This window comes from Phasianus colchicus, chromosome 4 (assembly GCF_987193195.1).
Source record: "Phasianus colchicus chromosome 4, bPhaCol1.hap1.1, whole genome shotgun sequence".
Lineage (NCBI taxonomy): Eukaryota > Metazoa > Chordata > Aves > Galliformes > Phasianidae > Phasianus > Phasianus colchicus.
The window spans coordinates 65,822,570-66,394,195 of record NC_143439.1 but is presented as its reverse complement, the minus strand read 5'-3'; the positions used below and the strand labels follow the sequence as shown (position 1 = coordinate 66,394,195).

Genomic DNA, 571,626 nt, shown 5'->3' with positions numbered 1-571,626 from the left:
ACCACCAGCACCTCCATCTGCGCAGGGGAACATTGATCAAATTTCTCATCACCCAGGAGGGAATAAAGTTTATTCAATAGAAGACCCCTTGAGAAGTTCACAACTACCCCCACTACTGACTGGTGACAACAATCCATGAGAGAATTTCTCTCATGGTTAAAAGGATTCTTGGGTCTAGAATCTACATGATGTTACATAGACGATCCTCAAAAACACAGCCCATTTTGCAGAGGCTTCTCTGAACTGCTCCCAAATCCCCTGTGATTCATTCTTCCCTGGGTCTTTGGCTCTGCTGTACAAGGGGTCCTACCAATTGTTCCCACATTGCAGGAGAAGACCAGTGAGAGAGATGAGGCTCCATATTTTGATTTATTCATTTATTTTGTTTTGTTTTGTTTTTTTATGAGGGAGAAGGACAGTAAAGCACAGCAAAGAAATTGACTGGAACCAAAATGCTGCTGAATGTATTTGTGCTGAATTCCTGGATAATTTACTAGCTGCAGAGATGATAGGACCCAGAGTTCAAATTGTAAAAAAAAAAAAAAAAAAAAAAAAAAAAAAAGAAAGGGTGTGAAGAGAAGATGGAGAACAGAAGGGTGATCAATTAAAGCTTCCTTCTGGAAGACTTTTCTAAAAGATAGCCAGTTTTATGTGGTCTGGAATGCTTCAACAGGAAAATCTGCAGGCAAGGAAGGCACAAGAGGCTGTTTCAGGATTTGAGAGGCCTTTTTGAGGGTGAAATTCAAGGAATAAATGGCAAGGATAGAGAAATCAAAAGTAACTGTGAGAGTGTAGAAAGTTAAAGGATGACCCGTAGAAGAGGAGCTCTGCAGAGAAGGACCTGGATGTCCTGGAGGACAACAGGTTGGCTGTAAGCCAGCAGTGTGCCCTTGTGGCCAAGAAGGCCAATGGTATCCAGGGTACATTGGGAAGAGCATGGCCAGCAGATTGAGGGTGGTGATCCTCCCCTTCTACTCTGCCTTGGTGAGGTCCCTTCCAACCCCTGGAAGGGATCTGTGATTCTGTCACCCGTGTATCCTTGAGAATGGGGCATTTTCTCTCCATCCATTGATGGTAAGAAGCCTTCACAAGAGCTGATTTGCTGTGACAGCAGATCTGCCTGAAGGACTTGGTCTCCACAAGCGAGCAGGAAACTCATTCCCTATCCTGTGAGATTTGTCAGGAATTTCTTTTTCCCCGCCTGCAATAAATAGAAACAAGTAAAACTGCATGCCAAACTCTCCATCTCTGGTTTCAGATCGGTTTCCACTGAAATCTTTAATTCGAAGCATATGGGAATAGTTTGTTTCAATTCTGATATCAAAAGATAATTAAAAACTTTTGAAACATTTAGCACTCTGCAATTTCAAACCAAAGGTGCTTCAGAATCAAAATAAATTCCTCATCTAAAGAAAATACAAGAGACAGAGACCGCATTATGTCAAGTTGAAAAGAATTTTCTTTTTTAATGTTTAGTCTGGAGATTCTTCCTTCTTCAGAGCACCTACAAACAGGTTGCCTTCTGACAAATCGAGTTTTCAGGAAATCTGGCTTTTCTCTTGCTAGTTCCCTGCTCCACTTGGTAGATCCTCATCTCAGCAGTCCTGTGTCTCATCAACCCCTTGAACTTGTGCTGAAATTGCCCACACTGAGCTCTCTGGTCGTGAAATTGGTCCATTTACATGGGCTGGGCAAGCTGAACTGAACAGCTAACTCTTTGCTTTTGTTATTTACCCAGAGAGTAGAAGAGAGTTAAAGAGCAGCAGAGAATGCAGAAGGAGGCTGTTTGTGCTTTTTTCCCTTTTGTTTTTCTTTCTTTTTTTTTTTTTTTTTTTTTTTTTAAAGGGGGAACTGTGTGAACCAGACACCTTCTGTCACAGCCTTGAGCAGCAAGCTGTCTGGTGTATACAAAATATAAAGTATCAGGAATTTTGGAGACTGGGACATAGCCCAAAACCACGTTAACAGGGCATTCAGATGAGAATAAAAGAAACCTTATTTGAGGAGTTATGAAATCACTGCAATATGTTCCACGTATAGAAGGAACAAGAGGTCACTGAAGTGGCCAGTTGGGCTTACACAAGGCACTGAGGGCAGAGAGCTGGCAGTACACAGGCTAGATTGGTGCCAAAGAAATCAAATGTAGTTTGCTTCAGCTTAGAGAGGCCAAGGGACCAATAACACAAAGAGATTCAATTATAACTTGGTCAGCACCCTGACGCTAGCATGTTTCCAGAGCTGGAACTGAAGCTCTTCCATCCAAAATAGAGCTTTTGTGTATCAGTCCAGTGACTCACCACGTCAAGCTGCCTCTTCCAAGCTGCCTCTTCCTCACTCTAAGCTGAGCTTTAGGTTTTCTTCAGGCCACAGGTGGTTTTCTTCGTGACCACAGAAAACCATGCTAGATTGAAAGTACATATCGCACAGGGTACTGCAGAAAGCCTGACCCTTGTCCTTGCACTCCCATTACACCAAATCCCCATCCCTTCTGCATGAAAGACCTTCACACCTGAAGACCCAATTGCCCAACTTCCAGTACAAACCTCAGTGCAGGAAGTGGTGAGTCTCTCATATCAAAGACACATAGGATAATGTGTGAAGCAAGAGAGTTCTACATAGGATATCCCATCTGTAGGATTTTTGAAGGGGAGAGAGAGGAATGGATGACTAATATAGTGCTTGGATTAAGAAAAAATCTCCTGCTGTTAATCCCACATTAAATTTCTCCCATTCAGCATTTTGCTGGGTTTGTTTTGTTGGTTATTTTAATAGAGAGGCTGGTACTAGGCAGATCCTTGCTCAGGGTGCAAGGTTTTGTGAACAGGCACTGCTAAGAATTGCCTAAATAGGATTTAGGAGCAGAGCCTAATGCTGATCCTTAAATCTTTCCTGTGAATTTAGTACCATACATACAGGCATTTAGACTTGGGAACAATCAGTCCAGCTCGACACGTTTTGGTTTTCCTGTCTCTAGAACGTTCAAGTTGAATAACAACAAGGGAAATCCTGTAAGAGTTTGGCTCTGTATTTGTGTAAACCCTCTGCTTGGCTATTTCTAAATATTTACATTACCTGAGATTTTGTTACAGACTTAATAATAAGTGCTGCTGTACTCCAGCAAACAACAAAAACAGCCTTTGGCTTGCACAATGCTTGGAGAGTGGAGCGTTCTGAAGTGTCTGGAAGGCACTTTGCCCATGGAAGTGCATAAACACACTTGTGTGGTGTTTTGTGCTTGTAGCAGTAAATTACTTCTGCTTTCCCTTCCGAAAAGTTAATCTGAAACATGGTTTCCTGTGCAAAATTAAAGGGAAACTTATCATCCACAAAGCCATAATTCTGTAGGTTATCTGACTATATTTCATGGTTAAGTTGGGGCATATTTTCAGAGAAACATCTAATTTGATACTGTTTTTCTTCTGTTTACTGTTCTTTCCATTGCTCAGATAACAGTCACTATTAATAGACACACCATCAAAGTCAACATTTGGCAATTCTAGTTTGTGTTTTTAATTGAGAGAAGCGTATCTGAGTCATGTGGGCCATACTGTCCAGATTCAGGCACTACAGCTGAAGCAGTGTGTACTCAAGATTCACTGGATCCAAATCTTCGGAGAGAAGACAGATGGAAAAATCATGGACAAATGGAAGAATCATGTTTGCTGAACACCAATAAAGATTTCTAACTTAATGGATAGATAAAAAGTTATTATAGACTAAACAGGAACAATTCTAATAGGAAGGTTTTGAGAAATCTGGGATGGGTGTACCAGGCCTTGAGCTGACCTGCTGAAGATATTCATTGCCACACATGGTTTCATTGTCTCTAAGAATCATTGCTTTCCTAACTTAAACCTGTTTTAGATTAGACTTAAAAGTCCGTACCATAACCTGGTATTTAAAGATTGGGGCAAATGAATAACAAAACCATTCCGGATCTCCTCCAGGTCTTTTCTTTGCTTGACAGGTGTGGAGGCAGTGCTCAGCACTGGCACCTTGGGCTGTAACCTAATCCGATCTGGTTTTGTTCTGTGAGTTAAAAAGGTGGCTAATAACAAAAACTTCCATATGCAAACCCAGCAACACAAATCTGTTTCTTCACAAGACTTTCCCACAGTAATTCCTGTAAGTACTTTATTTCCTTTGGTTACTAGAAGCAAAGTAGAGCTAAGTCTCATATCTTCTCCCTTAAGTTCCCAGACCTTCCATAGCCAAAATGATCTTTTCCAATCTTTCCCTAGAAGCACCTTGCCATCTAAAGCCACCTATTGTTGAAGTTTGTCCTAAATAGGACCGTGGACAATATTTTCTGTGCTGGCAGTTACCTTTTCTCCCTATAGCTCTATCCTGAGCCTCTGACAAGAAGGAATTAGTATCATTAGAGCCCACCTGCTTATTCAGTTCCTTGTTATGCTGACGAGATCCACCATGCTATGGTGATCTCTAGGCCTACTACCATGTGCATCAGCAGCAAAGGAAGATGAAGCTGTTAGGGTCAGACTGGATGAGTTAATATTTTAAATTAACATATCAAGACAACACATGAAAAAACAATGCAGTTTCTCAGAATAGCAGTTAGCTTACTGAAGTGCTAATAAAGAGGTAAGCTTGCTGAAGCAATACATGGAGAAGGGGTGGGGGTGCATAGAGACTTGTGGAGGAGATAAGGGGAGGTAGACTATGGCTAGATAGTGTGGGAGTCTGCAAATGCAGGTCAGCATCTGACAGGCAGAGAAGCAGCACAGCTGGGACCACACTCCTACATTTGGGTGCAGGACCCAATTCCAGCCTACCTGATGATTCTTTATGGGCTGTTAATGTAGCTCATATATATGAGAATTTTGTCTTTTTAAAAAGCTCCAAGTGGGTGTTTCTGGTTACTAATTAATCTCTCCTAACTTTTCTTGTCTCACTTTACTCTCTTCTTTGCAATTCCCTGTGGGTCCCCAGGCCTGGAAATCTCGTTACCACAAGCACTGTCTTTTGCTCCCTTCAAAACTCACATCATTACAGATCCCAACTGTTCTTGTAAGAAAATCAAAAGGTCAACTTGGAACTTCTCCTGGGTCTTCCTAAGCATTTTAAGCTGTGCAATTATTTGCCCATCAATTATGTGATTTAGGTGTTGCACTGAAAGGAGGGCTCTGCTGTCTGAGGTGCAAATGAGGCAAATAAACCTCAGCCTTCTCACCAGGGTATTTACAATCCACCTGCATGTGCAACAATGCCTCTCTAGGGCTCCTTGTTGGAAAAATAACCGTACAACTGTGTGAAAACTAACCACTAATTGAAGGAAGAGTGAGCCTAGGCAGCCAGAAAATACATGAGAGGTTGTTAGCTTGAAACTCCACAAAGAGAATTTCTGGCACTTCAGTTTGTTTGTGGATGTCTTATTTCTTTTCAGCAAGATCTAAGTTCTGAGAAGTTGATGCTTATGTGAGAAATAAAACATTGCTGAGCACTTGGGTGTTGGTCAGAGCTGCATTACTCCCTGTCTTATGAGAGATGTGCTGCAGAGCTGTAAGACCAGGACCAAGTCAATGAACCTCTTTGTACATGAATATATCATGTAACACATTGGAGACAGAGTCTAACTTATCTAAATTGGAGGCCTGAGGCAAATTACGTTGTTCTCCCTCAATTATTGGGAATCCCCTCAGTGCTGATGATACCTACCTTTTTCCTTTCACTAAAGCTGTGATAACTCTCTTCTTGGCATTCTTACATGTGCAGTGCATCTATCCCTGTCTAGATGCCAAAACTGCATTAATCAAGGCCTCATATACATAGTTTTAACTTTTATGCTCATTGGCTATGTACCAGTCACCTGATAATCTTGTCCCCATTCTCCTCTACCACTTATTTTGAGGTGTGCATTCAAAATCAGAAAGATCCAAGCTGACAAGCCTTGTCTGTAGTAAATAGCCCCAGGTTCATCCTTGATGAAACTGCTTCAATTCAGTGGGACCCCAGCAGTGATGAATTCTGACCTTTACACAAAATCCAAGGCAGAGCAAGCAAGGGTGTCTCTGTTTTCTAATTTAAATTTTACACTTGAAGGATATACATACATTTTAAACCCACCTCTTTAATCCTCGCAGCTGAACCATTCAGCTCTTGTGTTGCCACTGAGAATTCAGGCAAAATGTTTGACAGAGGGTGAGAGAACTGCTTCGCATCATTAAAGAAAGCACTAGTAGGGGGCGAGAGTGTGTGACCTCTGGAAGGAACAACTGTGCTGAATGCACCGAACAGTAAAAAGTTGCTAGAAAGGAAGAGGATTAAAAATCTTAAACCATACTTGAAATCGCATATGCTTAAAAGTAGAGAAATTCCTTCCTAATTTGTTTTCTCTCTGTATAATTAGTCTTCAAATATGCTTACTGGAGTGAGCACATTTGTCCCAATAGAAGGAAACAAATGGAATGATGTAACTGGTTTCTTTCAATTCCCACTTCAGTGCAACTTCACAATACCCTTGGACTTCAGGGGATTAAGTTCCTGCCTTGGCTGTGGTCCAGTTACTGGTCATTGCTATTTGTCGATTATCCCAGCATTCCAGAAAACATTTTATCCCCTTCATTAATTCACAATTGACCAATCACATAAATCAGGCTAAGGACTAGTGGACATGTCTACTGAAAAAAGAGAGGCTCAAAGAAAGGCCAGATTAAAGAACAGGTTGAATTTGATTTTTTTTTTTTAAGATCTCTACTCTTGAAATTGCAAATAATGACCTCTGAGAGGAAAAAATAAAAAATAAAAAAATAAAAAAAAAAAGTAAGAACATTAATTAAACCTACTACTTCTTTGTTTATGCTTTCAAAAGATGAAAAAAATCAGCTTCTTCAAAGGAAGCCTCCATTTTCTTCAAGAAACGTATCTCATTTCCATCGCCGTGTTTAAAAAACAGGTTACATACATAACATCTGTGAATATGTGAATATACAGACACACAAATGCGTGTCTATTTTGGGTTTACTGTGCACAATTACTGGGTGCTGTTATGTAGGCAACTGAAGAGTGCCAGCATACTGATGTAAGACTGTATTCAGGATCACATGAATCTTTAACTCAATTAGAGTGAGAAGAAGTCTCAACACTGGTTTCAATGAGAGCAAGACTGTATGGCATCAGCAAGGTAATATATTTGTAGCTGAGAGCCATTCTGGTTGCAGGGCTGTAACTTCTGCTTGAACCCAAGAACCTCCAAGCCACCACCAAGGTAATGATTAGGGCTACAGTTGTGGATTCCTATGTTTTCTCTTGTGTTTTGCCACAACACAACCCTAGGAGCTGTTGGATGGCAATGCAATTCTTCTTGCCTATTGTTGGTATTTTTAGTATATTCTCCACGTCTGACTTGGGGGCAAATGTTTACAAGAATGTAGCTGGATGAGTTTTAAATTGTACGCTTCTGTCATGGGTTTCTCCAAGCTCTTTGCATACATGTCTCTGTGGGAACATGTCTCTGTGGGAAGGATCAGTAAATGCTGCCTGATGATGGGTGATTTGTGTGCCCACATCTTCTCCATTCAAGCCCTGGGCTGCTTTGGGCTCCTAGGGAAAAGCAAATTATGTGGTTCCCTTCTTTTGTGCGTTTAATTCTTTGTAATGAAGGGCATGTCTTATTTTCGTGTACAAAGATTGCTCTAACTTAGGGACATGGTTACTACGAGACCATATATTCTTGTTGCAATATTAGTTACAACAGGGAAGAGATGTTGAAGCTATGTAATCAGTGTGAGACACATTCTCGTTTCTCCTCTAGGAGACTGGGATTACCATGCAGAGAGAATACAGAGAGCTTTTCCTTCTCTGCATCCTTTAGGCATTGGCCTTCATGATGAACTTCTTGAAAGACCTGATAGCACTACCTTTAGCAGTGTCTATTTTGAAAGTTAAGTGGAAATGCTTCCAAACTAAAAGAGGGAGAATTTAGACTGGATATAAGAAGGTAGTATTTTACAATAAGGGTGGTCGGGCACTGGAACAGGTAGCTGAGAGAGGTGGTGGATGCCCCATCCCTGCAGACACTGAAGGTCAGGCTGAATGGGATCGGAGCATCTGATGGATCTGTAGGAGTCCTTGGTCATTGCAAGGGGACTTTGACTAGATGGCCTTTAAGAATCTCTTCCAACTCAAACAATTCTATGATTCCAACTCTCTGGAGGTTTTGCATCTCTCAAAGCATGGAGCTCCTTGACTTGAGTCTTGAATCTCAGAGTTAGTAGATGAGAGCTGTGGACTATCTCTAAGGAAGTGCATCGTTTAACAGGTATAAGACTGGTGTTGTGACATCCAGACTTGATATACACCTTGGTGTTTCTATGGGACCTTGTGTGACACCACAGTTAAGTGATGTGAGTCACGCGCATTCTTGTGGCTCTGAGATGTCCTCTTCTAAGCTGTTATAACCAAAATGGAAAACAGACATGGGTGGCTGAAGGACTGAGGACTCAAGACACTTTCTTATTGCTCAAAATGATGGTAGCTGGCTGAAAATTCTATGTGTGTATAAGTGAATTATGTATGCTTGTGATCTGTGTCTGGCATTAAGACTTGCCTGCACCAATCTGATTTATTAAAAACTCTAAGTCTTACAAATGGTGACCATAAGAAAACTGGAAAAAATAGGAATGCTTACTCCTGACCTATACCCAGCCTGGGGTAATTTTAGCCAGCCCTGGACAAAACCATGCCAGCAGCTGTTCTAGCAATGTGAGGTAAAGAAACTGAGTTGATTACCCAAGGAATGAAGGACCTCTTCAAGGGAAGGGCAGAAAACTGTCCAATACCAGCAGCCCCAAACCCCTAGACATCCCACGTTGTCTTCGGCTGTACTACAAGGCCTCTTTGGGCCTACTGCCATAAGTAGAACCTAAGTCAATCCCTCAATATCAGTGGATAAATACCCAGAATTATGTTTTGTAATTCCTCACAATATTGGAACAGGAAAATATGTAAGTCAGCATGAATTTAAGTTTAGAGGGTCTAAGGAATGGAAGTGGTCCCTTGCTTGAAATTCATTGAACTTAGTGCATTAAATATAGACTGTTATTTAAAATCCCAGATGCAATTTGGCATCCATGCCTAGGTGATGCCTAAATAAGAGCAGATTTTCACCCATCATTATTAAGCATTCCTCTTGGCAAAAGGACAATGACATAGTGTGTTGCTATTACATTTGCACCAACTTTTCACTAAGTACTGATTTATGTTTATTTAATCACCATTACTGGTTTATATGTTATGCCTCATTTCTTTAAACAGTATGACTTTTTCCCCAAAAATATCTGAGTAAAGGATTTATGATGGAAAATCCATAAAAGATTCCTTTTGTTCCACCTAATTGAATTTCACCTCCCGTTAACATTACCTTATTCCTGTTAGCAGCACATAGAATGAAAAGCATTGGCAAGTTTTTGGGTGAGTACATCCAAGAAGTCAGAAATCTTGGCCTTTCTTCTGGAAGGTATTGTGTAAGGCAGACATCCTGGACATATCCCTCTGCTTTTCATCCTTTCATTCTGTGTCACTCTTAGATCCAGAATGAAGTTTTAGGGCACTTGCACTCAAGTGTTCTATAGGATAGAGTTTCCCAAACCTATGTTAGCTCACCAAACACAGCTACATCTGTCTAGTAAAAAAAAGAAGGGAGTTGTACAACACTAGCAGGCCTGAGAGCTTATTTCTGTAAGTCTTTGGTTCAAGAGTGACTGCAGCCCCAGCACTTACCTGGCATCATCACATTGCAGCTTTGTGTCGTGCCTTTCTTGTTTTATGCAGCTTGGTGACTTCACTCAGTGAAGCCTGCTTCCGTGACTTCCTGCCTGCAAAGGGCAAGTTTCCTTTGTGCTTTCATTTTTAACCATGCTCAGACAACGGCTATTCTTAACAAAGAAGTGATGCTTTGTGTGGTAATGAACTACCCAGACTACGTATAAACTTACTCCTGGAAAGAACACGCTGCTCGCAGAGGTCGAAGGCCCTCAGTTGCCAACAGAAATATAATGTAATGAGTAGAAGGCATTTACTTCTGAAAAAAAAAGGAAATATCTGTGATCTAAAGCTTGCTCCACAGAATGAATAGGATGCCTGACTTACTCCCCGTGGACATAAGTGCAAAAAGTGGTCCTCCAGTGCTTCACTGTATGATATTCACAGTAGCCCAGACATATGAACAGATGCTAACAATGGAAAGAAAGGTCCCTCAGCATGAATGTTCTTGTCCTTAAGGATACTGGAAGACTGAAGAGCTGGGACAGGTCTGTTGAGAACAATGTTCTGATACCTGAAAAAAATGTTTTCCTAGATATTAGGGATGATTTTATCTAGATACCGAAGTATCCATTCTAATCCCATGTACACCCAGCTAAATTTTGATCAACCAACACATCTCATCTACAACTAAATCCTGACAGTCTGTGTACAAGAGACATTTCTCCAGCTGTTTCGTCAGCAAGGTGCACACCCAGTGGTATTTGTAGGGCATCTGTTTCTGTCATGGAAATATTAAAGCTGGAAAAGACCACAAAATGCAGCCAGTAGACACATAATTGAAGGAAGATGTTCTAGGAAGATGACTTTATGCTGCTAACAACATAAAGTTATTAAGTTATTTAGGTGGCTTCCATCCCACATCACTCATACAAATTACACAGTGTTAAAATCCTTTTTCTGGATTAAAAGCATGACTTCGTAAGGTATAAATGAGGTTAACTCCTCTCTGCAGATATTACTCTTGGCAAAAGTCTGTCTCATCTCAGGAGTAAGGGCATTCTTATGGATCCAATTAGAGAAAAAACACTGTCTGGCAAGGAAGAATAAAACCTATAACACATGTTATTATACAATGGCAGCTGGAATAGAATTTTCTCTTATGGGAGCGTGTGAGCTTAATGTGAAAGTAGAAACTGGGCTTGTCAGACTTAATTAGAGTGAGAGAAATGGTTTACGGTCAGAAACGGCATACATTATCCACTCCTGTCTGCTGGGGCTGTGCCAGGCTCACAGGACGATGGGACAGCACCCAGCACTGAGGCACATCCACACAGGCAAATGTTCACACCACGAGCTTCTCACTGGTGATGATGATGGTGAGAGCACTGTGGACTCACGCTGTAGTTAAAACATTATCTCATCCCAGTGACCAGATGATAGTTCACCAGAAAGTCTCAAAGCATATGCTAATTATGAGCCAGGAAAAGGCCCTCTGTTAGACATGGGATATAAGCCAGCATGTCGCAGCTTAACATACACATATTGAAGGCTAGTTTGGAAATTAAGAAGGGTCATCATGGGTAATACATCAGATCTGTCCACCTGAAATACATAAATGGCTGTTAGATACGTTAGTATCTAAGTGCCTCATAGCACTCACCTAAGCTAGAGATTTCCTCTTATTCCCAATTTACTTGGAAGACTATAGGATTTCAGTGGGATCTAGATGTTCTGATACCCTTCTAAAACCTACCATTGGGACATACACGTCATTGTGTGAGAATGGTCTCTGAAGGGCTGCCAGGTGTGTGCCCATGAGATGTTGGACTGGGAGTGCACTCTTCTTGGCACGCTGTCCTGCTGTGTTTATTTGGGCACAAGAGCTCACATAGCTTTGCAGTCAATGTAGAAAGAGGTGCAGATTTACTGTCTGTGTAGGATAGTAGCAAAGACAAGAGTAGTACTACTTTACAGTAGTAAAGAACTGTAGTATTCCCACTGGTACCATGCACTGAATCAGGAGTGCACCTCCTTTTCTGAGTTAGGATCCTGGATCATGATGGTGGGGGGATATTTCTCCACGTAACAGCTTTCAAGATGACTTCAAGGCAATTTTGTTACCCTTAAGCTTCTGTAAATCTTAATAAATCAACGCAGAATCACAAGGTGGTGGAAAATCTTTAGAGAAAAAGTCAACAAAAGGGGCACTTACCAACCTGCCTGATCACAAATGTATTTGAGACAATCCTATCACAGGAGAACTTATGAAGTGTGAGCAAGAGACTCAGAGGGGCTTTCCACATGCTTTATTTTGTGAGCATGACTAAGTCATTTTATCCGTTTCTCAGCAGCTAGATACAGGATAATATTCTCATCTTTTGCCTTCTGCCACTTTATTTTATGTTTCCAAGAAAAGAAGCTGCCCTGAAGACTGATTAGGGCTTAAATATCAAATGAATTCTCCTGAATGAATGTTCCTGAAAATACAAAAGTAGTTCACTGCATGTCCTCTTCTGCACCAAATCTAATATTGCTACTTGCCATACAGACTAAAGATCTTGGCTTTTGACAGTAAAAGTTGTTGGGGCAAGAGGAAAGAGAAGCTTGTAAAATTTTTAATTTTCATTTTAAAGGGGTTTTTCCACCTGACGCAAAACAAAATGCACATTTCTTAATAGAACACAAGAAAATCCCTGCTTTTCCACCTGACATGGTTATTCATGTCATCATGCTCTTAAGTGAAAGGACATCATGTACTCTGCTAAAGACCAGGAAGGATTATGTCCCTCTCTTCTTGAGGCAAATGTACAAGTGGTATCTTGGACTCAGATGTATGCAGTCCTTTGAAATTTGATTTGTTCCCTGGTCCGGTTGCCTGTTATGCAGGGTGGAAGTGGGTGGAACTGTCATGTTGATGTCCCCATTGGTGACCACATGTATTTCAGGAATGCTCTGTAATACAACCTAGCTCATTGTTGACAGCCAGAACTTTCCATGAAGTCCACAGGCTCCTTTTCTTCTCTTTGGCTTGCTTACTTAATGTTGGTCCATTAGTGAAACAGGTGTGCCTGGAGTGGAAGGAGGCATCACTGCACCAAACTGCATCCTTCAGGCAGAGCAGAAGAAGGCACTTCCTAGGGAAGAGATCTCTTGCTGCTGTCTGCAGGCTGTCCTTATATATTCATCATTGCTTGGTATATTACCCAAGGACAAAGATCTGACCAACTTCTAAGCAGGCACTGTGCCATCATAACAGATGAGCATAAATGGGGAAGCCAAGAAGCCATGTATTTGCATCTAGTGTGTTTAAGGGTTAGATTCCCATCCAGGAACGTCGCAGCAGCTGTCCACCCTCAGTTTACGTGCCTATAGTTTAGGGGGATCTGCCATCACTAATCCAGCTTCAGAGCTGGTTTAACTTTCAAAAATTAAAAATAGCACTCGCTGCTCCATATGGAAAGTAAGTCTTGACCCATTCACATCAAGGGGTTGTGTGGGTGAATGGAGGGGGGCTAGCATCAAAGAATGGCAGGGCAGGGAAGTGCATTGACCTCCATTTGTCTTTTTGTTGGGAACCACTGTAGGATTGTATTAGGAATGCCTCCACACACACTGGCTCTGGTCAAGGTGCCCAAGGCAGGGTTTGGGCTCTGTAGAAGATCTCTGTTTCCCTGCATCAGAGAGATCCAGATTCTGCCATCCCATTCCACTCCACCCTATGCTCCATGCTGTTCCATGTCAGATCTGGTAGTTAAAAATTTACATTTTAAATCTTAAATGGCCTATATTTAAAAGTGTCTAAGGTCTGGATTTAAGATTTCACTACTGACACACCTCACTGAAGAACTTAACTTCTCAAAAAAAGATTATCTGGTATTGCAGGTATGTGGATGCAGCTCTTTCCAAGAAAGAAATATTTTTCTCCAACTTAAATTATTGCATTGTAAGAGTATTTAGAGCCTCAGAGCTAGAACTAATAAAGGATTAATTGATAGAAAAAAGTCAGCCAATGGAGAATGTACCTTAGAAGTTTAGCTGTTTGAGAGGAGTCTGGATCTCTGATCTGAGGACTGTGGATTTTGTGTTTCACAGATTACTTAAGAAAGGATGTGAGCCGGTCAACACAGGAGAAACCATGCTAATTAAACCCAAGGTAAGATTAAATACAGGTCAGTGTTTGCCATCTTGCCAACTCCTGAAACCTCTAGTGGTGATAGCCCAAAGGCTAAAGCATCTTGATTCATTTCCAATGCAAAGCGTGGAACCTTACACATCAATCTCTGTAATGTAAATATGTACCAAACATTACCAAAGCTCAGGTTTTATCCTACTCTCATAAAAGACTATTCTTTATCTAACAAGATATCCAGGGAAGACGGCTGCACCTTTTCATACCACATGATCTGAGTGGGAGCTCACCCTGGAAGCTCTCCTCTCAGTGATTGACCCTGCAGGGTTCCAACATGAATGAGGTGTCTTGAAGAAAGGAAATGTACTCATCAATACAATTGGGTCTATAGCTTAGGACTCAGAAGAGCTAAATTTTACACACAGGCACACCCTAAATACCTGGACTCTTTCGGGATTTAGATACTCAAAGATTCTGTGACCCTAAAATATTTCATCTTTGAAATCTTATTGGGCAAATGTTGCAATAATAATAATAATAATAATAATAAATTAAAAAATAAAAATTAACAATAAATTAACCAAAATCCTATTTTTAAAGTGACTTAAGCTTAGTGACTTGAGATTTAGAGTTTGGTTGTACAAAAACGTCATCACAGAGTGAACCAGAAGGTGACTTTATTTCGGTGAAGATGAACATGAAATTCAGCATGTTCTTACCTGTGGTAGTGTGTGAAGTAGATCAAAGCTGTCTTTGTGTGATTAGCTGTCACACTGGAGTGCTCCCACATAGAGTTGTCACAATGCATCCCCTGATCTGTACACTCAGTCTTCTCATGCCTTGCCCATGGGAACATGTTTTGGGTCTTTACCCCTCAAACACAGCTGGAGATGTTTTCTATCACCTGAAACATCTTCTCTTTTCCACCTTTCTCTGCCATTGCTTATTTTCATTTTTTTTCAGCATTGCAAATTAAGTCCCATATGGTACGTGAAGTTGGAGCTCACATGAGAGAAATGCAGCAAAACTTGAAATTGTGTCACAGAGTTTTCCAGGGGCCCTTGTGCACTCCATTATTATGTCATATTTGCAGCTTACAAGTGACCTGTTGGGATACGCCCACCACAGTGTAGTTATCACAGCCATGAAAACTAACACACCTCACTGTGGTATGTGAATTCTTCTGAATTACTGAGTTTCAGACCATAGGGTATGAATAGTGTGTGTGTGAGAGAGTTTTCCATATTTTCTAAGAGGAGAGATCATCTCAGTGTTTATTGTATCTCTACAAAACAGATCTATCTACACAACAGTTAAGTTGCCACTTTAGGGTGCTCTTTGATTCTAGCTCATCCTTTTTGTCACAGCTGATGAACTTCCCCTAGCTCTACTCCCATAATCTCAGTAAATTCTATAGTTCTGAGACTACTCACAATGTGCAAGCACTGTGTGCTGCAATGTAAGCCAAAGAGAGTAATCTCTGTTGCAAAAACAATTAACAGAACAGGAAGAAAGGGGCCAAAAGATAAATAAATGTTAATTTGGCAGAGTTATTGGAATATGTCAATGGCAATTTTTAAAATCTTTTATTACCTGTGTTATTATATGCATTCTGATGGTGCCAAGGCATCCAGAAGGTGTGTAAGGGCAACACTTTCATAGAGTTTTTAATCCAGGAATTCAGGAGCTCTCACAGTGTAGGATTTACCCAGTCTCCAGCCACTGCCTAAATAAAGGCATGCTGAAATTTTGTGATACTCATCATTGATCTCATATCATGTGCAATATTTCTTAAACTTGCAGATCATGTAGTTAAAAATGAGGCCAGATTTGTAAAAATGAGTGAAATCCATCAAACAAATTGTTTGTTGAGGTCAACATATGAACATTACTTGAAGTAGGGAGGGATACCCTTTTGTTCAGATTCAACTTTTACCATCAGTTCATGCTTACCTTCTTGGTAGCTTAGTGGTTTTCAGTCTGTTAGCAACAGCAGACTGCCTTCCCCAGAAATGGCTGTAATCTCTCCCCCTCAAGGAATGGTTAAGACATTCTGCGGAGGAATTACGACTTATTAACTCGGGAGCAGCATGGGGAAAGTCAGAGTTATTCTTCATCCAGGCCTGAGTGGGGATGTCCACAGCACCATCCTGCTTCACACACTCTGACTCCTGCTGGCAGTGTGGCCAGTGCAGCTGCTGGCATCCGGCCCTGGCATCTGGAGTGCTTGGGTTTGATGCTTGAAGAAAAGGCCTCTGTTACAACAAAACAGAATAAGACTTTGCTTTCTGGAACTTTCTGAACTTGCTCTATTCCCCAGCCACCGTAACACTCCAGCAAATACTTTCTGAGCCAGTTTTCACACTGCTTCTAGGAACACACAGAATATTCAACCAAAATATCATGTGTCATCTATTTGACCTCTTGGCATTCATTGACATAAGTTTACCTCATAGCTACTATTTTCCTAATAAATTATGTTTAGGGTTTGTTTTTCAAGCTTCAATGGAAAATCCCAAATTGTGTCATTACAAGAGTAAACACTCCTACACGCTAAACATGTTCTGCTTTCCATTGCTCTGCTGCCAATGTCTGGGGGTGACAAAAGGCCTGAGAATGCTGAGTGTCAAGAGTAAAGTACAAGAGAGCTGCAGCCAACGTGGAGTCTGGAGCTGTGTGTTACTGCAGAGCTGAGTAGCTATTGCCTGATCCATCTACAAGAACTCAATAATCAAAGCTTTCCTCTTAATTGACAAATGTAGCTGTTCCTGTGCTGATGAGCTGCTGGATGCCATGGGAGTGGTGGATGCACCATGGTCAAGAAACGTGGAGATGTGGCACTGAGGAACATGGTTAGTGGACATGGTGGGGATGGGTTGAAAATTGGACCTTAGAGGTCCAAATTGGATCTTAGAGGTCTTTTCCAACATTAATGTTTCTATTATTCTAAGGGCTGCTCTTCCACAAAAGAGATAAATTTAATCTGCAGAATGCCAAGTAGATCACAGAGTCTGACGTGCGCATCTTAAACATCTGCACGGTGGACAGTTTTGGACCAGCCTGGAGGAGCAGCAGTGCACCATAATTCCCTGTTTTTTCACCATCTGAACCCAAGCTCTGTCTTTCTGAAAGTCTGAACTCAGAGCAGCATTTCAAGGAAATGAAGGGATTAAATTCCAAAAAGGCCTTGGGAATGCAGCTGGGTGATAAGGTGCCTGAGCTCGGCACACAGGCTTGGCTGAGGTGCTCCGCACTCTTGTCAGGGGCCACCTGACACAGAAGGTGTCTAAATTTCTGTCAGAAAGCATAAGCAAATCTTCCAAGTCCTGGAAGTGCTGTGATACCTGGATATATGCATTAATCTCAAGGGATTCCCATACCAGCTGTTCCTCTTTTCTCTCCTGCCTGAGAACCAAAGTATGGGAGCATTTAGATTCATGCTCATCAGAAAGTGTATGTAGGGTACATGACATGCATGTCAAGGAGGGGCAGGGAGGGATGAGATAGAGAAAGAATATGGTTTCCAAATCTTGGATTCAGTCTCCCGTATTTTAGCCATGTTTTCACTACGTGGCTGTGCAGGAGAGTTGGAGGAAAGGCAGACCAGCCTTGCAGACCAGACAGTAGTGTAGGACTCAGGGCTAAGTTATGTACTTAACTGCACGGCAAAGTTTAATTTGCTGTGTCAGTTTGTCCCCTCTACCTCTAGGATCTTCTTTCACATTTAAATACAATTTAAGCTGCAGAGTCGTTATCTGAAACATATTCCAGGGCCAAGCTATTGTGCGAGAAATCAAAACGTATCCTTAAAAGGCTGATTCTTTAAGACAGGCCTTTCCTCCAGGTACACTGTTTTTACCCCATTGATTTCATCAGCTTTTTCCATGTGGAGCCAACTCTGAGATCTGACCAATGAATGTGAGCTCAAGCAGGCTGTGTCCTCGGCTGCCTGTGATTTCCTGGGTCTTTCTGAAGCAGCAGGTGAACATCTAAGATCTCACTGTGAGATCTTGGTCTCATCAAAATAAGTGACACTTTTGGAAAAGAGAAGGATCTCAGGAGGCCTCATCGTGGCCTTCCAATACTTGAAGGAAGCATATAAACAGGAGGGGGAATGGCTGTTTATGAGGGTGGATAGTGATAGGACAAGGAGGAATGGTTTTAAACTGAGACAGGGGAGGTTTAGGTTAGATATTAGGAGGAAGTTTTTCACCCAGAGGGTGGTGAAGCACTGAAACAGGTTGCCAAGGAGGCTGTGGATGCCCATCCCTGGAGGCATTCAAGGCCAGGCTGGATGTGGCTCTGGGCAGCCTGGTCTGGTGGTTGGTGACCCTGCACATAGCAGGGGGTTGGAACTAGGTGATCATTGTGGTCCTTTTCAACCCAGGCCATTCTATGATTCTATGACAGAACTGACAAACCTTCTATTGATTTTCCTCAGTGAATGCTTTTGCTAAAAGCAATTAGATCTCAATAACAGAAACATAAAAAGTGTCTCAAATGCTGATGTGGTCAAAGTGTTCATGTTGAAATGAGAATCCTTTTGCAGAGATGTCTCACTGGAAAGAAAGTGAGTCAGCTTTGAGAAGGATTCACTCAATGCTTTCGTATTTATATTATGCTTTCAATTGCCCAGAGAAGTTGTGGATGCCCCATGCCTGGAGACATTCAAGGCCAGGTTGGATGGGATCCTGGGCAGGCTGATCTAGTGGTTGGCAACCCTGCCCATGGCACAGGAGTTGGAACTAGGTGATCTTTAAGATCCCCTTCAACCGAAGCCATTCTATGATTCTATTTACAGAGAATTACTGGACGTGGCGTTTGAATTACCTCCTCCCAGCCCTCAAAAGGGCTTCTCACAAGGTGAGCATTCAGATACCTCTTTCTCAAGCTGGGCACATCACAGCAGAGTTTCCCAAAACTGCTAGTCACTTCAGAAATGCTTGGCTCTGGGTTCTGTCTTGAAAGCTTTTCTTGACGTATCCAAAGATAATCTCTAGTCTGCCAGAAGGACTTTGGAAACAAAATATTAACCTTTCATTTTTCGTTTCTGTCTCTACTGAGTTCAGTTGTGCTCTTAGGTAAGAAGCAGCTTGCTTGTGCTAGGAGCTGCTTTGCTCAAGCCTTGCACATTCCCAACTGTTTTTGCAAGGAGAGAAAAACCAGCTCCCCACCAGGATGACTGCTTCAGGGGAGCAAGAAAGGGGATGGCAGCTTGCTAAGGTGAATTTTTACACTCTTTGAGTTTTGTCTGTTCTTTCTCTTCATGCTGATTGCCATCCAAGACATATTCAATCTTGCTCTGTAAAAGGAATACTTTAATAACTCAATGGCTCATTCACCTAGCAGAACTCAGATTTTCCAAGGAGAAATGCCAAGGTGGGTCTGAGAATCTACATGCAAATAGGTCATGGGATATGTGTGACAACTTCATGGCTCTCTATAACACTGTTATTGTGAGAACAGCAACATACTTTTGTGTGTTAATGCAATGACTGATCCATTTTCCAGAAATCCTTACCTTATGATAGATAACACAAGCATAGATGTAAAATACAGTGCTTATTCATCCCCACACAAACCCAGCTGTTTCCAGATGGAAAGCTGCTGTAGTTTCACAGTTCGTAACAATAGTATGTAAAATTTTAGAGCTGAAACTGTACTTCTCCCACATACTGATGCTGCCTGCTGTAGATGTTGTCACAAGCTGCATGAAGGTTAGAGCTGTGTGGCTAGGTAAGAAATGGGATGCCACCTTCACCTGTTAATGGAAGGTGACCAGCTGTATAATGCATCAGTGGCCTGCTTCACCTTCACTTTTCCAGCTGTTCGCAAATAAGATCATAGAATCATTAAGGTTGGAAAGGCCAATAATACTGTCTAGTCCAACCATCAGCCCATGCCTGTTACCACTCTAGACCATGTCACTCAGTACAAAAATTACCCTTTTCTTGAGCACCTCCAGGTATGGTAGTTCCACCACCTCCCTGGCAGCCTGTTCCAATGCACTGTCACTCTTACTGTGAAGAAATTTCTCCTAATATCCTCCCTGGTGCAACTTCAGATCATTACTTCTTTTCCTATTGACAACATCTTCAACAACTGAACTTGCCTGTACATTTCTTCAGTGCATTAAGGAATAGAGCATCTACTAGTATTGCTCCCTAGAAAGACAAAGGAATTGTTCACTGAATTGAGCAGGTGAGTAAAGTGACTGAATTGGAAGAAAATGGTATCAATATGGACACATGCCAGACCAGTTAATAATAGTAATATGAATAAACAAGCACCATCAGTATGAAAAAAGAGCTGGAGTGAAAGACTAATAAAGAAGAAAGCAACACTTAAACATAGCTCTGTAAATAAATACTCTGTTTAATGGGACAGAAGGATCCAGAATGAAGAAAAGTGGAAAGGGTGTAACTACAAACATTGGGATTTAGGAGGTGTGAGCAGGGAGAAGAAGGCAGATCAAAAAGGGCAGCTCTAAGAAAAATGGGAGCAGAGTCATAGGAAAAGAAAATGGAAAACTGAGAGTGTAGCAGGACAAATAATGAGATCTGGGGTAAAATCACAACTTGCAGAGAGGTTATACCTCACCTCATGGCACAACAGTTGGATAGAAAAGATAGTTTTGCAAATAATGCATTGTAAGGGGATAAAACAGCAACAGTTTCAGATGGCAGTAGGCCATGTGGTCCATCTACCCACTATATCTGTCCACCATGGGATGTATTTTCTCTCCAAACACCAGACTGACTCATGCCTTAATGTGTTTGCAGTTGCACAACTGCCTTTGGATGTCTCTGAAGCATGCAGACATTTCTTTTAACCTCCAGCCTCAGCCGCTGTTTATGAGCTTTTGATGGTGTTGTTTTGCATGTTTGAGTAAGTGAGAGTCAGACCTCCTGACCCTGTGGGCTGGAGGGGACCCTTCTCCTAACTTGTCCAGGGATTGTTAGCTCCATTTAACAATATAACTGTCCCAGGGCAAAATCCAGTGCCACTGGAGCCACTGGGATGGTTGCCATTAGTTCCAATGGATCCAGAAGTCAGGGCCAAAAGTGTCTTTGATCCAAGATGGGGAGGCATTTGCAGTCTGTCCAGCTCATAGAAGCTGTGTTCTGTGATTCATTTCCCTTTTTCTGTACATTGTGAAAGGAGAATGGCCTTTGAATATAAACATCCACTGGATGTGTGTGGTTTGCATGAGATTTGTGCTTGCTGCAAACTGTATGCATGTTAGAACCAAAGTCATTTAAAGCCAGACAGGCTCCTCTTAAAATGACAACTCCTAAGCGAAGGGCTCTTTAAGTTCAGGTCTGAACTTGCTCTTTACAGAAGAGAAAGAGCCAGAAGCATAAGGCAGAGGATCCAGAGGAGTTTTTCCACTTCCCAGAGAAAAGCAAGACAGAAAATCGAATGTCTTTTCTGCAGAGTGAAGGGGGGCTGACCAGAGACCTCCTGACACACCTCTGCTGAGGTTTAGCATGAACACTGCTCCACCTGGGAGCATCCTTACCAGATCAGAGGGCGTGGCAATGGGCTGGGGAAGGGCTCCCAAGGTTGTTCTGGTGAGGAAATGTCAGAAATGGCAGCTGCTTGTGGTGGGGGGAGAACATCAGTTAGTAGAGAAGTCTGTGCCTGCAATAGGTTTGTGTCCCTGGAACAAACAGAAGGATGAGAGAGCAAGAAAAGAAATCCAGGGATGAAATGAGAAAACAAGCCAAAAAGTCATTTGCAAGAACAAATTTTATTTGACTTCTTTTTTCTTATGCTTTTTTTTTTTTTTGTATTGGCTACTTTTTCTTTTGAGCACCTTGAGTGTCATTAAAAATCCATTTATTTCACTAGCTTGTGCCACAGACTAATTATATCCTGCACAGAGCACGCTTGGACTTGACTACCCAAAAGGGACAGCTTGAACTGGATTCCTTAAAAAGAGTTTTTTGTTTTATAGCACTATAAAAAATAATTATGTTATTCAGTCCCAAACTCACAATAACCAAAATTGTAAGGCACAAAATCCTTTCCTCCAAATTTAGACTTGTTAATTTTCTCTCCTATTTTTTTTCTCTTTACGCTGGTCTCAGATGATATGTCATTTCTTCATCTGGAGGTGTTCTGAATTAATAAACTAATTGTTATTATTATTATTATTGTTAATATTGTTATTATTTTAACAGTAATGCTGAGGTTGGCCAAAACTGCATAATTGATTCAGGAAAACACTGATTTAAAAATAACATTTAATCTGATATTCTATGTCTCTGAGGCCCCTTTCAGTGAGGTATTCTGAAAACATAAATGCAGGCAGTGTTGGCCTTGAAAGAATTTATCTGCTGGAGGCTCTTATCCTACTGATATAAATCGGTGCCCAGATGGAACACACTTTATCTTGCAGAAAGTTGAGTACTGCTAAAGATTATTGAGCCAAAAATGACTCCAGCTATATCTTGGCTCCCTGACTTGAGTTGTGCTGTTGATAACACTCTGATTCATAAACAGAATGAAGAGAGCTGCTAATGAAAGGGGGCCAAACCAATGGCACATTTATGGCCATTTTTCTGATTGCAGCTGTGCCATAAATAACCTGAGACAGCCCTCTTTAGTAATTGTTTAAAATCTGGAAGCATAGCTAACGATTTCCAAATAACAGGACTTTCACTTCTGACAGGATAGAAGAACACAGGAATTTAGGGTGTGACTGAGAAATGACATTCCACAACTGTACTCTGGTAGCTCTCCAAAGGCTTTGCTCTGTTTCTGCGCATGTATCACTTAGCAGATTTGGCCTAATACAAGGCTGGATTTTGTAAATCCTGTCCATATGTGTATTGTCCATATGATTTAAACTGTTGGGATATTAGAAAAAAAAATTTCTCCTAATGAGTGCTTGGGCACTGGAATAGACTGCCCAGGGTGGTAGTGGAGTCACCGCCTCTGGAGGTGTTCAAGAAATGCGTAGATGTGGTACTTAGGGATGTGGTTTAGTGGGCAATATTGGTGACAGGTGGATGGTTGGACTGGATGATCTTGGAGGTCTTTTTGAGCCTCGGTGATTCTATGATTACTTGAAAGCATGAGCAACATCCTGTATTCTGGGTTGCCTCTGAGCACAAGATGTTCTAAATCCATCAGGCTTTTGATATATGAAGGATATAACTGAAAAGATACGAAAACAGACTGAGGGATCTGGGCTTGTTCAGCCTGGAGAAGAGAAGGCTGCGGGGTGACTTCATCACGGCCTTCCAGTACCTAAAGGGAGCCTACAAACAGGAGGGGGGTCAACTCTTTGAAAGGGTGAGTGATATCAGGACAAGGGGAAATGATTTTAAGTTGAGGGAGGGAAGATTAGGTTGGAAGTTCTTTACCAAGAGAGTGGTGAGGTGCTGGAACAGGCTGCCTAGAGAGGCTGTGCTCGCCCTGTCCCTGGAAGTGTTCAAGGCCAGGTTGGATGGGGCCCTGGGCAGCCTGGTCTAGTATTAATGTGGAGGTTGGCAGCCCTGCCTGCAGCAGGGGGTTGAAGTTTGATGATCCTTGAGGTCCCTTCCAACCCAAGCCATTCTGTGATTCTATTATTCTATGAAAACAAACCACCAGGCTTTTCTATATTTGCCTGGAAATACGCTTGAATAGCCACAGAAGGCTCCCTCTGTCCTTGGCCATGCAACCACCAAATGGTGAGACCATAACATAAGTGTCCCAAGAGGAACACAGCCCAGCAGAGCACCCAGCACACCCAACGCCGAGTCACAGGTTGAGTTCAGACTAGGCAGAAGCCTGCTGGAAACAAAAGCTTTCATTAGCTGGTTATATAGCTGCTTTTTAGGACTGCAATTTCAATTGGAGGCTGGAAGTGGATTTATACCAGGTATGTGTTAGCATGGTGCCGAGAAATCTCATTTTAAATTCCAGACATTGGAATTTAAGTCAAAAATTATTCACGGCACCTTCTCTTCTTCCTTTCCGTCAGTTCTCTGACAGAGAGTCTTACCCCTTCTGGGGAGGTAGAGCAGAACTATTCCTTTCTGTCCCACATATTTGGTAGGTATCTTCCTAGAACAAGAACAAATCATTGAAAATTTCTAACTAATTAACATTAACTTTGATGTTAGCCCCTCCTAAGCAGTGACCTGTCTTACAAAGGGTAAGGTTTCTTACCCTATGATAAGAAAACATGTTATTTAATCAATATATTTTCCAGTGTATGTGTTCTTTGGCAGGAATTGAAAACTGTCTCTTTTGAGTGTGTGTGCATATGTATGTCTGCACAGGTCTGTGTGTATGCGCAGGGATTCCTTTTTCAGAAAACAGAATTGTTGGACATGGATAGGAATGTATCTGGCACCTCCGGTAGAAAGACTCAGAAGAAAATCAGTATTGAGGGAGTTTTGCAAGATATCCAACTGTGACTGCTTTGTGGTTAACTTTCCATTCCAAAATTGCTAATGGTGAGCTGTCCAGACCATGTCTCTGACCAAAGAATTTTGGAATCGTGAGAAAACAATGAGTTAGCCGTTAGGAAAGATTAAGCTCCTAATCTTAATCCTTCCAACTATCACTTTACATAAAAAGGCATTCATGTTTAAACCACTGCTAAAGACTCTTGGATAAATTTCTCTCTATCCTAATTCCAGTGAAACTGTCACTGCTACTTCAAATATATAGTAATTTTATGTGACTTGGCTACAGTTATTATTGTAATAGTATTAGAATTGCCACCTTATATTGGTATCCTGTTAATATTGCCACACATCATATTTACACAGAGAAAACTTACAGACAGGGCAGACAAAGAACTGCAGAGAAATAAAGTATTTTTGTACTGTTTACATAGGCAGTAAAGATTCAAAGTAATAAGTTCATTTAAATACAGAAGCATAAAGAGTTTGAGATCGAATGTGAAGCAAACCCAGCTCTACTAAAGTCCCCTTCAGCCCTCCCTGTTGCTTTCCACAGCGCTTTAGTGTTTAATTCATTGTGGAAAGGGCAGTCTGCCCCTTCTGATTTTGCCAGTGTACCCACAACCAGAACAAAATGTAACAATTCAGAATAACTGAATAAATAATTTCCCAGAATAAGTCTGCTAGCAATCCCTTGTATCAATAACTTTTTAGGCATAGAAGCACAAAGGTGCTTAGTGCCTGTCACTTACTCAGGCATTTTAATCCCTGCTGATTTCCTAAACAGGACCTCGACTTCTCAGTATGTTTGTAGTTCTCAGGATTCAGGTTTTAAAAATAATTTCCAGCTTTTTTTTTTTTTTCCCCCAGATGTTAAAAGAATAGTCCTGCTTTGTTCAGGAGCCTACCTGGCAAATACTCATCCAATCTCCATCAGCACAGAATTATCTGGTCAGTGACATAAAGTTGGCAGTTACAATCTCCCTTCCTTAACATCTTCTATCCCTACAGCTGCATTAAAAAAATAGACTTTTTAACTCTTTTAAGCATTCAGGAACAGGCTGGATGGGTCTAGATGGAGGTGTCCTGCCTATAGCAGGGGGGCTCTTAAGTAGTTGATCTTAAAGGTCCCTTCCAACCAAAACCATTCTATGATGCTATGAACCAATGATTATGCAAACTGTGGAGACAGCAGCTAAATCCTCATGCAATTAAGAACAATGACAGCAGCATTGTGGTTCGGTGGCTCCAGATTTGGTGGCAAGACAGGAGACAGCTGTGTTAGCATAGATGCTGCCTATATCCATCCTACCAATTGTTTTGGATAGGTCCCATTGATCCACATGCCCACTGACCATCTGACTGCAGCTTTCAGTTAAGTACATTTTGAAGAGGAATAAAATGGAAAAAAAAAAGTCCATCTCACCCAGCTTTGTCTTCTGGGCTTTTATCAGTAGCATGGGGGTTTGGGTGGGGATCTCAGGGCTCAACCCATCATCAAAAAGGAATGCTAGCACTGACTGCATTGAAACCACCACAGAGATGCAGACCTGACTGATGAGATAGAGGGCTACAGGGAATGTATGCCATACCCCACCTGCTAAGCAAAGGTAACTTTTTAGCATGAAGGCTGAACAGCTGTAATTGGTATGGTCCTCCAATTGGTATTGGCTTGCCCCTGGCACCCTTTGCTGTGAGTTTTCAGACAGCAGAAGTGGTCAACACTGTCCTTGACAAGAAAAACAAGCTATGAGAGATGGAATAACCGCTTGCAAGCATTACAGACAGAGGTGAAGGGAGATGTTTTTTTGCCATTTTAGAGCCTCCCTATCATTGTACTGCACCAAACTAAATTCTGTGTAAAGAAAGAAAAAGGATCATTTTGCTCTTAAAAGCTGCTGTGCTACCAGGAGAGCAACGTGGTTAAGATCACTTTGATCCCACTCTTTTTGCAATCCCCTCAAAGAACCAGATGGCTTTTTTCACACTCGTTGGTGGTGACAGATGCCATGTCATGTCACTGAGAGTGACATGGGGTCCTTCTGTCTGTCCTGCATCCATCTGATCACGTGGTGTGTCTGGTGCCTCCACTGCACTGCAGAGGAGCAAAGAAAAACTACCTTTCAGGTATTTTGAAGGAGGCCATAACATTTGCATGCTTTGATTGTCAAATACAAGATTTGCAGTTTTGAGGGTGATCTTAATTCTCGAGTTCCAAGACAGAGTACTAGTGAAGGCAAATTATAGGCAGGTATACCTACAGCAAGAGGGAACTGGGGAAACAAAGTTTAGGACATTCTTTTTAGAATGTGCACTCATAGGATCATAGACTATTTCAAATTGGAAGGGACCCATAAGGATCATCGAGTCTGGCTCTGTTTCCTGATCCAACTCCTCTGATTCCCCACTCCCACTCACTGTAGGTGTACCTGCTTTGGGCTGTTGTGCTCATTGCATAGTATCTCCAGCTGCAGAAATATTGGTTGTGACAGCAGGATGGAAGATGTGTCAGGAGGAACAGGAGATAAATGGCATGGAAGCCACACTAATGTTTTTGTTGATGATATCACTGGAGAGCTAAGGCTCATTTATCTCATTGCTGAATGAAACAAATCAAAGGTGGCAGCTTCTCTAGGCTATATGCGCTACCATGTCAATAAAAATTATCCAGATGGGAGTTTATTTTGCCACACCACTTGATGCTTTTAAAAGAATTGGAAAAATTCTTTATATCTTAGACTGCTTTGTTGCATTTCTTGTTATATTTGGGTGCAGCAAGCAGCAGTGCCCGACCAAATTGTTTCTGATATTGTCTATTACAAAAAGATGAAGAAAAATGGGAAAAAAAGTTATTTAAATTTTCTGGAACTATTCCTACCATCTGTGTTCCAAATACACCTGCATGTCCCTTGTAGTGCAATACTTAGGTTTCCTGGAGAATTTCCTCACCCACCAAAATAGCAAAGTTGTGCTAAGCAGCACAAAGAGAACGTGACTGTAGCAAAAATGCTGTCACAGCCTGCAACAGTGACTGAGCACCTGGTGGGAAGGCAGGGAGAACCCAGGGAAGCTCAGGTGCATGCAATGAACCTGAGTGACTGTAAGGGGTGGAGCCAGGATCCAGCCCTTCTCAGAACTCATTTAAGGGTTAGTAGTGGAGATGAGGGTATCCTGCTGCAGACTCCTGCCTACCAGAGATCTTTTTATAGGTAAGTAGTTTTTCTTCCTTTGTTTTTACAGCTACTGTATTTGGCCTTGTTCTCATTTGCTTCAGTCTAGGATTATGCTATCCTACTGCAATACTTTCCATTGCATTATGATCCTATAGTGATTGTGCCAAAAATGGGGATGATGTCTGCCACAAAAACAAACCAAATCTAGTCTTAGTTCAAAGTTATAAAACCAGACTTACACTCATGGCTGGTAAACATTATGGATTTCATACATATAGATAAGAAGATATGTATGTGCAGACTTTTTAAATATATATATATATATATATATATATATATATATATATATATATATACACATACATATACATATATTCTACCTATGTTCATGAATGTGCTGGCAGTAGTGGGGTGGAATTACTGTCACATACCGCAAGACAGATGACCTCATGTCTGTAAGTGCTACAGGACATGTCCCTTCAAAGCCCAGTGCTGCTGAGGCTGATGCTAATATCTGGTGTTGGGCATAAATGGTTTTCTTGAAAGCACTGAGGCTCCTTATCTACCCAAAGCCAACTCTAAAAGCCTGGAGCATTAGTTAACAGAGATAACAGTGCTTAAATTTTGTTTGTAGTTCAATAGTGGTTTTCATTTTATGACTGTAAATGAATTACACAGTCAGAAGAGATTAATCAGTTGTCTGGTCAGCCCTCTGGGTATAACCTGGACTACCAATTCCTTCCAGCCATTCCTGTATCAAATACAACAACAATAGACAAGGAAGTGTCAGCTATCAAACAGGCTAAAAGCACTTTCCATTGTTAAGTAAAGGATTTCCTTATGATTTCCCATGCCAAATAATAAATTGTGAGTTAAGCAGTGTATGCTATAACAGCCTTGAGCTACCGTGATGATATTATAAAAGTAGATGACATCTTTACCACCTCTTGTCATAGCCAGCTCAGGACTACCTCCACTAGTTGCAAGGCTAGGATTAACCATTCTCTGGGCTTTTACTGCAATGGAAAACATGGAAAAGGGAATTCTGCATTTCATGTTCCCACCCAACAGCTGCCAGGATAGGCAGCCCTTCAGAGGGCAGAGCTATGGCACAGCCATGATCTTTTCCATTTCACTGATAGCAAAGAATACAAACTTGTTCACTGCTTCATAAATACAGTAAGTGTTACTTTTTATGGGCTCTTTCTTCCTTTCTGTCTCTTTTTTTCTTTTTTCCCCCTCCAACAGCTAGAAAAGACTAGTGATGAGGGGGAGAAGGAGGACTGCAGGGGAACCCAGTTCCCTTGGGAAAGCTGTCGTACATATGTACAGGAAATTGAATGCAGAAATTATTGCATGTGAGGCTGTTAAAGAAGTGACAGGGTTATAAAACAGATCTTTCAACCGCCACCCATTATGGACATTCCAGTTGTGAAGGGTCACATTTTAATACAAATCTGCTGTCCCAAATTACATTTGTCTTTTTCCATAAACTAGAAGTCAGCAAAGATTTACAAGAAGGTAATTTTCCTTCTTGTTATTTTAACTCATTTATCTCCGCTATGAATTTCAAACAAAGAAGAAGAAAAACCCACTGGTTTCATAGAATTTATTAGGTTGCAGTATTATAATGGCTTCTGTTCTTCAGCTGCTGAAATGTCTGTGAAAACTGTAAGGGTCTCTTTAAACATACTCTAGACTTCATAAAACGGATAATGTGGTGCTGCAGAAATAGAACACAAAATCTTATTATGCTTGATGTGACTAATTTATTACCTAAATTCCACACTCCTGGTCTGATATTCCACCGTTTGCCATGTGAGATTATGGTGCACGCTGAAAGTGAGATGGCTTGTTTCTAAATAATCGTGACAATGAAAGAGTTTGATATGCAGCTCTTTAGTTACTACTTGGTATTTTGGTTATGCTTTCCTTTCTCTTTCTGTGCTGCTCTTCCCATTTTCAAAGCAACAGATGAAAAGATGTTTCAAGGCCATTCACAGAATTAGATTTGAGATTATAGTGTAAATAGGTAGACGAAGTACCAGTTAATTTGATTAGTTTTGAAAATAGGTGAAGGGAAAACAAGCTCTCAGCCCTATCAATGCAATCATATTTCAGAAGCGTGCTGTTCTGTGCTATTATTTTTCCCCACGTTTATCTGACTTTTGCTATCGGCAAATCAAAATCTGATCTTCCAATCTTAACACCAATTCTGATCTAAATCCCTTTTTTCACTTGAAGCCAGACACAAAACATATTTTTAAACACTGCTGCTCAGTTTATACCCTGGCAATCACTGTTTCATCTGGCTGTTCCAGTTCTATTCATTATTCCTTCAGAGTCTGTAAATGTCCAAAGCAAATCCCCCGAGTTTTGCTTTTAAGTCAGCAAATTCAATTTCGGTGGCTTTATGCGAACTCTGAAGCTCTGCTGGAACCAGTTGCTAGGAACTGCAGCTCATACTTTGCAGAAGCTTAGTCTTGATTTTGCAAAGTGCTTTTGTGTAATCAGTCAATTAGAGCTGTGACCAGTGATCCATATCAGCAATTGATAGCGAAGTGCAGGACTGGTACGCTTGGAATCCAGGTTTCAGTCTTTCTGGTTAGGTAGCACCACTCACACAAAAGTTATGCTGATTTCTTGAATTTCTTGACTAAAAGCATTTGTATACAACTCTGCATTAATTAGAGAGAGTTGGGAAAGGATTTGTTTTAACGTTTTTACCTCCATTTGCTCTATTAGCAAATCCCTCCCTGCTGGTTTTTTTCTTTGTAACATCATCTGGAAATGGAAATAAATGCAGTGATACGATTACAGTCATTTAACGACCAAATCATGCTTAAAATGCATTTGTTTGTAATCTACAATGGGGTAGACAAATTGTTTTATATTTTTTTGCACAAGCATAACTTTAAAATGAGTATTAAGCCTCAGTAAATTTTGAGTTAGTGAGCACTTATTTAAAAGCTGCAAATCTAGCAAGACACAATAATAGCTGAAATTCTATGAGAAAGAATAATGGGGAAAAAACCTCAGAGATTAGCATTATTTTATACTTTCCCCTTTCAGTGACCTCTCTGGATCATGTTTGCTGAGATCTTTATTGGTATAAAATGCTTGCACAATTACTGGCAATAGATGTTGGATGCAAATACATTCTTCAGTGCTTACAATGCCAATAGAAGTTTTATTTGCAGTTGATAGTGATAGCTGTTGACTTTAAATAATTATATGAACTGAAAGTTACTAATGCATCTCTAAAGCATAGCTTTAAGTATCTGTGAGTTTAATAGTGCCATTTACCACAGCCTGGATGGCAGAGAGCATGCTATGGGGAGCCATGCACATAGGTGAAGTGGCTTCCACGTTGGAGGAGCCTCTGAAAGCAGTGTCAGGAAAGAAAGCAGCACAGGTACAAACCTGCTGGTACTAAACTGTCCTGGGACTTGAGAATTGTTCCGTAAATGGGCTGTTTACCTATATTTGCCCATAAACAGACAGCACTGGACTGTTCTGTGTATGAGTACAAGGGAGAAAGGTTCCATAGGAAATGGCTGTCCAAAGGGAAAATGGCAGCAGAAGAAGCAAGGAGTGGGATGTGCTTGAAAGTCATCCTTCTGCAGATGCTAAGCTTCTGGATGAACATAGAGGAGAAAGTAGTGCAACAGCTAAAACTGCTTTGTGAGCTTAAGACATATTGAAGAAGGTGAACTCTTGGGTTGCTGCCATGGGGACTGCTTCTGCCCCTTCGTGTGGGCTCTGCCCTTCTGATAACAAGTGTCACATCTCCACTGCCTAAGCACCAGAGCTGGTTTGTGCATAGGTGCCCTGGGGCACTTTGGGTATTTTGATGCCAAAGTATTTAAGCATCTGAACCCAAAACGAAGCTGGAAACTCAAATTAATTCCCTGGGCTCCCTGCGTGGGAAGAGTGGCTTTTAAAACATAGACAAACCAATGTGATGTGCTTTATCTGGATAGGAAGCTCATTCCCTTTGTAGACTGTGGTCAATTCCATTGACAGGAGTCAATGGAATGGGGCACACACTGTTTCTTCAAGGACTGATGAGTGAGAGACTCAGTCTCTGTTGGAGAAGAGTGCAGGAGTTCTATTGCTATCTCTTTTCCAGCAGTGTGACAGAAACAAACCTGCCAGTGAGAACCAGGAGTCATTTAATCATAGGTTCATAGAATCCTGGAATCATAGAGTGGTTTGCATTAGAAGGGACCTTAAACATCATCTAGATCCAGTGCCTGTGCTGTGGTCTGGGTTGCCATCCAGAAGATCAGGCTGCCCAAGTCCTCTCCAGAAGTGCTTCATTCATAGGCTTATTTTGATGTTGTTTGCTCACCTGTCCTCAAGGAACTGGCTTGTCTTTAGAAGGAAGGACACAAGCATGCTAAACCCCTTCTCCTAAGCACACATCCATCATCTCCTGCTCTTCTAGGGCTTCTGAAGAGAGTTTTGAACCTGTGACAGTTTTGAGCAAGAGACTTGACCAACTGGGGGCTTAAACAGAAAAATGGCACCCTCCTGTGGCAACATCTAAAAAAAAACAAACAAAAAACCAAACATGCATTTAATAAATGCACTGTCTAATTCAGTTGGTACATGTGATCCACATGCACATCACTGAGCCTTTTGTAAGGGATGATGGTGACCTTCTGCTTAGGCCAAAAATTGCCTTTCAAGCTGGGCTGGTGGATGAAGCCTAAATGTGGGCAAAGACCCTCCAAGGTCAGGCAGAGAAGCCTGCAGTGAGTTGTGAGGCGGCAGTTTGGCTGCATGGAGCCACCCTGCATCCCAAAGTCCATGTCCAGCCAGCTTCAAGAGCCTACATACTTTTTTTGGACTTGGCTCTTTGTCAAAACCATAGGGTACAGCGCCTGCATGGACTTCAAAGGAAGGACACCAAATGTGATTTGGCCCGGGCCATTTATTGCTAGCATCTTTGTTAGATACTGCTGCCAAGGGTTAAAATGTTTACATGCCCCCTGATTTTAAATGGACTGGGTTGCATGTCAGATGCCAACGGGAGAGACAGCTGGAGTATCTAAACCAAGAGCTTTGATCTTAGTATCTGTAAAAAAGAGGTCATTTGGTCTCCCAGGAAGCAGAGACATTTAGAAGGTCCCTGTACAACTCATGCAAGTATTTTATTAACGACAATTTTTATTCAAATGTAGGTAGGTTCTATTACTACTTACTGAATGCATATATGTATGAATATCTGTCTGTAAATATACATGTGTGTATATACAAGTTATACATAGACTAAGTTGTGTGCTTTTGTACGTGTGCATTCTAATATCCCGTGTTTCTATATGTACTAATCTGTTTCTTTCATTTGCAAAGACATGACCATAATTCAAGCACGATGTTTATCTCTCTGTGCTTTTGACAATAACCTGAAGCACTCACTGCTGAGCAAACGCACGTCTTTGTGCAATGCTGTAATTGCAATAAGTCTGTACTTCATTCTCAAGAAGATGCAGGGATGAAAACACAGTCTTCATTGTCCTGTAATCATGTCTGACATCGATTCAAAAGAGGAATTCTAAAATATGATATTGCACAAGGGAAATATTTCTATTCTTTTGGTAGAAGATTTTGTGGTTAGTTCACAATGCAATTAAAATAGCCACCAGATGTTTATGACTTCAGGCAGCAGTTAGCTTTAGTGTCCCTGATCGCTGTCCTTTGCTCCTTTGTCAAAATAAACACTTTTTTTCTGTGCTGGAGAAAAAAAATCTTAATTTTTAAGCATACTGGGGGGGATGGTCTGTATTTCCATTTGCCAGTGCTCATGTTGCTCTATGACAGGCTTGTAAGCAACGATAATCTTAAAGTTAAAATAACATCTCTCTCCAGGATGAAATAAGCATTTTACTTAAATGTGAGACAAAGCCTACAGTATCTTGTCATTAAACTGATCTGTGAGAAATAGTATTAAAAAATAATGCAGCTTTTCCAGAGTGTCATAAATCTGGAAATATACTTCTTTTGTCCCCTGTTGAATAATAGAATTATTAATATGCAATTTATTTTTAAAGACACATTTAAAGAAAGCCTGCTGTGCTCTGACTTTGTAATTTTCCTTAGAGCCCATTATTCTTATTTGTTTCAGGGCTATTAATTTTGAGGCCACATTATATTCAAATTATCGTTGATTACTAGGCTCGATAAGTGATCATAGTTTGCATTTCATTACCCAAAAGGCAGCTAATGAAGTTAGCTGTGCACTAACATTTGGAGAAGGAAATTATTTGAGCTCTGCAAAGCAGATGAAAAAATAAAATAAAATGAGCTGCAAAAAGTTATGAGAGCAGCAGGAAAGATTGAGCGGGGGGAGAATATCACCAACGGGCATCCTAATTGTATAATTTCAGCCTCCTAGAGATGTCTGAGATGCTGGGTTGATAAAATAATGGAGAACTTAAGTGAAAGGTTCTGAACCATCTCAGACGATGTGGGAATACGTGAGAGAGAATATTACATGCTTGAGCTCAGTGTTAAATAGTTAAGTGACAGCACAACCTTCGGAAACACAATAGCGGTGGTTAAAACAAATCACGCTGAACAAAGGCATGAAGAGGTAACACGAGGCTTGGTGTGACTTGTGTGTGCTGATGAAGGCTGTGGAGAGCTGTGTTAATGTGCAGAAAGCAGCAGTTTCTTACCTACGCTGGGTACTGGCACAGATTGCAGCTAAGAGGGGATCCTGTAAATATTCAGAGAGAAATAAGCAGAAGGATGTGAATTTTCCAGGCTGTGCCGAACCCTGAGGACTCAGTGAGAAGATGTTCAGCATCTCCTGCACCAGAGCCCCTTAAGGCACACAGAATATAAAGATAACCCTGAAACAGCATTTTGTGTCCTGTTTTCATAGAAGTGCCATCATCCAGCACCGTGGGGCTGTCCCACATATCCCAAACTTCCTTCTCCAGGTGTTTGTCAAATTCAGGAAACTGTTACATTTCAGCTCAGACAAACAGGCATTTTTCCCTGCTGCACGGCTGCTGCTTTCTGTGCTCTCTCCTCGTGCTGCTCCTGTTGCATCTGCTCTAGCTGGGAGCTGCAGATCTGGGCGCTCATCAGCTCCAGCTGACAGGCGCTCACACACTGCTCAAATCAAAGCCTCACACTCCACTCAAAGCCCCATGTTTCAGTAGCTCCTCAGTGCTGCTATTGTAAAAGTTGTTCAGACTGAGAGAGGGTGAAGGAGGGAGTTGGGATTTTTTAATTTTGATTCAGGAGTGCAGTGTTTTGGGATGCACGAGCCGTGCTGGGTTTACTGGTAGTTGCTGCTTTGGAACATTTGCATTTCATCCCTTGTAATGAGGGCAAGTGGATTGCAGTGGGTCGGCTAGTTAATGCAAGTCACCCCACATCCAGGAAACTGTATTTTTGTAGAATACCAGTCAGTCACATTTACTCAGACCAGGGCACGATGCCAAGAGCGAATAGTGCCTGCATCTTCATCTGGGCTGTCCAAGTTAATGGAAGGGCTCATCTTAGTGTGTATCCCAGCAGTTGCATTTAAACTCTGAATGAGAAGTGCACATGCTTCAGGGTTTCATCTCCAGCAGTACTATTTCCCCCTTCCCCCCAAAAAAAGGTATTTTTTAGCCATCCTTTTCTGGTTTAATAATATGTATCTGTACTAGCGTGCAGGATTCCTATGCACATATATAACAACACAGTTCTCTGCTTCAAAATACTTTCCATCCCAAAGAGTAAACCTCTTTTCCTCAGCTGCCTCTTTTCTACCCTCTTACTGAAGAGGAGAGCACATCATCTTCACACTGTTTCATTTTTATGCTGTGGTAGGTATTTCCTAAAGTCTAAAATCAGTGTCAGTCATTTTTGCAGTGTGTTCCAGTCTGTGCTGAGGAATTCTCCCATGATTGTTGCTGTACCTTTTTCCTTGCATAATCACCCAGTGAAGCTCTCATTCTTCCACAGTTAGGAAGAGGTACAATAGTTCCCTTGTTGTATTTTTGATTCTTTTCCAGCAGGAATTACTTTTCGACATAATCAAGAGCTGCACAGGAGAATTATGAGCCTTGATTAAATATCAGTATTTCCTTCTGTCATTTTTCAGTGTGTTATCTTACCTGTGCCGCAAGAAGTTCCTTATTGCTTTATTATGAGAAGTTAAATAGTAACACCTGATCTCACGGCCCAGTGTTGTTCACTACGCGGTGTGTTTTTATCATGTCCTTCCTTCTCTCTGTCCCCTTTCGGCTTCTGCTTCTTAGCTCAGTTTGGATGCTGGATCTGCATCTTGCAGACACTTACCCACTCTGATATTCCCGCTGGGTCATTGGGACTGTTCAGATGTGCAAAGTTACTCAACTATTTGAGTGTCTGGGGGGAGCAGGGCGTGAAGCAGAGCGTGCACCAGGCTGGCTCCAGAAAAGCTTTTTCTGAACCGCAATGAGTTTAACGTGTTAAAATCCACAAAATGCAAGACAGATGGGAAACCATGTTGGCTATAAAAGATAAGAACGCTTCGATAACTTCTGACTCTCCCTTTGATGTTCTCCATGCAAAGCCGCACTGGTAACAGGGTCACCTAATGCAAAATCATAAATAAGCAGGGAGGCAGCGTGCAATTAGTCACCATTCAGAAAGTGTTTGAATAAAGCACAGTTTTGCCCTGCTGGAGCTGTTGAAAGTTGTTTGTATAACAGCCTCCCTGTTGCCCAGAAACAGCACATGAGACCACTGAGCATCTGCAGAAACTCAGATCTGGTTTGTTTGACTTGGACGTGCAGTAAAACTGACTTTAAATGTTACTTCAGCTTTGAGTCAGTGATTACCCTCGTAGTTTTACAATCCATGCCTGGAAATGGGATGTTAATTGTTGTTAATGAATCTGTCCACCTGGGTAAGATCTGTGGGGCAAAACTCGCAGGATGTAATAGCTCTATCTTGCCTTCAGCATCCCCTTCCAACCCTGTTGTTTCTTGCATTTGTGAGCAACGCTATCAAATCTGCCAGTTCGGACCTTGGAGTTTTCTTTTCCATCCAGGACAGTAGTAAATTTCTATCCCTCTCTCAACTGTGCTTCCATGTGATTTTTTTTCTTTTTTTTTTTTTTTTTTTTTTTGGAGCATTACTGACATTCAATTCTTGCAGATATCTTTGGCATAGGGAAAGGTCACTGATGGGTACAGGCTTTGGGGAAAGTTTACACATTGAGCTGGAGATCTCTATTCCTAAAGCAAATTAAACCACAGTCTGGGTGAGAGTGTTGGTGCACCACACTGCTTTATCTCGGTGGCATTTTTTTGTGTGCAATTTCTGTTCCATTTTTTTCTCAGATTAAATTTTCACTCACCTTTCTTCTACCATCACAGCTTAGGATCAGTTGTTACCGTTTTTCTTTGCAATCCATTCACTGTGCTCTCCTGCAGAGTGAGATTTCATGGGAGCTTCCTCTGGAAATCATGAGTACATACATAAAAAGAACTATATTCTTATTTGAGGTGGAGGCAAGAAAAAGTCTTACCTGTGTTTCAAACAGGAGAGAGTTAGATTTTTAGTTTTTTTGAGTGTTTTCTGCCTGATGTCCATGGAGGTGTTCAAGGCTGGATTGGATTGGGTACTTGGTATTTTGATCTAGTGGTCAGCAACCCTGCCCATGGCAGAGAGTTGGAAATAGATGATCTTTGAGGCCCCTTCCTACACAAGCCATTCCATGATTCTGTGGTTATTTGTATGGATTTGTATCATATCTCTGATGTTATTCATATGGAAAAAAAAAATTGAATTCTGAGATTTTGGTGCTATAATTTATAATCCCATTCATTAATTTGCATCTAACTCTCCAAGCTTCTTGTGCAAAGCACGTTACTTCCCAGACCACTCCAAGTGTCTGTTAAAAGAGTTATATTACACCACGAGGTCCTTGAACTCATTCTTTACTAGTAGGACAAAATAATGGATGGCAATTTCAGCAAGAATTAACTGTTACTTGGTCTTGGCTGCTCTGGGCCCAGAGACAAGAACTCCTGGAAAGTTTCCCATGAGCAACTGCTCAGCCTGTGGGATCCAGCTCTTGAGACCAAATCTGTCTTGGTGTCACAAAAGTAGGTAGCAGTGGTATTTCCAAACTCACATCTTCAAGAAATTGAAATTTGTCTGAGGGAAAATCAGGTCTGAACATGCTGGGGCTCATGGAAATTCATGCTCTCAGGTCCAACATCTTCATCTTACTGATGAAACAGTTATTTCAGCTTAATCTTCCTCCAGCATCAGAGATTGCGTTGACTTTCTTCTGACCCTCTATGTCAGCTTCACTGTGTTGTTGTCCCTTGCATCTTCTCACATTTTTGAATGAGATCCATCTCTTTTTTGTGCAGCCTTTCCTACCAAGTCTGAGCTAGTTTGCAGCTCTATTAGATGCTGGGATCTTTTCCTAAGCAAAGGGAGGTTTGTAGCTTGCATCCCATTTTGGATGGGATAGGGACCTGCCATTCATTTTGATTACATTCAAAGAGCTAGAAATTTTATGGGAGTATGCTGTGTTTTTTTTTTCCCCCTTAAAAATAAATACATTAATAAATTAAAAAAAATCCAAACCTTCATAGTTAAGAGAAACAAGATCATGTTGCATGCTGTTAATACTTCTAGCAAAACCACCTCTGCTTTATCTTTATGCAGGTAACCTTGCTGCCCTGAACTTGGCCCCTCAGTACCCAGAAATACTGACCTCAGGCACACTGTGAATTGGCTTTTTTATGTTCATATAACAACTTGGCAAAAAAAAAAAGGGGTTGAAAGTCACCTTTATCTGATGTCATTCTTGCTATAAAAGGACAGGTTCTGTACAGTGCCCACCCCATGCTTTAAAGCTTGTAAAATGCTTTCTCAGTGCTGTGCTACCATAGGGTTCAAAGCATAATTCAACTGAAGTGGGACGTAAGTGGGATGTGTACTTGGATTAGATGACACACTAAAATTAAAATTATCCCCGGAGATCATTCGCTTTTTAAATTGCAACTCAAATATCTGAACACATTTTTTTGCAAATTCTGATGGTAACAATTTTTGTTATCAGCTTCAGAAAAAGAAAACACTTTGAGTTTGGGTGACGATTGTTAAAAAAGCCACAAGAACTGTTCCAAAATCAAGTTATGGGAAGATTTTATTCCAAGAAGCATTAGGAGTCTGTTCTTCCTCTATTAATCTGGACCCAAAATCTAAAAGTGACCATTAAAATTCAGTATTTGATTTTAAAACTCTTCTGTTGTTCCAGAGAAGTTTTATGGAACAGACTGAAACTCTTCTCAGCTTGCTTTCATTTCTTTATTATGCAGTTAAAGTGTCTAACTTCTGAAATGGGCATTTTAAAGACAGACTGAGGATCCAATTATTTATGTTTATTTTCATATTTCTTTAAATATAAAATAATAGAATATAAAAAAGCAATTTTTGGAATGGGCAATGTAAAAAAAAAAAAAAAGTCCCAGTGAAGATTTATGTGTTGAATTACTGAGTGTAGTAATTGATTTGTGTCTCAGTCATGTATTAACATTTTCCTTTGAAAAAAGAAAAATAATAATTTCAGGACCCACATGGAATATGAGTGCAGAGATCTCAATTACAGAATTACAGGTACAATCAGTCTTATTTGTTTTTTATGTTTATATCATTTGTAATGAAGAAGAAGAAAAATCAAAGCATACAAAAAAATTTATAGTGCTATCTTAATTTCCAGAGAAATCACATTGTAAACTGAACAATACAGTCCTACATGTAATATATAAAATATTACTTGTAGTGCATATTATAATTAGAAATAAGTATTAGATAACTGTATGAATTACATGAAAATTATTATTTTATGTATTTTAATAGTTATTTTCAATAATGCTTTATTGAAATGCAATTCTGTTTACAATAATAAAATATAATAAGATAATTATATTACATATTTTTTAAAAATTATACATACTATTTATTAATATTAATGTTATTAATGTTCTTTTCCATACTGAAGAGTAGGCTAGATTTATTTAATGGTTTATGCCTATGGTTTATGCTTATATGTTTTTATGTCTAAATCATATTGCATTCATTTTCTTAGGTTTTTGGAATTTAAGGCAGGAAGTTTTCTTTATTTTGCAACATAATTTGATCTTTACTGAATATGCAGTGCTCTACCTGGGCTGGCATAGTCTGATTGTATGTTGTATAAACGCTTCTTGGGATTTCTCTATAAACAAAATATACTCTACACAGCTACAGTTTTTTTCAGAAGACATTTTTCTTTTTATTTTGAATTTTTTTCTACATTCACTGTTAAAATCAATGGAAATTCACACACATTTTTCTATTCTACGCTGACATAAACAAAGGAAGTGTTAAAAGAAGACATAACAAATTAGGAAAGGTTAATTTAAAAATCAATAGCATAGTCTGATGTCGGTTCTCTTTTACACTGTCTATGTGACTTTTAAAAAGGGCAAAAAGATGTTGTAAGGATTGTTATTAAAGCTGACCTTTGGACAAATGAAAGCAATTACATACAGAGCTTTCGGTTTCATTTTTTTCCTACGTTGTTTCTTTACACATTTTGATGCAGAATTTAACCAGCAAACTCAGTAATATGAGTTTTTTCCTTTTGAAAAAGAAAACTCATCCTTCATACTGAATTAATTATCTAAGATTCACTGCCTTCTGTTCTTCTTTTTTAAGGAGTTTCATAAATATAATCTGTCAAAATATTAACGAGAATTGCCAGATCATTTGGCTCCTCTTTGGGGAGCTCAAATACCAGTGATCACCTCAAAGAAAAAAAAAAAAAAAACATCCTAAATTTTGAAATCTTCACTAGAAACAAACACCAAAGCTTTTGATTAAATAATGGCTTTGGGTTTATTGAGGAAAAGAAATAATGGCTTTGCCCTTCCTCTTTGACATCAGTTGCAATCATGGCAGCATTCAAGTTTTTGTTTTATTTCCTTTCCCAGTGCTCTGGACCACTGTGTCTGGATTTTGTCTGATGTCATTTTAAGCTTGACCAGTAGAAGGTGAAGATCAATGTAAATAAATTCAAGGGCAAAAGTATGGGGTAGTGACATGTCCGCAAAACAAAAAATAAGGCTCTACAACAGCTGTGTGGTATCAGTTTTGCTCGATGCTGCGAAGACCTGGGGCATTACGCAAGCTGACAAGAAAAGATTTGATGCATTTGATAACAGGTGTTTAGAAGAGATCAGTAATGTCAAATGGCTTCACTATGTTGGGAACATCAAGTTTCAGGAGAGAACAAGAAAGGAGAAGATTATGGACTTCCTAACAAGGAAGTGGCTTTGAAGGTCTGACCACCCAGTGAGCGTGGAGCAGGGCTGGGTGGTAGGAGATGGCCTTGTGGGTTGGTTCTATTCTCCAGGCTTCCCAGCCCATCCTGACTCAACAAAATGTTGGTGAAGTCAGGCAAATCTCTTCTAGATTTTGACTTTTAAACCTATTTGCTAAGAATGGCAAAGCCTTGGGCAAGGGCTGTTGTTTTACTTCTCCGGCATGGAGGATGTAGTTGTTACTCACAAATCTGGTGGGGAAAGAATTGAATGGGAACATGAAAATGAAAGACAACTTCTTTCAAGACACTGCTCGCCAGCAAGAGTATTCATGGGAATCAAGGATTTCCAAACCAGGCCCTCTAGGGTTTTGTAATGCATAGGCCATGCAGGCAAAATAGGGTTTTACAGACTGTCAAGCCAAAATCTACATCAATAGGCTCCGCTGACCTCAATGAACCTTGCACAGATGTGAATCAGAGTGTAAAAGTCACCTGTTGTTTGCATTCTCTTTCAGAAACAGCCTTTGTGTATGTAGCTGGGGAGCATCTCTTGAAAACTGTAGCTCAAGAATGATAACTTAAAACAGATGGGAGCAAGAAATAAAGCCAGACCATATGGGTAGAGTGGACCTGTTTGAAGCAAGTGCAGCCAAATATACTATGCTGTAGTAATGTGTGAAAGAAATTATACTAATATATGGGCTATCTGTAAGTTGGATTTTTTTCACAATTGAATCAGGAAAAGGAAATGTCTCTGTATGAATAGCAGTAAGAGCCATATTTCAAAAAGATCCATGTTAAGTTCTTATATCAAGCAATGTCAAAAGTAGCTCATCATCCAAAGTAGGATTTTACCTTTGTTATTTACAAAACTCTGATTTATCTTTCAAATGTTCTTGAATAAGAACTAGTCTAGAATTTATTAATATTTTTTTGTATAAAATCTATTTAGGCTGCAGCAAAGTAGGCAGTAACTACAACCAGACACTTAAGACATATACTCAAATCTCTGTCAGCAATAGACCTGTATCACTGTTTTTGGATTACTGTATTTTCCCTGACTTTTCCATGAAAAATTTAGGATAGCCTTCCAAAAATAGGTGAGTCTAAAGTGTAACATCTTAAGTGATTAAAATGTTATTTCTCTGCAGTATTGTATGGTGTACTTTTAAAAACATAGGAGCACTAATCCATGAGTCCACAAAGAGAACTTACTCTAAAATTCATTTAAAACCAACGATACTCACCCCAAGCTATTTTCAGTTGAAGTTGGCTTTAGCATTCAATGAGAGCAAGTAAAAATATTTACTCAGGCAGCTAATTGGCCTATCAAACATCCAGCATTCAGAAGATCTCATGACAGAGCAAACACTCATATGAGTGCAAGGGGAAGGACAGACTGCCTTTAGCAGGACCGCAGCATGCCAGGGCTCTGCAGAATGAGACCTGGGTAAGGGCAATGACATTTAGCAAATTACTATAGAAAACTGATAAGGGCATGATCCTTTTTTATGCTGAAGATCATGTATAATGCCTGTGTGCTGTGCCTAAGTACCTATTCATAAATTTAGAATGAAAGCTCGTGGTAAGATGCTGACAGGTGCCACAGAACGAGTAATAAACCCCTGCCCCAGGCAACAATGTTCGGGCACTGGTTTGTACCTTGCAGCCTGGTACTGCAGTGGCCAACAATTCATCCCACATAGCTCAGAAGGTGATGTAGCATTGATGTAGGCCAGGAGGTTGACTGAAGATGCAGTTTTTGAATCATGAGATTAACTCCTAACTATGTTATATGTGCTCTCTAACAAAAACAACATCCTGCTGGGTGTATTTCAGATGAGTGTGCAGAAGTGTAGCCACTAAAAAGATAAGTGATGACTGTTTGCATGTCTTTTAGCATGTTTGTCATGTCAATTAATATAATCCTGTTTTAGTGTTAGTATGAGTAGACTCTAAGGTAGTGCTGTGAAATTAACCCATGCCATAGTTTCTATTTTTTCTGACCACTCTTCTCTCCCAGATACTCTTATAAGGTCAAGAGAATGTCTGGGAGGACTTTTGCACAGACTGATAGCAGCCCTTTCTGGAAAGTGTCTCTGATTATATAGCATTTCTCACAGAATAAGCAATACACCATTTTGTCTGGGGTTTTGTGGCATTCTAGATCATAGGATGGATGTGGCATAGCAGACTAATCATAGTGTTAAGTGTTAGAGTTTCAAGTGAAGGCACAACTCTGTAGGTGAAAATGTACAATCATCTTGGCCACAGCCAACTGTTTCCCAGCCCATAAACTCCTCTATCAGGAAAGACTCACTAAAGAGTCCTTTGTTACCAGGTCAGGAAATGCTGAGGTCTCAAATCAATGAATGACCTTATGTTATTACTGCAAGAGATTTCTGTGGCAAAATGGTTGCTATGTCAAAAAGACTTTTAGATGAGTGGAACATGAGTCTCCGTGTCTCTGAGTTCACAGACGTGGCAAAAATCAGGCAGGAAAACACCACAGTTATAATCTAACTTTTGACTAAATGCTTATAGATTATTGGGTTGTTTTTTTCTTTTTTGTCAGAATAACAGTTTTGCCCCCAAAAGAAATCTTCCATGGGAATTGGACAATTTTGATTATATTTTTTAAAGAAAATTATAGGAAGCTTGAAAAAATACATTTACTGCATTTTGATCGGAAGAGGGGGGAAAAAAACAGTTTGACAAAACCCATTCAGTTATATTCAAAAGGAGATGGCTCGAGTGATGGACCATCCATGATTTTTTTTTTACTGGAATTTCTGTTCATTTCCTTTCAGTTCTGAATGAGAATAGAAACAGACCAGAATTTTGCATAGGATAGAAATTCAAAGGTTCAACCCAGTCATAAAAACAAAGATAGCAAATTGTAAGACTACAATATGTAAACACTTGGAATGAATAAATTTTGGAAATTCATATCTTAACCAATTCCTAGCTGCAGGTGGAAAGTGGGAGGTGCTCAGGTCTCATTCAGATGCATATAGATTAATAGAATGGCGTGGGTTGGAAGGAACCATCAAGCTCCAAATCCCCTGCTGCAGGCTGGGCCATCAGCCTTCAGATCTGATACATATCCCAGAAGTTGCCACCTTTCATTCGTGCATGATGGTCTCTGCTGCTAGCTCAGTGGCACCATGATGACTTATTGTTACCACCATATTTGCAGGGAGCATCTATGAGCATAAATTCCACAGAATTCATGGAAGGGGAAATGACTGAAATCTTCAGTCTTCACACAAACAGTGCGGTTGGGTAAAAAAAGAGCTGTTCCGTTATAGCTGGTGGCATTTCAATGGTAAAGAGAAAAGAAATGGGTATATAAGTCATCCAAACAATACCTGGCTTACCATCAAAGGCAGGTAAGGAAGGGACAGGAAGGGAGAGGTTGGCAACATTAGACACAAACTTTTGAAGGCCTGAACAGGGGGAGTTTACCTTGTTCCAAAGGAAAAACTGTCTGTTCATGACAGCTCCTATGATTTTCAGGAGACAGATTCACAGTTTCCCTACAATGGGGCAAGTTTTGTACAAGATCAAGAGGAAAAGCATGGTTATTCCTTTACATTGGATGTCATGTTGCTAGCCTGAAGGTGCTGTGGCAATGGTTATTTGTACAGTTTGGTTATTAGCCTAGCATACTGCAGGTTGCTAAGAAAGCAGGCAGTGTGTGTGGATGCCCTCTGCTACCATGTTCCTTGTGCACTGGAGCTGAATACTCCTTTTTCATTTGTCCCAGCCATTAGAGTCTGTTCTGGAGGAGTTTACAGGTTTAAGGTTCACCTTAGGTATATACATAATGATTTTTGGCATGAGGCTGTGTCTGCTCCCTCTGTAATGAAGGGAGTTTCACCACATGCTTCAGGCTGCATGCTAAGCTCTACTGAAAATCCCACTCTACTAATACAGCAGCCTGTAGCAGATGGTATTGTTTTATGATTTTCCCCAGCTACGTCTTTTATTCTTTCAGGAAGAGTGGACAAGGGGATATTGAGAAAGAGGGCAAAATCATCAGTTCCCTACAGGAGCTTCAGGTTGGTGGGAGCAGACAGTGCTTGGAAACTCAGGTATGGAACCCAGGGAATGGTGGAGAGATGTGGGATGTACTAAGAGCTCGTATAGCACAGCAGGCAGATGAGGCTCAGAGGGGACAAAAGCAGCTTCCCAGGAAGCAGAGGTACCAGCCAGTACCTGGTACTGTTCAGAAAAGTCTCTGGCTATCTGCAACTAAACTTTACAACCTAATTCCAAGGCATTGCCAATCTGGGGCCCTTTCTGCATTTATTTCGGACTTTCTCACGTGGTGTAATGCTATTTCTCTCTCCATGAGACACTTTTGTTACAGGTCTGATTTTCTTCACCTTCAAAGCAAAACTCAAGGGAACCAATATTTCCAGATCAGTCTGCACAAACAGGGACATGATGTAAGGGGTTTTTGGTATTTGTACCGTTTCACCATTATGGGAGTAATGATATACAGCAGGAACAACTACATAGCGCACAGCTTTGTTCCCCAAGCATATATCTCTGATCAGAAAAATCTTCTAGGGACAAAACTGCAGTGTTTGTTAGAAGATTAGCTGTTCTTTTTGTTACAGCCTCAGAGTGCCCAATATGACATCCTCTTCCACTTAGAGTGCTGCTGGTGTTCCTATTCCATAGACAGGTAATTGGATGTAGGGCTGTTCTGTCTTTCAATCACAGACAGAAACACAAACTGTTATTCAAAAATTCATAGAATTATTAAGTCTGGAAAAGACTTCTAGGTTCATCTACTCCAAACATCAACCCAACCTCTCCATGCTCACGAATGCCCAAGTGCCCACATCCCTCAGTTCCACATCTCTGCAGTTCTTGTACACCTCCAAGGATGGTGACTCCACCACCTCCCTGGGCAGCCTGTGCCAATGCCCCAGCAAGAAATGGATATTCAAGTACATAGATTTGCATTGCGACAGCACACTGTCTGTGCTGTGGTGGAAGTAAGGATGCCTGCAGAACTCATGAATCTGCAGAAAGCTTTTCCTTAGCCTGGCGGGGTAAGTGTTTCACCACATGTGGTGGCTTGTGAAGTACAGACTCAAAATAAAGGTCATTTGTCTTGAGGATTCACAAGCCTAATAATTCAGCAAGGGGGGAGGTGTTGTTTTTAGTGAAATCCAAGGTGGCAGCATCTTTGGAACGCAGCTCCTGTTTGTACAACAGAGCTTTTACACCAACATTTGTACAGCTCAGCTTCTCCTCTTAAGCTTTTAAGACCTCAGCCTGCTTTACGGTGATTTAAAGGGCATCCGTGATTTTACTCACCAAGTGTCTTCTGCTGTGTGAATGCTGCATGGAGTTTACAAGTGCTTGTCTGTGACATCTGGGTAAGGCATAGACAGCAGTGGGGGGAAGAGGTTTTATCAGCCAGACCTTGGGCTTGGCACATAGCAAGTGGTATGAATAATACAGGCAGCTAAAGGAGTGCCATGAAAACTGTGCCTCCTCGTCATGCATTCAGATTATGTCCCTTCCCTTACACAAACAGCTATTTTAGGAAAGTTTAGGAGAACTCAAAAATATTTAATTAGGACTACTTTTTTACATTCCTTGAAATAAAGGGCTTTATTAGTTTTAGTCCATCGCAGGCCTTCATCCTGACCAAAAATAGCCTTCTCTGTTCATAAGAACATACAAATTTAAATTCTGATAACTTGAGAGCTAGGAATGAGCATCTCGTATCTAAAAATGTCCCTTTTCTACAGCACTAAGAGGCAAGTGCTAAATCTGGGTATGAAGCTATGGCATTTTTTGCTATAAACAAATGCTGCCAATAACTGAGCACTTTGATCTGCTGGACCATGAGCCAGAGTAGATTTGTGGGGTAATATTCCAATGCCAAAGCACTGGGGAGTGGGGAAGAGACAGGGCTTAGCTGGGAGCATGCAGACTGACAGATCAAGAAATTAGTGGATGGAATGCAAAGAAGCTGGGAAGGGAAATGTGCTTTGGTCGCTTGTCATAGTCCTCCTAGGAGGTGTGCTTTATTGCATTTAGGCGCTTCCAAAAAAATATGCGTGTTAATTAATTTTTGTGTATATATGTGGGAACACGCACAGTGCCCTTCTGCTTGTATTGCCAAGCCTGCTGTGCAAACAAAGCTTCTTGGAGATTTATAAATAAATCAATCCGACTGTGTTTTATCTGCTAGATGTCAGAGCTCACGGGGAAAACCACCCTCACCCACCCTGCTGGAGGAGTACAATGGCACAATGGCACCCTCTGTTGCCCTGCACGCTGCTCCCATGTGGATGTAGAACTCCCAAAAGTATCCATTCCCCACCTCTGAATCTCATCTCTTCCCGTCGAGCTTCCTTGTTTGTTTGGAGTTATCCTGTTATTTCCATTTGTAATAAAGTCCGTCTTGTTCTTTTTGTACTGAGTGGAGAAACATGGAGAGGATTGTCACGCTCGTTTCATCAACAGTGGCCTCCTGTCCCCATTTTGTCCTCCCTAATTGGCAGCTCCTTGCAACAGCTGTATTAACTACTGAACTCAGCCCTGCAAAGCGGTGCTCATTTCCAGCGTTAACTGGAAAGCAATTAGTCTTGATGAGATTGGATTGTCCAACTCTCATGCAATCAATTAAATTACAGCTTTTCTTTCAATTGGTTAAACAAAAACTTGATTCATTAATTAAAGTACAGAGTGAATCTGATTTTTGCTCTGATCCTCTGTGCATTCAAAAGCAAACAACCAGTTCCTTTTAGGAACCAAAACAAAATTCTTTCTGGAGCATGACAAGTTTTCACTCCTAATCACTTTTACTTGTATCCATGTGAACACACTTTAATTGCTCATTAATACAAAGTTAACGGGCTGACACACAACCAGCTGCTTCTTTTTGGACTTCTCTAACAATGACTTTTTTGTGTGTGTTTGGTAATGAAATCAGACATTTCTCAGAATCAGTCAACTTTTTCTGTGTTTTACTCCCATGTCATGCTGTATAGGATTGTACAATTACCTCTCTGTGATTATTCAGGACTGATTTTACTGTGATGGCACAAGAGGAATTAGATATGTCCTTTCTATTGCTGTTGATATGACTGTGCCTATTTTCCCCATATGCAGTCTGAAAGAATTATCAGAAGCAGTACATAGAACTCATCACTTAGAAATGATTACTCAGAAGTCATTAAATGTTGTTAATGTGAACAGATTTTTGTAAAAGCCATGTTTTGTTCAGTACTTTTAGATAAAAATATTTAAACTGAGGAAGAGATTTCAATTTTTCAAATTACGATGTAAAAGAATTCAGTGAGAATTAAAAATCTGACATAAGATCCAATACAAAAAAGTATTTCAGTGCATCTCTTTGACAAATGCAAATGGTCTGTGAGTATGTTGAAGTATAACAAAAAGTGAGTTGGCAATATTTGACATACTGTGTCTGTTCAGTTTTAAGCAGCCTCACCTACTGTGCCAATGACTTACAGTCAGGTTTGGATTTTGTGTGCCCATCATCAGCTTTCAGGATCCATGCTACATTTGCTTCCTTTGATTCCAAAAAGATTTTGTCAGGACATTGAACTGAATTTTATCCCAGGCCTCACAAATACAACCATGTTTGACAGTTGTGGGAAAGAAGGGGATTCAAGCAGCATCTATTGTTTGTTCAGAAATATCTAATTTCATAAGTCAAATTACTCATAATGATTCCATACTAATTTGTTATTTGAATCCTTTGCAGGCCCACTTTCTCCCAGATGATGGGAGACGAGAGGAATTGCCTAAGCTTTTGATACTGTGTAGATGTCTGCTGAAACACATTCGGATTGCTACTGATCTAGAGATATCTTTTTTCTTATAAGCTTAAGCCTACAAGCTTCAGAATTCAACTTAAAAGACCAGCTGTCATCTGATTTTGTTGTTCTTTTTTTTTAGAGAAACAACTCAATTTTAGAAAAAACAATTCAATGTTAAAATGCTGAAGAAAAGTTTCTCTGAAATGAAAACAAAACCAAAATAGCCATACTTTAAAACAGCACCTTTCAGCAGGACTTAAAGTGTTCCTCCCTTTTGTTTTCTCAACTGAAGTGCTGACAAAATCAGTATGTTTTCTGAAGTGTTTCAATTTGATCAGATTTTCATGTTTTGGTGAAATATGGATCCGCTAACGTGATCCTGGCTGCCTGAATGTGTTGTTTCTTTTGGGTTATGGCATCTGCCAGCCTACCAAAACTGTCTCAGTCTCCCATGAATGGAGAAATGATTCCAGTTAAGTCAAAAAAACCAAAAAAACAAAAAAAAAAGAAGAAGAGAAACCTACCCTACAGTGTTGTCACTCTAGAAAACCTAGCCCAACTGAACATTTAGAATAAGGACAGAAACAGATGAAAGAGATGTTGTCATATGAGAGTTTGTTCAAAGGCAGAAATTTACTTGTACTCCCTACTATTGTGATGGAAGATGCGACTCTACTTGGGGAACCTGGATTTGCTGGAAGTGTTTGGTGCTTGAAGATGAAACAAAAAGAGATGGGGGGTGAAATATGTTCAGTAACAGGAAAGTGTTTACTCCTGGTGAAGAAAGGGGGGGAAGTTTATGTTAGATGTTAGGAAGAAATTATTTTCTCAGAGGTTGGTGAGGCACTGGCACAGGCTGCCTGGTGAGCTATAGATGCCCCATCCCTGGAAATGCTGGAGGCCAGGTTGGATGGGGCCATGTGCAGCCTGATTTAGTATGGAGCAACCCAGCCCACAGCAAAGGGCTGGGAAAGGATGAACTTCAAGGTCCCTTCCAACCTAAGCCAGTATGTCATTCTATCATTCTTTGATTCTGTGCAGTCACCTGTCTTTGTACTATGGAGAATACCAATCCTCTGTCAGAGACATCCTCATTCCTTTTATTTTCCCCTCACGTTTCCCTGTACACATCTGCTACTGACTTGATGTGGCAAAAATGCCCATTTGCACGAGCTGTGTGTCTTCCAAGGGCTCCATTGCCTAGCTCATCACTTTAACATCTGATCTCCACTCTACTTTAAAATGCAGAGCTGGAACAAAGGATGCCAAGCCAAACTGCATGTGTCCATCTCCAGCTGAGAAGAAAGGAAATGTTGTCACCTCTGGAGATGAGGTCCATTTCCAAACAAAATCTGGGTACAACGCAGCAGAAAGTCACAACATACCACGGAGTTCTTTCAGCCCTTAAAAAAACCCACAGATTTGTTGAAGGTGACTCCTGTTTCCCCACTAGTACACAAACATTGTGTTTAGCTACACCAGTTCCCTGGGAGTGATGAGCGTGCTGGCAGGTCAGGGGACCTGCTGTTGGGTTATGTCATTGTTATGAGAGTCACGCTGCTAAGGAGCTTTGAGTTGTACCCCACGCTGAGAATAATCCAAATAATCTGCAACTCAAAGCATCCCTCATCAAGGATCACCATGAGCGAAGGCAATTTCAGCTGACCCGATGAGCTAAACATAAACATGTCAAGATCTCAATAGTACCAGAAAAATTTGTTTTAAATATCCTGAGTGTGAAACTGGTGCCAATGGACAACATCAATTGTTTGCCAGATGTTCTTTTCTCTAATTTTACTGCAGAGCACATACAAGTATGTGCTGGAATTAACATGATGACTGGGGAGAACACAGTAGCCAACCCTTGGTTTATTGCAGCAGTGTAAAAGACAGTAATTTCCAGGAAGAGAGATTACTCCTGGTTCACATGGCTGTGAGATACGCATGCAGCCTCTCAAGGGACATATACATCTCATGCAAACAACATGATCTATGAGCCCTTTAAGGTTAAGTTTTGACAGTGGTAGAACAGGAGAGAGCTCAGAGCTGTACAGCTCTCTTCTCATGAGCTGGATGTTGTTATCCAGAGAAAAAAGCAAATCACTAGTATTGAGGCTAACCACAATACTTATCAAGGTGCCACAAGCTCAGAGCAATCTACAATCTGCAAAAGACACCCAGTGTGGTAAAACTGCAACTGAAATGAGGCACAGAGATGAGTCAAGTACGAGGCTTGCTCCAAAAGTAATGCTTCCTATTTTATTCCATTGGCCCATTGTGTCAGTGGCAGACGACGGCAGTAGAGACTGAACCTTCCCACCAATATTCTGTTACATTTTGTTGCTACGTGACAGATGACAGCAGAGGGGCAGTCTGATAAAATGGTGTCTGCCATGAAAGTGTGTATGAAACAAAGGTGAAAGACAAGGAAAGCTGGGACCACAGAAATTTGTCTGGTAATTGCTGAGACCTGTGTCCACAGCAAATGTATTCTGCACAGAAAGAGAGCAGATGCACTGTTCCTCATCTACCAAAGCATCAAATGATGTTTTTCAGGGCACTGCTGCTGTAACATATTCTGTAAAGAAACTAGATCAGAAATTCTGAAACACGGATAAAAAAGATAACGTCTTTCCATTCACATTGTCAATAGATTCAGAGCAGGAACAGTGCCAGATTAAAGCAAAGCCAATATTTGCAGTATAAAATTTATTCATCAGAAATTCCTCAAGTTCTTTATAGATCTTTTTGGCTGATACAGAAATTCTTTAACTGCAAAGTTTTATTTGAGTGTTTTCAGAAGCACTGCTGAATATGAGTCTCTTAAGACTGAAACCTTTTTAAAAACAAGAAAAAACACATAGAAACAGAGCATTCATTTTTCTATGCATTTCCATAAGTCTTTGTAGATTTTTAGTCCACAGTGGATAAACTGATGGATTTAAATGACAGAAATATTCTTAGCACAAAATCTCAGATCCTGGAGCTTTTATTTACCAAAGGAAGCCAAACCCAAAATGTATTTTGTTCAACTTTGGCCATATATTCTACAAGATACTACTTCAAACGCAAGAAGGCATGCCATCTTAGGAATAATGTCTCTCTTTATACATCTTTAACATATTTCCTTCCTTCCTTCCTTCCTTCCTTCCTTCCTTCCTTCCTTCCTTCCTTCCTTCCTTCCTTCCTTCCTTCCTTCCTTCCTCGCTCCTCCCTCCCTCCCTCTCTCTTTCCCTTCTTTCCTCCTTCCCTTTTCCTTTTCCTTTTCCTTTTCCTTTTCCTTTTCCTTTTCCTTTTCCTTTTCCTTTTCCTTTTCCTTTTCCTTTTCCTTTTCCTTTTCCTTTTCCTTTTCCTTTTCCTTTCTTTTTTCCTAAAGTTTGCCCTCTTTATTGCTCAAAGAGCAAGTGTTAAGCTGATAAATGGAAGAACTCTTCTGAACACAGTTCATCCTGGAAACCCTTATACTATTTAAAACTGTAATTACAATTTGGAAGAGAATCCAAACTTTTCTAGGAATGCTTAAGCCTTTCAGCACTGCTAAATTCTTCAAACTGAACAGGGTCTGTGCAGTTTGCCTACTTGGGAATATGCATGTTCACTTCACCAATGGAAACACAAACTAGAATTCAGTAGGGCTCATTAGAAAATCCCACACACTGAGCTCTCTTTATAAATGCCTAAAGCAATAATTTGTAGGTTCCTCAGAAGATGGAAAGAGGAATACACTGATTTTTCCATAGATGGTTAAGCGAAAAATGCTTCTCCACAATTTTGATTACTTTGACATGATGTAAATTAACCCTACCTTCTACAAAGCTGGTTTCACTGGCAGAGACTGTCAATAAAGTAACTCAGATTAAGGGTCTTGCTCTGGATTTTAGAAGCACTTTAAAACAACAAGCATAAATGCTTCACTAATATTTAAGATGGGATTCACTGATGAGGCCATCCTATTTAATACCCATAGCATGTAACTATCTATTTAAAAATAGACCCATAAGCTTGCTAGCTGCAGAGGATCCTATACAATCCCCTAAAGAGCCCTAACATGAAAGCATAATCAAAACAAACTAGCTTCTGTTCATTCATGATGTTATTTCACATTGAAGCTGGTCAGCTATCTAAATAATCCATGTTCAGCCTTTCTTTTGGCCTTAGTAGAATACAACACAGAAGTTGACACTTGGTGCTGTATCTTTCTATGGCTCCTTTAAGGTCACTGAACCATAGAATGGCTTAAGTTGGAAGGGACCTCAAAGATAATCCAGTTCCAACCCCCTGCTGTGGGCTGGCTGCCCCTCACCAGCTCAGGCTGCACGGGGTCCCATCCAACCCAGCCTTGAGCACGTCCAGATATGGGGCACAAACAGCTCTCTGGGCAGCCTGTGCCACTCGTATCTGTTTGCTCTTCTAAACTACAGCTTTTACTCCTGGTTGCCAGTCACAGAGGTCAAAACAATGCAGTTTTCTGAAAAGTCATGTGGAAAGCAGACCTATGGCAGAGCAGCTACAGCTTGCTGCACAAATGAAGTATCTATTATTTTCTTTTAAAATATTCCATTTAAAATAATTTAAATTATTGAAAACATTAATATATATTAAAATATAGGCAGCTGACCAGATCTACACCCTGAAAACAATCTGTTCATGTAAGCTGTCCTGGATTACCAAATTCAGAATGCTCTGTGGCAGTCTTGGTAATACTTCTCAGTTATACTGAGAACAGCTGAAAACTCTTCAGTTAGGTACCAATAGCCAAGATTAGCTCTTTGATATAAACTACTGGATTAAAATTGTTTACACTACTTAGAGAATACTTAGAACTGTGCATTTTGGTGGAGTTGTTTCACAAAAAATTTTTACGTAACCAGTGCTTTTATTGATTGCACCCTTCACTAAAGTCACACACAGTTATCACAATGTGCACAAGAAACAAGAGGAGAAAACAGCCCTCCAACCCACATCACACCTCCAAAGAGTGACAGACACCTGAAAGCTGTCAACCACTGCATGGAGATGATGCATCGTAGTTTCCTCTGGAAACTGGGGCACACCAGCTGTAACTACTTACAGCCATTCTGAATCAGAGTACGAAGAGAGAGTGGATGCATCAGTGCAGTGCTGGGTTATTACAGCTATGTGCAACAAAATGTGTAAAATTTACGAGTTTCAGAGCAGTTTTGTTTGTCCTCTTCTACCACATAAGTCATATCGAGGGCTTTTTTCTACACAAGCATACAATCACAGAGTGCTATTGCAATTCTATCATTCCATCATACAGGTGATGCACAGCACAGGAAAGTTCATATAGCTGTAGAAGTCTTAACTCTGGTATTTATTGATTTTCATGCTTTTTCCAGACAATGCTGCAATTATATTCATGTTGTTTCTGTCATTTCAAACTGTTGCTAACCCTCATAATTGTTGAGGGATTGCACAGTGCAATTTAGCATAGTTAGGGCAATTAGAAAGTTAAGAACCATGAGCCAACAGTCAGTAGCAGCATTTTTTGCCAAGTATAAGGAAACCTAAAGGCTCCAACTAATGCAATATAGTTCTTGGGATTTTGCTTACAAGTCCTTGGGCCAGCCTCCTGCTTTTTCAGGCTATAGCAGATCTTCTGCCTTTTTGCCAAGTGAATGCTGTTGAAGCAAGGGGAGAACCTGAGCCTGTTTCCATTGCCCCATTGATAACCTCTTGGGAACTTGACCTCCATGGTTGTAACTGGAGGTAGACTTGAGATCTCCCCAGTGGAAGATACTTAACACATTTCCCTTGCTTTTTACATCCATCTGAAATGTATTTGGCTAACTTCTGAGCAACCTTGCATGTAAAACCTTGAACCACAATTGTAAACTCTCCACTTTCCCTTATTCGTACAGTATTTGATTTGGATGACATGTTTTTTATAATATTTATTTTCTGGCCCATTTTGAGACTCATGTGTTAATGCCACGAGAACTTCACTCCTTGTATAATATTTCAGACATGGAGGGAAAAAAAATGAAGTGAAAAAGAAAAAAAAAAAAAAAAGCAAAACCAACCGTCTGCATTCACTTAAACTACATTACAATAAAGCTCAGTAAAGATCTGATCAGTAGTTTTTTTAGCCTTCTCTGATTCAATATGAAAGAAATTAGTGGAAAACCTAAAGGCTGAAAGGAAACTTTTGCCACTGTTCAAAACAGGACGTGAAACTTTTAACATAATATTTACACATATTACACTAAATACTTTCTGCGGAGTTAAAATTTAGCACTGCTAGCTTCAGACAGGCTGGGGAAGACATTTGCTTATATCTGATAAACCAGATTTTGAGAAGAAAATGTTTTATTCTTTTTGTTCTTCCTATGTCTGCACTAGTGCTGGCAGAACAATTGTGATTTAGAAGTATGTAAACACGCTCATTAAAGACTTATAAACACTTTCAAGGCAAGAAACAATTTGTCTTACACTGTTTTCTTCTTGCCTTCACAGCTGTTATGATTTTACATTTGGTGGTCCAAAAAGCTGTTGAGATTCTGAAAGCATCACGGCGTGACCCGAGTGTAGCTTTCTTCGTGATCATTGCTTGCTTTGCATTGACTTGTTCACAAAGTTCTGGTAAAAATAAATTCTTTTTTGGGGGGACACAATGTTTTTGTCAAGAAATACCAAATTAACAGAATCATAGAATAAAATTGCTCAGGTTGGAAAAGACCTTAAAGATGATCGGGTCCAACCACAACCTAACTATACTACCCTAACTCTAACAATCCTCTGCTAAATTATGTCCCTGAGCACCTCATCCAAACAGTTTTTAAACACATCCAGGGATGGTGACTCAAGCACCCCCTTGGGGAGCCTATTGCAGTGCTTAACAATCCCTTCTGTAAAGAAGTGTTTCCTGATATCCAACCTAAACTTATCCTGGTACAACTTCAAGCCATTTCCCCTCATCCTGTCACTTGTTATCAGTGACAAGACTCCAGCCCTGCTCTCACTGCAACCACCTTTCAGGTATTTTAAGAGAGCAATAAGGTCTCCCCTCAGCCTCCTCTTCCCCAGGCTAAACAACCCCAGTTCCTTCAGTTTCTCCTCATAGGCCATATTCTCCAAGCCCTTCACAAGCCTTGTTGCTTTCTTTGGACTTGCTCCAGCACCTCAATGTCCTTCCTGCAGTGAGGGGCCCCAAACTGAACACAGCACTCGAGGTGAGGGCTCACCAATGCCGAGTACAGGGCAGGATGACTTCCCTAGTCCTGCTCACCTGTCCATTTTTGATACAAGCCAGGATGCCGTTGGCCTTCTTGGCCACCTGGGCACACTGCTGGCTCATATTCAGCCGACTGTCCATCAAGATCCCTTTCCATCAAGCAGCTTTCCAGCCACTCCTCCCTAAGCCTGTAGGGTTGCCTGGGGTTGTTGTGGCCAAAATGCAGGGCCCAACACTTGGCCTACTAAAACTCATACAGTTAACCTTGGCCCATCGATCCAGTCTATCCAGGACTCTCTGTAGCGCCTTTCTCCCCTCAGGCAGATCAACACTCCCTCTCAACTTGGTATCTACTGCAAACTTACTGAGGGTGCACTCAATCCCCTCCTCGAGATCGTTAATAAAGATGTGACATCTTTAATCAAGGTCGTTAATAAAGAAGTGATATTTCCTCCAGAAAGCATTGAGCATTTCCCCCAGGAAAGATTTAGTGTGCAGAGTTTCTTTTCAGAACGAGATGAACTTTTAATGGAGAGAAGCAGTCTTGTAGCCCCCATCCCAACTCATTCAGAAGACAAAAGGCCAATCTTTTGCTCAGTTCAGCCCAGAATAAAGACCTGCTACTAAAATCTCAGAGCTCTACCAGATGACTTTTAAATTAGATGGGCATGAGAAGCATTATGATTTCAGCTTCAAGAAGCATGAGGACATTTTGAAAAATCAAGAGAGCTTTTATACAATTGGAAAACATCTTCCTACTGAGCCGTAATTAAAATCAAGGAATTCACTAAAATGTGCCATAGCTCCCAGGCAGAAGTGAGAAAAAAATCATAACATCTACATGTTTCACCTGGGATTTACCATCTAGCCAGCTGACTCTGACCAACAGCACAACAAAATCTCAAATCCTCCCTGATAAAAAAGCAAAACTTTTTAAAGACCCCAGTATTTCAAACATTAGCTGTATATCTGTAGATTTTAAGATCATATGGAAACTTTGCAGTCACCTACTCTGACATCTGCAGAGCACAGACCAGAGGAGGCTGCCCAACAATTCCTAAATCAATTCCAGTAAGTTGTGGTTGATACATGGCATCTTTCTTGGAAAACATTCATTTTGATTTAAAGACTATAAGCAACAGAGAATCTACCACATTCCTTGGCAAGCTGTTAGTTGTAAAAAAGAGAAAATTCTCACCACCAGAAATGGGAGTTTTGGCAGGACTCACATTTGACTTGCATTTTAAACATTCACAAAAGATCAAATCATTATATATTCGCAAAATAAGTTGGTTATAATTTACACCTGCCATAAATCATAGACGTCTAATGATAAGTCACAGAAGAAATTAAGTATTCCCAATTTTAAAATAATTTTTTAAGTCGGTGTATAGTGCACAAATATCCCCACAAGGAGCATTAGATGATTCATCCAAGATGCATTTATTTATTCGTTTTGGAGCCTGAAATCTCAAAGTTCAGAGGTAACATCCATTTCAAATGCAAGAGCAAAGCAAACCATAAAAAGTCTTCTCCTTTGTCCTTGCTCCCTGTATAGATCTTCTCCTAATTCCAGAGCCCTAGGAAAGACACAAGTTTCAGTGACTCCATCCATCAGTAATTGCTTGTATGGAAGAACTTCCAACTGAAAATATCTTGCTATGGACACAGTTCTGGTCAATTGTTTTGCCATACTTCAAAAGCAGAGTTAGTCCTATGGAAAGCAGACAGTTAAAATGTAAACAAAGTTTCTGTTTATTCTGAAGTCAAAACAGTCATTCCAAGAAAATAAATGTGAGACCACATATATAATTTACTTATCTTTAAGAACACTGTTATTCCCAAACCAGGCAAGCTACTTCTCACTTCTGGTCAATTCCTTTTGCAAATGCATGTCATCAGCTTCAGCTAATATATCACTGAAGTTTGACAATAATCACTGACTTTCTTTCTAAAGATAATCCATGTTTAAAAGCTTGGTTATATAATATGCAATAAGCCAAGAATATCTTGCAACACTTGGAAAGGTAAAGTAGTAATGTTCTGCCAGATTCCTCTCAGCATTTAAACACCATTTTTTACATGCCAAAACTTCCTTCAATTACTAATGACTTGTGAGCTTTAAGATGCATAATTTATATCTGAGATCAATTAGGGAAGACAGATTAAAAAAAACTTGTCTGTATTTTGGGTCCACGAGAAACATCACAGAAAGAAAACGAAAGAAAATGATTGAAACTTGAACATGTGTTCTGGCCCTGGAGAAAAGGTCAGTGTCAAACCAGAGCCTGTTTTCTTCTGAAGAAAATTCTGGAGGAAAAAGAAAGATGTTTCAGAGCTATCTCCCGAATAGACGGGTGAGAGTGCTTGTGGTCTTGAAGAAGAAAAGATGACAGTAAAAGCAAAGAAAGGGTTTATGGTTTGATGGAACATAACGTCCCAGACAAAGGGAAATGATATAAAGCCAAAATTATGAAAGAAAAAAGAAATGGAAGGAGATCTGATATGTTCACAGGAGAGAGTTAGAAGCTTAGAACCTCAAGCAGAATATTAAATGTGGAACTAGAAGCATCGCTGAGCTGGAGACAACACATCATTTCCCATCATCCACTGGCTGAGCAAAAAATAGTCTATTTGGACCAAAAGAGTAGAGAAGAAGAGTCAAAAGAAGAGATTAATCAAGAAAAGGGTCTGCCAGGTCAGAGCAGAAAAAATATCTGCCAGAGTGACAAAGGACCTATTTGGGGCCAACAGGCAGGGATAGATGGGAGTTGCCATTACAGCCACAGCCTAGGTCAGGCTGACCTCAGAGATACATGGAGGGAAGTGTGCATGCCGGTGCCAACAGACAGACAGGTCAGGATCAAGGACTTGGCTGGGTGACAAGAGCAAGCACTGACCCGGGTGGAAGTTACATTACATCTCTTCTGCAAAATCTTTGATTTCAGAGGATCGGCATTACGCTGTCGAGATCCTCAGATCAGCCCAGGGGTGGTAACTTAAGTATAATCTCTGTTGCTATTAGGAAAACAGCCATAAATGTGTTTCTTTTTATTCTTGTCTTCACCTCACAAACACACACGTTTTCACTAAGGGATAACTTCAAATTTCTAAACTCTTCCAATCATGCATTGAATGACACTGTTCTTAGCTCACTGTCTAGCTACACCATTTTTACATCTTCCTCCCATACATAGTCACCTTACATATTCAGAACAGAGTGAAGAAAGATATAGAAAGTTTAGTCCTTCAGATGTGACTCTTTGGTACAGTTCTTCCAGATGAAACAACATGATAGAGCTGGTTTCCCACAGACCAAATGGAGAAGTACTTCTGGGCTAAGGAAGTGGAGGTCGTCTCCAATGACTAAAGAGTATCTTTTGCAGTTCAAAGAAAATGTGAAGAAAAAAAGATGTTTATCAGCTGGAAACCTGCAAAATGTGTTTGTCATCATTCAGATTAATAAATTTTGCTTTGCTTTTCTAGTTTGGTTACAACGAAGATTTCAAATATGCTTCGTAAATAAAAATATCCGTAGATTATGACTAGCTAATATTGTATTACCACTATCTCAGTACCTCAGAGTGGGAAAATAGAGTATATTAAGCATTATCAGCCACCCAATAGGCCTGGATGAAGGCTTGTGACAGAACCCAAATCTCTCATTGTTAAGCTGGAAGATCTATAGGTACAAAAGAAAGTATCTTTGGTACATAGGAATTTCCAAACCTATTTGAAGTCAATGGAACTGGTACATTAATCAGGATAAATGGGAGAGCAGAAAAATGCTCTTTAGTTTAACAACACAAGACACTGTTCGTAACACTCATTTATGTGGCTGATCTATCAATTAAGTTGTCTTTGGTAGTTTTGCTGAACTGAATTCATTGCTCATGGTTTGCTTTCTATGTATGTGTCTGTACAAGTGACAGAAGCAATGATTGGTAGGTAGGAAACAGCAGACAGAGCATCTCCTATGAGATAAAAACACTGAGAAGGAGTAGAATTACTGAGGAAACATGGCATTGTGAGCAAGAATGCTGACTCCTTGTTCATTGCTGCAGGTCTCTGTGAACATTCTCCATAAACAAACAGGATTGCATTCAAGAAATATCTGTCGCCAATTTCTCCTTCCAGTGAAAACAGTCCTGTGCACCAAGAACACTGCTGCATGGAAAGCAAATGCTAGTATCAGCATAAGAATCAAGTTTCCCAGAAGAGAAAGGTTGAGTTGATATCTGCAATCAAGCTGGAACACTTAATGGAGGTGCTCAGATAACTCAACAATGGCCAAAAAATAATTAAAACAAGACCTAAACAATTGCTGGAGCCCTCTAAAAAGTAACCAAGTCAAATTGCTGTAGTTTTCCAGAAAAGACAGAAATATGAACAGATTTTCTGAGGCAGCCTGAAGCGTGTCTGAGCAGACTGAAATACTCTGCTAAAGCAAATACAATTCAGATTAGCGTATAAAAAAGAAGTTATGAAAACTGCAGTAAGACAAAGTAAAGATTAATCTGGCACAATATTTTAACAGTATCCAATATTAGAGGTTTAGGGGAAAAGTGAAAAAAAGTCCTGTTCAGTTTTTTTTTTTCTGTCATTGATTCTGGTTCTCAGCTTCTTTGGAATTCCCAGGTTGCACTCAATAATGGATCAATAAAATAGTGAGCAACCAGATATGATGGATCACAGATCTTCCCATAAAACAGGGATTTTTTTTCAACTGGAACTTACTAGTACACTTGAAGCAAGAACTCAAGGAGATGGAAAAATAAAAGAAAAAGAAACAAACAATGAAAGTAAATGGGTATTGAGGCGCTGGCACAGGTTGCCCAAAGAGGTGGTGGGTGCACTGTTCCTGGAGACACTCAAGGTCAGGCAGAATGGGATCTGAGCATATGATGAGCTGTAGATGTCCCAGTTCATTGCAGGGGAGTTGGATTAGATGGTCTTTAATGGTTCCTTCCGAGTCAAACAACTCTATGATTCTATACATCAAAGAGTTTCACAGAAACAGCATGCTGATTCTTTTTACTCCAGCTTCTACATGGGAATACTGAATTACTTATTTGTGAATGTCAAATAGAAGTTACATGTCAGCTCCGGGTAAAGATTTTGTGAAAGCATACACATCTCAGTCAATCTCATTCCCAGAAAGACTGGCTGGGGGCTTTATATGCCAGTTCAAATAGAATCATCCCAAGTGATTTTTGAAAGTCATACACAATACACTAACTTTAAAGACAGAGTTTAGACTCTTAAGATCTCTTTGAGATTTGTCACCAGTCTGAGCCTGCCAGATCACAGAGCTGTATGAATGGGAAGAGAGCAGATGACCTTAAGTAACAGGGAGAAAGCCCAAATCTCAGCTTACGTGGATTTGAACTCAGAAGAAGACTTACAAGGCATGAAAGACTAACACACACAGCTGAACTCAAGTGCACCTCTTAAATCACAGAAAGGCCCAGGATGCTTCAGGGAAGGGAATTAGTTCCCGTGGTCAGCATTACCCCTGCAGGAGAAGGCCCACTGTAGCAGGAGTGCTGTAAGGCAGGGTGCATGAGCCCTGATGGGCTGCTCTGCCCCTGTTATGGCTGAAGCAAAAAGACTCTAACTTGTCTCATGGCATTTCTGAGCTAACAGGGAAACAATGAAACTCAGTTTGTTTTAAAGAGAGAGGAGAGAAGAGAAAAGTTGGCAAAACCACAAATTTGGGAAACAGACCAGATAGAATTATTGTTATGAAATTTCTTTGTTTCATGGCCAACACCATTATATATTTCCAGCTGGCAAGACATAGCATCATGTGTCTTCAATGTCTTCTCTTTTATCCAGGAAGCTGGACAGAGGGAAATGAAACTTCAGGAAGGAGCCAAGTTGAACGAGCAGGAGTGACCAGCTCAGTGTGAAGCATGGAAATCTTATCCTGGGGAATGTTAAAGCATTCCTGTTTGTGTTTAGCAATGATGAACTGTCGTATCACGTTGGTCTTAAGAGTGGAAAATACCCCATGCAACGGGAAAACACACCAGAAAAAGAGCTGCAGCCACTTAGAGTGACAACTTCCCACCCTGGGAAAGAGCCTGTCCCACTTGGGAGGCACTGGCCACTTCAGCCTTGCCACATTAAGCCCAGATAATGTCATGGAGCATTTAGAAACCTTTTAGCAAAACCTGCTGTTTTCACTACTGTGATGAGACAGCAAGTGGGCTGTTAAACAGGAGAGTGAGCACACAGAAGCATGAGCCATTTGAAAAGATATTTGTTACGAAACCCAGTGAGAGAAATCTCTTACAAAAAGAAAACGGTGGCTCTGTGGAAGAGTCAGCTCTGCAAACATTCTTGACATGCAGTTTTCTGCAGAGTTTTTTGCTTACTCCACTATACATACAAATCGTGGAGAAAATGTTATACAGATTTTGGCAGTGCCAGGAGCTCCCTTCAGGTAAAGTAATCAGCAGTCCTCAGGAAATTCATTTACCTTGCAGTAAATCAAAATCTACTCCATGCCCTTTCTGTTTGTACATGAACACTGTCCTTATGCTATAAGCAGTAGCCATGTGTGCCCCCTGAAAGACGTACAGAAATACAGGTGCACTCATGCTGCAGATGCCCCCTGAGCCTTTTAAACTTTGAATTTAGAATGCTCTGCTGGTTTATTAGATTTTTTGGTTCTGGAAATCCCACACCTGTCTCTGCATCATCATGTAGTAGTAAGGTTCAAAGCAGTTCATATGGTTACATGCATCAACCATCCAAAAAGGACTGGGAACAGCATATTCCATTCCTTTGGGCAGAAGATCACTCAAAAAGATAGAAAAATAGAACGCTTTTAACATTGCTGCATCAACCCAGGCCCATCATAAATTCTCATATGTGGCTCATGAAAAGAACACAGAAGTATGGATCTTATAAAACATTCTACATGGCAAATCTGAAAAAAAGCTCATTTCTGATGAAGAAGGTATTTTTATTTTGTAAGAAGTTTCCCACATGTCCAAAAAGAGAACTTTTTGAAGAGGTATTTTGCCTGCTGTCAGTAGAATTATGAGGAAGACCAGGCTGAAGAAGGCTTGGAAGATGGCTCCGAACACAGCAGAATCACACAAAAAGATGTCATACGACTGTTTTAGGTTTCTTTAACAGAACTCACGAGTATAATTTCCGAGACCAAAATTATTGCATTAGAAAGAAATTATCTCTGGGAATGAACCAGAGTCTAGTCCAGACAACAAGTTTTTTTGGGAAAACAGAGATCTCTCTCTGTTCATTGCAGAGTTGGACTACATGACCTTTAAGGGCCCCTTCCAAACCAAAAGGTTTGATGATTCTATGAAACACACAGATGGACCCTTCCTGATCAGAGAAGAAAAAAAACAACGCTAGAATGAGATTTGGCCAGGCCAGTGGCAGCTAGAATGGCCTATTAGAAGGACAAAAAGTAAAAATAGAAGATAAAATGCATTAAAGATAATTAGATTTCTAAATTACAGTGGAAGTGTTCTGTGGTGCAGAGATGAACAGCCAGGTCTGGTAGCACAGTGGTCTGCAAGAGCTGGAAATACCCAGCCATGTGAAGCACTGAAGAGGTAGGACATAAGGAGGGCCCTGCAGCACACCTGGAGAGAAGTGGAGGAAATACTCTGAGGCAGGGTTGGCCTTGGAAGGGACTGAACTGCAAGCAAGAGTTCAGACTCAGTTTTGTTAATGCTGCATCCATAATGCTTTCTGATAAAGAAATATGTGATTGCAATCTGCCTTTCCTAAGGAAAATCAGTTTCCTGGACTCCATTTGGCCTAGCTGTATGGACCAGAATGTAGTGACATTTATTGGAATTACAGCCTTACCTGAAGCTACAATTGCTACACAGATACTACACAGCATTACACAGACAGTTAGGAAAACTTATTTTTGGTGTTCAGTTAACAGGTATGGGAAATTAGTAGAAAAATGTTCAGATGACTGAGTTAAGAGCAGAAAATGCAATTCTGCTCTCAGTTTGAAGCTTGATTTGATTCAGTGTCTCCAAACTCTCGCAAGAGCATCCTTCCAAATGCATCCCGCAGAAAATGTGTGGTGTAAACACGCTATTTACAGAGGCTTTTGCATTTCACACATTAGACTAAGTGTAAGAGATCATCACTGAGAAACTCATAAACACATTTGGGATGACTGGCTCTGTATTCACTCACATTTCACTCTTTATATTGCTTCATTAGCCACTCATGTTGTTCCATTTCAAACTGACGAAATCAAGCCTTCATGATGGGAAGAATTTGCACTGAAATGCAGTCCGGGCACATGAGCCATGTCTCCAAGCTGAAGACAATTTGATAGATGGTCCACTGACCACACAGGCAGGTTTAAAAGAAATCAGTTCAGAGTTCTGGAGAATTTTGAAAGAATTTTTGATCAATGGTGTTTGGAAGTTTCAAGAACATTAATTCCATATCCAGTTTGCCAAAATATCTACCTGAGATGCAATTTATGAGCATACGTGTCAAGATATATTTAAAATCCTTTGAGACTTCCAAGTACATGAATAATACACGTATCATTACTACATTTTTTTTAACATAGCATCACATAAATCAAGTGAGGGAGCCAGGCTTTCTCAACTAAGGAAAACCACTGCTCTTAAAATAACAAAGGTAGTACTAATTTATTAATGTACAAGGTCCAAAATTCCTATTAAGTGCTGTCAAGAGTGGTTTAATGCAGCTCACTCTCAGGAATTGAAATTAACATATGCTTACTTGGAGGTTAAATCCACCACTTTGCTGTATCTGTATTTTTCACTCGTAAGACAAAGGTTTGGAAGTCCCTAGCAACTCTTCTGAGAAGCTGTGAAAAAATGTAAACAAGATCTGAATTTACCTACTATCTTTTTACTCAGTCATTTTACAACCCTCTTGTGTCAAGGGACCATAAAGTGTTTACCACGAAGTGCTTATCTATAAGGCATTTAAGGATGGTAATTCATCAGAAGAATTTCCTCATGGTTTCTAAGATTGTGAATCAGAAAGTTTTGGACAAAAGGGAAGGTTCAGGTTGTATACTAGGAAAATTCACTTAAAGGATGGTGAGGCATTGGAACAGGCTACCCAGGGAGGTGGTGGAGCCACCATCCCTGGAGCTGTTCAAGAGCAATGGAGATGTGGCACTGAGGTAGGTGGACAGTGGGCATGGTGGGGATGGGTTGGTGGTTGGACTTGATGATCTTAGTGATCTTTTCCAACCTGAATGATTCTATGATTCTATCTCATCATCCACTTCCTGCTATCTGATGAAGTATGTTGTCATTATCTGAAATGTTGCTCGTTCTAGGTGATAGATAATGGTGGCTGAAATGAAAATGAATGCTAATAAAAAATTAGCATTGCCATTTTCTCCATTTTCTCTCACTGAAAAGATTGGCAGGACAGTTATATGGTCAAAGGTGTGGAATGAGCAATGATTTTGTAATGCAACAATTTTGAGTGTATATCTCACCTTGATGAGACTTTGTCTAGAACTGACACATTCAAAAACAATGCTAGGGCTGCCCGTTTTTTCATTTTATCACAACTACCTTGTAGAGTTACCAGGAGAATTTTTGTACTGAAGAAGACTTAGAGAGGGTGAGACCAACACATCTGTAACCTAAGGGTTTTTATAAGAACATTCTACAGCACTTGTCATTTTCTTGTCTGATGGTAATATTCTGAATGATAAGGACCGGTGTGTTGTGTTTCACTATAAAAACCTAACTTCATTCAAATTGACTTCCTTGAGATTGACTCACTGTCATTTCTCTAAACTACTGCAGCTACACCAGTGCAATTCTTCATAACAATAACTGCATTCACTTTTGCTGTCAAAGAGACTCAGCTGAAAATCCCATTATTAACTTTGGCAACACGCATAAGTCAATTTTCTTGAAGAAAATTTTCTTAAGTACTTTCTTTCTAGTTCTTTCTCTCCTAAAGAGAAGGGTTTTTTGTTTGTTTGTTTTTTGTTTTTTTTTGGGGGGGCAATGAAAAAAAAAGAGTATTTTTGCGCATTCTGGGTACTCATGACAAAGTTAGAGAGTGTTTTACAGAAAAACACTCAAATGGACACATTAAAAATAATATGGCCAGCAGGTCAAGGGAGCTGATCCTCCTCTTCTACTCTGCCCTGATGAGGCCATGTTTTGACTCCTCTGGGCTCCCCAGTACAAAAAAGGCAGGGATCTCCTAAAAGGAGTTTAGTGGAGGGCCAAAAAAATGATTAAGGGCCTGGAGCATCTCCTGTATGAGGAAAGGCTGAGTAACTTGGATTTGTTCAGCCTGGAGAAAAGAAGACTGAGACAGGATCTGATAAATGTTTATAAATATCTGAAGGAAGGCTGGACACAAACGGATGAGGCCAGGCTCTTCTCAGTGGTGTGTAGCAATAGGACAAGAGTAATGGCCTAAAACTTGTACATAGGAAGTTCTGTACTAACATGCAGAAAAACTTCTTTGCAGTGAGGGAGACGGAGCACTGCAACACGTTGCCCAGAGAGTTTGTGGAGTCTCCTTCTGTGGAGATATTCAAGATCCTCCCAGATGCCTATCTGTGACTTACTGTAGGATGCCTGCTTTGTACCAACAGGCAGGTTGGACTCAGTGATCTCCTGAGATCCCATTCAACCCCCATGTTTCTGTGATTCTGTGAAAACAAACGAATAAACACACACCCTTAATCTACAAACTAAGACAGTACATCATGGGCAGAAAGGAAGGCTACTACGATACTGTTGGCCTTCCAGGCTGCAAGCACTCGCTTCTGACTTGTGTTAAGTTCTTCATCTACCAGAACCCGCAAGTCCTTCTCAGCAGGGCACTCTCAAGAATTTCTTCCACAGTCTTTCCCAGGCACTTTTTTTGCATGCTCACCTCTATTCACCTGTATTCCACCATCTGACTTTTGTTCCTTACATATTCCTTGACATTCAGCTATCTTACTCTCCTCATTTTCTACACTGCTCTGTATTTCAAAACCTTAATTAAGCACAAAAATTTAATTACAGGCAGCACAAATTCGTGATAGATCAATTCAAACAGACTAAGGGCACTTCAGAGTGTTTGTCAGCAGAATAGAATTACAGAATCACAGAATCATTCAGTTCAGAAAAAAACCCAAGGTCATCTAATCCAACCACCACCCCCTCCACCCCACCATGGCCACTAGCTGTGTCTCTCAGTGCCACATCTACACAGTTATTGAACACCTCCAGGGACGGTGAATCCACCACCTTCCTTGGCAGCCTGTTCCAGAATAGAGATGTGAGCAAACTGGCAGCTCGGTAAACCTTTGCACATGCAAAAATCTAACTTGCACATGCAGCCAAGACGGATTGCAGATGACCAAGTAAGATGAAAATATTGATAATAATTATATTGCACTTTCTGTGAAGGCTATAAAGGGTCCTTGTACAAACCACAGTCTGAAGCTTTACTGAGAATGATAACAAGAGAAAGGAGAATGACTTCTGAGTTTGTGAAATAAATTTAATCAGGCAAGTCTGAGCAGAAGAGATGATGCTCTCTGAATTGAAGGTTAGTTTCAGGCAATGAAATTCTTCAGTTCTGAAAGAAAGAAAAAAAAATATTAATACACTGTAAGACAGTAAAGACATCTCACAACTTGGAAATGTCAACAAAGTCATTACCCTCTAAAATGTTCCCTGGAAGAATTTAAAATAATTAAAAATTTCATACCCCTGAAATCTTATTTCATCTATAAAGAAAGGGAAATTACATCCACACATACATACTACTTCTCCTGTGTTGGTGTGACCAGAAACCATTTTTTCAGAAATACGACACAGAATATGATAACAGCATATGCAAAGTTTTAGCTATTATTGAAAAGATCATTACAAATTTTACAGCTTCCCCCAAAGATTTAAGAGCTGTCAGGAAAATTCAGATGGAAAGAAAGGTGCTAATAAGAATTTTCCACTTATGTTTCCTGCCAAGTTTTCTTCCAGTGGGCACTTAGGTCTCTGCAAGGGAGGGCTTTGCTTGGAGCCAATCATTATGAAATAATGTAGAGGTGCATGGTAGTTCCTGTCTCCTCTCACTGGTTTTATGGCTGTGTCGTCAGTGGTGCTAGAGACATTCCAGGCCTTCTAGAAGGATACGCCTTGGCTCTCAGGCATGTATATTCCAGTTACCTTCTGGCTGTCCATTTCCCTGACAGTCATATTCACACTTCCAGCAGAAGCAAGAACACTGGGGCAGGGCCAGGATAACCTATGAGAAAAACACAATGATGGATTATGCTCTTCTCTGAAGAGCAAGCAAGGTGATGATCAGCTACCATCTACATTTTTGGTCCTGTGTCCTTCAAACACGTAGAAGGAGATGGAATCTAGAATGAGGATCTCATGGTGACTTGATTGTTTGAAACCATTGCAAGTTACACTTTTGTTCATAAGAGTTTGGATTTTTTTCCCCATATTTTAGGAACACTGCTCAAACATGGTTGTGTTTACAAAGGAGCAGCCACAGGTGATGCTGTCTCACATTCCTGCTAGGAATGAATGAATCCTCTGGAAATATTTTCAATAGAAATTAATACTTAAAAAAGCTTATATAAGAGTTCAGCATGAAACTCAGTACAGAAGGTAGAAAGAACTGACAGCCAATTAAATATACTGGAAACTAAAGGGAAATGTGGGGGTGGAAAAAAATGGAGAAATTTTGCTGTTCCCTTACTGTTGCCCTTGAGAAAATCATTCCATCCGGAATTTCACCAATGCCATATCCTTTGGAAGGTCTCAAAACCAACACTGTAGATGTATTTTTAAGGATAACCATGTCTGAAAGTTAAAGCCCTTTGGGAGAGAACAAAAGAAGGACTTCAAAGTTACAAAATGCTGAATCTGGCAATTTGTTTTTAATGGAAGTAAAAACCTGCACGGTTTTATACTTTAAAGTGAAATAAGAGAGAAATGTCACAAATAGAGTTCAATTTCTACCCATGGAATTGTGCCCCTGATTTAAAAAATTCCAGCCTAAATGCTTCCATCACATCTGAAAAATGTTTTACTGACCTCAAGCTCATTGTACAGCAGAGGTGCAACAGTATTGCTAGGACTGGGATCAAAGAACGGCGGTTCTCAGAGCAGTAAGTTAGTTTGATGTGAACAATATCCAGCTGGCTGGTGTTTTGTAATCCAGCAAGTGCTAAAACCCCAATTTTGTGAGCTTTTGTTCAGGATGGATTTCTCCATGATGCATCAAAATCTATTTTGGTTACAGAGAAATGTCTGGCATCTCCCTCGCTACTGAGCATATACTTCATTTGCCTTTAAATCAGACTTCAGTCTCATAGAATGACCAACCTGAACAGCAGCATTCAGCTAGATTTTGAGTGACTTCTATTGTTATGGCTTTCCTTTAGTCATGGAAATGTCACTGCATAAAATCGAGTATCTAGTTTTACACTGGACACGGGATAGAATTCTGAATGCTGCCACCAAACTGATGCATGTCTTAAGACATTTGTTAAGATCCACCATAAAAGGTACCACTGATGCAATAAGTATCATTGTCTACATGCTGGGTTATTTTCAGATCTGAACAGTGGGAAACTGCAGTCTTGGATAATACTATGTCTGCAAGTTATTAGATTTTGACCAGTGAACTTACTGATATTCATCAAGGATGTTAAGATTAATGTTTATGATGTATTTCGGAGATGAAAGCTACACCAAAAACATGATTTATGATTTGGCTACTCAGTCAGCAGGGATAACTGATGGAAATAGCCTGAAACTGCTGTCAGGGCAAAGACTGATCAGCTTTGCTCACCCCTGGCAGCGGTTCTCCCTAGTATGCTATGGTAGAGGATTGTTGGTGTCAACATCCATGGGGCTGGTTCGGTACCTAAATCTGGAGGCAGGGTGCTGAGCTGCTTGCTTTCAAATGTACTTGACGTAAATATCAATTAAATATAATGCTCAGGCAAAGGCAGTGCATGATATAGGGACAAAAGCATAGCTCAGAGTACCCCCAGGGAAACCAAGTATTGTCATGGTCTTACAAAGTCAGAATTAAAAGGTACTGAAACTCAAGTGTGGATAATGGAAACCTACTAATGTGAAACTGGAGCTTCACAAATCAATTAAGAATACAGTCATTGGTCCCTTTGGATTTAAGAACCTGGAAAACTGACATACAGAGCAGGGAAATGTTAGCTAATGGGAGTTGATAAATATCACAGAATCATAGAATCCTTAATATAAGCATGTGTTTGAACTCCTACCTCTCCCTGTGAGTGGAAAGTCTGGGTGATCTCGTCTGACTTATGAGTCAAAGCCTTACAGACAATTCTAAGTAAACACTAGACTGAGCATCTCTTAGAAAAAAGACTCAGCAATTTTGGAAATCTAGTTTTCTTATCAAACTTGTCAACTCTAGTCTAGAGCTATCAAGACATAAAATAGCCTGGCTGATAGGGAAAAAGAGGCCATGCTTTATCTGTCCTATCTAACCCATCATGCAATAAATCCTGTCATGCAAGAGCTATATAGTCAAGAAGAAAGTAAGATCTGCACCCCATATCTTCCCTGTCCCATCTTAGTGCCCTTATCTGTGTGATACTGACCATCTTCCTTAGTCATTCTCCCATACACTCCTCAATCCAGTAAGAGTTTTGATTAAGACATTCACTTGAAGCGTGGCTTACTGCAGAAATGTTCAGACAGACTAAAGCTCAGAGAGAGCAAAACTGATTGCAAGACACAGCACTGTTGGGTTAACACAGTCTTAATAATTCAACAGTCTTGGAAAACAAACAGCAAATTAAGTTTTTCTCCCATCTAGCTTCCTTTGTCCAAATCTCACAGAATTATGAGGCATAATACCCATGATACATAATCTTTTTGCTCAATAAACAGCTCCTGAAGTTTTTACATGAGGATAGAATTCTGTTATTTGAGGAGAGAAGCAGAAGAAGGATCAGGCAAATTTCCATCTGTTATTTACAGTTACCTCAATATTTTATGCTCTTTACAATTATCCGTGCCAATGGCAATTTACTAGTCTCTGTCTGGGCTGACTTTGGCTTTATCTCAGCTGTAGGAAAGTGAACTCCATGGCACTTTGTCATGCTAGGTTGCTTAGTTATCCACATTACCCTCATCTGAAATCTAAGGTAGTCAGACAAGTGTGCACCCAAATCTCTTTCAAATGCAGTGAGGATGTAGAAAGTGTAGCCCAAGACTCAACAGCTGGCAAAGGTTCCCACCTTTTGGGTGTATCCATTCCACTTCTGGAGGATTTTGGTGAGAAGTCTGGCATTATCTGCCTAAGCACAACATGGTAATGCTACATAAATGATTGATGTAGGTTATGATGCCTCTCAAGATGTTTCCCGCCCTTCTGCAAGTGTCACAGATATCTTTGCCAAGCAGATGTTCACCATTATTTACAGGCATGGAAAAATGTAGGATTCACACTAAAAGAAAAAATACAGAATGTGGAAGACATCGGAACTATTCTCTGTTTGCTTTGTCTTGCAAATATCTGGGAATTTCTTGGTGTTCTTTTTTTTTTTTTTTTTGTAGTCAGTTGGTGTGTGTTGGAGTGTAGAAGAATTCTGAGTCAGAGCTGGAACTGGAATATAGACATGTTCTGGAGGGACCTCACTGTTCAGCACCTCCAACCACTCAAAACACTATCTCGATTTTATGTAACAAAAACCAACATATTTCTGTGAAGCATTTAGAGGAAGAAAGATTTTTTTGATAATATTCCACTCCGTTTCTTGTTCCAGCGTGTTACTGTGCTCATTGTCTGTAGAAGATAAGACCTTACACCCTTCAAGATACCATAGCCAAATCCATTGTCCTTCTAGTGATAATAATTTTTCTGTACCTGTAACCCAAGTTCACTTTCAGCAATGAATCTTTCAATTTCTGTGTAATTTCTGGTCTTGTTTCTATCTACTATGAAATACACTGGTATGGGAAGTGCTAAGTCATGGCCTGAAGCAATGATTGAGCACCTGGTGAAGGGACACAGCCCTGGGAGCACAGGTGAAAGCGATTCACCTGTGCAACTGGAAGCTTTATTTAAGGGCTGGCTGCCACAAGGGAAGGATCTCTAGCTGGGGATTCCTCCTTTTGGAGTGTTTAGGAAGACTCTGATCCTTGGGATAGGTAAGCAAATCTTTCTTTTTTTAACTGCATTGTGACCATCACTATTTTGGGGGTAATTTAGGACTGGTTATCTGCCGTTGCCCTTTCTTACAGAACCTGTTGAAATTTTCCATGGAAACTGTTAGTAATAATAATCTGCTCTTGTCTGTTGTTGATACTGAAGGAAGACCTTTAGAACACAGACATTCACTCCCATCTTTTCTTCCTAAGGTTTTCATTATTATCAGAATAATCGCTGACCCAAGTAAATGTGTCTTTGAGGCAGTGTGAATAACTTAATTCTGAACTGATAAGGCTCCTCCCTGACTTTTCCTCTCTTGGAACTGTTACCAGAAAGATGGTCCCCATCTGACTTGGCAGTTCTGACTGGAATAACCTCAGATGTTCTCTGTACTCCAAGCAATTTAATCCATTTTCTTGTCTTCAACAGCATATTAACTCAACGCCAACGAGCAAAAATATCACTGGAGAAGGCTAATCCCAACAAATCTTCAAGGGCTCACCATTCTTCTACCCCATCAGTAGATGCAGTACTGAGATAAGGTAAGCTTTATTCAGCAACCAACCACAAAACATTTCTGTCTTGGTAGCTGATTAAGATTATCAAGTGAAGGGTGGTGGTTACTGTGTAGGGTTTCTCTTTCCCTCTCAAGACAAATGATACTGCTCAGCCTGCATCGATCTTCCTCCTTAAGAAAGAACCAGGTCTTTGTCAGCTTGGCTGCCCATCAACTTTTCTCTGGGACCCTGAAATGCTGTGATGGCTGAGGAGGAGTGGCAGTGCCAATATCTGGCTCCTTCCCACCTTGTCAGCCCATGAACACTGTTGCTCAGAACATTCTGTGCAGTTTCAGGAAATGGCAGTTCTGCTGAAGGTCAGGCTTTGTGAAACAGACACTCTTTCCCCCCCCCCCTTTTTTTTTTCCACTCCCTCCTCACCCAGTGCTTTCCCTGGGACTCTTCCAAGAACAACCCTCGTGCCATTCTCTCCCACCAAAGGCACAAAGAGCTTCTTTTACTGACCCACTGGCTGTTCAGAACGCAAAGAATTTAAACTAAAAGTGAAGCAGCACAACAGCCCATTGCAGGCAGGTCTGGATGAGCCACAGGAATAGAGTAAGAAGGGATTTAAGAGGCCACCTTCCCCTCTCCCCCAAGGCAATGTAACTATTTTCTCCTACACCACTTTATAGTGTTCCTGCTATTTATGCTTCTTTGGAGTACAGCAAGGTTTGGGTTTCTCCCCAGAATGATATTTAATGCCAAGATTTATCACTCCTTGGAACAAGCATGCCTGGTCCTTGTGCTTATTAAGAAAATATACTACCTTTAGCTGTGAAGTTTAAACTGAGAAGAAAGCACTATCTGAGTTGGTTTCAACTACACATTTAACCATTCCTGTTTGGAAAGAGAAGACTAACCTGCTATGAAAGCATTTTTGTTTATAAAACCTTGGTTGCATACTGATGAGCTCAGGGCAGATGCAGGCTGAGTGAATGCTAGGCGTACTGCAGAATGAATGGCATCATTTTCAGGTACCTGCTGTAGGTTTAGAAAGGAAGCTTGAAAATCTGGAACTGCTGCATTCAAGTCCTCACAAAAATGTGAGTGCTCTTGCATTTGCACTCTTCCATGATTGCAGCAGCATCCCAGCATGACAAAACCCATCAGATATCTTTACCTCTGTGGCTAGTTGTAATACAGATCAATCTGGTAATACTAATGTTGCACAGAAGTGCAGGAGAAACTGTTCTTTACAAGTCATGCATATTATCCTCCATTATTTGTGTTCCACTTATGCTCTTTTCAACTTTAATGAATTCTTATTCCAACTAGAACACTGTTCTAATGATTAGGAAGGGTCTTCTACTGTCTTTGGGACAAACTATGATCATAGTACCTGTTAACAACCTTTCACGGTGGGTAGGGCAGTCTGTGGTGCTATGGGAACCCCAGAACCATGGTGCCAGAGCTTCCATGCTTTGGAGAGAGCTTTTGCTGGGTGCTGAAGATGTTCCCAACAGTGATGCTCTTTCTCCTATAACATGTGCAAAATGCCCAAAGAGCTCTGTTCTTTATGAGTAATGAACCTCTTCAAAGGGTAGTGAAGTGACCAGAAAGAATACTCTTCAAACAAAATAAGCCTGTCTTCTGTATCAAAATACCACCACCACTGGGGACCCAGTTGAGGCTTTCCTGTTGAGTGGATCCATGCAGTGTCACAGGGAAGTTAGCTGAGGGAAGGGCTTCCTTGCTAATTGAGAAATAACAGGGAAGATTTGATGATCTCTGGAGGTCCCTTACAACTCTGCAATTCTGTGAATGATGTGCTAAATTGAATTCTATTACTGTGGTGAGGTGCTGGAATAGGCTGCTCAGAGAGGTTGTGGGTGTTCCATTCCTGGAGGTGGTCAAGATCAGGTTGGATGGGGCGCTGGGCAACCTGGTCTGGTGCCAGATCTGGAGGTTGGTGGCCCTGTCTGTTGCAGGGGGGATGGAACTTAATGCTCCTTGCGATTTCTTCCAACCCAGCCCATTCTATTATCTGTGCAGATTTAGGGTCTTCAAATGTGCATCAACCCACAACCACCAACCACAGCCCGTGGGTTCCTGGGTGATTCATGCAGCATTCAGTGTTTTCCAGGACCATCACTCACTATGTATAAGCTTGTTATTCATCCTGAGACATGGCTAAATAAAAGGGCACCTGTGTTTTCTCCCTCTGCCAATACCACTTAAAAAAAATCTCACTGACATTATTCTCAGTGAGATCAAAACAGTTTTCACATCAAGGTCTCAGAAACAAAGGAAGCCTGTCATCTACAGGGTAAATATTAACAACCCTTTGGCTATTAGTAATCTAATTAAATGCTTATACAGAATATTTCCTGAGCACATGAAACCAGAGCACTACTTCTGTTGAGCACAATCCATGGGTATATTAGCTACTGTGAGAGAAAACAAAATGAAAAGAATTAAAAACAACCTCTAGTATTCTCCTCTTCAGGATGCAATCTCAATATTGAGATGCTGGATAGATTAAAGAGGTTGAATGATCTTAGAATCATAGAAGTATGGAATCATTAAGGCTGGAAGGGACCACTAAGATCATCTAGTTCACCCATCAAGCATCATAATAAGGATTATTTCAGCCTAAGCAGCAGTTTCATAACATTAGGTGCAGATCATTGTTGGCTATAGCAGTAGAATCATTACAGTGTTCTCAATGTGTGGGGTTTTATTAGGGGACTTGAAACAAAAATTGGTTTGAATCTTTATATTTTTTGCCTTGAGGCTTAATTGTTATTCTGAAGTTTTGTTGGATTTGACCTGGAACAGCTTCAGACATGGCTCAATTCAAATGGAAACAGAACAGAAAAATGTGCTGGTTCCTCTCTCTGGACCTTACAAAGTTGATTTGGAATTAAGCTGCATGGAAATGGAAGCTCTGAGCTTCCACTTTGTGATGGAGCTTCAAAATTCTAGGCATGCTTCTGCCCAAGTCAGAGCAAAGCCCCAAATATTTCAAGGTATTACATGAAAGGCAAATTATCACAAATATGGATATCTTAGTTCACTGAAATATTTCAATTAAAAATAGTTTGTTTGCAACTTTAAATGCTACTGGTATGCAAAGTGGGAGGGGGACTAAAAAACAACTTTACAAAATAGAAGTTTACAGGATTCTGTTTGTAGATGTCCAGATGAAATGTTACAGAATTAAAACATTCTAATTATTTTCTTCTGATACGCACCACTGACCATTCTTCAGAAATGTATTGATTTTGAGAACTTTTTCAACCAAGATTTATTCCACGCAAATTCCTCTGACCATTTATTGTGTTAATTATGCATACGTAAAGTGTCTGCCATGAAAAATCTCTTTATTAATCCTAAAGACGTGTGTGAGCACCAAGGGCTCAAAATGATTAACAGTGTAGATGAAGACCCATTTTGATTATACATGGCATTAGATATGGCGCATCGCTAACTTCAGGCGTGGAGCTAGCTCCATTAATTTATTGGGACTAACAGAACTCTCTTTCCATCATAAAGTTAGGCAGCATGTGATGACTGTTTTATCAAGGTGGAACAGGCTTAACTACAGGCTTAGAAGGCCTGAGCTCTGAGCTCTACTATAAGCATGATTGGTGAATTTGGGGTAAATGCATGATACAGAGGTACATAGCTTTTTGGAACAAACCAAACTTAAATGCATGAACAATAATTAAAATATGTATGAAATTTGTAAGAGTTCTTTAGAGAAAAGTTGGGAGCACATCTGTATAATACAAGCAGCTTGCTGCACAGAGTATAACCTCCAGCTCAGTGTCAAGTATAAGGAATATTAACACTATGAATGAGCTTTATGTTAGTTAAAGCTACTTGCTGACCTGGTAATCAAAAGAGAATGTTATCTAGGAAGTTATAGATCCAAATAATGCTGCTGTTCTCAACCTCAGTCAGCAAAGTATATTTTTCTTTTTTACAATAAGTTCCTGATTTTAACTTGTAATAAAAATATCTACAAGCTTCCAGGGGGTTTAGTCAGCTCACGTTGGTACAACAAAAGCAGAGGAAGTGAAATCCTGGCATGATATACATAAGGCTCTTTTTAATATATGTTTTCCATACACAGGCTTATATTACAGAACAGCTAATCAATGGAAACATTGTGCAGGCATCTGTGGGTAAAATCTCAACCTTGATGTTGACACCTTTCAAATATTTATAGTGGTAATTGTATCAACAGCTTAGTGATCTTTCAGCCAAGTTACACACACATGCCCACGTTTTCACAGAGCACACAACGTGTTTTTTGCTCTGGGCTGAAGCACGTATCAGATTGGTATTAAGAATATATTTCTGAAAGCATTTATCTCAACTTCTAAACTGATAGACATGAGAAAATGGATGTGTACAATATCTGGCGGTCAGTGTTGAAAGCATGGTGCTGCTTCTGTGTCAGCATGACAAGACATCTGAGTATGGCTGAAGCTTTAGACACTGCAGAACAGCCAGGATTGGAAGGGACCTTAGGGATCATGAATCTCCAACCCCCCTGCCACGTGCAGGGCCACCAACCTCCTCATTTAATGCTAGACCAGGCTGCCCAGGGCCCCATCCCATCTGGCCTTGAATACTTCTAGGGACGGGGCATCCACAACCTCTCTGGGCAGCCTGTTCCAGCACCTCACCACTCTCTCAAACTCAATCACTCCCTCACCACAAACTGTGTGTTTTCCTTTGCCTGCCATGCATCAAAGCACATATAGGCTACATCTAGACGACAGGATAACACTGCCAAGGGAATACTTCAGCTCCAAAGTAACATGCCCTTCTGGCCCCACTGCTGGCACTTGGCTCTGCCTTTTGTTTGCACACCACAGTGCTCACAACCTTTTGCTATTGCCTTCCTGTCAGCCTCAGCTCCCACCCTTAAAGCACAAAGGCAATGTTCCTCCACAGCTTGTCTTGTATGTTTGATGTGAAAATCCTATTTAGCATCTTCATATGGCAGTCTCTTGCTGGTGTGCCATACCTTACTCCAAAGTCATGAAGCTTCTCTTGATCACAGACTGGAACATGGAAAAAGAGATATTACAAGATCTCATTTGTCACCTGCTTTAGGTTTTTTTCTTCTTTTATTTTCCCCATTAGATAGAGAAGTGAATAAGGATCTAATTTACAGTATTATACATTTGTGTCAAATTGTAAAGTCTAGAAACGTCACATGCAGACACAGGGAAACTGCTTGTGTGACACTGGTCCAACACTTTATGAGTGCAGTGAATTTAATGAGAATAGGCAGTTGCAAAGTGCAGACGCTTCCATCAGTATTTTTCTTTTGTGCTACAGTTTTTCCCTCTTCAAATGCAGAATTCAGATCAATATCTCATTCATTGCCAAGGCAATTTCTCTAGTTAGATCTCATAGCTGAAATAACAGAGGTTTTTTAGGAGCTGCACTGGTGTTCTAAGAGACTTATAAAAGGCAGCCCTGTGCCCTGTCTGTAAATATTGGCACTCAAGCTGCTCTTGTTGGAATCAGTTGCCTTGTATACGTGTATGCTACAAAGATTTTCTGTTGCTGACAGAAAGAGATTACTGTTCTTCTACAGAATAAATAGAACTTTGTGGATTTCCTTCTTCCATCACTCCAGCCACTGCAGACATTCCTACCTCTGTAACAAAGATATATTCCTTGGTGTGGGCATTGTTCTTGTTCAGTAGAGAGTTGACAGATGCTCAGCAGAGTCTTTGTGCTGAAGTTGATTGGTACATGCATCAAGGAGTGGTGTGTTGTTTACTTCAGGCTTGTGCTTCAAAAAAAGTCTTTGTGTTATTTATTTGGTAGCTATATTAAAATATTATGGTCCTTTGTGATAAATCTGGCATCTGTAGTTTCTCTGAAAAGAGCATAAATCTGTATTTGATTTTTTTCATCACATTGGAGTCATTCTCAAGAATCAGAACTTTGAATATACACAGAGAAAGTCATCTTGCTGTTTGCTTCTCATTTGTGAATTCTGAGAGCAGGACATCGGATGTATCAGTGTGTCCACACAGTACAAGATTGAGTCCACTTATTTGTGTTTGCTTGCTGCAGAATTCAAGCCAGCACTGCCATAAGACACTTCCCAAGAATGATAGGATGTGGAGAATCCATCACCACATCTCATGGGAAATTCTCCCAAAGTTTAATTGTTTTTCATAAAAATGTGTCTGGCTTCCACTTTGCCATAGGAATGTCCATGTCCATAGGATTTGAGTGCTTTCTTTGTGTGAAAGAACATGTTGACTGAAGTTAAGTCATCTCTTGACGTTTTGATTCAGTCTTCTTCTGATAACCTAAGAACTTGCTTCATAAATCCCTCATTACAAATTATTTCATTTGGTCATGTAGTAAATTTTGATGCAATAAATTCCTCTTTTTCCCTTGACCTCTCTCCTATCTGATAATATCTGAACAAAAATTTGGATACTAGAAGCAGGCACAGTATTGCAATATCTGCCTAATTAATTATTTAAATGGAGGTAGAGTTGCATATTCCACTTATCTCCTCAAAGAGAGGAGCAGCAAAAATCTTTGAGTTTACACCACTCTTTAAGTGGAGCAAATAAGTCCTTCTTTGTCTTAATGAGCATTTGGGAAGGAGAAAATTTTACACAGGACAGTCTGTCCCATGTGCAGGATTCTAGAGGAACCATGCCATGAGAAATTATGAGAAGCAGCATTCTTAATAGCTGGTGGTTGTTTAATCATCAGCGATGCCTCAGTGACACTGTGAGTAAAAGCTTGTCAGTGTCTCCATTATATTTGTCTGTGTTTTGGAATGTTTCAGATTACATTAAGAAGAAAAATGCAGGGTTTTGTTTTTTTTTTTTTTGCCAGACAGGATATAAATGGCTTTGCAATTTTCAGTAATGTTTTAACCCATATTGAATGTAAGAAAGAAGCATAACGTTCCCACACATGGGGTTAGCTTACTGTGATGAGGACAGTTTTACGGCCTTCTTTATTTCTTTGAAAAGCGATGAGAAAAAAATGAAGGTTTTAATTCTGTTATTTAAATGATGCCTGTTCAGCAGTCTGACTGCTGTTTGCCTGCACATCTCCTGGTAATCACAGAAATCTCCAGCAGGCAGGTGTCCAGCACTTCAGGAAAATATCAGCCTACCAAATATTTAACAGTGGCATATTTTCTCCCAACTGTTCGTCAGCCATTCAAATAAAACATTTGATTATACCACAAGCTGCCAAAGTATCATTTAAATAAACTGCCTGGGGAGAAGAAGAGTGGAAAGACTGAAGTCGTAAAAGTACCTAAACTGCTGGAGGAAAAAAAAAAAATGTGACGATCTTCATTTATTCATTTCTTTAGCAAAGAACAGTGCTCAATGCCTTTTAGATTTAGACAGAAGAAAAAGTGTCTTCTGTGATAGAGTTAACTTGCAAGCTTTTACAGGTACAACGATGTACTTTTTTCTTTTATGTCTTTATGATATATTGTGACTTAGCTGATTGTTTTTCAATTCACGCTTGTATACATCTGTGTGCACGGAAATATGTTATTGTAAGGGATATACTGCCACGTTTTGGGCACGTTTTCAATATCATATTCACAAAATTGAGAGCATAGCGATACACACGCAGTTCTCAGTGGAGAGCTAGGAAAATGTGCCTTATGGAGACATGTCAGGCACTCGCTCTTCTGTAGTCCTCAAAAAGATCAAGGGGAGATATGATTTCAGTGTCAAAAGGACTGCACTACTTCTTTAAAGACAGTATGTATCAGATATCAAAAGATTTTTTTAAGTAGCACAAAAGGGTTGAAAATTAAAGGCCAAGACAAGACACACAGCACAATTATCTAAGAATGGGTGAGTCTGAGGAAACAAATTGCTATGAGAAGTGCGTTCCATCACCTGAGTTGTCCCTCAGACTCTGTCAGCTTGGCTGTGTGTAGAAGTGAGTGAGTGAGATGCTAAAGTACAGAGAAAGAGCAGTAACTACTTCCAGTCAGGGAGGTGCTGGAGTCACTGTCCCTGTTGACACTCAAGGATTGTGGAGATGTGGCACTGAGGAACATGGGTTGGTGGGCATGAGCTCGTGGTTGAACTAGATGATCTTAGTGGTCTTTTCCAACATTAATGGTTCTATGATTCTAATCTTGGAGCACATAACAGCAAAGCTGGTCAATCAGTCTCTCTATCAAGCTTTCATCTTTCCCCAAATGTCCCATTGAAATGGACAGTGCTGTTTACCACCCTCTGTGCTGATATTTCTTACTAACTCATTTTTAATATGTCGATGGACTCAAATTGTTTCCAGCAGAAAAAACCTTTCAGCCATATTATTTCTCACTGGACCTAATGGAATTTCACAGAGTTTCAGGACTTCTTACAAGAAAATTCCAGGCATACATGAGAGTTTAGGAAAGCAAGCAAATGCAAAGAGGAACATAATAATTATGTACATTTACACTCTTCTGTAAACATGGTTAATGGAAGAATTTGCCTACTCTCTTATTTTACCATATGTTGTATTTAATGTGAACCTACACCCCTGCCTCATCTGGGATAGGGATTTGCACTGACTGCTCTTCTCCAAAACAGGGGGGTTGGATCTCAATGAGCTTTAAGGTCCCTTCCAACCTAAGCCATTCTATGATTCTACAGAAATATTAGCTGTGACCAAGCAAATGCAGGCACAAAGCCCTTTGGGTGGGATTTTCAAAAACTTCAGTTCTAAACTCTGCAGCTACTGAGGTCAGCAGAAATTTTACAGGAACAGAGCTAGAGGATTGCTAAATATCCCATTCCATACCTACCATAAAACAGACCCTAATCGAAGCGTAACTTCCAATAACTCATCTAAGCTACTGAGCTTAGGATCAGAAGTGGCAGCCTGTTACAGCAAATGGGTTAACATTTGCCAGAGCTTGGCTTTGTGGATAGTCATATATTGTTACTGTAGGCTCTCATTTCTGGTTTTCATTTACAACATTTTCCCTCTTTCAAATCTGTTACATTTTATTGACTCTATTTTGAGATTTTAGTATTCTGGATATTCTGAGGCATATTTTTAGGATATAATTCAACTCTGTTAAGTAGATACACATTTCCAACCATCATTAATAGGAGTGAAGCTCTGCAATTTTTTATTCTGTTCTGACACTACAATCTATAAAGATTTGGCTTTCTAAGCAGTAAGATGTATTTAAAAGCCTTTTAACACCAAATGGAATACATGTAAAGGTACATATGGGTTAATAAAATTTAAAAAAGACAGAGAAATAAGTTGTTTATATCTATGAGAAAACAAAGTATATATTGCGTCTTGTTTCCAGTGATGTTTTTTAAAGGAAATTCCCTTGACTGCTGCTAAAAATGAAGTTGCAGTAAGATATTATCTCCTTCTCTGTCATTTGTGTGGTTGTTTTTTTTTATGTTACCTACACATTGACATACCTACCTACATATGACAAATGGTTGGATATTAGGAAAAAATTTCTTCTTAGAATGAGTGGTGAGGCATTGGAACAGGCTGACTGGGGAGGTGGTGTAGTCATCATCCCTGGAGGTGTTCAAGAACTGTTGAAATGTGGCACTGAGGGACATGGTTAGTGGGCATGGTGAGGATGGTTTGGGGCTGGACTAGATGATCTTAGTGGTCTTTTCAAACCTTAATGATTCTGTGATTCTATGAGATGCATTCCTAGAAAGCACGTGCCTTTGAACAATTGTTTCCTGTAGGTCTTTCAAGATAGGAGCTACTGAAGATGATACCTGAGAAATGAAAACAAGATGTGAAGGCACCTTGTGAAACCTCATTAGCAGCTTCCTTATGAGCTCCTGCTCTGCTGGTCTGGACCCATAGAAAAGAGATTTTCTTATGAATCACAACAACACAAAAACAACTCAGAAAAATCCCCTTTCATTTATGGGGCTCGATTTTCATTATTTCCCATTGCAAAGGAAGCACAAGACTAAAACATCTGGTCCTGTCAATGGGCTTTCAGCCAAAGCTTCAACGTCTGCTGCTGAGCTGAAACAACAGCAGCCTAATCTCTGTATTGTCTTTAGCTTTTTCAAATTCTCATCTTTCTCAATGAGACAGTGGAAAGAAATCATCCCTCAGTGTTTTATTTCAGGCGTAGCACATTAAGCTGCAACCACACACCAACAAAAGATACTTTCCTTCCAAAATCCTGCCACTTCCTAAATGCAATAAAGTTTCAGACTGTGGCATTCATTAGAGCTGAGCAACTCGTTTTTCTCAGAAGATATTTTTTACCAAGGTCAGTTCAGCAGGAAGTGGTACCTTGTTTCTGAACAGCTGGGAAACACTCCTGGGGAATGTGGGAGAACAGCAAGAAACACAGAGGTCCTAGCAAAAATGAAGGAGTTTTGTGTCCAACGTATGGATGAGATCCAGGCAGAAATATAGCTCAGAGCTGGTCTGAAATGGATTCTGACAACTGAGTGTCTACACAGTGCCTGAACTAGGGAAGCCTTGTAAATACATATAAGTTTACACTTCTGCAATGCCCCACTTGTCACTAGAGTGGAAAGTAATTGGTCTTGGCACTTCTAAGATTGTGTAGTCCATAATAGAATAGAAAAAACAATGTACTTGTTTGGGAGTTCTGTGGTTAATCTTGCAGAGAGCATGACATGATTGAGAGTAACCTATAGCAGTAAGAAATGACTTTTTCTTGTTAAAAATCCCAGCTCCCCAGCAGTTACAGTAATACTGAGGTAATTGCCTTTAAGCTCTGGTGGCAATTACCTTCCATGCCCTCTGAGCGTTGGAGCACTGAAAAGAACTTGTCTTGTTGCTTTAATGAGTGACATCCCTGTTTCAGCACTCTCCTTCAAAAAGCTATTACTGCTCCGGATGCTGGGAAGTAGTTCTTAAGACAAATGTGCCACAGCACATGTGGTAATCTCCCCCTCAGACTCAGACAAGGCCTTCTGGGGGTGAGTTTTCAGCAGACACATGAGAATAGACTTCCTTTCCTTTTCCCTTTTCTCCTCAGCTGGCAAACTAAGTTAAGTTGAACACCTCCATGCACCCAATGTAGCTCATCACAAAGCAGGCAAATTGCAGACAACCCATTCCATTTTTATTTCCTACATTTCTTTTTTTTCCTTACAGAATAGGAAATGCTATGAACAGGCCAAAACTGCATTAGTAGCTTCTTTGTTTGTCTTTGGACAACAATACCTAATAAGTTAAGCTTAGCCTATAGCAAAGCAGACCCAGATGGCCAGGTCTGTTCTAAATAAGCCACATTTATGAGGCCAGGATGTCTAAAAGAAACACACTTCATAAAAGGAGAAAATGTGCAAGCCAGAAAAAGTTCAGAAAATCTCTCTTACAAAACTACTAGTGTTCAGGCTCTGTGTAAACACATCTATCAAAAACATACTTGGGTTTTGTTGGGATTTTTTTTTTTTCCTCCAAGCCTAGAAAGGCAATATTTTATCCAGATATTTATACATATGTTTCCATTCTTCCAAAAACGAAAAACCTCAAAGGTTCCCTTTACTGTATGTGGAAACATACTTGATAAAGAGATATTTGAGATCCTTAGCGGTGGGATATGCATTTAGTATTAATAAATTAGTTACTAAATTTATCTTTTTTCCAGAAAGAAAGGTCTCAAGGGTGTACTTACAAGCTTCCTGCTTCCAAGGGGGGGGGAGTGCATCCCCTTTTAATCCATGCAGACCTCCAACCTAGATATCATGGCTTTGTAACATGGTGATTTAATCCTCTTTTCCTGGCCTTTGGCTTTCAGAGAAATCCCAGTCTGTTCTGAAACTGTCCTTTAAAAGTCAAGAAAACAAGCAAACAAATAAAGTTTAAAGGTTTGTTGGCACCAGTGAATAGCACACCCAATGATAGACGAAGATACCTTTCTCAGTTGTTGCCAGACCTCAGGAAACAGACTGAAAATATTCATCTGTTCCAATTCTTACTTTACTTGTTTCATGAGCAATAGAATAAGCAGTACCTGCTTCCCCACAGGTTTGGGTCTTGGAGTTGTTATCTCAAGAATGAGATGCAATCTCACTGCCCTTTTTCATGAGATTTTCCCCACACTCATCATAGAATCATGGTTTGGGTTGGAAGGGACCTTTAAGGTCAGCTAGTTCCAACCCCCTGCTATAGGTGGGGACACCTCCCAGTAGACCAGGTTGTTCACAGCCCCATCCTGCCTGGTCTTGAGTGCTTCCAGGAAGGAAGCATCCACACAACCTCTCTGAGCAACCTGTTCCAGTGTCTCACCACCCTCACAACAAATAATTTCTTTCTGATATCTAAGTCTACCTCCTCCAGTTTAAAACCATTTTCCCTCATCCTGTCACTACATGCCCTTCTAAAAACATCCCTCCCCATCTTTTCTGTAGGTATTGGAAGGTCATTACAAGGTCTCTCTGGAACCTTCTCTTTTCCAGGCTGAAGAGCCCCAGCTCTCTCAGCCTATCCCTGTAGGGGAGGTTCTCCAGCCCTCTGATCATCTTCATGGACCTCCTCTGGACCACTCCAACAACTCAGTGTCATTCTTGTGTTGAGGGCCCCAGAACTGGACACAGTACTCCAGGTGGGGTCTCATGAAAGCAGAGTAGAGGGACAGAATCACCTCATTTGACCTGCTGGTCACTCCTCTCTTGATGTAACCCAGGATACAGTTGGCCTTCTGAGCTGCAAGTGTGCATTGCTAGCTCACGTTGAGTCTTTCATCAACTGACAATCCTAAATCTTTCTCCCCAAGGCTGCTCTTGAGCCATCCTCTGCCCAAATTGCATTTCTGTTTGAGGTTACCCCAGCCCAGATGCAGGACCTTACACTTGGCCTTGTTGAACTTCATGAGGTTGGCATGGGCTCACATCTAAAGCTTGTCCATGTCCCTCTGAATGGCATCCTTTTCAATCTGTTGACTAGAAGGAGAAAGGGCGTCCTCATGTTGCAGCCCATTTCTATGTTACATCTTGTACCTAGACTCTGATTTTCGCAACACAGAGGATTTTGTTCCTTTAGTTTGAGTCAACTGAGTTTGGAAAGACTGAAATGATCACAGAGTCCTGGATGACCATTAAATCTTTGTCTCTTCAATAAATTAAGCAAAAAACTCACATGGGGAATATGCTATTATTCAACAGAATGACCAGAGATAGCACAAATTCCTTTTTCTTCTATAGGAAGCAAAGAAAAGTTCATGTTTCTCAAAATTTGTGGTTCCGTGTGTGTTGTTGAGAGGTAATAGCCTTAAGTTTCACAGGGAGATGTTCAGGTTGGATACTTGGAAACATTTCTGCTCAGAAAGAGTGGTGAGTTATTGGAACAGGATGCCCAGGGAGGTGGTGGAGTCACCATCCCTGAAGGTGTTCAAGAACCATAAAGATGTGGCACTGAGGGACATGGTTAGTGATTGCTTTGTTTGTTGGACTAAATGGACTTAGTGATCTTTTCCAAACTTAATGATTCCATGATTCAACTATTATCTTCGTCTATAAAACAGTGTCCTCAACTTTACTTATTCTCCTAATCAGCAAAGGTGAACTTCACGTTTATCCATTACAGAATGTCCAAAGTCAAAGTGTGCTGTTTTAACAAGCATTTGATTAATCAGTGTTTATCAACATACTCAGGTGTTGCCAATCTCTGCCCAGCTTTAATTTTAGGCAACTTCTGCCTAAGTGCCATGAACTTCCCACATCACATAAAGGGAAAGTTAAATTACTCAGGAACAGACATCACAGAAGCCAACAATCTAAGCAGGGAAACATCAGAATTAGCCACCAAAGCCTCTAGAAGAGGCACAAGGCAGCCTCTTTCAAAGAGTAGATGCCTCTCCCTGTATTTGCACTATGAATCTCCTCCTGTAATGAGGTAGTAAACTGGGGTCAGATCTCCAACATGTGGCAAGAAAGAGTCCAGGAGAAAACATCACCAAAACTCAATTTTTTCTCAAAACAGTTTCAATGTTTCTTTTTGCTGTGAAGCTGTGTTTAGGTATGCAGCTACCAGACACCTTAAAAGCTACCAGAAACAAGAAGCAAAACAAAACATTCCATTCTGAAAGTAATTCCTCTGCTTAACCTGGAGCTAACCTTGTTTAAGCAGGGGTACAGCGGGAATGTTGCTGGGTTCTTCTTCCATGAGAAATTTAATGCACCTTCATGTCAGGCCAAACTGGGACAATTTTTCTTTTTAATTTCCACTTCAAGCAGCGAATTGAAAATCAATTCTCATCATAGATCTAATTGCCTGTCCTTGTTCTTTTACCCAGCACTCCAGAATATAGCGCAAAAACTGGGGTATAGAAAAAGAAAGCAGACTGTGGAAAATCTGCTACCTAATCGCTTACGTTGAGAGTACTAGTGGTAGGATGCAGAGCTTCACTGAGCCTTACGCATCCTGCAACGTGCTGGCACACACTGTTCCAGTGTAGCTCTCAGAAAAGACCATTGTTAGAAAAATCACACAAGTTGGTGAAGCCCTGACACAGAATATCCAGAGAAGTTGTGGGTGTCCCATCCCTGGAGGCATTCAAGGCCATGTTAGATAGGGTCCTGGGCAGTCTGAACTGGTGGGTGGTAACCAGCCCACAGCAGGGGGTTGGTGCTCAATTATCTTTAAGGTCTCTTCCAACCTAACTCATTCTATGATCACAGCTCCTTGATTTCTAGACACTACTCCTCACACAGAAATGCACAGATTTTTTTTTTAACACCTCTCCTGCAGCAAATCCACTACTCTTTGCCTTCTTTCCCAATATACTCAGTGGTACAGTCTCACTTTTTTTTTTCTTTCAGTGTTTCAGGGTGCTGACTAAAACCATCTTGGCCACCTGGGCACACTGCTGGCTCACGTTTAGCTGAGCATTGACCAACAATGCCAGGTCCATTTCTTCCACACAGTTTTCCAGCCACTCTTCAGCAAGCCTATGGCATTGTCTGTGGTTTTTGTGGCTGAACTGCAGGACCCAGCACTTGGCCTCATTGATTTTCATCCCACTGACCTCAGCCCAGCAATCCAGCCTGTCCAGATCTCTCTGTAATGCCATCATACCCCCAGGCAGATCAACACTTCTTCTCAGCTTAGTGTCATCTGCAAACTCACTGAGGGTGGGTGCACTCAATGCCCTCATCCAGGTCATCAGTAAAGACAGACATAAAATGCTACAAGATAACAAATGTTGAGTGCACAGATTACCGAGTCCAATTATTTCACCATGTTATGGTGAGTGTAATCATTGATTAAATGCTGGATCATTAATTCCCAAGCAATGTTAAGGTTTGCATCATTCCAAGGTATCTCTTTTCATGAACATTCTTAGCTGACAGTAGAAACAAGACAGTTGCGTTAAGCTAAACCCTCAGATTAAATCTGGTCTCCAGGGCAGAGGCAGAGTGATTAGTACTCCTGTTTATAAGCAGAGTTGCTCTAATCTTTTCCTTATAAATTTTCTCCTCCATCTGTTATCCATCAGGGAAGTGCAGTTTTAAGAAATTGTGCAGATAGCTTTAAGGCACTCTGCTTTTTTCAGTAAGCAACATCTTGGCTTGCAAGATGTGTATCTTGGAGATGGAACTTAATTTGCAGAAATTACACCTTTCTTAACCTCTCCTGTTCTCCACCCAAGAACCTGTGCTGGAGACCTGTGTAAGGCATTTTCTCACTATCTCTCCTCAGCAGAAAATGAGCTCAATTGTGTTGAAAGATGCAATGCACAGTACCTGTGCCAAAGGATTAAACTTTCATCATCTGGGTTTGATACTTAGATTCACAAGAGGAAATGAGTGCTAAGGATCTGCTGCATGCCAGGGTATACTGAAAGATCCCAAGCAGTGTCTGCCTGTACTTCAAAATAGGGCACATTAGGGTGTTTTTGTTGTTGTTCTAAATAACATCATAACTTCTTAGAGCAAAGCTTCCCCAGCACATTTGCCTTTTAAGACAAATGAGGCAATTCTCTGAAATTTTTAGAATAATAGCAGTGAAAAGGAAAAAAAACAGAAAAGCAATCAAGGGAAGAGAGACAAAGAGGTGATAACAAACAACAAAAATGTGTTTGCAATGTAATTTGTCACTAAGAAAGGACAGGGGATCTTTGGGCTGCCCACGCATGCATATGCAACACAGATATCAAATCATAGACAGAACCATAAATAGTACTGACAAATTATTCCCTTGAGAGTCCAGGGGGAAAGGACTGACAAAAGTGAATGGTCTTCTGCCATTGACTTTTGTTAACTTCAAGTTTCACAACATAATGTTAGGCATGATGTTTGTTACTGTCAATTTCAGACTACCAAAAATTTCCAGGTAGTGTTCCCATTATTACTCTTTTCTTCCTAAGGTGTATTTCTCAACTCATATTCCAGTTCGTAGGCAAAGTACAAAAAAATCCATTAAAATGTCATAGGAATTCTGTGCCTTTTGATAAAGAGTTTTGTAACCTCACAGGTCTTCAGTGTTCTTCCTCAGACTCTAGCAGAGAAGAGGATTAAGCTGATGGATGTTGTTATGTCTGGGAGTATCACAGGCAATTCAAATACATTCAAACAAAAAGCCCCCAAAATTGCACCTTATGGAAGAGCTCCTTATGATCTGTTGCAAAAAAAAACCAGACACTAATTCAATAGTTTCTCAAGGAAACCCTTGCAAAGTGCAAAGTACACGATTTATCAAAAAGCTGTGGTTACACCGTGCTCTGCATCCTGCCAGAATAAAGCCATGCACTTATTTCCATCAAAAAAACTTAGGGCATGTCCTTTAAGGTTAGTTACTGCTTCCTTCTGTCTTCTACAAATTATCATAGCACTGTACATACATTATACATGTATTGTGTCTGTGTGTATGTTTGTGTGGTCAGACTCTTCTTCACTAAACATAAACACATTCAATTGAAATCATGAAACAAAATGCACAATTTTTTTTTTCCATGTTACATATAATGCTAATAATAAGGAAAAGGTTCTCTTATGAGACATCTATTTTCAGAACTAACTTGTGTAACTGAATCTGGTTTGCAAAAAACAGGCACTTCTTAAGGCAAGGTTTTGTTTTAAGAATTCTGCTACCTGAAGAAAAACAGTTTTGAGATTAAGACATTGAATTAAAGACAGGAAAGCCAGGCAAACTCCTTGCTCCTCCTGCCCTGATTTTTCTATGCCACTTATCATCTCACTCCTCTCTGCTTCAGTTCTGAATCTATAGGATGAATACTACAGTGGTTCCTCACTTCTCTTGAGTATGTGAGGAATATATAAAAATATATACAAATGTATTACAGGCTTTATTTAGATAAAGAAAACACTCGTTTTTTTGCTTGTGGAAGCCTCAGTAAAATGGAGCTATCTTGGCTGTTTTGCTAAGTGTCTCTAGAATGCAAACACAGCTTACACATTTGAGCCATTAACACTTCAATTTTTCATAAAGTGAGATTCATTTCACCAGCTAAAAGCTGACAGTCTAATCTATGCTGGCCATCAAGGCTCCAGCAATATACAGAGACAGTCAACTCCAGAGGGTAATTTTTCCCACTGACGGTTGACACCTGGCACTCCGCACCACCGCCAACACATCGGCATTTGCGTCACTTGAGATGCTCTTGTGCTGAACAGCTGGTCTCCAGCTGCCACCCCAGAAGGCCCAGGTCTCCAGGATGTCCCTTGCCTACTCCACCAATCCTACATGGTTGTCTCAGCACCCTACTGCTCTGAAGTCGCCAAATAATCCCACCAGGGTGGAATTCAGCTCTTGGATCGAGACCCCTCAGTTAGGTGTGTAACGTATGGCTCTGTGTGTGAATCAAGAGCTCAGGCTTACTTCACAGCCCAGACAGAGCTGCCATCTGCACATACAAAGGAGCACAGGGAGTGCTACAGCTCCCCAGGAGCAGATGCCAACATCTGTCAGCTGAATAGCTACAGATACTGAATAGCTACAGGCTCCTCTGGCCACAAGGACCTGGGATCATCATAACCAACCAAACCTGGATTTAGCTTCAAAAGACCTTTTTCTGCCCCTTTTCCAACTGAGCAGAATTTACTTAAGAAATTAATTGTGTTTATTTATTCAAGAACTTATGGGCAGTTTCTGGCAAGCAATCTTTTTTGCTCTATTAATGCTCCAAAACAGAAAAATGACATAATCCCTAATGCGTAAAACTTGTAGCACAAAGAATATACAGACAGAGCAGATACTTAATTACAGAAGAGTGCTAGAAACACCACTGTTTTTTTGAGTAAGAGAAAAGAAGCCTTTAGTGCTAATCCCTCGTAACAGAAACATCTGTCTCACTAGTATTCAGAATTAAATTCATGTTCCTCCTTCTAACTTGTACTTATTTGGTAACATGGCAACCTTAATGGAAAATAGCATTTATACATCTGGCAATTTAGCTATGATGTTAATGATAGTGAATGGGGTGGGGAGAGGGTTGAAACAGAAGCAGCAGCATCTGATGAGTTTTAAGAAGCATGGTATAAAAGACAGCCTCCAAAACCATCTATCAGAGTGTCAAGGTGATGGATTTTTAAATGTAAATAGTTTGGTGGTGGGTTTTTTTTTTTTGTTTTTTTTTTTTTTAAACTCCATTTAGATTATAGTGCATGTGAGAGCAATACAGCAGGCAGGAAAAATAGAGACAACAGAACCACATGGCACCCTCTGTCATTGACCTCGCCACGTTTGTTCATTTATTTATGTGTGAATATGTTGAAGGCACCACCAGATGGTATCTGAGAGCACCCACCTGGCAGAGACCATCCTGGATGCAGCCCATTTTTACTGGATAACCTTAAAATACATGGATGGAAAGCGACCCCCTGGAATAGCATCAACAAAAGCTCACGCAGAGGCTGTAGCAGGGTTTCCCCATATCTGTTTGAAAGAAATCTGTGCCTGTACATTTCACCCACATTAACTTAAGGTCTTATTCAGCATTCAAAGCAGTTTTTTTTTCTCTGAGCTCTTTGTTAAAGGTGGGGGCAAGGCCAAAACCTGCAGAGCAAGATATAGCTGTTCCCACCCCTGTGTGATGACCTTGGCCTCATTCACTCTCCCAGTTTTAGTGGAACACATTTTTGTGTTCCTGTTCAGAAGGACTGTGCTTCATTATATGAAGTGAGTAGGTGAGTGAACAAGAGTGTCAAATTACAGGTAAAGGTAATTTTACATGTAAATTACAGCAAAAGGTAATTGTAAAGTGTTTCACAGAGCAAAAAGAAAGCTTTCTATTTTGAAGTAATTCACTAACTTGACTTCAGCCTTTCATTGTATTATGAGGAAGAGCAGAACAAATTCTCATTCTTAATTCACTTTGTGAGGAAAACCACAACTTCTTTGATATATACTTAGTGGTAGAATTCATTAGTGATGCAGGAATAAGAGAAAGGAAAAACCTAAAAATTCTACCAGTAGTTCTGTAGATGCTATTTGACCTTCGATTGCAAACATGCAGGTGGGGTTTCTGAAGTAACGTTCATCGTAATTTGGGCATCTGGCAAAATTAAGGATATAAAGGCAGAAAAAACATCATCAAAATACTACAGCTCCCTTAATAACCCAGGCTGTTTGCCCTTCTCTCTTCTACCAGTGTGAAACTAGTACGAATCACGTGAGCCTTCTCTGACACTGTTGTATTGCTGTGCCCACTGCAGTGTTGCTGAGTTCTGGTCTTCAGTCATGCAGCTCAGGAAAGGCAATAAAACCTACCAAGAAAGCAGAGTAGCAAGGCTGCAAACTCCTTTGGATCTCCATTCCGTTGTGGTGACAGACACCTACATAAGCTAGTCCAAAGCCACCCCATGTTCATAACTACCTTAATGAAAGTACAGCCCTTGGTATTGACTTGTCCCAGTCCAAATTTACTTTTCCTTCTGCTTCCCCATGATTGATAAGACAATGATGTAGGACTATGTCCCAGGCTGGAGACAAGGAGAATTCAGATAGTACCATAAACATGGACTGCTGTTCTTACAGTGAATCTCCAGACATTTAATGCGTGATTTTCACAGAATGTAGAAATAGAAGTTATCAATGGCCACTCCATAACCACTACAGGCTCTAGCAATTCAAAGACAAGCCTTGAATGAAATGAGACGTGCCCTGTCCACCCCCTTCCTGTGGATCTTGAAAACTCTATTTTACTTAACTGGAGCTACTTCTACCAGCCAAAACAAATGCTGCATTCAGAAAGTCTCATCCTGACTATCAGAGTATTACCTTTTCCCCTTCTGCTAGATAAGTTGAAGTGAGAAAACAGATTGTGGCTTCTGCATCCCCTGCTCTCCCCACACAATGGGAATGCGATCGCAGCCCCTCTGTGCCCCAGAGGGCAGCATAAAAAGCCTCTTTCTATTTTGTCTTACAGGGTAGGACATCATTACTCTGTGAAACATAATAGCTCAACACACCTGAAACACAATCTACTCCCTTCTCTCCGTTCTCGCCTGAGCTACTACAGCTCCCCTATTCCATTATGTAGAGTATTACTTTCTCTGTCTGAAAGCAGGAGGGAAGACATCAGCTGTTATCTTTCAGACGATAAAGATCTTCATTCACGCCTGACGGATTGCAATTTAAGGAAAAAAAAAAAAAAAAAACATCCTCCCTTGGGCTCTATGAATGGCAGTGCATTAACATAATGTTAATAGCTCCCAGTCTAGATAACACCATTACTTCTGACAGTAGGAAACTGGGTTTGATAGTTGCTGAGATGTTTTGATCACCTGTCAGAGAAACATTATGTCTAAGTTTTGCTTCAGTAAAAATATGTAATTAGCATTTGCAATACATCTCTTGCCAAGCTTAAGAGCTGGAACCATATCCAAACACAGGCTTTGGATGTAAGTCCATATTTAGGGCTACAGATCCTGAAACTCCATTATATATATAGCAGTGACTCCAAAAGATATTGCCTCTCCCTCCCCTCCCAATTTCTTTGTCTCCTAATTTCTCTCAAGGTGTTGAATTAAGAACTCTTGCTCAGGAGGCCCTTGGCACCTTGTTAGGCCTAATTCCCCACATTGACTGCCTTATATTTTGGAGAAGAAGAATCACAGAGGACCTACAGTAAAAATCTCTACAAATCTCTATTTTAGGACTATTAATATTTTAGCAGCTCTGACTGGACTCTCTGATTCAATGATTCTGAGCCGAAAGACCTTGAATTTTCTCTTGTATTTCACAGTAAAGATATAAAGCATTCTTCCATCCTCCTTATCCCTGAACTCATTGCTTAGCTCTACACTTCCCAACAAAAAAGTGCTCTGAAGTTGTGGAATCACAGAATCGTAGGGGTTGGAAGGGGCCTCTGGAGATCATCAATTCCAACCCCCTATATCAGTATCCCTACAGCAGGTTGCTCAGGAAAGTGCCCAGACAGGTCGTATCTCCAGAGGATACTCCAAGGCATCTCTGGGCAACTTGTTCCAGTGCCTCACCACCCCTATTGTTAAAAACTTTTTTCTTTATATCCAGTCTTTATCTCCCCTCTGTTAGTTTGAAACCATTTCCCCTTGTATTATCTCAGCAGACCCTGCTAAAAGAGTCTGTCATCAGAATGATGCTTAATGTAAGCAGACCTTTTGCTGAGGGTACATTAGGTGCCACCTACAGAGCTGTATGGGTAACATCAGCTGCTGAGCATCCCCATATTCTCCTGTTCTGATGATGGAGACACAGTATATGTTCACCTTCCCTGCTGAGCAGCTGGCTAAACGCACCGCAAAGGCTGTAATTTCTTATCCTTCAAAGCTGGTGGTTCCCACAAAGGCTGCAGCAATCAGAGCAATGCTACACTACTGCCTATGCTTGAGAGCAGTTTTAAAAGCTCAGGCATTATGCTCACATGTATCTTCTCAAGCTAGTGGACACCATCATGCTAAAGAAGCACCATCGCGCAACAAATCAGATCTGGTCTCAGAAGTAGCAGCCTGCACTGCTTAAGGGCCCCTCTACCCACGAGAGGGAGCTGAGAGACCTCCAGCTGACTTTGGCAGCTGCTTGGCTGTGAATAGGAGCTTGGGTGTGCGCTTTTGTTTTCCCTACTTCAGAAATATCTGACACGTGTTTTTCATAAAGCTGGGGGAAAGCAGACAACGTGAGGCAGAAAAAAGGAAACTAGAATGGAAAGAAGTTATGTCTGAATTTTCTATGATCCAGAGTTCGAAAATAATCTTTTTCCTTTTTTGCTTAATCATAAAATACCATATTTTTTGCCCAGTTCTTTGAGCTCCTTTAGTGTGATGACCTACCCAACCTGGCTTTGAGAACCTCCAGAAACAGGGCATCCACAATTGTTCCAGGCAATCTGTTCCAGGACCACACCACCTTCTGAGTAAATAATTTCTCCCTTACACATAACCTAAATGTCCCCTCTTTTAGTTTAAAGCCATTCCCTCTTGTCCTGCTTCCCTGCTTGTGTAAAAAGCTGCTCTCCCCACTACTTCCCCTTAATGATGCTCTTCCCACCAGCTTTCAGACCAGAGAACAGTACAGCCCAATTTGAGTTAGGAAGGTGGTGAAAGGATCAAGCAAATCCTACCAGATGAGCAACACACTGTAATCCATGTCCCCATGGAAACGCAACTGCAAGAACAGGGGCAGGAAACCATATCCTGCCATAACCATGGGACTAGGAGGCAGGCATTAAACGCTTTGAAAGACACCAAAGAGGTATGAAAAGACTTAAGAGACATTGGCATAACAAGAGTAGTGTGGAAACATCCCATAGATGGAAGATTTCTGTTCTTTGTAGCTAAATCTGTCTCTTTTCATAGATACACATGGACTTTTGCAATTCTCATGCTGCCCTCTCATTCAATAGGGGCTTGGCCACTGGGATCTAGAAAAAACTTCTACATTTCCTCCTTGAGCAAAATCCCCAAAGCTGTTGAGGCTGAGAAAAGTGAACAGGATTAGCCTTTAAATACAGCATATACTCAATTTTGAGCTGAAAACCACATCTTGTGATATTTGCTATAGAAGGATGCAGTCTCAACAGTTCTACATACACACATCAATCAGAATGAAGTGAGAACAAACCCATATAAAAATTTCATCTTTATAAGACTTGATGAATGGTAGAATACAGTAAAGAATGGTTCTATTGCATATGCTCCCTTGATCTGTCATGAAGCTTCGTTAATATAAGAGGTACTGTACTTATGGCAGCATTGTAACAAATTATCATTTAAATTCCCAATAGACAAATAACTGTGATTTAGTGCTCCTCTAGCAGCAGATCACTGTAAATATCACTTAAAATTCTCAGGAAGTCCCATGATGAGGTTTTCCTCATCTACTTGACCATGCTTTGGTTGAGGTCTTTACAACTGATTTTCATCCCAGTGAATCTGATGGTATCAGTGGAAGTGTTTTGGGGGGGGGGGGGGGGGGGGGGAGTCAATCTGCTATTGAAATAAATAAATAAAATTAAAGAAAACAAACATAGTATCAGGGTCTTTATGTACTCAATGCAAAGACTGCAGCTGAATTACTGTAAGAAATACTCTATTTCAAAGCTGTAACAGAACTTCATTTAAATGGTGTTTTCTGATATATTTTTTATATTTTATAATTACTGAGACTGCATTACATCTTGGGTGAGGCCAGAAATCCAGCAAGAGCAGCAGGTAGAAATTAGTTCCTCTGCTCCCAATCCATCAGTTGAACATTTCCAACACGGGCAGTCTCTCCTCTTCCTTCTCTTATTCTGGAGACTGAATAAAAAGCTGCAGCCCAGAGAAGAGAGCCCAGAGGCTTTGGAGGTGAAAATGACCCCTTGAGGGCCCTCACAGTCAAAACCAAGCTACTGTGGATTGAAATATGAAATGTAATCTGGAAACTGTCTTTCTCTCTGAGGCAACGAGACCAATTTCATGAAAAGAAGTGCCATTTTCTCAGGTTATATATAGATGGTAGCACAGTCACACAAATGTGCGTACTCAGTGAAATCCTCAGTCACTCTGAGGTGTATACTCCACTTTTGATCAAACATGGTAATGCAGAGCAGAGCCAAGGCATTCTGAATTGTCTTTCAGACCATTATGTCTCCATTAAGTGGGTAATATTAATGACATTCTGATAAAGATGGGGAATTTTCTGTTTAACAAAGCTGTTTGACTTGTCCAGAAATCCTTAAAAAAATAAGGGAACACTACTGTTCATTCTTTAAAATGTCTGTATCTGGTAATTAGCTCTGCTAAATACTCCTTAAGGTTCTGCTGAGTGTTTATCTTGTGCTTGCTCTTCAGCATGGGTCTGCTGGGATCTCTGAGAGCTCTCACATCGATTTCAAATGCATTCCCATTGAGTTTACTCAACAAAATAATAACAATCTTGCCAAAAATGTCTCTGTCTGAGCAACATTTACACTCAACCCACCAGGGAAAACAGAGCCAGTGCTTGTTAGAAAGCCTCCCCAGATTCTTCCCTCTCACCTGTCCCTCTTCCCTTCTGAATATGCTTTTTCCTGTTTTGGGAACATGGGAAATACCAAACTGTGCACACATACCCCTAAAAGCACATTGCTCTGCAGCACCTGTCTCCAAAGCTGAATTACAGCACTTCTGCAGCAGACTTTACAGGGAACTCAGCTTGGAGCTGTTTCCTTGGAGACTGAATAAAAAGAGTGGAATAGTTGAACTTAGGCAGAGCAGTCTGAAAGGAGTGACCTGTATTAGCCTACAGCTTGAGCTGAAATTGCAATTGTGAGCTTCTCATTCTGATGAGCTCCCAGATGGTTTTCCCCAAAAAACAAACGGGACAGTGTCTATAGGAAGCTCAGTGAATGTTTCAGCTGGAGGGGAACCATCTCCACAGTCCAAGTGCACTGCATTCTTTATCATACAGAAAGTTCAAAATTCAACTTCTCAATCAGAAAATGGTTCCTTGGCTCTATCTGCCTACAAGCAGTTTGTCAGTGCTTCCATGACAAGGTTGTAGGATGAATCATGGACGAGCTATACAGAGTCTCTTACATCTTACTTTTCCTCCACCAAACAAAACAAAATTTAATTGCTGCTTTTGCAAGTAAAGCAGCAAGCAGTTTATAACCTCAAAATTCTCAATATAGCACAAAGACACTGAAAAATAAGATTTTTCCAATTTTAATAAAATTCTACCTAACCAGTAGCTGTGGTTTAAAATGAATTAAATAAATACATGCATATATATATTATCTTGGTTACTTCAACAGATCAGGCTGTATTCAATAGAAAAGTCTGCACACTCAGGAATAAAATGATGTGAATAATTAAAAGTCACAAAGTTCTACCCTGGTACCAGCTGAACGAGAAGGATCGATGATGCAGAAGGGGATATGAAAAATAGTGGCTTGAACTGACCTCCACAACCTTCAGCTATGGATCAAAACCAGGAGATAACATCACTTATCCTTCTGCTGAAGCAGAGTAGTAACAAGATGGTTCACCTCAAGCAGGGGAACAACTTGAACTCATAGACCTTGGCAAGAGCCTCACAACTGCAGTTTCAGGCAACGCTGTATTTTGAAGATGAGCAGATGGGGCCCAATCTCTTGCTTTAAACTTTGATGATGTTACATTAGGATTTTTGTTTGGAGCAGTGTGAAGTTCTGAAGCAATCCCCCCAGTCATTTCCTTCACTGTTTACTCAGAGTGGCTTATTGAGCAAGATTCCTTTAGTGGAAGACAAAACCAACTCTGCTCTAGAACAACCCACAGTGACACAGGGGTCTCAAACCATACCCTTTGGACATTGTTTCAATCTACATGCCTGGTGGGACATTCTTTTCAAGAGACCAGGCTACTTCTTAATTTAAATATACAGCCCAGAACTGCATGAAGTGTGGACATGAGGACCTCTGCAGGAAACTACTGCAGATACTCATCAAATTATTTTGTGCAAAGCTGTTTGTAGTTGTATAGACAGCAAATCTCAATTAAGAATTTTGTCCCTTTGTAGTTAGTTACAGATGCAAGCCTTCAGATCTGACTCCCTATGCATCTCTTTCTTTCATTACAGCATTTCCTTTTGTTCTATCTCTGACTCCTGTGAATCCAATTCCTAGGTGCCTACAGGTGCAAAGCATTGGTTAAGAGAATATACCTTGGACAGGCCGGGAGCCTAATCTCCCTGAAGCAGCAAAAGCATCTGCTTTAAATATTAAACATACACTAATGCTATTTATTGTATAATATATTTATAGCATACATGTTATTTAACAAGCTATTTACAATTAACACCTTGATTAGATGCTATAATGCAATTATGATTTCTTTATTTTGATCTGGCACAACATCCATGTTACTGTCTTAGTCTTCATAGTTGGATGTAGTGGTGACTCAGGGTGGCCAGACACCACAATTGTGTGCATGTATCCATAACACAATTACTACTGATTATCTGATTACTTTCCCAAGCACTAATTCTTTAAGTCCCAGCATCAGCATTAGAAAAGTTTAGCTGATGGGAAAAGTCTGGGCCTGGGACAGTGCGATGACAAAGGAAATGTAACAAGCAAGTTTTCCTGTGGAGGATTAGCCTAAGGCTTAGGTAGCGTTATTTGAATTGGCTTCTTCCTTTAACAAATAAGCCTCAAAGAGAATGCTATTTGGCTCTATAATGAACACTCAGTTAGCTTCAAACTACAAGGGGTACAACCAAATCCCAATCTATTTGCACTGCTTCCTGGTGGCACACACATTTTTTTGTATGCTGGTCATATAACCCATGCATTTCCATTGAGACATCATAACCAGTAAAACTTCTTTTTCTTTTTAACCTGGCCTGGCTTGCTTTTAAATCCAGCTGTGTCTTTTTACCCGAGGTGAGGCTTTTCAGTTAAGCAACATTATGTAAACATGGATTGTAACATTCCCAAACCCACAGTTAGTCAACAAAAGATCAAACGAATCAACAAGCTTTCACTGGAGCCATCAAAGTCTCTCAGACTTCCTCAGCAAGGACTGCCAGCTTATATCTATTTTTCCCCCAGTGGTAAAAGATAAGAATATTTGTCTTTCTTTCAGAGTTACAAATAAATAAAGAAAAAAGAGACAGCAGTTTAAAATGATATCTTAATCAAATCTGTTCACTAAGGAGTTTGTATTTCAAGCCTTTACCTGCATTCCAGACTGAAGTCAAAATGTCAAACTTTCCTCCTTTATCTTCTGTCCTTGACTCAAAGGAAGATCCATATCACACAAAATGAAACAAATGTTTTCCTTAAAATGTTTCAGTAGGCCTCGATTTTTGTAAAACAAGCCACTACTCTGACAGGTGCTTTGGTTTTAGGCAATTAAACTAACTGCCACAAATGCTACAGCTGTTGAAATAAGAGGAGAAAGAGTAACTGGGCTGGGTGGATGTGTATGGTGCTCCTGACTGAGAGTAAAGGTAGATGGGGAGGAGTTTTTTATAAGTAAATAAATGCTTTTTTTCTTACTATTTAATCTATTTTGATCCAAAGTGTGTATCAATACTTCATCTGTGTTCTCCTGTTTCCTAAATCACCTCTGCTAACTGGACCAGTTAGAACAACCAATCTAGTTATCCAGAGAACTGAAAGCATGGTCTGAGCTGTGGAAAGCACAGCTACTAAGGAAAGAATGCAGAAATATGGTTTGTTTGGTCTTTTACACAAGAAGACTAAAAGGAAGCAGTGTAGACTTAGAAAGCAGTTGTGGAGGAGAAAGGGAGAAACAGCTTTTCATGTCCACTGATTACAGGACTAAAAGTAGTTGTCTTCAATGGCACTGAGAGAACTTCAGGCTGGCTGTCAGGGGAAACCCTTCTGAGGTGATGGACTTTGTGCTAAAACGACCTTGTCCAAGCATTTGTGAAATGTGCTGCACAGGAGTGTTTCTTAAACAGCTGAGACAGCGTGTCCTCAGGCCGTGCACTTCGAGTGCCCAAAGAACAGCTGATCCTGACTTAGAGGAATGCGCTGTGTGGTGAAGAACTTTGAGACATGACACAACATTATCTCTCAAGATCTCCTTTTATGTTTCCAAAAAAAACCCCTTGGATTAAGATGGAATGTATGGATTCGGAATTGATTCAAAGTTTGGGATAATTCATTCCTTAACCAAATTTTTTATCTGCACTGCTGCTTTGAACAGGCTGCCCAGGGAGGTTGTGGATGCCCCGTCCCTGGAGGTGTTCAAAGCCAGATTGGATGGGGCCCTGGGCAGTCTGGTCTAGCATTAGGTGGAATGGTGGTGGCCCTGCATGTGGCAGGGGGTTTGGAGATTCATGATCCTTGAGGTCCCTTCCAACCCTGGCAATTCTGTGATTCTGTGATTCTGTGATTCTCCAGCATTTCTAACTGTCTCATGGCTTGAGTGAGGATGGAGGCCCACTCAGAGCTGTTGCTCTGGAGAACAAAACCAAAGCCTGGGGAGAAGGGGAGGTGGTCTGCATACAAAGACACTGTTTCTTTCCCTGTAATTGTGAGTGCAACTAGCAAAAGAGAATGCCAGGCACAAAGAAATACATTTCCACTGTTAAAGTGCAGCCAGGAAGAGGTCAGAAAAATATTTTGATGCCTATGAAATCATCTTTAAAAATAGTTTACTGTTGTAAATGGTTTTTCTTTCTTCTTCTGTTTAACACCTCTGAGGATACTTCTGACTGGATATTTTTTGGAGCTGTCATTTATATTACTTGCTTCTGTACAAATAACTTCACTGGTGCTAAACTTGGGCCAGTGCTGTGTTTCTGGAGGTAGAGATGCTCAGACTTCATGCAACAAGGCCTGGTGCTTGCCCCATGGAGAGCAATTGTGGCATATGGGTGTAAACCCACTGACATCTCTGAAATTTGATCTGTAATTATTTTGTGTTCCTACCTTTCATTTTCAGAACTATACTATAGGCTTCCATTCTGTACTCCCCAATGTTTCTCATAGCAGGAATCTGCAGATCACTCCTTTGGAGTTGCATTTTTCTCAACTATCCTGAAGGAAATATTTTTGTGATTCCGCATTTTATGTAAAATAAATGATAGTTTGGTGGTTAGACTACATGACCTTAGCTGTCTTTTCCAACCCTAATTATTTTATGATTCTACCATTCTTTAAGGCTATGATTCTATGGTTATGGTATGGTAATGCTTGCTGCCAGCATATTCCAAATCCATCTGCTAGGCTAAAAGGAATTAATATTAGGTCACTAAAGACATTTGGATGTCCCTACTAATTTCTTTATGTAATCATACATTGCAACACTTCCTAAACAGTCTTGTCCTGTGCACTTGACTGATATCAAGCAAAGAGAAATATTTCAACAGGGAAATTAAATCCATCTTTTCTGTGTAATTGCAAGCAAGTGATTGCCTGCTTTATAACTGCACCAAAAATAACAGCTTTTTATTTTTTTTAAACAATAGCATATCTTGATGAATTTCATGCACTTGGTTTTGTACAGTAGATTTTCTCTCTCTTCATCCATCACAGAATCTTATAACCCAGAAGCCCCCACCATTTATATTCACTGCCATCTCTGCTTTGTCTTTTAGATGCTCTTTCTACAACCCCTACTTCAGAACCATCTCCCACCACTGCCCCTCTGCCATCCCAGTCCTTACTGAGCTGCAGACCTTGTGTGAGCCATGCATGCTGCCCCAGAGCTGGCCCGGCCCTTCGTCCTTATCTCAATAGCAAGGCTCAGTAAATTGTTTTTCATGTCAACCTGTACAGGCTGCCAACCCTTCCCATCACCACTGGCCTCTTGTTTCAACAGAACTGAAATAAAGGAGTTCTGGTTATTCCACTGATAAAAATCTTTATTTCTTGGGTAACAGTAAAAAAAAACTCCAGGTACAGTCGAACACTTCCAGGATAGTGAAAAGAAACTTTGTCTGAATGACTTGAGTGACAGATCCTCTTTCTTCATCAGACAGATAAAGCAAAATGCTCCACTGGTGCCACCTGGAAGCAGCTAAGTGCCTGCTGCCAGGCCATCCGCTGCCTTCTTCTCACATCCCCATCCCTTCTTTGGGTGCACCCACACACAAAATGTACCTGGAGCCATGAAGAGATGCTTTTATCCTGGTAAATGGAACTGTTGCACTCTGTGAGCGCTTCGTGGCTTTCCTGGCATCATCTGGAGGCAAAGACTATAAGACCCTCTTAGTGCAGTATATATTCTGTCCTTTACATTTTCAGCCACCTACAACCTGATCTAGCTGTGTGTGTCCCTCCACATTGCAGGGGAGTTGAACTAGATGGCCTTTAAGGTTTAATGGTCTCTTCCAACTCAAAAAATTCTATGATTTCTTCATTTTCTTAGTTACACCCTCTTTCTGTTTTCCTTGTTTTCCAGCCATAGGCAGCATGAAAAAAGAGCATCCTTTCGAGCTCCCCCAAGCACAGCCATTCTGCTCTAGGCCCAAAAATCAATGAACAAAGGTTTCCCTTGTGTGCAGCAGCAGACAGCCGCATCCTACTGATGTGAGATTGCAGACCCTTTCCATCACTGTAATGAATCCTTAAGCTCAGCTTGGTGAGGAGAGCACCTGAACATGATAGCAGCAGATGGTGCTGAGATGGTCTGAGAGCTCCGTGACACGCAGAGCACGTCCAGAGTGTTTCCAGTCATCAGATGCTGAATTTATGCCACTTTCTTACTTTGTAAATGCTAATGAAGAAAAAGGACCCTTTCACGCTATGAGGCTCCCTTTCACTACCTCCCTACATTTGCATGCAGACACTGTCTGGTTTTAGACTGTAATAGATACCAAATTGTCTAAATGGATCTTCACTGAAAATTCACCCTTCCAATTTGGTTTCTCAGGCACCCTTCACTCACTCACCCCTGTCAGAAACGCTCTTTGTCCAAAAGGAAAACGACAGACACTAATCTTACTGGAGTCCATGACATGCATTGCCCTTGCAGCATAATCTTGTCCACTAACCCAGTAAGTGCAACCTGGTTACATCTGAGACAGTAGTTAAATCCTTCTAGTTAAACAGAGATTTATGCCATTGACACAGAATTTTTAAGCTGTCTCTACAAAGGCTTAGTCTAATGTCTAAGGAGTATTTTCTCCTTTCTAATCAAGATGTAGATAAGGAAAAATTTCTTCTCAGAAAGAGTGGTAATGCACTAGAACAGATTGCCCAGGTGTGGTGGAGTCACCAAGTAAAATGTAGATGTGGCATTGAGGGATATGGTTAGTGGGCATGGTGGAGAGGGTTTGATGGCTAAACTAGATGACTGTAGAGGTCTTTTCCAACATTTATGATTCTATGATTCTACCTCATTTTAAATGGCTTTGCTATACGTGTCAAGACTTCTAAGCTATTCCAAGACAAACCCTCTCTGAGGACACATCCAGGTGACCCTGAAGTTGCAGTTTGTCACTGATGTACCTTAAGGAAGAGTGGAGGATCACAGTTTGGATTCATATTTTGCTGATCCTGGGGTGCACCTGCACAAAAGCTTTGTTTTTATTAGTCCTGCTTATTGCCATCACAAAAGAGAGCGCTCTAAACAGTCATCTTTTCATTCAAGTGTTATGACATGTACTTCAAAGAAAGAAGTGAGAAAGAAGACTCTTCGTTTTCCATGATTCTGCGATTCAGTACTAATTTTTTCTTGATCAGGATGGCTGAAGGGGCTCTTTAGAAGATGAAATTCTATTTCCCGAGTCTAACTAAAGTTCTGTCCAGCCTGATAAAAAAATGAAAATGTTATTTGGGCTGATAGCCCATTCAAAATGATATTATTAGCCTCCACTCCATCCTCAGATACCAGGTGTTCACATTACATGGTTGCACTGCAGTGGTCTCAGCAGGGTTATTAAGAATAGGCAATTCCCTCTTTCCTTATCAATGATGTACATGTCAACATGGTGACGTGTGACTGGAGGAACGTGGGGACCAATAAAACTTCCTTTGCAGTTGATCTGTTATATCTCTGCTTCTTTAGATCTCCAGCTGCTGATCAGGGTGGATTCCTTGGCTTTAAACTAACTATGGTTTTGGCTGAGCAACATCAAGTTTTCAGAATTACAAGCCACTGCTATATTTCCCTGGAGTATCAAACTCACTCACTCAAGCTGAAATAATTAAGCCTCCTCATTTTACCTGCCCTTCCTGAGGAGCACTGGGAGGAAGAGACTCGCATGAAGGTACAAACTCCTCTGTCTCCCTCACATGATCTGCATCCTTCTTCATTTTCTTTTCTTCACAACAACTTCTCCAGCCTCACACTTCTGGCACAAGCATTTTCAATAACTCTGTGACTAATAAGCTGAAGGAGTTCTCTAAATTTTCTTTCTTGGAGACTTAGTCCTCTAGGATTAAATCCATTCTCCTGGTTATGCCCATCTCAAACTTGGGGATGGTCTAAGAAGGTCTACTCATCTGAGCATTGCAGGCCAGGCAGTCCCATGGTTGGTAGGACTCTAGTAATCTCTGTAGCTTCTTGGGATTTTTGTAGTAGCTAAATGAGCATGCACTTTTTTTATTATATTTTTTTTTTTATTGCTTTGGCACATAAAATGGCATTTCAACTCCAAAGATATATTAAAAAAAAATTATATTTTAGGAAAGAAACTCTTTCTCAAAGGATAAAGAAACTATTTGTTTCAGTACAATCTCATTTTATTTCAGTTTTGGAACAGTTTTCTGTTTTATATTTTATATACAGTCTGACATGTATGCTATTTGCAATTCATTTATTATTCTATGAAAGCTATTGCTCCAGTTTATAATTATTGTTTCCCTCCCAGTTGCTCACAGACACCCCTTTGTAGGGTGCATGTAATAAGTTTTGGCAGAACCTTGAATTTTTTTCAAAAGTTCATTCTGTTATTCAGACTTATTCAAAGACACTCCAATATTCTAATGCCAGTTCAGCTGTATGAGGTGATGCTGATTAGCAGTGATAGGTGCAATGCTTGCACTAGTCAGTTATTCAGCTCTTCCATTTCTGCATTTTTGGAGAGTGACATGACCTTTCCATCCAGTTGCCTTGCAAAAAGTCTATTCTTCTCAAGACCCCTTCCTTTGCATAGAAAAACAGAATATTCCTATTTGTGAGCTCATCAGATGCCATTTCATGGGAATTCTATGCTTTCATTTAAAGTAGAAGTTTATTTCTCACATGCCAATTTCTTGGTGTTACATCTACGTTTGGGTAGTGATGCCATTCTCAAGATGTTTTGGAGTTCAGTGCTTTGTGCTTATGTGCGACCAACATGGGATCTGTGTGAGAAATGAGTCTGGGGTGCTAACCATCTGGTATATCCATGTCTACATTCTCTACACACAGTTGTAAAACTTCCTCACAAAGCAAAAGTTCAAAATCCATTTTCAAGCAAACTTCTCCTGAAGCATAGGAAAGTCAGCTCTTTTTTAATGTATTGAGTATGTCCAAAAAGAACTGCTTGAAAAAAAAAATAAATAGTTTATTTACTGAAAAATTCTATCTACTCAAAATTATTTGGATGTTTCAACTGAAGAAATGCAATTGACTAACACACAAGCATTCTGACAAGGCAATTTTTTTCATCCCAAAGTTCACATTTGCTCAGGTGAATCTCAGCCTAAAATTGCTCTCTGACTACCCAGGAAACATAAGTGACCATTTCAGCTGTGGATAATGGCAGTGTAGATATCTGTGGTTACAGGGCTACATCCCAGCTGAGCTATCCAATGAGGAAATAACATCCTTGTGCCAGAAGCCTTTAATAGCACATAACAAGATCCCAGGAGCTGATGTGTTTTGTTAAAAAAAAAGTCACAAGATGAGACAGATCGGTACAGACGAGGTTAAAAATGTTATTCAAGGTCATTTAGCAACTTAATGGCCAGGCTGAAAGCAGAGCAAGGTCAGTGCCTCATTTCTCCAAACCAAATTACTTCCCCTAATTATGTGGGGCAGCCATGCTGTGAAGGAGTGAACACAAAGGGCATAGGATGTGTGAAAGCTGCAGCGAGGTGCTTGACTCGTGTACTTTGACTTCATGGTGTGCTTTTGGACGATTATTAGTTTTTCTCTGGGGACACTTTGAAAGGAATCACTAATACAGACTTGATTGAGGGAGAGATGCTGGTGGGAAATTTAGGTACAGGAACAGAGAAGAGAAACAGTTGAATCTGAATGAAACAAACTGGACTATGAAGAAAGAATCACAGAGGCATTAAAGTTGGAAAAGATCATCTAGCCCAACCATCAGTTCATCCTCACCATGCCCACTAAGCCATGTCCCTCAGTGCCTCATTGAACACAGCCAGCAATGGTGAATCCACAACCTCCCTGGGCAGCCTATTCCAATGCATCACTACTCTTCCTGAGAAGAAATTTTTCCTAATATCCAACCAGAACCTCTCCAGGTACAAATGAAGGCCGTTACCTTTTGTCCTATCAATGCTAGGAGAAGAAGCCAACCACCACATCACTACTTTCAGGGTGTTGCAGATAGCAACAGGTCTCCCCTGAGCCTCCTCTTCTCCACACTGATCAATTCCAGTTCCCACAGGCTCTCCTCATAAGATTTGTGCTCTGGACCCAGTATATCCTTCTTACAATATTTATGTACAAGAAACATTGCTATAATGCAGCAGCCCCTGCTTGGCCTCTTCACTCACAAGCACATGAGACGTTATGCTTCAACATGCCAGGCAAATTGTTTTTCCAGAGAAAAGACAAAAAAGGAAATTGGATGAAGGCTGGGTCTAGAAATACAAGAGGAAGAAGTGGGAAGAGGGAGTGATAAAATGGTGAGCACAGACAAGCATTGGCTGTGCAGAGGCTTGCAGGGCTTGTTTTAGCAGTAAACAGTAGCCTTTGGTCACTTGGAGCACCAGTACAGGGCTGTCCTGTGCTTCTCACCCCACAGCCACCACCACTGCTGTGTTTGGCCATAAATTTACTCCTTGGAGATGTCCAAAAGCTGCCTGGACATGATTTTAAGCACCGTGCTATGGGCGTCCCTGCTGGAGCAGGGTTTAGGCCAGAGGGACCCAGACATTCCTTAGTATCTGTGGTTCTATGATAACAGCAGCAGAAGAACCAGATGAGGAACTCTGATTACAGGATGGGTTCAAACTAAATGGGTAAAGAAGGTTTTTATTTTATTTATTTTTCTTTTTAAATCTCAAAATATTCTTTGAAAGCAGTTCCTCACCAGGAGCTGAAGGGAAATATCCTGGTTACGGTCTAGCAAACTAGCCCCAGAGAGCTTTTCATAGAACAGTTATTATAAATGAGAAACTTTGTAAGAATAGCTAAAATTGGAACTTACGCAAAATACGGTGCCTTTTATTTGCATATGGCCTCAATGATTATGTGCAAGATTTGGCCCTCCCCATAATAAGTGCCACATTAAGGTTAGAGAAACATGATGCCTTTGTTTTGGCAGAAAATAAATCTCTTAAGGCAATCAAAAATTCATGTAACGTAGTCTAAAAATATCCCTTCCAAAACTGTCTGTGCCAGACAGGACAGGAGAAAATATTTGCCTTTGACCAGGATATTGATCTATAAAATATTTCTTCTCTTCTGACTCCTTTGCCCCCTTGGTTTTCTTCCAAATTCTCCTCTTTGGTGCTTTCAGTGGAGCAAAGGGTTCTGGGATGAACATCTTGAAACACAACTTTGTCAGCTATGTCCTGATTTTCATTTACACTGAGGCCCTGTACACAGTCCTGGCAATTCAGAGACAGATAACTCCAATTTTCAGCTCCCCAGACTCCCCCCAAACTTGTACAAGGATTCATTCACGTACACTACTGTCTGTAGAATGCCATGGTGATGCAAAGCATCTATATTGCTTAAAAATACATGGATGGGATCACTGGAACAGCAGTGCAAAGCAGCCAAGCAAGACCAGTGTGTTTGGCAGTTGCTGTACTGGTTGAGGAAGCTCATTTAGAGCTCCTTACACTGGCCACCACTTATCTCCCACATCTTTTCAAGATGAGGTGAGGAAAAATTTTACCACTATACACCTCCAAGACAAAGGTTTTGTTTAACATCTACTTTTCTTCAAAGGCCAACAGTGTAAAAAAATAATGAAACAGAGGTGTCTGGATGAACATATAGTTACAAGACAAAGGGTCTGGAGTGGAGATAGATTGTTTCCTGTTTAGCAGAAATAGCAAGTCTCAGGGGGATGGCATTTCTGAACAAGTGTCCCCCATCTCTTTTACCTGGCACCTATCACACCAGAATAGTGATGTATACAAGCTTTTATACAGCTGACTGCTGTTCCCAAGTCTCATTTTTCCACTAAAGGATCTGTTTCCCCATTAGCAACTCTTATTTCAGACAGAATATGGTGCTTTGTTTGTGTGCTTGGCTTGGCTAGGCCTGGTCAAAGGGAGGTGGAGACGCATCTCATCCTTCATGTGACTGTTTTAACAGCTCTCAAAGCCTGCTGATGGGCAGCCATCCCTTCTGCTCCCACCCTGCACTTCAGGCAGACCATCACAGAGATAAATATAACTTCCTATTAAGCACAGACATCTTTTGAGAGACACAATCAGATAAGAAAAAGTTTAAATGTTCATTTTATTTGCACAGACATATGTTCTCTGTCAGTAAGGAGGAACAACACTGAGGTTTACTCTCAACTCAAGCATTTCAAAGTGCAGTCAATAAAAGTGTATAATAGCTGCTGGTAACCACAACCATGTATCAAATGAACCATCGTGGTTTTGAGGAAAGAGTGTAAGGAAGCCTTACAGTCATTGGACCAATCTTTTTCCTGGAATACTATACTTCTAAAATAGCTTAACAAAACACTACCAAGATCAAGGAATATTTGCTCTCAAAGACCAAAGAAAGCTCTGGGTTAGTAAACGGAGAAGCCTTCAGAGGCCAGAAGGAGCACTGAAAATGGCCTTTCAGCTTCTCTCTCTCTTCTTTCTGGTCTATATTTAAGTTGCTGCTGTGTGTGTCTATTTGAAGATGTAGATCCTTCTTTTGGATGAATTATCCTAACTCTATTCAAGTTTCATATAGATTAGGCTTGATATCTGTTCAAGATCTGTTACATAATCTGGCATTCAGACATCTCAACACACACGTTGATATCTTTGTACATACATGTACATACATGGAGAGTAGCCTGCTACTAGATTGCCAGCATACCTGGAGGTGTTCAAGAAACATGGAGATGTGACACTGAAGAACATGGTATAGGGATGAGCTGACAGTTGGGCCAGAGGATCTTAATGGTCTTTTCCAGCATTAATGACACTATGAGTCTATGATCTCCTGCTTTAAATCTGGAAGCAGCCTAAGTTGGTAACCACACATCAGCCTAATTCTCATCATAGGCATTTAGAGAACTGTTGGGTGCTGGGACAGCACTATCTGCCAAACAGTTTTGAAATGTAGACCCAAAAACTTGTTGGTCACACCTAAACCTGAAATCACTTGGTCATCTAAGGGGAAATACTGGAAATTCTTCATGTGATGAAAATGAGACACCATCATGCCTGTGGATGAAATTTGGCTATGAATAAAAGAGCTGGAAGTTCATGAATAAAAAACTGTTATGGTATTATATATTGTCATATAAAGTGTTTCCTTCTTGGAAAGAGGCCCTGAACGCCATAACCTTATGCAGCACAGAATTGATAAGCCTGCTAAATTGTTCTGAGAGAGTGAAAGGAAGTAATACCCCTCCTGAAAAGAGCCTGAGATCTTTCCTGAAGACACCAAAACTATTCCTTAAACTCCGTGTCCAAATCCAGTAACTTGTAATTTCCATTCCAAAGGCAGGAGGGAATTGGATGAGAGAATCACTCAGTGCACAGAAACAAGAACTTTTACACAGCTTGGTTGAATTCCTTCATTCTCTAACCTCTTCTACCAGATCCTCTTAAAGAGAGCAAAATTAATGACTTCATATGACTACCTTTAATGATAGTTTATTATACTAAAGGTTTAAAGGTTTCAGTTTAAAACTGGAGGTGTTTCTGCCACCCATTATCTTGTATCTGTTATAAAAGCAAAGTGCTGTGGGAATGAGTCATTTCAGTAACAACCTACCTTTCAACTATACTGTTGGTACCTTTCTTAGAAAGATTAGAAACCCTGTATTTTAAAATGTAGGAATGTTTCTCAAATTATGCAGAAGCTCCCTCATTCTGAGCCACTCCCAACTTCATGCTAAATATTAGTCAAAAGGAAAATGGTTCAAACAGCACAATGGGACAGAACTTAATGGAGACTATTCTTCACATTTCCATGACCAGCGCCCATAAATCAGTGAAACAGATTCTCATTAGATGTTGTGTCAGTTTCTACTTTTATTGCTGAAGCAATAGTTTTCTGTAAATTTGAAGAAACACTGTTCAAAACTCTTCTTTGAGAGATTTGCCAATATATAGTAATTTGTAAATCCGTACATTTTTCCCCCAAATATGCTGATATTTTGTACATATATGCTCAGAAGGGCATACTGGTTCATGATCTGTCTTTGGAAATTTCCGATAAATGTAAAGTAATCTACCAAAGTGAATGCAGTGCAAGCACAACTACATCAACATGTTTCTTACATATTTTGGCAAATTACTAGGACCTGGTTATCAAATTTATGATGTTCTGCTCCTCTAATAAATAATCTGTGAACCCATTAAATCTATGTTTCTCATGTGTCATTAACTACAATAGACCAAGCACATGTGCAAGCATAATCTCCTTCCTAAAGCCAGATACTGTATATCAAGCTTTGGATTTTCTATGTGGCCTGTTGTAGTATTCTTGGAACCCATGAAATGAAAATGTTTGCTACGTATTTGAGACCCATAAGAGGTTGGGTTAATTTCTCCAAAAGTCAAATAAGTTTTCCACTCAGATTCATCTTTTCATTCAGCGTCTCCTCCCATCACATCCAAATTAATCTGCCAATTACCAGCCAAAAGTGACCCGTTACTTTTTATGTATTTTACATATTTTTGCTAATATGACAACTGGCAGTTACAGTCTACACTCACAAATAGCAGACCAGTTTTATTCTCCTCTAACCTTCGTAGAATCAAAATATTTGAACTTGGAAGTAACCTACAAGGCTCACAGAGTCCAACTCCACACAGACCATCCAAAATCCAAATGCTATGTCTGAGAGCATTGTTCAAACAGTCTTTGAACCATGGCAGCTTGGGGTTGTACCCACCACTCTCTGGTGCAGAACTTTTCCCATCTCCCACCTGATCCACCCCAATGCAGCTCCATGCCATCCCTTTTGGTCCAGTTTCTGGTCACCCTACTTATTTTACAGCTACTAGCAGATAGCTTGGTTTTCTTAGCATCCCACAGCAATTAATCTCCATCCAATTTTATGCCCTCTACCACCATAATTTCTCTATCTCCTCTATAATAAATAAAACACCTTGATAAAAAAACAAGACAGAAAAATTCAATGATTTGCTCATGGTGCACGGAGCACTGGAGCTCCATGATTAAAGCCTTGTGCACAAGTGCCAGTGCAGCAATGAACATCACCCTTCCTTCAGGCACTAAATACATGTGCTTTCGCAGATGCTTGAGGATTCAGCCAGAAGACAGTTCTCTTCCTGCCAGCAGCACCACCTCCCACTTCAAACACAGCAAGCTGCAGTTTGAAAAAAAGCTGGTAATTGTCATCACTGCATCACCACTCAGCAGCAAAAGTTGCATTCAGTCTTCCAAATACTCATTTCATCCTCTTGCCCGCATTCAGTTGTGAATTTTCATTTTTGAGAACATTTTGACCCTGGTCTGTTTCTGACAAAGCTCAGAGAGGAAACATCCATGATATTACAGCCATCTACATACTGTTTACTAAATAATTCTTTTCTACATCCCTCCAAGTGTTCTCTTCATGGGGAACCAAGTATTCTTACAAATAGAATAAATGACATGAAATGAAAGAAGTGCCCACAAAGTAAATGAAAGATCTCCTTTATTTTCAAAAACATACAGCTTTACAAGTTTAATGTGCAGTGCTCTGCTGTGCCAGATACATTTGGAAACCATCCCAACTATCACTTTGAAATCCTGCCTATTTAAGAGTTTTGGCAACTTCAATTGCAGGCACAAAAGCTTCAGCAAAACTGCTGTTTTAATGAGGCCAGCTCTGCCAGGAAGTGACAAAGCAACCAATGCCATCTGTTTGCATCTACCCACATTTAATCTATTAATATGAGCCAAACTTGCAGTCATTAAGTATTGTTTTACTGGTATTATTATCTGGCCTAAAAATAAGCAATAGGTCTTATTCGCTGCTGGAGTAACTCTACTGAAATCAGCAGTGTTACATCAGGTATAAGTTTGACCCAATGCTTTTTTGGCCACAAAATAAAATTGGAAAAATTCAGCTGCATATGCAATGAATGCAAACAAACTTTGACTAAGAACGTGAATGCTTTTGTTCAAATATACATTACAAGCTGAGAACTAACTACCCTTGTGGGTCACAGTGTCTCTATCCACAGAGATTTCTCTGTGGACTTACAACGCTTGGAATAAATGCAAGTAAAAAAGACATTTCTATGTTCTGTGCTACTATTTAGTTTCTTTACAGTTATTCAATATGCAGTAGCCAAATAAATCCAACTAGCTTATTCTCTATGCAAGCCCTAGGTCCCTCAAGATATTTTTCCACAGTTACGAAACTTTGGGACATGCACTGATGAAACATGAATACGAGCACTTACGGTTTCCTTGTACTTCAAGGCAAGATTTAAAACCACAAGTTGATCTCACACTCCAAAGAGGTATACTGCTGAGAAGTGTCTGCTTACATTCCATATCTGTCTACACAGTAAGAATTGAGCATAGACTGCGGGAAGCTGGAGCACTTCTTGGTCTCTGTTCTCAGTAGAAGCTCCAGCTGTATCTCAGCTTTGATATAGGGAATACCATAGGCATAAATATCCCTTCCCACCTCCTCATCTTCTAATTTCTGGAAATACTCTACACATGGATTGATAGGAACCAAAGCCAAACCCAATGATGTCAAGTTGGTGATTATTTAATATCTTAAACAACAAAGCTGTTCCAGTCACAACTCTGAGCAGCACCTTACAGATGAGGAGACAAACAGAAGAGAAAACCCTGTTTAAAAGAATGATGAATTATCTGGAAAAAACAGCAAAGTACTTCAGGTTATCTTTCCAGGTTGGCTGCGCAGCCATGCTTCCTGCTGGAATAGGTAGACCTAAATGCAGCAATTTATTTCTTCCATTTTTGATGGTATGAGATTTTATACTTGCAAAAGGAGACAGACACAGAATGTCTACGTGTTGTTAAAGAAGTGCTAACATAAAATAGATACATTCAGAGCAAAGGAAGAGAAGCTCTAATCTTGTCAATATGTTTAGGATCTGAAAAAGGCCATTTCTACTGGATGGAGAAAGAAATTATCCTGCTTTCTCTCCTGCTTTCCATATTTATTCCTCAGGTCTTTCATGACTATTTCTCATTTGTTCAAAAAACTGCTTATTATCATCTACATCCTCTGTGTTAATGTCACATTTTACTTTGTTTTGGTCATCTTATGTTATAATCTGAGATTATACTAGATTTAGAGATTTCAGTGCAGTCTTCAGTGGCTCATGTTTATATCAAATCTGATGCATGTCATGGGTCATAGGCCAAAAAAGTAACAGAAGACAGCATTTTGGTAAAAGCCTTACGTGCTGGAGTACATTAGTAGGCTAATCTGTTGTGGCTAAAAATTACTATATCCATAAGTCTATACAGCACAAGCAGAATACTCTGGCCCCACTGAAATCATTCTGGTGTCACATCAGGGACACTTAGATTGTGTTACAACCTATTATCTGTGGCCTTCTTCTGGCTGCACGTGATGGCAGGCTCTGCAGCCTTGCTCAGTTATTTTCAGTATTGCACCAATAGCCACAGAAGTTTGTTTTGTAAAGAGGTGGAGCAGTTTGACTGAAGTATCTATTTCAATCTCTTCTTTGCAAATATTGTATTCAGGATTTTGATCACAACTCCTTGGATGTAACACTTTTCCTTAACACTGCTTCTTTTATCATGCATGCCTGATTCTCAGTCATTAGGATGCACCTAGGCTAGGTGCTATTTTAAGCATTTTCTTCCCTTTTAATGCTAAAGCTCACAGCAACTTAAAATATCTAAGTTACAGTGCATATCTCACATTTAAGATATCAGTATATCATATGCTGAATTTGAAGACTGTTAAAAGGTTCAGTGCTGATTTCCCCTCAACACAGAATTGCATTTCACAGGATTACCTCAAGGACTGCTAGGGGTTGACCATGAGGCACTGCCCCACAACCCTCCTAGAGGATGAGTCTGCTCCATCAGCACTGGCTTAGTAGGGTAACTTTAAAGGCAAAATTTTTTCTAATCCAACAAGAATGAGATATTTGTAGAACTGTTTGGGTTGGAAGGGACCATTAAAGTTCTTCTGGTCCTACTCCCCTGCAATGAACATGGATACCTCTAACTCCATCAGGTGCTCAGAACCTCCTCCAGCATATCTTGAGTGTCTCCAGGAACAGGGCATCCACCACCTCTCTGGGCAGCCTGTGCCAATGAGTCACTACCCTTATTGTAAGGGCTTCTGGAGATATTTAAGACCTGTCTGGACACTTTCATGCTCAAACTACTGTAGGGAACTTTCTTTCACAGAAGGTTGTACTCCATGATCCCTAGAGATCCCTTCCAACCCCTATAGTTCCATGATTATGCGATTCTGTGAAATACAGATCACAGAATGGCCAGGGTTGGAAGGGGCCTCAAGGATCACAAATCTCCAACCCCTCTGCCACATGCAGGGCCACCAACCTCCCCATTAAATACTAAACCAAGCTGCCCAGGGCCCCATCCAACCTGGCCTTGAACACTTCCAGGGATGGGGCATCCACAACCTCTCTGGGCAGCCTGTTCCAGCACCTCACCACTCTCCGTAAAGAATTTCCCCCTGACATCCGACCTCAATCTCCCCTCCCTCAACGTAAAACCATTTCCCCTCATCCTGCTGTTATCTACCCTTTCAAAGTGTTGATTCCCCTCCTGCTTGTAGGCTCCCTTTAGGTATTGAAATGCTGCAATGAGGTCACCCTGCAGCCTTCTTTTATATAGGCTGAACAAGCCCAGCTCCCTCAGCCTGTCTTCATAGGGGAGATGCTCCAGTCCCCGATCATCTCTGTGACCCTCTTCTGGACCCTCTCCAACAGCTCCCTGTCTTTCTTGTACTGGGGCTCCAGACCTGGATGCAGTACTCCAGACATGGCCACACAAGACCAGAGGGGAACAATCACCTCCCTGTCCCTGCTGGCCACCCCTCTTTTGATTTAGCTCAGGATCTCATTTGCCTTCCAAGCCACAAGAGCACACTGCTGGCTCATATTAAGTTTTTCATCTATCAAGACCCCCAGGTCCTTCTCCACAGGGCTGCTCTCAAGGACCGCTCCTTCCAGTCTGTAGGGATGCCTGGGATTCCTCCAGCCCAAGTGCAAAACTCTGCACTTTGCTGTGTTGAACCTCATCGGGTTCACCCAGGCCCACCTTTCCAGCCTGTCAAGGTCCCACTGAATGGCATCCCTTCCTTCTACCATGTCAACCACACCACTCAGCTTGGTGTCATCAGCAAACTCACTGAGGGTGCACTCGATTCTGTCATTGATAAAGATGACAAAGAGCACTGGTCCCAAGACAGACCCCTGGGGGACACCACTCATTACTGGCCTCCACCTAGACATAGAGTCATTAATAACAACCCTCTGTCTACAACCTTTCAACCAGTTTCTTATCCATCGAGTGGTCCTTCTTTCCAAAATAAATCCTCCTCTCCAGATCCTTCTCTCAAAATAAAATAAAAAATAAATAGAAAAAAAGACATTAAAGCTAGTATCCAGCAAGGTAACAACTTCTAAACAACATCTAGTTTCTGTTCTCCAAACCCATTCCCGTTTAGGAGCTCCTCCCCAGTACAAAGCTGGAATGCAGTGAATCAGCACCACGCTGCAGACCACGCTTCAGCCATCTTCCAATAAACTGTGCTTCAGCAGCCCCAGCAGTTCACAGTAGCAGCACTAATTTTTACCAGCTGAGGACTTTGAGGCTTTATCTCTTGTTTAGACTTTGGAACAGATCTCTGTTCTCTGCCACCTGAGCATCCTCCACACAAAGGGCTGCACTGTGGGTTTTCCTATGGAGCATGGAGCACAGATTCCCAAGGAGCAGAGGGTATTTGCAAGGAGCACAGTGTGCCTTGTACCACGACAGTGTGTGGCTCTGGTGACAAAGTGACATTTAATGCCTGCAGTGGAGCACCTACCACATGGGTGCTACCGAAATGGATCTGGCCCCATGTGCCAGCTTTGCTAAAAAGAGCACTTTGTTTCTGCTCAGCATTGGCAAGCTCTTAGTCCTGACTAATTTAACATTAAAGCTGCACTAGCTGCCTCAGATCCATATTGTCAAAGCCAGCTGGATATGCCAAAAACTACAAAGAGAGCAGCTTTTGCCTAAACAAATAACACTGACTGTCACTTTGTATCAGGACTTAATCCTGTTAATGAGCCACAGGTGGGGCAATTTCCCTGATTGAATGCATTTTTCAGAGACCATTACCATTCACTTTACCACTTGCTGATAGCCATACGGTATGTACAGTAATCCTGACCTCACTCTTACTCAGCAGTTCATTATTTAGAGTGCCTTTTGCTTCCCATCCATTCAACCCCATTGTCTCTATCACAGGCGTAAGGAAGCACCACTCTGGTTTATTGCAGAGGCTGCAAGCTGCATTGGGATTTGCACCAGGCTGCAGACCTGTATTTCTTGCTATTATAATGTTTTGGGGAGACTTCAGCCAGCGTTACACAGGGTGCACTCTGCTGTGCTGAACAGGAAATTTCAGAGGATTAAATTAGCAGCAGTGAAAATGAGGCAAATTCCTCCTTTGCTTCAAGTCTTAAGATCTGACATTGTGCTGCACAGAAGCAAGTCCATGATCTGGGAGAAGTTTAACATCTGATTAGATATGAAAATTAGTGCTGAAATGTGATTTACATTGTTAATAATACATTTCTGTTAATTCTTTTATTTTTCAAGTATGTTGATGTGTTCAAGGCCAGGTTGGATGGGGCCCTCAGCAACCTGGTCTGGTATTAGATATGGAGGTTGGTGGCCCTGCACATGGCAGGAGGGTTGGAGCTTGATGATCCTTGGAGTCACTTCCAACCCAAGTCATTTTATGGATTCTATGACTTTTTTGTTATTATGTGACCCCAGTGTGTTTTCATGGATGTAGAAGCAACAAAAAAAAACCTCTTCCTTACTCCTATACACAAAGATTTTTCAAAGAACATGTGATGTTTATTTTGAAGTCAGCTATCTTGAAAACCTAAGTCTTTTCACTGAAAGCCACTTCCACAAAAAAACAGTGCTAAGTACCAGAGTGGCACCTACAGACCAAACTTCTAGACTATGATTCTATGATTCCCCAAATTATTTTGCAAGTAACCACCATAAGTGTTTTGCTCTTTTTTAAACTAAATGCAAGGGGGGAAAAAAAAAGAGCTTAAAAAAAGTCTGTCTGTGAGCACAGGAACTAGCAACAGGCTGGGCTCCATCAGAAGGCCATCTCAGGCTTTGTTTGTTTTTGTCTGAGTTAAATTAGTCCTGCAGCACTATTTCACTCTCATTAGATACCAGGAAGGTTAAACAACTTAGCACTGAGCTGAAGGAAAAGTTCAGACAGAGTTCACATCTAATTATATGTCCCAGGTTCCCCATGACAAGGAAACCTCAAGGAGGAGTGGATTTATGCATCACACGCTCTGGTGCCCAAACGTTGTTGCATCTGCTGGGCTTCCCTCAATGGTGAAATAATACCAGTTTGCATTAGATGTTTACTGAAAAATGCTGAGAACTCTGTTATAAGTGTCAGAGTTGCATGTAACATAAATATTTATGACAGAATAGCATAACTAGGCATAGCTGGGACCACAAGGAAGGATGTACAAAGGTACTACCATTTGGTATACATATGTATATATATTGCTTTTCTAAATAATCTATAAAATTAAAATACATTGTGATGTTTTGATGGGTTTTTTTTGTTGATGTTCAGGCTAAATAAACAGCACCAGACTATAAAGATATTTTCTGTATTGCCAACATAACCACATCAGACTTACAGAAAAGAATTCAGATGCAACCCTTACTAATCCTAAATATAGAATCACAGAATTATTACAGTTGGAATAATTACAGTTGGAATAGACCTCTAAGATCCTGTATAACCAATGAACATACAGATGTTATAATTATGAAATATACCAGAGAGTTTGGCTAAGCAGGTATTATACCAAAACGGAATAGACAGAATGCTTACCTGTCTCCTGGGCTCACTGTAGAACTCCAGAGGATGGATCTCCATTAAAGATCCTTCCCTACTGATAGTCAGCTCTTAAATAGGTCTAGGAGAGGTGCAGCCAGGCTCCACCCCTTCCAGCAGCACAGGTGAATTGCCTTCACCTGTGCTCCCATGGCTGACTCATTGCTCACCTCAGGTGATCAATCAGAGGTTCAGGCCGTGATTCAGCAGTTCCCATACAGATCCCCAAGTCCAACTGTCAGCCCACCTGTCACCACACCAACTAACAACGTCCCTCAGCTCCACAGGTACGCTATTCTTGAACACCTCCAGCAACAGTGACTCCACCACCTCCCTGGGCAGCCTGTTCCAGGGCATCACCACTCTTCTGGGAAGAAATGGTTCCTAATATCCAACCTGAATCTTCCTTTGTTCAAACTAAGGCCATTCCTTCTCATCCTATCAGTGCTACCTGGAAGAAGAGGCCGACCCAGTCCTTCCTACAACTTCCTTTTAAAGAGTCACAGAGAGCCATAAGGTCTCCCCTGAGCCTCCTCTTCTCCAAACTGACCAATCCCAGTTCCATCTGCCCCCCCCCACGAGATTTGTGCTCCAAACCCTTCACAGCTCTGTTGCCCTTCTTTGTTGATTTCCCAGTTATAAGAATCTGGTAGCCGGAAGCTTGACAGTTTATGAAATTATCTTCCAAAACTCAAGCATTTATCTCCTTTTTCAAACCACCAAAACCCCGACATGCATAGGAACAGCAAGCAGTGTTTCACCCATATTTGACTTCATAGCAGTTGCTCTTTTCATGCTGTACGAAATAGATTGGTTGCTCTGTTTTAAAATAATTACTGGCAGCAAGTAGTTATATTCCAGGCACCCCTGCCCAAAAAGCTTCACAAAGGATAAAGCTGTGCAGATGGCCAGCCTCACATCTCACTTCTGTCCCACTCGGTTGCATTTGTTTGCTGGAGCAAAGTCACTGCTGGGTGCTGGGCCCCTCAGTGGCAAAGTCTGGCCTGTGGCCATTGATGTGGCATTGCTGGGAAATGTTAATGCACTATTTCAGGATCTGCTTCTTTCTGCTTAAAAGGAAAATGTAAGAGTTTCTATCCCTTGAGAAGTCACAACTTTCGCTGCCTTGGGCTATAAAGAATGTGGATTAAACACTGTAAAGTTGGGGAATGCATATTTCTTTTACACTGGTATCTCATTAAAAGTGATCTATGCATTAATATGGCATTGTAAAGGGAGTAATCAAACTGTTCAGTACTGATGAATGGTAATTCAGGTAAAGTAAGACATCGATTAGCGTACTGTGAGAAAGCTCTAAAGCACTCCACATAAACTTCAGGTTTTTTATGCAGAAGCAAATTAATTTTTGGAAACAGGCTGCATTTACAAATTTTGGAAACTATACGAAGCACAGCAGGGATTCCAGTTTATTGCCTAACAAAAGCTATTACTCTTTTAACAGTTCTGACAGGCACAGCTGAGTCTTACAAGATCTATTCTCTCCTCTCCAGTTCTGTTTTTTCCTCTAAACAGTCTGTTGCCATATTAACAATCAATTGAGAAAATTTGCAGTTACCTCAGGAGCATATTTTGGAGACCTGATTGTTTTATTTATATCTTTCTCAATTGATTCTCGAGGAAACTGTGCAAGGTTTAACCATTGCAAATGACAGCAAGCTTTTCAATGTGTATGTACTTCATACACAGGGCATGTATATTTGTGATGTTTATTTTACAGCTTTCATCTTTAGCAGTAATTTTTGTAGTAACTAAATGAGGTGAGTTTTAAGGGAATGATAGTTTGGAACAAAGATTGTCCTAAGGGTGCTCAAGTTCTAGCAAGTTGAAATACTGACATGTATGAAAAATACCTATGAAGTCACCCTTTGGTCTGAATGACAGAGCTAGAATGCTTAGAGAAGATTAGAAGATTTTACCACTGATAAGCTACAGTAATTAGTAATAGGCTGTAGTAAACTCAATCTGTGTGGTATAGGAGGAGGAGTGCAAGGCACTGATGCTCAAGAACTCCAAAGACATTTCCATGCCCCAATTTGGCTTTTTGTCCCATCTACCCATTCCTGCAGAGATGCCAAGAACTGCCATTGTCAGCCCATCCATAAGACTCTAAACTCCCTCTTCCTTAACTCTGTAAGTCTGCTGTCTCATCCGCTGTGCAGAAAGGCTCCAGGAGTCTTCACATTATTATTAGCTGGCAGAATTACGGTGTGAAGCAAGAGTGGCTGCAGCTGGGTTACAGCTTGCACAGTTCCCAGATTGAAGCTGAACTGGAAATGTGCATCAGCTTTCCTCTAAATCCATAACCACAGCATCATATTGGCAAGAACAAGCAAAGGTATGGTTCCACCATGTCCACGTGCATCCGTGGCAGTGTACCAATTACTGAGCCTCATACTTGTCCTGCAAAATGGTAATTTGACAAAGAATTTACCCTGGATGTTTTTTTAACAGGGAGACAAGGCTGCACTACCCAGCACAGTCTGTGCCATAGGTTGTGAGAATACCCACTACGTTTAAAAAAAACACTTGATGCATGCAAAAGCTGCTTTACATTTCATTCACACATTTTCCACAAGAACTATTGAAAACCCTGACAAAGTGATATATGAGGAAGTAAAATGTGAGTTTACTGCGTACAGGCTCACACTGTTTCTCAGACATTTTTTCTCAAAACCCACTGTGCCAACCAAATGTCATTGAGATGTGACTTTCCACACAGATTTATAGCATTGCAAGTTTTCAAAATACTGGGCTGAGGCTATTAAAGCACACTGCTCTAAACTTGCACCAAAATCAGAGGATATGAAGGAAGCAGACAATTGGCAGAATGGGCCTTTCCACTACATCTGTCAGTAAGATCTATAACTTGGGAAAATGATGCTTTCTGCAAAAATAGCACTAATGTATTTGCCGTGTGCTGTGTTAGAAGCTTTTTAGTCTAACACTAACAGTCTGCAAACTTGGTAGTTTACACACAAACTGGAGTTCCTTCTTTTAGGTTTCTGTAAAGATTTAATGTATGGTGCTGTAGCATTACAAGGCTGTGTTGCTCTTATTCCAGCACACAGTGTAGACTATTGGTATGCTGTGAAATGCTGTTAGGAATAACTGCTCTATGGCTGTGAAAATGTGCAATTCCCCTGCTTCACGATTGTTACTTTTTCCTTAAATTATTTATTCCTTAGGTAGAAAAGCTTTAAAATTTGTAAAAGGAATGCTAGTCATTTCTATGTACTAAAAACATAGTAATAGAAGGGAAAATACAAATATTGAAAGCTAGAAATGCTCATTTCAGAGTTCACAGTGAACAGAACAGGAAAGAAAATCCAGATATGTGCATCTATTCCTAAAAACATGATACCGAATAATAGAAAGAGCAGAATCTTGACAAGCCTTTCAGTACCTAAAGGGAGCCTACAAACAGGAGGGAAATCAACTCTTTGAAAGGGTGAGTGACAGCAGGACAAGGGGAAATGTTTTTAAGCTGAGGGAAGGGAGATTTAGGTTGGATGTCAGGGGGAAATTCTTTACGGAGAGAGTGGTGAGGTGCTGGAACAGGCTGCCCAGGGAGGTTGTGGATGCCCCGTCCCTGGAGGTGTTCAAGGCCAGGTTGGATGGGGGCCTGGGCAGCCTGGTCTAGCATTAGGTGGAATGGTTGGTGGCCCTGCATGTGGCAGGGGGGTTGGAGATTCATGATCCTTGAGGTCCCTTCCAACCCTGGCCATTCTGTGATTCTGTGATTCTGTGAAGAGGCATCCAACCAGCTCTTGTTTTGGCTGCCTCTGTTTCTCCTTTCTTTTAATACGCCTGGACCAGTCCACCACTAATGTCACATGAGCAACAACAGAAAGGACAATGTGAATGAACAGGGAGAAAAGCTGAGTGAGACTGGAAGCGGTTCTTTGCCCTGAAAAAGTTCCCCAGTGCTCCAGACCGTTTTTTTTCTTCCTCCCCTTACCCTCCCTTCCACCTCCCAGCTAGTTTTTCCTGCTTCTCTCACCAATTCATAAAGCTCCCATGTTACAGACAGCTGTGAACATAACAGCAAACATGTACAGAGCTGATCCCCTCTCAGGCCAGGTCTTGTTTGCAGATTGAGGTCAAAATCTAACTGAGACTGGACTGGGTAATCCCAAACGGCCCATCTGCTCCTTACTGTCATTCCACAAAGCCTTGTTTATCATCACCCGCTGTTATTACCAGCTCTCTGCCCTCCTGCCTATTTGATATCAGTTGAGTTCAGAAGAGCTGGAGGTGGTTGAAATGTCTTTTTCACTGTATTCTGCACAGCCAAATTCATAAAGACACAGATGTAGTCAGACCATCTCCAAAGTCAGCTTCTGTTTGGCTCAACACTGTGCTGGGCAAGGATGTCAAACATGGCTGTAACATGTGCTTGGTTAAGGTAGAGGCCAAAAAAAGCCTTTAGGAATGTCTACCAGGACTGATCTTCATTTTCCTTTTTTTGTTTTGTTTCCTCCAGATTCTTAGCATGGTGATAGATAGCTTTTGATCTTGTTATGGAGGCTGACCTGATAGGAAATGTGTTGTATGCCTTTCTTCCAAAGGCTCTGTACTGGTTAGCAAAAAAATGCAAAACAAAACAACAACAAAAACACCACTTGCATGGGGTAGAGTGCCAAAATTAAAGTGGATTATTTCAGCAATGTTGACTTTTTGCAGACTTTTTTTTTTTTTTTGCATATGGGCCTTGGCAGCACTGTTGGATAAGTTTTTAGAAGATTTCAAGGTGGACTGGAGTATAGAACAGCCCTCTTCCTGACTTCAGTAGGTTCTAAATAGGTCTAGGATAAGTCAGATCAGTGGGCTGTTGTTTTTTTATGGGCAGAGCTCTGAAGGACCTTTCCCATGTTGTTTTCAGTTGTGGAACAGAAATAGTTTTCCTATTTTGCTGGTGGTAAAGAGTAAACAACTTCATAACATTGCTTGTTTGCTGACTCCTAACTCTGAAATACATTTAATACTCATACCCATGTCCCTCCTCACCATCCCATGAAAGTTTCTTCTCTATCTCCTCAAGACAACTGACATCCTAGTCCCTAGTACTACTATCTTCTTGTGGGCCCAGGACAAACGTTCAGCATCTCTCCATGGGACAAAGCATCAGTGCTGTAAACGTAAATGATGGAAATCTGACCAGAGGTCATGGGATTCACCAGCCAGAGGAGCCTTGAGCAGGAAATCACTAACCTTCTTCGTGAAGATTTTCAACCAGCCAAATCTTCTGCAAATCATGCAGTTTCCCTTGTAAAGTTTCGTAGCAGTCAATGGTGTTGGTGCTGCGCTCAATTTAGAACTGATATAGGAAGTGTCATTCTTAAGAAGGATGTTTCTATCCTCATAGGAGATATTGGTAGGAAGAGCTTGACACAACTGCACGTCTGACCATCAGCAGCAGAACATGCACCTTAGGGGCAGATTAAGCTGATCTGCAGACTGGCAGAACAAGAGACTTCAAAACTAAGTAGCAGCAATTTCACATTTTAATTGGCACAATTGTAGAAAATGCTACTTGGCAAGCATCAGATATTGTGTCTAACAGACTAAGCTTTTGTCTACCACAGACTTCTTTTGTATTACTAAGCAATAAATACGCATAATGTTACCTTATATGGTATAAATATCACCTTGTGAAAAAGATAAGTGATGACTGTGAAATGAAATTGAAGCTGGCAATGATAATGCAAACAAGAGGCCAGCTTAAGCATCCATGGTGACCTTACTGCATGAATAATATGATTCTGACTAGTAATAAAATCTTTTGTTCATACACGCATAAAACACCCTTGTGGTGAAATATATACACTCCTCTGTTCTCTCCCACGAAACTGCAAAAGAAAAACTAGTGCTATCCTACAAGTTAAAGCCAGAAAGCTTCAGACAGAAAGACTGAAAAGAATTCATGGATCACTCAGTCTCTGTGTTTTTCAAAGCTATACACCATGCTGTCTTCTCTCAGAAGTGTTGAGTAACCACTGTGAGGGTGCATTGACCCTATCCTCAGAAACTAGCACATTGCCAAAGTACTCTGCTCCATTTCCCAGTATTAGGTCTAACTAATTTCTTCCTTCAGACCACCGTTGTAACTCCACAAGCATGACTAATCTCTGCTTCTATTATATTTTTCTGAAGTTTTTGAAATACTCTATCTGAATTACTGTTTTAGTATAGTTAATTCAGTCCTCCTCTTTTGTTTCATATTCAGATGCTTTTCTGATATTTTATCTTCAGACTCAAACATCACTTTATTGCACTTCTTTGTATTATCTTTTGCTTTTCTATAAAAATCCCAAACTGTAAAAGCCAATATAAGTACTCCACTTACCCAAAGGAGTGGTAGAACTAAATCTGTTTAGAGGTAAGTTAGCACCCTCTGGTGTATCGTTAGTGTACTGCAAATTTTCTTTAAGATAACCGAGGGTGATTCATCTCCAAAGCAAGAAAATATCAGTGAAGGTGGATACCTAGAAGCTGAATATAATGACTTTTGTGCTTGTTCCTCAGGTGGAGGAAACTGTTGTGTTTTTGTTGGTGGTGGTGGTTGTGGTTTTTTTTAGTATATTCTTATATTTACATATTTTTAATTTGTTTTGGACTTATTTTATCTGAACTGGGATGCCTTGAATGTCTCTCAAAGGCATTTCTGCTTGACATGTAGAGCTGTTTTTGACTGTGATCCTGGGTGATGACTCCACAGTGAGATAAGATACAATAGAAAATTGAAGAAATTAAAGAAATTATAAATAATACCTTCTTGTAAGACAAACAAATAGAAAGCCATTGAGGGACACTTATAATGGGAGTTGGCAACTGTATTCTATTGGCCTTATTTTTTCAAGTTATTCTAGCTCATCATCAAGTAGAGAAGAGTTGGAACTTAGAAAATTTGATTACTCTTTCACTCATTATATGTCTATGCTACTGTAAAATTAAGTCTTTCAAACAGAAAATTGCTTGAAAGGTAATTTGATTTGAAATCCCACTGAAAATTTTAAGTATAAGAACATTGAGGAGGAGAAAATACACAAACTGTCTGGCGGTAAAAAATTAAAGCAATTACAATTTAAGAACTTCACATTGAAATAAGTGAAATGTAAATCTGAAAATTGGTGAAGAAGCTCCTGGTCCAGAGTTGTTCACAAACCATTTCTCAATCTATTTTACTCTCTTTCAAGTGGCATGCTTGAAGTCCATGTAGTACACACTAAGGAGACAGCAAAATGAAAAACACCTTTGTTCTCTCTTTACTATTTTAGACTTTTTCCTAGGTCAAACAAAACATTTTAACCCAAAAGAAGTTGTACACTTGGTGGACTTAGTCTCAAAAATATCCTTTAGTTTTCCTATTTTTTAAATAGGGCTGAAGTTAGGGCAAAAACAAAACAAAAGTGTGGTTTTAGTTAATCAGTCATAGCAAAATTTATCCAGACATACACAGTAATGGTGGGAATTTCATTGAAAGAGTTGGCAGTCTGGGACCTTCCAGTCAGAGCATCCATTCACTATTCTGTGAAAAGGAAGGTAGTCTCTGGCATGATGTGTCTTTTCAAACCAGTTTCTCCATTCCATTGCATTTTTGAGAAGATAGCATCGCTACCTAAACCAAATGATAAGCTTCTTGGAATGTTGTGTAGATACTGTATTAGAAGTTCTGAAGAGCCTACTAGATTATAATTACCCTCAAACCATACCCCTTACTGTGCAAACAAAAGGTAATCTCTTGAATAAGAACCCAAATTTGGATTTTGGAATCAAATGTTTATTTGATTTAATGTCTAACAGTAAAATAATTTTTGGACTGGGGTTCATCTGTACAGGCGCAACTATTTAAAATCAGTTCTGCTGCAATTCACTGCATTTACAGGAAGAAGAGCTCATGAATATAAAAGCAATTTTTTGTCTTAACACTTCATTAACAAAGGCAATTTATTTTTACAATTCTTACAATATATTTTAAACCAAAATTCCTTTAAAAAGCTAGAATCTTTTGTAATCCTGCTTAAAATTACTATAGATTTAACTGGCAAGTTCAGCAATGTTTTAGATACGTTATTCATGCTGAATAATAGTTGTTTTATGCTACTTTGACATTTTATAGAAATTACAAACACTTTGATATCCAACAACAGTGCACAGCTTTTCAAAATGCTTATTGAACAAAATAAATCACAGTTTTTTGCTTATCTGTCTGCTGTTTGTCCTCCAAAACTAGCTGATCCTAGAATAGGAATACAAACAGAAATATTTTAGTAAGTTCTAAAGAAAACTTTATTCATGTAAATCATTTGGGGAAGAAGGAAAGTAAAAATGAATAAAAGTTTAAAATATAAGATACATTTTTATGATAATTTTTACAGTATTTTATGAATCTAAATATGCTCCTTTTTATTTACATAAAATATTTATCTTTCTGTTGAAGAATGTGTCCTATTCCAATTTCAGCTGCAGAAATGAAAGTTCAAAGTAAATATTGTTGTTCTGTCCATGAACTAAATTAGCTTGAAAACATATAGCTCAAAGAAAACCAGTACTTCAGTTCCACCTAGATGCTTATTTTAATAATGTAGATTTCTGCTGTTTTTTTAATAGAACCTGCAAGGCTTATGCATTATTTCACATGCAGCAATTCCAGATTTAAAGCAGTTATGAGATATAAGTAAGTAAGTTCAGTAAGTATTCATAATAAGAGTATTAGAGAAATTTTTAAAACATGTAAATTAGTTTTCACTTATGATGTCACCTTTGCAACACAAAGAATTAATCTGCAGACTATACTCTAGGATTGGTCACTACGTGACTACATTTGCTAGCTTTATGCTAAACTCAACAGCACTCAACAATTGTTACCCTGGAATAAGTCCCCCTTTCCCCCCCTTTTTTTTTTTTTTTTTTTGTCATGTGAGGATATTTATGTGGATGTCTTGTTGATAGCAAGGTCCATAAGAAATGTGGAGACTGTAAAATTGATGGGCTTGGGAAGATCACTACTGAAGACTGTGATTGGGTAGCAAGAAATAATAAGATAAATGAATTTTGTATAGTTCAGAATATGGGAAATACAGCTTGCAGGTATGACTACAAGTATCATCTAAGCCTTTCCTCCCAAACTAAATGCATCTTCCTTTTTTTTCCTAATGGTCAGATCACTAATACTTCTTACCTTACAAATGCTGCAATTTCCTTTTGTGCTCCCTTTTTTTCTTCACTGAATATGGTGAGACATCCACTGTCACTTACTTTCTACACTTCAGTTTCTTTTATACAGAATCTGTTTCCCATTCATTCCTTTCATTATAGACAGGTTTTTTTCTGTCATTCTCATATGTCAGCTCAAATATTCCGTTCTATTAAAGAACTCCTGCTGATGATTTCAGTCTTGCTATGGCTGCTACTGATTCACTGCACTTGTGTCACTAAAGCTTTTCCATTCTCTGCTCTTTATTTGAGACTACATGATTAGAATTGCCAAATTGTTTAGAATTGCTATTTTACTAGAAAACAATGTGGAAATGATCAAATTTAAACCTCTTAAAATATTATTCTGGGTAAAGCAAAATACTTTGTTGCACTGAAGATTGAGGCTAAATATGAATCATAAGTATCAACATTTTCCACACATAGCAGGTAGCCTACTTTCAATTTTCAAATATCATTTTTATGTTGCATAATTTGTTATTTACTCTTTTGCAGTAAATAAGTCATTCACAAGCATATATTATGCTGATTTTCTTTCAGGAAAAAGTGCTGAATGTTGTAATTTTCTTAGATGCTTACCTAAATGTTGTCTTTGTAGAATTCCAGAGATGGTGATTGGAGGTCTTGCTACAGATGATTGTGGTGAAGGTAATGTAAATTGATACAGTGGAGGAGTTCTGAAATCAGAAGCAGACCATGTTCCCCTCCTACTGCTTTGTGATCCAGATGGTGATATAAGTGAACATCCACTATGTGGTAGTCCTATAGGTGTGGATCTATTAATGAAAATTATTAATGGATAAGATTTGAGACTGCTTTCATAGAACAAGAGATTTCAAAACCTTTTTAATTGATATTGTTAATATCTTAATAGAAAATAGAAAGTATTCTTGTGTTCTACAGATTCTTCATTAGATTTTTAGATAGACACGATTTTTATGTATAGTAAAAAGCAGAAGAAAACAAATGGTCTAATCCAAGAATCTGAGATGGAAAAGAAATATTCTGTTGCATATATTTAAAATCTATGCTAAGGAGGCACATTAAGCTTGATTTTAGACAACAAGACTATCTTTTTCTGTAACCATTTTATATCTCTTCTATTGATGCTGACAGCTCTAAAAAATTGAGATATTTTCACTATTTAGATGAAAAACATTGAAAGACCCATGACACACCCAATGAAGATGTTTGGTTTAATCAGAGAATAACTCTTGTGTAGATACTACATTCATATTCTTGACTTTCAGAAGAGTTATTAAGCAGAGTTCTTATTCCACATTCTTAGTTGAAATTAAGTACCCTTTGTATAAAAGCACCATGACTTCAGATGTCCATGGGTACAGGAACTCAGATTATCTCTGCACATTTTTGAAGAAAGTAATTTCAAAATATAATCTTCAAATAACATGAACTTTTGTATAGGTGACAGCTAGTTTACACAGTAACATTCTTTAAGATGTAAAATATAGCCCTTCAATGTACAGATTTATTACAGCTAGGTAAGAGTTAAATTTCAGTATCTCACAAGAGACTGTTAATATCATTAAAAGGTTTTTAATTACCTTGTAGATACTGCTGTACTTTGACTTGATGTCATTCCAGATGACTGAGAACTTCTGTAGGATACACTACCTGTAAGAATTACATTTTTTAGAACAGAGCCAAAATGAATTATCCTCTTTAATTAGAAGATCACTTTGGAAAATATTATTAATACCTTAATTGCGTTATTTAGGGCAAATTCACGATGAGTTTAAGAATGAGAATCACTGCAAAATTACAATAGAAAATTAAATATATGGGAATGGCTGATAAAATGAAGTTACTGTGTCAGAAAGAATTAAAATAACCCTAAAAATAAATAAATAAATAAAAAACATTTGGAGGGATTTAGCTCAAAAAAGACATTTACTGAAGTACATTCTGCATGTGGCTGGAGATGGATTCTCCTACTGCTGAAGCCAGTTATAAGATAAACATATAATAGAATCACAGAATGGCCTGGGTTGAAAAGGACCACAGTGATCATCTAGTTTCAACCCTCCCTGCTATGTGCAGGGTCGCCAACTACCAGACCAGGCTCCTGTTTATATGCTCCCTTCAAGTACTGGAAGGCCACAATGAGGTCTTCTCAGAGCCTTCTCTTCTCCAAGCTAAACAAAGATTGCAGAGAATGGACTATTGCAGAACCGTGTTGAATGTAATACTGAGAATAGGAGGGACACAGAAATGGTAGAGACCTGGCAGAGCATTAGAAATTCTGGGAAACTCCTCACAAACAAACAATGCCTAAAGAAATCACACTACTTTCAATTGGCTGTCATTTATGTCTTATTTACACAGGAGAGCCACCCAAGATCTTAACAGCCAAGGAAAGAAAGCACAGTCAGGTAAAATGTCTTAAATATAGTGATAGCATGCCTGAAAAAAAAGAAGAAATTCTTCACCTAAATTCTTCATATTCACTTTTGTTTACAAAATAAGCTTTAATTTTGTTACAAAATATTTCTCTAACTTCAGTTGAGTTTCCTCCCTTCCCTCAAGTGATTTTTAACATAATATTTTGGACAATGTCAGTTTCTGGTAAGTATATATAAGCTAGCATAATCATAAAGGCCAGTGGAAAGCCAATAAAACATAATTTAAGTATGTATGTTTTGTTCAACCACATCATTATTGTATTTTCTTTAGACATGTTGACTGTGGTTGTGCATAAATCAGTAAATGTCACAAAAAAAATATTCACAGAACAGAGGAAATAAGTACTGGAAAAATGATTCCATTCATCATTTTTAACCATTTCTCATCTGCTTAATTTGATATAATGAATTCTTTACACCTCAACACAATTCACATTTTGACAGTGAAGTGCTAATGCAACAATTTTAATGTATTAATTCCCTTAAAGTGATACATTTTCTTCTGTTAACAGCTTTCTTCTCACGTACCCATGCGTCCATCCTGTGGTGGAGTTATAACTGATAATCTTACTGGACCAGTCATTGTCTCAGCCTAAAAGAAAAATATAGTATTAATTACAGTGTATAAGTACATTCATTATTAAAGTGTTTTAAGCAAGAGTGTTACTGTTTGGAGGACTATAAACCTGAAGATTTCTGGCACTCTCCACTTCCAAGCTTGTTCATGGCACTAAAATGCAAAATCTCAGAACTAAGTTACAGTTTTTAGAGACACAAAGTTTACAATAATTTAAAAGCTGTCTGGACATTGTTTGGGACAGCTGGCGGCCCTGCTTGAACAGGAGTTTGGAGAAGACGACCTCTAGAGGCCCATTCCAACCTCAGCTATTCTGTGATTCTGTGATATGTGGAGAAAAGAATTCTAGAAAAACGGTGTTGAGGCTCATTTCTTTTGTATTCTGTTTTGGGGAACTTCTACTTAGCTGAAGTGAGTAGAAATTGGTCTAAACTGGAGGCAGGCTGGGGTGCTGAGGAGGAAGGAAGTCAGGGGTGTAGTGATCTTTTTTTTACAGTGTTAACAGGGTTGGAGAAACCGAAGAAGATGTATATTTATAAATACACACACATATACAGAAACTTACTTTCCTCATTGGTGAAGGTACAGGATCAATCTCCATTGACTCCATTCTTACAATAAATGTCAAAAAAAGTATGATGTTGAAATTAAAAATAGTACATTCTTTATAATGACTAAAATTATGTAAAATTTACTAATAACAAGAAATGTAACACGTTATATATATGAGTATGCTGTACCTGTTCCAAAGCTCACTATCAGCTGATACTGAGGTTGGTTTAGATATTTACCAAGAAATTTATTTTATATCATACTTACTTATTTGTCACTTGTCAACACTACAAGGGCATTTTGAATTATTATTTTTTTTAATGAATTAATAAAGATATCTTTTAGCTTGAGTGAGTTGTATGTTCAATTTATTTAAAATTTAATAAGCACTGAATGCCTTGCTGAAGTTCATCTTATCTAAATAACTACAATGTAAATATAGCTGCCTGTACAAGTCATTTATATATTCCCCTACAGTTAAAAGGAAGAGTTCTCGTTGCTCACCAATTAATCTGTCTGTACAGAGCATCTCTAGAATAAGGTGCATCATGCCATCTAGTGAGTACAAAGGCAATCTATAAAACTAGCTATTATCACTAGGATAGATATCCCCAGTTCCTTTATACTAACACAGTTTGCAGAAACAAATAACAAATAAATCAGAAAAAGATACTCATTTTAAACTCACTCTAAAATACATTGTTTGGGGTATAGGATATTACAACATTGTCATTGTTTAGATTTCAATTCAAAATTAAGGATTTGCACCTACGTTTCAGAAGTAGAAGGATGACTAGGCTGATGAGAATATGAGGAGTATCCATTCAGTCTTCTTGAAGGCACTAAAGTTATTAAAGAATTTTAAAAAATTAATGTTAGAATATTGTTATGTCCACTGATATGCATTCCTCTGTTAATATCTTAAACCAGTGCTTCTTACTGGAAAGTGGATTTCTGCTTGTACTGGCAAATGGCAGTTGAGTAGCTTGCTGAGGAGGTTTCATACTAAAAGTGAAAAAGAAACATGGACATAAACTGAAGGATGGTTTGGTTATCTCATATTTCTAGCTGGTCAATATCAAAGTACTTTTTATATGTTAATAGCTGGTTTTAACATGACACTATTTACCAGGAAGCAAAATATACAGTACATTTGAGCAGCTATTCAGTTTGTCTTTTCTATATAATGTCTACAGTAGTCACTGCATGCTCAGTAGTATAAATTTAAGAAAACAGTATGAACTTTAATGGAATGGGATTGTATGGAACAACATGGCAATTTCATGGAACAACATATTAAAATATAGTAACTTATGATCTGCAGTTGCATCAAAAATCTTCATTTGCATGTATACATTTTAAAAAATCTGAATTTCAAAGGAAATGTTGGCAGCTACGTAAAACTGATACTTTTGCCAATAACTGCACAGAGGAAGAACATGTCTGCTGAGTATATGAGGAGATCCCCTAGGTCGCACTCCCTTGATAGTATTCTGTGAGAATTCAAAAGAACTCTACAGTTGTTGTAAGCAAGGTGCTAGTTACATGAGATGCAGAGGAGTAAGGGGAGGCAGTGGATAAAAATATACAAACCATGATAATCCACCTAGCTTCCTTTATGGTGTTTTTCTTTCAGTTACATTACACCAAGGACCACAAGAAAGCATAACATGGTATTATTTGCATATCAGAGTCAAAAGAAAGTCTATACTAAAAATGAAAAACCAATACAAAAGTAAAGTAATAAAGATCTAGTGTTTTGCTATTAAATTGCTGTCTTCATGAACTCTCTTATAAAGGCTATTTCAGGATCCTTATTCACTGATAATCATAAAAGTGACAAGATGGAGAAGGATTCCTTTGAAGAAGAGGAATCCATAGGGAGTAGAATATTTTAAATATTCACAATGGATTCTAAAGAAGACCAAGCCTGTCATCATATTTTTCCAGAAGTTTTTGAAGACTTTTAGTGTAAGCACTTATTTGAATTTAAAAATAAAACAATTTCTTCCTTATGGGCTTGAATAATATGGGGGGGAGGGGAAGGGAGAAGAGATGATCTGATGACAGAAATCACTTTTCATTCATTTTTGAAAAAAATACTTTTCTTCCATTTCTACAACATGAGAAAAAGGCAAAGAAAGCATTTTGAAATTGTTTTATCAATTAAATCTACTGTAATCTGATTACAAAAATCATTTACTTCTGCTGCATTAAATATCTTACTATTGTATCTGATGCAGTTGTTGTCTTGCTTTCCTCAGAGATTCTTCCAGCTTTACTCTCTGTGACATAAAAATTTAAACAAACTGTCTTTGTATGATATACAATTTCATTTTTACACTGCTAGCATTCCAAAGCATTGAAAGGTTGTGCTTTTTCTTTTTAATCTTAGATTATCACTGCTATTCCAGATTTACTATTAGATACAAGGGGGTAAGACTGTAGCTGTTACATGGATGCATTACCCAGACAGTCCTAAAAACATAAACTGCTTTTTAGTACCTACAGACTTTGTTTATCTTTTCTTAAGAAGCATAATACTGGATAAATGAACACAAAGAAAGTCATCTAAAATAGTTTTCTTCTATTTTTCTTTCTCTTTCTTATATCTGATATACTCACTAAGGTGCTTTCAATAATTTAACAGCAGTTCCAGCTAACCAGGGAGGTCTGTGTTGAGTGGAGGTTAACAAATGTGACTTCAATCTCCAAGAGGGGCAGGAAGGAGGACCAGAGAATTACAGGCCTGTTAGTCTGACCTCAATCCCATGGCAATTGGTGGAGTGGATCACCTTATGTGCTACCACAGGGCAAATGGGATTGATCAGAAGAAGCCAGAATGAGTTTGAAAAAAGGCAGTTCTGTTAGTTCTGACTAACCTGATCTCCTTCTATGACAAGATAACCTGCTTACTAAATGAGGGAAGGGTATGAATTTTGTTTAGCTCAGTTTCAGTGAAACATTTGACACTGTCTTAGGGTATCCTCCTGGAGAACCTGGCTGCCCATGGCTTGGCCAGGTATATGAGGGGATTGATTGAGCGCAGCCTTTAATTTTGTAGATTCTACCAGATTAGGACAGGAGTTTTGACCTGCTTGAGGGTAGGAAGACTTTGCAGAAGGAACTGGATAGGCTGCATAGATGGGCTATGTTCAATTGCAGCCCCATGCGGCAGTATAGCCTAGGGGAAGAATGCCTGGAAAAGCTGCCTAGAGGAAAAAGACCTGGGAATGTTGGTTGACATACAGCTGAACGTGAGTCAGCAGTGTGCTAAGGTGGCCAAGCGCAGATTGCTTCAGAAACATTGAGGCCAGCCTCTTTGTATGAGCCACTGTTGAGAATGCACATCAAATATGGTGTTCAGTTTTTTGGCTTCTCATTACAAGACGGATATGTAGTTGCTCAAGCATGGGTATTCTCCAACCAACATGATTCTATGATTCCATGATACAAAAATTATAGAGCAGTTAATATAGGATTACCAGAAGATACTAATAACAGTATTTCCAAAATACCAAGTACCATATGTCCATATTTTTATTCCTGAATTCAAAATGTATTCAGTTCTTGGAAGTATCTGTTTGTACTAAGTTTATGTGAAGAGTATTTCTAATTATGCTAGGGATATGACAAAAAAAAAAAAATGTCCATTAAAGAATGTTACCAGCTAGTAGAGTTCAAAGCACATTAAGTCAGTTCCCTATTATGGGTAGAGTTATTCATTACAAGATCATATATTACGTTTTTATGGAGCATGTTAAAATTTATTCAATAGCTTCAATGCTGCATATGTATTTTATCCTCAATTTCCTGTGTGGCTTTAATTCTCCACTACTTCACACTGTTTGTATTTTCATTTGAAGACAAATCATAACTTTTCTTGTTAACTTATTGTGCTTCTCACAATATTTTTTAAATTCCTTTAAAATGTTTCCCTCCTTTATCTTTACAAGATCATACTGCTTGTGGGAGGTATTGCATGTTTTTACAGATGTGAAACTTTGCAAAACATTTTAAAGACAAAATGTGGAGGTAGGACCAGGTTTTTTAATACTCCTTTTTATTTGTTTTTCCTAATTTAAGCCAGGTTTGATTAAGAGAGTGACCAGCACAGATATAATGAACAGTGTACCTGCCACTCTCTAGAACTTATCATTTTAAAACCAACTAGACAACTATTCAGTTTTCAGTATTTCTGGGTTCCAGAAGAATACAGGTGTTAGATTTTCAGAAATATAAACACCAAGTGTCCATACCACACATAACACACCTGCACTCTGGCACCTGAAATTCATAGAAAAAGCAACAGTGAAACTTCTATCTAGATCATGAGAGCCGTTGGTTGCATGTGATAAGGATGATGTACTGAAAGAAAGAAGGAGACCACAAACAAGATAAGCAAGCATGAGAATCCTTTTTGTGAGTACTCATTTTTTCCCAGAAACCAGAATCCATGCAGAGGAGGATGGCAGGAAAAAGCGCTTGTATGATGTATCTGAGTTTTCCTCTGTAATTTCACACTTAGGACACCTATAGAATGTTGGTCCACCAGTAAGGCCAGAAAGGAGACAATGCTGAGAAAGGATCCTAAGTATTCTAATAAACAGCGAATACATTTTGTAAAACATAAGCAAAATAATAAGGCAAACGTAACAAACAAAAATAAGAAAATCACAGTTAGATTTACCTTTTCTCTGTGGTATGCTAGCAAATGTCTACGATTTTTTTCTTGAAATTCTGAAATCTAAAAATAAAATTTGACACAGTCATATCTAGCTTCAACTAATAGCTTCACCAAAGAATGCATATTTTTCTCTATTTTGATAAGTACTTAACATATCCTTCATATAACTGTTTAAAACTTCTTCCAAAAAAAAAAACCATGCCATGTCCAAAATATTATTCAGATATAGAAAGTCTTAGAAAGATTAATTTAGTACAAGCTACCCTAGAGTTGGCAGATTTATTTCACTGAATTTGTATTTTAACACTGTTCAATAATAATGTAAAGAAATTGGAAAGACAGTTTACTTGTAGTGTTTCTTATTCATTAGTGCTAAGCAAATACATAAAATTAATGGTAACATAAAAAGTAATGTGTCTTACTGGCAACTATAACTTGCCTTGTAAAACTATCTTGTTAATTAAAAAATAATTGTTAGCCATGCTATCAGGTGATGTGTAAGCACTTCATGTTGTGTCCAGATGAGGATCATAAACCATGACACGTTAATAATAAAGAGATGCAATCAAAGCAGGACAAGAGCTTGCTGAACAGATTACAGCAAGCAAAAGCTTACTAATACATCTTTTTTTCTGACGTATTAAGAGAAAGAAAATTTACTGAAAATATGCAGGGCTAGAGACAGCCAAGAATACTCAGAGAAGATAAACCCATAGTGGAGTATGTAACTGAAATTGCTACTTTTGATTCACAGTGCAAGATCCTAGGAGGTTTCCATTGGATACTTATTAAAAGATGAGAAGTATCTCCTGATGAGCTGATAAAAGAAATATTAAGAAGAGAACAATCAGAATTCCTCACATACTAAATTCCTAATTTTTAAAGCTGATAAGTAGGCAAGTAAAAAAAAAAAAGTCAGATCATAGAACCATAGAACCTTTAAAGCTGGAAGGGAACTTTAAAGGCTACCTAGTCCAATTCCTCTGCAACAAACAGGGATGGATATTCACAGCTAGATCAGATTGCCCAGGGCCTGATAAGGGCCCCTGATCCTTAAAAGTCTCCAGAGACAGAGCATCCACCACATCTCTGGGCAACATCTTCCAGTGCCTCAGCACCTTTACTGTAAAAGACTTTTTCCTTACAGCTAACCTAAACATACCTTCTTTAAGATTGAAATCATTTCTCCTTGTTCTATCACAACAGACCCTGCTAAAATGTCTGTCACTTCTTTCCTGTGGCTCATCTTTAGATATTGAAAGGTCGCTATCAGGTCACTTCAGAGCATTCTCCAAATGTTTGGTTAAAACAAAACAATAGGCAGCATCATCATTTCAGGGTCAAAGTGTATGATGATACTGTATCCTGAGTCTTCTTACCATCTCAGAAAGGATACAGTAGCTCTGGAAACAATTCAGATAAATTAGAGGTATTAAATAGCAGCAATACAAAGAATTACTGAATAGATTACAAATCTTCATTGCTAGCAAAGAGAAAGCTGAAGATGGGGTATGCTAGCAGTCTAAAACTAATGAATAGCACAGATAGAGTACTGGGGAGTTGTTGCTTTTCCTCTTGCACAGGATGCAAGAAATCAAATGACAGCAAGAAATCAGATAGCAAGATAAAACATGCAAAAAAGGAAATAGTCATCACACTGCATACAACTTGCAGACATCCTATTATGTGATAGATGCTAAATATTCAGAAAACTACTTGACAATTACAAGAAGAAAAACTTTTGAAATCCATGGTACCATCTCTACCTTGAGAAATCCTTGTGCCATAAACTGCTTGACAGTAGGAGCCTATTGTGAAGACAAATCACTACACAGGAGCTTGATTCCCATATGCTTTCCTAAGCACAAGCTGTTGTGATTAATTACTAAGTCATAAAATGTTTTGCTCTAACACAGAACAAGCTTATTTTATGTCCTTTGATGCCAGTGAAAACTCTGACCAATTCTTGATTTTTTACAGATTTTACATGGCCATTTATTTCCTATAGGTTATATCCAACTACCAAAATAACAATTAAACTTTCAAGATCATGTCCCTCATTTCCTTTCTTTGACACATTACAAAAGTTTGCATTCAGATGTGATTGATAATACAGACCTCTGGATTTGTTCAGTTTACAGAATAACTACTTGTCTTTCTACATGGTATGTCTGACATGACAGAGGAAGGCTTCTTGTCTACCTTGTGTCAGTTATGCATTTCTGGAAGAGGATTGCTGTGAAAAAGGACCATGCTCAACTTTGGAAAAGTTTGTGAAGTACAGCAAATCTATAATCACCATTGTCAATTAGGAGATTTCTAAGATGAAAAGTTGATTTTCCTTTAATTTTCCCTTTATTATTTTTCTACTGGATCAGTAAGCTCACTACAAGATCAAACAAGTACTGGCACAAAACAAACAATGGAAGTTGCAGTTCAGGAAGGATGCATGACTTACAGTACAACCTAGAATGGCTGAAGCTGCCAATGAAATGTTCTGTAAGAGACGAGGAGAAATCTCAAAGCCAGGCCAAAGATACGGAGAAGGTGAAAAGGCAGTGGGAGCTTATATGTATTTGTTTAACCCAGAAAGTTACTTAAGTTCATGGAGCAGAAACTAAGACTGAAGGAAGGGGTCCAGTCTGGATTTTAGAGAAGGTGGAGAGGAAATATTTCTTGAAATATTTTCTTGTTTCTTAAAAAAAAGTCAGATTAGAGTACGGGGTTCTTTTTTCATTTTTTAGTAATCATATTGTTCTTATTTTTATTGTTCTTATTTTTAATAAATCTAGCTTTTGAGATCAGGGATTTTTCTTAAGTAGCTTACTCTGTTAAAGAAAGAAGTAAAAAAAAACAAGGCAGCATCCATTTCAGAGCTTTCGTCAGCTTAGATTTTTACTATGTAACTGCATATTCCTAATATTAATGTATAATATCTGGGACTGTTGAAAATTCTGGAAGATTTCATTTTTTATTTCATGGCACTGAAAGTGATTTTACATCATTGAAATAACCAGAACTAGTGGTCTGCAGAGAGATTTTGAAAACATAAGCAAAAGACACGATAAACAATTTATGCTTTCTTAAGAACTTAAAACTGAAATTAAAGAAACAAGGAGACTAACAGTCAAACAATGCAAGGCATTCATTCACGTATTTTTCCTACTTTCAAAAAAAGCAGTAGAAGTTTCTAATCATTTTACACAATTAAAAAGCTTTAAGGGTGATTCACCTGTGTTATTTCTTTTGAATACTTCTTGCACAGTGTGTCTATTCCCATGAACAGTGACTGAATTTCAGGACTTGTCTAGCAGGAAAATAAAGTATAGCAAGTTTAGTACTTTTTTCTTGCAAGATCTATTATACAAAACATTTTATGAAGTGTTCCTTAAAGTTAATAATGTAGAATGTAGATAAATCAAAAATGGACAGATCAGGAGTAGGATAAGACAGAAACCAAAAACAAGCTCAGTTTTATTTACTGTCTATATTAAATATCTGGAAGGCTTTGTGCTTTTGTCTAACTGCAGTGCTCACACACTTATTGTAACAAAGACAGTAAAAATTTCCAGAGGACATAAGAATCTACAAACAAAATATATCCCCAAAACAATTACACTGGTTACAGCATTAGGCTAAAATATTACTGAGTGGCAGTAATCAGTGATCACAGTTCAAGCTCCTTCACCTGAGAACCTTGCATGATTTCTAACGTAACCACAAATAGCTTTTCAAAATGAAAAAATCTAGTCTAAATAAATAAATAAAACATCTACTTTTAAACTGGAAGCACAAACCATCCCAACACATTTACTGGTATGACAAGATAAAAGCAGAAAATAGACGTTTGTTATGTAAGGAATCACCTTTCAAAAACCAGTAAAAGAGAACTAAAACTACTGCCAGCAAAATACAAATTAATACTTCAAGTTCTACAGAGTTTCTAAAAGTTTAAAAATTTGAAAAATGAAAGAAAGATGGATTATTTAAAAAATAAGAAATAGGCCACCTTTGAATGGATCAACAGTTCTTCTGAGCTACCAAGAAATTAGATAAGTGCTATCACTTAAATTGGAAGTGATATATATAGAAATAACAAAAGAAGGAAGCTTTCCTCCATGTGGGAATGCACAAACATACAGAGAGACAACATTTTTAACTACTCCAGAAATAGTATAACACTGGTCAGATAACCATGAGTAGGTAACAGGTTCGTTTCCCAAACCTGCCTTCAGTGTGTATTCTATATATTTTTTTAAATGGGTAGAAGTGAGTCTCATGTATATGAAAAATCATTACGTGAGAAGTTAAACTAATAACCTCAACTTGCTGCAGATTTTTATCTTTTGTTCCCCATGTTCTGATATCTGCTACAGCCATACCCTGTACTGCAATCCAGCTAAGCAGGGATGGCATGCACACACTGTTACTCCAGCACTGTGCACATAGCTGCCAAATGCACTTCTGTTTACTGATAAGATGAACTTGCATTTCTCTCAGCAGGGGAACTAAACAGCTTCTCCTTGCTTTCCCCAGCTACCAATTTTCAAAGATGGGAGGAAATAAATGGTATTTGAATATCCTCTGCCCTTTGAATTTGGTTGACATTAGCCAAAGCATTCAAAAGGTTCCACCTGGTGAACAGACAGAATGAGAAAGAAAAAAGCTTTATAGAGAATGGTACAGTCTAACCTATCTAAGGCACTAGAGTAAATAAAAAACAAGCAAGACAAAGTATCAATGAAAATATATTTGAAGACTTTAAGATGTGTTCATAGGGGACGGCACTAGAAATTTATTTAGAATTCTGGCAGAGCAACAACTTTGGTTTGAATCTCTGTTTGATCCCAAAATAAATAAAAATAAACTTTGTTGCTGATTTATAAACTCTTTAAAATGAAGGACTGTAGAAAACATTTTAAATATTATTTGTTGCATGGAGGAGTAGCAGACGTTAACAAGATATTCTGAAAACAAAATCTCACTGTTCATGATTTATCAGAAAGCTTAATGATCCTCTGGGAAAGAGCAAGTGAGGACCATTGGGAGGGAAGTAGAAAGGTGACTGGCATGCACGGATATAAAGATAAGAATATTTAATGTGTGGATGTTGATTACAGCAATATACAATTTAGTGAGGACTTTTAACACAAGACTTCCTACTCATTGAGAATGCCATAGCACAAGCATAGAAAGGTTTCCAGGTATATTTCCACCCAGATTCCTAAATTACACAGCCTTAAGACTTGTTTCTATGCATCTTTAATTAACATTCCAATCATTTTATCTGTTCTTAATCAAGGCTAAGTAATCATCATTAATGTCTTTTTTTAAAGAATATGGTAATTTGCCTCCTTTCTGTCCTCCAGAGCAATGGCAGGTTCTAATGAAACACCCACTGCATTTTTAAAATTCCTTCAGTATATTTAAATTACAGCATCAAGTCGAAATGCTGCAATTTAACACAGATCTAACCCAGAATTTAGCTTTGTTTTGAGCAAGAGGCTGGGCAAGATGACCTACAGAGTCCTCTAACAACCTGAATTATTCTATAAGTGAAATTGATAATAAAACTTACATCTATGTAAGCCAATAATGAAGGTTTATTAAAATGCTCCCTTTTGAGGTTCTCTGTGTTTCTTTTCAGGTTTATTTGATTGTGGTGTTCATTGTTCTTTATCATTATATTGGCATTTGACTCTTGCTGCAATGGTTTACTTTTTGGTAGCACTGTCCTCTTCAGCTTTCAGAATTTATGTATGTGTCAGCTCAATTTTAAACACAGATAGAGAAATCATGCTTTTCTCCAACATCACCTCTTCATGGTTAGTCCCAAACTGTCCTCTAGTTCACATGCATTACTGCCTTATAGCTTTATATGACTGCTATTTTAACTGTATTGAATGCCTTGAGTCCTTTTCTCCTACACTTCTAAGGCATTCTTGTCTCTTAGCCAGGTGTCACTCTAAGAAAATAGGAAAATTTTCAAAGCCCCCTTCTGAAATCAGCTAAGTAGAAGATGGAGAAACATCTTCTGGTTCCATGGGACAAATGAGAGAATTAAATATTTCTAATGATTTCTTAAGAGAACTAAAAGCTATTCATTGCCTTTTGAATAACTCTTATCAATAGTCCATACCATTTAATATTCAAAGGGTCATGAAGAAGCTTAAGAGAAAATAAGGAGAAAAAGAACAATACACTTGAAAACATCGGTGGGCCAGCATGCAAATTTTCTTGAGTCCATTACACAAGTTAATTTATTACAGCCCACTTTCTCTCATGTACAAATATATTTCACATTTTGACAGATTACTGATGATACAAAGTAGCCAGTCACATTTCTTGAAAATGCCAGAGTGAATTACAGTCCAATGGAATCAGAGGACATAAAAAGTCTGTGTAGACTTTTCTCAGAAAATCTGTAAAACTAAAAGCAGTATAGTGCAAAAGAATTCAAAGCTCCCAAGCTATCATCAATAAATATTCATGTCACAGTTGGCAAACAGAAGGAAGTATTTTGTTATGCAAATAATTTAGCTGTTAAACAAACCACAGATTAATGCAATATAGTAGTACTAAAGCTCCATTTACCTCTTTTGAAAGGAATACTGTACGACAAGGAGTTCTGCAGATCAAACATTCATCTTTTTTGCCTGTAAGGTAAAGACACGCTTAAAATATACATCAAATGGAATAGACATCATATACAATTTTAATAGAATTTGTTGCCTAAACCTGTGTTTTGAGCTTATAGAAGGAATGTGAATGTTATATAAGAAATTCACTTAAACAAGAATAAAGACTTTGAGTCTGCAACCCAGTACACACAATTGTATGTGATTGTCATCACGTCTTAATCCTGCAAATAAGTATTCATGTAAATGATTTTATGAATATCATTAGTGTCACTGAATGCAGGTGACTTTTAGTTCCTTTGATTTAAATAGGACTACTTGCCTGGTTTAATTAAGTGCATGCTTAAGTGCACTAATGAATTAGAACCAGCCAGATATATGACTTTTCAATTTGAGGTTTAGTCTTACTCTATAGATAAAATATATGAAACCTTAGCTTCAAAGAATTAATAATTTCTCCTTGTTCTTCTTCTCTGTGAAAAAATTAATCACATTTTAAATCCCTTTCTAAAACTTTATTACTTTTTAAATGTCTCTTTGATTATTTGCAAATGTATTAGCAACTACCTCTAGTAAACGCATATGACTACAATAAATTTGATAATTTTATTAGATGCTCCCTGTCTAAGAGTTCTAAAGATCAATGTTCTTAAGCATCTTTAAAGAGGATAACATTTCATTATCATTGAGTTCAGAAAAAAAATGGTGTCTCAGAGACTTTTTTTGCCAAATTATAATAACAGAAAGAAAGAAAACCCATGAGGCATGTTCTATCAGCCAGCATGTTATATTTATATCTTCTCTCCTCTATAGCAACAATGCAAAATCTTTTAGGCAAAAGACTTATTTTTAATTATGAAACAAAGATGTACCGCTTTTTCTGCTACACTTAATAAAAGTAAGGCATCTCACATGACCTAGAAGGGAAAAACATTAATGTTTGTCTGCTATTTTTTTCTTTTGAAAAGGAGCTTCTCTATTCCCCTATATCTTTTCCAGAGATCCTGATGGGAGAACATCACAGGATTCCCAGAATACGTCTAAGAAACTGAGTGTAGCACATAAGAGCTTCAAAACATCACCTACAATCCCCCTAACCCTCCTGAAATTTTTGTAGCATTTCACTGACAATACTGAGGTTTAAAACATCCTCAGACTAGTAGCAAAATCTATCCTGGAATTACAAATCCTTTGTTTTACAAACTGTTCTCTCACTAATGAAGAAGCTTTCCAAAATGAGAGAGGAGATTCTTATCTTATTCTGTTTTTAAAATGCAGGCATGGATCATAAGCATCTGGGCTCAGTTTTTATTTAGGTGCTTAAGGGTTGTACTCAAAGTCAAATACCTCCAGCTGGATTCATCTGGAGGCCTTCACAGGTTGCTTTTGCAAATTAATCAGTGGCAGCAATTGAAAAGATTTATCAGTAACAGGAGGCCAACAAAAAGAAAGACCTTTCTTTTTTCCACAGTGAGTGGGAAATGCTTATGGGGAAGGTAAAGATGTGCACACCAGCAGTGCCTAGCTGGAGCAGAAAGCCTGTGGCAGCCATTACCTTTTTGGAGGCAGAGCTCACAGATGACATGGCCACAGCTGGTGAAGACAAACCGTGGCGAGGCCTTGCGGGGCTCACAGAAGCAGGAGTTGCAAAATACTCGGATGGCCATGGGATGGAAAGGCAGGAGAGGCTGCAGGGAGCCTGAGGGTGAGGTGGACACCCGCACTGCAAGGCCTACAGGCCTGCCTCTGTCATGTCCATCTGTCCTGAGCTGAGAGCTGGCTGCACCCCTTCTCCACCCTCTGTGGAGAGCAGGGGGAAGAAGGATTTAACCCTCACTCCACAATAACAGGGGCTTGACAGCCACTTGCCACCAAACCTGAGAGGGTGCCCACACAGAGCGTTGCTCTCTGTGAGGTTTCCTCCCTCCTTCCACAGGTGACAGAGCCTCAGCAGGGCTCTGTGTGGGCACTTCGCCATGAGACCTCCTCACAGGCTGCACAGGAGCCTTAAGTGCTGCCCCCAGAGAGCTGTGACTCGGCCTCTGCTTTCTACATCTAGTTAGGAATCTTAAAGGACACCAAAAACATTTCACTGAAGCAGTGTTATTAAATAATAATAATAAAAATCTAAGAAAGAATGAAGCGCTCTCTAGCTGAGACATGAAGTATCAGTGCTGGTTTGTGGTTAAACATAATACTGAAGAGTTTAATCATCTCTTCTGTGAGTTCTCACATGGTGCTTGCCCTTGGTTTAAAAGCATAATTGCATTTTAAGTGAGATTATTTATATTGATTATTGGGGTGTATTCGGAGCTTTGCACTAAATATCAGCTAAAGCCTGACTCTGTTGTAAGATTTCTTCTTCAAATTCACATACCATATACGTGTAACTCATGTTTCTTCTTTCCCAAAACCAAACATTTTATTACAAGACATATTGTAAATGGGTACTCTATAGAAGTGAATTTAATAACACTCACATATTGGTCATTTCAAGTGACAGTTCCCGACGTATTGGAAATTTTAAAAATAGGACACATCTCAGAGAGTAGCTCTATAAGATTCTATAAAGATTTTATTGTAAGATTTTATTTTAATTGATTCTGTCTGTAGAGCACTGTTTTTTATCTCTACTTTGTAAATATAGAGATTCTCACATACATTTTCATACTGCGAAAGTAAACCTACTTAAAGGACAAGGTCATTCCTTGGTAATGAAAACAAAAGGTGAGAAGGAATATAGGTAAAAGAAAGAAGGCACTGCCTTTAGAACAGTAATTTCTCAAGTATTTCAGCTTGCAACTTTTAGACTAGAAAAGCAGTTGAGAAAAAAGAGCGGAAGGATAAAATGCAGCACTCTTCTCTCAGAGTTCTCTCCAGAAAGCCTCCTTAAAGATTGTCTCTTTATGGGTTAACCAGATGGGGAGGTGGACCCTTCTATCTCCTCCTGTTTTTACACTTAATGCTGCTTTGTCAAGCTAATTATTTGAATTTTAAACCACAGCTTTTGACTCGTGACTGCATGATACTGTAGTTACTCAGGTGGTTGTACAGAAACTAATCTAAATCGAGGCATACAGATACATTCAACCAAGCTGCAATAAGTGAAATGGTAATACTGCTAAGTTCTTTAGACAGTCATGTTACAGTTACTGAATAATTAAAATGAAACAATCATCAATACAGCATCAGAATGCAGAATTTAGTGTAGGTATACCTTAAAAGAAAATATATAGGCAAAATTTCAGTGTTTGACATGAAACCTATAACTTAGTCTATGTTGTCATTCTTCATAAAGGCTAAACATAAACTGTGGGAAAGGTCAGAGCTCAACTCTATAGCCTAATGCATAGGGCTTATCTAGGAGCAAAAATGAAGAGCAATTCCAAACAGTTTATATGGATCTCCCTCTTCTATGGTAACTGATCACAATAGGTTCCACTGTCATGTAAATCTTTCAATACTTTAAAGAAAAATAATCACAATTATACCTGAGGAAAAGTTGGTATTGTGTTCAGTTCAAGATGCTCTCACCACAAGAGATATAATTGTTTGTCCTCCTACTAAGTCAATCAGAGCAGAAACACTGATCTGTTCAAGACAGTAAAGAACAATATTACTAAACAAGTAGAGAATTTTAAAGTATTTGAAAATATCTTATTTAGATTTCTCTTTTAAATTTAACAATCCTGAATTGTGCTTGAACGCTGCCTTAGACATTTAGTCTTTCTTCTAGATTTAGCTTCACATCTGTAGAGGAAAAGAAATTGACAGAAGGTGAGATTCAAGGATTAAAACTTAAGGGCAGGCCAGATACATATAAATGGAGAATAGAGAGTTAGAGTAAGAACACAAGTAGAAGATGAGTCAAGCTTGAGAGTTTTATACAGTGTATTTTCTCAAAGATAACGGGGTTTCTATGGATTTTAGGCATTAGGTAGCAAGGAAATTTTGAATCTTTATAAGACTTAAACAAGCTTCTTAGCTATAAAGAAATCTCTGAGAGATTTGATCTGCCAGATTCCGATGGAGACAAGGATTAGTGTTTGTACAACAGCCCACCACAATATATTTCTGTTGGTTTGTTCACTTGTCTTCCGAAATTTTTCTTCACGTTCCTGAAGAAAAAATGAAAAAAACATAATTATTACATACCAACCTCTGCATGTTACATACTACTATCCTATTAACTAGACATACACCCCTCTTCTGCATAGTAGTAAGCACATTTGGTTGGGTTTTTTTTTTTTCGTATGGATAAAAATGAACATTTCTTCTTTTTCATATATTGTCCTATGTACAAATAAAAGCTAAGAAGCAAACACACTTCTGTTCTGAAGCAGAAAGGCAGCGTTTCCCTTGTTGCTAAAATATGTATTGTTATTTTGATACATTGATATATACTTATATCCCATAAATACACGCTTAAGACTTTAGGATGGCAGTCACTCCACATTGCAGTCCAGAAACTATTTGCAGCTGAATTTATTTTGTTAGGGAACTAGTTGATAAATTGTAAACACAATCAGATTGCCCAAATACATGTAGAAAAGTGAAGATAATGGGTGCAGTCTTGTTTGAAGGAGAGCCTTATTTGTAATGAATGAGGATATATAAATCACATTCAGTCATTTCCTTAGCCATTGCAGTACAGTTTACACACAAAGACCAGCACGGAAACAACATCTGGCAACATCATCTGCAATGGTACCTGCCACCTGCTCCACTGCTGTTGGCCCTGGCCAAGAAAACTATGTTTGGAAATTCCTTCTTTAAAACAACACCTGCTGTTATAACCATGAATTCATAGTGATTAATTAGTTTTTATATTGTTCTCCTTTACAGTTTAGAAATATTTTGTAAGGTAATGTGGGGTGTTTTGGTTAAATTTTGGGGGTTTTTTATTGCTTAGCAAAACATAATACTGCAATTAAATAATAAACCTCACATTACTTAATAATTAATAAACCATTACAAAGTGTTCTTTAATATTTATATTAAGGAACATACATACTCTTTCATAGTTTTGTTCTTTGGATATGTGATGAATTTGCTCAAGAAGATGTTCTATTCGAACATTAACTTTATTCACTTTGTCTTTGGCTTGAACAACAGCTTCATCCAGGAAATGTTCTCCAATTCTAATGTCCAAATGGATACGCTGAGAACAAAAAAATATTCCCATTACTGTGTCTTCTTGATTTCATAATTCCTTAAAAACAGCAGACAATTTCCCCTTAAGCTCATTTCTGAAAAATAGCTTATGGAAATCCTCCCTAAAGTAAGAATCAGATGGAATATGTAAAGTGTTTCTTAATTTTGTTTTAAAATTAAGTATGCAAATTTTAAATCTTCCCTAGTTCTTTTGGGCACTGTTTTATACTAGTACTGCTTTAACCATTATGAAAATATTTTCTGTTCTCTGCTCAAATTAGTTTTTAAATTTTTTTCTGAAATAATTCAATCTAAGGTAGTGAAACAATGCAATAGCATTAAGATAAATAGTTCTGTGACAGTGTTTGTGTTAGTCAGTCTCACATATTGATCTTTCTGAATCCAAACTGTTGTTGTTATTGATCAAAATCCTTCGACATTCGAAGCACTGTGTAAATATTAAATCAATCTATAGTGATTAGTCTTACTTCTTTAATCTCGAATTAGGTATCAGAATTGTCTTTTCATCTTTTCATATTCATAATTATGAATATTTCATCTTCAATCACGAGGCAATGTTGAATTTTCTACTAGAAATTAAACTTCTCATCCATTTTATAAGCCCTGCATTTTGTATACAATCAATACTATTACAACGAAGAATATTTAAGAAGTACACCTACCAGTTTACTTCCTGCAAATGCCACAAGTCTTGTGGAGTTTGATTGTAAACAGATAATATGCTCCCCAGATAGATAGGATGTAAATGAAAATGTTGCTGTTGGCCCATAAAGTTTTGATAATATTACCTGTAATTTAGATACAATATATGTTGGAAATATATAATATAGATATTAATAAAATAATTAAAACCAGCATTCTGAAATGAGTGTAAAAATTACTCAATTAAACGTCCTGAAAACACTGAATTTATCTGAGAGAATAATAAAGAAATTAATCTCATAATAAACATTGAAATGCTATGAATATCTGTGAGGTACAAAACCTAATGGTCTCTAAAGCATTTCAAGTTTGAAAACTAAGACTTTGTTTAGGCATAGAGTTAGTTGCCATTTGTTGAAAAAGCTCAAGAGCTCATGGCAACAGAAGCAGTTGCTATGCATGATGGATTCGTGCAGCCTAGTAATCTAGTCTTTTATAGTTTGTTTTATTATTAGCCTTCCTGTCTGCTGCTCAAATACCATTTTGCTTCATTAGTGAATTTCCAGTATTTTATAATCTAGCCTGTTTTCTCAGTTCTAGCTTACTAGTCTTTATGACATAGTTTTGCAATTCTGGTAGACATGCAAAAATGGTCCACAAAACTACAAAAGATTCCATATGATTTTTCAAACATGCAGTTTCTATTTATTCTGATACCAATCGCGAGGTGCTTATACATTTCAACATCAAAATACTGAGCTGGCTGATGGGTTATGGATTTACTTTTTCCCCAAAACATCCGTATTTTTTAATAGTTTTGTCTGTCAGTATCAGAACTCAATACATGAATCACACAGAAACATTCATAAAGAATATTTACCTCAGAAGTAGGAGTTGTAACAGTCACAAACATTCCTAAACCAGGAGCAGAGTCAAGAAAGTCTTGTTTATGCATATCCCACTTCTGTACTTTGTAATTCCCTGAATAAAAACACAGATAAAAATCTGTTAAATAAAACATAGCTTAATATTAAACATCCTTATTGCTTTTTTCAGCAACAATATAAAGACAAATGATTAGCAATAAAATAATACATGTATTTCATGTACTTACAAATGAAACTGCTCAGGAGGCATTTTATAGCAGCGTGAAGTGCAATGAATTTTTACTACACTAGGAAATCTTAGAATAGTAGAAAAAAGATTGATTAATAAGTGAGACTTTTTTATTACTTCTAATGCTCTGGCAAGATCAGCATCCAGAGGACATGCTGAGACCACCAGAAGAGAAAGTATACTGTATTCAAATCACATTTTTTAAATTGTCTTCCATATTTATCACATTATTTGCAAAAACTATTATATATTTATTTTGACTATCACCTTTCAATCTTACACTTCACGTGCTGTACATGCATTTAATATATTTATCCCAGATTGAAAAGAACTTCAGTACATCTTGAATTGTTTTTTTTCCAAAACACTGTTAATTAATGGTATGAATGGGTCATAACATAATTTGAAGACTTTTTTCTATGTTGGGTCACTTAAGCTCTCTGGAAAACTTTCTTTATGTAATCTATACTCCAAATATGTGAGGACATGGTGGCTAGCCACTGTTGTAGGGATTTGTAGTGTGCCCTCTTTCTTATCACTGTAGTTTTACCACATTCATCAGTCACATGTTTTTCTATTAAACTACAAACTAATTTTATTATTGCATAGGTTAGATCATCATATAGCAAAGACAGGTACCTACCAGTTACCAGCGTGTCACTGGGAACATCTTCAATTACACATTTCTCTTCTCTTTCTCCACTATGAAAATACAAAGCGAGTGAAAAAGAAATCCAAAAGCTCATAAGAAATCCGATTAATTGGCTTTTCATTATTTTTATATATCCCAGTTGTTTATGTATCACTGCTTTTGAAGATAACTACAGAAGTATGGAGCCCTGTGGTCTTTCCTCATTTGCTGCTTATCAGTGTGTGTTTGAAAGAGAGAAAAAACTATGAGAAAATGCAGCTGGTGGTTACACATTTATAAATAACCGCAGCGTGTTCTGTAGGATGAGATAACAAGAAAACTTGTAAAATCTTAATTATTTCCCAGCAACTAGATTAAAATTTTATTTTATACACATACAGTAGTATGAAACTTGGAAGCATCACTCAAATACTTGAGACTGGTTCTCTATTAGCAACCACATTGGCTATCTCTTTCCATAAAATGCTCAATGTAAACTTATATTTCTGATTCCTCTCCAGTGATAATGTGCTATAAAATTTCACTCCTCTGTTATTTAGAAATCTTGTAATTTGCAACCTAAGTCATCATCATTGCAATATCTGTACATAAATCATAGGGACTACATAAAAAGGCTGAAAGAAATAGGAACTAAAGAACCTGAACAAAAAATGAATTTCAAACAATAATGATTATGGCATAACAGAAAAAAAGTATTAACACTTTATCTAAATAAGATTGTTTGCTTAACTGTTTTTTCTTGGATACTGCGTAATAAATTCTCTGAAGAAAGTTGTATTGTAAATCAAATAATTATTGAGATTTTTATTATTATCCTTTGTACCATTACAAACTAAACAATCTATATGGCTGATGACAAACTCAGTTACTACTCAAAGTGAGGGAATATGCAGGCGTTTCACAGCACAAAGTACCCCCACCTTTGGGGTAATTTCCAGTAGGGAGGACCCAATTTTGAATTCAGTTTCCCATTCAGAAGATCCTTGTGCTCCTGATGCACTACTGATAAGCAAATCACGTCTCATGGCCATCAGATCCTGAAGAGCCTCAAGAGTGAAGTTAGGACTTCATTACTACTTTAGCTTTTATCCATCAAAATAAATTTCTGATGGAAATTCTGTCCTGATGTGTTCAGAACAAATAAGAACAGATTGTTTAGAATCTGATTGTCTAACTGGAGTCTCCAGAACAGGGAGTTCTTGACTGACATGCACCTGCATAAATTCTCATGCCTTTCTGCACCTGCTAGAAGAACACGTTTGGCTTCAGATTGTGAACTACTTAAGCAAGCACCCTTTTTAGCTTTTTATTGACTTGAGATCTCTAAAAAAATCATTCCAGTGCCAGAACAAAAGCAAGACGTACAAGGGGACATAATTTGATCCTTCACTTTATCCAAACACATTTAGGATAGATACTTTCATACTTCAGGCTAGCATATGCTATCATAGTAGGGCTGCTGGACTTCAATCAAACAAGGATAAATCAGTCTCCAGGCAACCAGGTGCTGTGCAGTATATGAAAAGCTTTTCATTTCAGTCATTTAGAGTACCTGTAAATTATCACAGACAGAATTTCTTTCATACATCATATCCTATTAAACAGGATTCAGCTGATTTCAAGAGTGAAATTTTCTGAGTGCATTAGATATTGTCATGGAATAGTCTGAGTTTTTTATTGGGTTGGATCAGGTTTAATATTCCCATAGTACTCCAATTAATTACCTGGTATTGGCAGTATCCTGCACTGATATTTTTCAGTATTAGCAGGTGTCAGATCTTTTGTTCACACCCATTTTGCAGTGCTGGGAACAGTCCTCACAGTGATGAGAAAGGCTGGCATAGACCTTCCTTCCTATTCTAGAAGTTAGGAACACACTAGTACCTGTGATTGTCCTTCGCTTCTGCAGTGTGGCTGGAACACTGGAGCTGTTTTGCAGTGAAGCCAAGACCATCCATCTCCATAAGGATATTTAACAGAGGACACACCCCCCAAGGAGCCATCCCAGTTCTTTTGGACTATCTGGCAGAACTAAATGTATAGTCCACCTAAGGCTTACACAGCCAGCATTTACACTACAGTATGTGGAAGATCTTTTCAGTTCAGTTCACCAATCACATCAGTTCCTCATGTATCCTCACTCATCTACAAATGTACTTTTTCCTACTCAGTAAGCACCAAGGCTCTGGATGTCTGCAGAAAAGCAACATCCCACAAAAAAAAAAAAAAAAAAAAAAAAAAAAAAAAAGCAGAAACGTAGACAGCTTCAGATGGCATTGCTACTCATCAGAAAACAGAAAGTTTCCATATGTTCACAACCAAATGTCCTTGAATTCCTCAGAGTAGTGGACAAGCTGTACTCAGTCATGAGGTACCCTACTGCACTATGGGTACTGAATTTAGTGTCCATGTATTTTGTAGAACCACAGTTTAAGTCAGAGGTGACTTTCTTGCTGCTACACTTACCTTTAACCATGTCTTCTGTTGCTGCAAGAATCTCTGCCCAGACAGCAAACATGATTTATCCTACATAACATTATTGCTTAAAAAACTGTATTTTGAAATCTGTTTTAAGTTTATTCCCTAAGTGTTTTTTTAGATTAGTTTAACCTAGAAATTAATTTACCTATTTCCTTCCCTAAATCTTATGTGTGTAGGACCATATTATCTTGGCTGCCAGCCATCAGTAACACTGCACACAAGGGAAAAGTAAGGAAGAGATTCTCTGTGTTTCATTGCTGTCTCAGAACTGTAAAGATAAATCTAAAGCTGTGCTCAAAGTAAAAGTAACAAAGCAATCCCAGACAGGGATCACATATCCCACTAATCAGTTTAATAAAAATACGTTATGAGAAATGCATTCTGTTATGAGAATATTCTTCAGCAGAATTCACTGTATCCAGTCTCGTCAAGAAATGTCCTTGTCCCCAGTATTTCTAACACTGAAATTTATTGTCTTATTGTATATTTACTTCCTTTTCTATTCTATCTCCTCCCAAAAAAACTTTTGGCATCGGGAGTTTCAGTAAATGCTGGGTCTGCTGGTATTGCATCATATCCTATAAGGCTGAAATCCTCCATTCACATTAGACGACTACAGATGCAGATATTTTCTGCCAGTCTTATGTATTTTTTTCTGGAAGTGCAAAGAAGCAAAACTGCAGTGTTTAGAGAACTTCTAGAAAAATACTACTAAGGATACCTTTCACTTCAGCAAAACCTTGTGGGAGTCTAGTCTACAAGCAGCTGATGTGTCAATTTGAATTTACTTTCTGTCCTCAGAGCATGTTTCAGTATATGCTTCTGTATTCTTAGATGGAGATAATTGTTTAACTATGCAGTAAATAAGTTTAACAGAAAATATTAAATAAGGAAAAATTAATATATAAAGAAGATAGAAACTGGAAAAGGAGAAATTAACTAGATGCAAAATATAAAAATTATGTTTTGTTAACACTCTTTCTATTAGAGAATGGACACAGGGGACCATGAAGAAAAGTAGGTATAATAAAAAAATAGTGACATAATTTTGACAACGTGCACATGGGAACCTGAAGAACGTAAGATGTAGAAATTCCTATTTTTAGCTCTAACAACTGTGCATTCGTCAGCATTTCAGGACCAACTTAGATAAGCCTTCAAATTCCCTTGGGTCTTTGCAAGATTTATCTCCTTTTAAAACGTATAGAGAACCTTTTACATGTTTCTGCTCCACAGAGAATACAGGGTGCTCTTGTAGTTGAAATATTCCAAAATGAACCTATGCAACCCACTGTCTCCTGTTCAATACTTCAGCTTTAGTGTGTTTGTAGAATCGCAATGTGCTGTAAAAGTTTTGTGAGTTGACTGTAAATATCTCCTATTGAACAGTCTAATTTCAAAATTTGTTTCTTAGTTGTCACAATTCTTTATGGGACACAGATCATCTAAATGTTATAATAAACATTATACGAGCATCAAAGCTTGCCATCTGGAGTGGCTTCTGACATACCGTGTTTTGTGAGATGTGTGTATACCTCTGTCTTAGGTAACACTAGAACCTCATTAAGTTTTCTCTTTGCAAAGTTCAGGATGACACAAATAGCAACAAACACATTTAAAGAAACATGGACACATTTACTGCATACACAGAGAGAACTATATAATTTATATTACAGCCAACAGTGTTAATGTCTTAACAACTATTTTTCAGACAGCTGCCTCATTAGGGGCACACATCAACCATCAGTCAGGTCTGGAATCTCAATTAAGCTTTTAAAGTTAAGTTCAGAGTCTTTCTACTGCTATCCAAACTGCTGTTTTTTTTCTAGTCATTTTGTTGGCTGAGTGTCCTCATGGTAGATATTCTACTCAGATTTGAAGGGGGAAAAAAAAAAGACATTTCCATGTACTCGTAAGTCTCAAGATGAGTTTACTCAGTCATGTTATTGTTTTAGCCATACTGCAAAAATCTGGTCACTTTGGTTTATTGAAGTAGTTTCTGAAGAAAGGCAAGCAAAACATGTTTAGAAAGACAACAAAACAGCCAATAAATTATAATATACATAATTTAGAGAAAAAATTAATTTCTAGGTATAAATAGTTGCAAATCAACAAATTACACTATTTAAGAATGTTATTAGTTAAGATTTTTTGATTGAATGGTTTTCACATCCGAAGCAAAACCTTTCCAAAATGTCTTCTTTTCTGCCACTAGAGGGTACTCCAAGAACTTAGAGTGTGTAACAGAGATTTATTTGGTCTGTAAATGATGAAGTACTGTTGTCATACTAAACCTTAAGAATGTAACACCCCAAAGTCTTGATACTAAACAGCAACTTTCAAAACCTGTCTAATATTTCTTTTCAGCAAAATAGTGTGGCATACCTGAATTATAAGGAACACTGAATGACATGTAGTTTAGGTTTAGTTACACTTATCTTACTTTAAATTATCTAAATTATTATCTTTTCTTTATTTCAGACACAATTATCTGGTTCACATCCTGCTTCTTCTTCCAGACTTGGACAAGGCGTTCCGTCATTAGCAGGGTGAAGAACTACAAAACGAGTTCTGATCTTGGTCCCTGTTTTTCTGCAAGGACCTCTGCAGAGACCCCAGGAAGACCACTGCGAAACTTCACAGTCCAGTGGTGTTTCTGCAAAATACACAATAAAAAGGTAACTCCAAAATTTTCTGCGGAAGGCAAATACATAGTTGGCAAAGCATTAAGGAATAACGATCAAGTAGCATCCTTTCTTATACAAAAATACATGTGATATTAATGAAATCCATATGTTGTCTTATAAATAAAAACGTCTGTTTTCAGCTCCTAAATTCAAGGACATTGCTATTATTTTTATTGCAGTCAAGAGACTGTCAGAGGCACTACATCAGTAGTGCAGCAGATTTTTTATTGAATTGAAAATGTAGCATTTTCATCCCAAAAGACTATGTTTTAAGTGATTACGTTCAAAAAAGATTGCATTCAAAAACACAGTGTCAATCTTCTAATTTATTTGTCATTTAATTGCTTAGTAATAACACTGGAATTAAAGCTTTTATCTGGTTTATTTATGTACATTTCTATTTCTTTGGAGGGATATGTTGTTCCTGTAGTTAGATCAGATTCCACTTAACTCCTGTTCATTTAACTCTTGCTTCAGAAGCAAAGAAAGTTTCATTTTTTAATCAGGAAATCTTCTTTTTTGGTACTTATGCTAGAGTTCCCTTTGCCAATAAAAGTTATTCTGTAACTAGAAGCTTTTTAATACTGAAAGTGTTTTCAATGTAGTTTCAATTTACTGCAATTAAAGAAATTAGAAACTCAAATATACTTTGCATAATATAAACTTCCATTGAAAATATCTGTCATAAAAAGAAAAGGTGTTTATTCCTTAAGAAGCTAAATAAAAATCACTGCTGGTCACAGGAAATCGCATCAAATCTTTGTATTAGAGCATTTGAGCATAAAGTAGCTGTGCACAAGATCAGCTTTAAATGCTGTACTGAATATCTGACCTCTGATATAGATTTCTGGCTTTACAATGGAACTCACTACTTCTGTTACAATAATCAATTCTCATGCTTCTAACAAGAATGAGCAACATGGTTTGATCTCTGATAATTAACTCTGTCCTTCTGCTTCTGGAATATATTTTTGAATAGACTGATTTACTTGTTAATATGCTGTAAAGTGGAGACCCATGATTTAAAACAATTCCTGAAAAGTACAGTATTTCATGAGTTGTATTATGAGTTGTTTATATGCTAAAGAGAGACAAATGTTCCTTTCATATGTTGCAGGAAAGACATAAGATTCATAGCACTCCAAAATTGTCTTGTTTACTAATAGAAAAACATTGACTCAAACTTCATAAAGAAATGCACTTACGCAAGTATAAATTGTGCATTGTTAACTGCATGGAAAATGAACTTTATTTTAGCAATCATGAGGTGTCTTTAGGACACAACTAGAGGCATTAATCTTCAGACTTATTCTGGAGAAGCTCTTCTTGGAACATGTTTTATATAAGGAATGTATTGGAGATTTAGCCCAGAGCTGTCTCTCAAATAGCATCTGGGATGTCAGTCTTATTCATAACCATTTCTGTTACACTTTATAAAAAGTTACAGAAAATATAAAGGGAATAACTACATAGACACCAACTGCTATCTTTCACACTGAGCAAATTTTCTTTCTGTTATCCTCCAAACTATCTCGAGTCAGATGTTCCAATGCCACTCTACCTAAACAAGGTTATTTGCTAGATTTTTAAGGAAAGAAAAAAAGAGAGAATGATATTTTTTATTTTCATTAAATAGATGTCTGTTACTATCCCAAAAATATCCAGGGATGCATATAGTATGCACTATTTCTTCTGTTGCATCATGATGTAAGAAGTTAAGCAGGAGTATTTACTTACAAGTTGCAAGGAATCTGTGGAGTTTTAATTCTGATCAATACTGTTTATTTGTCATAAAATTCACTGATCTGTGGTGATACTAAGACTTGAGCAAGCTTCACTGCGGTACAACCCAAGTCTTTGAACCATAGCTCAAGCATGAAATCCATGCCTTATTTTTTCAGAGATTCTCTGTTATGTCAATTGGCTTGTTTTATTTCCTGTGTGAGTGTGAAAACTATTGCAATGCAAATAGGAGAATATTTTACCTAATCACCTATTTCATCCACATCACCTACCAGAGTGTCACACACTTTTTGAATGAACAGAAATTAATGAATTGAGAATATCACAGTGCCAATTACTTACCTGAGAATGTGTCAAGTATTTCATTGCTTTTAGCTGGCTGGTTAAGATGAGGTATAGGAAAACCCAACTGGTTTTTCTTTAATTTCACCATCGTTACTTGAGCAATAGGTGGCAAAATTTTGAGTTTGGGATAATAAAATGAGTTTGCTGGGTGGCTTGGAGAGGAACAAGTGATCTGTGAAACAAAAAGGGAACCTTGAAGAAATGCATCATTCTAGTAACAAATAACTGGAAAATCATGTTTATGCATTGTGTTGATTCCTTTTGGCAACTAAGAAAAAAAGGATTCTGTAAGCTCCAGCTCACAAAACTACTTCTGGTAATCCCAGATGGTTTGTGCAAAATATTCTGAATTGGGCACAATGAATTGTGCCAAGTTTTGGATGGAGGATTGAGATGGGAGGTACTGAAAACAGTAATGTTTGGAATGGTTTGTTGAGATATTGTGGATGTTAATACAAGACAGAATACAAGAGTATTAAATAATAGTATTAGGTATGCTGTAGCAGATGTCATATGTGTATAGGAGTCCAGATGGATTGTTTTCCAGCTTCTCTGTTGTTTGTCTCACTGCTCATTAGCACAGCATTTGGCTCTAGAGAATCTGACCTTAACAAAAATAGGGACAGAGTGCTTCACCTATTCAAAACTTTTGAATTAAGATGCTCTGTTTCCCACCACCCAAAAATGACAAAAGCAAAGAGCAAGCAAAAAAGACTGAAAGCAGAGTCACTGCAGTAGGAACAAAGATGTTTTCTGCTTTCCACTAACTCCTTTCCCTCAAATGTTACAGACTCAGGTATCAGCAATGTGTTCTAAGGAAAACTCCTCCCCACATCAGTACGTATAATTTCCTACTTGGACTTTTCCTGTTTGGATACAAATTTAGTCATGCGAAATTCTGGAAAATATTTTCATTTCTTTAGTTTTTTAAGAATTGTTAAAAACCATCTTGGAATAATTATATTGGTGGAATATGTCCCCTCCGACATAAGCCATTCAATAATTCTATGATATTCTACATAAATAAATGTAAGCCAGTTCTCATAGTGCTTCTGCATTTACCCAATAAATTAGAATAATACAGGAAATGAACAAAAGCTATTAATACATCCAGGTAGAGTGAGCATCAGTACTCTCAAATACTGAAATCAATTTCATGAGAGAATGTCTTGTGTAGTTACAGGACAGTTAGCTTTGAAGTGGGGGGCTCAAAATACAGAGATATGGAGTTCTAATTTATTTATGCACACCTACCTCTGTAACTGTGTCCTGTGGAATAGTGGCAAAGTTTGGGGAAGAAAATGTGAAGCCACTGTCAGTTCCAGCATCGTATGGATATAGATCTATAGATATTTCTTCCATCCAGTGGTCTCCTTCACAGAGGTTTAGGCTGTCAATACCCACAAACCAGTCGGGACTTGGCACAATTCGAACAACAAATGAAACCTAAGGAAATAAAACAACTCAGCATGACTTATGGCGTTACTTATTTTGAAATTTTCCAGTATAAGTTATTGGAACTGTAACTTAACTCTTGAAATAAATGGGCTTTTATATACTTCTGCTTTACAAAACCTCTTAAGAGCTCACCGAAATTTGACATGCTTTTTTTTTTTTAAGTAACATTTTTCATTATCATATTTCTACCAATGAGAACTCAAATATTTAACTTTGTGTGCTAGTGACGTTTAAAAAAAAAAAAAAAAAAAAAAAAAAACCCTTTAAGGATTAGTATGTAAATTTACTTACTAATGGATGTCTTGAATGCACTTGTAATTCAGTGGAGGTTTGTCCTGTGCCACTGGAAATGGCAGGAGCAGAGAAGATTCCATGCACACTCTGAATTTTCTCTCCAGCTTCTTCTATTTCTTTCATTAATACCCATGCCTCACCCTTTTCAGCAAAATCACGTACACCATTGCTGGCATATTCATTTTTTTTCCACATGCTGTAGTCAGAACTATGAGTAACACCTATTTGAGTGAATACATTGCATGATAGAAAAGTCTGGTTTAGATTGTCCGTATTTCTTCAGATGCTCTCTTTTATTTCTAAGGTTAAAAAAATTTGTGTTTAAGCATGAGCGAACACTAAAACATTTGACTTATCACTGTTTATTTCAGCTGTAGCCAATTGGAAACAGAAGTCAATTGAAAACAGTTGTAGATTTTTGAAAGCATTGTGAATGCTTCAATTTGAAAGCATTGTGAATACTTCAATTTCTGCAATTTATTCTTAATCACTTCAGCTATTTTCCTTATTTTCATATTAGTTATATTAAAATCTACTATTGGAGAAAAAAGAAGGGAAAAAAAAAAAAAAAAAAAAAGATCACAGTGATCAAGAGATTTATCTGGTCTTAAAACTGTGCATTTTTCACTTACCTAGCATTGATGACCACTGTGCTGGGGGCCTATAAAGCGGATACTGTTTGGGGAAGGCAGTCTGACTCCATTTCCCTGTGAAGATTATACTGTACTTTGCAAGTTCCTCTGCTGTGCAAATAGAGTCATCACCCAGAGGCAAGCTGCTGGCATAGCCTAGAATTGTTACAAGCAGCGTCCAGATAACTTTGCAGGAGCAGTAGACAAACATCAGGTTTTCCATTCCCTTCCACAAGCAGAGAAAAAAAAAATGCAGACACATTAGTCACTCTAAGCTCAGAAAGGAATAAGAGTTACCTAATAAAATGTAACAAAGCATAAGTTTTAACAAAAAGAAAATTCATATCCCAAGCACCAAAATTGTGATGCTTCTAGAAACATACCAATATTTTCAGATTTGATATTTCCAGGCTATATGCTACAAATCTGTAACCATACCTAGGACAAGTGTTTCTAATGAAAATAAAAATATCCTACCCTTGTTCTTAGCACTACCTCTGAGAAAAATCTGTTTCTGATTTTCTTTTGAAATCTTATTAGAGACACATCTTGAATTAATTAGAGTAGCAACTGTTTCTGTGGAAAACATTAGTGGTATATTTATTCTTCTAAAGATTAAATTGCAGGTTACTTTGCCAAAAGACATGATTTATTTTAAATTTGTATCCAACAAAGAATATTTTATGGCATAACATTTAAAATCAAATACATTTAAAATATATATAAAGTACTTCTGGAACTGGTGCATAAAAAATAGATTGAGATTGCTTCAGACTGTTAAAGCTACAGAGTTGTTAAAAAACAATATTTTTTTAAAGTCGCTGTCAAAGGCTGTGCAAATTTTGTTTTTAAATTAATATGATAATTGCATCAGACTGTTGAACTCCAGCAATTGTTTAAACTAACAGCCTTAAAACCTTACACTTAAATGTTTTTTTCTTCTGAGAAAACTGTACAAATAGAACTAAAGCACTAGTAGTACATTAATTGATAAAAAGAGCTGTGAATACTCACTAAATATTTCCTCTGGAGCACTGGTGAGGGGAGAGCACCTGCTTTTGCTGGCAGCTGAGTTGGTCTGCAAGAGAAGACAGTAGGAGTCTTGCTATTTATGCCTGAAGAGGGTCCCTTTGGTCCAACAATTATTGTAATCTTTAGACTTTCCAGGTTTGCAGAAAACATGTCATCTTCTTTCTTGCAATCTTTTTGGACGGTCTGCCAGAGGTTTCCTCTATGTCAACTGGTTCAGGTTCCTACCAGAAGACTGTGATGCCGAATAGACAAAATGCTTTTAAAAAATACCTTGGATTCCTACTAACAGTTTGGATTTTCTGGTGACTTTACAGTTCTCTGTTCTTACTAATGCCTCTAAGCTATACAAATGAACTGATTCCAACACTGGAATAGCTCTAGCAAATACACTTTAAATGAGAAGCATGTTTTCTTGCAAGTTTTATTGTCTGACAGATGCTCCTTCCAAACATTTACAGAGAGCTTGCTCACTCTCACACACCATATGTATGTGTTCAAATAAAAAGGGTGAGGCAGCTAAAAAAGTCAAGAGGAAAAAAAAGTTGCATTTCATAATTGCACATACTCACACAGACTGTCTCCTGCAAATATGAATTAATTTAAAGTAGCACAGTGTATATTTTTGTGTTCTACAGTACCGTATGCTGGATGATGAAAGGGCTCTGTAACATTGTGGTTTCTTTGGAAAGAGTGGTTTTGGGAAGCACTGAGATTTTTCTTAGCTGTCTTCAGAGTAAAAAATCCCCAAATAAAAATCTCATTATTACAGTTAAATCAGACGTCCTCTGCAACACTACTTACATACGTAATACTTACACATACTCACTACAATTATTTGAATTGCCTATGAAAAATGATGCTTCCTGCAGGGACCTAATTAAGAAATAATGTTAAATATTTATTTAAAATCATTTTCCTTAGCACCTTTTTAAAATACCCATAGGAAAAATAAGAGCTTTGTGCCATGCCTACACAGTTAACAAATGCTACTGCTGCTGATCAGCAAAGGAAATTAAGTTCAAAAGTTTACAATGAACCATGAGGAAAGTCTTGCATAGAGTCTTCCTTTGAAATTGTGAGGAATGTTGCTTAAGTACTTTCACAGACATCTCATAAGATGGTACAGCATAGGGGAAAGAAAAAAAACAACAACAACAATATAATAAAAAGCCCTGTTATGTTTCAGATGGAAATCCCAGGCCATCGTGGGAGTACAGTTTAAGTCAGATAGTCTATCGTCCACCAGGAGGGGATTACCAACAAAGTTGTTTGAGTTCTCTGGCGCTTTAAATGGTTACGTCTCCTTTCCTTCTGCCCCCCACCCCATATGGTAAATTGGTAAGAAACACCAAGAGACAGATAAACTGGAATGTCTGAACTGTATGTATATTGATCATTATTCTCCTGGCAAAACACAATCCATTGGAAGTTTCAATATAGCTAGATTCAGTGTCCACTATCCACGATTCACGTATATCTGAATCGATTATGGGAATTCTGTAGCAGGCTGGGCCATTCAGACATGGGTGTGTCCTTTATTTCCAAGACCCTTTTCTCTATTCTACATTCATGTCAGTGAAAATACCTGTGCTTTCCATAGCTTAGTTCTGTTCCAGGAGCCACAGTCATCTAATCAATATTGCTAAGAAACATTAGGGATATTTCTACATCAGTTATTTGAGTGTTTGTTAGAGAATGCTATGTGAATTACATCAAGCTTTAACCCTCCTGGGCACAGAATTCCAGATCCACAGATTCTTTAGGGAATTGAGCCTACTTATACATATCAGGAGTGGGTGATGTCCCCAGCCCCTGCAACCTTCTAGAGGAACAACAAAAAAATCCCATAAATATTAATGTTGCACAGAGAACTGTTAAACTGGCTTAAGGGTATTACTATCCTTAAACTTCACTATGGTTTTGTTATTCACAGAATCACAGAATCACAGAATCGTAGGGGTTGGAAGGGACCTCCAGAGATCATCGAGTCCAACCCCCCTGCCAAAGCAGGATCCCTACACCAGGTCGCACAGGTAGGCGTCCAGGCGGGTCTTGAATATCTCCAGAGAAGGAGACTCCACAACCTCCCTGGGCAGCCTGTTCCAGTGCTCCGTCACCCTCACTGTAAAGAAGTTCTTGCGCACATTGGTGCGGAACTTCCTATGCTCCAGCTTCTGGCCATTTCCCCTTGTCCTGTCTCCGCACACTGCTGAAAAGAGTCTGGCCTCGCCACTTTGCCCCCCACACCTTAGATATTTATAGACCTGGATCAGGTCCCCTCTCAGTCTTCTCTTCTCAAGGCTAAACAGACCCAGCTCACTTAGCCTTTCCTCATAGGGGAGATGCTCCAGGCCCTTCACCATCTTTGTGGCTCTCCGCTGGACTCTTTCCAAGAGATCCCTGTATTAATTATTAATATCTTCAATCATCACAATTACTGAACCAGCTAAACACACATATTGAAACATACTGCAATACTTCCAGGAGAACACTTAAAAGGAGAACAAAGCAACTAACTGCATCCAGAACAGAACTATTTAATATATCCGACTAATCTCTTCCTCTCGAGGAAAACTTGCTGTCAAAAGTCACATCACCAAACTAGATCATTCTAGTTTTATGATTACAAGTTATGAATGTCTCCAGGAACAGAACAATACATGCAGGCTGCATAATTTGGCTCAGATATTACAGGGAATGCTTTCTAAATGATGAAAGAAGCTGAATCACTGGAAGTCATTAACTTGGAAAAATCATGAAGTTTTTAAGTACCGATTAGGCAGAAAGATATCAAAAACAAAAAGTTAGTTGGTTCTCCCTTAGAATAGTAATGCATGATGCCTTATACTGAGCATCTGAGATACCTTCCAGACCTATGTTCCTTCTTCTAAAGCTCCATTACTCCCATTAATTGAATTTATCAGATTCTTCAAATTAGATATGCAATCAATGGAACACAACTGATGCAAGATCTTTTACTTTCCTACTTTTCTTCTGTTGGAATTATAGAGTTTGAACTATACTTTGAAGATACTCAGAAAACAAAATGGATTATAGTCCTCATGTTCATTGTCAGATTCCGATCCAGAATGGAGATTTCCTTCCTTACCATTCCTACAGTGAACTATTCCCTATTCATAATAAGGGCTCAGCTATGATAAAGTATTACGGAGGATTAAAACATTCAAAACCTATAAACTTCTTTTTTTTTTTTTTAATTCCATAGTGAAATTGCTGGATAAAGTATAGAAAATCAAAATGTTAGTTAATAATCTTACACACACATACATAAGCACTGATGTCTTCCACCTCCATGGCTGAATGAGGGGAAAAGCAGAGAAAAGACACACCTAAATTATGTCAGAAAATATCAACCTGAGGGCTTCCAATCTTTTTTCTTTAAATACAATCTACTAAACATAATCAGTTTCTGACACTGTAAAGGACATCAGAACACCAAATTCAGTATCTCATTGTCGGAGAAAATGAAAAAAAAAAAAGAAACCAACTCCCCCCCCGGGTAAAACAAGAAAAAAAAAAGGAAAAAAAAAAAAAAGATTTCTACTCAATGAATGACATTCATGGCTGGGAAGCCACAGATGCCAAATTTCTGTGGGCCAGCAGTTGGAGAAAAAAATCGCTGTGGGATCAGAATCTATGCTTGCAGCTGAAAACACAGAGATGACTGGGGAAAAGACTTCCACTTTTAGAAACTATTTTTGCCTGTGTACAGAATTGGAGGTTGCAAAATAGCCTTTGTTCTTAAAGTCCGTGCTTTTCAGTTACATTTATTTCCCATGTATATGGTAATATATGCGTGTATATGAATACATACCTCTATAGACCCTGAATGCTTGAGGGAGTAGGCTTATCTTATTCAAACATCAGTGCTGAAATTTGCCTCGTGTTTAATTTTGTTTGTGTCTATGTGCAACTTTTGCTCTTTCCTGACAATAAAAAAGTCTTACAGTTTCTTCAGGCTTTCCCAAGATTCAATGGGTGGAAGACAGATAGTATAAAACAAAAGTTGTGTCCAATTAGTCTTGTTTTTTTGTTTTTTTAATGACATTCAATACCTTCTAAAATAGTCTGAATTTTTGCCAACCTAAAATGGTTCATAAAATGAGAAAAAAAAATCCCTACTTAAAAATTACAACATTACTTTTAATATCAGTCAATTTGCCTAACTTTATTCAGAAAAGAAGCTCCAAAAATTTTGTATCTCTATTCCTGAATTATTATCACACATTAAAATCATGCTAAAACAATTTCTACTTTCCTGGTAATTAGCATGCGTTCAACTTTGATATGTGCTGGTTATTTGACATGCTTATGAATAGCTATCATCTCTTTGTCTACCAAGAGAAACATAATATTGTAGTACTTAATAAGGATTATACACCCATACTTTCTCTCCTGCAGTTACCATGGATACAGATACGATTATGGACACTCAACAATGCCAAAAGGTTTACAGACAGTCTACACCCTCTAAGTTGTAAGATCTCAGTACCAGAGTGGTAAGCAGCAGATTATTTTGCTGTGTAGAAACTACAGTGTTGACTGGAAGATTTTCTAAAACACATTTATATAGGAGAATAAACATTGTCGATACTGGTGTTGCAATAGCAGTTAAAGCAGCTTTTAATCTCAACTTATCTTTTGCAATAACAATTTTGTTTGAAGGATAAGCCACCTAAACTATGTAAGCACATGTGAAATAGATATGTAAAATGCCACTATATGTATTGAAGGTCTAGTTATTACAGTCAGTTAAATCTAGAGAACTATCCAGCTCACCCTTTAATACACACCTACATTTGACCAAATGAATGACTGATGAGTAGCTCTCTGGTCTCCACCAAGTGTACTGGTAGGCTCTCCATCAACCAGACACCTTGCTCACATATAATCTACATGTAATTAACCGATTCAGACATCTCTATCTGTTACTGAATCTAAACTCAACTGGACTTTGTTACATGTTCTCACTGATAACTAATCAAGGTTCAGCTTGCTAGTAGTGAACTGCAATTTTTCTCTCTATTTTGAGATATTCCTATTGGAAGGACACTGTGTTTTGCATTGGTTGGGTTTTGGTTTTGTTTGCTGTTGCGGTTTTTGTTTGTTTGCAAGTTTAATTCAGAGCTCATTGAGAACTCAGACCAAGATAAGGATAAATCCCAGATATACTGACTGCAATTACATATCAATAAGAAACACTTCCAGCATCCTTGTCTTACCCAATTTTAATAACTTCTAGTACTGAAAAATCTAGTATGCAAGCCAGTACTCAATGACTGAATCAAGGTCACCTATCAAAGTGACAAAAGACCATATTTCCCTGCACATATTGTAGTTTCACCCAAACTGTGTGGCAATAGTAACCACTTTGTCCATTCCAGATTCTGCATCGCAGATTTTTAGTTTCACCTTCTTTACATGAGTGCAAAGATTCAGTGGCCACTCACTGAACAACACAGAAGAACTGACTGAGTTAATAACAAATACTTCTACGTCAGCATTCAGACAAATAACTTCCTTCATATGACTCATTGTTTTGATGGAAGGAACACACCAGGAGAAGCAGCTCCCAACATAGAAGGGGATGGGAGAACCCAAGGCAGTAGCTATCAAGGTTTGATTTACATGCTTAGTGAGGCAGTTTGCTGAGCTGCCTACTGCTCAAGGTGTTCAACTTTTTTGGAAAGCCATCTTCACCAGCATTTTTGGTCCACTTATCTATCATTTATCATGCTATCACAGAAGCTGTCTTCCACTGCATAAGCATCCTTCAGAAATCTTTTTCTCCTGTTTCACCACACTCCTTCAGACATAATAGACCATAGCTGGAGGGTCTTGGTTCACATAAGGACTTAGCAGTTGGAGCACTCTGATGATCTCATCATCAGGGTTGTCCAAACAATACTTCAATAACTTCTTAGGAAGTTATCTTCTTAGGAATAGAGTTATCTTGGCAACAATTAACATAACCAGAAACAAACAATTTAAAGCCCCTCCCCTAACTCAGCAGCTAAATCACAAATCAGTGACCTCATTCCTATGGTTAATGCTCAGGATATGTATAGAGCAGTCTCACTGATCCTACACACTCATGTGTCATCCCAATCCTCACCCATTCAGACCACTGCATACCTGCAACAGCTGGCCTGGCCTGCCACTGCCCATTTGGTTTCCAAACGGTATTGCAGCAGGATGTTGGAGCAGGAATTCGTGCCATTCTTATATCCACCAAAACTCCACAGATCGGGGAAAAAAAAAAACAGCTTCTTTGATCTGCTCATCAGGCTAGGATTTTGAGCTGTGGGATGAGGGCCAGCTTTCAGAGAACTGTGCTAATCTGTGGAGTGCCTGCACCAGCAGTGTTAGCTCACTAGACTGTACAGCATACGTGACATAGCAGAACTCTGCAACAGGCTGAATATTTAGGAGATTCTAACCTTGTAGTTCTGACTCAGACACCTGTGGGAAAACTTGCTTTTAAATTTACTTTTGATATTTGCAAGAAAATTTCTTCTTCAATCAAAAGATGCTTTGAAGACAAAACCAAAGACATTTATCGTACTACAGCATAATTACAGCACCAGACGGAATATTTCTGAGGCACTGCATGCAAACACAATAAAAAAGAAATGTCTTAACTACTATACGACTTCATTTTTTAATTTTTTCATTTTTTGGGTTGGGTATACATCCTGTGTAGAAAACCTCATGGTCAGTACAATACAGTAGTTTTCAATTTGAATACTTGTTTAGCATATCAGTTTGGGGGCTTTGTCCCACTCGTTGCAATGCCTCCTTGAAGTGCTTTGAAATGAGACTGGATAAACATGAGCAGTACAATCTGATCTAGAAGTTGGCCCTAACGTGAGCTAGAGGTTGGACTAGAGACATCTTGAGGTCCCTTATAATCTCAAGTATCCTATGATCCTATAATGCTGCTTTTTTTTTTTTCCCTCAATCTTAATCCAGTCCAAGTGACAACAAAAATCTGTCATTGCCTAATACTCTTACAGGTTCTCTGTCCATCTGGGTTTTTCTCTCACAACAGAGTGAAGCAAAATGGGGTCTTGCAAAGGAAGATGATGTAAGAAGACCTGAAGAAATGGTTATGCCAGTTGATGGAGTACATTGCAGAAGCCCTTAATTTAGCACCAACCAATCTCTGAAACTGGTGATACAAAAGCTAAATGCAGATGGTGAACATGAAGCTAATTAACTGACTGAAAGAGGAGATCTGTTAGTGCAGAAACATCACTGTGCTAACAAAGTCATATTGCTCTGGAGTACTGAGAAAAACTCCACACAGCTCTCTCTGCACATTCATCAGTGATGGCAAATTTCACAGAGTTGCTTGCATACTCGTGGAGGATCTCTGCATGGAATGCAAATAATACTGCAGAGGGCTAAATGCATATCTACTGAGTTTTTTATAGGAAAAGTCCAGCCTTTTGTAATCCTCTACACAATAAGCAACATCACAAAGATTTTTTTACAGTATTTTATAAATATGTGATGAAGTCAACCCTACCAAATGGATACTTTTAATTCACAGCGCTGCTACCATTTTTTGAGGTAATCAAACATATCTTCATTTTAAATACTTGAAATTGGGAGGTTATCATGAAGTTTTGCTACATATATAAATATCTGTTTGATAACTTGTTTATAAATACGACCCAATGCTTGGAAACAAACTTTCAGCTAAACTGCCACCTATGACTGCTGAAAAAACAGTCATATACATAGATTTGATGACGTGCACACTCAAGAGAACAAAATAAAGGTAGTAGAAATCAGGACAAACAAGTCTGCAATACATAAGAGATTATTGTTTTTGACCCAAACTTGCTCTTGTCCATAAATAAACTAAATAAACTGCTCTGTTCACTCTTTGGTTTTCAACAAAGGTAAGGAAAATAAGGACAGTAAGAATTTTCTTTTCTGAATCAGCACTTATGCTATTATTGAAGAAAGTGAAATTATTTTTTAGAAATAATTTATTTTGAAATGGAAGAAAACTGCTCTTTTAATAATTAGTTATCTAATTTCTTGTCATTTCTAGTGCTGTTCCACACTGTTATGTTATTAATAATTCTACATGTCATAACAAAGAGCTTAAGACTAATTTGAGTTTTTTCCATTATATTCTGCACTAGCTACAAATTAAGTGTAAACTGATATCAATGTATATATTTCAGGAATCTGTACAATTCATTTACTTCTTTAACATTTAAAACTAAATCAGTGTCAAGAATCATGCTAGAAAGCGCTGCATTGCTAGAAATGCTTAAATAGTTTTTTCATTCTAAAGCACTGGTATAAGTATGAATAAGCATCAACAGAAAAATGCAACAGAAATATGAACATAATCAGGACCTGACCTATTGTTTTAAAATATGTAAAACTCATATCATAATTTCTTTTGTAAATAGAAAACACAGACCATATCTTCATTAACCACCCTGTATTGTGTTTGCAGGTTCGATTAAGTTTATTATTCTTCACTTCTTGTCCTAACCTGCTCTTCAAAGTTACCATAAAGTTTACTGAATATATTGAAATTTTCAAGTACTGAGGAACTGTTCTAGACACATCTTTGTAATTATGAATTCCATGCAGTTTTTAAAGCAAATATAGTTTAGTGAAACTAAAGGACAAATAAGCACAGAACTGGGGGAAGACTTCAGTAATTACATTCTTCCCTTTCTCAGTCCCCACCTTCTGTTTATTATATGGACACTAATAACCCTATATGACCATTATATGACACATTTCTAGCTGTCTCCAGAAATAACATTATAGAAAAAGCCAGACCAGTTAAAGTCTAAACTGTAAGTGCTGATTAATCAGCTAAATAATGAGTCTCATATTCTGTAATGAATACTCAGAAAAGCAACACGAACACTAATCTTGGGTGTATATAAGAGGCAGAACCATGTTCTTTAATGATTATATTGACTCAGCAAACCTATGTGGTAGTCACAGAAATATAGTCTTCAATATTTTTTTGGATAATACTGAATATTTAATCAATTGTTTAACCAAAAAGAGTTCATCAGTTTGTTTCATAGAATCATAGAAACACCAGTTGGAAGGGCATTTCTTTTTCAACCTTATTCAAGGCTGGGTTGTATCCCAACTAGGTAAGGCCAGCTTTGGCTGAGTCTTGGAAAGCACCAAGGATGGAGATTTCCACCACTTCCCTGGGTAACTAGCATTAATGTTGCATCTAAATCCTTGTGAAAAAATTTTTCATCCCAAGCAATCTGAATTTTCCAAGGTGCTGCCTGACACTGTTATCCCTACAACCTAATTGGCTGTTAACAATTGGAATTTTAGTTTCGCTGTCTTTGATGGGAAGCATCCTTCAAGACAGTGTAGGCCACTATTAAGACTGCCCTTAAATTCCTCTTTGCTAAACCAGCTCAGCTCACTCAGATCTCCCCGTATGTGCACTTCAGTCTGGTTGCCTTGATAGACCTCTATGAGACTCTTCAGCAAATAACCATCTTTCTTGATTTGGAAATCTCTGAACTGAGAGCACTAAGCTGTGTGACCTCACCAGTGTTTAGTAGAGGCTGTAACAACTTCCCTCAGCCTGCTGGCCTTGCAAATCCTGTTGTAGCCCAGTATGCATTTTGCTTTATTCATGATGTGAATATGCTTTTTGCTCCCATTCATCTCAGTGTCCACAGTAATCCCTGGGTTCCTTTCACATTCAGCCACTTTGTTCCCATCCTGAGCTGACGCATGGGTCATTTTGCCCAGGGGTAAAAATGTGGACTTTTTTAGGTTGGGATTTCTCATCAAGATTATGAAGGTCTACCTGGAAAGATCTGTTGCTTGCCCATCCCACTGACTTAGTATTGCCCTCAAATTTACCAAGATACCCTGTTTAATAGGTGCTGTTTGTTTATAGGACATTATATTATGATGCAAGAAAAGACTTACCTCTTTCCAGGTGTGGATCCTCTGCCTTTTCTGGAAGTCCTGAATCTTGGTCTTGGACTTCTTTAAAAAAGTTTTGAGTAGTTTCTACCAATACTCTGCATAACACATTTCTTTTCCATTTGTATCTCTTATTTTTCATGTTCACTGCTTCCAAAACTACATCAGCATTTGCCTTCCGTGCTGTTCTAATTCACAGACAGATGTCTTCATCTCAGTAGTGATTTTGACAGTTCTCTTGGCTAAGTAACTTTTGGCAAATTTGATTGTATAAGCAGCCCTTACTCTTACACAAGTCTCTCTTACTGCTTGTGTATAAAACAGAGACACTCAGATATCAACAGTGAGATTCACAGAAGCATCAATTTGCCAAATTTTGGATCATCCCCAGCAACAATATCAATATTTTTTCCTCTAATAGTTATTCCAGTGATATGAACTGATATGAATACATGCAGTCGCATCTTTTCACCAGGAAGTGAGCAGATCTTGTGACAGCATTACCTGACCTGCCTTTTTTCCCACCATAGTTAAGTAAAATAACTTCAGTACTTCTGAAGACAACAGTTTGTAAAATCTGTGAGCTGCATAGTAATTTACAAAGATAAGCCTGCACATATTATGTAATAAACCCAAAAACATTATCACAGAAATCCTGTAATTTCACCATATCACATAATTTACACACTTTCTTTGTTGGATCCTTCAAAAATGTGCTATCAAATGCGATAAGCCAGGCAATAAGAATGATTATTTTTACCAACTATTCTTTTCCTTACACCAATCCTTTGGCATCTCAGCCAGCTAGTGTAATATAATACAGAGAAAGTAAAGTATGGTGCAACTTTGCTCAATAAATATCATACAGGATGGTTATAGCTTACAACTTATGTAACATCTGGAGTTCAGTTCATGTTCCATAACACTGTCAGTTATCTCAAAACACGAAGGGAAAGAAGATAAAAGGGAAATGTTGTTATGCTTTATGTTCAGTTTATTCAGACACAGGGATCAGTGTCTTTTATTGATAATTTGGTCCTGTAGCTTATGCATTTATTTTGCTGGATTGTACGAGGATTACCTCAGAATACAGGACAGCAGAGAACTTGGCCCACTGTATGTGGTCTCATGAGTCTATGAATATGTAACGTTGAACCACAGATTTTATAAAATAATGATGTGATAAACAGAATGGAAAATACACTTTGTTTGCAGTGTGGACTGTATGATAGATGCTTTCCTGGAGAGCTCAAATGTTCAATTTCAGCAACTCGAGATGGAAAAGCATGCAAAGATTGAGAGAAAGAGAAAACAGTATTGGAGTTTGCTCTTAGATCCCTTGTACTAACCAGAGCCGAGCTGTCAACACAAATTAGATCAAATTCAAGAGTTTGATCAGCAAGCTTGTTTTTCCATGTTTTCTAGTCCATTATAGTAGCTATTTGTCTCCTGCTACCAGTAGAACTGGCCAAATAAGTTGCTCTGGGGATATTTTACTAAAATTTCTATAGTCATTTCCAAATAAGGAAGAGAGGGCCTTCATCCCAGAAAGCTTATATGTAAACATTTGCGTTTATGAGGTTATGGTGTGATTCTGAGGAGGTCTGAGCCTCGAGGTAGTGCTCACCAATTATACCTGCAGAGAGAGCACATCCCAAAACACTGAAGTGATCCTGATCTCTGTGTTTCCTTTGAGCACAGCAGCCCCTTAAAATCAAGCAGATGTAGATCTTTTGGATGATGCAGTCTAAATAAAGTTTTTGAAAACAAATCTTTCCCCCTGTTTTCTATTTCCTTTCAGAACGAGTCCCTCCTTCCAGATGCTCTGGAGTCATCAATTTGCACTGCCTCCATGGGCCGCAGCAGCCTTCACACAGTCTCCCTCTGGGTCTCTAGGAATGTATCCTCTCCTTGACCTCTGAGGCTTGGCTGTAGATCTGCTCCTCTGCTACAAGCAAGCCATGTGCTCTTTCAGGAGACTTTCAGTCTGCATGCAGGCACTGCAGTCTCCTCTCCCCTCCTCTGTCCACCTGACACAAACTGCCATAGCCAGGAAAAAGCAGAGGCAGCCTTTCTCAATACTGTGCTGTCACACCCTTCTAAAACCAAACAGCATAAAATAGAAGCTAAACAAGGAACAAAACACTCTGCTTTGTCATAGAATCATAGAATCATTTGAGTTGGAAGGAATCCTTAAAAAATCCTTTAAAAAAAATCCTTAATCCAATTCCCCTGCAATGAACAGGGACACTTACAGCTCCATCAGATGCTCAGACCCCCTCCAGCATGACTTTGAGTGTCTCCAGGGATTGGGCACCCACCACCTCTCTGGGCAACCTGTGCCAGTGCCTCATCATCCTTATTGTAAAAAACTTCTTATCTCCTGTCTCTATCTCCCCTCTTATACTTTGAAACCACTTCCCCCCATTCCTAACACAACAGATCCTGCTAAAGAGTTTGTATGTACCCTTACAGCCCCCCTTGTGATCTGTCATGAAGATGAGAAGCAGAAATAGGACGAACTCTGTGCTCCCTGCAAAGGTTTTCTCTGCTTCCAGGTTTAGCGATGCACCCTGACCATTTTCCCACCTTGGGTGTGACCTGGGTGAGAACTAGGTTCACCTGCTCTCTTTAGGCCCCTGCTTTCTAATGGGAGCTGATGCAGAAAGGTTCAGCTTTATGCTCCTATTCCAGAGTACAGATTACAATATCATAGTCCAGAATGATGGTGATATAAATATATTGATATTAACATATTATCATAGAATCAGATATTGGCTTGGGCAGGAAGGGACCTCAGAGGTCAAGCAGTTCCAGCCCTTGTGCAATGGTCAGGGTTGCCAACCACTAAATGAGGCACCACATCAGGCAGACCAGGACTCCATCAACCTGGCATTAAGCACCTCCAGGGGTGAGGCATCCACAATTCACTGAGCAGCCTGTGCCAGGGCCTCACCACCAACTCAGTGAAAATTTTCCCCCAACATCCAATCTTAATGTCTCCTCTTTTAGCATAAAACCATTCCCCCTTGTCCTATCACTATCAGACCATGTAAAAAGTTGATTTCCCTCCTGCAATATTGCAAATTATGCAATACAGAAAAGAACAAATGGATAGATGTTACAAACATAATTAAAATGTGTCCACCTCTTTGTCTCACCCTTCTAGTTACTCTCAAAACTGTTGTCAAATAATTATCTACCCAGCTTCTAATCCTGCTAACTGTTGTCATAGCATCCGAGTGTCTCCTAAGATTAAAAAAAAAAAAAAGAAAAAAACCCACAAAATTAATTCCAATCTGTGCAGATAAAAACAAAGCATAACATTAGAAAGATTCTACTGCAGGAAAGCCCAGGGAAAGATGAGCTGTTGATGAACGCAGATTTTTGGTAGGGTGGTGACATACTGTACAAAGATCTGTGGGTGCTTAAGGCCAAGTTGGATGGGACCATGGGCAGCCTGAGCTGGTGGGAGCAACCAGCCCATGGTAGGGGGTTGGGGCTGGATGGGCTTTAAGTTCCCTTACAACTCTAGACATTCTATGATTCTGTTATTCTATAATACTATTTTATACAAGTTATCAGGACTCTAAGTTTTCCCTGAAAGTCAAAGGGAGAGTAAGGATGCACATTAAGACATCATTTTACTAAAAAGAAACCAGAAAAAAAAAAACCCTAGACACCTAATAAATACCTCATAACTGAGATCTTAGAATAAAATTAAATAAAATATAGTTTTTGGTCTAAAATCCATTTTTCCTCTTGATATACCAGTTTGTGACTCTATTCTATTCATTTAGTTGTTTTCAGTATCTGTTGTTTACTTCCTTTATTTTTCACTCTGATGAAATATTTCAGGGCATGAAAAAGCTATTAAGGCAATAGTTGGTGTACCTTCCTTCATTTCCAGCATTCTTGAGTAATGTTCATTCGTATTTATCACTTAAGTATGTCAGCGTGACCGAAGTACTAGGAAAAAAGGGAGGAAAGATGATAAATAACTTAGAAAATCCTGGACATCTGCAGATTTCACATCACATGGGCTGGTGTCTATTTACATGTACAACGATGAAAGAAGTCCATTTCATATTTTGGGAAAAAAAAAATGAAACATTCAGGTAAGAAATATCAGTTCACAGAGCACCTGTCATATGTTTGTAACTTATCTTTGTAAGATATGAGTGACAAAAGTTAATTCATTTAAAATAATGAACCAGCAGTTAGTGGATTAAATTAATCCAAGAGATCTTTGAAGTATTTACCTGGCTGAGACTCTCACTCTTTAAAATTTTAATCTTTCTTTTATTACAAGGAAGTGAATTTAATTTCAAAAAATCCTTTTACTGTACCCATATGCTTAGAATCCTTAAAATAAGACATTTCTTCTTTCATTTTCTCATCATGTGGAAAATTCATGAAAATGAGTGTGCAGTGGATGGAAAATTATTGCTTTCTCTCATAAAATTGGCAAAGAGAGGTTCTAAATATTTATTAAAATAATCGCAGAATGTAGCAATTTTTATAAAGTTGGGCAGATGCTATGTATTTTGTCTTGTTAAATTGGCTAATCTTCCACAAACTAAGTAACTCTCTTTTCAAATTAGTTTTAATTGTTTCTATCCAGCTCTTCAGTTAGCTACAAACCAGAAAGCAATCTTATTATACTCTTTAGATGGCCAAACTCATTTGCTAATAGTGAGCTTTTCAGGCCAGGACATCTACATTCTCCACCTTTGCAGATAGGAATCTTAATTACTTAATAGGATTCTCAGGTGGCTTTGATTCTAGTAATCACTGAGCGAGTCTGCAACAACACTTTACCCCAACTCTGATCTTTTGAAGCAAATTTCCTGATCATTTCCATTTACTGTGCTTTCACTTCTATGGACCGGTGTTGGAGCATCACACAAACTGGATTTTGGAATGAAAGTAGTCAGAAGCTGAGCTTTAGCAAGCATTCACCCTATAGGATAAGACTAAAACTAGCCTGGCATTGAAGCCCCCTAAAACGCCATATATTTAGCATGAACACAGTTTCCAAATAGACTTAGACCTAACAAGATGCAGAACCCAATTTTAAAGTGTTTTAGGCACATACAAGTCATGAAAAATACACATAGGAGTTAAGGATGTGATCCTCTTTGGGACTTAAGAAAATTTCATTAATTGCTTATCTGCATCTTTGACTGTCTAATCTTTTGAAATCCGAGCGTCGTATTTCTGTGCTGCCATTCCAATTTCTCAAAATGAGGATAAATAATAATACCCAGTTTGACAGAGTCTGAGGAGGATAAATATATTAAAAACTGTGAGCTGCTCAAATCACAGAACGAGAGGTTTGTATAAGTCTGTGACACAGATTGCTTTCATATCACAGATCAAGGTTAAACAAAGGCTAAAGCTCTGCATGCATGATTTGCAAATGCAGTTATGCTAATAGTATGATGATCTTAATTAGATGATCAGCTGCATATCTGACTTTTGATAATAAGTCCTAATGTGACTTGCTAATCAATGTCAGATATGGGAATAGAATGTAGAATTTCTGACTTATGAATCCATGCACTAATTGCTAAATCAAACTGCCTCTCTAATGTCACCCTTCATTTCAAAATGCTCCGTCTACTGCTTGTACTCATACTGTGTGTTATTTGAACATTTGTGGATTAACAGACTGTTAAGACCAGAAGAATCCACTGCAGATATATTATCCAACTTCTTAGTAACACAGACCAAATAATTTATTACCTTCTCATATTGGGACATTATCATTTTTTCTTTTCACCAGAAGTTAATGTTGTCAGTCTTCATTTGGACTGGGCTACAGAAGATTTTTTTCAAAGGTATCTAATTTTGATTTCAAGATTCCAAATTATGATCAATTTGTCACTTTCTATGAGAAGAACTGTCAATTATTAGTTGCCCTCAACATAGGGACATGCTAAAAAATAAGGTCAAGTTCATCCTGCTTTTGAAAGTCACATTTAATTCCTAGTTTAAATATTTCTGACTTCTGCTTTCAGCCACAGTTATGTCCTGTTTTAACTTTAACTACTAAATCGAAGATTTCTGTGTATTAGAACACAAAGATAATATGAAAGAAAATTAATCATTGCAATCACATTGCTTAATCCACTGTGAGAAGTAGCTCAGATAGCTTAAAAAAAATAGTATAATTATTTTAGCTTGAAATATATTTTTAAATATAAATGCGATTAATTGCTCCATATTGTAGGCAATTCTTAAAAGTAAAAATACATAAATAAATACATGAATAAATAAATGAAACTTCTACTGTATTTGGATATAAGATGTGTTTTACAATAAGGGTATTGAGGCACTGGCACAGGTTGCCCAGAGAGGTGGTGGGTGCCCCATCCTTGGAGACACTCCAGGTCAGGATGGACGGGGCTCTGAGCACCTGATGGAGCTGTAGGTGTCTGTTCATTGCAGTGGAATTGGTCTAGACAGCCTTTAAGGGTCTCTTCCAACTCAAACGATTCAATGATAAAAAGAAAAAGTAAGAATTTTAAAGTGAAACTGAAGGATTTGCTTGTATTCAGTGTTCTCTCAAATGGACAAACCTTGTATTCTACACCTGAAGATCAAGGGAGGAAAAAAAAAGAAATGAAGCACTTTCTTCTTCCTGAAATCACAATTGTCAGCTGCTTCTTTGGAACAGCACATCAGAAAACCATCTTAGCAACTGGGATTCCCATTAATTAGCTCAGTGGAATAAATACAGCTGTCAAAGCAAAATAGGGTATTGTGGGTTTTCCACACACAAGAAATTATTGCCCCTCCAACAGATGAGGATTAGAATTAATCAAACTGAAGAAGCACACGAAGCTGTTGTGACAAAAAATAGCAAATTTCATGGCAGTACACTAATTCAATCTGTGTTTATATGAAAGTACTCCATGAAAAACTGCGAAAATTTTACAAGCCTGACACATGTATAAAATTGCTCCAACATAGAAAATCATCTAAAACTGAAGAATAAACAAACAGTTAAGCTACAGGAAAAAGAAAAAGAAAAAGAAAAAAAAAAAAACAGAAAGTATTTTCCCTTCACAATGCAGCATATCACATCCAACATAGTGCTATAGTTTCTGAAAAAAAGAATTAACTGTTATAGTTGTGTTTAACTTTCGCTGAGATGTTAATAGATTGTGGCCTAATTGTTACATGATATGTTGTTCTTTATCTTACACACCGATTCACTGTAGGGAGGGGAAAATCAGCAAGATGTTTCTCATTTATAAGTGAATATTTTCTGCTGCAGCTGCAGCTTTGGCTTCATTTCATAGTTTGAGCTCTCAAAGGGCATGGAAAGGAACAGTAACAGCCACCATGGCCCAAACTTATCACCTCCTGAATAGAAAATGGAAAATATAGACAGGGTGAAAACGTAATGTGATTTTTCCTCTAGTAAAGAATTTTTGCTAGAGAGAAGTACACATAGTAAGAAAAGTACACAGAAGTTACATAGTTAAGCCATTGCTAACGTACCAAATTCCACACAAGAAAATAAAATACGCTGCATTACTTTTGGAAATGTCCAATTTTCTTTTTGTCCCTTCGTAGGATGCATTTCTGACCAGCTTCCTTTACACCAGGGGAGCCTGGGTGATGCCATCCCACAGAAGTATGAGCAGAAGTTCACCTCACACTGAGTTAGAAATTGGCCCTTTTCTTTTTTTTCAAAATACACCCACCTATAACCATGCCATTCCACCTAGATACCAGCAATATTCATACTGTGGAATACTATCAGAACATTCATTTACCATGAACTTTCAAATCCTTACCTTAGATCTGCTCACAAATCCATTCCTCCTAGGACTGGTGAAACAGAACCAGACAGTCTGAAATCTGCCAGTTCTGCAAGACTGAACAAAATGATGATTTGCAGAATGAAAATAACTGGCAAAAGAAGATGTCTATAGGGGAACTCTGAAAAGTAAGGAGAGGGAAAGTTTTTGTCTTTCTTTTCTCGACTGCAAGATTCCTTTCTCAGCATTTTTTCCTAATTAAAACAGATGAAAGGAAATAAATGTCAAAAACCTGACAAAACAAGATGCTACAAACACAGGGTTGGAAATGGAAAAGAATGAACCACAGATAAACAGTCTTAATCACAGCTTTTAACTGTGTATTGGGATGTGCTCAGTGTTACAAGGTTAGTTTATGAATTGGAACAGAACAGAGTGAAATCATACATTAAATAGTCATAAGCAACTAGAAAAGTAAATTCATAAGATTTAGGAGACTAAAATTTTAGCATTTTAAATAATGAAAGGTCAATAATTTTTATTTAGAATAAAACCACTTTGTGTCCCATGTTAAAATATCTTGTAATTCCACTGATTAGTATTCTAGAGGAAGCCTCTCTGTTGAATTTTCATTATACTACAGTGAAAACATCCACATGCCTCCTATTAAGCTTGCAGTGCACCCTCAGCCAAACCAGAGAAGATCTGAATTATTTTCCTAATGTTTACAAGGTTAGAAATAAAGCATACTTCAAATTGTGTATGTCTGAACACATGAAAAGGATGGTTAATCTCAAAATGCTACCTTCTAGAAAATCCTTAGGAGGCAGAAAAATTTCTGCAAGAATTAAACAGAATCATTTCTTATATAATTAAAATTCTGAAATCATTGCTTATTTACCCAATTTGACCTTGGTACTTAGAGCTAACAAAAGATGTAATACCTCCTTTGTCCACCCATTATAAACACACATCAAATATTGCGGAGGGAGCATCTGGCTTTAAGAGGCACTTATTTTGGAATGACAGACTCAGACATGTAATGAACTGAAGTGATACATTTTCATTTCTATTACTGGTCTTCACAATTATCATCAGTATCTCTATAGTGTGTTTTTCCTATTCTGCCAAACAAACCATATTTCTGTTAATTATATGGCTAAATTAGTCATTCCAAACTTAATACCTCCTAAAGCCATCAGCAGATGTTCCCTTTATAATCGTTGATGTCATTCTGCAAATGATTGAAAAGGAGACATGAAATGGAGTGCTCTATAAATGCTAACTTTGGCCTTCCTCTTATCTAACTTTAGCTCTCTACAGCATAGCATCTGGCCTGCCTCAAACTGGCTGCCTCCGTAGACAGTGATACTTCCAAAAGGAAACTCATCCTGCTCAAAAATACACAGAAGGAACAACCTCTTCTCACTCTTCTTTGCCTATAGAGGAAGCTTATTCAGGTGAAACTTTGAAATACTAAACTGGTAAGATGTTGCATTTTATCGAAATATTTGGTCAGATTTGGATCTGATCTTATATTTTATTATCAGAAGCTTATCCAACCTTGCCAGAAGAGAAAGTGTAAGTAACTAAAGCTGCCCACTTGCACAGAATAACTTCCCAAGAAAGTACCACAGATACATGAAGTCAGAGAGGAATACTGTCAGGCTGCTGATGCTTATTCTGAAGTTAAAATCAGCCATAACGTCATCTCACTTATGAGATTTGATTTGAGATAAATATTTAATACAATTCTTTTAAAACACGGGGGGCACAAATGAAGCAGAAAGGCAGTAGAGGGAGAAGAGTTTTTGTTGGCTGTTTAGTTGTGTCTTTAAGAATATCATATCTTTTCTATTGACTTCCTTGCTGCTTTGTCAGTCTGTACAACAATTTACTACGCAATGAGTCTGCAGGAGAGAAAAAAAAACAACACTGTTTTCCCTCTAAATAGCTATCAGCATGTCCTTTCCCTATAAATCCTAGTGAGATCCCTGGTGGTGGCATAAATGTTAACAAACACAGAAAGTGATATGGAATAGCTCCATTTCCCCAGCATATTAAAACTACAGTTGTCAGCATTTAATGTCTCTGATATCCTTAACCCCCTACAAGTTGTAGAATTAGCTAAAGCTTTGCCTCCAGGTATCCCATCAGGATGCTCCAGTACAGAGATTTACATTCATTGTAACTCTCTAGGAGTAAAATATCTTTTTTGACATACTTAATGCGTCATAATAACTGCAAATTTATTGTATCAGGCATTAACCATTTTCTCCTTCATACATGCCTGGAGCAAGGAGGCAACATCACTATTACCATAAGTATGCTACACTGAATGAACAAATACGTAGAAGCCTTACTGCATGCCTCAATAATTTACATTATTTTTAAATGATATAATTTTAAAATATGTTCTTTTTAGAGTCATAAATGAGAATGGAACAGATGGTTAGAGCTTAAGTTAGACTAATTTGTCTATTAAAATACACTGCATTGCCAGCGAGTCTTCATTATAACAGTAACTCATTACAAGGGAGTTGTAATTTATTGGGTAGACTGAAAGGTATTGGACCTTTAGGAAAAGTTTACCATCTTAGAGGACTCAGTAGGAGAAGTGAACACAGATGAGTTTTTTAATATGAGATTTTTGAGGGGAAAAAAAAGAAAAGCAAGAAAAATTTGCACTAAGATTCATGGTCTTTCAGACTTCCCAGCATTCCTAAATAGAAGAAACATTCACATGCAAAAAGACAAAAACTGTCTTAATATGATTTAATCATGAATTTCTTCGTTTTCTTAACTGTTCATAAACGTACAAAATTACTCTTTCACATTATAACAATGAGGAGATTTTAAAAAGTAATTACTCAGGAGTGTACTGAATGAGCAAATGATGCATAGTGGAGTTCAGTGTTGTATCGTTCCCTGTTAAAAACTTATTTTTAAAGTTTTTTTTTGTTTTTTTGTTTTGTTTTTTTTTTAATACAAAAGCCCAATAAAGCTGTTAATGTTTTCAGACAACATTACTACCAATTTTATGTTCATTATATATCTTGAGGGAAAAGGAATGAGTCGCAGGGGGGCAAAAAGCACACATGGGTGATAATAATTTAGGCTAATCCAAGCTAAACATAATATGAGAGAAATTAAGGGATTCTCTAAAATGAGAACCATTATCACACACTCCTGGCTAATTTCATATTCTCCATCTTGTTAAAGTGTACTACTTAGTGAAACAATGTAAGATCAACTGGGACTAAAACAAGCATGATTCTACATATACAGGCTAGCAAATAATATTAATGCATCTTAATAGGACAAGAAGCAATAGCCCTAAGTTGTGCCAGAGGAGGTTCAGATGTGATAAGAAGAAAAACTTATTCTCAAAAAGAGTGGCCAGGCACTGGCATGGGCTGCCCAGCATCACTTAAACATTTTTTCACAGCTGTATAATGCCTGAGAAATTCCCACATCCTCAAAAACAATTTCTGATTGAGATAATTTAGATCTGTGTCACTGATGAAGACCTGTTCTGGGAAGTCTAATCTTCTACTCTTATATAAATGTATTTTATTTGATATAAACGAAATATTCTGGTTTCCAAAATAACTGAGCTTTGCTTAGTTTAGCTCACACACAAATATTACTAGAATGAAATAGTAAAAAAAAAAGAAAAAAGAAGGAAAAAAAAGAAACAAAAATTTATCCTACAAGGCTATATTTGCTTTTAAACAAAAAACTAACTAAATTTCACATAATAGTAGTTTCAGTTGGTACCAAGAACCTCAGCTTCTGGACTGTATAAAACTAGACAAAGCATTAGAGAGTGAAATGAACAAGATAACATTGTATAATTTGCCTTTCACAAATTACAATGAATCTTGCAAAATACACGTCTTCTCAAGTCTGCACCAAAACTTGAATACGTGCCTGGTATTCCTCATACTTCCTATCACATTTACAAACTGCATTGTATGAATACTAGTGGATTCGTTTTATCTTTCCATTAAATATACAACCAATTACTGAAGTGTAAGGCATGAGTGATGACATTTGCTACTGTAAGCAAAGAAATAATTTGTAAAAGAAATCAAATAAAATGTAAAAAATAAAATAAAATGTAAAAGAAATAATTTGCAAAATTTTGTATGTGCTATGGACTTTTCATTTTTAAGCAGAAATGGTCAAATAAATGCAAGCAAACACCTGAACCTGATTAATGAAAAAAAAAAAGTCAATTTCAGATTGCTAGTAATAAAATTTCAAGTTAGTTCTTGTTATGCACAAACTATTTTACTAAGATAATGGTAAATTATTATATTCAGATGCTATACATCTGAATACCAGCTTTAAATAATCCATTTTATTGTAATATGAAGTCTCATGAAGGCCAATTCACTCAACCAGGATATGTCTTGCTCTTCTAATCCCATCACTTGCACCCAGACTTTCTTCATGGTGATGCATATATGGGTGACTTTAGATGAAATACACACACACATATATGCTTCTGCAGATACTTCAGGACTGAACTCAGGTAACATTTTCAAGAAGTAATCTCACAATCACTGAAGAGTTCAAGTTGCATGACAGACAATAAGCCCTAGTTGTGGCTATTCTAACATTCTCCAAAATTTCACACCTATAAACAGTCTTTGTATGTTATCAGTTTCAAGATGGGTCCTTTAATAGTCTCACTAAGCATTGTAATGGCAATTTATATGTCTCTCAACCCTCATGAGAAATTCTTTCTAGATGGAGGATAATTTTGGATGATTTCAAACATTGCTTGGTAAGATTCAATTTAGTATCTTCAATGATACATTTGGATCCTGTGCTTTCTTATATTAGACTTCAATTTCTATAAAAAGGATCTCTATATAAGCAGATATAATCAGAATATCAGACTACTTCTAAAAACAATGAAAATGTTATCAATACTGGTTAATAAGATTCATGAAAAATATACTTTGTGAAACAAATCGCATATCATTCTATAAAAAGAAAAAACCTGGTCAAATATTTGATTGTGTTAACTTTGAATGAATTTAGGCTTATGTTGGATATACACCTGCCTTCAATTAACGTCTTCGAGGCGCACTGAGATCCTCAGATGAGAAGGACTTATTTCACATTGACACTATCTCAGAAACTGCAGAATTCCCAAAGGAAAACTATGATTCTCTGGCAGCCCCAAAGATGTTATTGGATTTATTATACGTCTGCAGTGGAAGTCTTGGCAGTGTGGCTTCAGGGAGGGGTGCAAAGATGGGCTTTTGTTGTCCTGGTATTAAAAACATGATGTTGTGAAAGGACGTGAAACCACAGCTGTTTGTTTATTAAGTATTCCTCTCCTATAACATCGCCTCTTATGTATTCCTGCCTTCCAAATACAGACAGGGTCTGAAGGAAAGAAATGGAAATCCCCTCTTCTTGTTTGGCCTCCATGGAAGTAGAAGTGTGCCAGGGCTATAAACTTTGGATATTGGAAATGTAGGGCTCCATTTATTCGAGGCTCGCAAGTAAATGTAAATGAAATGCTCAATTCTTTTCTCTAAAGAACACAGAGACACAGTATTACAGAACAGTACCATCAATTGTTTATGTATGTAATGATATGTGTGCATGTATATTTAGAAAGGTTTTAGAGAGTGATAAATTTTCATCTAGCCAAAGCACAGATTTTTTGTTTGAATAGCAAATATGATTTACTTTCAAAATCTCTTAGAAAATAGTCCGACTACTGTCTCATAGAAATCATTTGAATGCATGACCAGTAAGGCATTCCATTAGTCAAATATTACTTTCCCAGTGCTAAACAATTTCAATGCTACATTTGGATTATCAATCTACTTCACAGTTTATATATTAAAACACTCAGCTTAGAAAAGCTTTCCTTTACTGAGACAGACATTAACAACCTTACACTGAAGGGATTAATTTCTTCTGCTGCAGGATTTGTGAGTAATATCTCAGTTACCTGCAATGAGACTCAGCACCCATTGTCTCACCCAATGTCCTGAAAATATATTTTCCCTACAGCTCTTGGCAAAGTCTTCAAGCATAAATATTACACACTTCTTGTGTAATGACAGATGTTTCTCTGTAACATCTATCAGTCAAAAATATTTTACAGTGCCATATATAGAAGAATGAAGTTAACAGAAAAAGAGAATATGAACTGTATACAAATTCTCAAACATACTTACATCTTCAGTAACTGTGCCAAACACATAAACAATATAAATTACTATCAGGAATGATATTCAACATCAAATATGCCAGAGCATTCTGCTTTTTATACTGAATATCAGAAAAATAATTTCAGAAGATCAAGATTTTTGCTTAAATTTTAAAAATTCATTTGAATGAAGACATAATTTGGAATGCTTCACTCATTCCCCAGGAGAAGAGCTGCAGTCATACTGAATCCAAAGTTCATGCATAAATAATTAACTCTTAAATGCATCTAGAGAAAAACAAGATTGCAGTGGATTTTTCTTTTCTGCACAGGCAAATATAATATCACTGTGATCTTGTGATCCTGGCAACATAATAGTTTAAAGAGTTGGGTTTCAGTCAAGTGCCAGAAAATGAACTGAAGCACTTCTTAGCCTCTTGTCTGCATGTAGTTTAGTACTTTCATATCCATGCTAGCTGGCCAAGGTAACTAGAAGGAAAAAACTAGTAAAGGGGATCAATTTTGATTAAGAAACTTGAAAATCCCATCAGAGTGAGACAGGTGCTTATTCATGTACCTTTTTCAAGTTATAGAAGTACACACACAACATCAACAGGCACATCTAGCAGATTTTTTTTTTAATGCTATATTCCTTTTTTGCACACCTACCCCACCAAGGACCAGTGATATTTCCTAGACATTTCTGTGTCTTAATGAATTTCAGCTGCTGGGATTCTGATGAATTGCTCCAAATTTGAGTGATCTGAATTTGAGTCTCTACTACACTTGACTTTCATCTCTTGTGTGGTGGGACAGACAACCTGATGTTTTGATTCATCTTGCCAGCCTGAAAATGTGCAAGCATGGATAAAAGAGGCAAGCCTCTGGAGAGTGAAGTTTTGCTTTGAGACATGCTTAATACAGAATCAGATAGAACATCTACTGCCTTGTTACCAGTGATTAGTCAAAGCCTTACACGTAGATTGGTTGAGAAATGGGCCACCAACTTCTGAGTGGCCACAATGCCATGAATTGGTAGAGTCATGAATTTTATCTGCCTCTGAGTGAGCAATGCTTGTCACTGGTATCTTTGACCATAGTTAGCTGTATGTACAGTATATTACGCAGTATAAAGAGGATGTACTTGATCAGGAGAGACTATCTGATTGTCATAACCTGTCCATGCACATTGAAACAAAAAGAGCTCTCAGGAAGGAGAAGCAGCTATCTGTTTTCCCGGAGACAAATGACCACAATGGAGAATATTTTTAAGTGAAGGTGGAGAGATGCAGGAAAGACAGAAATTGTGGCCTTGAAGGCTTTGGGGAGGAAGAGAATCTTACCACATCTGTGAGCAGACCCAGGCTGCTCCAAGTTGATGGAAAGATTTTCTGAGAAACACAAAACTGCTGGAATAAATAGTATTCAATCGAAGTTGTTTTAACTTTTGGACACTCTTTGTTCTCCCAGAACAGATACTTATCAAGTCCTCTAAACAGGGTGTGCAGGGTAAGTAGTGCCCATGACTACAAATCTCATGAGTCATTTGATACATAACTGGTGTATTTTTGCCATTGTACAAAGAATGGAAACATTCTACATCTTACTCTGCTTCGTGTTATTTTTAAGAAGCATTAATGAATAGCCTTCTTAAATTCTAATCAAAGGAAAAACGATCCAAACAGGATCCAATGTTTTCACTTTCAAGGTACATTATTCTTTCAGAGCAAGAGTGACAGAGCACCCAACACTTCTCAAGATACTATGTTTCTGACAGGAAAAAAGCATCCTTTATACTTAGTTAAACTTGGAAAAGACAAACTTCAGCACTGGGATTAGATAAAATCTTTGCTTGCAATAAGTAGTAGGGTATGAACAAAGTTTGCCAAAAAGATGAACATCTGTGCAAATAAAAGTGAGAGAACAACTAGAAGTTGTTCAGAAGAACTAATAGTTCTTCCGAAATACAGCTTAGGAGTTATTACAGAATATAAACCATAAAGGAATCAATATCACATAATTGCAAAAAATAAACTCAACATAATCTTAGAACACATAAATGTACATTACAAAAATTAATCTATTCCATACCACTCTCTGAAAAGGCATCAGCAGGTGTACTATCTACCATTTTAGACACTTAAGTTCAAGAACGATATAGACTGGCAAGACTCTGCAGTTATGTACATCCTGATGTCCCACTATGTCTAATTCCTGAAATAACCATTTGGCCTTAGTTTGACAGAGTTCACAGAGCTACACTGATATTTTCCTAGGGACTTAGTGCCCAAAACTAAAGAAAACATAGCTAATATATTACATATGCTAGTTTCTTCTGAGCAGTTATCTATAGTGGATGGAAGAACTACGAGGGAACAGAAACTCAATGTATTTTCCATAATACCATTCTGCAGTTCTTGACTTGCAAACTGTCTATGCAGCTCACCAAAATATTTGTTTTGCAGATAAGAACATACCTTTGACAGCACATTGCCATTTGCTCTTCTCACAGAATCAGTGATTTTTCCTCAGAACCTTGCAATACTAACAGCCCATGAACAGCATCCAGATTTACACTAAGCTTGCCAAAAAATTATTCATGAAAAGATCATCATAACAACAGATCCAATTCAACTTTTTCTAAAGCTCCTTGCTGAGCTAGGTCTCAAGGTCAAGAAACAAACATTCAAGTTCATGAAAAGTCTGGGCAGAAGAGCACCGAGGGACTGAAGGTCAGCAAGTGCTTATCTCCTGCAAGATGTAAGCCAAAGAGCCACAAGTCTCTCTATTCAGATTCAATTCCATATATCTTGAATTCTTATAATCAGGCTCAAGCCTATCTTTTTTACATCCCCAGATACAGTATTCTTGCCCATTGGCAAATTTCAGACATTATCTCAGCTTTTCAGATGACATTTCCACAGATTATTATGCTGCAAAGCCTTCAAGTTGTAGTGTTCATGGTCTCTCATGTGGATATCATCCAACAGTTAATCCCTTCTTACAGCCTCTGAGGAATTCAAAATATCAATAGAATAGCCTGGAGTAGGTTCTGGAAAATTTCTCAAGTCCCTGTAAAAAAAGAAATTTCCACCAAACCATCAGCAGTTCTTCCTGTTGAATAATGGTATTTATTTCAGCAAATGGAAATGAAAAAAAAATTAGAAAGATAAAACCTAAGTTTGTATCATCTTATGTTGATGAATACTCTAAAAAGTCTCATAATGTAAAATCTAGATATGTGTTTCATTTATATCAGGGTTAGAACCATAACTATCTGTCCAGTCACATAAAGATTGCCTTCCAGCTGAGTCCTGCTGAGACTAAAACTAAAACTTCTTGATATATCTAGGCTCCATATTAGTTACTTTCCTTTTAAATACTGCATTCTCTGTGGTGTTTTTTTTTTTTTTTTCAAGTGTTTGATACATTATTGGGACTACAGTTTACTGGAAGATGCAATGCCTATTGACATTGCATATATTTAATCATCACAGTTCTCCCAGTCTGATAGTCTTTAAAGGGTTTAATGTCTGTGCTACTATCAGTAGGAGTGACATAGTCTACACCTTCAAGGTATTTGGTGTTGCCCAAGCAGTACTTTGTTTTATCTTTTTATATTTCTCCTGCATGAAGCCTAGTGATACTCAAACTCTTCCTCGTCCTTTCTCAGAGCCTCTGGCTGAATGTCTCCGTTCTGTGGTTTTCAGTCTTTCAGATTCATTATCAAGTATTGATAACGTTATTTCATGATGCGCTGCACTCTCCATGTCCCACCCTACACTCTTTCCACCATAAGTGGCAATCTGGAGTAACTTCTTTTCTAACCTTGCAGTATGAAAGTCTGAAAAGCATGTATGACAACTACTCATATATAATATTGCCATTTTTTAAAGCATTTTTCTAATTACATAAGATTTCTGCTCAAATTATAAAATTATTCCAGATGAATTTTCTGATCATATTAAGGTATCTACTAGCAACAGCTTTGGTCTGCTAGTTTTAGGTGAATATTTCTCCTAATTTGCCTTTGAATATTACACTTTCACTTCAATCATTCTGCAGCACAGTAGTTTTATAGGATCACATCATGGTAATGATTTTTTTTTCTTTGAATTATCTGGGATTTGAGCCCATGACTCTATACAGAGAGCATTATCTTCTTCATTCATAGATCTGAACTAAATTCAGAAAAGTTTCTGGCCATCCCCATAAACTACCAGATTCTATTCATAACCATTTTTCCACTGGTTTCCTCAATAACCTATAGAAGCTTTTCTAAATCCCTTACAACTCAATGTATGTAAGTTATAAGGGGTTTCATCCTCCTCTTTGTAAGCTTTCAGATATTACACTTTTGCTGACTTAGTGCTAGTGAGCTATTACACCACAGTCCGAGTTACTTCTCAGCTGCAGCTATATCTTTCAATATTCTGCCAAAAGACATAACATTGAAAAATGAACATTTTTATCCTACCTTCATTGAAGAATATGTCATAGGCAGAGACAGTGAATCTCTATTAAATGACTTTATGGCATCGCAAACTCTCAAACTACTTGTAAGATTTCTAGTGAGTTCAAGACAGCTGCATTGAAAATTTCAAGGATCAATATTAAGCCCTTTTTTGTAGGCATATGATTCCATCTTTTTTAATTACGGAAACTTTCTGTGTTCTTGTTGTTTTACAGACTATATGAGAATCTATGTCTACCTTCATCTTGACTCCAGGTGTTTCATTTCCTTGGTTTCCTTGTCTGCTGGTTCATGGGCTTCTTACTAAGAGTCAGTATTTGTCCACTGGCTCCTAAATGAGTTTATTGTAGATGAACAACACTTGGCCTCATTTCTCCACTCTCATGTTGCTTTTTACAGGTGTTCTTGGCACTTCATTTCATCTGGCTCCATAAACCAACAGCAACTGAACGTAATCATTGGTCTAACAGCGTAGTTGCAAACATAAAAATGAAATAAATAGAATTCTGGAAAAGTTTATTCTCAAAGTCTCTTAGTCTTCTAAAGATACACTGTGATTACTCTTTCCTTTGCTAGAGATTTTCATAGTGACTGTTACTTCCCTTTTTCTTCTTGAGATAGAATGATTGTAAAGGATAAAAATGTTATTTCCCCATTATTGTTTTTACTAACTAAAGATTGGGCATTTTTCTTTATTCCTTTCTCCACATTGTTTCCCATGTAACATGCAACATTAAAATTATGCTGTATTTCAGGTCACTTGTTTCCCTTCTTGATTTTCTTTGTTTAAACACTTGTATATTGAATTTATTTTCCATGTCATTATGCTTCTATTAATCATAAGTTTGATATTAATTCATGGTTTGGTCTTTTACCAGGCCTTCAACATACACTACTGCACAATTCTGAAAGTCACCTCTTATGTAGGTGAAAATGTAGCTCTAGCAGTCTCCAACACATGTTAAATACAACATAAATTGCAGAAGGCAGCCAATTTCACAAATTAGCTGAGATGCCACTGTCCTTAGTGCAATAATGTTACTTAGAATGTGCTTGCAATTTCATTTTTAACCCTGTTCTATTTTTTACAATTGTATTTACAATAAACATCTTTAAAATGTTTAAATTTTTTTGTTTGTTGGTAAAACTGACTCTTTCCTGATCCTGATCTTAAGTGTGGAACTCCCTAAAGCCAAGTTACTACATCACTCTTGTACTGTTCTGTTTTCAACACAAAGGAAGTTCACCCATTTCCTTGCACAAAAACTTGTAGGCTTGATGATGGTCATTTCCATTTGGGAATAGATATCTTCCTCTGAGCAAAGTTAGTCACAGGCTTCTTAGCAGGCAGGAACATAGCAGATCCTATAACAGTCTAGCATTTATACAGTGTCCAAAGAAAAAAAAACCATTTGTGTAGAAAAAGAGGAAAAGTTGTCATAAAATAGATCTCTCATTTCTCCAATAGAGAAAGACTCTACTGAGGTCTGGGTTTTCTCTTTTCTAACCTTTCGTCTGCTCAAAAAATACTTCAGTGAGACCATTAGGCTTAAGAAAGTTTATTCAACATTACTGACTGGATAATAATGGAAAAATGTTTCAAGCTCCACTAAGAATAGAATGAATCACAGAATCCTAGCATTACAAGATGGAAAGGACTTCTTAATTCGTGAGCTCTCTTCTTTTGATCAAGAGACAAGTCTTTGCAAAGCAAAATCAGATTCTTGGATATTAATACTGAGCCGTTTAAAATGCAGTACCTTTGAAAGCTTTGTTCATGGCTGATATTAAAGAATCAAAGATCTTTTCTTCAACACTATCTCATACCAGCTTTTTTAAGCCAAAAATAAATTGGAGCCTTACTATCAAAAATAATATTTATGCTACATCACTGAGTAAAAATCAGAATACTTTTGCCATTAAAAGAAATGATACATTTGTTTATCTACACTCCTTTTGCTATGCAAGTACAAAAACACAAAACAATGAAAAGTTTATGAGTAAAACATTAAAGCAAAGCTTGTCTTTCTTTTTAGTTTTGTTTGGTACAGCTGAAGAGAAAGGTCTCAAACCCTTGTGCTTTTAGTTCTGTTAAGCAGATGTGTTCAGTCATGATCTCCCGCTTCAAAGGCTCTTCCTACAATATTTATTTATATAAATTGCTGAAAGTTTTCTAACCGCCTTGTACTTAGAGCTACTGCAAAATACATTTTTAAACATCATAGGAAAGACTAGATGAATCATTTTCAGTTTTGCTAGTTCCAAAATATGTCATAATGGCTTTAACAGTGAAAGAATCTCTGGATTACCTCTGGCAGGGGAAGGGGACAGAGGAGGGAAGATGCTAGTTTTTTTCTTTGTATTAACATCAGTGGAATCATCTGGAGCTCATCAAGCATGGATTTGTTTCTAGTATAAGCATTTTGAAACATGCCTTATAGACAGTATAGGGATACTTATTTGGAGCATTTTTTTCCCACCTCTACCTCAATCAACTGAATAAATTAGACCACTAACGTGGTCACAGCTTCTTCCTTACAACTGCCACGTGCTGTGACTTGTCCATCCATGGATTCTTTCTTACAATATTTGTCAATATCAGTAGGCATAATTTCATATTTCATGATAAAATACTCTGCAAAGAAAAAGAGCAGTATAGACAGCTGGAAACTGACAAAACATGTTTGTCTCATAAAGCTGTCCTGTTCTTCAGATACATCAGTTGATCCAAGACAAATGTTGGTATAAAGTATCTGAACCAAACTGTAGCCCATTGTGTACAAAATAAAAATAAACTTGTGGTAGAACATAGCTAGTGCCATAGTGCTGGGAATCAGAATTATTAAATATTCCTCTAATCACATTGTTCTGTTAAAATTTCTTTCTCGGAAAAATATCTCACCCAAATTGAGGATTTTAAAAGCTTTCTTGAAATCCTACAGAATTCAGAGTACTGGAAGAGAGCAGATACTTTGCAATGGTAGCCAGCACTTCTCCGTGACACAGTAACATGGGTCATTCTGAAGCTGCTCTTCTGTCCATATCCCACATATCCAGCCCAAATTCTGATTCTGAGAGAACATTAAAAAGAAAACAGAATCATTACTTCTCATAACTCCATGAGGCTCAGAAGCATTCTTTCTTCTATCTGCCATTTGTCAATACCTAATTTTTCTGACAGTTTCTTTCAACGCAGTAGCCAGTAGACACTGAGCAATTGTTTTATCACCTTGAAGAAAAAATACCAAGAATCTCTCCTAGAAAATTCTTATCTGCATATGTAGGTCATGAAGAACTTCCACGACCTGTGAGCATACCAAATTATCCAACCTCAAACATAAAGAAAAAGTAACAAAATCCTGCTATCACTGATGTCATTTTCAAGATCTGGAACTCATAGAATAGCTGAGTTTGGAAGGGGCTTCTGGAGATTATCTAGTCTAACTGTCCATCCCAAAGCACAATCAACTAGATTAAGTTGCCTGGGGCTATGACCAGTCTGGTCTCAATAATGGAGACTTTACAGCTTCTCTGAGCAATATTTTCCCTTGTTTAACCACTCTCACAAAAAAAAAAGGAATTTCTTATGTATTTCCATTTGTCCCACTGTCTTTTTTTTCTAGTTGGCAGCACAGAGGAGTGTGGTTCTGTCTTCTTTACATCCTCCCATCAGGTATTATACACATTGGTAAGACCCTCTCAAGCTTTCTCTTCCTGAGGGCAAACAAAACCAACTTTCTCAACCTCTCCTCATGTGTCAGATACTTCAGTCCCTAACAATCTTTCTTAACATTTGCTGGGCTCTAATATGCCCATGTCTGGAGTTCTGGGAAACCTGACCCTGCACTTCAGAAGTGTCTCACCTGTGCTGAGAAGAATCAAGCTCAGCAGATTCAGGTGTTTTCTTGGACAGAGCTCCCAATGCATCACCTAAAACAAGGGCAGTAACATATTCTGTAGCTCCAGTTCTGCAAGTAGAGCAGGAACTCTTCCCCTGATGCCTGAAGTTCTCATCTTCCAGCCTTCACCATCACGGGAGTCTCCATTTCTCACGCTGATAAACACAGGGAGTTCCTCCTTGACTGCATTTCGGGGTTCAGGCTTTTGTCTTTACATGATATCTGAGAAGATCTGATTGATATTTTTCCTATTTCCATTGCTCATTTATTTGGTAATATCTCCTACAGCAGTGTACAGCTCCTGTAGAAGGGGGCTTGTGATTTTTGCCTCTTACATCTCACTTCAAGGTGTTTAACAAGTCAAGACAAAGATTTTGTGCAGAATACAAATCTGCTGATTATGCTGCATATCACTTAATACTAACAGGATGTCCATGATGTTGCAATTTCAAATCCATGTGTTCACTCACAAGACCAAAATAGTACTAAATTCAGATTATCTAACCAGCAACACTGTCTAAAAAGATCACTCTCAGTCACAAGCAGGCACCCCATGACATAGTAAAAATTGCCAGTCATACTTTCTGATTCTATTTTTTTTTTAAATCAGCTGCCTTAATTGCCTGCAGACTTCCTCACAGTTGTTGCTGTTGCCTTCTCTGACCTTGGTTTATAGAGTCTAGACACCATAGAATCATAGAATCATTAAGTCTGGAGAAGACCTCCAAAATCACCGACCACCAACTCACCCTCACCATGCCCACTAACCATGTCTCTCAATCCCACATTTGCACATTTCTTGAACAACTCCAGGGATGTTGTCCCCACTGCCTCCCTGGCCCCTCCCTGTTCCAATGCATGGCCACTCTTTTTGATAAAATTTTTTTCCTAATATCCAACCTGAGCCTCCTCTGGTGCAACTTAAAGCCATGACCTCTTCTCCTATCAGTATGAATATGAACATCTTCTTAGATGTTGCTTCACATAATCTTATTGCATCCATATTCTCTTTATTTTGATGTCTCATTGATTCCCAATCATATTTCTAACCCTGGCTGTGCTGCTAACCTCAAGCACTCAAAAATTGTGAGTAAAACCATCCTGCAGTTCAGCTTAAAATGATGAAGTCTAAAAATATATGCATACGGACATTTCATTTCCTGGATTAAAGCCTTTAGGCCATACTGAGGTCAAATTTTCAAACTGTTTATGCAAACAGGAAGACTATAAATATATCTGTTTTAATAAACGTTTATCTATTGCCTTCCTTTTAAGTGAGTAGACAATGAGAGTCACATTAGTGACTGTGTGATATTTAAAGCCATCAATGGCAATCCATTTTCTTGATAGGGTGAACAGTTTGCTGCTTTTTCCACAAGGTTTTTTTGTTTTGGCTTGGTTTGGTTTGGCTTGGTTTTTTTTGTGCCAAGCTATGAGCTGCAGATAATGTCAAACCAAGCTTTATTTATTTCAAATGTGATGAACGCTAGGTCATGTTACAGACATGGTGAAATAAACCCACAGATAGGATTTGCTTCAGACAGAGGAGAAATGAAGTACACTTTATGGTGATACCAGTGTTTATCTATGCAGGAGAGGCACAACAGCACAACCATTCAGTAGCACAAAAGCTGAGACCAATAAGAAAGAACTGGGACACAAATTAAAATGAAATATAGGAGTGTAGTTCATTTTAGAAGGTATTACTAGTTAAATATTGGGACTACATTTCATTTTTCCACCATCGCAAACTCTAACCATCATCATTTGTTAATATAACTGGATAGTCAGGTTACATACTTGGATATTTCTGGCAGTTTTGCTATCTCAAATACAGCTTTCACATGCGACATGGTCTCCCTGCACTTGAAAGATGGTTAACCAAATGGATGCCAGCCAATCAACAAATGGAAATGATTACGAATCCTTCAGGGATGTACACACACACATAATGATAGCTATGTTGCTTCTGTAAGGCCAATCTATACTGGGTAAGAGCAAGATCATTATTTTTGTGAAGTGGGAATAGAGCTAATATGGTAAAAAAAAAAATAAATCCTGTTTTATTTCAGGGTATATGGATTCTCACCTGCAAATTCTCTTGGATGCTGTGCAGCACACTAGATATTGACTGGAAAAATAGCCAGGCACTGCAGGAGAAGAGGAGGAATACATCATCAGAAAAAAATAATTGTAAAAATCATCACATATTCTTCAAGGACATCAGCTCAAATAGCTACAGTTAAATATATGAATGTACCTTTTAGTCTTATTAAATCTTTTTGGGTATTTAGGAGCCTAATGGGATGAAAAGGAAAAAAAAGGAAAAAAAAAAAGAGTTTTTCATTTAATATAAATAGTGCAGAAATAATGGAACTTTCCATTCACAGTTTTCCAACCAAACGCTGAAAAGGAGTAAAACAATCACTGCAAATCAGTGTGCTTTCAGCTACTGGTATTCTGATTATGCAGTCATTGTTATACTCTATCTTTACCTGATCTAAATGGAGATAATTGCTAACAAAATTATAGGGTCATCAGTACAAAGGCTCAAACTTATAATGATAATTCAGATCTGCAGAGAGCAGTTGCAAGGAATTCGGTCTTTCTAGATACCTTGGACCTAATCTGAGCAAACACGTATCTTAATTATGGCAGATAAAATACTATGAGACGTCTTCATTCCTCTCAAATGGCACTTTGATTGAAATTATTTCTTAGAGGGTATCCCATGCTGATCCTCTTAAATAACATCCAGCTCAGAGAATCACCAGGTATAAAGGAAAAAAACAGTCTTTTTGAGCTACAGCCACAAAATGATTTATGAGCTGCAATAATGAAGCATCATAAATCTAATTTTTTGTCCAAGCCACATTCACAACCCTGTATTAGGTGACCAGACTCTCAGAATTATGCCAGGGAAGTATTAGCCATCTCAGAATGAGATTCAAAACAGCCTGCTCTTTGGAGAGGGAACCATCTAGAATGAAGCAAGAAGGACTATGTAAAAGCACATCCAAAGTCCTGCCTACAGAAAGGTTCATCGTGATTTTAGGGATCATTTTCTGAGCTATTGCTTCATTTCTCCTTAAATAAATACATACATACATACATACACACACACATACATACATACAAAGCAGAGGTATTATTTTCTCTTCTTGTCTAACAGGAGCAAACAAGCCCAATGCTACTCCACTGTCTGTCTCTCTTTATAACCCCTGTGTGGTTAATCTCTTCAACCAGGATATAAAGGATACATACTCAATTTTTCTCCTCCATCCAAAGACATTTCAAATCATATCCTATGACTTCTCACAAGAGCATCTTCAGTACAAGGCAGTTATGAATCAATTACATTCTCATAGGTTGAGAAACTCTAGTGCAAAAGAATTTTAAACAGAACAAGATGCATTGGAAGAGCAAAAAGAAGAAAATGAGAGTGATTCTTCAACCTGCTCTACAAGACCATCACAGGAAGGGGACATTGTCAGCTTCCAGTTTCAGTCCCATTTTCCATATTAAATAAAGAGGCACAATTATAGAAACATCACTTCTTTGAAGAAACAAAGTGTAAAATCCATGTCATTCATCTACATCACTCCGGCTATCATTCAGACAATACTTGAAATTAGGCAATAGAAATATCCATTCTCCAACAACTGACAGAATATAACTCAGTTCCTACAATGGGAGCCGACCATGGCCACACATTGTTGAAGAGACTGCTCCCATCTCTTTAACCTTCACTTTGTAATAGAAACCAAGCTGCCATGCAACACAAAATTAGGCTGAAAACCAGTGGTTAAGAATAAAGAACTTTCAAAACACTGAAATTCAAGCACATGTGTTACTGAAGTAAGTGGTTTCATCTTTTCTTTTATTCCCACTTATTGAACGATATTTTCACAAATATAATAAGAATCCAGAGATATATTTTATTTCTAATTCATATTAGCTTAAAAAATAAATCCAAGAACAAAAAAACTTCTTTTTTTTTTTTTTTTTTCAGACCCAATAAAATCTTGATTTAACCAATTAAAACTGGAAACAGACATTCTGACCTCAGCATAATTAAAACACTCTGCAAGTTATATAGTGGAAGACTGCTGGCTCTAGGTAGTGATTGTTAAACATATTCTGTTCTTTCCATAAAAACGTAACTTAATTTTCTGTATATGGTTTCAATTTGTTCAACAGTCTGTATAAATTACCAGTATTGCATTTCGTTTTTCCTGGGGAAAATATAGTTGAATTTCATGTCAAGAAAAGTTGAGTATTTTTATTCTTTTCAGTTCTTTACCCCACCCTGTTCAGCAGAGCTGCAGTTTTTCCTTTTGTATTTCCAAGTCAATGCCATCCAAATACAGACTTCTCTTTGTTGCCTTTTTTATGTCTCCTAGGAGCAGTAATAATCCTCGTTAGCCTTTGCACAACCCCTAATCAAAAGGAGCAAATTATTTAGGCTTACACTTCTTGGCTCTCACTCTCTTCCTCACAAAACATCAGGATATTTCAGAGATCAGGAGAGGAGCAGGTCCTCACAGTGCACAGGGACTGCTCTAACTCCTCTCATCCAAATCTCCTCATTCAGCAGGATGCTGAGAGTCCTGGCCCTTGAAATTCTTGAGGAAACCCATTGATAGGAATGAGATTCCTGAGGTGCTGAAAGTTAAATATGTGCTTTAGTGCTTTGCTGGATAATGGCTGAAACATTCAGCGCTGTATGGGGCTAAGATCTGGATAATTCCCTATATTTTTTACACCTAATTCCTTCATCTAACAACACAGGGATCAGGAATTCTAGGAGGAAGAAGAAAATATGATGAGCATTTTACAGAAGTTAATAATTCAAATAAAATGAGTGAATACATGAAAGATGCTGTCTTATGCCTGACAGTTAGGGATGGCTGTAACTCAGAAACTGCTCATAATTTCAGACATGCAGAGCTAGGACTACAGTTCAAATTGCATTAGAAATTAATGTTAACTCCAACGTTTTGGTGAGAAACGTTCATGAAGTGAGAGGTTTAGTTTGGAAGTATTTCCACATTACGCTCTTTCGTTAAATAAATAAACACCTTTGATTTAAACTTTTTCCCTCAGCCAACCCTCCAACTGTTCACTTTTACAGAACTGGACGTGACATGTCAGCTGTGGACACAGAGGACACATTAAGACAAAGGTGCTGAAGATACAGATGCCATCGGACTGCTAAGGGTAGGTTAGCAAACAGTGCTTGGGTCTGTGTCAGAGGTTTGTCTCTGGCATGACAACAGGAACTTTGAATTCAATTAACACTCATATCAGCTATCTGAGTGGCACATCATTTCTTTGACTCAGTTTGCTGTTTTGTAAGTGAGGTATAGCAGTGCTGATACCTCTCCCCACCACAGTATTTCAGGTCAAAATCATTATAAAAAGGGGACAGACAGGAAAATGAACAGTTTCCCATAAACAGACTTAATTACCTGAGAAATATGGCAAGAAAAACTTGGCTCGCGAGGGACCAGAACTGAAACCTGCTCCTGCCAGTACAAAGGACCAGCTTTTCTGCTTCCTTATGTTTTATAATGTCATGTTTATGTGAAGAAATTAGAAATTCGTTAAAAATGCTGGTAGCATTTTTCACTCACTTTTCACAGATGTAAATGATGGCTCACAATTGAATGGAAAATGAGGTTGGCTATGTGCTTCTGCTCTGAAATATAGACAGTGTTTGAAAATTTCCACATTTGGTGGAGGCCAATTCAGTAACTAAATGCCTATGCTCTCAAACCCTTTCATGCAGGTAGGTAGGTCCATGCATATTTGCCTATGTATATTTATGGGGAGAGAAAAGATGGATTATTTCTAATCAAGAGCTTCAACATCTGTCAAGTAGGTAAATACAGACTGACCTCAGCAGAAGAATCAGGATAAAATTTTCTAGCAATCATTTGCCTAGTGTTTTATTTTACTTTTATAAATGGAAAATGATTCTACACATACATCTTTCCTTTTATAATACCACAGCTGTTGCTGGTTTTTGTTTGACTGTTGTGTCACCAGCTCCTTTGATGTCACAGAATGATAGAATAGAATCATAAAATCAGTAAGGTTGGAAAAGACCACTAAGATCATCTAGTCTATCCACTGACCCATCAGAAGGAATGTCAAGCTCATTGCTACTTTCTACATTTTACAGCCTGTGATCACTTTATGAGTGGGCTGAATTGATTCTTTAATTCAGTAAGAATTTAAAGCCAGGTTACATGTCTGAAACACACGTATCCAAACTTCACCTCCCTCAGCTAACCATTCTGCTGTCTATTTCACAAATAATCTTCCTGGGGGGGTCTAGGACAGGGGAAAGGGCTGGGACACACACATCTGTGGTTACTGCAACTTAGCAAAACAAAATGCAAGGGAACAAAGAGGCATTTGAATCATGCTGAAAATTATGAGCTGACCACCAGAGCCTATTTGACTCTTTGAAAAATCCCCCCTCCTGCTGATTTGGTAAAGAACAATTAAAAAATATATATTTGCGATACTGTGATTACAATAAGTAAATAAATCAATAACCTGTAACGCCTACTAATGAAATAATTCATATTGGAACGGATTTCCTTCTACCAACCCAGCCCTCAGGTGCCTTGACAAAATGTTGGTTCTGCACAAATTGCTCCTGGACGGTAGCTGGGAAAGCAGAGCGCGTTATTACAGCACAGGGAAACATTACAAACTAATGGAGATTCTTTACCCATAAATTAAATATAATGAACTAATTTCATCCCTAATATAAACTCTTGAATACTAGGATTAGCTCGATCATGTGTTTATGTCTTGAGGAATCTAGTTAATAAGAACAAAAAGAGGATAATGCCACGCTTGATGTCAATTACGTACCGGTTATGCAGAATGCTTTCTAGAGATTTTCTGCTGCAGTTTACTTTTGAGAAATTATTACTCCAGCAGCTCTGCCAGGGCTGAGCACAGCTCAGATTATTTGCTATGGATGCATAAACTAGACCTGCCTAAAGACTGCTCAGGTTTATGTACCTGGAGCACTCCTCTTGTTCGTACTGAGATTATTGACTCCAGCCACAGCACAAGAAATGCTCGTGATTTTGGGTGAACTTTGTGTTCAGTTAGTGGCAAACTGGCCTTGCACTGCTGTTCCTAATGGTCCTGCCCTTTTATCACATCGAGTCCTTTTTCAGCTGGTTGCTGGAGCCCTCAGCTGCGTGTTGATTGCTGCAATTTTTTACAGAAATTGCAGAGAGGAGATGTCAGACATTTTCCACCCAGTTTATAACTTGTCAACATACAGATCATGTACAGAACTTTGTAAACACAGAAAGCAACTGTTGTTCAAATCTGATTGCTAATGACTTTCCCATCTGTTGGCTGGGAGTCAAGGGCAGTTTGAACAGCACTTCGCACAATGTGCAGAGAGCACAAGCACCACCCATAAGCTGTCTTTGGTAACTTATCAAGCAGCTTATCCAGATACGCAGCTGTTTCAGAAAACCACATTCACCAAATGATTGATTATATTGCTTGTGGCTTTCTCTGCACACAAAAGTCTACTGGTGGAAATCTTAAGGAAATTTAAAGGAATTTATAGGCAAGGGCTGCACACAGTCCTTTTTCACGTCTCCCAGTTACTGCTGTTTATTTGTGAAAATCCCATAGCAAATTCTTGTAACTGACAGCTGATGAAAACAGCAGATTATCAAATATTGAGCAAAAGATTGCACAAGTTGAGGAAAATGTCACAGAGTTCAAGCATCCGAAACACTCCCCACTCTCGTGTTCCCCTAGAAAAGCGTGTGCTTAGCCATAAAAGCCATGTTAAGAGCCACTGATGACTTCCTGCACTCGGTAAAATTTGTTGCAGGAAGGGCAGAACTGACAGAGTTCAAGGTCATTGCAGAAAACCAGAAGTGTTTGCTGGTGTGGAGAACACTGAAGACCCATAACCGCAATCTAGATGAAGTTTTCTTTGCTTCTGCATCCATAAATACAGCATTTTGTGAACTGTTTGCTATGCAAAGCAGATACACATTTTCTCCTCCATTTTTTTCTTTCCAAAACACCAGGCTTCTTACAAGACATTTCAATTCTCTAGCTCTGCATGAAATACCCACTCACATACAACAAACGACAGGATCGGAAACATTTGTTTTATTTTTAAGAGAGTTTGTGGTATTTTTTTCTAATGAGATTAACTTTTGCAATAAAGGAAACAGGAAGCATGTGAGCAAATGGGTCAGAAAGGTAAAAGCTATGCATGTTTGGTTCTAGTCCAGGTTGTGAAACCATTCCCACCCCCTCCAAACACCCAAAAATCAGCTCTCAACAAATTGCACAACACTGCTTGTTTTGAACTGGAAAGGACTCTTTAAGATGAGCAGAGAAAGGTACCGGAAGATGCAAAATTAACTGAGACAAAGAGAAAACAGTGATATGTGCCTGAGCAACCACAACCACAGTTCTCAGCCAAAGTTCATGCAGCACATGCTCTAGTGGTAGAGGCAAAGGAATGCAAAGACAATTTCCAATTCACACAGGATTTTGGAGCGTACACCAAGAAAATTAGGGAATGTTCTAAGAAAGAGAGGTCTTCTCAGTCAGTCTTACAAAGCACTGGTTATATTGGTTATATTCAGAAGAGAGATATGCAAATCTTATGTTCAGAACAACGAGTCGTGGGTGGGAGGGAGACAAATAGACACACGCACACAAAGAAAAAGTGAAAAAAAAACCACCAACCAACCCACTAGGGAATCACTGCACTGGAAAAATCAGAAGAAATAAATAAATATTCCAAAAGAAGGGCAAGCTCGGAATAAAACTAGATTGTTTTCATATTTTATTCCAAAAGTTCTAGCTGTATCCACCCATATAATAATGTGCTTTCCAGGTAGAAAGTATCTACCCAACAGTACCTCCTTCCTGGAGCCAGCTCCCTTTCCCGCATTTCCTTTCTTGTCACAGGCACCACTAAAATCACAAAAGTGGATTTGTAACATACAGCCTGAAAGTCAATTATTTTCCCTTTTTGCGTCCAGGAATACTAGGAGAAATAAAAAAGAATATTAGTTTTTGTTTTGTATAGTTTTATTTTCAAGTTAAGCTAACTTATATTTGGGTTTTTTTGCTTGTTAATAAGATCTTGGGATCTTTTCAGGGTCTACTGTCAAACAGGGTAAGGCAATATTTGCAGAGCATTAAATACATGATCTCCTAGAACAGTAGCCTGACATCACATCCCACAGAATCGCTCTTCCTTACAGTGAAACTTATTCAAAACAATTTTCCACCTCCAGTTAAAAAACAGGCAATTTTCATTCCCCTCCCAGTCTTCCAATCATGGGCTGATTATCAAAGTAGCTCAAGAGAAAACAATCAAAATCAGAGAGAATTCCTTCCTTTCCAGTGTATTTAAGCAAATAAAGATATTTGGCTACACCTGCCTTTTTGGCAGTAGGGCAGTAAGTGTAAGAGCAGCGTCAAAGACGATGGCCAAAGTCTTCCAACATCCATACTGCCTACCTATTTTTGTGTTCCTTCATACATTTCATGCATGTTTATGCATTGCTACAGCTACATCAGAGCCTGCTTTGAAAGAGCCTATATTGTGCACCCAGAAGATAAAATTCAGATATATGTTGATTGAAGATGTTGCTACTCTTACCTGCTCATTCCTTGCCACATCTCCACGGTTCTTCAACAGCTCCAGGGATGGTGACGCCACCACCTCCCTGGGCAGCCTGTGCCAATGCATTACCACTCTTTTGGAGAATAAGTTTTTCCTAATATCCAACCTGAAGAAGATAAGAAAAGAGATTTAAAACTATACAGTCAGTGTAAGAATGGCAGTAGTCTTTTGAAATCTCAGATGTAATACAAATTCATGGTGAGATGCTAAGGCTCACATAACCCATTAATCATTGAATGATTTTATTTTTCTGGGCCTCTGAAGAGTTTCATTTCACAGCTCTCTCTGTAGCCATGTTTGGCTGTTGTTGCTGGGGTTTATTTCAGTAAGAGCGTGCCATCATGAGCTCTTTGCACATTTTATTGAAGAGAATTTTTGCACATCATCTCATGGAAAAACTCTGTTTAATATTTTTAAACCATCCTTGGGAAGAATCTCTTCTGCCCCGAGGACACAATGCTGGAGTCAGGAAAACGGGTTCCAGAGTTACAGCTACATCTAAGGACCCACACACTGCATTCTTCTATGGAGTCCACATTACAGAAACCACAGAGCAGCCATTCACTGATATGTTATTAATTATATGTATTTTTTTTATTGTATTTTGTGGTTTTCTTGTAGCTTTTACTTCTGTGACATAACTTTTTCTTTTTTACATTAGAAGCCTGGAGCAGAAGGAGAAGCAAACCACATCTGCCAGAACTGTTGGGAAATTTCTTTCACTTTAAGGCATGAGTTTGTAATCACTTTTCTATACAGTTCCCAGTGATGAAGCGTATTACCCTGCCTCCCTCCCAGATTGTGTGTTATGTCTCTTTGGACTGTGCATCTGCACACCTCCCAGCACAACCAGTTCTGTTTGCACTGCATATTAAATTATGTGTTGGAATTGATTATGTAATGCCTGAAGCAAAGGTTTTCAGATTGTTATATTAAATTTAACATATAGAATAACCTGGAACAAAAATCTTACTTGTGACCTTCTGTAACTGTGTTTTTCCTATTCTGAGAGGAGAAAATGGAGCATAGGAAGTGCTTCACACCATCTCTCAGCAAGCTGCTCCTGCACTTATTTGCCTTTTACCTGCTGTCTTGCTGACAAAGGAGTTTGTGAGACACATTTAATTCACATGTAATGAAAGCCTGAATAGCTGTGGTTGCAAGGAAATTTTTAAAAGTCTGTAAATACCAAGTGTGGTTCCCATCACGCATGAAAGAAAATAAGCTGAACTCTATCTGGAAAATATCTTTCTCGCTGTGCTTGAAAAAGGAACATCATGTCACAGTGATTCACTGCTACATGCTGATTTTGAGTGAATGCATTCAGAGTACAGATGTAAAACCATAATATCTATTTACCATAGCACTGACAAGGCGAGGGGCAGACTGTGATGTGCAATGCAGTGCCCCAGGAATGACTGAGCGTGTTTCTATTCACATACTGACTGCATGCCTTCCACTGTACTTAGTGTGGGGCCCAGCGTGTCCCCCAGCTATTTCATCACTCTGCCATTACTAAGTTCTCCCAGCCAACAAACTCGTTTTTTTCCTACTCCTTGTGATACAATACGAACTTTCCTTGTTTGGTTTATGTTCCAAGAGACAAATGATAGGGAAAACATTTCTGAAACTCTTTCATTTGTCAATGACAAATGCAGAGATTTATATGAAACACTCACAAAATGGAAATACTGACTCTGATCCTCCAGTTCAGACAAAAAGTGCTACCTAGGTGCAACGTGCCATTATTATTATGAATCAACAGTGCACGTCACAGGCATAACAACGTAATTTTTATTGCTGGTAACATTTGAATTAATCATATTTTCCAGTGAGGACTCTTCAGTTAACAATTAAATTCTATGGGTGAGATTTCAAGAACTGCCTAAGTAAATTTGGTGCCAGCTGACATGGAAAATGTCTGAGAAATGGGTGCCCAGTTTCTAAAATGTCTTTTGAAGGAAGATTCATCTTGCATTAATTGTAAGTGGGGAGGAAACAATTCAATATAGTATCACAAGAACATGAGAAATAAAATGGCACGTTGAGCAACTTTAAAGGAGTTCTGTGTCACTGAAGGACAAATTACTGCAGAATCTTGCTATTTACTGGCATTATACTTTACTTCGCCAGGAGACAGCAAAAATTAAAAAGACGTCTTGCAGTGTCTCACATCCTTCCTCTTAGTTCTCCAGAGCCCTCAGTGACAAACTACATTTAACCACAATCCTATCTTCAGCATTATTTAACATCTGTAGATTGTAAAGGGAAGAGAATCATAGAATCGTTTGAGTAGAAAGCAACTCTTAAGGCCACCTCGTCCAACTCCCCTGCATTAAACAGGGACACCTACAGCTCCATCAGGTGCTCAGAGGCCCCGTCCAGCCTGACCTTGAATGTCTCCAGGGATGGGTCAACAACCTCCACTCTGGGCAGCCTGTGCCAGTGCCTCACCACTCCAACTGTAAGAAACTTTTTCCATATATCCAATTTAAATCTCCCTAAATCAGACAAATACCACAGGGATGGGACCAGAACAACAGCAGTTCATACTTGTGCCCTGTGCTTCAGATCATAGTATCACTGCATTTTGCAGTAAATATCTGGAGGCAAAGCAGCTATAACTGTCGACTGTAGAGGTCAAGGTGATGATAAGAGTTTATATAAGACTTTTCAAGAAAAACAAATATTTTCCACAGAATTATGTAATATTTAACCACCCATCCTCATGTTGCTAAGTTCCTCTTCAGTCCTAGAGGTCTTTTGTACTCCTCATGCTTCAGAAAGTTCACTTAATGACAGCAGAAAAAACATTGATTTGCATCCAAAATGGGACTGAGTATTGCACAAGAGTCCATAAATTTACCCATGCTTAGTGAGGAACATTTTTTATACATGCATAAGATTTTCTATCACAGATTAGAAAATTACAGAAACATAGAAACCTGTTTTTGTTGGTTCTCTTTGTTTTTGTTTTTGTTTTTGTTTTTTTATAAATAGTCATTACGACAGCTAGCAACAGAAGACACCACAGGTGACACTTGAGGGTTTCATCCTCCACACTGCAACCTGCATTGCATTAAACAGACTGAGTATTGTTTTGCACTACTTGGGGCTCCTTTCCTCCCCATTAATGGCTGCCCAATTACATCTGTTTTTCTGTGGAAACACTGGTAAGTGGGGCACAACTTCCTAGGGAGAACTGGAAACTGTTCAAGGCTGTGCACAGCTGGACGCCTACCTCAACACAAATCCAAGCTGCAACACATCTGCTAAATAAGCAACCACATTTTCTCAAGTAGACGAAGCCCAGAGTTGCTCCATCTGGTTTGTAATACTTACTGAGTTAGATACTTCAGTGAAAGATTATGTCCAAGTAAGCATGGACTGGGGCAGATAAGGCTACTGTTCTTTCTTTCTACCCATTGAACTACAAGCCATCAATGCCCTGAAGCATGTCTGGAGAAAAGCAATGAAGCTGTGAGGGGTGTGGAGCACAAATCTCACAGAGTAGCTGAGGGGGTGGGGATTGTTCAGCCTTCGAAAACTGGAGCTGTGAGAAAACCTTATTGCTTTCTACAACTCCCTGAAAGGACTTTGTGGTGAGGTGGGACTCAGCCTCTGCTCACAGGTAACAGCAACAGGATGAGAGGTAATGGCCTCAAGTAGTGCCAGGGGAGGTTCGGGTTGGACGCCAAAACAGTGATCAGGAGCTGTGACAGATTGCCCAGGGACTGCCAGACTAGACAGACTGCCCTGGAGTTGTTCAATAAACATTCAGATTTTGTAATAAGAGACATGGTTTAGAGAGGAAATGGTGATAGATGGATGGTCAGATTAGATGATCTCGGAGGTCTTTTTCAACCTTGGTGATTCTGTGATTGTATATATAGTGAAAATAATCCCTGCAGTAGCATTTAAGAGAGCTCCATAACAATTTTAGACAATTTGAACTGCTTTTACTAGTTTTCACAAAGAAGTCTGTAAGAAAGTCATAGAATCATAGAATCATTAAGGTTAGAAAAGATCTCTAAGATCATCAAGTCCAACTGTCAACCCATCCCCACTAACCATGCCCACTAACCATGTCTGTCAATGTCACCCTCCCACGTTTCTTGAACAGCACCAGGAATGGTGATTCCACTTCCCTGGTTTCATCCTAAGTTCTTGTTCTGCATAGATATATTACTAAACCTTAAATTTATCTTTAAAAAAAAAATGACTTTTCTTATGATTCCATTGTTTCATCTTACTGAGGTTTTTACAGAGCCTTAATTAAATTTGTGGTTGGATAGTGGTCTAACAAGGATTGTGGTCAGTTGTGTCAGGAAACATCTGGCTGCAAGGCAAAGTAGTTCATAGGAACTGCTGTGACTCGAATAGTGCCGACCCTCACAACCATTCCTTATTTCAGCACACAACTCCACAGCACAGTCACAAATACTAGAGCTTTGCACTAGATGAGCTGAAAAACCTAATGATGACCAACAGGTTTTTCCAAGTCTTGCTTTTTTTGATGTGCCCCATTTTGTGAATACGTTTTCTCTCACCGTAAGTTGTTCTTACTGAAGTTCCAGTTTTCCCCTTAGTAGAGCCTGTGGTCTGGTGCCACAGCTGATGCGCAGCACCTTCTTGAGACTGACAAATTGAAATTAAAAGAGAAAACTGGTTCCTATTCAGCATCACTCCTAATATTTTAATTAGGATAGAAAGATCTTTCTACTGCTGGAATTCAAGGAACAGGTAAATACAAATAGTTTTGCAACAGGGCTCCACTTTTTCTTAAGGAAAACCCTTCAGTGATGTTAAAGACAAGTGCTAGTCAAGAAGTTATCTGCCCTTCCAAGTTCAGTCTTAGGTTTTGACCTAGGTTATGAGAAGATGGTCGAGGTACAGTATGATGATGAAAGGCTGGCAGCAATGCAAAACTGGGGAGCTGGCTTTGCTGTAATAAAAGCATGATTTCCATTTTTCATCTGTGCTGCAGTGATGTAATGACACTGGGGTGGAAAATGCTAAGCTTGACCTTGCTCAGAGCATATGAAATCCCATTGCTCATAGACTGCTGCAGCTTGTGAAAAGGGGAATGATCAGCTTACAAGGAGACTGTAACCATGCCGGAAATCCCAAATGGCCTCGTCTAGATAAGAACAAGCTTTCAGCAGGAAAATAAAATCTTGAGCATTTGTGAATTACCTTGCACACAGACAGTTTGGGACCCCAGTGGGACCCCATACTTGCAGTATAATAGAGGTCTCAGGAAAGATCTCTGGTGTAAGAAAATTGGTCTGCAAAATAGCAGTGGAAAAAATAAAGCTAAGATTTTTTTCATCAGGAATATTGGGAGTCTCAAGAAACCTCAAACCACTGTCTGTGCTTTTTTTCAGCGGTATCTAATACACATTGACTGCAGGGAACAATTTATAAGTGCTTTCCAAAAGTTTAACTGCCTATAGATTTACACAGAATATACCAACAGTCTGTAGTAAGTAGAGATTGGCTGTTACTGGAGTTTGAAAGACCAGATCAAAGATATGATATCCAACATTTGCAACAGTATGACTGGGACATTACAAAAAAAAAAATGTTTGTTTTGCAAATAGTTCTTATTTCTAGTGCCAAAAATATGATTGTAAAAGGATTAGATTAGTAACCAGGAGTCCAAACAAGCTTATTCAGCTTATTTTACTGCTTGTGTTGATGACAATTTCTTTTGTCTTCATCCAGTAGTGGGAAGCGCTTTATCATCTTCTGGTTTGGAAAAAGACCCAAGCAGCTAATGTAAAAAAAATATATTCTCCAGTAGCTGCAGCATGATTAATTTTCCACCCCACGAGATCACTGTGAGCTTGAAAGCACCCTAGAGCTTTATTTGCTACTTTATAGTCATCAAGGATCATAAAGCATCTTCTTCCTTCCGCACCGCTAGCACTTCAGAGAGCCAGTATGGTTGAATGGAATGAGCAAAGGGTTGAAAACCAGGAAATTTTGATCATAAACTTAAAGCAGCTTGTGACGTGCCTCTGGCCTTTGTTAAATAATGCTGGACTCAGTTCTCCTAAGCAATACAGTCCTGTGCTCCAGCTAAAGAAATTACAAACTCCAGCTCATATAAGACCCATATCCTGATACCTGCAGTATATAGTGCATACATCATATACTACAAGATGGGCATAATACTACCAATGTTTTTTCATTGGGCACTTTGGGGCTCATTGGTGAAGAGCAGTAGGTAAGAGCAAACCATTCTAATTAAGGCCTGTAAATCATTTTCAGAAGACAAATTAGTCATTATAGCTGTTTCACATCGTTCTCCACAGATAAGCACATTCAGGAAATCCTGTGCATTACAATTCCCTGTTGCTATACCATAAGTCAGCCTGGGGCCTTTTCCCTTTTCCACATCATTAGGACAGTCTAGTTCCAGCAGTTGCAAATGAAAACATGGGGCTTGATGGTATGATGGTACTTAGAGTTATCCAAGCTGCCCAAAACAATAGCAGCTCTGATCATTTTAAAATTTATAAGCTTACCCAAAAGCAGGTCAGCCCTTCCATCAATCTGCAGTTCTTCATTTCCTATGGGGCAATGGCAAATACAAACATGTCAAAAGGAATGAAGGAATGCCCTGTCCCCTGGAACAGAGAGGGACAGACTAAGGCAGGATTTGCAGGACCATGCACATTACCTTTATTACTGTCATCGTGGAAATAAGCCAGAGAAAATAATAGTTCAGTGTCTGTGGTGATAAATTTAACATGCAGTACCACTTCCTTCATATATCCAGATTGCATTACCATGATGGTACTACTCTTAAGCAGCCTCCATGGACAATCCTCAGAATTACAGTTCCTATTTTCCACTCTAGAAAGCTCAATGTAGAACTTCAGGGACTATACACAGAGTTCCTGTTTGACAGATCCTGCAAATTTCATATGTTTTTAAAAGGCTGCAAGGGTTGGTGCAGGATAACAGATTTTCTGCCTTCAACCACTGTGGACAGCCACACAGAAGCCAGCAGAACTACTCAGAACAAAAATTAGGCAAGAATTTTTATGATCATTTCTGATATTGACCTATGTCAGTTTTGCCCCATGTCATGATAGAAAGAAGTATGCAAAGATATTCAAGAAATGATGTTTAGCATTACTTTTAAGAAAGTGTGTTGCTCCTTAGCATCTTCTAGTTCTGTATCCACAAACTAATTATACTTCAGACATTCTGTCAGGTGACAAATAAAAAATAGCACAGATAATTATCATCTTGTTTTTCAGAGTGGTTTTGCTTAAAAAAAAATAAAGTATGTCATCTGAAGCCAAGTTTCATCTGCATCTTTTTAAAATGCCATTACACAGAATTTTTCTCCATTTATTTCTACTCACATAATTTTTCCCATCTTATCCTTCGTGCTCCTTGCTTCTCTCCACGAGTCTTCAATATGCCAGCAAAGATCTGTTTGGCTGCATGACTTTCAGAAAAAATGCAAAATAAAAAACAGCAGAGTGTGGACTACAGAACACAATTTTAGGAAGGAAAATTTCTGCCAAAGTACTTTCATATAAAAAATACTTAATTAGGTTAAAGATAACATTAGTCTTCATTATACTTACTGGCTGCATCTTCCTAACAGCCTATAGTTGCATAGTTCTCTGCTATACGAAACCATTCCTTCAATTTACTTTTTGTTCACTTTGTTCATTTTCTGCAGTGATGAATATAACACACAGTACCATTTTCTTCACGTCCTGTGGTTCTCTTAAGGATGTCAATGCAAGTCACAACCCATGAGTGTTTATGTTCAGTGTCACCCAGACGCTGCCAGCTGAAGACAGCATTGAACTAGATTAATTTTCTTGAGATGGACTTTGCTGCTCGTCTCTTTTCCAGCTGGACTGGATAATCAGGTTGTCTCACCCCAGCCAACAGAGAGTTTAATCCTCAAGCCCTCAATCTTTCATAAATCCATCTACAGAGAACCACTGCTAGAAATTCTTTGTCGTTTATGTCATATCTTGTAAAATCTGTTGAGCCTACTTGAGCATGTGTCTGTTTTGACTTTTCCTGAAGAACAGTCTCTCTCTGGAGGGAAAGTCTGAACCGTAGCATTTATCTTTCCACGCACTCAGATAAGCAGTTGGGAAAGTCTCTTTCTGATGGAGATATTTTCCAGTGAGTCACACCTGCTCTCTTTGGATTGACAAATTTTGATGGCATAGTATTAATATTGCAATACACATCAAGTGGACTCCAACAGAGAGTTGAACAAAAAGACAGACTATCATTCTCAAGTCCACTCCCAGGTGATGCTCCTATTAAAGAAAGACAGGACTTTTCGTGAGTAAGCAATAGGGATTAAAAAGAGTGGGCAGGATATCAGATGTGTGTGAGAGCATAGGAGACCATAAAGCTTCTTCATAAAAAAACTCTCAATACTCATTTGTTGTATATGTACAACAAGAAATAGCACAAAGGCTTGCTTTTTGATAGTCTTGAGAAGCCAAAAATCAATAATTCATTCCACTTCATAATCAGTCTATTTTTTTCACAACAAGTAAAAGAGTTGGCAAAAAAAAGAAAAAAGCAAAACATCCTTTTCCTTATTTTTGTCACTGCAGCACAATCCAGATAAATAGAACAGCTGAGCTAAAAGCTATAAAAGCAGCATTTCCTTCAGAATGAAAATTGAAGAGGAAAAAACAAGAAATTATCTTAATTGCCAGTCTCCATTCATGCTAGATCTTTACCACCTCCATACTAATGTCTTCCTGTTTAAAATAATTCCTTTTTTTTCCCACCAAACTTTTCCCTTCTGAGAACTTTTAGCATCTAGTTGTCTAATGCACCTCTTTTTCAGATTCAGTTCTAGAATTTCAATTGGAAAATACAATGTTGGGTTATTAAAAAAAATAATCTCTATTAAATATTACAGCCCTTTTTTCTCAGTAGGAGAAACAGAGCTTCATCAAAGAGAATCAATAAATGAATTATTCAAACCCATTTTGAAGGCTGCATTAATTCTGACTTCAGAGAGGCATAGAGCAAACCCCAAATCAGCCATGTAGATAAGCAGGCAGTGGTTATGTTCTTTCTTTGAAGTTGATCAGAGGGTCACAATGGTTCAAAAAAAAGCTCTGGACTTCAGAGATTCCCAGGTGGAAGTGTGACATGGAAATCCTTTCTTTGCACAGCTACCAGCCAATATGTCTATCTCACGTAAAACCATGGTCTCCTTTACATCTACACATGGACTATTCCCAGTCTTTTAACATGTTTACCCTTACAGTATTCTCCATTTCTCCATAGATTTTCCTCATTTTGCCAACTGAGGCAGAGAGATTAAACGTTGGAGACAAGGATCAAAAATAAAATTATGCTCTTCTTTTTCTTTTTTTTTTAATAGCAAAGATGTTTAATCAATGGCACACCATGAAGATGTCCGCAAGATTTTCCAGGACTATAAACTTATAAATCAACATTGGATGGCTTTCAAAAAGAGATGCTGAAGTTCAAGTAAAAATTAATCCAGGGAAGACCTGTGACCTGTGCTACACAGAATCAGACAGTCTTTTCAGCTTTATTATCTAATAATTACATCTTTCTGCTCCCTTCTCTGTGAGCACTCTTTCAATCACACTTCAAATTGATTCATAGAGTCGGCATCAGAAGTGACTAATATTTGAGTTCCCATAAATTTTTCTTCTCAGACAAGCAGGAGGGAGGCAGGTCTGTTAAAGATACCACGTAACCTCTGCAAAGCTCATTTAGCTGTACCCCATTTCTCGTGCACAGGACACAGGTTCTTCAGATGTCTGCGGGGGAAGTGCCCAAGTCCTAGAGAGACAAGATGAGTCCTCATGAGCAATGCAGCATCACCCACAACATGGAGCATATTTGCAGTGACAGTGAGAGACAAATGTGGCTGAAGCCCATTTTCATGCTCAATATCTTCCATCTATGAATCTCAGAAGTACACACCATTTTAACTCACTTGAGCACACTTGTTCATTTAGTCATAGAGCCTACACAGACAAATCCACCAGTAGATAAATAACTCTTCCCACAAATAGCACAATTATTTTCAAGATGTGCTGTAAGCAACCTGACTGTAATATGCATAGGAAACACTTCAGCCAGTGTACTTGAACATGACAATCCATTATTCAATTAAAATTCTTATCAGCTATCAGTAATCACAAATCTATCCACTCCAGGATTTTGCAAGAGACTGGGACATGGTTGTCCTTAGCAAAAGGGTTTTATTTCCAAACAAATTTCAAATGGCTCAAGAACATCAATCTTGTTTATTTTTCCAATGTGCAGTATTTTTATTTGCCAGTACCATCATGGAAAAAACAAATTTGAGAAAAGTTTTCCATTTGTGTATACTCAGGTATGCCATTTTTCCCAGACTGACTCTATACCTCATTACAGAAGTAACAAAATGACAGCACAGAAACACCCTACCTTCTCTAAACTTTCTCAGAGTCTATTTGAAGTCAGCATAAACATTTTTTTTTCCTGCACCATGACTATAATCGTAGCATCATAGAATGATTAAGGTTGGAAAAGACCTCCAAGATCATCTAGTCCAAGCATCCACCAATAACATCACCCATGTTGCCCCCTGAACCATGCCCCTACATACTACATCTCCACGTTTCTTGAACACCTCCAGGGACAGCGACACCACTACCTCCCTGGGCAGCTTGTGCCAATGCATTACCAGTCTTTTTGAGAAGCTGTTCCTAATATCCAACCTGAACACCTCGCAGCGCAACTTGAGACCATTACCTCTCATCCTATCATGGTTACCTGGGAGAAAAGGCCAACCCCCACCTCGCCACAGCCTCCTTTCAGGCAGTTGTAGATAGCTGTAAGTTCTCCCCTGAGCCTCCTCTTCTCCAGACTAAACAGTCCCAGTTCCTTCAGCCACTTCCCATGAGATTTGCTCTCCAGACCCTTCACAGCTTCATTACTCTTCTCTGGATGCACAAATATGAGAACACATTAGTCATCATTCACCATATGCCAAGATAAGGCTAAAATGATAATTTTACATGTATTACTCATTCACTGGAACAGGTAAATGATTTAAATGAATTGAGGTTTTGACAAATAAGTCATTAAAGAGACAGGGAGGGAGGGATTGTGAGTATTATCCTTATTTACAGGGAAAATTTTTACAAGTGATGAATTAATAATGCACTTTGTCTTATGACCTCAAAAATTCACCTCATTACCATAAGGGAGACTTCAGTACCAGCTCAGACATACAACAGGTCATTAGGACAGAAAGTAAATTAAAATCTTTTCCCTGCACAAAACATATTAGACTTGATTTTACATAATAATCTTGCAGTGCTTAGTATCAGAGGTCAAGTCCCTTTAGAAGAGCAAGATTAATCTCATTTAGTTGTGTACATCTACAGTATGAATGCCCATATCAAAGCCAGTCACTGTCCATTTCTTTTAGATCACTACACAGTTTTAAAACTGTCTTATTTTATAGTTCATCTGTCTTATTTTAGCTATCTACAGCAGGGTGAGATGAATCACAGCCTAAAAGTGCCCATTTCTTCCCACTGGCTGTAAAAAAAGCCTTGACAGCTGGCACAGATGTAGACGTCTGCACTGCAAAGCTTTTCTGTTGATGAGAAGAGTGTCCGTCTGTGTGGCTGTTGGGATGCACGGTGGCAGCTATCTCCACAATTCCCATCTTAATGTTGAGAGGACATATGCCAAAGTATCACTGAATAGTGTTAGCATTAAGTGGGCAGTTTTTCCTTGCACCAGACCTGACTCTGGCACAGTTCTGTTGAACTTCATACCATTGCTTGTTGCCCAATGCTTCATCATAGCTAGGTCCCTCTGCAAGGCCGCTTCTCCCTCCATAGTAAGCAACATCTCCCAATTTTGTATCATCACTAAACTTGCCCCAGAATTGACCCCTGGTGACCATCATCCACCCATACATAGTTCCATGTACTACAACACTTTGAGCTCTACTGTTGAGACAGTTCATTTGTGCAGTGTAGCATGAACCAATCTGTCTCACAGTTGGACAACTTGTCCAGAAGGATACTGTGAGAGATGGTATCAAATGCCTTACTGAAATCCAGAAATTTTGCATCCGTCACCTTCCCTTCATTCAGCAAACAGGTGAACTTATCACAGAAGGAGATAAAATCATTAAGGCAAGACTTTCCCTTGATGAACACATACTGACTATGCTTGACAATTTCTTTGATCTTTAAATGCCTTTCTATATCTCACAGGCCAAACTTCTCCAAAGACTACCCTAACAGATTTGCAGCTTCCTGAGTATTCTCTCGTGCTTTTTTGCTAGATGGGTATAACGTATGAAGTTAGAATGTAATTGTAGGTGGTCTAGAAGAAAATGAAGCCATTTTTCATGCAGATACCTATTTCCACACATCAGCTTATGACAAATACTGGCTTAACCACTGAGCTTGAAAGAATGGCCAACCTACAGAAGGTCTGCAAAGAGCTCCCAAATGCAATTGCTATCTTCATACACACTTGCATTGCACACTGGGTACAGTTATTAAAATCAGCCATTTTTAAAACGTGGATTAAATGAAAATTGTAAAACAAGTTTGTCCCTCCCACTGATGTGAATAATTGATGTCTATTGGTCACTATGAAATTGATTACTTTGGGCATGAGGAATATTTTTTAAAATTGCCATGTATGCAGCTTTGAAATGTTTCCTGAGTGTTTGTTTAGTCACTAAATCTGATACTCTTATTAGGCCATTTCAGTGGTCTTTTTACTGAAAAATTATCTTTCTGCAACACTTCCTGGGCTCGGATCTACTTCTATATAACAGTCTACCACGACAAACTCATTTCCCAGTTTATAAAGCTACTATTCTTCGAAGCTGATGGCAGCTGTTTTGTAGCTGTCGTACCATATAATATGGCTATGTCTGTAGCAAGCTAAATTATAGGATTTGGTCTAGTGCCAAATTCTAAAAGCAGAGATGGCACGTTATTGTGAACTGTGGTGTCCAGAGTTTAATGTACTTCTTATTAAAATCAATGGGAAGTTTGTTTCAGTGAGGATTGGATTGGGTCCTAATTACATGTCGACAAATGCTTCTCACATGCCAATTCCAGGATTAGAACTGCTGTTGATTAGATGTCTTTATAAAGTACTATTCAGTCCTGTGGCCAGTAAAACAATTAAATTCTATTGTCAAATTTAAATTTAATTAAAACTAATTTTACTACAGAACATCAAATAATTCACCCTGATACTTAATTAGAGAGCCGTCCTCCTTCCAGTTCTACCAGCACAATTTGTTACATGCCATGAGAGTGCAAAATCACATGCAGTTTTTCATGTTGACAACTGCACAGTGCCCCGTATCCATCAAATTGCATTGCAAAAGCAGAAAGAAAACAGCAATCCCACGTCTTGATTCAAGCACAAGATGCTTTGCCCACTTCTATATGATTTTTCTTCCCTTGTCAGTAACGTTGGAGATTTTCAACAGTCTTGGACAAGACTAACAGGTATGTGGTTATGTTTCAGGACAACTTAAAACAAGTATCAGGATTCATCTCCCATCAAAACAAGGCTTCCTGCTGTTCTTTGTGGAAGATACATGAAGACATCAAGGAAATATGGAATTAGGAAAATAAAAGATTTTAGAACATTACAAATCTGTGTTTGATCCTACTGTGGAAAATGGCTCCCTAAAAACTGGACCTTAAATTGGACTGAAACTTCCCATGAAATTCTCTTTCTTTTTTTTTCTTATTTCACTTTCTACTTTGAAACTCTACAGATGTATGTACATACACGTGCGTGTATATTTTTCACCCATTTTTCTTTAAGTTGACTTTTGATGGTCAATCTTTTCTTTTTTCTTTTTTTTTCTCCAAGCAAACTTTTTTTTCAAGTTTGTCTCTCTGCATTTAATTTGTCTTCTGGGTTGAGGGGCCACTGCTGGCTGAGGATCTATCCTTCTTGTAACTGAGACACAGCTATTTCTGTTTCTTAGCTCCTGCTGTGTCAGAGGATTTATTTGTGTGTGGCTATTTGTTTCTGGGCATTGGATTCGACTACTGAAAGAGCAGTTTGGGAGGTAAGGAATGCTGGGAGCAGCTTTGTGGCAGCTCTGCTGAGCTCTTGTGCCTGGTTTCCAAAGTCTTCATTCTACCTAACACTCAGATTTTCCAAAGCTAGCTGTTGATGACATGGGACGCTGCTGTTTTATGAGATGTCCTGGCTCTGTTGAGTTTATGGCAAACTTTTAGGCACTTCCACTGGTGCACCTGCCTCAGTACTACACTGAGTGAAGGGTGAAGGTATCTTCAACGCTTTATATCTGGTGTGAGGGAGTTAGCTAACACTAACTAACTAAATCTGTGAGTGTTAGCAAATTGTTTACAGATGCTCACAAGGGTCTTCAGCTGCTCTAAACTCAAATGGTGCCAAAAAAAATTAGTGGAATTATGAGTATTTGCAGCAGGCAAGGATCTGTCCCATGTTGCTTCCAAGCACATAACAGAGAATTATGTTTGTTGACAGTTCAATACATTCCTATAGAACTGGATAGGATTTCACTGAAAGAAACAAAATATCAGACCACAAATTAAGGCTATTTGATGTGAAAAGCAGTCAGAAAAACTTCATAAGCAGCTACATAGGGCTAAAAATTATTTCACCATCCATACTATCTGGAGGAAATAGTAAGGTGTGAGTTATACAGTTAGAATCCACAAGGTGAGCTCAGCAAGAATAAAGCTCACAAGTATTGCAGTGAACAATAATACACGTAAATGAATCATTAAGTCCTTTTCTGGCACAGTAACTAAATGTCAGATAATCACAGCACCTTCAGAAGAGAAAACAGATGAATAACACCTTCACTGAATTAAGATCAGTGGCACCATGATACTGACTATACTAAGCAGAGAATTTCAGTTCCCTGGCACTCTTGGTAAAGGAAACCTGAGTGTTGTCCAAGTGCTTAATAAATTCAGCTAGTATGATCTAGTGTAAAATCTCATACCTACTTTATACAGTTTAAATCTTTTCTAGTTGGAAAATGAACAGTATGATCTAGCAACACTTTTTCCTTCCTAAGGACAACGATCCTATGTCAACAATGTTATATGAATCCCACTTTATACTGTGTACTTTCATTTTTTTTTCCAAAGGAGATAGCTAGGTTTTTTAATGGTATTATCAAAAGTGTTGCAAATATATCAAGAGAACTAAGTAAAGAATGACTATAAGATAAGACATGCATAGCGTAGAAACTAAATTAAACAAAGCAGAAAAGATTACACATGGTTCTAAGTAATGTTATTCTTCTTCTTAATCCTCAAATAGAGTCACTAAATTACGCTTCCAGATTTAGTTATGATATTTACAAATGACTTAACTGTACATTTAAAGAGGGGAAACTAGCTACAAATGGGGGCAAGCTCATAATTTAAGGTCACGGTGGTGCCAGCACGAAGCAAATGCTTATTACTGGGATATTTTTGGTCACGGGGAATTCTCTTTCCCTAAGAACAAATCCCAGAAAAGCATATTTTTATTACTCTTCCAAATCTGGCATTCAGGCTTTATGTAAATATACAAGACAGAAGACCTTTCTTTTTAAAATGCTAGGAACCAGACACACAGCTGAGATTTGCTTGGGAATATTTCCTTTAAATCATCAAACCTAAAATCTAAAGTATATTAAAAATACATAAAGAATGAATGGGAAAGTACTGTATGAGCTACATGGCATCTTACTGGAGGCAATATAAAGTCACTTTTCCTCCCCTAAACATAGCACCTCTAAGTATAAAAACAAAACAAAACAAAAAGTTCAAAATAAGGTTACCGGTTTTGTTTCTTTATAACTGAAAACAGAAGGTGCATTTTTTAAAGATTGTATCATTCCTGAGCTCAGTTGCCCGACTACTCTCAGAAATGCTCTCTCATCTTTTGATATTCACTCTCCTTACATTTTTCTCTCGAGAACTTTTCATCTAACATCTGTCTCTTTTTTTCTTGTTAGAGAAGCACAGTGCAGAACCAGACCTTGGAAGAAATGTAAAGAAATAGAGTCCCAGAAAACCCATATAGCGCTCTGACTTAGAGAAAATTAAACAAAGTTAATTTTGGCAGGAGCTAAATAAAGGCTATGTCATACAGTGAGCTGAGTTGGGCAATGTTCATGATGACTTCAAAGAGCAATGGGAGTCTAGAGAGCTTACGTTAGTTTAAGGCACGTTTTATTTTAGCCAGAAATTTATGAATAAAGAAAGAAAACAGCAGAAGGAACAGTTGATGCTGCTGTATGAATGACAGCAATGCTAAGTTATCCAGTTATCAGCAGTGAAATACTTGATGAAGTTGGAAACAAGTCTCATAGAGAACACAGAAACCAGTCTCCTCCCCTCCTGTCATTAGGATTTCTCCCAGCACCCAGCTGCGCAGGCTGAGGACAAACTTCAGCAAAAGGTCACTTCCTGAGTCTTTCTTTTTAGCAGCATCCTCCAAAACTAACTCAGTAAGCTCAGCCTGCCTTGTCTGTCTGAGAAATCCTGCTCTGAGCATTCTCCCTCCTCCCCTTGCAAAATGAAAACACTCTCTTTTCCCTCTATGTTATGTTTTCACTCAGGACAATCTTCTCCCCCTCCTCCCTTAACCTCCCCCCCCGCCCCCCTTTTTTTAATCTGTTAATGTTTCTAAAAATTATAGTATCATAGAATCATTTGAGTTGGAAGAGACCCTTAAAGGTCATCTAGTCCAACTCTCCTGCAACAAACAGGGACACCTATAGTTCCATCAGGTGCTCAGAGCCCTGTGACCTTGAGTGTCTCCAGGGATGCAGCATACACCACCTTTCTGGGCAACCTGTGCCAGTGCTGGTGGTAATCCCCTGGTCTCTGTCATCCAAACACAAAACCCAGCCATGACAAGAATAACCATCCACTATGCATATTTTGTAGGGTTATAATCTTTACTTAAAGTCCTTAACTCATCCCTTTCAGAATACACAGGAACTTTTCTAATGGCATTTCTGAAAAACAACCTCAAAAAATCACTTTACATAAGTACTTGTCACAGTACTGATAGCACATGACAGGTCAGTTGCAGAGAACTGGCATTTGGTGAGCTTTGTCTGAAGCCATTTTCACTGGTCTCCCTCCAGGCTGGCCCCTCACGCCTTGCCCAGATCTAAAAGCTGGCACAAGAAGTTGGAGCATTTCTTGCTTCCCACCACTACTTCTGCTACCAAAGCAAGATACATGCTGCCTACCTGCTACACCACAGAGTTTATGGCTCCCTGAGAGCTGCAAGACTCTCCTTGCATTGCCAGCAGATAACATTTTGCAGCTGGAAGGCAAGCACTCTGCTTTAATGTTGCAGTTTCCCCTGAGCTTTAGAATCATAGCATCATTAAGGTTAGAAAGACCACCATGATCATCTAGTCCAAATATCAAGCCCAACCACTGAGTCCGGATCTTCCAGTTGCATATAAAGTAACCCCACCATCTCCAGCCACAACAGCAGCTCAGCAGAATGTCCCAGCACACAGAGCCATCCACACCCTTGGGTCTGGAGTATCTCCTGCCCCACAGAAATCTCTGTTCTTCACTTTGAAGTCTTCACTTCTCCTCCTGCCTTCCTACAAAAAGTAGAGATCCTGTGCATATAGTACTCATAGAGATCTGCGAAGGACATTGCAGGGGAGTTGGACTGAAATGACCTTCAAGAGTGCCTTCCAACTCAAACAATTCTATGATTCTTTGATTCTGTGATGCTTCACAGCTTCACAGTTTTCTAATAAGAAACCTATTGCCTTGGTTGCACAGCACAGCAGAGGGAGAAATAGGTCACGTGTTTCAGACTGGTTAAGGATATGGAACTGCTGCTTAAATTCATACTGAAAAATGAGTGAGATAAAAAGTTATAATAGTGAGTCCCCAAAACTACTGTTTTAGAAAGAAGATGAAGAGATCTGGGCTTCTCCTTAACTAACACCATTTTCATATTTATTGAAAAAGTGACTCACTAAACAAACTTTGTCAAGCAAACGCTGAGGTGTTTCTGGAACTGCATCCTTTCTGTGAAGAAGCTCACAGCCCCAAAGCCAGCCAGTGGAAACCAAAAAGGTCAGTCTCCAGGTCTGTGCGCTCATTTCATTTTTGGTGGCTTTGCTTAGGAGGAAATTTCTCTATGCATGACCTTCCAGCTCCGAAACAGACACAATTTGCTGAGACCATTGCATTACAGGGCTGCAGTTTGGAGTGAAGAACTGAGTCAAAAGGCTTGAGGTCTTTCCCAAAGGCATTGCATGACCTTGGGCAAATCCCTTCAAGACTGTTTGAAGATCTGATATTAAACAGCAACACCCACATTCTGTAAGCTAAATAAGATACTTCTATGCTAGCAGCCGGTGGGCATCCAGTGAAATTCAGCAGACTTTTTTAATGAAGTGTGGTGGAGCCACAAACCTGATTCCACTTCCAAAAAAAAAAGAAGAAAGCACATCTAGTAAGATGCCAATATAACCTTTCAGGTGCCCAAATTCAGAATCCTGCAGTTTAATTTTATTTTTTTTTTTGTATATCTATTTAATCCCATAAAGTGGTAAGATTACGTTTACCCATCAGACACAATATTTTAAGGTTGACTTCACTATTTGGAAGTTTCTGAATCTTTCAACTGAAGAGCCCCACCTGGTCTTGCAGCACTGTATTAATTACAGCTATAGAAACTCTTATTTTGCTTATGAATTTCAGTATGCACCATTTATACAAACAGAATTCACAAGCCATAAGCAGTCACAATCAGTCAAGTAGGAAGAAGAAATTGTGATTGTGGAAACGGTGAGTAGGAAAGGTTGGAAAGGGACATTCAGGACCACTGATAGTAGGCAATAATTCAACTGCATAGTTCCTTAGCTGTTAGTTCCTGAATTGCTTCATTTCTTAAATAAAGAAGTTATAATGTCTTAAAGTCTATGAATCCCATTTCTAAGCCAACATTCCCACAGCTATCATTTTAAATGGTACTCTTTGCTAAGCCAGTACAGAATGAAATGAAAATGGGGATTGCTGGAAGAAAAATAAGAATTGTGCACGTTGGTTTTGAGGAAACTAGAGCAATCAAGATCATGTTATGAATGGTTACAATCCAGAAAGAGTTTCATTCGAATTAATATATTTATCACATTTTAATTTCTTAATTTCTGTTAGTTCACATTAGAAATTTCTTCTCTCCTTACATTTTCTTCTATTTTGTTACATTTTGGAGGTTCTTTGTCTCTGTTTATTACTGACACCAGAAATTTTTGTCAATGACTTGCTGCACTGTTCCTACTCATGCAATAGCTCCATGTTCTTACTTCTTGTCTCAGCAAACCTCCCACAAATACCAACAACACACGGTTAGAAAGGAACACAAAATCCAGTGGGAGCAGTTCCATTGTTCACCCACCTTGCAGTCCCACAGCCAATGACTCCAATATGAAGGCATAGATATGCTTATAGTAGTTCTAAAGGTTGTAGTACACTATATGTGAAACCAGATCTCCTTAGTTACCCTTTTTATGTATTTAATCCCAGTATTTTGAATGGCACCATAAAAAAAAAACCTTTTCGAATGACAAAATTCTTAATTTTCCTGTGACCAAAGCTAATGAACACATACAGTTTTTAGAACTTGTTTCCTTCTCCTTGATGTAACCTTGAGTCTGAATTTCCATGGTTTACATTATTCAGTAAGGATATAACATCCCTATAATTTCTTTCCTATTTAGTACTTTTCATATGTTCTCCAAATTAATCACATCTTAGAAAAGCTTTTTGTCTTACGATGTGCGTAAATAAATCACTATATTCTTAGATAATGGAAATTGTTGGTGATTAAATTCAATTTGCTAGGGTACGAGTGAAATTTCTCTGACTAGTTATCAACAGTATCTTGATTTTAGGTTTGGCTTTATCATTATATCTCCTATATTTACAGCTGCCTGTACTTTCCTTCAGCAGTTCTCCATATTTCATTTTGCAGATTGTTTTCCGCAGGCTCATGAATATATGGGTATTTGGCAGAGATTTTATAACCTATAATCAGAACTGAAAATTACAGTGATCCCATTTGTGTTATTATAGCTTAAGAATGTGTCAGACTTTCCATTTTAAACTTTCTACTCTAAAGAATCTACAACTGCTCTTTCTTTACTGCCAAATATTTCTGCAAAATTTTCAATAAGAATAAATGATATTTATGAATTTGAAACTTTTTTCAGGACTTCTGGTAGTAAGGGTGAGGAGATAGCTTCTCCTGAAATTCAGAGGAACAAAAATTTCTAATTTCCTGCCTATTTATTCAGTGACCACGTTTTAGCCAAAGAAAGTTCGATGGATCTCTTTTTAAGGACCTGTAGTATTAATGCAGTAGTGGACAGAGGGATTAGTCGAGAATGACTGGAATTATTTCCTTCCACTGGAAACATAATACACTCCTTCAAGATAGTGCCAAGATTCTTCAGCCAGAGCAAGAGAATGGATAAGAGAAGCTCTCTACCGCAGTCTCAGATCATGAACTGCACAGCTCTATTTCTTTTTAAACATACAGTCAGAGTATTTCAAGGCTCCTACCAGACTTTCTCGTATCCAACAGCATCCTCAACATGAAGGGACTGCAGACATAAATATCAGGGAGGTTGAGGATGCCCCATCCCTGTAGGCATTCAAGGGGCATTGAAGGCCAGGCTGGATGTGGCTCTGGGCAGCCTGGTCTGGTGATACGTGACCATGCACACAGCAGGGGGGTTGAAACTAGATGATCATTGTGGTCCTTTTTAACCCAGGCCATTCTATGATTCCATAATATGATTCTACGATTCTGTGATCAGAAATTCTGCTAGTGCTAGGGATGTGACAGTAGGAGAGACCTGAAAAGAAATCAAGGTGAAACTGGTCAGGAGACACACTATTTATTTTTTTTTTTCATGTTTTCATGGAATAATAGACTGATAAAGGCTGAAAAAGGCCTCAAAGATGATCAAGTCCAACCATCTACCCATCTCCACCATACCCACTAACCCATGTCCCTCAGTGCCACATCTATACCCTTTTCTTGAACTCCTTCAGGGATAGTGACTCCAACAGCTCCCTGGGCAGTCTGTTCCAATGCATCACCACTTTTTCAGATAAGTTTTTCCTAATATCCACTAATCTTTCTCTGTGTCCCATTAAAACATCCTCAAATACTTCAGACAACATTCTAACTTCTGATCTCTTTCTGCCTTTAGCTGGTGGGGAAAAAAAAACGTACAAACATCATAAAATTTCTCCTTCCAACTGCTTAAACGTGAAATGAGAGATGGTGCACACAAACCCATCCCAGGAAACAGCAGACTGGGAAACTGTTTGCATCTCTCACCTCATCACATCCATTTTAGCCATTCTCAACTTTCCAGACCTTTGTTCTAGCTGAGGCAGCAAATTCTAATTTCATTTGTGTTTCAGATAACTGTCATACCACCAGCTCTTCCAGGACCTTGGACAAACAGCATAATCCAGATTTCCAAGGATGCTGGGAAAGTATGGAGCCCTCAGAAAACTGTGAGAAGGGTCAGTGTGGTCTGGTTTGTTAAGCTTACTCCAGAACACTTTGCAGGACCAAAGCTAGGCTCCTGCTGTGCAGTGACTTGGAATCTATCAATGAATCTCAAACACAAACAGAGAACTGGCTGCCAAAAAGCTTTGCTGCATCTTCGTTATCTCCATTTACAGATGGGAGATAAGAGAATTTGATTGTAAGACCTCCAAAGTTATGGGAATCGGTTTAAGCAGGAAGTGAGATTTCTAGCTTCATTCTGGTGATGCAAACCTCCTGGATTTGTAAACAAATCAGAACTCTAGCAAGAATAGTCCAGGTTCTGAGGCTTTCTGTACTTTCATTTCCACTTATGTATGGAAATCCTACAAAACAGTATTCCTTCTGGTCCTGCATAGAGTGGAATGAGACTTCTTGCTGAGCTGGTATTTTTCGCCTGTTAGTTTGCATAAAATGCTGAGGATAAGAAGAAATCAGGTCTTGACTTTCTTAGCTCATGTACTTTATAAGTTTTTAAAAGGAAATTATAATTATGGATGTTGTGAGATATCACATGACATTTTTTCACTACAAGCCACGTCCTGTTGTCAGTATTTCCATTCACTCCCATTGACTGTAGTCAAAGGCAAAGGGTATAAACACTGGAAGCAAAGTCTTGTCTTAAGTGGATCTTCTCCAAACCTCAACATGGCATTTCTGATGTGAGCATGTATGGAACATCTGTTGCCTTTTAGAAATGCAGACAGCAAAGCTGCCAGCAACATGAATGAGAGTGGTGGGTAGAGAGAAAACTTTATAGCCACTCTGCTCTGCACTGCTGAGTGGCTCACTGGCTCTCATGCTAGATCCTCTGCACCAAAGACGGATGGCAGAGATTAGAAGCAACCTTAAGCATTTGTGTACAAGCTGGACAAATCAAAAACCTTCGTCCTAAAGGACACTGCCTTGCAAATCTAATTTCACAGTCCCTCTGATGTCACCGGGTGAGCTCAGCGATTGACTGGCACCACTGCACGCCTTGTTGAAAGATGGCTGGAATAAGAGCCATGGTGGAACTTGCCCAGGGTTGGTGAAGAAGTCTCTAACTCACAAAGACAGCCCCAACTCACCAGTTTCCCAGTGAACTGCATTCCTTCAGAGAACAAAACATCTTGAACGCAGCATACAGACTCACAGACATGAGCGCTGCACATGGAGAGCATTGCTCTCCCTCCTAGAGCCATGAACACGTTCCTGAATAAAGCCTTGTAGTCACAGGAGTCACTTTTGCCTGCAAACTTCACGCTGGAAACCCTTGTGAATGTGAACCAATCTAAACAGAGAGAGTTCATAAGCTTTTGGGGATAGCATATTCCATATTTTCTCTGCAGTTTATTGGGAAATTAAATCTAATGCATTCAAATTACATCATGAAGTGTAATGTTGAAATATTTCATGAAGGTTACCCTAATAGAGTGTGAAAGCCTGCTGAACAGTAATTCAGAGGGAACTGCTTGGCCCATCTCCTATTTACTTGGAAACATTTCTGCCTTAAAAAACCTTTAAATATATTACTTGTTTTTATGGCTCAAAAATCTTTAATTTGAAGATTTTTATGATTCCCTTACAATACACATCGATTTAAAAAGTGTTTTAAGCTAAAATGGATCATTTACTGCCAACTGTGCTTTGGGCTTATCATTGATTAGTCCAAGTGCGATAAAACAACCTTGTTTTTATTCATACTTTAAGAGAATAATAAAACCTGCATACTTGGAAATACTGAAGCAATATCTTGGCCCAGAGCTATTTAAGTATGAATTATTCACATCTAGTTTATTTTTTTTCTTTTAAATTCATGAATCCCCAGAATGGTTTTGTAAAGTGTATCACTGAAACCATGTTTCTAATTATTAAAGTGGGGTGCAGTGGGGGGTGGAGAGAAGCAGAATGCATCATATATGTAAAGGGGTCATTTTTTATTGGTCTTCTTTTGCAAACCACTGTGAATCTCCTTGGAAATTAGTTATTCAATATTTGCACTATATTTTAACTTGCAGCCATTGGGAGAATATAGGGATGCAGTTCCTTTGTTCAAATATCTTTTGCAAACAAACTTATTCCTACATCCCATAACATTAGAACTGCCTAAATAAACCCATTTAGGGACTGCACAGAAACTAACTGGGAGCCCATTTCCCAGAACTGCTTTTTGCATCTCCAGCAAAAAAGATTGGTGTAACAGTGATAGGGTGTCTATCTGGATATTACACTCCTCTGACTTTTTCCTTCAGTACTGCAAAATACCATAGACAAAAATATCTTTTTCAAGTGAACAAACCAAAACATTAATCCTATTTTTGCAGTCCTTCCATCCTGTGTAACCTAAAAATGCACTCTGAATACACCAGGGTCTGAACAGAGACAGCAAAAGGAATGACACCAAGATAATTACATTTCTTGTTCCATCACTGAATTTCTGTAGGACCTCAGCAAGCATGATTCTTTAGGACAGACAACAATTTTCTACATATTTGTGTAGTATACACTGTAGCCCTGTACTTTATGAAATTAATAAAGATTTTTTCCCAATACAATCACACAATTTTGCAGGCTCAAAGAAACCCTAGAAGTCTTTTAGCCCAGCCACCAGTTCTGAGCAGATCCAGATAGATCAGCCTACAGGGAGACTTGCTGCGTTTTGCACATCTTCACAGATGGTGTTCCCAAAACACCATTGGATCCCAAGTACAGAGAGGTTAACATCAAGGCAAAAAGTTTTCTCCTTGTATCTAATCAGAATTTCCCACTTCAACTTGTGTCCCTTGTCTAAGAAATCCAAGAAAAGCCTGGCTTTGTAATCAGAAGTGCCTTAGTTTAAATGCCATAGCTGTGCCCCAATAGTGATTCTACGTATATGTATGTGTCTACCATCTCCATAAGAATACAACAGCTTCTCAAAAGAAAGACAGAGGAAACATAACTAAGACTTTCTAGAAAAAGGGAAAAGCAGCAGATAATGAATAATGATCTTATATGTTTCTGCCAACTCGAAAGGGATGACTTCAGACAGCCGTAGCAGATATGAAGGATGATAACCCCAAAATAAAGAGAGTTGACAGATACACAAAAAGATAAATATATTGTTTTGCTAAACTCAGAGGGTCATCATCATATGCCATCCAGACTTACAAGTAATAACAACTCTATCAAAAATATAACATGGAATGGCACTAGCAGACTGTGTGGAGCCACAGAGGGATCTCTGCTGTGATATGCAACTCTAAGAGTTCTTCCTAGGACTTCTAAACTTGTTTAAATGTTTCCTACTGAGCACACCTAAGATTTAAGTCCTGAGAAGATTTAAGAAAAATACCAAGCAACTCAGCACCAAGCTTGCAACTGAAACACCTGAAGAGTCAGCAACCCCATAACTTGACAACGAGTGACAACAAAACGTGTCGTTTTAAATATTCTCAGTTCCTGCTTCAACACACCAAAATCTATTAGCATTAAATTCTTCATAGGTACAGTTCCATCCTCCACAATAGGTCCACTCTGTACATTTGGAGGTAAAAAAAGCCATGTGTTTGAATATTGGCATTAAGGGAGCCAAACAATGGAGGTATTCTCACCTCATAGACATTTTCCTAGTTTTATTTGGCTAATGAAACCCTAAAATGTTGGAATTAGAAAGTAATACTATTTTCAGCTGCTAGATACTATGGAAAGCAATACCTTCGAGTATTAGCCTGGCCTATCTTTGAGGGAGTGATTAGACATTCATGTACTTAATAAAGTTTGCACAGCCAATTTGCACTTTATAAAGTCTGGCATTGTTCTGGAGTGTGGCCCTGATATGGACTTCATGAAGCATGCAGGAGGCAATGCAGACCTTATGGAGTCCACACTGAAGACAATTACCAAATCAAAAACAAAAAGAGCACCTAGCCCTGATTTGTGACTTGGAAACTTACACCCATCTGCTCCCTGAAAGATGGCATTACATTGATGCCATGAGGTTGCATGCAGCACATAGGCCAACTCGAGTTAATTGCTGTCAGAGAAGGTAAGAGGTAGGTCTTTGAAAGCCAGAAGATAAAGAAAGAATTGGACTTCAATGTTCCACTTAACGAGCAAATTCTCTTGACCTCAAGCTGTTGTATAACAATAGGAAAACTAAACTACAAATTCTGAATGAAAGTGTTTTGAAGCCAAGAGTTAAGCTCTGATCTTTGAATGCCAGTTTAACTTCTGAAGAACCAGACTATTCATGAGATGGGCATCTTGTAAAATCATACGCACAGGGCAGGTATCAACCACAGAAGGACTGAAATATCCAAAAATGTCTGACAGCCTGTCTATCGTCAGGTCCTGGAATGGATGAAGTCGACATCACTGCAGCTCTAAGCAAGGCATCTGGAGAGGCAAGACTCAAGATGTGACCTTTCCCTCAGCGTTTGTTTGGAGCTCTCAGCTTAACTTGTCAGCTTTTGCTGGGGTCATCCTGGGGCACCCAAATCCTACTGTAAAGGAAACTGAAGTATCTGAACATGACTTCTGCTGCCCAGAGGCAAAGAGGCTGGGTACCCAGGACTACAGCCTCGTGCTTAAATGTTAGGCATGCATGTACTTTCCTGATGCTATGACCCCTTTTGTCAGCAGGACCTGACTCTCATGTCTTTACCTTCACACATTTTAGTATTTGCAATCTAATTTTCAAACTGGGGAAAATTCCAGTTATAAAAAGGAAATTCTGCTTAATGAAAGGCTACCAAGGATGGCTTTTATCAAAGTCAAATGAGTAAGACTAGATATTGGCTGTCTTTATATGTCATTGCAAATATAATCCACATTGGTTTTGACTTACACTGTACATAGAGAATGAAACTTCCCTAGTTTTAATTTCTCTATGCATGAGTTGCCTGCTTAATACAGAAAGTAGCTGTTTTATTAAAAAATTAACAGCTCTAAACATTGTATGGATTTTTCCCTTCTTATCAAGCTCCTGATTACTCGCTTTTGAGAAGAGGACACCTGAAAATTCAGATCCATATTTTGAATAATTATTCTGTAAAAATCCTTATTTTATAAATATCAGAATTATAATTTCAATAGTCTGGCATGCAAACTTTAGCAGGTTTTGGTTTACTAAGTTGCAGACACTTCAAAGGATCTTTCCATTTTTAATTCAAAAATGACTGAAGTACAACATTAGAGTGTAAATAACACTGTCTTTCCAGCTACCAAATCTGTGAGATAATATGATTGATTTTATCAAATTTAAATCAGTATGAAATTGATTAAATGACCTGGCAAATTCTGTCATTCAGCTGCAGGAAAAAAAACAACAATGCAATGTTTCAACAGCTGCTTCATTGCTTGTCCATTACTTAACAAATAAAATACAGCAGTTTGTGTATGACTAGGCAATGTACAGATATTGTTTTAGAGCATCATTATGAGTCTGGTAAATAGGTTTAGACTAGGAATATGAAAACAAACTCTGTTATTTTCTGTAGCAGTGTTTAAAGGGCTTATGATTGGCAGCATAACTGATTGTATTGACCAAAAGAGCTGCGGACATCTGGCTTTCTAGCCCTACAGATGAAAGACCATATGTTATAAAAAAAATAGAGTGTGAGATAGAAATGTTAGCAGGCCGAATACATGAACAGGGGTCAAAGCTAACAGCAATCCAGTCTTGTCACCAGCATTGCTCCAACAGGGGATGAATTATGTAGGGCTGTTGGGCAATGGAGAAATATTGTTGACTTGTTGACAAGCACATGGTTGAGCTAACAGCTGAATATTTTTGAAACTCCAAGGGATGGATCTTTCTACTTCACCTTCCCTGATGATGAGATGAGAAAAACAATAGTCTACCTTAGAAATGCCTGTAATTTATCAAAAACATATTATGTCTGTACCTTCAGCTGTTTCACCACGCTTCAGTTGAATATAGTTAACTCTTTAGGATATACTACAGTTTTCAGAAACAAATCCAGTTTTTCCACGCTTACAGTTTTGGAATCAGTGCATCCATTCACTTTCATTGTATGTGATTTATGAGAGGACTGAAGCACTTCTTTTATTCATGATTCCTGTCTGATGCCCTTTTTTCAAATGATAATGTCAATGTTAGGGCCATAAGCTTAAAACCAGCTGCTTGTGCAGTTCCCTATGTGAGCTCACAAAAAAACAAAATGAATCTTAAAAGCTCCACTTCAGGCGTGGACTGTTAGAAAGGCAACACCTTTACTGGTTTAGGTGAAAAAAAATGTTATTTCTGTATGTCAAAATAGAAAATAAAGATGCTACTATACACAACACTGAATGCTACCTAATGGCATATCTGTCACTTTTGTCAGTGACAAATCAATGAAAAGAAAGCATATGGAAAATCGCATAGGAAAGTTGTGCTGAAGAAACGAGGGAGAACAGATTAGCAATATTTACTCTTTCAGAAGTCAGCATAATACATTTCAGAAACTAAATAAACAAAATTCACACCAAGTTGGTTGGCATTTTGAAAGGTGCTAACTCAGCATTCTGCTGCTAGTTTCTGCTGAGTTGAGCATTTTTTTTCCTCTTTGAAACAAACATCTGTGATTCAGTGTGATAGATTTTAATATAGTTAGACAATAAAACAAGATGTGCTTTAGAGGAAAACATCAGTATGAATGAATGCTTCTTGCAAGCTCCACAATACCAACTTTTAAATTATATTGAATAATGAATTTCACTCCACATTGCTCCTATCAAGTAAGAATAATCTTTTGTATTATTAAGTGAAGTCAACTGAGCAGATAAAAGGGTATTTTTCTCTAAAACACGATTGCAACCATTTTAAATCAGAACTGTATGTAATACACTAAATTATAGCATTTGTGCATGTCAGTGCCTTCAGGTGACTTAATGCACTGATTTTAAAAGTGCCAAAGCACACTAAAAACTTCAGAATTCATTTTCATTATTGATTGTTTTCACATTCTTAGCAGGTTAAGTTACTAAAATCAGTTCTAAACAAGAGCAAGAAGAAAAAGGAAAAAAAAAAAATCATTCTAGAAATAGGAGAAATTTTCATCTCCCACATATGACTCCAAGACTGAACCAACTTCAGGGATTTCCTTGGATTTTTTAAGTTAAAGGCCAGCTATCAATATTTTCTTCATCTAAACTCCTACCATCAGCTAGGTGTAGCCCTCTACATCTCTTCCCATAGGTCTCAAAAAGGATTTTACACAATATGGGCTCCAAATCATCCAGCTGTATTGATTTCAAGGACAGACTGTGAGCAGAACATACAGAATCACAGAATGGCCCAGGTTGGAAGGGACCTCAAGGATGATGAGTCTCCAACCCCCTGCTGCAGGCAGGGCTCCAACCTCCACATTTAATACCAGACCAGGCTGCCAAGGGCCCCATCCAACCTGGTCTTGAACACCTCTCTGGGCAGCCTGTTCCAGCACCTTACCACTCTTTCTGTAAAGAACTTCCCCCTGACATCCAACCACAATCTTCCCTCCTTCAACTTCAAACCATTTCCCCCCATCCTGCTGTTATGTACCCTTTAAAACGTTGGCTGCTTTTTTATAGGCTTCCTTTAGGTACTGAAAGGCTGCAATTAGGTCACAGTTGCTTCTTGTCACCCCACCTCAAGCAGCCTCAAGGAAGCCTGATAGTTCTCTAGAAATTTGCAAAAGACAACAACTGCACAACATTTCATTTCGTGGGCAGTAATCACACTGTTATTGGGCTCAGATGATAAAGTGGATACAGATGTTCGTTAGCAACAAAAGCATGTGTAAACAAGGAGCCAATCCAAGAAGCTGCTAGCAACTGAAAAGTCCAAGGCTGACCATCACATGTTGCCAAGTCACAAACATCTATCTTTAGACCAAAAAAGAAATCTGCCCTCTCTACTATCTATAGGAGTCCCATTGGATTGATTTCATCCTACACACCCTTAAAGTGCAAAGGCCATTTTGTACATAATATATTTAAGCTTCAGTGCCTTTAAATGCAGAAGAGGCCTGCAGATTTCTAGTCAACAAGGATTTGCTCCTAGAAATCTTTCCATACCAACAGTCTCCCTGCCACACCTTTTCTCAAAATGCACCATTGGCTGCAAGGCAGAATCTCAAAGTCTGGTTTTGCAGATCTTATTTCTGGGGGCAAGAAAAAGTAATAAGAAAGGCTCTTCCTAGGGCCTTTTCCAGGGGGTAATTTCTCTCCCAGTTTCCCAGTGGAAGCAGAAAACACAAAGAAGAGCAACTGTGGGGAGCCTCAGCTCCTCCAGCTTGTCATGTCAAACATCCCATGCTCTATCCTCGTCCTCTGGAAGGAATCATTCACATGCAGATTAGCCAAAAGGATTAGCATGCAACCAGATTATCCCCACAGACAGCTCAATCAACTCATAAAACATCACCTTTATGCATTTCCTGCCTTTTAACCCCTAGGTTTCCGGATTCCTGGTACTCACACCTTTAAGCACCGCCATATTTTAGGAACACTCAACAGATGAGAGGATATGTTGGAGGCTGGTCTGGCACTTGATCCATTTCTCCTCGGCCACAAGATGTCAGTGTTGCTGAATGTTATTATTCTCACCTGCAAAGTGTCTCTGTGTGTCACTGAAGGTGGCTGTCAACACTGGGCTTTACTCAGGATAATGAAACCACCAAGAAGTAAGAAACAAAGACCACAAAAATCTTCAGATTTGCTATTAACAAGGAAAACTTGAACTATACAGTTACTGTGGTTACTTCTCCTAAAGTAATGTGAGAATCCTTATGTCTATTCACAGGTCCCAAAGCAACTCATGACAAAGTAGAGCTTGGCAGATGGCCCTTGCTTACCAATGTCACTTTGGATGGAGCATCCAGAGATGACACTGGAGCTGTTTGAGCAGGAAGCAATTAGTCCATCCAGCCACAGACGAGGCTGTCCGGGAATTCAGACTCTACCAGCTATCATGTTGAATGATAAATGAAAGCAAAGAACATGCTAATGGACTACCTATCTCCCCTTTTTCACTTTCTGTTCATAAGGCTTTGGCAGCAAACTCAGCCAATGTAGCTCCACTGTGGAGATCTGTCTGTGCCCAGCCTCATTTCCCCTTTCCATCAATTCTTCAACAGCACCAGTTTATGTTTCTGCAGAGGTAAAACTACAAACCAGATTAGTAAACGTTCTGTTTTTCAAACACGCTTTCCTCTTCCCAAGCCTTCCCAAAAAGGCCAAGGTCAGGCAGAGGGGGAACTTTTGAACCGATATTGTTGTGGACTCAACATATTGTGAAACTGCACCTCGGATTTCCTCTGCAGACTCAGTGACCCGCCTGATGATTATTTTTCTGCTTCCCTCTCGGTTGCAGGAGATTTGCTTTGCCAGGCGCTGCCTTGACTTCCACTTCTAAGTATAGCAAACACCAGTACTATTAGCATGAGAATTCCTGTTTACATTATTTGCTTCCATTCATGTACTCTGAGCTTGTTTACTTTCATAACCACAGGAAGCAGGAATTTGGTGGGAGTAGAGACAGGACTGTTCAGCTTGAAGAAAAGAGATGAATAGAGATAGATGGATTAATATACACTCACAGTTATAAAAATATACAATGGAAACATGGTTATTTGTGTTGGGAAGTTAAGTAGACAGTTTAACTCATTTGATCCATCTATAACTTCTTTTTAAAAAAATGAGTACGTCACCTAGTATCAAATAGAATTATTTCAATTGAAGGGAACGTATTTTAGAGACCTCATTGCAGCCTTCCAGTAGTTGAAGGAAGCTTATAAAAAGGAAGGGGAGCAACTTTTTGCACAGTGTGATAGTGATAGGACAAGGGGGAATGGCTTTAAGTCAAAAGAGGGGAAATTTAGCTTAGAAGTTAGGAAAGAATTCTATACTCTGAAGGTGGTCAGGCACTGGCACAGGCTGCCCAGAGAGCTGTGGTTGCCCCATTCCTGAAGGTGCTCAAAGTGGTGTTGGATGGGCCCTGGGCAGTCTGAGCTGGTGGGGTGCACCCAGCCCATGGTAGGGGGTGGGAGCAGGTGGCCTTCAAGGTTCCTTCTAACCTAAATTATTCTGTGATTCTATGATTCTATATTGAGGAAGGCAAAAAGATTTTACTTAATTCTTACAGCCTATCCCCAGCTGCCTTCCATGCCCCTTCACTTCTCCCAAAAACACAATCCGTCATTGAAAAATACTGCAAAGTAACAACAATAAACCTCAGGGAAAGTCCTTCCCCAGTTCCAAACCTTCACTTGTGCTGAACTCCCAAGATAGGAAAATCCATTCCTGGTTTAATAAAAATTGTTCTACATAAAGTTAACTTCTGACGTCTCCTCCCTGTTCCATTAATCAGTCTGGTTGCAGGGACCATAAATTCCTATTTTTATCTCCACCCCGTCTTTGCATTGTGTTGAAGGCGCCGTCTTCTCTGCCCAGCCCGAGTTTCTGTTTGCTGGCCTCATCCTGCCTTCCTCACCAGCACCAGCAGGCACCAGCGTGCCAACATTCACAGGTCTGCAGCAGCTGGCACGCCTGGCTGCTGTGCACACGCACAGGCTGACTCCACTCTGCTTGCACAGTGACCATTTGTCTGCACTTTCCAGCTGCCTGGAAATCTGGTAGATTAATGCCCAAAGTGGTAGAGTTGGCAGGAGCGCAGTGGAGAGATTCTCAGAAAAGCCTGACAGTTCTGTTGAAGTAGCTTGCCATATTAAAAAGTTGCCTTTTCCAGGGTCATCTCAGGATGAGGATGACGGTGATTTTTTTTCCTGGGGTCCTACTCACTTAAGGATGTTTTCATGCAAATTCTGAAGTTTCCATGCTATTTACCAAAGCTACGTAGGCTAGCTGAGACAAACTACAAACCCTTGGGGAAAAGGATGTTAGTTTTTAATCCATTCCTGGAAAAGTTAAAGAGGTGGCTGAAGCAGGGTTACTTGATCCAGCTCATACGTACGTCGCTAACTTAACTAAATAAGTTATTATGCTTCAAATAACTAGAGCAGCTGAAGAGGTAAAGGTTGGGATGGAATGGGAAAAGATGTCATCAGCCCAAAATTAATAGAGACAGGGATGGAAACACTAGACTTAGAAACCAGAGACAAAGAAGAATATCTAATTTCAGGTACTGCAGAGTAAGGGTGAAACAGCCTCATTAATGTGTGCTTCGGCAGAAGTCAGCTCTGGCACCAGAGCCCTGCCCTGAGGGTATGGCTTTTTCACCTGTATTTTTGCTTTTCTTCCCCTCTGACAAGATGGAGGTTCCACTAGCAGGAGGTAGGGCAAAGAATAATCCCATGGTATTTTTTTAAATTTTTTTAATTATTATTAATTTTAATTATTTTTTGAGTGGGGACTTAAGGAAAGGAAAAATGTAGTTCTGATTTTAAATGATAAAAGGGCAAACTTCAGCTGTATTACTTAATTCAGTTTCACATGCAATAACCTTTCAAATGGTGCTTGAAAGTCAAGTCAAATTTCAATATAAATGATATTGCCAGGTTAACATTAATGTATGAGACACTGCCCTTTATGTTTCACTATCACCCCTTTGGATGTGTTGAGCAGTAATTTTAATAGAATCATAAAAATCTTCAATTTCCTCTGTAGATTTAACCAATGCCAAGAGCAGTAAAAGAGTTATGCCTCTGTCTCGTATGTAAGGTCTGTGATTATTTCAGCATCTCAGTTTTGCAGGCCTTTTATCCATAAATCCTAAACCTTTGCCAGAAATGCCTTCACAATAAGGACAGTTCAAGCTGTTTGTCCTTACTTGTTTCCTCGAAGATGCTAGAGCTGGAAGCTATAAGTTGAAAACAACAGGGAGGGATGGAAAGATCCTGATGCCAATGTGCTTTATTATTTGACTTCTGTGAATATTCAGTTCTGTGAATTAAACAAGGGCACTGGAAAGTTATTTAAATATGTATCAGATACTGATACATGGTTGGATTTTAAATGTGAGAAATTGAAAACCCTCAAAGTGATTTCATGAAAAACAGTCAAATGACAGAAAACAGTTGGAAGAGCAAAGATGCAATCTCAGCTTAAAACACAGTCTATCAACAACTGTCAGTTGCCCAGAACTTCCCAGCTTCCCCATATCCCAGACTGTACACTCAGGAGCTACCTGCATTTTTCTGCAGTAAACTTCTTCATGCTTTCATTGATTTGAAAGAGGAATCATTTGTTCTGACTGAGTGCCTTCAGAAATTATAAGTGTTGTACAAAGGAATATAGATCATAGAATGGCAAGGATCATCAAGTTCCAATCTCCCTGCCACAGGCAGGGCCACCAACCTCCAGATGTGGCACCAGACCAAGCTGCCCAGGGCCCCATCCAACCTGGTCTTGAACACCTCCACAGATGGAGCATCCACAGCCTGCCTGGGCAGATGTGCCAGCACCTCACCACTCTGTCTGTGAAGAACCTCTGCCTGATACCCAATCTAAACATTCTCTCCTTGAGCTTAAAACCATTTCCCCTTGTCTCAAGGTAAGTTGAAGTTGATTCCCGTCCTTTTTATAATCTCCTTTTAAATACTGGAAGACCACAACGAGGTCTTCTTGTAGCCCTCAATTTCTATTTTTAAATTATTTCCATTTTTAAATTATTCTGCATTCAGGTTGTGGCCAAGATGTGACTGTTTGGAGAGGGATGATTTGATGAGCACTTCATAATCACCTATGTATTTTTAACAATGGTATCTGGGGAGGAAAGCTTCCAGCAAAAGCAGCTCTGCTGTTTCTTAGGAGAAGACAGATAGAATATAGCTCTGGCCATATAAAAATAATAATAATAATAAAATAAAATATCCTAGCCAACTCCAGAGCTTCTGGGTTTTGAAATATGAGGCATTATTTTGGGTATAGGACAATCAGTTTGCTGTTTTTAAGAATATGTACTCAAACGTGGCTAAAACAGCTACTTCATCTTACACAGGCTCAGTCTACTCATTAAGGTTTAAAAATGCAACTCATAGAATCATACAATCACAGAATGGTTTGGGTTGAAAGAAAATTTGAAGTCCATCCAGACCAACCCCCTGCCACAGGCTGGGTGCCCCCCAGCAGCTCAGGCTGCCCAGGGCCCCATCCAACCCAGCCTTGAGCACCTCCAGGGATGGGACACCCACAGCTCTCTGGGTAGCAATGCCATGGCCTTGCCACTCTCCGAGTCAAGAATTTTCTGAAAACCTTTGAAACTGTGGAAATGTAACTCCTGTCCTAGTTTGAAGGAACAGAAATGGAGTCTCAGACTCTTTTTCTGGCAAATACTGAGATACTGCCCTGAAAAGAAAAAGAAAAAGAAGAAGAAGAAGGAAAAGGAAAAGGAAAAGGGAAAGGGAAAGGGAAAGGGAAAGGGAAAGGGAAAGGGAAAGGGAAAGGGAAAGGGAAAGGGAAAGGGAAAGGAAAAGGAAAAGGAAAAGGAAAAGGAAAAGGAAAAGGAAAAGAAAAAAGAAAAAGAAAAAGAAAAAGAAAAAAGGGTTTATTGGGCATTTAGCCATCTGTTTCACACGTTTCTGGGTGCAAGCCTTTCACAGATGACCACTGGTAAGTCATCCTATTTTTTCACATGCCTTATTTCAGACACCAGCTGTACGATTCCCATGGATCTTTGCTATGAACACATAAAACACCATAAAATACTAAAGGCTTTGAAATAGAGGATCATCATCATCTTATCTTGGTGCCTTTTTGACACAGAACTGTCTGACTCCATTCAGTATCTTTACGATAGATCTAATAATGACTTTTTACAAGGCCACTGTGAACAGAAATTGAGCAGTTTGGAGGGATTGTTAAGATACTGTAGCAATGAAAAGGACAGTTACTAAACAAAGCCAGAGGCCGCGATTAATCACGGAACTGAAATACCTGTGATCACATCATCTGAGAGAGTTCAGCATGAAGCAAAAAAAAAATCACCATCAAACTGAGATTTCAAGAAAACCTTTAATTATGGGACTTCCTAACTTTAAGTACTTGATTTACCCTTAATCTTCACGCACTGCAGGACTTTTCAGTGTGCTCGTATATTAGCCACGCAACACATACTCTCCAAATTTACAGCATTCTGATCTAAAACAGCCTCAAAATCTGGAAACTATTGATCTATATCTATTGATCTACATGCCTAACTGTTGACTTCTTTTCTAATTATGGACTAATATTTTAATTTCTTAAGAATTCCCTTTAATGTTTTGCAAGGAAAGCATAGATTTTGTAGGAGATTTTGAAAGGACAAGAGGTAATGAATTTAAGGTGCACCAGGGGAGGTTCAGGTTGGATGTTAGGAAAATCTTTTTCTCCAAAAGAATGGTCGGGTGCTGGAACAGGCTGCCCAGGGAGGTGGTGGAATCACCATCCCTGCAGATTTTCAGGAAGAGGGTGGATGTCACACTCAGTGACATGGTCTACAGTAGTCACAGGCATGGGCTGATGGTTGGACTAGGAAATCTTAGAGGTCTTTCCAACCTTAATGATTCTATGATTCTGTGATACAACTGCACATGCTTACATAAAGATTAGCTACATCCACCTGTACCCCACCTCGTTTATTTAGTGGAAAATGTTCCAAGACTTTTCCACTTAAATATCAATAATCCTATGAGGATAACCTACAAAAACTATCTGGATCATTCTTTTTTTTTCAGATGCCACATGTATAATGTCAGTAGGACATACTGCTTTGGGCTCAGAAAATGTTGAATTGCGTTTCTGAAGCAGGGCCTGGTTAACACATCAGTTATGGTTATTTGCAAGTCACATTTCAATATCCAGCTTTTCAGGCTGTGTGTTTTTGTAGTTGTAACTTTCCACCTCCCCCGCACTGATTTAAGTGATGTTATTCTTGGCTAATAGTAATTGTGAGAAAATTGAATTCCATCTGTTTCCACCAAAAGCAGAAAATAGAATGTGAGAATCAATAGAAGACTGCACTTGTTATACATATTTGTCACAATCGGCAGCTTTGCTAAGGAAACATGTCCACAGGTATGATCTGCAAAATAAATAGCAAGTCCCAGCATCTGATCACCAGCTGGCTTATTTAAAGCCAAAGCCACTTTTGACAGCTACAGATCACGTACATTGCATGGCCCTTCCAGGCCTGTTCCACATGGAAGACATCTTTCACTGGACATGTGAGAATTTTAATACACATATAGATCTTTCTGTGCAATTATCAAAGTTTTGGCATTGTATTTGGTTGTTTCTCAATCTTACATGATCATTTTCTCTTACTCATACTGATTATTCAATATCCCTTGTAATTTCAAACGTAGTTGCTGTACATCATCACAGATGCCTATATGACTAATAGCAGCATCATTTCAGGTTTTCTCCCTAGCTAATGTTGTCAGAACTGAAATCTCTGTAACAGCTCTTGATGAATTCACTGTCGCAGCTGTCTCATTCATTGTCACAAGCAAATCATAAGGAGGCAAACAAACAGCATTTTAATAAGTCCTAGCAAGCCTGTGCTTCATGCATGGGCAGAGAACCACTCAGTCTTCAAGTTCATATTCCACACATCTAGCAGGGCATCCCAGTGTCATAGGGCATACCAGTGTGTTATCTGTGTGCTTTGGTTGAAATCATAAACTGGGTAGATCATTTCAAAAGTCCTTCAGCAAGAGCTGCTGGATTCCTTGTATAGTGTGATTAATGTGTGCTTTACCACAGTTTGCAACACCTTTGTCTAATTCTGTTAAAATGTCTGTGATACAGCATATTTTTGCAGATTGCACTGTGGCACAGTTAATTTCTTCTCAGTGTCAAGAAAACCCAGTTCAGTGATGGCAGCAGAGCATCTCCTCTAAGCACCATCTTCCTACCTTAGTGGACAGTGCAATAACTGCAGCCTGTCCCACCTCTAGTCCCCAGATAAAGCCTGATCTTGGAGCATAGCAAGGTAGGACCCATCCTTCCACCAAACCGTTTGCTCTGCAGCTTGTGATCTCCTTAGCAAGATATAAACCTCACCTTCAGTTTGGTGGCACACAGCAAAGCTGGGCTCACCTGCACCCACTACCACCAGGAGAAGAGCCAAGGCCACCCTCATTTCAAAAAGTTCACTTCAAAGAGTCTTAAATAAACTCATCATGAAATCCTTCTTGGGAGATCCCAACTGATCATAGAATCATGGAATCAAAAAGCATCTAGGTTGGAAAACCTTCAAGATCTCAATGTCCAACCTTCAACCTGAGCTACTGAGTCCCAGCACTAAACCATATATTTTGTGCTACATCCATACGTCTCTTAAATACCTCCAGGGACGGGGACCTCACCAGTTTCCTGGGCAGACTGTTTCAATTACTGAACACTCTCTCTGTGGGAAAGTTATCCTAATATCTAATAAAACCCTACTAATAAACTAAGCACAGTATTTGAGGTGCAGTCTCGCAGAAGGGGCTGGCCACACTATTTCTGATGCAGGCCAGGATGCTGTTGGCCTGAAGCCTAACAATTGCTTTGGCAGGTGCACAGCTCCTGAGTAACATGGTGAGAAGTGAAGACTTTGCCTGCCCAGACCTGAGAAAGGAGCCTGACCTTCCATTTCCAGCTAGTTTCTTTAACATCTGAGCACTCTGAAAATTCCATAATAAGGTAAAAGTGATGAGACTAGCCAGAAAAGTATGCCTTTCCTACTACAAGCTCCATATGATACACTTTTATCATATCAGCTGGCAGCAAGATGAAGTTCTTACATTGGTCTGTGCTATCTACTGGGAAAATAATAAGCCATATTTCCACAGTACAGTGAGAGATATAAGTAAATAATTTTTTCAACTCCTACTTTTCAAAATGTAGAGGTCTTGCAAATGTTTACACTTTCTAGTGCATTTCTAGCAGGAAACAGCTTAAAAATGAGGACAACGTGTGGCTCTAGTCAAGTTAAAATTATTGGGAAATGGAATACACTGGATAAGGAAAAGCCCATGAGTTAGATGCCAGTGATTGGATACTTTTAAGCTTGCTTGGGTTTCTTTTTTTAAAGAAAAAAACAAAAACAAAAACACCAAAAAACAAAAAAACAGTGAAATAAATCATATCTGAAAGGAAAATTACGCTCTCTTGTGCTAAAAGCATGAGTCAACTGAAGAGCTAAGATCTGAAGGTAAAAGCTGTGGCAGAGTCATATCCTGTATTAATCAAGCAGATAGATAGGGAGAGATGTACCGTACTGACCAGATAATCATCTGCTTCCTGTACACAAAGGCAAGATGTCCTAACCACATGTACTCTAGCACAGTCAGAAGCCTAAACCAAATCCCACAAAAAATATAGCCAATAAATAGCTTGAGAACAAGCTTCATTTCAAGCTGAACATGTGACCCCTACAGAAAGGTAAATTTCATAACAGGGCAAAAACAAAGCCACATCCGCTGCATATTAGGCACAGAAGAACTTAATACATATACATATATGGAGCTGAGTGCATGCACACAGATGCTGAACAGTGAGTTATACCCACAATAGAGGCATAGAGAGGAGATTTAGATTAGATGTCAGGTGGAAATTTTTCACTCAGAGGACAGTGAGGCCCTGGTGCAGGCTGCCTGGAGAAGATGTGGACACTCCATTCCTGGAGCAAGGTTGAATGGGGCCCTGGGCAGCCTGATCTGGTGCCTGATTTAGTGGTTGTCAACTGTGCTTACTGCAGCGGGGTTGGAATCATAGAATGTCCTGGGTTGGAAGAGAGTTCAAAGATCCAAGCTGATTTTTGGAGATCCTCGAGGAGGAAACCCCTCAAAGGAGGGAGACTCAATAAAAGGAAGAATAGGTTCTGCTTCTTTGTGCAGTTAAAGCTCAATTTTTACTTATTTATTTATTTATTTTTGTTTCAGCATCTTCTATTTCCATTTGCCTACATCCCCAGTCCAGTTTGAGGAGATATTTAGCCTTTCTTACTGCAGTCAGAAGTCCCTGGCATCCACTGCATCAAAGCTCTAGTGGGCTGATAGTCAGGTGTGTGTGACTGTCAGTGGGATGCTAGGATCATTCCCCTAGTAAGAAGAGACTTATGTCAACCTAAAAAAACCCCAAATTAGTCACTATATAAACAAATGAATATTTGTCTAGCTATCTATCAATCAAAAGATTAAATTATCTATATATGACTAATGACATACATGTAGATGACCCTGTTCATTTTAAGGGTGTTGGACAAGATGAACCTTAAAAGTCTAATAATGATTCTATGGTGGGGTGTGGTCACCACACTGGAGGAATGAGATGCCATCTAGAGGGATCTAGACAGGCTTGAGCAGTAGGCCAAGGAGAACCTCATGAGGTTCAACAAATTCAAGTGCAGGGTCTTGCACCTGGGTCAAGGTAACATCCACTACCAATACAAGCTGGGAATGAAAGGACTGAGTACAGCCCTACTGAAAAGGATCTGGGATTACTGGTGGGTGGGAAGCTGGACATGAGCTAGCAATGTGTCTTCACAGTCCAGAAAGCCAACAGTATCCCGGACTGCAACAGAAAATGCATGACCAGCAGGTCAAAGGAGGTGATCTTGTCCCTCTACTCTGGACTGGTAGGGCCTCACCTGGAGTACTGCATCTAAATGCGGGGTCTTCAGTACAGGAGAGATATAGACCTGTTGGAATGCATCCAGAGGAGGGCCACAAAAATGATCCAAGGGATGGAACACCTCTCCTATGAGGACAGACTGAGAGAGCTGGGGCTGTTCATCCTGGAGAAGAGAAGGCTCCAAAGAGACCTGGTAGCAGCCATCTAACTATCTAAAGGAGAACTACAGAAAAGAAGGGGATGGACTCTTTAGCAGGGTCTGTTCTGACAGGACAAGGGAAAATGTTTTCAAGCTCAAAGAGGTTAGATTTAGGTTGGATATAAGGAAAAGGTCTTTTACAGTGAGAGTGGTGAGGCACTGGCACAGGTTGCCCAGATATGTGGTGGATACCCCATCCATGGAGACTTTCAAGGTGAGGCTGGATCAGACCCTGGGCAACCTGATCCAGCTGTGATGTCCCTGTTCATTGCAGGGGAGTTGGACTAGATGACCTTAAAGTGTTCCTTCCAACTCTAAGGATTCTATGGTTCTATATATAATGATATTAAAAATGCTCCAAATTGGAGGTGTGCTTGTTCATAAGGTACTTCAAAACAATTTCTTTCTGGCACTTTGTAGCCTTGTGAAGATTAGCCCTGACTTGGCACCCATGATAGTATTGCTCAAGTCTCTCAAGCTGAATTAATTAAAAAGTCATGCTCCAGAAATTTTAATGATAAAAGTATTAACACTGCACCAAGCATCACAGTGGAAAGACTGATGGACCATACGGCTAAATTAAACAAAAGTGGAATAGATAAAGAAAAATGATCAAAAAGGTGGAATATTCCTAATTGCTATGGGAAAGACTTTTGGTTTAGAAAAGCAAGGGCTTGGCACTCAGCACCTTTTGAAAGCTTCATTAGACAGCTTGCACCCACAAACCATTTTCAGAAGTTCTGCCCACAACTTCAACAGCTGAACAGATGAACCGTGGTGAGAATCTCCCTGCACAAGAAGCTCTGCTTGCTCTGGGAAAGCACCTTTCAAAGTGCATTCTGCTGCTTCTGTCTTCTTCAGCACATGTAAGGGAAACCAATCAAAGCTAACACCAGTAACGAACTTCATATAAACATGATATCGACAACGTTCAGCTTATCTGTGAAAGTCCATGCTGCTCTGTGTGGGTGAGTGCCCTGAGCAAAGTATCTCTATCTTTGAGTAAATTCAGAAGTACAAAACTGCTTCCAGCTCGTTCTTGCAAGAGTATCTTAGCAAACAGCTTAGCCACAAAATATTTCCCTTATTGTGATATCTATCAACTGTGCAATTCACAGAAATCCCTGGATTTCAAGGGGGGAATGTAGCAGACAGCTTGTTAAATGCAAGTTACTGAAACGGGAAATTATATATATATTTTACTACCCCTCACCAATACAGTGTGCAACTGAATACACACACCATCAAGTTCACTGGAGGTATGGAAAAACTCACAGTTCTGGAGTTAATCATTAATACTGTGGGGTTACATGGAGGTACTTTTAAGATTGCCACAGCATGTGGGAAACTCCCATGTGCATTCCCTGCAGGTTTTTAAGAAATAGCCTTTTCTATTTGGCTCATATTCTTTTGTAATTGTTTACATAAATTGAATATGAAGTATCAAGGTCAGATATTTTCCAGAAAGCCAAGGAAAACTATTTGCTGCTCTGCTGCTTGAGAAAACACCAGAACAATTCCAGTATTAGCCAGTTTCCTTTTCTTCCTCTTGCTTCGTGTGGTACTACACTGCACAAAACAAAAAAACTCCACTCTCTTAAAAGACTGCAATCTGTCAGATGCAGAAATCCCAAACCAAGAGAGGTAGCAATAACTTTAACCTCACATACTCAAAGCAAAGCTATATGCCTTCATTTTATTTTCCAGATACCCAGCGCAAGCTGCAGTGTCAGCCCAGTTCCCAGCTCTGGGAAAAAATTACATAAATGTTGCTGAAGTCAATTATAATTGTTTGTTTTGAAGGGAGCCCTATCTCCCAGATAACGTTGCTGTTGGAGAGGATAGCCAACAACAACCCTGACACAAAGGGAGTCACATCATACTGGAGCCATCCCTTCCTCTCCCTCCCGGTTTCTCAAGGAAACTCTGGGTTTTCCCCTTGGTTATCTCAGTGGGAGTTCTGAATCTGACTAGTTGGGAAATCTATCTATTTTGACACACAAAACACTTACTGATTTCCTAGATGAATTATAATGTTAATGTCTTCTTGGCAAGATCTTTTTTTTTTTTTTCCCCCTAAATTAACAAAGGACCAAATTCCTAAAGTCAAACCTAAATTCCTAAAATCAATATCTCTGCTGATATATTTTCCCTGCATGAGAGATCATGATCATGCCTAATCCAAAGGGCTTTGGAAGTGTTAATGAGACGTATGTAACTGGTAAAGTCATCTAGCCCTTCAGCTGTTTTGGGAAGGGAAACCCATTTCCATCCTAACCCTTACATGGATTAGAAACCTACTGCAAGACACCATAACCTTGATCCCTAAGATGCATTTTGACATTGACTTCAATGGAGGTTTCAAGATTAAGGTAGCATAATATAAGCCAAAAATGTCTGATTTATTTCAGGCAGGGAAGATCCTTATGACCAACTCCCATAAGAACATGCCACAAATTCTGCATCGCAGTTAACTGAAGCTTAATCATAGCTGGCTCTCCTGACCTGCTCTCATGCACAGACATTTGCACTGCCTGAGATATTTCAGCTGACACGGGCAGTTGGAGGCCAGCACAGAGGAGTAGAAAGCATTTATAGCCAATATGTATTTTTAACATTTGCCTTTCACGTCCTCTTTCCCATATTTAAAATCTAGCACTCCTCAAGCTACCAGAGATTGGCAAAGATGTTGAAACTCCTCTAGTCCATACAGACTCATTCAGACATTAGATCCAAGATGGGACATTAAACAAAGGCTTTCAATAAAGGCTTCTGAAACTCTTTGCTGCCATGGATAATGCACCCCTTGCACAACAAATATTAGGATAAGAGAACACAGCCACAGAAATTGAGTCAGCCTAATTTAGACTAATGCTTTCAGGAAAGACACAGACCAATTAATTTGAGTCCAGAGGAAAAACAACAAAAATGAGGGAAGGTTTAAACCCCATATATCATAAGGAAAGATTAAAAGGATGGGATTTGTTTAGTCTAGGAAGAAGAAAGCTGTGAGGAATCCTGATAGCAATCTCCAAACAGATGGACTCGTAGCTGCAGAATAAAGGAAATAACCAACCCGTGTGCTCTCTGGGACCCTGACAAGAGGCGATGGTGTCACACCAGCAGCGAGAGGGACATAAGCAAGGCAGTAGGAAAGACATTTCTAATGTTAGGCAGAGATAAGACCTGAAAGCATTTCCTAGGGAGGTTGTGGGACCTCTGTCAGTGGAGGTTTTTGAAAACATGTGAGGCAAACATATGTCAGGAGTGGTTAGTGTGAAGCCGATCCTGTCTGAGTGAGGAGATGGACTGGGTGACCTCCTGAGAGCTCTCCCAGCCCTGTTTTCAATTATTCTGTTCTTCCTTTCTTAAGATGTGTGGAGCAGTGTGTAATTGCTTGTCACAACCCATTTACAAAAAGCAATTGTCTTACAAAACTCCAGCAAGATGCCCCAAGATGGCACAATAGAAGAAAACACTAAATCTTACCTCCTCGCTGTATATGGCTGCCTTGACATTTCCAAGTCCATTGTCCACTCCTCTTTTTCCTCTGGCTGTCACATGTTGGTTCCAATAGCTCTAAGAGCACACTTGGAAACTGGTAAAAAAAATAAGCCTCTGTCTCAATGAATAATTAACAACAAAACTCCAGATGTATTTAGAAATAGAAAATGTGGTTAACTAATGCTGTAATTGATGGTAAGACATGGAGAGGCACACAGACTACATATATCCTCCAGTCATGTACTGCTCACTAAGATAAGCAAATACACAAATGAATTCAGAAATTTGGTTTTGATGAGCCAAGAAACATCTCTGGAAAAAATATACATTTACTGCTCAAATATATACCCCTTCCAGCACAGTAATTCAGGTGCAAAACTGCAGGGATGTTTTTAAGGTTTTAGCTTCATTCTATTGGGAACCAAGTAGGTAAGAATCACTGCAGGGCTGAGCACAGATTTACATATCAAGTGTTTGCCTGAAGATCTTCCCCAGGCTTGGCTGGCCATGGCAGGGTGCAGCTAAGAACTCTAAGTCTTGTTGCCATCACAAGGACTCATGAGCATGCTTTATCAGACATTTTATGCAGGCTTGGAGCACTCGTAAAAGGTCAGAAAAACAAAAACAAACAAACAAAAAAAACAAACAAAGCACAACAAAAGCATTTTAGAATGTTTTTCATTACCTCCTCCTACCTAAAAACATTCCTTTGTTTTTGACAGGCTGTGATGCTTTCAGAAACGTGCACAGTCTGAAGCTCTTCTTATTGCAGGTTCACTTTTTTTTGTTGTTTGCTTTTTTTTTTTTCCTGAACATCATTTTTCAGAAATTCTGCTAGAAATTCAAAAAAAATTTGTTTACATGAGTAAGGTATAGTACAAAGCCTACTAAAACTATCAGAGACATCCATGCTGTCATTTGGGCTGACCATCTGAATAATGGCCCTTTTTGTTTCTCTTCTTCAGGGTTTTGATACTTCAAAACCCCATTTTTTTGGACATGTGATGAATCCAACAGACAGTATTCTCTCATTTATAAACTTTTGAAGATCAAAGACTGTTTCTTACCTTTGAAATTGTCCGCTTCAAAATTTACCTTCCAATTTTTTTTTTAACATCCTGGGTTTCTTTGCAACCTTTATAAGCTTCTATGCTTGACACACTTGAGCCCAGTTCCTACCTTTATCTTGTCACCAGATAAATGCAGCTGATGTCAGTCAGCAGTATGATGCCTCTTTTTGCTCAGTCACAAAAGTTGTTCCACTGGAAACCTGCAAAGCAAAAGCAGGAAAGAGGGAAAGGTTACAATAGGGTGCAGCACGCAATGTTCTTCAGCATCTTCTCTGTATGTTGTTTTGCATTTTCTCCTCTGTCAGAAGAGAGCTTTGAACTGTACCACAAAGTTTTCCAGAGAATCACATAATTATAGAATTACTTGGGTTGGAAGGGACCTCACAGATCATCCAGTTCCAACCCCCTGCTGTGGCAGGGTTGCCAACCACTAGATGAGGCACTGGATCAGGTTGCCCAGGGTCCCATCCAAGCTGGCCTTGAAAATCATCTTGATTTCAGGAGGGTGGAAACAAACAAGATGGAAACAGTTTTCCACATTGATTTTGACTCCAAATGAAAATCTTTTCTGAAATTCTGTCAGACCTGTTGCAGGATAACAGTTACTTGAGTGTATCTCTGGCCCAGCCCATCACAGTGGGACTCTTTTTCAGCCTGAGAGAGATCTTGCATGATGACAAAGCTTACATTTAGTCATCCATAACTTGAGGAAGCAGCCTGTGAAGCTCAGTGTGTTTCTTCTGTTTTAAGCAGACTGCTATTTAAACAATTTTATTTTTTAAATCACTATACATAAAGGATGATGGGAATATTTTAAAACAATGAAAGGATGTGTTTTGATGATAAGTCATCAGCTCTAGAGTCAAAAATGCTGCTATCCAATAATCCTAATTACAAGTAATAACTTCTTTCTCCTTGGGATGGTGCATTTCAATTCACTGCAGATTCATAGCAATTTAACAATATGCCTGACAGCAGGAACAAGAGAAGAGCCACGTCTATTTAGACAGCATAAAGCAGCACTTGCTTAACAACAGTGTTTTGTGGCTGATGGAACCACTGGGAGAACTCGGCAGGGCTGTTTTTTTTTAGGGGAAAGACAGATATAAGTAAATTCATTTGGGCATGACAAGCCGATTATGAATGCAACAGCAACACAATTATCTGCCTTCAAAAGACAATACGGAAGACGCGCTTCTTCCATCATGTGAATCCATTAAAAATAAATAAACAAACCAAGTGAAACAGGCCTGAGGGCTGCAGTGTTATCCCACCGAGAGAGATCGCTTCCAGAGACCTTCTGCAAGGGCAGGAGTCCCTCAGCTCGGCTGCGGAGGACACAGCCCCGATGGCAGGAGGAGCTCTTCTCTGAATAATTAGGCAACAAAACCAACTGTGAAAAGCTTTGGGAGCCCGAATCCCTCGTCCCCATCCTTCACAGTAAATAGAGGGTAAGGGATCATGTTCGAAAGAAAACAACCTTCCCCTCCACTTCAGAGAACGGCAAAGGGAATAAGAGAGCATCTGAATTCTTATGGCTCTCATGGCACAGTGCTGCAGCAATGCGTGCCTGGAGGATTACAGGGCAGTAATTACTCTCTGCAATAGTTTCTCTTTGTGTTGCTTTGCTTTGAGGATGCTGTACAGATTGCTCTTCTCCCAGGTCCCAGAGCAAATTACCTCCCGCAGCCTGCGAGTCATTCCATCAGGCAGTTCTGGGATGTCCTGCTACAGAGACCCAGCACTGAGGTCTTTGAGGAGCATGAGGACATGCTACCTGCAACCCTTGTGCACGTGTCAAGATGTTTTTGCAATTCATGAATACAGAACTGCATTAAAATAATAATAGTAATAACAACTGTAAAAAAAAAGAAGAAGAAAAAAAAAAGCTTTACTGTTTCTTCTCAGTCAGGGAAAGAGGAAGGGAGGAAATATCCTCACCTACACATCCAGGATCTCCACTTTTCCCTGTTACTCCAGTTCCACCACCTCCCTATCTTGCTCTCAACTAAGGAGCACCAGCTGTCGTTTCAACCAGGATCACAACCGTGACACCAGGCACTGCAAGCAAAATACCAGACCATTATGGAAGCAGATTTGACAATGTTTTTTGCTCCAGTTTCTCCCTTGAAATTAAAGTCTCATGTGTCAGCATCACGCTGTTGGAGCCAGAAGCCCTCTCCTCCTCCAGCCTGGATTCTTCTGCTCCAAGCTGACAGTGCGGCTCGTTGCCATCCTGCACGTGGTTCCCAACAGCAGTAGAGCTGAATGCTGGAAGACTGTTGTTGTTTTTTTCCTACCCTCAGTGCTAGACATCAAAGTGAATTCAATCCATAACTCAGAAGGTTCTTCCCACAGCTTCTTCTGGAAATATGACAGTTATAGAATTCCACTATTTCCTGTCGTGATTATTTCCTGTGATGACTTTGAAAGCACATTCAGAAAACACAGTTGGCTACATAATTTCTTTTATAAAACATGGAATAACCTTGTCTTTGGGGATGGGAGCACAGGGGTTTTTGAGGCAGGCTTTGGTCTAAGCAATAACAATATTTGAAAAAGAATCAAATTCTGCTTCCCACAGTATTTCATAGAATCACAGAACAGAATCATGGAATCATTAAGGTTGGAAGAAACCACTAAGATCATCTAGTCCAATCATCAACTCACTTCAATTTAGCCATACTTTCTTGGACTTTTTGCCATGAGGAAAGAGCACACAGGTGCCCCTACCATCGCACTTCCTTCCATGTAACACCAGTGATGTCTTACAAGAACCCCTCTTGAAACCAAAACAAAGATCTTCAAAGGGCAGCACAGGCACCACTCTTATAAATGGATAATAGTCCCTCCCTAGGAATGTAGTGAAAGCTTGCACAACTTTTTCAGATGCTTGACAAGACATCTTACTCTCGGAAGGCTGACATCAGAAAAGATGTGAGTAAAGGGATGTTTCTATGGCAGGCTTAGCCTGAGCTCTGCCCTACTCTTGTCCTCGCCCGTTTGACATAAAATATCTTTATACAAAGTCCTGCTGTGCCTCCAGCCCTTTCTGTCTGGTCTATTGAGGTGAGATGGATCCCAGGTTCTACTGGAGCACGAGCTGGAAACCAGAGTTCGACAAAAAAACTGCTGTCCTCAACTCTCAATTTTATTTTATTTTTAAAAACCACATTTTTATTGCCAAATGTGTTGAAACTTGGATAGGCCTAGCAAACTAAAAATATACAAAAATCATTCTGGTCAGTCACAGTACTTCATCTCCATGTTTTTGAAAAAAAAAAAAATCAGTAAAATATCAACATTTTATTTCTTTTTGCTTTTCATAAGGCATTTGGCAGCTTCAAAATATCACTTTTGAAATGTCAGTGTCTTTCTATCAGACCAATCTGCAAAGCTTATCCATTCCTGCCAGTACTTTTCACTTCAAATAATCAACATTTTCTGATGAAATAATATTTAAGTAAAAAAAAAACAACCAACACATTGTACAAAACATATCTCTGGTCAGTTCTGATAACCTTGCAGATCACACTGATCACTCTGCAGTGAGGATGTCAGCTGCAGTTCCTTCCTACAGTTCCTCAGTTGATGGACATCAACTGTACTTTCAGCCAGCTGAGAATGCTGGAAGATGACTTTGAGGCCCTTGCAGCCCTGATGAGTTCAAATAAAGTGCTCAATAAAATAAGCAAGCTAGTTATTTTTCACTTTTCTCTTCCACAATTTACAGAGCATAAAAAAAAGCTGGTTATTAAGATAGCAGCTTGAGAGATCAAGTGAAAACTTCTTTTATCATAAAGTTATAGAATTGATTGAGTTGGAAGGGACACTTAAAGGCCACCCAGTCCAACTCCCCTGCAGTGAGCAGGGACACCTACAGCTCCATGAGGTGCTCAGAGCCCCGTCCAGCCTGACCTTCAGTGTCTCCAAGGACTGGGCTTCTACACCTGTAGGCAACCCGTGCCAGTGCCTCACTATCCTTACTGTAAGAAACTTCTTCCTTACATCCAATCTAAATCTCCTCTCTCTCAGTTTGAAATCATCTCCCCTTGTCCTGTCACAACAGACCAATCATTTTTGAAACACATAGGCACTGGCAGGTATTAATCTTGGGTATTTTAACCGCCTTTCTGTTGAAAGACAAGGTTTTCTTAAAAAGAGTTTCTTCTGAAAAACAAGCTTTCATGTTCACCCTCCTGTACTCTCCACCTCACCCTGACCTGGACCTCAGGCAGCTCTGGCTCCCAGCCCATAGCATGTGGCTGAGCATGTTTCTGCTTTGGAGGGAGAGACATCCTCCTTGGCTGCTGCCAAAACTAAAAGCGGTTCCTGATACTAATTCAGGTTCTTGGAAGAGTGCATTATTCCCATTTGCAGCTGATTGTCAGGATGGAGATTCACGATGGAAAACGATTCCAAAAGCACACAAGAGGCACAGATGCGCAAATGTAGCAAGCCTATCTCTGGAAAAAATGCTGTTCTGACTCCAGACTATCCACAGACAGGAGATGACATCCTGAAAGCATCTTTACAAATGTTAACAGTGCAGGATAATCACTCAAGATGGATGGCAAACAGATCAGAAATCTGTACACCTGGAGAGCATCACCCAAGAGAGAATGCTCTACAGCACATGCACAGAGCACACACAGCGCATGGGCTCTCTGCACCTCCACCTTAAGCCTGACTATAAGTGTGTGTTTATCTTCAGGCATAAAGATTTTTAAAGTGCTTTCATTGGCTTGCACTGGGAGGTAGACGGCAGGATTAATAGCTGTTCTTCAAAGCTATAAACTGCATGGTGTGTTTTCTCAGACTTTGAGCCATGAGTTACTACTGTAATTAAATCCAGAAGGAGAGGCCATAATAACATTCTGACTTGATTTCCACTGGCAGAGCATTGATTAAGAGAGCTACATAATAAATGAGAGGCATTTCGGAATCGCTCTGTTGATGTTATCTGTAATTTTTTTATAATTAGAAAAGCCTAAAGAAAATTGTATATTATAATTACATGCATTATTAATCCTACTCTGTTGTAATATGAATTCATCTATGATTACAGGTTGCAGCAAGCTTTTGGTAATTTTTTTTAAGAGGTCCAGTGATTTGGCTTACAAAGCCCCTGTAAACAACAGATAAATTGGATCATATTATTTAAAACTAATGCAAAACCAGAGAAAGTTCAAGTTGATAACTTGGAAATCCAAAAAGAAAGAAAGAGTTTAGGGGTAGTCATTTTCCTGTTTAAAATCTGTGGCTCAATTAAGAGAGCATACAAAATAGCTGTTTTTATGCAGTCCTTCACACAGAAGTCTTAAAAAATTGAATCTGAAAGGAGTTTAGCAGGATATTTAATGATTAAAATAACAATTTGTTCTTCATTCGGCTGCTTCAGAGGAACCCTGAGCACAAGGGTAACTGAATAAAGTTGCACTTTCCTATCCTATGTGACAATGTACTGTAAAATATATAATTTCAACTCTCTCCACTTAGATAGGGAAAGAATTAAGAGAAGGTACATGGAGATTCTTAATTTAGTGAGAAAAGTGACTGCAACATACATGAAGACCTGTATTTCCAGAGAAAGCAGAAGCTCTCCAAAGTCAGGCTAGTTAGGACACCCTCTCCATCATATTAATAACCTGTTACCCTTACAAGTAGCCCTCTTGGATTCAGATGGATTGAGTTTTCCTATGAGTCTGTAGATGGTTCACCATTTGGACCAAAAGTTATTTTCTTCAGTTCTGATTTACTACTAATTTATTTTGTTTGACATTACAGATAAGGCCCTAGAACCCCAATTCTTTTTGCAATTGTATATGCCAAAAATTTTAGAGAGATGGTTGAAAGTTCAGTTTTGGAAACATTAGAAGTGTTGTAATGTGAAAATTAAATGTTAAGGAATAACTACACTGCACCTTTCTTCAGCTCTTTGCTATTCACAGTTCAATTACAGGTCCAAAACCAACAGGACAGGTGGTAAGGTGCACTGAAAGCCCATTAAGCACTTGAGGGTTAGAACAGCATCTCCAGGGCTCCATGTGCTCACAGCAGACAGCAGGTACATCTCACAAAGTATTTCAGATTAATATTTTTGATGGATATTTGGGTGAACTTAGCCATATCTGCTAATGCCTGTTTCACACATTAATTACTTCAGTGGAGAACTCAGCATTCAAGTGAAACAAGACATTTTTTCCAAATAGTAAAGCCACAGGAAAGTCCTTTGTCACCCTCATGAATATAGACATAACAGAAACCATTTGTAGTTAGCCACAGACCTTTTCTGAAACATCAGTGATGATAATATGAAGCTGCCAAAGCACAGAAACGGGAAGTAGAAGCACAAAAGAGGCAATTCTCTCATTTCTGACCCACAATGTCAGTAATCACCCAACCTTAACGAGAACAGCCATTGTGCAGAAAGGATCCCAGGATCACTGCTTTTGAGAACTGAAATCCACGTGCCAAGACCACCTACACCACAGGACCACCCGTCACCATCCCTTGCCAGCCAGAACCATACAACTTTCATTTGGCTCACGGAAATAAGGTTACATTAATGCCTGGTAAAGACCATTTGGAGAATTGTTAAAAGGAGGGTCTGAACACGTTCCAGTCAGTGAATGTTGATTCTGGCAGACACAAACTGAGTCATGCCTCGTCCCACACTGAGCTCTGCACTGTGGTCTGGGGCTCGCTCCAGATGGTTACAGATGCTTCTGAATGGGGACCAGCTGGTTAATGTTTTCTTGCCTTGGTTACATGCAAGATAAAACCATTTGCGTCATGGTTACTTTTGACAGAAAGTGGTTTAGGCTTAATAAACGGTATTTTTTAGCTGGAAACAAAAGGGTTATTCTGGCAGGTTATGGAAATGTTTTGCAAGTTTGCCTATGATTTAAAAGGTTGATACAATCTTGACTTAACTCTCTTCAGAGAGCTGAAAATGCCTCAAGTGGTGCTGTCACATTAAATGCATTCATTGTCTTGTTCACTTCTTAGCTGCATTTTGCCATAACACATGCTGACTGGCAACCAGCTTTGATTTCAATACTTCTGGAGAGACTCCAACCTAAAAAAGAATTAGTCACCATCTGAATTTTGTCCTCATCATTTTTTCATGGCATTTGGTGATGTTTACCTCAAAGAACAGATTCTTCTAGCCCAAACTGTTGTAGGCAAGAGATTTTTTGTCTTTATTTTTTCTAATTTGTGATAGCTAAAAGGACTGACGAAGGAACATGTTGAAAAAAGTCTTCTTGGCCCTACTGCCCAGAATTAGAACAGAGCAGAGGTTCACCTAGATGAAACAACACTGATTAGACAGGGAAGTGGTAATATATCTGATCTTACTTTAGAAGATTCCATAGCAGATCTCATATCCAGAATATACTTGACTTTTGTCTTTATTATAAAGAACAGATATCTTCTGCCAGGGAAGGCCTTCAGTTTTTCCCTCTGTTCTGGGAAGAATTTACTTTTGTCTGATCTGTCAGGTCCCACTTTATCAAACCTCCCTTATATGGGATTCCCATCCAATAATTCTGAAGCATGGAGTACTTTATGGATTGACTGGATTAACCAGTCAGATTTTCTTTCTTAATTCATGCTACTATTTAAAAAGTATTAATTACTTAATAATCATTTTAAAGGTTAAATATTAATATTTTCCTTGCTTATCCACAAACAGAACAGGTTTTTCATGCACTAGAATACTTCTTACACCCCTTTGACAAGGATGTCAAGACACACAGCATACGCGAGATTCTATTTTTTTTCTGTTCATCCTTGGTGAATCTAGATTTGCATATCTGAACACTGAGACTTATAAAAACAGGTTTGTTATGAGCACGGAGAACAGAAACCACAATAATATATAGATAATTTCAATAAGAAGAAAAGATTTCTTCTGAAATGTCATCATTGACTACAGCATAAAAATAACCAGACTATTTTACTCATGTTAAGAAACATTTTTTACTGGTACTCTAAAGTATGGGAGTGCAATATAAACTGTGTACATATTCTTTTCCCACTAACTGTTTATTATTTAAAAAAAAAATCTTTATCTACTAGAGTAATTTGATTCCTTGTGCCAACATCTCTACAAAATGATTGACTCTACTAGTAGATGCATTTCCCCTTTATGGAAATCTGTATCACTTACTGCTCTGGGAATAAGACTGATTGGGAGATTCAGGACCATCTTGTACAGCACCCCAGCAATTATTGCTGGAACAAGAACTCATTTTATACAAAGCTGTATTTATCCTTAGTTTGAAATGACACTGCTCCAAATTATCCGTGTGACTCTATAGAGACTATGTTCATGCAGTTAACTTATTAACACTGCAGTCTCCAGATGGGCAAAGACAGGTCACATGTTTTATACATTTAATGAAGAGTTAAATACTGCGGCCCCTTTAAATTTTATCTAAATATCTTCTAACAGAGCTAAGAGGTCACTGTGATCTCTGTTAGTGCACTTACCAATTCTGTACTGCCTTTGACAGCAACCCATGGGTTGGTTTGTCTTTAAAGGCGCTGCCATACTTGCTGAATATAGTTTGCCATATTATTTATCCTCTGACTTTGAATAAACTGCTTAATGTTTAAACTTGGAGAGGAGAGGAGAGGAGAGGAGAGGAGAGGAGAGGAGAGGAGAGGAGAGGAGAGGAGAGGAGAGGAGAGGAGAGGAGAGGAGAGGAGAGGAGAGGAGAGGAGAGGAGAGGAGAGGAGAGGAGAGGAGAGGAGAGGAGAGGAGAGGAGAGGAAATAGTGGAGGGTGGTTGGATGGGGAGGAGGAAAGAAGGAAGGAGAAAGAGAAAAGGAGAGAAGGAGAGAGAGAGAGAAGAGAGAAGAAAGAAACATTTACTAAAGATAGAACAGAATAAGGATATTAAAAGAGGGACCATCTACAGATGTTGGGATTTTTATTCCTGGGGGTACAAATCTGCTATCTAGAGAGCTTCCCAATTCCCACAGCAAATTACTACACCAACGAAGCACTGCCATGCAGGAAGGAACTGTGTCTGTAAGCAGATTGTTGTATCATTCAAGGCCAACACCAGTTGAGCTGTGTTCTCAGATGGTGCTCCATTGCCTTAATTAAGCCTTTTTGCAAAAGCAAACACACAGAATTTAAGCTCATCATTTGCTATAGCAGCCTATGTTGCTCCAGCATTGGTACAGTCTGTAAACATGCACGGGAAAATGCAACATAGCAAGATTCAGTGCTCAAAATCTGAGGACAAGTCAAATCAAACTAATCATCATCATTATAAACACGTGTCCTCTAACAGCTGGAACAAGTTTCCCAGTCATGTGGTGAATTCTGCCTCCTTCTTCACCCTAGTGAAGACAAACACTGCTCTGAAATCAAACAGCAGTGGAGAAAAGATGCACTGGGTGAGGGTCGATGGCCAGAGCTGTGATTTTTCATGATCTGATGATATGCTTTGGACCAAAACGCCATGGATCTAAATATTTTCAAGTGCCATGATTTTGATTAATTGGTCCTCTCCTGCTTTATGATGGCTTTCAGCAATTCACGGGACTCTTGCCTTTTATGTCTCCTAAGAGAAGGCTGCCGTTTCACAGAGAAAAATGCATGAGGCAATTTGCTTCTGTGTTATTAAAGCTTCTCTGCTTGTAGACGAATGCATACTCATATGTTGCCATGTTAACTGGAGTTATATGAAACATGGCCTCATTACTCATTAGAAGCTCCTGGAATAAAGAGATTACTTCAGCAGCTCAATACAAATTTTTTGGTACATCCCATCTGCATTGCTTTCTGACTCAAACAGTCCTATTGTGAATGTGAAGATCAGAGGGAAAGAAAATGGAAACTGGTGTCTTGTTTAACTTTCAGCCTGATGCCAATACTCTTCTTACTGGAAGACAGAATAATCAAGGACCCAAAGTAAATTAATTCTCTATTCAAACATTCCTATCAGAAATTATGTATGGCAGAGTTCCCTGAAAATCATCAGCATATGGAGAATTTCTTCGGAGATTTACAGCTCCCCAGGCTGTCTCCAAGAAAGACAACATATTTAGAGAAGAGGGTAGCAAGCGGGAGAGGTAGAGTGATTAACAGCATCATGTTGCCTTAACTGAAAATGTACATCCAAATCATGGCATTCTTGATCAGCTGGAGCCAAACCCTCCTGGAGCTGGGTCTGACAAGTGCCCTCCCCCCACTCATCTCCAGTATTTAATTGAACGTAAGTGAGAAGCAATAAACCAACTGAATTATGCTAAACACTCCCCTTTCAGGAAGCAGATAATGGCTTGGCCAGGAGAATTTCTCCCAGTAAATCACTTACATCTCCAGATTTGCACAGAGCCATCGAACAGTAACCCTGCCAGGAATGAAAGACACCTGTACTCGAAGGCAGTATGGGCTTATGTCATTTCTGAGAGATACTTGTCCAATGTATTCCTAAAGATCCTTCAGTCATGGGAACTTCACAACCTCTCCAATGAATCCATTCCAGTGCTTTATTGTCCTTACCCTTCCAAGAGGTTTCCTAACACCTGGTTTAAATTTCCCTTACATTAATTCAAGCACATCATTGTTTCTTCTAGCCACCACAAATACTCTTTGAAATGACTTTTTATGTACTGGAAAGCCTTGCTTCACTGTTTCTTTTCCACCACTATATAATCAAATATCCTTCCACTTTTGCTCATAGGTTTAAAAAAAAAAAAAGTCCACAACTGTTATTAAAAGAGAACAATGAATTCTGCCCCGACCATCCACAACTCTCTTCAAAACTCATTGATCAAACCTGGACATCATATTCCCATGCTGAGCAGAGCACATTCCTGTTGGAACCTGACAGTGGAATGTTTGACTTTCTCACAACAGCACACCACTGCCTAATCACAGTTAATTTTTCAACCTTTTAACACAAAGATATTCCACTGGAGAACTACTGTCTAGTCTTTTTTTTTCCCCAGCCTATTTACACAGTGAAGTGTTTCTGCCTAACAGTACTTTGAGCTTTTTCCTTGATGAATTTAGCCTCATTTTTTAGACATCTCTTCAATTCATCATACAAATTAAACTCCTCTTTCCAACATGCTTTCAGTGCTTCTTGGCTCTAGATCTGCGCAAAGTTACCATACAGACTTCCATCTGAATGTCCTATGTCATCAATGAAACACCACACAGAACAGATTTCAGGATCGACAACACGGGAATCCTGTACGGTACTTCATAGAATCATAGAATCCTTAGAGTTGGAAGGAACCTTTAAAGGTCATCTAATCCAACTCACCTATGGCTTCATCAGGTTGCTCAGAGCCCCATCCAGCCTCACCTTGGATGTCCCCAGGGATGGGGCATCCACCACCTCTCTGGGAAACCTGAGCCAGTGCCTCACCAACCTTATTGTAAAAAAACTTCTTCCTTATATCCAATCCAAATCTCCCTTCTTTTAGTGTGAAACCACTTCCCCCTGTACTATCACAACAGACCCTGATAAAGAGCTTGTCCCCTTCTTTCTTATAGCTCCCCTTCAGATACTGAAAGGTCGCTCTCATGTCTGCCCAGAACCTTTGTTTTGATTTTTTTTTGCCCTCAAAACTGTTGTTAACCAGCCTGGACTATAATTCCCAAGATACACTGGGAAAAATACATATGTATTTCTCCTTCCCTAATACTTTTTGTGCTTACTGTAATTATTGCAGACAGATTTCATTCTCCATTGAGTAGCAGGCCAAACTCCTCTTTGATCTTTCTCATTCTACTAGCAGTTCTTACAGAATTATTTCTGCTTATCTCTGAGGTCTCATTTTGTGCCTCAGTCTTTCTGGTTTTATCCCTGAATACTCGTGCTGCTCTTCCAAATTTATTCTTTAAAATTTGACCCTTTCTTTTTTTCTTGTGTGTTACCCTGATGCTCAAGCTACAAAAAAAATCATAATTTACCCAGCTTGGCACCTACTGAATTTTTATTCTTGCACTTGCAGAGCTTGTATTGTGCCCTTAGCTTACTCCAAGGAACTGACAACTTTATTTTACATTTCCCGTTGCCTTACATAGGAAATCTTATTTACCAGATTTGAGCTTATTAACATCAATCTTCCTGAATCCCTTTGCTTTCAACTTGATCAATCCCACCTTTCCCTTCTGAAATGAAAGTCCTGCAGCAATTTTTCTAAACTGTAGAAATTATCCAGTAATTGTAACAGTCACCCATCTTTCAAATAGTAGTAAAGTTGAATATACAGTGGAACAAACAGTGGCTGCTGAGTAGGAAGAAACAGCAGTTAGGAGGGGAAACTATGAGAAAATATAAAGGGTTTCTAGCAGCATGTGCCATGGTTCAATCAAACCATAGCTTCAGAGAACCCAGGAGTTCATTTCTATCCAAAATAATAAGAAATTTTTCTGACTCTCAATTCAGTAAGCAATGTTTTCTCAAACAGAAAGTTTTGTTCCTCTGATTACTTTCATAAATCAAAATAATGATCTTGACAATGCAGCCAATACGGAAAGAAAGAGCATGATGCCTCTCCTTAAGTAGTGGCAGCCCTATTTCAACATTTTTGGTCCCTGGTTCAGTTTCTCTGCGGACAAACGAAGTTTTTCACCTTGAACCTCTTAACACTTATTATACAATAAAGCCACCACAGAAAAGGAGCACATCTGGATCTCTTCCAAGGTGCCATTGAGGATTAGCCACAAAGAAATGTTAAGTACTTGCTTAGAGACACATATGGGCCCTTTAACCCCAAAAGGCAGAATTTCAGAGTATAAAACCTGGCAATCTGTCCAAACAAGCCTTTGACTTCCAAGCATTTATCCAACATCCAGACATAGTTATTTGCACAACAGTGTTTTTGAACAGCATCACCCATGCTTAGCATAAACCAGAAAGACTCATCATAGAAATCAGCACTGAAACAAACCTTTTCTGCACTAGTTTGCATCATCCTGCTCTTCCTGGACCTGCTGCCACCATTTGATTAGGGAAAGCGATAGAGATTCAGCATCTTCACAAGGGAGTGCCTGCAGTATCCCAGCAGCTAAACAGCTTCTCATTGAGGTTTCATTCCTAGAAAGACAAAATCCAGATGTAAAACTGAAAAAGAGCAACCCTCTGGCTGTTTCCTCATCCTTCTCTGCCTGTGGCATTGACCATGTTGGGAATTGAATGGAATGCAGTGGAACAAAACAGAACTGAATGGAACAGGAATAGAACAGAATGGAAAAGGAATAGGATGGAATGGTATAGGTATTTGAAAGTGACATTTAAAGATCATCAGGATCATGCAATATTCAAGCTGAGGCTGCATCAATACTAAATACGGGGCGAGAATTACCTCTTCTGGCCTGCTGGCCATGCTGTATTTGATGCACCCAAAAATGCACTTTACCCTCCTGGCTGCCAGACCACACTGCTGTCTCAGGCTGAGAATGCACATGGTTATCTCTCCTCCTGATGATGCAGAGAGAGGACCAAGACTTCTTTCAGCAGGCAGGAAGGACCATGCCTTTTGGAGGAACTGGGAAGAAACCACCAAGGACCTTGACACAACGACAAGCTGATGCCCACCTAGTTTAGTCCATCATCAGATTCAACTGCCTGACATGCTCCAAAAATGCAACTCTTTACTCATCCGCTCAGTATATTAATCCCTATTTGAAGCTTTTTCCTTGTGATATCTGAAAGAAAAAAAGAAAAAAAGTCATTTCAGATATCCATAAAATAATGAAAATAACCACGCTGGCAAGAATGGATTTGTTAGATTTTCTCTTCAACATATCTACAAATTCACTGAGAAAAAAAATCTCCATTTAGACATTCCACTCTCTGGCCTGTGGAAATACAGGCAACAGCTGCCCTTTTGGCTGGACAGACGAGCCCCAAAACACTGTAGGCACACCAATGGCCAGTTATTTCTAGGCATGGATCCAAGCACTGATCTCAGCCTCCAGCCTTCTGCAGGACTCGGAGCAGCCTCTGAAGGAAAGTACAGGTTTTTCTTTCTTTCCTTTTGGGGTGATTATCAGCAAGAACCACTCTTGAAATGCATCTCTCTCAGTAATGGAGAGGCAGCAAGAACACCCTCAATAGAAAATCCCTTCATCTGAAAGATCCTGTGGCTGGAAGCCAGCCAGGGCTTGTTGGCCTCCAGACCAGATTGTGAGATTCAGTTTTGCAGCCAAGAATTTTTTTTACTGCTGGACCAAAGAAATGCAGGAACCTATTTCCAAGCAGTGGCAAGCAGAAAAAAAAAGTGCAGGGGGCGAGACGAGTTTGGGAAGTTCACGTTGAAGGAATATAAGTTTCTGTGTCGCATCTCAAGCACCAGAGTGCAGTGTGGTCCAGCAGGCTGGGTGTGCCTGTGGTCATTTCCCTCGAAGAGGATGGCAAATAACAGATACTGAAGGCAACAAGCCTGAGCCCTTGCAGACAGAGCTTCCCACGCTAACTATGAGAAAACATTAAGGGAAGAACTGGATTAAACTCTCTTTCATAGAATCATGGCACCGTTAAGGTTGGAAAAGACCACTGAGATCACCAAGTCCAATCACTGATCCATCACTAACCTTGTTGCTCAGTGCCAATTCTGCCCTTCCTCCCTTGCAATGTGTACAGCTGAGTCCACTGCTCCTGACCCTAATCCACTGCCTACACATCAAACTCTTGTCTCTTCAGCAAATCCTGCCACAGCTGATGGTGACTCCCTTTCCTCAGTCATCTCTGGTTCAGGCAACCACCTGAGATTTGGGTATAAACCCTAAATTAATCTCAGACAGCACAAGGCCTCATCTTCCACAGGCTGTAGAGCATTTGCTATGTTAAAACCCTAAAAAACAGCTTAAATAGAAAATGCTCTTACTTGCAGCCAACTTCTCCTGTACCACTCCATTTTTTTTGATTAAACACCTCTCAACAGCACAATACTGTGTAAAGCACAAGGAAGGAGCTTATACTGATGGGGAGACTTCAATATCTGGTTAAAAGGCAGGGAGGTAGAGCGGGGGCAATGGAATAGGGTGGCACACTTTAAAGGAAAAGCAGGCTTCTGAGAGTCTCTGGCTCAGCCACCTTTGCAGCAAAGATGGATCCAAACATCTCTTTGTACTCTGGAGGAGGCCAGATTCATGCCTAGATTTTCCTGATGTCCTATTTCTTGTGAGAGGTCAAAACTGCTCTTCCTGATGGTGCATACTGGCTTTTGCTTCTCAATCATAGAATCATATAATATCCCAAGTTGGAAGGAACCCATAAGGATCATGAAGTCCGACTCCTGGATGCACGCAACAGTGTAGTGGATAATAGCACAGAAAATTAGTTTTCCTTTGCTTTCCATGAGAGCATCTCCTACTTATGGGCCAGAAATAAGTTTTCATTAGTAATTAAAGAAATGTCATCATGGCTTTAGGGGAATGAATGGCATGAGTAAGATTTGCAGGTATTTCTCTGCTCAGAAAACCTTCCATTCACTGAAGCCAATCACTTCTTTTGCAGAGAATAGCAATTAGAAATAATAAAAAAAAATATCCTGGAGTAATTATAAAAATAGCATTCCTAAAAAAAAAAACTGCTATGAAATGAAATAATACACAGCAATCTCTGAAGCATGACATGGGAATTCAGCCTACAGTGCCATGCTGCTCCCTGTGGGCCTCTGAGCTGGGTTGCCTTTAATCAATGACACATGCCTCTTGTGCAAAAGACAGCCCAAAGGCATGCTGGGGTGAATTAGAGAGACAATTTCAACCTTCTCCTGATTTTCTTGCTTTCATGAGTTTAAATCTGATCTTTAACATTATTTGAAAACAATTTTTGTGGTTTGATTAGATCTAGTGACAGTAAGTAAATAGCTGGTCTAACATCTGCTGGCCTCCAGCTGGAAGCTGCCAAGTCCCATTTTAGGGCCAGCTCTCTTTGGGAGTCGGACTCAATGATCCCAAATTGGAATATTCTGTGCTTCTAAGACCCGAGTTCATGGCAGAACTCTATCTGTACAGCTTAAAAGCTTTCAAAGCTTGCAGTTTAACACGCTTCTGTGTGTGCCAATCTGCTAAATGTCCTCATACATGCCAATATTTTCAGATAGCAACTTCTAAATCTTGAGATAGTGTATATATATATGTTTTTATTCTAAAATCACTTCCAAGCCTTTGGTTGAAGAGTTTAGATCTTCTCTTCCATTTGTCAAGTCTGCATTAATTTGCAGGAGAGGCATGATTCAATCTGAACCTTATTAATAAACCAACTAATAGCTGGAATTTACATAGAAATAATACCAGCATCAAAAGCAATCCAGGAGTTTGAAGCATCAGAAATCATCACAGTGCATTGAATAAGATCATATGAATAATTCAAGAGCTTCAGCATCATAGTTTTGGATTCCTATAAGATCACTGCTCCTCTTTCCAGAATTGTAAGCTTATAAAAGGGGTGGGAGGGAATCACATCAAGCTATGTACATTTATTTAGCTCTTTTACAATAATGGTCCCCTCCCAGAAGCTTTCCATGATTCATAAGAGGAAAGGTAGCTGTGACAGACCAAAAACCAGTGCTATTTTAAAATAAAGTCTTCTAAAATATCTACTAACCACAAGGCAGAAGTTCTCATGAGAAACAAACAATAGGTGTCACTCTCAATTTATTCTTGGTTAATTTTAACAACTTGACCTAAATAATCCTCTCTTGCTCTACTATTAACTGCTGCTATTAATGTGAGGCAAAGGCAGAGGGCTGGGCTAGCTCACTGCCCCCTTCCACAACCTCTTTGCATGTGGGCATCTTTCTCCCAGCTGCATCTCCACCAACCATGCCTAACATTATGCCAAAGCCTGTTCCCTGGCCTTTCAGCTCAGTGCCATTGCTCTTTCATCAGTGTTTCAGCCCTCATTTTTTTAAATCTATTTCCCCTCTTTCTTTCAGAGCACTGTGTGGAAAGAGTGGCCCAGATTGCAGGTCTTAGCTGCCCTTGGAAAGGGGTAGAGGACAGGCCCGGGTTTCAGCCCTGTCTCTAAATGTGTTTATTATAACAGATACAGCAGGATCTTGTTTGAATAGACAATAGACAGGAAATTAACAGTTAAGGCTGAAACTCTACTCCTTCATTCCTGTGATTAAGAGAAAACAGATACCATGCTGAAACAGAAAGACAATTTTAGCTTTCATGCAGCACTGTCCTTCAGTGTTCCACATCAGGCATGCAACATTATTTCTGTGCAGAATTTAGCCATTAACTTCCTTCATTTGAAGTAAAAAACATTCACACAGTATTATAAAATGCTCTGTATTCCTGAAGCGACAGATCATGATGGCTCATCCTGAATATGCCATTCTGTCCCTTCACACAGATATTAAATGGCTGAGATAAATCATGGCTTGGGGTTTACAGAGGCATCATGTCAGCAACAGCAATGAATTACAAACTTCCTCCTTCAGACAGCAAACACCCAATTACCAGCATCATCTTCCTTCACATTTTGAATGGTGAAGGAGGGGTTGGCATCCGTCGTTTTTCATGTCTCAATGCATGGAGGCTGATACAGTCATGCCTGTTGCAACTGAGCCCATTGATATCCAGTCATTCATAAACAAAATGCCATAATGCACAATCTATGGGGATGGTACAATGCAAACAAGGAGCCTGCTCTATCTTTCCATCCCTGTATATGGCAGTGCATGGGGAGGCATGGAAAAAACGAACAGGTTTGTGTCAAGATGAAATAAAACATTTGTGACAAAAACATATTCTTTAACATAGCACATATGCTCTGATCTCAGTGCTGACCTTTTTTTGAGCAGGAGGTGGAACTAGAGATCTCCAACCTGAAAAACCTCAAAAATGGAAAGGAATGGCTTCTATCAGGCAGTTGAAATCAGTTGGGTCTTTAATGCTTTTTCTTTAATGCTACCAGGTAAATAGAGAGTTCAGAAAAGGTGACCATATTGAGCAACAACAATTAGATGTTAATTACTAAATGAGAAATTAAAGGGATGCCAACAATCTCTGCAAGCCTGTGGTTTGCCTTCTTCACATACAACAGCAATCCTGTAGAATGCACTTCTTCCAGGACAAGAGAAAGGCAACTCATGCCTTATACCCAGAGAGACATGTGGCAACCTGAGCTTCTGGCCAGAGCCAAGCTCATCACCTCCTGGTCCCCTTTTCTTTCAGGGCAGGGTCAAGCAACACAAACTGATGTTTCCTTGAAATAATTCCCTTAATCCAACCCTAAGCATGTCAAAGAGCTCCAAGCATTGGAGAAGTCTCCTGATTAATCGTTCTAAGTTCTCTTTTGCTGGATGACATTATGCTTTTTTGTTCAAGCTTAAAAATGTTGTTTAGAAGCTTGCTAGCAATAAAACACGATAGAGTTTGCTGAAAAGAATAATTAAACATAAATGATCTTAAAAAGATTGATCCCACTTGCAAGCATTTAAAGATGCCAGCTGCTAAATTACAACCTTGGCACAGACCTGGGTGCGTGTGCCCATTTTAAAGAGTGTGAGATGAGATCTACATGGAGAGAAGGTTGGCCCCATCCTCTGAGCAGATCCATGTGCTCAAATCCCCTGAGATCAGAAGAACATGGAAACAAAACCCCACAACTTCAGGGGAACCTGAGGGTGAGACGTGTATCTATATGGTCTGTATGGTGGAATCACAGCCTCAAGAGATCCAGTGCAGCGAGATGTATTTATGTTGTGCAAGAGTTTTTTGAAGTTTCTGCTTGGTGAAAAGCACCCAAAACTTAGAAAGAAGAAAGTAACAGCCTTCTGTTCCTAAATGGAATCTGGAAGAGCCTGGTAGCAAGCAGGCACATCCCTAATGCTGTGATAGACACCTACGTGCTTTGGACACACAGAAATACACCAAGTAAATGCCATCCAGCAAGCAACAAGCTAACTCTCCCAGCAATTCCCCAGCCCCATTTTTCACCACTCATAATACTTATTAAGTGCTAATGCAAGCATCCAACCCTTCACAGGCACACATTTCCCAGGAAGAAACACAGGACATGTACAAAGGCTGATATGGTGCCTTGCTCCATGTGCACCAACTGCAGGCTGAATCATCCCAGCACAAACAAGAGCCCTCAGGGCTGTGCAGGGCCTCGTACAAGGGGGCTGCACATCCAATTAGTGCTCAAGGCACTTACTGCTTAATGTCTGAGGACTTTGCACGAGACTTCCACTTCCGAGCTGCCAGCGGGATGCAGGGATGAGTGGCACGCAGAGCCTGTGCTCAGGAGTCTATCTCCCATCCCCTTCATGATGCTACACATCATCTGTGTCTCCTGCTTTTGTTAGTCATTTCATTTGTAGGCAAGAGACTGTGTCTGCTGCTCCCTTAATTATGGAAAAGTTGTCTGTGCACAATTTAAACAAGCCCCTGTTCTGCTCTTTATCAATATTGAACACGTTTCCTGCCTCTTCGATGCTCCAGCTTGCAGCCACACAACATTTGTTCATAGCTGCAGGCTATGTCAGCGAGACTTTGATAGAGCTACAAAAGAGCTCCTCGTTCAAACAAACAGCACCAGTCAATTGACTGGAGTGTTGCAAATGCTGGCAGAGCAGAGCTGCACCAACTTGCGGCTGGGAATGGTAATTTCCATTACAAGTAGTGAATACTACTACAGCACCTGCACCTCCCACCTGATCTTATGCTTCTTGGCTCTCAGATGTGTGTGGTCAGAGTGGGCATCCAAGTGTCCGTTCAGAAGGATGGGATGCTGTTCCAAGAGATGAACAATGGATGGACAGGAAGGGAAAATCTGCCCTGTGATGGAAGCACACACACACTGTATGCCTTGAAGGCCTCACCCTTCCCACTGGGAACTCAAGCTTTTCTCTAAGAAATTCACATCAGGTGTATGATGTATGTTCAGTGATGTGACACCGAATCATATAACTGTTTGAGTTGGAAGGAACCAGTAAAGACCACCTGGTCCAATCCCCCTGCAATAAGGAAGGACACCTACAGCTCCATCAGGTGCTCAGAGCCCCTCCAACGTGACCTTGAGTGTCTCCAGGGATGGGACATCCACCACCTCTCTGGGCAACCTGTGCCAGTGCCTCAATACCCTTATCATAAAAAAGCTTTTTCCTTATATACAACCTAAACCTCTTTTAGTTTGAAACCATTTCCCCTTGTCCTATCACAACAGACTCTGCTAAAGAGCCTGCCTCCTTCTTTCTCATAGCTCTCCTTCACATACTGTAATCCATAGAGCAGAGTGTCTGACAGATGTTCCTTCTGATTTCTCCAGGGCTGTGCATGCAGCGACCAGCAAGAAGAATCCCAGAGGACGCCAAGCTTGCTGCTTACAGAGTGGCAGCAGATGGTACCTGGGGGTACTTTTGTTTGCAGATGGTGTACTCTCCTCCACAGTGCTGCAGGTTAACAGCACTGTGAATCACAGAACAGATAGAATGTCTCAAATTGGAAGGGAACCATACAGATCATTGAGTCCAACCCCTGGCTCCACACAGGACCATCTAAAAATCAGACCATATGTCTGACAGCGCTGTCCAAATGCTCCTTGAGCTCTGGCAGCTCAGGGCTGTGCTCATTGCTCTGGGCAGTCCGTTCCATGACCACCTCTCTCTGCTGCAGACCCTTTCCCTAATCTCCAGCTACCCCTCCCTTGACTGTTCCCTCAGGCCCAATTGCTGTCACCAGAGAGCAGAGCTCCCCCTGAGGAGCTGTAGCCACTATTATGCTTCCCCTCAGCTCCTCTGGGCTGAGTTTCACTTCTCTCCAATTAAAAGAACTTCAAAAGCACAAACATTTCACCAGCACTATTGTGCACACTGAGAAACACTGTATTTAGTCCATGACTTGTTTCATTACAGAGGCAAAATCAGGCTTTACCGATTGCAAAACGCCAGGAAACTTTAATGAATCAGTTCTGTTATGAGGGATAAATGACACTGAGTCTATCACACCATAAGTGAGGGTTTAGCTTTCATTTGCATAATGATTAAAGCAAACTCACAAATCATATTTTATGCAGGTAATAATTATCTGCAGCATTTATGCAAGGGGTAGTTTACTGCTGATGGCCTCAGCGCCAGCTTTCCAAGTGACTGGTGATTTTGGATGCCTCTGGTTTGAGCAGTCCATTCTGACCTCATCTCAAACATGCTTTGGAGGTCAGCACTTTGTGAAATTGAAACTCCTCTGAAGGTACCTTCCTGCGCATACAGAAAATCACTCCTTGCTTTGCTGCAACCCCAGCTGTCGCTGCTCAGTCTCATGACCATATATGAGCAAGAATCAAGGAAACAGATCTGCAGGCCACAAAAATGCTAGCAGGGTGTGACTGTTCTACTGCAGGAACAATACTAGGGTGTATAACTCAATATACAGAAGAAAAATGACACAAACCAAGGCAATCCAAACAAATGTCACATCCCTCACAGATTTTGCTTGCATCACTGGGACTTGCTGCCAGGTAAACCCAAATGCTGGGGCCTGAGCGTTCATCAGAGCAAAGGTCAATCCCAAGCCTGGTGTCTTGTGACTTGCAGAGGGAAGGAGAGGATGTAACTCTTGGCCTAACTCCCAAGCTTTTGGCAACAAGTATTTAGCAACAGCTCAAGCAGGAGGCTGCATCTGGGCCCAGAGCTGTCTCCATGGGCTGGCCTTCTGGTGATTTCTTACAGCCCTTTTTGAGTGTACCCCTGTAACAGCTCATGCCAAGAAGGTCCATGACCTCAGTTATATTCTGGGGAAAACATACCTCAGTCAGACTGGTTTGGTGTTCTTGCTTTGTGTGGAGTCTCAATGGGCTGTGATCCTCACCCTCAGCCAAGAAGCCCAAACCCTGGAGATGGCCTCCTCCAAAGGACCTCATCCATCTATGGCTCTTCCCACTCCTTGCACCTTTCCCTGTTCTACTTTGTGCTCCTGAGAGCATAACACATGTCTGTAAAACAACCAGAAGAGAGCCATTCACAATGCCTAGAGGCATTCAGGAGCACTTGCAAGTACCTTCATACCAAGTACTCGAGACCAGAGATGAGTCTGCAGACGTGAAAGCCAAATGGACTTCCAGAACATAAGACTCCAGTTCTCCATTGCAGCTAGAAGCATGAAAGCCAAGAGGGAAACAATCCTAAAACTTAAAAGCACACTCAATACGTCAGCGTGCATGTGCTTCCCACTGTCTTTCCTGGCTGTGTCTCAGTTCAACACAGCACTGCACTTTGGGCAAAACAAAATTAGAGCTATCTGGTGGTGGTGGGATTGTCACGCACTGATGTGTTCAAAGCACATGAATGAAATGCTGGGGCCAGCAAAGACAGATCACAAATGATGAGCACTCCTGCTCAACCTCCAGAGCTTGAACCGAGGTGGCCATTTGGCTCAGTTCTGAGGTTTTACAACATGACTGATCTGAGCGCTTAAACCTCTCTGCCTGGCTTTGCTACAAGTTAAAGCCACAAAGTACAGCTTTAATTTGTACCACAAGAATAACATACTCAGTTGTTCCACTGACAGAGAATCACACGTCTCAGAAATATCTTTTACCCTTTTTGCAACAGGCCTCATGGCTGACAAGAGGATGCATTAGCCAGCAGTGCCTCTTCTTGCTCCACAGCAGACCTCCATTTCCCCTCTGGCACTGCAAGTACAGCAGAAAAGTCCAAAAGGAGCCACCAAGGCACAGCAGACAACATTTACCCTGTCCTATTTTCCAGCCCACACACATCCTCCTTCCACCAGGGGAGAGGGAAGCAAAGAAGGTGGATTTCCCCTGGTCCCCGTTGACTCTACACAGCTAATGCAAGTGCAGAGGCTTGAAAACAGTACTATTTTGGGATGACTGGGTCTAGTAGGAAAAAATGACCATGGGAAAAATTAGTTGTCAGAGCAATTTTCCTCCTGGGTAGTAGGAAACATAGACACCAAGGCCAGCAATGTACCCTGAACCTCTAGAAATGGGGCAGGCACTGTTCCCATAGAAGAGAACTATAGGATGCTCTACACCCCACACTGATGCATCACAGCAAAGGTGTGTACAGAGCCTCAACTCCGCAAGCACAAAAAGCAGAACAGATACAGACAAACTAACGTGTTTGTTTAAGGTTGTGTGAGTAACTAAATGAATATGCAGGCAGCCCATAAATTCTTTTCAGTGATGCCTTGGCGGGGCGCTTTTGTGCACTCACGCTCACAGATTTCTCACACAGGAAAGGTGAGGCAGAGAGCTGTGTTTTATGTGCTGCAGATAACAAATTGACTGAGAGGTTTATTGATGAAAATGTGATAAGCGACAGCGAATGTCAGCACTGAAATGATGGTCCCACTTTCAAAGAGTGAACAGAAAAGACTGTTCAGCTGGCTTTGTAATCATACAGCATTTTTTTCCTAGCTGTAGTTAGGCATCACATGGTGTCTCTCAGCTACATAGAAATAGGGATACAAAAAAAAAATCACTTCCCATGTAGAATTTTCAAGTGCCCATAGGACATGTTATTGCTTCAGACAGAAGCTAACACTTCCAATGACACATAAGTCAGGTAGGAACGTCTTCCTCTTCAGATGACTTGGATCTCAATCTGCTCGATATTTAGGCAGTTAGCTCCTGGTAAGGCATTCAGCTTTCATTGTTAGTGAAAACTAACAGAATTGGATAATTAAATAGGAAAAGGATATCTAGAATCTTTCTGTACCTGGATTTTAGGAGTCACAGTCCCCACGCTCTTCAGCTTAAAAAAGTGCTACAAAAAGCTGAAACTAATTGCCAAACACTGGACTGCAAAGCAGTTCTCACTTTCACCACAGCACCCAGGACTTTTTAACAGTCTCTCAGGACCAGCATCTCAGTGCCTACAACCCAACACTGCCTCAAGCTGGGCTGCACAACAGAAGACTTAACTCTTGGCTTATCTTGGGCTATCAGCAGTATGGGACCTGCAGCTCTACGCTTCATTTGCCATCCTTAGCACCCAAATGCTTACTATAGAATCACAGAATCATTAAGGTTGGAAAAGAGCTCTAAGATCATCTAGTCCAACCACCAAGCCATCCCCACCACACCCCCTAACCACATCCCTCAGTGCCACATCTGCACAGGTGTGGAACACCTCTAGGGACAGTGACTTCACCACTTCCCTGGGCAAATGACAAAGCTGAGAATATTAATGACGAAGCTAAGAAGCAAACACCACAGAACTACCCCTGACATTTCAGCACCTTTACTTTACACCGTCCATGCAAAAAAAAAGAAAGTGTTCAAGCAACAGTTTTCCCTTTTCCTGGGATATCTTCAGACATTTTTACCACGGGAGCACAGCTTGTCTCCAGGACCCACTTGGAAGATGACCTTTCAGTACACAAGTGTGCATTGGAACATATGGCCCATCTTTATCTTGGCACACCAGGGGGGTCAGCAGAGGTCACTCCCAAACCAGGTCACCGCTGCCACACACCTGCTGGCCAGCTGGAGCTGCTCTCGTTGAGCACAGCAGGCTGCAGAAGGGACAATTCCACACAGAAGGGACTTCTGTGGACAGTTTACAAAACTCCAGACCGCTTCTACTTCTGACTCCTCAACCCACTCAGCCCCTGAAGGCCTGTTTGAGTAACCACTCTGAAACGTAGGCTCCCATTTAAGCTGGAGGGACATTCGCACTGTGGTGTCAATAGCACAAAGGGTGGATTTTAGTGTTTAGGGTTTCTGAGTCAGTCTGGAAGTGCATAGAAACGTTAGAGTGTTTCATTACTCCTATAACTCCCCGTCAGCAGAGAGAGCTGCGGCCGTATGAAACACTGACAGCACTCTGAAATGATATATCCCTGCAGCACCAGCACTGCTCAGCAAACTGGAGTATCAGCCTCACCAATGATTCTTGCAAAAATGGTCATCAGATGATTCATGCAAGTTTCTTCCTCGGGGAAAGAACAGATGGGGTGGATGAATGCATCAAAGGCAAAAAAAAAAAAAAAGCCACAGCAGACACATTTTCTATAAAGCCTCCCAAATTTGACCTAGCTCTCATAGACTGTGACAGTGCACCTGCCAATACGGTGCTCTCCTGCCGTTCCCTGGGGCCTAATATAGATCATGGCCTAATGTGTTACGTGCACTGAGTGAGGTCAAACGGCCCTGGGGTTCCAGTGATACTGATGACTTGAGAAAACAGAATTCACATTTCTACTTAGCAATAGGTGATAATATACGACCCTGCAGAAAGTCATTTACAGTCATTTGGGGAGTAGCAATTCTGACACCCAAAGGTGCTGTAGGATCAGCAATTATCAGTTTGTCAGCCACTTTGGGTCCATTTCTACAATTTAGCAGCATCTAAGCTCACAGACAGTGAGAGACACTACGTGCCTCTATAACCCCTGAGACACCTATTGCTCCACTGCAGAGATATCCCATAAGTTCTCTGTTCTCTGTGCCTTTAGGAAGGAGATAAGGCTGAGTTTTGACACCACAGGATACATAGCACAGTCAACTTGCATCAGGCCCTTGCCTTTTTCTGTTCTGTAAGTAGACACACATTTGAGCAACATGAAGAGATGGTCTGGACTGAAGTGTCTGCCTCTGCTGCCTACAGCTCCTGAGCACCAGGAGTTCTGAGTTCTGACCTGTGTTTAAAATAGTAATTACACATAGCCTCTGGTGTTAATGGCCATAAAAGCACTTGAGATTAGGCATACATCACAGTTTTACCCACTTACAGGCAGTTTATTTTACCAGCAATCTGCATACTAGTTTCAGTTCAATTAGAGACACTAAAAAAAATCCCCAGTCCCACTGCCTGGAAGCACTACTGTCAATGTCAGTAAAATAAAAGACATTAAAAGAATAAAGCACTAGTGGGAATGCAACATGTGTACTGGCACTTAATACTTATCTTCATTAATATTTCTGATGTAGTGGCTTGGAGGAAAGACAGTGGAAGTGTTGTTTCATATCCTGCTGGTCTTTGTGGCCCTGCAGAGCAGACAAGGATGGGCTCTTCCTCCTGGTGCTGATTCATGAATCACCATCAGGTGTCTGCTCTAAAAATCTCTGAGCAGATCCAGTCAGGTGGGAGACATAATGGAAATAAGGACCCACTGGAGAGTTTCCAGCCCAATCCTTATCAACCAGTCTGAAATCACCCTAAATGCATCTACTCTTCCTAGCCAGTTGGACAATCCTGCAAGCAACACAGAATTCTGAAAGGCATTTGTGGTGACCCTTGCAGACTGGATGACAACCATCCATGTGGAAGATGTCCAACATAATTCACTGATTTCTGGCATAAGGATCAAGTCACTGTCTACTGTTCTATTGAATCATATCTGCTTGCTTTTTGAGAAGCACTTTGAGACTGGCAGAATAAGACCCATGTGCATAATAAATATTGTAAATAACTGTTTAAGTAAAATGTGGAGTCCCTAAAAGAAAAAAGTAACCCAAAAGAATAGAGATTTCAAAACTGTGATCAAATGGAACTTACCTATTAGGCAGATACTAAGTTCAAAGGACCAATAACATAACACTTTCCTCAGCCAAGTTAACTGCCCCACAAGTACTGGTGTGCGATTCCAGATGGAAATAAAATTGAGGACTCCAATGAGTAGGATAAATGTCCAACTGCATTTTTCAATGGCATGAAAAATCTAGAGAAAAGCCAAAGTGGATGGACTCCAAAACATTTTAAACAAGCAAACTCTTCAATCCAGACAGCTGAGAAAGTTATTGAGACATGATTAGTGCACAAATGACAACCTGTAAAGCTGTTACCAACACACCTTGGAATCTGTGACAACTCAATTAAGAGATGATAATAATTGCTTTAGGAGAGAAAAAGGCAAGAAAGTGTTACAAAATGTTTCACTTTACTGAGTAATTTCTGTGTGGGCATTTTAAAAGATCTGTTTGATCCTCTTCTGATTAGCTATAGTTGAGGTAAAAAGACAGCCATAGAGCAGAATGGCTTCACCTCACCTGAAATCAACATTGGTAATGAAGGTGTCTGGTCAAATAGGACACTCGTTAGGTACCCTCTAAGGATAGAATAAAGTGCTGTGAGATGACATGCTTTTATCTCCATTGATGGTAGGAGGAGGTTGGTGGCTAGGAACTAGAGTTGAGGTGGGAGCAACTTTAGACTTTGGCAGAAGAAAGACAGGTAGGGCATAATTAGATTTGAAGACATTACAACCGTAAGCTTTGCAGTATTGTTTCAATGTATTAAATTGCTTTAATATTCCATGAAGATAACAAGACAGAGAATCTTGTGCTGTGGTTAGCAAAAGGATTTGTGTCATTCCTTCATTAAATAGCAGCCTCTCCATCCTGTAGAAATGGCTGGTACCTTTAAGTTTTCATTTAAACTTCTACAGAAAGTCAAGATTATTCTTCTTCCCCTTGAATCACCAGGGTGACACAGTACCTCCTTGACTAGTTTGGCTACCTCCCTTGATGAAAGTTATCTCTCCTTGTGTTTAATGTCTGCAGGACACCCATATGGATATCCCAAAGTTATTCCTCCATCAGGGACCATTCTGTTGCTCAGCCCATGAGGCCAGCAGAGAAAACCAGGGATGTGAAGCACCTCAGTTGCATTGTGCATGAGATTCTCCTGCAACCTACACTATTTGCATGAGACAAAAACACATCAACACACACCACCAGAGTGACAAATACCAGGCAAGGCATCTACTGCATGCCAACCAGGTCATACCTGAAAGAAATGAAGTAAGTTTACCTTTAAAGACATTCAGCATCGCAAATCTCACAGTTTCCAGATATGTCTTTCATCTTCCTTCCTGAAAATGGATGTCCATCCACCTTGCTGGCATATCCCATTTACTGGAGGCACTGATCCACAGTTTACAGAAGCCAATTGAAGCACAAAACTGCAGGAAGTTTCTCCTGAAAGATTTTGGATTCATTTTAAGAGAGATTTTCTTTTTTCACTCTGCCAGATCCAAACTGCAGTGAAAGGTTTTGTTTCAATTTTACCAATCAAAGTTGAGTATTATTTTTTGCAGAAACTGCATTTTCCATCAAAGACATTTTCAACTCACTACTTCTGATCAACTTAAACATTAAGGCTGTTTTTAACATTACCTGTCAGTAATAGGATTGGTTTCTGGATATACTCTGTTCATTTTAATTTCTCTCTAAGAAGATATAAAATCTGATGCAGTTTGAAACTTCAGTAGTATTTTTATTGAATATTGTGATTATAGATCTGCCAGAGACTCAATTGTTTAAACAAACTTCCCAAGACCTCTCTAATGGTATCTCCAGGGCTGGATTGAGATGTTGGGCAAACAAGTTACTTGATTTTATAATTCAAGAAGGACTTCTTAGAATTTTTATTCATATAAACTTAATGTTGTCCAGACAAACACACTAAGCATTCAAACCATGTAACAGATTAAATATCCAGTTTAATAATCGAGTGTTATTCGTGTTTCCTGGAAGTGCAGAAATGTATATGGAAAGCATCTCACTAGGAATGGGAAAACCAAAGAGTTCTGCTCTCCTCCTGCTCTTTCGGGACAGCCTTCAAATTAGAAAGGTTAGAAAAAGATCATACTGTGAAAACATATTCTTTCTTCCAGTGCTGTTCATACCATTAAATGCAGTTTCAAATCTGAAAAAAAAACACATTTGAATAAATGCTTATTTAATATGCAAGTTTTGACTCTCCTAGATCCAAATCTAGACTCTGCTGTTAGAATAAAACCGGAGCATTAAATGTGCAGGAAGGCCTAATGCTAAAAATAACACCCAAAAAACCCACTATTTAAAGGAATTTTTACCCCAAGTCACTTTGGCAACGCAATTACAACAAAGCACCACTGACTGTTTTGTCATAAATCAAAGGCTGGAAGAAAGTGCTGGAGTGAGGAAGGTGTTTCTCAAACCAGTTTTGATAACCAAGCCAGTGCACTGTGGACAAATGCTCCCCTGGACAACTCCAGGTGCTTCAGGAGTCCGAATGAAGCCCAGTTCCCCACTCCAGACATAATTAATTATTAACTCATAGAGCATCCAGCACAGAGTTTTGTTAAGGACACTTGTCAGTCAGCGCTGTACCTCCAGATCAGCACTGGTGTAACATGGAACTGACCGTGGCTTGATCTCCTTGGCCACCTCTGTCTTGCCAAAGCACGGCCTTCCTGAAAGCAGACATCTTCCATGTTCCATGGCTGCTGCCTTACAACACAGCATAGCACAAAATCACATCCAGCTTGGTAGGAAACCACTTCAGCTCTCCAACTCCCACCCACGACATTCAGAAGGGACTTTCCAAGGGACTGCATGCCCCATTGACAAGTTTACCTTTCCTCCTTGCAGCCTGCACACCTTGCTGGTATCACCTAACAGCAAACAGTGAAAACAAGTATTTGCTGCCAAACCTCCTGCAGATTTTTTGTTAGTGAAACATTTACACTGCTCACAAGTTCAAACAATACAACAACTTTTACGGATGTATGACTCCATCATGGCTACTCCTGGCCTAGTGCTTGTCCTGGCCAGGCTGCAGCACTCTGAGGCTTCAGGGACACATTGCATCTCTCTGCCACCAGCAGTGGCTGCCCCATGCTACAGCAGGCAGAGAAGCCCCAAACCCTGCTGCCCAAATCAGCATCAGCCTCACAGCATTTCCCCTAAAACTCTCTGGGATGCCCGTCTCTCACTGGCCTGCACTTCTTCATGGAGCACTTCCAGGAGCACCACCATGTGGATGGGGTTTTATAAACATAAGTTTATTACTGTATTTGTATTATTGTATTCTTTCCATACAAAAAATAGCCCAGCTAGCAGTCTGACTGCAGCTGCCCATGCTCACACAGGCCAGGCCCCATTTGCAGCGAGGCCATCAGGACCACAGCCAGGAAAGTTGCCTCAGCTCAGTGGGGAAGCACAAGGTTTGCAGCAAAAGCCCTTTGCAGCAGGTGATTTCAGCAGTGAGCAAATTCCCAGAGCAGAGCACTTAACTTAGAAGCGGAGAGCAGAATGCACAACATAAGTCAGCTTTCTGAGTATTTCTCATCCTCTTCTCAGCCCCTGCTGGAGAGGCACAGAACATTTATGTTACACTGTACCAGAGATGCTGAATCACAACAGAAATGAATAACAACAACCAATCAATGAACCCATGCCATCCATCTTCACTGGGACCACTTGCTGTGACCCTCTGCAGAGGTCCAGGATTGGAAGAATCCAGCTGCTTTGGTGGCTGAAGAGTAGCCCAGCCTGGCCCATGTCTGTCTGCATGGTCCAAGTTGCAGGACGAGGGGAAATGGTTTTAAGTTGAGGGAGGGGAGTTTGAGGTTGGATGTCAGGGGGAAATTCTTTATAGAGAGAGTGGTGAGGTGCTGGAACAGCTCCCCAGAGAGGTTGTGGATGCCCCATCCCTGGAGGTGTTCAAGGCCAGATGGGATGGGGCCCTGGGCAGCCTGGTCTAGCATTAAATGAGGAGGTTGGTTACCCTGCATGTGGCAGGGGGGTTGGAGATTCATGATCCTTGAGGTCCCTTCCAATCCTGGTCATTCTGTGATTCTCTGAAGGCTCTTCGCCTCAGCACCTGAGCAATGTGTCATGGCTGTAGGGGGGGATGTGCAGAGCATCATGAGCCAGGCTGCTGCAGGAGCAAAGTCGCAGCTTTTTACCCCGGCAGTGAACTTCTCTCATTTCCATTTTCATTGGAATATCAATTTGCATTTATTAAAAAAGCCCTTACCCTCCTCTCCGGGAAAAAAAAAAAAAAATCCCGATCTAAAGAAAGAGATTGGTTTACATAAAATCCTATTAGTTTAGCTGATTGCTTCCAAAACATTTCTGAGAAAGCCTTCCATTACCATACAAATGGTGCTGGGCCTTTTTGCAGGCTAACTGCTAGATAGCGTAATGATTTGGGCAAATATTCATCAAGACAGCTGCTTCTGTGAGAGAGGATGTGAGACTGCTGCACGCCTTTTAAGAAAAGCACAAGAAATTGCTGATCTCCTTGAAGCCAACAGCTCCAGCAGCAGCAGCCCTCTCCTTGCACCATTGTGCCAGCACCCAAAATGTGTGGGGAGCACACGTACAAGGGTGGGTCTATGGAAAAGAAGGAGGAGGATATGGGAGAGAAAAAGGAGGATTTAAGAGCGGAGATGGCATGGTGGTGGCCCAGCAACATCAAAAGAAGTGGGAGTAAAGAGCTCATTTTCATGGCTTGGTTCTGTACAAAGGGAGCTCAAAGCTGAGGGCCCTGCAAGCTCTGCAGATGCTCTGCCAAGCCAAAGCCTTTGATTCACAGATAAGTGCAGTCCTCTGCAGTCATGTGGGTGCTGCCTGCCCCCTTCCTGCAAGCACAGCAGATTTCTCAAACACCCCCCTGAGGTGCTTTGGCAAATCACTCAGTCATGTGAATATGAAAAGGATCCAGACCAAAGGCAACATCGTAATACTGGAGGGACTGATTTCAATCCTGAAGGTCCCTAAATCTGGAAAAAGAGTCTGCACACTGCTTGTTTTCTCTGTCCTTTTTTTTAAAAAACATTGCCATCACCTTAAAGAGAACAAATATCTCATTAATCTCAGTCACCCAGTTCCAATCGGATTCAGAAACAAATTCTGCAACCAGTGTAGTGCAGAAAGCCACAATCAGCCTCAGTGACCATAAAGAAAAAAAAAAGGGGGGGAGGGGGAGGGAAATAGAATAGCAAGAATGAAGCATGAGACAGAAGTGAAAATTAAAACACCCAACAGCTAATCCAGAATACGTTTCACAGAATGATAGAATCATTAAGGTTGTAAAAGACCTCTAAGATCATCCAGTCCAATCCCATCTCATCCCCTCCATGCCCCCTAACCATCACCCACAGCACCACATCTCCACACATCGACCTCCCGGGACAGTGACTCCACTCCTCTGAGCAGTCTGTTCCCTGGGCAGTCTGTTCCATTGCACTACCATTTCTTTTTCCACAATTTTTTTTCCTAATATTCAATTTGAATAATGTAATTTCCTGTTTTAATAAGCCAAAATGGGAAGAAAATATAGAAGAACTTCTATACTAACAAGGCATCATCAGCCATTGCTGAAAATAAAATAAAACATCAAATCCCTGGTACTTGCCTTCAAGAGAGTGTTTCCACAGGATGCACAAGTCCAGCAGGTGCCATTCTGCTTTCTTAATAGAGGTGATGCAAGGAGATGACACAAGGAGGCACCAAGGGACCATCCAACAAAACCAGGTCTTGCCTCAACCCCAGCTTGCTGGAAGGATGCATGTGCTCAGGGATGGCCTTCCAAAATGGTGCACTCACGAGCTGTGTCTGCCCTGTGCCTGTGCTGTACGAAGCAATTAGTGACTCCAGCACACCACTGTCAACTCCATCAACACCAGCAGCAACTTCCACACACATTCATAGCCACACCTGCCGTATTACAGGCTTGCAAGTTGGTAGCTGCTCTCCTACCACCTCATGTGGGTTGTCACAGGATGCAGGACCACCCAGTGTAACCAACTCACCCTGCAAGCAGGGCTCAGACCTGGCCCTGCAGATCAACAGATAGCAAAAAATGTCTGTGTCTGCTCTCAGTCAGACTTTCCCTGCAGCAGAGATGTGTGACCAACAGAAGGCAGAAGACAGCAGAGAAAAAAAATCTCCCTGCCTACACTTCAACCCCCTGCCCAACATTTTCCAGCTGCAGCCTGTCACTGACACCTGGGAAGAAGCAGAGAGAAGCCAATGGGAAAGACAAAGAAGTGCTCTCAGCACATATTGGGCCAGTTGTGTGCTTGGGTGGGAGGGAAAGCCCTTGCTGGCTTGAGCCCCCTTCCCATCTGCTCCATGGAGGGGACTGGCTTAGGCAGCAGAGCGTGAGATTTGATTACAATTATTGTCTTAACACAGAGTTGAAATTGTTCTGAGCATGCAGAGCTTCTGGGAGCAGGCAGGCATCCAAAACAACCTTTGGGCTGCAAATTCCCTGACCAAGAAATGGCACAAACTGACAGGCGCAAAATCCTTCAGTGGTGACTTTCCATCAAGCAGGGTCATCCCCACCACTCTGCAATCACTCCAGACATCTCCCATGTCCTCTCCAGCCTGGGCATAAACATTGTCACAAGGAGATTGTTGTTCACATTTGTGGTGGAGAGACGATGAACAAGCTTGACATGGTTAAACCAAACCTGGTGGCTACAGGGCTGGACTTCTCTCTTCCAAGTTGATGCCAAACAGGCACAATCCTGGACTGCAGGAAAATGTTGAGGAGCACAGCCAGGTCTGTAGAGGTAGCCCCATCCCTGGAGACACTGAAGGTCAGGCTGGACAGGGCTCTGAGCACCTGAGGAGATGTAGATGTCCCTATTCATTGCAGGGGAGTTGGACTAGATGACCTCTATGGCTCCATTCCAACCCAAACAATTCTATGAGTCTGTTTGGATGCATGAGTGGCAGCAAGGTGCTATTGTGGAGTGACACAAAACTCCTGGAGTAGAAACACGTTTTCTTACAAAGATGAAAACAGCTCAATTTAATGCGTATCCCTGCAAACTCTTGCAGGGCTCTTTGTGATGAACAACACCTGCAGCTGAGGGTGTGAGAAGCCAGATGCAGGGGGCACACTGCCTGCTCTGGCCATTCCTTTTCCCCTTAAACTCCAGAAGTTGGGTGTATTTACTACTCCCCTGCTTCTCATTAAATAAGGCCAACAACCTGGAGGCTGTGCAAAACTTTGGGTAGTTAGCAGTGCATGGTAATAAAAAATAACAGGTTTGCTGGCTGGGACATACCTCATTGTACATCCTTGGCAAACATGTTTTCAGCAGCCCATGCCATGAGTGGATGGGTTTTGTCTCCTAGGATGGTGCTGGTGGGATAGCAGGGCTTGGTGAGCACTGCTGGGGTTTACACAACAATTGGCCAGTGTGCACACAACTTAGGGGTTTGGCTGTCAGCATCCATGAAGCAGGATTTAATCTCTCCCCTGAGCCTTGCTAATACCCAGATACTGCAAAAGAAAGTCAACTACTTATGCTATTCCAGGTGGGCAAAGCACTGTGTAGGGTAAGAGCTCACATTAAATCAATCCAGGAGAATTAGCTGTTTCTTCTAGCTGCTCTGTCCTGACTAATTCCAAATCCTCCAGGAGTTATGTCACCATAGCATCTGTACAATGAGCTATGAAATTCCTCCTGTGCTGACTTGGCCATGGGTACCCCTGCGAAGGAAATCCACTTAAACACCCTTCAGAGTTGGAAAGGACATGGTAACCTGCAAGCAGATCACACTGGCTCTGTGCTGAGTTCTAAATGAAAGTCCTTCTCAGTGCCTTCATGCTATATTTCCCCCTTCCAGCATTCTCCTTTTGAGTCACAATTTCTCCTGATGTTTGGAAAAGCAAATGGCAATGAGATGCGTGAAGCCTCTGCGACCTTGCCAACTGTGAACCAGCCTCCCTGCTGGGAAAGGTTCTAGGGAAGGAAATTCAGGACAATGGAAGCAGGTGCTGCCAGTATTCAGCACTAATATTTCTGTCAAGTGCGATGTGTTTTTGTTCGCCTCACCACTGCGTGAGACCTGCGAGCTCTGCCCATGGTGCCCTTCTCCGAGCTGCACCAATCTGCTTTGCCCCTGTGCCACTGCACATCTCTATTACTCTGTGTGGTCAGAGAAAGCCCTGTCCTTGGCTATAGATGCTGAACATTTAAAGATAATTTATACATTTCAGGACTTTATAAATCTGTTTATGCAAGGATCCGGCCAGATTTCCTCATTTTGTAGACATAAGAAAATATATTTTGCTTGGTTCAATACAACCGTTTATATTCATCTTTACTGATTTCACTATTGTTTTCCCTTGCTCAGCAAGATGCTTAATTGTGTATTTGATCTTTACTACTTAACCAGATCTATTTATCATTACAATGCATCACTACATTATAAAGCTCTCAGGCACATTTATCAGTATAACAAAGCTTGCACTGCATGAGAGTCCTCCAGGGAAATAAAGCAACAACAACAAATAATTTAATGCAATTCACTTAACAGTACAAATATTTGTAATTATAAAAATCCTTAAGTGTGCTTCATCCATAAATGGCACATTTTTCTTAAAATTGCTCTCATAATGTGGCAGTGCCTCCAATTTATGCAGCTTATGGTTTTCTGACATTGAAGAAAGCGAGGCCAAATTCCCTGTTTTGTTATTTCTTTCCTTTTGCTAATGTGAAGGCAGAGCTCACATTTGCTGACGTGCTATTGAAAATTCAGTTACACCTAATAAAATGGGAACATTTTAACAGTACTGTGTGATTAATAACTGCCATAAATACACTACAGTGTAAATGCAGTGTTACTGATTGCTGCCAGCCATGTGTGAACTAAGTCTAAAACAATCAATTAACCATTAATTGTAATGTCTGTTAATCATTGATTAACCTGTTATAAATAACAAATACATTCTCCTTGCTGTAAAATGGGACCACCAGGCTATATTGCATTGTTCTACATGCTTCCCATGTCTATCCAAGAAGAATACTTGTTGCCATTTTGTTGTGATTCTGGTACCATTTTTATATATTTAATGCTTTTACACAATATGTTGTTACTTCCCGGGTAGGTTCTATTTTTGCTTTTGCCTCATAGCAAGGTGCTGCAAACCAAAGGACATCCCAGGAAGTCAGCTTTGCAGCTGAAAACTGTCATGGCACAAGGAAGGCCTGAGGATATCTATTTTATCTTGTCATGCACTGAGTTATACTACAATTGCCTATTGTCAGGGTAGGGACCAGCAGCACTTTTCAGACCTCCAGCTGGCCTCCTACCTACCATGCAGTCTCTTGCTTCCAGACTGTGGCAATGGGAGACTCACAACTCACCTTTCCCAGATCCATCACACAGCTGAGACAGCCAGAATTCCAATAGGCCTCAAGAACTAAAAACAGAATGATCAACGCAGATATTAGAACATCAGCATCAAATTAAGAAGTCACGTAATCAAAAGCTATTAAAATCCAGACTTTAGGTATTTTGTGAAACCTCAGGGCAGCATGAGCATGAATGCTGTGATCCTGAAACAACAAGCATTGGGCACAGCATCATGCACTGCCTTTCCTCCAGGAGACCTGTGCTTCACTCATAAGAGGCTGATCAAAAATCTACACTGTGCTCACCACTTCTGCCTAGAACTGCTATTACACTATGTGGCAAATAACCATTTCAAACACACCTAATTTTAGCCTGTAGACACATTTTAATGATCACTTTGCCAAAGACAGGGAGAAGAAGAGTAAACCCACTTCTGCCCATGTTTCTCACTGTTCTAGATGGGGAAATCACATTCTAAAACATGGCAAAACGAATTCTCTGCTCTTCCAAGTGAAAGTCAATGGAGAGGGAGGGAAACAACACTGATGGGCACCACAGAAGCTGCATGTCCCAGCAGCTCTAAGAAAGAAGTACAACACCTCCCCAAATGGGCACAGTAAGCAGAGCAGTGGGCTGCATGAGCACAAGTGGTGTTGTTAGGGAATCATACCATCATAGAATGGCCTGGGCTGAAAAGGATCACAATGACCATCCAGTTTCAACCCCCTGCTGTGTGCAGGTCACCAACCACCAGACCAGGCTGCCCAGAGCCACATCCAGCCTGGCCTTCAATGCCTCCAGGGATGGGGCATCCACAGCCTCCTTGGGCAACCTGTTCCAGTGCCTCACCACCCTCTGAATGAAAAACTTCCTCCTAATATCTAACCTAAACCTCCCCTGTCTCAGTTTAAAACCATTCCCCCTTGTCCTATCACTATCCACCCTCGTTAACAGCCGTTCCCCCTCCTATTTATATGCTCCCTTCAAGTACTGGAAGGCCACAGTGAGGTCTCCCTGGAGCCTTCTCTTCTCCAAGCTAAATAATCCCAGTTCCCTCAACATTTCCTCCTAGGAGAGGTGCTTCAGCCCTCTGAAATAGGGCAAGGAGGGCAGGACAGGCTCGGATGCATGAGAGCTATCTGAGCAGAGCCAGCCAAAAGCACTGCTGTCACCATAGAGAAGAGAGGGAACTGGAAACTTCCCTGTGAGGGCCCCTCAAAGTTATTGAGAAATTAAAAAAAAAAAAAAAAAAAAGGGGGAAAACAGCTCCGGAAGGAAAACTGTAATTTGAGACATCTCCAGCAGGCAAAAACACCACGGCCTATCCCACAAAAATCAGACTGTCAGAGAAACAAACAGCATAAGCCATGCATTGGCTTTGAAATGTACTGAGTATGACACTGCTGCCCTTCTGCTTTCTAACCTGCCTCCATTTGGAGCAGGAACTACTTCCAAATATTTATTTACATATTCATAAAGACAAAAATGCATTTATAGAGCCTCTTTACTGAACAGGTGCAAGGTCTTTAAGCCCTCTAATTCAGAAAGATTAACTGCATCCTGGGCTGCAATTACCAGAGGAGCTGACACCCCTCTACTCCCTGCCTCACTGGGCTGCCTAATTCTCATCCTCTTCCAGCTCTGAGATACAGTGGCAAATTCTGCTGCTGAAGGGCTGCCAGCAGGATTTGACCCTACACAATATATATAATGAGGGTCATAGAATCACAGAATGCTTTGGGTTTGATGGGAATTTAAGGCCTACCCAGCCCCAACCCCCTATTGTGGTCTGAGTGCCCCCCACCAGCTCAGGCTGCCCAGGGCCCATCCAACCCAGCCTTGAGCACCTCCAGGGATGGGGCACCCACAGCTCTCTGGGCAGTAGTGCCACAGCCTTGCAACTATCTGAGTGATAAACTTCCCCCTGACATCTAATCTAAATCTCCCCTCCTTTAATTTAAAACCATTTCCCCTTGTCCTATCACTATCAACCCATGTAAAAAGTTGGTTTCACTGCTGTTTATAATCCCCCATTAAATATTGTAAGGTCATAATGAGGAATAGGATCACCGGACAGCCTTGGAGGTGGTAGTCCTCATGTGCTACAGGCAGAGGAGACATGCTTGCTTGGAGCTGGCCGGGGGAGCAAAGTCAGAGAAATCAGGGTATGAAAGCCAGGAATGGCTGGAGAAGGTCAGGACAAGCCAAGGAAGGAAGGCTAGGAAAGGCCAAGGCAGACATGACAGATAGTTTGCTACCCAACAGTGTGCGTCAATGGCCTGTCGCCATGCCCTCAGCATGTCCAGCAGCTTTGTGGGCTGTGAGGGAGAGGAAGAAAGGCAGTGAAAATGCAGTGTACAGAACAGACAAACACAGAACATGCAGGCATTGAATTTGCAGAAAATTCGGTAGGAAAGTCCATGTAGAACATAGCCCTGGTTCTACAGAGCCAGGCATGAAACAAAGAACAGTGAAAGAGGCAGGAATTAGAGCAAATCGGAGCAGCACTCTGGTTTTGCTCCTGTTTGTGGTTGGTGAAGTGCAAGCTTAGGCCACTTGTGTCACCTAAACCAAAGGTTAATCCAAGCCAGGTGCCATCCCACACCTCCAGCAGCTCACAGTCAGTGTTACACTGCATTCTTCTCACACATTTCCATATATTTAACTCACAGCAAGGGTCAGATCGCAGTTGAATGCATCCTCTGATGCATTCAGCCAGCAGCAGGGATGCTTTTCCTTGCCAGGCTGAGCAGACACTGCGTGTCTGCAGGTCCAGACTTCTGGAATGAACATTATCAAAAATGAATTTTGAAAATAAATGTGTCATTTAGAGATGTCCTAATAGAAACAGCAGGGTTGTGCAAGAGCAGAGTGGCTCACGGTTACTTTCACAACTTGGATTATAGAATCATTAGAGCTGGAAAAGACCTCTAAGATACCTAGTCCAGCTGCCACCTACCACCAATACTGCCCACTAAACCATGCCCCTGAGTACTGCATCTGCCCTTTCCTTAAACATCTCCAGAGATGGTGGACTCTCTGGGCACCTGTTCCAATGTCTCATCACTCTTTCTGAGAAGAAATTCTACCTAATATCCAACCTGAAATTGTAATGAGAAACCAAAACACCTTTAAACAAAGCGTGAGTGATGAGGCCCTGGCACTGCTGCCCAGTGAGCTGTGGGTGCCCCATCCCTGGAGATGCTCAAGGTGGGATTGGATGGAGCCTGAGGCAACCTGAGCTGGTGGGGGAAACCACAGACAGGGTTGAAATGGATGGGCTTTAAGATCCCTTCCAACCTAAGCCATTCTATAGTTCTATGATCCCAGATGTGCATGAAAATTCAAGCAGGGTGTCTGCAGCAATGAAAGAAGTCCCTACTGAATATTGGACTTTCAACAGGCTTAGGACTTTATTTCCTCTGGAAAATGGGTCCGGATCTAGCTACTAGTTACATGATGCAAAACAGTGCCTTTATACTTAGAATTTGCAAAGGCTGAAAACAAACTTTGACTCATAGTGGAGATTTTTTCATCTCTTACCTGCATTTCTCACAACACAAAGGCTGTATCCTGTGATTGCAATAGCTGGTCTGTGGGAGGAAGAGAAAAAAATAAAGTTGTTCAGAACATGAATTCTTGGAAATCTGTAATTTCAACAAGCCATTTCAAAGGATAGGCCTTTCAACTTTGTGCTTGGAATGGAAAGTCATGGCCTTGCAGTTAATTACGTTTTACTGTCATTTAAAGATAAATGCATCATTGTAACTTCAGAACACGAGGAACTCATTTCACATGTAGTAGACCTATAAAACATGAGAAATCAAACACCAAGTTGGCTGAATCCCATTCTTAAAAGAACTTGGAAATCCCTTGAAGTCCAAACAAATGGAGATTTTAATACAAAAAAATACTGATAATAGCAAAATACCAGAAAATACTAAAAGTAGATTTTTTTTTTCCTCTTGTGTTTTAAGAGCAATGAAATACAGCAAGGACTGACCTTTAAATCAGAGATCAAACAAAATTCTACTGAATAGCAACGAGGATTTCCTGGGATGCTTTTAAGGATGCTGAAGAGCCAACCCTGCTCCTTGATCCCTTCTGGAGAAGGGAAAATGCTGCAAAGTCGGCAGCTGTGTTGGAGGCACCTGTCTTGGGAACTCAACCAATGGCACCAGGTGGGACTTCCTGAAAAGAGGTGGAGGAATTTGGAAACACGCAGCTCGGATGTCCATCCTCAGTAGATCTATTTTGAGATGTTGATTTGCTATCCTAACTCCCAGGGTTTGTCCAGGGAGGTACAGCTTCATCACATTTTCCTAAACAATACAAGGCGTCACTGAGCATACAAAGAAATAATCTTATTGTAATTATCTACTTCCAATACATCATATTTAACACATTAAGAAGGCTCTGGGGACAATTTAATAATCTTGTTCCTTTAGATTATTTTAAACCTTTGCAGTTAAGTATGTGTTCATTTAAATACATTTTTAAAAACACTTTCTTACTTTATTTCTTGAGCAGAGTCAGCGCTCCCAACTGGCAGAGCTTATCAGATTCAGGCAGCACATGAAAGAGGGCAATACAGGTGTAATCAAAGACTGCAAATAACAAATGTCTTCAATGGATTGTCATGCTGGGAGAATGATGTGCATCATCTTAAAAATGTTTCAAATGCCTCTCGTCACCACAAGGACACATTGCAGCTTGTTTAAGGTGGCCTTGGCATACAACAACACAACTCCCTCTGCCAAAACAAACAATACTACTTTGAGAAAACATTCCATTAAAATTCTCAGCAGAAACATGGAGGCAAAAAAACCCCAAAACTGCTGAGAGTGGATCTGAATAGACATACATTAACAGAAAATGGAAACTCCAGATGAGGAAATGCATAAAGAAATACCAATAGAGAGATCCCAAGCTCAAAAGCAGGTAGAAAGGAGAGAATATTGAGTATGGGGAGATCTTGTGCATGGCAGTCAGTGCACAAGAGAGCTAAAAACTGACTGGTCTGATTTGAGCTAGAACTTGCAGAAGAGAAAAAGTAGAATTGACCAAAGGCCATCTTTTTCTATAACAGGAAAGAATTCCACAAATACATTCTTTGTTCGCAGAACACAAAACAGGCCATGTTCTGTAAGAGGCAGATACACAAACAGAGCAGATCTGTGAGATGATAAGAAAAGAAAGACTTATCTGCGAGAGCAGGACTGCTTCAAACACTTGGGCACGCACACAACTTGGAGCTTCCACCACTACTGAGGTGCTCAGTTCTACCGCAGCCAATACGATTCGCAGACTCAGAGGACAATGAATTAAGTTCTTCGTGCACTTTGTGACTTTACAGGAATAAATTTTCCAAGGAAACTGGAAAGCCAGCAGAGGCAAGAAGAGCTGGCAGCCTCAGAGATGAAAAATCCTGCCGTTCCATCTGCAGAAGAGAACCACATTGAACTAAGAACTATGCCATTCTAAATGACAAAAATAGAGGGCCACAAAGGAAATGATGTGCAATATTGTGTATCTGGTAATGACAGAAACTGGAAAAGTAAGCAGATGAATAATACAGCTTGGTCTTCCTGGAAGATGTGTCACTGACCTCAGTATAAAGGAGGATTGGCTAAAATATAACATGCTCACTAACACAGGTCAGCCCACATGACCTCATGTTCAACATGAAACAATAACTGGAATTGAGAGCCAGGGAAAGCCAAATTAAATAAAGTGGCTTAAAAATTGCAGAGAGGATTATTTTGCATTTCAGCAAACTATCAAAGGAAACAGAAAAAAAAAAAAAAAAAAAAGTCACTTGACATTTTAATTAAAGGGAGAAGAAATCTTTCTGAAAGGTTTACTTCATTCAAAACAAGGTTCCAGGTTTAATGAAGAATCAAAAGACCACAGAGTGGTCAGACAAATGATCCAGTATTATTCTCTGCCCTTAAGTCCAATGATTACTTCTTCCCTGCTTTTTGCCTGTGTGTTTGATTTTTGGCTGCTGGCTTTTTCCCCTTCAACTCACAAAAGGTAGAAAAGTTGGACTGAAGTGAATAAAGGAAAGACCAGCAGCGCTGCCCTCTCCTTCAACAAGAACAAAGAACTTCATCCAAGCGTCCACCGAGATTAACAGGGGAAGAAAATTCTTTGGTCTGAGGCAAGAAGTGAGTGGGTAACAGCAATCTCACTCATTTGGACAGCCAGCCTTAACTGTTTGAGGTGGAGAGCTGCACAAGAAAACACAGCACTTTCTCTTTAGTTGTTAGTATGGTAGCAGACCTGTATGACCATTGAACAATGTCCTTACGTTATTAGGAAAAAAGTTACAAAATCTAACAAACAAAAACAAATGGGTGGAACTTCAGGATTACATCTGATACACTATTAGAAACCTTCTCCAGTCTCCCTGCTGATAAGACATTTTTTCCTGATCTCCATTTATGCTTGTCCACATCAGTGTTTCTTTTGCGTTTCTTCTTCCTCCTCAGCATCTCATTATTTATAAAAGTCATTTTCCCTACTGAGCCTCTGCCTAAATCTACAGAAAGCCAAGTTATTCCAATTTCTTCTCACCTGATAAGCCCCCAACTCTGGGGCCGTTTGGAATCAGCTACAACTTCAGCCAGAACTTGTCCCTTTGAATGTGCACGGACAAAACTGCCTACCAAATGCTCCACATCCTGTGTAGCATCACTGATTTGCTCAATCGCTACCAAAAATAATTCACCTCTTGTATCTGCGATCACTTTTTCCCCCCCCCACGGCTGCCCCACAGCAGCCATGAATCAGCCCCACTGTGGGAAATGCTTATGACTCCTGACAAGTCTTAGTTCTGACTGCATTTGTACAGCTGGCATCTTCCCACTCCTGACAGCACCCAGCTCTTGGAGTCCCCACAGCCTCTCCACGTCTCGTGGCCACAATCCTTAATTTAGGCAACACCAAAAATCAGAGTGCCTTCAATCACCTCCCTCGTCACCCTTCATTTCACCTTCCAACACCACCTCAGGCCATCTCCCCTTGCCCTCCTCTGCCATTGCCTATTCACTTGCAATTTTCTCACCGACTCTGCACAAATTCTTTCCAGCACATACATTACCAGATGGAGGAAATCACATTTCTACAACCTAGCAAAATCAGCTGTAAAAGATACGTTAGTATGAGAGAACAGCCTGTTTATTGTGGTACACTTTTCCAATTAGCCATTTACTCAGTTATTTTTATTTTTTACTTTCAAATTCGCTCTAAAGCTTCTCAGATGATAACCCAGAAGTCAGTACACATTGGTCTTGTCGCTGCCTGGATGACTTTTCCCTTCTGCTCCAATAAAAGCAGGAAACTGGATTACCCTTCGGCAGTAAGACTGACAAATATATCTCAAGTACTGGCACAGAACTATTGAACATGCATCACCACAGCAGCAAAGCCCTATTACACCCATCACTGCAGTATTTCAGGCTGAAATCCTGAAAAAAGCTCTGCCTGAGCAAGCATGGATGATGACCCCAGCACTGTGCAGAACGCTTCAGAGCTACATGCTGTAAATAGTGATGTCTTCCTGTTCTTTTTTTCATTTATTGATTCACTGGAAACAAAGCTTACTTATATAAGCTCTGTCAAAACTGATGCTGGAGGAAGAAAACAACCCTCTTGGTTTTCCTCCAGAACCCTGCTTCCTTTGCTAACAAATTAAACAGTCAGCAATCCTTGGCAACCAGATGTTAAACGTTTGTTATTTGTATGTTCAAGAAGCTTTCTTCAGTCCTGCAAAGAGTCATTTTGAGAGGTGAATTACCAATGAAATATGACAATGCACTTCAACTGCAGGAGACTGCACTTGATTTTTTTGCCTTTTTTTTGCCACACAGCTGACTAGAAGCCTCCTTCCATTCATTATGGAGACAAAATTTCACTTACGTATTCCTTGAAAACAGACCCACAATTAATTATCCACCTTTCTTGATTTGCAATCTACTGACATCTTCCTAACAGACCTGGGGGCCGTTTTAGACAGGAACTGACACGGATCCCTTAAGAACAGCTCAGCAACAGTAGGTGGGCAGCTACGTTCAGATTAATGAACTAACAGATAAGAGACAACCCAGGAGGTTTGTCTCCAGGCTCACGTCTCCCCAGTACCTCTCTCACGCTCTTTACACCACACGGGGATGAAGGCCATCTCAAAGAGGTGTGCAGTAAGGCTTCCAGCTGAAAACCTGCCTGAAAAAAAAACAACAAGCTCCTTCCACACAGCAAACACAATCATGTTCTGCTGCACGCTTCCATCATCACAAAATAAATAAAACAATGCACACTTCTCATGTTGGACTTCGGCAAAAGACGTTTATTATTATTATTGTCGTGGTGCTGATGTACCTGCTCTGCTCTGCCCACAGCGGTGGCACAAACGCTGTTACCATATTGTAGCTGATGATGCCGATGTACAAATCAAAATCCATCTTAATTTCAAACTCCATTAGAAACACAGGAAAGAAGATCGACATTTACGAAATGTAAAGGGAAAAAATGGCATGGAAAGAAATTTTTTTTCTTTTATTTTTCAAGCTTCCAAGACGGTATTACAAACAACAGAGAGCAAAGTAAAGCTAGAAATGAAATACTTGACAGCATCTGTTTAAAAATTACAGCTAAGAAACCTAATAAAAGTTGAATAAACAGTTACTAGAAATAAAAATTTTTACACATATGGTATTTGTCTGGGATTTTTATTTCTTTAAAATAATTCATACAAATGGTTACAGTCACAAACATGATTTTAACCAAAAATATTGCTAGCCTACCACATTACCAGGAAGGAATCAATGTAGGCAATGAAATGCTGCTACTTTTCAGTAGTCTAGTGCCTTTTTCTCATACCACCAATAATATATACTTTAACTGGTGACAAAAAGCACAATGCTCGTTTATACAAAACCTTTTTTTTTTTTTCCTCAAAATCTCTTTGCAAGGTTGTCTTCATTTTGAAATAAGGGAATTCATGCCAAAATTAGGAGAAATGGTTTTTCTTTTGTTTACTAAATTATTCTAAAAAATAAGACAAGCAGGTAGAAAAAACAATGCACTGTGTGGCGTAGAAAGAAAAATGGGAAAAATTCATTGTCCTGAGAAGTTTGCCAACTGCCTCATTTTGGGGCATGTTTTAAAATATAAAAGAAAGAATTTTTAATCTCAAAATTGGTTTGCTGAATGCCTCCCTTACGTTTTTCCTTGTCAACAGCTAAGCAAACAAACCCTTTTTAATGTTCTAAAAACTGTACACAGACAAGTACATTCATGATATAATTAACTACTAACTTCTCTTGCTTAACAAAGAACCCATAGGACACAGAAACAGTGAATCAGTTCACTGGACAGGGACAAACTACAATTTATACGGAGGAAAAAATGTTTCCAAATCTTCTTTTTGTCTCCCACCTTTTCCTTTTATACTGTATATTGGACCAGTTTCTAAACCAATAATCGTCTCCTCCTTTAAGTTCATGGTTTTGCCTTGATCAAAATCCAGGGTTTTGTGTTTGTTTTGTTGTTTTCTTTTCCATACGCTGAAGTTGAAATCTCCGATGTTGGGAATGCTGTTTTCGTAGGCTACAATTGGTCGCTTGGGTGGTCTCTATCAGCTTCTGGTTTGACAGTTTGGCCGGGAGAAGGAGCATGGGGCGGGTGGGCTACAGCAGGGAGGCCGTGTGATAAAGACATAGGGTTGGGGACAATTCCTTCTACTGCTGTAGGTATGCCAGTCGGAGCCACACTTACAACACCTGGGGGATACCTGCTGAGAAAAGAAAACGAGAACATACGTTACCACCAAGTGATGGCTGAAAGCAAAGCCCACCTCGCCTCCTCAAAAAGGTACAGAGATGTTTATTTTATTTTCAGACCGGTGAGAAACACAGTTGGTTAAGCTGAAGATAAGATGCCATATGTGGATCCTGTCAAAACATGCTGTATGTTACTCAAATGAGAAGTAAGATTTGCTAGTTTTTTTTTTCTTCACGATTTCAGATTTAATAGCAAGCATCCTTCACAAAGTGTACCTCAGCAAGAAGCAACTCAGGCTAGACCTGCGCATACACACACCCCTGTCCTCTATGACTTTTCATCAGCGTGATCTTTGGAGACATTTTTCTCATTCTCATACACAAATTTTGACATTTCACTGTTGCAGCTTGAATAATAGAATCATTAAGGTTGGAAAAGACCTCTATGATCATCTAGTCCAATCATTCACCTACCGGCAATACTGCCCACTAAGCCACGTCCCTCAGTACTACATCTACCCTTTCCTGAAAGGCATCCAGGGATGGAGACTCCACCACCTCCCTGGACAGGCTGTTCAAATGCCACACCACTGTTTCTGAGAAATTCTTCCTAATATATCCAACCTGAACCTCCCCTGGTACTACTTGAGGCCATTCCCTCTTATCCTATTGCTGTTACGTGGGACAGCCCCCACCTTGCCACAACCTCCTTTCAGGAGTTGTTGAGAGCTCCTCTCAGCCTCTTCTTCTCCAGACCAAACAGTCCCAGACTTAGGTGAAAAACTATTTAAACTTACCTCGTAATCAGAGCTTTCTAACAGTCCCCTAAAAGAATTAACACATTCACACTCTTAATATGACAAATTCATGTCTACTACACCAGACTTTTTTTTTTTTTAGCACCAAACTTGCCATGCTTTTTGTCTGAAATTTAGCTATAACAGAGGCCAAGTGCTTTAGGCTGACTGCCTCCTTTTTAACCCAACAGTGAAACATTGTGGGAACAGCTCTTTACAGATACTTTGCCAGAGGAGCTCAGCATGGCTACCTGATACAGCACAATGATGGGGTCACTGTACACAGGCTTGGTCATCCTAAGAAATGTTGCTACAGATGGAGCGCTGATTATTACCTGGGATGGATAACCAGGGTGTGAAAGACTGCACCACCTGCAGGCCAGAGAAATTTCTTCCTACATGTACACATATTGCCAGGTCTTCCTATGCTCGTTCCTTCTCCAGACAGTTTCCTTAGAATTAATTAGTTGTTGCTAATGAAATTAACTGCTTGTTTCAGTATTTCACTTTAAATCTCACTAGTCAAATTTGCTTCAATTCCTAGGAATACTGACCAACTAGGCATTATTTTGTTTATTCAGATTTCATTTTGAAACAGCTTATCTGTTACTCCAGGTGCACTATTCTATCTTATGTTACACACACGGACTGAAAATGGCTAGTGAAATACCTCAGTGTGAAACAACTCCGGAATGGTTACCATCAGCTAACTATCTCATCCAAGTGCCTCTTAAAGATGAGCATACTTTCATTTTCTACATGTTACAAGGCTGAAAAATGTCAACGTGCCCATAAATTGCACAACTACTGCTTACTAGCTGTCAAATTTCACTCTGCCTATAACCTGCTCTCACTGTGGCATGGGAAGTGACACTGTGTTACTTAACAGGCAGCAAGAAGTACACAGTAGTAACACAAAGGCAATGTATATTATGCTGCTTCACCAAAACTATTTCTGAGAAGGATCTATTGGTAATATCATTAACTTTTGCTCATGGGATAGGTCTTGTTTGCTGAACCTTTTGTGTTGATAGGGAAAATGTTTTGTCTTCCCCAGAATGTGACAATACTCAGAAGATCTAGATTATATTCTGCTGATGAATGCTCCATGTTCCTTGTTAGAGATAATATCTGATAATTTAAGAGTTTCACCCTTTATCAAAATTCCAGTAAATGATATATTCAGAATTAAACAGCCTTCCTAGTTTTAGTTTAGTGAAAGAGCTATTTGCATTTTTTTAACATATAAATTATTATCCCAGGTCTTATCTTTTAATGCAATTACATGACTATGATACAGTTATTAGCACATTTAAAACATTATACTGCCCCTGACAGAGTCCAGAACTCAGCTGTGATGACAATCTTGTATTGCAGAGAGAAGACTGAACTGATCATTCAATACAGTTTTTTCTAATTCTGTATTTAATAAAGCTGGGAATTAAGCACCACCAAATACTATTACTAAAACCAATTTCTTCACAAAGCTTGATCTTCAAGTTTCACTTATTTTACACTGCAAAAAATAACAAGTGCTTTCATTCACATTCAAAGACTACTCTATCAGCCCTTCAAATAGAAGCCTCTAGGTATCAGCTGTACAATGCATCTTGTTCAAAATGTTCACAGTGAGATCTACTTTGCATTTAAAAGCAATTGTAAAGTAACAGTTTACTTATTATTTCTTTATTGAAAAAAAACTAAAACAATGTTTAAAAAAAGCATTTTGCTCTGTGCTTATCCTGTTTACATTAAATACACAAGGATCTTGTACATCATTATCTTCACAAACTCTCCTAAGTTAAAACCCACTGCTAATTGTGCAGCCTGCTTCTGCTGGTCTTTTGATTCCTCAGGAGAGAACAACCAACTGTGTTTTATTTGGATACATAACTTGCTGCTTAAGTGCCATGACACAGCTGGAGTCACCACCCCCAGCTCAGGAACACCTGCCCTTAAGCCTTAGCAGCATTCAGAGGTGCCCTAAGAAGTCCAAATTTAAATCAACGAAACCAAATGCTGAATGCCTGAACACACTTCAAATGAAACCAACTAAAAATAAAACCAGCTTTCTTGAGATATTTAGAGCTATGGGGCACTTTATCCAAAATTATACACCTGGATGTGATCTGACGTATGTGCGTGCTGATCAGACCAAAATTTCTTCTGAAGTGCTTACAGCTACTGATAAGGAAATTATGGCAGAGGACAGTGATTTTCTCTGTTATCTCTCCATCACTTCCTGAAGAAACTACTAGAACTCTGTGGACTTAAGAGCTATACCACACTTCTCAGTATTGCATAGCTGGGTTCTCAGACAGGGTAATACAAAAAGAATTCCTACACCCCTTAAAAGTAAGAGAAAGTCAGACAACAATAAGAAAGATGTTTAAAGACTGAGAATAGAAAGATTAGGAGAAAGAAGTTAAAAAAAAAAAGTAATGGAAGTACTGAACTGTCCCATCCCTCAAGACACTGCCTTCCAGCAGCTGTTTGTAGCTTTCTCAGCCACTTCTATCCTACTTATGAGTAAATACCATACTAGAAGATAACAAAAATAAAATAAAATAAAATTGCAGACATTTTTATAAATAAGTGCATGAAGCTTGCTACTAGGTAAAGTCTGCTGCTGCTGGGACAGCTGCTAGGGGTAAAGGGATAGAGAAAGACCATCAAGCAACCAAAGTAACTGAGGAATACTCAATGTGGAAAAAAAATGGCCCCTCTATTAATTATTAAAAACTGCTTTCAGAGTTGATTGAGATTGCACTGATCAAATCTCCCAAATGTTTGTAAGGAATATCTTAATAAAAAAAATCACAAAACTTACAAAACACTGCTTTAAGCATGTTTTTATAAACACTGCAGGCTATTCCACTGTACTCACTATTGAATTATTTATGCTCTTGTGTCTGGAGGCCACAAAAGCACCTAACAATACTTTATTATCAAAAATCTTTCTGTAACCAACTGCTGCATCACCCTTAGCAAATGAGCACCAACTTCCACTGACCTTATTAGAGATGACCAAAATTGTTTCTGTGGAACATACAAAAGATTGTATATTGTTCAGATACTATTAACCACACACACACAAGAAAAATATAAGAAAAGGAAACATACTTAAGCACTCCTGTCTGATTTTAACAGCTAGCAAAACAATTTTATTCTCCTGAATGCAACAACTACGAAAACAACACAGCTGAAGCCTAATTCAGAAAAACTTCATTTATTAATAGGACGATCCCTTCTTTTATCCTGGAATACTTACCTCTCTGTTAAGCAAGTATTTCTTTTATGCCTGCAGTGTGCTTACCTGTATGCAGCACCATTAAGCTCTGGATGAACAACTCCGGGATCCATGCTGGCCCAATGTGTAGCTGCAGTCAAATGATCTTTGTTAACACAGTTTTTCAGACTGTCTGGAATACGACCTAGGATGAAGTAAGGGAAGAGAAACAAATTTTAAAATGTATTTTTGTAATTAAAAAATTTACCTATGTTAAAAACAGAGCCATAAAGTTCTGTGTATTTAAAATACATAAAGCTCAATTTTCTATTGATCACTGTTCCCCTTTTTTTGGGTGGGGACTTAATTACCAAAGCACTGCATTAATTTTTTTTAAATCTATTTTTCTTTAATAGTCTCTTATACACAAAGTCTCAATAAATCCATAATCCCCAAGATGTACACTTCCCAATAAGCTAAAATGTGAATAAAGTCAGTCTTAGTTCAGCGTAAGACAAGGTACATGCTCTGTTATTAAGTTTTTATTTATCATTTACCTTCAGATGGTAGATGATGTGTGCAATCATTTACTGCATTTTCCAAACAGTTTCTCTGTTGACACCCTTCCCCCATTGTATTCCCCCATGTCATTCACATATTCAGCTTCATCCCACACTTCCAGTACTTTTCCTATATTTGTTTCTCTGCAATTCATTGTCTTTCTCACCTCCCTAATGTTGGCCTTAGTTTGATTTTAGTACCCAACCATGTTCAAAGTGATGACAGCTTCACTATAAATCAATGATTTAGATCACCGATAGCACAATCACAAACTTTAGGAAAACACAGGCCTGCCTTCTCAGGCACATATATCTGGGTTACTGCACACTGTTTAACACAGAACTATCTTTGTGTAGCTGACTTCTGCTCAGTTTTCATATCTTAGTCCATTAACACTTATTTACACATCAATCATCCCCCACACAGGCATGGTATGCTGGTTTGTGCAACCTTTCCCAAAGCTATTTGGAATTATCTAACAGCTATACAACAACTTGATGAATGCAATATTTGAGTCCTTCGGGACTATAAGCACAGACTAATTCCAGTAAAGGGATGATCAGATTCTTTAGGTTACCTCTCAGAGAGAAACAGGCCTGTACAGAGCAATTCGGGTCAGGAGTTTCAGAGGTGCTTTTAATCACCATCCAGAGAATCCTTTCTGCACCGACTATAAATGAAACTGAGTCATCTATCCTCTCTAGGCACAAGATACAGGACAGGCTATTGCCAGCACTTCTTTATACAGCAGAGAAACGCCTTGGCACTGAACCACTCTCAAGGTGACACAGACAGCCCTTCATGTCTGTAGAGCATTCAGCCTATATCGCCAAGGGGAAAACAGCAAAGTCCTACTAAAGAGAGAGCATTAGTGCTTAATGAATCATTTTCCAGCATGAAAAACCTTCCTTTTATTTCAGGCTACGAGGGATTCAAACTAAAGCCAAATGGCTTACTCTTCTCATTTTAGTTATTAGCAGTGCATATTCAGGACATAACTTTTTTTTTTTAATGCGAATAGTTTACAATTACATGGTAGTTATTCAACAAAGAGACTTTGCCCTTTAAAACGACAGACTTCCTGTGGAATGCTTTAAAAAGAGAAACATCTAGAAAGGAGTACCAACTAACACATACTGAAAGCTTTGTTTTTACATAAGAATGAGTTGTGATACAAGCATTACTTGGAACAGCATGAAACTCTACATGCTTCATCTCTGAGTATTACAGCATAAAGAAACTGAAATTCCAGGCTAAGACAAATTTAGATAAGTTTTGGATAATACAAAGAAAAAAGAAGAAAGGAAACTTTTGGGGACATCTAACAAAATCCACAGATGACAGATCACAGGCTGAGAGAGCTGAGGCTTTTCAGCCTGAATAAGAGAAGGTGAGGAAGACATGACAGTAGACTTTCAGTATCTAAAGCAAGGCTGTAAGAAGGAAGGCCTCTCTTGCAGGATTGGTTGTGACAGACAAAGGAAAATGCGTTCAAACTAGAAGAGGAGAGATTATTATACTGGACATAAGTTTTTTACAATAAAAGTGATGAGGCACTGGCAGGTTGCCCACAGATTTTGTAGAAGACCCATCCTTGGAGGCATTCACGACCAGGCTGGACGGGGCTCTGAGCACCTGATGGAGCTGTAGGTGTCCCTGCTCACTGCAGGGGAGTTGGACAAATGGCCTTTAAGGGTCCCTTCCAACTCAAAAGATTCTATGATACTATAATATCAGCAATATCTGGACAATTTGCAGTCAAATCCATCGTGTGACTAGTACTTACAAGCAACAGAAATGAAAAACTATTTTTTCACTTCCTGCCTTCTCTTTGTAATTATGATCCAACACGATCTGCTCATGCTGAGAACACTTAGTTGATATTTACCCGTTTCTATGTTCCAAACATTAGAAGCAGTAAGCACAGACTAAGTTTGGTTCTTTTCAGCATCTTTCAAGACTGTTACAAAGAAACCCACAGTAAAGGAGATAATAAGGTGAGTTAGTACCTGTGATCGCCCTTCGGATCTCTCGCGCTGCTTCCTCCCGCATCTCAATTGAGGCTTGTTCACTATACCAGGCTGCATGTGGGGTACAGATCAGGTTTGGTGCATCCTTCAAGGGGCCCTGACTAAAGCTAAATGAAGATTTAAAACAAGATCAAATGACACAAAACAAATTGGGGGTGGGGGAATAGGGAGATCCAGAGGGATTTGTACATACATTCTACTAAATTCTACAATAGAAAATAATTGCTTTTATATTCTTTGTTGGGTTTGTTTTTAACTCCATCACTAAATAAAACATCTCATAGACTCAAAGAGCAGAACTAAAGTAAAGTAGCACTAGTAGCAACATTAGCTTCCGTTCAATGCACTTATTGTTAACTACAGCCACTGTTGTTCCAGTATTCATGCAGAAATGCATTAAGCAAGACCCAGATTAATTCAGGATGCCACTCTGTCCATCCATCACAGTTTTATTACATTAGCTAACAAGGCTTTCTCTCTCAAGATTCACTGTCTGACACTTAGTCATTAAAAAAATAACAGTTATTTGCAAATTGATTATTGACACAGGCTTGTCAATCAGCATCCCCAGCTTTTTGATAATTCATTCATTTTTTCTGTTATTTTAAACTACTTTTTCTTTCATGTTTTGCATAGATATTACACAGAAAGAAGGAAATTTACTTGATGGATCGATTTTCAGGGAAAGCAATGAATCTATATAATGTGCTTTCACAAATACAGAGTAAGAAAACTGAAAATAGCAGGAGCTTGCTCCTCCTACCAATTTTCAGTTTTAATAATCCTCCAGTCAAGTGCAACACTGGTAGAGCTCATATTTTAAGAGAGAAGTGTGCTTTCAGAGTTGGTAATAATTCATAAAATTCTAGATTTCATCAGCAGTTTAATAAGCATCAGAATATCTGGCAATGCTTTCAAATAAAGGGTTGCACGCTGCGATCAGATAGACATGTAGCATTGAAGCCAAAGGAAATTGTGGCTGTAATCCTGCAACTGAATCTCTGCAGATGGCATCTCCATGCAGTAAATGGGGCTTCCTATAGGTGCAAAGGTCTGCCTGTGCAGATCCGAGATCTGAATTGGGAAGAATATATACAGATGGAAGTCCCTTGAGCTGTTTAGATTCTAGCTTTGCACAGCACTACTGCATTGTAATGTCTACATTTAGAAGTCAATGAATGCAGGGTATAAATAAAAGTATTTGTGATATCACACTGTGTCTCAATAGATATTAAAATTCTACCTCTAAGGACCCCATCACTCTATTTTTAAAACTTCTGTTATCTCCTGCAAGCTGATACAACAGAGACTGTCCTCTCTCCATTCTTCACAACCTGCCCTCAAGTCTTGAATCTGTTCCTGTTCAAAAACCTATGTGTATGGTTCCTGTTAAAATTAACCTTTCTCCCTGTCCAGACTGAGGAAGTGGAAAAGGCTTGTCACATGCAAGCACTTAGATACTGCAGCCTTCTCATAATTCAGAAGTCAGGCTCAAGACTCCAGGACAACAAGGCTCATTTCTCATTAGCAGTGCTGGTACCACAACACCAATGCCACCCTAGGGAGTGGCACGTCTTGGCATGAACCACTGGAGATGCTCGGTGGCATTCAGAAAAGTAAGGCTAATGTTAGAACTCTGCTCATGGCAGCAGATTTACTACTCTCCTGTCGAAGAGAAATCCAAATCTGAACTCTAGACGGTTTCCTTATCTTCAATTTTTTGTGGCATGTTTGTAGCTTTCCTGCAGAGGGAATCTGGACAGAAAGTCTGCCTTTTCCACCAGAGCAGTGTCACAGCAGTTGTTTCTCACACCAAATCTCAACCCTTTGCCTTCTGAAAGCCTGCTCAGACCATGTCAGTTGCCTCCAGCATTTAGTCAGTGACAAAGGAAGATTCCTCTCAAAGCCATGACACAAAGCCATGTCCAGCACTAGAACTTCAGTCTCTGACATTTGTACTGAATAAACACATTAGATTTTTTAATTCTTTTTTCTAAAGGCATTAAGTCTCGGATGACATTTTTTCCCCCCACTCCCAACCACACACACAAGTTCCATCTACTTTTGCATTAGTCCAGTGCTGCACAGATTCATGTTGCTTTACTAAGGAGTATTTAGCTACCAAATGAAGGGAAAACTCATTTACTTGTAGCTGTTGATTGTATCATGCACTACGACTTAAAAATAAGAAAGTGAACAAAATAAAAAGAAAAGAAAAGGAAAAGCACCTGAATGGTTCTGACTCATGTACATCTAAGGCTGCCCCTCGTATCCTTCCTTCCTTCAGGGCCTGTGCAAGTGCTTTTTCGTCTACTAACCCACCTCGAGCTGTGTTGACCAGGAAAGCCCCTTGTCTCATCTAGGGAAAGTTAAAAACAAGAATGATGAAATAAAAATAAATGAAATAAAATCGTTGTGGCATTATTTTTTTTACTCAAAAGAAGCATCCATTACAACAAAGGCTATTCAGCTGATTTAACCTGTAACAGTTGTCTTCCCTTTCCACTGGAAAGTACCACAAAATGCGATGCTTCTAACATAAAATGCTATTTCACAGCATTTAATAATCTTTTGTTTCTTTTAAGTTGTGTCTTTTCACAGAAGCGCTGTTTCACATATTGTGCAGTAACATGATCAGAAGATATAACTGTGCATATGAAACTGACAGATCATTTTATGCCTTTTTATTTCACTGTGAAATTGCATGAGACAGAAACTACAGAACATTCTTAAACAAATTCATATTTTGTGGTTTTAAACTTTCACACAAATAAAAGCCTGCATGAATTTTTCAGAAAAGAAATCAATGCTTTTGGATTTTCAAACACATTTCCCTCTAGTTGCCAAAACACAGTAGACCTATGTTTTATTTACTGTTGTTACTTCAGCTTTCTCCTCCTCGTAAGACTTCTCAAACAAAGTCTAAAGAATTCTTATATTATTCGATTAAAAGGCATGAAAATGAATTTGGTTGAGAATGCTGCGTGCTTAGGAGAGAAGCTGTGCTGTGCACTGTGCAGATTAGCATTGCAGATGACACTATGGGGGGAGAACTACAAGTACGTACACCACAGCATATCCACAACATGAAAACAAAGTGGAAGTTTAAATAAGAGAGATGGTACAGAAAAGAAAAAAACTTACATCCTGCTTCCAGCCACCCTAATACTTCATCTTTTATCAGTCATCTCCAACACAGCTTCTGATCTCAGAAGCATTTCAAAGCATGAAACATGTGAAGAGCAGGAACCGTGGTGAAGATCAGTGATAAAAAACCTGTTTTGAACTTGCTCCATCTCTCCCCATAAGAAGAAAAACCCAACATTTTGATACCACGTCACCTACTTGAAGCCTACACAACAAACTAATGCTTATATAAATGGATCCATCCTCAGAAAGTGATCCAAAGCACCAAATGCACAAACAACAAGGAGGTTTGGATGGAAGTCAGCTACAATAATAATTATTATGTTGGTTTTTTTTGTTTGTTTTACAAGAGATCACTGGATATATTCAACAATTAACATGCACATGCTTGCAGTAAAGCTTTTAAGAAAGAAAACATTTTTCTGGCCAACTCACTAGCTTGAATTGTTCCTGCCTGAGGCCATTTGAAAGGCTTATATTTATTGGACTATATAGCAAAACTGAAGTACATTTACTGTGGAACCAAGGGACACTTCCAGTTGTTGCATCTCCACTATGCAACAGAAGCAAATTAAACAGTAGGGCTCACCCAAGCAGCAATCACAACCATGTCATAAGGGCTAATGAGGGCCTACAGACTTCCTATTTCTGTGTTCTTGCAAGAGACAACTTGATGTTTAAGTACAGCCTAGTGCATTTTTCTTCCAAGGATGTATCTTGAAAACTTTCAGCAAACCTTACCAAAATCTTCTGTCTGTCCATAATAAACTTCCTTATTTCTGCTACCTTCAGGATTATTTGCAAAACTTTCAAACTAGCACTAAGAGAAGCCCAAATCAAACAGAACATGGACACATAAACGCATTCCAATGGAGAATAATTCTGTGACTCATTATAAACTACAAGGGTGGATGCAGCTGGAGATGACCCCATACAATGGGTGGAAGCTTGAAAGAGAGCCTCAGCAAGAACTGCTGACAGCTGTTAGTATTCACCTACATTAAACCTGCACAGCTGCTTTAGAAGTGTATTCATACAATTGCAGAATCACCTTCTCACATCTCTACAACTGAGGATGACCTCAGTTTCTAAGAGATTACCATAGGCCCATGAACGCAAGCATGAAACACTTCTCTGAGCTAATTTAGGACTAGAAGGCCAAGTGAGATGGCTAGGCAGAATGCTGACCAATTAAAAGGAAAGCTTCTGAAAGAGAAGTGACACCAAATTTTCAAAGATGTTTTAGGATTATGTAATTTCAGATTCTAAACAAGATTCAGGGTGGGACTTCACGAAGATTCACCATACTTCTCCACACTGTTTAAAAACTGGTTATTCCATGAATGTGCAATATTGGACAAAAGAGGCATGCAATGGGCTCTATTAATTTTTTAGGGCAACTCTAACATCTGGCAGACTGAAAATGCTGTTCTGTTCTTGCCACCTGAAATTCAAAAGATCTGATCTACTTAAGTAATGAACGGATATATTAAGGGTTTCTGGTTTTCAAATATGGGTAACATTCACATCAGCTGTTACTGAATACTTCATCCAAACTTTTACCCAAAGCAAAAATTGCCTTATAACACTTGTAATGCTTTCACTTTGTTCCTCAATAAAGGATATCAAGATAAATACCTACAATATCCTTTCCAGTTCTAGTTTTATTACATGCATTTCATTTCACATGGCATCACTCACTGTTTCTTTTGCTTCTCTCATTAAGGCACTGAGCACTCTCCAGAGCTCATCCCGTTTATCCACCTCTGCTTAAAGCCTCCTAGACTCACAGACTAGTCAAAGCTTCAGAGGCCACTGTATGAGTGACCACTGCTAAGTCTCTACATAGCCCCAATGAACTCAATGTGGTTTTGTTTGGGTTCAGATGTCTGGACGTCTATCCATATAAAAACATTATGTCTGCACACAGAACAAAAGAGAAAGGCCAGAACAGGGTGAGCTCAGTTCTCTAAGCAATCTGAAATTCATTAATTTTTCAAGTTTTAAACCCCAATCCCAGGTTTTACACTGGGATGGGTATGCAAAAGTCTCACAACTCTCAAATCAAGATGTACATTGTATCATCAAATGTACGTGTAACATGTTGAGTAATTGTTTTGGTTTGCCTGAAGTTCAAGAGCAACAGGTACAAAGTATTTCTCAGAAAACAAGCAGGAATTTTTCTGCAAAAGAATGCTACTGTCATTTTAACCAATACATAGATATACTGCACGTATAATAAACATAAGTATATAGAATCAATTACAGCACTGTTAGAATTTCTTCCTGTGTGCTATCTACATTCTCAAACCTCAGTGTTTTATTTCCTGCTGTTACCTACACTGAGGCCTGAGTTAGAAACCAGACATTTAATAAAAAAGCTTATTACTGAATTAATGATTACACGCCTAGATTCCAAAGTGATTTTCATATTATCTAAAACTTTAAAGAGAGGTTCGTTCTCATTCAAACAAGCATGATTTTCCCAAAGGATGCAATGCTGGCAATGTGATCCACCTGAGAAGCACCCTGCAAGCCTCAGCGCTGAGCACTGGGGGGCGGCATTTAGTCACAATCCCTCAGTGATGCTGAAGATCACAACCCGAGGGACGAGAAGGAAAGGCAGAACTGCTACCTGCAAGTACAGGTACAGGAGGCAGCTACCAGAAGACACAGAAAAAGTGCGTAAGCACAACTTAATCAGATCTGAGCAACATGTAGAAGAGCACATTATTTCCACAAGTGCAATGTTACTGAAGAAAACTGACAAGAAAAGCAACGATACATAAGGCATCAGCTACTTTCCTATTAGTTATAAACCTATTTCATTTCAAAGCAGCAAAAGTGAAAAATTCCTTTCAAACGAGAATCTGCATCTTTATATAACAAAGATATTACAACAGAGTAAGTCAACAGTCCCTGTGCAGAAGGCACACACAGAGATGATTACCTGCTTTATGGTGAAGTCGTTAATAAGATGATGATTGTGTTCATTCAAGTTGCAGTGCAGGGTAACACAGTCACTGTGGAACAGCAGGTCCTGCAAAGTGCTCACCCGCTGCAGTCCCAGAGCACGCTCCATGCCATCTGAGAGGTATGGGTCATAAAAAATCACACTGAAGCCAAAGGCTTTGGCACGTAGTGCTACTGCTTGCCCAACACGCCCTGCAACAAGACAAACGTGATGAGAACAGATGTGAAGCTGCTGGCGTAAGGTAACCTCCTCCTTTCCACTGCCAGCACTTGTATCAGATGCTATCGTTTTGTACAGCAAGAGGAAGAGGATAAAAAGGAAGAGTCACCCCTCCCACTTGCAATCCTCGTTTAGATGAGTAACATTATGTCTGGGTTGTTTCACACAGCCTTGCTCGAAACAAAGCAGGTTTGCACCTTTTGCAGATAGAGACATGGAGTGACAGAAAATGCTACGTAATCTGCCGTAATCTGTCATACAAGGGCTTGCCTGCTGGGCCTGTTTGTGGTAAAACTCCACTGCTTGTGAACACAGCCTGACAAGGACTTATTCTTACCCATGTTGGACCAGCTGCCTTTAATAAAAAGCTACAAAATTAATCCTCAAAAATGGATGCAATGAAAGATAATTTGTTTAATCTGAAGCTGAACCATTCTCAGCGCATGGAATCTCCTTTCTATGCTAGCATTTTCCCTCACTTTCAGTAACATCCTTTCAGCATTAAAATGCCTGGAAAAATCCAGTTACTCGAAGCTTTTAAAGTTTTTCAATCAATTTACTTAAATCATAAATAAATGCAGTCCATTATACAGCACCTAGTTCAGATGAGCACAGTACCAGACAGTATTTACACCATCCTTAGCTTTTCCCTGTTTATCTTTCCTTACTGTCATACTATTTCAGAGCTGTGTTTGAAATTGCTTTTTGGGCATGATTCCATGCTGCATACCTCAGTAGGAGTGCATTTTCCTTTGAAATACCACCACTAAAACAAGGAGAAAAGGAGCAAAGTACACCAAGCAAATAAGGAGATTTTTCAGAATGAGAACCAAAACTTTTCAGGTTGGAAGTCTACACACTAGATACTCACATCATTGTTATACAAACATTAGATAAAGACATTGCAAGAATATCACTCACTAGACACATCATAATACTCATGTCTCATTTAAAAAACAAAGTCTACAAGTTTTCTTTTGTAACACCTGAGCAAACTCAGAAGAAGAGTCAAATTAGCACAGGGAAATCCTCTATCTTTTCAATTATGCCCAAAGAGATTTCCCTCTGCCTTTCAGATGCTCTTTCAATAAACTTAAGACAACACAGGAAGAGAGGTTGTGTGTTGATCATTTAACCTCAGCACAGTTACTCTGCAGTGCTTAGTGCCAGATGTGCTCGGAATATTAAGCAGCCTGTCAGTCTGATGGGGGCTGTCAGCTTCTCTTTGGGGACACCAACTTAAAATACAATCTTTTATTTCAATACTTGTGTACGTTGCAATTGTTTGTCTTTGAAGCTTTTTCTTATGAATATGAATTAAACCATTTCCAGCACACTATTATTTTCAAATTTTGGCACATTCAGAGATAAAGAAATCAGCCACACAACTGTAAACATTTTTTTTTTTCTTAAATTTAAAGCTAGTGTATCACTTTTACTCTAACTCCATTCATCTCCACATGTGACACTCTGTCATCTGTTCTTCTTTACACTCCTTGCAGCACCAATACCCGAGGGGATTCGTGGCAGAGGAATCTCTTACTACAGCTTCTCCACTTAAAGCTGTGCTTTCCATTCATCACAGCTGGGCCAACACTAAAACCTTCTGAGATGTGCAGTTTCCTTTTGAACATTTGGAATTCACACATGTGTATTTCTGGCCAGTACTGCCTTATTACATTTTTTATTAAATGGGACAGAACTCCTCCTTAACTGAGGATTCATATTCAGTCTAGTCCTTACAGAAATACATAGGTGGGTGCTTGTAATTTGCCAATTCCTTTCAAAACTACAGACAGCTACAGATCTGACAGTTTTCCTCCTCTCCTGGAACTCCTGTACTGTACTGCCTGTAGACTTCCATGGAAAGAAGTGCTTGCACTTAGCATCTCTTTGCAGCAATAATGGGGAACGTGGGTAATTCCTAGGCTCAAGGAGTGGCTGAAAACCTTCCTCAGCACATACAGAACAACAGAATAGTGCCCAAAGCATCCCACCTTCAGGGAAACGCTGCCTTAAAAGTGAATACAACTGCTATAAATATTCATGAGACTTAGGTGCTTCCAAGGGAAGGTAAACTGATGTTCAAGATGTAAAATGAACTTCCAGATCTGTGATACGGGAAGAATGCATAAAACGCACTGCATTGCAAGAAAGCAAAAAGCAACAAGAGCCTACTTTAGAAGTTAAGAGACTTATAGAAAGCTCTAGAAAAGCCCATGCATCATTTCAGCCCAACTACAAGTAGTGCACAGACACACCACAGCTGCCTGGGTCTCCTGCTGGATGCACCTCCTTCCTTCCCCGCAGTGCCCCACTGTTTGCAGAGTCTCTTTGTGCCAATGACCTGACTTGAGCGCAGCAATCTCAGAGCTGCAGTTCTATCTGACCCCCATCCAGCTCCTGGGCAGTGAGTGTGCACCTACGCTGGTGTTACAAAGTTGGCTTCAGTATCCCCCATACCATGGAAATGATGACAACCTGCCTGGAGACTTCCATGGAAAGAGAAGTGTTTGCACTTAGCATCTCTTTGCAGCAGTAATGAGGAACGTGGGTAATTCCTATTCCCTCTTGGATCTCTGATCCACGACTTGCCTCTGGGACGAGGCCTTTCTGTTCTATTTCCTGGTGAGCACACCAGGTGACCTAGCAGGACTGCTAAGGGGGCAACATGTCCCATGTGGCAACACCAGCCAGCTCTTAGACCTCACAGTCTGACACAATAAGCTGTGCTATGGCCAACATCTGGTCAGGCTTGTGACACCAGTGGGAGAATAGAGCAGATGAAGAAAGACAAACTGAGTGATGACATGGATTATGATGCACTGACAAATGCATCTGGAGGAATTTCACCTTTCCCGAGTGAGGAAATGCATTAGCTATTAGTCACCAGCATTTGTAACTGGGAAGGAAGGGGAAGGGAGTGTGATTTCTGCTAGAAAATGATCATTACAGCAGAACCAGCTCCAGTTATTACCTACTCATCCATCTACTTACGTGCTGCTGTTCACAAATACTCTTTCAAAAATAACAAACAAACAAAGAAACTGCCTCGATAAAAGGTGAAAATGCTGTGGTGTTTTTTTTTTTTGGTTTTTTTTTTTTAAACTTCCTACACTGGGCTTACTATCCAAGCTTGTAAATCTTGTGATGCATCACTTGAAATATGGGACACTGGGTAGTAATAAAGACTATAAGTGCCACAGACAGCTGCCTAATGATGTGATATTATTATTTATGAAAGGCGCATAGAATCGCGCACTTCAAAAAGACAGAAAGAAACACAAGCTCTGCCCTAAGGAACTCAGAGGCTGACCAAACAGGGAAAGAATGATAGATGGTACCCAACAAACACATGAAGAAGGCATTATGCTATTGAGTCTTTGCTTATCTTCAGTACAAGCAGAGGATGAGAGATGGGGTAAAAACTTTAAAGGAGGAGCACCAAGAAATAGGATTACGCAGGATAGACAAAGTGTCAAAGCAGGAATATGCATGAGAGGAGGCAAAGAAAAGAGAGTGGGTGAGGGAAAAAGGCAAGTGAGTCATGAAACTTGGCTGGACTAGTGGATAAGGAAGTGAGTAGCTGAAGCTCTGGATGAATGACATAGTCATTCTCTAGCAGAGAGATAGGCAAGAGCTAGGATGTTTCTTTTTAGCACAAAAGAAAAAGCCCAGTAACAGATGAGACAAACTGGACTTTGTTGCTGCAGAACAAATTGATATAATTTAGCCAACCCACTGTTGAAGATAGTACAAGCTTAAGATGAAAACAGAGAAACACAGCCCTAAGGGATGTATAAGGGATGATAAAAGGGATGATCCCAGAAACATGTTAATAAGCACAAAAACAGTAACACTACACAGCTCGAGAGGAAAGAAGCAGGACTTAGTAAGAGGAGAACAGTTTTGTAGGTGCTACACTCACTTCATAGTCTGCTAGCTTGGCAGCACTTCTGATGTGGACACATCCTAATAGGTAAATAAACTGAGGCAACACTACAGATGTGGGAAGAGGCCACTAGAAGAGAAACACAACCTAAGGGGTGCAGCCTGTTGTACATGGTTGTGAATGCACATTTTAGATTAAAACTAGAGACAGATATTTAGAATGGTAGGTGTCTGAAGTGCACAAACACTAAATCTAGTCTACCTTTATTCCTACATCTTTTAAGACTGCATTCTTATTCCTCATAAGTACACAGCTATTTAAGAGTTTATTTGAACAGGTCAGAACCACAATGCTGTGCTTCTTTACTTACATGCACTAAACCAACATGGGTGTATTCGAATCTAACTATAAAGCATTTTCCTTGAAACTGTGAATATTCTGTTGTAGGAAAAGAAATAGAAACAATTAAAGACTACAGAAAATTACTGGTTAATAACTGTAACAGATGTGTACCTTTAAAATCAGATGTTACTAGCCTTCTAGTATACACACACACAAAAGGCTTATTTAAAACAAACAATCACCACCACAAACAAATCCCAGTACTTCATGTAGCATTACACAGATACTGGCAATCTGATTATCCAGTTGTCTCTCTGCTCTTTCCAGTCATTTGCAACAAAAACAGCACAATGAAAATTCACTGTCACTAATACATCAAGACTTTTTGCTTATCTCAGCCTGGAATTACAGTGCAATACAATAAACACAATGCCAGCAGGACAGATGTCTCCAGCAAATAAGCACATAGAATGTAAGTGAAGAATTAAGTTTCAAAAATGCAATGTGCATTTCCTTTTTTAAAACACTGCAAGTGATTTGTCTGTATGAGTATAATAACCATTCCGTGTTTAAATGAGGTGCATTAACACATGGATACAGATTTGAGAAAGAAATTCCATGACCAACATCTTAAAGGTTGTATTTTAAAGGAAGTTCTTTAACTATTAAGATGCTTTTACTGCCTTGCATGCTCTTTCCAATGAACACTACATAACACCAAGCTACTTCCAAATTCCAGAAAGAGTTCGTGGCCTGTGATATTTCACAGTAATGTGTAACTGAAACAGGCATTTAAATATAATGTCCTGTTGTCAAAATCCTGTCATTAATTCCTGTGGATGAATGCTACAGCAATTACATTCAGAGTCTGTGAGATCTTTGATAAGACAGGTATGAAACTGAGTAATTTTTAAACAGAAACTGACTTTTCTTTTCTGCTTCTATAACAGACAGTAATTAATTCATTTCAAGCAAACTTGTCCATCTGTTAGATGCTGAAATACCTCTCTGAATATCCCTAAATCTAACTAGGTGATTTTATTAGGTCTGGAAGCATTTAAAACTGTCTTGCATATATTTTTTCTTCTCATTTGAGCTGAAATACAAATTCAGACATAGCCTGACCAAATGCAAGAAGTAACTGCTCTGCAGCTTGTTACTGCAACAAAGACCTCTCATATTAAATACAGAAAACAGAGAAAAGCACAGACAGACCCAGACATGACAATGCACAACAAATACACACGATACTGAGTACAAGTAGCAGAATCCTCATCCTGGAAAAGAGAAACAATGATGCCTCTTCCCCTTATAACCAATGTGCCTGGCAATGGGCATTACAATAGCAGAAAGATGTACAGAAACTCAACTCAGAGAAAATCAACTGCAAAAATTGCCTGAGGGAAACGGTGATGTCTGTGGGGGAAATATCTGAGATATATAAACACCAGGAATGAGGTGGTGTTATACAGAATCTTGGCATGAAAAAGAGTGAAGTACTCTGTCTCTATAGCTCAAATCTTCGGAAAGGAAAATTTGATTCTTTTGGAAAGAGTATTAAACTACATCTCCACCAAACATACCTAATCCAATAATGCCCAAGGTCTCCCCTCTGATCCTGGCAGCTCCAGAAGCCACTTCCCGAATCTGTTCGACGCTTTGTACTCTCGTGCCTTCCCGCAAAGCCTGGTGAAGCCAGGTGGTTCGTCTGTACAAGTTCAGAATGTGGCACATGGTAGAATCCGCTGTTTCTTCTACAGAGGCAGCTGGCACATTACACACTGCAATCCCTGCAAAGAATGGATGGAAAAGATAGCAGGTTGCCAAACATTTCTTTCTTCCCATTTAACAGCAATCCCTGAGTATGATGTTTACATTTACAGCTATTTCAGTAACGATTCTGCACTAATACCACATACGAGCAAACTTCCTTTTCTGATTCTTTTCTTTTACTATTTACTGTTTCTCCACATTAAGGCAAACAGCAAATGGACAACCGAAACCACAAAAGTAAGTATATGGATGTCAGGTAGCTTAGTAACCAAATCAATATGTTAGTAAGTGTTTTATGTGCACAATGGGCTCCGTGCTTTGAATAGCAGGAAGAAATACATGCTTTTCTCTCACCACAAAGCCAGTGAGGTTAAAGATCACTGTTTGCACTTCATTGTGTGAGTTAACTTGCTACTACTGAGCAGATACCCCCCAAAAGCTGTCTATGTTACAAAAATAAAAAAAAAGACTAGTTTATAATGAAAGCCACTCTTATAAACCCTGATGAGAGAAATACTATTTCCAAGACATACATAGGTTGTAATAACACAGGGAGGAACAATCTATTTCACGCTGCATAGGAGTTTGGAGAGTTGCTACACACAGAATTCAAGTCCTTTCTTCGTCCCTCATATTACAGAAAACTCATTTAAATTTCAATATTGAAATACAAAACCTGGTCCTGCATTGAATGTAAAGGTAACACAAAACTTCAGCTATAAGGAAAATGCATTTTTAAATTAATAGTTAAAAAAGCTGTAACATCAAGAAGCTGAAAGACTACTACAGAGTTCCACAGACTGTTGTGGAAGGAGAACTGATTCAAGGCTCAAGGTATTCCATTTTTACTTTAGAAAAAAAAAAAAAGAACAGGCATTGAATGTAACAGAACGTAAGTCATCTCGTTCTGTTCTTTTAATTAGCTTTTACCTGTCAGTACTGAATGTACAGCAGTGAAGCAAAATGTTTACTGGAAAAAGTTCACAGTGTTTTTGACCTGTCTTCATTCTTTCTATTTACTGCATGTTCGTTCTCTAATCACCAGCTCCCACTAATGCTCCTCTCTTCATTCTGCTGACTGAGACCAAAACCAGTATACAGTATAATTTCATAGTGGAGAAAGAAGTGTTTTGTATACTAATAAAAATAACCTTAATGCTGTTTTCCCTGTCAAGTTGTTTGGTTTTTACATAAATAAATATTCAATGAGTCTTCAGCTAATAGCAGTATATCTTGTGAAGCAAGAAAGAAAACCCAGTGTTCTCTTCAATAAGACAATAATCTGACAAAAAATAAGCTTATATCTTACATACAAGCTTGCACATTTATCTATGTTTTCCATTCAAATGCCTTCATTCTGCTGCCCAGTACCTTCTACAGCCAACATAAGGAAGCTCAGAACTATTTTTCTTTCCTCTGTTGTAGTGTGTGCTGAGACACTGCTCTATGGACTTACACAGATAAAACAGCATCACTACTAATATTGGCATCCTGCTACCATCAATGGCAGTATGAAACTTGCCATATTTTAAAAAGGAAAGAAAGAGCATGAGTGAGGGAAGAAGTAGAAGATTAAAATATAAAACCCTTTTAAGTGCATCATATTAAACAGCTCTTTTGTTTACAAAAAGGTCTTTCATGGACCAAAAAATACAGGCTTTAGATGGCAAAATGAATTTAATAAGCATGTCTCCTAATGGCTGGCATCAGTAACAAAAAGAAAATGCCCTAAAATGACCTTAAGAAGCTATATCACATACGTGAGAAGAAATGTAAGAAATTAAGCTTGCCTTACACCTTCCTCCCTAATAGGTTTCCTTAGGAAAGAGTATGATAATTTAATTCCTAAATAGCAAGAACTTTTTTTCCCTCCCATTTCCCCCTTCTTTAAAAACAGCTGGTTTCAAAAAGGCATGGTAAACCATACAGATAGTGGGGTAAATACAATGCTCTGAAAAAAAGAGACACTGCACATCAGAAAACATGCACTCTTCTCTTATCCACTCCTTCTATGTTCTTTTCCTTACTGCTTTGCTTTCAGTGATTACATGGTTTAGTTTAAGGCTGAAAAACTTAGAAGACAACAGGTGTTACCCTTGATTCACATTTCACTTGCATGTAGTTACATTTACAACTTGCACATATTTTCTAGTCAACAACTAACAATCTGGAGAAAAACAGACCAGATCATAAAAACATCATCCAAAGAACATCTGTTTGCATGCATTTCAAGAAGTGATAACATGAAAACAACACCGAGAGGGAAAAGCTGGTAACAACCTCATCAGTGTGCTCCCTGAAAATTACTCCAAAAGTTGCTATGAAATTTCAGGAGAATGTCAGACCTTAAGGTCCAACTCTGTGCTATATTTCAAGACTGAATAAAAGCTTTTTACAAAGAGCAATAATTCTCATGTTACTTCCTTGAGATGCATATTCAACAAATGAAAGGAGATTTCTCCCAGGAGCAGTGAGTTTGCCCTAGCTACTAGGAGAGATTTTACATTGCAAGTATTCCAGCATTTACTGGCTTCAGAAACAGACATCAACTGTATTTTGTAAATACTGGAATGCACAAATGAGATGGATCTTAACTGCATAACTCAGTCTAATCACAGCCTAAGAACTGAATTATTAACATTTCATATGAATGAGAATTCCCCAAGTCTGCTATACTGTGGCTTGAAGAGCGATGTGAATGCATTTAAATTATAAGCTTTGCTTACCATCAGCAGAGACCTGCCCACAAATCAGCACATAGTCCACTCATCAGGGATTCTCCACACAAATCAGACTCACGACAGGTCTGAGACCTTTGATCCAGACCCAAGCTTTGGCTTTGAATCCAGAATTTTACCCCAGGGCAATCTCTACGTGCATGTCTGACTTCTAGGGCTCATGCACTATGCTCTATGCACCCAACTTTGGCACCACTAAGAGTAAGTAGGAACACAGCCTTAGATGCTTGATCTACTCTTTAGAGAAACTCACAAAAAGTTCTTACCCTGCTGTGCAAACTACACAGCCATTAAAAACAAATGATTATTTTACTTTCATTTACTGATAAACAGACCCATATTCCAGCTCTTCTCTACAACAGTGGGGCTATTACTAAGACTAAGCACTGTCATATGGAAGTAAGGAATTCTGAGATCTTTCCAGAGCATAATGGGAAACTTTACTATTTAAACATGTTTGATTAGATATAAGGAAGAAAAACGATAGCAAGGCCCTGTCACAGCTGCCCAGAGAGCTGTGGGTACCCCATCCCTGGAGAAGCCCAATTGGGCCAGGTTGGATGGGCCCTGGGCAGCCTGAGCTGGTGGAGGCACCAAGCCCATGGCAGGGGGTTGGGACAGGGTGGGCTTTAAGGTCCCTTCAAATGCAAACCATTCTATGTTATTTCATATTTTCAATCTACTTAGCAGAAGAAAAAATATACAGACATTTATTTCCAGTTACACAGTTTTACATGTAGATTACAGATAATGGATGGGTTTTATCCTAAAGGAAGTGAAGGACAAATCAGAGTTGCTTTTTTTTTTTTTTTTTTAAACAGTGAAGCACTAAGCACAGTCTTCATAGTTGCAGTTCCTAAATTTATTCTGAAGCAGCAACAGCTGATTCCTCTATAAAATCTATATTATGGAGTGCTTTAGCACTAAATCTCATGCATCATAAATAAGTTCCAGACAGTTGATAACGATCTCATTTTTTATTCAAACAGTAGTAGCTTCCCATGCTGACGGAATTATATTTTGTGATTGGATTACAGAAGACAGTAGTTAAAATACACAACTGAAGTAAAAAAGAAAAAGAGAGGAAAAATTATGGCCATACTTCTTGTATTAATCTTGAACAGGCAGACTGTCATCTTGTCAGAGCCATTAATATTATCACTTAATTAACTAATGGTAATATCTGTATAATGATTTTTAAACACTGATGAGAAAATTATACAGCTTACATACTATGTTAGTATAAATTGTAGAGGAAACATTAATGCAAAGACTCAGACGCTATCAAGAGGCAAGTATAAGATGTAAAACAAAGTCTTTAATAATCATACCTAAATCTCCAGCAGATTTGATGTCAATATTATCAAAACCACTGCCGATTCGGACAATTATTCGAAGTGCTTTAAATTTCTCCAGGTCTTCTCGTGTTAAAGTGATAGTGTGATACATCAGTGCACCCACGGCTTCATTTAGTACCTACAAGGAAAATGAGAGAAATAAATACTTCATGCTTTCCTTTCATAGGATCTCAATCATGTAAACAAACTTTCAAGCACTAAAGGCTGTAGAAGCATTAAATCTAGATGTTCGTTTTAAAGAGTATTTGCCCAAGTATCATCCAGTCTACTCAGGTTTGTTGTTTTTTCCCTTTCTGACATGTCTATTCTAGCATGATGAGATAAGCTTTAGCAAAAGCTCAATATTTGTGCTCTTATTAAGAGGGAAAGCTCATTTCACAGGAGATGTTTTGCAATACTGAACCCTAAATACAGGACTGCATCTGTGCACACATCCTGAAAACAAAACATGAGAGCAGGCACTCAATTTTAACAATGAGCATTTTTTTGTTTACGCAGCTGACATTCAGTTTTGAATGAAATAACAGAGCAATCACACAGTGGTACAGGCATCCACTGCATTATTAAACCTCTCTATACCTGAATAGAAAACATTCAGTAATCATTACAAAACCCTTGGACAACAGAGACTGAAATCAGTCCATTTATACACAAAGCACGCGTCCTTACTTTAGTGGTGGTGCAACTGTCTAAGATTTTGCTGATGGGAAACTGGAAGTCATATAAATTAGTGCAATTGAGATTATCCAGCAAAACTAACATCTCTAAGAATTAAGAAAAAGTACCAAGACAAAAACATTGCAAAAATAAAACTTGAGAAAAACAAAAGCCAAAATAAGCTGACAGGACCATCAAGATTTTAATGTCTCTCAGATGATGTGAATATACATCCAACCTACTCAAGAAAGGTTAAAAGAAAGGGGTGTGAAGGAAGTTTGCAAGCAACGTCCAGGAATTTTCGAATTCTTTTTCACATCTTAAAAACACATTGGTTTCCACCTCTGCTGCAGTGCCTAATATTGTAATCATTCTACAAATCACTTGAGCTAGCTGCAATCACGCCAAGTGGATCCTATCATGCACATCCCACAATTCTCTGGATGCTCCAAATTTCTTATTCAATAGACTTTTGGGCTTGGTAGACGTAGAGATTCTCTCAGCTGAGCTACTGCTGCTCATGTGAGCATTTTCTAGGGTATGGTAATCAGGGACAACAATCAACATCAATAAAAATAAAAAAACCTACAGCAAAGTACAATCTCACACACAAAGCATGACAACAATGTACTGGAACACGAGATCTGCAGCTGTAACTTCAAAAAATTAAAATACACAAAATATTTTAAAAGAAAATGTAAGCAAAACCCATGAAAATAAAAGAGAACTGCTCCCACAGAATAATCTGTATTTCAATAGGTGCTCCAGGACAGGCAACCCCAGCTCTAAATAAGACAGAGACAAGAATCCTTTGAGCAGAATTTACTTGGAAGACTGAGAACTACAAGAAAATCAGAAGTTACACAGCCTTTTAGTAGGCGGCTACAACATAATTCAAAGAACAGCTGTAGGCTCTGAAGATTTAAATGGTTATATGCACATAGAGCTCCTTGATTTTAATGCTACAAGTCCTTTGGAGATTACATCTAGAAGTCACCAATCAGCACGAGCGCATTCATCAGATGCTTTTACTTCAGCTGTTACAGAAGGTTAAAAAAAGAAACCAAAAAACAACAGTTTGTTGTGTTTGCTTCCACAGTGACACTACCACCAGTTTGGACTTTCTACAACACAAAGTGTCTAGTACAGTCTGCATGTGAAACAGTCTTTCTCATAAACAGACTAAATGCCCACCTACAATGCCCATAGGTGTTGTGTTTCTGTCCCACTGCTCTCTGATAGAGAATTTTTCCAATATCTCACTGTTCAAATAACACAGAATTTCCAGTCACAGCTCATGACTGTTTGTTGGTGCCAGTGTTGGCCACTTGCTCAAACCACGTTTTGTCTCCTTGGTGTTTATAATCCACATGTATTAATAAACAGTGATCATATCTCCTCTCAGCACTTGTTTGGCTGCCCTTCACAGGCCCCGTTCTAGTCTCCTCCAGGCTGGTCTCTCTCTACCCTCTTGGTGCACTCATGCAAGCACAAGGTCAGCTCTCTGAGGGGTGACCTGGCTGCAGACACTGCTATTCGAGACTCCCCTCCCCACTCTTATACCAACACTAGCATGCTTAGTGGAAATCCTTCCTAATGAAACCTTACATGATGCACACCTCCACATGGCCAACAGCACACTGACAACCCTTGGTAAAAAACATAAATCTGAATCCATCTCTTCCCAAAGCACATCTTACTTTGCACTCCCAAGTTTCCAGCAGGGCTTCTTTCTTCTGCATGTCACAGCCCCAAGTTCTACTGATGCATTTCCATGCACTTGGTGCTTCTGGCTTTGAGGTCCTGAAGATCTCTATGATTTCCCAGCTTTCTCCAGTTGGCCATGTCCTCCATTCTGTGTTGTTTCACACACACTACTGCTGCTTCTTTAGGGGTTGCTACAGACACTGCAGCACTGACAATAACATCCTTTGCTTATACATAATGTGCAGTAGCTATCAGCAATGCAACCCAAGACTGATGGGACAGACAGACCCTTTTTTCTCTGCTATCCAGAACTGGAAAGGGCAGAGTGTTTATGTGCAGAGAGCTTCCACTACCTCAAGAACCACTGTAAGCAAGGGCTAAGAGACAGATGAACGGGCTCAGGCATTTCATTTGGGAATTTCACTTCATAATGATACATCTTTTATGAACTCGGTCAGTCAAGACTGTAATTTGCACTCTGCGAACACTGCTCTGGACTCATTGCACTACAGTTTTGAGTCCGTTCAGGTTCTGGCCTGGTATGAGGATATCAGAAAGTATTTGCTGGTATAAGAATGCACTGAATGAAAAGGAAAATCATTTTTCAACTATGGCTTAATGCTGACATTAACCATTTCCACATTCATTTATTCATTATATGAGATATGAAACCAAAAGATATGAGAGATCTTTTATGATTTTCTTCTTACTGTTCAGGGCAAGAAGGTTTCTTCTCTTAACAGCTTCTAGAATTATGGATGAGTTAGCAAAGAAACGCAGTGCCAACACGCAGTCTTCTGCTGTTGTACATTATCTCACATTTATTTTTGATAATTAAATTATATTACTGCTTTCTGTACCTAGCCATGTGACACAAGTGTATCAAAATAGCAAAAAAAAAAAAAAGAGAATCTGCAGTTAGAAGCATTCTGCAATGAGGTTAATGTTAATAATGCCACTTACAGCAATAACAACAGTTTCTGTACTTCAATATTATTTGTATAAATTACTTTCTCAGCCATTACATATTAAACGTACTTAAGTCTAGAAAGATTGTTAGATCAAAAATAAAACGTGAACTAAATCTGAATAATAAATGAAACTGAAACCAGCAGAAACAGAAGCAGGTCTAGCATCTACTGCAGTTACGTTACAAAAAAATAAAAAGAAAAAAAGAAAATCAACCTCTGACAATTTGCACTGTAGATGTAATAAACAAGCAAGCTAGAAATTTCAGGTACATGGGAATTAGACAATACTCTTTTAAGCTCTCCTGCATGAGAACAAAACAGGCAAGGTTTGATACAGCACAAACAGAGGTAGCTGCGTACCTTCAGCAGCCATTTTCTGCTTTCATCTGACGACAGTTGGCCTTTTTGGGAAGAAAGGATCTGAGATAAAAGTTGAAAAAGGACACAAGTTGGACTACATAATCATTCAGTGACAGAAGGAAGTTATCTGCATTATTATTCTGCCCTCAGTTACTGACTTACTTCCAGGTGAAGCTACAGAAAACTTGCTGAAAGCCTTTTTCATACCTTCTTCAGTGAGCTGACATCGTTTCCAATCAGAACTATTCAGACAGGTCTTTTTGCTGTTCTTCAACCTCAGAATGACTACTTTGCTTTCAGAATATGCCACCTCTCCAAGGCGCTTAGGAGAACTGCTGACACTGTAGTAGGAAACATTTCTACTTCAAAGAATTTAACAGATCTTCAGTAGTGAATGTTGAAGGTTCAAATCCTTATTAAACATTTCCCTTTGAGTTTTTTCATCTTATTTCAATGCCAGGCTATTTTAGTCATCATACCAAATACCACGTGGTGACCACTACAACATACATGCCTTGTATTATTTGAATAAAAGCTCAGTATCTTGAATATTTTACCAAAAAGCATAAGAGTACTATAAAATATTAATAATGAAACAGCAAGCCATTTTGCTCTTTGGTCATCTAAACGTACACTAATTCTACCAAAAACTGGTCTCAAAAACCTGCAAATCAATCCAGATCACAAAAACATAACAGTAGATAAAATGCCAAACTACTTCAATGCAGAGACAGAAGACATTTATAAAATAAATACAGAATGACAGCACGGCGTTATTTTTTAAAAAGACCTCTCAGAAATCATTACCAGAAGTGATATATTCCATCTGGTTCTAGAAATGACAGGATATTGCATTTCTTGGACTTGAAGCTTGCTGTGTCATCCCCAGTTAAATCTTCCAATGTCACCAAAAGTTACTTTTGCACATTTAGGTAGACAATGTATTTCACTTAAGTTGAGCAGGCCTTGCATTACTTGACTTGCAGAGGAGCAGCAATCCATAAAATCTGTAGTCAATATTCTAGAGGAATGTTGCAGGAGACTTCTAACTGCTCAGAAAGACTCATCAGAACAGTGTGCAGGATCCATGCGAAACAAACAGATTTAAAACTAAAAATATAACCCAGTGTGCTCAAACAGCAGTCAGCAGGTCTCTAAAATGATCAGTTTGTGCTGTTCTTTAGTTCCAGTTTCTATTTACGAGACATCAGCTTGACGTTTGATTCCTACAATCAGCATCATTGTCAGTAACACATCCAATTCATGGAACACACTTTCCCTGCTTTATGGTCTTCTACTGACTTTAGTGCTATTAGTTCAGACACTAAACATTACGACTTTGCTTTACATCTTACATAAATACAAATAAGTATAAAACAGCTACATAAACAAATACTACTTACAGACTCCCAAGAACACTCTAAGACCCACATAAACATACTACAAATATAGAATCATAAAATATATGCAGTATAGAAACACAGAATATATGCAGTATAACTATACATAAACTACTAGTATACACATAATATGACAGTAGATTTCCAGTTTATAAAACACAGTTTTTAAAACTAGATACACATACACACAACTGTATGTGAATGTATAACTTGCAGGAGACTTCCTTTTAAAAAAACTACATGGAAGTCAGTCCTTTACTGACAACTACATGCAGTAGTTTCATGACAAGTCGATTTCTGAAAATTTCTGAGACTCTGAAAACATTTTTCACAGAATCACAGAATCGTTAAGGTTGGAAAAGACCTACTAAGATCACCAAGCCCAATCATCAGCCCACCCCCACCATGCCCACTTAACCATGTTCCTCAGTGCCACACCTCCACGTCTCCTGAACACCACCAGGGATGGTGACTCCACCACCTCCCTGGGCAGCCTGTCCCAACGCATCATCACTCTTCCTGAGAATTTTGTTCCTAATATCCCACCTGAATTATTCAAGTGACAAAGGTAAAGAGAAACAGGTCTGTAGCTATGGTGCTGTACAGAGCATGAGAAAACTGACAAACTGGAAACGTGGTAACAAAGCTATTTGGATTATGGAGTTCTAGAACTGGAAGGCAAGAAAGGCTTTAAATGAAATATCTTTTTATCAAGATTTCTATGCATTAACTTGTATACTCTATTCATATCACAGAATTGTGTAGCATTTCAGTTCAGGTCTCTCAGACACTAGGATGAATCAAACTTCTTTGCCAGAGGATCATTGTATCATGAAAGTCACCGATGACGGGGCATCAACCCACAGAACTGCGTCAGAAAAAGCTGTTAATGTCCATGAGCAATTTTCAAGCCCCAGTGATCCTTAGTAAAGATCCAGTACCAGGAAATGAAGTAAAATGCTTGCTGCTAACTGTGCACATGACAGAGCCTGCTCTGCCCGTAGGATCGATGCAGGCAGCTTGCTGGGCACAGCAGCCCTCCGGCTGTCTGCAGGTGCTGCCAGCTTGCTGCTAAGGCTGCACTTGACCTCTAGCATTACCAATGTCAAATCTGGCAGAAAGGTCATTGAATACAAACACCAATTTTCTATACAACTTTACTGTAATAAATACTAAAGGTAATATTTTGTTCTATAAGGTGTAAGAAAGGCATTTAGAATTTCATTTTCTCATTTTTCTTTCAGTCTTTCATAAGGAATTTGATTCAACGTACATTCAAAGCAGTCTCCCTAAATCTTCAGTGGATCAACTCCTAAGCATCAACTTATTCCCAAGCACATATAACAGCTTCATCTTAACCCGCATACATTGAAAATGTAATCTGCTGGACAACTACAATGTTGGGAATGTATCATCAATATAAACTGCAGTGATGGTGCAAATGCAAAGTTACAGCTTCACTTCTAAATGGGTAAGAATCTGAAGCTGCAAAAATGATCTTATTTTACCATTAATAAAATAGAAACAAATCAAGGAGTCATCTGTCTCAGTTTCCGAACATTTGTTGCATTATGAAAGTTCTTCAGCTTCTCTTTGAAACAATGTTAGATAATGACGGTGCTGACTGGAAATGTTTCTACAGTTCATTCCTATACAGATTAGTGACTGAAAACACCTGGTCCTATTCCACCAAACAGGAAGTTCAACTTACAAATGTTTTCATCTACAATAAAAGTATGGAAACATAGCATTCTTTCAAAGGTAATTTTGGTTGGTGCTTTTAGCAGAGGTCAAGGACATTGAGGCAATTTAGCTTTACTAAAGGCTAACCCTTGTAAGGCTGCAGTGTGGGTTTACCTCTCAGACTACATCTGCACTTCCAGCTGAGTACTGCATCTTCCTCAATGTTCTGAGGAACTGGGCATCTGAAAGAAGTAGTAAATCCAGCCAAAACAACCTCCTGCCTTTTTTCTTTTCCTTCTAGCTGAAGATGTTGGAAACCATAGAATTGAAAAAGAAAAACGTACACGTTGTTTCCACAGCATATACATTTTGCTCTATAGCTCATTTGTAACCAGCTGTGCTTTCTGTCTCTTCCATTCAAGTTTACAGGGATCTCTTTATTTTTTCTCTGCTGGACTTAACACTTCTATTGCCAGCGTTTGCATATTATTTTTATGTTTAGCTCCTTCTAGCTAGGAAGTGCACTTTGTCTCTCTCTCAATATATGTAATGAGGTCAGGAAGCCTGAAGACCAAAGAATTTCAACTCGAAAAATCTGAGGTAACACAAAAACCTCAATGGTGTGCTCAAGGTGATGTGATGACTCCAAGGCAAAGAAATAGAAAGAAAGAGTAGGGAAAGAGCAAGGCTACAAAAAACAGAAGTGCTGGCTGTGTAAGCTGCCATGAAGGGAGAAAGAATAGTAAACCACAAATGGCACTCAAAAGGAGAGGGGTTTTGGCAGACAGAAGGAGAGAACAGAGAGCAGAAAAGCAAGTCAACCTGGAATGAAGAAGGAAGCCAGCTAATTATTTTTGTGCTTGGTTTTTTTTTTTGGTGACTTTTTTTGGATGAACACCTATGGTGGAACAAACTGCTACTTGGAAGCAATTTGAGGTTGAAAACCGAAAAGGCAGATTTAAACAATTAATTGTAGAAGAAATAAAAACAATTTAACGTACTAACTTTAACTGATATTAATATGATTTCTATTAATTAAAAAAAAATCAAACCACCAGAATCTCAAAGTGAATTTCTACCCCAAATGACTCAGTGAAGTCTCCTGAGAGGGTGAGAAAACCCAGTTCTCATTTACCACCAGCTCCCCAGTTTGACTGACAAAATGCTCAATTTCACATTGCTGAGTACAGCCTTTACTATAAAAGAGAACTTAGAAGCCAAAAGTTTAAATGACTGTTGCATCCTGAAATAGAAATACCTACCAACAGTACTGAACACAAACCACCTTCTCTACTGAAATGGGGAGTGGCAAAAATAAAAATAATATAAAAAAATATAAAAAAAATCAATAAATCCCTATACACACGTAACTTCTGAAGAATTATAATAGATGTCCTCAGCTGCAAAGTTACTGCAGTACTCTGGGCCACTCTCAGTAAAAGTCAGGATTCATGTCAGCACTGGCAGCCTTTTCAAAGCAATGAAACATACCCACACCACCCAGCTTGCTTTTCAACCAGCACCAGTAACAAAAGCTCTGACCTGAGGTGAAGCAGAATTCTAATACATGTGATTATTTATTTGTGACTTGCTTAAAGTCAAGCTACTTATTTTCCATACTTCTATTTCTTCAGCGATAAAAAGAGAACGAGAAGTTTCTCTGACAAAGGGAAATCCCTACAGAACTTGAACTTGCACACTAACCTATCTGAAGAAAACTCCTTAATAAGCAGACGCTGTAAGGTACACAGTATTTGCTAGCATCTTGCTTTTGATCCACACGAATGGCATTCAAATCCTGATTTCTATTCCTCCTTACTGCCTGCAAGTGTTAAAATCCCTCAGCTTGTCTGTGAAAAGAAAAAACACAAACCACCTAGGTTGCAGTTTACTGCTGTCTCACAATCTCACACAAATTCCTCTTCTTGCACTCTTCATTTCCACTCCTGCCTAGCCATTTTAAAACACAGTATTCAAGCCATCATCCTGTTCTTCAAACTCAAAATCCCTCCTCTGGATTCCAGTATGTTTCCTCTTTCGCTGCTGATTCCTCACTTCCCTGCCATCAGGGAGCTATGCAAGCCACCAAAAACCACAGCTTTCTCATCTTTTTGCAGCCTTTCATTCCTCTCAGCACTAAGTCTTTTCCTGGAGTTCTGTCATCTCTTCCTTCACAATGGTCTTTAGCAAATGAACATCCATTATCAAGTGTATTTTCATGAACAAGGCAGTGCCATTTAGAACAGTCAGGAATACGAATTATAAATCTACAAACATTTTAAATAGGCAACTCCTGATTTTAAAACTTCTCCTGAAAAAGAAATGATTACATTCATTAAAATACCATTTCCAAACAATGCATTAAACAGGCAGTACTGAAATACAGGTATTTCTTCACTACAGCTCTGAAAATGGGTTCAAAGAGGTGATTTTTTCCCAAAGCAAGCAAACAACTGAAGTGAAAATGCACTTCGCACATGCAAAGCAAGCAGGGCTCTGCATTTCATGAACTGATTATATTACTTTACCAATCTGAAAATGGATGAGGGTTGGTGATTTTTGTCACAGAAGTTTATCATCTGGTAGAACACAAACTGCAAACCCAAGTGATTTAGGACTGCATCACCTTTTGGACTAATGAAAATCTGCATCATGACAACGTACCGGTTGCTAGTGAAAACACACTTTATAGACACATCATTGAGTTCAATAAGAATGAATTCTTTTAATATAAGAAACAATGGAAGCAAGCACATATGTACAAATATTTGTAAAGATCAGCAAAAGATTACCTGCATTACTCATCAGGTTTCAGTTATTTTCTTTTCCAAAGCTACAACTTTATATACACATGCTGACTTTCAACCTCCATAATTCATTTACTATACATCACTGATAAGGGAAAATATTTGGTGTTTCCAAGGAAAAGCAATCGTGTCACTCAGGAATTCCCCAGTCTTGATGCATTAAAATGTAAATGACGTGGATTTTTGTAAGCAAAACAGAGCACCATACAGGTGGTGCAGCTGTCAGTGTTCACCTGAAGAGCAGACAGCTATTATTTACTAATAGAGTGAAACAGCATTGATATTGCTTATTCTTCATGTGCTATTTAGTCCTTCTAACCAGAACCCAGCTATCCACATGTCATATTTCTGATGATGTGAGACAGGAAAAGAGTAAAAACAGCATTTAAATATGATGAAAAATAGACAGACAGAAATAAGTCATTATATTACATTTCTTGAGATGCACAATTAAGAGAAAAGGTCTTTTTCAATCTTTACAAATGAACTTTAAAAAATATTAAAATAAAAAAATATTTAAAAAATTACTGATGAATACAAAGACGTTCTCGCTTGTTATTATTTGTTCTCTAGTTAGTTACTTTAGGTTCCCTTGCCACAACAGCAAACATTTCTGGCTGTACACACAGCAAAAACACTGATCTCTTTCAATGTATGACATCGGCATTCGGTTTCAGTAAAATCTTATTCCCTCAAAATGGAATGTCACAACAGAATAAGAGTTCAAAATAATGTTAAGCCAGTACTGGTGCTGCAGAAAACAACTTATAAGATCATTCCTGACAACTGTTCTGACAAAAGCATATTCCTGTATGGGGAACAAATCTGCATCAGAGAGCCACCAAGGAATACAGGGCTTTACAAGAGGAGAGTCATCACTTATTTTTGTCTGAAACATGAGAACCAGCTGTTTTAGCTTGCTGTGCTGTTGCAGCATAAAAAAGCTCTTTAATCCTCTAATGCTGGAAAAAAAGAAAATATACAACCACAGCTCTTAAAAATCTTGGAAGTTTTAACAATGGAAACTTTTTTCAGGATAAAAATATATTTCTTAGGCAGTTGGAAGCTGAAGAGTTTGTTGGTGGGTTCCAAAAAAGAGTTTGTTGGTGGGTTTTTGGTGGGCACCAAAAAAATGCTGACATGAAAAGGACTACAGAAAAAAATTATTCAGTAACAGAAAGGAAAATTGTATTGGTATTCTATGCAAGTGGCTGGCTTTATAAGAAAGTCAAAGAAAAGATTAAGTCTTCCATCATGTACAGATACCAGGTTCTAAAATGTTTAAACAAAGCTACATAAGAAAATGAAAAGTAAATAAGCAATTAAAACAGTTAGTGAAAAGCTTCTGAAATAACAAGCCTAAGGGTTACTATAATTAGCACAGAACAAGATTAACAATATCTTTATAGAGAAGCAAAATTATTGGTGCAATTCAGTTCAGCTGATGTAATGCCTTCGTGTCTGAAGCATGCTCAGCAGTACACACCACCACATGCTCTGTTTGCAGAAGTGGGTGCAGACATGCAACAAGCCTCCATGTGAATTTGTATTCATCTGTTATGAATCTTCATGGAGAGGGGAAACAAATTCCCCTGGACCAGATCCAACTGACCTCCTCTGCCACCAAATTCATTTTACCTCCACAAAAGCAGGTTCCACTCTATCAGGTAAAGGAATACTTGGTAGTTGAGACTTTCTCTGCTAACAGCTATCATCAAAATTAATTCTGCCTCTGCAGAAATACAGTTGTGGAAAGGCTCTACTGCTGTCTGAGGAACTGCGAAGATTTGAGGTAGATGCTAGGTCTTCATGCTGAAAGAAGCCTCCAAAAAAGACCATGCAGGCACACAAGCCAGCTGGCACCCTTAGCTATCATCACAAAAAATGAGTATGCCTCTAAGAAAACGAGAAATCCTTTGACAGCATTAGAAGCCACTGGTGGTTCTACATGTCTCCAAATCATCAGGAAAGGCACAAGTTTTTGGGATAACGTACAATCAGAATGCATTTCTAAATTCTTTTAGAAAATAAATTTTTGGTTAGCCTTTGGTTTGAAACTCCAGCATGAATTCACAGTGCACACATCTTTTAAGCCAACAGTTGGCTAAGCAGAGAAGTTTGAAAGTTCTTCACACAGCCAATTCAATACTGATATTTGGCTTTCCAGTTGAAAGCTTAGCAACAGCGTTTCCAAGAAGCATTTCAAAACATCATGTAATGCAGTTTTCCCAGATAAATGCTCTCCCCAAATCTAATTCGGTTGGTAAGCATACGGACAAGACCCAGCCAAGGATGCACTGCACAGAAGGCATATTCTGACACAGACATTTTTATCTTTGTTCATCACTTCTAATAAACGACCAGTAAATCACCAAGGTAATTAACTATTAACCCAACCACAACATCTAAGACGCTGTCATCGCTCACAAAACACCATATCTGTAATCATTAAATTATCCACGTTTTCTAAAACACCAGAATTATCGTTGTAATATTACCTTCTCATGAATTTCTTGTGTAGACTGAGCATCACAAAATGCCACTGTGGCTACATCCTTCAGAATAGGCATTTCTACTGTACAATCCCTGCCATCCAGCAATGCTACCAACGGGCGTGGGTGCATGGGCCCATTCATGATCGGAGGTCGAATGCCTACGAAGAAACAGAGAAGATGGGTTATTCAAGCCACAGAAATGTAATAAAAACAGGTTATAGCTAGCCTGCTTGTTCTGATGGCAGAAAAAGATTTCAAGGATTGAAGCTAATAAAAAGAGGAACAAAATCTACAGTCGGTAAAAAAAAGAATATTTCTCACACTAAGAAAAAAAAACGCAGTGGAGGCTCAGGAGGTTGAACAAAGGAAGGTGGTTGAAAACTCTAAGAGAATAAGACAGTGCTTTAAAAGGACACTCTCACTGCTCTGCTGAGAAGTGTCTATGCAACCTTAGCCAAGATCTGTATTTTGATTGGATTCCACACCTTTACGAGCTCCAGATAGAGTGAGAAAGATCTTGCCCAGGCTTGTACATTATGGAGCACTATATGCAATTCAGTAAGGAGCTGAACATTCAATTTACATACAACTATGATCTGCTCTTACTAAAATTTAGCTGAAAAAAAAAAAAAAAGCCTACAACAGCAAAAATGCATATTTACTGAAGATCCATTGTCCAACTATACATGCTTAGTGCTGATCTATGTAGGTCTGCTTCAATTCAGAAGTTTTACACAATGATTTTGTTCGATGATCTAATGCATCATTCTTAATCCACCACTGAAAGCTCTCTGGAAAAATATGAGCAGAATGCTCATCCCTAGACCAGCACCAGACTTGGAGCGTTGGGTAGGTTGATAAATAAATACACATTAAGCATTTGGGGGAAGGAAAAAAACAGTTCAAAGTACAGGCTTCATTTATATCCTCTTTATGGAGTCTTAAAATGAAAAGTAATCCTCATAACAAGATATTCAGAGAGTATCTTTTTACTGTATGGATGCCATAAATATATAAAAGTACTCCAGGGAATAATATTAAACCATTACATTTACACAAAAGCAGTTAAGCGTGGGTGGAAAAAAGGGACTTCCTGAAGAGATAAGGAAAAATGGAAACAAGAATACAGTACATGAATTTTTCCTCTTTCCAAACGAGTAGTTTTAAACACTGCAGAGCAAAGCAAGGTAGATATTTCTTGTGTGCAAATGCAAACGATGCTGCTGTGTGAATTTAAAAATTTTACCTCCTACTTCATAATCCAAATTAGTCCAATATGAATGCAGCTACCCCCCACTAAGGTATCTGAATCCTCTGACAGTGTCAAAAAGTTGCCATCTGCACCGCAAGTCTCAGTTCTGCACACAGGATACTCAGTGAAGGAAACCAGCAGCTGGGGAAAAGGATCTCTGCAGTGAGCAGAGTGAGCAGCCTTACTACAACCTGGCAGTTACATTCTTACAGTTCTTGTACTTGAAAATGACTCAACACGGGTCACTGGAATTTTTCCTGTTTGCTGCACTCCCTGCTAGCACCTGACCTGATGCACCTCTAGCAACCACAGCTTTAATTTGAATGCAATTGCTTAACGTTTCAGATTGCTTATCCAGCAGCAAAGAGCAAAAGAATCTTGCAGACGGTACACAGAAGGACAACAGATCCTCACTGATCCTTCTGCGTTTGGTCACTGAAGTACATTTGGTCTCTTCTCATTCTAGTCCCAGTGTCTGCCAACCAGAGCACAACTGCAGCACTCTCACCATAGCAGACAGGCATTCAGGCATGACAAGCATTCACCTAAATGTTCCATGGGTGCAATGCTCATGAGAAGCACTGTCTGCTGGAAATCCATCAATACCTACCCTCTACTCTAACACGCATCCTTAGAAATGCTACTGGTGCTCAGAAAAAAAAAACAACTCATCCATTATTTCAGTAAATAGCATTTAATATCCCACCAGATATTGTTTATAGAAATCCAGCACCTTGCTAACCTATGTCTGTTCTTACATGCCTGAACCCCAAAATGGCCAAGCAACCTTCAAACAGTCATTGTGAATAAATAAACCGCACACTCATGATGTGGTACAGGACACAAATGCAACACGAACACGCAATACAAATGCTATGTACCAATCTCAAGAATAATTGCTATTCTTTAATGGGAACTTAATTATAAAACCCCAATCTTTAATTTATTTTAAAGCACTCTAAAATGAAGCGTGTTATAGACTTGTTGCATATTTTGGTGTGAAACACGAATTGCACTAATAAAATGCAATTATGCTTTGAAATAAATGTAAAAATGACATTGCAAGCCCTATCCATAGTGAATATAACAACTCTGCTTGCTATTCATGTGAAATGTTAATGGTCATCTTCTTAACCAGGAGTAAAGCCAGGATTTCAAGTTTGAAACCATGTTGAAGTACATAAAATATACACAACTTCACTAGATGTTTAAGATGAAAGAGGAGAAATGTGGCAAGGCTGAGTTCCCTCAGAGATAGCAAAAAGATTTGTCAAGGGAAGAGCCCACGCAGCCCAAACTGGTAACAAGACTAAAAGCCATCCCTCTCAAAAATCATTCTTCTCACTAGAGCTGCCTCAGGAAAACACAAAATACAGCACTGCAAAACACAGCTCTTTAAAATAACAATTTCTGTGAATCACACAAAGGTGCAGCCTGATTTTCCCTTATGCCTTTAAAATGAATGCAGAAGGCACTGCAGAGCAAGCCCCGAAGTACAGCAGAACAAGGAGGAGGACCCTCGGCATTGCTTCCCCAGAACTCAAACTCATCCAGTGACCTTGACCACAAAAAGCCCACAAACCCTGGCTTGCCAAAATCCTTTCTGGACTGCAGCATGACTTCCTGTTGCACAATCTTTCCGCCTAAACTCGCTATCACTGAATCGCAGACAATAACTCAACACTTAAGTAAACTCACAGTAACTTAATCACAGCCACGGTCATTATTTAAAGTTTACATTCGCAGAGAGACGGTTTAACTATGAATCAGAAACGTTTGAACAAAAAACTACCTCCTTCCACCACTGAGCTACATTCTGCTGTTCCTCATCTAGAAATGTCACGCTGCACCACGCAGTCGGTTCTGCAGCACCCACTTGGAAAGGCAGCAGAAAGCAATGTGTGTTTCAGAGCAGTATTTTCCATGCCCCCGTTAGCAGCAAATGATGCAGCTCAGTGCAAGGGAGGAACAGAGCTGTAAAGTAGTCCAAAGCGACATGCAGCAACACAAACACGAAATTCTGTTAAAAAAAAATCATGTCACTTCGCTGGCTTATTAAAGGATATGGTACAGCATTTTATGAAACGTAGATAGCAAAAGGCACACACATCCACCCCCCACATCCTAGATCCTCTGTCAAGGGGAAAACAAGCTCAGCTTATCCTAACGTGAGACTTCCAGGAACCCCCCCCCCCAATCTGACACTTCTTAAACTGAGCCTGACTTCCAGGGTCACGAATTCAATTTCACAGCCCTTTACAATCTTCAGCATTCTGTGGCAAAATAGCAGCCTGTCATCCCATCCTCATTTCCATGTCTTTAACTTTTCTTGCAGCCTCCTATAATCTTGAACCAAAGCTTTTAAATTTCTTATCCGCTGCAACCTCTGAAGCCTGGATCATGTTCAAATATTTACTAAAAAATTAAAACAAACAATACATTAAAGTAACATTAAGGGTCTGACTTGCTCTCACAGAAGCCAGGAAGCTCAATGTTAAAGCTGCTCACTGCATCTGCACCCTTCCCCCTTTGGCTGCTGCTTTTCCTCTACCAGCCACTAACACCCCAGGGAGCACAGGTAGCAGCAGCACACAGATGCACTGTAACCACATGTACCTGGACCCCTCTCTACCACTCCTGCCTTAGCAGGTGAGCAGGGATGGGAGGAGCACCTGGACGCAGTCAGAAGCCTTAACCCTGAGCCTTCTGGTTGGATGGGTACAAGCCTTTAAGGTTATCTAAATGTATTTAAAGAAAGCAAAGGTTTTCCTGACAGCTCAATCCAGCTATGAATGGGTTTGGTACTTCTCCTCTGTAGAAAAATAATCTAGTGCTGAAGCTCTTGTCCTGCCAATGACTGCTAGAGTTTCTCTAAAATAGCTTTTCTGAAATACCAGCAGGTTTAAGGTGCACACAGAGCAGTCACCACACAGCTCATAGCTGCCACAGCCACAGCACAGGAGTGCCTTCTGGAGCTGCAATGTGGGTTACTTGTTCTACAGAAAGGTGGCAAAAGGTTCACATTTTTCTGCTGCTGACTGATGTACCATCGTTAACACCAGATGTCTCTCAAATAAGGTATACACACTAGAAGTAAAGGACACTGTCAGGTCTGGAGGCCCAAAATTTAACCTACCTTTCATTTCCTTATATCTGTTTGCAATAATCCAGTTAATGCTTTAAACGAGTTTTTCTTTTTTCTAAACAAACGCTTCAATTCTTTTTTCTGAAAGGTACACCAATGCCAAGAAGCACAACGCTCAGCAGTAACCCTCTGATGACAAACCAACATCACAAGGAACAGGGGACAGCCCTGGGAAGGAGAGTTTCCATTGTCTCATTTCTGGGGATTCTTACGAGCGCAATGATTCAATAAGCAGGAAAACTCCCTTGACAACATCCTTTCAAAAGGCTTTTTCCTACCAACCCTCCCTTATGCACAGCAGAAACATCACAGTGATTTACACTGTTAAGAAAATGCAAACTGCTGAAAAACCTCATCTCTATCTACAGAAACAAGACCCGAAAATGACAGGTTGGGCATTCAGCTCATTTACAACCTTGCACACATAACATGAAACTGATCCCCTGGGGCACCTACCTTCACTTTGCATTCTTACCTAGGCTGTAACTTTACTCACAGCTGTCACTTACTTACAAGAAGTCCTCAACATTACACGTCCTTTTAAAAATAAACATTAATATTAATTTGAATAAAGAACAAGCTGTCAAAACAAACACAAATATCCCACTCCAAACACGAACGCAGAAGCTGTTCTGAATCAGGTTTGCCAGTGTGCTCTACAAAAATTCCTAGAAGAGGCATACTTCAGAAACATCTCATGGCTCCTGGCATGCATCTCATGCATCTTGCAGCCCAGACTGTGTTTTGGTAAGCTTGGGATACGTGTGCCATGATCTCAAGTGGCACTTTGACTCAAAGCAGAATAAAACTAAAGCACAGACCAGCAGAAATACGCCATAAAGGCAGCACAAGTATAGGGGTCAGTATAATGGATGTAAGAGAAGAGTGCTTACCAGCATGGAAATATGCAACAGAACCATTCTGACTCTGCCAGAATCACATCTAACATCCTTTGTCACCTCCTGTGACTTGGGATGTGGGATGAAGAATTTCGACAGTTGTAGGAGTTCAATAAAGAACACCACCACCAAGCAGAAGAGTAGTAGCTAGCCTTGGAAGCCAGAATTACCTAGGAGATGAATTTATTTATATTCTTTTCTCATGTTTTGTTTCTAGCTATGCTTCTTAAGATTGCAGGAATCTGCTGGAAATAATACAGAAATTAATGGAAAGAGTCCCACACTGATTCCAAAGGAATAAGAACTGGACTTCACAGTACGCACAGAAGAGGAAACCAAACATGAGCTTCACTCAAGCACACATGCGGTCTCCACTGAAGGCTATGGGGCTCAGAGGTAAATGCTATACGTTTTTATTTACCTAAGCTCAGTGAAAAACAAGTCGCCTTCCTTCTTTTAATTTGCAAGAGACCAAGAAAAACACAGGAGGTTTCCGGGGCTGCGCTGACCCAGAGATGTGCTCAGCACTCACACCCACTTACATCCTCTCGCTAATTGCAGAGACCGAAATGCACCCAGCTGCTCTCCAGGACACTCTCAGCTCTCTCCTTACACAAAATACATCAGCCACACCACCAATACTCCCATAATCATCACCCTACTCCACAGGCTTCCACATTTGAGATTCACAAATGCATCACATCATTACTTCACCGCTTGCGAGAATCAGCATGTGTATCCAAGTAGACTGCTACAGCACACAATGCACAGAGTGCTTTAATGCCATTTATTTTCCCTTTTAGGACCAACTAAACAAAGTAATGCAGTGATTTCTATTTAGAAAATGTCATTCTTGTAGGCGTTGGGATATGAGAGTCACGATTCCTCGTTACCTCACCATACTGACACAGAATAAATGTGCCACTCAGGTATTTGTCATAACCATAAGGGCTTCTCGTGCCTTTTTTCATCAGTAGTTCCCAAGCATTTCCTATTAGTTACACGTGTACTTCGAACATCCAGGTGAGAACCGCACGCACTGCGCGTCACAAAATTACTCAACACATTCAGAGCATGCTACAAGGACAGCGTCATCTTCACTGACATTTTTCAGAATCAGAAAGAAAATGGCATCGATCACACCTATTTAGCATCAAATGAACAAGCACTAATAACATGATGACTTACTGCAAAATCTTTTAATTGTCTCTCAAGGCTTAAACAGCAAATCCAATGACAATATTCAGGCACCACTACATCATGCAGTAGAAGTGGGAAGCTTGAGCGTCAGCAGTACAACATGTGCAATGCACAACGCTGCAGAAGCCCTGTTTTGAAGCAACAGATGCATGAAAGCAAACCCCAGAGAAAGGGAAAACAGTTTAAAGGACAGCTGAAAGGTCTGCTTCAAGTATTTTTAGCTTCATTGAGTAATAAGGAAAGGAAGAAAAAGGTGGGGGGGGAAATAACAGTAGTGGTGGAACTGCCCTAGCTGAGCACGCTCGCATTATTTCCATCTTCAGAGGAATCCTGGCTGAGGCTGTGGGTTTGTTCCTTCTAGCTCCAGTTTAAGGATAACTGGTAAGCACCTGCTTGCCAAGATGTTACAGAATCAGCTGAAACCTCTGCAAAATTCAACGCAAGAATCAAAGAAACCAAAGGCTCAACACTTCAGCAGTCGCTCTTGCTTACAACTACTCACAGGCATCCATTTCCTTTACTAATGAGTTCTTTCAAATATCTCTTAATATCTCCAAACCACAGAGCTGGAAGCATGAAGGCAGCTTGCACCAGAGCCATGTGCAGCACACCTGGGCACACAGCTGCTGTCATCTCCTTTGGGGACAGACACCAAGGAGGAGCAGGGGAATGCCACCCGCCTTAACACACACCCAAACTTCAGTTCATGGAACTTGTATCTCAGTCCATAAACCTTATGGATCAGTGAGTGTGACTGAAAAAAAGAAAAAAAAAAAAAAGCCAGTGAACTCCTGCAGGCAGGAACTGGAAAAACAATCTGCTTCAACAATTGCAGCAGGAGCAGCACCATGACCTCCCAGAGCCATTCCAGTAACAATACGGGTCCTGCCAAGGCTTACAGAAACACTTTCCATGGAAGGACACGGGCCTGGAGATTCTGAGGACAGGACACTGAATATAGAGAACAAGCCTGGAACTCACAAGAGCAGGACTGCAAAGAGATGCACCAGCAGCCCTCAACACAGCTTTTCTACCCATGCATTCAAAAATAAAGGAAGCAAGCAATGCTTTAAGTAATAAACCAACAAAACACGTTCTCAGAATCACCATTTTGCCCATGAACTGCATAAAAGCTGAACAGCCACATACCATTAATTTGAAATGTAATACACTCAAGGACCTGCTCTTGATTTGCCTGTAAAATATTAAGTAGGAAGGAATAAAAAGGATAATAAATTCTCTCTCTCCTCCTAAAATGTTTCTCTTACAGTAAGCTGTATTATTACAGCAGGTTTGGATTGTTTTGGCACAATTTAAAGCACCACCTGAGCTATACCTCATCTCCCTGCACTATCAATTCAACCCCTTTCAGAGCACTAATTTCACATTATGTTTTAAAGGCACTGCCAGTCATCCATTACACAAACTTCTGGATCCAGTCTGTCACAGCGATGACTCTGTGCCTTTCTGCATCTCAGACGTGGCACAGGATGCTGTCTCAGAGAAAGAAACCCAATAACCCAAGCAAAGCCAACATCAAAGGCTTCCTTTATTCTGATCCCAAACACTGAAAGCAATTTCTCTAACAGCACACCTGTACTTTGACCAAGAACGTTAAACTATTACCCAGGGCACTCCTTATTTTCCTTATCAAAAAGGGTGAAGATAAGCAAGTGTGGGGCCTTGGATAACCAAATTAGTTTCACAAGGTTTAATATTTTTGAGGTCAGCATAACGTGCTCGAATGAAACTAAAAATAACAGTACTGAAGTGTTCTGCGGGTCAAACACAGTGCTGCTTTCCTTATAACTCTTTCTTTTTAAATAAGGAAAGCATGTGATGCCCTACGCCCTCCTTTCAGCTGAAAATCATGATGATATTTTCATCAACAGTGAAAAAAAATATTCTGATTCTCTTTATTAAGCATGTAAAGAAGGAAGGAAGGCTAGAAAATTCCCCTGAGAATTACAGCTAAAACACTCAAAAGCCTGGGCTATGTATATCTATGTATATCCACACCACACGCACATTCAAGACCAATGCAATTAAAAAGGGAGAACTCAGCACAGTATTACAGTCCCCAGCAAATGACAGCAACTTCCCTCACTCGCACTCCATTCTGTTTTTCCTGAAAGCCATAGCAACTCAGACCATTGCTGAAGCAGTGCAAAGGGCTCCTTAAAGCTCTTGTGATCCCTTGATCTTTTGGGTTCCTCCCACAGCCACTGACCTCTGCTGCTCTCGGTCAATATATGAAGATGGCTGATGACTGCAACAAGCTAGAGAACAGCTCATGAAAACGGGAAACTGAGGAAAGCTGTGGCATAATGGAACCAAAGCCCTGCACGTCCGAGGCAGGCTGCTCAACCCTAACCCACACCAAGTGAACTGAGCTTGAATAAATAGGATTTCCTAAAGAGATGTTCATTTTGAAGGTAAGCAAACAGGATGTATGAAAATGACAAGCTCGCTGAGAACGGGCCAGCAACAACAGTCCAAGCGCCAAGTAAAACAGGCAGTTTAAGGCAAAAGCTGACTTTATGTTATCATGTTACATTTAATCATAACATAATAAAAGCCATGATGTAAGAGAGTTGCTATACAGAACTTTTCTTCAAGCAGATTTTGAGTTTCAATTACAAAGGCTGTCGTCCCAGTATCACAGTTAAAGCCGTCCTGAAAAACAGTTAAACTCAGGACTCATTCCCATGGCTCAATGGGAGAAGCAAATCATTTCTTCCCACATACACCACACACTAAAGGGGCTTGGAGAAGGTTTTTGAAGGCTTTGTTTCCACTGAACTGGTGAAAAGCCGGAAGTGTTTAAAAAATGACCCAAAGCTGCATTTTTCATTGGGCTTTATAACATTTCTTTTCGTCTCTCCAATTTAACCATTTTGAACTTGGAAAGGGCTCACTCACAAGCATAAGAATGCCTTGGCTGCAGATAAAGGCTTCTAATTATTTTTCAGGGCACAAATCACGTCCTATCTCCCTGTATCACATAAAACATTAAACAGTGCTAAAAGCATCAGTCACAAAGAAGTGTTATAAAAGGAATTACTGACTCTATTAAGAGCTACAAAATCTTAAGGCAAAAGGGTATCCCTCCTTCGTCATACAGACAAGGATCCCTTAGCAGCTAATCCTTCCTACAGTGTATTTCTTGTCTCTTTTAGCACCACGTTTTGGAAAATGAATTTGCCGTTACCTTTCCCAGCAAACTGACAGCCTGCACTCTTATTCTAGCTTTTTCCATCCACGCTTTAGCTTAAAAACAAAAATAAAACAGTGAGTTTGTTACAGCTCCTGCGTCACACAGCGTGCGGGTAGAGACGTTTATCAAGCTGCCCACAGCACGCGTGTGCATCACAGAAATGCCACCTCTCCCTCTTGGTGACAGCCTCAGAATTGTGCAGCACTGCAGCTCCTGGGAATGGACAGTATGGGAATCACAGAATCATAGAATGGCCTGGGTTGAAAAGGACCACAGTGATCATCTAGTTTCAACCCCCTGCTGTGTGCAGGGTCGCCAACCACCAGACCAGGCTGCCCAGAGCCACATCCAGCCTGGCCTTGAATGCCTCCAGGGATGGGGCATCCACAACCTCCTTGGGCAACCTCTTAATGAATAACCCCAGCAGCTTCCTTCCACTAGCAGGATAGAGAGTGACTGAAGCAATGAGAATGGATACTACACAGATGCAACAGTGTCCAAAATAAGCAGCTCTGATCTGTAGATCTGCTACATACTCAAATTAGAAACACAAGGAATGTCAGTACTGGGACATATTACTGTGTGTAGGGAAGTTTGCATGGGCATCACATGTCTAAAAGCAGTCACAGTAAGCACTCCAATCGCTTGTTCTTTCACCAGAGTAAATTCAAGGCAATCTCAGTCCTTACAGTATTTTCATTAAAGATTTTATTCCAAAAGCTCCATCTTATTTCTTTCTATCCCTCCTGCGTCAGGACTCTCACCCCAGTTTCAAAAGGAAGAGAGGAAACAAGTGCTGAGAACAGCAGATGAAACCTGGAAAACAACTCAGTAAAAAGTCAAAAAAAAGTGATCCTCTGGACGAGGATTATTTATTGGGCCTGAACTGCAAAGCTGATAAAATACCTACAAAGAGTGAATTAATCAGGTAGTGTTTTAAGAGGCAACTCCAGTTATACGTACTTACGTATTTTTAAAATCATTAGCAGGATTATTTCTTTAAAGAGGCTACAACACTGCAGTATCTGGTAACGCGTGGGGGCTTTTCTGAATTGCTGCTCAAGGTGAGAGAACTGACGGCCTCCTGGCTTTTTCCAGTGTCTTCATCAGAACTTTACTTTCCAAGTCCAATGAATACTGGGTAATTTTGTAGCCCAGTTGCAACATATCAGCTTCTTAACAAAATATTATTAAACACATTTATTGCGTTATTCCCTCAAAACCAGCCAGCGTTGTGGCAGGCACTGTATGAAGCCAGAGAACAAGAACGTCACGGCAGCCAAACAGTCTGCACAATGAATGGAAACACAGCACAGCTAATAAAAGCCCACTCGTTTTTCCCTTTAAGAACACAAACCTTTTTCTGGTTACAATTTGACACCTGTCTGTGTTTTGATACATGTTCCTTCACACTTGTTTTATAGGTACTTTCCAGAAGGCTTAAATAAAATAATCAAATTAAGCTGGACTATTTGTTCCTTAACACATGTTGAACAGAGCACTGGGTAACGACTTAATACAAAAATACTAAAAGCACAACACAAGCAACAGTGTTTCCCTCTGGGAGGCCTGGCAAGAACCCACAGAAGACTATGGGAGTATCCTTGATTTTGATGATACAAGCATCCAACCTGTAAATAAATGAACAGAAGACAGACAGACATTCTCTTCCCAGCACTGCACAGAGCTGGGATCAAGTGGCAGCAAATGCAGTGAAGCCAGCTCTGTCCTGAGACCTGGGGGCACCCAACCCCAAACCACACAACTGGCATCAGCTGTGCAAACCTACATTCCCCACCAGACTGAACTGCTGAGCTGGGTGCACCGCAGGGTGAAAATTGAGAACAAATAAACAAGCAATCCTGACAAACAAAAACACAGCAAGAAGTTATGAATGAATTGGGCTGCAGAGAGAAAATGGAAGAGGAACTCAGTCTAATCAAGAAAAGTCACAATTCTTGATTATGGGGATTAAGCCAATCTGCAGCTTTCCATCCACCCCTTCACCCCCCCCATGGTTCTGGCTGCTACTTTTCCATGATCAGCAATGCCATCAAGAAATGATGGGGAGGGGAAAAAAAATAAAAAGCAGTTTACAGCAGGCAGGGAAAAAACAGATCTCATCTTCAGCTACTCTAACAACTACATAGAGATGGGAAAAGATGCAAAAGGGTGAGACATGTTTGTTTCTCGCTCTTAGCAGGTCTATTTGTTATGAGAGAATGGAGAGGGTGGGAAAGTGGAGAGAAATGGTTACACTGTGTATGAGGAGCTGTCACACAGGAAGCAGCACAGCCCAACTTCTTTCACAGCTGCACTGCGGGCAGTGAGAATCTGATCTGCAAACTGCCAAAAGCACGTAAAGAAGCCCTCATCTCTGCTCCTAAACCCCTCACCTCCAAGAAAACCACTCACAAACAACATGAAAGCCCAGAAGAGCTCCAACAGAGGAGTTTGGTATGAACCAAACCATTGATTTTTCAATGAAACTATTTAAATCAAGCTTTCAATATTAAAACATGGGGTTTATACCTACAGTGTTCTGTTTTCTGATCATTTATTTTTAAAAATGTGGAGAAATTAAGAAAAAGAAATGGGCCATACTGTGTAGGACCACGAAATAGCGCTCATGGAACACGCATTGTGAAACAGATCCTGAAATGAAGCATTTGAAGCCTGGAACAGGATGGAAAAGCATAAGCCAAAGTAAATTAATTCAAATCTTATTTCTATTCCACATATCCAATCTGTATAAAGCTCTCCAAACAACGCTCTGAACTATTAGAAATTAAAATGAGATTCGATCCTAAGGAACTTGAAAGCAACTACGTCGAGAGCAAACAATCTGCACCTGCTTATAATATGTCTTCAATTAGTTATTTAGTTACCTACACTTAAAATAGCCCCTACTCTTAACAGTTTCACATTTCTAGAGATGTGAACACGCACTGACGGCCCAGCTATTCTTCATTATGGAGACACAATGGTGAGATTTGTTTCTCTCCCAGCAGCAGCCCCTGACGAAGCGTGCATCACAGCACCGAGAACAACGCCGCAGCCATCGTGGCCAGGCTGCAAGTTGCCTTTTGCCCATGCAGAGGTATTTCAGAAACCCGTCAGCCAAAGTCACGGAGCAATGGTGGAAGTATTCCTCCTTCACTACTGATCAAAGCAAGCCTCTGACTTTCTTCCATGCAGAACGTGGTACATCTCACCAAGCATCATCCATCCCTTTTAAAAAAGTACATTTTAACCACCTAAGATAGAAAGAATGATAATTTATGTTGAGTCAGAAAGCATGCGAGTATTAATGATGGGGAACGATGAAGAACATAAATGGCTTCCATTCTCACATTGAAAAACAAGTACCTGCAAATTAATGTTAAAGGCAACCGGTCTACAAAGCAGCCATGTTTCCATGCCAACTGATCACAGAAATACACATAATTCAACAGAAAATGAATAACCTACCAAACAAGAAAATTAAAAAAAAAAAAGCAGAAGTGCTGGAAATCAAGATTCTGACCATACCCAACTATTTTACAAGAATAGCAAGGAACACAACAAAGGATGCAATTTAAGACATGAATGGTATACAGCTAATGGCACTTCATCATTACAATACTTGTAAAAGCTGTCATTCTCAAGTCAACAAGAAAAACAGGATACAGAACACCTCTATTAGGAAGGAGGGAACACTCGCACAATAGCAGCAATTCTTACAGAGGTTTCACAGTTGGTAGACATGAAAGCCAAGTTACTATTCAGTGCACATCTTTCATTAGGATTTTATTTTCTGTCTTCATCGAAGGTCTTGTTTTTTGTTCCCTATTCATACCGAGTCACACTGGGGTTCTGCAATCAGGCAGCAGAGCTGCTTGTAGAGCGAGGCAGTTTGCTGCGTTCCCTGCTAAATCAGATGTTGGGAACAAACACACCCCATCTGCACACAAGCAGCTTGCAGAACGATGCACACACACCTGATGTAATTAGAAGTGCTTATGTATATGAACATATATGGCTTCACAATTGATAAAAAACACGCTACCGCTTTCTGCGCTACAGCAAAAATAAGTTTGATGTTCACACAGGGAATTAAGGCATATATACTCCACATACGTATGCATACGTGTGTATAGATGTGGAATAAGCAGGCTTATTTTACGCAAGGAGGCTGAGAAATGTGAAATAGAAAAGAATGCTACATGTCTAAATATAGCCCGTTCCAAGATACTGACGCTTATAGCCAATAAAACCAGCAGTTCAAGTAGCTGCTCTTTACAGTGCAGAGAAATAAATAACCTCCAACTGAAAGGTCCATAAAACCCATGTTCTAAGAGAACACAAACTGAAAATGGCACAGCAGATTTGTTTCTTAATATGTCTTCATTTTAATCAAGTAAGCAACAGTGCTTTTCTTCCCATATAGTTCCTGAAAACATATAAAAAGGTATTACAGGCTTAGAACCGATGAAAAATTACAGTCACAGAACTGGAAATCCCACCAGCAGCACATCTCAGAGCATTTGCATTTTACTGTTTTGCTGCACTTTGCGTGAGAATGGAACATTACAGGCGCCCACACTGATCCCACTGACTTCATCCTGATGTGAATGTACAGATTACTTGACAGCAGGCCTACACACTGCTTGGAAAAATGCAGCTTACATACGCTGTAATCTGAGTTCGTTTACTAGCTACAGTGCATGTAAGGACCTCAGCAACACCAAGGAACGAAGGGGAATAATTACATGGCTGTGTCTGAACCCATCCATACAGCATGAAAGATCATTTCCCCAGTGATCTTCTTTTGCCAATTCGGATCTCAGCAAAAATGGAATTTTTAGAAGCGAAAGCTGCTTGCCACACTTTTGACTAAGCATCAATATTGAAAAGCCAGATGTCCTCCTATAAAGATATCACCACTAAAGGTGAAAAGACACTCTGGTAGGAATGCACTAACCCAAAAAGCTCTTCAGTCACTAAGATGATTTTCAGTAAGAACGGTGTTTATACAACAGCCCAAGAAACCACAGACTAAACATAAAGCATCTCTGAAATTCTCTAAGTTTCTGACTGCACTACTGAAGCTCAAGAATGAACATTCACCTGGCTAGAAAGGTCACTGCTACGCATGGCTCCTCATGCAGAAAACTACTATTTTGAGGCAGCACACACTGCATTCTTCTTGGAGAATCAGAAGTAAAAGAAATGACGACGTGCTCAGAGCAGACAACTGCACACCAGCTCCCTACTGCCGTGTTTCAGAAGGAACAGGGGTGGCAAAACCATCAACAAAGCAAGGATTATGAGAGCAAACAGCAACGCTTCCACGTTCAGCAATAGCTGCCGCCCAGCCTTGGACAGCAGTGTGTTTATCCAAAGGAACGGAAGAATGCTGCCCTGAACTTGCCCATTATCCCACAGCAAAGGTATTGTGGGAATGTTAACTTTCACCTGGCTGACTTCCAGATGCCGGCAGGAAAAAACGCCCTTTTCAAATTTTAGCCAACTGAAGAATACTCTGCATTTTTCACATTTTCCAATTATTCCAAGCTATGTATAAACACAGGCATTGAACGAGATCCATACAAAACGTATGTAGTAACAGTCGACTGCCCTGCGAAAGACTGAATCAAGGGGTCCCTGGTCCAAACCAAGCAGCCAATATTGTATTTCACCAGCCACAACAGCGTTTCAAAAAACCAGCACATTTCCACAACAACAGAAATGTCTGCCCTGTCCGTAAGAGCTCTTATTGGACAGAGCAGGTAGGAATTAAGAAGGAGCTCTGGTGATTTCAGCTATATGGTGCAAACCTGTCACCACGTGATGAAGACGATGTTTGAAGCCAGCATTCTGCCGCACAATTAACAAGAGGAAATTCATCTCCCTTACGTACGTAACGTCTGAACAGGCCCCAGCACAGAAACTGCAGCACAGCAACTGCGCAGACTGGGGAAGACCCCAAAAGACAACTTGCAAAAATCCCCTCTCTGTGTTAAACAGCAGGCGTTTCTCTTGCTCTTTTCCATCTGGCACTTCAAGGAGCTGTCTGTACTTAACAGTCGTCTTGAAGTTTTTAATAGTCACACAACGTGCAAACTCAAATCGAAAGAAATTATCCCACAGCACTTCTCTTCCGAAGATCGGCTGTTAAGCACAAATAGCTCACATCCGTGCCTGCACTCCAAACCTCTGTACCTCAGTGATAAATGAGGAGCCTCAGTGCTGGCACACAGCAGCACTCAGTGCAGCGTGCGGAGCCGCAGCACCTACCAGTATTTTGGTTGTCTCTTTTCTGTCAAGTTAATCGATGAACTAAAACTTCCCAATTCAAACACACAAGAAGAAGAGCTTTACTAGCAGAAAGAACATTTTTTATTTGACGAAAAGCATGCCCTTCAATCACAGCAGAATATTTTGGACAGCTGAGCCCAGTCAAACTCTGGGCTGTACATTCCTCAGTGCATTTACTTTAATTCAGTTCTCAACTGAAAAGATGCTGTCTCACCTCCCAAGCCATTTACTTGTGCTAAAATAACAATGCCTACCAAGCACCAGTTCAAAGCACTATTACTAAGAGAATCCTACTGGAATGAGCTGCTTTCACAAGAAGATGGGGCACAGAAGTGCAAGAAGAGCACCAGGACCAAGCAGGTCATTCTGCTGTCCTTGCCCAATGCACTAAGCACTGTTTTCTACTACTTGTTTCACTTCTCCAAGCACTAATTTGACCCAACTTTCCCTTGAAGTCAGCAAGTCCATGTTTTCTTACTTCAGTACTCACCTAAGACTTCTATAACCAGAAGAGGAAAAAAAAAAGATAAGGGCCCTAAAAGGTAATTTCAGTTCTCACGTTAGTCGTTAACTTCCTAATAAACAGAATCATAGAATGGCCTGGGTTGAAAAGGACCACAATGATCATCTCGTTCCAACCCCCTGCTATGTGCAGGGTCACCAACCAGCAGACCAGGCTGCCCAGAGCCACATCCAGCCTGGTCTTCAATGCCTCCAGGGATGGGGCATCCACAGCCTCCTTGGGCAACCTGTTCCAGTGCCTCACCACCCTCTGGGTGAAAAACTTCCTCCCAATATCTAACCTAAACCTCCCCATCTCAGTTTAAGACCATTCCTCCTTGCCCTATCACTATTCAACAGTCATAAATAGGAGCTTCAAGTTCTTCATACAGAGGTACAAACCCCACACAGAACATCCCATTAGAACACCAAAGCACATGCATACACAACAACACAGATGCTCAATATACAGCAATTGCAGAGTATCGCATTCTGGTTCAGTTTCTCCAGTTCCTAAATCCCTTAATGCAAATATGAAAGATGCAGTTTACACTTAAACAAGAGTTCAAACAGCAATGTGCCAGCTTAACAAACCTGACTGAAAATTGTACTTCATTAAGTAGGAGCAGTTTCCCAGGTATCACAAAGTGTGTTCACAGACTGCTGCTTTCACTATGCATTTCTGTGATCAAAGAAATCTAAGGTATGACAGAGGAACCTATTTATAAAAATAATCCATTTGATGCTCATTTTGAATTAGTCTTCTAAAATGAAAACTAATCTTCACTAATTCTCTTTGATAGTCTGAGAGCTACATGATTCTCGAGGTCCTTTTCTTTTTTTAACCCGCACAAACAAGCAACCCATCCTCGTTTCAATAGCTGCTACAAATGCACAGGCCACAATTTGAAAACTACATCATTTCTACACAATAGTGTCCTTCAGAGAGCCAAAAGTAAACTTCATTTACTATTTCTTGATTTTTTTTTCTTTGACTTTTGTAAGTATAAGAAAATATTTGCCTTTTAGAACATAAGCACTGATTTTGTCAGTTTTTTAATGAAGCTGCAAAGCTCAGGAAAAAATAAATAAATCAAAAAACCAACAAGAACAAGTTAAGAACAAACCCAAGTGAAGACAGAAGCAAAATTATAGAAAGAAAGGCAAAACAAAATAGCAGAACTCGTGTACTTTAGGTTCTCAATGTTATGCACTTTAGTCACAGCTCTAGGAAAGTGAGATTCGTGACTTTGGAGAGTTCTCACAATCTTAATTCTCCCATCTAACAGACAGAACTTGTTCCTCAATTGCAGGTACTGAGCCAAAGCAACCCCTGGACAGAATTCTAGCACCAGGGTTATGCTACAGTAACACAGGCTTAGCACACAGGTTACAGCTGGATTTGTCAACTCACTCCAGTTCCCTTTGGTATCAATTGGAAGGGGAATGACTCAACATCCTGCAGAATCAGAAATCAAAATCTGTGAGGAAAAGAGAAGTTGTGGCTGCAGCATAATGTTCTCCAAATTCCTACTTAAAATCCCTTTCTATTGCTTGCTCTCACTGCTGAATGCATAATGCCAGATTTGAATTTTAGATGGCTGCAGGGTGGTCATGAGATAAATACCAAGTGCATTCGTCTGCCTCTGTATTTACAGTAAGAAGGAAAGTCAGCTGGACTCAAGGACTCAAAACATGAAGCCTTTTGAGTGTGGTAAGAGAAAGCCCTGAACAGAGGGCTGCCAAATACAAACAACATACACAACTGAACCCGAAAGGCAACGCATTGTGAAACCCTTACAAAACCATACAACGCTATGGGAATTAAGTAAACTTCAAACTCCCCTGCAATACCCTCATCATAGCTAATTTGTGATTTCCTGTACTCGCAGTACTAACAGCACAATGGAGCCTCTATTGTGAGCCTCCTCCCACAAGCCTTTAAAAAAATGCAAGACATTCTTTTTATCTAGACTGGCGTGGCTGAATACATCCAGCTCTGTGCAGATAAAGCAACATCTAAAAAAATAACCTTCTTTCTTCTAGAAAAAAATTAAAAAAACCAACAATCTGATGTCTATTTGCGCTGACTGCAGAGATCAGAGGAGTGGAGCTTTGGCTGCACTGCTGCCCAGCAGCCTCACGTAGGGCAGAGGCAGGAAGCTGCTGTAGTTGTAGGGTAAGGAGAAAAGGTTCCTCAGCTGCAAATCCAACACAATTTTAATAGGTGTCAGCAATCTCATCAGAGCTGAAAAACAAAACACCCACAAAAGTTCAGCAGAGCCAATGAATGATGTGACCACAGTACTGGCTACAAATGCTGACTGAGGGTGAAGGCAGCAAGTCCTGTAGGTGCAAATAATCAAGTATACTGAGGTACTGGAAATGGGTTCTGCATTTTTTCATCTTAAAGCATCCCAAAATCAAATGCAAACAAACTAAAAATATTTTCTACACCAAAATCCTGTAGCAGAAATGAATGGCTGAAAGGTTGGCGCAAGGTATTTTAAAAAGGATCTCCATTAGCAGAGGAGAATACAGTGAGGATGAAAAAAATTAAACATAAAATGCTGCAGTGGGTTTGGTCAGCACCTTCAGGATCTTCCTTACCCCAAAACAGCACATTATGAGAAAGACGTTGCAGCCAGCATGGGAACTCACGCACACAGCACAACTACTGAGAATTGCTTCTCTCAGTAATGCTGATTACATGAACGGGAAAATCAACTACATGAGCAAGGCCTTGATACACATTAATACTACTCAGTGGAGCAGCAGACACACATTAAGATGGTTGGTAGACCACAAATGTGAAAACGCTCATTATCCGGTCGAAAATAAACAGCTTAACATATCTACTACAACACATTAAAGAGAAAAAATATTTAAATACCAGTTTAAGAGTCTGGAGACTGGCTTGTGGTTATCTCTCCTAAACACTTCAGTCCTGCATGACTCTGCAAAGACTGAAGCTATGTACTCAGCAAGAGACAAACTAGCTGCAGCCATCTGATGAAATCTGACACATTCAGGAATTTTGACGAAGAGCTTCACACCAGCATCTGCTAAGCCAGGCATTTTCTTTACAGGACTGAGGATGCCCAGCTGCAAATACACAAGAGGCAGAGGTAATTTTGGACAGTTTACCTTTAAGTAAGGGCTTGAGTCTAAAAATTCATGTTAGGATAAAATTCCTACAGAAGCCAGTAGGAACTCTGTGGTTGTAGAATAAAGGTAGTGGGATCTGCAGAACAGTGAAGCCCCAGCCAGCTGTCAGCCCTGCGGCACTGCCTGACTGTGTGGATGACTAACAGCTGATGGGATGACGAGCCCTCCCCGCAGCCTCCTGCAGTCAGCCCAGCAGGAATAGGAGCAGGCACCTCTATACAGCTCCCTTCTGCCTGCTTCTGACTAAGCCAGGAGCTGTAGGAACAGCCTGCAGAGGGAGAAAAGGCAGAAATACCCTGCAGCACTGCTTCTTGCCTGGCTTTCTTCTGACTCCCTCACACAGTGGCTGGCTGTGATGCAGGATAGCGTGGCCACATACAGGCTCTCCTACGTAAGAAAGGAATGCAGGTCAATGGAAATACAGCAGGGAGAGCATTGGAGGGTTAGATCTGTTGCTGCCCAGTAGTCACAGGCTAATTGCTACTGATGACGTTTTGGAGAACACAGAGACAGGGACAACCCCTCATGTGGCAGCAGGAACAGTCAGCCTGGCTTCCTACGGCTTCAACATGAGCAGAATAGAAGGCAGAACTGCTCTCTGGCTACCACCAGAACTCATCTGTCCTAAGACACTGCTCCTTTACCTACACTGAGTTGGTTCTGACTGCCCAAAGTGGATGAGATGGGGCCCTGCATCCTTCTTGCAAAAGATCAGACATGCAGAGCACTGGTCAGTGGCTGGGAAACCACAGCCATTTCTCACTTTGGGAGATCAGATGCCAATCGAGCATGGAAGCTGGCAAAAACTGTGCTTGAGGGGCAGCAGAACAATTCTGCTCCTCCCATGTTCCACAGGGCAGCGTGAGAACGAATGGCTGAGCTCCCACCAGGTGCCCCCACAGCCCATATTGTGGAGTATGCCATGTACAAGACACAACCAATGAACAAATACTGGCACTGTTCAGGAAGGCAGCGCAGGGCACATTCAGTAGTAAGAAAACACAGACCCTACACAGGGATCTGAATTGTGGCTCAGGTCACAAGTGACAGATGTTTCCCTGCTTCCTTCCTTGCTGTGGGGTGGGATCAGAGCTCCCCTGACGGGACTGAAAGGAGGAGGGCAGCTCTGAATTTGGGCACACACAGAATCAGACAGCATGAACAGCTTCCATTCCAGACTTACATAACTCAGCTGGTGGTGACACAACTCACTGAAAGTTATTTGGGCACAGATAAGGGACATCCACTGACCTGTAAAAGGAGCTATTAAGATATGCCTTAAAGTACCTAACGTAAAGCAAAATTACATAATCGCATTACCTCGTGTTTTAATACTGAATGCTTTCACATGTGACAGAAATAAAAGCTTTCTGTTATTATTAAAAAAAAAAAAACAAAAAAAATCCCTCAAGTTTGTAAGTACTGCCTGCAGCCCCGTGTTTGCTTTCTGTGTTGTCTTGAGCAAATCCCTCCTGGCTGACTAGAATGGCAGGTGCACTGCAAGGAAGTCCCTCCAAAGCCCCTGAAAAAAAGCGAAGAAGAACAAAAGATAGAAATACAGAAATGAGCAGTGATCACCCAAAACATACACCAACGTGATTTTTTTCTACAGGGAATTCAATTTTAACTTGAGGTTTTTCTGCAGGCAGCAGCTACAAGAGGCACAAATTAGATGAGCCCTGGGACTGCCTCAGACTCCTGGAGGAAGCAGATACAGTCTCTGGTCGGGCTGATCCCTGGGGAAGATGGGCTGAGAAGTGCTGCATGCTGGGAGAGATCCGATCCCAACCACAGCTCGGGGATCCCAGCACCTCCCAGGACTGAATGCTCCCAGACAGAACTGGAAACATTCGTTTTAGATTTGGCTGTATTGAGTGTTTGCTGTCTTCTCTCGATCGCACAAAAGTTGAAATGAATCATCACCTTTGCTGTTAGGGCAGCTGGGAAGAAAGACGTAAAAGCACAGCTGCCTTCCAAAACTGTAAATCCTGTGCTGTCTGGGTGTGAAGAAGTGTGTGTGGCAGAGGAACTGAGGTTGAAGGGCCATGTAGTACAACTTTTATCCTCACCTTAAATTTTAGGGCACATATTAAATGTGCAACTCCACCTCCCCTCCCTCACTAAATAAATAATGATGGGGCCAGAAGGTTAGGGAGCCTCAGCTGAGGCTGCTACACTGTGATTTGAGAGCTTGACACATGCTGCACAGTATCACCTCATCAATGTTCCCAGCTGGCCTGGGAGGCAAAAACCTAAATATGATTCTTAAAGGCAGGTCTACCACACATACAGCTGCCCTGCTTGGGTACATTTCAAGGAACAGCTATTACAAATTCATCGTGGGTGCTGAGAGACAACATGGCCACGAGCAATTGTAGTCCAAAGTATTTGCATGCCTTTGAATAAGAGCTGGATTACACATAAGCAAATTAAAGATCACATTGCTTCTCAGGAGATTTTACTCAAGACATTTAAACCCGTGTCTTTGCACACACTTATCACTGCCCAAACTATTTTTTTTTTTTTTGCTAAGAAGGCAATTGTTTCATAGTCTATTGAGGTAAGGGTCAGTTTTGTCCCCAAAAAGCACTCCCCTGAGCAGACACCTCACTGTAGTAGTGGCCCTCTAATTGCTAAGGAGGGACAGACTTCATGCCTCAGAACACTGGCAAGCATCCCGCTGTATCCATACGATGATGCTTCACGGGATCCAGCCCAGCCCTCATCTCCGGGATCACACTTCTGGCTGAGCGCTGTGACCACGCTGCAATAAAACTCCAACTCTTAGGAACAGGGAATTGAAGCAAATTGAAGCACTGAGCATTTTTAACAAAGAGCAGATGCCATTTATCTCTGTGATACAGAAGGACGAGTCAAGAGCTAACCGAGCTGACAAACGTAAGGACACTTGTAATTTGTTTTGTCACGCTATCAGGAGCTCCACGCGATGATAAAGCATCACACGGCCGCAATATTTACGATGACGAGCTCCGTACAAGCAGTGCTTTGTGTGCTCAATGGCTGCGTGCTCCAGCTCCTCCGTGACTACGTCTGACAACGCTGAACTGAAACATTCACAAAGGTGATTGTAGTGGTTTCATTTCCCAACAGTGCTTCCATTGACTGAACTCCTCTGCTGAGCGTGACTAAAGCAATTCTTGGGGCTGTTACTCTATTTGCCAATTCAGTCATTAGATAACGCACTGCCTGATGGAGAAATATTGAACCTACAGTGTTTTGGGAGGGGAGGGGCTGCTGTTTGCATCAGGACAGAAACTGCACCACTTGCACTGCACCAACTGATGCCACCAAACAAACACAAACTCCATCCCCCTCCCCAGCATTATTTTGCATTAACAATGACCCAAACAAGGCAACAGCTCAACTCCTCAATTTCCCCCTTCTATCTGCTTATGTCTCACATCATAAATCCCAAATTCCCAGCCTAGAGAGCCAGGGGGCAGGCTGAGGGCTGCCTGTTTCATTTGGTTCTGAAATACAGCAGCAAACTGCAGCTGGATCAAGCATTCTGGCTCCAGACCTCTCTCCCAGTGGCTGATGTGCTAACAGACCAAATTGGTTATTCTTCACCAAATGTTACAGAACTGAAATATTGAAACCCAGCTGTCTCTGGGGGGGGGGGGGGAAGTGGGGGGGGGCAAAGGGGGGTCAATAAAGAGCAGCACTAGGAAACAAACCAAAGTTAGGTCTGGGTTGCTATTTCACATGCTTGCTTCAACAACACAAAGCTAAAAATAGATAAAACAGATAAGAATACAGAACAAAGAGATGCACTGGACAATTATCTTCCTGCCAGCACGATCTACTCAGTAACAGGCTTCTTAACCCTTTTTATTTATAAAAGAACACCGATTTTAAAGCAATGACGAATAAGCTTTTGACTTAGAACAGAAATTATTTCAACACAAATTCTATTTTTCTTTGTGCTTTCTCGTTCTCTCCCCACACGGACACAATGGGGAGATTGAAGGTATTTTAATAGGGCACCAGGCTCTTTGCCATGGGGCCGGAATACGAAATGAGACCATTCCCACCTCGTAAGGCCCTGGAGATGGAACGGATGTGTTGAAAACACGAGCGCACACCACAAATATCAGAGCCCGTTTCAATTCCGTGGGCAAAAAGTACACATCGGGCGCAGTTTATTAGGCCTCGTTATTTCCAACGAGGCCGGGGAAGGGGGGGTGTGATTATCTCGAGCTGCTCCACCGCAGCCCCAAAGCAAACACCGCTCCAGATAAGGGCAGCGGTTATGAAAACGTTCGATTGTTTCATTCCAGCTACAACAGGTGAAGCGGCGCGGGCTGCTGCGACTCAACGCCCGGAGTTCGGCGTTTTAAGAGGGAAACAAAGCAGCGCAGCGGAGCGGGCGGTAAACAAGCGGCCGCAGCCCGCCTTCGCCATCAAGGCGGCGGTGTTTATAAACAGCCCGACGTTGTGTGCGGCGCGCAGACACGCGGCCAATTCCCCCCTCCAAGAAGCGAAGCCCAGGGCGGCCCCGCAGCGCCGCGTCACCCCGCGGCCGCGCAGCGCCCGGAGCGCCGCGAGCAGCGCGGGCCGATGGGGGGGGCGGGGAAGGGGCGCCGTGCCGCGCTCCGCTCCGCGCACTTTCGGCCGCTTCCAAACTTCCTGCTCCGGTCCCCCGCCCCACGCGTTCATTTTGATTTCGGTGCCTCCGACCGTAACGGTAACGCTACCAGATTTCAGCCCCGCTCGTCGGACGTCCGCACGCCGCGCCGCCGCCTCCCCGCTCCCCGCACGCACAAAGCCCGCGGGCCCCTCGCACCCCCCCGGCCCCATCGCACCCCCCCGGCTCCACCGCCCCCGCCGGCTGCGGGCCGGGCGGCGCGGCGCGAGCTCGTTACCTAGCGGCAAGCCCTTGTTCAGCAAGTGCGAGCTTCCCATTGAAGCGTCGGGGCCGCGGGGAGGGAGCCGGGCTGGGCTCGGCCGCTCCGCAACGGCCGCGCTGCCGGGGGAAGCGGGCGCCGCCGCGGCATATGGCGGCCGCTCCGTGGGCGCCCCTGAACTGAGGCGCCTCGACGCGCGCCCGCGCGCATGCCCTCCCCGCGCGCGTCCCCCCGCCGACCGCCGCCGCGCGCACGCGCACTCCCGCCCGCCCGGCTTCGGGGAGCGGCCGCCGCTCGCCGCTGACACGGCCGCCGCCGCGGGCGGGGCTTCCGCGCCTCGATCTCGTGGTGCCAGGAGGGGAGGAGGGATGGAAGACAGCGGGGCGGGAGCTGCGGGCCGGCTTCGTTGGAGCGGCCGGGCCCCGGGGACCGCCCTTAAAATCGCGGTTGCCTTTAAACTTTCCCGAAGTTAAGGCTGTGCGCGGTCGTGCAGCGTCCGGCTTTAAGACTCGCTGCTTCTGCACTGGCGCTCACTGTGCTCAGTGTCGGCACTCGCCGCGTTCAATATTAACGCTCACCGCGACCCCAAAAGATCACGTTTTCTTGTTTTGTCCTCTTTTTCCCCTCCGTAAATAGTTAAAGCCCCCAGGTGCCGCCCATCGTGCAGCCCCGCTCCCTGCGCTCCCCCAGCCATCCTCCCCTGCACACGCCGGGAGCCTCTGAGCTCCGACAACTTCAAAAAAAGGGTTATTTTTGTTTATTTCAAGGGCACGCTCACATACAATCGCCTCACTCCAAGACCCCTCACCAAAAAAAATGGGGTTCTCGCACGATATAAGCTCGTAAATTGCTCTATTCAATCTAAGAAGCCATTACTTATTGTCATTATTAGCGGCGGTGTTTTTTCATCTTCTCCCGTCACAGCGGCCACCGCGCGGGGCTCCCCCAAGAGCCGCCTAAAACGGCGGCGGCGGCGGACGCAAAACAAAGTATCGGCGGCGGACGCAAAACAAAGTATCGGCGGCGCCCCGCGGGTGGCTCAGCTGACGGCGGCTCCGCCCCGCCCCGCCCGGCGCGGGGTCATGGCGGCAGCGCGGGGCGCTCCTCTCCTCAGCGCCGGGCCCGGCCTCCCCAATTCGCTCGGTGACGGCGGAACGGCGCTTCTGCTGTGCGGCCGTCTGCGAGACGGGGAAGCGCTGCGGCCGAGAAAAGGGCGGGCTCAGCCTGCTCGTGGTGGCGGCGGCGCTGAGCAGCCCGGCCCCCAGCACTCGGTGCGCCCTTCAGCCGCTGGCTGACTTTCTCCCTTCACAGGAAGCGCCTCGCTCTGAGGCAGCAGCCAGCCAAGCGCCTCGTGTGTAAAGAAACACGTTTGGCTTCAGTCGCTTTGAAGTGGTGAACCGCTTTATTGACGTCTTAGATGTTAGCAAATAGAAAAATATATATATATATATATATATGTATATATAAATATAGAAAATGGCACCTATCGAGACCTCAGAAAATGCGGATGTGGAAGTACCTCGGGGAAGAAGTTCCCCTGTGAAAAGCAAGCAGCAAAAACGAGGACTGAGAATTGGAACGAGAGCTCAGTTCCATTTTTACAGAGCAGCAGGGCAGGCAGGGACCCCTCCTCAGAGGGGCACGGGGGGGGCACGCGCTCAGCGCTGAAGGCGGAGGGAGGGAGTGTGGCAGCAATATTGTGACAGGGGGACTGCTCCGAGTGAGGACACGTTGGCATGGGGAACAGATGGAGTATTCAGTAACAGGAGGTTATTAATACTGCAGCTTGGGATTCTCTATGCTGCTTCATGAAGGGACTCATATGCTTGCTCTTTTTCTTTCCTGGCTGCACGCAGACCTAAACGCGCACTGTGTAGGTAATGTCGTGCTTGCTTCCCTTCCCTACGCGCACATCACAGATGTGTTTCCTGGGAAAACACAGAGGGCTGGATCCTCAGTAAGTGGCCAACTGTGTTCCTTTCAATAGCACTACGCTGACCTGCACCTGCTGGAGCAGAGGGTTATCTGACCCCCGCTCTGAGCCCTGAGGTCTCTCCTCCTGCTCACAGACAGCTGCCGAGGGCACCTGCTCCCGAGGATACGCTATGAAGGCTCAGGGTGCTAAATAAAATAACTAAGGAGTGGCTGTTCTTAAGAACACGATGCAATGCTGTTTCTGGCTGAGAAAACAAAGCTTCTCCTCTCCATAGCTTCCAGTTGCAGACTGGGTCTGAGAAAATCCAGGGGCAGTGCAGCTGACTCCAGCTACCCCCGCCCATTTTGTTTCCTACGTTTTCAGGCTCGCTCTGGGTCATAAAACAGTCAGTTGTCTTCACATCTTTCAGACTATGATTTGCACAGATACAATATAAGTAAATCTTCCGCAGAACATAACAAAATTCCCATCCTCTTATCACATTTGGGCTGTTGCTGTGGCTTTTAACAGCAGTGTTAAACAGCTGAGAGGCCTCTGTGCTTTGCAGTAAGAATTATGGCATTTTTCAAAGCCCCCAAACTGTTTCTTGGCTTCTTAAGAGTCAGCTGGAAGAACACATGTGCTAAAGAGTAAATACATTGTTTTAAGTGTATCTTTAACAGCCATATGTAAAATTTAAGTGCAAGTTTGATTCCCCTCAGAATCTCCAACCGTAAGGGCGTGACCTTGGGCTTTCACAAATCAGATACATTAGGGTATGGTATCTTTAGCAGATGTGACTTTGAAGGTAGTGAAAGAGGAAGTTTTACTGTTGGACTATCTAAGCACAAGCCAAGACATTGCCACGTGCTTTCTAAAGTGAATAATGAGATTTGACAGTGTTCTTACATCCAGATACTGAGGTTGTGTACTTACAGATGTTCCTTAGTTTGCCACAGGTATGTGTGCATTCACTTAATTATCGAACATGCATCATTCATGTGAATGCTCGTTGTAACAGTTCTTAAAACCATCATTTTAAAACCTTTGCGTACTTTTAATCAAAATGTAAGATTATGTTTCAAAGGAAGATCTCTTAGCTTTTGTCAGTAGTAAATCTTGCAGATTTACTTAGGAGACCCTGAATGGGATTTATGTCAGAAGAAAAGAATGGTTGAATAAAGCAGCCTCAGCATTTCAACTTTATCTTAAAAGCACATGTTTAAAATGCGTGCTCAAAATAAGTCAATGCAATTTATTTATAATCTGGAAAGAAGACTTTGTTTGGATATAAATATTTCCTTAATTCTCTCAGTGAGATCCTGAAAAACATTTGCTAAGAAATCACACATGTACAGATCAGTCTACTTTCATTTTGCAACTGCACAGCAATTGCATATTATAATTAGAGCTGCCTTTTTTTTTTTTTTTTTTTTTTTTTAATGTACTTCCTCTGTGTGAAGCTCCCCTCTGTAAGAAGTTAATACTTTCTGGTTGATGTGAAAGAGAAAGGCCATTCTGCAGAGACATTTTTAGCAGGTTCTGAGGGGAAAATGGAAAAAAAGAATAACTGACAAAAGGAAGACATTTAATGTTTAAGAAATGGTGCTCATCACAAGCATGAAATAAAATAGAGGACCTTCATCTGCTATAGAAAAGAGGGTTTACCAAAGGATCAAAGCAGTAGATTAAAGTTCCACTTAATGAACAAGAAGTTCAGCTGTGTCAAACATTTGAAGTCAGTTCTGAAATGCCAAACGTGCACTGCTCCCTTCTCAAAATGGAATGGCTGTACTAGCTCAGTCCTGGAAATAACAGCCATACAAAAGTGAAAAACCTTGCAGTGTGCTGAATGAGAGGAAGAATAACTTCCCTTCAAACCAGAAAACACAAGAAACCTCTCTCCTCTGATGTTATCTGTATGAAGTGACTAAAGGATTTTCTTCTTGATCTCACCCTCTTCATATAAGTGCTAAAAACACAAGAACCGGGGTGGAATTAAATCCTCTGCATTTTCTGGTTATCATGAAATGAGAGCTATCATTTTCCACCTAGTCAAGAGGAGTTAACAGACCATTTCCAGGAAGGTCTGTGTTCTGGCTGAAGAGAAAAAGAAGATTGAGATGAACAGCAGAAGAAACCTATCGAGAACCATTAGTGGATGTCAGCCATTGTCCATCTGTTCACAATGGAATCTGTCCAGACCTGAAGGAACAACTGCAACCTGCCCCATATGGCTCACTCCCTTCTGTGCTGGCAGGGCTGCTTTGGGGATTTGACATTGTTCGAGGTAAAGGAGAAGCAGCACAATCTGTGCTCCTAGGAACGAACAGCCAATTAACATCACAGAACAAACAGCGCTTGTAACCCACAGGGAGGTTTTTTCCTCACCTGCCTGAAATGCTGGAGCTCGTTCAAACTGTGTAAGTTGCAGAGATCCTATGCTGAGTCTCCTTATTTCAGTGAAATCTTTAAAAATTAGTTACCAGCAAAAGTCTGCAGGCAGTGGGGAGCCCCCAACCAGCCCCTCAACCACCAATGCAGCTGCCTCCAAAGGTGTTCAAAAAAGCACTTGGACAGGATACGTTACACTGAACGTTCAGTTATGGTTCCAGTACAATACACTTCCATCATAACGAACTAGAATAACATTCTGCACTTAGTTCTACATAACTGGATAGTGGCAAGCTACAGCTGAGTGGTAATTTGCTTCTCAAGTCTTAAATCAGGAAGCAAGGTAATATTTTCTGTGTGACAGAGGGCAGTAGGCTCAGGCCCATTCACAGTAGCTATGACATCCAAATTTCTCTTTAAAATTGTACTGTTAAATTGTGCTATCCTCTTTAAAACTGGACTATATCACCTTCTGTGGTGCTAGATTCTGCACACAAAGACACAGCAAGTGAAGTGACAGACGTATCCAAGCCAACTGCACAGATCAAAAAACTGCAAGTCTGTAATACATTTGATAACCTGTTTGATGGGACTAATTTTGCAGGTAATATGAAGAATAATTAGCTGTCCAGTAGCCTAAGCACAGCCAGCAGATGTCCCGAGTGAACTTCCCACTGTGGTACATCTTCAGCAATGTACAAGGAGTACATTCACCCACACTGACCGAAGAGCACAGTGACGCCATTTCCAGAAGAAAGCAGAGAGATGCTCAGGCTGGAGGCTCTATCTCTATGCTGCTTAGGCTCTGAAACCATGAGCAGCTAAGATTTGCCAGCATTACTTCAAACCTGAGGCAATTTTCTGCTCAGAAGTGGGATTTACTATTTTGAGCCTGGCACAAGGCTAAAAGCAGCCGTAGGTGGCACCTTTAAAAATGCTGTGCATACAGTCCAATTTGGACTGGCAGTAAGCTAGCGGTCTGTGCTGTAATCTAATTTGCACTGTGCTACGCTCTACCTTTTCCTTGGTTCCCTTATAACACACTTTAGATCTTGCTTTTGTCAAAGCTACACAATAAGTAGCCAGGAAAAAAAGCTATCGTTGGATCAGAGATTATTTCAAAATTGTCAGGCAATTATATTCACGCTTACAAACATTATTCATTCATTAAGCGGTTAGAAAATATCATACCATCATGTTTGAAACATACTGAGAAACTGGAGACCCCAACAAAAATAATTTTTGAGAAGGTATGAAATAAAAACAACATCTCCCCAAGTATTTATCTGGAGATGTTTCTCAAACTAACCCAGAGGACAATGCATCTGAAAAACCTGGAAAGATCCTAAAGGATGCAAAAAACAAAGCAGTAATCATTGAAAATATCACTTTGCAGTCACGGGCCTTGAATGTGACCATACAGGAGAATTACAGACATTTCTGACACTGAAGCAAACACTCCTGCTTTGTCAAATTCAGTTGGGATCATTACAACTTATTAGACTTACATTTCCTCCTCTTCCAGACTGAGGCTCTCAGCTTTGTACCCAGTTTAACACTGCATTACCAGCACTCCACTATCACCCGACAGTAAGATAAGAGAATGGTTCATTAGTGAGAAAAGTGACCTCGAGTGAGTCATCACACCCGTGCCTCAAACACACATCTCCCCGCAGCGCCTTTGCTTCCACCTCCATACACAATTAAAATCTGATAACAACGTGGCGTAACAGTCATCAGCATTTGTACAGACACCCTCAGTAACTTTCAGACTGCACAGCAGCTGTAACAAGTGGCAGAAAACGCCTGGAACACCAAAAAAAAAAAAAATCAGGTACATTTATATGAATGTAGCAAGATCTGCCCATAGATAACTACTGAGCGATTTAATGGGCTATAATAAAAATTGTAAGCTCTAGCAGCATTAATTTTAACTTGTTTCAGTTTCAGTTTAAAATTAGTATATCCAAAATTTTGTAATAATACTGGAAATACCATTCCATAATAATGTAAAAAGAAAAACCAGTAACAACCCCCACAATGGCCCTTCGTACTCTAAGAAACCAGGAAAATTAGAATGGAGAGAACAGTAAGAGACGGTCAGAGAAAATCAATTCCATAGTTACAACATACAGCCAAAGCAATCCATAACAGGGAATGGTCGATGATTTTGGAACAGTAAAAAGAAACTAGCAAGGTTTCATGAGTAAAACGCACAGCCCATTGGTCACAGGAACACATTTTATATTTGTGTGCCTCCATAAATCTAGCAACAAACTAATACCTTTATACCTCTCCTAACATGGGTACAGTTATCTAACAAAGGCTTTATAGGCAGTTATTTGGAAGTACGCCTTTTTTTCTTTTACTAACCCAAAATAAAGGTTCTTGTACCATTTTTTTGCACTTAGCCATCCTCAATGTTTAAATCTCAACAGCTGAAAAGTAAGCTGCAAGAACCATCAGCATACAAGATACAACTCCAGGACTAAAAGACAGAATTACAGAATCACAGAATCACTAAGGTTGGAAAAGACCTATAAGATCATCCAGTCCAACCATCCACCTATCACCAATGGTTCTCATTAAACCATATCCCTCAACACAACATCCAAACATTCCTTGAACACCTCCAGGGAAGGGGACTCCACCACCTCCCTGGGCAGCCCATTCCAGTGCCTGACCACCCTTTCAGAGAAGTAGTATTTTCTAATATCCAGCCTGAATCTTCCCTGGCGCAGCTTGAAGCCATTCCCTCTAGTCCTATCACCAGTTACACGAGAGAAGAGGCCGACCCCCAGCTCGCTACAACCTCCCTTCAGGTAGTTATAGAGAGCAATAAGGTCTCCCCTGAGCCTCCTCTTCTCCAGACTGAACAATCCCAGCTCCCTCAGCCGCTCCTCGTAAGGCCTGTGCAAACATCAGTTTACATGGCGATAGGGTAACTTCATTTTGAAAAAGCTCCCTTTGTATTGCTAAATAATGCAAAAAGAGAAAACCTGTTATTCTAACGAAACTGTGACTTGATCACACTACTATTGTAATACGCAGCTTCACCACAGGAGCTGATTCAGATAGGTGACCATCAGTATCAACAGATGTGCTGCTACTTGAGTTCATACTTCCCGCCCAGTGCCCTAACTTGCAGTGAGGCAGCACTTCAGCACTGCACGTTATGGTATCACGTTTAGATCACTGGATGAATTTCCCAAAGTTATCCTGTTACAAGAAGAAAACACTGCAGGGAGATGCATCTCAAGAAGCGTTTGCCAAACCCTAGTCCATGGAACGGCTGAACTCTCGCACACGGTGACGCAGAACGCAACAGCTGTGTGCTGAGTTTGTATCACAGCACCTTACAGCTGTAGTCTTACACATCTTTGGGAGCCACACTGTGTCCCAGTGACCACTGCTCGTGGTTTCTGTTGGGTCAGGCAGGTTTGGTGAGGCTGCAGTGCTGGCAGCATTTGTGACTCGTGAGGACATTGTGAAATGCCCACAAAGTTCATCGTGATCTACAAACAAAAGAGACTGTGTTAAAGAAAAGAGCTTTCAGTGATAGCTTTAAAAGGTAAATTTCCTACAGCAGTGGACTGCACAGAAAGCTCTGGGAATGTCAGCTTCAGCTAGCACACCACCTTGCTTATCTCACTCTTTTTGTTTTGTTTTGTTTTTTAATTTCTCCTGTCAAAACAATTGCTCAGTCCCTTTTTTATGAAGCAGGGCACTTAATATTCCTCTTCTGTAATGAACTATTATTTCTCACTACACGGATGTGCCTTGTGAACTACGAGGTCACAAGAAACACATTAAGCAATTAAAAAAATCAGTAACACCAATGCAATCAAAAATCCGAAATGTTTTTATCAGCTAATTCTAGGGAACAGCTTTGGGTATAGAACCACAAAATATTTTTTCCTTATTTTATATTCTCATGTTTTATTTTGGCCCTATCCCTGTGATCAGAAGAGACACTGATACCAGAATCAGCTTTTATTAATTTGTATTGCTTTACGTATCTGAAAGAATGGTCACTGCACAGGCTTCTACATCGCTATGGGAAGAATAAAGTTCAGCAGACATACACAAAAAGGGAAATACTGCCACATCTTTGCAAACAGATTGGGCTCCTAATTGAAATGATTTGATACGCCTTATGAACAGTACAAGTTACGGCACAGATGCGGAAGTTACCTTAAGGAAAAATGTTCTTTAACTACTGGAGGCCAGAGACTGAGCTGTAACAATAAATAAATGTATATAGATCATGTATAAATAATTAATTAGATTTTCCTGAAGAACCTGGAAACAAATGAGAATACTTTGTGCGTGGCTGTACTGTGCTGATCTCTAAGTAAAGTGGCTTCTGAAACCCGTGACCCAGAAAGGTTAAAGTTGGTGTCGTTCCCAGAGGCTGCACCTACGTGATTAACATTACAGAGGCACCCACACCAGAGAGAGCTATCACAAGAGAAGAATGAACATAATTCATGGAGATAACAAACAGTCTAATGAAGAAAAAAAAACCAAAACCACCAAACCACGTTGCCTTGGTTCAATTAGAGTATTTTGAATGTTCAAGCATTATAACTGTAAATTTGACAAAAAAATGAAGTCCTGGGAGGATTTGTTGTATGCTGTGGTCTTACAATTACAACCAGAGTTGCGTTCTCAGCCTCTTTGTGGATCTTTCCTGACAAGAAATATCCAATTGTCCCAAAATCTATGGATGGTTTGAGATGTAGACAGATGTCTGTGAGGCCATAGGCTGAGGTCATCAAACTCATCTCATTTGTGACCTAGGGCCTCATCTCTTGGTGGTCTTAAAAAAAAAAAAAAAAAAGGAAAAAAAAATGGAGGAGGGAGAGAGATGGAGAGGATACCAGTGAAACTGTTTGCTAATTTACCCAGAAAACTGTTCTAGTTCATTTTTAATCTGGTAAAACGCTCACATTTTTGTAACACGCGCATCCTACATGACACAACATTGGGCAGAAATAATTTTGCTCATCTATCATTACAGTGCAGCTACTCTTTCTGGCGCTGTTATACCCTGAACATCTAACCAAGAAAGTTTTCAAGACTTCCTATTTAAATTTCATTTCAAAGATGGTTTTATTGTACTACATGGGTGAAAATTCTTGATGCGTATCCATATTTTACACAAATCTGTCTCAATTTCTCAGTTCTTTAACCATCCAAGGAAAAATGCGCCGCGCCGAAGCTGACATCATTCCCGCTGCTGAAGGGGAGATAGAATTGGGTCTCTCAAAGCTGGAGGCAAAATACTACAATGGCAACAAATATTCCTTGTGTATACATCACTGGAACGGCTGTCTCTGCTGGGCGCTGAGTGTATGTTGTGGGGCACAGAACGGATTCAGCAGGGATTTGTTTTTGTTCGAACCAGTTCATGTGTGTACGTGGCACTCAAACAGCTTATTTTACAATCACTGCTACCTGCTCCCTGACCCCACAGATGCCTTCCTGCTTGAAACGCTCCTGCCATCAACACTCCAAAATACTATGAAAAATATATGTATGAGTATATATTGCACAAGAGTTTCTATGAAAAAAAGGCAAAGATATGTTGACATTAAATTTTCTGGATTTTTTCCCCTTTGATAGCTTCAGGGTAGTCTGAATTTTTACATATAATCCGCTGTTACGATTACCATTATTTCTCTTCTGCTCTTGAAAAGAAGGAGAAAAGGAGAAAAAGGTTTTTGTACAGGAGCATTAATAGTTCCACTTGCCCTGTGGCAAGTGGGGAAAATATGTCAATGTGAATTATTGTACTGTCTCCACGGATCAAGATTTCTCTTAGTGCTTTCAGAATTCCGCTAACAGAAACAATTGCTAAGAGCATTTGCTACTTAGCCTTCTATGCTGGAATCGAATGAGACTGCAGGATCAGCTAATGCTAAAATATTATCTTTTACATTGATTTTCTCCCTCTACATTAACCGAGGAAAGAAACAGCTAAATAATTTCTGCCGGAACGAATGACATATCACCCTCACAAGGACATTCAAAGATTTTAAATAATCAGGATAATTACAAAAACAGAATTTTCAGCAGCTCACAATACCAGAAATGTAAGAACATCACAGTTGATTTTACTCCCTCCTCAACCAAACAAACTGTACTACATATTCCACTCACTGCACACTGGGTTACACTGTGAATGTAGGATCTTTTTTCCACATAAACCGAGAACACCCACACGGATGCATTAGAAAAAGTAATTCTAATTTTGTGTAACCCTGCAAGTGCAGTCATATTCATGCCGAATATTAACAGGGAGGTGCCATGCCCGTTTCCTCTACTGGAACACTACTCTATGGGTATTCATTAAATACATTTTTGCATCTCTTTTGATATCAGATAGGATCTCTATTAATAAAGCATGATTGCAGAAACTGATGGGCCACTGGGCAGATCTGGTCTGAAATTTTATTTCTAAACATCTTGATCTGGCAAACAACAGAGCAGAACAAGGCTGAACAGCTGATGAAATCCAGACCCCGCAAAGTGCACGTGACTGATTATTTCTACCAAACAGCAAATTATTGTCACTAAAAAATAATCACCTAGATTCATAAGCAACTAATACTTCACCACGAATGTGTAGTATCTTAGAGCTTTGCAGAGTGCCTGACATTCTGGTTAAGCATTAAGAGTCAGTTAGACCACAGAATCACGTTAAGGTTGGAGAAGACAACTAAGATCACCCAGTCCAATGCCATCCCATCCCCCCATGCTCACTGACCACATCCCTCGATGCCACATCTCCACGTTTCTTGAACACCTCCCTCCAGGGTTGGTGACCCCACCACTCCCTTGGCAGCCTGTTCCAATGCATTACCACTCCTTCTCAGAACTTCCTAACAGCCAGCCTGACCTTAGGACATATATGTCAGTGAAAAACTCTGAACAGAGAATGTTTCTCTTGGGTAACTGTCATCATCTTCACCAATAAAGTGGACACGTATAGAAAAACTTTGCCAAAATGACTGTGAACATCACAAAACCAGTAATAATTATGTGTGGAAAATAATAGCAACAGAGCAATCCCAGTCATTTTGGATTACGGGTAAAGGAAAACCACACAAAGCAAATCTGGCTTAATAAAACCAGGATGGAAAGCTTTGCCATTAGAAAAGACTACCATCACACTGACAGTATTCCTTCCAATAGTTAAATTCCAGTATGAAGAAAATTTTTGCTACTGTGATGGGGTTACTGAGGAAAATAGTTTTGCTGCCAAAATCTTACACAATAGTTGGTTATTGCCCCACTCCCTACAGGCAGGGACAAAATGGGTGATCTCAGCCTTTCATGGGGTGTCACCTTAATACAAATCTCTCCCTGCTCATGATACCCACTAACAGGAAGCAATTATCACCAAAAGTTCTGATGAAGATGAATGCCAATTACAGATAATCATAAAGGAGAAAAATTCCAGTAGAGAGCCCATGGTGGCCCTGCTGCAGCCACCATGCTGACTGACAGATTTCAGCCAGATCTCAGTGGGAAGCCCCATGCAGAACCTGAATTATTCAATTTCAGGGACTTTTAACACAAAATTCAAAATGAGTTGGTTTTACTGTTGTTAAATAAGTAAAAGACTTGGGCTCTTGCACTTCTCTACCCCATGTATGGAGTTCGACCAGTTAGCAGCTCCTTTGTCATGCGCTGCAAGACTGTTCTTGTACCTGAGCAGCAGAACTGATGGCTGTTGCCCATCAGTTTTGGTGTTTAAGTTGCTGACAACTGCATTGATGACACAGCACGCCCGTTCTATTCAGCATGCAGAGATGTTGCATAAGATGGAGCCTAGAGGAGACTTGGCAGGTACTCTTGTAAGGGAACAGAGGCATCCTCTAACTGGGAGAAATCAGACACAGTAAAGCACGAGCCAAGATTCAGGAAAAGTACAATCAATTCCTGACCATCACCAGCTTCCTGTCACCCTTGTCACTCTAAATCACCTCCCTTCTATGTATGCAGATTCTTCATCTTTAAAATATGTGCAGTGTTCACTTATTAAACACTCCTGTTTGCTGTGAGAGCAAATCTGTAAAATATTTACATCTCCCATAACAACTGAAGAGTCATTCTCTGTATGCCGAATGAGCCCAAGGACAGGTATGCAGTCATCCTTGGTACAGGTCTCAGTTGTGTCAGCAATGCGTCATCATTCTGGACTGAAAAGGGAACACAGAACTTAGATTGTGCTACCCTTAAAAATAAAGATCTAGAAGAATGATCTGTAAGAAGTAATATATTGCCTGCAGCTTGCACTCACTTCCCCTGCTCTGTCTCATGCAGTAGAGCTCCCAATGTTCAGTTAACCAAAGTTTCTACTCCTAGCAACAAACCAACAATATAAATCTGCAGATCTGTAAATTTTCATTTGTTTTACTAAAAAATACCATATGTTGGAAATGTCACGTTGAGGAGACTCACACAGAATTGTGTGCATGTTTTACTACACCTCTTAATGTCCTGTTCATGTCCAACATGAAGAGTGGGATAAGGTGAGCGAGGTGTGATCCTTTGTCAAGTCCAGAAAGGAAAATCCTGGTAGGTCCAATTTAGGATAAAGTTTGCTTTCATCTCAACACAAAAATGCTGTACAATAAAAAGCAATTTGGGAAACAAAACTCTAAAAATGATGACAACTCAGAAAAACCCTTAAAGGATCACCAAACAGTCACAAATTATTCATCTGAAGACACAGAGAGGGAAGAGCAGAAATTAAGAAATGGTATTAATCTGTCAATGAAACATTTTCACAACCAAAAGTTACTCTTGTTGGAATCAAAAAGACTGTTAGTGAACTTGAAAACAGCATATTTCTGTATTCCAATTTATTTGGAAAAGTACACAGCAATTTTTTTTTTTTCTCTTTATGGATCAGGCCTTGATGCTATTGAAATCAATGAAAGTTTGCCATTAAGGTGAATGAGACCCAAACATGCTAAAGACCAAAGCTTCAAGTTTAATTAGTAACTATTTACTACACAAAATAACAATTAATTTCTGCCTCCCAAAGCTCTAAAATAATTATGATCGTGACACAAAGGTCACTGCTTCTCAGACAGTAGTTTTCAGGTGGTTAAACTGAAAGACCAGAGGGATCCAATTAAGCATGTAATAAACTGTAGAGGACAGCAGAGTTCAGCATGCCAAAATAAACTTCAGCTCACAGCTGTATCAGATTTTTGAAAGATTTTCAGTAAAATAAATCCATATTTAATTAGCACGTTCGCTCTAACTGAAGAAATAACATATGCCATCATAAAGTAAACGTTTAAGTCACCACTGTATGCTATTGTGGATATTGCCTGCTTTAAAATGAACCGTCTTTGCAGCTTATTTTGAGAAAAGCACAGACCATAAGGGCAATCTTCTGCTTCCCAGTGTCTCAGCCACATCCCCCTGCCATCAGCTGTAGGCTCCGAAAGCCGAAGCTGGGTTACCCTTTCCAGGGAAGCCCTCCCTTTCAAGTCTCAACACGAGATGGGTTTTCCCAACACCATCCCTGCATGTCAGGGCAGTGTTCTGAAATTCCTCCTGGGCAGCCTCTCCCTCCTTCCAGCCACGCTCTGCCCTTTTGCACTGCATCTCCACAACACGGCCCCGTGCTGGTTTGCACCAGCATGCTCACTGTCCCAGACACAATTTGGGTGGCCACTCCTGCACCTGGAGGATGCTGTCCCCAGGCTCCTGCCAGCTCCTGGGCTCCCCAGGCTACTAAGCAGCCTCCTGTGAGCTCCCACCTATCAGTGCCCAAATCCTCCCTTCTTGCATCCCATTTCAGTGCCGTCTCCCTGTTAGGTCCTCAAATTTCCAAGAAAACCAGAGCATGTACAATGAGCCCCTCAAGCTCCAATTCACATATATTGATTGTTTCCTGAGCAATTTCACAATTCCATGTTTCATTCAGAAAAAGCTGTTTTGTTTTTTAAACAAAGCCTAACTTAAGAAACATTACCATCTATTATGGGACTTGGATGACAGCACGCTAGTAGCTTTTAAAGCTCTACTGGGAGTGAAATTACGGCTCCTGTGACGAGCATGGCTTCTGAAATTTAATTTGACAGTTGCCTAATTTTCAGTTCTTATCCATTCTAAACAGTATTAGCAACGATGTGACTATTCACAAAGAAATATCCATTTTGTTATTTTTAGAGGAAAAAAGGTAACTTGGGCAATTAAAAGAACAAACAAAAGCAAGCCCAGAAAAAAAACCACCCTGCCTAAGGAATATTTCCTGGAGTCTTCTCTTCTGGCAGCCACACAAGTGCCACTCTTTGGTACAATCCATGAACATGGTAATGAAGCCATTTCTATAAATGACAATTTGGTAGCAGATCTAGGTAACAGGCATAGCTAGGTAAACACACTGCACTTAAAAATCGGATGATGGTAAGAACTGGAGGTTCTGAGTGCAAACCTCATTACTTAAAAACGGTTCAATCTGCTAAATGTTGCTACGAAAGAAAGATAATTTAAACCTCCAGCAAGCACGAGTGGTGGCAAACTGATTTTTGTTTCAGTTCAGATTTTGTTTGGGTTAAATAAAATTCTAATAGCATTCATATTTTATTTAATAGCAAATAAATGGCCCTACAGATGAAAAATGTGGCCATATTATCAAATATTCGTTCATAAATAATGCATGGAAATATTACTATACTGATGACAGTTATTATATTGATGGCCTTTTCATTCCTAATCACTAATTTCATGTAATTTCTTAAAAGTACATTTCACAGGAGTGGTTTCCATGCGCATCACCTCAAACCACAGGGACCAAATCACAGCAGGGATTATCTGGCAGAAATCACTGCACTGAGTATGGAGAAAAAAAAAAAAAGAAAAGAAAGAAAAGGAACAGATGGCAGCAGGCCAAGGTGCTTTGTACCTGCAATCAGCATACCTGCAGTTTTTAACAACGCTGACTTACTCTGCTCCCTCCCCACGTGAAGGTGTTGCAGGCAGGACCTCGTGTTGAAACACACAGCACAGAGTGCTGCACCCAGCTGCCTCTTGGCAAGGAAACGTGGGGAGCTCTGCAGTGCTCCCATGGGTGACCTCTACCTGCCAAATCCTCCCCGGTGGCTCCTACAGCACTGACAACACACAGGCTATGGGCAGGTTTGGGTTTGAGTTGTTGGCGTGTTTTCTTTGCTATAGCAATGAGAGGATTTGAAACTGGCAGTGACTACAGTGTCTGAAATAATCTTTTTTCAGCTGATAGAAAGAAAAAAACAAACAGTTTTTTGGGAGAAGGATTTTTAGTGAAAACCTTTCAGTATGGTGTTGCAATAGTACTAATTTCAACATACAGTTGCAACAGATGTGACAACAGTACGTGCTGCTCTTAACTTCAGTGTTCAAAATGGCTTCATTGCGTATTTTGGTGACTGCGAGATAGGATGAGAGGAAAAAAAAATCACCTTGTTGAAAGTAACCTTCCTACATCCTGCTTCTGGTGGAGGCAACACAGGGATCTGTTGGATCCTGATGATGTTACAGAGCTGACTGTCTCAGTTTGTCTCCTGCATAACCAGACTGAAAGACGCATCTGAAAATCCTCCCAGCAGCTTCTCAGAATGCAGATTTATGCTTTCTACTTATTCTGTATCTTGATCACAATTTCAGAAACCAAAACCAGAAAAGTACGTGCTAATTTATGTAAGAAATTCATGAGTTCCAATCAGACATCGCAGTAACTCCAGAGAACACACACAGATTTCCCCATCCCCACCACTGCAGTGAAGCAAACACCACGGTCCTCTTGGAAGAACACCCTTCAAGCTTTGAAGCACATCCTAAACCTACATGTAAACCAGAAAAGGAGCAAGCCCCAGAGCTCAGGACCACATCCTCCTCCCTCTCTTCTCCTGTATCACATGAGCATCTACTTACTTGCAACTGCAGGGATCAGGGAGAACTGCTGATGTCCCTCTGCTGTACATCATTGCTTCCTCATCTCAGCATCATCCCAAATTCTCAGCTTCATACTTGTCTGTCCTCCTACCTCTTGCTTTCTAAATGTAATCTAAACTTGGTAATGCTGCTCTTGAGAAGGGAACAGAAAAGGCTTTTAGCACAGAAAAAATGTTCCTGAGATGTATTGCATGCACACAGCACAGCCAACAGGGTTCATGACCCTGAACTGCTGAAACTCACCCCACTGCTCAGTTCTGAGCCCAGTGTGGGGTCCTGAAGGACTTCTACACAACCCAATGGAAACCATCCCATGAAAACCAGACAGAGATAAACCCTACTGCAGAACCAGTGGTCACCAAGCACTCCAAGCAGGCAGGCAGACCCAACCCAAAGTCAGCTCAACACCTACTACATCATGTACCACCACAGCTAAGCCCATATAACCAGTATTGATTCACAGCCTGGAAAATAATTACATACATATCCATTCTTATTTACAATGTGCACTTGGTAACAGGAGTCTTTGTATTTCTGCCTTTGCTTTAACTGCACAAATATTCTGACACTGGAAGTTGCACAGGAGATGAGCAGATATTGCAGATCAGTATTAAAACAAAATACCCTGAGGTTATCAAATTGACTTGAATTATCTGCCTGGTTCCCAACAAGGAAATTCCTCCTTGTGAATGGAGAACATTTCATGTTCTGCAGACACTAAGGGTAATGCAGCTGGGTCATTCCATTATAGAAAAGCTCGAGGAAGTAAATATGTACCTGGAAGGTTGGCAACTTACAAGTGATTTGAAGAGGGAGTGAGCTGTGCAGAAGGTATAACCAGGATCAAAACAATTACTTAGTGGATTATTATTACTTCAAAGACATAGAATAGCACAGAATATTCCCCTCAAAAAATCAGACCAAAAAACATTGTGCTGAATGCTGTATAAAGCAAGGGCAAAAGGAGAGGACCCCTAAAAACTTTTTAACCTGAGTGTAAAGCAAAATAAAGTTTCAAAGTGTTCCTCGGATATCAAATAAATTAGAACATTAACTGAGTGGCATCTCAGAAATCTCTTGTGGGAAGAGACAGCTCCTCCTGTAAAATAAAAACCCACTGAAAACAAAATTCTGTACTGAAGATCACACACCACACCCAGTATCAAAGTCCTTACAGCAGATAAAGGGAAACAGGCTATCAAGATATACACATATACACATATAATTGTGCATCAAAAAACTCAACCAGCGTTTGGGCAACAAAGCACCCCTTCAGCAGATACAGGCAGGCCATCTCTCAGAACGTTTAAAGAGGAGTTTATCATTCTTGTACGAGACAGAAGCATTACGTTTTAATTGCAAGCCTTTATAGCCATGTAACAAAATACTTTAATAACGGAAAGCACAAATGCCATGATTAAAATACAGTCAATCTTACTAAGCCACGCTGCAGTCAAACGCGGGGAAGTAATTCTTTTCCTGAATTATTTACTGCAGACATTTGTGAGAGGCAATGTGCAATCGCCCCTTCAATCTGCGCGTCCTGCCTGAACTTCACCAGGAGGAGATCATGACGCTAAGCTGACAGCACACACAAAAGGAAGAGAACAGTGTTTGCAAAACAAATGCTGCATTTCTCCCTCCTCGAGTCTTCCTGGTGATTAGTACTGTGTCACTGCAAGAAATGTAATTCAACAGATCCTTCAACACATTTCTTGTTGGCTTCTGCTTTAAGAAGTGGGACACGCTCCGTAGCAAAGAGGAGACAGATGGGTTTGGTGCAGAACTGCTTGTGCTGACACAATGCAAAATGAAGGTGAAAAATTAAAATGGAATGAATCTGTCAAAAGATACAATGAGATATTTTAATACATATGTAAAAAATTCAAGCCCTGAATCTTTCCTGGTGGGAAAGCCGGTTCTTTCCTAGACTGAGGAGTGTGGGTGGCACGTGAGGAGCAAGAATATTATTTCTATTTGTTTGCAACATCCACGCTTGGTAACAGAATGAGGAATACTGAGAGATTCTCAAACGGCAGAGTTCAACTGAAAGCAGCACCTGGACATGCAGACAGAAGTACTTCTCAGAAAGGAGAAACTTGAAAGAGTTCCTCATTACGCACCGCACCTGAAGCAACCAAATGTCTCCGTGTCACCAGTGAATGCTACCTCTGCTGTGACAATTCTTCTGTCTGTTCATGCCCCGCACAGTCCATCAATGCAAAAAGGAAGAAATAAATACACGGTAATAAAAAGTGTTTCAAGAAAAGCAGCCCTTACAGCACCAGAGAGAAAACTTAGCAAGTAAAAAAGATGAGGGTCAAAAAATTAGAACAAATTGGAAACAGATGGGAGAAATAGCATCAACAGAATGTGAATAACTTGCGTATTTTAAAATACTAATTAGAAATTAAAAAGTAAATATTGAATATGCATTTGATAAAAATACAAAGAATTGAGGTTTTACATGCTGTCGACACAAATAAAAGACGGAGAATAGCTGCGGCTTGCGCACATTCCAAACTTCTGACTTGACTCAGTGTATCTTTACAGCATGAAAAGCAATTAAGTACAATAATGAAATAATAATCCACTGTTTTTCTGCCAGATGTAGAAGTTCTAAAGGTGGTTTGGTCATGAATTCTCCTTCCTTGCATCTGCTAGAGCGAGGTACAAGGAGCAGAGCTCGGCGCCAACCGCTCCACTGCCTGCAACGTCCCCATCAAAGTGCTCCCCAAGTGCTATCCAGGGGGGCACAGACACCAAACACCGTGGTACCACGGAAGGACCATCAGCTCATCACAGAACACCTAGTAAAGGAACCCAGGACCATCGCTTTCTGCATCTATCCCAGAGGCAGCCCTCAGAACACCATCTCTCCTGGTGCAGGGAGCTCCCCTGCCTGACTCCCAGCACAGCCCTGAAAATAAAAGCCAGGCAGGACGACAGCACTCTCAAATGGTCATTTCCATGGAAGCATATTTATTCAGGTGCTTCTCTGGCCCTCTGACACCAATAGAGTTCTGTACTATAGAGTAAGCAGGTTTGGGGAAGGAGTACTTGTTGTTTTTTCCAGACACTCCTTTCTTTCCTTTTTCTTTCCTTGTTTTCGTACTGAAGAAGCAGCTGGAATCATCATCCTTTCTTTCACAAAAACAAAAGCAAGCAGACTGGAAATTGGCATTTTAGATACTTGTGTGATACAGGCAGAATAAGCAAAATACTGTTTCTTAAATTGAATACAGCAACTGCAAGAAACTAGATGACCTTCAGAACAAACTCCAGTGCGTACTTACAATAACAAGTTCTCACAGGTTTCTGTTTTACTCTGCGGTCACCACCGTCTCTGTGCCATCTGTCTGTAACACAAAGGCTTTCTGCTGCCCACCTGAGCAGTCAGCACGTTCAAGGTGGGTAATGATGAACAATTTGGACATCCTGGCAAATTAATTACCTGTCCTGGCACTCACGTGTTATTTGATTGTAGGGAAAATTACAGTTTAAAGAAAAAAAATAAGAGGTAATTATTGCTGCTATTTCTCATTTCTCCTCCTTTCATTTTCTTGGTAAGCAGAAATTTCCTTAGAACAGATGTTATTCTGTTCTATTTAACTGACACGAAAAAGGGGAAATGCGTGTGTTAAAGCTGCTACAACCGTGCACAGATACTGTAACTGTACTTGCAAATATTTAATTATACTCATTATTATAGAGTCCTGGTGTTGGTTCGTTGTGTTGGGAGTGATATAAGACAAGCAGGTGGTTCATCCCAAACTGGCTTTACGTCATTTTTACATGTTTTTATACTCATTTTAAATAAGCTTCACATGACAGTTTTGTATCAGTAACAGTACAGCTACAGAATTTACAGCTGTACAAACATCAATCAAGATTTGCTGCACCGAGTTCTGCTTTCAAGCTACAATTAAGGTACAGCTAAAACCTACCTGCTTTTCAGTGAGTGCAAAAAGCCAAACACCACCAAAGCCAACCTTCCTTGATGTTAAATATTTGGAACAGGATGAAAAAGAGTGAATTCTATATTTACTAATGATAAAATTTGACAGCTTCAGAGATTTCTAGCAATGAACATAAAACTCAACCGCTACCTTGTTAGAAGAGAAAAAAGAAATACTAACAAACAACAGGCTTTGCATACAGTTGAAGAGGCAGCCAAGTTGTGTAGGCTCCACACACGACTCATCTTTTTTCTTGCCATTTCACAAATATAGTAATCACAAATACATGCACACAAATGGTGTGATACCATTTCTGAGCCAAAGTTCACCCAATAAAAATGTGCACACGCAGGTTTGTGGAAGATAAATATTTGCACACAGATTTATATGTACGTGCACACTCACACATGTACAGACATCAATATTACACTTAAGACAACTGAAACTTCTGCAGACAGTGGAAGGCACTTGTATTTCAATGGAAGCCAAAATTAACTTGAGATCCACATCCATTGCTGGAAAATCATCCAGATGAGACACAGATTATCTTAAACCAAACAACCTGCTATTATCCTTATTCTAGTAATGTTCTGAAAGCGCCAGATGAAATCATGGCCCCATGGTGTGAACTTGGATTGAGGACACATCTCTGCTTGGAGATGCAGCAGATAAGGCAGAACAGGAGGAAGAGGCCCCGCCAGCTGGAGCTGACATCACCGCATTCGTCACCGTCCAAACGCGTGCCACGAAATTGCATCTCAGTAAAGTGCTGAGCTCCCTTCAGATTAAAGGACCAGAGCTTTTGGAAACTAATAATAATAAGACTTTCCCCCACTTTTCCAAAAACTGAAGAGCAATACCACTCTCTTTGCATTTCTCATTCCCTTTCAATCACTCATGGCATCACTTGTGCACTGACTGACAGGTGCCGCTGCAACGACTGCCAACCACACCAGGCTAAGAGAGAATGGCAGCAGTGAGAAATGTTGAAGTTCTTCCAGTCCAGGAAGACTTCTTCCTGAGTGGGCAGTCAGTGCTACAACAGTAAGAGAGAAAAACAGGAGAAAAATGCCCTTTATTTTTCTAACCATAAACGTATCAGGAGCCTGATCAAAGCAGATAGAAAAGTATAGCAGCTAAAGAACATCTACCGACCTTGGGTGCGATAAAAATATTGCCGTGTACCATCACTTTTCTCACTGCCTTCAATTAATTTTCTCTCTGTCACATCCAGATAAATGCTGGCAGTCTCTGCCGCTCAAGTCTATAAGCTGTTTTTCATTTCTGGTAATACAAAGTCTACACAATGTGTGAGGAAGAATATGATTTAAGAGTACTGTAATACTTTAAAGATGTATTAATATATAATAACTTCTCCTATTTAATCTGAGACATTTTTAAAATTAAAAATACATCAAATAAATATCTCTGTGGCTCTTGTCCAAAAATTACTCAAACCACATAATAAATCCATTATAAAACTCTCTGCTTTGCTGATGGACTCATGAAATGATTCTGTCACACACGTATATAATTGCACATTTCAACCTTTCAAAGAAGAGTAAAATGTGCTGAAAACGAAATTCTTACATAATTCTGAGAAACTGCAGTTCTGTGCATCTAAATAGAAGACGTACTTGTAACTAAATATATTAAAGTTAAGCTTATTAAGTATCAAGTGATTAAGTGTCAAAATTAAAGCTGTGAAAGCATCTAACAGGAAGAAAAGTTATTTGTTAAAAGCCAAAAGGGATAACTGCATACTCTAAAATGCTTTGCACTTGTGCTTCTTGTCCTGCATTTGAACACTTCGCTACATTTCTTCCTCTTCTCTTGGGAATCCTCACTTCCTACAAAAGTTAAAAAAACACAAAAGTTGCTGTATTGAGTCACATCAAACCCATCATCCTGTCCTTGGCCACAAAAGCCTCAAAGAAGTACAAAGCTCCAAGCATCCATATAGTAATGATTTTCCAAACGTGCTGTAACTCATAACTCACTGCTCAGGGATGCCTGACACAGTGCCCAGCACATCCCCAATGCCAATAGCCAACAGTGTTGGGGTGGTGGAGTCACTGTCCCTGGAGGTGTTCAAGAACCATGGAGATGTGGCACTGAGTGACGCGGTCAGTGGGCATGGTGGGATGGATTGATGGTTGGATTGGGTCATCTCAGAGGTCTTTTCCAACTATAGTGATTATGTGAGTCTATGATCTCCCTCGGTTTCCAGCCCTGCTGTGGATCCTCAGTCACCATTTACACTCTGTTCTTTGACACAAAAGGAGAGCAAGGAGGAACCTGAGCTCTCCTGTTGCCAAACAACATTTCAAAAGCCCCAGCAGAAAAAGCAGGATCCATTTACTGCATTTACAACTTGAGAAATCATCCAGTTTCTTCAAGCAATGCATTTTTTACGTGCACTATTTACATGAAGATAAATTATGTTGGACTACTGGACTAGCAATGAGTGGATAGTGCTGCAAATCTGTATAGTTTGGTCAGAAATTAAGAAGAAAAAAAAAGTTTAAACATTATCTGGGAATCTGGAGGGCAGACTGGGAGGTACTTTAATTGCACAGATGGAGCACATTTCAGGCCAAGAAATCAAGTTACAACTGATTTTTAAAGGTTTAATTATTCACCTTTCACAAACCTTCCACAAGAGTGTGTATTTTTTTCTTATTATTATTTCCAATGTGAAGAGAAGGTTAAATAATGGTGAAATTAACTGAGCATAAAATAATTTTCCGAAGCAGAAATGTAAGCAGATAAAAACCGTACAGCCCAAAAGGCAGTCTTTAATAATCTTCTACTCTTGAGCATAAAATGGGGAAAATATCCCAGCATAAGACAGCAATCTCTTCACCTGGCAGTAACATGCAAATAAAACCAGATGAAGACAATTCTCTTTCAAAATATTCTGGCAATAGCACAGAATGTACCGAAGAGAAAGAAGAAGGTCTGCCTAAAGATGTCTGCATAGGCTGTTTAGTTTCTTGTTTGACTTAAAGTACTCAGAACGATTTAATGCGACTCAGGAGCTGGAGGTAAGTATGGTGGAGAGGTGAACTTTAACCCTGACTGAGGCTTTCATTCATTTTGACCTGCAGACTTGAGCCTGTCCATCATGAGTTATCTCCTCATCCCATACACACAGAGGCAGGACAACAGAGGAAGGCTGTCTGCTGCCAAGAAGGACGTGCACTGGATGGAAAAACCCTAAAACCCCAATGTTCGTGTCACAGGTGGTTTCTGAGCAAGCCATTATCATCAGCAATGCTTAAAAGAGAAAGTTTCATAGGCTGAAGAACTGAGATGCAGTCCACCAGCACCCAGAGACCTCGGAATTCGAGCGCTGCAGAGGAAGCATCCCCACTGACTCTTTTTAGTGACGTGCAAGATGTCTAAGAGCTTCTTCTGTCCTCTTTTTAGCCCACCTACCTGCTGTGAGGCACCCTCACAACATCCCAAAGCAGTGCAATCTGCAGGGCTGCCAGGCACTGCTCACTCACCTCACACAATCACAGAATGGCTGGGGTTGGAAGGCCCCTCAAGCCCCACCAGTTCCAATCCCCCACCATAGGCTGGGTGGCCAACCACCAGATCTCCCACCAGGTTCAGCAGAACGGCCCCTGCTTCCAACACTGAGGGACTGGATGGAACAGCAGTCCTGCTCAGCAGTACGCTTACTGAGACTTGTAAAGAGCCTCCATAAAAATGGCAGATTAAAAATCAACATCTGTATCTCAGAAATGAAGGCTTTTAAGAGGGGCTGTAGCATATGGGACTCACAACCCACGCACCCCAAACTCAGCACAGCTGTCCTTAAGCACAAAGTGCCCAGTGCTGGAGAATCACTCAGGACTTTTTCCAAGTAAAACTGCCTGCTCTCACACCACCAATGACAATTCAAATAATAACACATTTTTTTTCCAAGACAGGTGTGAATAGCATGTATGTGTGCATTGCATCGTTCATATACCTCTACTTGAAATGTCCTTTGCAGAGAACACGGCTCACATATTTTCATACCCCCTAGCAATGGTTAGCTGTGGAAATGCACATAAATTTAACAAGAATACAGCAGAGTTTGCTATTTTTAAGGTTGGAATATTTTGTGCTGGGGTCTTTTACCACATTAAAACACAATGAAAGCTCAGCAGCTAATTATTTGAGAGGTAACAAAACTTTTAAACTACACGCAGATGTTGAGCTGCACTAAAAGGACAATTATTTTGCCAAAATCACTGCCAAATTAAAGTTCCTATCTGGAAACTTTCACACACTTGTATTTGGTGCAGCTGCAGCTGTTTAATTGCACATAAATCATGTTTGCCCCTTTCCAATTGTTATTCAAATGACATTAAAGTGCAATTACAGCAGAATGACAATAACTAGTCTGTTAAAAGTTCAAACTGTAGAAGATCTGTTTTAATTTAAATTCAATAAAGTATTAGAATGGTAAAATAAAAGCATCTCGGATTATGCACATAAATGCTGTTTTTCTTTAGCCACACACACAGGGGTGTTCTCTCACACACCTACTCTATAGGCATCAGGTGTCATTTTCAGCCCTGGCCTTTGGGCCACAGCCACCAAACACGAGAGTCTGAGGTCACAGCTTCCCATCTACCACCTGTAGGCACCTAGAGGTGGCCAGACAGCAGCAAAGTGAGGAAGACCCCAATTTCAAAAGGCTCTGATTTCCGTGGGGATGTCACTGATGGAGACACCCAGGCTCACAAATTTCATTTAGCTGATTTTCCAAGAAGACTGGGACTGTAGACTTCCTATTTGTAGTGAGCACTGTCCACCTACACATTCCTAATGGCGCTGAGTGCCTCCTGTATGAAAATATAAAACCTCTTAAAATTTGGCCTTTCCTTTAGCTATGAAATCTGTATTTCAGCACAGCTGAAACAGAACAACGGCAACTCAACAACATCAGTAGGCATAAGAGTGATCGCTCTCCTAAGCGTCCTTCTGACCTCACACACCACACAGAATCACTGCATATCACACACCCAAGGGATTGATGTGATTTCCAACTAGATGCTGACATGAGCACGAGAATTTTTAACACTGACATAGCAATGCATTCATTTTTACCATACAGATATTTGTATTGTTCTTCAGCCTTAATGACTGGAAATGAAGCATTCATTTATGGTGGCAATATTTTGTATTTTCATGACAAAGTTTTAAAATATATATATATATAAATATAAAATCAATATTGATATATACTTACAGTGTTAACTACAGGGGGTAAACTATCCCTTCAAAGATGTAACCTGAAGCATACATGTTTATTTAACTAAAAAAACAACTGTAACTTTATTTTTAAGTAATAACTGCATAGGAAAAATATATATATATATATATATAGTGAGGCTTTTTCCTCCTTTTATTAGAAAAGTACACTTTCCTAAGAAGAAAGAAGTCTAACTTTTCACTAAGTCAGACAGCCATTTCTACTTTCAGACTTCCATGTCTCATCTCCCTGTTGACCAACACAAAATTGGCCATCAAATAAAAAAGATGAAGCATGAGCAACTTACAAATTGCTTCATTAAAATTATGATGAATCACATACATATGGATCTACATTTAAGTATACCAAACCAAGCACCACACTCTGCAACTTCTTAAATCATTGTATCCATGACTTATATTGAACTCTGTGCTGAAAGATTTCTCACTTCTTTTTGCCTCACAGGGACTGACTGGTAAGCTCCAGTTGCCTGTGCTCTGGTCAACCTTCCTACCTCACATTCAGATGAATTATTGTTTTGGAAATTGTTTTTCAGACAGCATAAATGAGGCAGTATTTCCCTCAGATATGCGCCAAAGCCTGCAGATATCAAATCATTAAAATTGTGAAGACTTGGTAAATGCAGAATCATAAGATTTATCAGCTGACAACTGGTCCATCTAGCCCACAGCCTGGCTCTGGATGTTGTCCAAGCATCTGATGCTTGAAAACCAAGTTTTTGCAAGTAAGGAAAAAACATTTATTTCCACCTTGCATTGTTAATCCTCCTTATACTGTAACACCTGAGGTCTTTATCTCACTTAAAATTTGCACATACTGTTTAATTTTTCATTTATTTAATTATAAATGGACAGCCATGAATTGACTACATCCTAAGTTTAGTCCTTTCCAAGACTTGGCATGACTGTTGTTAAGGGCAGTAACAACTAACCAGCTCAAAGTCTCTGTCCCCAAGGAAATATGCACTTACAACAACCAAATCTGGATTTTTTTTATCAACCACTGCAGAATCGAGTGTGATCTGCACTGCTGGTGGTATTTGGTGCTGCTCTGCTGAGATATGAAATGGCAGATCCCTGCACTGAGAGCAGCTGTCCTTCAGGATGTACAACAGGAAGGTCAGCAGACATCACTGTACCGAAATGGGCATTCAGAATTTGAAGTAGTTCCTGCAAGTCCTGTGTTTTACTAATAGCCAAAAAAAAACCCCACCCAAACCAAAGACAACCAACCAAACAAAAACGAACCAAACAGAAAAGCCCGGGATCTTAAAATACCAATCCATCCTGTTACTTTCCCGAGGCTGTAATGTTCTTCCCCTTTACATCCCAAGAACACTTGCTGCACACTTCTGAAGCTACCAAATGACACCAGATCTTCTTGTGGGCCAGGCACCGACTGAGGATTTCGAAGGGCAGAAGGAGAACATTCTGGAGAACAGAGGAAAATACCCCATTTCTATCAGCTCTGCAAATCCTATCTGCAGCCTACAGATGACGCTGGATGAAGAGCTGATATATTACTGACACACACAGAATGACACAGAGTAATACATTATTACGACCCAGAAGATTTTCTGCAATTACTGAAGTAAACAGAGATCTTCCCTCACTGTGTGCTGCCGCTGCTTCAGAGCTCAAGGAGATAAGTTACCACTTCCTTTCCCTCACACATCAGAGACATCAGATGTTAACATCTCCATACAGCAGATACATCTATACATCTAGCAGCACTGCTCCAGGAAAAAAAAATCTTTTACTAATAAAGTGTTGTAATTAAGAACTTAATTTGTGAGCTAGCTTCAAAATTTGTCCACAAGGATGGAAGTAGAGAAGAGACTATATAATTTGCAAAAGCCTGACTGAGTGGGAATCTTGACTTTCCACACCAAGAGCTACAACAGCTCTGCAGAAAGCAGTGGTCATCGAGAATTGATGAAGAATGCACCTGGCTGGAGAGAGGAAGAACGTGTGCTGTTGGTACTATGGATGAGATCTTGCATCTCCACTCGGGTGCAGAGAGAGAGGAAACTCCGTTCCAAGAGCAGAAGAGCAAAGAAACGCGTGCTGAAACCCTGCCTGCAGAGATGCTCCAGTCATACCAGTGCCACCAGGTTAAAAATTGTTTTGAAGCACACCCTTCAGAAACAAGGGTGGAAGAACTTCTACTGCTGGGAAGGAGGAGGAAAAGCAGAGGTTTTATGACAGCTACGGGGTGTGAAAAATAAAGACCTCTCACTTTCCACCAGAGGTAATTCTCTCCCCACTTCCCTCAGTTTTCCAGGATTATCACAAAGGTGACTTCTAAATGGCAATGTGCCTTCCTTACTAAATATCTGTATACTCATCACTAGTCATCATCTAAATCCAATAAACAGGAAAACAAGGAAAATAATACGAAGGTGAAAAATAAGAAAAAAATAGACTTTGATGGACCACATCTCTCCAAAGTAGAATACTGATGTATCATAGAATCATCGAATCACAGAATGGTTTGGGTTGGAAGGGACCTCAAGGATCATGGATCTCCAACCACCTGCCACGTGCAGGGCCACCAACCTCCACATTTAATACCAGACCAGGCTGCCCAGGGCCCCATCCAACCTGGCCTTGAACACTTCCAAAAAAAGGATGCACACAAAAAACACGAGGGGTACAAAGGAGGTGCATACACCTGTGCAAAAAAAGGATCACATGCAGCTTTAGACGTTTGCATAAGGCAAGCTCTGACATTACACCCACTCTCCACTAGAACTAAGCAAAGGATGGATGTGTTTGCCCTCAGTAAGTTCATTTACAGTTCATTTACTTTACAGTTAAGTAAAAAGGTTTAAGAAAATGCCAAAAAGTCAACGGAACGGCCATTGGAAAACTTTTTGATCAATGAAATGTTCTTCACACATCTGTTGCTTTCCACTGACAAATTCCCTGAAAAAAAAAAAAAAAAAGCCTGAGCTTTTATAAATGGAGGCAAGTTTGGGTAACTGGTGGCTCAGACCATGGGGTTTCTACAGCAAATTCCACCCAATCACCACAAAAACACACCTGTGTCTTCGTGTGCCTCCTGACCTAAAAAACACACTTTCTGCTGCAGAGGCTCAGCTAACATTAGGATTCATTTCCACTTCATTTTATCATTCTCTATGCCACACTATTTGAAGGAGAACGATACGTAACGTTTTTCATAAACTGTCATAGGCTCACAGATCAGTGGGTTAATGTATCCGCCTTTCACCTTTGGAAACCTTGGTTCAACAGCTTGAATTACTTGGGTAATAAACGCAGCATTGTCTTCCTTCTGAACAGACTTCTGCTTGAAGAAATGTAACGAAATATTTTTATAACCCTGTGGAAAAGATAAGAAGTTCTCTTTCATGCCATAAATTTCTTCTGTAATCTCAGGAAAGCTAATTAAACCCAGCCTTTGAAAATAAGTAGGCATCTAACGCTCCGACTTTACTAAAGAGTGGTTTAAATAAAATGAGTTTCTTTAATAAACTAAGCTATGATATGAAAAAAAAAAAAGATTTCCATAAATAGGTCTCCAGCAGGTAAAATATAGGCCAGTGATAATAAAAAGTACATCTACCTGCAGTAGGAGCTAAAAATGTTGGGTTTCTTTTAGGAATAGAGAGGAAAGGAAAACACGGATTAAAAATCCTTTGTGCAAACTTTCAGCTTAAAGCCAGTTGTTGCATTTCAGTAATGAAGTTGTGAAAGACAGAAGAGTTGCAGGCAAAGAAAAGAACTGCAAGGAGTTGGTGAGCAGCCCTGCAACAGCTGTACCTGGCCATCCTTCCGCTCACAGATGCTCATCACTGTGGGTTTCAGGTTCAGGTTCACCAGCAGCTATAGATCCTGGTGATCCAGTGCTCAATGTAATCTTTATGACCGGTATGTTTAAGGGATTTATCATGTCATAACTTCTATCCTCCCTAAAAAGCAGATAGATTTTTAACTTATTATTGATGTTTTTAAGACCTAGAGCCCCAGGCGAGAGAGAGGGCTCCTTAAAAGCAAAGCAAAGGCTTCTAAAACCAAACATGCCTCAAACAAGCACACAACCAGATCATTTCCTGCTTTCAGATAACTAACTGGCATGTTAATTCTTTTACTGTAATAGAGATTATAAAAAAAAAAAACCCTTTCTATTGATTTTAGTGGTGCTGTCACTGTAGCAGAATAATACTTTTCCAGCATTGCTTTGCATTACTGTTTCAACCTCTGATGACAGATGAAAAGTACTGAATCTTAGCCAAAAGCTGAATGTGCCATTATCTCTTTGTGCACAGCTGCACAGACATAACCTCATACAGAGTGGTGCTTTCTACCATTTTGTTTAGGGCTAAAAAAAAAAACCAACCCATACAGATACATACATATATCCTAAAGGCAAAACCAACCTGAAACTTTGCTCAAAGAAGCATGAAAGTACAATTCCTTTGCAAAACGTATGACTGCTTTATAATGTCACATTACCATACTCACAGTTAGCAGTGGACAGCTGACCTCTGAAATGCTGTTTGTTTTTATTCTCCATTTGTTCCAGTCAGTTCAGCAAATTCCAGAAACAGGATAAATAAATGCATGAAGGTTTATATTAACTCGCAGTTACAACGTAGTTCACATATTTTAGGAGCAGAGGCACATAACCCTGAGAAGGACCTCTTGGGTCACTGAATCCAGTTTCAACCACTGCTCAGCCTTACTTCTCATAAACCCCTTTCAAAGTAGATTGTGCTCCTCTTTATGCCAGATGGGTGTTCAGATCCACTGCATCCATCACAGTCATCACTCACGGTTAGAAGTCTCTCAATGTCAAACCTAAAAGTAGTAATTGTCAGTTTGCATCAATTTATGTTTTGTGCCAGTGCTGGCACTCAGCTGAAATAACTCTTCTCACTCCCCACTTCTTTAACTCTCTGATATTCTTATAGACAACAACGCATATGCCTGCTCTCAGCCCACATTTTGCTATGCTACACACCACTCCTCTTGACCTTCCTAGGACACTCATGTCCATGATCTCCTCAAGCACATTATCACATCATCTCAGCCCTGTCCCAGTATGAATTCTTCACTTGTGGGTGTGATGACAAGAGCATCACAGGCTCAGAGATGAGACAAAAGCCTTATTCAGTGACAATACGACTTCCCTCTCTCTCCAGTGGAAGTTTCTTACATGGTGCACCTCACTTCACCTTTTTCACAACTGCATTTCCTTTGTAGCTTGCAGTTAACCTGCAGTCATCCAACACAACCCATGTTTTCTCTTCCTTTGCCATTTCAAAGAATGGAGTAATACCCATTTGAGAAGTCTGCAGTTAAGAAAATAATCACTCTTGGTGCATAATCTTTGTATTACATGGCATGGAATTTAACACTATTAGTAGTGCCATTCTCAAGATTGCCTTCCTCTCAGATGCCATATTGATAACTCCATATATCAATAATTCTGTCCTAATTCACATTCTCAGCCTATTTCATTAGAACAATCCTCTTGTATGATCACTAATGGGAATATTAAATAAAACACCTTCCAAGACCAATTCAAAATCCACACATCTCTAACAATCCTCTCCCTGCTTTTACCTCCTTACACAAAGCCCTCCATCATAGTCTCCATTCTGTAGGTAATTCTCATCTTCTCCAGTTTCACCAACAATTTCCTGAAGTGATGCCAATTAGCCATGTTAGTGAAAGCCAGGCTCAGCAGAGGTATCAGTTACTTACTCATACTAAGCTTTCTTTTGGGAAAGGAAAGGAAAGAAAAGGAAGGAGACAACTCGGGTATGACTAATTACATTTAATCTCAGCTTTACCCAAAATTAAGGCAGCCCTACTTTCCTTGTTTTCTATTATTCCTATAGCTGAATAACCTCTACCTATCATTTCCAGCTATTCTCTCTTCACCACTCTCCCTCTGAGATGTTTCTTTTTCTTTTTTTTCATCACCATTTCCCTGGTCAGACTATTTATACGTGTCTTGGAGGCTGCTGGTCATTCCCAGAGCCCTTCCATAGGCTGCCCTCCACGTCCTCTGTGAGGACATAAGACACAGATACTTCTATAACTGACCTCCAGATATCCCTAGCCTCAAATTAAACGTATCACCTCAGCCCAGCTGACATCCCCAAGTTGCTTTCTTACACTTTCAGAGATTTTCCATTTAGAATTAGCAAACTTCTCCCTTCCTCTCCAAAGGAGGACAAACTGTGGAGGAAGCCTCACGACCTGTTTCTCTCACTATGCAGCTACATCAGTAACCATCTTTGGCAGAAATAAAAAGGCAGCACATTTTTTCACTCAGGGTTTAACACAGAAGTTAACACCTTTTTCCGCTGTTATTTCTTTACAACAGTTTTACTGCTGGTATCAGTATGAGGTCTACCAGCAAGGACGATGCAGAACCAGCTTCTATTTCCTGTAAAAAGTAACTAAACCAGTCTGCTTCACCTATAAAAGTGGGTGTTCACAGTTACCTCTTCAGCTCACAAGCTACTACTAAATGCTACTTAAATGTCATCTGCAAATTTACTTAGTATGCATTCGAGTCTTGCATCCAGATCATTTACTAAAGCACTGAGGAGAACAGAACTTGAAATGGCGCCATGCAGAACCCCACCAGGCCTGACCACCACCCTGACACAACCCCATTTACTACAACCCTGTGAGCCCAGCCTGTCAGCCACTTGTTCACCCCTCTTATTACGTACAGAGATGTGATATGAAGCTTCACTGAAGACTATGCACCCACTGTAGGCTCCCAGCTACACGTGGCTCCTCCACGTTACCCTTCTGAATCCCAAAGCAACTTGAGGAACACTCTCATAGCCCTTGAGCAACCACAGCAGGGTATTTCTTAAGGACAACACAGATCACAGTATTCCCAGTTCAATTACTGACAGCAAGTGGGAAGAAAAAAAGCCTGGCTTTACCAGGATGCCTTCATCCTGTAGTGCAATGGTATCCTACAGAATGCACAAGGAGGAAGGGAGGACTTGGAGTTCAATTTAGGAGCATGAGCTGGCCTCATAGATGCAAATTTTCTTAAAAAAAGCAGGCAAAAGATAAAGCCTTACAGACGTGCTGTATTCACCAATGCAGCCATTCATAGGATAAAGCTTGTACTGCACATTATCTGAAAGCCAGACCCTTCCAGAAGACAGAACTGAATCCATTCTGTCCCATGAGCGTGTTTCCCTACAGAACTGGACTGGCAAGAAGTTCTGTCCACACAAAGAACTGAAACCAGTCAGTTTCTGGGGGGTGGCAGAAAGCTAGAGCAAATCAGGGACATCGCTGCAGGAAGGAATGGAAGCAAGATCTGAGAGAAGGAAAACCATAGGGCTGCTCAAAGCCTGGGCAAAAAGAAAGCTGAAAACACATCTCCTCCCCCAGCTCAGCACCAGTGGCTTCTGTACGTTTATCCAACTATTTATCACGCTCTTTTGCTCCACCTGCTGGCTCTGCAACGACAGTCAATGCATCCTAAAGCCAGCACAATCAGACTTCCAAAAAATGCAGGTAAAAGTATTAAAAATATTTATCAGGCTCTGCCTCATGAACCTTTACCCATATATTGTTTGTTTGTTTGTTTGTTTCATTTATAGATGCATGTCTAATTGTTTAGTCTTTTACACAAGGAGTTTATTCTAGGTTTGGGGGTCATTTCTCCCTTACCTACAGTACACCTAAAAGACTATTTGGTAACTTAACATGTTCAAGAAGTAGGAAAATCTTAATACAGTTGTAGAATCATTAAGGTTGAAAAAGACCACTTGGATCACCTAATCCAACCATATTACAAGTACTAAGAGTTTTCAGAGTTGAAATTCTTTTTAATTCTCAATGGTACGATGAAATATGAGAGGTAGGAGTTTCTTACACCCTACAAATCTTAGTGAGACTATATACAAATAAATCATCTGCATGTAGATACGTGCATACAGATCCTTACTTAACAAATCAAATTCTATTACAAAAAAAGGATCTTTTGAGAGCATTTTTCTTTTACCCCAAGGGGAACTGTATTTCACCACTAAGTCAAAACTTGGCACTGGATGTGTCAAAAAAGTGCTGAGGTCCACCCAGCAGCTACAGCAGCACCATAGGTAACTCCTTCAGTGAACCTCCAGGTGCTACCAGCTTCTAAAAGGTTGAAACAAATCTGCTGAATGATTTAATCATTTTTGAGCTATCAATACAATGAACCATGCTCAAGAGTATGGCATGAGCACATGCACTGCATTTAGGTGGCTGACAGCACTCTGTTGCTGTGCTTGCAGCAAAGCAACAGTAAGGGAGCCCAGGCACAGGTTTAGGTAGGTTTAGGTGCACTGCAGAATGGTCTGTGTTGTTTAATTACAACTCACCCTGGTGTAAAGGAAGGAATAAACTTATTGCTGTGCTGACAGCTTGCTGGAACTTCCATGTTAAACACATCCACTGTAACAGGGTGCTGTTCTCAGTGGCACTGGTACCCTCACAGCATTTGATGGGAGCACATCGTGAGGAAGTAGCCAAAGAAGGTATAAAGAATGGACATAAAAGGGTTTTTGGAAAACAAAACAAAAAAACAAGGAAAACACCACGATATTCAGTATTTTAAATAATGCTACTAAATGTTGTAAAAGTTAAATCTCTAAGCATAGATGGTAACTTACATGGTGTGCATGTTTACCTGTGTGGCAGATAAATAGCAACAGTGGATGTAAACATAAAGGAAGAAGATCTGTGCATCTGTTGTCAGCTCAGTGTGATTTCTGAAGGGACAAAAAAAACCCTTTTTTAAAAAGGCACTACAGAAGAAAAATATTACCTGACCTTAATATATTTTTCTTCCAGTTTTTTGTTGTTTGTTTGTTTGTTTGTTTTTTAAATATAATGTGCCTAATTTTACACTTTGATGGCTCCCACATTATTCATTTTAGGTCACCCAAGAACATTAAAAACAGAGCAGTGCTCCAGAATGATATGTTGAATAACAGCCAAACTGGGTTGTTGAACAAGATAGCAGAATGGGGATGCACAGCAGAATTTGCCTCTTCTTCTACTGCCTTTTGCTAAGAAGGAAATAGGCTCAATCCAGCAGGAGCACTATTCCAGCACTACATATGAGCACCTCATGCAGCCACAGGTGCTCACAGCTACAAAGTATGTAAAAATGAGGAAAAAAAACGTAGTGCATGGATGGATTTTTTCACCCTTCTTTTAGAGTCGCAAGGCAGCAAAGGGTCTGAGCTACTCCTACCAGTTTTGTGCAGCGATATTAGTGGATGAGAGCACGGTGTGAGCTGTAAAAATGTGGTTCAGAGTATCAACCCCATCCCAACCATCACAATGCTTCACACCCACCTCCAGAAACTGCCCACTCGTGGGTCTACAGCCTCATTCCTTTCAGCCCTGATACTCAGACATCTGTGTGATGAAAATGCTCAGAGGACATTTTATACCTTTAGAATAAAATGTTCTATGTGTGCTGCTTGCTAATCACTCAATGATTTTATTTGCATGCATCCTTAAATCACTCCTCCAGAGTTCCAGGTTAGGGGATTACAGATGTCCATCTTTGAGAAGCCAGTGGAACAGCAATTAGCTTAAATGAAGAGTAATACATATAGACTTTACCATTAATTAGCAACAAGCTATTTCTATAAATAAAGATCCTTTCCTCTTCCCCACAAATATTTATGCACTCATTTAAAACCGGAGTGCAACCGTGCAATACGATCCACCAGAAACAACACGACTGAGCTCGCCTGGAATACAAAACAATCTGAAATTAATTTCTGCACTGCTGAAACCCAACACGCATTTCAGGGGAAGGAAAGCAAACGCACGAAGCACCCTTCCTCCTCCTGGGCTCTGCTGCTAATTGCTTGCGGACTCTGCAAGATGCCAGGAAAGGCAGAATGCCACGGATTCTTTCTCAGTGGAAATCATGAGAAAAACAGCATTTACTCTGACCATGACAATAAATGCTTTTAAATGCACGGAGTCATCACAAGACGTTCTAAACAACGCAGAAGAAATCACTTCAGACAGGACTACTACTCTAGATGAACACGCAGAGCCCCCCAGGCCTGCTGGAGCCTTGTTTGTTCATTCTGTGCTCCTCTGCTTTGACTTCACCACAGGGCTTTTGAAAGGCTAAAATAAAGCAGCACAAAGCTTGAAGAAAACTCATATTGCCTTCTTCTGTGAGTACTCTGCATTAGCAGCTGGGGAAGCATGATGTTCCAGCCTTTTTGTTTGGCAGTGACCAATCAGAGCAGTTTTTCCCTTCTTTTCCCCCACTATTTCTAATTCCAGAACCACTCAGTGGAGAAGATTCACCTAGAAGATGGAAAATCTGTGTAATTACACAAAACTCTACATACACATGAAGCTGTTCTTATGAATAAGATCAAATACATATGAGCTGCATTTAGAAAAACAGGCGCTCTACATATTTATGGAAATCAACACAGCCATGCATCACGAAACACAATGCAACAAACTCTATTTTCCACTACAAAGCCCAACCCTTCGTGTCTGTAGCATCTGGTCTACAGGAGACAAGCCTGTTCATATTCAGGGATCAAGCCTGGATTTAAGCAACCAAAAAAACAATCAATGAACCTTCACACATTTTACATTCTTTCTAGTTCCACCATCTAGCTGTAATATGACTGAGAAATAAAATCATGGAGGACAATGGTTTTATGAGATAAGAAATACTTTTCCAACAGGGACTACTGGCTTACATACAAAGGTACAACTTCTGTTGCTTCGAAAAAGACATCTGTTGTAGCCTCTCTTCAAAGGAAATACATGCATCCATCCATATAACAAACACAACTTTTTATATGAGGGCTAACCCAAAAGTAATGCTTCCTATTTTGTTATGTTGGCCCACAATGTCAGAGGTGGATGTTGGAGGGATGGCTGTAGGGTTGAACCTTCCCACCAATATTCTGTTACAGTTTGCTGCTGTGTGACAGATGGCAGCACAGAGGCAAAATGGTGTTTGATATGGAAGTGTGTATGAAGAAAGGTGCATCACTGAATTCCTCTTTGTGAAAGAAATGACATCCACTGACATTCATCAACGCTCTCTGAATGTTGATGGAGATCAAAGAGTGGATGTGAGCACAGTGAGGCAGGGGGTGCTGCATTTCAGCAGTGGTGACAGCAACAGTGGTCACCTCTGCTTGTACAGACGTTTATGAGCATGCAGGCTCCCGTTCATTGCTGGCAGAAGTGCATAGCTAACAGTGTGACTATGTTGAAAAATAGTATTTTGTAGCTGAGAATTTGCTCTGTCAAACAGTGTTATTAAGCTCTTTGCATATGTGGTAGTTTCCATGGAAATAAGTTAAGAGGCATCACTTTCAGAATGACCTATGTGTTTACCCATGCATCATGAACATAACCAAAGAGCATCACCAGTTCCATTAAGGGTGATGCATGAAGTCATTTAAGCAACTTAAAATTCTGAAAGTTTCCTACCATTGATAGCCTTCTGCAAGATGAAAGATTTCTGGGCAGGTACCAAGGGAAGGTTTCCCAAGCTTAGCTGCACAGCTCCGGGCTGGGAGTGTCACCTTGCACAACCAGCAGACACTCCTCCTCCAGCCCCAGGACATGCAGTACAGTAGCACCATCACTTCTAAGAAAATAGCTTTTATATCCTTCAAAACAATGACTGTGTCTTTCAAAAGTGAGCCTGAAAGTGATAATAATCCAGCCTCTGAAGCATCAGATACGTTCGTGTTCTCACGCAAACATGAGAGGGACCAAAATTATCTGGCTAATTTTTAAAGCAGTGGCCCAAAGGTACACTTTGGTGCTATGAATACAGTGTTCCTTTCCCAACCTGAAATGCTGTTTAATTGAGTTAATAAGCTGTCTACTTCAAGCCACTGTAAATGAAAAAGAAAAAAAAAAAATCTGTTCTTTTCAGGATTTTCAGGTTTTCTAATGAATAGCATTTTAACATCCTAGTGTTTTCTCTGTTGAGTCCCTGCATGGCCCAGTCCCACCATGCTGCTCCATGCAAACGTCCATCTATCTACCTGTTGTTCCCAATACAGCAGTTTGTGGGCTGTAAGAGGGCTCTGTTTTAAATGACATATTCAGCATATCCTGAAGTGTAGAATCACAGAATCATTAAGGTTGGAAAAGAACTCTAAGATCATCAAGTCCAACCATCACCGACCCCCCCCATGCCCACTGCCATGTTCCTCAGTGCCACATCTCCACAGTTCCTGACCACCTCCAGGGATGGTGACTCCACCACCAGCCTGGGCAGCCTGTGCCAATGTACCACCACACTTCCTGAGAAGAAATGTTTCCTAATATCCAACCTGAACCTCCCACAGTGCTATTCAAGGCCGTTACCTCTCATTCTATCACTGTTACCTGGGAGCAGAGGCTGATGCCCACCTAGCAACAACCTCCTGTCAGGGAGTTGCAGAGACCAGTAAGATCACTCCTGAGCTTCCTCTTCTCCAGACAAAATAATCCCAGCTCCCTCAGCTGCTCCCCATCAGACTTGTGCTCCAGACCCCTCACAGCTCCATTGCCATGCTCTGGACAAGCCGCAGGGCCTCCAGGTCTTCCTTGCAGTGAGGGGCCCAAAGTAGTTCATTCTTCCAGCTTCAGAAGGAAATTAGGTAAGACAAGGCACACCGCAGAAGATCAGCACAAGATGAGACACACCAATTTTCATCTTTAACACAATGTTCACATTCTGTACAGAGATATGAACTTGGTCTAAAAGCCCAGTAAATGTAGGAAGTCCATAGGAAAACACATTCCAGATTTCATTCACACCCAATCGTTATTTCCACGATAATCTGTACACAGCAAAATACACTTACATTCTACACAAATTAGGAGCTAGACTGGGTAATGAAGCTTAAGTGACCCCTAAACACCCAGCAGTGAACCACATGGTGATTTGAACAGAGGCAGCAGCAAAGTATGGGGCTAAATGAATGGGCTCCCATTGCAAACTGAACTCATTATGAAACCTCCATCACAAAACAACTTGGCTGTAACCTACCTGACCATATCTCATAGTCTTGTGTAAGCAGATATGGGAAAGATAAATCCTACTATATGTGGAATAATTTCCTGATTATTTAGGAGAACGTGCATCTCCCTATGCAAATGTCTTAGATCCCTATTAGGTTGATCCCTATTAGGTAACAGTAATTTATTTGGTGTAAGCCAAATGGAAAAAAACGAGACCATTTTAAAATTGCCTAAGGTCACTTCATGGGCAAAACAATGTATTTAAACTGAAGAGATGACAACATGCTTAATATGACTACACAGAAATTGCTTCCTTGATGACAATACATTAAAATCCTCATTGAATATTCATAGAATTTCTGACAAGATTGAGTGACATGACATCGCAGTCTCGGCAGCGCGGATGGTCTAGCTGCACAAGCAGGGAGGGATGCACCATTGGGACATCTTTGTTCCTTCCAAGGCACCGGTAAGGATGAGCCTTTATCCCAAACATCACATAACTGGAGAGGACAGCTGAAGTTTCTGTGTGGCAGCAGATAACTAGGCAAAGAGCAAAGAGAAATCCTTCAAGCGACTTTCACTAAGTTATGACCTATGCATGATAAATAGGTAAGCAGAGTTTAAATGATGTGAAATATGTCAATTCAGAATGCATTAGGATGCCATTAACAGACAGGAGCTTAGACATCAGGAAAATATTAAGATGGATAGATCACTTAGCAACTATGGGACAGAGGCGGTTTTAATAAAGGCAATGCAAGGCAGCGTGCTGCTAACACAGTCACAGATCTGGAGTGGCTGGATTTTTGTCAGATGTGCAACAGCGTGATAAAATACAACTCCCTTTGAGACTTACAGGGATGGAATTGAAAAACGTTCAAGCCGCTCTTGTTTATTAATTGAGAAACATAACTGCTGGATCCCACGTCAGTAATAGAATGAGAAGGTGATTAATACTATATTTTAATCCCATAATAACTGTTTCATAATCTCCTGACTGCAGAAGCACTACACAGCACATTGTTATGCCAACCCTCCCGTGTCAGACGACGTTTCCAACCAGCCCATCTGATAGGGGTTCAGACGACCCGAGGCCACAGCAGCGCAGCACTGAACGCTCAATGCCTGCAATACAGCAGCTCTGCTACCTGCACAGGGCACCAAACGCCATCAGAGGAAATGCAAGCAGCCAACCTGTGAGACTGCACTCAGTAGAGCAGTGGGATCTGTCAGAAGTTTACCAACCAGTGATGAATTATATGCATCTGCCTTGCAGGGGAACTCCAAAGAGGTGCGTTTCTCTTTGGTTTTTCAGCGTGGAAACAAATGAGATTTTGAAATAATCACGAGGTGGCACAGGGAAGGGTAAGGAAAACAGGCATGCATAGCATTGTGCAGCAAAAATGAATGGTAAAATTGAAATCATTCACTTATCTTGTTATTTTCCCATAACCCCAGGCTGGTTTCCTGGCAGCAGCCAGCCACATAGGTACACATGGCATGGGCAAAATTCTCATTTCTACTGTTATCCCGAATCACTGCCACCTTCCTCAGCTCCTCACACCACTGCCCATTCCCACGTGCTGCTCATCACAGCACAGACAAGATGCGGGTGCTAGCAATCATCCTGGAAGCCCAGCAGTTGAAGCTGGGAGGCTCCTCAAACCCATCACCTCCACAAAGCACACTGACTTGACACGCTCAGGGTCCAGCATGTCTGGCAGTAAGATGTGCTGGGTGGTGCTGGAGCGTGGGCACAGGGATCAGAGAGGTGCAGGGATACCTGGGGATGTCCCAAAGCCTCCTGGCCATGGGGCTGGGCACCCTGCTTCAGAAAACAGAAGGAAAAACAGTTCAACTGCATTTTGAAGCTATTTTTGTTCCTCACAGATAAAATAACATGCCCCACTTGAAGCCATGCTTTGAGAAACACAGGAAAAAAAATGAAATTCCAATGTGTATCCTGCTTCTTTAAGCTTTTTATCTATTTGTTTGCTTAAACTTCACTTTTCTTTCCTTAATGCAGACAGCATCAAAAATTAAAGTGCTTTTGTGGAAGAGGTACTGAAAGCAGAAAATAAATGCAGGGAAACTTTTCATCGGCAAAGAAATGAAACCCATCTCATCACAAGAGCTTCAGCAACACTTCCTGCAGCACACAACAGTGGAGTCAGAAGCATTTTCCTAGGAATGATTTTAAAAAGCCACTGATTTCCTTGTAATTACATACGATGTCTGAATCATTTTTACAGAAGCAACAGGACAAATGTGAAAAAAACAATTTTAAATTAATCAATTGTATGTCCCAAAAAGCAATGCACGAAAAGGAAACGCTCCTTAATAACATAATTTGAGACCAAGATCAATTCCACCTCGTTTCATGCGTAATATTTTTAGCACTATTTTTTGCATTCACTCAATTTCAGCACAGTAAATTTACTTCTACAGAAACACTAACTAGGTCACGTTAACATTTTAGTTAACGCAGCGTTACATGCCACAACTTCTTATCATCTTCCTTTCTCAACCTTAAGTTTGCTTTAACATTCAGGTTTTGCTTTCACTAAATATACTGCTTTACTGCATCAGCCAAGTTTGTTCTTTACACAACGTGAAAGCCTGTTCACAGCAATCACCTGAAGCCAATGTTAACATCTGTGAAAAACGTACTTTTAGAATGTTATTTGGAAATTTTCCTCCTGAAATGTTCCTCTCCCAACTCCTGCATATGCCCCCAACAGCCCTGGCAACAGCTCAGCATCCCCTGGCACACTGGATGCAGAACAAGAAGTTAAACGAGTTGGACATTTATACATTATACAAAAAAGGAAAGGGAAATGAGAAAGGAAAAGGCAAAGGGAGAGGAAAAGGGAAAGGAAAAAGAAAAGGGAAAGGAAAAGGGAAAAGGGAGACGAAAAGGAAAATTCACAGTCATACACAGAAAGGTACCAAAAAACATCAAGTTATGATGAAGCCAGGGCTTCCAAGGCAGCACCTAACGCCCACTTGGATCCCAGGTGCAAACCCTGTTATTTATCACTGCAATGATCACAGCAGCACAGCCACAGCTTAGGGGAGACGGGCGCAATGGTTCTGAACGTCTTCCCTGAACCCACATGTTTTGCAGGTCTCCAAGCTGTACTTTGAGACCTCAGAACAGCAACAAACAATCTCAGTTTCTATCACTAAAATCCCTTTGAGCAGGAGTGGTGACATCGCCAAGCTGCCAGCTGGTCACAAGCAAAGTGTTTCCAAACCATCCTGAGCGAGTGAGCTGGGCCACCTGCATGGGCTTCTGGCACAACATCAAGATCATCAAGAAACTTTTCCCATTGAAAACTTGATAAATGGAATCACAGAGATTCAAAAAGCTCTTCCCAACTCAGTCCAAAAGTGTATAAAATCCCATTCGTTGCTGCACACTCCAAAAGCACTGATGCTGAACCAAGCAAAGTCTCCAGCTTTGTTTCAGAGCCAGAAGTAATCTGATGGAGTTGTTGCACAAGCACTGGGATATTTATCCAGCTGCAAGGAAATCAGGATTGATTTTTTAAAAATATGTGAATTTTTCTTAACTGCACTTGTTTACTTGTTCACTGCACCCACACACAGCAGCTGCTAAACTCACTGCCCAGACCTGTCCTCTATCCAACACTTCTTGAATTCTACAACTCAAGGCATCAGTACCTGCAGGCATTCAATAAACGTTTCAATGTTGTTCTAATGGACATGGTTTAGTGGGAAATGGTGACAGGTGAACAGTTGGACTGGGTGACCTGATGGTCTCTTCTAACCTTGGTATTATTCTATGGTCTTATGATTCTACTTCCAACTTCAGCCATTGCATTTTCCAGGCAAATTCCCAGGGAATTTTCCCAGTGAATTTTCTGGAACAGAGGACATAAACAAGGATGGGATTTCAAAGTTAAAATTCTAGAAAAAGAGAGGGATAAACCCACACAAACATGTTTTCCAACTACTGCAAACTGTAAGTGCTCTATGGAACAGATTCACCCAGCGGGTCCATCTCAAATAAGCAGAAGCTCTATGGGGTGACTGCAGGCAACCAGGGAAAAAAAACCCTTCCCATAGCAGTAAGTCACGGAGTGAGAAAGTACAAGTATTTTCACCCATCCCACAAAACTTCACCAGCATTTTGCAACTGCCAGTTCTGTGCATCACTCAACATTCCTATTTTAGCACAAAGTGCTTTTGGAGACGTACGATCTCTGCAAGTATCCGCATCCCATATTTAATTACTTTCCAAGTCGAAGAAAAAAAATGAAATAAACGGTATGAATTTAAATTCATTATCAATTAAGTATAATTTAATTCATTACTCTTTCAACTTTCTCGTGAGAATTGGGAGCTGCAGGAGCCGTGCATACCTGAGTGACAAGCTTGATGTACCGCCGCCAATCCCACAGGAAATCACAAGGAACATATATATAGCTATCAGAAACCTCTTGGCCAAAAAACAAGATGGTAGCAAAGATAGATTTTTGGTGGATGAGAAGCTGGACATGAGCCAGCAGTGTGCCCAGAAGGCCAGCTGTGTTCTGGGCTGCATTAAAAAAGGGGTGGTCAGCAGGGAGAGGGAGGTGATTGTCCCCCTCTGCTCAGCTCTTGCGAGGCCCCATCTGCAGCACTGCATCCAGGCCTGGGGCCCCCAGTACAGGAAGGATGTGGAGCTCTTGGAGTGGGTCCAGAGGAGGGCACTGAGATGGTCAGAGGGCTGGAGCAGCTCTCCTGTGAGGAAAGGTTGAGGGAACTGGGACTGTTTAGCTTGGAGAAAAGAAGGCTTCAGGGAGACCTTACTGTGGCCTTCCAATACTTGAAGGAAGCATATAAACAGGAGAAGAAACAGTGTTTATGAGGATAGATAGGGATAGGACAAGGGGAAATGAGACAGGGGAGGTTTAGGTTAGATACTGGGAGGAAGTTTTTCACCCAGAGGGTGGTGAGGCACTGGAACAGGTTGCCCAAGGAGGCTGTGGATGCCCCATCCCTGAAGGCATTCGAGGCCAGGCTGGATGTGGCTCTGGGCAGCCTGGTCTGCTGTTTGGCGACCCTGCACATAGCAGGGGGTTGAAACTAGATGAGCATTGTGGGTCCTTTTCAACCCAGGCCATTCTATGATTTTATGATTCTAAGAACAACATGTGTATAGGAATTCAGCACAAGTTTCTAAAAAGGTAAAGCATGCTTCTTCTCAGGAATGCACTGAACACCCAAGAATTGAGAACCAGCCACCATTTCTCCAGTACCCATTTCTCCACGAACAGGACAAAAAACTAAACGGGCTTCAGCTCTCATTCCCATGCTGATGCTCCTCAGCTCCCAGACTGCTCCTGCTCCATTTTCCCAGGCTTTCATTCCCTTGTATATAATTAAAGTAAAATTCATGTGCCTTTCACACAGACATGTTTTTAAGCAGTCCTCTACAAGAGTTCTCTGTTTCATCCAGGAAAACATCCAAGCTCTGAAGATGAAAGAACAAAGCACCAAACTGTGAGAACACATCTGCTGAAGAGGTTTCCTAGTGCTGCTTTACAGAACAGCACGGCATGGATTACACTTGGATTTCCACCGTGAATGGAGAACACCTGATAACAGCCAAACACTGCTGGAAAACACAAGGGAAAACAAGAACAATTCCTTATCCCGTGCAAGTTAACAAATACTTTGCTAACTCCCCTGGCACAACTGAATGTTTATTCTTTAATTCCCTATTCCTGCTTGCTGTGTGCTGGTGCTGGATGCTGAGTGACTTATCCCACCGCCCTCCTCCACTCGGTGCCCCAGCACGGATGGTCACACTTCTGCAAAATGTGTCCTTACCTTCAGGTAAAGCTTAACTTTTATTTTACGTTTTGCAATACGCAGCAAAAATAAAAACAACTCACCCTGAGGATTTGCTGCTAACCTATGAAGGGAAAAAATATGCTGTTGACTCAAGCCCTAAAGGAGCTACCCATAATATGACATATGCCATATTACACAACATATAATAATGTCTAAATTAGCTACATGCACATAGGGCTGGTAAGCTATTGTGGAAGAGAAGGAATGCCCCAGCAAACAGAGACAACTGGGAAAAAGATGCCAGCACAGCACAAGGAAGGGGAATTGCAGAGGAGAGCTCCCAGGTGCCCACAGCACCACCAAGGACAAGCAGAGCAGGAAGGTGAAATGAGAAAAATCCCACTTCCTTCACTTTTCTACTTCTGGCATCCTTCTGAGGCACCTGATTCTGCTGGCTGGAGCTGCAGTGATTGAAGGGGGAACGTTAAATAGCTTTTCTTTTTTAAAAAAAGTCTTTCAATACCGTGTACCTTCCCCTAAGTCACCTTCATTCATGACACTGAAGAGATTCCAGTTGACTAAGCATGAGAGCACTTCTAACAATAATGGAGAAAAAATATATATATACCTCTACACTTCAAACTCAGGTAACAGAAACTCCCACCTTTAAAACCTGGTATCACACCCCTTTATTATGAGTTATAAATAAAGTAATAAAAACACTGATTAATGAAGTTTATCTTCCTGAGCAAACAACAATCAAAGCAGCAATTGAACTGCACTGATCATTTTACTTGCAATAAGTCATGCTCTGGGGGCTGAGTAATTTCTTATTTCCTGTACTGAAATGTCTATAGGTATCTATTTTATATATATATATATGTACTCATATATGTCATGAGTACACACCAAGCTCAACATGCGGATCACTGAGCTGAAGCCAATGGGATGAGGTTCAACAAGACCAAGTGCTGGCCACAACAACCCCAGGCAGTGCTACAGGCTTGGGGCAGAGTAGCTGAAAGACTCTGGAGAAGAAATGGACCTGGGGATGTTGATCGATGCTTAGCTGAACACGAGCTAACAGCATGCCCAGGTGGCCAAGAAGGCCAATGGCATCCTGGCTTCTATGAGAATAGCAGGAGGAGCACAGAAGTGATCATCAGTGAACATAGTACCTCAAGTACTATGTTCAGTTTGGGGCCCTTAACTACAAGAAAGACACAGAGGCCCTGGAGCATGTCTGGTGAAGGGCAGTGGAACTTTGAGGTGTCTGGAGCACAAATCTTATGGAGAACAACTGAAGTAATGGGGATTGTTCAGACTGGAGAAGAGGAGGTTCATGGCAGACCTCACAGCTCTCTACAACTCCCAGAAAGGAGGTTACGACGAAGTGGGGGTCAGCCTCTTCTCCCAGGTAACAGGGATAGGATGAGAGGGAATGGCCTCAAGTTGTGTCAGAGGAGTTTTCAGGTTAGATGCTAGAAATACGTCTCTGAAAGAGTGGTCAGGCATTGGAACAGGCTGCCCAGGGAGGCGGTGCAGTCACCGACCCTGGAGGTGTTCAAGAAATCACAGAATCATAGAACGACCTATATTGAAAAGGACCACAATGATCATCTCGTTCCAACCCCCTGCTATGTGCAGGGTCACCAACCACCAGACCAGGCTGCCCAGAGCCACATCCAGCCTGGCCTTCAATGCCTCCAGGGATGGGGCATCCACAGCCTCCTTGGGCAACCTGTTCCAGTGCCTCACCACCCTCTGTGTGAAAAACTTCCTCCTAATTTCCAACCTAAACCTCCCTTGTTTCAGTTTAAACCATTCCCCTTTGTCCTATCACTATCCAATGTTTAGATGCATTAATAAGACACACTGTTTGGTGGGGAAATACTGGCTGTAGGTGGATGATTGGACTGGAGGATCGGACTGGAGGATCTTGGTGGTCTTTTCCAATCTTGGTGATTCTGTGATTCCATTATTTCTCCTTTTTTTGCTGATGGGCTGCAGCATTTAAGCTGTTTCATATAAAACTAGCTCAGCACCGTGTAAGGTCTCTGGCAATACAAAATCTTGTGTTCAGGCTCCTTACAAAAGCTTTTTGCAAACATCTGACAAAGTTCACCTGCAGCTGGGGCTTTCCTCACTCTGAGTTACCCTACAGCAGCTGTGAGGTTCTCATCTATCAGATCCTTCTGTTATCTGCAGCTCATGGATTCACCAGTTCAGGCTTTCTAGCTGTAGGCATCCTTATTTTTTGCAGGAGAGTCAGACCAGATGACCCTTAAAGGTCCCCTCCAACTCAAACAAATCTGATTCTGTGCTTCATGTTGAACGGCTGCCGGAAAATTCAGATAAAACTGCAAATGAAAATTGTTCATTTTCCAGTTTTGAAGAGAAACACGCAAAGAACAAACCTTTCTAAAATACAGTTGAAGTCAATTCCATGAAATCTAGCCAATTCATATGTATACCTGCCATTTGTAAAATTCTAGAATAAATAACCCTAAAAAGCCATCTGTAATATGCAGTGGGGCACTGCTTTCAGAAAGTAATTAAAATACCTTAGCAGAATGCAAGTCTCCTGTTTTAGGGAAGTATTTAAGAGTCTCTTGTCTATTTGCTTAACAAAGACTGCTTTTACTAAATAATGTGCAGAACAAATTATATATCTGCAAGGCTTTCACTTTAAATTCATTGCAGGAATTGGCATTACAGAATAACATTTCTATTACCAGATGTTTGATTTGAAATCCTTGCATTCATGAAGTATTTACTGCCACAGTATACGTGGCATAAGTGCACATTTCCAAATATAATCCCCCATCTGATATATAATTCATCTTTTATAAACTCCATGCGAGCTGTAGTAATGCCGTTCAACAACTCAATTCCAAATTGAATCAAACCCTGCACAATCATCTTGAAATTGTTTCACGATCTCCACTGCCTCGCTCTCAAGAGAACGTTGAACAAGCTAACCTGAACTGAAATACAGCAGAAATTCACAGTTGTGAGCTTAGAAAAAAAAATTATTTCCCATCTTCCATGCTCGCTCCTCTTGCAGAAGCTGAACCAGAGGGTTTCTATTGGGTCACTGAAGTCCAGCTTGCTCCCCCGTGCCCCTCTGCAGCAATGCACACCCAACAGCCCTCCTTTCTCTCTGAACTTCTCCCCTAAATACTAACAAAGCAGGGACTAATTGAAATTGATTTTTACTGAAGTAATTTTAACACCAATATGCTTTTCTATCAAGAAAACAAAAGAATCACAGGCAAACAGCTCTCAAGCAGCAGTTGGGGATGCTTAGGAGTCTACAGGCATAAGAAAGAAAAAAAGTAGTTACGTTCTGAATGAATTACTTTTTCTTCAAAAAAAACCATCTGGAAATGAACAGCACTCAATCCAATAGCAGCAACTTGTGCCTGGCTGCTCAGGGCCCAGGGATGGAAACACAGGTTTTGTCAGCACACCTCCACAATGAATAGCTATCTGTTCAACTATTAATGACGGAGTGCAAATGGGAATTCAAGAGTAAAAGCAACTTCTAAAAGAGATAAGGACACAGCTACCCTGAGAAACGAGGGAAGCACCCTCACAAGGAGGCTCAAATCGCTCATTTTTATGGTCCATCCTCATTAGGTGAAGAAACTCAGTCCTCATTGAATCATGCTGAAGCATGTGTCTGAGTGTTTGTCCTAAAGAATAAAGTATTTCCTTGTGTGACTGTCATGCTTTCTATTACCACAGCCACGCTATCTTGTGTGTACAGCTAAGTGCATCGCTGCGAGCTATGCAGTCCAGAGCTTTGCAGTGAACTCTGCAGCTGGCTTTCCTTCTGAAATGATTTCACTTTATACATAACCTTATTTTCTTAACATATTGGTTCAGTTTGGCTGCTGCTTGTTCCTGATGCCCATGGACAGTGACAGCAATAGATATCCTTGATGTCTGAAGGGAGCAAACAGAAAATCTTTCCCTAGCAAGCTATCAAAAACCAAAACTCTACTGTGCCGCATGTTGTAGTTTCCTTCTGGGTGAGTCTTGGTCATAAGTATAGAAGAACTAAAAAATATCAACTCCAAAATTATCCATCAGTTAATAGAAAGGAACCTCTTGACTGTCATTTCATAATTTACCATCACAGGAAATTTTTACTGTCACATTTTTTAAAGAGAACTTCTGTGTGATTGAGTTAGATGATGTAAGGGAAATGGATTGGCTCTTTTGAGTATGAAATTTAGGAAGATGAAGAATCATAGTTTTAAATCTGTTTTAAAAGAGTGAGGAGAAAAAATCCCTAAAGCAAATGTTCATGTTCATGTTCACACACCCCATGGACATGAAGACTTACTGACCTGCATTAGTGGGTATGGTGAGGATGGGTTGGTGGCTGGACTAGCTGATCTTAGTGCTCTTTTCCAACCTTAACAATTCTATGATTCCATAAATGCAGACCAAGCAAAATTACTCTCTAACTTCCATAGAATGAAAGAACAGAAAGCTGATTCAAAGTGCTACTTGGCCATTTTACAGCTGGCACTAAAATCTGTTATTCAGTAATAGAATAGCCAAATATTGCCTCAAAAACGATAATATTTAATGGAGAATCTCTGTAGCAGTGACAAAGGAAAGATTCTACTCACAGCCCATAGTGAGCAGAAGCCCAAGCCCAGGATCTCTTTCCCAGAGAAGGGAGATTGCTTGTCTACCCTTGTACATCTTCAGAATAAATACACAAATATCAAACATGAAATACAATTCCTTGATGTGAATATTACCACAGTCACTGCTTTCTCAGTTTGATGGAGTCTACTCAAGGCAGAGGGTTGGAACTACAAGATCTTTGAGGTCCCTTCCAACCCAAACCTTCTATGACTCTATGAAATTAACTAAGAAGAAAAAAAAAGCAAAAAATGGCTTGGTGCTACCCTCTTTTTTTTCCCCTGGTAGATTTTTTTTAAAAAAAACAGTCAACTACATTAGCAGAAATCTCTGAAGGAACAAATTTACCTTGTGCCTCCCTAAGAAAAAAGGCTGGAAATCCCAAAAAGGTAAAATCAAAGTCATAGAGCCCACCTGCCATCTAATCATCGAGTTCAAACACTTCCATGTGGGGTACTGGAAATCAGTCATCTTTAAAGTCCTTTCCAACCCAAGCCATTCTACGATTCCATGACTCCACATCAGCCAGCAGATGTGAGATAGCAGAGGGAAGAGGCTGGCACCTCCAAACATCCACACTTGTGTCTGCAGAAACCACCAACCCATGGAACTACCCATGCATCTGGCTAAGGCCAGTGCACACTATTACTATCTAAGAAAATAAGTGTTTTTGGAGCAGACAACAATAACAAAAGCAGCAAAACAAAACCACACAGCACTTCCTCTCTGGGAATTCAGGTAAGGAGCACAGGACATTGTAGCATGGAGAAGAACAAGATGTTTTTTTCCCAAAAAGGACCAACCAGCAGTACTTGGGATCACTGCAAAGGCTGATCTCATGGCTGCAAGGCCGTCTTATTTCCATGTTTTTGGTTCAGCTACAAATACCACTGGTAACTGAAGACATCTCAGGACCTGATATTCTTTGAAACAGCTCTAACTAGCAGCCAGACAGAAAAACCAGGATGCATTTGCTCATCCAAGCACTGAACTCAATGGGCACTGTGCAATTCTCAACCAGATCTGTAGATTATTCCTGAAAACATCTTACATCTGCAAAGCTTTCCATCACTTTAGTTTGAGTAGTAACCTTTTAAGAAATCCCTTTTTCCACGTTGCGAAGAATTCAAGTCATCTCCCACCCGTGCAGTGACTGCACCCATCACAAAGGCCTCTCCTCACCCCACGGCGAAGCACAAAAGCAGCCCCAGCAGAACAGGGCCACTCTGAGGGAACAGATGGGCCACGCGTGCACCGCGGTGCTGCTGTGACTGGTGGTGACAGCAACATCCCGTCACCACGGCAACCCCAGCATCACCTCCTCCCTCACGACAACACGAAATAGCTCTCCGAAGGTATTTTAGGCAATCTATAAAAAGAGAAAATAGTGATTCTTGCTTTCCAGCCATTTACAACACACCTAGAATAGGTGCTTTCAGGAAAAGGTGGTGTCACTTGCTTCTGTAAAGTGAAAAACCGTCTCAGCATCCACTGCAAAGACGTGCAATGAATGTCAGGCATCAAGCACACATCTAAAATGTTAACTGCAAACTTGATAGCATTTCCACTAAAATCTTTATGCTTTCTGATGTCTCTGCCTTCTATTCCTCCTAACTAGATGGTGAGCCATGTGAAGTCTAATGAAAACCAGTCTAGCTCTTTTCTGAAGATGCTGTGAACTCATCAGTGGTTACACCTACCTGCCATGCTCACGTCACTTTCTAATCCCTGTCACATCTCCTAGTGATTACAGATACTGAGGATTCCTTTTGCTTCGCAAAAATCACTCAGAAGCACAAAGAGAATAAAAGTGCACCAAGGTCAGGCCAAACTACGTGCAAGGGAGAGAATAGAAGGTCCAACTTATCTTAAGGAGGATGTTCCCATCATTTTAAACAATAATAAATGCTAAATTCCCAAAAATCCAGTTTTTAATGGTCAGTAACAGATTCCATCTCTATTTTCAGACTTGTTTACAGTGATAAATGCAACACAGACATTAAAACATACCACAGTATGTTATTTCCAAAAGGATGCAAACTGCTCATTAAATAGTTCAAGTTTTGTGAAAGCCAACCACTTAGCCAACAAGGAAACATCTGATTTTTACAGCATTACCTCCAAACACCAGGAACACCACCCAAAGCCACTCCAGCTGTTTCATGTACACTCAAATAATTTTTGCTACTCCCACTGCTGACACACCCCTGAAGGCCCTGTGTGTGCAGCAAATGCTGTTTTGCTTGGCAGACGTGCTGTACAATCTGATTTTATATCAGTTTTAAAGCAATAATAAAAAGCACTCATCTGGCTCTTACGCCAAACCACCCATGCTGCCTCATGCCCCAGGGGTCAGGCTGCCTACGGGATCCCAGCTCCTTGCTGCTCCCTGCTGCAGCTTGTTGCTGAGGCCTGAAGATTTTCAGGAATGGTCACAGAGCTTCCTAAAGCAAGCACTAGAAACAACAAGGCATACTGCCAGCTACTTTTCTTTTCCCCGTTAAGCTCTGAAACTCAGAAAGAGTGATAATGCTTTGGGACGGGCTGCCCAAGGAGATGGTGGAGTCACCGTCCCTGGAGGTGTTCAAGAAACATGGAGATGTGGCACCAAGGGACACGGTGAGTGGGCATGGTGGGGATGGGCTGATGGTTGAATGATGTGATCTGAGCAGTCTTTTCCAATCTGAATGATTCTATGATTCTTTCTAACTGCTGGACACAGAGACCTCTGGGATGCTGCAGTTGATGGGATCATAGAATCATAGAGTCACAGAATCATAGAATTGTTGGAAAAGACTTTGAAGATCATTGAGTCCAACCACAACCTAACCATACTACCCTAACAACCCTCTGCTAAATCATGTCCCTGAGCAAGACATGGGCAAGCTTTCTTCTTGCTTAGAAACATCTCTCTCCAACTCCTTCAGCTCCTGCATCCCATCCCATTCCTGTCTCAGCTGCTTCAGCCATCACGTACACAACCCTTCTCAACTTATGAGCTAGGGGGTTAATCCCAGGGTTAAAACTTACCACCTTATAAGCTACCTTATTTAGCTTGAATTTCTCTAACTTGAGATACGTCTGCCTTATGCTTTTTCTTCTGGAGTAGCACAGCACCTCTGATGTGCTGTGGATGACATGTTTTTCAGACCAGTAAATAAAGGGCATCTTCTGCAGAACTTTCCTCACTTGACGGAAGGACCCACCCTCCCCAGCCCCACTCGGTGCCTGTGTAGAAGCAATTCCCCCGTGTCTGAAGCAGAACCATATCCCATCTTGGTCATAATTGTGCAAAGCAAGCTCTTGAAGCTCACATTCACCCTTCCAACCCACCCTAATTTGGAATTGCTGCTAAACAAAGCAGCCCACCACCATAAGTATGGCATGCAGCTTTTCTTTCTCTGCATCATATTTTGTACTTGATGGTATTTAGTCGTATACTGAATTAATCCCATTAAACCAAGCAGTCCAGAGCCTTCCAAGCCTTTGACCCATTCTCTTCAGTAATTACCATTCTTTTAAATCTTTGTCCCACCCACCAACAATGTTTTTATATTATTTCTGTACCACAGATAAAAACTCCAATATGGATTAAAACAAAAACGATTCACTATTGGGCTCTGGTACAAACTGCTGATTTTTAATCTACTTAATCTTCATAGTATTCACTTGGTATCATTCTAGTTTTCTCATTAAAATATAACATGGTATCAAGTCAAATGTCTTAGAGAAGCCTCAGTTGTTAAATCAACACTATTACTGTCGTTAAAAATAATGCTACAAAAAGAGCCTACAGTTTGCCAGTTCTACCAGTCTGTGTAGAGAATTGTTCAACAGTTTCAACCTGCACAGCTGTTTTGTAACCTGTGGCAAGGAGTGTCAATCAGCAGAAAGTAATTCATGCCTTGGAGATGAAGGAGAAGGAGTTAAAGGCCTGAAAAACCTCTCACCCAAAGATCACACACAACTTTTTGCATCTAAGCCTGAGACTTTAACTGCGTACGCTTGAAAACAGGTGTCTGATTTGCTGCTAAAACTTCATTTTAAGATGTTCTTTCCTTCCTCCTTCAGCTCTTTCATTTTTGAGACTGAAATTCTACTTTATTTCCTGCATGCAGCATGGACCCTTCGCAGCAAAACTGATCCATGCAAGCAAAGGGAGGACATCTCATCTTCAGAGTCAGCCTTTTGCCTCTGGATTCCATAGAGCCCACCTTGCAAATTAGAAAATCTGGATGTGATGGAGGAAGAGAAAGGCACAAGCATAGGCACAGAGTTGTTTTGTCATTACAAAAGTGGGAAACATAATTAGTAAGGACGGGCGTGTTAATTTCGGTTCCTTTTAAAACATGAAGGCAAGGAGAGGAGAAGTGGGAATGACAATATTTGGTAAAAGGAAAATAGAAGTTGCAAAAGAGGCAATTTTCAACCCCATTAACTAGCCTTACTAACAACTGAGAATAAAAATAAACATATAAACACTTCAGAATCCTTCGAAGCGCTCAGTTTAAACAGCATCTTTCATCTAAATCATACATAACATTACCACAATGCTCTTTCTGCCCTCAACATGAATCAAGAATATTAAATATGTATGTGAAATAGTAGCCCATGTTGGAATGTCTCCAGAATGAACTCTGTAGAATTTCCCATTCACCTCCTTTTTTATCTTTATTTTTTATTTTTTTTTTTCCTTTTTCACTCCAAGCTGCAAAGATGCTCAAATCTAGGTCAACCTTACAATACTCAACAGAATTAAAAGGATCTGCAATTTATTGATCTTTTTTTTAAAACAGCTTCTTATAAAGCTAGCAGGAATATGATTTTCCACTTCTTTTATGAAAAAGACAAATACAGATACAGATTTATCAACCATCCTGGAAACAAGCAGCAACTGAAACAAAGCTTACTTCCTATCCTTGGTTAGCACTGCTACTTGGAAATTGCAACTACTATCCATTAAAGGATGGGATACTGTCGGCAACACTGAGGAACAAAATGGTTCAACATCTAACAAACTCCTACAATCCATTCTTTTCTCTGCCTCCATTCATACACTGGCTGCACAACACAGTGCTTCCTAATTGTGTCAAGTGAAGAACCTCAGCTCTTATTGTGAGTGACGTTTTTTTCCTTTTCGTGTCATGTTCATCAGTGTCCCTGCAGAAATATGCTTGCTGCTAGATACAGCTCCTTGCATTAAAGCTTCTCATTGGAACGTGATTTAACTTAACTAAAAACGCTTTTAACGAGACAAACTCTAAACAAGTGTAAATGTAAATTTCCAATTCCATCTCTCTGAAAAAAGTCCGATCAAAGAAATTGGCTGGAGTGCTGCAGTGCATGAAGAAGGCAGGCTCTAGCTGCTCCAGCGGTGTCAGGAAAGAGGCTCGATCCTGAGGAGAGGGACTGACTGAGGAAAAGCAAAAATCTGACATAGAGGCCTGCAATCCACCAAGAAACTATTTCCAGTCTCTGCAGTGAATACTGCAAGTAGCTCATATGGTGCAGGCAAACAACTGAGGAAATCCAGTGTCGGATACTTGCAGACTGGGTGGAGGAAACTGGTTTTCTATCAAGTCTATGATAAACAAACAATGTCCAATGGACAAATGGTCAGTCATGAATATCTGATAACTGCTTTGGATCCTCACACCACCATAACAACAGGTGGAACAGCAATAACCTGGAAATTAAAAACAGCTAACTAAGGATTCAGAGAAAACCTCAGCACAACACTGAATAACCTAGGTTGGGAAGGATCACTGGAGGTCATCTGGTCACCTAAGCCCCTTCTCGAAAGAGCATCCTAAAATATAATTAGTACTACTCAGTTCTGATGATTTGGAAATATACATACTAGTTGAGAAGCCTAGATAATATTACAAAACTACTGTATCATCACTAAATGAAATGTGCTGCAACACCAGTAATAATTGTTAAGACCAAATCATGTTGGGAGCAAGACTTACCAATAGTTATTGGTCAAAACAATCAGAAATGAATGCATTTTCTATACTTACGTAATAAAATCATGGAATCATTAAGGTTGGAAAAGACCTAAGATAGACTAAGATAGTCTAGTCCAACCATCCCCACCATGCCCTCTAACCATGTCCCTCAGTGCCACATCTACATTTCTTGAACACCTCCAGGGATGGTAATTCCAACACCTCCCCAGGCAGCCTGTGCCAATGCACTGCCACTCTTCCTTAGAAGTAATTTTTCCTAATATCCAGCTTGAACCTCCCCTGGCACAACTTCAGGCCATTACCTCTTGTCCTAAATAGATCAGTGCGGACTAGTGCCAGGATAGGCAAATTGGGGTGAACAAGAAGAAACCTCCCTGCAGAACCCAGAAGTGCTGGGGCTCAGAAGGAGGCAGCAGGTGTCACCTTGCTGGTGTGAAAAGGGATCTAGCTGTAAGATCAAGGCAAGAGCAGATTTGGACAAAGACCTATGAATGAAATGATAAGCCGTATAAAAATAGCAGGTTCATCTACAGGGCTTGATATTCTCAACACCAGTGCAATGACAAAGTGAACTGGAAAGAAAAAAAAAAAAAGCAAACTTAATTGCACTTGTCTCAAGGTGCTTATTTCTCACATTTTAAAAAAGGCAGCATTTTACTGTAAAAAGGCCGCATCAGTTTTTCTTTCCTCTTCCACAGCCTACAAAGAGTTACAATGAAAATTACAACTAGTGCTTGCTAAGGGACTGTGGAACCAGTGACACCCAAGTTATCAAGGGTTTGTAATGGCAAAGGGTTTGTAATGGGCCAGGCTGAAAGGAAGTCAACTGGAGTTTCCAGATTCACACAATTTCTGCAGGGTGGATCTTCTTCCAAGAAAGTGTTTGTAGACCTATAATCAGACTAAATTCTGGATAACAGAGTGAATTATTTCTTCCTGGAAAAGTACCAAAATAAAGGGAAAAAGACTTATGAAAATATTTCTAATAAATGTATGAAAATCTATTTTTCTACATTTAATCTGTGAACATATCTTGGCATGAAGAACGTATGACACCAAGAGCATTTGTTGTGTTTATTAAGCTTACATAAACATATATCTATATATACATACACAGATAGAAACCAACATTTAATTAGAAAGACACGCAGTCAAATTAAAAGCGAACAATGTACAAGATCTGAGTTACCACTGCTATTCCCTTGACTCTTGTGGGGATTTCCTGGCTCAGAAAAATATATAAAACAACCCCCATACTTTATTCACTACAATATATTGCTGGTAAACCAGAGGGAACCTAGGAGGCACTTCCACAACTCCCCAAACTGCTCAGAGCAACTGTGTTTAACAGATATTTCCCATCCTTACAAAATGCTGTGCTTGAAAAACTTGTCCACAGTCCTCCCAACACTCCGAACCTCCTTAAGCCAGAGAACCCCAGGGTAGTTTTTGTGTATATTCTGCCATATCACCACATATAACAAAACCTTTGGATATTTCCAGGCAACTGGCCCCACGCCACATTTACAAGCCCACATCATTTTGCAAATAGATGGCAAGATATTTATTGCAACCCATCCAAAGGTTCTTGACTGTTGACTCAATATCTGCTTCCCGCATGCTGCTGAGCGTTTACATAATATGATTGCTTTTAATCTTAATGTATTTGCTTTAGACGTGCCCTGACAACCACTTAGAAAAGTGGCATTTTCCTGACAAAATGAATCATTTGCTTTCTACCGCTAAGTTGCAGATCTTTGTTACCAAAATAGAAAGGATAAAACATGCCTTAGGAAGTCTCTTCCGCTGCCTTGAAATTCTAGGAAGCAGATACGGTCAATTTGAAAAATTCCATGATGCAAAATAAAAAGCGACATGATTTTCAGAAGCATGTACTCATAATGGAAATGAAATATCATGGCAAATGGACTGCAAGAGGAAGAAGAAAGCATGGGGTTCCATAATTTATTTTGAATTCAAAGTGCTAAAACCACTTTATGCTGAGAAAAACTTTCTGTCATCCCAAAGTAATGAGAGGCCTTTCCTTGGTTGGAGGAATGAAAAAGAAAGAAAACCAAAACGCTGTCCTGACTCGTTAGCATTACACTTCTTTGTGAAACAAATTTCAACTCTTTTCTTGTAATGTAGAGTACTATTTTTGGCCTGAAAAAGGTGAAACAAAGGAAAAGAAAAGAAAATAACTACAATCATTCTCAAATTAAGAACCCATTAAAATCTGAAACATAATGGATAAATCCCTTCTAAAGATCAGACTTTGCTTTCCAATCCCAGTTCCCACTACTTCCACTTGACAGCTCAGCACTAAACCCTTCCTCATCCAAAACGTCCATATTAGCCTCATTTTCCCCCAATTCTTCATGTCCTTTCCCACTGTTTACCACTTCTGCTTTTTCAGCCTTGACCTTCGCAAAGCTGCTTCTTCCTTTTTCTATTTTATTTCTGTGCCTCCCTTATCCGCCATGATTCTCCCCACGTCCACCAAGGTTCAGATCTGGGTGTCTTGGCTTTTCTCTGCTCATCCGCTTCCTGGATCTGAGAAAACCACAGCACCTTTATGCTGTCAACTCAACTTCTGAGCTTGCTTAGGGTGAAATGAATCTGCAATTTCGTGAAGGCACCACATGTGCATTCTGTAACACTACAGCAGAACGATCACTCTCCATCCTCCCCTGAGATTCCCTCCCCCTCTTTCCAGACCTTTTTGGCTTGATCAGAGTTGCACGACTTCAATTTTGCAAATTAAAAAACTGAAGAGGAACACAATTTCTTCTTATGACCTTTAAGTAATCTCCTATATGTTTTCCAAATGGCCCTGATGACAATCACGTTCCTCATCGAGCCTTGGCAAAATATTGCTTTTTGGCTATTTCCTTCCCTTGTTTTTCCATAGCACATTTCATCAAGCCCCTGCATTTACTGTTTTTGACAACACAGACTTTTACCCACAGAAGATGTAATTACAGCTCCTCACCTACATTTTCTATCAGCTGGGGATACGCAGCACCGCTTGCAGCTTGCTGTATTCACCTTCAAGCTTTCTAGCTTTTATAGATAGCATTATTCCTAAGTATGTAATCTTTTTTCTCTTAAAAAAACCCACACCAATGTTTCTCCGTTATAATCCCACAAATCACTGTTATTAGTCAGCAGCATAAATGTCCACCAAGTGACAAATGCACTTCTGTTTTTTTCACTGAAAAACCATTTGCTTTAGAGCACTTTACTTCTCCTCGCCTATTTCATCTGCAAGTTGAAATACAGAGTGACCTCTCCATATGGCACTTCCAACATATGGAAAAGGAAATAAAGAAACCCAAATGTTTTGTGTAAATCGGAGAGAGAAATGTCAAAGCATCCTTCAGTTTCAATTTATCTTCTTTGTACTAGGACCATAATTTAGAAAAATGTAAATGTTCTGAGTTTAGGAAGTGACATTTCTAAAGACATTTCTAAAAAGAACATTGTTTTTGACAGATCAGGCTTTATAGGTCTTCAGTAGTAAGAAGTACTTTTGTGAGGGAAAATAGCAGCTACTGATGCTTATCACAGGATCACAGTGCCCAGGTGGGCACACACACACACTTGCTCTCAGAACAGACCAGCTTCCAGAAGAATTACTGTTTTCCTTTAAAATCCCTCAGAATTTCTTTTTTAACCAATAATCCCAAAGTATTTCAAATCATTTACTAATACCAAGTCATTTACCCAAATTATAGCATAAAAGGGTACAGCCACAGAGAATTATTTTTTATTTTCCATGACAAAGGGATAAGTTTGACACCATAAATCTAGATCCATAGATCTACATTGGAACTGTTAAGTTCTGAAAGTTAAAAACATCTAAAAAAATAATTTAAAAACAAAAACAAGAGGAAAATCACCCTGAGATTCTTCCACTTGATCCTCTGTGGCTTATTGCAGGAGATGCACATAGCCTGCTACTTTGCAATATGTTAGTGCCCACAAACAGCTTTACAAGTCTAAAAGTGTTCAGTTTCCTGGAGGCACACAAAATCACAGCTTCTCCCCAGAGTGTCGGGTTCCCACGGCCATCTCATACACCAACTTACTTCCAGACCAAGCTTCCAAGGTGGCCAAACTGAACACGTCGGAAGAATTCCCAAAGCATGGCATTTTCAACAACACAAAAGCCTTTCTTGCCATGCATTCTCCAGCTGGGGAAAAAAAAAAAAAAAAGGGTCCTGTGACCACACAAGCAGATGATGCTAGTGGTTACAATCCAAGCACCAAGGTTGTTGGGCAGAGCCATGCACAACTGGCTTCTCCTGCCCAAAGGATGTAGGAAAAGATGGGAGCCGTCAAAAACCCAACCAGCCCCAGTAGGAGGCAGCTGCGTCCCAGGGACCTCACTCCATCAGGAAAAGAGCAAAAAAGCAACAGGAATGAAGATTGCAGAACACTTTTTCAGCCATCACAAGCATTGTTTCTCCATCTTCTACGAGAGCATTGTGACTACATGGCTTGTAGCTCACTCGATGTTTTGGACGTAGATCTTCCTATTGGTGAAGTTCCTCTGCAGCAGTGTCCTCCAGCTGTACGTAGCTGCATTCCCTCCTTCACATAGTCAGATGTTAGAACTGGGCTCTTCTCTGGGCTGAAACACACCACTTCTGGTCCTTCCAACATACGCATGCTGCTCCATGCAATTCACGCTGTTCCTACAAGTGCACCTCAGGCTAATAAAAACTACAGGTGTGCATGGACCAGAAGAAATCATCCTTACTAATAAACTCAGCATCTTTAACATTAAAAAAAAATCAATGAAAATTAAGATGTTTCATCTTCTACTGTCACTGGTCAGGGTACTTCACCATTCATTCCCCATCACATCATCCAGAGGGTTGATCCATCCTCCCCAGCTGCTCCCAGAAGCACACCAACACACTGTCTTGTGCTGTGTTGGGAAGCCTGGATGCTCTGTGTCCCCATCTGCTCTGTTTCCAGGTGAACTCAGCTCCCACCTGACAGCATGGCCAGAGGTCCTGAGGCAGGAGATGGCTGGGCAAAGCAACTCAGGGCTGGAGCTGCCAGCTGAGACACTGCCAAAAGTCTGGAATGCACCCTTCTTATTGTCATTACCCTTACACACACAGCAACTGTGAAATTACTGCTAATTATGCCCTTTCACCCAACCCACTTCTATACAAAATTTCAGTATCTGGGGTGGATTAAAAATAGAGAAGAAAAGCAGGAGGGAATTTGCACATTTTGCCTCCTGGATAACTCCTTGTACAAAAGCCAACTCTTTTCTGATTCTCTCCACTATTTTTCTCTTTCTTTCCTTTCTTCTTCAACTTCTCTTCTGCAATCTTCCTTTTGTTTCTCTCTGCAAGAAGAGGAATCAGGTTAGGAAAAAGGAAAGATGGAGAATGCCGATCTACATCGCTTCATATCTTCAAAACCGTGGAGGTAAAATGATAGGGCGTGGGGAGGGAATGGAGCCCTGAGGCTTTGCTTTTCCAAAGATGACTTTCTTTTTCCTTCTGTTTCATGACTGGAAGAGGTATGACAGAGTAAGAGAACTGCTGGAGAATTTGGAAAATATCAAAAAAGGAGACACATGCAATTACAATTATTTGGAGAACAAGAGGCAAACGCTAAAGAAAAATAAACCCCCAATATATAGACTGTGGCTTCCTTCCAGGTGGAAAATGCTTTACTAAGTTTGAATCAAATCTGTTTACTTTTTCATGTGAATTCAAGCATGGATTTCCTATAAAATTCACAAATACAGTGATGCACACTAGTTCAGACACATTACAAAAGCACATTTTATTGGAAGAGGAAAGACATTGAGTTCTGTTTCCTGAATGATGCCAAGGAATCAGACGGAAGTAACAGCGTGACCTGAATACTGTAACTAACAATGTTAACATGTTCTTGCTTGTTTTGCTTACACAGATATTTGAAACTACAATAACCTAAACTAAAAGAGACCACGGCATCCTGCATTGCTGTCTGGAACAAGATTCAATTCTGGTTCAGAAGACAAGACCTCAAAAATAAAGCTACGATAACATGAACGTGCCTGGGAGCTGAAACAACACTTTTTGTCCTTGCAGCATTAGAGCCATTTTCCAGGTACCCGAGCAGAAGGTACTGCACCAGAAGCTGCCAACAGAGATCCCTGTTTCTGTCTGCACGATGGCTAGCAAGTCCTTGCCTTGTCACCTTGCAAAAACCAGAGCAGAATTGGGGCTCTTAACAACACTGAGTGCAAGCACAGAAAGTGAGGACACACTCATATGCAGAATGAATAACAATCATGTTTAAAAAAAAAAAACAATACCTGATCATTTTTTTCCCCAACCAAATAAGTTACAATACTTTCCATCTGTTTTTATCTCATTTAAACTAGAGTTTCCTTCTCTAAGATAAAGTCCTCAGTAGGAACAGGTGATGTACTTCATTTCTGACATCTCCAGGGAGACATAGGAAGTAAGAGGAAATCACCACTATTTCTGCCTCCTGGCAGGGCTGTTGGGATATCTTAAAATGGCTTGAAAAGTGAGGATTTCTACTGAATTGGATTTTTGCTTGGATCTCACTGCAGGTGAGAAGTTCCATGAAAAGCTGATGAGGCTGAGCCGGGGTTCCTCTCGCCCCAGGTTAACTGCACTGCTAACTGCCTCTCATTTCCTTATTTTGGTTTGTTTTCAATCACTACATAATGAATCACAGAAACATTAAGGTTGGAAAAGACCTCTAAGATCATCCAGTCCAACCCCCCCCCACCATGCCCACTAACCATGTCCCTCAGTGTCACATCTCCACAGCTCTTGAGCCCCCACAGGGACAGTGACTCCATCACTTCCCTGGGCAGCCTGTGCCAATGCATCACCAAAAGGGACAGGAGAATTGTAAAAAGCAAGTACTTCTAAATACAAGTTATAAATAGATGCAGTTCTGGCTGATCTTACAAGCATTCTCCGTGTCTGCAGCACCCAAAATCCACGTAAGTAAACTTCAAGGGATGAGTGAGACAAGAAGTCACTTTCCTCCTGGTTTCATTCCCAGCACTGCAAGCAGACCCGTATATATGATGTAACTGTACACATACAAAAGCAGCAGCACACCAGTGAGCACTTCATTAATTAAAAGCCAGAAAAGGAAGTTTGCTAAACGAAGCAAATGTTCTTATCACTCCTATCTATATTCATTAAAACTGACAGGAAACCAAATATCACCATCTGTCTCCTTGCAATAAAGGCACTAAAAACAGCGTCAGGGTAGAAGAATAATATAAAGTTTAAAACTGCAGGTTTTCAAGTTTCAGCTTTAAGTGGACAAGAAAGAAAGTGATGTCAGGAGGTGGAGAAGAAAGGACTGCAAAAGGAATTGTGAATTTGCTCCTTGGACACCTCACCAAACACAGGGTGAGCTCTGAGATTGTTGCAGGTCTGCCATTCAGCTCAGTGCTCAGCGAAGAGATAAGCACTGCAGCATTGCTCTCCTTCTCGGAAATAACTGCTAACAAAAACAGTCGGAAAATTGCATTCCACTCCACAAACTGCAAAGTTTCGGCTGTTTTAATGCTCAAGTAAGTCCCAGAAAGCACCCTGGTAGTTTTATTGCCTACTGACACTCTGTGTTTGGGCGTACAAGAGAGCAATTTTTTAAATTATTCCCGTAATTGGATTTTGCTTGCAAGTCAGCCACTCGGCATAAAAAAGCTGAATAAGATTTCATGAAAGAAAGAACGGCAGAGTTACTAACTTAGACATGGAAAAAGCACTACAGTTCCCAGCAGCAGCTGCAGAGGTGAACCGAAGGTCGCTGATTTAAGGCAGTTTCCAGCAGTTCTGCAATCCCTGCCTTCCAGCAACTGCAGTCTTTTGCATCCTACCTTCCAGCGATTGCAATGTTTGGCACCGCAGGAGAAAAAGCAGATCTTTAAAGACAGAAATGAACTACTGTCAGGATTTTAAACAGTTGAGCCCTTGGAACACCATAAGTACGCACTGCTAACTCAGCAGAATGCCCCATCTGCATTTTGCATAGCAATGACAAGTGCTTCCAGTTCACTTCCACGGTGCAAAAAAACACTCGCTCTGCATTTTCCCTTGTTAAGACTAAATAAGGTTAAAGTTATTTAAGGCTGAGATGAACCCACAAAACAATTCACTGCCACCCTGGGTACCAGGGCACATACGGTGCAGGGCAGCTCCTGCAGCACCTCCAGGAAGTGCAACTGGGCTGGGATGGGAGGAGTGATGGAGCCAACAACCAGATCGAAGAACAATGGACTTTTACCCTCATGTTCCCCCAGACCGGTGCTATTTAGAGGTATATACATTTCTTTTAGTAGTTTAATTTTCCTTCCTGCAAACAATAATTCATACGCATAAAAAGGCTCATTAATATTCCATGGGGATGCTTTTTCAGACTCAATACAATTACAACAGAGCAATTACAATTCTTCTGTTAATACTTCAACAATACTAACAGATCCATTAACAGCCCTGCATAAGTATGAGAGACATTAAAGAAACAACTTCTGCTTACTAGAGAAACCTCAACAAAATTATACAGGGTAATAATGTCTCTGTGTAAAAAGTTAATGTAAACCAGTGCACAAATTGGCCATCAGTTTCCTCTTTGATTCTGAGGAATCTTTTTTTAAAAGCTAATCAATGAGGATAACAGAATAGCAAAATTCATTAACCTCAGGATAAAATTCAATGGTAAATTCTCTAGCATGTTAAATTTAAGGCAGGTATGTATAGAGATGCAATACATCCAACTGCTCACCCATCCCATTGAAAGCATCTGGATGTTCAAAAATGAATTCCGAAAGCTTGCAGGCAAGTGCTGAGCTGAGAAAAGACAAAACCGTCCAAAAAAATTTCCTCTGGGTGCTTTCAGAATGCACCCTCCAGACAGAAGCTGGAGGATTTTTCTCCTAAAGAGGGCTGTGTCACTTCTCAGATGAAAGAAACAATTCCTTTGCTGGGTACACAGCCACCGATGAAGCTGTTCGTTCTATAAGCTACAAAAAGAATACAGAGTTAACCTTTAAGCTCTTCTTCCTGCAGAGCACCCACTTCTCTCTGGTTGCACCAAAGCTCTTGTGCATAGGATTATGTCCAGTGTTTAAATTCAGGATGCTATTTTCTCCTTTTGTACTCAAATGCATCATGCCCTCTTCAACCCAGTACACGAAGTAAAACCCAAATTTGTCAGCTTTGACACTCGTTTGCAATGTGACTTATCATGGTGAGCAACCACTGTCACACCCCCTCATCTGTACTGCTCCTGAATTCACTTTACAGTTAGTAACAGCTTCTCTTATAGCTCAGTAAAGCTAAAAATGTCCTGTAATGTACTGATCATCATGCTTGCTGCTTCACAGTATTAAAAACCAATTCAAGTCCACCCTAAACCCACCTTTTAATCTACACAAAGACAAAATAATGTATTACTATTTACATTTCTCCAAGTCTTTTCAAGTCACTGTGCAGATGGCCTTACCAGTAATGTCTGCAGGAAGTTGGGGCTGGTTTGCCACACACCAGAACTCAGCACAAATACAGAAAAACCAAACATGAATGGACCACGTTTGAGAGAAGCACAAAAATCCTACAAGCCTTCAACAAAGGTCTGCAGAATACCTTTCCTACACATACAGCACTTCCTATTCACTGGTTTGCATGGACTTGTGTTTACAGACCAAGAATACTGCAGAGCTTGTACGGGTTTCTTTGATCATCGCCATTCCCTTACTCCATAACAGAGGCCCATCAACACCATAAGCTCAGCTCCATGTGTTTATTTGCTCTCACTTCACTCCACTTTACACATCATGCATTACTTTTCATGTTTTTTTCCACCTCTTTTATCCTCCTATCAATACCATGTTCCCTGAGAGAAAGACAAGGCCGTTAAGTGCCACACAACTGCTACCTCAGCATTATGGATTAGGAAGCTGATTCTGACAGTACAAAAACCACCACAAGGCAACCCTCCCTTCAAGGTATGCCATGTTCTGTTCCAAAGTCATTTTCCCAGAGACACAGCAAAACACTCAGGTTCTTGGTTGAAGGCTGGAGGAGAAGGCTGTGGGTGTTTTAGAAAACAATATTAAAGCTTGATTACCAGATCCTCAGCTTTGGCCACTGGAAATCCCCGCTTCAAACACCAAACTGCCATTGTTTGATTCGTTCCATCTAAAATTTACTTAAAAATAAAGATTGCAAGGAAATAGCAGGAAGTTCCCTCAAAGAAAACAACAGGGGCTGACACACATGGCTGCACACACACAGGTTGCTGCCCTACAGCAAGTGGGGTTTGGGGGCTCCAATACACCATCAGTAATTCAATAATCACATTTATTTCTCTTTACCATAAGATGAACACAATTTCTAGGACTGGCTGCTTGTTTACATCCTTTCAAAAGATCTTAGTGAGCAAAAAAAAACCCAAAACACACAACGAGGCGCACGGGTTCAAAATGTGCAGTAAACACTTTTGAAAGCAATGCTCTCATCTGGGAGAACTGCAGCAGATGTTTATCAGGAGCTACTGCAACAGTTAATCCAGCTTCCAGTCAGATTAACTCTTTGCTGTTAGAAATGAGACTTGTTGGGCACGCCGTCTGCAGCACACAACGTCCGCTGCTGCTGACAACAAGGAGTTAACCAAAGGAAGTTAAAAAACAAGCTCCAAAGCCCGACCAAATAAACCAACGTCTGGCCCAAAAAGATGAACAGGTGTATGTGTGGGTGGGAGTGTGGGGGGAAAACATTGAAACAAAGCCTCCACTGACATTCTGGTCACTGAGGAGGGTACACTGGAGATGCGTCAAACAGTATTATTTGAACAATTCAGCAAATAATGGATTATGGATTTTTTTTTTTTTTTTGGAGAGGACAGGAATCACTGTTTTTGATCTTGGTTTCCGAAGTGCAGTACTAATGCATCGCAGCAACAACTCGGTGGTTGTTCTATTTAAAGATGTTATGAGTAAGAATGAAAATCGGAAGGTACCAAACTGGATCATTCAACAATAATTCAGCAGCTCAGAAACAACACAGTATTTCAAAATACTAACACGGTACTAAAAATCTACCTTAGTGACATCACATTACAGCGGACTAAACTGTTTTTCTCTTTTATTAAAACTGAATAATTTAATGGCAGTTCATTTTTGTTCATGTAACTAATTATAGAACCTATGGATGTAAGCTGGTTTTTACACCTTAAAGGTACAACTGCAAATTACATTGTTGGTTAAAGCAGGAATCTTTATTTCTTTATGGGACCACATTCAGTCCACATGCACAACCTTTCTCAAAGGCAAGCACTGGGCTGATGGGTCACAACCCCTCAACCATTCCTCCCTGCTTCTCATTTCACAGGAGTTTAATTTTGGCAAAATCATGGAGCACTCGTGAAAGCAGAGGGAGAAGTTCTGCCTCCCCACTACCATCCCAAAGACAGGGAGCAGGAAGGGAACCGCTCCACAGCCATGCTACCCTCCCCTGCATATGGGATTCTGTGATTTCAGCTTTGCCCCTGCACACAGATTTCAGCTCAGGCAGGCATCTTCCAGCTGCAACAAAAGGAGAGCAGGTCACTCATTCTGCAAACTCTGCTCATAACTTCCTTCCAGACTGAAAAATATATGTTTGTTATTTTGCTTGCCTAAACAAAGAAAAACAAATATCGCTTTGTCAAGCATCAAGACAACCTACAAAGATTTTGTTTACTAATTGTTAGGCTGAACAATAAACAAATAAACAGCTTCAGGGAGTCCTTATGACCCTGCAGTATCTCTGTTGCTGATGCAGAACGGGTCAGAACTCTTTTTATTTTTGGCATTTTATTCTTGGCATTACCCTCAAAGAAACAGCAAGGATTATCAGCCACTTTGTGTCTGATGCAGAGATCACTGCTATTTATTCACAGAAATGTTGATCAGTACTTCTCTGGTTCTAAATAGAGAGGTGACCACGCAGCCACGTGCCACCAATACCTTCATGCCTGCATGGAGACCACCTGCATTCTGGCTGCCTGCTTGTTTGGGTTTCTATCTCCTACATATCAAACATCACGAAACCACACATCTAATATCATACACCACCAGAAGGTTCTGTTTCTCATATTTTTGGCATTCCACAGGAAAATACTGACACTCCATTCTGTGAGTCCAACCATGAGTACCTTTTGTTCATAGCTTCAACATTGATGGTAAGTTTTGCACATTAACAGTACGAAGTATGACTTAAATCGAACCTTAAACATAAATGTTATTTAAACAGGTGAACTGGAAACAATGATTTCAATAATTCCATTTTGCAAATAGAGTTCTCTAAAAGAACTGTTTGCTTTCAATGGTTGTTAGCTCTTGCTGAGTAGGGAAATAAACTACATACATCTACTTAAGTAGTTATGGAGCTTAATATGCTCTAGATGTTTTATTTTTACATTTTATTAAGCAGACAATTTACTAGGCAATTATTTTTTTAAACGTGATTCCTAAGCGCTTCAGAAATATTTAATAAGTCTTAAAGCACCTTTTATCATGGCGATCCTTCCCATTCTCTAGAAGGCCAACCCAAGGCTTGATTCTTCTTCCACCAGACCAAATAAGCTCCAGGATAGCAGGATTGCTCTCCCCTGTATCAATCACCACCCGTTGCATGGAACTCTTCACCCTGGCTCAGCAATGAGAACAATTTGCACCAGCAGGGAGAGAGTCAGCAATGAAGGCTGATTGCCAGGAGGCAGCAGAACATTGGAAGAAGTGCCGGTGCAGGAACAAGGAGGTTTTGCTGGGTGCTTTTATCAAGATGCCAACTTCACATTAATCTTTATGAGACTTTGCCTCATAAAATTCTGAAATAAAAATAATACACAGAAAACCAACTGCTGTCTTTCACAGGAACGTGGCTCACTTTGGGCTTCAATTACTCTGCCATGAGTAACAAGTTCAATTTAGTATGAACTCAAGGAAAAGGAGTTTAAAAATACATGCATACATCTCAAGCATCCATCAGTACAGCTGCCTTTATGCTGCATCTCTCCTCTTTCTGCCTATATACTACTCCATGTCTAACTGAATCATCATGCACCAATTTCCAAGTTGTACAATGCCTGATCTCTGGCTTGAGCACTCGTTCCTTAATAATGTGCATCAAAATCTGCAGCGTGTTCTGCCAACAGTGCTTGTCATGACTGTCCCAGAACGATTCCCGAGCACTGAACACTGCACAGCCAGATGTGCAGCCAGACTGAGGATTTACACATTGCACAGCTTGTGCCCTAAGGGACAGAGCCAGATCTAAAAAGCTTCTGAGTCAAGACGGGAGGTGTGCAAGAAGCAGAAAGAGAAGTACAGAGTGAATTTTAAGTCTTTTAATGGTCTCTCCCCATTATGCCTATTCTTCATTCCTACTAAACACTACTCATGCCCCAGGCTGATCCATGATGCAAGATCCTATTTTTCAGAGAGCAGATCCATTTCTTCCCAGTTTGGGAGAGGAAGGAAGTGTGTTTACTTTGTGCTGCATTCAACCCAACACAGCAGCATTCTTAACAACACAGTGTGATGGTCTCTGAAAGGGGGGGCCTCACAAAAACCAACGGTGAAGGACGCCTTGACATTTCTGAGTGAAGTGCAGATACTGAAGATGATGCTTAGTTAGGCCACATCCCACTCATGACCATTCCTGAGCCGTGCAGCATGGGGTGAGGGGCAGAATGCAGAGTGCTGGAGGAAAACCGAAAATAGTACAGGACAAGTCTGGTACAGGTCACCTTATAAAATGCTGATGGGACAAGCACTATCAGACTTACGGAGGAAGCTTGAGGTGGACAGCCAGCATGGAGAAAGCTGCAGTTCTAATGATGAGCCCTGAAGCTGCCAGCATCCATCCTGCTGCAAGTCCTCGTCTTCAGCTTTGTATACTGAACCCAGTTGTTTGAAAGGCATGGAGCTGTGCCAGTGGAGGGCCATGTGGGGGTTAAAGACAGGGCCTGCACCAGAGGGCAGTGGGCATGGAACGGGCTGCCCAGGACAGTGGGCACAGCCCTGAGCTGCTGGAGTTCAAAGAATGTTCAAACACTGCTCTCAGCCATATGGTTTGGGAGGCTCTGTGTGGAGCCAGGTGTTGAACTCCAAGATCCTTGTAGGTCCCTTCCAACTGGGATATTCCATGATTGTATGACACAAATGAGCAGAACCCAACCACAGATTCTGCTGCCTCGAGAGAGAGAGGAGTGGGAACTGGGTAGGCCGGAGTGAGGCCAGGGAGCTGCTGGGAGAAAGCAGCCATTCGAAAACAAAACAGAAAGAAGGCTTCATACCAGAAACCATCTTAACCTCCTGCACACATTTCTCAATGCTCCCAACACCTCATCCAGCCCATGAATTAACCAGACTGAGCCGAATGGTTGTTGTGAGCCCAGCTCCTAGTGCCCCACATGCTCCCATCTGCCTGCACGAGGCAGGCTCCGGGACCAAAGGCTGCAGTGATGAAAATCCATGCTTCACACACACAGTTACTGCAACAAGAGGGCTATAAAAGTCCTTGTACCACTTACATTATTTCTCCCCTTTGAGGAACTCTGCCACCTGGAAATTTTATACATTGCACTTTGTACGGGTGGTAACGTTACAGCTCAGGAATCACACATCTTTACAAACAGTAGATTATTTTTTCTCTGTGTAATCAAAACAGTCATTTGAAAACAAACATGATGCGTAATTGTCATCAGAAGTTTTCCAGCCCAACACTGCGTGTGTTTACAGATAAAAATTACACTTCTGAAGCAAGCACTACAGCTATCAGTGAAAACTGCTGCTGTCAGTCGCATCGCTATCTCGCAGGCATCGCTCCCTCAAAGAACTCCATAACCCCTCGAGCTTTACCGAGAACACATTCTCTCTCTCCATCCAATTAATTCACTAATGGGAAAAAAACAAAAAACAAAAAACCGAACACTTCTTGAAACTCTAATCTGCAAACATTCAGTTACATAGGTAGGCAATAGATAAGGAATTCAAAGACTTTTGTAGAATCACAGAATGGTATGGCTTGGAAGGGACCTTAAAGCCTTTCCAGTTCCAATCCCCTCCCGTGGGCTGGGTGCCCCCCACCAGCTCAGGCTGCCCGGGGCTCATCCAACCTGGCCTTGAGCACCGCCAGGGATGGGGCACCCACAGCTCTCTGGCCAGGGCCTCACTGCTCTCTGGGCAAAGAATGTCCTCCTAACATCTAACATAAATATCCCCTCCTTCAGTTCAAAATCATTCCCCCTTTGCTCCCATCACTGTTTGTATTTCCATTCCAGTAAGTCTACAAGTAGATATCAAACAGACACAGAGTTACTTTTGCTGTTTTCTTGGGATGCTCTGAAAAAGTTTACATTGAGTATGACATACGTACCTTGTTTTTATAGATAGTTAAATATATATATGTATATTATATATATGTATTACATATACTTGTATATATGATATATATGCACATAAAATATGAAAACATTTTATATATATTATAAAAGCCACACTGACATGAAATCAAAACAGGATACAATGTACACAGGGTTATTTCTCCTTTTAAAAAGTCCTTACTGAGCTGCAACTAGGTTAATGTTGAAAGTACATAGTGCTTATATACATATTGATGTACTTACACATTTCACAGTTCACATATCTGCATCTCCCCTATCCACGTGCCCACAGCCACAGAGCACAAAGCACAGCAGTCTCAGCCACCCACACACCCATCTCCCATAGCACAGGGACTTAGGGAGCTCTGTGCAGCATTGCACTCTGCCTGTATGTTGTTGTGACAAACCCTTGCCTTGCAACAGGTGCAGCCCCCACTGCCCTGCAGCTCCAGGAGAGAAAAAAGGGGTTTTTTAGGCCTAGCAGCAGGCCCAGCTCTGCGAGCATCCCTGTCTCTAAGGGAATGGCAAAGGGGTTAATGGCATCAAGAGCGACAGCACCGCTCATCCCAACCCAAACTCATCCAAACCCAAACTGCTAAACTGGGGTGCTGAAACGTTTCAGTAACGATTTTATAAAAAATAACAATAATAATTATTAGGCACCGATTTCCAACCAGGCATTTTAATCTAAATTTCCCACTCTTTGCTTCTATCACCCAACTGATTACATGAATGCACCATTCCAGCACTGCTCCTGGAGGTACTGCGGTGTGCTGACATTTCTCACTAACAGCGAGCTGGAATTGAAAGCAAAGGTGGCTGCTGAGCTCACGGTGCGAAGGAAAGTTGCAGAACGCACCAGAACACATCACAGAACATATCTCCATCAGACATAACTTGTTTTTCCCCTCCATGAAACGCAGAACTCAGAAAGATGGGTGCGATTTTAATAAGGAACTTCAAGGATGGGCGACCATAAAACGCACCGCGAATTAAAAAAGGGGAGAGCGGATGCCAGGAAATAAAGCACAGCCAAATCTGTGCCTGAGATGCGCACCAGAGGAGAGGCTGGCGAGAGAAAAGCGGAGCGCACGGAACTTCCTATTTGCTATTTTGAACGGAAGGCGGACGCGCAGCGCTCGGTCACAGCCCACTTCCGACGGCCGCCAAGTGTCACCGCGGGTGGGGGGGGGGGGGTGGGGGTCGGACGGGGCGGTCAGCGAGCGCTCCATGGGAGCCGGGCAGAGCCGCGCAACGAAGAGCCCCTTCGGAAACCAAGTAAGAACACGAGGAACGGGAAGACGAGCGCGCTGAATGAGAACGCAGCACTGCGTTCCCACGCCGCCGCTCTGCGCGTCCGGTTGCGCGGCCACCCCGCCCTGCGCGCTCCGGAGGTGGGTGGATAAATGGAAAAAATTGTGTATGCGTGTGTGGGGGGGAGAGGGGGAGGGTTAAAAATGATTAAAATATCAACGAAAAGAAACGAAGCACCCCGCCGGGTCGGGCGCTGCCGGAGCCCCCCGCGCACCCACCTTGCATCCCCGCCGCCGGCCCCGCCGCGATCTGCCTCCGCCGCTGAAAATACGGAGCAGGCGGCGGCGGCCAATCGGAGCGCGCGGCGCCACGCCCGCAGCCAATGGCGACCGCCCGCCGCTGGCCGCCCGCCAACCCGGGCGCAGCTCATTAGGCGGCCGCCAGCAGCGGGGGAGGGGCGCGGCACCGCCGGGGGGTGGAGGGGGGGACGGGAACCTCCTTCCCCCACTTTTTTTTTATTCCCTTTTTTTCCACTTTTTCGTCTCTCCTCCTTTGATTCCTTCCCCCCTTTCTACCACTTATATCGGCCTTTATACCTTTATTCCCATCCCCCCCTCCCACCTTTCTCCCTTTCTTGTTCTTTCCTTTTCCCCAGTTTTTACCTTTTTCATTTTTTTTTTCTTTTTTCCCATTTTTTCCCCCTTTTCCTTTATTATTATTATTATTATTTTGAAGCACAATCGGGAGACTGTTTTACAGTGCCACTGCCCAGCTCATCTTCAGGAATCCCAACAGTGAAGGGGATGGAAACACCACCACATCCCCCAGCTACAGCCTGGGGCTCACAAGTGCTCACTCAGCCCCATTCCTTTCCAACAAAGAGATGTAAAAACTGAGTTGCTACCATCCACCCCACCTTAGGAACGCCAGCTCCAAACCCAGAGCTGTGCAGGCCACAGCTTCACTCCAGCTCACTGAGCTTTGTGCTCTACCACGACTGGGAAATCAATAGCAAAAAAAAAAAAAAAAAAAAAAAAAGAATCATTATTAATCATTATTAACTTGAGTTCAACAACTTTGGAAACAAGTATCCGCTTTGCTAAAACTGCTCTGCCCTCATCTGGCCCCACCTGCAGTGCTGCATCCAGGAGCCCTCAGCACAAGAAGGGCACAGAGCTGTGGGTGCCCCATCCCTGGATGTGCTGAGGGCTGGGTTGGATGGTGCCCCAGACAGCCTGAGCTGATGGGGGGCATCCAGCCCATGGCAGGGGGTGGAAATGGATGAGCTTTAAGATCCTTTCCAAACGCAAACCACGCTGTGATTCTATGAAAATTACTAAATCACATTCGCTGAAAACTCCTGCCCCAACAAGCCCCATTATTAATTAGCTGAGTGTGTGCTAATACAGGCTACCACACGCCGTGAGGTGGTAGAGCTGATACCGACCGAGTCCCGATGCTGACTTACAGCAGGAAGCAGCTCCCCAGCAGCTCAGCACAACGGATCTGGATGGAGCCCCATGAGCCACGCAGCCAGCAGAGCCCCCAGCCGCTGCCAGGCCGCAGTGGCTGTGACACCTCTCCCAGCCCTGGCATCTGCAGCCATCGATAAAGTGACCCAGCGAATGAATAAAATACAGATCACGAAGCATACCGTTTTATTAAAGGATAATTTTGCGATAACCAAGTAATGTGGATGCTTCCAAGCATAAGATTAAATTACATGCTGAGCAAATCTGGCGTTTTGTGATAAACTACAAAAATAGTCTTTGCAACTGAGGAAGAACGTTGCTGACATCGTCCATAAACATGTTTTATAAAGCATCACCAAGAGTAACAAAAAAAAAGTCACTGAAGTGATGGTTGGAAAATTCACTTCCATATCCACTATAATTACTTCTGAGACTTCTTGCTTTGCAATTTATTCCTTCAAATACATTGAAGGAATGTACTGCTCGGTGTCAGAAGTTAACAAAACTCTCCTCTATGCAGGCGAATATTATAAAGCCAAATTAATTCCTTAACTGATCTGACATCAGCCGTCGTCGTTATGGGAATACACAAAGATTCCCAGCACCTCTGTGCTGACAAGGAATTTAGGGAAGCACTCAAAGCCCAGTGGCACAGCCGACAGACAGATGTCTGCCATCACCATCCCCAAATCAGCCCTAGTCCTCTGCATCGCCAAATATGTCGTGCTCTCACACAGCCCTCACACGCTCACAGCCTTGCCAGCTCTTCCAAAGATTGCTCTTACAGTAGGACATCCATCATCTCCTGGAATTGTACTTTTAAGTTGCACCGCTTCAGAACTGAATGGAGTCCCTGGGTATTTTATATGCCTAAGATACAGAACTCCCACGGACTTCCCAGCTAAACACAGGACACAAGGTCTTTCCCATCCTTCTTGCTAACTAATAAGTAATGGAGGCTTAATTCTGAGACGCTGTCATGAAACAAAAATCAAATAGAGCCTAAGTGATATAAAACAGCATTTGTTTCTATTAGATCCATTATGAATTGAATTCCTGTTTTAAAACAAATGACATTTAATAATATATTAAACATGTAAACAGGAACATATTTGAAGTTATAACCTCATCAGCTCTTTCTCATGACATTCATTTTCTCCAAGGCCATCTCCACATTTCAATTTAATCGTTTATAGAACATTGCTAAGTTAATAAGCAGACATGGTACCTTAAAAATGGCTTCCTCCCTGGGTAAGCTGCTGTCTTCCTTAACTACAGCAACTTAGATTGGTAGGAAAATAAATCTGTTCTCTGGCATATTGTTAGCAACTTGAAATTTATTATAAGATGTTCTTTTTCTTCAAGTATTTTTATTTGGAAAACATAACCAATTATTCCTGCTTACAAAGGACCGTTTGTTTCAAGATTTTACAAATTTTCTGCATGGCTATCATTTCATTTCCAAAGAAAATATCCACACTGCTATGAATCTTTTCAGCCACCAAAGCACGACTACATGCAGCAGCAATGCATATTTTAGAGAAGAAGCAAACAGGACAAGTTTCAGAACTACACCCACCACCCTCAAGACAAGATGAGGCGAGAGCATTTTTCCTTACCATAAATTACCACTGCCTCCTATAAGCAATTATTTAACTTCTAAAATAGCTGCAACGCAGACAAATTACAAGCTGTAATTACGCAAATGAATCCCTGATACTATATGCACACATGCATATATGTATATCTTCATCTATTCTAAAATGCATCTGTATGCATAATGTTAAGAATTATAATCAAGTATAGTATACCAGGTCATATTTACCTTATCACTCCAGATGACAGTGTTTCTATCCTAAATATGTGAAAACCATTTCAGTAGTCAAAAATGCCCACTGCTGCTCTTCATTCACACAGAACCAGTCCCCTAACCCACTAGCACCTTCTCAGTACCTGAATGCTGGATGTATTGGCAGCATCTTGCATAGCTGGCCAGTTCTCAGCTGCTTTGGACACTGGACACTGTGCTGGACAGCACTTACTGTCTGATATCTTAAGTCACACCACGAAAACAAATTTAAATTTGAACGTTCCTGAACTATTCTGCCATGCTCTGAAAGGACACTGTCAGGTCTTGGTAGGAAACAACTCCTGCCAAAGGAGCAGGAGTTCTGCTCAGCCTCCATCACAACGAGAAGCGCTGCCGTTCTCTTGTTCATACATCAAATTTGCCAGATATTCACCTTACACACTGGACAACACGGTGGATCTCTAACATAACCACTGCTTTAAGGTCTCTTAACCTCCACACCTCTGCATATGGCTTCTTGTTTGCCCAGGGCTTGTACTAGTGCTCACTGAATTAGGGAATGACACAGGAGGTGACACCACGGAGAGGTCTAAAGGGTGGGTTAGGCAATCTCCATATGCTCAGTGGTTTGAGTATTTCTTTTATTCACTTCCTAAAACACCAAATTTACAGTATTCATCATACAATGAATATTACATAACAATGATCTCGGGTGAGCTTTTACTTAACATTACTCTTTGCACTCTTACAGGGTTTTAAAATGCCAGATTCTCACATATCTGTGTTTTCCAGGGAAATTTAATAAAAAGATGGCAATCTAATACAGTTGTCTTTTTTTCTATGCTGCTTTTCAGTGCTGATAAAATACAGAGCTACAATAAAAAGCCTTGATACTTCCTGATTTAAAGTACAAGAAAAAATGCTATTTTTAAAGTCAAAATCTGTTATAATGATGGGGATGGGGTTGGAGTTTTGGTTTCTATTTTTTTCTTTACTTACAGTGAAAATTCTGAATATTGTACATGCACATTCACATCATTTTGCAAAACTGTCAACGCCAGATATGTGCTTCTTTCTTTGAACTATCTCCCTGTGTTGTAACCTTCAGCTAAATTTGAAAATATTTTGGTAAACATAACTGGTGTTTCATGGGCGTAATTCTGAGAGCATAAGGAATTTAAGAAAACAGTTGATACAGTACTAAAATCTAAAACAGGCTTTTAAGAAATTGTCTGCTCTCTCAGCTAAGCAAGCCAGCCAGCTAACCACCTAGAAACGTGTAGCTGTAGCCCAGCCACTTCCTCCTACATATTCTTCCCAGTACAATCTTTTTGGAGCTACTGAGCTCCTTCTGAAGGCTATTTGTACGTTCTGTTGTGGTCAAATATCTATTACATGATGTTTTCCTTCTCTTAATGCATTTAGCTTATATATCTCCATACTTGTATCTCATTTACCACAATAGGTTTGCGCTCCAAAAGCAGATTGTCTCAGATACGTAATGAATGTCCATGCTTTTCCCAGATAAATAAAATAGTTTGAATAAAGCAATAGAAGTGCTAATGGTGCAACACATTTCTTAAAAGCACAGGTCTAAGAAGGATTTCATGTGGGGATACTATAGGACTATGCAAAAGCAGTCCTGCCATCCTCTTGAGCTTCCAGTGAATGAAGCATATCCATTTTTCCACCCCTCTCACCAGAATGCTGCTGTGGAATTGGGACACTCCAGAAATCAGAAAGCCACTTTTAGGGAAGCCTTGATTAAATTCAGCATTTGTTCTACCATTTTTGCTTCTGCAGCCTTTGGCTCCCAGTTCTCTTACTTTGGCTCCATACTGGTTCCCTTTTATCTAACATGAGTCTCTTTATCTCATTCAAAAAACAACAACAACAAAAAAAAAAACCCAAAAACAACAACAAAAAAAAACCCTCACACTGATAAAGCAGAAAATTCTGTTCACTTGTTTTTATACACACCACAGGGGCTGCTAATGCACATCCTGTGATCATTCAGGACTCGTTATCTATAATGAGGATCTTGTTGTAAATGCCCATTTTACAAAACTCCGCCATTACTCACTTAGAAGATACGACCTTCAATTTTACATTTTGAATTTGATTCCACTTCTGTTAGCCCAGTTTTCAAAGTCATCTCAGTTATTTCTGTACAACATCCTGATTCTCTTCTATATTTAGGATGCCTTCCAATTTTGTCATTAGCACAGCCCTGCTACTGATGCCAGGTGATGCACATTAAACAAGTCAGTCTCAATGCTCCACTGGTAACCTCTCTGGCATGCCACACATTTTAGAAAAATATTTCACTTTCATAAACAACTGCCAGTAAATAGAGCAGGAAGAAATAATTCTTTTTGAGGTCTTCTGTCCAGCTGCATCCACTCTGCTTTCTTTGCTGCTTCTTACAGCTGGAGTAGATGATCTTAGGGGTGTTTTCCAGCCCCAAAGATTCTATGATTCTTTAGGCTAAGGTAGAATGAAACTCTGCCCACAGCTGCTTGCACAAAGATGGAGGCTGACCTCTGTACCATCAACACATGATGGTGAGCAGTGTTTTCTGGATCAAGGTCTTTAGCACCACTGGGCACAATGAGGAATCAGTCTCCTTTGTGAAATCACACAGGCTTTATAGACATTTCACACTAATCTTCAAGAGGAAGATAAAAACCCAACCTCAGCTTGGTCTTCACTTCTCTGGTAGCTCAGAAGATAAAGACCTGTAATTCTTGGAAGCAGCAGACACTGATCTTTAGGAGTCTTGAATTAATTCACAGGAAGCTTCTTAGTATTCCATAAAACACACAACGCCTGCAAGTGCTGAGGGCTGAGCTGAAGCTTTTTTATGGAACCAGAAAACACCTGCATTCAAAACAGTGGTTGTTTAGACACAGAGATTCCCCAGGAAAGGCACCAGGGGCTGCTGTACACAGCCCACCTGCCTCTGGCGTGCTGGAGCCTTCACAACCTCTAAGGAATGGTTCTGCCAATAAAAATTCAGTGGCTTGCCCATTTTAAGAAGCACTGCCAAGAGCACAGGATCAAACCCAGAGCATTTGCCCATACCTGCCTCCCCAGCCCCAGCACGATCCAGCAACACCTTTGAAGCGGCCTGAGGCCAGCGGCGAGGCTGGGATGAGGCAGCCGGGCCCGACGGCCTCCACGCAGAGCGGCCTCAGAGCTGCACGTCGCCAAAAGGATGGGATTTCTGGTGCCAGGCTGCGGAGGACTCGCGCCCAGGCGTGTTCTGCGAATGCTGTGTTTTAATTACAGCTGTGCACAATCAAAGAAGACGCTCTGAAGTTTTGCAGCCGCTCGTCTGAGTGGCGTTACACAACCCTCGCTCCTGGCACACAACCTCCTGCAGCGGTTACATGCCGAAGCCGCATGCGTGCAAGGCGACGTTTCCTTGCAACATCAACAATAGAGTCACAGATACGAACTTCAGTGAGCTTTGTGCTCATTAAATCACAGCTGTTTCTCCTTGATGAAGCATTAGATCAAACATCGCTAAAACTGCCTTTGTTTGTGTACATACATACAAACACGCTTCTCCCTTTGTTCTGCAAAACAAATCTTAACAGAAAAGTGTTTATATTAAAACTAAGTAGAATTAAATGTCAATTAACAGTTTATAACAGTCTTAAGATAAGACTTTAGATGTATTGTAATGCCATAACAAACTAACAGCAGAACTGACATTGTTTTGGTTTCAGCTATTGTTTTCTCCTGGAAAGAAACTACCAGTGGATTAAAACACCTGCATGATTCTCAGCATTAACTTCTCAATTGGAAATGCACCTGAACTCCACTGCTTGCTTGTAAGAAGCTCAGATCTCCTCACGTCACTTGCCTACCTGTTCATCGCAGCTCTGCAAGTGTGAGGAAGGGTTGGCTTTCATATAATAAGGTCTTTGTAACAAAGTAACACAGATCCTAGCACACTGCAGGCAGCACCATAGGAAAAGCTACGTCAGAACTTTCAATTTTGTCCACCCAGAGTGACAATATTGTTCAATGAGGATAATACAAACCTATCCTTCAATGAAAGGTATCTGTTTGTTTCCAAAGCTGCAGGGAATACAGAAAAAAAATGAACCTATTGAAGACACACCTAGTTAAGATAAGCAATAATCAACATTCTTCACTGCATTCTACACTGACACTCTTTGTGCAGCCCATCTTGCAACATGAATCAGAACAGAAGGTTTTACATGGGCAAATCAGAAATAACAGCTTCAAATAAGACTGTCCGTCCCTATGTTCCTTTTTGGAAGAGTTTATAAGCTTCAGGAGCTCTAAAAATGCTTCTGCCAAAAAAGATAAATAGGCTTAACCATTTTTAGAAGCACTGACAACACTAATGCTTCAAACCAGACTGCACCTGATGTCCCTTTTGGCAAATACAAGACCTCTAACTCTACAAAAAGCAGCAGCAGAGATTGTTGAAGACTGAACTCTAGAATACGCTGAAGCATCCAATTTCAGTTCATTTCAAGTACAACTACATTACAGTCTACCAACATAGCTCAAAGCTAAGTTCACTTCTACATGAATTTACTTAGGAAAAGTAGCTTGTAGGAGCATTAATCCTGTGCCATGCCACCCAACTCCCACGTGCTACGCTACAAGCATTTCACTACCTTTGGAAAAGGAGATAAAGCTCGACAGCCAACTGCACTGCTCTTCTTCCACCGTGAACTCAGCAAGAAGATGGCAGCTGGAAGCAGGGCGGGCTATAAACTCCCTCCATAGAAATGTTACAGCATATGAAACATATGCTGCCCCATTGTCAAAGCTCAGTGCCTTCTTTTAAAGTTATCTGTCAAAAGGTGCAACGTATTTAAGATGACCAAAAGAAAAAAAAGAATAAGGATTTTAACTTAATTTCATCTGCAAATAGGTGCAGGGTAGGGACAAAATGCTAAGTATTTCCAGTTTAAGAGGAATATACTTCCAATCACTTTGGTGAGGGGGCATCTCTGCATGTTCCACAGATAAATGGGTTCTAAAGGCACTCTGGCAACACCTGTCAGCATGTCCCTCAACATGCCAGTGACAGGCAAGCAGCTTCCACCCTGTCCTGAAGACTCACAGATCAACTCAACATTGCAAGTGCTATGAACAAGTTTATGTTTTATTTAAACGCAGAAGAAAAGAATCCATCAAGCTTTTTTTTTTTAAAAAAAAAAAAAAAAGGAAAGAAAAAAGAAAAAAGAGGGAAGTAGCTTAACAAGGCAGAAAAGAGCTCTGTAGCTGTCCTTGGCACAGAAAAGGGCTGAAAAGCAAAAGCTATTCAAGAAGAAACTAGTTTCACCTTGTTTGAACTAGAAACTCTCTATAGGAGTTAAGCAAACAAAGTTATCCTTTCAATAACCCCAACACCTGGAGCACAAATAACCAGGCAAACAAACACATTCAACAGTACTTTGTCCTTCTGTAGCATCTCTCATCTGGGGCACCCAGGATTTTCTGGTTAACATTAGGATGCATTATTTTTGGTTTTACATTCTAACAAAACCAGAATACAGATTTGAGTGCCATGAGAGTTTATGAACTGCTCGACTTAGTCTCCACACATAAAATCTTCAGAGTTCATAAATAATCAGCTGCCCAAAAGTGGCATTTAAACAGCCCTTTAATCATATTAGGTGTCAAAAACGTCAGAACAAGAAAGCAGAAGTCATTTAAAAAAAAAAAAAAAATCACATTTAACAATAAGATCTGCACAAAACTGTGGAGGTAAAAGATTGATAAATGAGAAGCAGGAGGATGGTGATGCAAGAATAGTAATCAATCTTCACTGAAATGACTGTATTTTGCACTGAAAAGCCTTTGCAGACTTCCATGCAGTAGCAAGGCGATGTTCACAGGAACTTGTTAGGAACTTCTCTTCTCTGTAATCCAGCACTGTTTAACATGCATCCTACTGTGAGCACTTCAAACGTCCATAAGGAAAAGAGATGCTGATTATAAGACAGCATTAAAATACAAAAATAATTTTTGTTATGAAATGCTATTCTGCAATTATAGTATTGTGCTTAAATCATTTCTAAACCGTGCCTAGAAAGACTGGACATAAATCTTTTTTATTATTATTATTATTTTTAATAAAGTACAATGGGTAAGGGAGAATAAAAAAAATTACTCGTGGCAAAACAGTATTTCATGTTTGAAACACTGTTACAATCAGAACATGCCATTTGATTATATAACATCTGATAAATCAAAATCAAGAGGTAGGCACTAAAAAAATGTCAGAAGCTAAGCTATCCCCCTCATTTTTTCTTCAGACTACTTTTAATCCAATTCTCAATTTAAAAATTGCTCACTCACTGTATTTGCTGAGAACAGTATATTCTGAACCTGAATCACCACCACCACCACACATCTCCACCCACTGAAGAAGAAATCTCATTGCCAAAGTGGTGAACTGGTTGTTTAAATGCAACTACTGGAAAGGACCAAACTTCTCTTTGGTCCATTGGGCTTCTGGGGAGTAGGAGAAATAAAATATCTTCAATTTATGGCATAAGTAAGCAAAAACAAGAGGGAGCTGTGTTAAATGATTCACTAGAGCATATACAGAGATGGGACTTCACAAGGATAAGTAGAATTTTCCATATTTATAAGGTAAACCAAAAGGGATGGGAAAACAACAACAGCAACAACAAAAAAGATAGTGTGCGTGGCAAGAGATGCAACATATGAGAACACTTAAGGTTCAGTGTAATTATCTGTAATTTCTGTACTCCATTGTAACACCTACCTAACTCGTTTATCTGCTTCAAAATTTATTTAATGATGTTGTATTTAATCCAGAATAAGGGCATTAGAAACATATGTAATTTCAATCCAGGAAGAAAAGTTTCTACACACACGCATTGGCAGATATTTCAGCTGGCAATGAACATCTTAACAAAAAAAAGGCAATTTTCTTAAAGCTTGTTTCACTGTTATTATTGTTAATGTAAAAATAGAAGGAAAGTATTTCTGACAACTTCCTAAACAACTGGTGAAAGTGACATGGAAATTCCAAGTAGCTGAAGGACTCACAGCAGGCAGAGCCCAGAGCAGAGCTCCTTCCTCAGCTATGGTGTGCAAGGAATGGAGAAAAACCTTTAAGCTTTGAAAAACTGACACTACAGAACTATTTGAAATACTTCCTGCTAATCTCTCCACAGTAATTAAGGGAGTTTGGGACCATCTAATAGAAGCTGATGCATATTTTTGTATAATAGACATTTGATTTTCTTTCTTTTTTTTTTTTTCCAACTGAATTTAGGCCACTTTACAGCATAGTTCTTAAAAGAATTGTATCACAAAGGAGAATAAGAATACAGATCAAGTATTTAAGAAATATTTATAGTGTCAACAGTATTATGTAAACCAAGTTGCTATGACTCATTTTGATCTAGCCATAATAATAAAGATCTTTGAAGGGACTGAAGGGCCTATCAACAGAAAAGATGAAGAAGCTTAAAATTTAAAAGAACACCTTACTAAAGCTCAAAAGCAGAAATTGACTCACATAAACCATTACAAAGCCACAAAATGTGAGAAAAGTTGAAGTATTTCTTTCATTGCATTTTCCTAAGCTTCTCCAAAGCTTTACTGATTTAGTATGGATGAGAACAAATGCATTTCTTTGCTACTGGTCAACCAATCCATAGGAAAACTCTGTAATTTAAGGCTTTGAACATGAAAACCTGCCACTGAATAGATTTTATAGGAAAACCTATACAGTTCATGGATTATATGGATGACTATTGCTGTATATTGGCTATTTTCCTCACGAATGTCAGCAGAAGCATAAAACTGGCATCAACAAAATGATGAAAGCCACTGAACAGCAAGGATAAACTGTTCACAAGAGTTTCTCCTTCAGATTAGAAAATGTGTAAAATGATCCAATCATCTAAAGAGAGCATGTTGGTTTTTAAGGGAACTGATCAGACATGGCTGATGTGTCTGCAGGGGATTCAGGGAAGGTTGGATCAACCACAAAGGAATTAAGAATGCCCAGGATCACCATCAGAATCCACACAAGCTGCTCTATAAAAGAGGAGACTATGAAAGGCCTTGTATCTTGTTGCATACTCTGGACGTCACAGAGATTACTGTCTCCTTGGAAAAGAAATATGAAGAAATCTCTAGAGGTGTGATGAAGACACTGTCATTAGGAAGCAGACATTCTGTGCTATGCTGAATATAAGTGCACAGTATTATCCTACAGAGTATTTCATTTTGCAGACATTCCAGAAATGTAGTCTCATCCAAAGAGACAAGCACTCATCAACCTTCAAGTTTATGGGTATTTTAAAGCTTTTACTTATCTTCGTTGAAAGAATTAAAGTGATTTAATAAACTAACATACAGCAACTACTCTAAGAACTAAGCTGCACGATAGGCTGAATGAATCATTATTACAGTCAAGTTTGCTGGTAGCTTTGGATGAACACACAGCCCCTACCTATGATCTCCTGAAACCATAAGGGGCAGCTGAATCACAGAATCACAGAGTGGCCAGGGTTGGAAGGGACCTCAAGGATCATGAATCTCCAATCCCCCTGCCACATGCAGGGCCACCAACCTCCACATTTAATACCAGACCAATCACTGGATCCTTCCCAGTGCATCTCTAACATGACAAGACACTCACCCAGTGTGCTCACTCACCTCTCATATTGTACAGTCTCCATTACAGCTGAAGGTATACTACATATGTATCAACTCTGTTACCTCAAACACCTTGCCAAAAGTCATCATCTGAAGCTCAGAAAAATGTTATAGTTGTCTTGAATCCATTCAGTCACTAACAGGCCCATAAGATTTACGTGGATTGGCAGATTTCAGATTATTTGAAATGTTAATTGGTAATTAGTGAAGACAGATTTTGTTTCAAACAACAGAACTATAGATGTGTAATTCCATCATCTAATTATATGACTTCTTTATATTATTTCCTATAGTTTGTTACATATTATGTATTTGTTGTATCACTCACACAACAGTGAGTTTGCTCTTTCTAGTAAAACACAAAATTGGATCTTCTTTCATTTCATGACAGTACACAGAGATATGCTGCCTCTGTGAAAGTGCATGTGTACCTCCAAGAAAAAAAAGCTACCACTAGTTTTTAGCGTGAAGATATATTTCCTCTCAAGGTCATTCAATTAAACTTTTTTTTTAATTAATGGTTAACTGGCAGTAAGTTTGCACTATTTTAAATTACATTTTTGCACATTACAAGCCTCATGTTGAGAAGCGCAAGTATAATAAGGTTTATTATTTCTATTTCCATGCTACTCTTTGCCAAAAAGGCACAGCGAAACCCATCTGTTCTGTTTCCTGGCTGAGGTTAGACAAGAAAAGGAAACTCTGCACAGCACTATCACTGCAAGTGATATTGACTAAAGCACGGCTTGGAGAATCAAAGTGCTTCCTCAGAGTAGGCAATGATATACTCAGATGAAAATAAGGAGGAAAAACATATCAAATACAGCACACAAAAGAGATACTGACCAGGTTATGTGCAGTTCTGGAATCTGTTCTGGCAGATCCCTGAGATAAAGTCTTCAGCAGAGGTTGAAGCCTCAGGTTCTGTACCTTAGTCCATGTGTACCCTCAAATCTTTTTTTTGAAGTCTTTTATTTGTATAAGTTTGTTGTTCTTTTTTAATTTTGTGCCAGTTTATAACTGAAGCATCTAGCTAAAAAATGAAGTATATTCGGGTTGCCTTTTCTGCATTTTGTGATGCAAGAGTTCCAGTGGGGCACAAACAGTGCACCTTTTCACCTTCTCAACAAGGATGGAGAGTTTGAGGGTTCTTTTGTTGTTTGTGGAGGTGTTCTTAGTTTGGTTTCATTTTTAGTTGTTTTGCTGTTGTGTTTTTTGTTTTCACATGGTATCTCTTTATAATGCTTTAACTGCACCAACTTCCTCATTCAAGACCTAAGAATAGTTCTTTGTTTCATCTGTCAGGCAAGTAATTTGATGATAGTGTGAAGGAGCATAAGGAATCAGGATGTTGGTAAACTGAGCTGGGACAATGCAAATTGATTCTGAGAAAAGGAGGAAGAAGGCCAGCAAAATATCAGCATTAAAGGAAAACAAAAATCTACGTGGCTTACTTTGAAGTGAATGAGGTAGGCAGAATGCCCAAAACCAGTTGCAAGTTGACTATGTGGGGAAAGGAGATATCTCAGAATTGGAAACAGTTTGGTATTTAAGGTAGCACTTGTGAAACTGAAAAAGTTTAAAAACCATGACTGAAACAACAGCTGTCAACCACAAAGAAGACAGAGCTCCAAACACAGTACAGAATTATTGCAGACTGCAATTTAAAGGAGATTCAATTAAAGCATAAGGCAGCTCAACCTCTTACTGCTAAAGTAATGCCAAATCTCAAGCAGGTGTATGCAATGCAGATGCAAATACAGCAGGACTGCAAAGCCTCAGTTTAGGCATAAACGCAACGTATTCTTTCCTTCCTCCCTCTGTACTGCTTTTAGGGAGTGCTGCTTTCAGAGCTTCAGAAAGTAATGCCTACAACATTAAAAACTCAGTACAGCCATGAGCCCAAGATACATTTGGGCTCCTTTATGCATACCGATGCAGAAATCTGAGTTAACTCTCATGAGCCAGCAGGCTAACTTCCACAATTAACTGCTCTTCCATAATAAATTCAGATTCAACCCTGAGTTGTGCAAAGAGCCACTGTTAGGCTCAGATCCTTCTTACCACTTACAGCATCTAAATTAGGCACTCTGATCAAAGTAGAATTTCCACTTATGCAGGATTGGAAAGGATAGAAATGTCCAAATCATACCATCTGAATTAAAATCTTAATCACTTTTTAGATTGCTTTTCCTTCCCCGCTGATTGGGAAGCCAGCTGGCTTTTGGCTTGCCACGTCACAGTGAAATTCAGGTACAATATTGCAAAGAGTTCCTACAGCAAACAAGCAGTCTCCACATAATTTGTCAAACCTTCTCCTAGTGGATCAAAGAATGAGAAGTTATTCAGATCCCCCACAGCTGCTAAACTTGTGTCCTCACCTAAACTGCTAGCAGCGTTCATCAGCTGTTGTCAACAGTGGCGAAATGCAGGTTTGATAAGAGACATTAAACATCAGGTTAAGAAAAAAAAAAAGGCAATTTTGTATTAGCATTAATTAATTATATTTCGAGTGTGAGACATGCTGCATTGCAATAAGCCAGAAAGCTACCCTTTTAGCTGGAGATGAAATTCTTTATGTAGGCATGTTTGCTTTGGTTTCTTTGACTCAAGTTTAACTAAGTTTTGTTACATCCTGTAGATGTTAGGGGGAAGCCAAGAAGAGAGTCATACCAGCTTCGTTCAGAGCATCTCCACATCTCCACGTAGCTCTATTACTTCTTGGACTGGCATAAAAGGCTCAGCCAGGCATGACTGAGTTTACCAGGTATCCCCATTCTTCCCTCTGCTTTATCAATGCAGTAAAAAGATGACATTCTTCCAAAAACCCCAAACACAATGCTGTATGAGGGATGGTTCGTGCAGATTTTGCATGTGTAGGGATACAAAGAGTGCTTAGCACAGACACAGGTGGAATCAGAACAGTTTATCAATCTCAGTGGGTAGTCCTACAATTTTTGTAGATGCTGGTGAGTCACTATTTTTGTCACAGTCCTTATTTCAGGGTATGATCCTCAGCTCATTGCAATTTACTGGTAACTACATTTTTTTCCATCTCATGGGTATATCTCACCCTAATGAAACCACATCTCCTTTATCTATTACCCAAATCTACGGCTGTTTAGAAAGATTGCTTACATGAAGTATTGGAAGCAATCCAAAACCGATTCATTAATTCTATGCACTAACTCTCAAGCTTAGAAATCTTGGAGAACTCAGGTAGAGTGGTTCTTGTACCACTAAAGCAATAAAATTAACAGATTCCTTTACTGTTTGTTTAGTAATAGCACTTGACAGACATACAGCATTCTAACAGTCAACTATAATCCACTTATAATTTTATTACACTTGCTTCAAAAAAAGAAATAAAAACAGCACTGATAAAATTCATGTTAGAAGTAGCAGTCACAGCTGCTGTCATTTTACTGCTATGCTTAGATGCCTGATGATATAACATTTAGGTACGATCACCTTTACAAACAAAATCAATTTGTTTCAGTTTGTTTTTTTTTTTTTTAATTACTGCAAGCTAATAGAAACGTAGTCAGAAATGTAACAGATTTCCATTTGAAAATTCCTAAGTCTAAAAGAATCTGTCCTTTACGCATGATAAAATCTAGTGACACAGCAAAATATTGCTGCTGCAGTGTCCTCAAGGTGTGCCCTTCCTGGAGTCCTGCGCTGCCTGCTCAGATGTGCTGCAATAATCCATTAAGTAAAAATCATTTACATGCACAAAAACAGCTCGACTGCTGAATCACAAAGGAAGTATATAATAATTAAACTTTATAGCTTTTTAGCTTGATAACATTATTATTTTCTTTCAAATTTCTTCTGTAAACATGTTTCAATTATTCCTTAATAGATACAGCTACTTGGATAGGCAGATCATTAAGTAGTATTATTCTGTAATAGTTCTGTGTTGGTGTTTGTTTTTTTTTTTAAAAACTGACTTTCCACCTTGCTGTAAAAGCAATAACGAGTTAAACTTCAGACAGTAAAAGTATTACTGTCATTTCACAGCCGGGGAAACAAAATCAGTGGTAATCTGCTTCCACGAGGACTCCAAGCACAGCTGGGTAAGCCTTGTTCTGATTTCCCAGATCTATAAGAACATTCCACACTGCTTCAGGAGATCTGATCACAGATTCCTTTCATGCACCATTCTTTATTTCCTTTAAACACTTCAGCAATTCGGAGTTAGTGCAAAGAAAAATTGAAAGTACTCTCTAAAATTAGTATTTCTTAAAAGACTTATAAAATGCATTTGAAGTTATTAAAAGCTGTGTTATTTCCTGCACAAAAAACCTACTGGAAAGGTATTAAAGTGCACAGCAGCAAATATTAGAGATCCCAGACAGTCACATGCTGGGTTGGTGAAATGGTACCAATGAGGGGCACCATTCCCTTACTTTTGGGCTTTAACAGTGCCATAGAGGGAAGCCTAAGGAATGGGAAAGAGACCCTATGGAGTTGTACCAAGCTTGTACATGGAAAGGAGAACCTTCTGCAACCAATGGTTTCAGATCAATGGTCCATTTTACTTAGCATCTTTTTCTGATGCTGGATTCAGCATAAGAACAGTGAGAAAAAATATGGGAAAAGGGCAAGGCCAGCAATTTGTCAGCAGACTTCTCCCTGCCTCCAGTCTACAAATCAAGAAGGATGAGAATCAAATCAACAAATCCAGTGAATTGCTCTTCCACAATGGCACCTGCTCACTTCTTCAGAGCTCATGGAACTTTGGCAACCTCTGCCATCCTGCAGCAAGGAGCTGCAAACTGCCCTGCTTGCAGAAGGACTCACTATACCCACACGCAAGCATCCTACCGGGTAATGTGGGGAATGGATCCAGATTTGCAAAGGTACCAGGCTAGGGGTGCCAGGCACATTTGAAGGAAGTTGGAGCACTGCAGGGCTGAGGAGGGGATTGTAATTGCTACTCTTTCATTAAAGTAGGTCAAAATCTTCTTACTTATTCCCAGAAAGGGACTTGGTGTGCTGACTATCAATAGCGCAGTGCGATGCTGAGTCAGGTCTTTCCCAAGCACGGCTCATCAGGACTTTTTCAATCACAAGCAACACTCTCAACACCAGCTTGCCAGTTGGATCCAGGAGGGAGAAGCAGAAACCCCAACCAAATCCCAAATGCTCCTCCAAGTGCCCATTTTCAACCACTACAGCCCTCCACAACCTGGTCTGTACAGGATGCCCAGTGGCTGAGATGCCCAAAGCAGGCAGTGTTCACATAAAATCAATAAAGCAAGAGACATCCTTGGTACCTAACTTAATTCTGGTGTTAGTTCTCATCTTTGAATCACACTACTTTTTTTTCATTCACCTCTTATTTCCCACATAGCAAACTGAAGAGGATGGAACATAGATAGGCAGAGTTTCATTTTAGGCTCCTTCTGCAAGATCAATAATCAACACATTGCCAGCAATGTGTCATTTAATTAAAATATGGACATTGCTACGTGTTCCAAACATGACTTGAACCTATTCATTTCTTTCTTACTTCGAAACCTTAAATATATGTATATCTGTGTGTGTAAAGGAGACCTAAAAGAAGATAAAATATGCAGCAAAATGTCTGAAAGGAAATTAGAAGCTTCCCAACTACGTGACTTAACCACATGCTTTCACGTGTACTTAAGTACATGTGTACTTAAGGTACTCTGTGAATACTACGGTGTGGGTACAGACAACTCTTTAAAAACTCTAACTCTCAAACACATTATGCATTACCAGTTCTGAATTTTCTGCCATTTAATATGCTGATCTTAAGCATTAATGGAACATCTTCAAATGGCGCTTGCATCTTCAAATAACTTGACTAACTGTTGAAACCTCAAGTCTGTATCTTTTGGTCTTAGCAGCAGTTCCGCTGATAATATCGTGTGATCAACCTGATTCTTATATGAACTTAGAATGAGAAAGCTGTGGCTTAATGCTATCTTCTGTAGAGAACAACTAAAACCAGCCTTTCAGGAAGTAAAGTAAAACTAGATCGGTGTCTCTCTTTTAAGCTAAATGTTTAAAAAAAAGCCCTTAATACTTTACCTTTTGTGGGCAATATATTTAAAAACAGAATTAGCCTCACATTAGACTGCAAGTTGATGGAACAGTTCCAGGTGAACAGCCTACCTGAGCTGGAAAGCATGTGGTTCCAAGTTCTGGCTTTAGGCATCAAAAACGTTGACCACCATGTTGGTACTGCTCTTGTTACCTGAATGGTCCTCTGTAGATAAGCATTTCTCTTTTTCTCTCTTTTTCAGGCTTCCACTTTTATGTCAAATAATTCTTATTGTCTTATCCCACAATTTTTATGCTACCAGAAGATGTAATTACAATTTAATTGTTAAAAAGCAACATCTGTCACGAATACAAAATATAAAAAAAAAATATATGTACATGCCAATAGGGACAACAACTCCAGCTGTGGAGTAGGCAAATGATCAGATGTTACAGCCAATCTATACAGTAGGTTATATTGTTAATGTAAAGGATACGATAATAAATTGAACTTTTACTTATAACTTTAGCTTGTCCCCACCCCATGCATGCTCTCACTTTAAAGGTTAAGGAGTATTTGCATGGGATTACCTCTACCTAGGTTCCGAGTTTTAAATAAATTGGTTAGAATCTGAAGTTTTGGCAGTTTAGGTTTATAAAACATTTACAGCATGTGTAAAACTGGAAAACTAAGTCAGGATCTGTCCCACATTTCTGCTGCATTTAAAAACTCCTAAAAGGCACAAAAAAAGCCTGAGAAGACTGCAGAAAGAAAGGGGAGCTATCTGTCAGCCTTTAAAAAATATTGCTACAAATAAATCAACCTTCTAGCAAATGGAATGTAAGTGTAATTTCATTTTAACACTAAATTCCAGTAAATAAGACAAGTTGTTCAACAGAAAACACAGCTATGAGCTCCTGCAAAGCAGTGATGACAAATCTTTCATTTATCTGCATTCTGGAAGATGTTTGGACCTACTGAATTAAAGAAATCGGAAGATGAATTTCCTGAACTAGAGTGCAAACTTGGACAAAACAAACTCTATCATACTGAGTCATGAAGAAAGATGAGAGGGGAAAAGGTACAAACCACATCCAGACCCAGAAACTACACCAAGTGACAAAAAGCCTGAAGAGAAGCAAACTTATGTAGCAAATCAGAATTCATAGGAAAAGAATAAAAGGAGACAGGTGGCAGGAACAGCATACCTATATGTTTAAATTATCATTCCTATATGTTTAAATAAGCTTTTAAAATAAAATAGCTCATTTTTTTGATCCACAATATTTGGTTACATTTTCCAGCGATCCATATTGGTCACCAACATGGCTTCACTAAGGGCAAGTCATGCCTGACAAACTTTGTGGCCTTTTATGATGGAGTTGCAGCGTCACTGGATAAAGGGAGAGCAACTGATATCACCTACCCGGATTTGTGCAAAGAGTTTGACACTGTCCTGCATGACATCCTGGTCGCCAAATTGGAGAAAACTAGCTTTGATGGATAGCCCACTCGTTGGATAAAGAATTGGTGGATGGTCAGAGAGTTGTGGTCAATGCCTCAACATCCAAGTGGAAAGTGGTGACTAGTGGTACTCCTTGGGGGTTGTAGCTGAGAGTGGTGTTAACATCTTTGCAGGCAACACAGTGGGATCAAGTGCACCCTAAGCTGTTTTGCAGATGACACCAAGCTGAGCAGGCAATTGACAAGCTAGAGGAAGGGGATCTTATCCAGAGGGATCTGTATGGGCCTGAGAGGTAAGCACATGACAATCTCACGAAGTTCAACAGGGCCAAGTGCAAGGTCCTACACCTGGGACAGGGCAAACCCAAGCACAGATGCAGGCTGGGCAGAGAATGGCTTGAGAGAAGCTCCGAGGAAAAGGATTTTGGAATGTCAGTGGATGAAAGACTCAACACAAACCAACAATGTGTGCTTGTAGCCCAAAAGGCCAACTGTATCCTGGGTTGCATTAAGAGAAGCAACCAGCAGGCCGAGGGAGGTGATTCTGCCCCTCTACTCTGTTCTCAGGATACCTCAACTGGAGTACTGTATCTAGTTCTAGGACTCCCAACACAAGAAGAACAGCAAGCCATTGGAGCAGGTCTAGAGGAGGGCAGTGAATATGATCATGAGGGCTGGAGCACCTTCCCCTACGTGGACAGGCTGAGAGAGTTGAGGTTTTTAGCCCAGAGAACAAAAGGCTCCAGGAGAAACCTTATAGTGGCCTTCCAGTACCTGAAGGGGGGCTATAGAAAAGCTGGGGAGGGACTTTTTATAACGGAAGGTAGTGACGTGACAAGGGGAAATGGTTTTAAACTGGAAGAGAGTAGGTTTAGACTAGATATGAGGAAGAAATTCTTTACTGTGGGGGTGGTGAGACACTGAAACTGGTTACCCAGAGAGGTGGTGGATGCCCTCACCCTGGAAACATTCAAGGCCAGGCTGGATGGGGCTTTGAGCAACCTGGTCTAGAGGGAGGTGTCCCTGCCTATAGCAGGGGGGTAGAACTAGGTGATCTTAAAGGTCCCTTCTAACCCAAACCATTCTATGAAAAAAAATCTATGAAAAATATTGTGCAGGTATCATACATGAACACAGAAGTATACACTTGCCTACAAAGAACTTAAAAGAGAGCTTTTAAAACTCCCTGCAATGTGAAGCTTTTATCTGGAACAGCACAACAAAACCTTCATCACTTGATTTTTCAATCAAGTGATTACATCAAGCCAAAAAGGCACAAGTCAATCACACTTCTGAAGGGTTTCACAAATCTGGGAAGACCAAAGTTTATATCTGACAAACGTTTGGCACAAGTAGTGCAGCTGACATGGAAACCCCATATGTATTTCTTATGTAAAAGGAGTAATACACAACTTGGGGGCGGGAGAGCTTCCATGTGGAAACCAGGAGTAGACTGAAAACTGCTGTTAGAAAGCATATGCCTGTAACATGGGTTTCCTCAAGTTAATCATTTACAGACAGAACAAGAGATAGAGCAATCTACCATATCTGACATACAAGCTTCCAGACTTGCTAGCTTTTGGAAACATAAGTCAATGTCAGTAGAGCTGTATTATTTTATTCTTTTTCAGAGTACTGCTTAACATTTTCCCAGCTAGATCAGGTGAATATTACACTCTGCAAAACGATTCAAGTCTTCACCTAAAAGAACTGTATTTGATAATACCGTAAACAGTTAAATATTTTTTTAGCTATGCAGAAAATCATGTTTTTAGGAGTATATTCTGCAGGGGTTCCCATTAATAACAGAGAAATACAATAAAAATCAGAGGAAATAACACCGGGAGATAAACATTAAATTAAAAATTAACATTTAATGTTAACTGATTTCCAGTGCAAATCCACTTGCACAGCAACAAACATAGAATGATAGAATTGCTCAGATTGGAAGATCATCAAGTCCAACAAAATGAACATATCCCAAAGAACACTTTTAGAAAAACTAGAAAGCAAGGAATGACATAGAAATGATTTCCTCATTAGAAAATGAAACCAGAAAAACAGAAAAAGTGCCAGACTGACATTACAAAATTAAACGGGAAAAAATTTTGTAAATTCTAAGATTTCACTAAAAAGCATTTCAGAATTTCAGTTAAGGATTAAGACTTAAGAAAAATTCAAAACAAGTTAGTACCTATTTCAAAAACACTGTGATTTTTTTTTTAAGATTCAACTATGAAAAAGGGAAATATGTAGAAAACACGTGGGTCTATGATGAGCTGGTTTTGCAAATTCTGAATTGTGGCCAATGAGAGTGAAGCAGGGAAGACAGGACAAGAGTAGCCCAGTCCTCAGAGTCCCACCCTTTTATTTATTACAAAATAAATAGGGCACAGTTTTAACTTTCTGCAAAATTTTGCATACGAAAACAATAGAAACAGGTAGGAGAGGCTTGAATTCCCCATCCTGACGTAGAGTCCTCAGTAGCAAACTCAGTTTTCCCTTTTTCTGGTACAATTAATCAATTTTGCAGTCTCTGGAAAAGGAATTGCAGTAAACCTCAAAGAAAGGATGATGAACCTTGCAAAAAAAAAAAAATCACCTTCAGATCAATGATTACCTAGAACCCAAAGCCTCCCCATTCCTGAGCACATATGTACTGAAAAGCCACTGTTAAACACATTGCAATTTCCAGAAGCAATTTTGAGACTCTGGTCTAGGGAGGGTACATGACTTTGAGCCCAGTAATGGAAGGTGCTTTCTTGGCCAAAAAATGACCAGCTACCACTTTTTATCTTTGTAGCAATTTCTGACTAGTCTTCAGGCAGATATTCAAAGGAAACCAAGCTTATAGTATTGTGTCTGTCTATCCACTTGCAAAGCCCTCTTTAGTTAAACACTAGCTCAAGAATTTCACCTGAAAGTTGCCTCTAGTCTCAAGCAGAATTAAGCTCCTGCAAATTTCAGTAAGGAAAAGAAAATGCTGCCAGATGAGAAGAAAGAACCGAATGAAAGGCCCCATTCTGTGAAGGGCAGCAGTAGGACCCCAGCAGCAATCCTGTCACTGGTCTCACACAGGCACTGACTCACCAGCACAAATGCACCTCAGGCCCAGGCCCTGTTGCCTGAATTTCTTGAGTTTGCAATGAATTTAACCAAACCACAGAACTGTTTGAGTTGGGAGGGACTTTTAGCAATCATCAAGACCAGCTCCCCTGCAATGAACAGGGAAACCCACAACTCCATCAGGTGCTCAGTGCCCCTCCAACCTGACCTTGAAGATCCCCAGGACCTGTTCCAGTGACTCACTACCCTTGGTCATGAAAAAAAAAAAACAAACCTTCCCTTATATCCAGTCTAAAGCTTCCTTCTTTTAGTTTGAAACCTTTTCCCCTTATCCTATCACAACAGATCCTGCTGAAGGGTCTGTCCCCTCCTTCGGATAGTGAAAGACCACTCTGATATCTCCCAGGCCCTTCTCTTCTCAGAATATTTCTTGAATAAAGCAGTATCACGCCTGCTATCTGTCTGCAAAACCATCTCCAGCTGACAAGTAATGTGTGTGATCACAGAAAACCTACCTGATGTGCATCTGTCTGCTTAACTGTTGTAGGATCCTGCCTTGTCTTAACTACAAGATGAACAATAAGCTCTTCAAACTTGCAAGACGGCAGAAAAATCAAGATCTGAAAGCATGGAGGGAATATAAATTTCATCCACGAAGTGCAAAAGACTCTAAGGTGCTTATGGCTTTAGATGAGTGTTGAAGTATCAAGACTCCCACGTTCTCCTTCCTCCCAACTTTGGGTGACTGCATCCCTTTGCAGATGTGGACTCAGCACGTTGCTAGGCTGCCAGGACTGCCAGGCAGCAAATCAGAGCACGCAGATGTAAGTCACGCTTCCAGCACAACACATCGAGCATGTTTTATTGGTAAGGAATCAATAATCTACATTGCTATAATCAAATGTAAAATGTGACCGTATTTCTCCCAGGGGGAAGAAAAAATAAAAGAAACCTGTAAATCATCCTTACCGCCTTCTCAAAGTAAGACTTATACACCCATTCTTCAATTTGTTATAAAATCAAATTTCAATATTAATGAACAAAGCCGCTCACGTTGCACAACATGTAATTAAAATTCCTACTATTTCTTTTGGAGCTCCTTCTATTCATTGCCTCACCGAATTATTAAAACAAAGCAGTTACTATGGCAACTAATTCATTCTCTGCATTATTACATTGTTTCTAAACATCAGTCTAGTCATTCTGACTTGCATGCCCTAAATTCCAGTTGGAAATTCTGAACTTTTGTCTTGTCAGAAAAGCCTTTCACAATCTATGCATTCATGCAGATAAGGATAGCTAGAGTGCAGCTGCTTTTGTTTACTGCAAGAAGAAATAACTGTTACTAAATTATGTGAGTTTGATAAATTGATGATGCCTCCACGCAAGTGTGGAGCAGCACTCAGGGAACGAGCATGGGACTTTGTGGAGCACTGCACAAACACGACCATCTGCAGGTTAGATAAACTAACAACAGCAACAAGAAATGACTGGCAGATGTTGTGGAAGCTGAGTAACACCTGCCCAAGTGGTGGCTGATACCCAGCAAACGCATGGGTAATACTCATCCAATCAGCAAGAGAAAGAAAATGAATGGCAAGAGACGAGAAATAGAAATTAAATTATCTGGGAAAAAAGTTCTTTTAGAATTTAATAAAATCATTTATTTAAATGTGCATGTTTTGACAAAAAGAAACGTGCATTGTATATTAACACATTCTTCCTAATTATCCATTAAATGAAGTCTTAGTCTATTTGTATTTGAGTGTCACCTGTGCACAAGGAAACTTGAGGAATACAAGTAGGACCAAAAGAATCACGTCTTTCCTCATCACCTCTTGCTGTGCTTCCAACCTGCTCTGTAATTTTTATTGGTTATTTGGATGCATGTTCAGTTAATTGGCAGAATGGGAGGTTTAAAAATTCAGTGCATAGGATGCTACCTGAAAAATAAGGGCTAGGAGAAAAAGGAAACGGGGATAATTTTGAGCAACTTATTCCTGGACAGAAAGAGAAAAGAAGAAAAAAAAACCACTTCCAGTCACCATAAGAAATTCAAACTTAATATTTAATTCTCACAGGTAAGGACAGAGGAAGGAACCTTCTAATTTTTGTGCCCAAGCAGGGTACAAAACTGCTGCTCTGACCTCCAGCAGTACCCGTGAGTACAGTTTTGGCTGCTCCAAACACAAGGCAGGTCAGATGGCAAAGCCTTGTGTTTTAAACCAATTCCAAGAGCACTGCAGCCTGCTGTTACTTCTACCACAGCACCTAGGAAGGTGTCCTACAGGTTAAGCAGAGGGTCTGGACTCCAGATGAGCTGCCCATCATATCACAAGGGCTTCTCTAAGGAGAAGAGATATCTATAGGATAGATAGCCTCTTCCCCTGGCAGAGACTGCCTCCAGCTTTCACAGAATGGCCAGGGTTGGAAGGAACCTCAAGGATCATGAATCTCCAACCCTGTTTGGACAAGCAGTGCCCAGGACCCACCACCCAAGGAAGCAGCCACAGATGCCTCAGAACCAGAAGTCACCACTTCTTATTTCTCACCTCCAGTCGTGCAATCACGCTCCCACCCTGACTGCACTATGGGAGGAAACAAAATAAAATCCCTCTTTGCATCTCACACTGTGCTTCCCTAAGGATGGGAACTGCCTCTGTGAGAGCCAAACACGCCTGCTTTAATTAGATGACTATTTAAATTTTTCAACATGTTTACCAGACATTTAATCTTTGTACAGCTCTCTCTCATTCAATTTTCCAAAGCAGGGTGTAAAGCTATGTATAAACCTAAGGCTTCTAAAGCATCTTCCCTGACCCCAGGCAGCAGTAAGTACGTATTACCATCAAGCACTTAACTTCTAAAGCTTTGGAAAGTTCTACCAGGCACTCGTGCACTGCATACAAACTAAATATCTAGTCCTAAAGGTTTTTTTTTAATTTTCTGAGGATTATTTAGATTTAGACAAATAGGTGTGGCTAAATAGTAGGTTCTAATTCAAATACATATGATATTAAAAAATATAACAATTACAGCCCTGTGAGTTGTGAGTTTCAAGCTGTGTTCTGTTTACCATACTTAAACAATATCAGTTTTGTTATTTATGTGTTTAAATATACTTAAATGTTTAAGTAACACTATTGTGACTGAAGGGGGCATAAAGGAAAACTGGGGAGGGACTTTTTATAAGGGCAGGGAGCAACAGGATGAGGTGAAATGGTTTTAAGCTGGAAGGGGGTAGGTTTAGACTAGATATGAAGAAGTTCTTTATAATGAGGGTGGTGAGACACTGGAACAGGTTGCCCAGTGAGGCTGTAGATACCCCTATCCTGGAAGCACTCAAGGCCAGGCTGGATGGGGCTGTGAGCAACCTGGTCTAGTGGGAGGTGTCCCTGCCTATAGCAGGGGGTTGGCACTAGATGATCTTAGAGGTCCCTTCCAACCCAAACCATTCTGTGATTCTGACTGATCACAGCTGTTAAGAACATCATAACTGAACTTTGCTTTAACAAGTAATATTTTTATTGCAATACATCAATGAAAATATAAGTCTATAGGTGAAATATGTAGTGCTGAGCACAGCTGAACACAGCTTTTCTTTAAAAAAAATTAAAATTTAAGATCAGTGACATTATTATTTCAGTGAAATTAAAAAATTTCCTCTAAAATTCCCCTCTCCCCATCCCCTCCACCCACGTTTTCTTGTTAAGATAATGCTTTTCATTAGCAGCTACTGTTCAGCATCATTTAGGGCAGAATGGGCTTTTAAGTTAATTTCTTTCCATACAGTTTGCACTGTTACCAGTAACACCTCTGTAGCATTGCAAAAGCTTAAGTGCATGCAAATTCAAAAGCTGTATGGATAGCACATAATGAAGACTGAATTACAAAGGCAAGTTGCAGCAGCAATCCAAAAGAACACCAACAACACCTTCCCAAGTAAATACTGAGTATGAAGAATAAAAAAGCAACCTCAGCCTGTCCATAAGTAGTTCAATTCTAGCTGTCCCAACAGAAAGGATGGGTTTTGGGGTAAACATACCCCAAATACCCAGATATACAAACAGTCACAGACAAGTTTCTTATATGGCTATTCATGGTAGCATTTTTCTCAGTTCATTGATTTCTTAGTCCATAGAACTCCCTCCTGCTCCTTGAAGACAACACTCGTATAACAGGTTAAATATGTTACCTCTCTATTTCAAGCTCACAGAAGTATTTTCAAAGTTCTTGCATGCGGAACACATAAAAACAGATGAATTGTTCTGAATATCCTTTAGTGATGAACAAGAACATACACATTTTTACTTCAAGACACTGAAATCTGGAAGTAACTTGGGTTATTCATAGAATATCCTGCTTGCGTTATTCATAGACAACTCCACTTGCTTACTTTCATTAGTTACAGCTGAAAGATTTGATGGCTGTTCCCGCAGAAAGGTTTTGCTTGCTGTTACTACCTGATTCCTCAGTTAATTTCTACCGGATTGCTAAGGAAATAGGGAATTTTTTCCAGTTCAGAGTCCTTATTTATTTGCTAAAGGCACTTTGGGCTCGAAAAGCACATTTTTGGTGAAGGTTAATTGGTACTTCATGACAGAGCAGCTTTCACTTAGGAAACAACAAACAATAAAATATTAGGAATCTTTTAGCTCCCTCTGCTGCCCTAATCCTTCAGTAAGCTTTCTTCTGAAGTCTGAAAAAAGACAAGCAGCAGCAAAGCATCCCATCACTCTCCTTTTAAGCAGGATGTTCAGTATGCCTGGCACTCTGAGCAGAACGCGTAAAGAAAAGCATATAAAGTGCTGTGTGATGTACAACTGTCTGCAGCTGTGTTATTTCCCTTTGTTCTCCAATACCTGCAGCAAGTCAACTATGAACATCTTCAAATGTGGATATTGATTAAGAAGATTTATAGCTAGTTTTCCAAAGAAAATAACACCTGCAATATCCACTTACGTGAGAAAGTGCTGAAGAGTACTCAACACCTTGGAACATTTATTCTTCTTTCCTTTTTTTTTACAGATTAAGATATGCAGTACACTCCAGCTTCAGCAAAATTCCTTTCCATACAGGGAGAACCTTGGCCAGGCAGGCCACTGCTCTCATTAATACCCAGAAAACTGCCCAATTTCACAACTGCAGTGAGCAAAGTCACAGCTCAGCTATACCAGCTGGGCTCCAGCAGTGGTCATGGTGTATTGTGTGACGTTTGTCAACCTGCTACTTTCACATGGTAAGAAGTTAGGCCCTCTGCCACAAGCACAAGAAAAATCTGGAATCAGAACAAAGCTTTAAAACTTTTGGTCACTCTGTATTTCAAGACTTGTTCATGAATGTGGAACAAAAACCTGGTTCTGTTCATGTTCTGGAGTCATCAACACACCACATCAACTATAAGGGAAAGATGCATCCTATTAGATCTCATACTATACAGCACAAACAGAAAGAGGAGCTTTAAAAACACATTTTCTGATAGGGACAGAAAACCTCGTCTGTATCCTTGAAAAGAAACTACTCCTTTATCATGCACTCTTCTGTCCTTAAAAGAGCACAATGTTCAGTTACTCGCCAGAAATCAGACTTCCCTGAATAAAGACTGTCCTTCTAAGAGCAAAAGATGAGAGATTTTATCTGAAGTTTCAGAAACACATGCCATTAATATGCATTTTCTTTTTCAATTTAGGAGCCCCGTTCAACTCTTCCTCTTTCCTTAGGTAATAAAGCCACGCTGTTAAAATCACTATAACACATTCCAAGCTTTTTTCTGGGCACTTAAAGGAAGAGGCAACCTGTGCAGAAAGCTGTTAAGCTGTATACCAATGCTTCAGAAAAAGAAAAAGGGCTCATAAGGATTGCTGAGAAGCTTTGGGTGTGCAAGGATGTCTTTTTTCTTCCAAAACCTGAGCTAGAAAACCATGTCACATCTGTCAGGGGTAATGCAGGGTCTTCACAGACCTGCTGAACATACACCATCAGTATTTTCTCTACGTACCTGGTGTCTGCAAATGATTTTTGCTGTGTTTCAAGCTATCAAACCAGAAAAATCAATCTCACAATTTCGCAGCTACATTTCCAGTGCTGTGCTGTAGTTGTTTAATCACTAATACTCATGTCACCAAACAAGACAAAATAGAAGGAAACACCTCTTCCACCTCCCAGGTCTACCGATACCTTTGATTCCTAAAGCTCAGACACTCAGAAAGCAGAGGTGCCAACCAACATATACAATATATTTTACAAAGCACTGTACTTAGAGAATACTCACTGCACTACGTTTGCCAAGCCTGTTTGTTCACAGACGATTCAGATGTAGCAGAACTGTCCTCACACTGCAGCCACCTCCCATTGCCTTCCTACCTCATCTGTTAGCTCCTAGCAAACCATCAGGTCACACATCCCCAAGGTAACTTCCAAGCAACGGTCGGTAAAATATGCACACACTTAATTAAAGATTTCGAGAATATAAGCAAATACACAGCATTGTTTACAGATCTGTTACAATGCGAAGTGCAATAATACCTTAATTAGAGATAACAACATTTCAAAATGCCAAAAACATTTAGATTTTTTCAGATTACTCAGAAAATGAACACATTTTATTTTTGCACTGTGACACTTCCAACTGTTCTGCCAAATGTATACTGCTATAATTATGCTTTGCAATCATCAGCTTCACTGGAGAGGGGGACAAAGAACAATATAATCAGTAACTAATAACTATATATAATCAGTAACTAATAACTAACATCTTTCACATGCCTTGTTACTATTTTTCTGCAAGAGAAGAAGCCTAAAAGCTACTTTATTGACTGTGAACAATCTAATATTAGCATCTCAGTGTGCCCAGGACCATGCTGTTATGCCAAAGCAGACTTCACGGCTACCAGTGGAAGCTGAAAACCACAGTTTTGTATCTGGCTTCTTCAAGGGACAGTCTGACTGCCATTATTGAAGTAAATGCCAGTATATAGAACTATAAAAGCTGGGAGGACAGAGCACAGTTGAATAGCACCTTTTTGAGACAACACATGCAAGAACATGGCACACCATTCAAATAAGAGGAAAAAAAAAAAACCCTGAAAATAGCTTCAGGATGAAAGGCAAATATTCAGTTTCATATTTAAGAAACCACTGAAGGGAATCATAGGTACCTCGGAGACAAAAATTACTTACACAACTACATTAAAAGAGAACTAATTGCTCCCAAAGTAATAGAGTCAGATTTTTTTTCTCCTCTGAGTATTAAGTGAAATGTAGTAGTAGCACTCCCAGTCCATCGTTAACTTGGGATAACAGTAAATCCAGTGCTGCCTGTTCAATTTGTTGCTTAATTTGCATGATTGGTTACTGTAAGCGAGTGTGCAAATTGCAGAAAGCCATTGGAAAACAGTTCAACTCGCAGAGCACTCAGCATTCACAGCCCTGTGACTTACAGGAGCGTTTGTGGCGACCCATTAACTGCACAGAACAAGCTGTGTGCAGCCCTGTGCACATGTTCACAGCGCAAAAAAACTCATTTTGGGAATCAGTCCCACACCATTCAATTTTTAGGAACTGAATTTCAACTCACTATCACTCCCTCTAAGCAGTGAGACAAACAGTAATGAAATGTGGTGCGTCACAACACTGCTGGCATCTCTTTATGGACGCAATAACGCATGAACGTCTGCTCATCACAAGTTTTTATGTTAAACAATTTTAAAATACACATATAAGCGGCAGCAGCAGTAATTAGCAAACCACCACTACCTGCTTTTAGTGAGCTTGCAATAAAACGCATCTTAAAAATAATTCCTTTCTGAGCCAAAAGGTTGAGAAAGAAGAAAGCTGTACGGGAACTGCTGAACAAAAAAAAGCTGACAGAGAAGATAAGCCACCTTTAATAGCTGTACAGCTCATTAAGTTTCCTGAGCTTTAAAAAAACATTACGCATCCTCCTAAAATATAAAATATTTAGGTTGTGTTCTAGGAAGTACAGGCAGAGAGCTCTTTGATTTTTAAACCTGACCAGAACCACATATAGAGAATAGCTTTTCTAAAAACAAACCAGCCCCCTCATTTTTATCCTACATTACACACTGGCATGGATACTGATCTAACAACATCAGCCAGAGAGATGTTTACAAACCTCTAAGAACATTTGGAAATTTGAACGCACAGACACTCAGGAGCAGAATACAGATCTGACATTTTACAGAGCCAAATTGAATTCCTGTAACCAGAACACTTTAAGCATTTTTCCACATCCATTTTTTCTTCCCCTCTTCTCTTGTTCACCCTCCTTCTAGCCTTCCCACTCTGCTGTTCCAGCACAGCATTTATCCAGCACATGGTAAATGGGATTAGGAAGTCAAAGTGGCTAAAAAACTTTATTCCTACTTTATTTTTCAACTGCATCAATTCCCTACAATGCATGGCTGCACAGATAGATTTTACCAGTGCAGTGAATTGTGCAAGGCTGGGAAAACAAGCCACACAAATGGCTGTGATTAAACAGTGTCACAACATGTGAACACACAGCCTGAGGGAAGCTGCTGCTGTTTTATACAGTCACAGGGCCTAACGGTCTGCCACCTCCACCCCTTACAGCATTCTTTGCCACATCATCACAACTAATTTCTCTTAAGTCATCCAACTGATGAATACAATGACCCTAAAAGGAGGGTGGAGTCCAGTTCAGCTGTGGGTGCCACCAGAAGTGACAGGTTTCTCTGTCCTCTCTCACTTCTGCCTCCTCATGGTTTGCTAATTCAACTCACACTAAAACAGGCAAAAAAAGAAATAAATAATAAAATAAAAAGGAAGTTGAATATATACCTTTAAGTTTTCTTCTGGGGTCAGACACAGAGACTCTAGACCTGGGACCAAAGGATGAACAGCACAAAGCACTGCAGCATCTCACCCATAGGTCACTTCCAGCTGATCCTACTGGATGAGTTGCCCAGAAGGAGGGACATCCTTCCCAATTTTCCACCCTCAACAGCCAGCTCCCCAATTCTTCATAAGCAGATAAAGCTGACCTCTTGGCCAATCAGTCATGCAGTGACATAAGACTGATTTGGATCAAGTACTTGGGGTGACCTTAGTCACTTTTTGTCGAGACTACATCACATATGAAATTCTACCCTGTGATACTCTGATGAAATGCCTTTCTCTGGCTTTGTCAAGGGGAATTGTCCCTGTGCCCCTCACTCCTCCTTTCCAACTGCCCCTTCAATGCAACTCTTGAGTCAGCTGTGATCTGGACTGAGGAATTCACCTAAATGGAAAATTCACAAACAAAATATTTCATTTTCAGTGTTGGTCCTCTTTCAGTCTAGCTCATTATATGGGTACACTCATATTGACACAAAGAAAGGGGGAAAAAAGGAGGACACAAGGAAGCTGTCAGTGACTGCTTACACCAAACACAGCTGCTAGAGAAACGTCTCATGACTAATGCCGAGAGAAGCAAATGCTTCAAGTGCAGTTTACTGCTTCACTATTAGGCATGATGCAAAGACTACACATCCAACAGTCTGTACACTTACTCCAGTCGTACAAGAGTGGGTTTGGTAAAGAAATTAATAGATCCCTTTTAAGAAGAAACAAACATTTAGTATAAAGAACCGCTTAGCCTCAATCATTCATGCGCATTCTTCAAAATAATACAACTTATCCCTCAACCTGTTTTCACATCAAATCTAAAAAAAAACAAAGAATACCAGGAACATACAATTCAGATAATTGTGATTCAAGATTAATTGACTGACGCAAGTGATTCCACTCCTTTCACAAGATCTCGGTATTTTTATTAACGTTTGTTAAGTTTGGGGGTCTTCTGGGATTTTTGTCTCAATTTTCTTTTCCATTTCCTCGCTAAGACCAGATACAGGCTCTTAGATCAATCTATATGAAGCATATCTGTACAGAAAGACCCTAGAGAGGATTATGCGGTCTCCTTATCCTTTTGTGGTTGTTCTTTTATACAAACCCACAAACTTTCACAACATCTTGGCAGAATGTTGTAAAAAAGCTGAGCTGAAAGGAAACGGAATTGGACAACAGGACGGAGTTCCCACACTCTTTGCTTTTATTCATCAAAACCAACACCTCTACACAGTTAACAGAATTTCGACAGGAAAAGCAACTCAATTTAAAAAATACACTGAATGACCAAACGAGCAGAGTTCCAACCTCCAGAAATATTCACTAAATGAATGAAACCTTAGAAATTGAAATATCCAACCTTCAAAGATGCGATCCAGCCGTTGCCGCTTCACTTTGTGTTTGTCCATGAGAGACATAAGAGGGGAAGCTCAGAGAACGTCTCCACACAGTTTGATGATGGACTTCAAGTCAGCCACAAATCAGAAACGTTTTCTGCCTTTTATAAACTTTTACCTGTGAATAGAAAGACAGATCTCATAAAGACTGGGTTTTTTTCACCCCTTTCCAAAAATAGTGACCTATATATGCATAAAAAATAAGAAAACATACCAAGTTCCTAAACATACTTGACAACCTGGGATTTCACAATAAGCTTCCCCATAGGAATGCATCATTCTTTTGCATCATAACACAGCAATCAAGAAAACGCTCCTCTCATGCTTAACTGCAAAGATTTTGACGTTAAAATAAATTAGAGTTTGATACTGGGAAGTTTAGGGTCACAATTCAAGAAACATATAACTGAAGATGTGCATCCCAGTGACAACACAGACTGCCAACATCTATATCAAGCAAATGGCATTTAAAACAGCTTCATGCATGACTAGGCAAGCTCTTTGGCAGCACACACAACTAAGCACTTTTCAGATCCCGTATAGCTGGGCAAGACAGCAGAAGGGTAGCACAACGCACAGCCTGTGGGAAGGGGGTGGGGAGAGGAGAAACATCCCTCCACGAGATCCTCATCAAAATGGTAGATTGTAAATAAAACACATAGGAGCAAGTGAACAGCTAAAGCTATCGAGATCCTTGAAAAAGCATAATATGAGCACTGCATCTGTCCCCCGTAAGGATTTCAATGGGCTCTGAGAACCACACTCGTATTACAAGCATGGTGCATATAAACATGAGCCAAATAATCGATCTCCCCTTTTCTTTTATTCCTGCCCAAGAGCTTTCAACATCAGTGGTGAACATTACATGGCCTTGAAAGCGATCGAACGTAGAAATCTGCTTGTTTCTTTCTAAGATGTTAATTTTTTCTCCGAACAAACAAATGCACATTTCATCAACATCTTACGAAGACTCATGCTCTCGAGGTGAAGTGATAAAGAAAAATATTTTGAATATGAAGTACTGCACATTTGCACTAAAATAGCTATCTTCTTTCAGCCGTACTCTGCTTGCTGCTTTTGGATTTTTAAACAAAGCTCCTCTCTGTGTTTATTTTCATTTGAGGATGGAGGTAATGTGCAATATTCATCATGCTTTTATCACTTTATTCAACCTCATCCTCCCCTCCACTCTCCCCTCCACCTTTTCCTTTATCCTCAAATTCAAGATTGCTCTAATGTTCTGCACAATGTCTGACTACAGCTGAACATAATCATCATGACAGAAGAAATTGATGAAGAATGCTGAAGACCATTTTCTCTTAAAAAATAAATAAAACACTGCCATATAATAAATTTTCTGTTATAATTCCCCACATTGATTATTCCTGCAAAATACAACATCCTTCAGTACTGAACATGGCTTCAAGATTACACAAGCATTACACCAAATCTAATGCAGTTAAATGCCTTTTAAAACTAGCCGTAGCTACCTGCCTTTCCTTCAGCCAACGTGCCAAACTCGTGTCAATCCTAAACTGGCATTTATTTGCCTATTACCTCTGTTTTACAACCTACCTCCTTCAATAGACAATAGAAGGATTAAAAAAAAAAAAAAGAGGACAAGAAACAGAAACCAGAACACACTGAATGTTTCCAATGCTAATCTAGGTTTAAATTTTTATAGCTAATTTAATTTCCTGTCTTGTAGAAACATATATGCCTTCTGTCCTCCTTGTGCTCAGTTTTGTTTATTCATTCAGCCAAAGATTTTTCCACTGTAGTCATTCTACATACGAAGCTGGCTGACAGCTGTAAAAAAGCAGCCCATCTGTAACTACTGACCTACCACTGGAAGTGCCACCAGCTGTTTTCTATCCATCTACAGTAGCTTCAAAGCGTATCGTATAAATCAAGTAGCTTTGTTTAAAACCCTGGTTGCTTGTTTTTTTTTAATCCATAGCAAGATATCGTAAGTTTCAAAAAAATACGTGTGAGCAAAAATTAAATTAACATATTAACATAGGGCTAAATGTAACCCTCATACAATTTTATTATATTTCATCTTCCAATCCAAAGAGAAGATGATGATATGGGAAGCATTTCCCAGCAAAACAAAAACGTTGTAATTACGGAGCGTTAGTTACTGCAATTACTAAACCACAACATGAATAATTGTATTTGAGAAATTCACTGAAAATATAAGCCCATTGCCTAATGAATTAAAACTCAGAACAAAAAGCACCAAGAAGTATTTAAGAGCACACTTCCGTAGCTCAATATTTCAACTAAATGAGAAACCAAATGAACTCAGGCTATATATTGACATATACTGTCTAACTGCACATCGAGTGGTAGCTTCAGAGCCATCTGAAACAGGTACAGAACCTGTTTGTGCAGCACAATTTTGAGATTAAATATATATCACTGAAAAGAATATTAGAGGTTTTCTTTCAATTAAACAGATGATCCTACTCTTTGAAGATATTTTTTAAGAGAATATGCCTCTGGCAATTATAGCCTGGAGCTTTTAGCTCTATCTCTAGAACGGATGAGCTTTATTCTTTGAGACACCACAATAAAAGTAAAAGAGAATCTCCAACATTTTTATAGCATAGCAAACAAATTCTACAAGCTGAAATGGGAATGTCAAGTAAGTAAAGCAACTTTGACTTAAGGCAACATTGGTGATGGAGTAAAGGACAAACATAAAGCTGTGAGTGAGAAGATTTGAAAGCAGGCCATTCAAAACCCAGGAGGTCTCTGCAAAAAGATGATGAGAAAGAAGAAAACTAAGAAATTATTTTATTTTTAAAGCTAACCAGTAGGCTACTTACACGCATACTGGTAGGTTGAGATCACAGAATATCCTGAGTTGGGATAGTCCACTTGTAAGGACTACTGAGCCCCACTCCTGGGATGAGTTCCAAATTACTAAAGCACTCTCATCAAACATCAGAGGTTGCGATGTAGGATACCTTCCTTGGCTTCACTTTCATGGGAGACTTTTAGGTGAAACAAATGGTCTTTATACTTAATTAAACTAGGTGGTGGAAGCCTACTAAAAAAGTAACCTGCATCACACACAACCTGTAAGAGCCCACTTACAAAAAGACTGTGTGTATAAGCTCTTCTGAGCATGGACTTCGACCCATACAGCTAAGCAAGGCAAAAGACTGACTTGTACCTTTGTCTCACTATCAGCATGTTTCGCACAAAAGGATTTGTAGACTAATCCAAACATGCTGATAAAGTGTAAGAAATCCAAAACAGAAACAAAATTCACAGAACAGACTGATATATCATTAACACACAGAGAACAGAGCAGTGAAGTTCCATGTTGCCCTTAGGAATCTCTATCTTCGTTCAATTTAACTGTTCTAATGGACATTCTTTGGTCTGAAACTACGTTAAGTTCCTGAATTATTTTCTCTTTCTACTGTCAACTTTCAAATGTATAAAAAGCTACAGCAGGAAAAGTGGGAAGTTTATTTTCAACATTCCACTGCCATCAGTTTCTTATGACTTCATAAATTAAATAAGTTTCCAAGACAACCCAAGCAGACTAATGCTTTGCTTCTCCTTCTCTCCCATCCAAATCAATAAGAGCTCTATTTTCCATGACACCTAAAAGCCTTCAAATAGCCATTCTGCACAGCCTGGAACTAAGAAGTAAATAATGAAAATGTTCCTCGCGCTATAAATATTTAAATTATTGCAGATAACCACACATTTTGCAGCAACTGTTTGTTATGGAGAATAAATAGGTTCCCAAGATAATAAAGGCCCACCATACTTAAAGACTTCATGACAGAACAGGCAGCTCACAGCACCTTAGGCTGCCCACCATGCAGAACAATGCCTCAGCAGGATGACCAATGTGACAGTAGTTTTCTGTTGTTTTTCTTTCGTTGCTTTTGTGTGGTTTTTTTTGGTTTTTTTTTTTTTTAATGATTATTTTATTTATTTGATTTTCTCTTGCATGGCTGTTTGACAATCAAACCAGTGAAACAACCAGAAGGACTTGTAGAACTTACACTGGCTTCATGGCAGGACATCTGCTATTCCAAGCAGTAGATTCTGCACCACACCCCCTGTTCCCCTGTTTGCACAGGTAAAAACAAAGCTCCAAACCTGCACAGATTTAAACTATCAGTTATAGAATCCTAACATCCATTTTATGCACTTACCTCTCCACAAAGCATGAAGCCGTAAGTCTCTGCAAGCCTAATTCAAAGCAGCACCCACAAAGAATTACTAATCACCCTACAACAATTCGTGCTTAAATTAATTATTGATGTCCCTCAGAAATTAAGCTTCATGTTTCAGGTTTTCTTTTCTGGGCAGAAAAGGACAGTAAATGACTTACACTGAAGACAACTTAGAATGTGAGAATGCTGTTTATGTGAAATGGAAATACATCTATATTGTCAAACACTTTTCTATTCCTGAACAAAGTCTCTTACATTTGGCAAACGAGAGGACAGTATCAGTTTATAAACAGCAGAAAGGAAAAGGACATGGGAAAAGGCTAAGTCAGAGAAATTAGCTTAATGTTCAAATAAAGAGCAAAGATGCATTTGCTTAGTAAAGGCATCAGTTTTCTGAGGCCATGGGAAGAGATGTGGGCTCTGAGAGAGGGCAAATAAAGCATTCTGCCTTTTTTTTTTTTTTTTTTTTTAAACAAAGTTCTACAATTTGTTGCTCAACACTTGTACTGTCAGTAAGACAAGTACTGCTTCTGTGCAGAGTAAAACTTTTGGATCTGAGGATGCTGCTTCTGAAGGAAAGTTAGGTGATACTGAAAATTCTCACTGAAATTCCATGGAGTATTACACCTACGCATAGAATTTAACTATGAGATTAATACTGAACTCAATTTTTTTCTTCTTTCTGAGGTTCAAAAGTATTATTCAGCAATACCTACCACTAGACATTTTAAAAATATCAAATTTAATATTTAATAATAGCAAACAAAAAAAAGTCTAGAGAAACCTCAAATAGGAGGAAAAGGAAAAGAGGCCACGCACATCCCTTCAAAACATGGCAATATTAAGACTGCTGCATCATCACTGGAAATCCTATCTGGAATACTGCAGGTCAGCTGTCCCTGCTGCTGTACCTCTATGGGGATGCCATGACTTCCACTGAGAACTACGGCAGTATTGAACCATCACAGCATTTACACTGTACTGAAAACTACTCTTACAAAGGTCTAAGCTACATTTAAAAAATAAGCATGGCCCAATGAACACAACAAGATTCACTGCCAGAGGAGAAAGTATTAAATCACACTTCCTCTGCAAAAATGGAAGCTATTCCACCTAGTCATGCAAAAATGAGTATTCTTGACTGTCAGACAATTTATCTAGCCATTAAGTGTGGCTAAGGCACTTTGCCTTACCATTAGATGTCAGTACAATCTAAGAGAAACCATACAGAGTGCTTCAAGATCAATGAAATTGTCACATGAGGGAGGAGATCACTGAAGGAGATGCCAAGAAATGTTGGACGCTACTCACAAAAAGCTGAAAATCTCAAACATTGCAATGCTGCTGCCTAAATCTCAGCTGCCTGTATATGAAAAAAGATGAAGAACTAGAAGTGCCACTACAGGCAGTAAGTATGGTCAGAGGCATGGGAGAGCTTGCTTAAATGAGAAGAGGAAATGCATTGGTTGAAGAAAAGTTTGGAGAAGAAACAACTGCATGGAACATGAAAATATGACAATATATGTAAGATATGCTTCAATTCAATACCTAGGAGAATGCAGTGAGTACCAGAAGAAAAAAAAAATAAACAAACAAGCTTTCTCATGGAATATTCAATTAAACTGGAAAATCAGGTATCACAGGATGCCCAAACTTTAAGTGGTTCTTAGAAGGAATTAGTTATTTATGGAAAACTCTTCAGTGTCCACTATTAATGATGGCCAATATGCAAAACCAGATCAGAAATCCATAAGCAGAAAAGCAACAAAAGAAAATCATCAGTGCACGCTTGTTTTGTTCTCCCACATAGTGATCACTGTGTTATATTAGTGTTTAGCTCAGCATCCAACAACTGCTGCCAAAGGAGCAGCTTTTCACAAAGAGTAAAATCAGAACAAACATGATACTTTCCTCAAATTTCCACCCGTAGTCACTGCTGGAGACAGTAATGAGGAGCTGTGGTCCCTTGTGATACACTGGCACACCTTACATTCTTAAAGCTGAAATGAGTTAGTGTGATTACGGCTAAAAGATACTAATAGAATCATCAAACTGAAAATCAAGATGATTAAAAAATTGCCAGTGGCGTAGACCCACCATAGTACGTGGGGTGGGTGCCCCATCCCTGGAGGTGCTGAAGACCAGGTTGGACAGTCCCTGGGCAGCCTGAACTGGTGAGTGGCAACCCTGTTCAAAGCAGGATGTTAGAACTAAGGACAAGGGCTTTAAGATCCCTTCCAACCATTCAATGCCATTCAATGATACGGCTCTATGATACATGGTACATTGGTCAAGCAGTGACAACTGTAACTAGTTGGTTTTGCTTAATTGTCAGTTCAGCTACGAGTTCTAGCCAGTGCTTTCCTACACGTGTGCCTGGAGGCTAGAAGAACCGCTCATGCTCTGCACAGGTGCCAACACTTCAGCTTCTTCCTGCAGCAGAGATTCAGCTCCTTGATACTGTCCCAGAAAGTCTGATCTCATCAGACACTGACCTCCTCAAACACAAATCACAGCAAATCACAGAGTGCAGGCCCCAGAGCAGGGCACCGCCTTGTCAGAGCGGTTCCACCAGCACCCAGGGCAGGAGAACCCTTACCTCAGGTATATCCCAGGCCCTGAGATGAAAGGACTTGGCACTGTGAGGTTTGGGTCAGCAGATTACTCATCCCTACTGCAAACAAAGCTGCTTTTCTTCAGATGGAGCTCTCCACCCTGTGAGAATGGCTCACTCTTCTTCTGTATTTGGCCTCAAATTTGAAAATGCAGTTTCACAGAGTGCAGCTCATTAAAGCAAACATGATCGCTCCGCAGCACTTCTACCTCTGTTCAAAAATTATTATTTCGTCAGCAGTTTTAAATATATTCAGTGAACTTTTTTTTTCCCCCTGTTGACAAAAAGGTTTCAAGTAAGGCCAAGAACACACCTAGTCAGCACACCATTAAAAACAAAGCTACCATTTTTTAGCTTATTACTCACTATTTTTTAATGTTGGGTGCAAGTGATCTTTTTTTCCACTATCCTGTTTTTAATCAAATTAATGTAAGTCTTTAAATAAAATGTCTTCTAAGATACAGCATCACATTTAATAATCATCAGCCGAAGTTATGGCACGAGATGATAAAATGGCCTTGTTGAAAAAGAATATGGTGAAAACAGTAGTTTACTATCACAACAGGAGGTTGTGATAGTAATTCCGTCATTAGAAGCTTTTCATGAGTTATTTATCTTCACCATAAGTTTTTTCCCAAAGCTGTTTTTCCCCTTAGTAGCATCCTCTCTCAATTATGGATCTGTCGACAAGCCAAAAATTACTCACTACTGACAGTGTATTACTGCAGATGTGTGTGACTGCAGACAGATGGGAAGCATCACTGCTAACTCAGATTTCTGGGTCATGAATAACACTTTCACACAGAGACTCAAACCAGTATTACAGAATTCTGAGAGGCTACCTGACTGAGACACCTACATTTCTAGTAAAATCCCAAAGATGTTCTTAGTGTTGGAAAATTGTTGTCAGCTGGAACCTGAGCAATAGCACTGCTATGCTTCCCATCTGTCAGAACTTCTGAAAGCCTCGTTATCAGGTGCTCAGCTTCTTCGGGAAGAATGGCAAGCTGATAAGCTCCCATCTAACTCAAACTGAGACCTGTGTGGGCTTCCTGAAATTATGTATCCAATTCATAACGTACCCAATTCCTGGTTTTGCCTCTTACACACAGACCTGGGACGTGCAGCTAACCTTGCACTTTTCATTTCTCCTTTGCTGACTATGTGAAGCAACGTGCAAGTGCACATCCCAGCACACACAGATACTGTGATACATACTGTTTTACAAAGTACTTTACAAATCCCAGATGAAAACCATTTAAAAATGTCAAATAAGAGGGTTGTTAGATCAGTGTTAAAGTAAGTGCTTTCATATTTTTTGAAGTCTGAAATGAAAGAAAATTACATTGAAAGAAGATCAATCTCCTCTCAATTTCTCTGCACAGACTGAAGAGCTGACAGACTCCCTCCCTTTTGTAGAGAGGGATGAAAGAGCCGGACAGGAACCGTGTAAACGAGCTAAATAAAACCACAATGATTGTGAAAGACAGCAGCGGAGCAGCTGAACGGCCACTGCAGAAAATAACTCAAAACATAACATTTCAGTGATTGGAATAAGAAACTCAAAATTATTAGATACATTCAACGTTTTAATGCACCTGAGAAAGCATAACAGGACGCGAAGAGTTAGCCCCAGCTCACGGCAATAAAAAGGCTAATGCCTCCGTTAATGAATTCTCTGGGAAGGGAAACAATTACTGTTGCATTTCATGGATCTCCATTGCTAGAAAGGATTGGAACCAGCAGGGACAAAAGATTACTTTTAACCTTTTATTGATTTATTGAGCCTTCATTTTTTCCTCTAAAACAGACATAATCCCACATCACAACGGCGGCACACGGACTGCGTGTAAGTTCCACACGTGACACCAACACAGATCACCTGGGAGCAGCAGCCCACAGACATCCACAGCCCCGTGGTTTACAGATTAAAACTGGTGATTTAAGCAACGCATCTGTTCAGTAGAAGAGAGTGGAAAGTAGAAAAGATTCTGCAAGCAGGTAGGAAATCATGCCAAAAGACATTAAGGACAGAAAGTTAGCTGAGGCCAGGTCCATTCAGAAGACAAACCATGGGATCTGTTTTGTTTTTTCCCCCCTGCCAAAAAGGTTGGAATGCTGGATTTGGGCACACAAATAGCCAGGTGTGCACGTGCCTCTGAAAAAACATGCTCTCTATGGGGGAAGACAATTTTTAGGATACTTTTCGTTCCACTTGAACAACAAAGTGTTTGAGTAATATTTAAATACCACTACTACACCTCGGTTCTTCAGAATTTTCACATCTAGCAACAATTTGAGTGAAATAATTGTGATTTTACTCACTACATACAGCTCATGTGCAGCACAGGCCACATTTTAATTTACCCATATCACTGGCCTGCAGCAATAGCAGTCAATGCTATCACAACAGCAGGCCTTTTTATCCCCTTTACAAACTTTATAATGCAAAGTTTTTCATATAAAGAGATAACATCTTGCATTTTCAAAGTGCACACTTATACAGCACTATATCAGATACAGCTGACATCCCTCGTGCAAAGCATTTTTCAGACATGTGAGAAGTTAACAGGTTAGAAAAAAAGCTTGTCTGCGTGAGCTCATGCTTCCTTTGGTTTCTTGGTAAAACTACAGTTGTAGTAGCACGTAAGTAGTATAAATGATTTTGGTTTTTGGTTTTTTTCTTAAACATTGAGCATAAGGATACATAACTCACATTTATTTCTTTTAAATTAGTCCAAATATTGGACCATCGCCTTCTCCCAGTTTAATGGGCAGGCACTGGCCAGCACCTAAAAATAATAAAATGGCAATTATCAAGTGCATTTACTCTGCATTTCCCATGAATCGGCAATAAGACAATACTGAACTGAGAAAGTTCAACAGGATCATTAATAACTCTTACCAATAGCTTCTCTACACTTCAACACTTCTGTATCAGTACAATTACACAACTACTACATAAATCTTTCAGCAATCTGCAGTGTCAAAAAATTCTGTTTCTTTAACAAGCAGGTATAGGTAAATTAAGAATTAAAATAAATGTTTTTCAAGTTTAGTATTAGGTATTGGAAAAGTATCTTTCCTTGTCACCAAGCAATGAAAAACTTAGTGACAATGCAAAATAAAATAAGAGACTAAATAACTGACAGCTTCCATTTTACTCTTTTAACTTTGCACCTTATCCTACAGTCCTACTGAAAAGCACGTGCATGTTTTGTAGATCAGAATCAGTTTGCAATTGTCAAAGGTACAACTACAAGAAAACTCCTAGTTCCCCCACTTGGCAAAAGAACCAACACCTACTTAACTCCACAAAAATACCTAGAAATACCACTACCAGATTACATCCCAGTATGGCTCTCTCATCATCAAGAAATGGTTACCTTGACTAAAGGACTCCCTGCAGTAAGAACTTCCACACCCAACTAGAGAAATTGTTTGATTACTAATTCTTTTCCATACATTTTGGTGTCAATCAGCATCTCACGACAAGACATCTCATTAAGGAATTTCCAGCTAGCTACACTCCCATCTCAATCACAGTAACAGAGTATTTTCACACCTTGCTAAATTCCATAAGCAATCTCCTATCGCAATTACAGGAATTGCTTATGTAGAAGATTGATGCCCATGGCTATGACCTGGTATCCTTTAAGCAATTAAGTCAGGGGAAACAAAAAATGAGAAGTGCAATTAGATAGCCTCATGCATCTGAGACTGACAGACAATTGCATGCGATACTAATATATTGTAACCAATGCTAGCATACTCCACTAATTTTCCTGATTAATTACATTTTGTCTATGTTCAACATTTATGCTCATCTGCTCTCTCTTTTATTCATCATTGGGAAGGCGGAGGAGAACAGCAGAGCCAGGAGGCTACTTCACTAAGAGAATCTACAGAACATCCTTCCCAGAGAAACAGGGGAGGTACAGGTTTTTAATTCTCCTGTTCACACACAGTTGCAAGATACAGTCTCTACAGAAAGACCTTAAAAATGTAGAAACTGTATTACTTTGCTCTACATTCAGAAGGTCATATCTGAGAGCTGTGGAATGCTGCAGAGCAGCAACTTGCTTCTACTTTGAGATTGACTTCAGTGCAAAACTGCTTTATTTTTACTGTAAAATAATTCTGGTATCTGCAGAAGGGGATGAACAGATTACATTTTTGTGGACTGTATTAGGAAGATGCTAATCTCAGAGGCTTCCTCAAGCACACATCAGGATCCAAGATTCCTACATTATGTATAAAAAAACCTGGCACAGTAAATTAGTCCAAATGCAACAAGCTATTGTATTTTATTCCAAAAAGGCTTTAGTGCAACTACATCTGTCAGAGTACCTCAGTGTATTTCTGTATCATTTGCTATAACTACAAACTTTCACAATTTATCTCATCTCCTGTCTGGGAATTTTCAGTTTTTTTTATTTGAGCATGCATGTTCTTTTCTATCTTGCTACAGAAGAAAGACCAAGCAAGAAGTGCACTTGGCAGCTGGTCTGGAAAGGAAAGACCATAATGGTGTTTAATGGAAATTCATTTCAATCCTAGGCTACACTAGAAAATAAAATTTCCAGCCCCTATTAACTTGCAGATCAACTCCTCTTGCTTAATTAGAATGCTCCTCCTGCTGAAGGAGAGGCCTCATCCAGAAATTTCAGACTGTCTTGAGTTCAGAACATTTTATGCCTCGAGGACAAAGTCAAAACCATAATATTCTCTCACGTACTGAGTAGAGCACTGAGCAAAGATGTAAAGAGACTGAAAGCTAGACACTGACTAAATAATTTGCATTTCTCAAGAAGCATGCTCAGAAATTCTGGATTAAACCCCAGATGTGAGAAAAGAGAAGTAATGCTGCCATTAGTCCAAACATCATCAACAGATGATTATAGCTGAAATAAAAATTACTGCTTGTAGGACTCCCTGTAACAGAGCTCTGGAGCCACGCTGGATGTGCTGCTGCTTCAAGAAAACCTCGAACCACTTCAATGTCTTATTCTTGTCAGAGAAACCAGACGTGCATCGCCTTGAGGATGTGACAGGACCATCTGTCAGCAGGCCAGTAGTACCCTGTAGTTTTTTCCAAGGCACATTCTGCCATAATGCCAACTTTTTTTTAAAAGGTCTAGCAAGAAAATAAAGTTAGATAAATTAGATGAATTCCTCATTGATTTCTTGTGTACTATGAGCTCCTCCTCCAGTAATGTGAAGTAAATGATAGATGGCTGGAATCACAAAAAGGATAACAGGAAAAACAGAGTTCTACAGCTTTGCATCCAGGATTAAAAATAACAGATTTCTTCCTGGAAAGCTCAGTGGATTACCTGCAGTCTAACTTACTTGTAGACCCTCTGTGGCCCAACTACTCCAAAAATACCTCTCACAAATGATGCTCTGACAGTCAAAGTCTGCCCTACAGGGATCACTGTGCAAAACACTGCTCTGGGAAACTACTTTCATTGCCTTCACAATGGGGAAAACCTTGCATCCCGCATTTATTTTCCTTATTTCAGGCCCAACAGAATCCTTAAGTCAATCACTACCTATTGTCTCTGCTTTCTATTATAGTTAAGATTAGTATGACATGTAACTTGAAAAATATTATAACTGCTTCCGAAAGGAAGAATAAATTAAAGCCTCTTTTTAATTAAGAGATTAGTGACAGTGATTCAAACTGCAGACAGTAAGAGGAAAAAAGTTATTTCTGGTTTATTGGTTTCAGAATCTTGCTTTTAGCAGGCTTACAACCACTTGGCTGAAGTCAGTATTGTGATGCTATATAGGAGGCCCAGCAAGCAACAAAGCTATTAATTCAGCCTTTTTTATTGGCTTTCAAAGATTGTGTGTATGTATGCATCGACTACAGAACAATTTCTCAGAAGAATGCTTTTTAGGAATGATTGCTGACTCAATGTTTGAGGTGATGCTGCAATTTTTTTTCAAAATGCAAGTTTTCTATCACAGCATTTAACAAAATGCCACCAGAAGTCAAACTCAGTCAGAGAAGGCACCGAAGCTGAGATATGGTGACTGTATAATACTGATCACATGGCTCTGAACTAGTGAGAATGGACGCCATATGCTCAGCAACTAGACATGAGGAACTGCTCTGGACTTAAAACTGATGAAAATTATCACAAAACACACGAGGGGAAAAAAAAAAGTTTGAAATCATCCTTTTTCTTCAGCTATAAGCTTCTATCTACAACCTCCCCAAGCATCTATGTTTACATGATCAACGTGTTCCTGTAACTTTTTCTAGGGAGTAAACAGTAGGAAACAGTAGAAACCTATTCACCTGACCAGAGGTAGAAAATAAAAAGCTGAAAGAGAAAATTTTAGGAGCTGAAATATTCACCTCAGCATGCAGGGCTGTACTGCTGGCACCACAAGGTACCAGGACCTGCAATTCCTCTTCCACATCCTGCCAGCAAATAGCAGCTCCACCTTCTCTTTTGTCCTTGGAATGATTCCCTCGGCTCTTGGAGCTGGGCTTCCCTATTTCGCCACCCTCTCTTCTCCAATTACAGCTTCCTGCCCAAGGTGGTTCTTGAACTCTGCACTGCTTACTGCTCCTTGTTCCTTCACAGCTTTTAGCTATGAGAATAAAGCTCCAAAGCCCAGCAGATTGCTTGCAGGAACAACTCAGCTCTCCAAGGAAAGCAAACAGGTCAACATCTCTGTATTACAAGTGGTAAGAATTGGGTGAAACTCTGGTTCCCCATTCACATAAGGGAGCTTGTATGGATGTGATTCAAAATCAGACACCAAATGCCTTATCTGCACTTAGCACCTCCACTGACATACGTGGGTTTCAAAACCGAAACAACCAGATGACATCCTTTTGTCCTCAGCAAACAGAGGAGATTGGCAATCCCAATGTTCCTTCTCAAACTCACACCAGGAGATGCTAGTGCTACACTTTCACTAAGAAATAAGCTTTTTCCTCTCCAGTCAGTACAGTACTTAATTGTGATGCTTTATGGAAAGAAGGAAAGAAATACCTTACAACTTCATGCAGGGAAGAACAGCTACAACCCCTTTACAGAGACCTCTCTGTTGTCTATCCCCAACTTCTAAGAACTGTCATATGGGCCAAATTAACTGGAGCCACTCATAAATGCCTCCGAGCTCAATAGATACCAGATAAGAGGAGCATCCTTAGAGGCACCTACATCTGAAGGAGGTTATGGCAACTTCACTAAACCGCATCTGGTGTACAGTCAGAACTGCAGCAATGCAAAAAGGCCCTCCAGCAGATCGCCTGAGTCAAAAAGGAACTTTAGAACATAAAACCACCAGAGCAGAGGCTGAGTCTTCAAAGTTGCTTACTGGCCTATTCTGCTTTTACCTGCTAAAAGGAAGAAGAAATGATACAAACCTGTCAGTAAGTTCTACAGTGTCAAGAGCAGCAACATCACCAAAAGCTGAATTCTCTTTTCATCTCCTATGGGAGAGGCACAGTACATCTTCTGAAGTATTTTATACAGGAACATTGGACAGACTACCTCACTAACTTCCTCATCTGCTTATTTAGTGCAGTTAAGAGGTCAGTAACAAAGTATCCACAACTGAAACAACAGGAAGGAAGCTCACAAACACATTCAGCTACTTTTGCTTTCCAACTGAAAGCTGCTATGCACCCAGCTTTGCCTCCACAAAAGGAACACTGACCTGTTCTGATATTTCCTAGTGGACTTAGTTTGCAAAAATGTTGAATGCTATTTTAGCATTATTTCTACACAACTTTATTAAACAGTTTCATGAAGTAACACATTTCTCATCACTGACATTACTAAGCTTGTTTCATATCCACTTCTCAGTGCCATTTTCCATTCACCTGAAGTCAAGTTCATCCATATTTTGATTAACTACTATTTTTTTTTTCATGGAATAAGACAACAGAACTATAAAACAAGCCTTTGTTTTTAAAGCACACTTAAAACAAGCAGACAAGCCTATAGCAGAGGTCTACAACACGACTGTAGGATTTACATATATATAAACAATCAGCAACACAGTATGTTTTATGGGCTGGTCATAAACACCATGATCTCTATGATTCATTATTCATAAAGGAATTTTTAACTAGGCAAAACTATTTTAACTAAACAGTTACGAGACTGTGTGGGGCACTGTTTCCTATTAGCAACAGGCAAGCAAATGTTAACCTAGCTTTGTCTGCCCATATTATTTCTCCAGAAGTAGTTCAAAGACAGCCCACAAAAAATAAAGACCCTGCAGCAACCTTTTCCTGAATCATTTCAATATAACTGAGGAACAGATCTCCCTATGCATAATTAGATTTGAAAATGTAAATGTATTTCACTTGAATAAATAAAATCAGGAGCTCAACACTGCAAGACAAATATATCTGCAATTGTATTACAGTTCAAAAACAATTTTTCAAAGCATGGTTTTTCATTTAAGTCTTAAAATAGAGCAAAAGTACAACATGCACTTTCGTTTTATCTGACAACATTGCATATCTGAACTGAGATTCTTAGCTTTTCTGTGTTAAGATCTGGATGAAAATTATCTCTATAAAGGGAGTAAAATGTTCAGTTTTGAGTGATCTGACTTCTACAACAGATGGCCTAAAATATTAGTGATTCAGTTGTTGCTGGCACTCGTTCAGTTCTTCACTCGTTAATAAAAGATCTTAATTGTGAACTATTATTTCCCAATAAAATACTCATCAGAAAAAACAAGTACAAAACGCACGGCCAAAAATTTTATAAAGCTTGTCCATTTGTGCAAGAATTTCCATTCTAGATTATCGATACAATTCCAGGTTGAAAAAAAACCTCTTCTGCCAGATGTTTCAATAAGCTCTAGATCTTGGCTTTTGTCAGTACTGGCAGCACACAAGTACTGGAATGCTCAACGACATCCATTTTATAACCGCGTACTGCATAGTTACAGAAGCTTAGATCACACAGAACTGTAGGGGTTGGAAGAGATCTGTGGAGATCATTTAGTTCAGCTCCCACACACAGGTCTTTCTTCCTGAGAAGCTCTCCATGTTTGGAAAGCAAGCGAGAGGTGGGGTGACATTACAGCTACTTCTGCTTTGCAGAAGGGACATCCAACATCAGCCTTTCTCCAGAACAAACTGGAGGTCCTCAGCAAAACTCGGCTGTGCAATGCAAATGATAAATTAACTTCTTTCTCCTTCAGATAGGACACATCTCTCTGCACACCTGGGATGGATCTCCATCTCTCTTCTGTTGCGGTCTCCTCTGACTTTACTTCCTGAAGGGAGGTTGTGATGAGGGGTTTGGCCTCTTCTCCCAGGCAACAACCAGGACCTGAGGAAATGGCCACAGGTTGTACCAGAGGAGGTTCAGGTTAGACATAAGGAAGAACTTTTTCTCTCAGAGTGGTCAGGCACTGGAATGGCTGCCCAGGGAGGTGGTGGAGTCGCCGTCCCTGGCAGTGTTCAAGAGGCGTCTGGATGAGGATCTACAAGATCTGGTTTAATGCTTGTGGTAGCAATGGTAATGGGAGGACAGTTGGACTAGATGATCTCACAGGTCATTTCCAACCTTGTGATTCTATGACTCTATGACTTTAGTGCCACCTCAGGTTGCCCCAGGCTGTCCGAAGCAGCTTTCAGCCACCAAGGAATGCTCACTGCCATATCACAGACTGCAAAAGCACAAGTGGGCTAACAGAAACAGGTTATTGCACTGCAGCAAACTGAAGTCATGCATCTGAAAAGATGAAATTAAATGCAACCACTCATTAAATCCAATATGAGCCTGATGCTCTGAAATCTAGTTGCAAGTACTTCTATGGGCTGGCAATTACATTGCTATTTGTGAACTCTAAACAAATCAGACTTTTTTTTAATTAAAAACATAAATACTATGACTAAATAAGCTTACACTTTCCATTAGATGAACATTCCTTGAAAAAAGTGCAAGCAATCAATCTTGATGATATATCTTTAACTGAAAGATACAGCTACAGTTACTTTAGTTTTTCTTGCAGAAAAAGTTCAAATGGGTGCAAACCTTTCAAGTATTACTGTGAAACAATACATTTCACAGTAGTAAGATGATACCACTAAAATACTACGGAGCATTTCTTTGCTTTCAAAAACTAGGGATGTGTGACCTCTGGAAGGGAAACATAGCAAATTCAGACTTTTACAGGCTCAATGTAAATGATATTTCACTTCATTTAGAAGTTAGGCTTCTTGGCAGTTTAAATGAAGTTGTTTTTTTTTTATCAGTAAGCAGGGCAATCAACTCTGAAAAATGTGTCCTTTTAAAGTAATTCATCTTGACACATTTCATTCTGATTTCTGTGTACAGGGAGTTACATAATGCTGTAACACACTATTTATGTAGTTCTGGGAGTTCTGTTGGTCAGACTTGGTGACGGAGCAGCTGGCTCCATCTTCACTCCTGTTTTGGCATCAGCTTATTTGCAATGCTCTCATTTTGCCCTGCTGCATTAAGCTGGAGAGGTGAACGGCTGAAACCCAATGAGTTCAGAAAGAAGCAAAGCAGTGACATTACTCTGAAAGTCACCCATTCACTTCTATCTATTGCTTATTAAATGAAGTATATCTGCCACTGTAGATGTAAACAATAGAAAACGAACAATCAATTAAAAATCCTACAGCCCTGAAGAAGAAAAGGATGCCCATAGATCTGATGGGAAGATTTGGATCTCGGGAGTTAAGATATTTTCTACTGCATATCCGAAAGACTGGAATAGGTATGGCATGAATTATAATAGTGAGTCTATAAAGGCTGGATTTATACTGACATCTTGGATATTATTACAGTAAATGACAGATTAATGGACAAAGACAAAAGATCCCAAAAGTCATCCTAGATATTTAATTACTAGGAAGTAACTAATAATCATATTAATTAGCGCAGTTAAAAATCCCATAGAGCGGTAAATGATTTCAAAGGAAATTTTGGCTATAACAATGACAAGTTAAGTAATAACTTACACTGATGCCAGCAGAGAATAAATGATATAATGATCCCCATTGAAAGTCTTATTTTACTGAGATCAATATCTGACCCCCATTATATGCTAAAAGCCATGCCTAAAACCAATTATAAGAACTATTGTCGGGCGCCTCAATTACAAAGAAACTTCTTCTCCTTGTGTCATTCCATCAAAATGAAACAGATAAAATTGAAATAAATACATCTTTTCAGCCCCTCCATAGCAACAGCAACTATTGATACTTTAGCATTTCATTACAAAATTAAAGGTAAGCCTTCAGCAGTCAACCTGCTGGGTGAGTTAAGAAAAGAATCAAACTATTTTACAGCAACATTTCTTTCCACATGCAACATAATTACGGTTAAGTGAACATCATTACCAGTAACTCTTCTATACCACACATGAAAATTAAGGCAAACACTGTGAACTTCAAGTTTAATATAATCAAAAGTGTATTTTCAAAAATTAATCCTTTCAAACTTGACTTCTATCAAAAGCAAGAAATCCTGCTGCATAAAACAGAACTGATCATAATGAAAGAAAAGCATTCAATGACTGGTTTTTACCCATTCTCCACTTTTGTACATTTCTAATAATAATACTCTTTGCACTAGAGCTCTACAGAAACAGAAGTTATTATCTGAATATAATGGAAGAATAGATAATTACCTCTTAAAAGTAAAAAAGAATGTCCACCTAACAAATTTCATCATGTTTAGATAGTATATTATTTTATGGAATGATATTTGCCAATAAAATTGAGTAATATTTACATAATAAAGCTAACATATACATTAAAAAGTTAATATTTAATAGGGTTATAAAATATTTCTAGTCCAATCTTGCACACTGCCTTTGTACAGGTCACATCCTATTTGCACAGACATCTGACTGCAGGATGACAACAGGCATTAATAAAGGTAACAATCACATCAAACTTCACTTCGAGAAAAAAATGAAGTTGAACTGTTAAAGCATGACCCAAACAATATAATTTTTAATTAAAAATTGAGAAGTAATGAACACAGAGAGATTCTCAACTAACTTACCTTGCCTTATGTTTGCAATGGTCTAAGTGGAGGCTAAAGATATTTATTGGATTAAAAAGTTAACAACTTGACAAGTAAAGTAGCCTGCTTATACATAAGAGCATAAGACAGGGTATAAATCCTCACTTATCTTCATCATAAATTGCTTGGTGGGTTTATGCAATAAGCACTCACAAAAGAACTTGCTTGTTATTGAAATCTGCAGGCATTCTAGTTTTGATTCTATTCTGTCTTGATTCACACGTATTTGTGCTCCAGCTTTCACACCTGCTACTCAGACACATGGCAGAAAACAAAATATTTCTTACCAAAAGCTACAAACTTGCATGGCTCCTTTTCAAGTCAACGTTCAATTTGCCCTATTCGCAGTATTGCTTCCCTTCTCTGAGCAATTCCCTTAAAAGCTTCATTTTTCAACCAAGGCTGTTTTCAGGAACAGAAATATAGCTCCCAGGAATGATTTAAGGAACAAACACTAATCTCTTTAGTACTAGGCAGTGTAGTTATAAACTAAGGCATTAACTTGTAAATACATCTGGACAACCATTATGGAAATATGTGAACAACCGAGGTACTGCACTGCTTAATAGGCAGGCTTAAATAATGAATACAGGATTAGTGGGGAAGTTCTCCAGCCCTATTACAAAACTGATATTAAAAACAAAGGCAAGATTGTAATGAATTTCAGCAAATTGCCTTTCCTTCAGTAACGTCACTGATGGCTTTTAGGTTTTTAAATGGTCAAACAACTGGAATTCAGAGTCCATGCAGAACATAACTGCGTGTAAAAACTACAGTATTAATAGGAACACGCTGCAATTAATCTAGACGGTTCTCACGCTGATGCTACTATATTGTAATGCAATTTTAAAAACAGGATCATGAAATAGATAGGTTCAAGATTAATTTCTCAGAAGTTTCTACAGCTGAAAGTGGAGGACAATAGATGAGCTAGAAGGATGAGAAATCTAGACCATCTGTACCCCAGCAAGTATCAGCTCGTGCCTAATGCTTGGCTTCCCATCAAAATTCAACCCTAAAAAGCCCTTTTTGTTTAAAGTTGTAGAGACTGGCTGTTCTTGCTGCCTTTGGAAATTACTTTTCTAAACTTCTCATATAAAAACACACTTGAGAAAACTTAGCAAAAGATTAATTTACTTTTATTTAAAAAAAAAAAAGATTATAGCTGAAGGCAACTTTTAACATTGGGAAGCTGAAAATAGCAAGAGCAGAGAATCAGGATAAACACAGCTGGTTCAGAAAATTCTCAGGAAGAAACCAGTAATAGGGGAAAATGTAAAGAATTGCAGGGGATACTGAAAGTTGGTTATTACTGAGTATTGCAACTTAAGGCACAGAAGGCTTTTTTACTCTGAAAATGTTTGCTTTTAAAAGGATCCGTATAATAGGTTTGAATGTATCATACCTGCTGCTTATTTTATTCCAAAAGTTCAATTGGAACAAACAATTCTCAATTCCAGAATAACTTGGAACAACCAGTTACAAGGTTACAATGACTTCGGCATTCATTGAATTCATCTCCTCTAACCTTTTTACTCAAGAAGTGAAACAAAGTTCACACCAAGGTTCCCAGTTCTAAAAACAGCAATAAAGACATTGCAGAGATTCTAAGTGCGTGTATCAGAAAATAAAAATTGATGTCCTTCAGTTCCTCACCAGCAACCAAACCCCTTCACAATATTTTTTTAATTCTCAAATATAAAACGATGTACAAGAAATGTACAAGAAAGCACTTCTCATGGTTTTAAGATCCCAAATAAATTTGACAATTACTGTAAATACCTGAAATCGCCTTGTTACAATCCTCACGCCTAACAGAATCAGAAGCAAGGCAGTGCCAGAGATAACCTGGGAGCAGCTTTCCACTCAATGAGCCAACAAAAAAATTTCAGCCATTAAACAATCCCCACTTACTGGTACAGGTAACAAACAGACTGGTAGGCAACTAAACGGTGCAAGACTGCCAGCATCCAGCCCAGCAAACTTCATGTAATCTTGGCTTTGCTAACCTCAGGAGTTATGCTGGAACATCCCCTCATCATTTTGAGGAGCACTGTGACAACTCTGAGAAGTAACCTGAACGATCTGCTCTTACGTAGCAAAATAACCCATTAAATTCCGTATACCCAAAGCAAACTACTACTCACACTGTTCTGCCTTCCAAAGAGGCAGGGATCAGTTCCAGAATCCTTAATTGTTAGAGTTACGACAATGTTTCCATGGTCTCCATTTCTCAGGTGCAGTTATGGAGCTCCAGCTGTGATCTTGCTCAGATCCTCTGTGCTAAACCTCTGGGAATGTCTCCATGGAACTAAACCCCCCCTGTCATGAAGTACCTCTTATTTCAGAGCTCTCTGGTCATTTGTTGTTCCCACAGATTTACCAAGGGCACGTTTTTACACCTTTACAGAAGTCAACTTAGTTTTCCTCTAAAAACAACTATGTTTTCATCATTCTTAGGTGCTTCAACAATCAGCATATTAGATGTGGTACACGGGCAGAGCTATTAAAATGCAGACAAAAGCAGACTGCGAAAAGATTTCAAACTACGTTGACTAATCTATTACTAATAAAACAACAAATATAAATATTCACTGTGTATATAATCCAATCCTCTGGTGTATGAGCATTGGGTGTACAAAGTCTGAAAGCATCATCATTAGGTTGTGGAAGCCCCATCCCTAAAAGTGTTCAAGGCCAGGTTGGATGGGGCCCTGGGCAGCCTGGTTTAGCATTAAATGAGGAGGTTGGTGGCCCTGCATGTGGTAGGGGGGTTGGAAACTCATGATCCTTGAGGTCCCTTCCAACCCTGGCCATTCTGTGATTCTGTGATCATTGCTGGACTTGCAGAGCCCATCAATCTCCATTTTCTGGTTGTCTTTATGTATTTTGAGGTGTAAAAATACCCTCCTTGGGTCCCTTCCAACTTGGGATGTTCTGTGGTTTTATTATTTCTTTCCATATGCCATTTTAAGAACAAGTCCATCTCAACTATGTCCATCACACGCTTGACAAGACATAGATGACCAAGTAAGATCTGCCAGTTTTTGAAACCACAACACACAGAAGTATATGGCACATTTCTCACAAACATTGGAAACATTTTCAGCAGGTAAGAGATCCCAGAGCAAAACTCGAGAAATAAGATTTCTTAGAAAATGTGTGTAATGGCTCCTGTCAAGCTGTGCCAAAAAACCTAAAAGGGACTGCTTGCTATGCTCTAACCTTACCAGAGGACAGTTCAGGCAATTTGAGGTCTCCAAAGGACTAAAAAAAGCTAAAATCATAGAAAACAGATGAAAAAAAGAGTGTAGACCTACAGCCTTCCTTGAAGCCAGACAAGGAGTAGAGCTGCTTGAAGAGTGGGAAGCCAAGGATGGGCATGGGCAGCCCCTACTGTGCCAAGGGGGGGCTTGGATGGATGGAGCTCAGCTGGCAAGTAGGCAACAGGCACTGCTGAGAGCCCATGTGTCACAGGGAGGCAGAAAATGGGACATCACATGCAATTTTGCACAGAGCAAGTTTCCTGTGATCACAGAGAAACAGTATTTTTCAGTCCACTGAAAGGAAGACCTTAGTTCCCCAAGAGGATCCCACTGCAGTGCTGCCATAAAGCTGCCTCAACCTCAAGATGCAAAGGTGAAGATGCCACCAGGAAGAATGCGGATATTCCTACAGACAGAAACACGTTGAAGACTTATTTTAGTGGGATTCAAAACTGTAGTCAACAAAGGTGAAGTATTCCCACCTTTGAAAAAAATCCCAAATTACTTGCACTGCTTCTAGCTTTCAGTCCTAAAATCTGCATGTAACCTTACAAAACACAAACTTATAAAAATAACTTGAGAGTCTGTGAAAATCACTACTTTGAGTGGGACTCCTTTCTACCACCAACAAGGTTCATTTTCATTCTAGTATGTTAAGTACAGTGCATTTTCAGGTGATTTGTCATTTGTTACACAAAGCTTAGAAATGAGCACAGGATCTTACGTGAAATGATATTCAAGTCATTCATAGAATCACCAAGGTTGGAAAAGACCTACAAGATCATCCAGTCCAACCACCCACCCATCACCAGTATATTCTGTGTGCATGCCTCAGATTTAGAACAACTTACAGTCAAATTGCTGTCCAACTGTTTTAAAAGGTTTTTTTTTCTTGTTTTTGTCTGAAGAGAAAAAATTGGAGAAGAAAAACACACACACAGACCAAAAAAAAAAAAAAGCCCAACCATACAACATTTCCCAGGGCATAAATACAGGCAGCTCAGAACTTCTCAGGTTAATGTAGCTTCACATTTATCATGGTAAGAAGAGGAATTTGACAACCAGTTTCCCCTGATCTCTGATACTTTGATGTCTCCATCTAATGCATTCACTTCAGTACAACAGTATCAGACAATGATGGCTTTTCTCATAGCCTTTGAGTCAGGGAGCAACATCCCTACAGAGATTAATCCTAATGAAAACAAAATATGCCCCTTTATAAAGGCCTAAGACATCAAGCACCTAACAAACAAACAAACATTTTATCAAATTGCCAATAAGGATAACTGATTTGGCAACTCAAAAAAAAAAAAATTGCAGGCCACCAATTTAAATTCATTTCCCATTTCTGCAATGGCTACAACTTTGCCCTCTCACAGTCTAAAACGTGTGTATGAAAGAAAAAGCAAGGAATAGAAAAAGGCTCTTACTGTTTGATATTGGAACAACTATAACTAGAGCAAAGGAGTGGTTCTTGAAGATAAAATACACACTGCCCTCTCTTCAGCTGAAAGCTGTACTCACAAAGCTCTGCTCTACTGACAAACATGCCATAGTCATGTGCCTGCTAGAGACGTTCATTTTTCCAGGAAAAAGACTTCAGAAACACACTTGTGATTTTTTTTTTCCCATCATTTTTTCTTTTCAGGAAGAAGTTAACCACATTTCATTTTTACTTTTTTGTTCTTTCTTCCCATCCATCCCATTTCTCTCAGTTATGAACAACTGAAAGCATCAGTTCTAACTGTGAAGCAACACATTTTCTTCACTATTTCCCATCATAAACTGGAGTGTAATCATGCTGAATATTGTTCACAACTGCATTACACTCCACAACTGCCTGCAGTACTTCTCTTTAGACCAAATACACTGTTTCTCTGCATGGATAGATACATTTCATCTTAACTGACAAAAAAAAACCAGAACAGTTACTGATTCAAACATTTTTGGCGTATATTTTATTGCATGTCCCCCTTGCCCACGTATAACAAATATTTGCTATGTGCTTTTCAAGAGACCCAAATACTGCAAGGCTAGACTAAAAACTGGCCTATGAAAGCGGTGTCTAACTTCTGCCATCTGTTCAATCAACTCCAATCTTGTAAATGAGAAGCAATCCTATGAGGAAACACTGCAGATACTAAAGCACTGTGCTTGTTTTGGTAAAGTGAGACATAATTCAGGAATTTTGCACAACAGTACAAGCAGGAAAGCTTCAAAAACCACTGATGTCTGGTTATATTTGTGAATCACTGATATAAGCTTAATGCATTCACAGTGTCATCTTCTGACAAACACCACCTTTGATGCGTAAGCACAAAACAGCCCAGCTGCAGAGCCATGTAGTTGTATACATGCATGTTATAACCTACACCCAATTTGAAGATTTGACTAATTTCTGTTTCTGTTACAAAGCACCAATTCTGTAAGTGTTCATTAGCATTATTCCAAATATACTTTTCTCTCTCCCATAGTTACATTACCATACATGCATTGCTTCAAAAGAATTAAAAAAAAAAAAAAGGCATTTCAGACACCCTTTGCATTCAGAAATTCCATCCAAGATGACTTTCAACTTGTTCTTATTGTTCAACCAGGTGACGTGAAAGACCTGCTAAGTCATCTTAAAGGAGGAATCATCCCCAGGGTGTCTTGTGCAACTGATTCATTTCATTGACTGATAGTAAAAGGGTCATAAGCAGAAGCAACAAATATGCAATACAGAATAGAATTCTGGATTTATTAGAGAAAATGGCAAGTACTGCAGCACCAATGCCTAATACAGCATTAAATACAGCATGAAACATAACAAGCATCTCTGTACCTTGCTTTTATTTTATGTTTTAAGAGTATTTTTTAACTCACAGCAGATTAAGCTTTTTTAACACAGAGCTACAGAGGCAATACATGAAAGCTACCCCTAATTTCTTCTCCACTTAAGAATGTTCTTATGTGTACTTCATGTGCAGTTCATCACAACTTCATTTAAAATGACTGTTTAGTAACTTAATCCATACTTTTCGTTCCTTGACCCACTGTCTGCTCTTACACCGGATTCAAGAAGTACAATACTTAGAAATTTAAGTTGTTTTCCTGTAAAGAAACCTGAAAAATACATGGTTTGGAAGACAGCAGCCAGTACATATCACTGAAACACATTAATAACAATGTGTAATAACACATTTGTGGTGAGCACAACATTCAGTTTTCAGTGTGAACAACAAAGGTGGATGTTGAAATACATTTGGGGGTGGGCTGTTTGCTTTTGTTTGGGTTTTTTTGCTGTTTTGGTTTTAAATTGATCAGTTAAACACAGTTACAGAAAATTCTGCCCATAGCAGGAGACTGAAAACAGAAGTTTGACAGATTAGGTGTTCAGTGCTCTCAAAGCAAGTGAGACTTCGCCCAAAAATCATCTCATTCAGATTAGAAAATCATAACTCAAACTCAGCATAATATATTTGTTGTGAGGAATGTTCTTTTCTGCCTTCTGCAGATCAACTGCCCAGAAAGAGCTCAGATGATAGTAGGCTGAAACCACAACACACCCTGAAACACAGTGATGGAGAAATGAAACTGCCTTTAAAAGTAACTGCAGAAACATGGCATGAAAAGCTTCTGAGAACAGAATGTATGAATTCTCCTAAAACTGTTAGCAATAAACTTCTGCAGAATTGTTGAGAAAAGTCAAAATGTTAGGTGTATATTCCATTGCTGGCTTCTTCCACATTTAGCAGGTAACAAAAGCCTCAGGATTCAGAAATCCAATCTCTATCAGGAAATAAAAACAATGAATGCAAGGAACATTTTTATCAGACTGTATCACCATGCAATCCTTATGGTGCACACTGGAAAAAAAAAAGAAAAAATAAGCAAAACTTAAATTAATAGTGGGCTCTTGCATCTCCCCTCTGCCAGTCTTCTCAGATATTAAATTGTGTCATCACAGAGCACTGCAACTTTAATTGAGTTTAAAATAGCAGGCAAAGATTAATACAACACAGCAGCTTTTATGAACTTAGCAGTGAGGCTGTAACTAGAAATTCAAGAGACATACATAACCACAAGGACATCTGCTACAGCATTCAGGAGGACTTGACACTTATATTTAATACCAAATATTCTTTAGCATTTTAGACACATTAAAACACTGGACTTACACTTAAGTACACACCTAACTTTTAGCCAGTGCTTCAGCAGACTGTGTGCATTCTTAAAGGAATCTTTTAGCCCATCTTTTAGCTTTTTCTGGCATTTATACAAAATAGGAACAACAGACAAATCATTCAGCACAATGAAAGCAGTCTTAAAAATGATAAAAATACAAATCAATACATTTTAATTGTATTTAATTTAATTTCAGTGAGATCTCACCTTCTCTAAGAAAAGTGTCAGCAAAATAATATGGAACATATAAATGCTGACAAAAAAAGAATCTGTCTATGCAGCTTTGAAAAATATCAAGCCTTTCCCCCATTGCCTACATGGGAATGACTGTCCTGATTGCTCATTAGCATTGCTACATTTCACTTTTCCAAAGCATTCATAACCAAAAGCCCTCAACTGAGAAAATGCAGCCATTTCTCAGAACTTAAATACTAGACTCCTATATATCTAAGTCAATTGATTTGATTCTTTCCTGGTTATATAGCTAAAAAAAAATAAAATAAACTGCTTTATGAACATCCTGCAGTTCCTCTGAGAACAGCTGTTACTGTAAACATGTTTTGCTAGAGGCAAACTCTGTTCTTTCTCTCTTCGTATAATTCCTGCTTCTCCCCAATTTTCAAGGTTGCTTTAGTAGGAATAAGACAATAGGAATTTGTTTTACAATTTTTTTTCCCTCACACAGTTCTATATATCTCATACATCCAAATCTTCTTACAAATACTGAGTGCAAAAAGTTGGAGTCGTTCTTTCTTTTCTTGGGGTTTTGGTTTGGATTTGTTTTTGAACTTTCACAAACTGTCCTAAGCTGCAGCACTGAGTATCAGCATGCATCTTCCTATGCAAGTCTGATGTTATGTATAAGTTCTGCTTAATGCACTTCTCCCTTAGTTTGTATAAGCATTTCATTTCATTACAAAGGAAAGGAAAGACTTTATACGTTATTTTTCTACATTCCCATATAAATCTAAGCAAAAAAAAAAAAAACCAAACCTCGTTGTACTGAAGTCAAACTACTGCAGGAAAGGATTCAACAACACTGATATCACATACACGTTATTTTAACACTTAGATAACAATCATCTGAATTGTTAAGGTTAGAAAAGACCTCTAAGATCTTCCAGTCCAACCATCAGCCCATCCCCACCATGCCCACCAGTCCATGGCCCCCATCTCCATGGTTCTTGGGCACCTAAAGCATCGGTGACTCCACCACCTCCATTCCAATGCATCACCACTCTTTCTGAAAGGATATTACTCCTAATATTCAACCTGAACCTCCTCTGGTGCAACTTAAAGCCACTCCCTCTCATTCTATCACTGTTACCTGTGAGAAGAGGCAGACACCCACCTCACTTCAGCCTCCTTGCAGGGAATTGTAGAGAGCGAAATGATCTCCCCTGAGCCTCCTCTTCTCTGGACTGAACAATCCCAGCTCTCTCAGCTGCTCCCCATAAAACTTGTGCTCCAGTCCCATGACTGCTCCATCACCATTCTCTGGAAACACTCCAGGGCCTCAGTGTCCTTCTTCTAGTAAGGAACCTAAAACTGAGTGCTGTACACAGAGTGCAGCTTCACCAGTGCTGAGTACAAGTGCCCTCCCATGACAGAGGGACTGAGGCCAAGGAGATGGAACCAATTACTTGGCAGGTAGAACATAATAAGCCAGGCAATGTCAGGAGTTAATACTGTGGCTAACACTGTTCAGTATTTTTATTTGTAAGCTGGAGGATGGCACAGAATTGCACATGCAGCAAATACATTATCAAACTTGGAAAGGATACGGTGTAAAGGAGAGCTTCAACGCAAAGTAACTTTAATAATCTTGGGGACTGTGCAAAGGAAAAACCTCAAAAGGTACCCACAAACCAGTATAGACCACGAACAGGCTGCAGTTCTGCTGGCAGGATCCTGGGAATTAGTGCTGTGGATACAAGGTGAGCATGAGCCAGGTAGGGGAACCACAGATCCCCTGTCATGGAACCCAAGTCTTTCCAGGAGCAGCAGCAAGAAAAAAAAAAAAAACAAGGTTTAAATGAAAAGTTGTTGCTTGGGAGCTTCAAATCAAGCCATGAGGTCAGTCTTTTTTCCTCTAGCAGGTAAGTGGCGTGAGAATGGAACAGGATACCCAGAGGGATGGTGGAAGCTGCATATGGGAGGTCTCCAAAAATGAGGTAAACAAAGCTAGGGACAGAAATAGCTCTTCTGATATGATGTGGAGGTTGCATGAGATACGCTCCAGAGGTTCTTTAACAACCACCTCTGTGGTTGTACTTTGCAAGACCTCCTTACAGAAATTCCTCCATATCTTAACAAGGTACTTTTCTACTGTGATGTTCTCTACATTATCTAAGAAAAAGTCTGAGTTCACATCAAAAATATCTTCTGAAAGAAGAGATTGTCTCATGCGGGTACCATCAACTCCTGCTAAGACTAGACTTACTATACTAAATATCTCAAATACTGAAGTTGGGAAAAATGTCTCTAGATTTCAGCTGCTGAGTAACTGATGCAGTAACATTTCCTTGAACCTAAGGAAATATTGCTTTTAGGTAGAAGGAACATCTGCAGTAATTACTACATCAAAGAAAAAGATTGCAAATTTGCCTCCATATACTCATCTCTCCCCAAAGCTTCTGTCTGTAAGTAACAGTGAGCATTAACTGAAAGGTTGACCTTAGATTCATTGACTTATTGACTCGTGACAGAGCAAAATATTGGCTGCAGGGCTTTTTGTTTTGGATTGGGTTATTTTGTGTGTGTTTGTTTCTTTTTAGCTGAACATATGTAAGGTACACATGTGTGATAGAAAAGACAATTTAGTCTTGATCACAGTAAGCATCACCACTATCATCATGTTTACAACTTAGGTTTGTAATCTTGCTGCCAATCCTAGTTTCAGACCTCAGCAAATGCTCAAATTCAAAGTAGGTCTAAATACTGCTGAATCGAAGGTTTACAATTTACATGCAAATAAAATTCTAGTCTAGGGTGTTACTAGCAGACACCTTCATTATTTCATTGCAGGTTTTTTTTCTGACCTGAGAATCCATACCTTCCCATCATATAGCCTCCAGCACACCACCATAACGTTTCTTTGGCTTAATTTTTGAATATTTCATCCCTTTTCCAGCCTACCATCACTTCTCTGTTACACTAAACCAACCTACTGGGGACTGCACTCTGAAGACTTCCATAGCATACCTTAATGACAACCTCTGCCTCTCATTCAGTAGCTAGGTACTCATTTATGATTCTCCAAACCCATGAAACCAGATTCTATCAATGCACCTGTGGGAGTTTCAAACAAGAAGCTCAAAGTTTTTTGTTGTGAGATGCCTCCCTCACACTTAGAAATAAAAATCATATTAAATAAATATCAAACATCATCAGACAGATAAATATCTACAAAGTCGCTCAGTTATGTTCCATGACCTTGCAGCAACCCAAGCACTACTGAGTACATTGGTGCCCCATAGGATGGCAGGCACACTCAAAAGTCAGCTATCAAACTAGATTCTTGACCAGGTGAAATACCAGCCCTATTAAAAACTAAAAATTGAAAATTAATGCTCTCCTTTTTTCTATACACAGCATCTCAAAATGTCAGCCTTCAGTTGAATGATTAAAATTCCCATTCATCAAAATTCACCAAAAATGTAGCAAAGCAAGTCTAAAATAGGGTATCTTCTGCCCATCTGGTGACACCTGAGCCACAGCGCTGGTAAGAATTCAGAGCTGGAGGGAGCAGCAGCAGAGGTGTAAGCAACTATTCTGTAACAGCCAGGACACCCAGCTGAAACAGAGACCTCAGCTTTGGTAACCACATTTGAAATCACTTCAACATTTTACAGAAAACAGAGTACTTTTTTTTAAAAAAAGCAGATTTGACAGTTCAACTTCCAGATCAGGTTATTCAAGATGATTATATTGCTAAAGGTAAGGAGGTAGTACTTCTTTTTCTATTTCATGACAAATTGGAAAGTAAGCATTCCTAGTGCCTTATTCTAAGGCTACAGAAATATTTCTCATAAAAGCATCCCACCAAACCAGTCAACAAACACATGTTGCCACCTGCTAGCAATGGGAGACAACTGTTCACAGCAGGAAGAGTAGCACAAACTTCTGGTTGTTCCCTGTACAGTAGGTGCAAGCTTCTTGTCTAACTTGGCAAAGGCAGCATTAGAGAAACTTTACAAGTCTCTCAGCTTGTTTATGATGAGACATTAATTTATATCATTCCTGATTAGGTCCAAGCAAATAGTTCTGATCTATAAATAAAGCTCCCTGTTCAAGAGCACAAAGCTAATTCAAAACAAGACATTCTTTTTCTGGAATGTGAGCAGCTGTGCAGAAAATAATTGGGATTGCTAGTCAAGGATTGCTATTCTCAAGTATTTCCCAAGTAAAGAGTATTTTTGTTATTTACTCTACTATTCTACTCTAGTATTTTCTATTCTACTTCTATTGACAGTATGAAGCAGTAACTCCATGATAATATTAAAAAAAAGAGTTAGAGAATGGGAGAAGACCCTGTTTTCTTTCAGCAAGGGAGCCACATCTCCATCCCACCCTCCCCCAAATAATCCATCTGTTATCTAAGCAAGGATCAGAGCACAAAGCAATACAATTTCATCCCACAAAACACTATTACAGAATAATCTTCCTATGACCATAAAGATCTTGAAAAAGCAAACTCTTAAACATGCCCGGTAGTCACCCTTGAAGCACTTCTCCCTATTTCCTCCCTCAGCAAATCTTCTGATGTACTTTATACCTAGCTTATAATCTCACTTTAATTTTCATTCCATTCCTGAAACTCTGCCATCTGTTATGCCTCAATTGCTGGATCAGACTGTTACGCTGTCCAGAAAAAAAGAAAGAAGATCATCATGTTTTTTGACATGGTGCAAGTCTCAGCCACAAGCTGCAGTTTCTCCAGTGAATAAAGTAAAAAAAATAAATTTAACCTCTCAGCATGATCAAACATAGCCCCAGCATCCAGATACTTGGGCTCTTAAAACACTTCATCTTCAGAAGATTTCTGAAAATCAGCATTAAGAATCAGTATTTGTTTACTCTGGCTGTAATCCCCTCTTTATTACTGTGTCTCTTGGTAGCCTCCAGTTACAGTAGTTACACAGAAAGGCAAGAGCTTAAATGAATTTTTCTTCACACTCACTGTTTACAATAGGAAAAGTGTTTAATCAGTTCCAAGCATTGAAACACAGACATTTAGTTGGTAAAAAATGATTATGTTTTTAGGCCAAAGAAGTGTTTTATTTAGAGTTGCTTTCCAAAAAAAGCACCTGCATTGGTATCCTCCTGAAAACTTCTTGTTCAGACAGACGTTGGCAAAAATCTGGTAAGCAGCAATAGCTCTGAATATCTCTTCCTTCCAAACTAAGGAAGGCTCAGCACAGGAGCCTCAGATACCAGGCTGCTCATGGGATGAATTGCAGTCCTTAAAACCATGAGCTTTGTCCTGTGTAAGTAATGCCAGAACAGAGGCTAAAGTGCTGGGGTTAAGAGCACGAGAAACCAAAATGACAGCAAAGGAACAGGAGATGGGTTAAAAAGAATTAAACAGAGCACACAAGTTTAGTGTGGTTTTACTTTTCCTCCTCCTAAGTTCCACATTTCCTTGTCATTGAATACAAAATTCTGCAACAACTTCTTAAATCCACTTTTCTAAGTTGTCAAGAGCGAGTTCCCTGCTAATGAAACTTCTCCTATTTGAAATCACTTTATCACTGCCCAAAGCATCATTGAAGAAGAAAAAAATTCACTCTTGTTTTATATTAAGAGTTTTGAAAACTCATGTATTTCTTTAACACAGAAAAGCTAATAAGTGATTAAGATGACTTTAAAATATTGAAGTCTTAATATTCAACCAAACAACCAGCAGTATTTTGCATAGCTTACACCAGAACTTAAGATTAAACCTGACTAACAAATATAACACCGTTTCTACATGGCAATTCTGTTTCACGGCTTCTCAGTGTGTCTTTCAATTATGTTTCACCGCATATAAAACTTATTTGACACAATTAAATCAGATTAAAAGAATATGATTAACAGTGCAAAATCAAGCATGCCAAAGTTAGGAAACAGTAAAATTAGAAAGTAACATGGTCTGCATTTTTCTACATGCAAAGCATTACAAGAGAAATTACATTTACAGATTCTTTTCTCCCCAAAGATCCTACCCTATTCAGCAAGAATTTGTTGTACACAATTCAAATCCTGCCTTAAAGAAATTCCTAATGTGCTTTTCTTTGGCACTTTCCACTATAATGCTTAAACACTCACGTTCACATAATGTGCACGGTGAAGGAAGGATATTTTCCAATCTCTAAAATAAGTAAATTAAGGCAGAGAAAGGATAGCATCAAAGGTATTAAACTGACTTTGAATAGCTATTATGAGATTCCTAGGCCTAATTTCTCAAAGGCCATGACAGTGAGCAGCAATTCATACAGTCAAATATCTAAGCCCTGTGTTAAAGTTCCAAAGGTATGGTCAGGCAGCTAGTAAGTCAACATGACAGCTCACTGCTGCTAAGGAAGCTTGTCATCATTCTTCTCCTTCTGTTCCTCCATATGAGAGACTCCAGCCTTTATTTGTACGGTTTGCTACTTGGCTATTCAGCAAATCAATATCACAAAAAAAAAAATTAGAACTGAGATAAAAAAAAAATCATTGGCTTCTGTTGACTTTGTGAACTCAAGTATTCATTAAGCAATCTGGCAAGCAGAAGACTGGACGCAAAGGAAGAAAGTTGACAGAGCACCAGGAAGGGAGCGGGGTTTCCCCTCCAGGAAGGCAGCCCTGTTGGGTCAGCTCACACATCACATCCAGCCAAGGGACAGCCTGCTGTGCAAACTGACTGCAGGGACTCCAGAACAGGCTGCCCAAACTGGCAGCTGCCCCAGGAAAAAAGGGGCAGTCAAGAACCCTTCTAGCATCACAGCAGAAAAAAAGAAAAATCCATCCCATTTCCTCAGTAAACAGATTTTCTGAATTCGATTTTGATACCCACCGCTGCTGCAACTCCATGGGAAGGGATTTATCCAGAAGAACTCACTGCTCTGCAAACCACACACGCTCCAGTTTTTGCAGGTAAAGGGACTCACAGGCCACTACCTCTTTAGCCACAGTTCTGAACTGACCCTTCCACACAGCTGACTGCAGGACTTAATAAACAGGCCGCACCAAGAACATGCACGAACAAGAAGCAACCCATCCTGCACGCTGACTAAGGCAGAAATCCTGCTGACAACAGAAGGTACAAGCAGCTAAGGAAGATGCCATCACAGTGAAGAGCAGACTATTTTATCTGAATACCAACGCATGCTAAATTCTGAGGGTTTTCCTTTGGAAGCTTCATGTATTTTAATACACAACGCATATATTCTTTGAGCCCCGTTTTTAAAACCAAAGGAACACAAATTCTTTCCAATGGAGTACTGCTGAGAGCCCAAACTTGCAGTTATGCCACACGGACGTTGTCAGCTTCAGAGTGAGACCACAAAGAAACAGATCCAAATTGTCCTTGGGCAACATGATGAGGCCACAGGCTTCCCTCTGTAAATGCTCCCAAGAATGCAAGGTGGAACGCAGCACCAAAATGGTTCTTCTTTAAAAAAAAAAAACAATAAACCACCACCTTAAAGCACAGTTTACTTCACCAGTAAAGTTTATACAGCTGAAAGGCATTAGACCTTCTTGGAGGATAAGAGAGGAAGGTACAGCAAATCGTCTTTGTACACATGAAACAACACAATGATGTCTCACTGGACCTGCCTCAGTGGTTTTCTTTGCCCCTTGTCTGGATTCAACACATGATCTCCACTTTGGAAACAGGAACAGGTAAGCATGTGAGAGATTTAACAGTTCAAACACTGAGGTTCTTATTTTCAGCTCCCTTGTTCTTATTTTGACAGCAACGTTAATCTTAATGGACTACAGGTTCTGCCTGTGAACCTATTTACTGAGGTTTGTATTGGATGAAGTGACTTTTTCAGGTCTGGGTCAAATTCCAATGAATTATCAAATCTGAAATAATTCCAAAAGCAATCCTTCCAATTTTCTGCCCAACACTGGAAAGGTGGAACAGCTCCTCCTTTTTCAGTCATTTCTCAGCTGCAGAGATGCTTCTGAATGCCCACAAACAAATGTAAGGCTGTTTTGGACACTGTTCCCAACTGAGGTTTAAATTCTGAAGACCTACTCTTCACAGATCCACAAACATCACTGATGTTAAGTAGCTGATGAATCAGAAGTTAGTTCATCTCCTCCTTACCCCCTTTTGGGCTGGACAAATAATTTCTTTATAGAATTCTTGAACTACAACCAATTCCACAAACATTTTAATTTTAAAATCAAATCTCAAGATTTTTTCTTTTTATTTCTTTATTTGCAACGTCCCATATTAGTATAGAATTCACACTTGTCTGAAAGGCTCATGTTGGAGTTCTTAGTCAAAAAACTGTTCATTCCAGCAATAATGTAGATGATTTCAGCAATGAACCTCCAAAAATTCTTTTTAAATCAAAATAAGTCTTTTTCATTTACTTGTTTTTAAACAGCAAAATCCCTGGCAGTATCGCCAAAAGAAACAAGGGATGTTTGTTTGAAACACTGAAAAGAATTTGTGTAGTTTGCTTTGTTCAGTGCTTGGTAAGGCAGACCAATGCCTATGCTGATGGCTGGTCACCAGGACATGCTATCCAAGACTATACAACTTTTTTTGCATTCCTTATGGCTTTACTTGCTACAACAGGCATTCAAAAAGGAATCTAAATACTCTACAGAACTTAACATCCAAAAGCTTTTCATATATTTCAAGTACTTGTTGAAAGAACCAAGTATAGTGCAAAGTTGACATGTTCAGCAACTCCTCATTTGGAGTTCAGGCTGACCACCTCTATTATCAGCCATCAATAGAAGATCAATTCTCATTCCTACAGAGCTCCTGCAATTCCATTTCATAGAAGAATAAAACAGCATAAAAACATCTGACAACTATTTTTAGAATATTTCAGTTATTTTCTAATTTTTTTTTAGCAAAACAAAAGATTGTATAATCCTCATATACAAATGCTATCATTTAAAAATACCTAATTGGCAAGAAAAGATCAAAACAAATAAAAGCATTGTCTTGTATTCCTCCATTCCCCTCTCCTTTAATGACTTATAAACCATACTCAGTGTGAAATACTTATCTACTCCAAATGCCTGAACTACAAAATATACTGATATAGCATTTAAACTACTCTTCATTTATTCCATAATGAGAAGATTAAAACGTATGTTGAAACTTAAAGGTAAAACGCTTGTGAATTAGACAAATTTTAATCACAGAAAGAACTTAATATTTCTGAGACTCAGCATACTTCTTCCTGCACTTTCCCTGTAGCTGTTTACACATCGAGAATGAAAAACAAGGAATGCAAATTTATGAGTAATTCTAGTCACACAATGAGATACTCATTATTTCAAATTGTACCATAGAAGAATTTACAAAACACTCTGCAAATTCTCTATTCCAGCCTCCTCAGAACAACAGGGGTGAAACAATACAAGCTATAAACTTAAGGTTTAGTTACTACAAATATATTCTTGGTTCATTTTTTAACATAGTAAAGAGATTCAACTGTAACAAAAAGAACCATAAAAGCCAAAGTGAATGATGAAATGAACTACTTCCAAATTTTGGTTACAGTTATTTTATACCAATTTTTCATATATGAGATTTCGGGGATCATTCTGATAGCCTAAGCATGACCTATTATTAGGGCACTACTTCAAAATAAGCAACAGTACGGCACAAGAATTTCTGCTTATCATTTCTTTGTGCATTGTTTGTCTGTTTTATTGTCTTGCTAACGTTAACGAACACCACAGCTTTATGACTAACATGGAGCCACTGTATGGATTAAGCCAGAAAGAAACGCAAAATGTAGCACAGCAAGTGTAGGGGAACTTTATTTTCAATAAACAGTATCAATTAGATGAATCTACACAACAGTCTGTAGTCATGACGTAGGTCAACAGGGATGTTATCCCTCAGCAAAAAAAAACCAACAAATTCTCAAGGCAGAATGTAGTAATGAGCTAAGGAAAGCTAAGACTAAGGAAAGCTAAGGAAATCTATGACTCTAAGATACAAGATATCTTACTGATTTATCTTGATGAGTGGTTCCACTTACATGGATATCTAGAAACTTGCTTTCTGCTATGGAAATACCAAACTAAGAGAGGAAGGGAAAAAAAAAAAACACCTTAAAAGCATTAGTAGCTTCTGTGTGCATGAGTTCAGTTCTGATTAATTTGAGAACAACCAAACGAATCCCAGGCCCCTCCATGCTAACATAGCACATTCCACAACGCCTTGCTTTCAGTTTCAGAACCACATGAAGCACTGCCATGTTTCCATGGGCTGTTTTGGCAACAGAATGCACACAATTCTTCAAACCGTCCAAAAGGAAGTTCTGAAGAATTAACCTTCAGGAGGAGGCAGACAAAAAGAACAGAAGTTCAAATAATTCTTCATTCCTTCAGTAAAATTCAAGAATTTAACTTCCCATCAGGCACTGAAAGCAGTCTGGGAAATAGCTTTATTAAACCTTTGGATTAATGAACAGTTCAAATTACACAGTCTAAACAACATTCACTTATTTCCACATCAAAAGTTTGATTTTTTTTTCAAATAGCAAATAAATGCATTTCAGTGCAGACACTTTTTAAGTGAATCTGTTATTTAAAAAAAAAAAAAAGGAAAAAAAAAATTGAGTAGAAATGTGTAGCATATAGAACCTTAAAAAAATACAGCCATTATTGGGTGCCTGCTTTTAATTAAAGTTCATTTGACCGATTTCAACAGACTGTTTCTGTAGGTGGGCCTCTTAACATCCAACTTAATTAGGTCTCACGAACATAGCCCTGGGGCCATGAAGAATAAAGGGAAAGTTACTGTTTCTCAAGGGTAACTTTAGTCTGCCTATACACACAGAGATAGACAAAATCAATTCCTCCCATCCTAAAACTGTAGGAAGAATTGTTTTTATTGCAAACAACAGATAAATCCAATCACCACATTTTAGGGCACGACTTTCAGGTGAGCCAGTAAATTCTCAAGAATCTTAATGTGTTACTGGTGTCAGATTATGCCAGGAGGATACCAGGACGTTTTCTTATTAAATCTCTCATCTTTAAACAGGAACAAAAATTGAGAGAGCAAACAGAAGAGGCTGGACCATGCACCTGAACTCCCACCCACCTCCTGGAGACTCAGCGGTGGAAATTAGCACACGTGGCCGAGCAAGAATATATTCCAGTGCTGAGCTTCTATTACATAAGGAGTAATTGCACAATTACATAACAGTAGGCCAACAGCTTTGGAAATTAACAAGAAAAAATCTTTAAAAACTCTACTTTCAGAGAAAACAACTTCATTCATGTGGAAGCATGAACATAATGAACTCCCAAATACTTCAGCGATATAGTCATGAATAAACCCACAAGGGCTGAATAAGCATTTACCCAAATGCACTTAGAGAGTTCATAAAATAGCAGGCCACACCAGATTAAAAAACCCACAGGAAGAAAATGCTCCAGAGCTGTCTCTCCTATCGTTAAGGCCAAATTGCAGAAAAGGAAAAGCTGGCGCGTTCTGAAGAGACATTTTCTCAAAAGCGATGAAAAACGAAGCGCAGATCGCCCCAACTCATTGACTGGTGCTGCTAAACAGCTGCATACTAATGGCCTTGCATACATTAGAAGTGTTAGAGAACACCCGGAAATGAACAGACAACTTGAATCTTGGCAAACTGATGGGATATAACGCTTACAGAGTCATACTGGAAAGTAGTTAAACATGCTAATTAGCACTGGTAGTTCAGTGCCACGGAACACATGCCCAAAATACAAAAAAAAAACACAAAGATGAATGTTGACTAGAAGTTAACTCTCTTTCCTCGTGAACCACAATAAAAAAAGTGACAAACTGTTTTTTCATGCTAGTCCTATTCTATTCTTAGGCTCATAGAAAAAAAAAAACTCTCAGAGAGAGCTCGAAGGCTTGTCTGCCCACTCCCTTCCCCAGCTCTGCTCATCCATACTTCTGTCATTCCTGACACAAGTTGTCCAAACTGCAGCTCATGGTCTTGGTTAACATAGACTGCATAGGACTGCCAAGCAGCTAATCCCAGAGTTTCTGTATCATTATGCTTTAAAACAAAAGAAAATCTGGTTTATTCCACTGAAGCCCAACCTGACTAACTCTTACTGAGATCCAAGTCCATCATTTCTTGTACTCTTCACCATGACCCTACAAAACCCTGCACACCTGAAAGCTGTTACTGCAGCCCTTCATAAACTTTTCTTCAGATTAACTCCTTTCAATCTGCTCACCAAGTCAAGATTTTCCAGACTTAAGTTCACATGACAATTAAATGCATCTCATATCTTGCTGCCTGTAAAGAAACTGCAAATCCAGAGTACAACAGAGTGCCATCAAACAAGCAAAGTCTTCAAAGAATCTTAAATTATTTCTTTATTTACAACTTAATTTATTTAATTTTGCCTTAATAATAAAACACCTGCCCAAAATAAAATCAAAAGAAAATGCTGTTTTTTATGAGGAATTTATCATAGAGAAATACAAAAGGCTACACAGCTTGTTTAAAGCAAAACTGAATACTTCTTTGGTAGATAATTTTCAGACTTGCAGTCATGAATACTAAAGAACTGTAAGTAAGAGGTCTAATTCTTCCCGTTCTGCCTGAGAGGAAGGCCTATCAGCCAGACTTCTGTGTGAGAGCTGTTTGCTTTAACTTCTGTTGTCTTTCACAGACATTCAGCCCTACACTTCTGGACACCTATCAAGACGACCTCTCCTGAAGTGAAACTGAGAAGGAATACAACGGAATCAAATACAATACAAATACAATACAAATACAAATACAATACAAAAGGAATCCTGAAGGCATTATCTCAATTTCGTGTCAGCTATTGCTTGGCCATACCAGCACAAAAGATCACTGAGATCTTCCCCGTTGATTCCAGTGGCAGTACAAGGAAAACGTTTGGCTTTGGTAGGAATAAGCCACAAGAGCATCAGCAGCTATGTTTTAACACCAAACAGATGTCAACTATGTTTTACATAGCTTGATAGTGTTTCACTGTGCTGCAAAAGTTACTAAAGCATAGGGCAGATACAGTAGGTTTTCAGGTCTATACCATCTTTGTTTCATTGACTAGAATCCAAATCCATTAAATCCACAGAGGAAGGTAGAAGCATCATGTAAATGTCACTATCACGTTAATCTATGACTTTATCAACATCAGATAAGTTTCATAAGTTTCCTGTGACAAACCAAATCCAGAAAACAAATTTCAATGTCATCTCTAAATCATAAATTCTCTTACTGTTAATGCCATCTGAAGATCTGTACCTAAAAGCAGTAAGCATCCCATCCAGAAGCTCCAAGCCATTTCCATGACACCAGACCCTTGTTTTAACACAAACTTTCTGGACATCTGAGGGTTTGACTATTTTATGTTTTCTCAAGGTCTCTAATATCAGTACCTTGCCCAAATAGTTAAGATTAAAAATAGATGTGGAACTAGAACTAAATTTAATGCTTGTTTCAATGTTTTAAGATTAATTATGAATTTTATTTTTCACAATTGAATGAGATGGACACACTCAAAACTCCTCCTGTTCCAGAGCTCTCACGAATACTTAAAGTTACTTTGGTTAATAATAATATCATTGCATAACTCTTAACATAACCCACATGGATGCAGTGACCCACAATGGAGACATTCTACAGTTGAAAAGTGGAAAATTGAAAACTGTCAGCACGTCATTTTTTTGTTATTCTGCTTTTACATCTGAAGGACATTACAGGGTATGCAGCTAAAATGAAGCTAAGTTCAGTCTTCTTTACTCCTCCCCCTACACTAAGAATATATGTTAAAAATAAGGTCAGTTTTTTGTTCTTTGACTATAGCACACTTGCTCTGAAGGAGCAGAGAGCCACTGAAACTTTCTCCTCCAAGCCTCTTTGGGGGACACATCTACAATGCTGAGCCTTCTTACTAGCATGAAAAAAAGGAAGGTAGATTTTTTGATTAATGCAGCCTTACAGCAACACATCTGTACATTCTTGTTTAGCCCATTGGAGTCCATGAAAGATCTCACTACGGATAAGTGCAGCACATCCACTGGGCTTTTGTCATACTTCCAAGCAAGCATCACTTACAGTTCAGTCCATCTATATCGCACTTAAGTAACTGTATTACCAGAAAGAAGTTCGCAAGCCCTAACTACTCACTATGTCAATCCAACTTCTATTACTTGAGTCATACTCAAAGCAAAAAAGATGGATGTAATATCCAGGAGAAGCAAAAACTGATCTATAAGACATCATAAATATAAATTCTGTATTGATTCAAGTCTGATTCATCTCACACAAGATTTAGTACACATCTCAAAACAGAAAATTCTCAAGATCCTTCTTAGATTGTATTAGGATCTCTGAAAACCCAAACAGTGAAAGCTTTTGGCCTGTCAATTCAAATTCCAGATTCTTGTTGGCTCTGGGTTGTGCAGCTGGCAACACGACAAATTCTTTTCCCACACAAGAACTACAGCAGAAATTCCCCAACACGCACTTAGTATAACCTTCCTAGTTACACAAGAGTCAACCCCGATGAGGGAAGCCTTCATCAGAAAGTCTGCTCTGAAATACACGACTGCCAACAGCCATGATGTGTCTTTCTTTGACCCAAAATAAAATGTATTTGGTTGAAAGTAACATTATTTATGTTGGTAGAAAGACTGAAGAGGGACAGGATGTTTGCTTATTCTGCTTGTGAGTACAGTCTGTCAAGGGTAACAGATAAAACCAGAAAGAAAATACTGCTGGAAACCATTTTCTCTGATACATCACTTATTTGTTAAACCCCATACATTACTCATTTTGTACATGTATCTGCCTCATTACTTGTAATAGTTGGTTTTTAAAAATCATGTTCTACCCTAGAGTATCAGCATGCATGTAAAATAAAATGTCTGTTACTGTACAGTAATATTTTCCCTTTATTCAAATTTTTTTCCTTTATTTAAAAATTAAACTGAATTCATTCTTATCTAACCTTGAGTTTGTCTTAACCAGAGGTACATATACAGATCTTGAAAAGCCAACAATCAGAGGATGCTGTATTGCCATCCCATGTGGTATCCTACTGCTTTTGTGAGACCTATTTTTACTGTCAGACTCGATGTCAGTTTGAACACCGATTTCAAAGAACGCGAATCAGGCTGCAAACTGTGGAAAAACTTTCACAGCAGTGAAGCTAAACAATATAGTCATTAGGATAAAGAGAAATGTCAGCTATTACATCTGGACAGATTATTTTGACAAGTAGCTGGCCATAACACTTTCAAGATCAGAATTTTGCTGCAATCCTGCGCTGAAGAAATACATAAAATACCTGTCATCAAAGTGCACCAAATCTGAACCATAACTCTACAAACATTCTTCAAACAATTCTTACTACAACTATTTGATGTCTGTAACACTTCTCGTTTACACTGTGCCTTACACTGGGTTGGACTAGATCAGCTCCAGAGGTCCCTTCCAATCCCTACAAATCCAAAGTTCTAAAGCAGACACTAAAACTGCTAATAACAAAAAAAGCTAATTCGAGAAAAACAGTTTTATTACCTCATCGGATGCTATGCTAACTACCCAAGATGACAGGACAAATTAACATTTGCACTGCATGTTTTTAACCACTTGACAGTTAATAGCCTGCTTTGGGTGTTTTCCATCAAATATTCAGTGGTTACTATTTGCAATGATAATTATTGTCGTTTCTAAGTTAGCATTGATAATGACCTATTAACAAAAGAGACTTTTCCTCACTCACAATAAAATAGCTGTTGGCTCAAAAAAAAATCTTGATGACAATTTTAGGTATACTTTGGCTTTGGGAACTTCAGTACATACACAGCTTCTTCCAGAATTTAAGTAATTTGGTTACTGCCATCTACAATCAATTTCATGTCAGTTACCAGTTTAGGAAATAACTCTGAAGCTGCAGTGGGCATTTTCTTAGAAGTGAATGCTTGTACTAAAAAAGTGCTCTGTGAATCCATTAGTGAAGATGATAAATGCTAAAACAATTTGATAATTTGAGTGTAAAGCTAAATGATGAATTGAAGACAACACTCTTCCCAGGATGCAGAAGTATTCTAGACTGAATATTATAGTTAAGAATGCAGACAAAAACACCACCTTAATTTCTATTAAACAAGATAATCAACTTGTCAAGAAAGGAGCAGTGCTCTGACTTCAAGGAAAAGTTGGAAGAAATTGGCACGAGGTATGAAACAAGCTGTTGGTTCATGCCCAGATTGTTTCTTCTCCAACTGATGCTTTATTATGAAGATCCTGAGATACTGTCAGGATCCACAGCACTCAACAACAGCATGGAAGTGGTTGGCACATACAGAGAAGTGGCTTCCTGAAAACACTACGAGCCTGGCTGTTCGCATGGTTTGTGCTCCACACACTTCAACCTTAACTTTCAAGAGTGAGAATATTTCATTCACGCTTTTAAATCAGTAGAAAAGATTTTCGACTGCACCCTCATCCAAACAATTTGAGGATCACCAGCTAAAATACTGAAATAATTTTGTTCACTATTATTAAGGTGGAAAAACACAAAATCACAACACTGGAACAGAAAACACTGACAAGTATTTTAATGAGACAGAAGTGAACAAACACATTGAGGAACTTCCAAGACCAGTCACAGTTTTCATCAGAAGGTGCTGCTGATGTTTTCGAAAGGTCAGCTTAACATTTTATCTCATATACCTTTCTACACAGAAAACTCTAGCCTACATCTTCAGCTTGCAAACAGACTCCATATTTACCTCAATATGGATCTAGACAATCACAATCTATTATTTATCACCTCAAGATTAAACTGCTGTACCTTTCTTTACTTTATTCGGGCATTGCCCTTACTGGAAATACATCCAAAGGGACAGAAAATCTTACTGACATTTCTGAGAAGTGTGTGACCAGCAGGCAAAGTTATCACTGTGGGCTCTAAATTACAAAAGAAGAAAAAAAAAATTAGAATATACTACTGTAAGGCAAAACAATATAAAATCATGATAAAACTGAAAAAAAAAAAATAAAAGATGAACAAAGAGAGATGTAATGAAAATCAGAGCTGAAAAAGCAAGCATTCCAAACTTTAAATGACATTCAAAGTTGATTTAAATGTCTGCCATATCTCCTAATTTTGTGTCTATCAATGTTGATGTATAATGCTAAGGAGAAACTTGAAACTATCCTTTCTTCCACTACTGCTCACTTCCTGTCCTCTGCAGGATTATAACCCCTCCATGCTCAATGGGAGCAAGCAATCTTTCCTGCACTTTTTTTTTCCAGCAGTTCCACAGTCCCTCTCTTTCATGGGTGAACGTAGGAGTAGAAAGCAGTGAGACCTATATTTAATTAAGTCTCTTCAAAATAAGTATCAATAAGGTCCTGAAACTTTGACCTGCAATCAAAATATAAGAGAGTTTGTTTTGATACAGTGATGTCAGGATCAGTAAAGTTAGATTTCAAATTGCTCCTGCAGGAATGAATATGTCATCTTGTTTTTGACATCTTCACCAGCCTAACAATTTAGGGCTCAAAGTAATACAGTTTATCTTAAATAGATTAGAGGATTTCATCTGCTTAGCTTTTATAGAGCGGTGACCCTACCACGATCTTGACTTTCCTCAGTCTGACTTCCCAGGGGGTAAGAATCTGCAGAGCCAATTTCCTGTCCCACAGTTACTGAGCAGAATGGGAAATGGCAGTTTTCTCAAGAGCATCTTTCCCAGATACTTTGACAAAGAATCTTTGCTTTAATTTCTGTGCCAAGACTTTGGGTGAACAGATCAGCCAATAGGCAAGAGCTCAAGTATAACAAATTAATCCAACTGCTTCTCTGTCAAAATTCCACTGGTCACCTTCTCTCAGCTCACACTGGAGGATATTATGGCTTTTGTTTTTCCTATCTATTCCTACCAGAGGGCCTGAAGAATGATATACTAACTGCATTAGATCAAATTCACATCACTTATGCTGAAAAGCCAGAATGGCTGTGACACTGATATCACTCCCTCACAGCAGCAATGGAGGGTGAAAGGAGAGTGGATGTTTAAAAAAAAGGAAACAACAACAACAAAGATAATATGCTTAAAAGTACTCAAGATAATCTATTAATTTATTACTGACTTCTACCTCTACTTTTCTGTCATACAGTAGCATAAACAACAAGAGATTGCATCCATGCTCCCATACGTTTGGCAGTTAAAGATGTAAGAAAATATCATGCTATGTTTTTCTTGGAGGAATATCAGGCAGCAAAACAAGGAAAAGACGACAGATTAGGACAGATTTAAGAAAAAGGGGCACACAAAAGCTTTAAAACTGTCATTATTTCCCTGCAAAATACAGGAAGGTTATTCCAACCTCTACAGGCATTACCAGTTCACAACCTCACTGGTTACCTTTCCTCACCCCAAGCATGGTTAGAAAGGCAGAGTAATGCATCAACAAAGCAATAGCTGTAATGAATTCCACAGAAAACTCACCTGATCTTTATTGTTTTAAAGGAAAACCATCAACAGTTGTGGTTCTATGATTTACCAACCTAAGAAACATCAGAATCTTCCAGATAGGGCACACAGTTTCTCAAAGCCAGAAATCCCTTCTCCTTACCCACACTTCTTACTGAGAAAGATAAACAGAAGCTGATTGGATACAAAAACTTTTATTTATCCTATTATTTATGCTCTAAGACATATTCCAGGCACTGTGTAGAGAGAAAATATCATTGTATAAACAAATTTCACAAACTAAGCCATATCGGCTTGTTCTTCAGATGAAGAAAAAACATTCCTGACAAATGGAAAACTGTTGGAGACATTTTATTTTTCAGATTCTGAAGATTTTTTTTAGAATGAACTTACTCTTCAAACAACAAAATTGTATTTGCAAGTGTTTGGGTCTTTTTCAACTACACCCAAGAACAGAATGCAGCAGGTGACCGTTTTCAGTAACAAAATATAGACTGTAGTAGGTAAAAATACTAACAGATAATTCAAGAGGAGAAACACATGAAGGAAACTGTGGAATTTTAAGACAATTTGTATTTCCAACTACAATTTGTTCAATTTAATATTTACCTGCTCCTCTCAGGCAAGGGCTTTCTTATAAAATTTATCAGCCCTTGGCAAATCATCATACCATGAAAACTGTGATGAACAACCTGTACATGCTGACAGTTCACTCTAATTCCCTCTAAACTTTGCTTCACATTCTTTCAGCACTAAGCTATTCCATATGCCCTACACTGCAGCTGAAACCTATCTAGATAGCTTTACATGAAGTGAAAATGGAGTGAGAATCATCTCTCAAACACCTTTGAACAGCTCAGCACTGAAGAATTTCCACGCACGTTTCCACTGCACGTACAAGCAGAACACGATAAATACTGTAAAACTTAATCCTGCAAACCTTCTTCACTCAACTTGTGAAGATCCAATGACTTAACTGAAACTCGTCCTCTGTTTGAGCACAAACACAGCTGTTTGCAGTGAAATTCTAACACAAGCTGCAGGGGAAATAGTGTCACTTTCCCCCCCACACCCCAACATCCTAAGATGATGCTAAAACTACACTTCTGGCTGAATCTCAGCAGGACAGCTGAGTAAGTCAGTTAAGACCCATCTCTTGTCCTAAATGTTAAGAGACTGATACTCTGCCAGTACTCAATATCGAGGTATGAACCAGCCACCTGATAACCAGCTACTTAGAGTTTCAGAAATAGCCATATCCTGGAAATACATCATCAGCACTATCCCTGGGATTCTTCCTGGATACACTTTATTATGAAATCATTAGTGATTTCTTTTAGTGATTAATGACTTTTATTGCAAATATTAAAGCATTATATGAGTAAGCATCATCCACTGGTTGAGTGTCCCTCCAAAACAAAAAGACTGCTTGTCTCAAAATTTCATCAAAAGATACTGAAGTACTTTAGAAGGAATTATCACCTTGAAGGATGAAGAAACAAAGGAGAATGGATTTGACCCAATCTAATAGCAAAGCAAAGAAGACACTTCCACTGTCTTATCCATGAGGCTGTACAGTGTCGATCTCTTACACACAGCATGGCCTCAGAAAGAAAAATGATAAAAACAATTCAAAAATACATCGAACAATTAAATTAATTATCATGTATCAGCAGCTAAATCTGAGTTCCGTTCTAGTGTATGGAAGCTTTTTGCATCAATATAAAATTTCATCAGAAAGAATGATTATGAATGCAATAACAATGTACTTATTCCATTCTAATGTCAACTCCAACAAAAGAAAAAAGCAAACTATTGTCCCCTACTACAACAATAAGGAATCCTTTTCTTTCTCTGTCTCCCACTTAAGGCATAATATCATATTGTGCGTTTTAATATTTTTCAAGGAACAACTTAAAAAGAAAAATTAATAAAATTTGTGGTCTCTTGTGATAAAGATCTATAATCAACATGAATTACAGTGCAGTTGGGCCTATTACTTATCAGCTTGCCTGAAGTCCGAAAATGCACATTCCATTCACATGTATAACACAGTGCAGCACTGTAGTAGTGAATGGGCTCTCCTGAACAGTATCTGATAACACACTGACAACAGCTGAGAAAGAAAAGCGTGGGATTATGACCCACAAAGGCCTAAAAGAGGTTTCCTAGCAAGTCCACAAATATCTTCAGTTTTAATGTCAAGTGTACGAACTACATTGAATTCCTAGATCTCCTGGGGATTTCCATAGGTTTTCTTTCCAGTCACTACATTAGCAGGGAGGGGAAACTCAGAGCTTTTATATATATATAATTATTATTTTTTAATCAAAGATGCTTCTAATATAAGGTCTAACATCTTGAAAGTTTTAACCTCTGTGAGTAGGAAGCCGAACACCTCTTATTCCCAACCTGTCTCTACACTGTAATAGTGCACATACTGTGAGAAATGGTCCTTCCCTACTGGAAATGAAGCCTGACCTCTCCTCTTTCTGTTTCCTATATATTCCCAATAGCTATTAATTTGTAACCCAAGAAATTCTCAGAACACACAGCTTACATACAGGCATGGCGATCCTACCCATAACCTCCTCAGCTGATCAGCATAATCTCAAATTCCCCCCTGAAAAGCCAGGGCTAATGCTGCACCCTCTCAACTCAAGGAAAACCAGGAACAAGGTCAGAGTCTCTTTGGCTGCAGTCCAAACTCCCCCAGTATTTACTGGCTAAAATACTCAACTCTGATTTAGTTTTCTCACTTCATACGGCCACCATTTTTGAAGTTTTTCAGAGAAACCCGAAATACGTATCATATGAGTGTTGAAAAATAGGAGCGCTGTGCAATCCAAATAATCAATATTGCTTTATTCTGCAATAGCCTAAAAATGAGTTAATTCAGAATATCAGACTTCACCTGATTTTATGCTGTCACTTGGTAAAGATCTATGCTGGGTTTTGATTATTTGTTTTTCTTGGAGTAGGAGGATTATTTTCATGCGGAGAGGATTGATTTCATTCCTGCGTGAGCTGCTGTTGATATTCCCAAGCAGAAAGATTCCTTGCTAGAATTATCATCAATATATATTACGGGAGTGTTTACTTCCATCCTGCCTCTGTTCTAAAAGCCTCCTCTGTGCTAATTCCCAGAGCAAGGCTACAGGTCTCCTGCTCAAATTTTCTCTGTAGATTCTCTAATCCTTTTCTCTTTAATCTCCATTATACAAGAAGAAATCCACATATGCACGGTCTGTGAGAAGCTAAGTAACTTTACCTCTCACCATAGTTACCACATCTGATTTAACCACTGGCTCCGGACATTGAATCATTGTCCTTTGAGATTAAAGATTTTTATTTGTGTATGCCTTCATACATTCAACAAGCATAAAATCCTAAAAACAGATTGATTTTAATATCATTAGTAGACGATTACATTTCAATTTATGCAACCGCAAAAGAACATGCCATCCACCTCTGCTGCTTCTGTACTGTGTTGTTTTCCAGGATCTCAGAAGCTCCAACGTTTAAACGTGTTACTATGACTGTTATTAAAAAGATTTTCAACCTAATTCAATTCTTGGAATGGTTCTGAAGCAATTTTACATTCAGGTTTTCATCCGTGTGCCCAACTATTCCATTACACTTTTTGTCTCTCATGGTAACCAATTTTATTTGACTTAACAGAAGCTGTTCAAATATTTAAAGGCACTCCGAGATGGCAGGAGTTTATCTAGGAGCATACATGTTGTGTCACAGATATTCCTTTCCTCGTTCTTACTCGCTGCCTTTTTTTTCCCCCCCTCCCAAGGAAACAAACGAGCTCTGGACTGGCCCCACCGCACCGGGAACGTGCTCACTTCATCTGTTTATGCGAATATTCAAGTTACAATGGGCACATTTGGAAATTACAAGCTCGGCAGTTAAAGCAGATGCTTCGTACGTTCCTTCATATGCACGGTATCCCTCTGCCAGGATCGGCGAGCGCAAGAACTAAAGTATAAACATCTGCAACACCTCGCCGTTTTGTTAACATTCTTGCACACATTTCCTTGCTAACTCCAAAAAGGCACAACGGTGTAAAAAAACGGGGAAATCGGGAACATCTGGGCGATAGCGACGGCAAACGGAATGAAACATGAATAAACAAAAACATGGCGAAAGTGGCCTGGGGTTGTTACACTGTCAGATCATTTTTCCAAGCCCAACATCAAGGCTTTTGTTACAACCAAAGCGGTCATTTGCATGGAGAACCAACAGGGTTTCTTCTTCTTCAGCGTTTCCCGACCGTAACACACACTCGCTCTCCCCGACACACACATACACACACACGCAGGCAAAGCTTCTCTTTGGCAAACAGCCCCCGAAACGCACACATATTCGCAACTACGGAACCCGCGGATCGAGAGCAACGCTCCGCATACCGAACGCTTCGCTACCGAGGCGGAATTTCGGTAGAAAAACAACAGACAAACCTTTGGAGCGCTGCCCCAGCCGGAGTTGCTCTCCCTCTCCCTCTGCTCGGCTGTTACTGACAAGATCAGGCTGAGATGAACAAGTCCCCGCTCCTCCAGCCTCGCCGCTCTGCTCTTCCCACCCGCTCCGGGCTTTAAATAATGGCAAACTTTCACAAAGTTAAAAAATGCCCTGAATTAAAGGAACGCGAGGCACAATGACAGGAAAGCAGACAACGCAGCCTGGACAATCGCTGCAGCAGCAGCACGAAGGGCACTGCTCCGTAGTTAGGGCTGTGTCAGCACTTTCTTCCTCGGCCCCCCCACTTCTCAGGGGCTGCAACTCAGAGCAGTAATGAAACGCTGCCGGCTAAAACGGGGGCTTCAAGGTGTGCATCCGAACCCACCCAGCCACATCACTCACAAAGTTACAGGAGCACAGCACTTCCATCAGAGCAGCACATCCCAAATGTTGTTGTTGTTTTGTTGTTGCTGTTTTTTTTCTTTTAATGTAAATATGGCTCTTTTAAAAATGAAATTCACAAGCATTTTCTCCGCATCGTGTATTTGGCCCCCTCCATCTCTATATACATATATTTAAATCAAAGTAAATTCACAAATCCCACAACACCCAAAATTTGCTTTGTGGAAGCATGGAATAATTCTTCCATCCCAGCTGATTCTCACGGCCTGCTCACACTGCTGGGCTGCCCATGGCCTCTGCTGAGGGTTCAGCTCCCATCCATCCAGGCAATGTTGAAACCTCAGCTGCTTACTGAGCACACCTGCATCTTCCTCTGATAAGCCAAGTGTCCTCACAGTCATGCTAAAATAAGAAAACAATGTGTTTGATCTGCACATCAGTCGTTTGTTTTAAGGTAAAATTGTGCATTTAATGTAAAAAGGTAAAACAGATGAAGACAGTTGGGCAAGAAACCCAAGTGTACTTTCTGCCCCTTCTGACTGATACAGAAGAGCTCATTTATCCTCACAGAACTCAGCAGATCAACACTTGTTCATAGAAAGAAGGCTCTCTGCTCTCAGGGAGTTTCTGACTGCAGCTCTGCTTGGTATCTATTACATGAAATGAAACTGTATCCAGCTATGTGGAGGACCCCCTTACAAATGCTTTGTTGTTGTGAATAGCTCAACAAAGCAACAATTTTCCCAATAAGTAGCTCTCAAAATACTCCAAGAACTTATTTCCCAAATCGTCACAGATTTCCTAAAAATCATAACAGCTGAGTATCTGAAGGTATCTGAAAATAGCATCAGTCACCTCGCATTTCTGTCCTACTAACACAAATGAGCTGCTGGGCGTATTTTGAAGGCAAACTACTTCTATATTAACACCTTGTTATGTATGCAGTAGATGCTAAAAAAAAAAATAACATTGAACTTCCATCTTTCAGAGGGAAGATTAATGTGAAAGGTGAGGTCCTTATTATCTCATACACATCTTAACTCACCAGAAGAACAAAGCAGAGGCTTCCACTTCCACATTATAACACAGACAAACCATAACTATCCATTTACACAGAGGAAAGACAGCTCTTCCTTGCCTATGTGGCAACACCCCCTCCTACCTAATCCTTACACCAAACCCTACAAGCAGCTCTGTGTGCTAAAGAGGGAAAAGACAGAGATGCACATTCCCTTCCGCCACCTTGCTATGGAGGCTATCAATTCAAAGTGGAAAACAACTGGAAATGCCTTTAAGACATCTTCAAACAAGGCTGGAAGATTCTGTATGCTCTGCTTAATTGTAATTAACAGCTAATATACTGGTAAGATGCTAAACAAGAACAAGCATTAACAGATTATGATTCAACTGGACAATGCCAAGAAATACAAAATGGAAACTGATTTTTATTCCATTTACACCACTAGGGGACAAAGAAAAATAAACAAGACGCAGTACGTAAACCTTCTTAATGGTTCCAAATTTGTGTTTCCTATTTATGAACAGAGTAGTAGAATTTACAAGACCTGTAAAAGCAAAGCCATACTGGCAATTAAACTGAACTTAATTTAATTAAACCTGGGCTTGATAACTTTGTATGGTAGGTTAAGCAGAAGACATTTATTAACCTAATATTAACGAACAAAGTACAACCTCTGTATATGAATAACCATAGCCATGAATAGAATATTTTGTTAAATTCAGCAGGAAACTACAGATTTTAACAAGTTCAGAAGATCATTAGCTTAGTTCTCATCTCCACATTTACCAGGCCAGCATTTGTATTATAAATCAACAACTGCAACCTAAAGTTGAAAACATGCCAGAAATATGAATAGGTTGTATCAATATTTGTACATGGAGCCTAAAACATAAATTAGTTGACACTCAACAATTAAAGCTTCCTCTCCAAAGTTGCAATATTTAAAGGTTAAAGATTAGACATGCTCCCTCTTGTGTTAAACTAAGAATACACGGAATACATGCTGTTTTCTCTGACATGATGGTTACTTGGCCATCTGTTCCATGAAGCAAGCCCTTTAACTTTGGCTACTAATGCCTGACAAACCATCACCAGTAATTCTCAAGCTTAAAGACAGGTACAGCCTGAGCACACAGCCTTTATCCATAGAACAATTGTGTTACATTAATTGCTGTAATAACAAAAAGGACCACTGAGGACATTATATACGAAAAATCTGTGTGAATCAGATTTTTGGACAAATATGTACACAACTGGGCAAATTACACAGGAACATTCCCTTCTTCAGTGCCTGCACGTATCACGGATCTGAGGAGTTAAAAGTGCACCCAGTTCAAGCTGTTCAGTAACATAGTGATATAGAATATTAAGCAGCAGATTTCCTCGTAAATATTAGCTTACAGAATATTTAAAGTAGACTGGAACAACAGGAAGAATGCCATAGCATTACGTTTGTAAATTCAGTCACAACGGAGCTAAGGTCTCAGCTTGACAAGTTCACATAAACCATTCCCTGCACAGAGCCTTCCTGCAGTCAGAGCCATCCTTACACCAACCCTCCTGCAGAATCCGGCCCCAAGATCATGCCTGGACATGAGCGTTAATCCCAGGTGTAACGACTACAAATGGATTTACTAATAAACCTTTTAAACAAAGGCTTTGCACCTGGCGTGGGCTTGGCATGTTATGTTCAGGCATACGTTTGCTGATTATGGTCAGCATCAGGAGAGCTGAGAGCGAACACGAGCAAATAGTTTGCAGTCAAAACCTGAAGAGAATCTAACACATAGCAACACGACTTCACACGTCTCCTTTTAATTACCACCAGCCTATGGGTGAGGAAAATACAACTGGGCCTGCGTCCGCTGGAAATGAAGAACACTACCAAACATTCCAAACAACAAACATTTGTGAAAAGCAGCTCACTCCCTTTCAAATCAAGAAACTTGCTTTTACAGAATCACAGAATGGCCAGGGTTGGAAGGGACCTCAAGGATCACAAATCTCCAACCCCCTGCCACATGCAGGGCCACCAACCTCCTCATTTAATACTAAACCAGGCTGCTCAGGTCCCCATCCAATCTGGCCTTGAACACCTCCAGGGACGGAGCATCCACAGCCTCTCTGGGCAGCCTGTTCCAGCTCTCTGTAAAAAGCTTTTGTAGATAAACATAGGTCACTCCAAAAGTAATGCCTCCTACTTATTCCAACAGAAACTACAACAGATAGAAAGAGAACAATAGCACTATTTGATAGCACAAATTTCCAGCTACGAAACACTGTTTTTCAATGCAGTCACCACCATTAGTTATGCACTTCTGCCAGGTATGAAGGAGAGGCTGTGCACCACGCTCAAAAACCTGAACCAGCAGAGGTGAACCACCGTTGCCAGAGCTGAAATGCAGCACAAAGAGGCGGTGAGTGCTCACGTCCACTGTTTGGTCTCTATAAACATTCAGTGAATGTCAATGGGTGCCATTTTTTTTTTTTCCACACAGAGGAATGCAGTGACACACCTTTGGTTCATGGACACTTCATGTCAGACGCCATTTTGTCAGGGTGCCCCTCTGCTGCCATCTGTCACACGGTAACGAACTGTAACGGGATATTGGTGGGAAGGTTCAACCCCTGCTGCCATCCCACCAACGTCCGCCTCTGATGTCGTGGGCCGGCACGATAAAACAGGAGGCATTACTTTCAGAGCAGCCCGTTCTCTTGCAGACCGGCGATCCCACAACTACAGAGCTTAGGAAAGCGAGGGAAAACACGACAACGCCGTCCCACGCAGCCGGCCATCAGCTTTACACCGGCTGCAGAGCCCAGGGTTGCCCCGCAGAGCTCCGTGCCCGGACTGCTGTGCCGGGCTGACGGAGGAGGGGCAGCGCCGTGCGGAGCTGCAGCCGCTCCCGCGTAGCGCCGAGCAGGAGACCGCTACGGAGCGGCGCCTTCACCCCGCACGGCAGCATCCCAGCGCGCTCCGTGCGCTCGCGGAACCGCCGCTCCTGGCCGGACCGCTCCCGGGACTCGTGGAAGCGGAACGGCGCCGTGCGGAGCGCCGAGCGGAGCCCCGTCGGGAGCGAGCCTCCGAAACGCGAACCCGGTGCGAAGTCCCGGCGCAGCCCGGGTCGAAGAGGCGGCACCCCCTCGGGCTCCAACGGCCGCAGCGGAGCCGACGGCCGGAGCCGCCCTCTCCCAACCCTGCCCCGGGGAAAGGCGACGAGTGAGGCAGCCGCTCCCGCCCCTCACCGGTAAAACTCGGCGCCGGGCTCGGGGCCTCCCCTCAGCTGCGAGGGAGACGCTCCGTGCCGCCCCCTTCAGCGAGGGGTTGGGAAGGGTGAGCCCGAGCCGGGCCGGGCTGAGAGAACTGAGGGAAAGGGGACTCACGCTGTCTCCGCTATTTAAACCTCTTCCCGCCGCCTCCGCCTCACTGCCTCTCACTCGCTCTCTCCACCCCGCGGAACTTACTAAGGGCGGCCCCCTCCCTTCCCTCCCGGCCAATATGCACAGAGCCACACTACGGGCACGCTGCCCCGCCCTCTATCCCTGGCCGCGCCGCCCATTCGCTCAGCCGCCCGTCCGTCAGCTGAGCGACGGGACGCCGTTGGGCCGGGCTCCTGCCTGTCAACACCCGCCCCTGCTGGGCTCCGCCCCTCGTCCCTCCCCTCCCCTTTCCGGACACCTCGAGAGAGCGTTAAAACGGCCGTTTCAAGTCACCGGCAAAATTTACTTTTAGGTCCCGCCTACTTGTATCTGTGACATTTCCTAATTGGTCGATGAGAACAGCTCTCCTATCCTGACTGGGCATTTCGATGTCCATCACCTCTAAACGTCCCGCCTATCCCTGTGCCGTAATCCTTAACTCAGACATTTGATTTGTCCCCGTTTCCAGGCGGCCCCGCCCTTTCCCAAAGCGCCATCCAATCAAGCGCGGCTTCTCAAGCTCTAAGGCGGTATCAAAGCGCATAAAGTGAGCGTATGAAAGGACCGCCTTCATTGGTCAGCGCCTTTCGCCCCGCTATTGCTCTTCCGCCACCACCGTTCCGCAGAGCGTACCACGGCGCGGCAGCGGGGGGGGCGGGAGGGGAGGAGCAGCGGGGGCGGGCAGGAGCGAGCGGCGTTGGTTCGCGCCGTCTCTATGAGTGATGGGGCGGAGGAAGGCCTTTATTGCCCGGCATGCCGCGCGCGCTGTAGGTAGCTGCCTCCGCTCCGCGCTGGGGAGGGCGGGGGAGGAGGAGGGAGGCTGGTGCCTGATCCAAGATGGCGGTGCAGGAATCAGCTGCTCAGCTCTCAATGACTTTGAAGGTGCAGGAATACCCCACTCTCAAGGTGGGTGCCCGGCACGCAGGAGAGAGGCAGAGCCGCCCGCGTCCCGCTGGGGGAGCGCTGAGGGGAGCGGAGGGCTCTGCCTTAGCGGCGCTTCCCCGGCTCCCTTTCGCCTCGCGGAGCACCGCGCCGTGCGTGTGGGGCTCCCGGCGGCCGCCGTCCAGGCTGGAGCCACCGCGGCTTCTCCCCTCCTCCGCTTCTCGCTGCGGGGCGAGGGACGTGCCTGGAATGCAGCGCTGAGGGAAGGGGCAGGCCCCGAGCGCTGCGGGGTGGGGAGGAGGCAGGGCTGGGGGGGGGAGCAGGTTGGGCTGAGGGCTGTGGGGGGGCTGTGGGTGCTGGGAGATGCGTGGTTGTGCGAGGGGGTGCTGAGGGGAGGGAGGAGGGTGGGAGAATGGGCTTCGCTGCCTCCCCGAGAATTGAAGACGCACAAAAAAAAAAGGAGCGAATGTAGTGAAAAGGAGGGGGGAAAAAAATAAAAAGGCCTGTAGGGATATGTGTGCGAAGTAATTACGGTTAGGCAAAGCTGCGCTGAGAGCACGGAGCGCTCCTGAAGGCGCTGTGCGGGTCTGAAGGACGGTGGCTTCTGGCCGGCGGTGTGGTGAAGGGACTGAAGGACTCAGGGCTGAGCCTTGAGGTCATCGCCTCAGGAATGGTTGAGCTGGAAGGGTGATGATACTCGTAGGAATCAGTGGGAACCTTTGTTTGGACACCGGTGGTGTGTGCGGGAGGTGTACCACATTAATAGGTATGGCTGAGGGAGGCAGATGGGAGAAGGAGCTGTGGTGCAGAACGCTGATTTGGGCATCTCCCAGGACGGTGCATCAGCAGCTTTTTGTGTATAGGAGGTGGTTTGCAGCTAAACTTTGTGATGCTGAGATCATACTGCACTTTCACACAGTCAGTACTGTGTGCCTTGAGCAGTGTTTGTTTTGCAGGCTTTTTGGCCGTATTCTTCCTGTGCATGTCTTCATTCCCCACCCTCCCAGCTTTTAATTTAGTTCCAAGAAGCAGAAGAACGAAATCTTGATTCCCTTTTCTTTTTACGTGGAAAGGCATCTTTCCATCATTGTTTCCCTGACACTATCAGTCTTGAATTCTAAAATGCATTTCGAGAGCACTCTAGCACTTTCCATGGCCACAGCAACGTGAAGGCCCTTAAAGTTAAGAAGATCGTTTTACAACTGCATGTCGGACTTATTCCAGTTGTTATCACAGCTCTGCTTGTTACATTCCTGAAAAATTACTGGCAGTGAGGATCAGGGAGTTCTTGTTTTCTTGGTTGTGACTTAAGACGAATTGTCAAGGTGCCAGCCATTTGAAAGCTGGAGAATGTGTTGGGCTGATTCTTACATTTCCAAGTCTGCTTTTTTTCTTGACAAATCTGAACAAAAATATACATTGAAGAATGGAATGTTGTTTGTAATGTTGGGAAGCTAAGAAGTAAGAGAGTGAGACGCACTTTAAATTTCCTAGGGAGGTTGGTGTTTATTGATTCTTCCCAGCACCCATTCAACTGATGAGTTGTTTCTCTAATCTTTGGTAGCTTTTTTTTTTTTTGCTTAAAAAACCTGCCATAGTAATGTCTGCTCAAAGCTTTTCTGTATGGCCTCTTAAATGCTGTTAACCGTGAGTCATGTATCAAAACACTTCAGTGGTGAAGGTGAAAAAGCAACAGGGAGAGACGATCACGGAAGGCTCAAGTCTGCTCAAATATGTTGACAGCAAATTCCACTTTGTTTACTAGGAGGCAGACAGGTGCCTAAAAGTTTCCACTGGACTGAGCCTCTGTGGGGATTTGATTTCCAGTTTTGTGAAATGATGCACAGTCATTTGTGCTTTTAGTTATGATCACTAATGCAGTGGCTGAGATATTTCTCTTGGAGTTTTGGATACTGGTGATTTTTCCCTGATTTGAGGAAAATATGAAGGATATAAATACAAGTCTATAATCTCTTATGTTTTCTCCCTCTAGCTTCCTCATGCCGACATCACTAGGCAGTGGTTGTGTAATAGCTCTGCGTTTACTGTATGTTCTACACAGTGCCTTTCATGTGAAAGAATGCTTAAAATTGCAGAGGGATATTCCTCTGCCACTGCTGGATTGTGGCAGCTGCAGAAGTGGAAATGCTTCAGCTGTTCTTCAGCAGTTCAGCTGAGAAGGAGTGAACTGACTTCTTCAGATGAACCTAGAGAAGTTATTTAAGCATACAAAATAATGCTTGAATATTTCCTCAGCATGCTTCCTCCTTGTCAAGGACAAGAAGGCTGCCAGCTATTCTTCATTCGAAGTGCTGTGGAATCTTAAAGGGGGGGAGGAAGCCTGCTGATCAGGAGTTTTGCTGGCTTCATCTGGAGGATAGAACATGAAGGCTGGCAATTTAAAAATGAATGAATGTGAGCATTGTTATTGTGATTCTTTGCTGAAACACTAATAAACAAGTGATGACAAGAAGTTCGATAGTTCATCTGTATCCTTAGCAGTGAGAGTGATTGTTAATCTGAACAAGCAAAATGGAATAGAACCCCAAAACTGTAGTGTCTTCCATCTTAAAGAAGGAGGTGGTCAAGTCATGATATTCTTGTTCACTGGCAACAGTTTAGGGTTAGCTGTGGATTTTTTTTTTAAAGCTATATGCTTTAAAAAAAAAAAAGCTGATCAAAATGAGAGCTGTGGAAGCACAGCATTCTTAAGCATCATCTCGATGCTGTTGATTGGCTTCTTTTGTTGGCAGCTGTGCTGGGGGAATACTGGCAGCAGACTTAATAAGATGTTAATTTCTCAAGGAAATACCGTGTCTACCTGGTCTTTTAATAGAGGAACAGATAACAGAACAGGACTAGGAAGCATATGTTGTTCCTGTCCTGACTTCACAGCATCACTCCAACCAGCTGAGCTCAAAGTGGAGGCAGTTAGAGCAGGTTGCTCAGGGCACGTTCTGTCTGGTCTTGAAAATCTCAAAGATGGAGCCTCCAGCCTCCATGGGCAAATCTTTTCTAATGCTTGACCTCTGTTATTAATTTAAAAAAAAAAAATTGCTTACGTGGAATTGTTCTGTCTTCCATTTTGTGCCTTTTGTCTCTATCTCTTGTCTTACTAATGAGATATAGTCTGTCTCCATCTTCTTTCCTGTCCCCATCAGGTGTAGTGCACATGGATTTGGTTTACCTGGAGCCTTTTCTTCTCAAGGCTAAGCAATCCTTGTTCTCTCAGCCTCTCTTCATGTGTGAGATGCTCCAACCTGTTGGTAATCTGTGGCCTTTTTCTGTGCACACTGCTGCATCCCTCTTATAGCGGAGGCCCAGAACTGATTACAGCACTCCAGAGGAGCATAATTCACGTGGAAGGGAAGGCTCACCTTCCTTGCCCTGCTGGCCATGCTCTTCTTGACACAGCTCAGGGTGCTGTTGGCCTTCTTTGCGCCAAAAGCCTCTTACTGTTGCACAGTCAGCTTGTCCACCCTGACTTCCAGGTTCTACTCCGCAAAGCTGTTTTCCAACCTGTCTTCAGTAGGTACTGCTACATGTCATTGTTTGTTCCCAAATGCAGGATTTGGCATTTCCGTCTGAACTCTGTGAGGTTGTTTGCCCTTTTCTCCAGCCTGTTGAGGTCCCTCTGAGCAGCAGCATGACCATCTGGCATATGAGCAGCTTCAGGTTTTATATCACCTGCAAACTGTGAAAGTACACTCTGAACCACCATGTGGAATCTTGAGTGAAAATGGCTGATTACTCTGGTCGACTTTTTTTTCCTCCTAAAGCAGAAAAGTTTATTTCCACCTTTATATGCTTGATTGGAATTTATTTTTTTAATCATAGCTTTGTATTTTGACAGAAGTATTCAGTGGTGTGTGCCAAGCTTTGAATGTACAACAGCAGAAGTTGCTCGTTGAGAGAGGTACAGACAACGTGAGGACAGAAGTAATACAGTTGGAATACCTAATGCACTTTCAGTGTATCTGCACAGCAAATTCATGGCAGTTGTTGATCAGTAAGTGACTGAAATGCTCCTCAGGTGGAAGACTGAAGCTGACTATAGTAGTCAGTGAGCTCTGTGCTAACTCGGTGTGAGTGCTTGTATCTCACACTAAATCAGTCTTCAAACTGGCTGCTCTGACTCACTCAACACGCATTAAATATCCATACCAAGCATTAGTATGTTGCTGAACCATGCACTTCCTGTTTCAACACATCATGCTTGCATGCCAGCAAACAGGCGTGACACCTCGTGCTGCTGCTCTGCTGCACTTGGCTCAGTGTGTTTCTGGACAATGAGAGATCTGGTATTGGGACTGCAGAGGGAGTTTAACATTGGAAAGCAGCGAGGGTAGGAGTTGGCTCCTGTGGGATTTGGTCTCTTTTCCACCCCTGTCCACTCCCTGTAAAATACATTTGCAAGTGATCAGTGCAGGAGGAAAACACAGTTAAGGCAGTAAGGAGCCATGAGCTAGACATGTTGTTTTGTTTTGTTGCTGGAAACTGCCATGGTAAGAAGAAACTTTCTGTGGTAAGGGCTCCAGTAGGAGGAGCACTTACTGGATGCTGTGGACTACCCAGTGCTAATTCTTTTTTCTTTGAACCTCTTCCATCTTTCATTTCAGTAGTTCCTGTATTAAGCAGCATAATGGTGCACCTTAGAGCCCATAAGCTTAGGGAAGCAGTTGTCACAGGTGGGTATTTTCTGAAAGGACTCAATGGCAAAATCCATCAATCCTTGTAAGTTTCAGAAGCTGCCTTTGTTATGTGTTTGGTCTCCTGTAATGAACAGCCCAGAGATGCACCCTACAGAAGTATTTGCTTATACAGAATGTGAAATATGCTGTACCAATGGCTACTTAATCCAATCTGACATATGTTATTGCCTATTTAAATAAACCAAGGTTTTGTTGTCAGGATATCTTTATCATGGTACCCAATAATAGAACTGTTTCACATCCTACGCTTGGTTCGCTTCAGCTTTGATTTTGAGCACTCTGGGTGTTGCCTTGTGTAAGCTGCAGTGAGCACTGAAGTAATACAGGTAATCTTATTGAGTAGACCTTTGATTGTTCATGTTTCCTGATAGAGGTCTGTTGAGCCAATAATCCTTAATTATACGTTAGGTTCAATCCTGTCTTTTCAGCTGGAGATGGTTATTTTGGGGGCAGGCAGACCAAAGAGAGGATCTCCAGCCTAAAGGCTCATGGCTGTGCAAATGTGGAGGAGGACAGTGACAACTGCTTTTATTTAAAGAGAAGATGCTGTGATTAAAATGAACAAATATTTGGAGAATAAAGGAGGATTTAACCAAAGAAAGGGACTTGCTTAGAGTGTGGATCTGCTGTGTGATCTTATCCAATTGGCTGCTGCTTTAGGCAGGGAGGAATGCTTTATTTCTTCTCCTAAAAGGAGGAGAGCAAAAAGCGTTCCTGTGAGGTGTGGTTTAAGGTAGCAGCTGTAAACAAGTGTTGTGAGAAGAAGTCTGTGCCCGTAGTGTGGCTCGAGGCCGGACTCTTAACATGGCTGTCAACCTTGCATTGGGATGCAAGTCAGTTCTGTCTGACCATACAGCAGCTTCATAAAGCATTTGGTTAAACTTATTGGAGATCTTACTCAAAAGCTGCTTACGTATATTAATGAACACTACTGATACACATTACTAGCAGTTTGTATAAGTGGATAATATTTGGGATAATTGCTACTTTTTCATAAATGTAGCAGAGGAACAGTCTAAGATCTTTCATTGTTAACTCTTTACTGTTTTGAAGTAGCAGCTTCAAATATTGTGGTGATGTTTTCTTGGACACTTTTAACTAAGAACAACTATTTGGCTTTATACTGCAAAAAAAAAAAAAATTGTTTTAAAATATTTTTTAAAAAAATCCAAATGATCTACAGCTGCATTTAAGGCTTGTGAAATTATTTTTTCTCTTTTGATCTGTATCTCTTTAAGAATTCATATTCACACTTGTACCTCATTCAGCCTAAATCTAGCCATTATTCCAAGCCTCTTGTTTTGGATATATGCTGCTTCTCCTTTCTTTTAATTTTCTTTTAATTTTCTAATTTTGCCTAGAAACAGAAAGAAATATCACTACAAGGGATTGATAAGAACTATGAATCAGAATAATTCATTCTGTGAATAAGTGATGATATAATTTACATTTTGGATGAGTTGAGTGAGAAATAATGATGCCAATTCAGCTCTAGAATTATCTGAGAGCTAGAGGAAGAAATAAAAAAAAAAAAACATTAAGAATTTCAGTGATTCTGCATAGAAATGCTTATGTCCTGTTGGCTCAACTGGGAACTTGCTACAGTTTATTGTACTCTGCTTCATGTTTGAAATGGTACCACATGTAATAATTTTTGTTGTTGATGGTAAGCAAGGTGACAGAATTTGGTATTGAGGAAGCACCTTTAAAGCTCAAAAGTATTTCCTCACTCTGTTTACCTCCTTCTGATGTTGCTTATTTTCAGACTTTAGGAGATGATTCTTTTCTCTTCCATGTTCCTGATCTTCCTTTTTCCTCTTGCATAAAGTAGGACTAAGTTGGCTTTGCTTCTGTGTTTGTTTGCTTTTGTTTGAGATCATTTAATCAGCCTTGCTTTCTTTTCCCTACTTATCTATGGTTAGACTTAATTTCATATACAAGTGCAATACACTGCATTTGAAAAAGCTTATTTATACCACAGAAAATCTTCTGCTGGGTTGACGTAAAGACATGTGAATTCATATAACTCTCTGGTGCTTTGCAGGTGTTATAAGCTAACACAGTTGAGGAAGCACATCATTTTTCTTACCCTTGAAAGGAGAGCATATCTCTGTAATGGTTTCCCCCATCTAATCTGGTAGGACTCTTATTTTATTTTTCTTGAATCTTCCTTTTTTTTTTGTTGTTCTTCCCATCAGTTACCTAATTTGATGTATCTGAAAAGAGTTTTAAAAATCCGTTGCAAATTCCTTCCTGCCCAAGGCTGGGTTCACTGGAAGAGATATGCTCTGTAGGTATTTCTGTACTTACACAATTCACTCTTTGTGGCCAGAAGTTTTACTTGCTTTCAGCTGGGAGGCATTACTGTTAAAAGAGGATGATTCATACAGACATCACTAAAGTTGGGATTTATAGCTAAAGTTCTCTGCATGAGTTAGTACTGCTATCAAGCTGGACCTGATTATCTTTCCATCAAATAGAGGGAGGGAATAGATTATTCTCTTACAAAAATTTTAAACCTGTGTAAAAGATGTTGTCTGTGCTTAGGTTTTTTTTTTTGTGGAAAAACAAGTTTGTTTTGTTTTTAGAAAATAAACCTTAGAGAATCCCTGTTAGCTGGAGGCTAGAGAATGATTAGTGACTTTCACTCTTTCATTTGGAAGTGCTTCCACATAATTCTTCCTTCAATTATGATGACATTTTTGAAATATCATTCTTGCTGTATAATTTCCAATAGTTGAATGATAGCTGTAATTTAAGTAGTTTTTATATGCAATCACTGTGGAATAGAAACGATCTTTTTAATGTTCTGGTCAGACAGATTGGTTGGTTTTAATTTCTGCTGTTATATGGACCTCTTCAGGCTTGAATCAGTTCAAGTGAAGAAGGAATTCAGTCTGTAGGATGTGAACAGATCAGTTTGAGAACTGGAGTTCAAAGGCTCCAGACTTGAGGGAGGGGGAATAAAGGCTGTTTTTACTCTTAGATTTTTTTCATACAATCCTGTGTCCATGGCTTTCTGGAAATTCTCTAATAAATGCATTTAACACACTTCTTCCTGAAGTACTGAGGTTGTTGTTTTTTTTTTTAGTACAGCTGTGACAAAGTAGAAGGATGTGTTTCAATGATTCTGCTTCCTTAAGGAAATTTTTGTGAGTTGTAAGTGTAATTGATTTCCCCTTCCATCCAGCAGCTTACTGATGAACAGAAACTATTCTTCCTAATAAAGCAGTTCCTGAGTGCATTAGTTAATAGGGCCTAAAAATGAGAGTCAGGCCATGCAAAAATCCTGGACTTCTTTGATCTTTTAAAAATAAAGGTAGAAGTTGGGGGGGGTGGGGGGAGGAGGAGGTATGACACTTTGCTAATTAGTATTATAAAATGCTTTTTGTAAATATCACTTACCAGGAACTCTTGAAAGAAAGAAGCTTTTAACTGGATTGGTAATTGGGCAGAAGAGAGAAAATAAACATCAAGGTTTAGTAGCCAGCCTCACACAGAATAAGGTTAATATTAGTGTTCTGCTGGAGTCTCTGCTAGTACTGCTGATATTTGACTTGAACAGCTTGGAACAGAGAACAAGTACTGTGTTGATTCCATTTCCTTGATGATACAGAGGTAATTATGGCATTATAGATGCAAACTAAGTGTGAGGCATTGGACAAGAGAGATGGTAGAGGTATTAAAATAAAAGAAATTGAGCGTAGGTAAATGTTTGTTACAGTTGTTTGAGATTGTGCAAGGAAAAACAATTTTATATGTAAAATAAAAGACTATGAAGTCTTCATTATTGCTTAGTGAGATTTAAGGGTTATAGTGAATGTTCTGAGAACAGTCAGCAAGATCAAGTTAGGTGTTGAGAAAGGGAGAAAAATGGAGGGTCTGGTTTTTGTATTGGTAAAAATGCATGGTATCATTCTTAGAATGACCTTCCTTGGCTCATCTTGAAGAAAGATGTAGTGAAGCTGGAAAATGTCCACAGAAGGGTAAGAATGAGTAGAGATATGGAAGGCTGTCTTCAAAGAATGGAGAACATCTTCAGTCTCAAGAGACAGCATGAGGGTCATGGGGATGGTGAATGTGCTTTTCTGTTCCAAAAGAACTGAATGTTTTCAAATGAGGCTAGTAGATGATAAATCAAAACCAACAGGTGTTTCTTCACACAGTGCATGAAGCAGTGAAATGCCTCACTGTAGGGTGTTGCACTGCTGAAATTATGCAGGTCAAGAACAACCAGCAGAGCTCATGGATGATAACCTGTGGTGTCTGTACTATAAAACTCCCACCTCTTGTTCAGGTCTCTTAAGAGACCATGTGGAATTAAAAATTCTTGCCTTTTCAAGTGCTGCTGCTGTCAGATGAAGGACAGTTACAGAGGGACTTCTGGTCTCACCTGCTGTGGCCACTCATATCTCCATTTGACACTTGTCAACCATGCCTCCTTCCTTTTTACTGTGACTGAGAAAAGTCTGTGAAGCTCTTATCTATGTCACTCATGTTTAGGTAGCAGAAGACTGCTATCAGGCTGTGCCCCTCCCTGCTCCCTATAGCCTTCTCTTCTACAGGTGAAACAGGTCTGCCTCTCTCAGCCTTTTGATTTCACGTACTCATCTATATGGAATGGGGAAGGGCCCTGAAAACCAGCCTTAATATTCCAAATGAGTATGCTGGAGTTCTGAGCATAGAGAATAATCATTCCTCTCAAACCTCTGTCTTCAGTGTTGCTAATGCAGCCCAGTATGTGGTAAACTTTCTGTGCCTCAGGTGTCTGTTGCTTATTCCAATCCTGCCTGTCATCCATCAGGACCTCTGCATCACTTTCTTCAGAGGTGGTGCCAGCCAGTTACTCTGCAGCCTCTGCTAATCTATGGAACTGTTCTGTGCAAGGTGCAGAGCCCTGGTTTTTGACTTGATTGAATTTCATGAAGCTTTTAGTGCATTTCTCCAGCTTGTCAGACTTTTTCTTTATATCAGCTCTGCCATCCAGCATTACTGAGCACTTTGCTTGTTTGTTGTCCTCTGTGAGCCTGTGGATTCTGTCCTATTATGTGGATCACTGATGAAGGCATTTATATGGGAGCTGATAGCAGTCCTTGGGAGTCGGATACTGTAAGTCATCAGGTGGATTTTCAATCACTGATCATTGTTGTTTGAGCCTGGCTGTCCAGTCAGTCTCAAACCCAGGTTATGTTCTGTCTCCCTAGTCTGGCTACAAAGAAACCAAAAGACCACATTTTTTTCAACCTTCTCTCTTTTGGAAGAGATGCAATAAATGTTCCCTTCTGTAGTCATTGAGGACTTTCTTTGTTTGCCATGATGTTTCAGAGAGGTGGTAGCAGCTTTGCAGTGTCATTTCCTCCATTCTTTAAGGCTGCTTACTGTTCTGTGCATCCAACCCCCCTGCCCTGACCAGTTGCTTGGTACAACAGCTGAAAGGTTTGGGAGAAAACCTGGCAGGTGAAGGCAGTGGCAGCATTTACTGCTGAGGCTTTACTGTCCTTTGTTGCTAGGGCACACTTTCAACTCGGTGCTTTTCTTCATGTTCATTATTCTGCTGATCTGTCTGTAAAGCCTTTGTCACTTAAACTGCTTATTAGTGGAACTGCAGCTGAATAAAATGGATGTCTGTTTACCATGATGATAGGGAGCGCTGCATTTCCAGTTATGACTCAACCTGCTTTTTGTTGTGGCTGGGTTAGTGTAACACCTCTGCAAAGATCATCTTGCCATAGTTATTTTTTTAATTTCATACATAAAAGGTTCTGTATTTGGGAGAAAGTATATTTGGAAACCCCAGTGCCTAATGAATGAGGAGTGACTGACTGTCGTGGAAGCTGTGGGTATGCTTAACAGCCAAAGCATTACAACATTCTCAAGATGTCATTAAGCTGCTTAGAGGAATTCAAGGTGCTAAAAGTGGCAAAGTCCAGTCTGCTTCTCTGACTCCCAGTGATGTTAAATACCTCTGAGGCAGTGGAGATCTTGAAGCTTTGATCACTATAATCATGGAACTTCTGTGAGAGTGAAAATGATACGTGTTCCACTCTACTCCTGTAAGGCTGAAGACTGAAGATGGTGTCTCCTTACGGCACGTGTTTGTTTTTTAAAGTCATTTTTCTCTGAACCTACGGAGAAGTTTGGATTGAGGTAAATCTTTGTGGGCAGTCTGTTTCTATATTTTTGATTTCTGGGTAGAGTACTAAATATGTATTGTGCATGTAGGTGCATTAAGAACAAAATTAAAGAATCTCATTTAAATGTTGTAGAGAGGATTGCTTGTTTTGACTTAATGATGTAATTCATGTATCTGCATTGATTCTTTTAAAATCTGATGGTAAATGGTTGAGGAATGTATGCAGCCTGCTAGCCATCAGGATACAATATATGCAAGCATTTCATACTTGTTCCTCCTCCTTCGTTTCGTTATGCATTTAGAAAACGTCAAGAAAATGGCCTCATTTAGTAAATGAATGGCTTCTTGCGAAGTGTAGTTTGATGGAAATTGTATTTAGTAGTTAATTTCAAATTCAACCATCAGTATATTTAAAGGTATTTCAAGTGCTGTATTAAATCTGTTGTTCAACAATCCTAGCCACTGGTCCTACACGATTTGAGAATCAATCTAATCAGACTGAAACCATTATTTTTAGCCTTAATCAGTCTTGCCCTAGTACCTTATGTACGTATATGGGTGAAGGCACGGCAGTTAATGCTGCAATTGAGTTCCTAAGTATAAGCCTAAAGCTGCTGCTGTATGTTCTTAGCTGTGTTTTTCATCTGAGTGGAAGGAAGAGAGAACAACTCAGCTGCAGCTCTCAGGGTTTTCCTTCCTCCTCTTCTGCCGATTCCAGCTTTGAGACCCGGAAGAATTCTCTCCTAAGATCATCTCCAGAGCTACAAGTGGTTGTGCTGTCCCAGCACACGCTCTGCCAAAGCTTTCTGGCTTGCTTTGCTCACACTGCAGAGTGAAGTAATGGCTGCGAGGAAGAAAACACTTGGATCAGATTATTCAGTTATGTCTGCCTCTCTGTTAGTACTTAACACCTAGAAGCAGTTGTGTGCAGAACTCTCCAGCTAAGCAGGCTGTCCTTAACACTTCAGTAGGAAAATTTGGATCTTGGAAAAACTTACTACCATGAATTTATCCATTGTGTAGGTTGTTGTAACTTCGATCTTCAGAGGAATTGGAATTAAGTTGGACTCGTTTTAGTGCATGCTTCTCTTGGATGGTGCATCTGCAGCTCTGAAAGTTGATGAGGAAATGATGCAGAACTGAGTTAGTGACACTGAATTCACACATGCTGCCCTGCAAATTTTGGTCCTTTTTGTCCTCTTGTGTGCTTGTGTTGCAAGGCAAGTGTAATGTATTTTTTTTCCAGCTTCAGTGAGTAGGACAAATTGGTATTGAGCTTTTTCCAAAATACATTCTGGTCAGCTCTTGCAGCTTTGTTTCAAACTGTTTGATGTTTAGTAGTGTTTTCCTTTTTATTTTTTCTTAAAGTAGTGATTTTAAATCAGGCTGAGCTCTGTAAACCAGTTGCCCTGATGAGGGATAGCTGTTTCATCCAGGTTTGGTCGTGGAATGGTAGGGGCAGTAAAAGTGTCATGTCTCTGGCAGTCTGTGGCAGCTTGGTTACTTTTTTCTTCCATTTACTTTCAGTATTGGAGTAAATAGTAAGCTTACTGGTGCAATGCCTGTAACCTTTTAAAGAGTTCTGTGTCTTCAGGCTGCAAGTAGCAACAGGACAAGTGGTCAAGATTGAGCAATTGTGCAGATGTCCTTTTACCTGTAGTCGTTTCCCTTGATATGTTGTTTAGAAATATCTGTATCTACTTTTAGAAGATATAGTAAAATTATTCAGCTCTTAGCCTCTTCCATATCAGATTGTAAAAATCTTTGACGTGGAGGATGGTGAATGGATAAAACAGGAATCAAAAACCTATTGTACCTTGACACAATATAAATGTGTAAGGATGTCAGTTGAAATTGAAAGTCCAGTTGTTCTAAATGTCATAGGAACACAGCGTGCCAGAAACTTGTGTGCGGCGGAGACAGAGCATGGGAAACGGGAAGTGCCATTGCTCTTGCATGCTGCAAAGAAACTGAGGAGAAGGGAGCTTAAGGGTAAGGCTTTCAGACCAGTATCTTCAGAATTTAACAAAACCACTTTTGATAGTCAAGTACCTCAAACCTGTAGTAACTAAATGCAGGTGTTGACTGAAGCATCTCTTCAGTGTGGTATGGAAAGCTGATGGGCAAAACGCTTGCCGGAAGTAAAGCCAGTAAATACAGGTAACTGAAGAAAATGTATTTTTCAATGAATAGTAAGAACGGGAGCAGGGGGGAGTGCAAGGAAGGCACTGTCAGAGTGTTGTCTGGCATGGAGCTGTGGAGTTGGAAACAAGCTTTGCTACTGTGAAGCATGTTCAAAACCATGTGCCCATATGCAATGCGTGATATCTGCAGAGGAGCTCTACAACTATTGATTTATTTTTGTGGAAGTCAGAAAGGAAGGTGAGGGCTAAAGATGGACCATGATGTAGCCAAGCAGGCATTAACAAGCCTTTTGTGGTGTTTCAGTTTGGGGGATTGTGGTGCTGGGATTTTTTTTTTAGGAGCGTTATAGGGAAAAAATAGTATTTCGTAGTGGTACTTCCTGTGGTAAAGGTTTGTTCTGTCTTTTGGGTCTTTGAGGTGGCAAAAAAAAAGCACTGCATAAATCACTGCAGTGTTTCTGACAGTAAGAAGAGTCCTCTTGTACCTTAGCAAGATACTGTTACACTCCCATGGCAAATAAGATCCACCTGTTACAGGTCATGTGAAGTCTTAGGAAGTTCATCTTCCTTATGCTGAGCCTGAGCTGTTTCTCAGTGGATTTCTAATTGTGAATTGCAGTGGTTGTGCTGTGTCATTGTTCCCTAGAGCCTGGGAAGAGATGGATCCTGGAGATACTTTCTTGCATGCAGATGACTAGAAGGAAGAAAATGGATGCAGACTTGATAAAATGTGATTAGCAATGATGGAACTGGAGGGATTTGTAATCAAACATACACATGATATGTACCAAACAGAACTCTGATTTATATTTCCTGTTTTATCTTCAGTCACAAGTCTGGTGGTTAGTTAAGTTGAGCCTTTCATCAGTGAAAAAGCAATTAGGATTATAGTAATGACCCAATGGACTTCTTTAAGATACAGATGAGTTATGTACGCAGCAGTAGAATGTTTAGTTCTAGAGTCTGCGTTACCATTGGAGCTCTAATGTAACAGAACAGTTCTAACAGAACTCTGTCTGAGTTGCTTGTTTTCTCTGTAGTGGAAGCATCATGGTGGGGAACTGCTGAATACTCTTCTGTCCAATTCTTTTAGTACCATAAAATTTGACCAGGCTATAAGCTGCTCCCGTATGTGCTTTTAACTGCCATCAACAGCAGTTTTGATATGAATGTTTTGTAAAGACATAGGACAAATAAGAGGACAAGAGACCTCCAAGAAAAATTAGCCTTTAAACCAAGGTATGGAATTTTAAAGTAATTGACTGAACCGAGTCATACGGAGTAGGCTTTTTCACTGAAGGGAAACTTACTTGCATGAAGTTCCTCTTAGCATTATATTCATAGCAGATCTAGTATTGAAAAATGGTCTTAAGTAGTCTTTTGTGCTTAGAAGCAACTAGTATATCTATTGCATTTCCTGATTAACTATTGATGTACCATTTGTAACAGTTTCAGGAGTCAATATGCATAACACATGGTTTTTTAGAACGTAATTTGCAGTTATCTTGTGAACTCCTGCTGGAAAGAAATAACCCATCAAAATCCTGTTCTGAAGGGTGATCTCTTTTTGGTAGTTTAGTTGTAGCTTTCCTTTAAACACACATTTCCTTGCTTTCTGTTTTCATTGGTGCTTGCTACAGTCGAGGCAGGATAAGTGACATAGGTATCAGAAAATCTCCAAGCTTATTTCCTGTCACTGTTTTTCATGATCTTTGAAGTGTGTTAGCACCATGCTGAGAGCTTAAATAAGGGCTTCGAAATGAAAACTCAGGTCATTAACTAAACTTGTCACGTCCTGGAACCCGGGTATTCTCCTGACTGCATCAAATCAGTGGCCTCTCTAAGCTCTAGAAGTCCTGACTTTTCTTAAATACAGAAATCCTAACGGCTTTGTATTTCTCACTCAGGTGCCATATGAAACACTGAACAAACGGTTTCGAGCTGCGCAGAAAAACATTGATCGAGAGACAAGTCACGTTACAATGGTCGTGGCAGAGCTGGAGAAGACACTGAGCAGTTGTCCTGCTGTGGATTCTGTTGTTAGTCTCCTAGATGGAGTAGTTGAAAAACTCAGCGTGCTGAAACGGAAGGTAAAGGGTGTTCTACCTTGTTACTATTTTGTCTTTGCAAAATTTGTCGAGTGTTTTTCTGCAATGCTGTCTGCTTTGATTTGTTTCTCAAGGTATGCGCTGTAAGCAAAGAATAAAGAATGCACAGGGAAACCTAAGAATGTACTGAACCTTGCTTCACTGCACTTATGAACAGTGTGATGCTCTATAACTGAATAGAGGAAAAATGGAGAAGTAAAATTCATGTGCTTATAGTCTTGAAAATCAATTTCTCTGCATACAGAAAAGAAACAGCAACAGAATGAATTTTGGTATCAATTCCTGCTCACTTAACGGAAAGATTTGTTCAGTTTTTTTCATTTATCACTTGAGGATAATCAAGTCAAAGAGGAGTCTGGAAAATGCACAAACCCCAGTGGATATTGTACACGGTGCTGAGGATTCATAACAGAGGAAAGTGAGAGTTGTTCTGGATTGGTGACTTGACTGTTTCTTGTAGACAGTGAACCAGCAGGTTGGAAAGTTCCTTGGGAATATTGCTAGAAGCATTTTAAACCAAGTTCAGGAAAGTAACACTTCTAGCTGCTAAACTAGAATGCTTGTCTGAAATGCATCCAGACTTTTGTGCTTATACTGCATATTTCTGAAAAGAATGAGTTATAAACATATGTAGAGTAGTGCATCTATGTTTGGATGGGAATATTACTCATCCTGAAATTCATCAGAAAAATTACTTGACATATATATTGCAGAAGAATGAAAATAGCTCTCTTGCTTGGCATTAGAGCAGTGCTTCTCTAAAAATAAACAAATGTTAGTGAAGGCATTTCATTAAAACTTAAATGAAGTAGCAAACAGATATAGATCTTAAGACTATTAAGTGAAGCATCAAAATACTTCAGAGGTTTGTAATGTGAAAACAACACTGTTGTATAGGTTTGGAGTTTTCTACTTGAGCAGGTTATTACAGCATTGAAATAGCTGAGCTGCAAAAACCCTTCATAAATCTAATTGTTGTATTTTCATCTTTGGTTTGTGAGACTTCCAAGAGGTTTTAAAAGAGGTGGATTTTTTTCACTTGCATGCAGAAAGAAATTATGGTTTCTAAAAGAGGTGTTAGATTTCTGCTTGTAGGTTTGTAGTAATGATGTGGAGGAGTAAGTTATTTACTTGTTAAATCTGCTGACTTTGGGAGTGTGTCTGAAGGCACTGTTGAATGCTTTGGGTCTAAGGCTTCATTGTAATTTGCTCATTTGTTTTTAACTGCTTTGAGAGACTGTGGGAAATTTTGCATCTTCTCAGGAAGGACAACGGGCAAAAAATAAATGGCTGTTAACCAATAGCAAGTCTTCTGAAATAAAGATCCTGCTTCTGCTGAAGACTCCAACTGTCTTCTCTGTAATCCCTGCCAGGAGCAAAAATGATTGTTTTCTTTAGGGCCTTTGGATGCAGGTGGGATCTCTGCTTCCTCCTGTGTTTAGACAAGAATCTGATGAACTGCTGAGATGGCCATAATAAAACTAGATGGATCCTTTACTTAACACCTTCCTCCCTCTTAAAAAGGAGCATTTGAGCACAGTGGATTTTCTGGGCTCTGAAAATGGTCCTGGAGAAGCTTAGGTCTTAGTTTTTCCTCTTTTATCCCTTTTTTAATGTGCTAGTTCCTTCAAGTTTTATTAATGTCCAGCAGGGCAAGTCCAGATAGACTTAAGAGAGTTTTGAAGAATATCTGTAGTGTTTGTCTGCATTAGAAGGATCAAAAGAAGCCAAAACAGCAAGAGCTGTATAAATCCAGGTACAAAACCATATGAAGTGAGCCCTTTGAAATGAGAACAGGTTCAACCTTTATGCCTGGTTGCCTTGAATTCACCTTGTTGTATTCAGAATAATTCTCATGGTTGTCTTCACATCTGATAATGCTGCAGACTTCTGAGAAGTGAAAGTATGTTTTGGTTTGTTTGTTTACTTGCTGAAAAGGGGGGGGGAGGGGGAGAAACTTCTAATATAAATGAAATACTGATCTCCAGACTACATGTTACAAAATAAAGCTGAATTTAGTAATATAAATTTCTGCAAGCTGGGTTATTTTTATGAATTACAGCGAAACATCTTGTATAGTGACTGGTGTTTTAGATGGAAGTTTGTAGATGAACATACACTGTAGAAGTGATTAGAATCAACCTGCAGCTGAAGGTGTCAGCTGGGGATGATATTGTAGCCTGGGTGCATAACTTGAGTACTTAGAAGGGAGCCATGCCTAAAGTTACCTGGGTTTTTTGGTCTGTGCCTGGATGAGAAAGCTTCATGGTATTTCCTGTTCCTGTAGCCATGCAGGTACTCAAACACAAACCAGCAAGCTTAAATTACCACAAGTAGCCCAGCTTGAAACTGCATTGCTGGTGAGATATCACAAATGGGAAAGGTAGTAGCTTCCATCTTCTAGTTTGCTTTTACCTTAGCAAGCATGTAAAAGTACTGCAAGCATGCTTGTGTTCTGTTGACAGCTGTGGGTCATGTCTGACATGTGCTGTATACAGAATCAGTGCATTTTAAATTACAAATACAACAGTGAAATTGCCTGGTAAAACTTGAAGCATTAGTAGTCAACTATGGAACTTCAAGGCTGACTCAGAACAAGTTTGACCACAATATTTGGTGGTTTTAATAATAAAGTAATTAATAATAAAGTTTCAACTCTTTGAAAGGGTTGATAACTGCAGAACAAGGAGAAATGTTTGTAAGTTGAGGGAGGGAAGATCTAGGTTGGATGTCAGGGGGAAGTTCTTTACAGAGAGGGCAGTGAGGTGTTGGAACAGGCTGCCCTGGAAGGCTGTGGGACACCCCCATCCCTAGAGGTGTTCAAGGCCAGGTTGGATGGGGCCCTGGGCAGCCAGGTCTAGTATTAAATGGGGAGGTTGGTGGCCCTGCATGTGGCAGGGGGTTGGAGATTCATGATCCTTGAGGTCCCTTCCAACCCTGGCCATTCTGTTATGGGAATACTGCTGTCTCTTTTGCACTAGGCATGCCAATATGTGAATTTAAGTGTTGGAGTAGAATAATTTCTGTTGCAAGGGACATAAATGGAACAAGTCCAGCTGTTTTTCTTTTTCCTTCATATACATTTATTTTTCCCAAGTAAGGCTCCTAACGGAGAGACGTGCTTCCAGAGTGGTAGAAGTAAAATCATACCACACTGATAATGCTAATAATATTGGAAAATTTCCTTTAAGACCCTTGGATTAAAGTTGCTAAAAGGCCAAATGTTTGTATAATTTTCATTAATGTAGGGACTGATTAAAATGGCTCCAGTACATCAGGAATAACGTGGGTTTACTCTACACCACTCCTTAGTAGGAGTAATTCAGTAGGACAGCTGCTTGAGGAAAAAGCCATGCACAAGTTGGAGGTGGAAATTCATGAGTTCCAGGTGACTGTGAACCTGCATGAAGGTTTTTGTAGGTTATTAGACAACTTTATGCCAGAATGGATTGTTTTTTTTCCTGCTTAACATTCAGCTAGTAAGAAAAAAGCAACTGATTAAATGTGCATGTACTCATAAGTAACTTATGTCAAAAGTGTGTTAATAGTATGCCAGTGTCTCAAAAGTAGACCAACTATGCTGAAACTGATGTGCTACCATGAAATTTGTCTTTCTAAATGAAATGCTATCAAGTGTAACTACATAAAGAGTAACTATATAAAGAATGCTTATGAACACTTCCTATTTTATTTTTTAAAAGCCAATTGAAGTTGTATAGCCCTGATTTGTTCCTGTTAACTTCTGCTTTTTAGGCAGTTGAGTCAATCCAGGCCGAAGATGAGAGTGCAAAACTCTGCAAACGTAGGATTGAACACCTGAAAGAACACAGTAGTGACCAGCCAGCTGCTGCAAACATGTGGAAGAAGAAACGTATGGACCGTATGATGGTGGAACACCTCCTACGCTGTGGCTACTACAACACAGCTGTAAAACTAGCAAGACAAAGTGGTATTGAGGTTGGTAATGTATGCTACAAAATGGTACTGAGGAGGAAGCTAGTAAATACAAACAAGCTGCTTCAGTTCTGTAGCAGCTTTTTCATGAACTAGTGCCTTTGTTACTATTATTTATCTACTGGTATTTCTAGGGCTGAGTATGTTTTCCTTACACAGAAATATGATTTATGTAAAGTATTTAATAAGTTGAAATTGAAGGCAAAACTTTTAGTCACAAATGAAATGCTTCTAAATAAACTCCTTGACTTTTAAAAGTTAAGATGTTTTTCTGCAAATGTCATGCTGAATTTCTTGTCCAAGGCCTGTAGGCTGCTGATTAAGCATTTGGTAGAGCCTCCCATTTGTCTTGTATGACTTGTGTAGGTGATTGGGCAGGATAGCATATGCTGATTGCTGGAACAACTGTTGTATTGTATCCTTGTACCTAATGCATGCTGACTTGCACTTTAGAAAATAAATTGACATATGATTGAGGTATTTAAGTAGTCTGTATATAGCCGGCACAGATTTTATGCAGTTCTCTTTATTTCCCCATCTAAAATTCTGTGGTTGTCATCTTCCTTTTCACTTGGTATCTACTTGGTTCTGCTTCTATCTCATAAATGCTTAAGTGTTTGAAATGCGTTGTTTCGTAATAGTCTAGATTTCACACACCTTGGCATAGCTTCTTTATGCTGTGATGAATCTGCACTGCTGTCCACTCATAACCATGTAGACATTAAATCATAGAATTGCTCAGGTTGGAAGAGACCTTAAAGATCATTGAGTCCAGCCACAACCTAACCATACTACCCTAACTCTAACAATCCTCTGCTAAATCATGTCCCTGAGCATCACATTCAAACAGTTTTTAAACACATCCGGGGATGGTGTCTCAACCACCTCCCTGGGGAGCCTATTCCAGGGCTTAACAACCCTTTCTGTAAAGCAGCTTTCCCTGATATCTAACCTAAACTTACCCTCGTGCAACTTGAGGCCATTTCCCCTCCTTTTGCCAGTGAGTAGACACCAACCCCACTCATGCTGTAAGCACTTTTCAGATATTGGAAGAGAGCAATAAGGTCTCCCCTCAGCCTCCTTTTCCCCAGACTGAACAGCCCCAGTTCCTTCAGTCTTTCCTTGTAGGCCATATTCTCCAAGCCCTTTGCAAGCCTTGTTGCCCTTCTTTGGACCTGAAAACTGATTTTAACAAATTGCTGTTCCCTTAAAGTCTTGTTTTGCTAAACTTTAGGTAGCATTTATTATTTGCTCCTCAGTGATCTTATTTTTTTAAGTTCTTTTGATGTTTTTAATGCCAAAAGGTATGTAGTTCATCTTAAAATTATTTGTCTGTGGTGATAGCTGAGTAGTATTGTGAAGTACGTACTTTGCTTCTCCTATGTGATGTAGCTGAGCATCTCAGTGAGCCAGTTGAGGTGAAGAGATTTTAGTTACTGGTGTCAAATTAGAATGTATGGGCCTGTTGTTCCTGGGCTTACCAGTCTGATCCCGCTCAGTCTGCACTGATAGTGGTAAACACCATTGAAGAAACAAAAAGAGGTTGAAGAGAAGAAGGGAAGAAATGAGTTAATAGGAAATAATTTTGCCCTTACTTGCTGAAAAATTTGTTGCACTGAATCATTAAAGCAGAGCAAGGCAGTTGTTCCATTCAGGGATGCTGTAATCGCAGCTGGTCAGCAGCACCTCTGGCAGAACTTACTATGAAGGGAAAAATATGCTTGAATAAGTAATCATAGAATGGCTTGAGTTGGACCTTTAAGGTCATTTAGTTTGAGTCCCCTGCTGTAGGCAGGGACTCTTCCCACTAGAACAGGTTGCCAAAGTCCCATTCAGACTGGTCTTGAATGCCTCCAGGGAGGGGGCATTCACAATGGAATGGACAAAGACTGTGAATGTTCAGCTTTGGTTTAGACATGGACGTGGAAGTCCCTTATGATAGATTACAAGACAGTGGTATGAGACATTGCACTTGTGAAGCCTCTCAGCTTTTTACTCTACTGAACAGAAGCTTTTGTTTTTGTTTATTTTCAAATAAGCTCATTTAACTGCTGCCTCCAAGCTGAAGTATTTTTATTTACATAATACCCAAGTGTAATGCAACTTAGTTGTACATGTGGTGAGCCTTTTTCTTCCAGCTTGCTAAAACTATGCACTTGATGCTCACATTTACTCTGACTGAGGATACACATCCCTCAGTATCTCAACATTGTATTGATCTTTTACAGTGCAGTAAATGGCTTTTGCAGCAGTAGGATAATGAGACTTGATAGTTGCACAGAATTTGTGGTGTTTTGAGTTCAGTAACAGACTGCTTTTCTGCTCTTTATTTCTCTCTTGCAGGAAGATGTGGGCACTGAGTCATTCTCTTAATGCTTAGTAATGCAACTCTGCTCTGGAGATTACAAAATATCATGATATTTTTCTCTGATCCCCAGTAATCTTTCTGTTTACTGTAGTCTCAACTGTAATTTTGATAAATGTCTCTACCACTGCAGAGTTCAGGATCACATTTTCTGCTGTAAATCTGGTTATGTCTATTACCTGTTGTTTTTTTTTTTACATACAAAGACAATATAATTACTGCTCAGTAGGCATTATACTCTTAAGTAGGAATCTGGAAAAAGTCCTGCAATGCCTGCATGATTGAGAGCAGGTCTTTTCATTTTTTTAATTTTGCTTTTGTGATTCTCTCCTTGTGCTTTTTTAATGCTTTTTTTCCCATGTCTGGGGGGCAACTCTTCCTCAAATCCTGAGCTGTTATAAATAAAGAGCAGGTCCTTTTTTTTTTTTTTTTTAGCACAGCAGCTAGGATCAAAGAATTGTGATTGTTTTCACCTTACATTCAGTTTAAGGCCAGTCATGAGTGAGGTAGAACAGAAGTCACAACTGGGTCCAGTACTGCTGAGCCTCATTCATCATGAGGTGAGTGATGGGACAGTGTTGTTAGAAAGTCTGCAGGTGATGAAAGCTAGGGTCTGTGGTTGATACAGCAGAGGGTTGTGCTCCCTTTGCAGATACCTTGAACAACTGGATAAATGAGCAAACAAGAACCTCATGAGGCTCTGTGAAGGGAGTCCCTAGGCAAGTTTAACTCCGTGCCACCAGTATGTGCTGTGACTGGAAGGCAGCTTTGCAGAAAGGGAAAGGGATGATGGGTGGTGAGGCTGGTGGGCAAGATGAATGTGATACTGATGCACCTTTCTGACAGGACCTCCATAACAGCATTCTGAGTTGCATTGAGATAAGCGTTGCCAGCAAGTGGAGAAGTGTGATCGATCCTCTCTACTCAACACTCTTCAGACTTGCCTGGTGTTCTTCATCTATTTCTGGAGTCCTCAGCAGACATACTGGGGCATGGAGTCTCTCTGTTCTTGGAGATGTTTAAAACCAGTCCTAAGTAACCTGTTCTACTTGGCCCTCCTTTGAACAAGGGGGGTTGGACTGAGTTTTGAAAACAACCAACCTTAGCTATTCTGTGATTTGTTTTTGTGGTTGCAGACCAAATGGCAAAACATGGTATTTGCTGTTGTTTAAAAGGCTGAGCTTTTTCCATTTCAGTTGCACCTTGGGGATCCTAGATTAAGTATTTTTCAATAGTTGTTAGACCAGTCTTGGGAACAAGTTTCAGCCTGTGTGTTTAAAGTTCATTACGTGGCTTCTGAATGCCAAGAGACCTGCAGAGCTGCTATGGTACTTCATGGGTGGAAACAGCTTAGAAGTTACTCTGCGTCAGTGGCCAAAAGCCATTAAATCATTCATGTTTGCCAGTAGTACGTAGCAGACAGTTTGCTCTCAGGTTGACTCACCATAGTGTCTAATTTTAATAATTATTGATGGGCTGAGGCAAATTCTAGTCTGCTTACTAAATTAAATATCTTAACAGGAATTAGTTTCTTGAATTCATGTCGTGGAAGATAAGCATTTGAAAGTTGTGGTTATAAGCTAGGAAACAAATGGCTATGAAAAGTGCTCATGTGAAAATCATATGGAAGTTTAAATGCCAGAATTAACTAGCTCAATGTAGAAATAAGCTGTGCACCAAAACTTACATAAGGCACGAGGTTATAAAGTGTAATACAGGAGCTAAAGCAAGTACTGTGTTTTCTGTATGGCATGTCTTGAAGGCCCAGCAGTACTGCTTGGGAATGTATATCAAAATGTGAGTCATGTTAAAATAAGAGCTGACAATCAAGGACAGAAATGTCATGCTTGTGCCAAAGTAAATGTAGGGGGGAGAGGATTCTATTGCACTTCTTTTTTCTTGATGTTTTCTGACTCCCTAATGATGTGAAAAATGGTTTGGATTGAAGTTACAAGCTAGATGTTAAAGGTGTTTCTTTTTTGCATATAAATGAAGCTCATCAGTATCAGCTTGTTACACTTGATGATGATCTTATTTTGACTCCATTGTGACTTTGCAGTGCAACACCAATATAAAAAATGTATATTTTCATTTACAGATTCATATATTCAGTTAGCTGGCAGAGTTGTCTTTAAACTTAGTGTTGCCATCCCATGTTCTACCGTGTTAAATGTTGCTACAGTTCTGTGCCACTAGCTGATCAGCAAATCTCACAGAATGGCCTGGGTTGGAAGGGACCTCAAGGATCATGAATCTCCAGCCCTCTGCCACAGACAGGGCCACCAACCTCCCCATTTAATACCAGACCAGGCTGCCCAGGGCCCCATCCAACCTGGCCTTGAACACCTCCACGGATGGGGCATCCACAGCCTCTCTGGGCAGCCTGTTCCAGCACCTCACTCTCTCTGTAAAGAACTTCCCCCTGACATCCAACCTCAATCTCCCCTCCCTCAACTTAAAACCATTTCCCCTTGTCCTGCAGTTATCAACCCTTTCAAAGAGTTGATTCCCCTCCTGTTTGTAGGCTCTCTTTAGGTACTGAAAGGCTGCAGTGAGGCCACCCCATAGCCGCCTTTTCTCCAGGCTGAACAAGCCCAGCTCCCTCAGCCTGTCCTCACAGGGGAGGTGCTCCAGTCCTCTGCTCATCTTTGTGGCTCTCCTTTGGACCCTCTCCAACAGCTCCCTGTCTTTCTTGTACTGGGGGCTCCACACCCGGACACGTTACTCCAGATGGGGGCCTCACAAGAGCAGAGTAGAGGGGGACGATCACCTCCGTGTCCCTGCTGGCCAGGATGATGAAGCCCAGAATAGCATTTGCCTTCCAAGCTGCAAGGGCACACTGCTGGCTCTAATCTAATTCTGGAGATGTAGTGTCTTAGTAGGAAGTTGGTTGCTGTTTGTAGGGAAGTTCTTGGGGTTAAGTGTGCAATCTTTGTTTGTTTGTTGAGGGTTATTTTATAAATTTGGTGCTTTTTCTAGCCTCTATTTAATAAGCTAGACAGGAAAAAACTTCCTTATGTTCTGTTTAATATGTAATAACAGCGATTTTGCCAATGTTGTGAAAAACAAATTAGATTCTGAAATTGTCACTCTATGCTGTAAATATTCTTTCTTTGCTTAGTTTATTATAGCATGATAAATTTTCCTGCCTTACTGCATGTGTTGGGCAAGTTGTGCTATCACTTTTTTCTGAAATAGATGCTTTAAATTTATACTGTGTGTTAGGTCAGAGAACAAATGAATCAAAAATCTGAGAGGCAGTAGACTGCTATACTCTGTGCTGTGTGTTGGGGGAGCATTGGCAATGAAGTTCCAGATGCAAGAGAGCACTTCAGTTGAAATAAATAGTTTTAAACCGTTAAGAAAAGTTAACTTGACCTTGCTTTGTAGGTTCTGCATGCCAATCAGTTTTGCAAATTAATGGTCTTAGATGAGTGATTAAGTAGATGCTCGATCCTTCTGAGATACTTAGCTAAACATTTGTGTTAATGCCAGTTTGCTTTTTGCTTTTGAGAATTGCTGGAAGAAAATAAATTCTATCATTGACTTCTAAAGTTTTATGACTGTTGTAAGCATTGGCCTGTATTAGAAGGGCTTCTTGACACTTCAAGCAATGCTACATCAGTTAGGAACTGTTCTAAAGAAAATCATTTTCTTGGAGTGGGAATTCAGATCCTAGCTGTTTTTTTTTGTCAATGTGTTCTTTCTCAAGCAGAACTTTTAAGTTTTTGGTCACTGTTAGTCCCTGTAGAATACAAAAGCAGAGCAGACACTGGAAAAGCCATTCTGGAAGTACTTCATCTTTGAAACTGGTGTGGCAAACATTCCTTTCACTTATAATCAAGATCTAATTCAAAAATACAGCAGTCACTGTCTCAATAAGTTGATCTGCTGTTCTCCCTTCTGTATGATTTGGTCCAGTTTTTCCTCTTTCCTATTTCAAAGACACAGCTTCAGTTTTAATTATTTGGAAATAACTTTGGACAGATTAATTAACTCTGAATATTTGTAAAGATGCCTGCAGCAAACTCAGGTATTCCATCTAATTTGGTTATGAGGAGTCATGAATTCTTATTTTGATGACCTTTAGAATAAGAGAGACTTACATTCCTCTAGACAGGCTGTATGGCTTTTGAGCAAGCGGCTGCTCTCTTCATTAAGTAGCCCATATCACATTACCCCTGCCTTCAAGTTAAAGATTCTCTATTTGCTTTATTAAAGAAAGAAATCCTCTGTAAAATGGATCTTTGAACTGAAACTTGGGATGACTGCTGAATGATTTCTTTTATGGAGTAAAACCTGATCTGCATCTCATGAAATCTCACTTTTCCTGAGTAACTTCATCTTCCTACTCACTAACGAGTTTGGGCCCCAAGAGCTTGAAATGGTCATTTCCACTGAATTTGTACAACTAAAGGAAGTAGGAGTGAAATCTCAATCTAAAAGCTGCATAATGCTGATTCAATGTTCTTGGTACTTTCTACTGGAATAGGAGGAATATTAGTAATACGATTACTTCAGTAAGAAATAAACACAAGTGCTTAAGGAACTTTAAGTTTGCATGAAGGAGGCCATGTAATGTTAAAGCTGAAAGCTGAACTAATGCTTCCTGTAACTGTCACAACACTGTACACTTAGAAATCTTGAAGATGTGGTCCAGGTGTTAGGCAAACACTTGAGTATATATTCATCAAAATAAGTTTATATTCATAACGCTTCTGTTTTAAACAGGTAAATAAAAATTTGTGATAATACTTGCATGTAGCCTTTGCCTTGTTGCTACACAGAATACAGACAGGTTGACTTTCTAATTGTGGGCTGAATGGCAAAAGCTAGGTTGTCTGAAGCTGTCTGTTGTATCCTTCTCCTATGATTCCCACACTGGGGAGGTTGGAGGAGGCTGCCTGTAAAGGAGCTGCTGAGCTGGCCAGGCTGTTGCCTTACAGTGCTAAGCTGTACACTGGCAACTCAGAAGCTCCTCTAAATGTTCTTAGTGTAGGCATGGCAACTTCCAGTACATTGATATAATGAACATCTGAGTGTGTTCATCTGAATCTCCAAGTGCTTTAATTCCTGAACAGCCTTACATGTGCAGTTTTTCTCAAGCATCTTTGGGAGTTACAATTATGTACATATGTAATAGTCAAGATCAATCCAGAATAACAAACTTTCTCATTACAAATCGTTTGACACTTCAAAGCCAACAACATGAAGTGTGCTGTGATGTTGAGGCTGTGTTTCCAGTTTTCTTTTAGACAAAATGGATTACCTTCTTGTAAATATACCTAACAGATATTTTATTTCAAAATCTTAACCTGAAAGGCTAGCAAAATGTCCTGTTAAAATGTAGTCATTCAAGATTCTTGAAGTGAAATACTATCTAATGGTAGAATGGAGTTCTCAAGTAGAGACTGTCTAGATGTGTTAGGTTTGCTTTAATTTATGCCTCTGATATTTTTCTTATACATTCTTCCTTCCAGGCATTCCTTCAAAGTGTAAATGTTGCTCTACATGCCATGCTTTCTCCTGTTGCTTTATTGGGTGACAGGAGTTCATTTTTGTCCATACTGTTAGAGCAGACTGTTTCTGCTTGGGTGATGGCAGTACTTTGTGCCCACCTGGCCAAGAATTGGTCCTCTTTCCTCAACCAGAAGAGGCTCTTACAGGAAACAAAGTGGTGAGCAGAAGCTTTTTTCTGCCTGCGGATGCATCTTAAAAGCTCTGAAGGCTTTGCTGCACTAGTCTGGTGTAGACATGACTGTGTGAAGCTTGGTATAATGTACTGCTGGGTAAGGTGCAGCTATTTGCTGAGCTGCAGAAGCTGCTGAGACAGGATGAGAGGCTTTGGGAAAACAACTTGCTATAATAACCAGCCTAGCTAGCTGCACTGTGAGGCTCCACTGAAATGACTGATGTGTGTGAGGACATGTAGGCAAACAAAACAGTTCTTTGTTTGCCTGTGGAGCAGTCAGAAGCAGAATCTGTTTCCTTTGGTCTCTCTACTTCAGTAAGCTGTTGGAGAAGATGGCAGGTGATTGAAAGATGTAAGGAGCAGGCTTGGAGGAAAAATAGTAATTAGAGGGACTATTCATCTAGTGGAGAAAGGCATAAGCAGCAAGCAGTACATGGAATCAGAAGTTTAAAAAAAAATTGAAATAAAATGAACTTGTAAGTTTATTCACTAGAACCAATTGCCAAAAGAAGTAGCACCATTGCTTCATGCCAGATAGTATTCTGACTGTCATTGAGTTATTGGGGTCCTCTAGAAATAACTGGGTAAAATAAAAGGTCTGAGCTATATAGAGGTCACAGAAGATGCTCTCATGCAAAAGCTCAACTATGTACACCATGGAATACCGTGTTTACTTTGTAGACAAAAACTCCTCTGCTTTGTCTGTTGATGGATCTGTGGTTTGGCTGTCTCTCTACTTTTTTCATACAACTAGCTTTGCAGCTGGCTTCTGAGTAGGGCATTCCATCATTTACTCTGTTTATTTTCTCTGTAGTGCTGTTAATGTGTAGCATTATAACACTTAATAGTAGCTTAATGAACTTCAGGCAACATTATTTTATGAGCAGAGAGTAAGGAGACCTCTTAATGTTAATTTGTGCCTCTTTTTAACAGATCTTTAACTGTGATGTTGCTGGTTTGTTACTACCTATGCTTTTGTTTTATTTATTTTTTCTGCCTTCTATCTCAGTGCAATTTTCTTTTATACTCCAAACTCACTATGAAGGATGGCTTCTTACAACCTGTGGTCTTTCCCTTTTCTTGTTGTACAGGGACAAAAAATGAACCTCTCAGGCACTGTGGTAAGTTCTAGTATAGACTGATACATTGTCATTCTTTCTCCATGGCAGAAAAATGGTAACTTCCTTCTTCCCCGGGGGCTCCTGTTGTCCACCTTTGCAGGCTTTTGCATCTGCCTTGTTCCTGAGCTGTGTAGTGATAGTGGCAGTGTCAGGGCCGCCCCTGCACTTGCTGTGTATTCATCACAGAGGAAAATATAACAAATTAGTATACAAGTATGTAACACTGATGTTACCTTTTGTTTGTAGCTGTTACTTCTATCTCTTTTATAACTAACTGCTTCCTTACCTTGACTGGAGGTTAGGCTGCATGTTCAGGATAAATAGCTCAATATGTGAGTACGCACTGAAAGCTTAACACAGCTTTTTTTTAAACTTAGTCTAGAGTGATCCAAGTGTTTACTGTATTTCATATACAGGCAGGTTAAATGGATGTTTACTGTACTACTGAATGCTTAAGTACTTCATCAAAACCTTTTTTAGTATGAGAACGGTGCTCTTATGCTTGTAGTATCTATAGGAAGTCGATCTCACTAAAACTGCCATACATCCACTTGGCATCAAGCTCGGTTCTTGTTTGGGAATGAACTTAAAAATAGCAAATGACTGACTTGTTAAAAATGATTTGTAGTGAAGTTCAGAATTTTACCTGCTGTGAAACAAACTATCACACACGTTGCTTGGTTATAACTGGAACTAAGTAATAATTTGTAATTTTATCATAAAGCTTTAATTTACTCAGTGAGTGATTACAGTCTAAAGATGGATAAACAAGTTCTGACAAAATGGATGAAGGATTCTGCATCTGTGCTGATCTTTAAATAGGAGGTTGGAGCTTTCTGAAGATGTCCCGGGGGAACTCTTACACTGCCATCTTTGAGGAGGTCACTTTTATAAGTCAGTAAAAAAAAAAAAGCTCTTTTGTTGAATTATTGCTGTCTTTGACTGTGAAGCAGTTAGCTTGCAGTGAAGTGAATAAAGTTTGCCTGTGTCTTGGAATAAAGGAATCCTGTGCAAATATGTATTGTCAGCAGTTGTGCAAGTCCTGCAGAGTAAGAGAGACAAACAAGTTTGGCATTCATTATTCTTAGCAAGACTTTGCTGTATTTATTTCCTACAAGTATGTGGATTTGCTGCTTTTTCTCCAGTTCACTACTGAATTGTTTCAATATAGGACCTTAGTTATACACTTTGCTTAATTTTAAATCAAAGGTAGTTCACATTTAAATGTGTGATTGCCAATTTCTCATTTGCTTTAAAATTTTGCAGTAGAAAAGCTTTGTAACATATGTAGTTGTGTTCAATTTTAAATTTACATAGTCAAAATATCTGTAACTTATAAGCAAATTATCTTACTGCCTTTAGTATGCACCTTTTCATTTCACAGCTGTTCTTCTCACAATGTTCAGGTTCTTTTTTTCCACAACCATATGAATTCATAAAATTGAGCCCATTTTTCATGTTCCTCTTAGTTTTTATGCCTTCAATTAGTGTTTTTGTTGATTATTTTTCATACCAAGGAAAGTCTCCAAGGACTTTTGGAACTCTAACTGGCTTCCTTGCAGGTTTGTTCTGCAGCTGATATAAACTTAACTCTAAATGTTCCTCCTAGGGAGAAAAGTTTTCAGTCTTTCCAGTGCAGTTTGGTATCTAACTACTAGTTAGTGTTTGCACCTGGCCCCTGCAGTCAGGGTGGGTGCTGGAGCCTCTTGAAAATGGGATGCTGCTGCTCAGGTGAGAAACCAAATTTCTCACTCTTTGCCCAAGGTTCTACTGCAGTCAGCTCCTGCTGGCAGTGATCAGAGCTCAGGATGCCCTCAAAGGAGCAGACGTGCATGTACATGTTGGGGATGTTCTTACCCAGAACCCATCTCAGAGAAAGAAAAGAGAAGTACATTTATAGGGCTGTGGCTTTTATGTTGGCCAGGAATGTAGGTAGTAATCATCATAGTAAAGGAATCCTCATTCTTCACGGTATTTTATACCTTAATTATTGAAATTCTGTGCAGTATTATAGGGTTGGTAGCCCTCCTCCCTATAAGCGCTTGCAGCTTAAAAAGTAGTGATGTTTAAAAGCTATATATATGTAAATTGTGCTGAGCACAGGGTGATGGATAGATGTATAAATAAGTCTCTGGTTCCACTTAAGTGTCTTCGGACTTAAGGTGATTTTCTGTAATAGGTCTTTTTTTTTTTTCTGTGAAGTTTGAACTACCATAGTGGAATTGAATAGTCATTTTATGATAATGCTTATCCAGTGCTTAAATAGTTACTCTTCTGGTACCTGGTGAGTAGATGGGAAGTGGGGTTGACTTGGGTCCAGTAGTTATAAGCAGAAACAATAAAATGTAGCTGATAATTCCTTGTTTTCTGTAGAAGGAAGAGGAATGTTCTCCCTCTGTTTGCATAATTGTTAATATTTATGGCCAGAGGGTTTTTTCTCCTGCCTGGATGTAAGTTTGCCATTACTTAGTCCTCCTATCAAAAGTCAAGCATTTGTGAGTTAATTTAGCTAATGTTATCATGGAGCTGCATGGGAGGCTGGAGGTGTGTTTGTATGTTGTGGTTTGATAACACTGTACAGACAGGGCTTGTCTATAACTTTGCAGTCAGGGAATAAAATATTGCACAATATCATTTTTTTAGTGTGAAAACTGAAGCTGTGAAACGCAGAAACACTTACAGAGTTGCAAAAGATGATAATTAGAGATGTTAGAATTGCTTTATAATTTATATGCAACATGTGAGATGATAGTTCTCCACAGAGCATAGTGTTGACCTGCACAGAAGACCTGTGCCATTTTAAAGCCACGTGGTCCTCTCATGCTCTGTACTTCTATTTCATTAACAACAGCTGAAGAAATACACTGTGGAGGCACAACCAAAATAGGGAAGAGTCATCAGATTTAAAAAGTAACAGTAGGATGTGTAGGGTTTTTTTTAAGTATATTGCCTGATTGAATCTTAGTATTTTTGTTCTGTCAATCTGCTTAATCAAGACTTAAAACTGTTTGTTATCAAATCCATAAGCTATTTTTTTCCCCACAAATGGATTTCTTAATGCTTTTTTAAATATTGTTCTGTTACTTTCTACCTACTCAGCAGAGAACAAAAATGTTTATTGGAACAATTTAAATGTGGTTGTAGTTCCAAAGGAAAACCTTTCAATTAAAAATATTCTGTTTTCTGGATTCATGCTGTTTATTTAATGGAGACAACTGCCAAGCTTTGACTCTTTTTGGCAAACATAAATCCAATTAACATGTCTACCAAATAGAGCCTTTTTTATTTTAAATTTGCAAAAGGATTGTAGGAGTTACTTTCACTTTGAAGTTTTTTTCTTTCTCAGCAGCTGCTACAACTTCTTTCCCTCAACAACAGTTGAGGAATAGCTGAAGATTGCTGTACTGTCACCTCACTGGTAAATGCTTTTAGCTGGGATTCTCACCAGCTCATTGACTTATAATGCCTATGCATATCTTCAAAAAGAACAGCATACTTTTGATGAAGCCAGGAAAAGTTAACAAATGTGACAAAACCACTGATTTCTTGGTATATCTCACATATCCAGACCATTATCGAAGTAGAAGAAAATGCTTTTGTTGTAATTGGATGTAAAAATAAATGCTGCTTACTGAGGTTGCACGTAACTTAGGCTTGGGGAGATGTATGGGAAATGCTGTTCTTAACTGCAGTCAGTTTTAACAGCTGTATGGAAAAATAGGCAAACAAGATAATGGGTATGGTGGCACTGAATGTCAGATTACTTATACAGTTGATCTACATGGGCAAGATTAGTTTCCTTCTATAAACTTGCCACTTCTTTACTACTTTACTTCTTTATTACTTTAGCTCTGACCTCAATCTTACTTGAATTTGTTAACTCTAGAGTTGTATGTTAATTTCATCTATTGATAGTATAATGCTTTTGTTGTTACAATCATACATTGTGTTAAAATGTAATGCATGTTGTGCATAAACATTGCATATAACTTCAAAAACAAACTGTTAAGTCATGCAGAAAACTTCAAGAAAAGTTTTTGTGCTTAACCACTTACACTGCAATTTAGAAATACATGGAACATTTCTTAAATAACCATTCTGACAAACCTAGTCCAATCTGGCCTGCTTTTCCAATAGTAGGAGGCTTCCTGTATTTATAAGGAGAAATTGGCTGATGAAATGCAAGATGTGAATGCAATATGCCTGGCACTATTTCTGTGCTTTTTAACTTTGCCTCAGGAAAGTCTAAGGCTGAATATATTCAGCTGCTCCAACAGCTGAAAATGCCACCTATTTCAGAGAGTGGTTTAGTTCACTGCAGCATTTCAGTTGTATGATTTTCTGCATTTTGCTATGAAATCTGCATAAAAGTGAACTTGTTCCAAACTGATGTGTTAATCAAACATTTGATACTGGATTGTTGCTTGTGTATTGAGCTGTGGTATCTCCACAGTGTATTTTCTTTAACGAAGTGTGAACTGTAACAGCATGATATGTTTATGCAGCTCGGAAATAACTTTTGGCAGTGCCAATTCAGAGTGAATCTTGTTTATATCATTTGGAAACAAACTAAATGCTTTTTTAGAAATATATGGGGAAAAAGTTACTTGCAAGCCTGGGAGATTTAAATCTTACTGGACTGTGTTAACCTTGGTTGGTACAAATGTGTAAAGCAGCTTGCAGTGAAGTAGCAGAGGTATATACAGGGCTTGCTCCAGACAAACTTGATACCAGATGCTCTTCTTTCTTTAAACATATCTATTTCCATTATCCAGTGTCATTATTATAGTTCCTCAATTGCTTAGTCCAATGACATAAGACAAGCATTGTGGAAACCAAGTATTCTTGGAAATGGATTGCACCCAGCTGATGAGATCCTGTCAGTTTCTTTGCAAAGCTTCAAGATGTCATCTTTACTCTTTTTTCTAGTTCTGTTGCATAAACAGATTTAGAAGAGTGGTCATTTCACTACAAATCTATCTTGGCACATGGAAATGCAGTCTTACAAAATTGTTACTGTGTATTTTAAGTAATATCCTTTAAAGATGTCTCTAGAACAGTCTTTTGTATCCCTGTGTTCCAGTTGGTTAAATGGATTGCTGTGTAAAGTATCAGTATGATTTAATAAGCTGTGCTTTCCTTTTTCTTTGCTCTTTAAGGACTTAGTAAATATTGAGATGTTTTTGACTGCTAAAGAAGTGGAAGAGTCATTGGAAAGACAAGAGACTATGACTTGCTTGGCTTGGTGTCATGATAACAAATCCAGGCTCAGAAAAATGAAGGTATGAAAACAATGTCAATGTTTTGCCTAAGTAGTGGTTTTCTAAAGTACTTGGTTATTTGATATGGTCAATTTGGTTTAAATTATAGGTCTTGAATGAAGCCTTGTATAAAAGTAAGGGCAGTAAGTACAAAATTTATTTTTTAAGGTTAAGGTTACTGGTGCTGAACTAGCCTGAGTGAATGCCAAACCTTAATGCAGTGTGTATAGTAGTGTCTCGGTGCATGTGAATCTGTGAATAACTCTTTGTATCCTGCTGAGAATGTAGCTCATAGTTCATATGTGAAGAATGAGATTGATCTGTAAACCAATGTCTGAGAGAAATATCATATGGATTTGTATTTTTGAAGTGCAATATACATAAATCCAGAACTAAACAGACTTGAGTAGCTTTACATGAGGAATGAATTGAAGAGTTTCTTGCAAAAATAAAAGCAAGTCTTAAGCACTAAACAGAGTAAGTTGTCTTCTAGCCATTGAATACTGTGACCTGAACATGCTGTATTTTAGTTCCTGTGCAGTTGGTTTAAATTTCTTTGACTCTTAAATTCTGCATTTTAAAACATGTTATAGTCTTTTATAGGGCTTGCAGAAATCTGCTTGACTGTATTAATCACAACCTCTGGCTCCTTCGGAAGTTCTGGTTTTCAAACTAAGCTTTCTTTAATGAAAAATATTTTACGTATCCTTAAAGATAAGCAAAGAGTGACATTCTCTGTCACTTGGGCTCCAAAATGAGGTTGAACCAAAGATGGGACACAAGAGTAAAACAGCCTGTGATTACTCTAAAGAAAATGATCTTTTTATGGAAACCATTAAAGGAAAACCAGAATTGGTATGTGAACAGTATTGCATAATTATACTGCTGGGAAAAAAATATATAGAATTTTAATATATTAAGTAATGGAAGAAATGAACGGGTGAATATCTTAATTTTTCATCACTAATCTTTGCCAAACAAAAAAAATCTTCCCTGTCCTCCTTTTTGGAGAAAGAAGAAAAATTCTGCAAGCCCTACTCAGACAGTTTCTGCAGATTGGGTTTTCTTGGGGGCGAAAGGGAGAACTGTGGGTTTTTTCTTTTCTGCTGAAACATGTTAATGAAATAACTGAGCCCTGGGGTTTGGTATCATTAACAATTAATAAGTTTGATTAATTTTTTCTCATAGAAACCAACTTAACCAGTATTTTAAATAAGGTTTTTGTGTAGATCTGAAGGAAGAACTTTAATTCTATTTGAAAATAGCAAATCAAGTCAAAAAGAAATTTTAGTTCTTGGCAAATTGTGGACTTGAGCACAGAGAAAGATGTACTTGGAAAATAATTTACTTTCTACTCCTTAAATAAGTGTACTTTAACAGGACAAAATATATCACTTATTTTCAAGTGGTTTACATTTCTAATCTTAAAACAAGAAATTGCTGCAGTGTGCACAGCAGTAACCCCAGGCAGTTTACTGATAGAAGTTTGGAGTTGCTCAAATTCCTCCTGAAGTCTCTGAGGGGTTTTGGCTGGTATTGTACTGATGGACAATTAAAAAAAAAAAAAAAGACAACTATTCATCAGAAGTTTTGGGGAGCAGAAAATAGATTTGCCAAACAGAGCAACTCAGGGTAACTCAAAGAGTAGTTATTTTTCAAGATGCAGAAGGGACACTGGTTTTTTGTTGTTAGAGTAATAAAAAGTTAACTGTGTCTCTATATGGAAGTGTAATGAATTGTTCTTTTAGGGGAAGAATCTTCTTAATTCTATTTATTTGAAGTTGTTTTTAATAGATTTTTGTGAATTGATGATGGAATTTGATTTAAAAGGACACTGTTAACTTCATTAGGCTTCAAATTTTACCTTTTTCCCCAAGCAGGTAAATGCCACTTGGTTTTTCTATTTGAGATTTGTTTCTAGCATGGCATTTAGATGTTTGACAACAGCAGTGGGGTAGAAGCATGGAAAAAAGGAGCTGGGGAGAGGATCACAGCAGTCTAGATCCCATGTTGCTTTTTCTTAAGAGGATGGCACTTTCAGAATGAGTGCAAAGACATATTTCTTCCTTGCAGTCTTTTGGGTCAATCTCTCATGTCTTAAACTGGCTCCAAACTTCTACCGAATCTATTGCTTTTAACTTTAAGATGGTACAGAGAAGCCACCTGCTATTCTTACTTGCATCCTAAATAATGATTATTTCAGTCAGCAAGAAAATGTTCACTCCTCCTAAATACTGAAGTTTGGAAGGAGGCAAATGGAAGAGCTTTTTGTTTGCTTTTAGGGAATTCTGTGTTGCTGTCATGTCTGTAGACAGCATTTCAAATTTCTCTTCATGAATACCTATAAGCAAGTAAACAAGATTGCATGTAATTAACACTTTTTTGTTGTGCGCACATAGTATTTAACATCTGGAGAAGCATGGTTTTGGCACCATCTAAGACCCTGTCTTGTCTTTAATCTCAGAGCTGTCTGGAGTTCAGCCTAAGGATTCAGGAGTTCATTGAACTCATTCGACAGAACAAGAGACTGGATGCTGTGAGGTATGAAAATAGGATGCTTTACAAACAGTTCTTACGATGATAGAATGCTTCATCAGCAATGTGACTATTATTGCAATACCTGAAAGCCCCACAGCTGCAAGGAATCTTGATAGTGTTATTGTGATCAGGTTTTGGACCTTAGTTGAGGTTATGTTTTTTTGTATTTTCCAAAGGTAAGATGTCAGTCCAGATGCAACTTCTTTGAAAACCTGTTTAAACTCCCCATGTTTTCACTCCACAGTCAAGGATTACAAAGTTGGTTTTAAAACTAAGCATTCTGGTGGTGTGTAATGTACATCTTTCAAAATGTATGGATAGTTTATGGTAGGAACTCATTGCAATTCTGTTACAAAAAATAATAAAAGGTGAAAGAAATTTGTCTGAAACTTAATAGTTCATTTGACTGAATTATCTTCTGTTTTGTCATCTCTAATCTTGTTTTGTCAAATTTGGGCTTTAAGCCAAGTTCACTTTTTGCACTTCTTGTATTGAATGGATAACTTGATAATTCCTTGTTACGTGATAATAAGTCATGTCTCATTTCTTTCCCTAGCCCCAAATAAACTCAGTATCCATTGTATGTCTTGAACTAGTTTAACATTAGAACTTTGAGAAGAAAATAAAGCTAGCCAAGGTGGTGTGAATGAGTCGAGAACTCAAGTTAGGTCTGATCATAAACTGGCTTCAACCATAAGATGATCTTTCTGGCAGTTTCAGTCCATGAGTTGACTTATGCTTTTTAGTTTTTAAAGTCTTTTTAAAGTCTTGAAATAATGATCCAGGATAATGCAGGAAACCAGTTCTGCTGAAATAAGTGCAAATTTGATAGTGGAACTATCAAATGTGTTGGTAATTCTTACAAGGAGTACTTTTTTCAGCACCATAACTTATGATGCAGGAGCAGAGCTATTGGAGCTTAGACATGGAGAAGGGGGATAGGACCTCACAGCAGGTTCTGGTTGTTTTTATCTTTAGGGGTATTTAAACCTAGGGTGAGTTGACAAGCTTTATGGCCGGATTTGATGGTTCTATAATACATTGCAGTGATAACTGTTGCACCTTAAGATTTCTGACAAGTTTTATGTTGAGGAAGTGGCAAGTATTACTGCCTTTGAAGTTGTACTAGAAATTGAAACCAGCAGGAGGTTTGTGTTTTGTGGAAAAGCTGCTTTTTGGTCTGAGGAGTGCAGAGCTGTAGAAAACATATCAAGTATCATAAGTGTAGACTGAAAGCATTTTTTAGCTCAGTCATCTGCTTTAGATGTAGCAATTCCTCTGCAGGGTGAACCAGATGATTTCTCTTGAATAAATGGATGAGAAACTTGGTCCTTCTTGAGCTTAGGAAGAAAAGGAAGAGGCAGCTCAACAATGTTGAGAGGCTAGCCTAATGCTAATGCCTACTCCAAAATGACTCACCTCTTAGTTTTAGGGGTTATTTCAGATTTTTATTTCTGGTTTTTGTTCAAATCTCTTGTTGGCTTTAAGACACCTCATATGATCCCAACTTTGCCCTACTTGCACCTCACTGGTAGTTGTCTTACTTATGACCAAATATGTGGTCTGATTAAACTGCTGAATAATTGTAGCGTGTAATTGAGGGTTGGAGAGGCTGTCGTTTAGGTATGTACACATTCTTTGAGCTCTGAGGTCCTAAGGAATTAAGCCAGGTACTTAGGAAAAGGATGAAAGGCTGAACTACTTGGTCTGTCTTCTGAAGCCCATTGTGTTCTTTATATGCAGTGAATACTGTGCTTTTGTGCCTTTAGCTTTACTCTCTGCTAGTTTTGCTTTTTTGCCAAATGTGCAGTCATGCATCTTAACAATGAATAGTCCATGCTCAGAAAACTACTTTTTTTGAGCTTCAACTTCCTTATGTAGCTTAGAAAATGGGGTGGGGGTAGAGCTGAAGTAAAGAGATGGGCTAAGAATTGGGACAAAGTAACAAGCTCATTCTGTATTCTGTTATTGTTTCTGGAAGTTTGTTTCCTCCTGGTTCTTTTTCCTTGTCAGATCTAGTAGAATTGGCAAGTTGTTGCCCTCATTTTAGGGCCCAGCACTCTTGACATGGGATAATTTGTACTTTCATGGGCTTTTATTGTTTTATGGTCGTTCTTTTACCTTTGAGACTTTCTTTGTAAACAGGTATTAAAGCGTATTAAAGTCCTTCAAGATTTAAAACTTGCATGTCCTTTCTACATTGGAAATTAGCTTCAATATGTTGTGCTAAAGCATGTAGATTCCATATACCTGTTCAAGTTCAGGGTTGCCATGTGTTTACACTTGGCAGTTATAACCAGATGATGATAATGCTGCTTTAATTTTATAGCTTCTCAGAGAAAAGGACCCGCAGAAGGCCTTCTCAATTCACTTTTTTAACTTGATAATTTCAGATCATTTTATAGATTAAGTTCAACTTCTCAGTGCTGTCCTTAAGGAATGTGGTTTAAAAAAAGTTAGCTTTTGGCATTATGTTCTACTTTGCTTCAAAATAAGTGTGTAACAAGGGAAGGTGTAGCATGAATCTTGCTGCAAACCATTGGAACTTGTGTTTTTATTAGCTTGCTTCTGTTAAGTGCCTGCAGCAGGATTCTTTCAGTATTGTGTCCCTGGTGCAATAAATAGGTCAGGCATCCATTAGAAAGCAGAGAAAGAGGCTGTTTACCAAGTAGTTTCCTGTATGAGTGGAACTCAGAGAGCTGACATTTTGTTGAGACGCAGCTGGTGTTTAAATAAGTTTGAAAGCTTTGCTTGCTGCCTGCTGCGAACCTCTAAAGTGCCATACTGCTTTTAGGATGAAACTGATGGGAGCCTTAAAAATATTTATCTTATTAAATGTGTTTGAATTTCTGTTGCTTTTTAAAATAGAAGTACAGACTGACCTTGCTCTAAGGTAGCTTATCAGAGCAGTTTTCAGAGAGCTTGTTTCAAGAATGTACCAAAGCTGTTTTTTCAATACAGAGAGTAAATCACTTCTGCCTAAGTACATCACAAAGTTCTTAGGCTAACTCATCAGCCTGTAACTCCTACAGTCTCTTCAGATTGCATAAAGCCTATCCCTGCTGCAGTAGCAATGAATGACACTAATTTCATGCTTTTGGGACTCTCACTAACTTCATTCTCAAAAATCTGACAGCATTCTGCTGCTTTGCTTTCATGGGGAGTCGTGGATGCACAGTTCTCAGCTAAAAGCTTAATAAAACAGCCTACACACTTCAGACATATTTACTATTTTTGTGTCCTTTAAGAGTAGCCAGTGATGTACAAAGAAAATGACCACTACTGATTTTAGTACACTTATCACCAATGAGGATATATATGCAGTTTTTTTCCTTCATCTTTATCTCCTGAGGGGTGGGTAAGTGCTATTTGAAGAGTTGCATAAAAATAATAAAACTTTAAGTGCTCCAATTATAGATTGTTATGGTAATGATAACAGTCTCTGAGATAAATGCATTCAGGAATGGGTCTGAAAGACTGAGCAGAAAGAATAAATGCCCTTGATAACAAGCTATGTTCATGTTAAGTTATTGCTTCTTCCTGATAAATGCTTTCATTCAAGTATTCAGGCATAATAGATGTGTACATGCACATTCTGTAGTTTAAATGCTTTTCCAAAAACATCGTGCTCTCATACAGACTGTAAATCAAGTCTTCACAGATATCCCTTCCTTTTTGGATTTGCCAAGCATACTGTTTGCATACATACTTCCTCGGGCTGAAGGAACAGCTATTTCAAACAGAAGGTGTTTACAGAATTTACAAAATCACTCTGGCATTTGAGAAAGGAGGATTCAGTGATTTCAATGATGGCCCACACACAGTGATGAAAAAACTTAACCCACTGTTCTAGCTATACTGACCAGTATGTGCTAATGTAGTAAAAACATTGGAAGTAAGCATTGTAACATTTGTTAGTGTTCATACGTACCTCCAGGAGTTTGACATTTGGAAAAGATGGAGAGAATGGAAATAGCAGAATAGAAAGGGAGGGGTTAAGTAATGGCAATGACAGGAGCAAGTAAAGTGGTACTTAAATGTTTTACATTCACAAGTTCTCATAGTATTGCCTCTTGCTTCCCAATGTTAACCAAAAAATATAGTGCCATGAATTAACAAAATTGTTTCTCTCTAAAGCATATCTTCATTTTCACTGTGGCTTGCTGGTGCACAGTAGGTGAGGTTCAGACATTTGTATCTCAACCTTCATGGGAAGACGCCCTCGTTTTTAGAAGGGACATGGCAGAGAAAATCAGAAGATAAAAACTAACACAATCTAATTTAGGAAACCTAATTCCTTCTGATAGAACTCAAAATGGGAACCATATTATAAGTTGTTCAGTACTTCTCAAGTCATTGAAGTGCTGGCTTGGATAGGACTTCTCACCTGAAAGGCTAGCATATGCTGGTTTTATATGTGTATACACAAAATTTATTCTAGATATTCTTGAACATACATATTAAGTGTGGCCAGTATTTTTGTGTTGCAGCTTCAGGTCTTCCTATAAGCAGGAGGAATATAAGAATAAGTTGTTGATGCTTGACAGGGAGTAGGGTCTCAAATCTAAAGAGGATGTTGCAAAACTGAATTACTGCTCTGTTTTGACATCACAGAACACAAGTGCAGAGTGATCAGATCATTTTAAGATTTTTTTCTTCTTCCTCTCCCTTGCGTGTGTGCATATTAATCCTGTTTGACTGGTAGGTCTGAAATTTTGCTTTGTCTGAGCTTTCTTTTAAACAGCTATTGCTTTCATGTGCAGGGCTACACAAATACTTGAGCTTTCTTCCAGCATTTTCAGGCTGCTTAGGCTCTGCTCTCAGGACACAAATTTTGTACTTTTCCTATTGTAACAGTTATCACCTGGGGAACAATATTTACATTCCTGGATTGCTCACCCAAAATAGGAAGCTGAGTGGAAACACTCTGTCCTGCATAACTTCCACTGCTTCCTGGTTTGGGTGGGAGAGGAAGTAGGAGCACTGAAGCACTGCTGAAGAGACTGTTCTCATGGTATTATTGGTGACCTAAGCACAGTTAGCAGAACACAGAATTGGAAAAAATGAAATCTGTATCTCTCCTTTGGGAGAGGAACAATTTGGACAATTGAAGAATACTCTATGCTTTTAAAATCATTTGTGCTTTTAGAAAAAGACTTCTAAAATATCTCTAAAAAGGTGAAAAAGAGCACTCACTGTGGTAGTTGAGAGGTAACTATTTATCTTCAGTATAACACAAGAAAATGAAGCAAGAGAAGACTTTTCTACATTTTAGCAATGCCAGAAATTTGATACAGAGCTGATTCTATATTCAGTCTACTATGCAACACTGTAATTAGGGACTTTGGCAGAAATGCTGAACTAACATGGTTACATGAGAAGCTTCATACAGAGTTTTAAAGCAGTCAGGTATCCCTATCTGATTATTCTCTAGTTTCTCAGCATTTTGTGCATGTCTTAAAAATTTGTCTTTACTTTAAAGATGTTCATGGTAACTCTGTTACTTTTTTCTATTTAAATTTTCAGCCTTATGTATCTCTGTATGAATTTGTAGTAGTTAAACTTTTTTCATAGTATTTAAAAAGCTGCTGGTAGCAGGGTAGGGTTTTATTGCATTACTCTGCAATTTCTAGTAGTCTGTACAGAAACTCACACTGCCTTCCTGCCTGTACCAAATAATCACTTAGGCAAAGGTAAATGTTCTCCAGTGTCAATGAAAACAGGATAGAACTTTAAATGCTTTGATTTTTAGTGGTTCGGAATACCACATTACCACATTATTGGACCACATTCCTTTCTTACAAGTGTATGCAAAAGAGCAATGCACAGAGCTGTGTAAATGGAGACATTTCTTCCACCAGTCTTGGATCTGTCATGCTGGGTGTAGGTGAGGTAAGATTACATGCTCTGGTAGGAAGTTTGGTTTCTAAGTAATTGCGGTTCAAAATTTCTAGTGTTTGAAGTTATTCTTGTATCCTTATATGCAGGACTATAAGTCCTTTACACCACCTTTTTGATTGTGTATTGAGAACAGAATTTAGTTTCTCTCTGAAGTCTAACATAACATGAGTTTACTTGAAGGAGAAACAACCGTATCTGAAAGGTCTAAATTGTCTGTTTCAGACATGCAAGGAAGCATTTCAGCCAGGCTGAGGGAAGCCAGCTGGATGAGGTTCGACAAGTGATGGGGATGTTGGCTTTTCCTTCAGACACTCATATCTCCCCCTATAAGGTCAGTAGTGTTATGCTTGAAATTCACTGATACAGTGGGATAATAAAACAAGCTTGTAACTTGTTTTTTGGTAAAACAACGCAATGATGATCCATAGAAACTATTTTTTTCCCAGTTCTACTTTCTAAAAAATCCATTTATTATAGTCCTTAATTTTAATACCAGTCATTGCCTATAGATAATAGGTAGTGGAAGGTAGGCAATAGTTGAGCTGGCATAACAAGGCAAGAATCCTGTGACATGACATGGCCACATATCAGCATGGCAATATAAGCATGTTCTTAAACCACTGATTCTGAGATCAACATAGATGGACTGAAAGACTGGATGTAAGACAAGATGAAATATTTAAATTTACTGTTAAAACTTTCAAACAAGTTCTCAGGCCAGTTTGATCTTTCTGGATGGGGGAATTCCACAGCGCAGGTGATCAGAACAGAAGGTGATGGTGGAATCCATCCTTCTTCCTTCTGTCTTTGCTTACTTAAGAAGTAAAATTAGGAGAGGCAGAGCCAAAGTGGTGCAGGGTAAAGCATAAGGGCTGATGGCATCATGGTAATATCACTGCCTACGTAGTTTGGTATCACGTTTTGAATTTCTCACTACTGCTACACAGTGTGTTGTCTTTGAATTACTTTCTTTTAAATCCTGGTTAATAAACTGAATGTATTAAAATAAGTTTTCTATTTGCCTCAAAGTGTAGCGTGTGCAGTTTGACAATTCTTATTTCTAAGAGTGATCAGCACTGCTATTTCTCATAAAAAAATGTTATGGGTAGGAAGGGAGAGGTGTGAGCAGAAGGAGAGATTAGGTCTTTATGTATATGAAATACAACAAGTATGTTTTCACAGTCCTCTTTTCCTGCATGACTCTTCATGGTGTGACTTTAGAATTCATAATATCCTTGACTTCTGTGTGTTTAGTTCCTGATCATCTTAAATCCTTTTTAAATGAATGCCATATCATGTACCTAAACCTGTTTTTTTGTAACTGTAGCATTACAGTATGTAAGAAATGTGTTCTCGAATGCATAGTATTCTCTAACCTGAAGCTGTGCCAACTCTAATTTAATTTCTTGTTCCAGTGATTGGAAATTCTATAAACAGTACAAATTACAAAGATGTAGAATTAGTCTGACTTGAAGTAAGAATGCTTCTGACTTCTCAACAAGATGTCTGTTAAGTTGGATGTTACCAGTTCAGAGGCTTTAAAGCAAATGTCCACGTACTAATGTTGCTTCGTAAATAGGTTGGCATTCTAGAATGCCAAACAAAAATCCTTATAAAGATTACAAACTTTAATTAGAACGTTTGATAGATGTGGATAGAGCAAGGAAGAGTGTAGGGACAGTGCTTATTGCAGAATTACTTAATTGAACCTCTGCATAGATGTCCTATTAAAAACTAAAGCATGTTCTTTGAACTAAGATCTCATGTTTTCAGAAGCTTATGTGCACAAATATAATGGATTGGAGACTGAATATCATCAGTGCTATGATGGTACATTACATAAAATGCCAGCTATTTTATGTAATGCTTTAAATAAAGTTTTGCTAATGTACTGTTGAGGTCCTTTCTAAACAAGTACATTCTTACTGTGTGATAAAATGTATACTTTTATTTTGTAATGGATTCAGTCTAGTGAGTTTATACCACTCTCAGGCTCCCCTCCAGGACAACTAGATTAAAAACAACTTATAGTTGTGTTGTTTTTTTTAATAGGATCTCTTGGACCCCGCTCGATGGAGAATGCTGATACAGCAGTTTAGATATGATAACTACAGACTACATCAGCTGGGAAACAATTCTGTTTTTACTATAACACTCCAGGCAGGCCTTTCAGCTATAAAAACACCGTATCCTTCAATGCAGATACTGCTATTGAGCACAGTGTTTTTTCTATGAATGCTTTTCAGAGAGAGCAAAAAAAAAAAAAAAAAAAAAAATTGACAGTTTTCATACTGGGTCATCCTTTCCATGCATTGTAGGATAATATATTTGTGAAAGTTGGAGAGCTGAGAGCCACAGTTTTAACTACTTGAGAGTTTATCCTGCTTGTTTTTATATGAGTATTCAAATATCCTGCACCTTCAGAAGGTTGGTTGTGTTTGCTGTACAGTGTAGTCTATTTAAGAAGGACTGATGCTACTGATGTGCTCTAGAGGAAAAATATTACCTGTAGAGTGCGCCAGGTGCATGTTGCTCACTGCTGTTCCTTCTTGAAAGCACACACTTGATTTTTATATGCACACAATAAACTTGAATAGTTGCATACGGTGCATAGCCTAGTCTACACTTGCACAGATTACTGTATTTCTGATCTATATTTCATTAACTGATTTCTATTGAGTCTGTTGGTTGTACCTTAACTTGTTAAATAGACAGTGCTATAAAGAGGATGGGAGTTCAAAAAACCCAGACTGCCCTGTGTGTAGCAAATCCCTGAACAAGCTGGCTCAGCCTCTGCCTATGGCACACTGTGCCAACTCCCGACTAGTCTGCAAGATTTCGGGGGATGTAATGAATGAAAATAATCCTCCCATGATGTTACCAAATGGATATGTCTATGGATACAATGTAAGTGTTGAAATCATTGCCTTACTGATGTCTGAAATAGCAGTGGTCACAGTAACTTCCTCTATCAAAATAAGAGCTTGTAAACTCAGAAAGCTGGAAGCATCATCTCTATTAGCGGGGGGGATCGGGGGAGAAGGGAGGAAACAACCCTTTTACAGTAATTCTTAAGGGATTGTATGTGATAAAGTTGTTTTTTAAAGAAACTAAAGTGTGGTAAGTATGGAAGCTGATAGCATGAAATCAAATGGCACTGAAAATTTTCCCCTCTGGAGTGTAATAATAGAGAGCAAGTACTGTGTAGACAAAGATGTTTTCACCTCAGACTGTAGTTTAAAAAGAAGGAATTATTTACTAAGAAGTTAACGCTCTGAGTTGTGAATGCTTTGAGATGCTGTTGTGAATATTATCTTTTGATTTCATTCTTTTCCAGTCTCTGCTTTCTATTCGTCAAGATGACAAAGTAATTTGCCCAAGAACCAAAGAAGTCTTCAACTTCTCACAAGCTGAGAAAGTCTACATCATGTAGGTCCATAAAAACAAGACGAAGTGCCGCTGGAATTTTGACACAGTGTACATTGGCATTCCCTGTAAAGGGGGGGGGCCTTAATGTGTGGCAAAGAAGCAAAACCTGCCACCTTGGTGATCAGACCTGTCGGTGGCATTATTGTTTCTTGCGACCAAAGATCAATGAGCAACAATAAACACTCTTGAAACAAAAGAAAAGAGGAATTATGACTTAAGTTTGTACTTGAATAAAAACAAAAAGAAGCTTTGATTGTCAAGGTTTTGTAACATAAGGTCAAAAATTGGACTCTTCTCAAAAGTACTTTCATCTTTTAAAGGATAGCTCTCTTTAAAGATGGACACTTGCACTGGGGGAGAAGTTGCAACAGATTGGAACCTAAATCCATGTTTCTTCCCTCTTCTTCACAATTGTCCAAGACCCTTTTGTTATGAAAGATTTCAGTACTACAAATACTCTCCTTTAAGCTCCTCTTTGCCTTCTTTATGATCCTCTCGTGAAGTAATCCTGAACATGAATCATGTAACTTATTTCCATGGGAAAATGTTGTTGTTGTTGACACGAGACTGGCTTCTCTGGAGGATCAACTAGGGACTGGTTTGAAGGAGTATGAAGTCTTTTTCCAAACCCAAATATTTTAAGGAGGTTGCATAAATATTGAGAGAAACTGAGAACATTTCAGGCAAAATTTGATGCTTGTTTAAATGTTCTTTTTCCAGTCTACCATAGTGTTAAAGTCCTTCTAAAGTTATTAGTTATGTGCATAGGGTTCAATATGAAATCATTAGTGCTACTGCCTTATTTCTTGCTTTGAGAATGTACTCACATGAAAATGAGCTGGTATTCTTAAGTGTTGGGCAAAGTTTCTGAAGATGCCTTGCAGGATAATTACATAATTTTAGGGCCTAAATAGTATTCATTACTGAAACTAATAGTTCAATTTTAATGACTACAGAACACATCCTTACGACTTTTGAAAAGAATTAAACCATTGTAGTTTAAACAAAACCATATTGTAGAGGTTTGTATTTAGCGCTTATTTTTGCATGTTGATGTTGATTAGCTAATAAAAGATTGTAAATGTAAAACATGTTAATAAAAACTGTTTTCCATTTCTTGATTATATAAAATAACAAAGTTCCTTCGTATTTAAATGGTAAAAAAAAAAAAAAAAAAATCTCTTATAAGGGTCACGCAAGGAGTGCAGCTTCCATGTGTCTTTTAGTATTATGCAAGGTAAAATCATCTGTGTTGTTTTCTCAGGCTCTAAATTAAGAGCATTTCAGTCAAATACCTATTCTTGGCTTAAACTTTTCACATGTGAACCATACACTGCTATGTTCCTGTCAGTTCTGGCACTTCCTACAGGACTCGCAAAAGCACAACTTTATAGGCTACAAGATTATATGCATCTCTGCCACTATCAGTTCAGTGAGATCTCCTATGAGGTATGTCTTCAAAGGTTCCATTTTCAATAAGCATGCATTATTGATGCTTTTGAACTGGTGTATCTGGAGTGCTGCAGAGCTGTCAGTTTGGCAGAGACCAGTTTTTCCTGTGCTCCTTGCTGGAAGTGTCTGCTTCCCTCAGCATTTTCTGAAGTAGCAGATATAGGTGACTCCTGTTAGGTGGAGACAGATAATGAGAGCTGGCATCAGTAACTGGAGTAATTGGCTATCAAAGTGATTTATTTTTTCCTTCCTGATAATGCAAGATTAGGAGCATCAGCTCAAGCTTGCCCTGGGGAAAGCATTGCTGAAATCCAAGTGCAACAGCATCTGTTTTTGTTTCATTGACTCTACACGTTTTCATAGCAGGAGAAGGGCAAGGAGAATTTTTGAGAGCAGCAACCTCTCCCTACTTCATAGAAAGGCAGGGAGGGAGGGGATGTGTGTGTGGTTTGGGGTGGGGTTTTTTGTTGTTGTTGTTTTTTGTTTGTTTTCATATGTATTTGTTGGGTTTTCTTGATCAGTTCTGCAGAAGTGGATGGTAACCAGCAAACAGTAGCAGGTCATGGAAATTGTTGCTTTTGCTTCTTTAAGTACCAGTTAGAGCTGCGGCTTCCTGAGATTTCAGCCCTTTTTCCTTTCTGTGGCCGAAGGGGAGTGGTGGAAATCCATGCTCCCTGAGAACTAGCTGGGGGAGCGAGAGGAGGAAAGCTGCTGTCCTGAAACAGGGGTCCTCTGCTTACAGAAAAATCATTTTAGCATCCAGATGCCAGCCTTCATCTCTGATGGTGTGCTAGAATGATGGTGTGCTAGAAAGTGTACTCCAGAGGTTCAAAAGAAGCTCTTTATTAGCTGTGACTGCTTGCACTGGAAGCCTGCAGTCAAACCACCTATTTGGACTGCAATTTGTTCCAGGCAGCTGCTGCCTCCTGGCTCACCCCTGTGGGCAGTGTCCAGTGCGGGCCCTGCGGGGTGCCTTTCATTTTCAGCCTTATTCCAGCATGACTTCAAAACCTTCCAGCTTCATAGGGGCCAGAAATGGCTGCAGGCAGAGATTGCTGCTGCTGAGATTCTGGTCTGTATTCCCTGACTGCTCTGCCTGGAGTCCAGAATCCAGCAGACATATCAATTTGTAGCTCCTATCTCAGGTGCCTTCAGGCATTAAACCGAGAGCAGCACATGACTCGCAGCAGGTATGAACTTGTTGCCTGTGAACAATACTTTAACAGCTTCATACTCTGCTACTCCGCATCTTCATTTTGTGTCAGCAAAGGGGGTGGCCTGTGTATGCCTGGTTTCTTGATCTTTCCAACTATAAGCGTGGTTGGAAGTTTCCTGCCAACATCCTCCAACATGACTGCATTTATTCCTGCTTCTGTGTACAGTGGGAAGATAATTATGGAAGAACTGTTTATGTAACACTGAAGTGAGGTAGGGTTAGAGATGCTTCTCTCCGTATTTAGAAGTTTGGGTGCAGGTTATCCTTAACACTGATCTGAGGTACTTGTGGAAAAACCGCAGCTTGAGATCTAATCCTGGTTTTAGTCTGAACTCAAGTTTTGCAACTCAGCAAAGAGAAGTTCTTCATTTCAATGAAATTATTCCTTACCTTATTGCTAGCTGGCAGTGATAATTTCACTGAGGAGCCTTGGGGTTTGAAATAACGTGTCAGAGCCCACTGCAAAATCTTGCAGTTTGACCTTACTAAAGTGACTGGAGATGGGTACCCTAAGCCAGAGAAAATCAGCTGCAGGATAATTAGCGCCTCAGAAAGAACAATAGGAAACAGCACAAGAAATGGAAAAGGCTGATGAATGAGAAGAGCTGTTTGTTTGACTTACTAAAAATGAGAACGAGGTGTCAGGGTGGAGTTGAGAATGGCTCAAAGCCATTCATCCTTCACAGAGATGAAAATAACTGCAGATTATTTTGAAAGCGTGAGAAGAAAAAAAATAACATGAAATTACTGCATCACCGGGGTGAGATTCCAGACTGAACTACAGAACAGCACTCAGCACCCCTCTTCTTGCTCCTCATGTAGATTATGATGTTCCATTTGGGGTGAGGTGGAGAGGGAGATGTGCTAAGCCACACTGAAATGATTCAGCAATGCGGAAATGAAAAAGTGTGTGCAAATTTTAGAAATCAAATAATCTTTCACCTGGAATTTTTAATTGATGAGTTCTAGGAGGAAGAAGCTGAGTACCTGCCCTGGGTATGTGTTTGTAATAGGAGAGCAATTACCTGAATAACTGGTAAATGGGATAAAGGGAATAAACGGTAACTGGAATAACTGGGAAATGGTTTTAAGTTGAGGGAGGGAAGATTTAGGTTGGATATCAGGGGGAAGTTCTTTACAGAGAGAGTGGCAAGGTGCTGGAACAGGTTGCACAGAGAGGCTATGGATGCCCCATCCGTGGAGGTGTTCAAGGCCAGGTTGGATGGGGCCCTGGGCAGCCTGGTCTGGTATTAAATGGGGAGGTTGGTGGCCCTGCGTGTGGCAGGGGGTTGGAGATTCATGATCCTTGAGGTCCCTTCCAACCCTGGCCATTCTGTGATTCTGTAATAATAATGAAGTGAATAGAGGGAAAGAAAAGCTGGTGCTGCCTAGATATTCTCAAATGTATTGCACTGGAGAATGCAGTTGGTGGACAGCTGAGTGAAGGGGATGTGTTTACTGAGGATACATCTGCCACACTGCTGTGACTGTTGCAGTTATGAGTCTTCTCAAAATGCAGCTGTACTGCAGTATTACGTGTGCTGGCATTAGCTAGTACCTGGGGGAGGGATTAGAAATGGCATGAGGATCTGGCTAAGAGAGAGGCCAAAAGGGGATGTGAAGGGCACGATAACTGATGAGGTTCCTGAGGTCCTGTCGTGGAACTGATGCTAGTGGTCATTACTGGTGTTGCACAGAAAGCAGGAATGTAACAAAAACAGTTTCAGTGAGATTATTACACAGGAAGGAAAGGAGACAATATGGAGGAGCTGACTACCAAACTTGGGATGGTTTCAGTGCTGGAGTTCATTCAGCTGTTGATTAGAACCTCACTTGGGAAAGTCTTCATTAAGCATTGTGGTCACAGAGGGCTTTTAGTCTCCAATGTGTTGCATCCTTGACATAGAGACACAGCCCTAAGGTGGAGTTATGGAGTTACCACCAGGATGAAGGAGTGGAGCAGTGAGGGGACCTGGTGATGCTTTCCTGCAGCTCAGAGCAGTCCTGTAAGTCCTGCATGCTCCCATTGTACTACAGCTGGTCAGCAGCATCAACCAGAAGCACATTCCCTGTTGCTGGCTCCATGTAAGACGTTTCCTTCATTCCCAAATTAATGCACAAAGCCAAGGCTAGTTATATGGGGGTAACACCTCAGGGCTGTGCCTGTTCCTTTGGCCCTATTTCCTGTCCCATGAGACAAACTCTTGCACTGTGTACTTCTGAAGGATATCTCCCCTGCTGAGGAGCAGGTTTTCCCAGGGCACTCCTCTGAGTTCCCAGCTGGGACCTCCTGATGGAGCTGGAAGGAAAAATGAGGAGAGAAAGATGATAAAGCCTATTCAATCCAGGACAAAAGGATTGTCAATTAACTTAAATATTTTGTTCCCCACCCAACAGACATTAAGCAGAATGATAGACAAACCCCAAAAGGAAATAAACAGATAAACAGCAGACAATTTCCTTTTCCTCCTTTTATAGTCAAAAGCACCACCAGAGTCCAGGGCTGACTTCCACCTAGAAAATGAAGGATTTGGGCCATGGCTCTGGATGGCTGCTGGGGTGAAGGAAGGAGCCATGTTATCTCAGGCCATCTCTGTTGGCTGCTGTGTTACCTCAGTTCTGCACAAAGGGATGAACTGCAGTTTTGGTACTGGTGATCCACTGGATGGTTTCCTAATTCTTACAGTGCTACGGGAGGAGCTGGGAGCCTCCAGGCTCTGTAAGTGGGTCCTGCCCTCAGAGCATTTGGAATTTAATCATCTCTGAGTATGACTCAACTGTGAGCATGTAAACTGGGACACGTCCAGCTCCAGGATAAATGGCCCTGGGACACTGAGTGCCCTCAGGGTGTGGTCTCTCCTGTGAGGTGGTCATACAGTGAAGAATGTAAGGGAACTGATATCACTGATGGGATTTTGGGGGAAATAAATGTTTTTACAAAAAAAAATTCTTATCTATCTTCTGGAACCATGGACACCTTCGTAGTAGGAATAGCCAAGGCTGCTGCTTCAGGATGTACTGCATAACCAAGTCACCAGCTGCTTCTGGCCCTGCCACCTCTGTTTTGTGGACAAAACCTTCTCCATAACTCAGTGCCTTGTCACAGAGCCAGCAGCCATATTTCTGCAGTCTCCTGATATCAAATGACCTCTCTCAAGCTATTTACAATCCAGAACTGTGATTAGCTGGAGCACATCTGTCAGAAAAACTTCTTCAGGAGACCAAGAATGTGCTTTCTCAGTGCTAAAATATGTGCTTCATTTCCAGTTTGAATTCATCATTTGTTTGTTGTGGGTTGTGGGTTTTTTTTTTTTTTTTTTCAGTGCCATTCTAATGATAGTTTCATGTGCTATATCTTTCCCTGAAGATCTTCTCAATTTATGAAAAGTCACCTCTCAACTTTGTTTCAGAAAATCAAAACTGATAAAAATCTTTAAAGACATTTTGTCTGGCGGCTCTGGCAGCTCCCAGCACTGCAGATAGGGAGGTAGGGCAGGAGCATTGCATAAGAGCTGGAGCTGCTTTAACCCACCTGCACCCACCGTGGCATTCCAGCATCTGAGGGGTGACTGCAGTTCTCCATTGGTGCCTTCCAAGAAAGAGCCACTGCTCTGCCAAGTCCAGCTATTTCCCTGTTAACAGAGAGGAAAGAAAACAGGTTTTTTTCATCAGATTTTTGGTACAAACAGCTTTTTCCTTTTTTTTTTTTTTTTTTTTTTAACAAGTCCAAGTATCTCCTGTTGTTGGTTTAAGGGGCTTTGTGTTTTTTCCTTCTTTTCCAGGTAAAGGGCAAAATGTGCCACTACAAATCTGTAGTTCTTCTACGTATTTCTCTGAAAGTTTCCCTGCACCCATTGTTCTGCTTGGGAAATGCCTCTGCATTTGGCTCACTCTCAGAGGGCAGTGTTCTTTTTCTCAGTTGCTGTTTCCTTGATGTGGTACCCAGGGACGTATTTTTCAAATAAAACCTGCATATTTTAATGCAACACCCTGATCACGTTAAGGACGGATCTGATTGAAGGCTCATTCCTGGCCTGGAAACAGCATTATGTGTATAGCAGCATAGCCATACAAATGGTGCTTTCCACCTTTGATTGCAGAATGGTGCTTCCCTATGCTCACAGGTCACCCCTAAGGTTGTGGATTGGGGCACCCAACCTGCTGCCACAGATTGATGCTACGAGCCTGTAAGTTCAAACCCTACCAAATAAAATGGAATTTAAATAGCTTCTCGCTCAGGTTCCCTTTCCTCAGGGCTCGCTGCCAGCTGCAGCCCAGCAGCTCCCACCCTGCAGCTCTCCTGCATTGCCACCTGCCGGGTGCAGCGGCACAGCGCAGCCCTCTGCCCGCAGCCCCAGGCGTCTCCAGGGACGGGATTGCCACAGCCAGGTCCCACCTTACCACCCTCATAGAGAAGGGTGTCTTCCTTATGTCTCATCTCAGCTCACCCTCTTTTAGTTTAAAGTTCCATGCGGCAACGCGTTGCTCATCCCAGCTCAGAAATGACCTCCAAGTGGGGGGCTATCAGAAAGAAGGGGACAGACTCTTTAGCAGGATCTGTTGTGATAGGATAAGGGGAAGTGGTTTCAAACTAAAAGAGGAAAGATTTAGATTGGGTATAAGGAAGAAGTGTTTTATAATAAAGGTGGTGAGGCTCTGGCACAGGTTGCCCAGGGAGGCGGTGGATGCCCCATCCCTGGAGACACTCAAGGTCAGGCTGGAGGGGCTCTGAGCACCTGGTGGAGCTGTAGGTGTTCCTATTCATTGCAGGGGAGTTGTACTAGATGGCCTTTAAGGCGCCCTTCCAACTCAGATGATTCTATGATTCTATAAACTGTATCTCCTCCATCTGAAACTATGGAGTGCATGGTTTGCATTTAGCTTTAAAAAAAGAAACAAACCTGGGGCAACAGTGAGCCCTGCCACTGAATGGCTCTGGAGCAGAGCTGTGTGTGTCCACAAGTCACAGATTCAGACTGCTGCTCTCACCTTCGCTCCATGTTACTGATGCACCCATGATTGATCCATTTTTATGAAGGCAATGATTAGAGGAACAAAACTTCATCATTCTGCTGTCTCTTTTGGAGATGCTGGTCTTCATAATAGAAAGTCAAGAAAGCTTCTAAGGACGATGGGCATGGCCCTGAGCTGCTGGAGGTCAAGAAGCATTTGGATGCTGCTCTCAGGCACAGGGTTTGGATTTGGGGTGATCCTGTGCCAGGATCTGGATTTAACAATCCTTGTGAATTTGTTCCAACTTGGGATATTCTGTGATTCTGTACTCCTGTTTTACTGAGGTATATTCACCACCACTGCTGTGCCACTGTTTGATATCACTTCTACTGCTGGGACTTGTACCACGAGGAAAGCAGCAATTATTCCTTTACGAGGCTTTTAACGAGCAGAATCGCAGAGCACTGGGTGTGTGTGGCTGGAGAGGCTGCAGTCATCACTCCTCATGCTGCACTCAGCTTTCTGGCAGGCCATCGTGGGAGGTTTTTTATCAGCCTAACCTTCACATGTGTACACTGCATAGCTTGCTCCAAAAGTAATGCCTCCTATTTATTTCCATGGAAACTACAACAGATACAAAGCACAGATTAACACTATTTGGTAGTGCAAATTCTCAGTTACAAAACACTAATTTTCAACATAGTCACCTCCCTTAGCTATGCATTTTCACCAGCAATGAACAAGAGCCCGTATGCCACGCTCGTAAAAACCTGCATGGCCATCCATAATGTGGTTTGTCTTTCACCTCCTGTCACCACAGCTGAAACAAATCACTCACCACCTCACTGTGCTGAAATCTACCATTCAGTCTCCATAGATGTTCAGCAAGAATCAGTGAATGTCAATGGGTGCCTTATTTTTTTCAGCATGGAAGAATTCAGCCAGCCCACAAGCCTGGCTGCCTTTTCTTCACGATACTTCCCTCTTCCTTTTAACACTACCTCAGTATTTCTTCCTCTCCTGACTTGTGCTCCTTGCACTCTGTTTTCGTCATGACAACCTCAAGATCTCAAACCAGGGACTTTCCTTATGTTTGCATAAGCTGACCTGTATAAATAATCTCTTCACAAGGACAAAGTGTTCTTTATTATTACAGTAAGATCATTTCCCCAAAAAAAACCTTGTTTTGATCCATGTGGCTTTCTTGGTTGCTGCTCATAAAAGGCAATGGACACGTCCCTGGTGCTGCGTGGAAAGAGGGCAGATTTTCCCTGACACTTGGGAGCTCAGATTGTGGAATTTAAAAATACAGCTCACTTTTAAAGGATGAATTTCTTAGATGACTGATGTAGACGCATTTATATGGCTAAAATGAGTTTATTTCCTCCCTATGCCTAAGTTGTTTGACAAATTTCTGCTAACATTTTGTGTTTGAAAGCAGTCCCACTTGTACCACACTTGTATTTGTGTGAAAGTGGTATTTCTGTCACTGTACAATTTAGCAGCAGGGGTCTTCAAGGAGAATTTGGGCTGGATTTCCTCTTCTGTTCTCTCATGATCTTGGATTCTTCTCTTCCTTCTTTTCTATACACTGACAACCTTTACACTCCTCCTTTCCTGAACCATGCAATCCAAGTCTTGCCTGGAAAGCTGCCATTCCAAAAAACAAATAAACAACAAAAAAAGAACCCCTAAGGATACCTGCTTGCAATGCAATGGGATTTGTTTTGCTCTTCTTTGGGTACATTCAAACAGAAATCTCAACTTATGATGTGGACCTGTCTAGCCCAGAAAATGCCAGCTGGCTTAGGGCCATTACTTGCCTTTCTCCTTGTGTTCCATTAGACCTTTTCACTGAATCAAAAGCAATTTTCTGATGCTGGCCTGAAGATTTCAGGCAATGCTGTAGGATCATTTTACAAAACTATCCTAGATAAAAGTAGATAGAAGCTCCTTGATTTGTACTGGTTCCCTTGAAGCTATTCCTGCCCCATCCAACCTACAAATGGTTATTTAATTAGTGACCCAACCCATACAGAACAGGCTCATCCATCTCCTCCTGTGACAGAATTATAAAATGTTACAGCGGGCTGCAGTGTTGTCAGCATCAATATTTCACATCATTAGAGGAGGTCGCCAAGTATCTTTGGCCTTGCATTATTGATGGTTTAATGAATAGACTATCTTTCCTTTGAGAACATCTGTTTAAGCACAGTCCTTACCCCATATGAGGTAGTTCAGGGCTCTCAGATAACTGTCATCCTGTTGCCGAATCAAATTGGTAGTTAAGTATCTATTCATCTCACACAGAAGGTCAGTATTTTCTTTGCAACCCAACTGACACAAACTCTGTGACAACTTAATATCAGTGTTTATCATGTTTCTGCATCTTCAGGCCTAGAACCAAAGTTATTTTAACTCCAGATTGTTTGTAAGGAAGCTTTTTTGCCAAAGTTCCATTTTGGCAGGAAGACAAACCCTCCTTTTTAATTTCATATCATTAAGCTGAATACAGCTATTCTAAAGTTCTGTGGGGTTTCTTTCTGCCTGACGTGCTCTTTTATTGCAAAGCTGAAAACAACCCCAGGCCAAGAATCATCTAATAACATGATGGAACTGTCTCCTACCTGGATATTTCTTTTATGAAAACACTACACCTGCAAATGTGACAATGCGTGTAAGCTTGAAACAATCCTTCCTGGAGCTACCAGTGTGACATTTTAAATTTGGGAACAGCTGGTTTTTCTGTAATGTAAGAACACCCACACCCAAATAATTGGCTTAAAGGACAAAATTCTGTGTTTTCTCATTGGGCACTTGTCTGTGTATTTGGCCAAAGACACTGGGCTTCCTGAATCCACAACCAGTCTGAGTGACACAAAGCACTTCTGCAGCTAAATGACTCTTCACGGTCTGAGTCCCCTCAGCCCTTTATCAGATTGGTCCAGATGAAGGGATTAGAGAAATATTTGAACAGTGGATATTTACCACGCTCATTAGAAAGCAGAAGGGGAAAGAAACTCAGCAACTTGAGCAAACACCATTTTATGTAATTGTCTGTGATATTTTTTTTTTTAATTAAACAGCTTAGCTGTCACTGAGATTTGCCTGAGGGACAACCGTGGATGAGTTACACAACTCAGTGTTCATTCATCAACTAATTCTCTGCAAAACCATATGGCTCCTCGCAAAGATTTCTTTAAACATTCTGCAAGGATATGAATTGGTGACTTTGTAGATGCTGAGCACGTTGCTCGAGGCTCATTTTGAAATGCTGTTTCTAGACATTAAAGCAATGGTATTATTGCAAGCAATAGCCTAATAGAAAGCTGTTGTTTAGGCACTTTCAATCAAATAAAGAAAAGAAATAGAAAAATAAGAAATATTGAAAGAGTAAACAGGTCTAAACTTTAAAGATGAACTATGCTACTATGCTACTGTATGTGGTTTTCACATGCAAATGTAGAAAGTGCAGTTTACTAGATAGAAGCCAACGAGGAAGAAGAAAACATTATTATAAAGTAAGATGGTGTCATTAATCAAGTCAGATATAACAGAACCACTGCAAAACATAGGTATGCATATAGTGCAGTAAATATGTTTGAAAATATGAGTTCATTACTTGAGGTCACACTGAAGTGCAGCAGGGCACCTGCCAGATGGGAAAAGACAAACGTCACATAGGAAGGGCTGCTTGTACACAAGTCTTTTGCACAAAGTGTGAGAGGTTTGGACTGCATTGTGATGCTGGTCTATGTGGTCTAGAGACTTGGGGTGCACTGGTGGAACTGCAAGCAGTAGTAATGCAGTGATGTGTATCAAGAGCTTCATTGACTTCCCTCACTTGGTGACCGGGATTAAATTCATTCCCCAGTTCAAAGCAAAATTTTTGGTACTCTCAGTTTTTAAATCTCATTTGGCATCTCCAGTTGTTAAGAGGAGAAAAATTATAAGAGGAATTCATCGAGTATTACAGATTAATTTTTCAGGCTTTTTTCTTTTTTCCTTTGAAATCAACTCATTTCAGAGTATTTTCTAACCTCACCCTATTTGGGATGTTTTTCTTAGCCGTGCCCAGCACAGCTCTTGCAGGCCAGAGTTCTGGCTGAGAGAAATTTTGACATTTGCACCCTGTTTACATATTGGGAAACTTGTATGGATAGAAATTCAAGAGCTCAAGGGAGCTTTTTGCTGCTGCAATATTAGGTAGACCTGAGAGATCGCTGTAAAAAGTCACTAAGGAGATACTGGTTTTTAGTGACAGCAAGTGCCTGTGCACTCTGCCAAGCTCAGCTCATCTGAGAACAGAGCAGGTTGTTCATCTGCATTATAATTATTTTATACAACAGGTGCATTCACTTCTATCCCCATATGCAACGGATTACTCACAGTGTTCATCAAACTCTGAGGTTCCATAGAGGAAAATGTCACTTAGGTACAGTTCTGCTGTAATACTTGCCATGAAAGTCCTGCAGATGAGCTTTATTCACCCTTCAGGGAATAGCTTGCTTCTATTTAGGAGTACCCCTTTGCTAGGCTATGTTGTAACAGTCTTCGCCTATGAAATACTGCACAGACATCCTCCTGTTCAAGAGCTGCAAAGTCAGTGCCAGACTGAGGGCTGCTTTCCTGCCTCCTTTGCTTTATTTACCGCTCGTTTTGCTTTGGAAAGGCAACAGAAAGGAGAGGCTGAAGTTCTGAAGGCCTCAAAGGCAGAAGGCCACACAAAACCTGGTATTTAAAACCAGAATGCTGTGCTGTTCCTCCTACACTTCTTGTTGCCTTCTACGTGGAGCTCATTGCACCTTGAAGGGCCAACAGTAACCTGGCCTCCATCAGAAGAGGGGTGGCCAGCAGGGGCAGGGAGGTGATTGTCCTCCTCTGTTCTGCCCTTGTGAGGCCCCATCTGCAGCACTGCGTCCAGGCCTGGGGCTCCCAGCACACGAGGGACGTAGAGCTCTTGGAGCATCCAGAGGAGGGCACTAAGATGGTCAGAGGGCTGGAGCAGCTCTCCTATGAGGAAAGGCTGAGGGAACTGGGCTTGTTTAGCTTGGAGAAGAGAAGGCTGAGAGGAGAACTCACTGCAGCCTTTCAGTATTTAAAAGGGGATTATAAACAGAAGGGGAATCAACTTTTTACAAGGGCAGACCCTGATAGGAAAGGGGGAATGGTGTTAAGCTCAAGGAGGGAAGGCTTAGATTGGACGTCAGGGGGAAGTTCTTCACAGAGAGAGCAGTGAGGTGCTGGCACAGCTGCCCACACAGCCTGTGGATGTTCCATCCCTGCAGGTGTTCAAGGCCAGCTTGGGTAGGGCCGTGGGCAGCCTGGTCTGGTGCCACATCTGGAGACTGGTGATCCTTAGGGTCTTTTCCAACCCAACGCACATGGAACAGCAGCAGTTAACACTGCAATTAGCCCATTGGTCACAGCCAGCAGGTTACATGGGATGGGCACACGGCAGGTCTGTGGGTTCAGAGCTGTGCCACCTCTCATGGGGTTGGGAAGTGGGCAACCAGAGCGGCAGCGCCTCAGGAGGGGCACACACTGATGTCAGTGAGTGTGGCAAGACATCATTTGA

The 571,626-nt window shown here is 40.0% G+C and overlaps 7 protein-coding genes and 4 long non-coding RNA genes across 31 annotated transcripts; 5 read left to right on the top strand and 6 right to left on the bottom strand.

Moving 5' to 3' along the window:
• Positions 1–14,956: 14,956 nt before the first annotated feature.
• Positions 14,957–55,215, top strand: LOC116226007 (uncharacterized). 2 transcript variants are annotated; one of them, XM_090140105.1, is made up of 4 exons: positions 14,957–15,021; positions 16,615–16,704; positions 44,750–44,846; positions 55,047–55,215. In XM_090140105.1, the coding sequence occupies exons 1-4, from the start codon at positions 14,997–14,999 to the stop codon at positions 55,084–55,086; spliced, it is 252 nt and encodes an 83-aa protein (XP_089996231.1). In that variant the 5' UTR covers positions 14,957–14,996; the 3' UTR covers positions 55,087–55,215. The 2 variants fall into 2 exon arrangements, with proteins under 2 accessions (XP_089996231.1, XP_089996230.1); XM_090140104.1 differs by lacking the exon at positions 55,047–55,215 and adding an exon at positions 46,973–48,353.
• A 12,076-nt stretch (positions 55,216–67,291) lies between these two features.
• Positions 67,292–84,255, bottom strand: LOC149918303 (uncharacterized). The gene is made up of 3 exons (XR_016466533.1): positions 84,133–84,255; positions 67,953–68,031; positions 67,292–67,362 (listed from the first exon to the last, which is right to left on the bottom strand). It is a non-coding gene; the product is annotated as an uncharacterized LOC149918303 (long non-coding RNA).
• Positions 71,896–82,724, top strand: LOC116226008 (uncharacterized). The gene is made up of 3 exons (XR_004166196.2): positions 71,896–71,945; positions 72,376–72,488; positions 82,205–82,724. It is a non-coding gene; the product is annotated as an uncharacterized LOC116226008 (long non-coding RNA).
• Positions 84,256–126,578: 42,323 nt separating the features above from the next.
• RNF212 (ring finger protein 212) lies at positions 126,579–144,963 on the bottom strand. The gene is made up of 12 exons (XM_031588242.2): positions 144,469–144,963; positions 142,870–142,931; positions 139,508–139,582; positions 136,279–136,335; positions 133,815–133,873; positions 132,529–132,593; positions 132,361–132,430; positions 131,602–131,647; positions 130,988–131,051; positions 129,602–129,671; positions 128,616–128,812; positions 126,579–127,059 (listed from the first exon to the last, which is right to left on the bottom strand). Exons 1-12 carry the CDS (start codon positions 144,578–144,580, stop codon positions 127,022–127,024), a joined length of 915 nt encoding a protein of 304 aa, XP_031444102.1. The 5' UTR covers positions 144,581–144,963; the 3' UTR covers positions 126,579–127,021.
• Positions 144,964–145,123: 160 nt separating this feature from the next.
• On the bottom strand, positions 145,124–151,057 carry LOC116225720 (transmembrane emp24 domain-containing protein 11-like). 2 transcript variants are annotated; one of them, XM_090139794.1, is made up of 6 exons: positions 150,490–151,057; positions 149,611–149,711; positions 148,751–148,876; positions 147,928–148,074; positions 146,976–147,031; positions 145,124–146,504 (listed from the first exon to the last, which is right to left on the bottom strand). In XM_090139794.1, coding segments are annotated over exons 1-6 (561 nt in total). In that variant the 5' UTR covers positions 150,620–151,057; the 3' UTR covers positions 145,124–146,503. The 2 variants fall into 2 exon arrangements, with proteins under 2 accessions (XP_089995920.1, XP_031444105.1); XM_031588245.2 differs by having other exon boundaries at positions 145,126–147,031.
• A 3,536-nt stretch (positions 151,058–154,593) lies between these two features.
• Positions 154,594–178,972, bottom strand: SPON2 (spondin 2). 3 transcript variants are annotated; one of them, XM_090139787.1, is made up of 7 exons: positions 178,954–178,972; positions 161,153–161,216; positions 160,139–160,364; positions 159,504–159,727; positions 159,009–159,200; positions 157,752–157,926; positions 154,594–155,635 (listed from the first exon to the last, which is right to left on the bottom strand). In XM_090139787.1, the coding sequence occupies exons 3-7, from the start codon at positions 160,359–160,361 to the stop codon at positions 155,457–155,459; spliced, it is 993 nt and encodes a 330-aa protein (XP_089995913.1). In that variant the 5' UTR covers positions 160,362–160,364; positions 161,153–161,216; positions 178,954–178,972; the 3' UTR covers positions 154,594–155,456. The 3 variants fall into 3 exon arrangements, with proteins under 3 accessions (XP_089995913.1, XP_089995912.1, XP_031444106.1); XM_090139786.1 differs by lacking the exon at positions 178,954–178,972 and adding an exon at positions 171,146–171,280; XM_031588246.2 differs by lacking the exon at positions 178,954–178,972 and having other exon boundaries at positions 161,153–161,761.
• On the top strand, positions 174,620–205,485 carry LOC116225724 (uncharacterized). The gene is made up of 3 exons (XR_004166144.2): positions 174,620–175,260; positions 198,609–198,694; positions 203,845–205,485. It is a non-coding gene; the product is annotated as an uncharacterized LOC116225724 (long non-coding RNA).
• On the bottom strand, positions 184,121–289,732 carry LOC116225722 (uncharacterized). Of its 6 annotated transcripts, XM_090139791.1 has the most exons (16): positions 288,471–289,732; positions 287,500–287,549; positions 283,968–284,023; positions 277,214–280,429; positions 276,714–276,733; positions 275,837–276,003; positions 261,458–261,800; positions 261,044–261,189; positions 248,221–248,311; positions 247,727–247,875; positions 247,027–247,135; positions 203,160–203,289; positions 202,411–202,538; positions 195,564–195,624; positions 193,439–193,505; positions 191,039–192,646 (listed from the first exon to the last, which is right to left on the bottom strand). In XM_090139791.1, the coding sequence occupies exons 11-16, from the start codon at positions 247,065–247,067 to the stop codon at positions 192,591–192,593; spliced, it is 483 nt and encodes a 160-aa protein (XP_089995917.1). In that variant the 5' UTR covers positions 247,068–247,135; positions 247,727–247,875; positions 248,221–248,311; positions 261,044–261,189; positions 261,458–261,800; positions 275,837–276,003; positions 276,714–276,733; positions 277,214–280,429; positions 283,968–284,023; positions 287,500–287,549; positions 288,471–289,732; the 3' UTR covers positions 191,039–192,590. The 6 variants fall into 6 exon arrangements, with proteins under 6 accessions (XP_089995915.1, XP_089995917.1, XP_089995916.1 ...); XM_090139793.1 differs by lacking the exons at positions 193,439–193,505; positions 277,214–280,429; positions 283,968–284,023; positions 287,500–287,549; positions 288,471–289,732 and adding exons at positions 209,717–209,818; positions 210,566–210,651; positions 210,794–213,014; positions 213,996–214,165 and having other exon boundaries at positions 191,045–192,646; XM_090139792.1 differs by lacking the exons at positions 193,439–193,505; positions 277,214–280,429; positions 283,968–284,023; positions 287,500–287,549; positions 288,471–289,732 and adding exons at positions 209,717–209,761; positions 210,566–210,651; positions 210,794–213,014; positions 213,996–214,165 and having other exon boundaries at positions 191,045–192,646.
• A 2,762-nt stretch (positions 289,733–292,494) lies between these two features.
• On the bottom strand, positions 292,495–512,227 carry CTBP1 (C-terminal binding protein 1). Of its 6 annotated transcripts, none has more exons than XM_031588247.2 (10): positions 512,152–512,227; positions 457,857–458,011; positions 328,885–329,039; positions 316,775–316,919; positions 312,516–312,722; positions 306,456–306,670; positions 302,587–302,717; positions 300,338–300,465; positions 297,855–297,972; positions 292,495–293,755 (listed from the first exon to the last, which is right to left on the bottom strand). In XM_031588247.2, the coding sequence occupies exons 2-10, from the start codon at positions 457,912–457,914 to the stop codon at positions 293,569–293,571; spliced, it is 1,344 nt and encodes a 447-aa protein (XP_031444107.1). In that variant the 5' UTR covers positions 457,915–458,011; positions 512,152–512,227; the 3' UTR covers positions 292,495–293,568. The 6 variants fall into 6 exon arrangements, with proteins under 6 accessions (XP_031444107.1, XP_031444108.1, XP_089995911.1 ...); XM_031588248.2 differs by lacking the exon at positions 512,152–512,227 and adding an exon at positions 507,344–507,477; XM_090139785.1 differs by lacking the exons at positions 457,857–458,011; positions 512,152–512,227 and adding an exon at positions 425,376–425,490.
• LOC116225728 (uncharacterized) lies at positions 425,098–429,200 on the top strand. Of its 2 annotated transcripts, none has more exons than XR_004166145.2 (2): positions 425,098–425,237; positions 426,507–429,200. It is a non-coding gene; the product is annotated as an uncharacterized LOC116225728 (long non-coding RNA). The 2 variants fall into 2 exon arrangements; XR_016466245.1 differs by having other exon boundaries at positions 425,120–425,237; positions 425,833–429,200.
• Positions 511,928–559,516, top strand: MAEA (macrophage erythroblast attacher, E3 ubiquitin ligase). Of its 6 annotated transcripts, none has more exons than XM_031588256.2 (9): positions 511,928–512,015; positions 527,966–528,148; positions 531,920–532,123; positions 546,458–546,580; positions 549,024–549,100; positions 555,221–555,329; positions 557,051–557,184; positions 557,710–557,905; positions 558,336–559,516. In XM_031588256.2, exons 2-9 carry the CDS (start codon positions 528,041–528,043, stop codon positions 558,429–558,431), a joined length of 1,047 nt encoding a protein of 348 aa, XP_031444116.1. In that variant the 5' UTR covers positions 511,928–512,015; positions 527,966–528,040; the 3' UTR covers positions 558,432–559,516. The 6 variants fall into 6 exon arrangements, with proteins under 6 accessions (XP_031444116.1, XP_031444114.1, XP_031444117.1 ...); XM_031588254.2 differs by lacking the exon at positions 511,928–512,015 and adding an exon at positions 512,829–512,954; XM_031588257.2 differs by lacking the exon at positions 511,928–512,015 and adding an exon at positions 512,831–512,958.
• Positions 559,517–571,626: the final 12,110 nt, after the last annotated feature.

What these genes read in the sequence shown, in the direction of transcription:
- LOC116226007 (XM_090140104.1), top strand. Translation starts at nt 14,997, where the DNA reads ATGAAAACTAACACACCTCACTGTG. An exon ending in AACTAACACACCTCACTGTG is followed by an intron (nt 15,022 to 16,614) that starts GTATGTGAATTC and finishes TGACAAATGTAG; the next exon opens with CTGTTCCTGTGCTGATGAGC. An exon ending in GACAGTGCTTGGAAACTCAG is followed by an intron (nt 44,847 to 46,972) that starts GTATGGAACCCA and finishes TTTATCTGCTAG; the next exon opens with ATGTCAGAGCTCACGGGGAA.
- RNF212 (XM_031588242.2), bottom strand. Translation starts at nt 144,580, where the DNA reads ATGGCCATCCGAGTATTTTGCAACTCCTGCTTCTGTGAGCCCCGCAAG. An exon ending in TGAGCTCTGCCTCCAAAAAG is followed by an intron (nt 142,932 to 144,468) that starts GTAATGGCTGCC and finishes TTTACCTTACAG; the next exon opens with GCAAAAAAGATGAATGTTTG. An exon ending in TACCTTCACCAATGAGGAAA is followed by an intron (nt 131,052 to 131,601) that starts GTAAGTTTCTGT and finishes TTTTTCTTTTAG; the next exon opens with GCTGAGACAATGACTGGTCC.
- LOC116225720 (XM_031588245.2), bottom strand. Translation starts at nt 150,619, where the DNA reads ATGAAAAGCCAATTAATCGGATTTCTTATGAGCTTTTGGATTTCTTTT. An exon ending in CAGTGACACGCTGGTAACTG is followed by an intron (nt 149,712 to 150,489) that starts GTAGGTACCTGT and finishes GTTTTTATTCAG; the next exon opens with GGAATTACAAAGTACAGAAG. An exon ending in CATTTGCAGGAAGTAAACTG is followed by an intron (nt 148,075 to 148,750) that starts GTAGGTGTACTT and finishes TTTTGTTCTCAG; the next exon opens with CGTATCCATTTGGACATTAG.
- SPON2 (XM_031588246.2), bottom strand. Translation starts at nt 161,320, where the DNA reads ATGTTTTCTGCAAACCTGGAAAGTCTAAAGATTACAATAATTGTTGGA. An exon ending in ACAGTGGTCATCAATGCTAG is followed by an intron (nt 159,728 to 160,138) that starts GTAAGTGAAAAA and finishes TCACTCAAATAG; the next exon opens with GTGTTACTCATAGTTCTGAC. An exon ending in CACAGGACACAGTTACAGAG is followed by an intron (nt 157,927 to 159,008) that starts GTAGGTGTGCAT and finishes TTTGTTTCACAG; the next exon opens with ATCACTTGTTCCTCTCCAAG.
- LOC116225722 (XM_090139789.1), bottom strand. Translation starts at nt 247,067, where the DNA reads ATGGACTTGGAAATGTCAAGGCAGCCATATACAGCGAGGAG. An exon ending in GAGCTGGCTCCAGGAAGGAG is followed by an intron (nt 195,625 to 202,410) that starts GTACTGTTGGGT and finishes CTTCTCCTGCAG; the next exon opens with TGCCTGGCTATTTTTCCAGT. An exon ending in GCATCCAAGAGAATTTGCAG is followed by an intron (nt 192,647 to 195,563) that starts GTGAGAATCCAT and finishes ATGTTCTCTCAG; the next exon opens with AATCAGAATTTGGGCTGGAT.
- CTBP1 (XM_031588247.2), bottom strand. Translation starts at nt 457,914, where the DNA reads ATGTCTCTCATGGACAAACACAAAGTGAAGCGGCAACGGCTGGATCGC. An exon ending in GCTGGATCGCATCTTTGAAG is followed by an intron (nt 329,040 to 457,856) that starts GTTGGATATTTC and finishes GTTTCTTCGTAG; the next exon opens with GCATTCGACCTCCGATCATG. An exon ending in CTTAATGGTGCTGCATACAG is followed by an intron (nt 293,756 to 297,854) that starts GTAAGCACACTG and finishes TTCTTTTCTCAG; the next exon opens with CAGGTATCCCCCAGGTGTTG.
- MAEA (XM_031588253.2), top strand. Translation starts at nt 513,025, where the DNA reads ATGGCGGTGCAGGAATCAGCTGCTCAGCTCTCAATGACTTTGAAGGTG. An exon ending in CAAGACAAAGTGGTATTGAG is followed by an intron (nt 532,124 to 546,457) that starts GTTGGTAATGTA and finishes TTGCTCTTTAAG; the next exon opens with GACTTAGTAAATATTGAGAT. An exon ending in CTCATATCTCCCCCTATAAG is followed by an intron (nt 555,330 to 557,050) that starts GTCAGTAGTGTT and finishes TTTTTTTAATAG; the next exon opens with GATCTCTTGGACCCCGCTCG.